This window comes from Ischnura elegans, chromosome 4 (genome assembly GCF_921293095.1).
Source record: "Ischnura elegans chromosome 4, ioIscEleg1.1, whole genome shotgun sequence".
Classification (NCBI taxonomy): Eukaryota; Metazoa; Arthropoda; class Insecta; order Odonata; family Coenagrionidae; genus Ischnura; species Ischnura elegans.
This window is the reverse complement of record NC_060249.1, coordinates 111,680,070-112,256,785: the sequence shown is the minus strand read 5'-3', so window position 1 is coordinate 112,256,785 and position 576,716 is coordinate 111,680,070. Positions and strand designations below refer to the sequence as shown.

The window sequence follows — 576,716 nt, the reverse complement described above, 5'->3', positions numbered from 1 at the left end:
ATGTGCTCAGGCAAGATCGTTAGAAACAGTACACCTTTACTGCCATGCGATTACGTCCTTGAGAAAGTGGTAAACGTAGAACTCTGCAGACATCATTGGAAATGAAACCATAGCTCACGCATGCTTCAAGCTGGGTGTATTTCGTCTCCGGTGCAAAAAGGAAGACAATGCGAAGTTTATGGATTAGCGATAAAATTTTGTCAGAAATAAAACAGATTTTATCGCAAATCAATTGTGGCTGCTCTGATCATTTTGTGATACGATTTTCCTCCTCCTCATCATCATCATCATCACTGATCAACAGTTCTAGGATTGGTTTGACGCAGTTCTTCTCTCGATTCTTCTATTAGCCAATTATTTCACTCCTGCGAATTTGTTGTCTTTCACATCCTTCTTTACATGTTCCACATATTTCATTCGTCATCTTTCTTTTCCGTTCTTGCCCACTACTTATTCCTCGACGATTATCTACATCAGGCCGTCATATCTCAAGATATTGCCAATAAGGTTGTTCCATTTTTTTATCAAGGATTTCATAAATCTCTCTTCTCTCTTACTCCCCTCAGGACTTCCTCATTACTAACTCGGTCGATCCATTTGATCCTCATCATTTGCACCTCATTTCTAAGGCCTCTATCCTTGCTTTCTCCGCTGATGTCATTATCCATGCCTTACTCCCATGTAGGAGCATACTCAAAATTTTAAATGTAAATTGTTTCCTTACTTCCATATTTAAGTTTCCCGCGGAAAGCAGGTCTCTCTTTTGGTAGAATGCCCTCTTCGCTTGGGCTATTCTGCTGATAATTTCTCTCCTGTTTTTCCCAGCGTTAGTTATCCTGCTTCATAAATAACAGAATTAATAATTCCTTCATATATGTAGCACTGACATTTTTACGTCTATGTTTCTTACCTTTTCGTTCGTTTGATGAAACAGAAAAATGTACCTTTTCGTTCTGCCTAAAAATAAAAATTTCAGTACCCTAATAAATAAGTACATTTTAGTTTATATATACTTACTGTGAATTTATCAATTCCTACTTCAACCATCTCGAAGAAATTTCACAAAGCCATCGTTTTTTTACTGCGCAACTGTGTCTCTCGTTCTTTCTCTATCGTTGGGATGGCGAGGAAAAGGAACGCTGTTTAGAGTCCATGAAAAAGGTGTCGGAACGAATGTTTGCACGTTAAAAAGAGATGCGCAGGTGGAAGGCCTGAATAGGTGTTAATGAGGATGAGGAGGAAAAGATCGTGCGAATGAAGCAGGATGTGGTGTGAGAGGGGTAATCAAGCAGGGGTCGCGGTTTCTGGTTCAGGGGGATGCAAATTGAGTGTAAGGACGGTCTTGGGAGGATGCTTTGAGCATATCACACACACGTTTAGTGGATGAGATGTGGTGACCATTAGAAGAGTCTAAATGATGATAGAAACGGAGAATTTGGCCGGTGAAGTGTGTCCATAAATAGCACGAGGAGGTGGAGAGGGAGGGATGGAACGTTAATAGATCAACGGATGGAAAGGGGTTTCTCTTTCGGAGATTCAGGTATTTCTGTTATGTGGTCGTACACTGTATGGGCACGAAATCGCAATTCATCAAAAGCATTCGTTAGATAGAAAGGGGTAGGTATTAATTTCGACAAAAAATTCCTCCATTCAGTCATTCTCTCGTACCTAAGTATAAAATAAGATAAGGCGGAAGTTGCTACCCACCTTCCTTGAGATTGCGAAGTCATTTCAGTTCTGGTTCATTTACTCGTTCAGGGGAAGTCTTGGGGATCAGGTTGGTGTGGCGGCTTGATTTTTGGCTTCCCACCCCATGGGCTCGCGTTCAAATCCCGGCAGTGGCAGAAAACTTTCAGTCACTGCACGATACCTGCTTGAGTGTTGTGTGGAGGACAGTTCTAGTGCAACACTCCGTCCGTCACATGGGACGTTAAGCCGTGGTCCCCTTGGCGCTTTTCGTTAAGAGGAGGTTAATGTTGACGCCGTCTTTCTCTCCACTCTTCTTTCCTCATCCTTCCGTCATGGCGCCAATTAGCTTAGCTGTCGGTCGCCTCCTCCAAATACCATACTAGGTGAAACTAGAGGAAAGGAGTAGCTAACCGTTCACAAGAGTGTTAACAACAACGCGAGGGCCATGCGCAAGGGCGTAGGAGTAGCTGGGAGTCGGTCTTTGAGGTCTTTACGTCATCAACTGATATGTGAAATGGTTAAGGCCGTCGATTTTTTTTGCCAATAATAGCTCTAGAAGTAAACAAATAATTGATGAAAGGAAAATGCTGTTTGCTTTATTGTTGGCTGCATTATTGTAAAAATTGACAATATAATATTAGAGAACGAGCCAATTCCGGTTTCCAATCGGGTACAACAGGAAACTTGAGCTATGAAAGATAGAAAGAGAATACCCTAGCAGTGATTTTGCTAATTATTATCCTCCATAACCTAATTAAATCAGTATGCTAATTTATCCGTGGTCATTTTATGGTAGTTTTTTGTTTTATTTTCGAATTATTTTATTGTTTCCTCATACTTATGCTTAACGCTTTTGTTGGTTTGTTATTGTTTTGTAGGTGTACTACCCTGGGCATTATAGTTTACATGTTGTAATGGCCATCTAAGCAAATTCGACCATTTAGTTGTATTAAATATCTTAGGTACTGATTTTGTTCTTCAATTTTCTATTCATGAACTTTTGTGTGGAATATGAAAAGTTTCATAGTATAAGTACGCATGACTATGACTACCTATAAAAAATAAATTAATAGTTTCATGTAACTTTGTTGGACTAAGGTTTTTTAGCATCATCATCGAAGAAAATTTTTACAACTAGCAGGGTGCACCTGATATACCTCTCTTGCTGAAAATAATTACAGCTTCAGTCTTATTTTATAGCTTTAATTACTACGACATTTCAAAACCTATAATTAGCTTTTCTTGCGCGACTCGTTGGAACGTTTTCGTGCAATGCTACTAATATGCCAGCGTTCTCTCTAGAACAAAAATTTTCATCTATCATCATCTTAAAAAATCGGGATGAAAAATTTAATGTAGATGATATTGGTAATAAAGGAATTCTACATTATGCATGATCGACTGTTTTCTCGGGCAATCATTCATAGGTGTTGTTCTAAGGTTAATCACCGAGACAAGGATTTATTTTTGCCAAATTTTATATTTGTGAAGTTGATAGTGGGTGAGGCGGGGTGCTTCTAGATTCATGACTCGGTGGTCGCCACGAGGACAGGCGAATCATCGAAGTGAATCAGAGCTCACATTGTTGATGGATATCTCGTGGATATACGGAATAAAAGTCTCTGCATAGGTGCTGACATCACTAAATCATTGGGTTATTTTTCTTTCATCTTACTGCATTTAAACATTCTGTGCTCTTCTCTTGGAAATAAAAATAACAAATTTAACGTAAAGAAATTATTGATCCCAAAAAAATCACGTCGATTACCAGTCATGACTGATTCGTCAACGTGTGTTCTCCAGCGTCATAGTTTTTGGGTACATATTTAAGAACTGTGCAGGAATGAACATATATTCATCCAATGTTTTGAAAAGTTTTACAAAATCACATAAATTCACATTTTATGAGATCCACTGTGGCTATTTTTAAGTCATTCAGTCTGTTTTTAAATTAATTGAGTTGTAAGAGTGCCTGGAAAGTAGTGGGAATAAATTCATGATTGAAGATTTTACACACTTATCTCGAATGCCTTGATTTTTCTCTTCCCTCTCCTACACTAATGTTTCTTCAAAACTCCCAGTGCTTCTCCGCCCAAACCACATGCATCCACTTGCCACAGCTAATGATACCGACGCGTCGGCCCATTTTGGGCCATCAAAAGAGATACAGAAGTAAGGTATAGAGGTATGGACGTGGAGGGGAGAGATGCTGTCTTCCATAAGATCATTCGCACTATTGCAGTTGAGATTCTAGATTTGGTTCTCAGTTTCGCCACGATATGAGCAACACCAGCAAGATTGATTTTCGTAGTAAGTTTAAACAGGATGCCTGCGTAGCAGCGTAAGGCTGCAGCTAACATTGAAACCATGTTGCTATGGATATTCGCCGTTACTGTTCTGAAAAATTGCATCCGAAGCAAGGGGTTTTAAATAATAGCTTGATTATTTTGTTTTAGATGTGAGTGAGTCAATAGAAATAAATTCACCCCTCGATAAATTAGTCAAACAATCTAATTTGCTGTCTTCTATTCCAATTACAGATAGAGGGGAGTGAATAGCGTACGTGCACGGAGAAATTATCTATCTAGAGTGGGAAAGGGGATCAGAGTTAACAAACGAAGTATTTTCTCGGAAAAAGGTGGGTGCCTAATATCACTGGTATTCTGAAGCCATTCAACCCGCTTTACTAAGGTAGGGCACAACAGTGTCCGTCAGATATTAGCAAAACCAGCGTGCAGGGCGTTGTTAGGGGATGAAATCTCTGTGCTCTGGTGTCACGTGGTTTCTTAGCTTTCAAACTTGATCGCCAGGGCAGAAGGCAATCCTTCCTCTTTCCTATCCTTACTTAATATATATTAGACTCTTGGGACCGTATTCCAGCAGTAAATTTTATAGTGAGTCGAATGATCGCAGGCTTTCCCGGCGTATAGAATTGTGAAAGGTTACTTGGGATTTCCACTGGGTCACGTTCTGGAACTCCATCTCGGCCGACGTTTCGATGAACGAGTTGTCCATCGTCATCAATCTAGCGATTTGATCGATGGATTTTTCTTCCTCATAGGAAAATCCTTTAAAATCGCTGGCAAATTAATGGGTTTGCCCGGTTTCGCTAATTAGTAGGGTCCTCTTCGCTTTTATAGCGTTGGGGTGTTTTTCCCTCTCCCGTTCCTTCCGCACCTTTCCTCTCGCAGAGGCGTCGTCCGGCTCCTATCGCGGCGGCGCCTCTTTCCTTTTCCCTTTCTTTCCTCCCCCTCCCCGGATGACTGGGCGTATAAGCCACTGCCTTGGTTCCCATCTACCGATTCGATCGATAGATTTTCCTTCCTCATAGGAAAATCTACTAGAATTGGTAGCATATTAATTGCATATTGCTTGGTTTCGCTTATAGTAGGACCTGCCCGCCTTTGTGACGGTGCAGGATTCCTCGTCCCGTCCTTCCTTCCCCGTCCTTTCCCTGGAGGCGTCGTCGGGCTCTAATCGCGGCGATGCCTCTAATCCTTTGTTCCTATCTGTCCTCCCCCTCTCGAGAGGCTCGGGCGTATAAGTCTCTGACTTGGTTCCCGGTCCTCGAGAGCGTATCCTTTGCGGGGTCCGCCCTGGGACCCCCGAACACACTGCCTTGGTTCCCGGCTCCGGTGCGTTGCATCCTCGAAGGGCTCCCCTTAGCCCTCGCCGGTTGTTCATCGTCAACAGGGCATATCGAACCTTGAAAATCGTCCTCCTTATATAGGGAGGCCATTGAAAATAGTCTCAACACCACCATGAACCGTGACACTGGCTATACACTGAGCGCCTCACGGAAACCGGTGCTGAGTAGCTTTCGTGAGGATCGAGCAAAAAGGCGGGAATTCCTCGACCAATCGCATACTCCTGCCCCGGTTGTTATACCGCCGTCATCCGTATATAACGAGGACGATTTTCAAGATTCAACATGCCCTAATAACGATGGACAACTCTTTCATCGAAACGTCGGCCGAGATGAAGTTGGAGAACCTGACCCGGTGGAAATCCCGAGTAACCTTCCACAATTTATCGTGAGTCCTCACTCCACTTCGGTTGTTCAGCTCTCAAACTCATTTTAATATGATTTGGAGTTCGTATTTACGAACTCAGCTCATAATCAACGGTAATTGTGGCAATATTCAGCGGTAGTTTTTACAAAAAAATTCAACTGCCTAAAATCTTGTTGCTCATAGTCTCTCGCTTATGGAATAAAAATAATTCTTTCGGGAGATGTTTCGTTTAAAAACGTTAGGTAACGGTGGCGGACATTTCAATACTTGGTACTTGACGACTCAATTTGAGTTGAGACCATGGGCGGAGTTTTGGGGACGCCAGGGAGAGCTAATCCCCCCCAGCTTAAATGGTAATTTGCCCGAAAAAGCACAAAAACTGTACGTTCAAGTGCAAGGAAAACAAAGATATCGAAAGTTAAAATAAATTTCAGTCTTAGATAGCACTTGAAATGCTGTTTTCAGGGGAAAATGTAAACAAATTTTCCAGGGTAGGGCCCCGGGGACATCCCCGTTTCACTGGAGGTGTAAAACTCCTAAACCCCCAGCATGATTGCTGCCTTCCCCTCCCCCAAAAAATAAAACTCTCAACTTCGCCCTTGGCTGAGAATTAACTAATTGGATGTGGATAGCCCGAATGAGCCTCGGGACTCGATTGAGGTCTCTCAACAATAATGTGGCAACCAAGTCGAGTTTGAGTCGGGATGAAGACTTGAGTAACATTCTGGAATTCGGCCCTAAGTGATCTCCAATCCGCACATGCTCCACCGCAATGTTAATTGTGAAACCATTGAATGTAGGTTTTGCGCACTAATTTGCATACCCTGTCCAGGAATTCGAGGTCTAGGACCGGAAGGGCTAAGGGCCTTAACGCCTCCGGCACGCGTTTCCTCAGTTTGCGCAGGAACCTTGACCACACTTTGGTGTACTTGTAGTTCAACCCGCAGAATCCTCGCCTCCTCCTGAGATAGCTCTCGTTGCTGTCCGAATGGTCGCTCTCGTTGCTGTCCGAATGGTCGCTGTCGTTGCTGTCCGAATGGCCGCTCTCGTTGCTGTGCGAATGGCTGCTCTCCTTGCTGTGCGAATGGCTGTTCTTGTTGCTGTTCGAATGGTCGCTCTCGTTGCTGTGCGAATGGTCGCTCTCGTTGCTGTGCAAATGGCTGTTCTTGTTGCTGTCCGAATGGCTGCTCTCGTTGCTGTCCGAATGGCTGTTTGTGTTGCTGTCCGAATGGCCGCTCTCGTTGCTGTCCGAATAGCTGCTCTCTTTGCTGTCCGAATGACTGCTTTCGTCGATACTCGAGTGGTGGCTAGATTTGCCATTCGAATAACTGCTGTTTTCGTCGGTGCTGCTGCCGGAGTGGTGGCTCTGGGAACTCTCAGACGGCGTCCGCTTTACGCGTTTCCCGTCCTTTCCGTGGTGATAATTTCGAACTCTGTCCAAGTTCAACAGAGATATCCTGATCTCGTTCGAGTCGGAGTCGCTGGAGCTGCTCCTGACGTAGGTTTTCACGTCGCTCGAATTCCTTGGTCCTCCTACCCCGTTCTCCGACGCGCTTAAATTATGGAGTCCTCCAAGGCCGTCATTTTTTCCATCGACCGTATCTTGGGGAGTGGCTGCCTCCTGTTGGATCGTAATTTTAATATTTTAATGATTAAATAGCATGTAAACATTTAAGAAAAAGGCCCATATAAAATCGCAATAGGTTCCCCAAAACAATTACCTGTTTGGGGGTAACCTAATGTCTTAATAATTCAGTTTGAACAAAATAAAAAACCAATATGATATTGAATTACAAATCATTCGTCGTGCTACCCAAAAATTTGGGGAATCGTTTTACATGTGCTAGCTGAGTGATAATATGTTATGGAAGTTATGAAATAGTTATTCGATGACGACAATTATGTAAACAACTAGAAGTGCATTTAAAAAAAAGTATTTTATTCGTTGAAAAAGGAATTAATTGACTCCAATGCCTCGTTATCACTGGTTCGGGAATAGATTACGCGACCAAATGAAAGTTTGAAGGAAAATTCTCCATGAGAAGAAATAGGAGGGTATAATATGGAAATATAGAAGAAATACGAAGAATTACTTTAAAATATTTGAGGAATGCTATGAAAGGCTATTGCCAGGAAAGAGTGCCACTTTTACGGCTGGATCCTTTCTTTTTCCTTTCCATAAAAGGTTTGTGATAATTTAATGCGAGATATTTCTATCATTAATCACAAATATGCATGTTCGCAAAAAATCAACCAAGTATGTCTCTTAATTTTGTACCTCCGTATGTATCGGCACGAGAAGATATCAGATGGATTAATATTTTTGTTTAATAATCATGGAAATATTTTCATAACTGGACAGCAAGCTATTGGCAGATAATATTGTCAAAAGGCGTTATTTTGGATTGAATTCTCTGAGGTAAACTAAAATTCTGGAGGTAAACTAGTCCCCCATTCGGATCTCCGGGCGGGGACTACCCGAGAAGGTACATCGGTCAATTGTGATAAGGTTATGAGGATAGGTATATACATGGAACGTGAGATCGTTCAGGACTTGCGGTAAGCTATAAAACCTTAAGGTGGAAAGGCGAAGATTGAATATCGACGTGCTAGGTATCAGCGAAATAAAGTCGCCTGAGGAGGGAGACTCTTGGAGTGGAAGCTACATATACACACAGGATCTCTAAACGGTAATGCTGGGGTTGGGAAAATGCTCAGAAAGAGCGCCGGAATGCTTGTGAAAGGCTTCCTACAGTACAATGAAAGGATATTTTGGTAAAGTTAGCAACTAAGCCGGTGGATACCGTAGTGGTACAGGTTTACATGCAGGACAGACTACGAGGATAAAGGAGTTGAAGACGCCTACGAAGATATCAGGGAAGAAATCAAACAGGTAAGGGGCTAAGAAAACCTTAATGTCTTAGATTATTGGAACACTGTCGTTGGCAAAGGTCAGGGTGGAAGATTAATCGGAAAATACGGATTAGTAAATCGAAATGAAAGAGGAGAAAGCCTCCTGGAAATCCGCACTGTACACAAATTAGTGATTGCCAATACGCTATTTAAGGATAACATGCGAATAAGGTATGCATGGAAAATGCCAGTAGACAAAAGAAGATTTCAACTAGACTTATTTTAGTGAAGCAGAAGTTTAGGAACCAGATAAAGGACTGTAAAAGCTCCCCGGGGGCAGATATCGACATTGATCATAATCTAGTGATGATGAAATGCCATCTAAACTTCAAGAAATTAAAGAAATCAGCGAAGAACGCATGGCAATTAAAGAAACTAAAGGAGCCAAAAAATCAATAGGCCTTTCAAAAAGTAGTGGAGAGCAAGATAGGATTAGATCAGATTGAAAAATCAATGGAGACTTGCTAGAAAATATCAAAAGTGGGCTTCAGGAGGCCGCTAGAGAAGTTCTAGGGAGGAGAAAATGTGTCAAGATATAGCCATGGATCACGGATGAAGTCCTAGACCTCACTGAAGAACAGAGAAGGTATAAGAATACGAGTACTGAGGAAGGACAGGCTTGCTACAAGAGAATAAATAACGAGATTTGCCGCAAAGCGAGAGAAGCTAAACGAGCGTGGATGAGGAACATATGTGAGGACGTGCAAAATAACCTCGTACGAGGGAAAGTGGAAGCGGCCTATAGTGTAGTGAGGAACCATTTCAAAGAAAAAAGCACAATATGTCATACCATAAGGGACAAGTATGGAATTATTCTAATTGAAAACGAAAACAAAGCCGAGATGACGAGCAAGCAATACCTGGAGGAATTATACAACGGAAGCAAACTTAGCTCAAAATAATCGAAGAGGAAAGTGAAGTTGAAACGAATGACATTGGAGCGAGCATCGTAAGATCGGAATTTGACGCTGCAATAAGAGACCTGCGAAAGAATAAGGCCCCAGGAATAGATGACATTCCAGCACACCTAATCAAAAATGCAAGAGAAAAGGTCTTAAAGCAGCTGTATAAAACTCTCTGCTATATGTACTCAGCAGGAGATTTACCTAGTGACTTTGGGAAGAACATCATCATTCCGATACCCAAAAAGAAGAGAGCTGAGAAGTGCGAAGACTTTAGGACCATAAGCCTGACGACACATGCGTCGAAGATTTTGACAAGAATCATTTACAGGAGAATAGAACGAAGAGCAGAAGAATTCGTGGATGAGGACGAATTCGGATTTAGGAAAAGCAAGGGCACAAGAGAAGCAATTTTGGCTCTTAGACTGTTCATAGAGAAGAGAATGGAGAAAAACTAACCTACTTTCATGCCATTTGTCGATTTATAGAAGGCATTTGATAACGTAGAATGGAATTCAATGCTCAAAATTCTTAAAGAAATCGGAGTGCTCTACAATGATCGTAGAATTGTTCATAGTTTGTATAAAAACCAAGTAGCTGTGATTAAATGTGGACCCAATGGTGCGGAAGCAAGAATATAAAAAGGGATGAGACAAGGGTGTGCACTTTACCCTTAATTTTTTTATGTTTACATGGAGAAAGCCATCAATGATATCAAGGAGAAAGCGTTGGGCGTCAATATCCACGAAGATAAAATTATTATGTTGCGATTTGCTGGCGACATAGCACTCATAGCCGAGACAGAGAATGATTTGAAGATGACCGACAAATATGGAAATAACAATGGTTAGTTACCACCTGAAAATCAACACAAAGAAGGCTAAGATATTAGTATGCAGCAAAAGAGAGGAGGCTAAGACAAGAATTAACCTAGGAAAGCAAACGCTAGAAGGGGTGAAAGAGTTTTCTTACCTGGGAAGCCGAATTACCAGCGATGGACGGAGCAAAAAAGAAATACACAGTAGAATAGCGCAGGCGAAGAGGGCTTTCTACAAAAAGAAGAATCTTCTTACACACGAGAATTCAAGCGTAAAGGAATGCACAAAGAAAAAAATTATCAGATGCTAATGATGTAGTATGTTTCTCTATGGAGGCGAGGCTTGGACGTTCACAGCAGCAGAGAAGTCAAGAGTGGAAGCATTCAAAATGTGGTGCTACCGAAGAATGATGAAGATAAAATAGATTGACCGTGTAAGTAACGAGGAAGTGCTAAGAAGACTGGGAGAAAATAGAAGCCTCCTAAAAACCTGAAGCAGAAGACGGTACAACTTAGTTGGCCACATTTGGAGGCATGACGGCCTGATGAAGACAATCGTTGGAAGACAAGTGGAAGGGAAGAAGGGCAAGGGACGGCCCCGAATGAGTTTCATAGGATAGGTCATAAAGGATGTAAGAGAAAAGAAATACGTCGCTATGAAAAGGTTAGCGAATAGGAGAGAGGAATGGAGAGCTGCGTCAAACCTATCTTTGGACTGTTGACTAATGATGATAATGATGATGATGAATTATTAGAAACAGTGACTTCAAATTTTTTAGAAATTGAATCATCTCATCATCATTATGTGAAATGAATTTGCTAGTGCTTTTATTGTCAGGAGGAGAAAGTGAAGCGCGTTTATGGATAGAATGATGTGACTCAAATCTACTTAATAACGAATTCAAGAAGGAACTTGAGTGTGGAAGAGGGTAAAAGTCGGAATGATTGCAAGTATTTTACATGTAAATCTACCTACACTCGGTATCTACAGCTTAAAAGTTTCATTACCGCAGTATTCAAGAAAAAATTGGTGCAACATTCCATATTTCGTATTTGTGATTCCATACCACCTCTAGGTTTCCATCTTCATCCAGGTCCGAAGATTCATATGAACCTTCTTCATTTTCCTCCGTCAGCAATAAGTTACCCGTGTCTTCTTCATCGTCATGTAGAATCCGCTCATCTTTCAGCTGCTCGATGCCTTTTAGGCCATGAAGGACGTTGTCTCCTGAAAAGGTAGTTTTTCCTTACATGAGCGTCTCCATTCATTCAAGTTGACCGCATTTGGGAAGGATTGATTGAATATTTAGTGAAATAAAAATATATTTAATTCCCAATGATAGGAGTTCTTCGTAAATACAAATACATCGACAGTGCGAGTTTTATTTTTTTAAGGGAGAGCTGGAAAGTAATAGACGCAGAGTTTCTCAAATATTCTTACAAAAGAGGGACAGTAAGAAAGTGTTAAACAGGTAAATTGAAAAAAAAACAAACAAAAAAGTTGGAAAATGCTCTGAGACACCTATATTACTTAGATTAAAAAAACTAACATTTTGCTCATGACACCATTGAATTTGTACATATTCACATTCAACTCCCATACTTCCTCAATACTGTTAGTTTCTTAGAGTATCATTAATTTAATATCATCGACGATATTAAAAAAAATTGAATTGTTGTTTCAATTAAAGCAGGTTCAGGGTAATGGGTTTACCTCCTTTGATGTTTTTGTACCCTAATACAATTTTTCAACTACGAGGGAAGCACACACTATGTGAACGTAGTTTCAGAGAGTTACCCATGATTTTGTTCGAGAAGTAATAATAATAATATATTTCTGCTTGAGGCTTTCGCAGCGCTGAATTACAGTACTCTCCATAGTTTCCGGGTTAGCTGCGTCCAAGTCGATTTTTGATGACGTTTCGTAGCTCGTGACTCAGACCTGATCTGAAGATGTGGCCAGCATAGGCTATAAAACGTCATCGGAAATCAACTTCAACGCAGACAACCCGGGAACTATGGAGATACCTATAATAATATATTTATTGGTCATGAAACAGTTTAAACATTTAAATATCATATATGAGGGGTCGAGAAGCAAAGGGTACAAGTGATTTTTTTCTCAACGGAGTTAGGTAAAGTTAATTTTCGAAGAAATACACAACAACTTGGTTGCCAGGGGTTACGAGTGTCTATTTGTTCTGTGCTGACATCGAGTGGAAAATCAAATGCACTACTTCACATATAATTGATTTCGTTTGCTTTCCTTACCTAATTTCTGTCCCTAACTATGTTTAAAATCAGAAATCACTTGTACCCCTTGGCTTCTTACCCACTGATATAAGAAACAATTTTGAAGCTCTCGGAGACACTTGTTGGAGGATCACCTTCAGGAATACAATCGTGATACTGTCCATATTGTTGCTTAACGGAGATTGTTTCCCAGGTGAACTTTTGATGAATAAATAATGTACAATAAAGATACAAAGAAGAAAAAACAATGAAATTGAAATCAATATAACATAATAAAAAAGGAATATGGTTTGAAAATACTTCTATGAGATATCTTATGTAATATGTTTGTTGCAAAATTGCCAAAAGTCACTACATGGAATGGAAAAACGTGTTCGTAGTATGAATAAATAACAATTAATAGCGCTCATGTGTGGTGTGGGGGAGCAAAGAAGAAAATTTTGACTTTGGTGGATTATGAAATCGTGACCAACGCTGTGATCGTTTTCGTCAGAGAGGAAATGGAGTGGTGAGTGGAGATAGAACCGTTCTCCGTATTAGCCTATTCACGTTTATCAATCAGTCACGTTCCCCTGCAACAGATCAGTGCGTTGCGATCGCCAATTTTGTTATTTTGGCAGTAACAAAACGTAACTGAAGGAATGAAAATGAATCTTAGCCAAAAAGGGGTCTGCTTCAATCATGCTGGACACGTACAATAAACAGGAGCTACTACACTTAGTTTGCAATTCGATCCAGTTACCAGCCACATTGTGTGCCATTACCGTACTTGTGTTACGTGCGCACTTTTCTTCTCGGCACTCTGTTGTAGAATGGAAATACAATTTTAATCGAATCTATAGGAGATCGAATCCATAAAGTTTACATGATCCTGCAGGCGCCAATTGAGAAATTTCATGTCGGAAAACCGCGTTGTTTTCATTTGAACATACGATTATAATGTGTGAAAATTCTCTGGGGGGAATATCATCTGCCTGGACCGGGATTCGAACGGGGACACCCTGAATTCGGTGCATGACTCCATTAAGGTGCTCCACTGGCTGTCCGTTGTTATTTCCTAATGCGAATTGAAATTAATGAAGTTGAAATTAGTGTATCAAATACGAACCTTACTTAGGGAATTAACAGCGGGTTGAAGGCAGGAAAATTACTATTTTTTTTGAAGAAACTATTTATGCTTCTAGGGCATCTTCAAATCTGGGGGGGGGGGGGGGGGGCGCTAGAAACACGGGGACATGGCTAACACGAGTCTTTTAGATCTTTTGGGATGAATTGAATTGGTGAAGATAGCGATAAAATATTTTACAGCTTTAATGGGGGCTCATATTTGAAAATCCTGTGGATTGAATGTTTTGGTATGCGTCCCGGTACCTACAATTTTATAAATTTAGCACTGACAGCAGTAACCTGATGAGTTCAACTGTACTGGGTGAGATATGATGGGACAACAATATCGATGCCTCCACTGCAAAAACGCTCAACAATCGCCCACCGAATCAAATCCGCTCATCTAGTAGCCCAAAAATACGAATCCGCTCAGCTGGCAGTGTCCGGAGCATAAACGCTCATCTCCTAATCTCCAAGCTTGGAGACGGGCGTTTATGCTCCGGGCACTACCAGCTGAGTGGATTCGTATTTTTGGGCTACTAGATGAGCGGATTTGATTCGGTGGGCGATTGCTGAGCGTTTTTGCAGAGGAGGTATCAATGTGAACTGTGGCAAATAAAACTTTTTTCCTGCTCAATTTTTAAACGCTTAAATCTACATCTACATGCTACCCCGCAAATCGCCTAAAAGGCGTGTGGCAGGGGGTGTTAGGACACCAGCCATTTGCACATAAAAAGGAAATGCTCTAACGCAATTACGACTGGAATTTATTCAAGTGTTTTATTGTTCGGGAGAAAAAAGGAATTCGCATATCCAACCGTTCGGCAAAATATCTCTCTTAATTTATCGCTTTTGTCGAAACTGGAAATATATTGGGGATATAATATTATGTTCTCCGAGTCGCTCTTAAAGATATTCATTCTCAATTATTCAATTAATCTAAGTCTAGCGCGCAGCCTCTGAGTCTCCAGCGGCTCCCAGCCTAATTCGCTTAACATATGGGTAAAGCTGTCTGTACGCCCTTAGCAGTTTTTGACGAACCGCGCAGCCTTCCTTTATATTTTATTCAGCTCGCGGATTAAGTCTTTCTGAACCGGATCCATACGCTCGCTGCATATTTAAGGTGCGGTCGGACGAGTGCAAAACAACACCTTTCTTTTACTTTCTCATCCGAAAATATTCCCACAATACGTATTTGCCTGGTCTTAGCGGAATGAGCAAATAGGACCATGTACTCCTTTCTCCATCATTAACGAGGGCTAGGGTGGAAAAAAACTAGGCACCGACGATAATCTAACGTTAACGAAAAGCTTCTAGGGGACCAAGGTTTAACTTCCAATCCGACGGACAGTGGAACATGGAACGTTAAGATGAAGGCAATCTTCGAGAGACAAGTAGATGGCAAGAACGAAAAAGGAAGACCTCGAACAAAATACAGGGTGTCCCATTTATCTTGACCACCCGAAATAACTTTTTTTCCAGATGCAAATTCAAAAATATGTCAAGCAATTGTTCATTATCCGTCAGGGGGACATTAATTAGCATGATTTCCTTCCTTGTAGCTTTGTTATTTACAAAGATATGAACAGCGGTATTTCTTTTATAAATGGCCCCCTTTAATTTTTATTCGGCAATTCATTTCCTCTCATAAAGACTTATTCAAAAATGTAGCACAGTGGACCATTAACATAAACAGAACCTTATGAAAGCATAAGAAACTCGTCCACTTACTGGAGTTAGCAGTAAACAAATGACAAGCAAGTCAATACATAGCACAAAAGTCACTTTGAGCCCGGGACCACAACCGCGTCCACTTCTAGGGTGCCATCTGATAAAAGACAGACCGCTGTTCATATCTTTGTAAATAACAAAGCTACAAGGAAGGCAATCATGCTGATTAATGTCCCCCTGACGGCTTATGAACATTTGCTTGACACATTTTTGAATTTGCATCTGGACAAAAAGTTATTTCGCGTGGTCAAGATAAATGGGACACCCTGTATATGGAGCAGGTTGAGAAGGATGTGAAAATTTGTCAGCCACAACAAATTTCGGCTCATAGCTCCATCATCAGGTAAATCAAGTAATTCACTAGTGTGATAAAAGATATTATTGATCTGATGATGACTCTTTACGATGAAAACGGGGACGAATAAAGAGTTTTCGTAATTAAATAATGGACAGCACAAAAAGTGCTTTATACTTCAAGTCAGCAGTAACCTGACTGTCCAAGCAATTGTTATACCCGAACGCGATGATAATGAAACCAAGCACTGACCATCATTGACTTCCGATGTGGCAGGCTTCGCTTCTGTGATTGACATGCAAATCCATATTCCAAAGCAGAGGATTAAAAAGTTCAATGCTCTTTTTTGTGAACCCATTACCTGCGAAAGAGAAAAAAATCAGTATATCCTCGAGGTGAAAGGACGTCCTAAGTATTTATATTCACAGATTGAATTGCTTAGTTCGGCTGCTCCAAGTAATGCGATTGTAACTCTGCTTACTCTAATGTTATCTGGGAGAGCGGCGATGGAAATGCTTGTAGAGGTGCTTTCACGGTCCTTTGGTCGCGTAAAATGACTGCGTGATCACCAGAAGGCTGGATTGGGTACTAGTGAGACTTGAGGGACTCTGAGAAACTTTATATACGCCTCAAAAACAATTTCCGGTTCGGGTGAAGAGGATTCGACAGGACAAGTTGGAACTATCGATGGAACCAGTTCGGTCAAAAGGAGAATGGTATCGGGCACGCGTTGCATATTTAAGTCGCTTCAGTACGGTAAATCACTCCATAGTCTCGCAAAGATTATGAATAATTACTGGAAAGCGTTGTTCTTTTAGAACAGTTGTGATTGGGTTTTGAAGATAATTTCGGGTAATGTCGTCACGCTGTTAAGGAATTTTTCCGCTTGAGATATATATCTATCGAGGAAATAACAATCTTTTCACGTCAGTTGCGAGGGAAAAAAAATTATGCGATTTAGTCAGTGACCCAGTCTTTCATTTGACCCTGAACTGCTACTCATTGCTCAGATATTTTGAGTAGCTTATGCAGGTTGGCACAAGAAACGAATGACATATACGATTTATCATTCAAAATCTGCTCCTCTGATTATACCTCAACGACTGACGGCCGTGAAAAATTTGCATTCCGCACTACATTATCTGAAAGTTGCATTTCAAAATCCATATTTTAAACAAATTTTGATGGCAATTCTTGTTTAAGCATAAGAAAAATATTAATTAATCCTATACATGCATGTCGCTTCGACAAGAAAATTGTCTAATTTTCGCGATACTATTACGAGGACCGTTTTTTTTTCAACCTACGATGGGACATGAGCAGAAGACGAATTGATCGATTAAATATTATATCATTGCTAAATGCTGAGCACACTTGTGGTATCCTTTTGACACAATTGCCTCGGGATAGGTCGTGCCTGTCGACAAGCTTTACAGTACCTTCTTCATAGGAGGTTGCTGCCAATTACTTCCTTCGAAGTTTTCCTCTTCCACGGAGCTCATCGCCCGTTTGAAAACGCATCCTTCGTAGACACTTCTTCATATCATCGTAAAGATGGTGGTCACACGGAACTATGTGAACATCGCACGGCGGGTGATCGAAAATGCCCCTTTGAAATTGCTTAAGGAGCAGTTGGGCTCCATCAGCGCTGAGAAGACGGGCGTTGTCATGGATCAGAGCACTTCCAAAAGTCAGCATGTCCTCTTTTGTTTTGAATGGGAATGGACGTCATTTTTCACACTGTTTCACATTCTAGCCACAGTGCATTAAAATATAATTATCATAGCATCAACTATAATCCTCTTTTATCGGCATTATGGTCAAGACATGTCAATGCTGAAGCCATTCGGCGAGTTGTCTGACTGTCTCTCCGCGGTGGCAACTTGGCGGGAGAATAAATTGAGGAAGTGTAGTTAATGAGATTGCTACTAACCTTAAACTAACAACTTACGGTCATAAATGACTTTAGGGTGTGGTTCGGAAGACGCGCAATTTACCTACCTGCACGGTACCCGCCTGTCGCTTGTATGGTTTTTTTCATGAGCGATCGGAGATTGAAGAAAAAAACTTCCCTTGTACAATGATGATAAGAATAAAGCTTGTTTCGGTATCGTAAGGCTTACTATCAGCGCAAAAAAGGCAGAAGGCTGAATTTTAAGCATTTGAATAAAATTCTGCGGAATGGGGACGTGTAATATAAGTTTTTAGTCATTGTTTATTCGAACACAATAATGAATCGTTTAACAGTGTTTAAACGTAAACGTTTAGCCTACACAGTCGAAAGAGTATGATTCCATTTTGGTAGTGTGCATTGCCGCTGGGCGATTTTCGTCTTTTCGGTATATTTTAAGAAAGAGGAACAATATCAACATTTCCTTACATGAAAAGTTTGAAAATATGTTTTCCATATAGCATACGTAACTTCGATATTCATGTACTTTTCTACACCTCGGAAATTGAAATCTACCTTTCAGCCATTAAAAAAATCAATTAATTGGTAAAATTTAATTTAAAAAACCATTTATAATGCAAAGTTATCGTTCTCTTTATAAAAAATACGATGAAATGCGTCAATTAAATATTTTGCCCGTGACGAGATGAAGACGACCGTTTAGCCCAGTGGTTCCCAACGTGGGCGCTACCGCCCCCGGGGGGGCGTTGCTGTAGTCTATGGGGGCGAAAAGTGCCAAGGGGGCGGCAGGGGGCCGCCGGAGGGTCCTGACAATGTGAGAAACACGAAGGTTCCGTAACCTTCCTTTTGTCTTCGTTTTCAAGCTTCGCTTCTAAAGTTTACTTTGTTTCCCGCACATGGAAGTAATTTAAACCATGTGTTTTCTTACATTTTAAAGTAAGAACTGTTGAAAAATATTTCCAAGCCTTTCTTGCACAAGGGAAACGTTTGAAGGGGTTTAGTTTCATTTGGTCTATCGTTGGTACAACTTCACGACACAGATAACTTAATTATTTAATAGTCATTTAATTAGTCATTGTTTTTAATTTATTTTTTACAATGTTCCTCATTTGGTTAATTAGTATATGATTCTGATTATTATTTGAAAGATACCGATTAGGGGGGCGTTGACTAAAGGTTTATCGATCCAAGGGGGCGGTGGCTCGAAAAAGTTTGGGAAACACTGGTTTAGCCATTCTCATCGTTTTTCGCATGTTCTTCTTCACTCTTTCGACCGTATAAGCTAAGCGTTTACCTTTAAACACTGTTTAATGATTCATTATTGTAGTCGAATAAACAATGAGTAAAACGACATATTACACGATCCTATGGAGCTTCGGTAGAACTTCATACAAATGCTTTAAGTTCAGCTTTCACCATTTTCGCGCCGATGGTAATCAGATGAAAATAGCGCTGCGGTCGGTACAATAAAAAGGATTAAACTACCAAATATTATTTCTGATTTATAATGCAATGGGTGTAAAAGAGGCTCCTTCCAAATTTTTACCGCTGAGCGATGAATAATATCGCCACTAGAGCAGTTTGAAATTTCAACTTGAATTCCGCGCCAAAAACGCATTTCTCGGGCGACGCCATGTTGATGACGTGTGAACATCATGATATCTGCGTTGCTTGCATGAGGAGCGCATTTTAATCTACGTTCTTTTTAATATAAATGAATAGTAGATAAAACGGAGATGAGTGGGAGAAAACCTTACGAATACTGTTGTGTGCCGAGATGTGAACATACCTCTCGTAAAACAACAGAAAAGTACTTTTTAGCTGTGTCAAACGACCCAGACCTAAGAAGGCGGTGGTACAACGTGGCACGAAAACTGCATATTCCTTTAGAAATAGGTTTTAATAGAATTTGTCAATTACTTCAGAGAGTAAGTCGGCGCTGCCTCTTGTAAGCGTGACAGTCGTAGAAATGGCCTTTTTGAGAATATTTATCCTCTCTAATATGCAATACCCAGAACTGTCATTTAGTTTAAGATTAAAAACTTTGAACTAGCATTTTTATTATTTTAGTTAAAAACTTGATGCGAAATACGAAAATTTTCTGTCGGGTATAACAACCTTTGAAAAGTTTACGATAATCATTTCGATAAAAGACTAATTGGGGTAATCAAACTCATTTTGACCGCCAGCTAATATTATCAGTTCGCAAAGTGCTAGCTGAACCTCTTTCCGGCAAAAAATTTACTTGAATCGTCATAAGAGAAAATTACTCGGATTTCCATTTATCTATGATTCGATTTATGTTCCAGGTGATTTTTTTCGTGACCATACGATGATAGAGTTTTAAGTGTCGGGAATGAAGAAAAATATAAGAGGTACAATGACGCATTTTTTTTATTGTTTTTCAAAGTACCCTCCGCGATAGTCAATGCACTTTTGCATTCAAAGGAACCAGTCGTCGTAACATTTATTCCATTCCGAATTAGGGGTAATCAAAATGGCTGTTTTGTAGGCGTCAACCGCGTCTTCAGACGCCTGGAAGCGCTTTCCTCGTAGCTTATTCTTGATTCTGGGGAATGTGAAAAAATCATTGGGACTTAAGTCCGGGCTTTATGGAGGATGATCAAGAATAACGACGTTTTGCTGTTTCAAAGTCGACTTTGTGACTCGAGCGGTGTGTGAGCTTGCATTGTCATGATTTAGCGTAATGCGTCGATTTGGGTTATCTTTCCGAAGCTCGGCGATCACTTCCGGCAAGAAAATGGTCGTATATCATTAAGTATTAACTGTTATTTGATTTTCAAGGTCAATCGTCGCAACATGCCCTGATATGGTGACGAACGATACGACAATTTTCTTGGAAACGCTGCGAGAGTGAACAATTTTTGTCGGTTTGAGCTCACTTTGGAAGACCCATACTGAAGATTAGCGTTTTAATTAAGGCTCGTAGCTACAGATCCATGATTCATCACCACTTACGATGTTGTGAACGTGCTTTGATGCTCCTGAGTTGAATCGTTGTAGAGTATTTCGACACCATTTGACTCGAGCTGTTTTCTGTTCCTCTGTGAGGAGTTGCGGTATCCAGCGGGAAACCAATTTTTTAACACCTAACTCTTCGTGTAAGATCTTTTGAACTGAAGTCCCTGAGATGTTCAATGATGCCTAAATCTCACGGTATGTAACATGACGATCTTCCACAATCATGTTACGTACAGCATCCACGTTTTCTTGAGTGACGGCGATTTTTGGTCACCCTTCACGCGGTTCGTCACTGAATTACTATAAATTATTTAAAACACTTTGAAGGGAGGGCCATACAATATCTGTGTTAAGCAATACGTACAAATATTCGCTAATTTTACGAAACATGGTGGAACTGGCTGTAGGACATTAAAATGCTTTATCTAGCAAGTTCGTCCATACCACCTTTATACGAGCAAAGCCATGCCTCCTCAGCGTGAAAAGGAGCTATTTTTCACCTGCAAAATTGCGATTGTGTAGCATGGTTATATCGTTATTGAAAGTTTTCATGTATTGTTTTGAACTTTTAGCTCATTCAAATGTATTTCAAATCTCAATTAATATAGAGGAAAGGGGTCCAAAATTTCAAAGGAGTCAAGGCCTGTTATATTATATTCAGACTAGGGTCAATCCCTATCCATCTAGGATGTAAGATGGTTGCTCGACCATTTTAGAAAAATATGAATTTTTGAGTGTTGAAAGCCTCGTGCTTAGAATAGTGAGCACGAGAATTATTTATTTTATTATTTCCATTGGTACGATAAGGCAGCCATATTTCAACATTGGATAAACGTTTTCTGTGTTTGCAGACATTGAAAGTTAGTTTTTTTCGGCAAATACATTAGCTTTGGATAAATGATATAAAAGTTACTATGTAATGCAGATTTGGGGCTATACTATAGGCACGATTACTTGGAATGTCTTTGGCTTCATTGTTGTATTTGTTTCCAAATTTTAGGTTTGAACACGCCATAGTTGCTACTTATCGGAGTTTTTTGTTAGAAAAATGTTTCAAACCATTTCTTATTTATTTACTAACCATTTAGTTACTATGGGTCAATATAGGCCGAAATCAGAGTCTTATTCATTCATTTTGCAGACGTGAAAAAATGCTTTCTTTTGTATTTTTTGTAATTTTCACAGTCAAATGTGGCCAGTGGGCAGTTGTTAAATAATTTGAAACGATGTAAATTAAAGATTTATGTATAATGCCTACCTAGGGCATAAAATTTTTCTTAATTTGTTACGAAAATATAGCTTAGTGAAAACCAAAACTATACCATTGAAATGAATAAGTAAATTTCCAAGTTTTCATCTTGTTATACATCATACGGGGAACCCATTTATTTGCCATTTTAAATTTTGTCTTATGGTTATGAAGTACTATAAATGAGTACCAATAACATACTTGAACAGCAAAAATAAATACAGAAATGCTTATACTTGGAAGATGGAAATTTTTTAATAGGTTTTCAATTGGCTGTCTCTTTTAGCACCTGTTTTCTTACGTCATATCGAATTATCTGTTACGACTGTTGCCCATCCAAATCACTAAGAATGTGATTTTATTTCCAAAATCGATTAATATATTTTCTGTCCAAACATCATCCTAATAGTTTGTCAGTTTCACCAAAAAAAATAGCAAAGTTTTCATTGATATTTAAAGTCAGAGGTCCCTCGTAATAGTCACTATACCAGTTGGAAAAAACGGTCCTGGAAGCTTTATCTTTCTAAATTGACTCTCAACATTTCCAGCGCAGGGAATTTGCAATATTCTATTCCGGATAGTTCTTAATCCATTTCAATTATTAGGAAAGCTTCTAGGAAAGTCGAACCTCACTTAAACTAATGGTTTATTTCATTTTTTTGTTATTTTTCTATGTAGGTTTTTTAGCACATTAGCACTAATTATAATTTCGGCAAATGGGGGTTTTCTCAGAGCTTTCATTGTGAAGAAAAATTTTCTTTACAATGAAAGCTCTGATAACCTTCTGCATCGCAATAAATAATTTATAACTTTTTTTTACCCCAAAACTACGTGTTTTTTAGATTGGCAATCGAATAATGCATTTATAAAATAGCTTTGATGCTACCGAGACTACCGATGGAGTCATTTTGACTCCTCGCGATTTAAAAAAAAAAAACGTGCACTATTTTATTTTCTGGAACTATTTTAATCGAAAAGCCTAATTTTGTGTCAAAAATGAATAAAAGTCACGGAATTTCAGGTGAGAATTCGGAAATTTTTAGTCAGGGAAGAGAAATAAAAACAGCGAGAAGTCAAAATGACTCCATGCCGGTAGTTCTAGTGTTAAGACTAAAAAAGCTTTTCATGGTTAATGTAGGTATCAACGTATGGCATCAAGCGTTTTCAATTTTGGCTACAGTTGACATTTTTCAATTTATCATGTTCCCACAGTGGGTAGCGTTGGTCGATGGGGTCAATAAAATAATGGGGTCAGTAAAAGAAAACACGATTTTGAAAAAAAATCGAAGAAGGCTGATAATATTATGACTTTTTAATTTACCATGACGGGAATGGCTATCCACTCTTCCATGACGTTGTTAAATGTTCCCTCTGGCGTTAATTTAAATATGATTTAAAAAAATGGTGCTTAGTTACAATTCATTATTTAAATAAATAATTTAATTGTGAATGAGGTTGTTTTTCTTATTCACAGGTTTGATATCAAATTACATAAATTCAAAGATTGATAGCCAGTATATCGCGCTTACTATGTGCCCAGCACAATCACAAGGTTTTCATTTTTTTTAACCAAACGTTTTAAATGCCTGCCTCAGATTGTGAGCTCGCATTATTAGTAACCAGTAGTAGGTTTGGGGTTACGGGTGCGTCGACAGCTAAGGTCATTAGCACCACGCGCAATCAAATTGCGACATTAGTATATACTATAATTTCAGTTTAGTGCGGCACTGTTGACAATATTGATGTAAACTTCGAGCCAATCAAATCGAATTCACAAGACCAGTTTTCTTAACGAATTCTATGACGCGGCATAGGCGGCCAGGGTCATCGCCCAGAACACAGTCTAGATTGCCCCTGACGCCTGTCCGGTCTAGCGTAAGCTGATGTTCATCACACTCCGTCAAGAGGTGTCTCACAGTCAGGGGACAGCCACAATAGCCACATCGAGGTGGGATATTCTCTTCGGTGAAGAGATAGGAATGTGTCAGGGCACAATGACCGATTCTCAGTCTAGTAATGATGACTTCCTCCCTACGATTCCTCCCAACAGAAGAGGGCCACATTGACGTAACCGGTTTGATCATTCTTAGTTGGTTATTCGTTACGTTCGTCCATACCTCACCCTACTGCCGTAGAACTATTCTGCGCATGGCAGTCTGTAAGTCTTGATTAGTTACAGAAGACGTAGCCTGCGCCGGCAGCGTGAGTGCCGCCTTTGCAGCTGCATCTGCCCTTTCATTTCCTGCTATTCCCATGTGCCCGGGAACCCATAGGAACGAGACTTCGCGTCCTCGTTTACAGATATTATATAGGGCGATTTGAATATCTTGCACAATAGGGTGCGTCGGGAAAATAGTGGCGATAGATTGCAGCGAGCTCTTTGAGTCGGTGCATATGATGGTGGTAGGGTTGCAATCGTTGGCGACCATCCCCAACGCCTTCTTAATGGCGATGAGCTCCGCTGTGTATATGCTACACAACGGGCTGAGTCTGGTCTGCATGATGCCGTGGTATGCCGAGGACACTGCGTATTAGTAACCATATTGCTTAAATGAGCAAGAAGTAAAATTTAGTTGTTTCACCTCCGATGACTCGAAAAGCGTACCTATCAAAAGCAAAACCCAAATTTCCATTTTTGTCAAAGTTTCTGATAAAAATTAGCCGACTTGAAAGTAAATTGCAAATAGCTTTTTATGTGGCAAGGAACACACTAATTTTCGAAAATGGTATTCCTTTATCATGGTCTGATAACTGATACAACCCATATCTCGATATTCCTTAAGTGTCCCAGGTTATTTACGCCTTAAATTTTATTTTTGTCGGACAATTAAAAGGAATCAACAAAGTGAGGAAAAACGCCCTAAGTAACCTCTTGTTTTGTTTTTTCAAGTATTCACGTGGTTGGCGTGATCATAAAGGCATTTCAAGCCGGGCCTTTTCTAAGAAACCTGAAAATTTCCATTGCTAATGAACATGTTGAAAAAAATTGACCAGCGTTCAAATGACTCCGTATGATAAGCTCTACATTCCGTAAGTTCCTTTTCTTTTTTTTTCAGCGGGCCATCGAGGTTTCCACGAAGTCAAAAAGTCGCACACCACACTTAAAGTCTTAGGAATCGCAAAGAAAACGCTGACTGTTTTTGTTACCTTTTTTAACTTCTTAAATGACAGTCAAAACAATTTGAATTTTCTCCCTGTTGCCGTCTTCGCCCTAATGTCTATTATTTTTGGACCATAAATTTCCTTATTTTCTTCCTGGCACCCGCGGTGCGCGATTCCACTCTCTTCGAAAAGTAATCAGTCCAATAGGGTAGTTTCCTTCATAAAAGAAAACAAAAGGCATTGATTGTGATTCATTACCCACCATTAGTGTATACATAATATAAAAATTATTTGGCTTTAGAAATACCGGTTTAGACGAATGGCAATGGTCAATTTTATCCTCATTTGAAAAAGGCCAGATTGGCGCCCATGCGATGCCACTCCACGTGACGTCACAGGGACCTAGTTACTATACGAGTAGATAGGAGTTTTACATCGTCTGAGATTACCAATGCATGGATGAGGTACAGAGCTCAGGGAAACGTCTCTTAATAATCACCTATTAAAACTGGCTAAGGTCGGAAAGTTACCTTCGTTTGATAAGGTAGTAATAATCCTTATTTAAGCCAAGCGCTACCTGCTAGCAGGGTACTCTGCTACCTGATAGCATCCTGCGTCGTATCAGCGCTCAAAGCCTCGCCCCAAGGTCACCTCACTTGCGGCAGCGGGAACCAGAACGACGTCACACGGGCTTTTCCCAGCATTCATACTAAGCCGTCGCGTTTACGTGCGCTTGAACAATAGGAAACCACCCTATTACGCTCCTAATATTAATTGAATTCTACCCTACCCAGGCTCTTATCTCTAGTTTTGGTTTTAGTGTCTATTTTTGGTCCTCTTGATCCAGTTTGCACCATGCCACGTTAATATTACTTAATTCCCCTTGGTCTTCATATTTACTCATCACCACATCGTTTTCTTCAACTATGTACGTACTTATTCTCTCACTTTCGGATATCGGAAGTCTTTCACGAACTTGATTAGTTTCCTTTGTAAAGCAAATTGTGTGCCATTTTAACCATACAGGGGCAGAGAGTTGAAAAATGTCCAACCTTAAATAATGTTTTCGATAATTAGTCTTGTGGTATGGGCAAAATAATGCAAGAAGGGATAAAGCAAACAACCTGAGCATAAAATTGTTCCCGTTTAGCTATCTTTAAGAAGACTAACGATCCACGGAATATGATAGTGGATATTTTTTGCTCTCTTTATCTCCTAAGTTATCGTGCTTTAATTATGGTGTGACTGCAAACAAGCGGTTAACAGCAAAATATTGCTCAGAATTCATTCACTTCGTGGAAATAGAGTTACTTTTGGTTTATCTGCCTGGAAAATGTTCCAAGTGAATTACAAAAAAAAATCTTCGGGCTAATTTGCAGGGCTATTGTGTAAAATATTGCGGCTGCGCTATTATGATGAAGATGCTATTTGTGGCGCAATATTACGCTCCTATGATTCACTATCTGATAATAGCTGCCAAGCGGAATTTGGGGTTATAGCATCGAGAATAAGGCCAGCATTTGGGGCACCAGGGGCAGAGTTCTGTACACATTCAATCATATTTCTCATTTTTTTGCAATAAACCAATGAAACACCGAAAACGCAATAGGATACTTGGCAGCCCGGGAAGAAGTTGAAAAGAGTTAATCCCTGTTTTGTGAAAAATTTACAATATTTAATTACACTGCAGGCTCAATATCTTACTCCAGATGTGGCTAGTATTTGGAGATTTTGCTGTTTTTCTATCAGATATTTTCTAGCTTAAGTAAATAAGCGTTTAAATTCAAGGGTTCAACAGTGGTCCATACCGCCAAATTTTTGTGCTCAATACGTATATCGGAATTTTCAAGTATGATTGTCTTGAAGAGGACTTTGTCTGCTACGTAATTGTTTACCTACGCCTACAGTGATTATACTCTTGTGATTAGTAGTGACGAAATTATTTTTATTAGTACTGTAACAATGTAAGTACTTACGTTCATCTTCACCCACGCCTTGTTTACATCGTTTGCCTCATTGTTTGCCGTAAGTCCATGACTTCCACAAGGGTACTTATTTAAATATAGAACCTTTTTGTCTCTTGAAATCACATTTTGGGCCTTTTAAATACATTCGTTGAGGAAAACATATTACGCGGATGTCATGGAAGGAATCATTGCGAGTGTTGTGATTGTGAACTCGTGTGACATACTTTACGGTTTCTAATACCAATTTATGAGAAAAGATTATGGAAGTGTTGATGTTTGCATTTTGATACCATTTCCATGTAACTTCAAACAACTTAGCGTTGATTTGACTCGGACTAAATAAACTGGCACAGTGTAAATTTGTGATATGCCGCTATAGGAATGAAGATGAAATGAAATGTATGCAGTTTTATGATGAATAATTGATTAAATGTTTCCTTGTTTCAATCAATCATTCTGTTTATTCGCCCCTTTATTCCGTTCGAATACACAGTACGTACTTAATGGTCTTATAATTTAGAAACCTATTTTTAAGTCCCGTAAGGTGTTGGTTAGTAAGGTGAAGTAAATTCAGCATTGCTTGAAACGAAATTCATGATCTCCGCTACCGGTGTCAATGAGTGTGAGGATCTATGTGATGCCATTTGCATTATTTTGAAATGTGGTAGCAAGATGCATTTTCAATAGCAGCGGTGCTGTCTGTGCCCACGATAGAATGCTCGCAAGATTATTTACGAAGGTAGGAGAGTTATTTTCACCATAAATCCCATTCTATGCTGATGAGTTGTATCATAAATACTGTACGAATTTGATTTTCACTGCCTGCAATGCGCAGAACTGTTTTCGATCGTCATCTTGTATCTAAAATTGGCTTTCGCTGACCGCTAGGTAACAATGGAATACTTTAAAAAATATATTTCAATTATTATTATGTCTAATGATTACATATTTTTTTATAACTTTCTGAATTACTCGACTTGTATTATTTTCCTTACACTAATTTTCATACCGACTACAGATTTCACCGGGGTGATATATTACGCCCTCGAAATCAGCGTAATATAACGCTGTGCAATTTGCAGAATCAACATCGATGCTATTTGAAAAAGGGAAATAGCGGCGGCGCAATATTGTGCCCTCAAGACACAGAATAGCCCTGTTGGATTTACAGAGAAGCAAGGGTATATGATTGGCCTCTGTATATCTTCTTCTTCCTTCCAGGATTAGGCTACTAAGCCTGTTCCGGCTCCACATTACCATCTTTACTAGCCTCTCCAAGGGCTACCACCTTATCGTGGTGGAGAGGTTTGAGTGCCCCAATGACCCGGAGAGCTATGCTGGCGGGAGCGTATGCTCCTGGTAGGGCTACCCAAGCCAGGCAGGTCGAAGGGTAGGGGACTGACTAAGTGTAGCCCACTGGTCCTTCAGGTTGGGGGTTGTGCGACAAGCCGGTTACCTGCCCATGTAAAACCTTCTTTAACTCATAGGCTTCACAGAGAGCCTCGGAACAGGTTAGGATTCAATAGACAACGACTAGACAAAAGAAAGGACATTTAATATTAATAAGGATGTATTAAACATAGCCTCTGTATATAACTTTCCTAAATTGCTTAAAGAATCAAAAATTCCATTTGTAATCCAGGGCAATATTCGGATCCGAACACTATCGTATTTGTTACATCTTGATTTGGATCATCTGTACTCTGCCCATTTTTCCTGGCTCGGTAGATAAGAGCGTCTGTTTTCCGCACAGTGCCCAAAGCTGCCTCGACCGCAACTGTCTATACTCCGCACATTACCACTAACCCAACTTTCCTGACGGCGAGCGTTCAAAGCAACCATATTTCCTCCTGGGTTTCCCGCCTGGGTAGGTGATCCCTATCTAGGGCATGGATTTTTGTGTTGTCCTTTGTTAATTTGAGAACTTAAAAACTTACAAAATTTAATAATGTATCATGGTTTTGTGCACTGAGTATGTTGTAAATAATGCAACTAATAAATACGTAGAATTTTATTACCGAAAAAAACTTTGGTTCAGTGAATCTGAGTTTTTTTATTACCTCTTCCATTTACGATTAACGATAGACTCGAGCGTTATGGGGGCCCCCTAAGCTCGGGGCCCTCGGCGATCGCCGACCAGCCAACCTGGCCAGAACGCCCCAGCTCCTGCTTCAACATTATGTGATACAAATTAATTCCTTCTAAAATTGGGACCGGCAGGCAGTAATCCGAATAAGAATTGAAAACTATCGTAAGCCAATATTAAGTGAAGTTAGCTCCTTCACCGTGCATGCTTCTAAAAATATCTACTAGCAAGTATCCTGACATGTATCAGGTTATTTTTTTCTTCCACAAGAAAAAGTGTAAAACTGCGATCTTAGTAGTCTTAAATACTAGTCTTAACTTATCTTAAATAAAAACAATTAAACATATTGCATTTTTTAATTAATCCAACGCACCCAAGAGTATATAAACGTATTTAAACTGAAATATACATTTTGAACAATCTCCCATGAGATATGAGGGAGTGCTGAATCTCACGGTATCTCACTAAAGGGGTCCAAAAATCTGATGGTATATTGTAAATTCCAAGATGGACCCGATGGTACGACGCCAGAGTCTCTTTTTATGAGGAAAAGTCGCTTAAAAAAATCGGCAACAACCTGTAAAAAATCATTTTCAGAATTGGCAAATCGGACTGGCAATTATTAAAGCATGAACTATGTGAATTTTCTGAAGCCACGCCGCTAAAGCTATTGGTCTTGGTTTTAGGATTTAGTTTGTGATGGAAAGAAGATTACCTTAAAACAGGTACCTACTTTTTAATCGTATCTCATTCCGCGGTAAGCAATAGAAATTTTTCTCTGAGTGAGTGTAATGATTTCAGAACAAAATAAACTAAATTTTCGTGGAAACTGCGTCGTAGTTACACGTTCTGTTAATTGACTACGCTGCTGCAAGATCGGGTGAATTTACTCTTTAGCGCAAGGCACGTATTGCATGTCTCCAAGCGTTTGAAACAGTTACTGCGGGTACATAGCTTAAATTGATGGACAAACGTTTATTTATTCTATTTACGTAACTTTACAATAGCGCTAGTTTCGATTATATTATTCGCCTATTTGTTTCTATTCAAAGCGATGTTCTTTATTTGGTTGAGCTGTATCGGATTTTCGTTGGCGTTTCAGTCTAATTAAACAGAAAAGCTTGTAAGGACAACGCATCATTTCAGTGGAAAATCGGCATATCTAATGGAGTTAAGATTGTACAAATCATGGTAAGTGAACTGGATTTTGCCCTTATCATACCACTATCTAGAAGTCAGGACGCAAAACAATCGTTTTTTTTAATTTATCTATGTCTTTTCCTCAATCACAACGATAAAATTGCACGAGAAGAGTTCCCTGACTGACCTTGAAAAAATATGATAATGAACCAGTTAATTGCTTACGATAATTCTTTTTGCAGGGCCATGAATTTTTGGATGATTCATTCGGAAGTTGAGCGGAGTTTAGGGGAGTCATTTGGGGAGAGGATTTCTGCACCCTCCGAAAAGTTCTGCGGGTGGGTGGTTAAACCCCTCCTTTCTTGCTACGGCTTTTCTTGTGGAACGTAAAATACATTTATTTAGATTTTCCTGTAAAATATCAATCATCAATATATTATTAGAAAAAACCTTTTTTTGATGCTCATAGCCATATTGGCGTATTTTCTTCAACTACGAATAAAATGTGAGTAAGGGAGTCTTTTTGGATCCTGGGACTCTATTTACTCAATACAATAGGATTTCATTAAATGGCCAATAGGTAGATAGAAAAATTGATTCTGGGAGAATAGAATTATTCAACACCCAACCGCTCTTTCTCGAATTGAAATAAAAAAGTCATGTAAGTTTGACGGCCACCCAGAACGTTCTTGAAGTTACATGAATCCTTACGGAAATCTGAGAATGAGAAAGGCTGCCGGCATGGGTGTAGTTTATAGTTTTATGTTGGGGGGGAGGGGGGCAGCAATTCTGCCGGGGATTTGGGGGCTATGGAATACACCTCAGTGAAACAGGGCGTTTCCCGGGGCCCTCGCCTGGAAAATTTGTTTTAATCAGCCTCCGAAAACAGCATTTTAAGCGCTATCTAATTAGAAGCAGCACAAAGATGTTTTCAACTTATATAAACTTTTGATGTTCCTGTTTTAATTGTAGTTGAATGTACATGTTTTTCACTTTTTTTGGGAAAAATTACCATTTAATTTGGGGGGGGGGGCTAGGCAGGCTTCCCCTGTCCCCTCAGGTCTTGACGCCAGTTCTACAGATTTTCATCCAAAGAATCAATAACATACTTGGAAATATAAATATTCCGCTACCAATAATTCGAAAATTCGGTCATGGATCGGAATACAGAAAATTAGGGTTTTCATGAATGTTGTAACCTTATGAAGGCTTGAGATAATAAAAATTCGAACGATAATTTGTAATAAGCGTTGTAGAGGGAATAAATTGTTCGCCCTTATCAGACCACTCCATGCATGTCGGGTCACTAAACATTCATCGCTTAAAATTTAAATGCCTTTTCCTCAATCACAATGATACGTTTACATGAGATGAGTTCTCTGAATGGCCTTGAAAATAAAACTATGGTAATGAACCAATCAATTTTCTACGGTAATTCTTATTGCACGGCCATAATTTTTTTTTTTTGAGGATTCAGGTGTTCCCTGGCGTTACGATCGGGCTACTTAGTTTGGTTATCAACTAGAAAAGCTGCCAAGAGTCGTTTCGCGACTCGACAGGTGAGGCCGAAGGGCAATAATATTGGTTCTCTGGTACACCAATCGCCCTCAAATCAAGAGGTCGTTCACTCAGACCGCTAGAGCGCAGTTCGTTGCCAGATTCGGGTAGAAGGAAGGAAAATACAAGCGAAAAAAGATCTTGTCCTTCCAACCATGAGATTCACTCATGAGATTAAAATTTGACAACGTCGCCCAAAAGTCACAACCCACTTTTCATTTTCATTAGTTGTTGACGTCATTAGAAATTAACACTTTCAGGGAGAGCTTTTCTTAGAGAGAATGAATCACTCACAGTTTTAACAACAAAGAACCACACGTGACCCAAGCTTAAGGCCGCGGAGCAGCGGATAAACGCTGGGCATGAGTTTGTAACGTCATCAACTTATCTGCGAAAGGGTTAAGGCCGTTTCTTTCGTTTTTTTTCGTGGCGAATATCTCAAGAAATTAATGACGGATCGGAAAAAAGGGAGCATTCTGGGCACCTCATTTCTAATACGCTATCATAATCGAATATAATAACTGAACGAGCGCATTACTGGGGCATGGGCCCCTCGGGTTCTCAGTATATAAAGGCATACTGCTTTACTTATTGCGAAAGAGGAAGTTCTTTCACGGAAGGTGCGGAGAGAGTAATGACGTCACCTGCTGCTCTTATCCAATCACCATGGGTGAAACGCGGCATTCACCGATACCCCTTCCCCTCACTCCACCAGCGACCTAATTCGGTACTGATTGTGATCCCGAGAACCGATTGTCTGACGAACTACTTGTCGAGGTAACGACTAAATTCGCTATTGTTTAATTGATAAATATGGGGTACATTTATTTCCACACACATCTAGGCTTCAAGGGTCATCATTTCTTGTTCTCTCTTTCCCAGGTCCCAAAGAGAAAAATTCCACCAGAGCGTAATCAGGAGTATGTTTTTGGGGGGCGGGAAATTTTTTGAAAAATTACATGCCTGGAAATACATTTCAAATCATTTTGGCCCTTAAAATTTAACTTTAAGCAGATGCAGTTATTATCCCTCTCGGTTTTATGAACGTACCGTTTATTCCTCCCTGCCGTGCGCTCAGCATTTTCGCCGCATGTGACGGGTAGGTTTGCGAAGGTTGGGCCGCAGCGAAAGGGTTAAATCGTGTAAAAAGGAGCTGCAAGTTGGGGGAGGTCGCTGACCTCGTCCAAAAATGAATCCTTGGGCGTATCTCTTCCTTCTTGTGATTTTGCCGCTCACACCTGAGAAGTTTTCTCTTTCTTTTCATCATGACTTTCCAGGCACGTATTTTGCGTGCCAAAATTGTATTTCAGTGCAATTAACGTCCTTTATCCTTCAAAAAAATTTGCCGCTCAAAGACCCCGCGGGGAAAACGGTAAGTGGGGAAATATTTCCGGGTTTAATCTTCAATGTAAGTTAAGGGAAAGAGGAAAACATGCTGAGAGAGGGACAAACAAACAAATTGCTGGTGTCGGCGTGAGGAAACTGAGAATGAAGAAAAATTGGCGCCTCATTCGAAAAAATACGGAAAAGTAAAAAAGTGTGACTGGTGTACCGCTTGGTGAAAAAAAATGATCTGTATAGCTTAAGATGGCACATCACTGTCGCTCGACTGGGTTATTTTTATGACTTATTGCTCTTTAAAACATACTCTTGTGATCATTAGCAGTCAGGATTCCCGAGATAGGTTTGAGGCAGCCTTTCGTTTAAGTCTCCCATCGTCTTCTACATCATAATTCAACAATCCTAAGATTGGTTAACGAGTAACGAAGCATACCATTACTCTCCCCTAACCGCCAGCCTTTTCACAGTGGCGTATTTATCCTATTTTACATCCTTTATAAGCTGTCCTATGTAACTCATTCGAGGACGTCCCTTGCCCTTATTCCCATCCATCTGTCCCACCATTTGTTTCATCAGGCCATCATGCCTCATAATGTGGCCAACTATGCTGTCCCATGTTCTCCTTAAGGTTTTTAGGAGACTTCTGTAATCTCCCACTTTTCTTAGCAATTTTTCATTAACTAGTCGGTCAAACCATTTAATCTTCATCACTCTTCTGTATCTCCACATTTAGAATGCTTTCACCCTTCACTTCTCTGCTGCTGTGAGTGTCCCAGCCTAGCTTCCATATAGAAGCATGTTCCATATGTAGTGTCTGATGAATTGTTTCCGCACTTCTATACTTATATTTTCATCCTTAAGGAGATAATTCTTTTTATAGGAAACCCTCCTCGCCTGTGCTATTCTACTGACATATTCTTACTTGTTTTGTCTGTCGTTTTTCTATAAGTTAGCGTTTTAAAATTTTACGCAATTCTTCCGTTTTCATTGTACAGTGGCGGAAAAAATTAACGCAAAGCTCGTTGGCGTCTGAGAGCGGCCAGTTCAGGAACTACCTTTCTTCCAAAATTTTGCCCTCGTAATACTCTCATACGACCGGGAGTTTTAAAAGCAATATATCCCATATACCGGGGAAATAATCATGCCCGTCGCATTATGACAAGGCGTAAAGGTCCAGCTACGAATTCTTCGCCATATTCTCCAAAGTATGCTTCGCCCTCGGCTCACCTAGAATGGAATCTACTCTTGTCGGGACATCAGCGTTTTTTGTTTTTTTTTAAATTATTTAAAAACCAATTTTAGGAAACAATAGCAATATTAAGGGAGTAAGATATGCCGTCGCATGTTCTCTGATAAATTCTGTGCATTTTGGTACCTCATTTGTAGAGTTGGTTGCGTATAAGTTGAGAAAAAGGTATCTATACAGTAGAAATAATATAGAAGATCAACTTGAGCTCGGAATTTTTCATTCCTCCCTCAAGTTACGGATATTTCTATGATTTACCTTGTCATGAAAGCTTATAAAAAGAACGTCCTCGAGCGTCAACTGATGAGAGAAGGACCTCACCTCGCAGATTCTAGAAGTATTTTTGAGTGGTTAGGATAGTGATGGAAAAGTGCATTTAGATTTGAATCGAAGACCGAGTTTTAATAGTGGAAGATCGAAGAAATCTAGATCAAGCCGTGATCTTCGAGTTTCGATCCAAACTCGGCTTTACAACATCGATCTTGACCATTTCGTTTTATCTCAGTAGCGTCGCTACCGGCCTATGATATCGTCATCCGTCCCAAAGGCTACTCTCAATGGCCTGTTAAATTGGAAAGGTAAGCCCTCGATCTTCAAAATAGCATTTCAATTAGTTGATCTTTCTTAACAATTTTATTGAAGCGGCATGGTTCCAAGTGGTGGTCCAAAAACTTTCATGTGCGTTCATTTGTCAATTTGTCCACTTCAAGCATCTTCACTTTTCTTCAAATTCAGGCATGTATTCTGAGTAGATTTTTCTGCAACTCAAGTGTGTATTTTGAGTGTTATTAGGTAAACTGATAAAATACTTGTTTTCAAACTTTTTTTGCAGAACCTTCTCGACTTTTTCGATTTTTTTTCGATCAATCGATATATTGGTTCAGATTTTGATTTTTGTTGAAAAGTCGAGCTTTTAATTTCGATCAAAAATTGATTGCTCGAAAAATCGACTCTTTCGAACATTTTTCCATCGTCAGTTATGGAGGGCACTTGGAAAGCCATGTTGTGTGAATGAAGACGATGTGTGTGTTTTTGAACAATTTTTTCCCGAGTAATTATTTGACTTGACGCAGGAAAAAAGTAACTGCTTCTGTTATGGCTGTCGAATTTAGGCGAGAAAATGTGTCTGTAACATGACCAAAGCAATATCAAGTTATTAAGGGATCATTTTATAATAATTTTCCTTTGTTTAAAAAAAATAATGAGATTTTCGCAGCCATGTTTGGGAAAATTTTAATTTCTCTTTCACAGGATGGGGAATCTTTTATTTAATGCTCAAATTTTATTTAAAGAAAATTAATTCCCCAAGGCCGTACTCTTTGATGGGCAGATTGCTAATGGGAGGTAATTGCAAACGGGAGGTAATGGCAAGATAAGACACTAACTGAAAATACAAACGTGAAACTCACACACGCACCTCGCACACATTCTCCTTTGAGGAGGCCAGCTTGGCAGGAGAAACACCTGGTGTCAGGAGATACTTCTTGGGCACTTTTACCCTTCTACCTTCCCAACTCCCGTGTGTGTGACGGTCACTGTCGTAAGCGAGAGCTTCACAAACCTGAGTGAGTGAGTGCGTGTGTCCTACGCGGCCATTTGTTTCTTGGAGCAAACCCGCGAGGTGCGTGAGAGAGAGCGTGTTTTATTTTTTATTTTATCATTTGTCCTTTTCGTTTGTGTGAGTGGGTCACTGTCGTGAGCGAGGGCTCCACAAACCTGAGTGCGTGAGTGCGTGTGTCCCACGCGGTCATTTGTTCCCTTGAGCAAATTCGCGAGGTGCGTGTGTGAGTTTCACGTTTGTATTTTCAGTTAGTGTCTTATCTTGCCATTACCTCCCGTTTGCAATTACCTCCCATTAGCAATCTGCCCATCAAAGAGTACGGCCTTGGGGAATTAATTTTCTTTAAACTGTTTAACGGCCGTAGTTCGTTCAATCCCTTATCTCAAATTTTATGTGTGGATATTTATCCGCTTTGTAATATAATTTTCCGTATTTGTTGTTAATGCTACTCATTAGACGAAACGTTGAACTGAAGTTCTTCTTTCGAAGTTCGTTGTTAAAAAAGTGAAATTTGGAATTAACCGTAAGTAAGTATGAGTAAGTAATTACCAATGAAAGATTCATTCGCACTTAATTATGTTTTATCTTTGATTATTCTATGGATTAACATTTGGAATTCAGAGATAGTATCAGGAAATTAATGTAAAATTGAAAGCTTTTTGGCAGAATACTGGTAACCTCTGAATATTTAATCGATATTTCCATGAAAATGATTTTAATTAATCTTTCCTTTCTAGGAATCAATTTTTGCTGTAGGAGAAGGATTTTATTTTTTGTTTGACTGATTCATATCATATTTATCCTGGTAATTAAAATCTAACTTCTCTAATATGATTTTTAGATTATTAATAATTCTCTGAGTGTGTTCAAACTAGTATTAGTAATTTTTGCTGGAGGTTACAATATTTACTGTTAATAGGCCCACACATATATTCACGGAGGTATGAATTTAATTCGTGGTTTGCATTTACTATTTTTTTACAAAAATTATGAATCATTTCAGAGCATCCGATTTCGAAATTTTTAATTATTAATTTGGGTTATTACTTAGTTATTTCATTTTGTTCGGAGAATTTATTTCCAGATGTTTCTTTCTAAGTTACTCATGATACTCTTTCAATGCAAAAGGTATTAGTGATAAGCCTCTGTTATGTTATTGAAGAAAGATATATGAGAGAATAAGAAGAATTATATAAGAAAATATAAATACAGAAAAACAAAATACAGAATACATCCTGTGACATCATTCACGCTGGGCACATTGTGCCCAGCGTGAATGATGTCACAGGATGGAACTTGTAATTTTAAAATGCATTTTCGGGAGGGATAAATTTTTTCCCTCGACAGAAAGGTAAACACTTAATTGCTTACAAATAAATTGGGACGCTTGGATTCAACAATAAAAGGATTACCTGTGTGTACGTATACTGCACCGTATAGTGCACATACACCTCCGAATACAAAATATATACTTCTTATTTTATACTCTTTATTTAAGAGTGAAAAAAATATGCTATGGGCAGTTGCAGAAACCTCTGGAAGTATCGTAGAAAAAATCTCTACGAGCTTGTTACGGAAAATTTTCATTTCTCCCATTTGGTTTTAAGTCATTTCAAAATATCGTAATTTATTCGGATGCTTTCCGGCTCAAAGTTGCGAGGCAAGACATCCGTAGTGGTGTCTTCATCTTCCCTTCTCCGAAACGATTTCAGCGCTCACTGAGATTAAATTTTTTAATGAAGCGACGGAGTTTTTTAATAATTTATTTTTATTTTTATGCTCTTCTCCACCTTTTTAATATTTAAAAATTGCTCAGCCGAACGGTGAAAGATGTTTTACTCGTCAGTTATCACCTCTGTCAAGACTTCCGATTTTATATGCCTCACTCCTGCTTTTTCCGACCAAGTTTCAGCCCTTCCTGCTATCTTTGCCCCTTTTTAAACATTGTACATCAACTTTAAGCTTCTATCATACAGCCTTTCCTCTCACCTACATCACCTTTGTTCTTATACCCGCTTAATCCGTCATCTTAGTCAGTTTCCTTTCTGAGAGCGAAGGTGTCCCAGTTGCCAGGGGAACGAAAAACAAAAGGACTAAGTTGATGGGGGAGGACGCAAACTTAACACCTCGCTGTGGGAAGTTTACTGCCTTCGTCTTTATGTCTCTTTTATATACTTTTTTAATTTCGCATCAAACCACTCTTTTACGGTCCTCCTACCTTCCGAACCGCCCGCGTCTTACTCCTAAGACATCCAACTTCCCCTCCAACAGCCATTTCAGCACCTTTCACTACCTTGTCTCAGCTTTGAGCAGCCTATTACGACCTTTCTTTTTTTTTTTAACCAATTCCCTTGCCCAGGTAATATTTCTCTTCTGCGGTCAAAATTGCTGACCGAGATTGATTCAAGCTTCGTTTATTACATCTTGTCTTAACGATTATTTACCCTTATCAATGGCTAAAACATTTCACCAATCACATTCAGCATAGACCGCTTTTTATTATTAATCGTCAAAAAAAATATTTTCGTGCCTTCGATGGTTTAGATGACTTTAGATAGACATAAATGGCTGTTGGCTAATTTCAAGGGAAATTCTATCCTTCCTCGAATAATACCTATTCCAAGTTTAGTTGTTCCGTTTGTTTATGAAGTTTTTGTAAAGCAGCAAAGGATCTTCTCAAGTTTTCAACTAAATAGTTAACTTTAAACACCACATTAAGTTGTTGCAATCAAGGCATAATGGGACGCATACCATTGTTGTTCAACCAGGAAAAATTTTTTCATGTGAGTTTGATTCACTTTGATAAAAAAAATGAAAAATATGAGAAAGAAAGGTCAAAAGGATGTTGTGATGAAAGTAATCTACGTGGTCTTCTTTTAAAGCCGGAACAAACTCTGTCATGAGTGTGCGAGGAATAAAAATTGCCTTAATTTTATTTGGTTCCTCGTGATGAGCTTCCTCAATCTCATCATCGCCATAATAAATACTCTTATATAAGATCAAAGCAAGTCAAACAACTTACTCTCCATGTTACTTTTACATGAATCTTGTAATATTTGATAGTGCGGCTACATTACAAACATGGAATAGGTGGCCATCAAAACATAACCTATTGCAAACATGCAATAGGTCTGTGACTAATGGATATTTGTCAATCAAAATATATTGCAAACATGCAATAAGTTATTTTCTGATTGACAAATATCTGTAAGTCTCTGTAAAAATTTTTTTCCACAAAAAACAACCGAGTTTTATTGCGTAAATACCCTCTACCCTTAATTTTATCAATTTCTCACAATGGAAAAATATTTATTTTTAGCTTGCGAGCTATTTCCCATGTAATCTCCATCCTTCATAGTAAAAACTGTTCTATTATCACTAGTGGTGGTTGGTGGCAGTGGTAGAGGGAGAGAGAGGGCTAGTGGAATTCGGTGCAACGATTCTCATTACCGCCTTCTCATTGATTTTGGATTTTTCCCTTCATCTACTCCAAACTGCGCTTATCCAAAGTACATCAAACAACATATTTACATGCCTTCACATTTCTACCTACCTATATCTCCAAACCATCACATGAACATTTTCCAGGGGCCTTAACAGCCTCCTTTGTATCCCCGGGAAACTCATACTGAATCTTATGCAATAATGGTTTGCGAGTTCACTCCGTGGAATGGCGCATGACATGGTGATATGTCACCTTTCTTTTTCACTTCTTGATAATGACCTGAGAATGTAACAACTGGTAGAGTTAAAAAAAACCTGTGTGGAATATAACGTTGTTTATTTTTGGTTTCAAGTAGTTGAATCGCAGAGTGATTCCTTTAAGTACGCGAGAGACAAATATTATCGAGAAGAAATTTATCCTGCTGGCGATATTAAAATAAAAAAACATCGCAGCAACACAATAAATTTTCCTCTCTCTCCCGCTACTCCCCATCGTGATTTATACCGCTGCATGGAGTGAAAGTATCCTTTAAAAAATTCCCCAACCCCCTGGGGAGGAGCTGCAAATCGAGAGAAATAAAAACATTCGCGCGGAGGCGAAAAGAGGCTGGAATTGGGACCTGTATCCCATTACCATCATTCTTTCGAGCCCTCATCTCCTCAGCATCTCCTTCAAACTTCCTCCACAAACTCCTCACCTCCTCCCCTGGAGTATCTTTTTCTTTATCTTCGCCCACGTGTCGCTTGATTAATGGATTTACGGGCGGCGCTTGTCTCACGATCTGATCAGAAGTGCTCCTCGAACTACTACTCGTCTGCAGAGCCGCGTCGCGTCGTCTCTCCGACCTTTTTATAAATTTATTTTCCTCTATTCGCTTTCTCTTTTTTCCTGTCTTTGTCACCGAAGGGACGTCGACCTTCTCGTGGAGATCTTCTCATTATCTTGTCTTGCATTCCCTCCATTTCAGCTCGGGGTGGTTGACATCTCCCTATCCTATTCCGCAGGTCTTACGAAAATTCTTACCCAGGAGGCTGTTTCTCACGATCTTAGTTCATTCATAAATCCAACGATGCCGGCGAGCAGGCATCATGAATGCGGTATTTCTAGTAGCGTGCCGTTAAGAGCTTAAAAACTGGGAAATATGAATAAGTAATATCATGTTCGCAAGTGTACTTGGTTTTATCATTCTCATCAAAATTCCATTCTCGCAGGGCCTGGAATCACAGCTGCAGTATTGTCTGAGCTGATCAAACCAGCACGAGAGAAAAGAAAACTAGTCCCTGCGGCTGCTAAGCTAAGCATTTCCAAACAAAAGCGTTTCCCTGATAGTGGAATATCTGCATGAAAGGAACGGATAACCCACGGCAGCAGAAAAGTAGGCCCCTAGATGAACATGTTTCTGAATACGATGAATTTGAACCTTTTTGTACCCGTTTGTTATCCAACTGCAGATCATAATTTGCAGGCATTTGGACTTAATCCATCCCAAATGGGAAACTGTTGTATCTCGCATTCTTGGCTCTGCTCATGTGAAAGGAATGTATTTCGTATGACTTTTTCCTATCCTAATAGGAAATAGTTTTTTTGCGGTTGATAAACTATTGTTTTTGAAGAAGCTCGAGATTATTTACGATAAATAAAATGAAGTAAATATAATCGGGTGTTTTCCCGGCATAGGTGTTGGATAAAAGGTTCTCGGGCTTTCCACCGGGTAATAAAATCCTTCTCCGCCGACGTTTCGATGTCCATCAGGGGCATCATCCTCAGGGCAACTGAGTGTCGAGACATAAATTCGATCTTCAATTATAGGGACGGTAGGGACGGTGGTCAGGTGCCGTGTGATTAGTCGGCGTCGCCGCGTCGGGTCATCGTGCGCTCCGATTGGTTCTTGCCACCTCTGGTTAAGCGGATGGTCTTCAACACAGGTTTCCACGAGCTGCTTAAGTTGAAACCACTATCGACTACTAGAACCAATCGGAGCGCACGATGACCCGACGCGGCGACGCCGACCAATCACACGGCACCTGACCACCTGGCCGTCCCTATAAATGAAGTTTGAATTTATGTCTCGACACTCAGTTGCCCTGAGGATGATGCCCCTGATGGACATCGAAACGTCGGCGGAGAAGGATTTTATTACCCGGTGGAAAGCCCGAGAACTTTTAATCCAAAATGAAGTAATTCTTAATGTATCAGGTACTCGCCGTTATTTCGGGCTACTCTGTTTTGAAAAAAGTGTAAAGTAACGTTAGTACCATATCGATGATTGATCTTAAACTATGATTTATTGGATCACTTATTCTGAGCTAGTTGGTTAATGATACGAGCTTCATTTGCTTCATTACACAAGCATGACCATGTTCCATGAAAAATTACTTACGTGTTAATCCAATAATGTCTTAGAGATAATTTTGTAAAAACCTTTATGAATAAAATAACTGGCGAAATGAGAAGATAATCTGCATTTACGTCTTAATTTCCCTCTAAAACTTTCTCGTTTTGCCCCCTATAATTTTTTGTGTGTTTTAATTTTCATGGACTCCCTAGCGCTAGCCAGGAATAATCGAAAACTTAAATACTTATAAATATATTGTGCAAATGTTTGCCAGGTTTCAATGCTATGGAAAAGGCAGTAATAACTTATTATAAATAATACCTTGCATAAAAGAAATAAAGTTGAGTATTGGAGGCATAGAAGTGAAAATCACTTTCTGAAGCTTGTTTGATCAATTGCATTTGGAGAATAGTATGAATCGAACACGTGCCTAAGATATGTTCTCGTGGCTATTTGCCGCCATCTTTCAGCTGCTAAGTTAAGAATTTTACTGCTTGTTACCTTAAGAAAAATTAACCCTACCGCTACCGGGAAGAAACGTACAAGTTTCCGTAATTATGGATTATATGATCACGTTATTTTTAGCTATCCTATATGAAGGCATGACTTATGCTAATACTAATGCTGGAAAATTATTTAAGTGACGCGTTAATATAGTTTTTCTTGCGCAATAATTGTTGGTTATGTTTTCATAATTGCTGAAATGGACCACCCTGAGGCTAAGGCCTAGGGTTTTATCACCTACAATTTTTTGGGAGTGATAATTTTATTTCTGATTATGAGACAGTGGTGCTACAAAATCTTGATATCGCTAAATTAGGGACTGAAATTATCCTTCCGCAATCTGATCATATCATTTATAAGGGTGTCTCTGTTGATATTATTGCGAGTAGAAATTGAGTTATACAATTTAGCCTTGAGCGAGTCAATTTTGCATCTCATTTTGTCGTACCAATCTGGCGATCATTTCTTCGCCTTAGTATATTATTTTGATTTACCTACTTGATTTTATGCGGCGTTCCCTTTAGATTTGCTGCATAAATTATTCGCGGTCAATGAATTGGCGGTGATTACTCAAGCGGAAACCCTCAAATTTGGAGCGTTCGCCATTGCTAAATCGAAAATTGTCGCTTTTGGTTGACCGCTTCGTTTCTTTTGCTTATTTCACACCAGGTGAACATTATTCATCCTTGGCCTTGATTTTGAGTGATGTAGACCTATTAAAAAAATGCTCAATTTAGCTAGATTGTGAAATCAGTGGAGAAAAATAATGCGGCTCATTATAATCAATGCGAAAGCTCGATTGCCATCAAATGCCAATGATTTATCTAGAAAAGTCCTTGGGCTTCTGTCCGGATGATATTATTCATCACACGGACGGAATCCCGGGAACTATTCTGGATAGCAATACGCTGGGATAAGATATCATTGTGTTGATAAAACTTCCTTTTTGCGCTTGCTACAAAACATTCATTTACTTGACCAAATTTTACCTGCCAGAATGAAAGCCTTTTCTCTCAGGTTTTAAATTGGGATGATATTTAGTATTAGGTACTGTTAGACAGTATGATAGTGGATAGTTAACATTAGTTTGGATGATAGTTAGCACTGATGAAGTCTTCTCGGGAAATGAGCCCGGTCAGGATGGACATTGCTGCCAACGTTTCGACGGCCTTCTCTGCCACAGTCATCAGGGCGAAGAAGTTCATCAGCAAGATTCGCCGGGAAATCACCATATCATGCATAGCTATTACTTTTACTCAATTTTGATATTGCATTTTATTGTGCCTAATTACATATATTTTTAAACATTTGTCTTCATTCAACATGATAAAGACTTAAACTTGGTTCTCAAAATTTTACCTAAATTTACTTCGTTTTATACTTCGTATAACCCTGCATGAAAAAAAACATCTTTTGAAAAAAAGGTCAGCTTCGCCATATGTTAAGCATCACAGTAGCGGCTAATAAAAGAATATGACTCCTATACGTCGTATTAATTTGTAGTTATGTTGGATATTGTAGGTCTCTTGCCGGCCTCGGTGGCGGCGGGGTAAAGTCCTCGCCTGCCAAACATGAGGTCGCGGGTTCGAGTCCCGCCTGGGTAAGTTCCCCTTATCCAGGGCATGGTTGTTCGTGTACGTTTCATTGTTGAATTTACCCCATTTAAAATGGCCTATGAGAGCTGTATTCGGAGGTTTGGGAATAAAATAAAAAAATAAAATAAAAAAATAAATAGATACAGGTGAGACGTATGTAGGGCAATTAATTGCGTTACAAAATAAAGAGGTGCCACCTGACAGGGCTCATATTCTAAAAAAAGACCACTCCGCTATTGAATACAGTTTGATGCGTACTTCTGTGATACGGTGACAGTGCACAAATTCTTCTTCTTCTTCTTCATGGATGTGTTCTCCGACAGGTTACAGCTGGTTGCCCTCCATCGTCGGTTAGTCCTGCACGTTGTATTTCAACTCCCTATAACTTCGTCCAATTTTTATATGATCAAGCATTGCCAGCATTCTTATTGATTTGCCTCGTTTTGCATCTATTTTCTCTTCAATGATTCTTGTAAGGAAGCGATTTTGTTGTAATACATACCTCAATACCTGTATACCGTAATATCGCAAGTTAGCTTTCTCTTTATCATTTCCCTTATCAGTTTTCTTTCCTCGCCTATTCGCACGAGTACTAATAAATTCGTCATCCGCTCAGTCTACTTTACCTATAGCATTTTTATCCACAACCATATTTCTAGATACCTAACAACTCTCTTTTTTACTGTCCATGTTTCTCTACCGTAGCACGCTATATTCCATACAAATCATTTGGAGAATATTTTGCTGAGATCAATTGGGAATCCACTAGCGGTCCTTAAACTTTCTCAAACGCTTTTTTACCCATAATCATTCAGTCCTGCTTCCAGCGTATAGCTTCCATTTTACATCACTATACTTCGTAAATACTGAAGTGATTTTACTTGCTTAGCCATTTTTCTTGCTATATATGGATGTATACGTTCCCTTCATTCCTACTTACTCTCATCACTTTAGTCTATCCGACATTTCTGTCCATTCCGTATTATTTCCCACCCTTAGAATTACGACACGAGAAATGCTTTAGACTACAGTTTGAAGAGGACATTTCTATTGCTCGACCGATTTTTTTTTACATTTGCTATTGCCCGTTAAACAATTTCCCTCATATCCTGGAATTTTTATTGTAAATGGAGTTTGATATTATCAGTATTTGTAAATTTGAGACTCAGTACTCTTCATGAGGTGAAAGTTTTGTGTTTGTGGCACAGATAAATTTTGACCATCTACATCTAAGTACTACCCCGAAAGCCGCCTCAAAAGGCGTGTGGTGGGGGGGTTGTTACGATAGCAACAGTTAACAAATAAATAGGATATGCGCATACAAACTTCCGCCTAGCATTTATTAAAGTCCGTTATTGCTAGGGGGGAAAAATAAATCCCATGGATAACCGTTTGGATAAGTATCTTTCGTAATTTATCGTTCCTGTCGGACCTGCAACTGTAGAAGGGTTAATATGATGTTATCCGTATCGCTCTTAAATATTTGTATTCTAAATACCTCAAGCAATATAAGTCTAACGCGCATCCTCTGAGTCTTGAGCGTTTCCTAGCCTAATTCGTTTAACATCTCTGCAACGCTTTCTGTGCTGTAGTGACCAACCATTTGTACCCTGTATATGTTTTGAAAATCCCTTAATCTTAGCAAAAGCTTTGAGCCAGTTGGTGCATTTTTATGACAGGATTCTAATTGATATTACGGCCGGCGATGTCATTGCGTGGTTTCACTTTTCTCCAAGTCTTTGAAACCAGCAATTTCCCAAACGGAACACCCTCATTCATTTTTTCCACTTTATCGACTTCCCCTACCACCACAGAGCCATGTCATCCCTTTCTCTGCTCTATCGTCCCTCGAGCTTTCACGCTCATCAAAGGAATCGAGTTACAATGGGAAAATGAGCTCCCATCCGCCGTATTCCTTATACAACTTCTCAGAATGAATTCACCTTCACTCCTTTGATTCCTATCACCTGGCCTGAGTTCCTCTTTTCCCCCTTTCTCTTCCCGTTAACTCTATTCTTTTCCAGGAAATATCATCCGCTCTTTGCCTAACTAAGACCTCTTCAAGTCACCCTTACATGGTCCTTGCGCCAAAACAAATAATGTAAAATTTCGGATGCTGCGTATGCCTGATTTCGCCAGCTACCAGCTTCTTTTTTAATTTACTTTCTGTCCCACCTTTTTAAATTTCTTTAATTTTCATCTATGTTTTAAAGACCGTTGAGGCCTATTTTAGCGAAAATATTTTGTTAATGTCCCTTGGTTGGTATAAAATTTCGTTGATATCCATGTGTTGGAATGTGTCGCTGTCTGTGGGGTTGATTTAGAGTCGCTCATACCAGTTTCAACCCCATCTCTTCGTTTTTCATGGAATTAAATAAATTTTTCGAATTTTGATTTAGTGTGGCGGAAAAAATATTTTTTCAATTTTCATTCCTGAAAGATGAATGTAAATTCTATGTAGCTATGATTCAGATTAAGAAAGATATTTATTGCTTATAACAAAACGATTTTTTTATAACAAAAACAATTTATTTACGCAAAATAATAGAGCAGACTTAAGCGTACAATCAATCAAACATAAAATCATGAAATCACCTCACTTACTCGTTGTGAGCGATAAAGTAACACGACAATGTAACAAAAGAGTTCCAATATATAAAGTTAAAAAATATGAAAAAAAGAAAAAAAAATATCATACACAATGTTCCAGCGACTAACCACAGAGAACAGGACCAAAGAGGAAGAAGTTATAGGGATAGCAATAAATTACGAGATGAACAGAACTAGCAACCGAAGAAGTATAAGAGATATACATTTTTATTCATGTAACCATTAAGTTATATTGAGGCAGTTAGTAATAGGCTATAAACTTTGCGTTAAACGATTTCAAAAACCGAATATTTTGAACTTCATCTGTGGTCATATTGATATGAGATAGTCAGTTTAATAAAAATAATGGTACCCCAACCCTAGCTGTATGGAAAATTCAAAGTTGTGTATGGTGTAAACTGAGGGACAACGTACTTGAGCACTACACTCCCCTCTGTCACTATATACCTACAATCCCTGCTTCGAGTTCCTTCGCTTGTCTCAAACTCTTCCTTTTTCGGATCCGTTTTTTTGCCTTGAGAAGTGTGAAATTGTAAGAAACCCTCTCCAAAGCCTTCATAGGACTCATCACTTGACCGATCTGTTTTCTTGACGTATTACTCGTCCAAAGTTTGAGGTATTACCCTAAAATTTTTAGCGTCTATCTAGTAGACCTGTCAACATTTGTCTGTGCCGTACCTAAGTATGAAAATTTTACCGCAGTACTTTCTCGAATGTGAAAGTTTTGTACTTAGGATAATAAAACATTTGCAAATGACTATTCTCTAAAACCTGAAAATTTCAATGAGGTGGTGTAAATTTTAAACAAGTGACAGATTACAAAATATGAAAAGAAGACGAATAATTGAGCGGGAAAAATGCGTTCTCTTACTTAGTTTCGTCAGAGTGTAAATTATGACAATTCTCTTATCTCTATAGTGGCTCTTGAATCATTTAGATATGTAATTTACTGCGTGTTTACGTGGCAGAAGGTGATCTTGCCTTGCACTGATACCGTTAACATTATTACATAGAGCCAGGACGTACTTTTCGTGCTGGTAATATAGTTCACGGTAAACTCTTATCTCACAGCGCTCCGTTTTCGTTTACATGCCTACTCCTTCAGGCGATAACGATTGTCCTTCCTGTGGCTAAACAATGTTCATCGAATCATTAGTCTCTCCGCAACAATGTGGTGTCCATGCACCGATTTCTTGGGATAAAGATCGCTCCAGCTGAAGATTTATAATGCGTTGAACTTCAGAATCAATGACTTCCTGCATTACCAAATTATTTACAGTCGGTCGTGGGTATCGCCCGCACTATTCCCTACCAGGGATATGGCCACTCGCAATTAATCACTGAGAGATTTCGATTTGCTCTCGTCGTATCGTCGCATGTGATAGGAGGTCGCCAAAACTAAAACAATAGTGGGAGTTATCGCAATGCGTCGTATACATAACTCATCAACCCTTCATAACCCTGAGCTACTCAAGGGAGAAATCAAATTTCAAGATTTTTCATTCTGAAAAGATGAAAATTTTGCACTCAATCATAATTATCGAGGCCGATAAATATTTCGTCATCAAAATTTACACCACAAAATAATATGTAGTTTAGATATTTCCTAATTAGAGCTGAAAATTGATACGTTTTTAATGTTGCTTTGAAGCAACATTGGGTCATAATGGGTTAAAACCTGCCAAAATTGTTGAGAGAAAAATTGAAATTATATCCTCGCGGTAAATATTTTTTACTTTTTAGTACACCAGTTCCAAGGAGTTCTTTCGGGTGATCGAAAATGTTCCATTATTATTGCTCAAGGAACAGTTGGGCTGCATCAGCCCTGAGATGACGGGCGTTGTCATGGATCAGAACACTTCCAGAAATCAGCAAGTATCTTCTCTTGTTTTGAATGGAAATGGGCGTATTTTTTCGCACTGAGCAGCTGAATTAACTCAAAAATTCTCTTTTATTGACTTAAAGGTGACGGCATGTCAATGCCGAAGCCATTCTGCGAGTTTTCCGGCTGTCCCTCCGCAGTGCTCACTTGGCGGGAGAATCAATCGAGGCAGTGCAGTCTATGAGGTTGCCGCTAGCCTAAAACTTACAACTTACGGTCAGAAATAACTTGAACGTGAGATGGAGATGAAGCGCAGTTGCCCTATCTGCGCAGTGTACTTGCTTTGTCGCTTGTATGTTGTTTTTGCCGAGCGATCGGAGGTGGACAAAAACCCTCCCTTGTACTTTTCTGGGTCTTACAAATACACGTTGAGAGTTTCCGCCAATATTCTCTCCATATCTCCCGCCGGTGATTCCCGGGGTGTCTTTTTATATCCCCCTCCCACGAACCCTCTGTACTTGTACCCCAAGCGCACTCTCCATATGGCATCCTATACAAGAGAGAGTTTCTCAGAGGTTTGGTTGGATTTGGTAAATAAAGAACTGATGCAAGGGTTTCACAGTCCCTTCTAGACCTGGAGCTTTAATGGAAGCCAAAAGAAGGAGAATGGAGAAAGAAAGTAAACGAAATGACGCGACGGAGCGAATGAAAATGGCTGCTGAGAAAGGTAGAGGTAGGTTTAGGACTAAGACGTCACCCAATCTTAGAAAACTAATCAAATTAGCACCAAGGGAGTGGAAATGGTATCGAAAGTGATAATATTGACAAGTGACAGTAAATAGAGGGAGGAAAGCGAAAAATATGTCGGCGAATATTAGTAAAGCCGAAAGTAATGGGAGAGAATAATAAGATTATCAAATCCCATGATCGTAAAAATGCGTGTTTACGAGCATATCATAGCGTATATAAATTTCTCATTTCTTTTATAGAAATGGACATCACCAAATATTGTCATGGGTTTTACGATCGGGCTGTGGCGTAGCCAGGGGGGAGGTCCGGTGGGTTCAGACCCCCCGAAGTATGAAAACACAATTATATTGGAAAATATTGACTTTAAAAAAGATTTCTTTGATAAATGAAGTATTTTTGATCATAAAAAGAGTTAAAATTAGCTTTAAACCCTTTACTTAGTACCCTGTTTTTCAAACATTTTCAGCCTGATTTTGGACCCCCTCCCGAACGAAATTCCTCTGCAAATGGGTGATGACCAGCTTTAAGTTTTTATCTGTCCAGTTAATGCAGCAATGCCAATTGTAAGGAAAGTGAATTTTACATATCATTCCAGCCATTCTTCATCAATTGAAAAATATGGAATTCTCATCATTATGATTAAAATAATGAAAAATCTTCAATTACTTCTTCAATTAGTTCAATCTTCAAGATTACTTGGAAGTTCTTCTACTTTACAGTGAATTGAATACGTTTAACAGCAGAACTTCCTAACAGGTACGTGCTTAGAATTTCCGTTACTTAGGGCCACATCTGGGTCACCACGCACCGCGAGTTCTCTTATGAGGAGAATTGCAAATTTACTCGTGATTTGCTGCGGGAATCTTTCGGTCTACGGGTATACAAACTCAGTCACTACGCTTTTCTAATTGTAAATAACCAATTTGCTGTCAGCTTAATTAATGGCTGTAATAAGACTAAAAAAGAGTCTTGATAAATAATTTTATTTAGCTTCATTGCCCAATTACGGCCGTTGCAGCGGAGAAATCTGAGGAACAACGCAGGACGATCACAAACGCCCCATGCCCTGGATTGAGTCAACCTAGCCAGGCTAAACTCGAACCCGCGACCTTCGGTTTGAAAGGCGAGACCTTATCCCACCACCACGAATGCCGTAAATAAATTTCGTAAAAAAATAGTTCAAACAATGACTGAATTCATTTTTAACGCACTGCTCCATGGACAATCTTCCCCACCTTCTATGAAAAAATGCTGCGGAGCGTTATAAGGAGACCGCATCTTCTATTTGCCGTACTAATATGAAATTGTGATATATTTTAATTCTACTGGTGATATGCATGTTAATCGCCATAGGAAAGGCTGTCCTGAGCTGGGAGTCGAACCATGGGCTTCAGAATAACCGGGTAACTGAACAAACTACAACGCTATCTCTATTTCAAAGGGAATTTTAACGATTTTATAGTTTATTATTAAGATTAAGATAACAAAAGAAGTATTCTGTAGTAGCGTTTTTAAGCGGACTATTGAAAAGCGTAAATATTGAAGAAGAGCTTAATAAGGCCCAATGCGTAATATTCCACGAAAATCTTGGACTGTTTGGAAGATTGATAAAATTACTCAATGACTTACCGCGCATTGGACCGCAAGACAGAGATGGGGTTGAGACGGATCAATCAGCAATGAAATTTTAGGAAGTTAAATTCAAGATATATGCACCCTATTACTGGCGCATGCATTTGCCTTATTTAATTTTTGGCCGAGAAAAAATATTTCTTACCATGCATTTCAGCAAATTTATATAAACACGAGCGTGCTGCGCCCGCTCCCAGCGGGCTTCCCCCGCTCTTTTCAATGCAGGTCCACAGAGGGATAGGCGAGTTTCTAATTTTAAAATGTAGAAAAAAAGGCAGGGTCTTGTGTACAAATTTAATTGGAATGTTCATGTACAAATTGAGGTCAGAGGACCTCTTTAAACACAACATTTGAAGTAGTTACACTATTCTCTGTTAAACGCAAATGATGACTCATACTTACGTATCAACAGGAGACTTGAATGTGGAATCAGCCGCATTTTGATAAAAGTTATTTAAAGAATGCGAGATATTGTTGCAAATGAACAAATGAATCAGTTTGTGCGCCGTTAGCGTCAGGAATGTTTACAGTTTTTTTTGTTTTTGTTTTTTTTTGTTTTTTTTTTAATTATTTAAAAACCAATTTTAGGAAACAATAGCAATATTTAGGAAGTAAGATATGCCGTCGCATGGTCTCTGATAAATTCTGTGCATATTGGTACCTCATTTGTAGAGTTTGGCTGCGTAAAAGTTGAGAAAAAGGTATATATACAGTAGAAAAAATATAGAAGATGTTCTTAGCTGTTATAAACCACATAAAAGTGTGCTCTTCACCCACGATAGAAATGGTGCATTTTCTGCTCTCGACGAATTTCAAATGACCCACGACTACGGTGCCCTGGTGAAAACCGAAGTTACTTGTGAAAAACGAACTGCAAAGTGCATGGAAATGAGAGGGAATTCTGGAAAACGAAAATTTGTATGAGAACGGTGATTCAGTTTTGATTATGCTTTAGTTTATGCCACTCATAGGTTTTTATGTTCGATGGAGAAACTGCGTGAAACCAATAATAATCTCAGTGAACGAAATTAGGATGTATTACTCGGAATAATAATTACGGTTATCGAAAATTAACTTTTCTTGCTATCAACATTTCAAACTTTAAAATTGACTGAAAAGTCGACGGTCCATTCCCTAGGCGTTCAAAAATAACTTGTAACATTCTCAGGTACTAATGGGCCCATAAATCACCAATCATATCAACCACTAACTATGTTCGCAATTTCCAGGGATATTCCTGTGGTGGCTTGCTTGAATCCATCTCCTCAACTTCATTAACAACAAGTGTAGGGCTCAACAATTTTCTTTGAGGTATCATTTGGTCAGATAAAAATAGGAGAAAATGATTGTTAATCTGCGTGAATATTTAATAGCATTTTTCGTCCATTGCAGTCATAAAATCTATTTCGTAACTGAGTACATATGAAAAAGACATTTCTCGCATTGTTATTTTACTAAATTCCCATTGCTGAACTTGCAGAAGACGATATTTCCCAATTTTTTGTTACAACCACGCTAATTATTGGAAAAATTTCAAATTATTGGGGAATAAATTGACTGATTTTCAGGCAAAGTTGAAGAAATCAAATGCTTAAATCATTAACCGAATGAAACACAAACTGATTTCACTAATTGGAAAAAAGATGTGAGAAAGTGGGAGTTAAATTTGCGATTTCTCTTTGATGTGCACCAGTTACTTAAATCTAGTTGAGGAAGTAATATAGGCAAAAGGAATAAGTAAAAAAGAACGTGTATTTATACGATTATATGAGGTGAAAGTTCTCTTATTTCACGTGTCTTTCAAATCTCTTAATTAATTCGATGGAACCTTCACAACAGTTTCCTTTTGAGACAAGGAGGGGAATGAATAAAGGAATATTTTAAAGATATATGCTCCCTCCTGCCTACTTATCAGCGATAACATGCTTCCAAGATTGACAATTAAGACCCAAAGCTAAATTTTCCACCACATGGACTCAATAATCACAAAAATTATTTAATTTAGAAGGAGGAAGAGTGATGGGATAGTAATCGGAATGGCAGACTCTAATCCATCCTTTGAAAGCGTCTCGCCCCGAGGCAACTGGCGAGACGAGTCAGGCAAGAAAGATAAATCGAATAATTTCGCTTGAACAGGCAACGATATTAAAATTATAGAATCCATTAAAAAGAGAGTGAGTAAGCTTGAGTCACCAGGAGATGCGTCAAAAATTGGATCAGAAGAGGCTGTCTGGCAATTGAGTGACATTTATTATCAGATAATTGAGTCGATCATTAAAATATTCAAATGATCTATATGAAATGCTTCGTAATCCACCTGCAGAAGGAGGGAGAAGTTATTTCTGGCCAACTATAGTAATATATTGATAATTTCTTTCAAGGTTTAAAAGCCCTGATAGAAGAAGAAGATAAAAAATTAGGTCCATTTTTATTTTTGCTTAGCTGCACAATACATCTTGTCAGCAGATACCAGTGTTAGATAAAATAATATATCAATTTTTTTCAAAGTCTCTAATCTTACACATGTGCAAAATCGTCATACAATGAGTTAAGAACTGAAGGAAATAATGGAATAGTGAATCAGAAGACTAGGATTAGTGGAAGGTTGGGGAGGAATAGCAGAAAGCCATGGGAAAACGCTTTGAAAGAATGGAGTGCAGTACAGTATAGAGCCTGAACAGTCTTTGTTAAGGGTTCGATCTCACGAATTCTGTCTCACCTCTTAAGAATTTTGCCATTTCCTTGCGCCTGCGGAGAAGGAAAGGACAGAAGAAATATTGTCACTACCATCTGTAGTACCGTAATTCTTAGCAGCCGATGCAGCAGCTTTAGTTTTATGCCAACACTTTGTACAAATACGAGATACTACAAATATTTTACAAAGCCGAAATTACTGAAGCAAAATGTCATACTTGCGATAGAGAACGTTAAAAAGAATCTCTTTGGGTAAAATACAATTTTCAAGATGATAGCTCACTCTACCCTTAACCCTCTTCCTCAAAATATGTGGTTGCCTGATAATTACATTTTCTGTGGCAGAAGTTTGGAATATAAATCAACAGTTATTTATCTAAAAATTGGATCCTTATGATTTATAATCCTTATTATTTTGAATTCTATGTGTTATTATTGAAGAGAATTTCTTTTCTGAAAATGTCATACATTTAAGATTTCATCGTCAAAAAATATCATTCAATGCAAGAGATACCCCTTTAAAATAATTTACGTTCATTACACGAACCAATATGTATTCATCCTTTTCATATTAGTGCAGAAAAAAAGCTTTTTGATGGAGTCTGTTTAGTCATGAATTGGTGTCTAATCATACCGAGATTCATTCATTCAACTGAATCATGATTTTTCATGCTTTATTTTTCTGCAACAATTTATAGACTCGATTAATTACTGAAAACTAAATAATATGGATGGAATCATCACAATGAGCATTATTTCCCATGTACATGATGTTGGACTCTGGCCTTAGGCTGGGAATGGGGACAATTGAGAAGTTCAGCTATTTATTCTATGGACGGCTATTCGAATTGCTGTTGAAACAAGCGGGGTTCCAATCGCAGTGAACAAGTAAACAGGATGAGGCAGTTGAGTGCTATTTTGAGAATTTATTTTGCTCATTTCAACATCTTTTCCCCCTTTTTTGGGCGCCCACCGCTACTGTTAAGTCCGAAGTGGGTCCATTATTTTATCCACCTTGAATTTTTTAATTTTTTATGATATGGTGATTTTTACCCTTTCTCGATTGACGTCAAAGAGGGTCAGTAACCCCTCTAGCTCCAGATCCTACGCTAAGATTAGCTTATGTTATATCTATTTACTACAAAAGGTTCGTGGATAACTTATTAGAATGGGTGTCTGTTCAATTATGGAACATGAATATTCCGATGAATGATCAATTAAATCATAAATTGGCAGATAGGATCAACCTCGGGAATCGGAGATAATATTAGTGCTAGTATGAGTATTACTATCTATATGAAAGATAAAAAATAAGCCAAACTGTTGGGTAATAATGGATAAAATTTTATCCAGCTGTTATGTTTATGGTATGATATGGTATTTAGTAGTATTTTTTTGTTATTTATATCAGAGTTCTTTAACCTTACTGCGTTCGGTACTGCGTTGCATCGTTGGTGGTAATGACTTTTTTGTTTTCTTACTAATATCAGTGTACGTATACCTCGTGAACCGAAATTAACTTGAATATTTATGGTGAAAGGCTTGTTATTCAGATAAAATTTTCGTTTGAATCATTTGTTTCAAATTTGGAAATGAACACGTTTCCCCGTTTGATCATTGAATGCGCAAGTTTTTCTAGGACTTAGGAAAATATCTAGCTCCACTTCTGCGATCGTTGTTTCTTTCTAAACGGTCGAGGAAACACTATTTTGTGCTTTATGGAACAGCGATCAATAATTTAGCGCAAACAGCGGCGCCGGTGAATAATGCATGAGCATGAGTAAACAAGAAAATGAAATCTTTGTAGGTGAACGCTGAACCAGGGTAAACATAAACACCAACGCACATTCATTAGAATAATGAATCAAGGCAATCATGGTATGCTCCGTTGGGAAAATCGTGCAATTATGAGTATGTAGGCTAGAGGACAATGGAGCAAAAAGGAACTGCGTAACCTTTAGTGACCCCATGGAACTACGCTTCGTCTGAAAAAATATCGAGTAAATTTCATTCTCTCATTTCTTCTCATCGACGATGTCGCACATCGTCGAAGCTGATTGTTAATAAAATCATACGTGAAATTTAAATAGTTTTTTATTTAAGATGACTCAATTTCACGCCTCAAACCAACAATTTTATACTGAGGCATAGGCATTTACGGCTTAGCGATGGAGACGGAAGTACTAGTTCTTGTTATATGGTCTTACTTCTTCTGGCTAAGCGCATGCTTTGACGTTATGGCTTGATACAGTTAAAGCTGGCGTTTGGGCGCTCAGATTATCCTTTATTAAACATGGGAATTAAATATTAGCATAATTACACTTATCTATGAAATTGAGGATAGAACTATACGTACTTCAGAAGATTAAAATTCATTAAGTAGCCAATGATGATAGAAGCATGAATTTTTGTAGGTAGTAAAGACATATGAAGCTTTTCAGCCACGTACGCCTACAGTTGACTTTTTCGGAAATTCATATGACTAATATAACCAGATAAGGTTATTTTATTACAAAACTCACTCCGCTAACTTCCCATCCTCCAACTCCGCAATTAAATACGGCAGTATTCCGCCCTCTATCCCAAAAATGCGTCTCCATCTCTATTCCGCAGTAGACTTTAGGATTGCTTTGCTTCAAATTCAATCAATAAATTCTAGAGCGTTTCCCAATTAAGGTTTTTTCTTCCTTCCCCTAATTCCGCATTCCCCCTTATTTTGTAAGATAAATTGGCCGCTCGTTTTTATTACTATAATATGATGAAGGGCTAAGCCTTCAAGAGCCGGAAACTATCGAGTATTGAGTGGGAGGTTCGTGAAAATAAATTCATACAATTATGTTCATTAAGCAAGGGAGCTCAGACATGGAAGTCGTTGCTTACCAAAAATTAAGGAAATATTACGATTAAAATAATAAAATTTGTTAATATGCATCACACACAGAGATATAGACTCAGAGATATTACATAACCTAATATAATATATTGTTCAATAAACCAGAGAGTGAAATAATTTAAGATATGACTTCATTGGTAGCACTCACAATTACAACAATGTTACTATGGAAACAACGAATTTGGGAAATATAACGTCTGCAAATTAAAAACTTTTATTTACTTTTGTCAGGCAGTTGTTGATAAAAAAGAATAAAGTTATTTTTGAGACGAGAGGTAAAGAAGAAAGTTCCTTTAAAAAGTGAAACGATAAAAACTGTAATTAGAAGTAAATAAAGTTTTTTTAAAACAATCGTCTGACGTCACAGAATAAAAAGACAACTAACAACATGTATCAAAGCTGAGCCTAGGGTTGGGACCGGGAGTAATTTAATGAATTATGAAATATACAATAACTATAAAAAACTATACAATCTTTTATTAGCTACTCTATTCAATGGGTACATGGATACCACATGTTTCTCAGCGTAAAATATATTTTCTGCGGTTAAACTGTTCAAATATTGTCTTGTCAAGAAAATTTCCCAGCATCCATTGCACAATGTACATGCTGAGCAATGTGATATTCCAGAGCAATAACATCTCATGACGCTCATATTTTCTCTTAACCATTACCTCCTCCGCTGATCCCTGAAACGAAATCTTAGTCACCTTCTTCACATTCAAGCGCAGCTCTACGGATTAAGTTACCCTCTCCACCCTAGCAAACACAACCTGACGCTTAGGCGGTTTATGCATAATTTTATCCGCGGTGGAAATGGCATTTTTGAAGCTGCAATATAATCCTTCCCATTCCAGGAGGTGCGTCTGGATGTGCACGATTCAGCTTACCAAACAAACTTACAAGCAGAACATAGACATAGGTGTAAAGTTTTCATAAAAATGTCCGTGGTGCATCCCATTATTCATTACACAGCAGTAGATGCATCTAATGCCTCTAGAAATGCCAAATTGCTGGCGGAACGAAGGCGTATGAGGAAGCAGTTCATAATAATGTCCATAAGAACTCTCATTATTCATATTTTAGTCACAAAAAAATATAGAATTTTACTACAAGTTTCCTCAATTGAGAAGATTCTCATCACTTCATGGTTTTAAAATAAATACGATAGCTTTGAAGATTTGTGCTGGGAACTGATTCTATGATGCCTTCATTAAATGTGCTAAAATATTTCTCAAAATAATATAGTAAATAAATGGGAACAATATACGCAACAATTATTTTTACATTTCGAATAAATATACCAAAACGAATAGCGCAAATTCTGAAGCACATAAATAGTTTCTTTTTCTTTACGTAAATCTTACCATAACATTTCATTACGATAAATTTGTTTTTGCATTGTTTAATTATGATTTATATCTTTACCTTTTAAGGTGTTACAAAATCGCTTAAAGACTGTGATTTATTCTACAAATGAAATTTATCCCTCAACTAAAACTGTAAATGAAAAGATTTGACATTGTCTGAGGGTAATTAATTGAAGAAAAACAAGAAAAATGGGCATAATCAACAGTAAGAATATATAAATGACGCTATATCAACGCTAATACAGAAATATTGTTCTAATGAAACAAGACGGAGACTATGTTCTCGTAAGATACCATCAAGTACTTGAGTGATCAATTCATGTGGAATCAATTCGGATAGTTATCGGATGGGTGGTATAATTCAATGTAGTATTATCTTAGCCGGGATCCGTGATATCGACGCGTAAGGCATTGCAGTGTTCGAATTTTTGTTGCAATCAGTGTGATCTTGGAAAAGCGTAAAGGAACATTTTTACAGCAATTGTCGTATATAAAAAAATCAGTATGAATAATACTATGTGCAGGAATTATTGGTAGAATATACCATTTTGTACATCCATGGTGGCATAATTCATGTCACAATCTTGTCAAATATTAGTCGTATGAATTTCCGAAAAAGTCAACTGTAGGCGTACGTGGCTGAAAAGCTTCATATGTCTTTACTACCTACAAAAAGATCAACGGTCTTCCACACCCCTCCCCTCTCCAACTCTCATCGCCCGCCCACAACGCTTAATCACCTACTTCAGATTTCCCAGCCACCTACCTTCTTCCTCCCCCACAGATATCCCATGATACTTAAGGATATTTGATTGTTTGTAACCTTTGTACCTGAGGATGACGACGCTGCGTCGAAACTAGTCGTACCGCGTAAATAAATTGGTGGATTAATACAGAGTTTGTTCGTTTTTATTTAGTAAAATGAACTTCCACAAAAATGAGCCTGTGACTATAGGGATTAGGGCGATAAGTTCTCAATGAGTTTGGGGTGGACAGATCAAAATATGTAGCTCTCAGAACAAATCGGAATTAAATGTAATTATTTTGTCATTTTAGTGTCAGTATAATGGTGGCACCGAAGAAATATTTGGAGACACCAGTAACCCGAAGCGCGCATGCCTTCGCGTTCATCTTTATTTTGTAAGACTGTGATGTTATAAGATAAAGTTATGATTTTGCGCAAAAACGTCTCTAATAACGTTTTCAACGTCTGTGTTAATCAGAAAGATGAAACGACTGCTGGTTATACCCATGGGCACTCTAATATGTAAATGAAATTGAAAAAGCGTGTGAATGTCTTCATAATTGAAGCATTAGTTCAGTTTATGCTTTTGGAATTATATCCTTAGAACTCCTTTCCTTGGTCAACTGTAATTCAATTGGTTTAACTCTACCTCTAATTTTCCTTAAGTTGCAGTTGCGAACTTGATTCAATGCACGACTAAGAATTGCCATCAAAATAATTTGTTTATCTGCAGCTATCATGGAAGTAAGAGAGACACCATCTCACCTCAGGGAAGTAACATTTCACTTGGCAAAGGGCCTGTTCCATCTTTTGACAGCGCCAATTCAGCGTCCGTATTTTTGAACATATTCTTCTCTATATTATTTGCAACGGAATTTGCGATGTTGAAATATACGTTATTTATTCGCGAGGAGAAAACTACTTACTCTGTTATGTGGGCCATTCGTTTGAATTCCTACCATTTATTTTTATCCATCGTCGACTTTTTTAAAATGCAGTTCGAATGTTTGTTCTATTCAGTTTTGTAGACTTGAATATTCCGCAGATTTCGGAAAAATCTCCATTTTCGGGGAGGAGGAGTACTATATGTGTATTAGCTCACTCGTCTGCTTTTGACAGCTATTCAGCCAGTGGAATATTTCGCTATGGAAATAGATGACAATTCTCTTTTTTATGTCGGCAGGTTTAAATGCAAATGCTTTTCAAATTCGTAAAATTTTGGCGAGGTCATCACTTGTTTGTGCTTTCCAGCAATCGTATATATTCTAGTCCCTGTATCCTCAAACAATGGTCTTCATGACCTATGGAATTGACGTTATCAGTCAACTCGAATTTTTGTATATGGATCTATTACCATTTCATATACAATTCCTCTTAAATTGAACAAAGCATCCATTCAATAAATCATATGCTCAGGGGTGCCGGCTTTCAAAAAATATTGGGGGGGGGCCGGGGACCTTGCCCCAGTAAATTTTATAAGTAGTGAATTTTAAGGTTTGTAAGCATTTTGGAAGAGTCATATGATCAACATTAGAACCCTGATCACTCGAATCTCGATAACTGGACACTCCGGGGAAGATCGACAAGCCTGACACATTTTTTCCTCACATCTGTAACGAATTTTTGGGGGGGCTCGGGCCCCCTCAAGCCCCATGGAGTCGGCGCAACTGCATATGCTTATTGAAAACTATTTGGAATATCTGTCAAAAATAATCAGTTCATTTTAGTGTGATGAATGGAATATAAACTCTACCATATGCAGTATTAATACTTTGGCTAATTGTAAGATGTAAAATATTGAGATATGATTTTCAATTAGGCTACTGGAAGTAATTTGGGAAAAGAGATCTGTAGCGTGGTTTACGCAGGAGTCAAAATCTATTATACGATCGGGCTAAATAACTTTTACTTGCACGTGCAAGCCTCATACTATAATAATAACAAGGAAATAATGGGACGTAGTTCGCTTCAAAATTATGTAAAAGCCCATATTATCAAATCATATCCTCCTCTGTTGTGGGCAATAACTTTGTGTTTAAAAAATACGCCTTTGTTATATCCTGTGAAAGAAGGATTGTTATGACGTTAGGTGTAAAACTACGATGATTTAACATTCTTACTAAATTTATGTTCTCAAATCGGTGTTGTTCAGAAAATTTATTCTTAAATTTTATGTTGGTAGCTAATCGATTTTAAATAGGATAAGGAAAAATTTAATATTTTTGCCGCTGCATATCGGGGAAACATGGCCATGATAGTAGAATCAATTGCCTGTTGATTGATAAAATGTGTGTTTGATGGATTTAGGACGACCTTAGTGGCGTTAATATTAAATATTCCCTTTATTGTTCATTGAATAAGGAATCTGCTTTGTTTATTTAGTTGGCAATAGAAATATCTTCCATATTTTCCCCTGTTGTCGTAGCTAGAGAAATGCTGTGGTATTAAACTCATCCTATGAGCCTCCCCTGTTCTGAATAATTGGAGTATTTCTAGTCATTTTTTTATCCTCCCAGTGTCTGGTAAAGCCGAAGTTTGTACGCATAGAAGCTTAAAATGTTTAATAGTTATAGAGTAGTTTGTTTGAAACGAAATCAAGAGGACGCTATCCTATCACAAGTCGTTTTTCAATCAGTTTTAAGTTCATCGTAACTTTTAAAAGTATTAATTATAAATTTTATATTTACGATAATTAAGTAATGAATAACTATGAGATAGTTTAATAAAGTATGTTTTAAACAGAAGGGACATAAATGAAAGGAACTAATGTGAGTGATAGAAAAAATAATCAGGTATAGGCCTTTTTCTTTCAAAAGTCTTTTTCCGTAAAAAGCTTGCGGTTTTCGTTTAAATAGCCACTTGGCAGTTTACCATAAGGCAAAATATTTGGAGGGGAAACATTCTCTTTGCCTAGAACTTCGTCTTGTGAATTTTAACTAAGTATGACACATCATATTTGATTTTGTCTTGTTCAGGAGGGAAGAAGTCTCTTACTTAGGTTTGGAATGCCCATGTTGAATATGCTCTTCTCGAGTTCTTACTTTGACAGCGCCCAAATGGTGGATTCTGCTCGTTTTGCAGAATAAGCATCTCAGGACGAGCATATAGGATTTTTCTCTCGAGTTCGTATTTGTCATGATGATTTACGTGAAATCAGAGACGAGGGAATCCATGCATCATCGACCACTGTCTTAAAAGCTAATATTACCGAACTTTGGATTGACCATTCTCGAGTTTAAAATTTTGAGTCGAACCTACCAATTAGATTATCGTTTCGTTGCGTTACCTTGGTGAGACCTTCAAGCTCAGCTAGCTTACGGACAGTGCTTCCCATGATTTTATGCATTCGACTGGCTTTTTTTTCTCGTGTGACGAAGTGCAAGCCCAACTTCCGAAAGGCTTGTTGAAGTGCTTGTAGGGATTCCTTTCTTGTGTGCAACTCCCCAATGAATTTTAATATTCTCAAAAGCACTGACTCCTCACGTATCCCATCCGCAAGACCCATCTCGTATAACTCGATGGTAACCTATCCCTAAATATTTATGAAGACTCTTTCATGAAGTGAACTTGTTGAAGTCAGTGCATAAGGATAGTGAAAATGTATGAAATAAGAGAAACGCGGGAGTTCGCAATCGCTCCTTCGTGCATTCCGAATGAAGAACTCTTGACGATAAGAACAGTAGCCTTTCTTGTTTTTTCTTTATTTTTCCGAAGGCTATGTTGATCTATTTCGCGGACGTAATTTGCCCTTTATTCTCTATTCAGCGTGTTTACCGCGACCAATGCTATTTATTTCAGATTCCGAAATATTTTCTTTGTGAGCAGTTGAGGAAAGGAGCCCTAGCAATCCAAGCCAATCCTATGAGAACTCACTACACAGCTACCTTTTGATCTCACGCAAAGCGGCTAGATATTGGAAGCGAATCCAGATCGTGCTCCAAATAATGTTGATATGACACAAAAAATACCGAATAGAATGTCCGAATGTCAACAGCGCATTACAGTATGCTACAGGGTCGGGGTTCCGTAAACACGGACGGATTGAATTCCTCCACGATTAATGTGTATTTATCCTACCTGTGATATATTTATATTTTTATGACGCATGAAAATTTGTATTCCCTTTATTTGGTGTACTACAACTCAATCACAAGAGGGAAAAATTGTGAGTGATATTTGAATTCCGTAACCAAGCAGGTTATTATTGCTGGCCTTATAAAATAGCTGAAACCGAAGTATTTCCATAGATATCACACTCCAAAGATGATAAATGCCGAACTTGATATATTTCAAACTTCTATCAGACGCAATCAGATTTATGGTTACTGGAATAAAAATTGGAAACCGCTTGGAAGGAAGGGATTTGGGGAGGGCGAAAAGTCAAACGGGAAAATGATTGGTCATTGGTAGTGTTTGGCTGGAGATTGGGTGAGGAGATACGGAATCCATGCGAGGAAAAAAGTATTAGGGGAGTGGATAAAGAAGGAGGAAGTGGTTATAGGATAATATTTTAATGAATCGTGGGGGGCTGAAGCATCATAAGCAGAGGACGTCGTATAGTCCAAGCTTAGACGGAATCCAGCAAGAATGGCCGCTACTCTCCTCCAAGATTGGAAAATCTCACGTGTATTCGTCATATCTCCGCGGTCGAAATTACACCACTGAAATACCTAAACTCCATCATGAAGGTAAATTTTTTTTCTCATGCATAAGCTTGCTGCCATTAAAATTAATGAAATACTTGTCACCGTATGATCAAAATGATGACTACAAAACATGCTGCCATGGCGAAGCCCCGAATCCGGGCCCCCTAGGTGGGAGTCGACGACGCTAACCATTAGATACAAGTCATTTTACAACTGTTTTTTTTTATTAATTCTCAAGTACATATTTTTTTCCTACAATTTTTCAGTAATTCCACCCTTTTTTTAGTGAATGAAATGAGTTCATTTTCATAAATAGTATTGTAAACAATAACAAAATAAAATAAAAATGATGTGTTAAACAATGGCAATGAGGGGGAAGTTAAAGTATAACATTTCTTTCTATGTATATTATATTTTACTTTGTTTTCCCCTTTCATCTAAGCGGCTGTCTCTTCCAGCTTGCTGATAATCCAGGGCCGCAGGGTCGGTCACAAACTGACTCATCTGTAACGGGATGCGCTATTTTGGAATTTTTTAAGGCTTGTTAAAAGTACCGCATGAATATTAATTAATAACAGCCACACTAATGCCCATTCAATGGAACCACTACCAGTTCAGATATGCGTTCGCCATTCCGAATGCCATAAAAAACGGCATTGAAAAAGGCGGAGCAATGTACGTGGTCTCCCCTTGTCAGTGAATGTCTTTCCTAAATACATTAGGGAGATTTGAGGGAAATATTGAATCGACTGGACTTTTATAGCGTTTTAATATATGAAACAGCGGCGATGCGAATCTTTCAGAAAATGTCATCCTCAAATACAGGTGGCGAGCATGAGGGAAAACGGGATAAACTTGGACCTGTAAGGAATTTCGGAATTCTGGAAAAAAATAGGGAACATTCAGAGAATACTCAAAAAAAGTCAGAGAGAAAATAATCTAAGAAATTATCCTTAGCCAACTTAAGTTTTTCTTATACAATTTTTTAGCCAATTTGTTTAATCGCCAGTGTCTCCTTCCCTTTAATTCACCAAGTAAAAATAATTTTCGTCGCTTACATGCGTGGAATATGTTTAATAAATTAGTAGAACATTCAGGCGTTATTCTCATCACTTTGACCATCATAATTACACAACTTGGCAATTAAACATGCAAATAATAAGAAGATGCTCTCCTTCACCAAGCAAGATAGATCGAACCCCTCAATTTTTATTTCAGCATTTTATGAGTTTTACGAAAATTTTATTAAGGAGGAATAAAATATTACATTAATTGTTTTGGTACAAGCTGTCAGCGAGAAAAATTGTAAAATGACAGGGTAAATACAATCAGAGAATTTTAGAATTAGATATCACTAGCCACCCTTCATATTGACTTTATGTTCCCTCCATTTGGGTTTTTTTTCAGACGGCTTATAGGGTAAGGCACGACATTTGGGAGGGGGATGAGTTACTGCAGTTGGGTAGGAGAAACACGCTCTCGGGGGATGCTCATGGATGGGGATCCAGTAAACTGTGAGAACGTGGGAGTAGAAGATTAGGAGGTCGTCTGGTTGTGACACATTTTTTGGACCTCGTCTGAGGGTGGTAAAAATACCGGCTGTAATTGCTTTCACATAAAATGGTCCACGCTGAAGCTGCTCCAGATGGAACCTCGCGGTCTCTCCACCGCTTTTCCGATCTCAGACTGGTCGCCATTAAATGGGGCTCCTCGGTTTCTTGCAGCGCCTGACGAATCATTAATGTGTTCATTTAATTGGGCCTTTAAACTGCCTCGCTTCGACTCGTCATAGCCATAAAATCGTCTCGACCTTGCCTGCATCGTTGAGTCATCGTTTTTCGCGTGCCCGCGCGTCGTTTTCCATCCTTTTCTTACTGTGTTCCATTCCCATTCGTTCCGTTTACTCAGTTACGCCATTTCTCTTGCTCTGTCGCCGTGCCACTTCTGCCTCTTCAAATACAAAAGACTAGCAGGCCCCCAGGGGCTGCTCGATAAGGATAATACCCAGAGAAATAGGAAACTTATAAATTGGCAGGATTTTTATGTTTTCTCTTTGAGATTGTTAAGAATTTTTCCTATCCGGCAGGATGTTCAACCGAAAAGTTGCATGTAAGAAATGTTAATGAGAAAACGACGCAAAAGACGCGTGAGAAGCATCCGGAAATAGCTCTAAAGGGTTTGATAGGATGATATGCACCTATTTTCTAAGTTTCGTTTCAATCCGTGCAGCCGTATAAAAAGGCATAGCGGACAATCAAACAGTCGTATTCTTTTATACATTTACCAGCGTTATTCGGTGGAAATCTTTAATATTAAACATGATGAAAACACTTGTCTATTTCCACTCTTTTTTATTTCTATTATTTTATTTTCTATTTCTATTCTACCAACTGTCTATTTTGCCTTGGGAATGGCATTTACGCACTGAGACCTGGATCGAAGGAAATAAAGAAGCGTGGAAATGGACTAGTGCTTGAATTACGTTCAACTTCCTACTCCTTTGATATAAGCCTTTCATGGAAAATAAAATCGGTGTTCAAGAGTTTCAGTGTTTAACTATAATTTTTTTTACGTAGAAAATGAATATGCGGTTTGACTGGCAGTGACTAGGGGGTGTTGATTAAAGGGTGTATGTTACTGAAAGGATAAAAGAGAAGGTCGGCCGGATATCGGCGAGGAGTGCGTGCATTTGTGAATAGGGAAGGATTCCGAGGCCAGAGCGAAAGGAACATAAATACATGTATGGACTTCCGACCTCCTCCGCTTCCCTTCGGGGTACTGTGGACACATCTAGGATAAATACGGACAGAATGATGGGTTAACGGGGAAACATTTTGAATGCACAATAGAGAACCTTTGCCAAGGTATACAAGCGCGGGGAACATTGCGCGAAACCAATTTAATTCCTTTGTGTATTCATTTTTATCGCGTGTGTGTTAAGTGGGATATCTCTGTTTTCGTTTTTATTTTTACTTTGGGAACGAAATGTGATTCCCCATGCGAGTTTTCACCATTTATCGATACCTATTGAAGGTGTTATTTTATCCAAATTGATTTCCAAATCGTGTGAATGTGATGAAGCCTCACCTTTCCAGTTTTATCCCATTATAAATCGATTAGGTAACCTTCAACCCTACCTCTAGGGGTATATTTCGCATAATGCGCAATCGTAGAAACCCGTGACATAAGTCCGCTATAGGGTAGTTTCCTTCATCAAAGAAAACGAAATACATTGATTGCTATTCGCTACCCACCATTAGGGTTTTCATAATATAAAAAGGGTTTCCTTCGTTTGATAAGGTAGTTATAATCCATATTTAAGCCAAGCGCTACATGCTAGCAGGGTACTCTGCTACCTGCTAGCAGCATGCGTCGTATCAGCGCTCAAGCCTCGCCTCAAGGTCACCTCACAGGGCGGCAGCGGGAACCAGAAATACGTCACAAGGACTTTTCCCATCATTTCTACTTAGCCGTCGCGTTTTCGCGCGCTTGAAAATTTTCACTTTTCGTTTAATCGCGAAAAATAGATATCGTCATTTGAAAATCTAAGAGCGTGAAATGCGTACTCCAGGAGTAATAATCTTTCGATTTAGGCAATAAAAAAATAATATGAAACCAACCTATTGGGATAGCATGCTATTTGGAGGAGGCGACTGACCGATGAGGTCATTTGCGCCATAGGGAAGGTCAGGGAAGGGAGGATGGAGAGAAACCCTGTTCTCTTCACTAAAGGCACGATGGAGACCTCGGTTTAGCGTCCCATCCAAAGGACGTAGTGCTGTGTTTGAAGTAAAATTAATCACATTAAGCAGAGTTTGGGAAGTTTCTGAAATCTCTTGTCACTTCAGTGTATAAATTAACGATCAATCCAATACAAAATTTTTTAACAAAAAATTTTAAAATACTCGAAGGCCGCTCAGTATCTTAAGAGCGCTCTATAAATTTACTAGGGAATAATCGTCCATGTTCTGCAAATATTCCAGTATTTAGTGAACCGTATTTTATGTAATACAAGTAAAAAACCGGCAAAAGATGAAGTAATATAGGCAACTCAACGAAACAATTTATAAACTAATACTGAAAAAAAGTTTTTGTAAAAATATGTCATTTGAAGATTGCATTAAATTACACTAATAATCATAGCGTGGCCTATGTTTTAGAAATAGTAGTTACAATAAATTACCTAAATATTAAACTATTTTTGGAACTACGTATTTCACTAGATAAACCATTCCATAATTTGCTACTATTTACTGCGAAGGACCTACTGAAGGCCTAAGTCCGATGGATGAGGATTTGTTGGTTATCGTTTCGCCCTCCCTCTAGTAACCCGTTCTTGAAAGCTCTCCTTGAAAAAAAATCGAGAGTATACAAAAACTGGATCCTTACTATTGAAAATATCGTATAAGAGACGAACCAGGAAAATCTTCTGAGATTTTAAACTGTAAACCACGTGAGTATATTTTTGCCAGGTTTGATGTGATCACACCTTCGTGAATTCATAAATATTTATAACACAGGAATTTGATGCTCTTTGAAGTTTCGTATCTAGTTTTTTCTTCTCAAATCACCATATATTTTAAATCCATGTGCAATGATTATTCTTCAAGAGAGAGGCTTGATGCTTTGCTTCACATGAGATTAATTTCATTAAATTGTTTATTCGTGGGTGTTGTTTGGATGAATGGATTGCATTTTTATTCTGAAAAATAAATGAACCCGCGGGAGTGAAATCTGTCGACGCATTTTCAATTACAGTGTATGGTGATTGTGATTCGCAACAAAAGGCCCTAGAGTCCGGAATATCAGGTCACGTGCCATTTCATTTATGTGTTTTTGGTTAAGCTCGTATTGGTTGTCCGTGTGCATTTTTCCTCTAATCTCATTTCAAGCATTATTTTCCACATTTTATTTCGTGCGATTGGCGTGAGTGTTATATTTATCTCCATGTCATGAAAGCCATTTTCAATTTTTTTAGTTATTCTTCCATTTGATTTCTGAAAGTTTAATTTTTGCGTGAAAACTTAATTGATTCATTATGCTTAGCAAAGCGTAATGGTTTAACTTTAATTAAAAATTAAAAGTTGATATGGTATTGATATCGTTGCCAACCCTTACCCTTCTATTTATCTTTGACATCGCTTTTTGATACCATTTACTGTTTGATACGCATGAGCCACGCCGCACCGAAATGTGCAAACCGAATGGACATATGACAATTTTCTCTTTCAATGGCAAAAAAACTGATTGTGCTTATAAGATCAGTCTACGTGACAAAACTGCGATGCTCTTGGCTTATTTCAAGTCAACAATCCTAACTTTCGTTTGAGTTATATTTTGTTTCTATTCTATTTTAATTGAATTGGCTCAATTTTTTTAAATTCTCGAAAAAAATTATCATTTTGTTTGATATGCTAAATTTTAAGTTTCGTTCATGACGAAAGATTTTTTTGAAATACGATTTTAACTAAGAATAACTGTAGACTAATTTTTTATGTATGTTCATTGCACAATCTTAAGAAGTAGAAATGAGGTTGGAGTTTCACTCTATATTTTAACTCAATTATTGGTACCTTGCAAATATAATAACTCGGTGTTTCCTGTATGATTTTATTCTGAAATGGATGAACGTACCTATTGCCTTAACTGTGGAGGCCATTGGATTTTGATATATTTGAGTGCCTGTTAAGGCAATTGCTAATTATTTTTGTGGTTAATGGGGAAGATTTTCGTTATTTGATGAAATTAATGGGAGAATATTTAAATAGGATTTCAATTATTATGTAAATCATGTTGAATTTCGACGTTTCTATTGTATCTACTTTGTTGAAATGAATTAAGAGTGGCAGAGGGTCATATCAAATTCTAAATTATTATTTTTCCAAATGTTGTATTAAGGAATTTCGGTTCAAAATTTTTGATGATAGAATTTCCTTAAGATCCATGATTTTCAACCCTTGAAATAACAACGGTGCGATGCGTTGATGGTAGCGAAAGCCTGGTGGATCGTACTAGGTAATTTTCTCGAATTTGTTCCCGTGTCTAACGATTTTTCACCTGCTCGATCTTAATTCATAATCCCGCTTTTCCCTTCCCATTGGAAACGCCGTACGGTCTTCGTTTATCCCCTAAGATCATGCTTTAATCTTTATCCACTTATCTCCCTATCTCCGATAAATCCCATAAACCCCTTAATATCCGTAGGCTTACTTCTTGTGTGCCAAAACATATTCTGGTAAGAGAAGAACTTAGAATTCCATGTGTAGAACTGTAGGTCACTCAGAAGGAGCTTGTTCATAGATTATATCTTTCTGTAGGTAGGTGACTTGATTGAACATAATGGCGGAATCGCACAGCTAGGCATTAACCCTTTATAACCCAATGTTGCTTCTAAGCAGCATAAAAAATGTTTAAACTTTCAGCTCTATTTAGGAGAAATCTAAACTAAATATTATTTTGTAGTGTAAATTTTAATGACGAAATATGTAGCTGCCAGGATAATTATAATTGAGTGTAAAATTTTCAAGTTTTCAAAATGAAAAATCTTGAAATTTGATTTCTCTCAGAAACAGCTCTGGGTTTGAAAGGGGTAATTCAAAGCTGACTTTCATTCTAGTTGCCCCCATAAAGTTATCAAATACTAACTTAAAAACAAATAACTTCTCAGTGCATTACTACTTCTTTTTTCGGGCTAAAGAATACAAATATGCTTTGAATACTTATACAGCAAATGTCATATTCTGATGCGAGAGTAATTTCGAGAATTCTGCGTTTTTCCACTCTTCCCAGAGAAATAATAATCGGGATTAGTTTCTGTCTTTAACTTCTAATGGATGATCAGAAGTTAATGGTTCAAAATAAAAATAAGAAGAAGGCACTCATGCGTATAAAGTAATACTGAAAGAAATACCGTTTTCATAGGTGAAATTAATTTATTTGCGTCGTGTTTTAATTTAGATGAAAAAAATGGAGAATGTGCCCGGCTTTTTTCGGGGTAGGCATGCAGGAGCGGTCTGACGAGGACGGCAATTTCCGTGGGCCCCGTGCTTATGGGGCCCACACAACTCTGGTGGCCATCGTGAAGCGTTTATTAAAGGCGTAATAAAAAAAGACTCAGACAAAAAAGACATACTCGAACCATTTTTTTGCAATAATAAAATTATTCGTGTTCATTAGCTGCTTCACTTAAAAACGAACTCAGTGTAACTGGAGGAAGAGTTCTCGGGTTTCCAGCCGGGTCCAAGGGTTTTCTGCACCAACATTTCGAAGGCTAAGTCTGCCATCGTCTTCAGGGTGATGGCAGACTTAGCCTTCGACACGTTGGTGCAGAAAAACCCTTGGACCCGGCTGGAAATCCGAGAACTCTTCCTCCAGTCTCTTCGCCGGGAAAACCTTAGATCCTTCAGAACTCAGTGTAAACCTATTGCATAAAAATAAATAAAATAAAGGTGTCAGAAGATAGAAGAAAACCTGATGCTGTTTCGAAAGGGTTATGCGAAAAGGTTATTTCGGAGTTTTTTTTTAGATTCAGCGCAGTTTCAGGATCAAATTCACTAAATAGATAATAGAACCATGATATAATCCTTCTCGGGTTTGGCCCCTGGTAAGGCTGTTTGAATCGTTACTTATCCCGTGCCAAACAGGCGAAGATTTTATCAAAAATATTCGCCGGGAATCTTTTAGTTAATTTTTGCAAAAGGATTCCCTTTTCTCCACTCACATAGTTTATATGATGTTGTATTTGAGGAAAGACTTGCGTTATTAGTCACCTTCAGAAGTGCCATTGGGTGTTTATATTTATTTATTGTGAAGGCCAATAAGTATTTTCATGGATATTGGCTTACAATATGCTTCTACTCCATCGTAAAATAAAATAAATTTAATTTTATAGTTTAATATACAATACTAAAATAAACATTTATTGTTAACATATAGAGGTAGCCGTCATTAGATTAGGTACGAGGACTGACCCTCATGCATGGCGTCCGATACATTGAACGGTCAATTTTTAGTGTTCATAGCAGATACAAAATAGAATAGAAAAACTCGAAAAAGTAGAAAATAAAAATACCAATCTTTAGAACAAAAATTAGTTATAAATTATGAAAATGTTGAGAAAATACATCAGTAAAATATAATTTCCTTACCCCAGTGTGGTTGACTGAAAATCTCACAAAAATGCTTCTTAACACGATAAATTATTGGATGCAACTAAAAAAATAAGCGTAGCGGTGAAGAATGATTTCCATTTGAACGTAATATAGTGTCACAATGCAGTGCATGTCATCTGCAGCCGATAAAACAAATAAAATACGCGCGTCCGATATATCGGACGCTTTGAATGGCTTAGAAAATTTTATAAAAATGTCAAATTCTCAATGGTATTTTTTCTTACGAAAATTTTGCTTAATTTTCGTTAACCGTCACATAGTTTTCAATCATCAGAATAGCGTAAGAAAATCCATTTTCGGACACGCAATTTCCTAAAATTTTCAGGAGGAGGACCCTATCCTCTGATACCCGAGTGTAAGATCCAATTGTGATATTGTTAATGACCTTCTGTATACTTCCCGTCCCCCGCTCCTCGCCTCTCCCTCTTCCATCAACCCCATACCCTCACACATTAGTGGTTTCCCTTTCCCCTTCTCCCTTTCCCTCAACCGTCACCCACTCCCACCCCCGCCTATGCTCACAAACATGGAAAATTTTGTACTCGGTTAATGTCCTATTGTATTCTTCCCTCTCCCCTACCTCTCACTCCTTGCGCACCTTTCACTGCATTTAGTAAGCTTGGGTGCATCGACCCTACCTACCTCCCCATCCTCCCACATCCCCTTGGCTTTTACAACCAGGGAAAGACCTAACCCCTCCCCCTCCTCCGCCCCAACCTCCCCACCTCTTGATTCCCCCCCACTACTTCTGGTTTATATGGTAGGGTATATAAGGCGATCTATCATTGTACTCCTCGCCTGAGGATGACGCAGTGCGTCGAAACCGTGGTCGTGATTAAATAAATATACGAGGCGTGTTTTTAAAGTAAGTACCGTTTTGACATAAAAAAACAACAAGTAAATTTTTTCCAAAAATAATTTATTCATTTGAAAGGCCATACTTTAATCTACTTTTCTACATAATTCCCATTACTATTGAGGCATTTATCGTATCCTGGGACCAGCTTTTGTATGCCATCGTCAAAGATGCTTACCGCCTGATTAGACAACCACTGCTTCACATTCATCACCAAATCAGAGAAGTGTATGGTGAAAACATTATGAGTGATGGAATGGTGCCGAACTGGGTTAGGGCCTTTAAAGATGGCCGCACAAACATTCATGACGAGGAAAGAAGTGGGAGACCTTCAGTCATTACCGATGAACTGATTCAAAAAGTGGACTGTAAAGTGAAAGAGAACAGACGATTCACCATTTCGTCCTTAGCTGAAAAGTTTCCTGCTGTCTCAAGAAGTGTTCTTCACGAAATTGTGTCCGAACGTTTAAATTATCGGAGGTTGTGTTCACGCTAAGTGCCAAAAATGACGAAGTGAAAACGACCGTGAAGCAGTGGTTGTTTAATCAGGCGGCAAGCTTCTTTGACGATGACATACAAAAGCTGGTCCCAAATTACGATAAATGCCTCAATAGTAATTGAAATTATGTAGAAAAGTAAAGTATGGCCTTTCAAGTGAATAAATTATTTTTGGAAAAAATTTACTTGTTGTTTTTTTATGTCAAAACGGTGCTTACTTTGAAAACACGCCTCGTACATGTGGAATAACAATGTTCAATTTTCACTCACTCTGATACCTCGGTAAGAAGGGCCCCATCACGAGCCCCTTGCCGAGGACCCCTATCACCTCAGATCACCCCTGTTTGCTTGAATTCTGGGGAACACTCGTGGAACCCGGAAAGATTCGGGTTCCAAGTGGGGGATGATATATTTCTCATCTTGACCGCGAGGAAAGTCGAAATGTCCTCCTTAGTTTTTTTTCTCTTGGATGGCAGTCGGGCTTTATAAGTCGATCTCTCTCCGCGGCCGCCCCTAAGGGTATCGCCAAGATTACGATTGAATGACTATATATGAAGGGGCGCGTGGAGAAGGAAGGTTTCTTCCCGAGGACTTCTTCCCAACTTCTCCGATTTATGAGATTTCTTCGGAAGTATGAAATTTTTAGGGTGCTGAGTTTTTTGATGCACGGCCGATTTTACCATCTTCAGGGGTCCCTTAAGTCGGTGGAGTCTATGGATATTCATTTAAAAAATAGTATTATTTGATTATTGAAATGCCTACATCTCATTCAGTGGGATAAAATTTGCTCTCTCTATAATCATAATTTATTTTTACTACTTTTGGAAGTGAAACTTTAGTTATTATTTAAGATTCTGATAGAAAATGTTTAAAGTTTTTAGTGGGAAATAACACCTGTAAGGTGTTATTAAATCCCACTAAAAACTTTAAATTTAGGTGTTACCCTTATCATCCTCAACTTGCCTGTGTTTTTACTCTTTTTTTCTCCCAGAATCATTTGCAGACGTTACCATTCTAGAATCTACCCCAAACATCGTGTCCTAGTCATGATTTGCCAAATTAATCCCTAGAATTTGTCCAAGTTTACGTATGTGACCCCTATTTCACCATTAACAGATTTTTTACATCACGAACACTCTCATTATCACTATTGGATATTATGCCTAAATAAAAACGCTGCAATATGGGCCTTTCCCACTTTTTTCAGAAATCTAAAGAAATAGTTGTGTGCCACCTTTTTGTTTCTGTCATATACATTATCATAGTTATTAAAAAATTCATGTAAGTCATAGAAGTATGTACAAACTCCTACAAGCATTTCATCATGCATTGGGAATATTATCATTCTCTTGTTTTTTCTACTTTGAATTTGTGGAGTTTTATCTGAAACTAAAGGAGCTAGGGTAGAGATCATATGAATACAACACTATAGAGCATGAGTTTTACAATGGCTGTTCCTATTGTTGCTAAGCGTTTATTAAGTTGTATGTAATTCTTTATCAATTTCACAAAGTGGTTTATAATGGTTTAGCTAGTTACTGTATAAAAAATATATTTTTTAATACCACTGTGAATTCGGAAAAAATCCAGCAGTAAACAGTTGTTAACGTCAAAGTTGTTTGAAAATCTAATTGTTTTAAGTCCAAACATTGCTCGAAATATTGCTTCAAAAGCAGGAAAACATGATTTAAGCTCTCGTTTAAATACTTTTCTGAGTCTTTGCAAGTGTTGATGTTAGAATTTATATTTTCATAGGCAATAATACTGGTGTAAGATAACGCTCTTGTAGAACACAATTATGCGTTGGAAGGAAGTGTTGAAACGGAATCTGTATTTCTTTTTAATGGTCATCATTAGAAACGTATTTTGTATAATATCCATAAAGTTTTTAGGAGGTCGAGAATTTCTGAAAACCATGTTGTTTTAGAAATGGGCCGTTGTAGTCATGTAATGAGCGCCATAAATAATAATGATAAAAATAATTTTATTTTCTGCTTTACTTGTGTATTAAATGTTTTCATAGCATATGAATATGCATTATTGGTTCATTTAAATCCTTATCATTCCAGTACATGTTAGCGTAGGAAAAGAATAAATGCTGTAAAAGGTGTCCTTAATTCATCCATAAATGTTTCGTTGGCCAGAAATTTAATCACTGTTATTGCTGATTTTTTATATCTATTACAAGGTTATGAGAAAAATTGGGTGTATGGCAGAGAAAAGACAAAGAATTAGCAATTGAAATCTTACCTTAAATGATGAGCGTTACTGATTATTTTGTTGATTTCACTCACGGACAGTCAAGGATACAGATCAATTGTTTTCATAAAATGATATTTTAAATAAGAAAAGTGTTTGGAGGACGTATTGTTGTTAAATTTATGTGATGTACTTGAATTGATAGTTTTAATATGAGCCAATTTGCGCCCAAATAGCTGGAAAATGACCATATTTACCCGGAACGTCTCCGCTTTAGATAAAAATTGATATATATCTTGCGTGGTCATCACAGAATGTCTGCCATAATTTTTTGCTTCATCCTTAAATATGTATTATGTTTAGGGTCTAAAATTTCGTCATTTAATCTCTTGTCAATCTGCTCTCTCTTTGACCTTCTTCAATCGTGACTTTTTCCTCTCATTCTTCTCTTTTCCTACGGGAGGGGATTTGTTCTCTTTCCCTTTAATCCTGCCGTAGTGCATTAGTTGCCTCCTTTCCCTTCTCGTGCGAGAGAGTCGATGGATGGATCGGTTGATTCGGTCTCTCAGCACATGGATGGCGCTGCCTACGCTAAACGGGACAAAAACTGACAGTCGGACGACACGACGCCCTCTGGTGATTGAGTGGATTCGAATGGATCGGGCTGGAAACTGATTCTCTGTGGTGTACCACCCATCCCAAGCCTTTCGCATCCGTCCATCGATTTAGACGATGTGATTTTGATGACGGGAAATTCAATAATCCCTTTAATGCCCTGCTTTAGCGGCTGTGGTTCTCGTGATGTGATTTTGGAGGTAGAAATACCTACAGCAAGCGCGGAAACAGTTATTCCTGCTGATAGTTAAGCAACTGTTCGGGATAGTAATAAAAAAAACGGTAGAAGTTGGCCCTGTAATGCCGCTAGTCAGCTCCATACCTTTCGATTCATAGAACAAATTATATTTTTTTTCTCTTTGCATTCCGAAAAAGTATCACGACGTTTATCGATTATTTTTAAACGCAAAATTCTCCGGAATATAATTTATGTGGATGAATGAAAATCAACAAGGTTTCTTAAATGTATATGCTTATTTTTGAGACCGTTAGAAACTAAATTATGTATGGTCTTTCCAATCACATTTTTCCCATCGTATAATATTTGAAATATGGCGTGGCAATGTTTGCCTTATCAACTAGTTTAAATTCATTGATAAACACTGAAACTGTGAATCGACTAATTTCTGATCAGACTGAATGGGTGCCTATAACGCAATATAGTAGGTAGTAAGACCTTGAATTTGAATAGGATTCAAAAATAAATTCGAACAGTTATATAATGTATTCATCCATCATCAAAACTCTTTACCTGCGCATACTTCTTCCATTTAATAATATTCTATTTTCAAGCTTGATATTTCCAAGGCTACTGAATATTATTACCAGGCGAGTAGGAAGTGATTTTTAGACGTGGATGATACTAAAAATATGATAACGATGACCTCTGTACTTTATATTAAACGTGAGACTGAATTAAATTTTTAGTTTGTGAACGGAACAAGGTCATATTTGAAGATGCAACAATAAGTTGAGAGTTTCACTTCGCAAATATTTTGAATTTTAAAATAACGGTTTTCCGGGTATTTAATAACAACGTGGGAAAGAATTACATATTTAACTGTGGTCCAAAGGTTTTCACCAAAATCTTATTTGTGTGAATACTACTCGCAAACACTATAAACAAGTTTAGTTGTCGTACCTACATTGCGCGTGCGGCTTCGAATACTTTTAAAATTTAAAATGACTGTTTTCCGGATATATTTATTGTTGTGAGGGAAATTAATATGTATTCAACGCTAGTCCAAAGATTTTCGCCGAAACGTTATTTGTGTGAATACCACTCGCAAACACTACAAACGACTTTAGTTGTGGTATCTTAACTCCGCGCTTGAAAGCGGCGTGTTTGTGGCGGTCCGAAATCTCCTGTGTCCATTCGCGAGCACAGACGGGGTGCAACTGATGAAATGCCCGAATTGATGTGCATACAGTGAACGCTGTAGTGTACCTCTTCCGCATGGAGGTGACCATGATCGTCATTTTACCACGTTGAATTTTACTCGCCTTCCTGTATGTCCTTCCGGGAAAAATCCTGCAACTCGAATTTTGATCACTTCCTAATTAGCTAGAGCTCTGAAATTTTCAGGATAGCTCATTTAGCTGGATGATAATGCAATATTCTTGCACTTAAACCGCGATTGGAAGAGTACCTCTAGCAATATTCAGAAGTAAAAATTAAATTTCGTAGTTCTAATAATATTGAAGTATAAAAATATCATTTTTATAAAAAAACACGTTTTATTGAAAACAAGAAAATAACGGCCTCCTAATAATAATTTAACAATAATGTAAGGTTATATCCACTTTCTCTAGGAGACAAGTCTGATATATATTGATCGGCAAGTTTTACTTTTATAATCTTAAGTGCGCACCACGTTTTTCGTTTTTGGCATCTGAAATGCTCTTCTAAAACTTATTTTAACTTTCTCTTCAATCACATTTGAAATTTTCAATAGTTTAAGATGACATAGGCCGTTATTTTCTTCGTTATAATAAAACGCGTGTTTTTATAAAAAATATATTTTTATATTTTGATATTATTGTATTATTTTATGAATGGAAGGATTATTCACAACAGGATGAAAGTGGGCCTTCCGAATCATTTAAGTACTAATTTGGCAATGTAACTAGTTATTTCTTAATGTCCTACGCGTGCTATTATTGCCGGTTAATCGCATCGTTACAGTGGATAGATAATTGGCTGTAACGAGGAGAAAAAAATTTATATCTTACCGAGGATATCATATATTCACAAATGACGTTTATGCTCAAAATATATACGAAGAGCATTTAGCTCTAATTAAAAGTCTAAGCTGCTCATAAGTGGAGCATTTAAAAACTTTTCTGGTGCTAAATAAGCGAATAACATCGGACGCTGAGTTAAAAAATATTAATTCTGGTTTATTCTACAAGTAAAGGCTCGGGAAAGAATTTGCTTGAAATTACTATAACCCGCTGCACAAACTATATGATAAAACACTAAGATTTCAAATACTGTTAACTCCCGATAAACAGTAATTTCTACTTGAATGACCCTAAATGTTCACCAGGAACAGATATTTTGAACCGTTCTTCTTACTGAACAGGGTCAAAGTGAACGGTTCATCAAAATGAACTGTTTAACCCACCTCTACGCGATAGGGATATATCTTCTCGTGCGAATAGCGTAAGAATATATTTATTATCCTGTGACATATGCCGTATGTTTAACTGTTCTGAAAACATAGTAGCATGAAAAGAAGGATACTTCCTATTGTGAAACTGCCGTCCTTTAGTTCTTGTTTCGAGGATAGAAGGATTTTGTTTGATCGTGTCCCGAGGCTTTGAAGCCAGACCCCCTCGATAGGCAGCCAAGCTTTCAGTCAATTTAACTATATCGCTCCTTGGAGGCCAAAAACGATTTAGAAATTGCTCTCATTGAGTAAAAGAGGTGTAAAGCTTGTCTTTCTTGTATTTTTACATGATTCAATTTACCGTCTTCATATTTTTCAGTCCCTGACTGCTTTTTTTGTGAGCCAGTCTCTTAAACCTCACAATCTTGCTGGATGGGCTGTATCTATGCATATAGAACAGTTTATTTTCTTTAAACCTTTGTTTAAGACAGATTCCTTTTCTTATGCTTGGGAAATGTTGTAAATTACCATGCAAATCTAATACAAACGTGGAGAATTATTATATGATATGTAAATAATAATTTAAATTAAATTTTTAAAGTATTTTACAAAAAATGTTCACTACCAATTTTATGTACCGAGAAAAGCTCTTTTTGCATTTTGCTAAGAACAAGAATCAATAATGAATCAAATCATGTTTCGATTAAGAGAAATGACAGACAAAATTCTTTCGCGGTTTCTTCTGCAACGAGATTGTAGCTTCCCAATTTCTCCTTATCTGTCGTTCCCCGCGACATGGACCCCGTATTTTGTAAATGCAGTTATTGATGGTTTCTAAAAGACCAATGGTAACAGTTTCAACCGCCTCATTGGTCTATCAAAAATGGCACACCACCCCCAAGAAGAGAAGGTTATCAGTTTATTCGATGAGTAGGGAAGCAGAAAATTCATAGTGATGAAAACTATGGTCTTCTCTTAATGCTCAGGCCTACGCCATGCTCGAGATGTTAAACAGGAGAAGAAAATTCAGGCCAATTGAAAAAGTCTAACTCTTTGGAGCTATGGTAACTATGCCTCTTTTCTCCCGCCGACGAAGAGAAGACTAATTTGCAAAGGATGCTTCAGTTTCCTTCGGGCTTGTTCTTAGTTTTAACATAAAAAATTTTTCCAAGCAGTCTAGCGGGATAAGGATTTCATTTTATTTTTTCTAAATTTTCTAATTTTGCGATTTTGAAATATCTAATTTTCATAGAAATTGATATTTTGACTTTATGTGATAGTAGAAAGTGACATGAGTATGTACTACATTTTCGGGGAGAAGTATTTTCGTAAGTGCATAGAAGCGAATTTTTAAGAGCTGATGCGTTGAATATTAAGATAAATCGAAAGTATTGTAATTAAATCCCTGGTCTCAACGAACCTGAGCGCTACAATTTGCTTAAAACGATTCAGTTGCAAGTTCACCAAAACTTTCAATTTTAGGATTTATTTCCGAAATATCACTATTTCTTTACTTCTTTATTGGCAACTCAGATTTTAATGACGCCATCGATATTTTAATTCCATAGGGTTATTTATCCATTTGGATTTCGCATTGATGCCTCGTTATTTACAATCGTAAGATAAAAGTAATTTACTAAAAGTGGAAATTACTATTCGACTCTTAGTATCCATACTATTCCATTTTATGCAGTATTGTCGTTTACAGTTAATACCGTGGATATCCTGAAACACGACCATTTGGGAGGCCTTGTCGAGCAATAAAATATTTTATTGCCGGGGCAAACGAACTGTAGGTAATTTTTTTCCTTCTGCTGTTAAATCGGATCTGGTTTGAACGCGGACTAACTCCGAAACTCCACCGCACCCAGAGAGGAAGAGGCAAAAAAAAGAGCTTCGAGTGGAACTAACTGCAATTTCGCTTCAATGGGTCCCCTTTTCCGTGTTGCTGGTACATTTGAACCGGTTGCCGCTTACTACCGCGTTCCTGCCGAAACCTAGCCCATTTGAAATTTCTACCCCTCGCTTCCTCTTTTAGATCCTCCTTCCTATCTGTGCTGGTGAAAGGTGAAGGTTCCCCGTCAGACTCAAAAAATATAACTCTTCTTCGTCTGATTGACGGTGCGTGTACACAAGAATCCACCTGGAGGAATGACGTCTCGGTAGCTTAACTGGCTCGAATCCCGGACAAGGAGAATGATTTTTTTCTGTGGATTTTTCGCACCGTTGAAGTGTCTACTGATGACCAGTGAGTGAGTAGTGATGACTGCCTTATAGCGTTAACACTGTGCCATTATATAGGAAAGGGGACCCAAGACTTTTTTCGACAGAGAGGAAGGGGAAAAGGAAGCTTAGCCATTCTCGAAAGTGGCGTACGAAATATATACTATAATAATATACAGGGTGTCCCATTTATCTTGACCACCGGAAACGACTTTTAGTCCAGATGTAAAGTCAAAAATGTGTCAAAAAAATGTCCTTTAGCCGTCAGGGGGACATTAATCAGCATGATTGCCTTCCTTGTAGCTTTGTTATTTACAAAGATATGAACAGCGGTATGTCTTTCTTAAATGGCATCCTATATTTCTATTTGGCGATTCATTTCCTCTCCTAAAGACTTATTAAAAAGTGTAGCACAATGGACCATTAACATAAACACAGTGTTATGAAAAATGAATGACTCACTAGCGCTTAGTGCAGGTACGCGGGTATTGAGACTACTCCACTTGCTGACGTTGAAAGTGAACAAATAAAAGCATAGTAAAATGCACACCTGTCATTCAGTCAATCATCATCCGTTGAATTGCCGAATCAAAGATATAGGGTGCCATTTAAAAAAGAGATACCGCTGTTCATATCTTTGTAAATGACAAAACTACAAGGTAGGCAGTGATGCTGATTAATGTCCCCCTGACGGCTAATGGACAATTGCTTGACAAATTTTTGAATTTGCATCTGGACAAAAAGTTATTTCGGGAGGTCAAGATAAATGGGACACCCTGTATGTAATGATATACGGAAGTGGCATATAAATCCCGAGGTATAGCTTGACATAGACGTTCCACGACTACACATTTCACCATATTTTTGGAAATTGAAATCTCCCATTTCCGTATCATTGCCTTACTCCCTTCTTTCTTATCATTGATCGATCTCTCACGAGATTGATCACATTTATGCAAAATGAAATAAAGAAATATAATAATGAACTATAAATAAATTTCATTATGTACTGACTTTTCTTACTGTTAATCACATATACGTGTGTTGAGTGGTGCGTTGCATGTGTGCGTTACTTGGAGTTTGGGAAGAAAAGATAGGGATAGGATCAATGCTTTTGAGATTTGGGTTTAGAGAAAGCTGGAGGAAGTGAAGTGAGTGGATAGTGTTAGCAATGAGGAGGTGCTGGAAAGAGTTGAGGAGGAAACGAAACATAATAAAAGATAAACTATTGTATGTTCTGCAGAAATTTACTTATCCGACCCAGGTCTGTGGAACCTACAACAGTGTGTCTTTGATTATGTTTCCTGTCACCAAGTTCCACCAAGTATCGCCATCCAGCCTTAAATTAACGAAGAGGAAAGAACATTGTTGAGAACTGTAGTAAAGAGAAAAGGGAATCGGATCGGGCATATTTTAAGAGGGAAGGGGATTTTAAATAGAGCAGTCGAGGGAACAATGAAAGGAGAAATGAGAAGAGCGGGGATCGGGTTGGTGTGGTGGCTAGAGTGTTGGCTTCCCACCCGGCGGGCTCGGGTTCAAATCCCGGCAGTGGCAGAGAATTTTCAGAGACTGCCCGATCCCTGCTTGAATGTTGTGTGGAGGACATTTCAAGCGCAACACTCCGTCCGTCGGATGGGACGTTAAGCCGTGGTTCCCTTGGCGCCTTTCGTTAAGAGCAGGCTGACGCCGACGCCGGGTTTCTCTCCACCCTTCCTTCCACACCCTTCCCTCATGGCGCAAATGACCTCAGCTGTCGGTCGCCTCCTCCAAATACCATACCAGAAATGAGAAGAGGAAAAAGAAGGCTAAAGATTCCGGAAGCAGTGAGGTTAAAGAGAAGAGATAAGGAAACTTTTGAGGAGGCCTTGGAAAAAAGTGGAGACGGCTTCGGTGTTTAGGACCTGCGACTGGGAAGATAATCAGTTGATGCTGAATCACAAATAGTGAACAGTTTTTACTGCATATCTGCATCCAATATAAAATATAATCGATTCACTTATTCCATGCATAAAATTAAAAGAAAAGTTTGCTCGTGACAAAAATGTACTCCAACTCTTCCATTACGCATGTCATATCATTACACTGGCAGTACTCTTGAAGCAGACAGAGTGCTAGCTGCGTTTTCTCATGATGTATGTTAGCGTAAGAGTCTCTGATAAAATTCAGCAGCAGCAGCAGGATGAACGCTGGCTATGGAGGATATGGAAATAAGATAAACTAGAGCTGTAAACTTAGTAATGGCCCAAGTTAAGCTGTTGCTTGGCCAACGGTTTTGATTCATTCCCAAGTTTCTCGTTAAATTTTAACGGGCTATTACGCTTATAAGCCCTATGAGTAGCAATAAATCACGTGCCTTGTTTGATTTAGTACGCGTATTTACCGAAGGAGATCCTTCTCCAGCCCCTCCTGGATTTAAGCCAACCGCAGAGTGCATTTAATTTTTTCTACTCCCAAGAATCTCTGAGGAGTTAAAGAGTCCTGCGGAGTATCAGTTCTTCAACTATGTGTGAATATACTTTATATTTTATTCTGTAAGTGGACATCGTTAATATTTTACATTGAATTATTAATAGATATCTCCTTCATTAGTGAATCATTTTTTTTCAAAAGAGCGGCAACCATCAATAATTATTTCCGTTGCATCGAATGTCATTGTCTTTGTATTGTGTGTATCCGTTAAGATTAATTTTTTTTGTTTTCGTTATTTTTTATCTTCATTTATGCGTAGTTATTAGGTTTTTCATTTTTTTAATATTTTCTTTGCCAGATTTAACGTTCTAGGTATTATTCGTTTCACTTTTTCGCGTCTCAGTCATCATCCTTACATAATTAAGCCGCAAAATTTCCCATTTCTTAGCAGTTATTGTTAAAAAGAATCGTTTAGGTGCCTTTTATATCGTTATCAAGTGTTGTTCTTGAGTTGCCAACAGTTACTTTAATTTCAAAGCTTGGCCAGAAGTGACCAGCAGTCGGTCACAAAACGTCGGTACAAAATCCAATATACCACATGAAATATACCCGTAAGTCTCTCTTTAATCACATGCTATCATCTGGAAGTATTCAGAAAATATGGATTAGAACTTTGTTAACAGATAACCCATTCTCAAGGCTACGTTTGTCACTACTTGCCTGAGTTTCAGTCGTTAGAGAATTTACATTTTTACATACATACATACGTCTTCGTCTTCTACGTAGCCTTGAAAATGGGTGACGAGAATGAATCCGAAACGTCGGCGCTTTTAGAATTTCTTACCTTCAGAGAAAAGTTAATTTATTCTGTTCGCTGGGAAAGTGTTAAATCATACGGATGACGTGTGATTCAAATTATACAATTCAACCGCAGCGTCTTCTCAGATGTAAATTCTCTATCATCTGAAACTCAGGCAAATGGTGATAAAGGTCTGCTTGTGAACACTACATTTTTATTTATTCCATTTATTTATTTGACTAGTTATCACTTACAGCATTTCTGCCAGTTTCGGGTGAGACGTTAACATGATAATAACATTATAACAATGGATATAAGTAATGAGTAAAAAATATAAGCTGTAACAAAACATAAAAGACAAGATTAAAAATGAGTCACATGAGAGCAGGAAAGGATCGACATTATCTGGTAGAGAATGAAGAAATAAGGAGAGGCAGCTATAGAAGGAACGTTTGATAAGAGAATGTCTCGGAATAGGGAAGTGGAGAAAACTAAGGGAAAGAATGGATCGGCTTGGGACTCGGGCATTGGCGAAGGAAAGTAATTCAGGAGAATCAACATTCAAATCCGGAATATCGTAAATTAATTGTAAATAATTTTTTGTTCTTTTATTTGAGAGTTTTCGGGATGCCCAGAGAAGATTAAATGGATTTAGTCGGCATGTCGCGGGAATGGGGGAATCTGTATTTTACAATCCTGGCATTGAAATTAGCAAGACTGATAATTGTAGCAAGGTTAGTTGGGGTTTTAATGAACCAAATGGGAGAGCAATATGAAGTGATAGAATTTATGTCGAAAAGAACAATCCTACGGCTAGGTGTTTTGAAATATTCTTGATATTTGAAAATGATCTAAACTGTAAAAAAACGAAGGGGATCGGGTTGGCGTGGTGGCTAGTGTTGGCTTCCCACCCGGCGGGCTCGGGTTCAAATCCCGGCAGTGGCAGAGAATTTTCAGAGACTGCCCGATCCCTGCTTGAGTGTTGCGTGGAGCACATTTCAAGCGCAACACTCCGTCCGTCGGATGGGACGTTAAGCCGTGGTCTCCTTGGCGCCTTTCGTTAAGAGCAGGCTAATGCCGACGCCAGGTTTCTCTCCACCCTTCCTTCCATACCCTATCCTCATGGCGCAAATGACCTCAGCTGTCGGTCGCCTCCTCCAAATACCATACCATAAAAATACGATCAGCGATCGAGAGGTAGTGATACAAATTCTTAAAAACGAAACGAAATATGGATACGTATGATCTTAGGTTTTCCCGGCGTATCAGTTGCAGAAAAGTTTCTCGGGTTTTCCACCGCTCATTATTTCTGCCCACTGCTATTTCAAAGCTGGAGCCTTTTAAATCCATCTCCCCAATGTCTTTTCTGCTCTTGAAGTCCCTGATAACTCGAATCTCGATATCTGGACACTACGGGAAAAATCGGCAAGCCTGACACATTTTTTCTTCACACCCATAACAAATTTTTGAGGGGGGTTGAGCCCCCTCAGGCCCCATGGAGTCGGCACCACTGTAATGATAAATAAAATATGTTGATGTCGTCCATGTCTCCCGACGTTTCGATCCGCGACTTGCTGATCATCCTCAGGGGATCTTCCGAATGCCGTTCTTCGAAAGAAGAAGAGCCGACCGCAAAAGCCATCCTTCTCTATGTCTCCACAATATCCGGAAAGATACAACGCATTCTAGGCAGATATAATATTAAGACAATCCATTTACCACCTCCAAATCTCAGGGATCAACTGGTGAGAGTAAAGGATTCCCTCGGACTGAATACACCAGGAGTTTACAAAATTCCATGCGAGTGCGGGAAGAAATACATTGGAGAGACCAGTCGGACCATTGAAACTAGAACGAAGGAACATCAGAGGTACTTACGGCTGGCCCAACCGGAAAAGTCTGCAGTGGCGGAGCCTAGCATCAATGAAGACCATGCCATACAATGGAAGGAGATGAAACTGCTATGCCGAGCACATGGCTACTGGGACCGCCTTTTCAAGGAAGCCATTCAGATCCGCATCAACCGCACCAACTTCAACAGGGACCCTGGCTTCCAAATCAGCAATGCTTGGAGACCAATAATGAATTCCATTATACACAACAAAAATGGCAGGAAAACCTCAACAAGCGTGAACCAATCAGGTTACACCTGACCTCGGATGGAGTGTACATATGCTGGAAAAATTTCGAAGAACGGCATTCGGAAGATCCCCTGACGATGATCAGCAAGTCGCGGATCGAAACGTCGGGAGACATGGACGAAATCAACCGGTGGAAAACCCGAGAAACTTTTCCGCAAAATATGGATACGTTTGCATTCGTGGAGCCTCTCTAATGGAGCCGAGTTTTCCCCACTCTCCTATTGCACGGCACGTCTGACCGCTATCTCAACACTCCTTTCCTTTCTCGAGTCCTTTTCTGCCTTAAGTGCTGTTGATGACTCGTAAACGGCTGAAACGAAGGGAGAGAGAGAGAGAGAGGGTTGGGCTTCTCTACTTCCTTCTCGAACTTTCCTCCTCTTCACGGAAATATCGTCGCTTATTTTTGCTCCGTACTCTTCCTCGTCTCTTCGATTCAACCTTTGCTCCCTCCTTTTTAAGTATCCCACTTCCTTTTCCCGAAGTTTCTCTCTGTGTAAACGTTGTGAAACTTCAGAGAACTTTTGGTCGGCGAGCGTAACCAAAAACTTAGGCCAACGATGAAACAAAAATTTCAGTATTTTTTGTTTTACTAGCTAAAAAGTTTTGAAAAATAATTGCAAAAGTTTATTCAGAATGGAGCCTTAAGGAAACTTCCCCAGAAGTATGAATAAGTAATCAATTCATATCATGATTGTTGCTATCTCAGAGTATACGTTAAAGAGACAGATTGAAATGAGAATGTATAAGGTTTGCTAGTGAAATACTTTAAAATTTATTTTTATCAATATTCTAATGCCATTGTTAGTGAGCACTTCGTATGATACATGTAAAATTTATACTTGGCACAGACAGAATGTAAAAAAAACGTAATCGTAGTCAACCAGTCAGATACCCATTATGCCCGACGCGTGATCTCGGATTTTGTCATTTCAACCTTGGTTAAAGCAGAAAATCGGTCTGGTTCATTAATACTTTGAGTGTGCAGCCATCTCTCTACAATGTGATTACTTAAGTCTACTTCTGGTTTAGTTTTTTTGAGGCTCTATATTGAAAATTACTGCCAGAGATTACATATATTTTGCTTTATTTCATCGTTTCTTATTTTATAACATTAATAGTTTTTTCTAGTTTTTTTATATATAATATATTATGAAGGTGCAAATGAAGATCCACAGCCAACACAAGACGCATGAAAAATCATACTGTTTCTAATAAAATTATCTTGAATGCCGTGTATGTAATGGAATTTGTATGGAATTTTTTTAACGTCTCCCACTTGCGTCATTGAAGCAACGGCCACTGTATTGCAGTGTATTTTTACATCATTGAAAGTAATTTCACTATGTGATGGTTATAATTACGCGCTACTTTGACTGTCTTCCATTTAAGCAGTTTGTGTTTACTCTTGGAAGCTCACGGAACCCTGCATAAAATATTTGCCCCCTTTTTTTGCCGTAAAACCCTTTCCTAAAATTACTTTTGATATCTCTGCTTCGGTAATACTCTTTTAATTTGAAATTGATTTTTATAATTAAAAATTAGAATTAATAATGTAGAATTTAAACTATAAAATTGATTTTTCTTCCCCCTCATTTTGGCAACTCTTCTATTCCGCCAATTCCTTAAATATCGATAAGGGAAATCCTAAGCCGTAAACTGTATAGCCTCATTGTATATGAACAATTCGTTTTTTATCTCCCTCATTTAAGCTACTTTGACGGTAAAACTTCGTGAATTTACCATCATAAATAAATCATTACGATTTATAAAAGTTTATTTTTACTCTATGCGCTGGGTTCTTTCCATTCAGGTGGCTTGTGTTAACCCTGGAAAGCTCACGGAGTCATGTAATTCTTCCTCGATAGTTTTTCCCCCTTTTTCTTTCAAAATCTACCCAATTACCTTAGATTATATTACTTCCCTTTCCCTTCGCGAAGTCTTTTCTCCTTCAACCGTATTTCTACTCTGGACGACCCTTAAAATCCTCCATATCTGCCCTAGTGAACCATTAAACGACCTTCTAACTGAATACTTGATGCCTCATTACCGGCTTCGCTCTCCGCCGAAGTTACGACCCCTAGACTTCCTCTCTCTCTTTCACTCCCTTACTCTGCGTCTGCCTTTTCTTCTCGTGTCGTGTTACCCCCATTTTCCTATTCTCACCTTTATTCAATTTCTCCATACACTCCTTCCTCTCTATCCTCATACACATACACACTGAAATGCCACCTAGCCCATTCCGTACGCATCCTAATCGAAGAATACTCTCATAGTCGAGGAAATATTTTGGTACTCTATTAAAATCTTTTTATTTCATTTTGCAATTATCAACAACTACTTTAGGTACTATGGGAATAAAAACGTATTCCGACAGAATTTGTGCCAATACTAATGAAAATTTCATTCATTACCGTATTAACTTTGTCCTAAAACACTTTCCTAAAACTACTTTTGAAATCTCCGTTTCGGTTATACTCTTTCCTTCTCTTTTTGGCCACCCTCCTTCTCCCCCTTTTCCCTTAAATTTTAATGAGATAAATCTTAAGCTGTAAATTGTATAGCCTCTTTGTATAGTAACAATAAATTGTTACAATTTATTAATGCTTCAATTAACGCTAAAGGACACAGAGAAACTAATTAAATAAATGCCTTTCTGTTCAATTCAGCGTTATTTTCAATATAAGTTTCACTCCATAACCGTATTAGAAGAGTATATTATTCCTTTTTTCCCATTGTACCTACCTATAAGATTCCGCTATCCGGCAAAATATGTCATGTAAATAAAAAAGTGATTAAGAGTACCGCATTTATTTTGCCATGATTGCAACAAACATGTATGATATGAAAGAATCAAGCTGTGAATTGTACAAAAAATAATTAAAAATATATCCATTTAAAATAAAATCTTTTGCATGCGTTATTGAAATAACTTGGGCTGCAACTTTGTGCCCTGGGACATTGTTTGATATATTTACATTTTTCAATAGTTATAACTTGCTTAATTGCATGCTCTCCGTTCAAGCAGCTTCTGTTGACGCGATGAAGTTCATGTGGCCGTACGTTTATGCCCGTCGCGATGAAAACTGAAAGGAAAGCAAAAACTCATGCACTAGATTGTGTGTTTCAATTAGTGTCGATGAGTGTAAAGCATCGATTGTTTTGTTGATTCTGCTTCAAGTTACTGAAACATATGTTCTTCTGTTATGTCCGAAGGGAATACCACCACCGGTGGCTTATCAATTTGTCCTGAAAATTTCTTCCAACTACGCTCTAGACCTTTGTTCCTTTTGTTCTACTCTTTCTCCCAGTTATCGCAATTTCCCTGGAGGCATTTTAACGCCACCTTTGTTTAATCAGGGCAGTTGAAGTGTGAGTTTCGTTCATTTGCTTGATATCGTCCAGCGCGAGTAGCGATTCAGTGAAGTTAATTATCACACTCTTAAACTCACCATGACGCAACAAAATGCTGTATTGCCACCCGCCATGGAAGAAAGCTAATGAAGAAGAAGTTGTGTTAATTCTTTAGGCATAAAATAGATGAATGGATACCCGGTGCAAGAGAAATAAAATCATGTGATTTGAAGGAATATAAAGGAGAAATTACTCGGAGTGAAGAGAATAAGAAAGCTGTCGAGCATTTCAATGAACTATGTCAACGAAGAGCACAATGGTTTTTCCATATTTTTTTAGCTTGACTTGCATATAATGAATTGGAATTTAGTACCAGTTTTTAGTTCAAACTATTTTATAGAATGATATAGTATGATGATGTGGTATATTGACGCCATACCGCAATAACTGTGGTGAATTTATGTTTGCGTCAAGGAAGGAGCATTTAAGCGCTCGGACGATATGATAAGAGCGGCAAAGTTAAACCTCCGCCATCGAGTGAAACATGGGGACATAATTGCGACCTAAAAATACAAATTCACCATACCCATATTATTTTCGCTACACGTTAAAATTACATGTTCTCTTCGTAAGTCATTTTTTTATTTTTGGCACATTTCTAATAGTAGTTCAATTTAGGGTTTATGATTTATGATCATGCCTGATTACTGAATTTATTTCTAAAATGGTGTGCCAACTATAGAAATGTTTTTATGTTAGAGGAATACGTTGTGTATATTATTATTATTAATCGACTGTAAGGTATTAAATCTCAGTATTGATCAGGTGTAATGCGGGGACAGTTTTTATTGCTTGCAGGGGGCTCGACGTTGAATTACAAAAAGTGACAATGAGAAAGTTCACGATAAATATTTCTACATATCCCTAGTTCTAAAATTTTTTCACAGTTTTCACTCCAGCTCATAATTTCATTAGGCTGAAGTTGACTTTAAGTTCTTTATTTTTCAGTAGTTATGTGCCAAAGGCTTCTTCTCTCATATTTGAGTCGTGAATGGCAGCTTTCTTATTGCTCAATACCCTAGATCGGGGGTCGGTAACCTACGACTCGCGAGCCGCAGGCGGCTCTCTCGATGTCAATTTGACACCTTCCAGTTCCATGCGCACAAAAGTAATAATTATATTATTTTATTTTCAAAACTAGAAAAATATAGCGAACAGAATAAAAACCATGAATGTAGTAAGTTGAGAGGATAAAAAATTCATGTAATAAATCGGGACAATTGAAACGAAACGAAAGTCATAGCCAGTAAAATTTCAACAGTTTTGTTCCGGGAGCAAAATGTAGAAACGGAACGGAAATGAATTAATCCCGGGGAGCTAAACTGAGGGTCGAAACGAAATTGGAGTCAAAACTACTTCGGGTCGAAACTAAACTAAAACTCTGGGACGAAACGAAACGTAGATAATGTTTCACACCGGAGGGACTATGCGATTCACCTTCAAACAGTTTAGTTCCGACCCACACACCGAGTACGAAGTATGGTTGAATTAAATAGAGGTTCGGCATAACGCCATTAGATGCGCGCGGCACTCATATTTTTACCACTAACAGGAAAAAGGGGAACGCAAACTAGCCATTCGCTTTTTAAGCTCAATGTTTTATTAACCTCTCTACACGCATGTCAAACGTAATGGGTCGAAACTATTCCCTCTTCTCCCCCTCCACTCAACTTATGGGATCGAAACATAACTATGAGCAGCGGAGTTTCGATTAATTTCGTTTCGTTCCCGGGAGTAAAGTTTCGTCCCGGGCCGTAACTAAACTCCTTGGTGATTTTAATTTCGTGTGGGAACGAAATTAAACCCTCACCTACTATTTGCGTTTCGCTCCGGGTTAAAACGAAATATCCCTGCTATCAATAAATTGCCGGCAGTTAAATCAAAGCACTGCCAAAATGCATGTTCGCATCTGGTTGCATAACTTTTGGCTTTTCCGTATCAAAAGGTTCCTGAACCCTCCCCTAGATCCATTAGCTCAATGTCTACCATTAGCTCTCCAACTCTTTTTAACGGGATCCGAACACCTTCTCCCTGTCACCCTGACCCTCTTTCAAAAGGTCCCTTGTAGCAAAAATGGTTATCACTCTCGTGTCCCTCTGACTCTTCTGCTATCTATCTCTGTATCTTTTCCGCTTGCCCCTGACTATTACCCTAAAAGCGCTTCACCTTGGACCAACTTGACGCCTCCGCGACTTAAACACTGCCCCATCCTTGTGTTGTGCTTCCTTTCAACGCCTCTTTTCCCAGTTTTGAATACTTAGAGTGTGAATACGGCTCTTATCTTCCCTTTCTGTCATACCCCACTTTGGACCGATAGGCTGGCCCTTTTTCCCTCAATGCCACATCCATGCTGTTTCATTCTCATACTCTCCTTCCTTTTTTCCTTTGGTCGTTTTTTTTTAGACCGCGTTTTCCCTTGAAAGGTCTTCTCACTCTCATTTTGGTCTCCTCCTCCTCCTTCGAACTGCCTTTCACCCGCTGTACCCATTTTGTATCCTGTTTTTACAACACCCTCGGTGCCAAAAGCGGAAATGTATGTTTTCCTGTCACTTTGCGGAAGATATTTCTTTGCTTGATGATCAATGGATGTTCGACAGCCGTTTTAATGAAAAAGGTGGAATCATAGTATGCTCGCAAGCCTTACAAATGTTGGCTCTCGGGTATTTCTCCTTTCATTATTTCCATAAAATGTAAAACATGTGTATAAATCCTGTATTTAATTTTCCATACAGAGAACTTAATACCAAAATAATGTGACTGTTACAATTTTTATGAGAATAGAAAAACTTGTTCCTTTCTCGGAGAAAAGTATGAGCTCATATATACGCCGCGCCGTACAAAACCTTGGCTTCGTTACAACATTTGCGTTGTCATTCAACTTTAACCAGTAAGGCGTTATAATCTTGATGAAAATGTTCACTGTACTTAATTGTTTTCTCATAAGCGCTCGCTATGAGACTCAAACACCTCGTATTTGTTGCCATGTGAGTATCGATCCTATTGAAATGATTTTACTTGGATGTGGAAATATCAAGCCTCCATAAAATTCATCCGCGCTATCTTCCTCGTAATCAAATTTTTTTCCAAGATTTTCTAACCACCCCAGTTTTTTTCCTGGCTAGTTTTCTGCCTGTCTGGCCATACTTTTGTGTCCGTTATTTATCAATTAAAAAATTACCATAGTTTCTCTCTGTTTTAGATGTAGAGGAATAAATTAGAAAGTGAATGTGAGGGTATGAAGATTTATCTTCCGCTGTTGTATCATGTAGTCACTATTATTTCCAATAATATTTTGATTATATTTCATTATTTTAACTAAGCTAATTTCATACGATTTTTTCCAAATGGGCTATCGCGTTGATATTTTGTCTTCGGAATGCAGCGGGTATCGGCATCCCAAAATTTCTGTTTTATAAATCAAATTTATTCTTCTCCGTAGTTCATCGTTTTATTGGAAAATGAAAACGGCGTCTAAATTTTAAAGAGGAAATTTGTTATATGAAAATGTTTGGAAATGATTTTTTAATTTCCCTTGGACTGGTTTAAAATGGAAATTAGGGAATTATTACATCGCATCACTTATCGGGCCATGAGGAAGTATTTATTTTTGCTTTCAATAATGGCAATTCCAGTTACAGCAGCACAAAATAATGTAGTGAAATGTAGACGCCAGTTTTTGCCTCTTTAGAAAGTTTAAAGAATGGATATTACAATTTTAAATTTAATTATATACATAAAACGTCTACCCTACGTGCCTCAGAAGATGACCTCAGGGTTTTTCTAATATCCTCGAATAACGTAGGTGCATTACTCCCTCTGCTGAAATAGAATGTATTTTTATGCATGGCGGACATTTGGTGCAGAAGGCATAGGATACTTCCGACGTTTCAAAGTAATTACCCGCTCCGCTGTTCCCTTACCTATGAAGGTCCTTTTCTGATACGAATCGTAAGGCTCATTTTCCAGCCGAGATTGTCATTGCAATTTCCAATCGAATTATCTGCTCCAGGCCCAGCTAAATAAGCGCGGATGTTTTCGTATGAACATATGAAAACTTCATATTATTCAACTTCTCTTTAATTCAGTATTTTTTCTGTGGTGCTTTTCAATTTATTTTCACGAGCTCAGACAAAAACATCCCCTTGCTTTTCGAAGCATATGCAGTGCGGAGACGTCACACAAACGATCGTGTAATATAATTTGATGGCAGTGGATGGATTTCTTTCAAATGCCTCATTTTTCGTCAGAATTTCCTTCTCTGCGGCCGAGTAACGAGGAAGAGTACACAAATGAATAGGAAATGATGCAGTTTTTGAAGGAGGCACAAATAAATTTCCCTCAAGCCATCATCTCAAGTCTAGAAATAGCATAAGAGGCTTCAAGTCCTCAACCCACAATGGCATTCAACCACGGACTTCTCTACCCCCCCCCCCCCCCAATTATTCCCTTCTGTTTTCTCCCCTTATAATTCCCAAATGCATTTTATGTCTTCCTTTGAGCTTTCGCCTCCTCAGTATTCTACGGCATACCATTTATTTCTCTTCATATTTTGGTGGAAACGAATTGTGAATTTAAAATCCTGATATTTGAGGCATTATTAAAGAATTTAATGGATCAATATTTAATTTTTGAAGACTTTTTCACGCTTTTCCTGTTATTTTTTTTACCATTTAAACGTATATTTGTCTTTTACTCTGTTTTCCTCAAATGAAAGTTGGTATTTTTTTTACATAGATTATGATATAGTTATATGTATATCGCATAGTTATAAAAAATATTTATTTGGTGAGGGGCAGTTTTTACTACAAGTTGAAAGTACCCTCCAAAGAACTCGTAAAATGTTGCTATTTCTCGCATTACGAGTCTTCATGAATTTACGTACTGTCGCAAGCTTTCTCAATTCTTGTCTTATCCTCTATAATTAAGATTTCTGTTCCACTTATCGCCCTCTGCAGCCGAAAGTTTTGTATATTTCAATGCACAGTGAGCCGTTGATAACTTTTAATTTAGATCGATAATATGCGATGATACACTGATATCACCTACGTACCGCAGTGTTTGTAATTTCAGATATTGGAGCTTAAAAAATTTATAACAATCATGTCTTATTTTTCCCTCCAGTAAATGTTTAATCAATGTGACATTCGTACTTCATTATGCTTTTATTCCAAGAGAGTTTTCTAGACATATATATGATAGTACTGTGAAATTATACCCTGGTGTACCTATTTGAAATAAGTGATATAGTACCCTTCTAGCAAATTATACTATTTAGAACAACTTGCGACGTGATATTATTATAATAATAAAGAAATTCCATCGAATAGCCTGAATATGCAAATAAATACTATGAATATCTTGTCAATGAATCTCCAGTCACAATTTTGGGAGCATAGAATAATTATAATGAGGCCACATCACTCAATCGCTTGGAGGTAGATACAATCGCTATCCTTAACCATCACTTCCTCCACGGCTTCTCACTATCTCTCTATTTTGCCTAGCTATATAACATTCTTATTTTATTCAACCTAGATATTCAATACCTTTTTCCCCTTTGATCTTCCAGATTTTTTTTTCTTTTAAAATACCGCCAAATCTTCTTCCAAAGTGAGGCGAGGATGGAGTTTTCCGAGGATCCCCGACTCTTATTTGCCGTTAAAGCAGAAAAACGTTATATACGCTACTTTTTTGTCCCCCTAAAAGAAGAAATGGACTCCATATCTTCTTTCTCATCAAATAATATTTATTTCCTATCTTCCCCACCAATACCGTGCTTTATCCCCAACCAAAACCTTGGAATCAAGCCTCTCATTTATGGAGCCAAACCCCAACTTATAACCTCCGCCCAAACCGGCTCTCATCCGACCCCCTTTGCTCGATAAATTTGTATGCCTATCCCTCCCGATTTTATATTCATGGGGCGTTGAATTAAGTATCAACGGTGGAACGACTTTGGAAATGATTTGAAAGCAGGAAAAATAAGAGATGAAGGAAGAAAGTCGTCCTCCTCGTCACGAGCTCTCTATTTTCGCGTTCCATTATCTTCCCAATATCCACCCTTCTCTCACTCTTTTCCTTCTTCCTAGCCGTTCTTTCGTATTTTTATGATTCTTTTTTTATCCTTTGTTCATTATTGGAGCCAGCTTAGATTACGTATGAATTTTAAGAGAAAATATAAGTCCCAGAATCAAGTCATGCAGAGAACTGTGTCCGTCACTTTGTGGGAGTCTATTGCTCTTCAAAAAGAGACTTTGTACTTTTGCTAGTTGATTTTATATTCCAAAAGGTCTCAACCCTTCAATACTATATTCGAGGGAGTGGATTGTTTTGCAAAGTTAAACATATTTTAACTGCACATGCTCTATCCGAAGCAGTAAGCCCAACACCATGTCATGAGTTGGCTCGTTAGTTAAAAAAATATTGACGGTTTGACTTCAGCGGTCGAGATTAATGCTGGAACCACTTCAAAATATTTTGACTTCACATGCTCCACCTGAAAGAGCTTGTTTAAAAAACATGTCATTTGTTGGCGTATAAGTTAAAAAAATATAAACGATTTGACCTCAGCGGTACGGATTTATGTCGGAATCACTTGCCTCAATAATGAATTGAGTGGAGGTGCGTATCTGTTTAGACACTGGAAGCCTTTGTCTCTGTTGATGTTCTTTTTTCTAGGTTGATATGTATTTCTTCTTTGACAATCCGGTCCCAATAATTGTCCGTGCGGCATAGAACTTTCGTGCTTTTGAAATCCATTCTGTTACCGAGGTCTAGGGGTCTGAATTCTTCTCGCCAAACTGCGGCTTGCTATTGGGAGAAAATTCTCATTTATAGATACATCATCTTCTCTAACTTTGAAATTCTATGGAATCCGATTGTGTAAGTTTATGGCTTCCAAACAAAAAGTAAATGATAAAGGTCTGATGCGTCTTACTTTAAAATTTGTCAAGATTCTATTGATATAAAAATTTTCCGAGTTATTTAATCACCACCACCGACACTGATAGCTACGCTATCGCCGCATACAGTGAAATAGCGGTCGTTCTTGTGACGAAAATTGGGCCATTTAAAGTGACTACAGCCTATTGTAAAATTTTTAAATGCTTCGATTATTACATGAGTGGTTATTTTGGCCTGAGTGCACATTTGATTATATTTTAGCGTTCTCATGTCAAGTTTTTCACAAAAGAAACATTAATAAACAAACGATCATTCTATTTTTTTCCAACGATCTATGATATAAGAGACTGCATGAAATTGTAAATTTTTATGCGCGATATATAATCAAAATGCATAATTGTAATCCTAATTATTGAACACCGTTCAATTTCATTCAAGGAAATTACAGCGGACTAGCCAGAGGCCTAACTTTTGTGAGTTACGTGCAATAGCACACGGAGTGCGAACATCCCACACAAGAAAAATATTTTGCCCTTCCTGAAAAAAAATACTTTGGCAGTTAATGGTTGCGCCTTATTGGAAGTTTTCGCGAAAATAGAATTTACCTCTTGTTCGGAGCCCCTATAGTCCAGCTCTGATTATGAGAGGCGTCGACGCGGAAGTACGGCCTTGGCCAGTTGTGAGTTGGAAAGGTGGAAGCGGGCGCCAAGATTTACGGCACTTCTACTTCCCCTTCTCCTCCTCCATCTCCATAACTAAACGTACCGCCATCACCACTACCACTTCTCCATCCCTTCAATAAAAGGCGGTGGGAGTCGGAGTAGGAAATGGATGAGACGGAAATTGGGCCAAAAAGTCCCGCCATAAGTTTTTCTTCCTGCTCCTCTTAGCCGCTGACCTCCTTCCCGCTCCCAGCCCTCTCGTTCGACCGGGTGACAACGCGGCTTTCGAAGAGGAGTCAGATGGGGTCTTTAGAGTGCACGGTTGAATTGGGCATAAAATACGGAATGGCCAGCAGATGGCAGTTCGGTCTTAAACTGGGCTCCGCGATTCATTATTTCCATGATTCTTTTTTTTTCCTCCCTCATCTCTTTCCTTCTTTTCCTTTGCTCCTCATATCCCTCAGCCCCCTAACTTCAGCCGCCGCTATTTCCCTTTTTACATTGAATTCCCGGAGATAAATTTATGCATTGTGATGGGTTGAGGTAAGAGATTGAGTCGGGCCAGGAGAGGTTGAGTTGAGAGCGAGGTTGAGGTCGATAGGGTGGCAAGGGGTTAGGGAGAATTATTACGGAAAAGGTCGCTGTGGTTGTGGATTGTATGGGTGGGTGAAGGGGTCTGTCAAGTCAAGGGATTATACCTCCGGTCAAATGGCACTTTCGCACCGTGGTGAAAAAAACCCAAAGGCGCAAGATATCCTAATCCCGGGAATCAATCGACAAGTATATAAATATTTCCGATGCATATAACTGTTCTTTAAATGGGCTGTTTAGTTTTGATTTACCGATTAAATCCAATTATAGCTGCTGTTTCCCATTATTTTAATTTTTCCATTTTATTTTCACTGAATGCAATCGTTGCCTGACGTTTTTGAGTGATAAAGGCTCGCAAGCAAAACCTTAGTTCACTCTTAAGTCCTTAATTTTGATTAATATTTTTAAAGTGACGCATTTTTAAAATTTCAAGTTAAAGGTTCACTAATTTTTTAATGTCCCGTAAGTATTATTGTTTTTAAGAGAACAAAATCTGTATTTCCAGAAAGGTCAAATAGCTATATTTTGTGATATTAATACATTGAAAGCTTCTGAAGCCCAAAAAAGACACGTTGGTGTAGCGGTTAGTAAAATATTTAAGAATGAAATATTGTGATTATTGATAGGCAATTAAATAATTAGTTTGATTCAGTTTAATGTGTATTTACCCTATCCTTAGAATAATAGGATAGGTATCCTACGCCAGCGTTTGGCTTTGGTATTTTGAGGCCAATAACTAGACTTGAAAGTTTCAAAAGTCCGACTATGCCTATTTGTTTGTATGTTCTAAAATATCATCAAATTTTGTATTTTTAGTTATTATTAGTATTAGCTATTTGCTCTTTGTTTTTCCAGGGATATATCGAAATTTAAGTTTTCAGTCAGACGAAAATCGATAATGAGTAATGTGTGGATAGATGGCCTAGGGAGAACTGCATGAATTGATGAAAAACTAATTTTAACCAACTCACCCGTAATGGGTCTTTGCTGAACTAAAAGAAAATCAACATTCGAGTTTTTTTTGTCCGCTGAATGCTGTGGTTGAGAATTTCAAACGTAAAACTATTTTTCTCCGCTGACTTGGGAGTTCTCTTATTTCCCTCGTTCATGTCTCATCAAATTGGATTGCTATCGATAGTGTCTCGTTCGCAAACACAGCCTAGAGGTAGGGAGTCTTATTTATAGGCGGGCAGTATTACGTGGAGATGTAGGATGGAAATTTGGAATGGAAGTTCTTCAGGTGGAGCTAAATATTTATTTAAACATTGTATCAATGTCTTGAATGTAGATTGAATTTCTAAAACTTCCAATCAAACCCTTTTGTAAAAACAGGGATTGCAGACTTCATTCATATACGATACTTAGAAAAGTACATTTTCATGTCCTTTCCAGATTCTTTTAATGTGTTGACTCGTTTCCCCTAGATATCCCTCCAATCACAAGTATTGAAGTAAAGGAAATATTTTAACCTTCGAGGGATATAGATATGCTTGAATTATTCGATATTTTATTTCAATGATTTTCCATTAATATCCGTAATGATGATGGAAAGATTATGAAATGGACTCACGTGGAATACAATCAGTGACATAAAAATTTATGAGATTTCCTAGTATATCATGAATGCTCCGTGGACAGTTGATGTGAAAAACGTTATGATTTTTTAGCTTCCAAGAATTAATTAAATGAATGAGAATTTATTCAGCCTTCCGGGCAGTTTAATTAAATTAAGGGTTTAATGTTTGATGCTGGGCCGTTGAATTGGGAACAGAATGAATATTTGGTATATTTAAACGAGAAGACGGTCTTTTTCGTTATTGAATATTTAATTTTCCATTAAATTTATTTTGTTCAGTAGTGTGATGTTGATTTTAATCTCTTAATAAATTTTCACTCTTCGTTTACTTGAATTCAAGCGCAACAATATATTGTGTCAATGTAGTCATCAAATTACCGATTTGTCTCCCTGCGTGGGTGATAAATGTCATAAGTGTCTGACATGCTGGTGATTTATTATGGAGCTTAAACTTATCATGCAATTGCATTATTGCAAAATATTAATCCTAGAACTACAATTTCTGTGACGTGGAAACTCTCCCTTAACCTGTTTACTTAAGAGGAATTTTAATTATGTCCCTCTGAAAGTCGTAAATACATAAATAAATCTCCAGTATTATCAAATTTAATGGAATATGACAACCATTTTATTGGCTCCTTTTTACAAGCCTATATTTTTACTGTTAACATAAAAAATGTAACAAGTTTTAAATGAGAACAGGGTTACTTGTAGTTTACGTTTTTTTATTTTTCGAATTTATTGAGTCAAACGACTTTTCTCCATTGTTAATAAATTTCAAAATGTGCGCTCTTTGTCAATCGGCAAATGTCCAAATTATACTCAAATTCGGTCCAAACATAATTAAACATTTCTGTTTGGCATTGATTCATAAATACTGTTCATTCAGTGGTTTAGGTCTTCAATTTTTGTCCATAAACAACGTCTATGTTGTAACTACTACTAGTCCCGGGACTTTGGAACACGGGTCAATGACCTCATGTTCTATAATTCTGGCACCTCCTGACCCACCCCCACCTCCTTCCCCTCGTCGAACCCACCCCCACCTCCTTCCTTTCGCAGGACCCACCCCCACCTCCTTCCCCTCGTCGAACCCACCCCCACCTCCTTCCTTTCGCAGGACCCACCCCCTCCTCCTTCCCCCTGACCCACCCTCACCTCCTCCCCCTCGTCGGACCCACCCCCGTCCCTTGGCATAACTCTAACCCCTCTGGAGGAACAGGGGTTCGATGACCTGCCTTTCTAACCCTTCTTGGTACCCCAGCGACTCCTGCCTATAGGACAAAGAATAGCCTTTGCGCCATACCCTCCCACGTAGCAAAACCCAACCCTGATTTCATAATTAAAGTGTCTTCGGACATTATGGAAAGCAGTAACCTTTTCCGCTGGCCTCGTAAGTTGAAGTCTCCGAGAACCATAACCCTATTTATTACCAGAGGTTGCATGCGGGGTTTTTCTAAATAGTATAGTGGAAAGAAAGACATGGTAAATTCGATCATTTTATTTAAAAGGTTCATGAATACAAAAATATGATGAAAGAAAAATAAAATAAATGTATGTATCACATTTTCCATTCATTAATCAGAGCCTGAGGAGCACACAGCGACATAATCAGTGATGAAATCATTTCCTTCGCGAGTTGATAAGACTGCGCGAATTTCCCTTGAAAGGGCTTCCGCGTTTAAGGAGTTTGGTGGATTTCCAATCTCTGACATGTTGATTTTCACAGTGTCAACGTATTCACAAAAAGCTCTCTCGTGATTGCTATTGCTCTCACTGTGATATGAATTGAAAACAGCATCAACGTATGCACTTACAAGTCTTAGAGTGAACGAAGACCATGCGTTCCGTTCCTCCCATCGCATTCTAACACAATCAGCATAGGCCAACAGTCCATCCCAAGAGGATTTCGCCAAGTAAACACTGGTTAGTTCATTATTGTCTTTTTTGTCCTCCAAGATGATGGATTTTGTGCCGTATATGCATTTGAATTTTAAAACACAGTTCCCTATTGGGATACTATGCGGCACCGTATCACTATGAAAATATGAATTTATCAGTTTCTCATTTTTCATTAACTCACACCAGCCCAAATAGTCCAACACGACAGAGAAGCGTCCAACTTTGCTCAGCGCTATGAAGGGGTTGCACTTGTTTTTCAAGTCAATGCCGATTGTCACTCGCTTTGTATCACTGTAATTCACTTTATAACCACATTCAAGTATCCCGAGGTGTTGAGGTTTTCGAGTCAGCGGCAGCGAGGGCTCACACATGGCTTGTTCCTCCTCTTCAATCTCCGGCATGATGGACGGTTCGTAGGACGGACGTGTGTACCGGCGGCTATGGGGTGGCCGAGGCGAGTACGGGCGTGAACCCCGACGATGGGACGATCCTCTCACCCCACCTCTCCCCGGCATCCGGAAGGAACCTCTAGGTGTGTCCATGGCTGTGGGATGACTGGTGACTGTCCTTTCAGTGCTGGGCTCTTTCTGTTCTCCCCTGGTAGGGGTAAAGACGGAGGGAAAGAGGAGAAGCGGGGAGGGGAGGAAAAGATGGTCGCTTCGCACCGACGCTCGTATAGGGTGTAGATACTGTCGCGGCCCTCCCGACTTGCACGCAGAATAGAGATTTATACGTAGAGCATGAATTACACCGTCTATCGAATATTTTATCAAAGAGAATTAAAATGAGCCTATCGTTGCAGTCGTGGTCTGCGCTGAATATATTTAAAAATTTCTTCATGGAAAACCCCGTGCAACGGTAAGCTAGGAATACGGATGTGTAAAGACCACACGTTGCTGAAGTCCAGCTCTGGAGATGTACGTTGTTGTACCGCCATGACTTGCATTCCCTATTAAGAAAGGTTTTATGATCTTTGATAAGTGGAGGCAGTCCATAGCTATCAAAGTATTCCCCTTTTCCCTTTTCATCTATAAATATTCCAATCCAATGCGATCCTGACTTTCTCTGGGGGTCTGTATTCACTACCAGGGCTGAGGGATGAGTGCAGTTTTTAGGCAAGTTATCTGCTGCAAACACACCTTTGAAAAATGAACGAGTCTCACAATGTTTGTTTAGAGCGCGCGTCAGTTGAATACCGTCCATCTAGCTCACTCCTTTCGAAATGAGAAGTCCATCTCATTTCATACGTCTTTATGCACGATACATTGCACGTAGGTGATGATATAAATATGGGGCAGTAAGGATTCCATCGATGATGCTCCTTTTCTGGCAAATCCCATGCCTCCCAAGCCCCTATAGCGATACCACACACACTGCATATAGCAACGTCGCGTATTCCCGAATAGAAAAAGCCAGCATCTGCTAAACGTTTTGTACTTAAAGCAAACCTACTCGACGCCCCATTAAACGATTTAACATGAAATTCGGGAGATGAAATCCTCTTCAATCCATCTTTGCGTAGCCATTTAAGGAGGTAAACGCAATTTATCGTTGCACAGTCAAACTTTCTGCTTCGATGATTAACAGGACAGATGTTAGTGGGTAGAGTAGTTTTGAATTTTAATTTCTTAAGAGAGGGGCATCCTAAAACTTCCAAATCGAGTACTTCCCGGAGAATCAAGACTTTTTTTAGGAACTCGCACTTTTCTCGACCTTTTGAAAACACAAAAGTACACGCAGATGTATGATATTCTAGAATAAAGCGTAAATCTGTGTATTCGGTATATCCATCGTCCCAAGAGAGGCCGTGATAATGTCTTTTTAACCATAAATCCTCCTTCTCCTCTTTCTCCCTTCTCCTACTCCTCGAATAGGGGGGTTTGAATAGCCATGTTTTTGCGCTGTTACTATCAGAGGTAACGATGGATAGTTCTTTTACGACTAGCTCGCCCTCGTGTTTGAAGCACTGAATATCCACAATAGCTGCCATCTCAGAGCGGCGTCACTTCGTACTGAAAGCTAGTTAGGAGTTCGAACGCTTATAAGTCTTACCTCTCCTAGTTTCGGAACTCTCACCCCTATCCTCCTCCCCCTTCCCCTTTTCTCCCTCTTTCACACTTCCCTCCACCTTGAGGTGTTCTTCCGCTCTCTCTCTCTCTCTCTCCTCTCTCTCTCTCCTTCTCTCTCTCTCTCTCTCCTTCTCTCTCTCTCCCTACGGGCGCTAACTACTGTAATCTACTCCGACATTGCGATGCCGATCGATTTCGAGAATATTATTAAATTCTGCGTACAACAGACAGTTTATAGTCTCGGCCAAAGCGTTTTTAAATCTTACTTCCAGACGAAGGCTTCCATGCCTCTGTAGACTCCAATGAGAGGCGTTAGCCTCTAAATCAGGTGTCAGATCAAATGCGGTGAGGAAGTTACCGTCCTTATAATCTTCCCTGGGTATACCATTGCCATCGTCTTGAAAGTGAATGCCTGTGCCTGAGAAGAGCGTGTGATAAGCCGGTAGGAAAAGGCCAGATCCCGAAAAATCAGGTTGCAACGGCCTCTTTGGAATCTGTTTCCCATCAAGATACAGAGACAAGAATGTGAGGTTGAAATTCTGGAAATTAAATGGATTGGATACCATATCTCCATTGAACGCTGCGTTTGAGACAAATCCTACAATCACACGCTTTGGAAGTTGTCCCAAGAAAATGTTATCCATAGTTTTACTCTGCACATCCTTCGAAATCGTGATGGTCTTAATATCCACACGTGTGATTGGATATTTCGCTGTGGATTTTTCTAGAGCGCGACTGTGCCCTATTAACACCGACGGGCTTATTTTCACTTTACGAATGAGAAGTGCCGCGTCAAGTATTTTCACTTTAACGTTGTCGTATATTCTCGAAGCCATCATGTTAAATTCCGACTTTGACCGAACGAGTTTCAGACGCATCTCTACTCCGTTCAGAAGAAATTTTTCCTGGTTGAATAGATCGCAATGTAGATGGCCCATTAATTCTACAGAACGTCCTTCGTCAGTGTATCGACGTCTTTTAATGGCTCCTGTATTTTTACGACAATCGTCCATTAACCCTGGTGTGTCAGCGTACCAGAGCGCTTCCGTGAGATGTGAAGTCTTCGCAGCGGGCCCGTAATTGAGAATTGTTTCAATGTATGCTCGATACGGATACGTATGACTAGGGGGCGTCACCAATTTTTGATTTAGGAAAACATCCACTTGGGAGAATAGAGAATGGAGCCATAGATTTACCGGGCCGATTACAGAATCGTCCACAGCCAACTGTGTCGGTCGCTCTACTCGCGCTGTTATGGATATAAGCGTATGCGAAAGATCTAAGTACTCCTCACCATGTCCTGGTATTACGAACTCCAAAGGAGCGTCATCGGACAGGGTAGAAACGGGTTTATAGTGTATCCACTGACCATCCTCGATACTCGTTTGTGTTGGCGGCACGGAAAAAAGATCGAGTTCAGACTTTACACATTCACAGGATTGGTGGTGCAGAAAAGACATTTTAGGTAAATATGTCCTTCAAGTCTTGCTTAGAAATCTTTCTTGACAGAACCGTCGTCGTCTTCTTCCCCTTAATCTTCCTCTTCTTCTTTGAAGTAGATGTCTTACTCCCTCGGGTGGTAGTCTTCGACTGAGACTTCCTCTTACGCGTTTTCTGAATATACCCACCCCCTGTCATCCTCTGTATTTTACTCTCCGCCCTTCTCATGAGATTCTCTCCAGCCTCTAGAACGCGTTTGCGTATCACCCTTTTTACAGGCTGTGCATCGTTCGAGGCCAAGTCGCCAATGACATTCATTCCGGTTCTAAGAGCCTCGTGACCCACGGTGCGAGCACCGCTTTTCAGTAATGGCAGCACGGATCGAAAGAGCCCTCCCAGAAACTTCCCTATACCGTGACCTTTTTGATAGCTAACTCCCTGATAAACAGATCCCACCCCATTTCCAACCTGATTTAGGTAGTAACGAGTGTAAGGATCGTAGTTGTTATTCGTCTTTACCATAGCTCCCACGCTTGCGAAAGTGAAGTACTACAGCTGATGTCCCATAAAGAAATGGTATGGGATGACCCGCGTGAGTCCTTAAATCTATTTCTATCGTGTCAAACTCTCTCTTCATAATAGGAACGTAGAATGGTCTGCTGAAAACGTGGTTAACGTTGAGACCAAATTTTTTTTTCTCGGCCGCCGTACTAACTATTCGCAGGAGAGGGGCTACAGTATCGCCTATTACCTGCGGCTCGACGATGTCGCAATAAACGTATATCTGAGAGGGGTAGCCTATATCGAGGTCGGGTTTGCGCCTAGCTTTTTTCTGCTCCACAATGTCACCCCCAGGCTCGAACCCTAGTTGCAACGCCAAAATTTCAGATATGGTAACAACTGTGTCTATCGCCTCAATTGTAATAACTCCCCGTTCGTTGTAAGAAAATTTCACATCGTTAGAGCTAGAAATCTTCTTTAGATCTTCGTTAAATGTCTCAACGAGATCTACGATAGATGAGTAGTGACTCGCCGGTAGTTTTCTGTAATAAGAGTCGTTGCTACTGGCATGGTAAACGGAATATTCGCGCTGTTTACCATAAACGTTGCAAATTGTCATGGGGAAGTGAATCTCTGCGAGAGAGACCTCCCACTGCCCGTCCAAAGAGATATTTCTAGGCAGAAGACATGTAAATTTAGAGGTTGTGTTGCTCCCATGACTAGACATAGAGCTGTTACTAGGGAGCGTGAGGTAGAACTCTTCAGACATCATAACTTCTTTATCGATGACGCTGGAATCCACGAGTTGAATTTGGTGGGATATCCTCTCCACTTGACAAGCGCCTCTTTTCTGATCCCTCTCCCCCTCGTTTGAAGTACTTTATCTATTTTGAATGTCCTCGATTTAGAGAGAATAATTTTTTGTAATTCGGGTTCATAAAAAGTACCTTCGATTATTTCGCCTTCTAAATCTCTTAACTCGTAAACTGGCGGCCGCCTCTTAATAACTCTCTCAACTATAAATATTTCTTCACTCCAATTCGATTCGTATCCTTTCCGAAATGACACCTTCTCTCTACTTATTCTCACTCTGTCTCCAACTTTCAGGCGCGCTCTTACGCTCTTCTTCTTCACAGCGCCGTGGACATTATTCCACACTTGAAGAATATTATTCTCGGTAACGTCCGCTGGAGCCATCTTGATTGTAGAGTGAGTGGATTTATTGTACGCGTCTACGATCTTCTGAAGGACTTCAACGTATCTCTTGGTGTTGTACATCGTAAAATATCGCCACATCCGAGATTTAAGAGTTCTATTTAGGCGTTCAACTATCGATGATTTGGTGTCCGGATTATTAGAATGGTAATAACCAATCGAATTCTTTTTTTAAAAAGTCCTGAAATGTTTTGTTTAAAAATTCGCTGCCCTTATCGGTCATGAGTTTGAGAGGTTTTCGTTTCGTTGATTTCAATATTCGATAAAAACCCTCTGTCACATTTGCGCCTGTCTTTGAGCGCAGAGGGACCGCCCATGAAAAGCGACTAAATACATCGATCACAGTGAGAATATAATTGAATCCATCGTTCTGCTTTCTTATATGCTTCATATCATTTAAATCCGCCTGCCACAGATCGTCCATATTGTCGACAATATATCTATTTCTTTGAAACTTTCGTTTTAAGGGCTTATGAAGCGTGTATGCATCTTGTTTCTGAAGCCATATTCTGACGTCTTTCCTTGACAAAGTAGGTGGTGCAGCTTTCCACAGCTTCTCTGCTCCGGAATATGACGCAGGATGCGCAGGGTCGTAATAAATATTTCGAAGTATCGAATCCACAGACTTCTTCATTTTTTAAAGCGATATGGAGTCCAGCGCTGAATGATCGTCTCCTTAGCGGAGGATGAACTCTTTGGTGAACTCTGAGTCCTCCGACGCATAAATGGCAGCCTTTCTACGTTACGTTCTCTCACCTTCGGTGTGTGGCTCTGAATGATTTGAAGCCGCGGGCGATTCCCTATATATTCCATTGGCGTGTTTATTTCCGATAATAATGACGCGAAGGAAGCGATACCGATAGGGTTTGAATTTTTCCTCTCTCTCATTATATCTCCAACTAGATCTATGATATTGGACCCTGGAATAACGCCACCATTGATGGTAACCGTTCCATCAGAGCTCCAGCTGATTTTATCTGACAACGAGATTCTGTTCACGAGAAGCTCAGCCCTTTTCCTGTATTTCAGTGGTACTGAATTAATAATTTCAGACCGTAGGGGAATGCGTCTCTCCTCTCCTGCAGCGACAGAACTTTCATCGTCCACGTTGCGTTCCTTTTCCATTATAGGTAGACCTAATGGTTTCCTTTCCTCTCCCGCAAAGTGTAGAAAACGATGGAGACATTGTTTATATAACTTCCATTTTTCACTGTCTGATTGCATGGGTGCGCGTAAAATTCTCTCCATCTCGTCATCTAGGGCCGAGAGGACTTGGCCGCTGTTGGTCATCGGAACGGTTGGGTTATTCATGCGATGCAAAGTTTCATGAGGAACAAGCACCATTTTCTTAGCGTGATCCATTACTTATAAGGCTGGAAATGACACCAGTTATAACTGGTAAGAGTAGTGGTAAAATAAAACCTCCCGATTGCACAATTAATTTCTTCTTTTTCTGCCAACAGCCTTTTCCCGTTGCGAGTTTACGCAGTAAAGCTTTGTGTCTCGCTAATCGCTTTTTCTGTGCAGCAGTCAAATCCACTCTCCCTTTCAGCGTGTTATCAACAATTTCACATATGGTTCTGGTGAGCCCAGGGTCCGCCGTTTTGAGAATTGCTGCGCGTATCGAAGGTTTACAGCGTGCAATGAAGCTCAGAATATCGATGTGTTTAGCTATCCTCTGCTTCATGGTGACTAAAACATTGACCAAGTGTCTGTTTCTATTTATTACCATTCCAGCGACGAGTCGTTCGATTTCATTTCCTCGGTTGGTAGAAATAATGATGTGCATCGTCCGGAAATATTTTGGCACGAAATCGAAATGCATCGGGTGTGGATTGCTTTAAATCGATGAATAAATATCCATGAGCTTCTTGCGCTGCATCGTCATACGCGTCTTGCAAAAATCTGATGTCTCTCGGATAAATCTGCCGTGCGAGGCTCAAAATCTGACTCCTATCCCTAGGATTTTTAAAGTATACAACGTAGTGGGTATTGAGTGATATATCTCTAGCTCCCTTTCCCTGATGAAACAGATTCTGAGTCAGGTGGATAATACTTATATTTCTGTGGTGGCTTCCCCTTGAGAATAAATCTACCACGACTCTATCGCTACTTTCCATCATTAAATCGTCTAGGATCATTAATTTAGCGCCGCTTGACGGCTGAATACTCTTCATATCTGGTAGTCCTTCATGAAAAGTGACACCCAAAGGTTTTAAAGACTCGTAAGAAGGCTGCCATTCTGCATAACACCAGATTATGTCGGAAAACGACACGTCAAACATATCCTTTTGAAGTGTTATCAGCTTACTTGTAAAACAAGTCTTACCACATGAGGAAGGGCCTGCAACTAACGCGCAGAAAGGATGCTTCAGCCTTAGATCCATCTTAGAGATTAAGCAATTCTAGGTTGGGTTTACGCTTATATTGGATAACAAACCACATCACTACGCTACTTGGTCTCGACACATGCATTTGATAAAAGAAGGACTACTCTTTGTTGAATTCCCATGGTAGGAGTTCTTAAGCCCATCCACCACGTCAAGGTGATAGTCCATCGGAGGGAAAAATGATAAAATAATAGAAGAAGTATACAAATAAAAATTGAAAGTAATATTCTTAAGTAAATCGAAATTAAAATACAGAGGTATTTTTAAATAATAAAAAATAATAGAAGTATACAAATAAAAAAAAAGGGAAATAATATTCTTGATTAAACTGAATTAAAATAAAGAAATATTTTGAGAGAGAAAGATGAAGTGAAATAAAAATGTGTTATTCAAAAGAGATGCACAATTTCAGTTTAAGTAAAGAGAAGCTATTTACGAGAAATAAAGATAAATGAAAAATAAGAATGCATATTGGAGAGTGAAACTTAAAGGAAAATGAAAAGAAATAGTGAGGTTACTGATAATATAGAAAAGAATGAGAAGTTGTAGGCAGACAGCTTCAATCTCCTCTTCTTCGTTTAAACCCATAAGGAAGCGTACAAAAATCTTCGGTCCTTTTCCTCTTTGTGTAGACAACTCGGAACAGCTTTGTCTCAGTCCTCGTCGCAATGTCATGGTTCTTCAGGCGATAGATACGGTGGTTGTATGTTAATCTCCGCCCCGGAGCATCTTCAAGAACCATCTTTTTCAGCGCATCAAAGCACACATTTTGGTCGTTTGATACGTTTATAGTGATACCTCTCACTTTGCAGACTTTTTTCTCGAAAGTTGGAGAACATTTCGAGCGCACCACATATGCATAGTTCTTTGGTCCACCAGACACAAATTCAGAGATGAAACACCCTTCTCCCAGGGGTGCGATCTCGTCAGTCATATCACCCAAATAGTCGCCAATCGGCGGTGCCCATTCCCCGGGTTTTTGTGTGTAGATGCAGCTGTCTGTGTCGTGATAAATCGTGCGTCTATTCAGATGCTCAAGATACTTGTACAGCTCGAGCCTAGCATGAGCAGTTGTGTAGCACGCCAATACAATATTACCGCTAGGTGTGGCGCTAACTGCATCGGCGGCCTCTTCCCAGTGCACATATAACATTTCATCATTTATTTCCACTGTCCGATGCACTTCGACCGTGGGACTCGATAGCATTGTGTATAACTCGTCCAATTTTTTTACTACACTTGTCTGAGCCAGGTTCTCACGCTGCCCAAACTTGCCCCAGAAACTGTTGAGCATGAGTTTTGCTAAAGATCGTTTTCCAGCGTTGAACTCCACATTCTTCTTCTCCAGACACACACCCTCTCTCTCGAGAAATAATTTTAAGTATCTCTCTTTCTCATCCTCGGAATTGCACCAACTAGGCCACCCACTAGCCTCTTGCTTAACTTTCAAAAAGTTATTTATGTAGCCCGAAAAAAGACCTCCCTCCCTCGTTTCCCTGGAATACTCTGTAATATCATCATAGTGCCAAGCTTCATGTATCTTCAGCACCTTATATCCCAGAGACACCGCCTTTTTTACCTCGTTGGTAACCCATGTCCCCATTAGCTTTCTTTCTTCTTGCGTGTGACAGCATGCCCCCTGATTTTCAACTAGCGCACATTTACGGCAAAGCGGAAAGAATAATTTTCCATTGGCCTTCATTGGCAATACTGGCAAGTAGAGGTCGGTAGGGGGAAGAACATCACAGCGCACCAATCCTTCAATCTCTTCGAGGGGAGGACAATCTTCGCCCACGTATATCACTGGATGCCCTAGAGGATATGCCTTGTACTTATTCACATAAGGATATAGTGAGCAGATGTCTATGTATTTTATTTCTTCCCCCTCCGACTCATTGGCCCGATGATAGAGTTTTATCGCGTTTGTCCGCCCTCCGTAGAAAGCGTCCCGGGGGTTTAGAGGACTTTTTTCGCACAACGGATGCTCCCTCAAGTACTCATGCAACTCGCTGTCTCTCTCTACCTCCCTATCGAACTCGCATTCCCACTTTTGGATTACCCTGTAGCCCCTTTGGGTAAAAAAATCCAATTTTCTCTCAGTCGTCTCGAACCTCGACTGCATGGTTTCTTGAGAGTTTTTATGAATGAGCTCATGTCTATTTGGAAAGCAGTTGGGGCAGCCGTGGTAAAAGCACCCGTTAAATTCGAAAATTATCTTCGAATCAGGGGTTTGCAAGTACCCGTCAACCTTCTTCCCCTCCCTTCTCACTTCTCTTCCATTTGCAGCGTGCTGTATCACTTGACCGCGACTTCGCTCCTCAGACAAAAGCCACTTAATGGCCTTTTGGGATTGAATGTCTGCCCATCTGTATCCTCTTGGAGGTATAATGGCTATCTCATTAGCTTTCAAGTATTTTTTCTTAAAAACGCACATACAAGCGCTGGCAATGGTCAGCGCCTCTCTGAAGGGATCCGTCTCGTTTAGGCTCAGAAAATCCTGCCTGAATTTTGTACAGGCTATACGAAGAATATTCACGTCTTGCACACAATACTTCACGATCTCCTCGTCCATTTTGAACGCGTAATTGCTTTCCGTCATCTCTCTGTGCCAACTTAGAAAAATTTCTGCATCCTTCCTCGTCATCTGTTCCACACCGTAGTCAGCAGGTGGCGGCATAGAACCCTCGTATCTACTATTAGCATTCTTGTTAAACAGATGCGGGAAGTATCCTTTCGCTAGGGAGCTATCCAGTCCCAGCGTCTGCGGAAGTTTTGACAAAGGCATCGGAAGAAAATTGAGCGAGTCGATGAATTTAACCCCCTCATATTCCACAGATATCAATTTGGCCCCTGTAGAAATTATCTTCGGCTGCCAGTTCATTTTCTCCACCATTGCCTTTATGATGAAGTGGCTGTCGTAACCTTTGGCGTAATGTGCCACGCAAATTATCTCCTTAAAACCCCTACTCCTCATGACCACTACGGATTTTAAAAAGTCTAGGACTGGTTCCGAGTCGCGAAATACCTCCTGTCTTTCTCCACATTGAGTGCAAGCTTGCATAGATACATCATTTATGCACTCACCACAACATTTTTGTGCGACAAGGAGGTTAGGGGTATGGAGAAATTGTCCAGTTCTTTCAGGGAGAGGTGTGTCCTGTCTACACTCTATGTCATAAAAAATAAATAGAAACTTTGTCGCTGGCTTGTTTTGTTTCACCTTTGGCAACATGTAGCATTTTCTATCAGACACATGCCTACTCTTACACGTCTGGCAATAGACTTCGTCACAAACGTGCATCGATTTCGCGTGTTCCAAACTGTACACTCTTTGACAGTTCACACAATATTTTAAGACGTCGCACGGCGCCTTTCCTCTACCCCTCCTCTCTAAATGTTGCGTGAAACATCTTACTCCATAAAAGTTTCTGTTGCACACTTCACAAGTCACATTTGGCTCGCAAATATCGCATGGCGGCGATCTCATGCACCTGGAGCACTCTGATGCACATTTATGCTCGTAGAGGTGAGAAAAGCCTACCCGACAAGGCCTGCAGTAATAATCGTAACTAAAGGCCCCTTTTAGGGACACAATATAGTTGAAATGTTTATCCCCATAAATTAAGTCGATGTGTCTCCTTGCACTCCCATCTTCTGCCGGAGTTGATGGTCCTTCGAAGAGAACTTCTTTTCCCCTACGGTCCCCAAAAACTGTTAAACTGTATGACGGAAGGTGGTCTTGGAAGGATTTGAGATGCTCTAAACCACCGCCATTATTTAAATTTACCCCTGAAACTTCACACAGCTCTTCAGCCCTCTGCGTTTGTAAGCCACCACCTCTCTTCATTGCTTTATAAATTTTGTCGGTGTCTTCATGACGTGAAATCCCCACACATATAGCCCTAGCCAAGCAGAGGTTATCCCTATTGGAAATGACAACAATTGATTTCTTCGATTCGCAAAAGTCTTGGAAAGAACAGAGGCGATTTTTTAGGCGGCTCCCTCCGACAGGCATCTCGACATAGGTAAATGTTACATGCAGTATCCCGTTTAACAGAAAAGTCTCGTTGGACTGAATAACTTTTTCGATTCTTCCACAAATCACCTCGGCACTAAACTGATCAACTCGTCGATAGGAAATGTTAATCGGTTTTCCGGGATTTTCAGAGGTGTATATGGACATTCCCGCCTTACTGTTTGGAGGGATTCCTTCGGTCAACTCACTGATTAGCGCATCTAGTGATGCTTGAAACCATGCAAAGGGATCCATACCTTCGGGAGTTGGGCGCAAAACGCAAGAAATCTCCCGCCCGTTCAAGCGGAATTTTTTCAAACAACTTCGGTTCTCGGAAAGTATAGTGAAAAATATATTTTCCGGATCACCACCACCCTCTTGTGCTCCCCGCTGAGGTTCAACAGATGATTCCGCCGGCCCGTTTTCTTCGGGAGAACAATCCGCGCTCAATTCATCCATCACGTTAGCTGTCAGAGCGTCTGATGAGCTGGGCTGTATACGCGGTCTATTTAACTCATTTGAGAGTGTGGAACTACTCCCCTGATCTTCGCGGGGGGTATTATCAGAGCTGGTGGCGCCACAGAACAATTCTCCTGTTAAAAAAGGAGGCGTTTCATGGTGAAGGGGAAGGAATGAATTTTCTAAAGACTCTAGCGCTTGGGAGTCGATATTAAAAGGAGTTTCTTCGAATCCAGGTGGAACGTGAGGAGAGAAAACATCCAATCCATGAAATTTATCCAAGTCGCTAGAGTGAGCAATATTTTCCTTTTGGTCAGAATTCTCTCTTTCAAACTCTGAAGGTGGACGAGTTGTATTTGAAGAGCTTGATGAGCTAGAGGTGGAGTTGATGTTCGGCATTGACGATGTAGAGAATCCATCGTCCGCAACCGGTAAGACAGAATCTGATGGCGGAGACACTGATTGATTAATCTCTTCTGCTGCTTGCGATTTCATCAAAAAGTCCACAAATCCACGATCAAGCGTGGGAAAAGGAGAGGCATTGCCTGGTGAAGCAGGTAACACCTGATGAGTCTCATTTTCCGTGTTTGAAAAATTAGGTGGGACGTTTAATGCCTTAGGGGCAACTGCAGTCGAAGCGGTCTGAGCTTTCTTCACATCTTGAATTATATTAATCAGATCGTCTACTCCCACTTCCTCCCCAAGCACAACCCTACGGTGCACCAAACCGTTCAAGGCACTGTTCAGAAGAGTTAAGTCTGTAAACGCTCCCGAACGATGGGCGCGAATTATTTCAGCGGCCGGCACGAATTCAAAAATTTTATCCATGATAATGATAATGATTTATTAACTCACTTCTTTTCCTGGCGATTCTGATGCGTTCCCCTCTGTAGATTCTGTTTTCAATTGGCTGCAACGTGTAGTCCCCACGAAAAGGTTGACAGCGCGGCGACTTCTCACTCTGGACCGACGTGTGATAAACTGGATAGCGAAATGTAAAGACAGTCGACACACTGACTACACCGCGACTTCTCACTCAGGATCGACGTGTGATAAGCAGGATAGCAAAGTGTATAGACAACCGACACACGTAGCACACAGCAACTCTGGCCTCTAGACGCAACCACGAGACAAACAAGCGATAGAGCTCTACTCTCAGCCCTTTTAAGGGTATGAACTGGCATACCCCCACTCAAAAAAAAAAAAAATAAATAAAAGGGGGTGAGTTTCCTTCGAAACGCATGGGAAAATACATTCACCCTGGTCTTTTCAGCATACATATTTCTCTTACTGACCATACCCTTCCAAGGGGTGAAGAACCCTTTTTACAAATCATAAGTAATTTTAGGAACACCTTAAGACACTTAAACACCTTTCACCATCCTTCCCGCGATTTATAGTTTGTCACACGAAATCTCTTTTTTCAAAATCGTTCAAGCCGTCACGGGAAAATTCTTTGGACCCTCGAAAAAGCGGCAATGCAAAAGTGGAGGGTCATCGACATAAGGCGCTAAACACAGCAGACCCTTTTCTCAACTCCCCCTTCACTCACATAACGTCGGCGCAGAACCTTACCGATCCGTGCCTGAAAGGCCACTGCAGAGCTGTTAAGAGGTGGCCGTCAAAAAATACGGAAAGGCATCCGCATTTAGACAATGCTTCCCAACTCCCTCCCTCCCTTTCTTTCACTTACGTACCTTCCCCCCGCCTTTACTTCCCCCACCACTGGAAAAAGGGTTGCGAGTGGGTCTCAGTTGTCCCTTACCCGTCGGACGGAAAGCACCCATCCACGACCCACAACAGAGGCAATTATTGACATGGACGACAAGTATGAGAAAATCACTCCTGAGGAAATTGAACGAGAGGTAAGCACGTTGGCATTTTTTTTTTCTTACGGTCATTGTTACCAATCAATGTATTCGATTTTCAACTCCCCGAGTCCAGCACTGAAAACTTATAAATCCTTTATTTCAGATTCAAGCTGCCAACCTTTATAGCTGGGAAGATGACGATCACTCAGATTATGACGATCCACCATCCTCTATCAAGAACGGCTTTCGATGCTCTACACCCGTTACAGCAAAAAGAGAGTTTCCGGATGGCTTCTGGTCGCCGAATGGCGAGGTATTTGCGGCTGTAGGGAATACAGAGGAGATCAGCAGCACGGCGGAAACCGTAATCATCGACGCTGCAACGCATGATGATGATGATGATACAGAGGCCGAAATCCAAGACAGTCTGTTGCTTTCATTTGAACTATCAGAACCACTTTCCAGTGATTACTGTACGTGTGCCATTTGTGATAGCTGTGCCAAGAATATTGCGCGTGCTGTTGGTTCAAGTGACCATACCGTAAGAAAAATCTCAAATTGCCGCGAGTGTGAGTGTGTGACATGCAAAACATGCCTTAACGTGGCTTTTCACGAAGTAGTTTCAAACTACAGAGACATTTTACAGTGCAGAGAAGAAGTGACTCTAGAACCAGGATTTTATTTAAATATTTAACTGTAAAAAATAAATAAATAAATAAATTATAAAATGAAATCTCTACCTTTCCTTCCAATTACCTGGCTGGCGCTCACATTTCTTATCATCTGCGTGATTGCAATACCTGTATTGGTTGATATGGATCATATTAAGGTTTGTTTGGGGGTAACAGGAGGAAGTGAGGGCACGGATTTATAGAAAGAGTCTTTCGCCATTTCCAAACTAGCCGTTTGTTACATAAGAATTTCCAAGTTGTCCGAAGACACTTTAATTACGAAACTAGGGCAGGGTTTGTGACGAGGGAGGGTATGGCACAAAGAATGATGCTTTGTCCTATAGGCAGGAGTCGCTAGGGTCCCAAGAAGGGCTGGAAAGGCAGGTCATCGAACCCCTGTTCCACAGAGAGAAGGGGTAAGTGGTTACATAAGAATTTCCAAAATCTCCGAAGACACTTTAATTACGGAACTAGGGCTGGGCTTGTGACGAGGGAGGGTATGCCACAAAGAATGATGCTTTGTCCTATAGGCAGGAGTCGCTAGGGTCCCAAGAAGGGTTGGAAAGTCAGGTCATCGAACCCCTGTTCCACAGAGAGAAGGGGTAAGTGGTTACACAAGAATTTCCAAAATCTCCGAAGACACTTTAATTATGGAACTAGGGCTGGGCTTGTGACGAGGGAGGGTATGCCACAAAGAATGATGCTTTGTCCTTTAGGCAGGAGTCGCTAGGGTCCCAAGAAGGTTGGAAAGGCAGGTCATCGAACCCCTGTTCCACAGAGAGAAGGGGTAAGTGGTTACATAAGAATTTCCAAAATCTCCGAAGACACTTTAATTACGGAACTAGGGCTGGGCTTGTGACGAGGGAGGGTATGCCACAAAGAATGATGCTTTGTCCTATAGGCAGGAGTCGCTAGGGTCCCAAGAAGGGTTGGAAAGGCAGGTCATCGAACCCCTGTTCCTCCAGAGGGGTTAGGGTTATGCCAAGGGACGGGGGTGGGTCCGACGAGGGGGAGGAGGTGAGGGTGGGTCAGGGGGAAGGAGGAGGGGGTGGGTCCTGCGAAAGGAAGGAGGTGGGGGTGGGTTCGACGAGGGGAAGGAGGTGGGAGTGGGCCAGGAGGTGCCAGAATTATAGAACATGAGGTCATTGACCCATGTTCCAAAGTCCCGGGACTAGTAGTGTTGTACCCCCAAGAGAAAAAATCGCAACGCGTGAGATCTGAAATTTCCCCTACTATCTCCCCATGAATTACTGATACCGCACAATTCTTCTACGATTATCCTGTATAATATTTTTAAAGTTCAATAAATTTTGCGGTGAATCTGTGCTTAATAAATACTTGTTTCACTTCTTGGAGGAAGCCCTAGAATCTCGTAGGAGCTAGGGATTCTGCAGGGCCCATCGGATCGAGACGTGCTGTCTGCATAAGAGGAGTTCGGACAAGGAAACTGATTTCCGTTTCTGCCTCCTTCCACTCAGATATTCATGCAGGTGCGAATACGACTCATATCCCTTGCATGCATTATGGAGGACTGCGCTTCATCTGAACCTGGTGGGTTACGGATGCCTTAAAGGTGCTTAAGTCACATAGCATATGAAATACTCGGGGATGTTCTGCAGCTTCAACGCGCGCAAAAAACCGAGCTCCAATGTTTTTGCTCCAAGGAAGGTGGTGGATGGATGTGGATGGGTTCAGGTGCATACCGTTGGCGGCGCCACGGGTTGTTTGCTTATGTCGGAAGTTTGAGAAACGGTCTGTTCGTGAGGAAAGGAGAGAGGGCGTGAATTATGGAGCACAAGGGCTGGGGGCTCGGGGGTGAAATGATAGGGATAAGGCGAAGGTGGGAGGGAGGTGGGGATGTATTATTGGTGGGTATCCTCAACTCATATGTCTCACAAGGAAAGAAATGGCTTTTTGAGTAGAAACAACTATTTGGCATCTGTCACCCTTTCTTTCAATACTTGGATCCAATATTTTTCAAGACGAAATGAAATGAATTGTCATAAATTTTAATCGTAGGAATGATCATAGCTTTCATCATAAGTGGTGAACAATCCAATAATTAGTATGACGGAGCTTCTATCTTAATTCTCTCATCAGATACTTTTTTTAACCTTTGAAAATGGCATAGTGTACATGTCGAAACCTGGGTCGATCATTGAACTTTTGTGGAATATACAACTCAGTTTATATTCTTTTATGTTTACTAATGTAAGTAATTGAAATTAGTAACACTTTATCATTATCATATCAACAACACCCATCCCCTCTTTGAGCTTTGCAACGAAGCTCTAAGTCCTAGACTAAAAACTTAACTCTGTTTTGGAAATTAATTTAACCACATGTTCAGCTTCACGCTAACCCTTACCGCACTCGGGCAAACGTGCTCAGAAATCGTAAACTCGTCGCAATTTTATTCGGGTCATAGGTGTATAGCTTCGAAGTGTGCACCAATATTGAGTTTTAAGGGCTCTCCGGGTTTAATCCCGGCCTTTTTTTGTAGCATGTCATATTTCAGAGAAAAATAGTGGGTAACGTGTCCATAAAAATGTGTTGGTAGAATAGAATTGGAATTTCCGAAATTCAATACAGAAATGAGGTACGTGGTCATCTATTACTTTACCTGCACCACCCCCAAAACAGCAATCATGGGCTTTTATAACGAGGAGTATGACGGATAATAAAGTGGTAGGATAAGAAACACCCGTCACTTGGTTAGGGGCAAATAAAAAAATATCTTAAACAAAGCGTATTAACATTTAAAAAATAAAATACAAGCAAAAAAAACTTTTTATTTGCAAAGGAATGCTTCTTTTTCAATTTTATGAACTTTTGGTTTTTAATTTCAGTGTGCTAGTAACAAATATTAATGGTTTTTTAGCACTCCTGAAAATCTGCTATTTCTGAGATACGTGTTGTTAGAACTTAGCCATCGATATGTATTTTAGGGCTGGAGGATGTGAAGTGTGGCATGATCCCATTCTTTTTTCCCTTCTCCCTCGCTACCTAGTACGATTTTTAATACCACTTGTTCCCAGTGGGGACACGTACGTAATAGAGAAAACAAGGGGTTGTTTGCGAGGTTCCCTAGACAGACGCTTGCATTTATTTTCCTTATATTCCGTATTCTACAGTTACGTGATTCTCGTGAAGGTCAGTCGTTGCATAGCAACCCTTTTTTAAGCCGTAGGAATTGCGTCCCTTGTCTCACCGATCCTGAAGAATGGAAATTGTAGCGCTGATCTTATAGTCTCAGGTTTTTAGTGTCCTTCCCCTTCTGCTCCCCTAAGCCTTTTCAAGTGACATTTACTTCAAGCTCCAATGATCCTAAGTTTTGGAGAATACGTGAAAGCGAGAATAAAATAGTAATTTTATCTGGATTATTCTGTTATAGGCTCACGACACGGTGTGCGTTATTTTCATCCTATTGGAGGTGTGTTCAGAAAATAACGGGATATAATTTTTTTAAATTTCTCGCGAGTTTGGAGAGTCCGATTGTCAATTTTTTATTACGTCAGTATACATGCCCCTGCAGGATGACAAAATGTTATGGTGTAAATTGTTTACTTTGCCTGTGGAAGCCGCTAAGCTTAGGCGTGTGTTTATGAGCTCGGCGATTTTCGACTCACACTTCATTGCTTGTTTGTGATGTTTGAGCCAAAAGCAATAGTGTGACGATTCCCCAGCCTCCATATTCGTCAGACTTGGTTCGGTATGCGTAATTCCAAAAATAAAGAGTATATGAAAGGGCCTTCATTTTACTAGCATAGATGGCGTTAAAAGATATTGCTGACCAGAGTCCTCTATATTGCCATATAATAACTACGAGAGAGTAGTGTTGAGAGAGCAATCTAGAGGACTCTGTTGTTGACAGAGCTGAAGGTTTTCCCGTATATCGAGAAGTGTTGCCAGGATTGGAAGAAGCGCTATTGCAAGTGCATAATGTGAAATGGGCACTATTTTACCGGCGACAACATTAATGTAGACTAATAAATAAATATTTTATTCAAGAAGCCACAATTCCTATTTCTTTTTAACACGCCTCAAGGTAGTACCTACATTTCAGTGAAGTGATCATAAATACTCTACACTCTATGGAAGTGATGATACATCGCAATAAATCATACCTAGTGGTGTGCATGATAAATAATTGGAAAATTTTTAAACAAGCATAATTTTTCTAACGTTTCGAATTTACGACATCAGTTTAGGATAAAGAAATCTAGAAAAAAAGCGTTGGGGTCACGAGAGAGATTAGTTCCCGAAAAAATTCCAGGGATAAATGTAAATAAATAATAATAAATATAATGTGGATAAATTTTGGTTGTATAGGAGAAGTGGAAGAGGTATGAGGAGATGACAGAGAAGGTTGGAATGGTTGTGTGGAAAATAATCGAGAGTTTCCACTCAACATGTATAGATTCATTGAAGTTATGACGTTTTCCATCATGTTTGAAAATATAGGAAATATATTCTCCATGTTGAATCATTAAGAAAAACATTTTGCGATCCACAGTATTTGTTTACCGTCGAACTATGCTGGGAGCTTTAGGCTATTTCGGCGAAGAGTTTTCAGCTTTTTACCTTTTGCGTTTCAGCGTTTTTATTTGCTGACGTATCATAAAATGCTTGAATAGCGCGTGAAAATTCACGAAGAAAATCATGACCTTGAAGGAGAGTTGGAATTGACTGAGTAATGAATATTATTCATTTCACTGAGAGCAATAAAGATAAGTTAAAAATATTGTTTCTTCTTTATTATCATGCCCACACTATATATTTAGGTTAGAATCATTGCTGTGCAATTTTAAAAATCGACGGGTATTTTTGGTGAATAATTCTATAATTAAAAAATAGTTGATTAGTGTAATCAACGCCTTTTGCCTGTTTCTTGTACTCAAATCAAATCATCATCATTTTTGCGCATTGACTGTTGATGAAAAGATATTTAGAGCAAGGCGGGAGGTCTCTGGTGCAGTCTTTCGCTCGTGGTGTTCTGAGATCGGATTAGTCGCTCTTCTTCACACCCCGCCACTCACTAATTGAGTGGATTGGAATTGTTGTTTCACGCTAGATAATTCGATTCCCATATTAATGCGTTTCTGAGAGGAAGAATAATCAAATGATGAGGAGTGCGACCCTTGGCTTACACCGACTATAGACTATTTGAATTCAGTCCCTTCCTCCTTCTAAGCCACGCTTCTTCCATTCAAACCTTGTCATCTCACTTTGCTGCTCAGCGGTGAAAGCAATTTTCGTTCTTGATGATATTTGCGGCTTGAATTTCGGTTCAATTAGCTTCCAAACATGCTCGGAATTAGAGAAACTGAAATATACTCAGCATTGCTGGACTAACTTTGATTAAAGCCCATATATTTGACGAATTCACAGATGCTGCATTATCGCGTAACTCAAGTAAATTACTCGCTGAATAGGGAGGGAGGGGTTGGTGTACAGGAAGCAGCAAAAAATATTCGGAGGTATTAATATTTAAAAAATATATCACCGGAGTTCAGAACATACGATATAAGGTTCTGTGCATTTGAAATTTTTCATTTTTACAATTAAGCTCCGGGTTACTTGAATTATTTCGGTAATCTTTAGTCCTTCGATGTTTTTTTACTCACCCACAATTACGGAGAAGTTGCTCTCTATTCATTTCAAAGCTCTCCCTTAGCTATAATTATCCAATTAACACCTCGGCAAACGAGGATATGGTCGAAATATCTCCGTATATAAAAACATTATTGGATCAAAAATATACCTACAGCTAAAATCGTCACATAGAAAAATTATTTATCTAAAAAGGTTTCACAAACCATCAAAGAGCAATATGTAATTAAAATGACTTTTTAAAATTTTTAATTGTCGGCCAGTTTCGACAGTAATCTGTATCATCATCAATTCTGGATATATTTTCTAAAGAAAAACTTTTTTTGAAACGGGTTTTGATATTCATGTAGTTGAGGGTTAACTCCACTCCACCCCCGCCCAATTCACGATCGTGTGTACCTTACTTACTAACTTTCCACTTCCATTCGTGTCCGCATTCTTGGGCTTAACAAAGCTATAAAATCTGATTGTTTCAATTTTTTTTAAAGTTTCCTCATCAGCACAGGACCCTATATCGTGGCACTCTTTGAGTCGTTTCCTTTCTTTTTAAAAAAATAAAAGGGGCCAGGGTCATTAACTTTGCATAACGACGCTCGGCACTTAAGATAACGTGGCCCTTTTCCCCCTACAACGGAAGCGGTTCCTTCCGGGAGAGTAGGTATATTTCTTTTATTCTTTGTGCTTGCCTCTTCTCTTTCTGCTTCCTTATCATTATATTTCATTGTAATGCTTTTTCCTTTCTACCTTTTTTCGTGCGTACAAAGCCGTTGGGCAGAAATAAAAATTAATTTAAAGTAATATTTTTCTTCTGCAAAAGTTATCGAGATGGTGGCTACTTTTTTGGTGTTTTGCTTTCTTGTTATATCCATTGATCTAATTACATATCATTGAATTTTCCTCCAAATTAAAAAATCTCGTGCGCTCCTGTAAATAGTACCTATTCCTTTCTGGTTACTCGAGGAGATAAGAGAAGGGTATGTGAAGGTGCATTTTCCTAACGGGCTCTTCATCGCTGCAAGGAAGTAAGTGACGTTATGAACAGTAACTACGTTATTGTTAGCCTTTTTACATAAAACCATAGCAGTGGGACCAAAAACGCCTATTTTTTAGTTCAAAGTATCGTTAAGATTTGGTGTTTTACTTCCATTTTATTTGATTTGAGATAAAATATGCCATTAAAATTTGCCGAGGCCGGCAAATTTGAGATATCGTCTATCGTCGTTATGTTCTATACCACGGATGTAAAGGCCAATCAGTGCTGTTTTCGGGGTTAAGAAAATAAATAAAAAAAGAGAAAAAAAAGAAAACAGGGAAGCAAGATTAAAATTAAAGGGCACATTTACTTATACTTAAAAACCTATGGTTTGACACTTTGGCTATCATGGTGGCCCGATTTAACTCTATGACCTTTGACCTTCATTATGACTTTCGGAGGTCAAAAAAATCTATTATACAGATCTATGAACTGAAAAACCGACATTGGCACCCTTAAAAACCTATGGTTTGGCACCTTGGTTGTCATGATGGCTCAAAATTTAACTCTATGACCTTTGACCCCCATGGTGACCCTCGGAGGTCAATTAGTGAATAATACGGGCATTTGGACAATAACAATGACTTGGGCACCCTATAAAACCCATGAATCGACACCTTTGTTGGTATGCTATTCCTTTTGCCACCCTTATGACCTTAACGGTGGCCTTACTGGGTCAACGATTAAATTTTCGTAAATAAAAGTGTTATTTTCGGTTTTCTCGTGTCCAAAAACCTAAGAATTGACATCTTGGTCAATGAAATTAAGACTTTTTTCTTTCTCGGTTTTTTTTAACATTCAAACCCCATAAGGCAAATTCAAATTTTTGGTTTAGACCAACATTGTGAGGTCAAAAGGTCAAAATTGTAAAATTTTGCTTACACTCAACAAAACTTAGGACCTTTCCCCACAAGTGTGCCAATTTTCATGAATATTGCTCGATGCAAAGTTACTAAAATTACAGGTCAAAAATGACACACGGCCCTTGGGACAGTCTGTATAATTAATTCTATTTTATGGATAATAGAAGTTCTTGAAAATATTTAATGTACCGCTATCATGATTCAACCCCATTGTTTGGTTTGGACAGCTCACCGGAGCGAGGCACAAGCGTGTAAATTTTATCGCTTGGGCCACCACGCTCTTCTAGGATTTTTATGAGAACGTGTCCAAAAGCTTCACCCGAGGTTTCAAATTGGGACCCATCGATCAGGAGATATCACTTATTAGCGTTCCACGCATCCCCATATTTTTTCCGTAAAAAAAGTATTTTAAAAAGTAGGAGAAATTAATGTGGCATAAGTTTTAGCTGGGTTAGTCAGAAGGTATCCTATTTTTCTATCGAGTGATTGATGTTTTTAATACTTTTGGCCGTAATAGGGTGGTTTTCTATTTTTTAAAATTGCCTTAATCGAAAGATATTTGCTCCTAGAGTACTTATTTCACGGTTTTAGTTTTTTAAATGGTGGAATCTATTTTTCGCGAATAAATGAAAAGTGAACATTTTCAACCGCGCGAAACCGCGACAGCTAAGTATGAATGCTGGGAAAAGCCCGTATGACGTCATTATGGATCCGGCTGCCGCTGTGAGAGGCCACTTGGTGCGAGGCTATCAGCGCCGCTACGATGCAGGCTGCTTGCTGCCGAGCATGGAGGTAGCGTAGGGTACCCTGCTAGCAGGTAGCACTTGACTTAAATAAGGATTAGTAATACCCTATCAAACGAAGGAAACTTTCCGACCATTTGCAATTTTAATAAGTGATTATTAAGAGATGTTTCCCTGAGCTCTGTGCCACATGCATGCATTATTAATCTCAGTCGATGTAAAACTCCCATCTACTCGTATAGCATCTAGGTCCCTTTGACGTCACGTGGAGTGGCATCGCATGGGCGCCAATCTGGCTTTTTTCGATTGAGGTTAAAATTGACCATTAAAATTCGTCTAAACTGGGATTTCTAAAACCAATTAATTTGTATATTATGAATACACTAACGGTGGGTAACGAATCGCAATCAATACCTTTCGTTTACTTCGATGAAGGAAACTACCCTATTGTTGGTAGTGGTGTCTCAATTAATACAGAGCTCGTTTCTGTGCTCGTGTAGTGCCCTTTAGACGTTCTGCATACAGATAGCATGGATGTATGCATTATTACCCAAAATATGAAGGATTTCTATGTGGGGGAATCTGAAAATTTCACCCTGGATTTGAACTCGGGACCCGTCGATCAGGTGCTTACTCAAACAGGAACGCCACCGAGGCTTTTAAATCACAAATCTTTGGATGTTTTTTTTTACGTTTAATACTTAAGAATTTCATGGATTTGAGTGCCTAAATTATTTACGCAGAAAATTCGATTGCGACGATTTAACTCGAATGAATGATGAAACGATCCCCTTTGTCGTTTCTCCTCGGTACCTTTGCTTGCTTCCTCCTCACCGGTGATCCCATTTGGTTTGATGAGCGAGATTTGCGAGACCTGTCTCCTCATGTGATGCAAGCGTGCGCGTGATTACTCGATACAACGAAGTGGACCAGTGGAATGCGGGATTCGTCATTCAGAACGGTGCGGTATCGTCGAACAGACTCAGAGGAAAGAAACAGATGAAAAAAATAGTATCTCCGCGTCGTTGAACCTGAAAATTTCCCTCTGACGATCGGAAAATCGCCTCTCTGGTTCGGAATGAAACTTTGGCGCTACAGAAAGTTCAAAGAAATCAAAATACGACGAGCACGGTGGACTGTTCAGAAAAATTCGGTGAAATTGTGAAAATGAATTTAGGAATTTAGCAATTTCTAACATTCTCACAATTTATCATCAGTCATCCTTAATAAAGCCGGGAAAACGTGTAAAGAACTAAATTCTGGAGAAAGAAATGAAAATTTTGCTGCAATAAATGAAATAGTAGTAAGTATCAGATATAATATTTGGATCACCCTGTCGTCCTTGTCCTCTTTAGTTTATTTATCAATATCCTATTTTACGACTGACGTCACCAAATTGTGTCTGCCTAGGACTTCGGAGAGAAGTAATTGTTGATATTGTTAGATCTTTTAAAAATGACACGAGACTCTCGGCTTTACACATTTAGTTGCACGAGTACAACACGACCATGCGTGTGCTCAGGCCAGGGCTCGCATCCAATATGCCGCCTCCGGACAGGCTTAGCTCGTCATCAGTTCTCCTTCCCATCGCGCACGCTAGCGGCGCTCCTTCCGCCACATCCGTCGTCAGCCCGACGTATCCCTCCGCCGTGATACTAGCGCGAATTCAAACGCTGCTAACAATATAATGAAATCCAGACGGATTAATCTAATGTTACGAATGATAACCAACCGAAACTCTTTCTTCTCGAATGAAAACAACTTTCCTAACGTGAGAATTTAATTTTGGCAGTATCTTGTACTAATTGTAAGTCAACTACTTGTTTTTAACTGCGACTAAGTTGAACAACTTTTTTCACGTTCCATCCATATACTAATGGATTTTTGGTTTGGAATTTAAGGCAAACATTAATTTTAGGAATCCAAATTCACTTGTAAAAACACTTCAGTGTTCAGTTATTCGAGCATTATACCTAGGTAATCTTCCCTAACCCCGGCCGAAAATGAAACCTTCAACTGTTGTGGCGAAGAGAAAATGTAAAAGCAGTAATCGGATGAAATTAATATAATAAGGTATTGTTAAATTTGTAATGCTGTTCCTTCTTTGTTACTGCTAAATTAAATGTAAAAATTAATAATCCAACGATTTGATCTTCGGATTTTTCTCTTCATAGGAAAATCTTACAAAATCTTTGGTAAAACAAAGTATGGTTTCGCGAGTAATGGGCCCTGTCGTCTTTCATGGCGGCGTGGGTGTTTTCCTATCCTTTCGTTCCATTCCTATCCCTACCCTGGAGGCGTCGACGGGCTCCTTATCGCGGCGGCGCCTTCATCCTTTTTCCTTCCCATTCCACTCCCCTCCCCGGGTGCGCGGGCGTATCAGTTGAAGTACTGGGTCCCGGCCCCGGTGCGTTGTAACCTTCTAAGGACTCTATCTCTTGGGCTCTCATTCTCTCCGCTAAATTAAATGAAAACAAAATTTTCGATCGATATAAACTGCATAGAAGCAAAAACTATCATCAAAGTCAGCATACCCCGTCGACCAGATTTCGGCTATTACTATTTCAAGCTTTGTCTCGGGCTCAAATTGTCGAATTGCTCACGTATGTGTTTGATCTTATGGTATCTCACTAACAATCGGTTGCTGGAGCATGATCATAGTTGGTAGATGAATTTTATGAATAAGGTGATATTGATGAAAAGGGTGACGATATTGTGTGAATAAGGTTTTATCGGGTTTTCATCCATGTGAGTTTTCATTTTCTCCTACGTTTCGAGGTCCGACAATCCCATCGTCAATAGGGATCATTAATTTCCTGATGGCAAAAACGTAGATTACCTGATGAAGAGGAACGTATCGGGCATCGAAGAGTTGGTACTTTGATACTTATTTTAATATTCACTCACTGCAGTCTCCTCTTTTCCCAGTAAAGTGCTCGCACTGACCTTGGTCGTAGGGAGGGAAATAAAGGTGCATTTCTGTACTTAAAAAATAAGCATACCACATCACGGAGTCCTTGAACTTAAAAATCGATGTAGAGAAATGATGATATCATTTTGATTCCTAATTATGCATATTGAATCGGTTGAACTTAAAATTTTCAAAAGTAACTGGGCAGACCAACAAACGGTAAGTTTCAAAAAAGAGGAAAACAAAAGAGATCAGCTAGATATTTAGTAGTGCATTTGATTTCCCACTCGATGTCAGCACAGAACAGAGACTCACTCGTATCCCTTGGCAACCAAGTTTTTGTGATTTTCTTCTAATAATTAACTTTACATAACTCTGTCGAGAAATAAATCACTTGTACCCCCTTGGCTTCTCACCCCCTCGTATATTCATGAACCAATTATGATAGTTTCATATATGTGTCCGCACAGACCATCTCTGTCATCATCACTTCTCATTTGTAGGGAACGATCATATTCTTGGGCCAGGTGTCGAATGATCTTCACCCTTAAGCAGCCACGTCTCAGATTTTCAGGCAGGGCCTTGAATGAGCGGGCTAAAGTGCACAGAAGGAATCACTAGATTCTATTGATAGGGAATAAGAACTGATTGCCCCCGTCAGAGAATAACTATTTACACCGCCGGCCTCGGTGACGGTGGGGTAAAGTCCTCGACAACCAAATAAGAGGTCGTGGGATCGAGTCGCGCCTTGCTAGGTTTCTCCTATCCAGGGCATAGTTGTTCGTCACGTTCAACTGTTAAATTTGTTGAATATTCCGATACAAAATGGCCAATATGAGTTGAATTCGGTGGTTTGGGATAAAATGATAAAATAAAAATAAATTGGCCCCTCTCACCCGGCTGAAAACGAGATAAAAACCAATTCAGTCTGTATTATTTGGTTTTAGAAATCCCAGTTTAGACTAATGGCAATGGTCAATTTTAACTGCATTTGAAAAATACCAGATTGGCGCCCATGCTATGCCACTCCACGTGACGTCTCAGGGACCTAGTTTCTATACGAGTGGATAGGAGATTTACCTCGTCTGAGATTACCAATATATGCATGAGGCACATACTTCAGGGAAACATCTATCAATAATCACCGATTAAAACTGCCTATAGTGGGAAAGTTTCCTTCGTTTGATAAGGTATTAATAATCCTAATTTAAGCCAAGTGTGCTACCTGCTAGCAGCCTGCATCGCAGCGAAGCACAAACCCTCGCCCCAAGGTCACCTCACACGGCAGAGCCGGGAACCAGAATGACGTCACACGGGTTTTTCCCAGCATTCATACTTAGCCGTCGCGTTTTCGTGCGCTCGAAAATTTTCACTTTTCATTTAATCGCGAAAAATATATATCGTCATTTAAAAATCTAAGAGCTTGAAATGCGTACTCCAGGGGTAATAATCTTTCGATTTAGGCAATAATTTCGCTTGTCGGCCTCGGTGGCGTCGGGGTAAAGTCCTCGCTTGCTAAACCGAAGGTCGCGGGTTCGAGTCCCGCCTGGGTAAGTTACCCCTATCCAGGGCATGGGCGTGTGTCAATGTCCTTCATTGTTAATCGTTAACTCCCCATTGTAAAGGCCGAAAATGTGCTGTTTATGGGGTAATGGAAATAAAAAAATAAAAAAATAATGGGAAACCACCCTATTGGGAGATGCGGGGGCCCTCCCTCAGAAAATGTTTGAGATAAATGGTTCATAATGGTGAGTTTTATAGTTTTCGGAGGGATATTTTATTGCTCTTTACACTATTCTGTCCGTATATAATGTGGTTCAATATCACCGATTGAATCATGACTAAGACACACATGATATCCGTTGGTGATCCGCGGTGAATTCCATTTTGGACCCCTTTATCGGAAAATGCGATTGATTTTGGTAAGTGATGAGAACAGAATACTAATGCACCGTGCATTCCGAGAGTGTAATCAGTCTTTCAATTGCTAAGACGTGGAAATCCTTTCCTTCGAAGGAATTGGAAAACTAAGTGATTCCGCAATAGAATGCCTTGATGGAGAAGATGGTAGCATTCGGACGAGGACCTGCCATATTTGAGTTCTCCTCCGCTTTAAGTACCGATTTAGATGCACTGTCATGGGAGAAGTATTGAAAAATGATGAAAAATATTTTCAAACATTAAAATAGGATTTCATCGAGCTCTCGTTGATTTATCTGTATGAATTAATATATTTTCAATGTGAGACTAAGCAATGCCTTATGGGCCTACACCAGTGAAAGTTCTCACTTGAAATAATATTGTAAATGAAAAAGTTATTGGGAATTAATATCAATATTTTTAATGAAAAATGTCATAGTTTTTGAAGAGTAGTTCATAGTTTTTTTCATGTTTTGTTTCAATTTGAAGTATAAAAAGTTCTAAAGGCTTCAAGCTCCATTTATGAAATTGGTTAGTGATCACGATGATTTTGCCTGTATATAGTAAAATGTTGAGAGTTCTTCGAGCTTAATAATTTTACCACACTTTTTTTCCACATTTTATAGAATTTGTTGCTGACTTCGTACTGCTAGATGAGAGGAAATCAGTATTTCTGGATTATTTAATAGAACCTCCTTTCTTGATTTATACTTAACCCTCAGGCTACAGGTAGAATTTCGGTACTTTTTATTCACGAAGAAACTTTCTTATACCTTACTATTATCATCACATGTACATCACATAAAGCGATGATTTGCTTCAAACGCATTTTTAATTCTGTGAATAACAGAAAATTAGTATTTTCATTGATAATGCAAAATGTTTAGCTTTTTGATGTAGACTTTAGTGAATAGATAGACCAAATTATTCTCAGGTTTCATTTTTATTTTAACAATGCGGTGTTTCCTTGACTGCCGTGCTTTGTAACTGTCTCTTGAGGTGATGAGATGAAATTAGGTATTGTGATTAAGATTTTTTTTGGTGTTTTTTTTGACAAAAGACATTTTGCGTTTGTTAATACTAATTTATGTAGGCCTCAAGAGGGACACTCTTACTTAAGGTTAACTTAACGCTACTTTTTGATGAGCAATGCATATTACACGGGAATTCACTGAAGAGACAATGGTATTTTCTTCACTTTTTCCTTTAATATAGTATATTATATATATTTATTTCGCTGTTATGCTGTCTAAACTTATTCGTCTTACTTTCCAGGATGATTTTTATGATAACACAAGGTATATTTCTCAGCCTACTCCTTAAATGCTTTTACGTCGCATTCGCCAGCAACCCGGCGCATATCAATTGCTCTAAAACGGGTGGATATATTTCAGGAACAAATGTCTGCGCAGCAGAAGCCATTTTGGGCCAACTTCGGGCCTTCCTCCATGCTCATAATTCCCTGTGAGGGCCATGGCAAGGATCCCAGGGTGTATTCACAGGGTAAGCGGGCGGAATGCTTAGAGCGCGCAACGTTTCTTTAACTGTTACGCTTCTGTCACACACAAACTTTTCTTGAGCGTCGAAACCCAAATGTTGGGAGGGAGGAAAAATGGGCGGGAAGCTGTTGTTATGGAAACCTCACTAATCCCTTCGCTTACTCTTCCCACTGGTGCCTTAAAAACGGAATCGTAGATGTTCCTAGCTCAGGAAACTAAGCCCTTGACCTCCATGCCTCCCACGTTTTCGTAGAGTTGGACTATTTTTTTCCAGCGAAAATAGTTCACGGATCGATATCAAAGGCATCCTAAAATGCGAGGCAAACAGTTTTGAGGAAGCATAGCAAAAAAAAAAAAAGTTTACAGAATAATCCGACTTGAGGTTCAGGTATGAGCCATCCGCAACACAAGACCATGCTCACGTAATCGTTGGGGCTGCTAAATGCTGATGCTTTTGTTTCAGCGAAACAAAGGCTCTTAGGAGTCCCAAAAAGCACGTGTACTGGCTCTGTTCTATTTATTAGATGACGTAAAGTAGTTTCTCATGCCTTTGACGTACCGAGCGTAAAGGTGGTTCTCCTTTTTCGTTTCGTAAATATTCCGGTCGAGGAAAACAATTGTGCAAAGGTTTCCTGGTTATTCAAAAATGAAAATGGGAGTCGGGTAAGTGTTTTCGCCTGCGTTTAGGCTTCGGAAACATGCAAATCCCCGCTCACATTTAAGTGCTCTGAGATGTGAATGTTAGGAATATGAAGAGCGATAACCGTCCATTCAGAGGAAGTATTTGGTCCCATGAAGGAATGCCATGTCGGCGATTATCCTTTAATGGAAAGATCCTGAAACCCTGAAGCTAAATGTGAGGAGGGGGTCAGGATGAAAAGACGTGAAGATTGAATGGGGGAGTGGTGGTAAAGAGATCACGTGATTAATCATTCAGAATATTAAAAGTAAGTTTACGAGATATATATAAATATATGTATGTAAGTATATGCGATATGCGAAATAAGTTTGTATGAGGTATAAGTGTAAGTGTAAGTATATGCGATATGCTGAAAGTAAGGGCATACGATACGAAGTAGAAGAGAAGTCAAGTCTAACGTTAAAATAGAGAAACATGAACAGGAAGAGGTGGATGTATTCAGTTATTCGGGTAGCTGGTAACCAGCGATGGGAGTAGCATGAAAGAAATTTTCAGCAGAATAGCCCAATTGAAGGTATAACTCCACTAAAAGATGGATATACTCACAGCGAGAAATTTAAACAAAGAAGTAAGGAAGCATCTTCATCACAGCTTATATGTGGATATGTTTCTCTACGGAATTGAGACATGTGCAATGACAGCTATGGAGAAATCGAGTCCTTTGAAATGCGGCGCTACAGAAAAATGATGAGAATGATGGACTTCTCGATCTATCCGCGATGAAATATCGACGGGCTTACCACATATCGCTGATATGTTCATGACGTCACAGACTCTTGCCGAGCGGCTCACAGCTTCTTCGCTACTTCCATCCATATCACGCGGCTAAATATCATTGGAAATCCAACAAAAGATTCTTTCCGCCAAGGATTGGGTCTCATTTAACTGAACAGATCTTAATGGACCAGAAGTTAAATGACGTCACTTGCTCATGAAAATTGTGCAGTAGCTTTTGCATCTTTTCATTTCCAAGTTGCAAGAAAATGGCTTGATTGAGGAAGACCTTTTCTTGTTTACAACTTAACTTCCCTATCTGCATATCGAATTATATTATTGAATTGTGAATTCGTACCTTAGTTAACGAGTTATGTATGTTAACAAGTTAGTCCCTTAATGTATCAAGGGACCATTTTCAATCGGGATTCCATTGAGAACGCTATCATCCGCTGCCAACCACTAGGCATTAGATTCCGTAAGATAAACTCCCTAAAATTATCCCTCTTGTTTTGGCTATCCGGCTAGAAGTCTGCCTTTCTTTTGGAGCTTAAAGCAAAGGGGTGGTTGCGACTTCTCCACCAAGCAACCTCCCCTGCGGTCACTCCTATCCTCTTCTGTCTATCATTCTAGACGTTTAAGTGCCAGTAACAAAACTCTCGTGCATAGAAGTAAGATTAAGAGTAAGACGTAAGAGTGAAGACGTAAAACGACCCTGGTTGCTTCGTGTTGTCACTCAAGGGGGCTGTATAATGGAGTCCCAATTCCATCCCATAGATGGTTGATTTCTGTAGCCACTTCGATCGTATTTTAATCGGTTTTCGAAAATATCCGCGGCGCGTTGATGAGTGCAATGCGATCCACCTTTTTATTACATTGTTTTGCATTATTATGTTAATAATTGCGAGGAACAGCTTAGAAAAGTTATGTATTTAATAGATAGCATCATCATGTTCACAGATTTCGGTTAACACCGCTTATTGTATCTTATTTCCCCGCGAAACTCGGATCACTTTGTCCGTCAGCGACGCCAGTGGCGACTATTGTAAACCCATTGAAATGCGTGGTGGGTGAAAACACATTTTGAGGCCGAGTGGACTATAACCGTTTATAATATTTGTGTTGTCACCGCTCGACATCCGATGCTAGACGCGCGAACCACGGGTTCCGTCCACTTCACTCGTTGCGGTAATGACCCCGTGACAGGAGAGGCCCAGTATCGTTCATTCCTCTTTCTTACTTAATTTTAAATGCTGTGGAAAATATGATAATTATGAAGCAATGCGGGTACCTAAAAACCAACGTTCAATTACGCCTAACTTTTTTGCCGTTTTACCATTTTAATTAATTATTACATATTTTTAAACGTACATTTTTCATCGAAATTCGCATCTATGTATAGTTTTTTATGTGATATAGTATTAAAGTTCCGTACCAGCAAAGTTATGGCGCAATATAATTTATAAAAAAATATTTCGAATGCTTGGTAACTCTTTTCAATAAATATTTTATTTTTCATCTTTCTATTTTCCTGAATAAACTCTGGTATTTTATCATGATTAATTATGAGAACTTATATTTAATTTATATAATGCTTAAATTTGATTTTGTGTTCAAAGGACGATGCATATTTGCTACGGTACCTATTAAGTAATATCCTATTCAGCCAATAATGCTGGAAATTTCTCCCATGTCAAGGTAAAAGCTGATCCATCCCGTGCAAGTTTCATCCTCTGGCCTTCCTTTGAGAAAATAGGATTTTGAAAAAAAAATTCTCTTCGGGAGAGAATTTTTGGAGTGGCTTCCAAGCTTTCCTAAGCGTTTTCCTTTGTGGGAGTTTCAAATTCCATCTGTCGTCATCCCATAGTATTTGATTTCAGTAAGGTTGATTTTGAATTTTATCTCATATTAAATAGCTGGATAATGCAAACGAGGCTGGTATCTGAGATAATATACTGATTATAGCATGCATTTTTGGTGGAAATTCTAAATTTAACCCTAAAAATTTATTACCGTTGAACCTTCGGAAATAATTTTCTTTTAGGATGCGAAAATGCTGAATAATTTGTTAAAATACTATGAAATTGATTGTAATTCTAATACTTTGGGTTGGCTGTATTTTTACTTAGCGTGATGCCAATATTCCGGCAAATTTTGTGAAATTAATTTTCTTGATCGTAACTGCTGAAATTTCATAAATAGCTTTTCTATCTTACCTCGAAATATTTAGGACATTTATAGAAATAACAAAATTTTTGAAAACATTATTCTCTTCTTTCTTCATTTTTGTGAATTTCTACTATGAAAGAAGCTGATGTAAATGCATTGTTGTTTATAAGATGCTGTTTATGGCCTTTCGTAGCTATGTGTTACATTTATTTCACTTATTTTTCCACGAGGTTAGTAAACAATTATCGAGCTATACGTTATTTTCTTAACTGTGTTTTTGTGTAAAAAATGTAGTGTTTCATAGTATTTTCTTGTACAGAGAGGGTAAAAATCTCAGTTGAACCTACCGCTGAAAATTTTTATTACGTTAACACAAGTGTTCACCAAGTATTTCGTTAGAAAGTGATAAAAAATGCGAGTTATAGAGAAGGAGAAATTCAGCACCTTAAGATGACACTTCGATCCTCCCATACTGGCCATATTTTCATTGAGCCGAACAAATCCCTCCCCTAGCTATGCCGGTGGAATGTGCACTTTGAACCTGTCCGCGCGGGGGCAAGCAAGCCAATGGAGAGAGAGAACTCTCCCGGACGACGGGTGAGAGAAGGGGACCGACGCTACCGAAGGTGCCAGTGCATAACTAGCTGAGTGACGGATAACATGTATTGTGTTGGATAAGTATTGTGTCTGATATGGAAAGTATTTGGTTTGCGTCTTAACGTTCCCTTCCCCTCTCTGAGGAACCCACCACCTACCAAGAGGCTCTAAAACTTCAATAATTGAAATCAAAATACGTGCGGGAGTGATGGGTCATCTTAAAGAGTGTGGTGTAGAGTGACTTTGAAGGAGGAGGGATGATTTCATGAGGTTTCGCCGTGTCACATCCCCGATCCCGCCGGGGACGCAACATCATTTAAATGCTGCTGGCGTTTCGTCATCCAGAGACGTGACTAGCATCGCTCCGAAAGGGTTGAGACCGCTGCTTGTGGAGGGAAGGATTGGTCTCTTCGGAGTCCTCCTCAGTATCTTAAGTACGTGTGAGGTTTAGGGTATATTTTGTAAAGACGCGGAAGATTCCAAACCGGGAGATCTCTCTCCGCCTAAATAGGATGTGTTTGAGGTCCCTGTGGGCTTGTTTATCTTCCTTAAAGTGTCAAGGCCCTATAGGGATTTAGCCAGTGTCGGTTCCGCAGGGACTATTGGGTAAAGAACGTAATTTTCCTCCACTAAAAACAAGGTAATATATTTTGATGACAGCGCAAGGTATTTGATATTTTGAACCACGGATAAAGCGCTGGATTAAATTCCTACGTTAATCTTCTCTATGGATGATGGATGGATGACTTTCACGACCATGCATTATGTGACAGATATTTATTTTGAAAGAATTACTTAAAATTTGTTTTTCTACAGAATTAAAAAAAATTAATTATAACAGTGGTTGCGACGGTTAACGTCATATTCTTGTGAGTAATTCATTTTTGCACCATCTTTAATGTTATAGGGGTGACATCTGACTTTAAACTTGTATATTATGAATAAGCTTGTATCAATATCTCCAATGAAGTCATCATGCTTCATAATGTTTTTCATGTATCGAGCGAGTTCCTTTTCAAAATATTCCACAGAAGATGTAGATGAAAATTGCAAGTATATCAAAGTACGATTTAGCCTTGGATTTGGAATTTAGCGTTGCCTTTTTCAAGTCATGACATCGGTTTTTACGATGGTTTAAAAAATTTTCAGCTTAAAAAAATTTCATTTGTTCTTTTGTACAATTCTGTGACATGTTATCGAAGGCCAAAGATTAACGATCAGGTGGAACATGTGTGATCCATGCCCTCTAATCACGCCAAGGGGTGCTAATATTGATTTTTGATGCGAGATGAGATAAATACCTGGTTCGAATTGTGTGCATGACTTTAATCTGTGCCTCCAGACCAGAGGACCAGAAATAGTTTTGATGATAATTGAAACGCGAAGGGTTGAAGGAGCTTAAAATTTGTCTAAAAAATTCGGGATTAATGAATTCACTCAAATGAGTGGGAATGTTTTACTATTTTTTTGTAAAAATTTCCTATTATTGTATTCTTATTGCATTTTGCAATGGGTTTTTGTTCACATGCACTTTATCCACTATATGTGCACATATTATTTTACTACGTTGAATCATATATCGATGGCTAAGTTCTACCAGACGTATCTCATAAATAGCAACTTTTCAGGAGAGCGAAATAACGATTTATTTTTTAATCATGTATAATTTTAATTGAAATTATAAAACGAAAATACATAAAACTGAAAAAGAAGCATACCTTTTCAAACAAAGAGATGTTTTTGCTTGCATTTTATTTTTTACCAACATTGCTAGCAGAATAATTCAGACCAGCCAAATTTTGAGATACGTGTTGTTAGAACTTAGCCATCGATATGAACTACTTTTGTTTAAAAATATTTTGTAAAATGTACCTCCTAGAATTTCCTTACATTCATTGAATAGCAACCCGTACGAAAGGTTGTATCTTCTGGGGTGCCTAATTTCACTGTTTATAATTATCTATGTATCTAGGTGTAATTTTTGGGCAGTGAAGTTAATATCATAATTATTATATTATTATTATGTTATCTGTCGATCTACTGTATTGCAGCGGCAGTCATTAAGTTAATCGGTTAGAAAACTGTGTACCAGAAAAGAGAGAAAGAGGAGAAAGCTATGTACCAAAGCTGATGAAGAGAACTCAGACAGCAACAAACCTAATAAACTCGCTAGGAGGACGCGATTGGAAATAAAGTATCGACTATTTTAGATCAAAGGCAGGTGCAGTAAATGAGTACCTGAAAGAAAGTCCAGAAAGTGAAAAAAAGAAAGTGTTAAGTATATGCTGTAAAGAAAATATACCAATTGATGACCAACGCATCACTCAGAAACTCGTTGAAATTAGGCAAGGCTAAACAAAAATGGACGAGACTTAGAAGACATAATGAACTATGAGACAAAACGCAATGTTCTGGAATCAATGGAAAAAAATTATTACGTTTTCTTTTCCCGCCTCCACGTCGCCACTACTGCACGCTTTGTATCGTGAATTGGGGCGGTGTATTTCCCGGCGGTGGGTGTCGCATTCGTGGACCTAATCCCACTTCTCGTCCGACGCAATTCGATCTGTCAGCCGCAGGCCGAGTCCCCTTGTCGAGATCATGCGGGCGAGCTCTTGTTTGTGAGTTGTCTCTCACGTCGGATCTCACGCTAAACGTATTCCATTCGTGCCCCAGTGATTCTGAACATCGGGAATGAATCGAAAACGTCGCTTTGTGGTGGAAAATTCCCGAGGTAGAAGACTATTCTGCGAGAGATAAGGTAGAGGTGTAGGCGGCATATTCTGTTGCACAGTAAATATTGCCTTAGGATTCGAATTTAAAATTCGATTGATTGTTTTGTATGATCAAAGGGAACTGAAGGAGGAGTTTAGTATTTTCTTAGATTGCTTTACTTCATTTAAAGTACGAAGTGTGGGTGAATGATCTGGTGTTTTAACGGAAATGGCAAATAATCGGATAAAATCACCTTGTTTTTTATTCGTATTTCCTACTCTACACTTCAACGAAAATGTGGATTAAGTCCATCGCTTCAATGCTATTGTTTTTTTGTTGCAGGAAGTCATTACGGCTAAAACGCGTGTTGCGGAATACAAGGCGATTCTCTACGCGTGGGTGAGATGTATAACTTCCTTTTTTTCAGGGCCACTGTTGCTAAGCATTTCTGTGACTTCCAAGAATGGAGGTAGGGTGGGGAAAGAAGCTACCAGAGTCTCAATGGAGTGTTTTATGGCAGATGACGAAGTGGCGCACTGCGCGATAGATGAAACTGAATTCGTTTTCAATAAGAATGTTTCGAAAAATTATAGATATCTTTGATAATTCTATGGTAATAATTGCTGCTAAATGATTCTCTACCTATGTAAAGCTTGAGCCGCCGTAAATCATGTTATGTAAGGAATGGCATTTCAAAGTATTTGGTACAACATATTTAATGGTTGCGGCAAATCTGAAATTTCAATTGCTTCCTGACATTTCTTACCCAGAAATACAAAACAGGCCCCCCACTCAGATGCGAAAATCTTAAAACCGTGGATGAGCCGTGAATTTCGCCATAAAGCCTTAAAAATCTCTCAATCTTTATAGTAGAACTACGATCGATAGATCAAAAGAATAATCGATATGTCGATAATATTTCAATATCAGTCAAACGCAGACCCTGTCCACGCATATATCTCCACACGTATATTCGAAGCGCAATCCGTGCGCCATGACGACACATTGACCTTAAGCCTGTACCAAAGCCAGAAGACCGGTAACCAACGTTTTCATTAACTCTGGCGAAAACTCCGGCACTTCTTAATTTCCCTGCCACCCTGCTCCCTCCATTTTCTCAATCACAACCTTAAGCCGGCCCTGAATTTTGCTAACGATAGATAACGTCATTAGAGATATTTTGACGTCATATTAGATACTCTTATTGCTGCGTTTACATCCATGGCGTCTGTCGCGTTTGTTAAATTTTTAGCTAACGTGCGACCGGTGATTGTTACGTCACCAATATTTCTGCCTAAAATGGCTTGTCAACAGACCGCAAATTTGACGACATTAAGACCGTGAAAACTTGGAAAAAACCGTGAATTTTATAATTTTGTGAGGGTAGGAGCACTGTAAAATGCTTTTGCGCAGGAAATTACGACTGCAGAATACTTCGTAACTCAACCCTGTGAGAAATTAACGCTCGGAGGACAAAGATATTGCGCACCCTGTAATAAAAATCACTTCGCCGGTCAAATTTCCTTTCGCGATGAGCAACACATTATATGTACCTACTCGTTTACGACCACACCGAAGAAAATGCCCTCCCCCCAACTCAAGGGGGTTTGTTGTTCTCCGATGCGAAGGCGTGGTTCAGTGACATTGCCAATTTGGTGTGAATTCTAGACATTATAAAATTTCGACTGCTGGGAGTAAAGGTTTTTGTGTTCGGGGCAGTAGAAGCGTTGAGGATGAAAACCAATTTTTATATATTGGGAGACAATTTGAGAAATTCATTCTGGAAAGGATTGTATCCGATAATAACCTTTGTTTTCAGGACTCATAAAGAGTTAAATAAAGGACGAATTAAGCTTAAAATTCGCCACATCAATCGGAATTTGCCGAATTTGTAGCAGTAGTTGCTAGCAAACGGGTCTTGTGCATTGTTCATAATTGAATAGCCGGTCGGTAAATAATACAGATAGCAATTATCTGTGATTTATTTTCTCTTGGAGTTGCTCTAGTGAATCAAAAAATGTGCCAAAAAAGAAATAAAGGTATTTTTTTAATCAATTATGAAATATAAGCATTATTAAAGTGTGAGAAGGACTTCTGATATAATTTAACTTAAAATTACTCTAGTGTTTTTCATATTTTTTGTCGTGCCTACACAAAACGCGAGTCCTTCGCTTATGCAACGTGATCATTTAGATGTTTATGACTCAATTTCTCTAATTATACCGGATTTACTTGTTATTTTTCAACTATAGCATTCCATTTGTTTTTGAAAGTATTTGTAACTTTTCCAAATTCAGTCATTTCCACAGAAAAAAATTATAATAAGCCACGATTTCATAAATAGTGGCTCTAATGCTCTTAAACACGTACTTTTGCGGTGATGCCTTTATACTTTAATTGTGGTTTTTCTTATTTTTATAGCTATTTAATACATTTTACTCCACGTGGAATAGATTAATAAACGGCTAATTAATTATTAACGGTTGATACAAATGTACACAAAGTCGAATTAATTAATAAACGGTTAATGCATACACATCGCAGGAAATTTAAGTTAATGTAGGCGCGTATGCAGGTTTCACATTTTCTTTTTTAATCTATAGCTAACATATAAAGGACAAAATATGTGGTATTATTTTGTCCGTTTCGAGCGCTACCTTCCAGAAATTTCTTAGCGATACATTTGTACACTAATTTTCATTATGCAGCGTAGTTTTTTTTCATACGGAAAATTCTTTTCTATTAAACACTCACTAATGTAAGAAAGTTCTCCGGAGAACTTGCTTTTGAACGACAATTTTGATTTATAATATGTCAAAAAATTTACAATAGAAAATCGAAAAACGAAAAAATCGCAAAGGGGAGCATTTAGTCAATTTAGTGACAAATATTATGGATAGATAGATCTCTTCATTCCGTTTAACTTAGGAAAAATTTGTCTAAAGTATCTCTTATGAGATTTCGTAAAAGCATTTCTCCGAGATATTCCTCCTTAACCTCATCTACCAATGACTCGCTAATTCTGAACGCCTTGTCCTTGAGTGGAGCCCAAACGCACAGGAGTTGTGAGTTCCTTACGCCTCAAAGATGGTGTTAGTGTTTTAAGGAAAGAAAGTGGAAAGGAAAATGTTATGCAAAGGGAGGGAATTAACTCAAGGATAACTTGAAATCCATCAAGGGAAAGAAAATCTCGCTGAGATGTCCGGAAACTCGGCCAAGTATGCGGGAGATAAGAAAATTCAGTGGGGTATTTACCGGTGAAATGAAAGAAAACCAACTCCTACGCGGTTGTGAAACTCTGTTATGGGATCTTGATTTGATAGGATCTCATAAAATAAGTTGTCGATTGAAATGTTCGCATCATAAACATGAACGAGCCAGTGCTGAGGGTTTTATACTGAACACACGTGGAGTCATAGAGGTTTACGTCCTATCAGGATTTTCAGAAGGAATAACATCAATAAAAATATTAGTTGGTGGTTCCATTGAGGATATGGACGATTTTAATGGTTTAAAATTCAAAATTTTAAATAACTTTGTCAGGGTATTAGTCTAGAATGAATGTAACATTTTATAGTTATGTTTTTCATGACCGGTGTGTACACAATGGAGCAATTGAAGTGATTATTTTCATTTAATGTTGTCAGTGCCTTGTTGTGCTTCTTCCGCAACTGGTTTCCAAATGTTACTGCCTGGGTCTCGCCATCTTCTCTCGTACTCATTCATGTCTACAGCTTCGTTCCACTTTCTACGAGTTTCCAACATACATGTGCCCTGACTGCTGACTCTTGCCTTACCCTTTGTGATTGGCTCAAATGTTTTAAAATTTTCTGAATTTATTGCTATAATTGCAATTATTTAAAAAAACTAACATCGCATCGTGACAAGGCCGTACTTTTTAACGATGGGTTTTAGCATATGGACAACTTTTTCCTGCAATTTAACCTAAAATTTATTCTAAGTATTGACTAATCTTGGGCTGAATATTTTTTATTTTATTAATTAAATTTCATATTTATTTTCCCTATGTTTTCCTGACGCTGTCGATTTTGTGATTGTGTAAATTAAAGAGCCAAAAAAATAGAGTCCGAGCTGGCGGCGGTGCATTGACTTAATCCTCATTCATACAATCGCATCGTCTGGATTCTTTCCGCTGTTCATCAACTGCATTTAGGAATGGATGCGAAATCATTTTGGATTATCCATTCAAATCAGCGCGCTCGATGTGATAATTGTGCGATATTTAGTATTTGGAAGAACGGACTTAATTCCAGGGATTGTACCTGAATCAGTATTACCTTGATATCTAAAGTCATTTAATTTTGGATTCAATTAGCTTAACTGAGAATCAACACGCCGCCTCGAATTATATAAAACCTGCATTATTCGTCTGTTCAGTTAAATTCGCAGAAAATTGAAATTAAAAGCGATATTAATTAATGGTATCATTTTCAGAACCGGATAGAATGATAGCGGAAATGAGGAAAAGATCTTTTAATTGCGGTGTCCACCGGCGCGGCGCTGAATGTCGTTTACCATGCTTAAAATGGCGCACATGATGATAATTGGATATGAAAGGTATCACTGCATTAGAGGCGGAAAAACCTAAAAACCAGCCTTCATTATATACCATTGCTTACGGACTCGTTGGCAGCAAACGTTTTTATTTTCACTAATCCCTTTTTCACTCGCCGTGGAAACTCATTTTCATGGAGTTCATTATGGTTTCGAGTCGCTGTTTTTGATATTGATTCCCCCGCGGTGCTTCGTAATTCCAAACTCAGTGATTCGTTATTAAATAATGGCATTTCATGGAACGGAATGAACAGCGCAAAGCGGCAATATGGGATTTGCTCCACGTACGATATTCTTTTATTTTCCTATGTTGGGCATGAGGGTCTGTAGTTGGCGCCTGGCCAAATACTGTAATTCTATGATTTCATGTGTCATTTTATTTAATGTAGGGAGTTTAATTAAAGAACTAAAATGCTGCAGAATAACTATGAGGGCACAAAACTGTCTCTAGTGGGCAGAGGATGTGACTGCTGATTGGAAGGCCCTGGGTTCAAATCCCGTGTGAACCTTCGGGACACATTATGAACAGATTTTTAAAAATCCTGGAAGTGAGAGATGGCCCAGGAATAGGATTTGGTCCCCATATCCATAATGTTGGAATTTTTGCACACGTGTGGCTTAGTTTCGGGTGAGTTCTACCCTCACGTATTTATACCAACCTTCGAGTTGAATTATAAAGCGAGCGAATGAAATGCAAGGAAAAAAAATGATTTAGAGTTATCTTTAGAACTCGATTTCTAGCCCGGTCAAATTGGCCCAAAAAATAGGGGTACCCTTGCATAAATTGCCAACAAGCTGAAAATTTGCATGAACCTCAAGGATACCACTGTAATGAAATCCTGAAAATTCCCCATCGATCCCGTGTGTGCAAAAAAATTTATTCAAGGTCAAAGGTCACAAAAATGAGTTTTTTGCATTTTTTGGCCAAACGGTTAGTTTTATGATAAAAATTGCTCTGACCAAAATTGTAGGTCAAAAAATTATCTACAAAATTGTGTTTCACTTTTTTCTCTAAGATTTACCATTTATGAGAAAAGACCATTCGAATGAAGGCTAGAGCTGTATTCTTCGTAATATGCATGACTATATTGTTGCGCTCTCCGAACATTATTGGACGCGTAACTCGCATACATTCGGACGGCTTTTTCTCAGAAACGGTAAATCTTAGAGAAAAAATAGAATTAACAATTTTGTAGATAATTTTCTGATCTACAGTTTTTATCTGAGCAATTTTTATCATAAAACTAACCGTTTGGCCAAAAAAATGCAAAAAACTAATTTTTGTGACATTTGATCTTGAATAAAAATTTTTGCACACACGGGATCGATGGGGACTTTTCAGGATTTCATTAGAGTGGTATCCTTGAGGTTCATGCAAATTTTCAGCTTGTTGGCAATTTATGCAAGGGTCAATATCTATTTTGACCGGGCTATTCGAGCATACTTCAGTTATTCATCTGTCCGAAGTGGTAGTATTCTTATCGACCTGATTAAGTTAGATTTTTCCTTCTTCAGATAGTGATACCACGAGTCATTTCGATCAAAGGGCAAATGATTTTTCATTCGTTGACCATTTATCATCATCCCGGTTCGGGGACCAAGGGGAAATGTTTTTAACTGTGATTGGAGTCCTATTCAGAGCTGGAGGAAAGGATAAATTTATGAGCAAGGAGCAAAAAATATTAGCTGAGGGAACTATTCATAGAATAATCTTAAGTGGGCTCTCACATGCCTAGTCCGACATTTTTTATTTAAATAATACACTCTTCGCTGTGTTGGCATCGCTTTTCTGTCTAGGATAGTGCAAAGTATATCACGGAAGATCTTGACATTTCTCCAAATTTGATATTTCAAGCGGATACACCGATTTTTGCACCAGGATGCACTTAGTATAGAATTGCAGGGTGATGGCACTACTTCGATTCCAACGTATCTCGAGCGACTCAAAAGTTACGAGGTATTGTGTCATGTAACTTGCATACGGTTAGAAAATGGTACACTATTGGTGTGGATTTGGGTTCCAGGAAAAAATCAGTCACGGGAAGCTCGGTGGCCTCTCGTAGATGATAATAATGAAAAATATTTTAATAAATTGTATTTAATTTTAATTTGTCCAAAAATATTTCCTCTATCTACGAGGAGGGATCCTTTGCCCGATTTTCCTAATGATTGACGGGATGCACATAATAAGGGGATTTTAGAGATAAACGTTATTAAATGCACTAATTAGAGTCAACTGATATTACGCAAACTCGATTTTATCAGGCTATTCGACGCCAACTGTGTGATGCGTGATCTTTTTCTCGTTGAATGAGACTCCGTATCAATTTAATATTACATTCTCGGGCTTCTAGCGATTGGTCGCACGCGATTGATTCGTTCAAAGTGTTTGAATCATTTAGTGTTTTAAATGACTCATGTGTCATTGAGCAAAAATAAGTTGATAATCAATCATTTACATTTCCAGTTTCATCAAACTATGTGAGTGTGATTCAGCTGTACCGAATATTCTTAGATTTTTAAAGTAACGAAAAGATCATGACGTGAGTTCCATGCGTAAACACAAGTACCTTTATTTACTTTGGCACCGAGGTCCAAAATTGAAGCAATGGAAAAATTTCGGGCATAATACTATCGTATTTGCGACGACATGCCGTATCAACGACTGTCTCATTGTTAAAGAATTATTGTTTCACATGTTTTTCTAGCAATCAGAAATGAATAAAATATTAATAGTAATATTAACTTGGAGCGATTTGGAGTGGCCGGCCCTCTCTCCCGATTTGGCCCCTTTTGATTTTTTCTATGGAATTTTTTTTGATAGATCATGTTTATGTGCACACTCCAAGGACCCTGCCAGCTTTGAATAACAACATTTGGGATGAAACAGCCAGCATAACCCCTGATATGCTGGTAAAAGTCATGACAAACATTATGATAAACACTTTTGGGCTATGTCGCCGCGTCAATTCTTGGGTGGCCCCCACGTTTCCCGACCGATGCTGGTCGCTTTTTCAAGGGATTATTAATTATTAATCCCTTGAAAAAGCGACCAGCATCCGTCGGGAAACGTTGGGGCCACCCAAGACTTGACGCGGCGACAAAGACCAAAAGTTTTTAATCATAATGACGAGCACCCGCGAAAGTTTTAACGAAGAGTCATGAAAAACGCCAGAAAACGGTTTACTCAGTGTTTGGAGAATGAGGGACGTCACCTACATGGTTTAGTCTTCAAAATTGTGTGAAAAAAGACTTTAGATATGTGCCTAATCATAAAACACAAGTAAATGATTTCTGATCGATACAATGGGATTTAATAAGTTTTAAGGCCTGGTTACACGGTACATTAACACGTACAAGTTAATGTACGTTTGCGTGAATGATTTTGGTGGACCGGAACGGAACATGTACGAATGCATGAACCAAATTAGAACAGGTTCTATTTTCCGTTCATGCATTCGCACATGTTGGGTGGTTACACGGTGCATTTTGGCGTTCATTCTCGCGTTCATACATTTAGACATTAACCCGTACAAGTTAATATACCGTGTAAACAGGCCTTTAGAAAAAGTAAATTATGTTGCCTCACCCTGTCTTTATGCGGAATCACAAAGTTTACCTTACTTTTCATCATAAATTATTCAAATTCTTAAATTATTCATACGTGCAGCTATTTATTTTGCGAAGGTATCAAATATCTATGTGAGAAATTTAAGTTAGTCTTCCTTGCTCCAAACGTGTTTTCCTTCCTTGCGGATTTGTTCGCCATCTTCCACATCACCTAAAACGGCTCCATCTTGACAGGTGTGGTATGGTATTTGGAGGAGGCGACCGACAGCTTAGGTAATTTGCGTCATGAGGGAAGGGTAGGTAATAAAGGGTGGAGAGAAACCCGGCGTCGGCATTAGCCTGCTCTTAATTAAAGGCGCCAGCGGGACCACGGCTTAACGTCCCATCCGACGGACGGAGTGTTGCGCTTGAAATGTCCTCCTCATAGCATTCAAGCAGGAATCGGGCAGTTTCTAAAAATTCTCTCCCATTGCCGGGATTTGAACCCGAGCCCACGGGGTGGGAAACTAACACTCTAGCCACCACTTCAACCCAATCCTTCATCTAAACTTTTCGTGTCCTTCAAAGGAATTTTTGCCCTCGATACGGCGTTTAAAAACTTTCTCCTAAACATTCATTTCGTTGTCATTCACAAGCGTTCAGCCTCACGGTTCGTGAAAGATTGCAAATCGCAGGAGAACGGACTTCCATTAACATAGGCCTGGGAACCATTTGCGGTCTGAAATAAGGTACTTGGATAATCTAATGGACAGCGCCCGGGCGCTGAAAGCCTAAGATTTCCGGTTCAATCCCGACGTAAGGGAGCTTTTTTTCTCACGGCAATTCCTACGAATTTAAATGCGTTTATTGAAGGGCAAAATGCTTTAGAACATATCTTTGTTTGTAAGGTTTAAATAGATTAACATTTATTCTTACTCGGCGTTCTATTAAGACGAATAATCACGACTTTGGTGGGTTTTGGCATTTTTTTCCAAATAAAAAATAAATTGGTCCAGGGAGCATTCTCGACCAATTGGTTGTACCTAATGTCAAGATCAAAACGTTGCTCACTTTTTCATCAAATGAAATGCCGCTCATAATCACGCATTTTCATTGCCATAGTTATATGGAAAAGAACCAACCAATAGAGAATGCTTTAGAAATCCACACTTATTGCCTTTTTCTTTTTTGGAATCCTATGCATTATACGTACTGAAAGAAGGCGGGGAACAAAATTTCGACGAGTATACGGATACTTTTCAGCTTGCCTGAGTGCAATGCACCGAGTAAAATGCGAGGTGGGTCTATCACATGATGAATGCACCGCTATAAACTCACTTTTAACTTTGGTTGAAGTCACGCCCAGAATTCTTCCTCGGGTGAGTGGAAGGAATAGGCTTCATTGTTACTGGGATGAATAGAAATACTCGTGGCACGGAGGGACACGTGATACTCTTCTCAGTCACTTGTGAATGAGGATTTATGACGTTTTCAGAGGAATGTCTTTATGAGATATGGGAATGCTTACGAGGGATATTTGATCTCCGTGTTTGGCTCGGAGGGGAATAATATTCCTCACAAAAGCTGAGATGCGAGAAAGATGCTGTGCGTACGAGAATTTTTTTCAGGCTGCGAGCTAATGTTTGGGAGTTAGTAAGGGGGAAAAGAAACACGTTGACTGAAGCATCGCGCGCGAAGTACTCCGTCAAATTTTCTTGAATCTCTCTCGCCTCTGCCGAGTGAAGCTTAAAAATAAACAGGATTCGAAGAAGAATCCGTTGACTCGGCGTATAAATGGATGAGATCCGCGAAATGAAGCTGGTGGCAGGTGACTCGTAAGCAGACGAATGGATCTCCTTTAGATTGGGATGGGATGTCTCTGTCTGTCTCTATGGGAGGGGGAGGAGGAGGAGTAAAGGGCATGGTTAAGAAAGACGGTGCTCTTCCACAAAGAGCAAACAGATCGCATTTCTCTCTCTCTCTCTGCCTTCTCTCTGTGCCCTCAAATATTTGCACTAATCCTTGTGGAGCGAAACACGGCAGTTTCACATAGTAAAAAAAGAGTTGTTACCGACTACGAAAACGCAGCGAAAATCATTCCACAATCCATATTTTGAAAATACAGATCCTTTGATCCCTCATATTTGATGTAAAATCCCTTTTCAGGTATTCACATAGCTACGATTGCTAGCGTAGTTCCAAATTAGAGATTCAGGTACTTCGATGGAAGATGCACTCGCGTTACGAAACTCCCGAACTTGAAGTTTTGAAAATATAGGAATAGTTTTCCTCTCTGCTTTCGGGGTAAACGTTGACATCGTCAATATTTTCCCCCCACAAATTACTCGAACAGTGCGCATCGGTTTTCTTAAGATCCGTTTTTGTTTTCAAATTCTTTCCGCGTCATTATTATTGGAGGCTCTCCACGTCAGTCAAACTGCCTACAAATATTGCCCCCTGTACTTGTTTCCGTGCATTTCAGGAGAGGTATTTCTACCTTACAGGCAAAAACTTTACGTATTAAGTTTTCGTGGCTTATAATTTATATTTATTAGAGATTTTTCTTTGAGTATACTTTCTTCACAGAAAAAAATCTTTTCCTCCCCTGCCGTATTGTTATCGTAGGTATGGACAAGTAAATTCAATTCAGACATGAATTCAATCTTGAATAAATGAATTATTTGGAGCTAAATGCCATTTAATGTCAGAAAGAAACATTTCGGAACCAATTTAAAAATTTGGGCTCAACTCGTACTTTCATCGTAAAATTAAGTAATTTTCCACACATATTTACTTTACCGTGAGGGACTTAGATGTTTTCTAGGTGATATCAGAGCAAGCTTGGACAAACAGTTAATTCTAATCGTGATCACTAGGCGTAGTATACTAGCGATTTCTTATCTCACACTATATGGGCATTGCACTAATTCACTAAACATAAAGTCAAGGTTTCATTTTTTTATATCTCGTTATTCGCTTCACTCCTGTCCATTTCTAAAGTACTCAAGGTTGAAGAACTGTAGGGAAGTAACGCCAAGTTTGATTAAAACATTATAGACTCCAAAATAATGGTTGTATCATTGTGCGTTGGATAATGGCAAATTAACTTTATATTATTATTTTAAAATCATGTTTATCGACTAAGAATAGAAAAATGAACTGCTTTTCGACAATATTCACTCAAACCTGGAGTTAGCGCCCTCTTAAACCGGAACGAATGGTTACATCAACTTGAAATCATTAACGATTGTCGGGTGTACTTTATGATGGCAAAATTAAATTAATAAATTCAAACAAATAAATTTACTCGAGTAATTGTTGACTTTGAGTAATAAATTCTTCATGGACATACAAATTCAGAGAGAAACTTGTGCGTTGTATCGTTCCCTTCTTTTCGACATTTTAAGTGTGATGACATTGTGCATTTGATATCGGAAACAGTATCTCTATAGGTATCAGGTGCATTTTCTATTTTAGCGCTCTGTCACTGCCGGCTACCGAGCAGGCGACGGCCTCGCCAGCGTAGCTTTACCCTCGAACTTAGTAAAATACAAAGGAAGGCTGCGCGGTTCGTCAGAAACTGCTACGGGCGTACAGACAGCGTTACCCAAATGTTAAGCGAATTGGGATGGTAGCCACTGGAGACTTGGAGGCTGCGCGCTAGGCTTAGATTGCTTGAACAATTGAGAGTGGATACCTTTAAGAGCGACACGGAGAACATTATTAGAGACCCGCTATATTTCCAGGTCCGATAGAAGCGATAATTTAAGAGAGATGATATTCCGAACGGTTAGACATGAGGATTCATTTTTCCCCCGAACTATACAGGACTTTGATAAATGTTAGTCGTAATTTCGTTAGAGCATATCCTTTTTATGTGTAAATGGCTGGTGTCCTAACCTTCCCTGCCACAGGCCTTTTAGTTGTAGATGAAAACACATAGTAAGCTCGAAAGCAGGTGTCCTATCTAATACTATTTTTATTCCTCGATAAATAATGGCAAACGATGATAGATATAGATGTCTTTATTCGGGCGGGATTCAAACTCAAGTCCACTCTTCCATCTAAGCCCTCGTTAGGGTCATTGCATTCATCTATGTGAAGATAATCAAAAATTTAAAATAGAAAATATACAATCGCAGCATTCATTATTAGTGAAATGTCAAACCAGATTAGCAAGATAATAAGGACGAAAGGTTAAAATTGCACTTGTATAAGTGGAAATCTTGTGTGGAAAAGATTTCTGTTCATTAGGATAAGGGAGTAATATTCTTTGGCGAAAATACACATTGCAGAAAAACGCCCGCACAAGAAGAGGGGCGTGAAAAATCTGCGGAAACCTACAGAGAGAAAAGTAATGTTGTCATGAATTCAAAATACAACGTATTCAATAAGGTACACAGCATGCAAAAATAGAAACATGTGAGTAAGACATAAAATATAAAATTCAGTAATGCTTGGCCGTAGACACTACTAATAGTCGTGTATATTACCCTGTTAGTTGTGCGGTGAAAAGTGCTTTATGTAGACTCTTCTCAAAAGATGAATATGATGATGAGTTCCTGGTTGATAAGTTATTGTAATCTCCCCTCCGCTCCCCTTTCCACCCTTCTACTTCTCCACCATACCCACCCCCACCTCCTCTGGTGGTCCTCCTCTCTGCGCAATTCCCCCCTCCCCCACTGAAACCCCCTCCGCGCTACGCCACCGTCAAATACGGCACTCCACCCCCACCAACACTCCCACACCTGTCTCCCCCCTCCCATTCACCTCTCGCGTCCACCCCCTCCCACCTCCACCTCCCCTCCAAATGTGCCATAACCTCCCCTACCTTCCTTCTCCACGCCGAACTCATCGCCAGTGTTCCGCCGGCAGTCACCTGAGGCTGTCGGTATTCCTGCGAGAGTCGAAGCGTCGAGTTCGCGGGGATGCATTTTCCCGCTTACGATATCGCGGAACGGAAGACTTGTAACTTAGCTCCTGGCCACTGACAGAGCTATCCCGGGTGAATTTTCCGAAAAACACCCCCAAACCTCGAAGTTCGTAGGTGAAACAGGGAAAAGCGCTGCCCCTACTCACTCCGAACGTGCGAAATTCGCACACCCACGGCTTAGTCCGGGGTGAGCTCGACCATCACCTTTCCGAACAAAATTAACGGGTTGAATCGCTTGAGTTAGGGATGCTGCGAAGACAACCCCACTACTTGCATTGCCCGTGGATGTGAGTCTGTGTAACCCCTCCAAGGTGTATCTTCACTTTTTCTCCGCCTGTGTTGGAGGCACGGGTGCGGAGTTGGTGTCTGGCGATTGCCGGCCGCATTGGGGGGCGTGACGGGCTAAAAGTCTTTCGAGCCTGGACGTGCTGAACAGTCAAAAGTGCGTTTTAAAGGCCCTCTTGACAAGCGCACGAGCGTTCGTGTAAGGCCGAAGACAGTGCTCAGAGCTCCTTGTCTTCGTTCTTCTGTCCATTCTAATTGGCCATTTTGTGGGACTCTAGAAATTATTTAGTGGATTCCTCAGTGATAATGTGTTGCCATAAAGAAACACCCCTGTGAGGAGAAAGATTGTTGTTACTGACAGACACCCGGAATATTCATTTAATTTTTTCTCTCTCGAAGAAATCGCTGATGATGTATTGATTTTGGTGGTGACTCTGTGGCATTGCTTACTTTGGAAAAACAAAATACCTTTTGAATTGAAAACAGACATTGTGCTAGAGGAGAACTTGTAATCTGTCGGGGTAATTCCTCATGTCAAAGGAACAACAGACTGAATGAGCCATGAAGTGCAGTACCTATACGATTCTAAGTGAGACATTTCATAAAACTTTTGCATTGAACGGGTGCTTACTACGAGGTAAAGTTTAGAGGAGTTTTCGTCAAGCGTCACCGGCGAGTGAGTGTGTGAATAACTGACGAGAACTTGAAACGTGTGTTGGTCGTGATACGTTCCTCTTGCGAGACGCCCATGACGGCCTGTGTGTGGCGGGCTTTTCGTCTGTTTTAGTTCATGCCGTCATCGTCCGCAAGCAGCCGCCGTCGAAGGGTTACCGTCGGCTGTGGTGTGCATTTTCCGGCGGCAGTCGGCAAATCGGTCGGCTCGTAATCAGTCGGCTCGCCCCTGCCTCGGCGCGAAGCCTTCCGTGGGAAAGAGTAGAACGACACGCCGAATTCGTGTTAACGTCTGCCTTCGTGGACGAGGCGTTTATTTATGTTTTTATTATCCTCCTATCTTCACTCTGTTCAACTTGTGTAGTTGAAATTGTTCGGAGAGGGGATTTTCATATGTGCTTCGAAGAGTAAACAGCAATGAGAGTTGTACGTGAGGATCGTGTCATTAGAAATATGACGGGATTCTATTCCGAAAATTGTGTAAAAGCAGCAAGAAAGGAACGGTTTTACATGACATAAATTTCAAAAACTTTTTGATTTGTTTGAACCAGTATAGGTTTTCTTAATATCTCAGCATCTCGGATTCCTGATATTTCATTGCTTTTCTTCCTAAATTCCGCCATCTATCTTCACGCCAAATTACCCACATAAAAGTCACGCCAGAAGAGTGTATGGTAGAGTTTAATGAGGAAGGATAAATGTTTGCAGATTTGAGATGGTTGAAGTATGAGATATCTTTCTATTCTAACTCCAATGGTCTCTATTAAGCGCGGTAGGAGGTAGAGAGAGAAAATTACTGGGGGTAGCCGTAATATTAGTTTTAGAGAAATCGGCTCAGAAATTAACGCTCTACTCAAAGGAAAGAGCTTTGGCGGTGTATTCTTCATTATTCCATTTTAAACCTATCTCTTTCTCTAATACCTAGTGATACAGTCCTGTTTTTGTCACTCGTGTGTCCTAGTAAGTGTTTTTTATTATTGTCAATTGCCTAGTTTTTTAGCTTTAGTGTAACTTTTATGTTTGAAAATGGCTAAATATATCAGAAAATTTTAAATTAATATATAAGATCTACCGTTCCATTCAGCTCCTTTACAAATATTCTCAGAGAGAGTACAAGGGGTTTTGTACGCTGATTTGCTGATATTTCCTCGCGACCGATTCCCCTTGTGCAATTTACTACGCGGTGACTTGTGAATTTCTGCGGGAGCAGTATTCACTAGCCTAGCTGGGATGTTTTTGTAGTCTTCATTACCGCTTGACCTTCCCCTCCTTGCCGTTCCAAAAATTCGAAGCGCCATCGGTCATCGAGATACGTACACATTTTCTAGAGCCCCAGTTGTGAATACTTCGGGAGAAATCTCAGTATTTATTTAATAAAGAATAAACTCAAGTCTTAGGTATACGTTTTGGGGAAGTGGTGGATGTCTTTCATACGTTGGACGATTGGCAAGAGAAGCTTTTGTGTTGTCATCGTTGTAAATCGTTTATGTTTTTCGTAAATTTATTGGGTAGCCATTGTCTGCCAAAAATGTATATTTATGTCATTTAGACACCACCACTACCGCGGAAGAAAAAAAGAGCGTTGTGTGAATTTTGGAGAACATCTCAGCGTAAATGTTATCAGTGGCGCAGCCTGTGAATTTACTTCGGTTTAATCCCGTCAGTGGCTGGGCGGAAGAAGCTGCCGCTGTGTAGTGTTCACCCTCGGATCATTTTCTCGGTGAAATTCTGTAAAAAATACACATTTTTCTATTTGAATCATTGACTCAACTTACAGTGAAGGAAAAAAATCGCGTTCGAAGCGAAATTACTTCTACTGTCACGTAGTATTTTATATTTACCATTGGTATTTTGATTTCGGAAGAGGGAGAAGGCAGTGATTGCGTGATTTTTGTGTTTTGTGTGCGACAACACAGTGAGACTATAGAGAACCTTGGATTTCAGTTTGGGGGTATGTTCTTGTGTCCGGAGTCTATTTCCTGCAGCATGGATTGCTTTAGTGACTTGTGATTCTGCAGGAGGATACGACGCGTGGATTTGGACAACGGGCGTCCGTGAAGAAGGGAAACATGAAGCTGTCACCTGGGTATCAAAGGAGGCACATGGCTGCGAATATGGGTCAGTTCGGAGGATATCTTGGGTGGATGCTGCTCTGTGCTCTCACCTGCTCTCAAGGTACCCACTTGCCGAAATATTTAATTGTTTATTTTAATATTCATGCTTTAATTGGAAATAAAGAAATAAAACTTTTTAAAGTTCACTATTATTTAATTATGGACACGACCCGGCTTTCGTAACTTGGTTACATCGTTGATAACAAACGATGTAACAATGTACAGACGATGAAACCAAGTTACGAAACCCGGGTCGTTCCCATAATTAAATGATAGTGAACCTTCGAAAGTTTTAAATTCATTATTTCCAGTATGGAGAAGTATCAGTAAAGCCTGAATTTATCAGTTACATTCCTGCTTTATTTTTTCTATATTCAGTAATTTTTAACAATCAGTTCCAAAATCTCTTTGTGTAGCAATCCAAGAAAATATTTCAGAGTTAATTTTTGTTTTATCTATTATTTGTTTTAGAGCAATTCCACGTAAATGTCATACTGACTGGTTAAATAAAAAAAGTGGTTGGAGGCTCTGATATGGATCAAAATTTGTGCTATAAAGTCTAGACTTTCGTTATTAAGTGCTGACACTTGCATGAGTCGCGTGTGCCTGTGATAAGAGAAATTTATTATGTGCTCACCACAGTTTTTAGCCTCATACTAAATTTAATGAGTCATCTACGCGCAAAAAACATCTGTTGCGCTAATTGATTTTTATGGCCACTGTAATAAAGAATTTTTTTCTATTTTGAGGTTCGTTCATTATTTTGAATGATTTTAAGGGTTTTTGCACAAATATGTTTTCTTTATTTTGAATTAAAGAAGTTATTTTGTAAAATTCTTTGGCAGTGAATAAATTTATACCAGAAGGGAATCACAAAAGTCAGTCCGTGACATTTCTGGTCAGTCCGTGACGATGCTTTTCAAGAGGAATTACTCCTCTGTAAAATTAGTTATTGTAATGGGCTTTGCAGCATTATGAAATTTGCATTTGGTGTTCTGACATGTATTTTACTGAAGCTCTGATCACTCTTTGTTTCAGAGCAAACCTTAGAGGTTTTACTCTGAGCTGAAAGTTCGTTTCATTTTTGTCAGTCCGTGACAGTGAATTTTAAGTCACGTAAGTCCTGTATTTTTCAAGACAAAGTATTGCATCAACCAAAGTTAAACTTCACACCATTGTGCAGCAATTTGGATGTTGAAAAAGGTTTGTATGTCAGTCCGTTCGCGTTACGTGTGTTCTTAAAAGTTCAAAAACCCATTGTGACGGTAAGTCCGTGACGCGTGGAATCGCCCTTTATTCGTCAAGTGATTAAAAATTTTGTGGTCCATGTTTGTCAATATTAATGGCTTTTGGGCGTCAAGACTTTAAAATGGCCAACGTTTCCTACGCCGGAGAACTCATCACGGCTAATGACCCTTACGTCATCGATTCCTCAACACCAACTCCAAACATGACGTTGTCTCGTAATTAATTCGCAGATTTATGCTTTCCTTAGAGTATGCGGAAAAACATTTTAGAGACCAGTACCAACGTTTATCTATGAAAAAATATATTACGACTGTCTGTAGCGAAGTTTTCCTCCAAAGTATTGCACCTTATATATATACGATTTGATTTGATTTTGATTTTCACAAAGTTAAGCCTGAAACAATCGAGTTTATATAGGAAAGTTTACAATTGGTCATATCAGTATAAACTAAGTTCAGAGACGAGTGATTAAAACAAATACCGACATTAACTAACATGGCGTGATTGCGAAATTATGGGTGCTGTTACGTAATATGTAGCAAGACTCGTAATTTCACTTCGACTCATTTGTTTTATTTTTTGTGCTTTGATTCGCAATTCCATGGGAATATAAAGAATTTGGGTAAAAATTGAAGTTCATCAGTGTATTAATCAAATGCTATGTAAAGTTTTCCCAAGAAAGAAGTTTTCAGCTGGGGTATTCATAAGGGAAAAAATAATCATTCGAGCGTTACATCCCCTTTAAGAATGTCTTTCGCAATCCGTTTCCCTGAGCTCTTGCGTGAAGACCGGTATAAATAATCATTTCGTAAAATCACAGGTAAGTTTAGTTCTTGGGAATGAATAATTTATTGTATAAGTATTGAATGACGCTCGTAAAATCTCAGTTAAATTTTGCTGAGGCTATGGAGAAAAATGATTATTGAGTCGGAATAAAATTGAAGTTACTTTTTCCCTAATCGCATCACCAATACATAAAACCTCCGGATTTGTGTAATTTTTTCAGCACCAAACAGTGAACATTATAATTGAGCTAGTAAAGTGTTAATTTTTTATATGATGATGGAAGTCAGAATTTTAGAACAACTCTGAGTAAAATTAAGGCCCATTAAATTTAAGCATGATAAATTGCCTAACTTTGAGGATGTTTTCTTTCCAATAATTAAGAAATGATTACATATTTTTAAGATATATTCAACTCTAAAAATATATTCAACAGATTCAAGTTTCTTATGGTTACACTATGCTATGAAACTCTGTAATTTATGATAATTTTCTACCACTTTCCCTCTCAGTTTTTTTGCAAATATCATGTGGCAACAGGCGACCTATGGATTAATTTCATTGCACTATAAGGAACAGTATACATAGGAAGCACACTATTTTCAATATCCAGATAACGCCAAGTCAGGCGTAAGTATATTAAACAGTTTCGTGGTGGAAAGGAAATAATTGCAAAGGCGACTCATAAAAAATAATTTGGGATGCATCATTACTTCTTATTAGTTATAATTTTCTTTAGTATTTTTCCTAGTTCACATCTTTTTCCAATTCTTTTTACACGTCCCGACAAGTCTCCATGTAATATTGAAACATATTTGATTGTGAATTGGGAATAAATATTGCGGGAAACTACCCTTTATGGATTTCATATCAATGGTAATAGAACATATTTTTTTGTGGCATGTTAGTTGATATCTGTATATGCTTTAATTGGCTCACCTCTAAAATTAGGTTATTCTGCCATGGACTTATTGTGAACGCTACTTAAGAGATTGCAATACGCCTAAAGCAAGCATCGCTACAGACCGTGATGCTATCTTTGTTTACAGCTCAACGTAGGTACTCTTTCCTTGAAATATTTCAGTCATGTTCTTATGAAATGATTAACCAGCTGATTTATTACGGGATTACGTTCATTTTATTTTTGGTGCTGAGAAATAATTGACATAGAAATATATATCAGTAGATAGCAGCATAAACTGATCCTTTATCTTCGTATGAAACCAACGGGGTATGAACCCGGGGTGGCTGGTGTACGAAATGAAAGTCTAAACCAGTAAAATTTCAATAGTTTCGTTCCCGGGAGCGAAATGTATAAACGAAACGAAAAAGAATTAAACCTGGGGAGCTAAACTTAGGGTCGAAACGAAATCGGAGTCAAAACTACTTCGGGTCGAAACTAAAGTAAACGTCTGGGGCGAAACGAAATGCAGATAATGTTTTGCACCGGAGGGACCACGTACTTTATCTTCTAACAGATTAGTTTCGACCCACACACCGAGTACGAAGTATGGTTGAATGAAGCCGCGGTTCGGCCTACCACCATTAGATTCATGGAGAACTCATTTTTTCACCACTAACAGGAAAACGGTGAATGCAAACTGATCATTTGAATTTTAAGCTCAATGTTTTAGCCTCTCTACACGCATATCAAACGTAATGGGTCGAAACTATTTCCTCTTACCCCCCTCTACTCAACTTCTGGGATCGAAACTTAACCATGAGCAGAGGAGTTTCGATTAATTTCGTTTCGTTTCCGGGAGTAAAGTTTCGTTCTGGGTTGAAAATGAACTCCTTGGCGATTTTAATTTCGTGTGGGAACGAAACTAAACCCAGGCCTCGTGTTTTCGTTTCCCTCTGGGTGGAAACGAAAAATTTTTGTTTCGTTTCACTTACCATCCCTGGTATGAACCAAACCCAAGCTAACATGCCTGAGAAATGCCAAATACATCAGTTTAATCAAAAACGTGCGCTGCAAAATACTTGAAGACAAAAAATATACTAATTAATACATTTATATTCCTACGACGAATGAATTTAATTTTATGGACGAAAAAGTTATTTTTTTACTGAAAACTTTCCTAAGTCAATTGAAATCGGAAACCGATTAGAATGTTACAGCAGTGGCAACATGAATCATGCTTCTCCGTAATGGCCAAACTCTAAGGGCTGAGTTGTGTACCCTGCAGGAGTTTCAAGGAAACCGTTGCGACCCCTCGGGGCTGCCCAATGCTATCCCCTCGGGGTGGACTTGGTATTTGAATCCTAAGGGTTAGAGGGCTCCATCCGCCGTCCACCGCACCCACGTCGTTTGTTTAATCGCGGGGGGTTGGTCGCGAACAATGGGTCTGTGGAGAAGCTTGGGAACGATCGGACCTATTGTAGTAGCCATGTATTCACCTGATAGACGGGAGCTTTCCCGGGTTCGACCTCAACTGAACCGAGCGGAAGTATCTGAAGACCTCGAAGGCAGCACGGCGGTTAGGCCACTAGCCTCTGGTGGTTTCCAACGCCATGTGCCTCAGCGAGGGAAGACGTTTTAAAGACCAACTGTGGTTAAATCGACAAAATTTTAGAGAAAACAGGATTGATGCCGCTCTACCTTTTATTTTTACGATCTCAGTCGAGTTCGGTGTGACTTGGCGCTTTAATAAGTCAAAGAATTTTTTAATGTTCCTGAATCTCATCGGATCTGAAAAGTGTATTTCTGTATCATTCCGTAGTTTTGTCATAACTCATTGTCTATTTTCAACCCTCATTTTTTCATTTTTCGAGGAAATATCGATGAAACTTTGAAGGAACCTCTTTTTTCCATTGACATTGGCGACTTTACTGGCCAACTTATAAAGGTCACTAGTGCTTTTTGTAAAACTTTCTCCAATGGCATGTTATTTTTGAGATCCCTGTCAAAGATGTAATTATGATATTAAATTCCGTTTTAGCTGGAACACTGAGACTTTCAGTGCCTTCGTGGGAGTTCATTAAATCTTTAAAAAAAGTTCGGAACTTTCTCATACGGCTTCTGTTCATCTATATCACTGGATTTTTTTTCAACAGGAAGATAACCCGTCTGATTGAGTTATAAAAACATTTTACTTTGCACAAAAAACTTTCTCTGGAGTTCCTGGGACGTTTTTCAAATTATAAGTTAGTTTTTCCAAAATTCGTACGAGAGGATTACGTGCCGGTTTCAAATTTGACCATGTTAAATCCAGTTTTTCCTCAATTTTAGGCGTTTATAATCATTTAAGAAGTTTAATAGTCACAGTAAGTTAAACCTACCCCTGGACATCCGCCTGATGAGAAACACCTGTGAATTAATAGTACGTTTATACCGCTAAAAATAGGAATTTGTTCGAACAATTTTCTATTTGCGGGTATCGAAGGCTATGTATTTTAGTTTGATTGATTAACAACGAATTTTGTACTCATAAATTTGCATTAGCTTTAAAATTATATTCTAAATGGACTTTAATTTATTTAAATTTTCATGGTAAAGAGTTATTGTAATATGGCTGAGCATTAAAGGCTGATCACGGTTATCCATCTTGATTTTAGTTATCTCCTTTACTATTTCTTGAGCACAATGAGCGGCAGCTTAAAATCTCAATTTTCTCTTCCACAGTTATTTCTTGGCTTTTTTTTAAGTACCTATATTCTTAGGGGGAGTTTAGGATGAGAAATGTTATGCCTTTAATCATTTTTCAATTAATTTGACTGAGTGGCCATTTATACTTAATTCCTTAATTTCAATGTCTTAGAGCGATTAAATAAATTTAAAACCTGCACAGACCTTGGATAAGGAATTTTGATTATATAAATACTCGTAGATCCTTTCGCAGCTTATATTACGCTTAACTGATCTTTAAACTCGCTTTATAGCCATATCTATATATTATATAGATATTTATAACATTTCCCGGAACATCTCTTCGCAAAGGTCTGTTTGATCATTAAATTATCATTCTGGGATATATTTCTGAGGGCAGTGAATCTATATAAAGAAGTTTTCATCCCCTAACTACTGTAACGATGATTTATAAGAATATTTTTGGATTCCCATAACGACTTTCAAGTCATTATTTACACGGTATACTAACAATCTCTTCATTTTCCCATGATCTTATTAATAACTGAAAATTTCTGCCTTACATGTGCTGTCGAGGAATTTAATGAATTCCTGCCCAAAATTGGATTTCTGGAATTATTAATTACATTGAATTCCTGGAATTTGTTTAACCTAGAGAGGAACTGGAACGAGATATTTTTCGAATAGCTCATTTGAGGCCGGCAAAAAGTTTGGAAATCACTGGCAAAAATTTTGAAATCATTAGCTTGTTACGGAACTAATGAATGCGTAAAAACCTCTAAGGGGAAAAGAAATGAATGGTCTCTTGCTTATAGAGATGTTTTGATAACCGGAAATATATTTGTATACATATTTCCCGTGTAAGTAACGAGAAAGTGCTAAGAAGAGTGGGAGAAAAGAGAAGTCTTCTGAAAACCTTAAGCAGAAAACGGGAGAACTTAGTCGGCCACATTATGAGACTTGATGGCCGGATGAAAACAATCGTAGAAGGACTGGTGGAAGTAAAGAAGGGCAAGGGACGGCCCCGAATGAGTTACGTAGGCCTGGTTATAAAGGATGTTAAAGAGAAAAAATACGAAGCTTTGAAAAGGCTAGCGGATAGGGGAGAGGAATGGAGAGCTGCATAAAACCAATCTTAGGATTGTGAAATAATGATGATGGCACATTTCCTCAGTGAAACAAAGGTGCAGCTGTACAGAGGGAATTAAACTTTTAGATTAGGATCACTCGAAAGAAGTACGAGGGACGTTTTATTTTCGACCTCCGATAGCTCAGCAAAAACACCATACAGGCGACAGGCGGGTACTGCACGCATAGGGCAACAGCGCATCCTCCGCACCACACGCTCAAGTCATTTCTGATCTTAAGTTTTTATTTTAAGGTCAGTAGCGATCTCATTAACTACACTGCCTCAATCGATTCTCTCGCCAAGTGTGCACTGCGGGGCGACTGCCTGAAAACTATGCGAATGGCTTCACCATTGACATGCCTCGAACTTTATGCCGATGAAAGAAAAATTTTAATGCACTATGGCAAGAATGTGAAACAGTCTGAAACATTACGTCCATTCCCATTAAAAACAAAAGAGGAGACACGATGGCTTCAAGAAGTGATCTGATCCATGACAACGACCGTCATCTCAGCGTTGATGCAGCCCAACTGCTCCTTGAGTAATTTCAACCGGACATTTTAGATCATCCGCCGTGCAATGTCGGCGTAGTGCCGTGTGACTTCCATCTTAACACTGAAGTGAAGAATTGGCTAGGAAGGAAGGGTTTTCAATCAGTCTTTGAGCTTCAGAACTAATGCAAAATTCATAGGAGGTCACTGGTGACAACATCCTCTGAAGAGGGAATAGTAAAACTTGTCCGCAGGCACGATAAATACCTCAATTGACGAGGTGATTATTTCGAAAGGATACCACAAGCGTGCTCAACATTTAGCAGTGAAATAATTTTTAATCATTCACTTCGTTTTCTGCTCATGATCCATCGCAGGTTGAAAAAAAGTCCCTCGTACATTAGAACTTTTTCCTCTGATCTCTTCAATTTTGTTTCAATCTCTGTCCAATATTAAATATATTTCACGTTTGCAGTGACTCGTTCAGTGACCACTTTCTTCTCAGAGTTCTACAAAGATGTTGAAGTGTAGTTAATAAAAGCTATGTTCTTACCTGTTTCTTTTATCCTTTGTATCACCCTGAAAGTAGTGGCAGTTCAGCACCTAAACGTTGAAAAGCTTTTACGTTTTTATAATTGGATCGGATCGAGAGGTTTTTTAAAGTGGCTCATTGGAGGATCAAATTAGACAAACGTTTTGAACAATTAGCGTTTGAATGAGCTCCAAAATTTTCTTTCTGCCCGATATTCGCTACTTTTCCCCCTTTTCACTGCATTCCCATGAATACCTAACTTTTTTGGCTGTTGAGGAAAACGTGTTCTTGAATATTCAATGCAAATAAATATTCGGTTCTTCCTATGCGTAATCGTTGTGACATTCCGTCCCTACCTCCCAAACCTACCTAGACCTCCCACGCAGTACTTCAAAAAGTTTCATGCTTTGCGATTTCTTGTCATGCATAAATTTTCCGTATTATTTTTAACCAATTATCCTTGTTTTAATGAGGAGAGTATATCATGAATTATATTTTTCCCTTCCTTACGAGTCCATAGGGACTTCCTGAGCTGTACTTGTCCTCACATATATTTGGTTCGACGCTTTTCTGTTTACCTACCATGAAATGTTGAAAAAGCACCGTACACAATTTATATAGATTATTTTTTTTAGCATAGAAACGTTACGGAAAATACAAATACTGAAAGTTTGGAGATAATGTATGCGTTTGCTTTGCGTTCAAAGGAATGATGAACGAAATATCCGAGCGTGTGTTATTTTGGAATCTCAATTTCCCTCCCTCTAATGAGTTCAGACTTTTCCTCGGATCCCGTTTTCACATCCTAGTTACCGTAACTTCCCCCTCCCCCTTTGCATCCCTTTATCGCGTTGCATTGTCGGGTTGTCGACTTCGCTCGCGCATTAGGGTACCTTTGTGGTCGCTACGTTGGAATTGCTTTGAATGTGCATGAAGCCTTTTGTGCACTCGCCCTCCTCACGAGCGCAGTGTTTGTTGCGTCGGACGTCGAAGCAGAGCCGCGTCTTAGTCTGGACCGGGTGGGGGAATAAGAGGGGGTGTTACAGTTAAAGGGTGGAGACCATTTGTTAGGGTACCCAAGGTGACCCGGACGGTACGGTCAGCGAGGGCCGGACACGTGGAGAGAAAGCTTCGGTGGTCCACGAGGCACCAAAAACTGCTATAAAGGCGCATAACGATAGCCACTTCTCTTGTCCAGCCATAATCACGTGACGTTATTTCATATGCGAGCATTCGGAAAGTATACTCAACATAGAGAGAACTGCGCAGAGAATGAAATACGCGAAATATCCCGGTAGTACTTTGTCAAAGGGTCAAAGTAGCCTTTTAATCTTTGGAATATTTTTTTTCAACATGGCATGTTTTTGACTTACTATTTCCTTACCTACACTTTTCATTTGAATTCATATTTCTTATTGCATGATACTAAATTTTTATTTCAAACTGAAATTTTAAGTCAAGGAATGAATCAAAATTCTTGACCCTTTTTTCTGTTTTGTTCAGCTGCATTAAACTGCAATCTTGTTTATTCTTTTGAGATTTCATATCATATATTACTAGTTTGCCTTCATGGCATGTTCATCCTTATGGATTCAGTGCGATATATCATTGTGTTAGAGGCTTTAGCCTAAAGTTGCAAACTGTTTTGGTCTAACTTTTTTTCTATTTCCTCATTGCCAAAAAAGGAATAAATTATTAATCATTTACATTCTTTATTCAACATACATTTGATGTCATTTGATTTCAGAAGGAAGATAGTATATTTTAGTTTTAACTAAAATAGATGTAACCGAAGTGTTTCACAAAATTGACATGAGGTTTTTCAGTTGGAATTCCCACCTCATTTCGAGGTTAACGAGCATATTAGGTCCTATGAGTGAGTTTTCAAGCAACTCACCTCATATTTACTTTTCGATTGGCAATTCTGGCTGTATATTGAGGGCCAAATCATGTATGTACATTTGCGGTGAAATAATTGAAAGCGTTCAGGCCGTCGAAGTAACTCATTACGTTCAGTAAAAAAACGTGTCACTAGTGCTCTGTGTGAGTGAAAGGTCTCAAAACAAAATACAAGATGTAATGTACAGTAATATTATAGTTACATTTATTTCGCGATGTTTTCGATGTTTTGATAGTTGAATACTTGCTTTTAGTTTTTGTGTCATCCGTGACTGAATGGAATTATTGATGAGAACTTGAACTTTTTATCATTCCTGGTGAAGAGACTTTCATATTTTGAATGTTTTATAATTTGAATATTTTGGATTTTTGTTGTTCATCCTTGGAGTATGTTATCTGTAAAATAATATTTTTAACCCATGAGCGCCCGATACAACTTTGTAATCCAATGTTCATAATCTCAGTTGCATTCATATCGTGTTTTCATATTAGAAGTGAAATGTTCTTCTATCTATGGACTTTCTAACGAGGTCGGTAAAACAGCGAAATAAATTATAACACTATTAGTTACAATTATCTATTTCAGTACGGAGCATCTAATGGTGGTTAAGTTTTTTTAAAAGTTACATTCGAAAATACCCTCTTATTTTCGAGAAAATATAAGGATTCATCTGATTGTGAGTGGTGACATCAACTCGTGGGACTGAGTGAATCTTTTTTAAGAGAAAATGATTATGCTTAAGTGCTGATATCACTCCACCTTCCTCAACATTCTTTGGGTTCTTTTTTGGCCTCACCCTACGTTTTCTGTCTCTTAATTTCCCTCTCAAATAACCACATTTTCACCATTCAAGTCGTGGGTCGGTTCTGATTGACACATGACGGTATTAATTACCTTCAGGAGACAATCATCAGCGAGGAGACGGCGTGAGGTGGGTCGTTTTATAGCTTGTATCAGTTTGTGAGGGTGGGAGAGCGCGTTTGAGAGAATGGAGGAACGGTCGAAAACAGCGCGGCTCACGTGAAGGGGGAATTGGTTGGGTGTTGGCTGCTGGGCAGTAAATTAGGGTGCAGAGCAGTCTCGCTGTCAGCGTGCGTCAGGAGAATCGGGGGAGGTGTGGTGGCTTCCCACCCTGTGGGCTCGGATTCAAATCCGGGCGGAGGCAGAGAATTTTCGGGGACTGCCCGATCCCTGCTTGTATGCTATGTGGAGGACATTTCAAGCGCAATACTCCTTCTGTTAGATGGGACGATAAGCTGTGGTCCCCTTAGCGCCTTTCGTTAAGAGCGGGCTAATGCCGACGCCGGGGTTCTCTCCGCCCTTTCTTACCTACCCTTCCCTCATGGCGCAAATTACCTAAGCTGTCGGTCGCATCCTCCAAATCCCATACCATACCATGCTCTCTGGTGCAATCAATGATTCAAACCGAGGTATGGACATGTGAGGGTAGAGATCATCCCAGACTTAGCCACATGCGTGGCTAGCAGTATTGCGAATTTTGCACGTGAAGGGTATTTGGGGGTGGGACAGGTTTCTTCTCCAGGGCTACCTCATCCTTTAGGATTTTTGTGTGATCTTAGGCTTCCCCGGCGTATCAGGAGCAGAAAAGTTTCTTGGGGTTTCCACCGGTTAATGTGCACCATATATCTCCCGACGTTTCTATGAGGCTAAATTTGAGAAACGGCACTCAGAAGATCCCCTGAGGATGAACAGCAAGTTGCTGCTCGAAGCGTCGGGAGAGGTAGAGAACATTAACCGGTGAAATAAAACCCGATAGACTTTTCTGTTTTTGTATTTTGTTTGGGTGTTTCCGAACGTTTCACTTGGGAAATCTCGGATTTTACTCTCTTATGTGAGGGGTTGAGAAGCCAAGGGGTACAAGTGATTTTTTCCTCAACAGAGTTAGGTAAAGTTAATTGTTAGAAGAAAAACACAAAAACTTGGTTGTGGAGGGATACGAATGAGGCTCTGACGAGTGCTGACATCGAGTGGAAAATCAAATGCACTACTTAACATCTAATTTGTCTCGTTTGTTTTATATGCCTAATTTCTGTACCTAACTCAGTGTAGAAAAAAGAAATTACTTGTACTCCTTGGCTTCTTCCCCACTCATATGAATTATGCAAGCTATTACAAAGTTTCTGTAGACTTTATATTCATACAAGAGCACGGCCATTAACAATAGCCACCAATTCCTTGGAGATTTGTTTACATACACGACAGTGACATGTTTGTTGACGACTCATCTTGACCCTAGATTTGCTCAAATTAAATTATTTTAATATTATTTTAACATTTTAAATATGTTTTAACTATTTATATGTTTTAAATTTATTAATAAGCTCAGTCATAAAATTGGTTAAAACAAAACAAATCGTCTAGTGTTGGCCAGCTTGATAACCGTTGCATGGTTACCTACTCCTAAAAACATAACCCTTTGTTCAAGTTGAATTGTTTCGTAAACTTTGCCCATTTTTAAAATGTTTAATCTGTCATTATGGCTGAGACGAGTCTAAAGAACCAAATATCATTACAATCGGTGCCGCCGTTCTCGAGTTATAAATGGTCTAATGGTACCTATCTCCTTAATTTAAACCATTCCTGATTTCATAATCGTGGGGATAAAAATAAATGAATGTTCGTCTATTATCCATAAAAAAACCCTATTGACCGGCAAAGTGCACCATATCAATTAATAATTATTAGCTTCATCGATTAACCTTTCCCTTATTTTTTACATTTTTTTTAAATCTCAGCCACATCCTCCATTTATCCGCTTTAACTCCTCCATCCCGTCTTAAAGGGGACACCCCACGTAATGAATGAAATGCCATTTCTATCGCGCTAATGCCATTCGTCAATAAACGTGGTATCCAGTGGATGATGGCTATAGATCCCTGTCCCGGACCTCTCCAAGATATTTAAAAAATACGAATAAAACAGTTAAAATAATTGCTATGAGGGCATTAGTTTTCAAATTGAGGAAATGAATTGATATGAATACTCTAATAATAGAAAATTGGTATTAAGAATTATCGAATCCAATTAATATGATGGCCAAAAATGTTAGGTTCCTAATATGAGGAAGTGGACTCTTGATGACTACCACCGAAAATGTGCTAAATTTGTGGATCTTTAGGGCAAATTACGGTTCAGCCGTTTATTAAACGTATGCAAACGTATCCTTGCGGCGATAAAACTTAATTTTGCTTTGGTATTTATTCGGTCTCATTGTGCATATGTTATCGAAAGCTGTATTTACAAATAAGAAACAAAGGAAACGAAATGTCACAAAACCGGTAGTAGTGTAAAAATGAGGATACTGGGACAGTCGCCATCTTGGATTCTCCGCCATCTTGAATTTTTCCTCGAAGGTGCTGCCATCTGGTAAAACAAATGAATATCGAAAATCTAAACGTCTCGTGGATGAACTGAGGATACTGGGACAGCCACAATCTTAGTGATGATGGTCTGAGGGTGTAGAGGTCAAGTGATAAATTAAAAGAATGGATAACAATAATTATTTATTTTCATAATATTAATACAATTCATCAGTCTGCGTTGCAAAATCTCTCACATCCTTAAAAATTTTATTTCCCCCTAAAAAAACTTCTTGCTGCGTTGGCCATGCTCGCACATTTGGAACACTTAATTTTGTATGCACCACTCGCGACTTCTTAGAGGATGAGAAACTGTAGAGGCATTCGTTATGAGGGTATCTGTATTCTCCGGTCTGGGAATAATTGTTCATGGAAAAAGTATATATTAAATACTTTTCCCACAGGTACACGTAAAAGGAGACTTGAAGTGGCAGACAACAGAATTGAACAGATATCTGCGGTGAACCTTCTTGAGTAAACAGTTTAATGAAATTATGGGGAATCTGCTCATCAATAAAACGGGATGGGATAGGGAGGGATCGACAAAGGTTTTTCAGTAATGAATCTTCTACTGGGTGAATTTCATAAATGGAATGCACAAGAGACTTAATCGAAATCATTTTCAAACTCAGTGGGGTAAACTTCACTTTAGCCGGCCTGCATTCTGTGAGTATCTTGCTCACAAATGCGTTGAATTTCTGAAATAAGTGAGGAAAGAGAAATGAATTAAATTGTTTTTCAAACTTATTTCTCCATATTCCCACTTATTTTCCTCTCTTTCCAATGGGAATACTGAGACAGTCACAATCTTGGTGATGATGGTCTGAGGGTGTAGAGGTCAAGTGATAAATTAAAAGAATGGATAACAATAATTATTTATTTTCATAATATCAATACAATAATTCTTCAGTCTGCGTTGTGGCATCTCTCACATCCTTATGTATTTTTTTTCCCCACAAAATTTCATGCGGTGTTGTCCATGGTGGTACTTTTTGGAAAATTGTATATTTATGTGCGTTTCTTCGATTCCTCGACAATTTATAACACATGAGGCATTCATAATGGGGATATAAGTCTAGACCGGTCTGTGAATAATTATTAATGGAAAATGTATAAATGAAATAACTTTCCCACAAGTGTTGATAATATGAGAAACTCATTGGAAGGCAACAGTATTGTACCAATATTTGCGGAGGACCATCTTGAGAATACAGAGACATGAGTATTTGGGAAAATATTTTGTCAAAAAATCTGAAGGGGATGGGAAGGATTTGGCAAAGGTTCTCTATCCTTGGTAACGAATCTTCTTCGCGAACTTTATGAATGCATCGCACAACAGCGTTGACCGAAAGCAACTGCAAATTTAGTGGGCAAAACTTCACCATAGCTGGCCTGCACAATGCGGTCGTCGTATTCACAAATGTGTTCAATTTCTGAAATAATCAGCGGAAAGAGAGGAATATGAGTAGGAATTTGAAGGAATAAAATTTCAACAAAAAAGATTGAATATGTTATATATTTTTCAAGACAAATTATGAAAAAAAGAGGAACAGAAAAAACAATGAACATCGAAACTAAATTGAAACAAAATCAAATAAAATGAAAAATATTCACAAATCTCTCAAAAAAATCAGTTTTAGGAACAAATCACATATTTAGGAATTCAAGAAATAATATAAAAATTAAAGACAATAAAAATAATTGTATCATGATATTAAAAAAATATGAAAAAACAAAAAAATATTAACTGAAAAAACTACTCCCAAAACAACATGAATCCTCACAAAAGTGCATGTAAATTTTTTTTCCCTCTTATCCCCCGAGGATCTCTACACACCTTTTTCTTCGGAACCTCATCATCAATGGAGAGTCTTTTCATAGGTGACTTTATAACAGACGTAGAAGCTGAGTGAGCTCCATCACTTTGTAAAACAGGCATATCAAGAACTTGAGCCTCCGAGGACGCACGCGAATGTGACGATGGGATCCACTGCACATCGTCCTCCGATGATCTCGGTGACTGAATAACAATGGAAGGAGATCTTGGCGGTGGATTTGTAGGCTCTGGGGATGATGGAGGTGATGGTGAGCAAAGACCTTCGGTATCGGGTGGTGGCGATGCGGGCGACTCAACTTCAAGCTGTGGTGTTACAGCAAGAGGTTGAGTATCCGGCATCGGAGATGTGGGGGAATGTGCTCCAGGCAGGGATGGAGACGTCAACGGTTGCGAGGTCGGCTGCGGTGCTGGTGATGTGGGGGGTTGCACCGCAAGCAGGGATGGTGATGTCGCCGGCTGAGTTGTAGGGCGTGGTGGTGATGGTTGAGTTGTGGATGGCCTGCTCAGGCGAGATATGGGCGGTGGTGGTGTTGAACGCCCCGATGCTGCTGATGCTGTGGACGGTAGAGATGATGTCTCCTCGTCGTAAGACCGCCCCATCCGCGAAATGGGGATAAGTGGAGGCGGTGGAGAATGTGATGACGATCTCCGCGTTAAATCAAGTGCCTCCACCCGTCCAATCTGTGGAATGGGGATAAGCGGAGGCGGTGGAGAATGTGATGGCAATCTCCGCGCTAAATCAAGCGCCTCCGCCTCATTAAACAGCGCCGAAACGAGGTCGTCAAATGACATATCACTCGGTGAATCATCCTCTGCATACCCCCAGTAGTATGGAGCTAAACAGAAGTTAACTTCGTTCCGCGATCCATTCCACACCTCAGCCATAGGCCTACACGTGGAGCACCTATGCGCTGGCTGATCAACAGTAATTAGAGGTCCATCACACAGATCGCAAACAAAGCGTGGAATACGTAGGCGGGACGAATAAATTGAGTGCCTAGTTTCCACATGCGAAAGTTCAATATATTGAAGACGAATCCGACACCATCTGCAAATGGACACTGTGGCCCTCGATGTCGACCGCGTATCCAATGCGTGGTAAATGGTTGCCTGAACGCAATGGAATGATGCCATGGTGGATGTATGATGTGTTTTCTTACACAGCGTATATATAAGACTGTCCCACGTGACATTATTCGATATCTAAGGATGAAGCTATTGGAGGAACTCTCAACCCAATGAGCTCACAGGGCCGATGGTCTGAGGAGGCGTAAACCTTGAGGTCGGTCCCCCCACAGCTTCAAGATTTCATGCTGGCGACCCCAATCGGCTGGGGCATTGACGCACGAAGGAGAAGTCAGAGACCTTCGATTAAGATTAGCAATCGACCCTCATAAAAATTGATGACCGGCTGTGCGATTGACGCAAGCAAGCGGAGACAGACGGGTGATAAAGATTAATGAGCGACCCTCGTACGATCGGTTGGGGCATTGACGCACGAAGGAGAAGTCAGAGACCTTCAATTAAGATTAGCAATCAACCCTCATAAAAATTGATGACCGGCTGTGCGATTGACGCAAGCAAGCGGAGACAGACGGGTGATAAAGATTAATGAGCGACCCTCGTACGATCGGTTGGGGCATTGACGCACGAAGGAGAAGTCAGAGACCTTCAATTAAGATTAGCAATCGACCCTCATAAAAATTGATGACCGGCTGTGCGATTGACGCAAGCAAGCGGAGACAGACGGGTGATAAAGATTAATGAGTGACCCTCGTACGATCGGTTGGGGCATTGATGCACGAAGGAGAAGTCAGAGACCTTCAATTAAGATTAGCAATCGACCCTCATAAAAATTGATGACCGGCTGTGCGATTGACGCAAGCAAGCGGAGACAGACGGGTGATAAAGATTAATGAGTGACCCTCGAACGATCGGTTGGGGCATTGACGCACGAAGGAGAAGTCAGAGACCTTCAATTAAGATTAGCAATCGGCCCTCATAAAAATTGATGACCGGCTGTGCGATTGACGTAAATTACCTAGAGGTCGAAAAACAATTCACTCCACCCACCCCGATGGGATGGGGGAAATTCAGTATATAAAGGTATAGCAGAGCTCTCACAACCATACTCACAGCAAGAACGCCTTACGGTACCACAGAAAGTAGCAGCAGAACCAGCATCAGCAGAAAGAAGCCAGGAGAAGGAAGAAGTTCCCGATAATTTCCAACACCAGCAGTTGCCCTCACAATCCTCAACGATAGCGTGAGTAAAATCATATCATTAGTTTTTAAATGTATAAAAATTCAAGTCCTATGAGGATTTAGCTAGAAAAACTGCTAAAATGCTCATTTATTCTATCTACTTCAGATGGACGCTTTGAAGATCAAGTTGCTTACGCAGCAGGAGGAGGCAAAATTCTTGAAAAAGGAGGAGCTTAAGGAGGGTCTGGCATATGAGGTGGAGAAACTTTCTCCCACTATTACAAAATATGGGAGCAGCATAATAGCGGAGATAAATTTTGAAAATGCAAAGAGGAAAATATTCCTCCCCAAGCATTTCATCCTCACTCTTGACGAAATCGAGGCCTTTAATGCCGACGCATGGGGCGTTGGGCTAAAAATATCCAGAAAGGATAATTCAGTTGTTTTATTGTAAAAAATTAAAATAATACATGTCTTCGCTTATAAATGACCATACTGAATAATCTTGTTTCATTTAAAATAACCCTCAAATACACGTTAGGTTACTTATGTATAAAGCCTAATTCTCATATATAGAATTTCATTTCCACTGGAAAAACCAACCAGACGATAATGGAAGAGATGGTGCTATGCCCGGTATGCTACGTCTATTACCACCCAAGGTACAGAGCCGGCCATGAGATGTCGGAAGTTCATCACCGCCATGCAATCAGACAAGTTGGAAGAGGAGCTGACGCTTCTTCTTCAATTGTAGAGATTGAATCAGCGGTTAAAGGACGGCTTAAAACCTTTTGGGTGAGTGCAGGTGGGGAGCATACAGACCTGGTAATTTTTTTAAACAGCAAAAAGGATTTACTTTTAGAGAAAATTAGAATTTATCTCAAAGATACAGCATTAAAAATAAACATACTGGTGAAAGCTAAATTTCATAATGATAAGAATGAAGAAAGAGTTGAAACACAGGATAGATGGTTTAAAACAAAAAATGTTAAAGTTTTTGAAGCAGATGATGTGAATGAAATTTTAGAAATACTATTTGCGAAATTGTTGAAAGAAAAATCAGAAAGCTCATCTAAGGGATCAGGTTGGTCACTAAGTGAAATAATCGGCCTCGAATTACGGATAAATAGATACATCCCGCTAAGAGGGTCATCTTTCATTGACCTTCCTGCTAAAATTAAACTCACCCACTCAGTTATCAACGTAAAGAATGAGGATGCCTTCTGCTTCAAGTACGCCATATGGGGGAAGAAAATAAAGTGTCATCCCGAACGCCTTTCAAAATATAATAATATAGAGTTTTATCAAGGATACAATTGGGATTGCATTAATCATCCAGTAGAATTATCAAAAATTTCAAAGTTTGAGCATGAAAATTCAATTTCAATAAATGTTTTCGGTCTTGATGAAAAAAATAATGTATATCCAATTAAAGTTGTTGATCAGGAGTTAGATGACCACCGCGATCTTCTCTACCTTGTTAAGAAGGACAAGACGCATTTCTGCTGGATCAAAAATTTTGGTAGATTGATTCGATCACAAATGTCAAAACATAAAAATGCGTTACACGTATGCAAACGCTGTTTTAAACCTTGCTATTCGAGTGATACTCTCAGAGAACATAATATTGATTGCTGTAGAAATTCTCCAACAAAAATAATAGTTCCAACTGCTGATGACAACATCTTGAAATTCAAAAACTTCTCACATTCCGTCAGAATTCCCTATGTTGTATACGCTGATTTTGAATGCATCCTTAGTAAACATTTGAGTTGCTCTCCCAATGATGAGCATTCATATACAAATAAGCAGCACCAGCATGAAGTCATGTCCTTCTGCATGCTTATGGTATCAGATACTGGAGAAGTATTCGAACCATTTCTTTACCGAGGTAAAGGTGCGGTAGATATTTTTCTTGAAAAGCTGAAGCAAATGGCTCTCTTTGCACGAAATAAGTATAAAAATATAATACCTATTGATACTTTGACCGAGAGTGAGAATGTTGCTTTCATTTCAGCACAAATATGTCATATATGTCAAAATGAGCTCGGTTCGGATAGAGTGAAAGATCATGATCATTTAACGGGTAAATTTCGTGGGGCGGCTCATAAGAGTTGTAACGTGAATTTCCAAGTGCCTGACTACCTACCTGTTTTCATTCATAATCTTTCAAATTATGATGCTCATTTGATTGTCCCACATCTCGGCTGTGATGAGATGAAAATATCATGCATCCCTAATAATGAAGAGAAGTACATTTCGTTTGGAAAAAATGTAGATAAGACTTTTTCATATCGTTTCATTGATAGCTTTAGGTTTTTAGGGACATCCCTATCTAAATTGGTTAGCTCGATCCCAAAAGATAAATTTACGAGATTATCCAAGAATTTTGGTGATAAAAGTGATCTCGTGATGCGTAAAGGTATCTTCCCATATGAGTATGTGGATTCGTGGGAAAAGCTTGGTGAGGATAGATTACCTAATATTGATGAGTTTTACAGCACCCTTACCCAGGAAACTATTAGTTCAGATGACTATGAATTTGCTCAGGCGGTTTGGAACGAATTCCAGTGTAAATCTCTGGGGGGATATTCTGACCTATATTTGCTAACAGACGTCTTGTTATTAGCAGATGTATTTGAAAATTTTAGAGACGTATGTTTATCTACATATGAGTTAGATCCTGGTTGGTATTATACCGCACCAGGACTGTCTTTTGATGCGATGTTGAAGCACACAGGGGTGGTACTTCATCTTTTAACAGATTATGATATGATACTTATGATGGAGAAGGGAATTCGTGGTGGTATAAGCCAGTGTGTTAAAAGGTACTCCGAAGCTAATAATAAACATATGAAGGAATTCAACCCTAGTTTAGATTCCAGATATATTGCATACGTAGATGCTAACAATTTATATGGTTGGGCGTTGTCAGAACCTCTCCCAAAGTCCAACTTTCAATGGATAGACCATGTAGATGTCATGAATGTTCCAGACAATTCCAACAAGGGATATATTCTAGAGGTGGATTTGGAATATCCTAGCGAACTGCATGACTTGCACTCTGATTTGCCCTTCTGTCCTGAGAAGAAAATTCCACCAACTGGGAAACATCAAAAGTTAATGACTACGCTTGATCATAAAGAGCGATATGTGATTCACTATAGAGGACTGAAGCAAGCGCTTTCTTTTGGTCTGAAGCTTAAAAAGATACATCGGGTCATTGAATTTGAACAATCGCCTTGGATGAAGACCTATATTGATATTAATTCACAAAAACGCAAATTGGCCAACAATGACTTTGATAGAGATTTTTACAAATTAATGAACAATGCCGTTTTTGGAAAAACAATGGAAAATGTTAGAAAAAGGATTGACCTTGAACTTGTTTGCAATCCCAAAAGACTTGATAAAGTGATATCTAGTTCACTCTTCATTGATCGCACAATTTATTCAGAGAATTTAGTCGCGATTCATAAAAGGAAAAATTTTGTTAAAATGTATAAACCGTGGTATATAGGACAGGCTGTTCTGGATCTTTCAAAAACACTTATGTACCAATTTTTTTACGAAAATCTTAAACCGAAGTATGGGAATAACGTAGATCTCATGTACATGGATACAGATAGTTATATTGTTGAAGTAATGTCTGATGATTTTTATACCGATTTGGTCAAAGACTTATCTTCCTATGATACTTCCAATTATCCTAGAGATCATCCATGCTATTCAGCGAACAACGCTAAAGTCATTGGTAAGATGAAGGATGAATGTGGAGGAAAGATAATGACTCATTTTGTAGGACTGAGAAGTAAATTATATTCCTACCGTGTTCAAGGTGATGTGGAAGGAAAGCGTGCCAAAGGTATTAAGAAGAATGTAATCGATAAATCCTTAACATTTGATGACTATGTCACATGTTTGAAAGAAAAAATTCAATTATATAGGAAAATGACACTAATAAGGTCGCAGAAACATCAAATACACACCGTTGAAATAAATAAAACTGCTTTGTGTGCAAACGATGATAAGAGATTCGTCTGTGAGGATGGAATAAACACCCTCCCTTGGGGTCATTATAAAGTAGACCGCAAAAGATCATATGGAGAGGCCTTTCCAGATTCTTGATAGGCAGCAAGAATTTTTTGTCTTTATCGCTGCTGAAATACTCGATGCTTGTTTTCTTCGCAACACGCAAAAAAATATGACCTTGTGAAGTTGCTATAAATACTGAACTCTCCTCAGCGGGATACTCATTTACAATCATGAACAGCAACCGCTTGGATGGTGTTGGAAACCTACCAATGGATGGTGAGTTGGCTGATGAGAGAGCTAAAGCGAAGGTCTTCGAAAAATTCTTGATGGAATTTTTTTGTGGGAAAAATCATGCGGATATCCCACCATTATTGGATGAAAAGAAAATTTCAGAGGAAATGGCGAGATTTAGATTCAAAAGAAATATCGAATGTGGGAAATGCGAGTGTAAGCTGAATAATCCCCCTATTTTTAAAAAACCGGATAAAGAAGAAGATATTTATAAATTCGTACAGTATAAAACAAAGCGTGCAAGCTCAGAAGTCGCTGAAAATGAGACAAAATGTCCTTTGAAACATTCACTTTCATCTACCCCTATGAGAAGCAAAAATACGAGTAAGGCAGCAAACCCTTCATTCGAAGAGATTTTTAGCAAAGTGGATTCCACAATTAAGAAATTCTTGAAGTATCCTTGCATTTCAAAACTAACTGACGTTGAGATTGCCCATCTTCCTCCATCGCTGGTGTTAAAAATAGCTCCAAGTCAAATGACGCGATTAATGGAAAGACGGGGTATAAGGGATTGGAGATATGAAAAATGTACCGAACATTATAACAAGGGAAGAACGCAAATAGATGGTCCACCGCCTTTGCGAATGGATTGCTTAACTTGTCGGTTGAAATATCTATAGAAGATTTGCAGGCGTCTTTTTTTATTTTTTCGCTCACCTTTTTTCATAATTTAAAAAACGCATTACAAATTGAAATGGTCACTCGTTATAAAGCTCATTTCTTAAAAAGACTCTGAAATGTGCAGAATGATGAAATTGCTCATTTTCTTAAATTTATTTTTCTTCTCACTAGGGAAAAATCACACACTTAATAATACAGCATGCGTAGTGAGTTACCTTAGCGAATATGGTTATCTTAACTTGAATACAACAGAAATAAGTCAAGTAAGGCTCGAATCAGTTAAGGATGCTATAAAAAATTTTCAAGAGTATAACAACCTCAGCATAGATGGGGAGCTTAATGAGGAAACAATGAACTTGATAAACAAACCGCGCTGTGGTGTACCAGATGATATAAGTTACTCACTCTTTTACTATAAGTGGAATAAATCTGTATTAAAATGGCGTTACGCTTTCGCAAATGCCAAACTTCAAGAACTGACAAGGGCAGCTTTCGATGCTTGGAGTAGAAATACAAATCTAATCTTCATGCATGATTTAGACAATCCAGACATAGTAATTATGAATACTCGTCTTACACATAAAAATTTTAAAAAGGGAGGATTATGTCCTGCCTCTTTTAACGGGAGAGGAGGCGCTATTGCTCATGCAGATTATCCTAAAAGTGATGGTCGAACCGTTGAAATTCACATCGATATGGATGAAAATTTCTATTATGAATTAAATAATAGAACTGGTTACGATGAAATTAATTTGTACAAAGTTTTGGTGCATGAAATCGGTCATGCTTTAGGCATATCTCATTCTCTTAATCAGAATGCTATCATGTATGCACAATACATGAATGGATATAAATTAGATCTCGATGAGGATGATGTGTTAGCTATTCAAAGTTTATACGGAGTTCGAAAAAAAAATGAAGAAATTGAGGAGGATGAGAGCGTAGAAAATGCGGATGAAATCACACCGACAGAAGCTGTACAGCCAGCTATAAAAAAACCGTCACTATGCGACGTTGAAATGGATCTTAATACTTTTCTAATAGCAAACCGAATGATGTACATTTTTTACGAGAAATGGGTTTGGTTACTAGATTTGGAAGACCCAAATCGAGGTCTTCAAGGTCCCATTTCCATCAAAGACTGGTTGACGTTTCTTCCGAACAGTTTTAGTAAAATAGATGCTATATATCAGAGACCTTCTGGTGAGATAGTTATATTCATAGACGGTGTTGTCTATATGATAAGATTTCCCAGCATCGAATTAGTGGATGGATATCCTAAACGAATAATAGATATAGGATACCCTCAACATACAGTGATTCAAGCCGTTGTAAACACTTACTCGGGACGAACTTATGTCTTTTTTAGTGATAATTTTGTGATTGAGTTAAATGAATGTGAATTCAGACCAATGAGCATTTCTGGATTGTCCAGGGTGTTCCCACAATTACCTCCAGGTCTTACTTCAGCTTTTCGGTACACAAATGGGCTCTTATATTTCTTCCGAGGTCGGAACTATTTCGAATTCAACGAGTTCAACAATACCTTAACTAAAGCTGGTATGAATTCTATATCATTATTTGGAGTCCACTGTCGCAAGAAGTCAGTCTTCCCAGAATTAATAGCAAATTTGAAAAGTATTATACACAAATTAGAGGGGAATAACTCAATGGAGAGCTTCTGAAATGATATTATTAAAAGTAAAGAGAAATTTGTAGATGGGGTGTGAAAAAATACTTAAAAACAGATTGTTTCTACTGCTTTCCATTCTAAGCCAATGAGATGTTGAAGTGGAAACATCCTTTCACTTGCATTTTAGCTGGACCCTCCGGTTCTGGGAAAACGAGTTTCGTGTTAAAATTAGTCAATTCGAAATTAATCGATGTTGAGATAAAAAAAATTATTTGGTGTTGTAATCGTTACAGCAGACCTAAAGATAAAGAGTTAAACACGCTCAAGAATACCACTGTAATGTTTCGAAATGATATCCCAAATTTTGAAATAGGAAGCAAGAATAAGATGCCCACTCTGTATGTAATAGATGATTTAATGTATGACTGTTACAATAAAAGAATTTCCGAAGTATTCACGCGAGGTTCACATCATTTAGGTATTTCAGTCATTCTTATAACGCAGAATGTTTTCTACCAGAGCCCACAAGCACGTACTATTTCACTTAACGTGAAGTACTTAGTGGTATTTAAGAACCCTCGCGATCAATCACAATTCTCACACCTTGCTAGACAAGTTTATCCCAAAAAACCGGATGAGCTCTTAAGAATATTTAATGAAGTGACATGCAGACCATTCACTTACTTACTCCTCGACCTTCATCAGAAAACGAACGATCTCCTTCGATTTAGAACGGAAATTTTCGACGAATGCAAAGCGATAGTATTTGTACCCACAAATACTGCGGAATATGAAGAGGTTGAAACGTAACAAACATCTTTTCGTACTCTTAAAGACTGCTGAACCTAAGTTACGAAAGGCAATAATTAGTAAGCTGAGTGACGATCAAATAAAAGCCTTGGGTGATTGTTGTAGCCTAATTTTAAGTGGAAAATATAGGATTAAAAAGTCGCTAGAACAGAAATTGGGAAAGCACAAGAACTTACTCAGAAAGTTGAGTTGTAAAAAAATCACTGTTAGCAAGAAACGAAACTTAATACAACAGAAAGGTGGTTTCTTATCCTTATTAGTAAGTTCCGTGCTAGGTGGTCTAATAAGTAAGTTAGCCGGTTTAGCATAATGAGTCTGAAAAAGATGATTCTCATTGAACCGTCCTCGTTAAAGAAAGAGCGATTAACAACTAACATCACAAATCTAGATGATCGTATGCGTAAGATTCTATCAAGTGATATGGATGACACTAAAAAGTGGCATCATTATCGTCGGGAATTGGATTCTTATTTAAACGCAGTGAGTGAACGAGGTGGGCCCATTTCATATTCTTTCTTAGAAGATTCAGCTGCTAATGTCAATGAAGAAAAACAATTGAAAACAAGAAGTAGGAGTTTAAAAAGGAAAAAAATAACCTCCAACAGTGGTAGAAAAATTTTGCGAGCTAATCGCAAAATCGGAGAACAATGGGAAAAAACGTTGGAAAGAGCGGGAAATATGGAGGACTTGTTGGAAAATCTAGAGAGAGAGATAAGCTCCGCGGAGGTGAAGTCAGAAGACTCATCTCCCGAAAGAGAAATAAAAGTTCTGTTCCAATCACCTCGAAGAAAACGAGCAAAAAAACCGAAAAAAATATTCTCTCCGTCTTAAGTTTAACTCCACAAAGCAAAAGTCGTTCGAAGAAAAAAAAAGTTAACAAAAATGATGATGGGAATTTGAGTAAAACTGATATTAATAATCTCTTGAGTTCAACCTATTTTGATCCTGGAAATCCCGCCAGTTATTCAACGGTCGGTAGACTTTGGGAGGGTATAGGGAAAAAAATCCCGCGAAGCTATGTGAAAAAGTGGTTGGAGGCTCAGGATTCGTACACTTTACACAGACCTGTGCGAAAGAAATTTCAGAGGAATAGATACAGTGTCTTATATTGACGATACCTGGCAATGCGATCTGAATGATGTTCAGAATTTGAAAAAACATAACTCCGGATATAAATATCTTCTCACTGTGGTGGATATATTCTCGAAGTATGCCTGGGTAAAGCCCATCAAAAGTAAGTCGGCCGATGATGTTATTCGAGCTTTTAGAAATATCTTAAAAGATGGTCGAAAGCCTTTGAAAGTTCAGAGCGATAAGGGAAAAGAATTCAATAACGAAAAATTTAGGAAATTCCTTACTTCTCGGGGAATTACATTCTACACTACCAACAATCCTGACGTAAAAGCCGCCGTAGTGGAAAGATTCAACCGAACGTTAAAAAGTATTATGTATCGATACTTCACTAAATCAAATTCACGTTCCTATCTGACCGCATTACCAAAACTCGTAAATGCTTACAATCAGCGCTATCACTCCAGTATTGGTATAGCTCCTACTAAAGTGAGTGATAAAAACGCATTCCAAGTAGCGCTTCGTTTAACGTCACGTGATAAAAAAAGGAAACCTCGTTTCTCTGTTGGAGACTTTGTTCGTATATCTAAAGAAAGATCGCCTTTCACAAAGGGTTATACTCAGAATTTCTCCAAGGAAATTTTCACAGTGGTTAAAATAAATGAAAATTTAATTGTTCCTACATATCAATTAAATGATTTAAATGGTAAACGTATAAAAGGTGAATTCTACGGTTCAGAGCTGACAAAGACGGAAGTTAGCGAGAATAAAGAATATGAAATAGAAAAGATTTTAAAGAGTAGGGGCACTGGGAAGAAGCTTGAATACTTGGTTAAATGGGTGGGGTATGGTGATGATTTCAACAGTTGGATCGCAGCATCTCAAGTAAACAAGTTAAAATAATGGAGCAAGGAGAATTCTACGTGACCCTCATGAGTGATAGCTCGGGTTCTAATTTGAACACGATAGCAAAATTTCGATCAAAACTACAAAAGCGAGTGGAAGTTGCCGGTAAATGGGTAGTGGGACTTGTGGAAGTTATTCTACCAGACTTTGAATCACCACCGAGAAATTGTCAGTATGATGGAGAATATATTGAGATAGAGATTGTGAAGGGGGTAACTTATAAGTTGCTCGATCATCATACATACATTCTTGATAAAATGCTCATTGATATGAGAAAATCTTTAAGCAATGACTTACATCGCACTGAATTTGATATAATTGTGGAGAAATTCTTTAATTCGTTGAATGCGGATAAAAAAGCATCCCTCAGCAAGGCAGATATCACATCCAGTAAAGGTTGTGAACATATAGCAATAATTGTTACGGCTACTAACCACATTGTACGGTTGGCTTGTGCTCGTTACACCCTGATTGAACTATTGAATACGCTCTATGAAAACACCCCAAAGAAGTTTCAGAGAGGTTTTCATAATCTCTTAACAAATGCAATGCATATTAATAAACAGATAAGACGGAAAAGATCTGCGGTAAATGAAAATGATGAACTTCAGCAAGTATTTGTTTACACGGACTTGGTAGACCCTCAAATTGTCGGAGACAAGTTAATTTCATGCATAAGGATAGTAAATATTGGTTCGGGAAACCATCAACTATTCAATCCGCCATACTACATTCCACTCTCCAAGAGAGAATTCGATACCGTGAGTATTGAACTAAGAGATAAGATGGGTGAGCTTTTCCCATTCACATCCAGCGTGAATCCTGCAACCTTAGTACTACACTTTGTTAGGCATTCATAAATATATACAAAAGATAATACACGCCTCATTCATAGACGTGATGTCGAGGGATGTGGATCGATATATGAGATATTTTTCTCAGACTGGTGGTGATTTAGGCCCAGTGTATCGCGCGAGTATATATAGACAGAGAGGCAGGGGATTGGGAAGTTTTTTCAGCGGTCTTTGGAAATTTGTCAGACCTTTAGTTTTTAGCGGTGCCAGAGCTGTTGGAAAAGAGGCTAAGGAGGCTGGGTTAAAAGCTCTATCGGACATTAACAGCGGTAAATCACTCAAAGAAATCTTACAAACACGTTCTGGAGAAGCTGTTCGTAACTTGAAAACAAAATTAGAGAGTAAAATTGGGGAAATGAGCGGATCAGGTTTGAAACGGGCGAAAATTCGTAAAGTTGCGATTAAAAAGAAAAAAAACCACACTGGCTCTAGAAAACAAAGTAAGAAGTCTAAGCAGATTGGAGGGGGTCTACGAAAACACAAAAAAAATCCAGGCAAAAAGAGGCAATCACGTATGGGACGTGATATATTTGGATAAATACTTGAATAATTTCATATAATTGCTTAATAGACGATCAGTCGTCGAAGAGTTATCATCATGTCAGAGTACATTCCATCGTGTTTGCAAATGTTCCAACGCCCGCCTATACAAACGAGCATTATTGGTAATAGAATTATAGAATACAAGCCCGTTTCCTCTCTAGATGGTGCTAAGGAGTTGAGATTTTCGATTAAGGACAACGGTGATCTATACAAGGATCTTAGTGGAATTGTCTTAAATGTCAGAGTAAAGTTATGTAAATCGGACGGTTCAGATTATAAGTCAAGCGATGCGGACCAACCCGGTGTTGTCAATAATCTCCTCCACTCCATGTTTTCTCAATGCAACGTATTCTTTAACGGGGACAGAATGACATCTTCTGAAAATTACAATTATGCCGCATACTTTGAAAATTTGCTGAATTATGGTAACGATGCCGCACGTACACACCTTGAGTGTGATGGGTGGTGTTTAGATACCGGTGATAATTTGAATGAGCAAGGAGAGCATAATAAGGGATTCTTAGCTAGAAAGAAATGGTTTGCAAACAGTAATGAGAGAGAATTAGAAGGAAAGCTACACGTTGATCTATTCAATCTCCCACACTACCTCGTAAATGGTGTCTCAATTGACATAGTGCTCAAGTTGGCCGAACCTGAGTTTTACATTAAAGAAGGTGAAAGCGGATCATCAATTCTAAAGATAACCCAAGCCACTCTCAAAGTACCCCATTTTGACATTAGTCCTTCAATTCTTCTATCACATAATCGACTTATGCAGAAGGGTGAGGTCGCTTTCTATCCATACAAGAACGTTGAGGTTAAAACGTTTTCTGTCTCTGCAGGGAATTCGGAAATAACCTGTGATAATCTCATACTAGGTAAACTCCCAATCACATTAATGGTAGCATTAGTAGATGATGATGCGTTTCATGGTAGAAGGTCTAAAAACCCGTTCAGCTTGAATCATTACAGCATGACCAAATGCGGTCTGCACGTCAATGGTACTCCTCACGAAGTTGAAATGTCTTACGATGGCTCGAGCAATCATGCCGTACAGCCCTTTAGGCAACTGTATTCCGCTTTAGGTGTGCATCATAACGACTGGGGAAATCAAGTAACTTTACACATGTTCACCCATGGGAGCTCTGTATTTGTTTGGAATTTAACTCCAGACAAAAGTGGAAACGATGATCATATATCCAAACCGGAGACGGGCAATATACGATTAGTGATGACATTCAAGGATGCTTTACCCAATGCTGTCACAGCAATTGTGTATGCCGAATATGAAGCAGCTCTCGCCATTGATTTTAATAGAGTTGCTATGGTACAGAAAGTCTAAGTAATGAATAAGCATGCAAACAGAAGACATCGAGCGATCCCTTTCAAAAGACTCTCGCACGAGAGCGTCTTTTCGCGGAGTTTTTCCTTCAGATAAACTTCCCAGTAATCCTAATTATGGAACTTATGTGATAAATTTTGATCCCTCTGGTAGCCCAGGAACTCACTGGGTTGCAGTTAATGTCCCTAAGTCAAGAAAGAAGGCCGAGTATTTTGACTCTTATGGATTCCCTCCTTTCGTTCAAGATATAATTACCTTTCTTCAACCTTTCACTGTGAAATTTAACCGTACTCGTTTACAAAATTATGAATCAGATCTTTGTGGTGAATACTGCTGTCTGTATGCTCTCTTCAAGTCCACCAAAGGGTCCCTATCTCAGTTCACCTCCCTTTTCCCGAATCCTGAATTAAACGACTGTGAAGTTGTTCGCCTCTTCTCTGAAGAGTTTGGATCAGTTAGGAGACGACGTAAATGTCATCCACGCTCGCAAAAGTGTTGTGCTCTGATAGAAAAAAAATCCATGAGCAAAAGAGCCATTCGCGCTCGCAAAAGTGCAAAAAAACAAAATCCGCATTTAAGTGACATACTTCCTTAGACGTGGTCAGTTACGATGCAGGAGTCGTACGGGAAACGTCGGAGATCATCATCATCAGAATCTGAGGAAGAAGACGTGGAAGTTGATACATCAATTCTCGACACACCCATCACCATCGGCAAAAGCAAATCAGTTGAAATTGGTTGGCTCATAGACTCTTCACTCTATCTCTCCGGACCTTGTGTGGTGATTTCATCGTTGGGGAAGACTGTGAAATTAAAGGCGCATGAGTGGACAAAACTAGATTGCGAAGAACCTGCAATAACAGACTACTTCAAAGGTGCAGCGAAACCTGCGTATGTGAAATCATTAATCCGATTTCCCAAATTCTTTGGTAAACCTCACATTACTTTGGGGGAAGAACGTGTACCATTAAACGCCTCTGATTGGGAGACGTTTACACACTCATTTGAACAGATTAATGCGATCTTAGATTACCTTGAAAATCGAAGAGGTGAAGTGCTTCACAATCTGAGTAGGATCTTGCAAGCCTTGGAAGATTTCAACCTCGATGAGGTGTGTATCACCTTTGGTGAGAATCCATTCAGCAAGTTAAGAATACCATTCCCAAAGGATGTATCACACTGAACAGTGCCCCAGTAGAGGCAAGGAAATAAAGGCGGCGGTCTTGGATTTCCAAGCGCTCGTTGATGGGGGAAACAATTTTATCGTTCGCGAACTTGCTATCGAGGATCTCGAATATGACCGACGAAAGTCGTGGGTATTCCAGATGCCTTCCGATAAGCAGTTGGACGACGACAATGTGAGAAATGAATGGCTGGTGAGATCTTACCATGGAATTCCCATTGATGCGGGAACAGTATCATACGAGGAATTTCCCAGAATTCTGAAGGAACAAATCAGGTCGTACGACTTCTTATTCGCAAAGGGTGTGGAAAAGTGTCAATTCCTTTCATACGCGTGCGATCGTACGGTGTTTGAATTGGAAAAATATTTTAACGTTCCCTCTCTAAAGAAACTTGAATCATCGGGAGTTGAGTGCTCTTTATTGACTCATAGGAAGGATGATTTCGCATGTGCTGTGAAAAACTGCTCCAAGTTGAAAAAGTGGCTTCTTTCGAATGTGTCAAAGAACAAAATATTGGCGGTGATGGAGACTGTGACAATGAAGTGAAACATATACATTTATCAGTGATGTGATTTCCTTTACCTCAAAGAAATGGTGATGGACCTACTATGTGGAAAAAAAGATTTTTTCATTTATATGATTTCTGTCTTATTCTTCATTATAATAATGTTTTATGGGGATTAATTACTTATGTGAATCTGGTGTTTTTATTGATGTACAATGTAATGATAAAAAAAAATATTATTATTTTATTTCGTCATATGTGTTTCTTTTTTTAAAAAATAACTTCCCCACCTCACCCTCACGAATGCGCAATCCACCACACTTTCAAACAGCTAATCACTAAGCTTGTAGCAAAAGCGGGGAAATCCCAGCATCCCCAATCAACTTCCCCTCCCTATTGTCTCACTAATAAGTGTATATATACGTGGTCCCCGAGATTATTAGCTCATTCAACGTTGACATTAGCTCGAGAACTGTTGCTAAGATGCTAAGAGCTTCTGCAGCCGCTCACTCACTCGAAGCTAACATGACCTCCAGAAATGTTGCTGAGCTGCGAGGTTATCCTGTAGCCACCCTGGGGAATACTGACCTCCGGGTGGAGAGGCAGTCAGATCCTGATACTTACATTATACACATCCCTCATCGAGGTAAAGATTTTGTGCTCACGTTGTATTTTGAGGAAGAGCACATCTGCGTATTCCGATACGAGAAGAGGAAATTTACTTATATCGGAGAGAATGCGATATTCTCAGGTTTCAAGAATGAGAGTGGTGTAGTGGAGAGATTTAATATAACTCATCAGGATGATATCACCGATCCGGAAAAGCGGCGCCTTGCGGAAAAGCAGCACCCAATCATCTGGTGTGATGTGTACGAAAGCATCCGGCCTCGATGCTACGCTAAAGGACTTAAATGTGTTTCCACTGACGGTCCTAAACCTGTGTGTTATACTGACCATCAACGATCAAAAGTGAATTATATTACCGTTGAGGCTAAGAAAGGTAGCCGTCTGCGTTGTATTAAGTTTATACTTCAACTTGAGGACGATATGGATGTATATTGAATAAAGAAAACTCAGTCATCAAAAAAAAATTGTTGTTCTGATTTCTCCTTGAAAAAAAAGAACAGGGTATTGTTTTTTCATTCGTTTAATCACCTCAACCACCACGAGGTTCCACTATAGGTCACGTGAGCACTAACAACCAATCAAAACGCTGGGATATCCATACATTTCAAAAAAAGTGCGCGAAAAAATACCTCCTAAACCAAGCGCACCCTCTTATTCATTTGTTTCATCACCTCAACCACCACGAGGCGCCACTATAGGTCACGTGACCACAAACAACCAATCAAAACGCTCGGATTTCGTTAAATCGATATATCGAATCGAAAAATTCAAGATGGCGGAGAATCCAAGATGGCGACTGTCCCAGTATCCTCATTTTTACACTACTACCGGTGTTTGAGTTGAATTACATGCGTGTTTTCTGTGAAACCTCTTCATCAGATGATTAATCTTCCATTATTCATACTCTAGTGTTTTAATTTTAGCACGTTTACTTTTTCGCCTACTTTTTTATTTTCATGATCAAATTTCCTGAGATTGAATTAGATCCCAATCAATCGATAGTACTTCTTCCACCTTTTATTATCTCCGAATTTTTGACCATGTGACACTCATCCCCTGAGAAATTCTTATTTTTCATGTATTTTAGGAAATGATAATACCTCTTTTTTTTAAACTGAATTACTTCAGCGAATTTAATATTAGCGATGCAAGTAGTAATATTTTGACAAATATCAACACTGACGAGATGAATAGGTTCAATGGGATTCTATTTAATAGAAAAACTATGGACTTTTTTCAAATTTTTGGTAATTCAACTAAAAAAAATTCTAAAATTCTATTTATTAGAAAAACTATGAACCTTTTTTTAAATTTTTGGTGATTCAACTCCAATAAATTCGAAAACTGAAACTTTGCTGAAAGGACCACAGAAACAAAAAACTTGATTTTTTGATTTTTTTGTTGTCATGTTGAATAAATTTTGTTTTCCTCATAATAACAAGAACGTTTGTTTTTATTATAGAGATTCTTGAGTGAGAAGTAAATACGTGATAAAGGACTGAAAATGCGGAGTCCTGATGCCCTCCAAATTATAGCTGAATAGTATGCCTGCGATCGGCTTTCAAAAGCATATAGGTCCTTCTGTACACGTGCCTTAGTTACTTTAATTTGTGTGATCAAATTCCCTTGTAAACCAGACGCGTAGTGGAGTAGATTCTTGCCTCGCTGTCCGGCAGATACCGATGGCTGTCGGTGCTAATATGCAGTTTTTTTCCCGGCACCCTCACGAGCGGTGATCTCCAGTAAGCCGCGGGCTTTCAATATTTCTATCACCGCGGAGCGCTAATTGATATTTGGTTGTTTCCTGAGGTTCCCCGTCGCTGAGCGTTGGGACGATTAAATTCCACGCTGCGAGGAACGAGAAAATGCTTTTTTTTCCCTCCTCGAGGGAAAAGAGCTGAGGTGACCCCGGTGAGCCAGAACTATACGTTCGTGGATTGGACTCGGGGTTGTCGGTGTAAAAAATTTGACGAGGCAGTTTTCCGACGGCTGAAACTTTTCAGTTCGTGAAAATGATTAAAAGCGCGCGCAGGGAATGAAGGGACGATTGTAACTCGGAAGAGGACTTCGGAAGGATAAGGTAGGACGGATGGATGCTTGGAAAGGGTTGGTTGCAAGAGCAAAGCCGAATCCAATAAGCGTTCTGCTCGTAACGGCGTTGGATGAAACGAAGGCCTCTCGAACAAAAGAAAATCGTAATCCCGTGAAGCATTGTTTAAAGGCCCAACGTATGACGAAAAAATAATAGAATGGAAATGAATGCCCTTTTACAACGGAAAATTTTCAATTTCCAAACCCTTATTTCCTTCCGTTTCTCCTTTTCAACCCTTTTTACCTCAGTCGAATCCTTCACAGGTTTTTTTTCCTGTTCCCTCCCAGCCTTCTCTCTTATCCCGGCCGTGTTCCGGCTTGTGACGCTTTTCAAACCTGTTTTCCGTGTCTTCCAATGTTCTCCGACGCTGCGGCACGATTCTTATTTTCGGAAGGGTGTGAATATTGACGATTTTTATGGCGATTTTTCCACGGCTGAAATGGATAGTTATATGGGATGGAGTTGATTTTAGAATGAAACTCAATATAATTGGCCGAATTTAGTACGTACTAATTTAAATACTTTTCCTCGCGGCTTGTGAAAAACATGCGTTTTTGGCGGTTTACTAGCGAATGAGCGAAACAAATTTGGTAATCCGCATCTGGGAGGTAAAACACTTCATCTCAACGCTTGTGTAATATCTACAGGGACGCCGCCTTAAAAAAAAATATTGGGGGGGGGGGGCCAAAACCGGGGATCTTGCCCCGGGAAGTTTTATAAGTAGTGAGTTTCAAGTTTTTTAAGCATTTTAGAAGAGTCACATGATCAACATTAGAGCCCTGATAACTCGAATCTCGATATCTGGGCACTCCGAAGAAAATTAACAAGCCTGACACATTTTTTCCTCTCACCCATAACGAATTTTTGAGGGGGCTCGAGCCCCCTTAGGCCCGATGGAGTCGGCGCCACTGAATATCGAGGCACTAAAAGGTAACACAAAGCTGTAAGTTTTAATAGCATATCATTTTTGCAGATATTTATCAGAATTTTAGATAAATATTTTGCGAGCCAAATGTACTCGCTGTGGGCAAGCGTTTTACAAATGAAGCTCTATAACGCCCCAGGTCTGTTTTTCTTACGTTTTACAAAATTGATAACAGATCTTTTTTCGTGCTAGACTTATAACTGATTCGCACATCATTTATAGTGTATCCAACAGAGTGCTATCCTTTTGTCAATAAGATTTTTGTCAATAAGATTGAATGAATACGCGTCATGTTTTGACAAAGTCGAACTTTGCTCGAATATCTTCAAAAACCGGTCCTTTTTCGTTAAAGTCACGATGAAAACAATTGGAATTTGTTTTTAAACTTGGAGTTCAGTCTAAAAACACGCAGCATTGAAAAAGAAAAGCGCAGTTTGTGTTTCTGTGTTCCGATTTTGGTATTTACTTATCGATATACAATCTCCAGATCACATGCTTTTGAGTGTTGGCTTAGGTGGCGACGAAATGGATTGACTTTTGAGCAATTCATCGAGGGGTCCCGCTTTCCAATCCCTTGAATACTGTATATTCTGAATATTTTACCGAATCCAAGAGTCACCAGTATTCCTCATGGTCTATTCTGGTGTAAGGTATTGACTGGAAGGCAGGTGTGCCGGTAAAAAGTCAGCAAGTCCCAGAAAACAAAGTAAGGCTAAAAAGGACATTTATGCAAGGCGCGTGAATAAAAATTATTGAATGAATGCACCTATTAATAGAATATGTAGGTATCTTATTGACTCCCACTTTTAAGTGAATTAAATATAAATTTACCTGAAGAAATGCTTGACGGTTAGATATCGTCGATTTTGGCGACTTCATAAACTTGAACAGAGTTTTGCATGTGGCATTTAGCTGGCCTTGACTATTTTGGTTATTAGTTGTGCTATTTTTGTATTAGTTCCGTTTATATTATGATTGTAACTGTGGTTAATAGTGAAAATAGTTTACCCTATTATTATGTTTTCATGCTGGGTGAACTAAAATTATCATATCATTGAGCTCAATATTTAAAGGCAAAAAGTAGGAAAAATGCTAAAAAAAGAAGCCGTGAGTTAATAAGGATAAGGATAAGAAATAAGTTCTTATTTTAAAAAATTGCGTTGTAAGTGGACTTAAGTCGAGTTTGCTCAAGGGCGCGCGATGAAATTATTTGGCTTAAAGCTCGACCAGTCCACCCTCTGACGGCTGTGTGTGTGTGTTGGTCACAACTGTGATTTTTTCCCCGGAAAAAGGCAGATAAATGGAAACGAGAGATTAAAGTGCTGTCAAGTTGTTATGCGTGCGTCCCAGAATTTTAGGGGTCTAAGAACGGGAGAGGGAAAGGATGTGGTGGCCAGTTTCCATTCACTTGGTCCCCGGCATCGTTTTTGCTAACTATGGCGACCGTGAAGTTGAAAGCATGGCTGCTGGGTTCTGTTTTTATGAGACGTCGGAGTTTTTGTCGTAGTTTTGGACCCATTCATTGTTGCTTATTAAATTTATTTGCCTTTAACTGGGAGTGCAAAAAAAATTGGGAATTTTATTTTCAACTGCTCGGGGCATTCTTTTGGCGAAATTTTCATTGCCAAGTGGTGGCATTCGTGAATGTGCAATTTATATCTTTTTCCCCTTGGTGAAGAATTTATTCCACGCGAGTTTTTTTTACTTTGTATGCTTTGAGGTAGGCGCAATATTTCATCACACATTCAAGATGGTAGAAAGACTATGAAAAATGGTTGGAGTAAAATGTTTATTGAAATAAAAGAAGATATTCTGTGAGGTCAAGGGGTTGGGTTGTTAAATATTCCGTCCCTCTGCCTAATAGAAAGATGATAGAAATCATGCTAAAAATTTTCATTTATATCTTACGGAGCTACGATTACCATTATGAGCCCGACTCCTCATCCATCTCATTTCAACATTAATTGTCGTAGGGAAGGGCAATTTCAACGATATTAATGTTATGTGATACATGAGTGCGTTTTTTCCGGTTCTACTTGGAGAAATGTTAGGAGCGCACTCGTAGTGATAAATAAATTGTTCTTTTCGTCACACATTTAGCGATGATGTATTATTATTTCGACGCCGTGGTGATGTTGTCTACAGAAAGTTCAACGAAAGCCACGTTTGGAGTTTATAATGGTGAGTAAAAGAATGAATTTGAGGAGACTGGGGTACTGGCGGTAACCGAATGTGTATAAAACTTCACTTTATTTAAATTGTAGAATGAAAGCATGTGGAATCGCTTTCATAGAGTATATTTTACCTACTAAATACCTTAATTGAGCCCTAATTAAGCTTACCTATTGATATTATAAAGAAATATTGTAAAATCAGCTTTGACATCAGTACTAGCCCTACCTACGGTTATGGCGGTCAGTTATGTCATTTTCTACTAAATGATTGTAAAATTGGAAATATAAGGAGTTTCGATGACATAAACACGCTAAACTGAATTATTTATGCTCATTTTATTTAATAATTCAGCATTACAAAAATAAATTGAAAGTATGGACCTAATATGAAGTCAATGATTAAAAAAAATTCTTTCCATGGTAAAAGGGGCTGAAAAATTTAGGGGCACTGCGAACTCGTTTCTTTTTAGCTATTTTTGTTTCTTTATCAAACCCATGGCTTAATTTTTTTTCTGCGTATTCAAATTCTATTTTTTTTTCAGCGCAGTGATACCGTAGCAAATCTTCGATGAAGTTTTTACGTCGTAACTAGGTAAAGTTAATGGATATACTGAGTAGAATAGGTGTAGATTGGAGGGATAGACGACTTATTCGTAATCTGTAAATGGCCAAGACTGCGCAAGTGAGGGTAGCTGACGGAGAATCTGGGTGGGCAAGCATTGACCTAGGAGTGAGAAAAGGTTATCCTTTTTCGCCGCTGGTTTTTAACGTATACGCGGAGGAGATGGTAAGAGAAGCGTGGGACGAGTTGGAAACTGGAGTGAAAGTGGGAGGAATGATGTTTAAGAGTGAAACATTTAGAAATTAAATAAGTTATAGAAATAATCTAATTTAATAGACTTTCTAAACTTGCATATTTTCCTTCGATTTCTCAGCTCTCATCAAAAGAGGATGAATGGATTTTATTTCCGTTTCCTGTTCTGGCCCAGAGCAGTTCATGAGAATGTTTGCACGAATCGGCAGTGTCGTCACGTCGATTGAGGTTACTATTATAGTTGCAATAAGTTGGTGAAAAACAGTGATTGCTACATATAGCATGAATTATCGCTTTCCATTTTTCATCCTCTCGGTCTCAAATATTTTCGAGGTGCATCCACTACTCTGCTTTTTCGATCCTATGTTGCTAAATGGGGTAAATGTGAGATACATTAGTTCTGTTAATTACTCCTTGATCGTGTACGTAACAAATATACCGTTATATATGCGTAACTATTAAGATAGCCGGTCTCAGAATCAACCGTTGACGAGACCGCATTTATCTTTTAACTAGAGGAACCTATTCACGGTATCCTTATCAGCTAGTCGTTCGAAGTTTGTGAATGCGCATTGGGAACTGTGAGGCGTATGACGTCAGTGGCCCAGGAAGAGTTCGTCATGACGAATCATGACGAACTCGCCCTGGTGACGTAAAACGAGTGACGTAAGAAACAAAGGCTCACCAATGAGTTATGATGGGACACAGAGTTTGTTTTCTGATACTTGTAACTGCCTTAGGCAGCCGATCAGTGGAGAGAGGCATTGAATATTGGGCGGAGCGATGATAGTGCAGTTCAATTCAACGAAAGTGACTTTTCAATTCGTTCGCACGAGTATGCCGATTGGATTGAGTCCGCATAGGGAGGGACTGGATGTAATGATTGGCATGAAATTGTTTTGCTGATTATGTGGAGAAGGGAAACTACATAGAGGGTGCACCAGTCAGTCTCATTGATATACATTCGAATACCCAAAAACTACACAAAGTCCAACTAAAAAAATGGTTGAAATAATAAAATGTTAGATTGAAATGTAAACTTTGTTGTTTTCCACATAGTATTTTTTTTAAATACTCAACCAGTTTCGACCTTTGCAGGTAATAATCAAAAGGTGAACAAACAGATAAGAAAGGGCGGTATATGTTCTCGTGTAGGGTCTCACAACACTTGAGCGAAGGGAGGATTGCCCTCCTTTTCTGTCCATCCATTTGTTCAACCGTTTTTTTATAATAAATTCTGTGTGAAATGCAACAAAGTTTACTTTTTAATCTATCATGTCACTATTTCACAAAGGTTTCAAACCAGTGGTACCTCATAATAAATTTTTTTCCACACGGTCAATGAACCTTGAAAACAAAACTTCATTCTCACCTTTCCCGCAAAACATAATTCAGTTATCTATAATTCATAGTCATGTAATCTAAACTTTAATACCCAATAGAATTTGCAACGATTTTCCTCTTTTTTAACAACTTTTTGGTCTATTATTCATTAAAATGTTATAAAATGTTATTGAGGGACAAATTTTTTATTTGTTATTATGTTAAAAATACCTTATTAAATGGCATATTTACGTTTTCATGTTTTGATTAAATTCAAGTTGATAAACCGAAACTGAATTATCTACTGTAATATGCTATTTTTTATGTTTATATGTAATTTACATATAATTAATAAGTTATCAACTGTATTATGTATGTACTTTGCTCACCACTAATGTACAATTAGTGCTCTTAGGGGTATTGTACCCAGAGCAAATAAATATTATTATTAACATTATTAATGAAGAACGCTCGTGAGAGGATGCAACGGAAAAGGACCTCATCTTATATTCGCTGAAGGTTACTGAGACCTTGCCAGATGTAAACGTCTTGCCATTCGTGGATGGCGAGATAACTTTTATTTCTTTTTGTTCGGGTAGGAGCAAGGAGGTTGTAAATATCTGGAGGGGGCACCACTGTTTTCGAGCGTGGAGCGAAGTGTGGCCGGAATGGGGGTGCTTGGGTAGGACAAGCCACGCCCACTTTAATTCGTTTGGCTCGTTATTACATTAAAATAACCTACGGAACGCGCAATTTCAACCTTATTTTCTTAATTCATCGGTAGGCTTCGTGAAGTTATGACTCAAACATTTTTTCCAAGGGAAAAATTATTATCAATCACCACGGTTACACCCTTCAACCAGCTCAGCTGAGAATACAATTTACGAGAGTAAATTAGTCTTTCACCTGCTATTATATTGGTATTTAGTTTCATTACAGCCAACGGAAATCTAACAACTACATAAATAAAGTATATTTTCAAGGATATTCCCCTAGTTAAGTGGCTGCCAGAAAACAGGGATTATACAGTAATAGAAGCATCACGAATGATGAGGAAAATCCAAAAAAAATCACGGACGAAATAATAGTGATTGTAATTGCATTTTTCACTCATTGTAGTGCATTTTCAGAACACAACTCAGCCACAGCAAAATATCAGTCGGAGACTAAGTCCAAAAATTGTCAAACCGAGATGGCGGAACTTTGACCACGCTAAAAATTCGGAAACAGCTCCTCCAGACATTTACAACCTCCTTGGTTAGGAGTCGAGACAAATATGGACCGAGTGGGAGAGAAGATGGGGTTGGGGATGGATGGTGTTCACTATGGAATGGTGGAAGGGGTAAGTGGGGGGTGGGAAGGGGAGCTGAGCTGCATTATTCTGCGCGTGCGCCGCGAGGCCTCTCTACTACCTCTTGCCTCTGTATCCGTATTCAATTTGACCTTGCGAACTCCTCTCTCATATCTCGTATGCACGTAACGCATCATCACTCATTCTGATCGTGCGACCTTTCGCTCGCAGAAAGACATGTGCACTTTTTGCGACTCTTTTCTCCTGAACGAATTTCTAGGATATCTATCCTCCTTTTCTCCATATTCCCTTTTGATATTTTATAGCTCACCCGCCCTCATCATTGTTCTCACGTCCCTACATTCATTGCTGCCTTCTTCTTCTCCTCCATCTTCTTGTGTGTTTTTTCTTCTTTCTAGGATGGTGCTGTTGATGATGATATTGTTGCAAGGGTTTCTCATTTTGACAATATCGAGGACCTTATCGACCTCGCTGCCGTGAAAGACACTCGCCCTTTGCGGACGGGTCCCGTTTGATGAGTTTCCGAGGCTCATTTGATTGTACTCCATATTTTTAGAGAAGAGAAAGGTGGTAGGGTTTCCCACTTCCATTCCAACATGAAGGGCGTACCCTGGATCTTAACTAGGGGGGTTGGGGCAAGCTATGGTCTAGGGGTGGGGGCCAAACCAAGTGGTGACATTAATTTATGAGATTATTTCCTTCAAAAAATAGTTTTATTTTAGTTACATATCTTAAACTAATACGTTTCATTTGTCGTGGGTTTAAAAAAAATATGTTGAGCGCTTTCGTTTCAATCCGGTACTGATTTTGCTTAATAGACTTTTGCGATTTTTGCTGCTGGGGGGGGGGGGGGGGGGTGGGGGCAGATGCCATCACTATCACTTGGAATACATTTCTTCTGGCTCCTACCCTTTAACTTATCTGGCATGGGTGACCCTACCGTGAGTAATTAATAACTACTCCCACCAGAGCAGCTCCAGGGGTCATAGGAACGCGCAAGCCTTTCCACCGCGACATGGTTGAAGACCAAGCGAAAGAGTCGATTGCGATAGCCTTTTAAAAATAAAAAGACCCGTAGTTTTACGTTTTTAGATCCGTCGCCGACTTCTCTAGCTATTAACGGGCTTATCCCTTTTCGCTGAAAAGTTCATTACGTCACAGACTCTTGCCGAGCAGCTCACCGCTTCTTCGCTACTTCTCGGCCGCGCGCATGCGTCTATCATGGTTCGTTGCTATAAACACTCTAATGAGTGATTCTCTCCCTCAAAAATTGGGTCTTTTCGAACGACGCAATGGACCAGATGTTAAATGACGTCACTAACTCATGAAAAGTGGGAGGCAACCTTTGCATTTTTTTACTATGAAGTTATGAGAAAATGGCTGAATGAGGAAGACTTTTTTTTAGCTATAACTTCTCTCTTCTAATCATCTACCGCATAATTTTCTTAAAATGCAATTTTGAGTGTAACAATTTAATAGCAAAGGGAATTCCTGGAAAAAATATCCAGTTCATTTTTATGTTACAGGTGCGATATTTTTCCCTAATTGTATAGTATCTTCAGCCAAAAGTTTTTTTCCGAAACTATGTTTCGATATTGGAATTTACACAACTTCATATTACTATAAATGGCAAATTTTAATTTTTATGCTAATGATATGCTATTTTTCCGCAACTTTACCAAAAATGTGGTCGCAACCGTACATTATCCTTATAGATATCGTACTTTACTACGATTTCGCATTTTATCCACTCGCTTTTTCTCGCTTTGCTTTGCCCATATAGGTTTGCGTCTCAAATTTGCCATGACGACACGCCGGGGAATTAGTGAAAAAGGGGTAAGTGAAGAGAGACGCTCAGTTATTAAGAAGAGAGCTGAGAGATATAAAGGAATATTAAATCGCATTTAGCGTGCGTCGGATTCAGACTGCAAATACTGCCCATCCTGGAAATCGAAGGGCAGTACCGCGCGTAATTTCACTTCTAACTTGTCTCCTTTAAACCTCTCATCGGCAAACATTTGCCCTCTTCAGGAGCCCTATCCACTGAGGCAATTCTCAGATAGTTCAATGTTGCTTCTCGGAAAGACGTCATAATTTCGGAACGAGCTATCCACTAAGGTCTACCCGAACTTTTCGTCACGGAGGCTTGTCCGAAAGCGGCCGAAATGAAGGAGGCTCTCGGAAAATGACTTCCCGTTTCTCAGAATAGGAAAGTGATGTGCTGGTAAGATATGGAATATTTTTACCGCGAAAGTGATGCTGCAGAAACGGGTAAGAAGTCACAACCAATTTTTAATACTGACGACGATGAGTGCGCTAAAAATATGGGAAATGGATGATATGACGTACGGAGTAAGGAGTTTAATAAAGGTACAGTTGAAACAAGTTGAAAGCGTTAATGCCTTGAAATATATTAACGCTTTTCAACTATTCAGAAAAATTAGCAAAGTGGGTAACATAAAAGTGCTTCCGGGTACGGAAACGGAATCGGAGACGGAAATAAATCTCGGAAACGTAGTTACCGGATAGAACTCCAGGTCCACGGTCAGGAGGATTCATCTTCATCACCCCTTCACTTCATTGCTCTCCTCCGCTTTGTCATATCCTCATCATGGCGCCTGTTGATCGTTGCCATTAGGAACTGCCACAGGGCGAAGAATTGAAAAGTATCTCTCGAGTAATGATATTAAAGAGGACCAACCCTTGGTGATATGAAGGGTAACGATGAAAAGTGAGATGGTATTAAAAGTGCCATAGCAAGTCCAGAAAATTCATGGACTTAAGAGACCCGTCCCTTATTTCTTCATCAAATTCTTATAAAGTAAATAAAAAAGTTAAAGCTCACAAATTGTGGTGTATCCATTGCGATTCTTGTTTTCAATTGGTATCCCAAGCAAAACTTCATTTATTTAGCCAATTGTTACTGAATATTGGTAGGTTTTATTGAAATAGTTCTCAGAATCAATGGTAAAACTTCTGGGGAAGAAAGGAAACTTGTCTTCTTCGGAATCAAGTCATGGCAAAATACTATTTTCTTGGAATTATTGCTCTTCATGTGCATTTGTGTTGTAAAGATGCACCATTGACCTGTCCTAACTCAGTTTTTATTTTAAATTTATTATTGATCGTCTGAGATGGATATATTGCATGCGCTTATCGTTTGATACATGATAGGTTTGTGTGCATATAAGTTTTTTCCCCCTATTTACTAATTTTTGACAGCGTATAGATATTTAATTTAAAAATGTTACCAAAAATCTTGTGGCAGTGGCGAAACTATGAGTTTATGGAGGTACAAAGGTAGAGTAATATCGTTGTAAAAGATGCTTACTAGTTTCTTTTCCCGGGAATTGTTCGACTGCTGAGAACCCCAGTCGAAACGGAAGCGTTCGCGGAAGTGTCCGGGAAGTGTTGCGGGAGTGTTCAGGAAGCGTTTAACGGTATGTGGACGCTTCCCGGCAGCTTCCCGAACACTTCCTCAACACTACCTGACTGTCGGCCCTTCGCTTGCCGAACGCTTCCTCGCCACTTCGTGGTTGAAACACTTCCCGGACGCTTTCTGAACACTTCCCGTCTCCCGAAACTTCGGCTTCGTGGACGCTTCCTCGCAACTCCCGGGATGAAACGCTTCCCGAACACTTCCTCAACACTTCCCGGCTCTCGACACTTCGGTTTCACGGACGCTTCCTCGCCTCTCTCGGGCTGAAACGGACTTCCTCAAAGGATTGCTAATTTGTAATTAATAAAGTATGATTGAAAGGGTAAATAACAGTTGAAGTTGCATTTGAGAGAATTCGCAAACAACCCACGTGAAACGGGAGCATCGATGAAGTATTGCGGGAGTGGAAGTAGCGGTTGAGTGCTGTGTGGGATATTAAGGAGCATTTTAAATGTTATCTCGGTAGTACACTAAAAACAGCTACGGCTTTACACAGTGCAATCCATGGTACAGCTTGGTAGCGAGCGCAAAAGTGGTGAAATTAACAGTTCTGGTGTCGGGTACATGTCGGCTCGAATAACTCTATGATAATGCGTGAGTTAAATTTTTTACCTTGTATGAATAGTAATCTGTGGTTTTTGAGACGAACTGGAGCGTTGCGGAAAATTCATCGCTATTTCTTCATCATCATCATCATCATAGGTCATGAATCCTAAAATTGATTAGACGCAGCTCTCCACTCAATTCTCCTATCAGCTAATCTGTTCACACCTACGTATTTCTTCTCTTCCACGTCCTTCTTTACCTGTTCCACTTATTTTGCTCGAGCTCTTCCTTTTCCGTTCTTGCATTCTACTTGTCTCTCAATGATTGTCTTCATTAGGCCATCATGTCTAAAGATGAGGCCTATAACGTTGTTCCGTCGTCTTATTAAGGTTTTCATGAGGCTTCCCTTCTCTCCTACTCTTGTGAGGACCTCCTCATTACTAACTCGATCGATCCATTTGATGCAATTTCTTACGTTGAAAGTATGCATGCCTTTATCTTGTAACGATAGGATCCCTTGGTCCCAAAACATATGATCAGATTTTTTGTTACAATTTACATTACTACCTTCAATGGTGCACTAATAGTACAAACTATAGCATGAGAGATGCTGTATAATATATGTAGCAATGAAAATATGTAGAGTGATAGTAGTGAATCACAGATTTAGGCAGAAATGTCAAAATATTTATGACATGGATTTCTTATTAATGCTTCTTATCTATTCAATTTAGAGGTGCCAACACCGGAGGAATTTTAATGAAAATACACTTTTGTATGCTCCACAAGAGTTTTTTAATACCGACCCAGGTTTCGGCAGTACACACTGTCATTATCATCACCTTCCAACCTTAAGCTGACCGGAGGAATTATCGAACTAATGTTCCATTATTTCTCCGCTGAGCTCTAAGCTCATTTTAAACTTTAAAAATGGCATTTTAGCTTCTTACCATGAAAGTTCATAGTTACTTCACCTTGCCATAAGTGCCTCTTTGGAGTATCATACATATAGTGTAAGCATGGTAATGGTTAATTCAAATACCTAAATATTTTAGTATAACTAAGTGTTCCTGGGGTTTAAAAAATTATTCTTACCCCCAATGACATGAAATTGTGCCCGTGGTCTCTTCACTGTTTCTTTATTAAATTATTAATACCGGTTCTCACTCCGATGTGTTGCACGAAAAATATTCAATTTCATGAAGGGACGTTTTAATTATTCTTTTTGACACTGTCGTTTTCAAGCTTAATTAAAGATTCTCTGTTATTTATAATAATTATATATTTTCATTTATACAGCCCATTTCCGCCCACCGCAACCATTTGGCTTAATTCTACCATTCTGTGCAAATGAATGCATCTCTTTAAGAAAACTCGCGCTCCTTCTTTCAGTGGAATTACCACAAATATGTTGCTGAAACTTGCAAGAACTCAATCCATTTATTAATTTATTTTTGAAGACCGTCTAATTAAGCGTATCGACGGAATCAGACGGGTGCCAAACAGGAATTTCATATACCAGCGCCCACTGCCTGTAAATTACATGCAAGTATCATAAAAGCTAACAGTAAGCGGCATAACATGGGTTATTTGAACTTTGCTCATTCCAAAAATGTGGTTTCCATGAAGATTCGTCCTTTCTATCAAGGTAACTCGTAGAAATTGAACAACATTAGATTCTGACCTCGTTATCACCCAATTAATTGTATTGATACGTGTAATTCTGAAGAAACAAGTTTATGTGAGCACTAAAACATTTCCCTGGATTACTAAACCAGACCATAGGAGTAACGTACATAAATAGCTTTGCAGTCACAAGCGGAAAGTCTTCTGGGCGGAAAAGGGTTCATCTGAGCATGAACTTCTTTCTGTTTTAAGAAGTTCCCCAAGAACTGACTACTTACCTAAATTTGTACACCGTTATATCTCCAGAGTAAGTTCTATGACTCTAAATAAACTACCAAAAACTTCGCAGAAATCTCATTCCCATTTGAAATAGAACTATTTAATATCCGTATAATGAGTTATGCAAGATGAATATTGCGGTTCCAAATGACTTTGTCTTTTATTTTATTTCTCATGAAAATATTTCCTTTTCATTTTTATGTAACTGAGATAAAGGAAAAATAACATTGCTCAAATCGTAGTGACACCATTCGGGTAAGGTTTTTCTCGGAACTTATCCATTTATCTTCCTCCAGAAGGAAAGAGTTTGTATGATTGTAGCTCATCTTTGCCTTCTCAGAATATATAATTGAATATCCAGATCTAAGAATTGTGAGCCTTCTGGGAAACGTTCACTCGTGATATACCTGGCACAGCATCGCTCCGGAGCTGTCGCAACTTCCGGTGACGTCATCACTTCACTCCATTCTGGGCATGTAATATGGGCTCATTGCGCCAAACTGCTGCTATAGAATTTTCGGGTATCTTATGATGATTTTGATTTTCTGCAGTGCTCCTTCTCAGCTGATACTCTAACGAAATATATAATGCCTTTGTTTTTCATTTTAAAACGATTTCATCGGAAAGAATTACTTTTCAAGTTCAGTATATCAAAATCTATCAATTTTTCTTCCATCTCAACAATATAAACCAACTGTAGCAACAAGGTGAAAACATGTTATGCATTGTACTAAAAAAGTAGGTGATATCGGTGTCGATTTAATTCATTTCAAACGACATTCCTGTCTAGAGAATTTTTATTTCAGGATTTAAAGAAAAATCGATTAAAAATACAATTTTTACTTTTTTTAAGCCATCGGAAAAAACCTCCATCCCTACATCTCGAGTAAAATTACTCAAAAATAGCATATTGTGAAACCACTGCTGAACTGAACCCAATGCTAATCATATGGACCACCAGAAATGGGGACATTTAAAAGACCTATATAAACAACCTGTGGTGGCCGTAAGTGGTGCCACCATATTTTGCACTGTTGCCAAGGAGCCAGGGATATTTGTTTATGTATTTAAGTCCGTGACTGTAAAGATCCTTGCTTAATGAGCACAAATAAATTAAATATGCTGAAAACAAATTATTAATTCATTAATGGTAGCCTACATATCCATAAAATGTACATTTCCAGAAAAGAGTCGATATTAAAATTAGTATTGCTATCAAATCCGAATGCCGTCTCAATATTTTTGATCAAATCTGAGACTTGAGAGATAAATAAGCTTGTCATAGTTAATTTAGGCGACGAAGTAATATCTGAGACTCTTCTCCATACTAGGTTTAACTTGTAGATACTGTTAATAAGACGGTATGGCTTCGTTACAATGCAGGTATTGTATTTGCGGAGACTTTGTGCATACAATGTTTTTGTTTATTTATCTCAATTACCCCCGAAAATAGCACAATGAGGCCTTTACATAGGGAGTTTAAACAATCAATAGGAGGCGATCACACACTCGCATGTCCTGGAAGGGGAAATCTATCCAGGCGGGACTCGAACCCGCGACCCGAACCCGACTCGGTATGATAGGCGAGGACCTATCCCCACCGCCACCGGGGCCGACTATAATTTTTATTATTATATTACCGCAGCAGATTATTACAAAAGACGCGGAAAATTTCTGTTATCAACCTTGGCGCACTCCGTGTATTTTGTCTATATCAAGATTTCATTCTTTAAGACTTTCTGTCCCTTACAGTATGGAAATCCTCATTTATGATTATCTTGCAGATTATGAATCAAATTTTCTTCTACTAGAATTATTACGTTGACTATATTATTTTGGCACTCAAACTACATTTTTGTGGTTTCTTCTTTCTAACTCCTAATTTCTTTGCAGTTGCATATTTAACCTATTGAATGAAATGATATATATTTTGTTTTAATGTTTAGGACAAGCAGTTAAGTCCCTGGATGCAGGTAAACTGAGGAAGTACAGAAATTACCAGCTGGCCCCTCATCTTAGAAGTGGAATACGTTTTTATTCGGTCCGTCCTTACGTTCTGGGAGAAATGCCAAAAGGTGCTCGGAAATCGAGGCAGTGTAGTTTTTTACCTTCTTTTTCCTTTCCGACTCATCTTTTGCAGGCAGGCTGTTCCTATTTCTTCTCATCGCTTTGACCTCAAAATCCCCAGTGCACGCCGTGGGTAGTTTTAAAAAATATTTGTCCACTAAGAATATCGAGCAAGTAGTAATCGATTTCTCGGTTATATTAAGGGAGAGAATTTCGACGGAGGGCGAAATGGAAATTCTTGAAAGAAATAAAAACGCAAAGGAGCTAACGCACGGGGTGTTGCATTGCAAGCTACCAGAGAAGTGGTTCTGCCATCTTTGAACGTACCAAAGGGATTGTTGTGCTTCTAGCTGTTCTACCCCATGGTATAGTGATCTCAAGAGTGTAAATTAGGAGGATAGAGGATAAATATTCCAGTAATAGAACTGCGTAGACGGAAAATCTTATGCAAATCGCGTTATAAGAAGAGGTGATGTACATTATGTGCGGGTGTTGCATAATTGTATCTCCGGCAACGCCTTACTTATGTTGCAAGTTTCGTTGCGGGGGGGGGGAAGTAGGGGTTAAAATTCAGCAGTAGTGGGGGTCGGAAAAAAATCACCATTGCATCTAGTGTGGGAAACAGCAGTGAAATTCACATGTATTGCGACGAGAAAAAATTCCTATTGACTGGCAATAGAACCACGGACCTTGGGATACCCGGGCCACTGCGCAGACCACTACCCTATCTAGGTTCCTGATGTCACAATTGCCACGGCAATTTACGAGCCTGGATATGCGCAGTGGCCCGGGTATCACAAGGTCCGTGGTACCTATCCCAGTCAATAGGATTTTTTTCTCACGCCAATTACCTTAAAGTTATGAAAATTTCTCGAAAATACAATAATCAAAGTCAGAATAAGCTGACAAAATTTTTGGTCCTTAAGTTCTTATTATTCTATTCACTTCTAAGAGGTCCAGTTGCTTTCCCTGGTTGACATTTTCAATGCACCGTTTAACTTCTGCTATGCTAGTTTTCTTTGCTTCTGCTTTCTGTTTACTTTAGCAGGTTGATCCCAGAAAGTGATTGGATGCTGCCCTTTAACAGTAAATATCCACGATCTATATACATCTAATTTATCACTACGATGCCACTCTTTTCACTCAATAACACGATGTAGGGCGATGGTGGGTGGCGTAACATTGTGGAACTCCTTCATGATGCACAAAGGGTAAGAAAAAAGACTGTTCCACAAAATGAAATATATATTGCCAGATATATATATATTTTATTTTACTGCTGTTCCACAAAATAAAAAAAAATATTTTCCAGACATATATTTTATTTTGTGGAACAGTAAAGTCTTTGTGGAACAGCAAAGTCAAAGTCAAAGAGCAGTCAATTTCGTGCACGATCTAGGGCATTCAAAAACATGGATGGATTGGTGTATTTTCTTCTCTGTATTTTATGCCATGTAATCCGTTGACGTATGCATACACAATTGATTTTTTCCGGTATTCTTAAAGCATTTGTAAGTTTTGGAAAGTCTCTTGGAATTGTCAGTAAAATTTATATCCTGTGCCATTTTAAACACGGTAAGCGGTTTGGAAGTAGGATAGTTTCAGTCAAGAAAATGAAAAATTGTCTCAAATTATGACATCGAAATCTCCGCTCTTGGTCACTGGTTTTCCCATCAGTTTTGTTTCCCAAAAAGTCTAAATTTACGGAAAATCTTTGATACGCCGCTATCAAATGGCCAACTTCCGAGAAAAATGTTCTGGCCCACTCCGAGGAAATCGGCTTGACAGAATCTCCATCATAATTTTCCTCTTCGATATATTTTGTGGAAAAAAAGACGGATTTCTCTTTCACGATATGGCTTCATTTCGAACTCGTTTATATATGTCATATATATACCGTCTCCCTTTACCGATAAGTTAAATTTTTCTCTCTTTTTCGAATGGGTTTTTCCTTCCTAAGAGACACGTTTTTGACTCTTTCTCTCCCCCTCCTCTTTGATTTGGTCCATTTACGCTAATCTGGTGAAGATAGAGATTATTTTATCCGCGATAACTTTATACGTAAAAGAACTCCGGGTTGATGATAATTGAGTTGTGACACGAGATGTTGAAGGTTGTGGAAATCGGGGAAAAAAAGCGGCCCAACTTGGTTCCATTATCGGTCTAACTAGGTCTCAGGGGCCCGTGAAGATCACCAATCGATTAACTGCAAGAACGTGTCAAAAAGTCCAGCCGAATCTAAGATAGCGATGGAACTATTAATGGGAAGTTGATTGACATTCCATGTTAAAATGATCCCTCTAATTAGACCAACCAATGAGAATAATAGTATTTTTGACAGTTTTGTTATTTTTTGGAACTATGAGGCCTATTTACTTTCCATTTCCGAATTACCGACTTCAATATGCTCCAAATATAACATCCGATGAATTGTTTCCTCAATTATATAATTTATTATAAATTAATCCGATTCAGGCGTGATGTAGTGGAAATTTGACTTTTTGAAATAAAGATGATGGTCGTACGCATCAAATAATCGTGGAACACAGCAACCACCTATTATTTCCACTAATTTGTGTTAATTCCACGTGTCTGATCCGTATATCGGGGAGTTTTGGCGTAGAGGACTATCGAGAAGGATGTAGCGGCTTCAAACTAGGCTCTCACCAATACCCTTTCCCCTTTAAAATTGCCTACAACCTTACTGACGCCTATTTCCACTAATTTTTCTCAATTTCCCTACGGTACGGTTCATTGAAATCGGATGTCCGTGTGTTTCATTACTTTCCCTGATATCTCCGTAGGTAAAAATAACCACCTTCTAGCCATTTTCAGGAATGATGGAGATTCACGTGCGGTTTGGCTCTTGTTGACACTGAATTTTTTTATTGTTTCGGATATCAGGCAGTTTATCTACCTTAATCGCTTTGCCTCCTAATTAATTTTGGTTCCGGTAAAACGCATAAAATCAATACTTGAGAATATTTACATTACAGCGTTATTGGGTATTAGATGAGGTGAGTAGGTTAGTATTTTCCCATTACCTGCGTATTTGGGTTTATACCATTGCAGTATATGCTTGCTTTTTATTTTTCCTCGCATTATTATCGTACTCTGCGAAATATTTGCTCTATTTTCAAGGCAAAGAGATTGGCAGCCGCATAAAGTAGGAGAAAAAGGCTTGAAAAATAATTACACGGAAGATATATGTGCCAATAGTTTTAACTGACGGTACAGAAGATCTTTTACATTTGGATAAAGAAGGCTGGAATATATTGCTATTTTTATTTTTTATGTAATTATCTGATAAATTGATGCATACGGGAAATATCATTTATCTGTAGTTGAGTATCCCCTAGGCTCTGCATAAGTATTTGGACTTTATTTATTTTACGATTGGTTGCGTTTTGATCGCCTCCACTTTCAATGCTCTTCCTGACTGTGATCTCGTGACTAGATTTTCGAGCAATTTTTTGGGCCCCTGCTGTATCCTTGTAGCCTTTCCACCGAAATGGCGCTATTTGCTCTGTTGCAGAAGTCATTCATCAAATTGTTATCTTGGAATCGACAGCGGACACTTTTTGACCTATTTGTGCTCTAATTTAGTGCTTTGCATGTCATTTTGTGTTGCCTTCAGTGATGGGTCAATCCGCTACCATTTCTCTCTCCGCATTATGGTTTGTAGGCCTTTCACAAGACAAAGGAAGGTTTTTGAAGGGATGCGTTCTACGATAATGACGCAAAAAAAATACTCGAAATGTTTTAATTTCACTGTCTATCAACGTATGGTTTATATAGTACCGTATGTATAGATCTATCTATGCTATTAAGTTATATGAAATGTAATCATTTTAGGTCAATTAGATTGGTTGCAATTAGAATTTGTGACTTTATGAATTAAAATATAAAAAAACAAGTAAACTGTGGTGCTTCGGCTTTAAAAAAATATCATTTAGATCTAATAAGATTCTGGTGAGCCTAATTTTATAACTATGCAGTTACCTTGGATTTTCACAGTATTCAGCTAAGACTATTACTACTAATGTTCATAATCATCAGTATCTTAAATATGAAACTTTATCTTCGGCACAGTTTTTGACGTTTAATTTCCACGTTTGAGATGCAGGCTGTATTTACCTGAATATTCCAAGGCATGGCAAGGCTGATGGCATGAATTTAACTATGTGTTACGTCTGGTAAGAGAAAAAATACTACCGGAGATAGGGGATGACATAGGTAACGAAATCAGTGAACCTTGACCTCCCGAAGTTGACTTCCTATGTGCGGCAAACGAGGGTTTAAGCCTGAGGCACTTTCAACATTCCCGGCGCAGGTGGGATATAAAAAAAAATTTCGAGAGCCGGAAAAATATTGACGAGCGGTTTTCGCGCGCCCTGGTGAATGGTGTCATTGTTTTTTTATGCGTGACTTCGAAAATACACGTTTTAAATAATGAAAGCCACGCACCGCACCAGGTGCGTTGGTTGCTCCGGCACCAGATTGCCTCGATGTTTGGAGATTGGTTTATTCATTGAAGAGAATTGTTTTTAGCAAGAGGCTTGAGAAAAAAGCTGCGGTACACCGTCGATTGCCATGCATTTTTGCCTGGGTAATGGCCATATTTATTTTGCGGTTCAAACAACACCGCATATTTAATTTCCCCATGATTTATTTGATTTTCGCCGTGTTTTTCGTTGCATGAGATCATCCAAAGTTACATGCATGAGAGAGTTTCATTGAATATTATATCTCCCTGATATACCTAAAATGTTTATGTAAAATTAATTGCGGAGTGTTATAAATTATAAACTCGTATTGGTTGACGTAGACGGTGATGAAAAATTTAGTAATGGCAAAGGATGAAATATTTCGAAATTTTTCATCTAATGCATCAGAAATATGGTTGGTATGAATGATGTTGTTGAGTAGGCTTTGGTTTTACATAAATTTTCTGCCAGTGTTAACGAAAAGAATTCTATCGTCACCGGATTGATTCTCTGGTGGATTGAAAGTGGATTTCGCTAGTAGTATCACCACAGCATAAATGCATGACTCCTTCGCGCACACTTCACATTATTTTAGTGTTATGAAAAATTTCTGATCTTTATTTTCATCAGGATGGAGACAAATTGCTCTATTTACTTGTTGGCGGACATTTGTCTGTATCAACATAAATGCCTTGGATATGCCATGTCATACTGTACAGAGTTTATGTCCGCATTAAATCCATTTTAAGGGGAACTAATCATTTTCCCTCAGAGAAAGGGTTACAATTTCAGTAAAATTATGCCCTTTTTTAACGGTTGTGGATCAATATTAGAGCTGTTATGGAGTACTGAATCTGTTGCATCACCAAAGGGTATTTCAGATTTGATACTGAATTTCTTAGCGGAATTTTCAGGCAACATTAGGGGCAATGAGGAACGCTAAAAATGTTAGCGACCCGTGTCAATCTGCATTGCCCTTAGAATTGACAGAAACAGACTTCTCAGGAGTATAGAAGTGGGTAAAATCATGGATTAAAGGTATGGGCTTTGAGTTTGAATACGTGGACAAGGAAAATATGAACTGCTGGTGATAAGATACCGAGAGGCAACTAGGTGCCTTCCTAGCAATTGCTTTGATAGCTATACCTCCCTATCATGCGCGCATTACACAATCCAGGAAACGCTTATAACGCTTTTGAAAATTCTTTGCTAAGCAATGAAAGGAATTATTTTTCACCCCTCTTGCGATGACTTTATTAGTTTGGGGCTATATGCATATATAATTAAAACTCCTGTGAGAATGTGAGTTCATTTTGAATCCGCGATTCACTAGGGAAATCTGAAATGCGCGACTGAATTAAAAATTTGTATTCTATACCTGAAGCTATGAGGAAACCACCCTACGTAATATAAATAGACGGCACCAGCAATTGGTAATTATAGATAAAGGATACAAGCATATATTGGTCTCATTATTATTGTAATTGTATTAACTAAATTCCTTATACAGAAGAGTAAAAGAAAAGAAAAACTATGGAAAAAAATAAAATTGAGTTAAAAGATATCATTAATCATAAAAATTATTTTTCGATCTCTATTCGAATGGAATTGAATCAAGAAAAAAATTGGCAATTGGGATGCCGAATGTTTATTTTAAAACAATATTTTCATCTAGTTATATTTTTATGACATTTCAGGTATTAGGATTCATTCTAACGCATAAAACTGTTGACTTAAAACTTTCGGAGAAAGTTGCGGAGATTTGGCCCTCTTCAACGAGGAAGCGATCTTCATGCATTGCAATAATGAGGTGCTTACAACTTAATGCAGCAAGATAGGGGAATAAGTTGACGGTTGATGAGGGAAAAACTGTCATGAAATGCAATTATTAAGGAAACAAAGCTTCCGTTAGATGACTTGCAATGATGGTCCTAAATATTTTCGGTTCCTTTTTCACCAGGGAAATAAATCCTTGCGTGAGGGTGAACGGTACGAGGGAATGCGTGGGAAATGGGATAGCAGAATAAAATGAGGAAAATCTAAGGGGTTGGAGAAGGGTAGGGAATCTGTCCAATATTATTTATAACTAATTTATGAGGAAATATGACAGGTGTGGAAATAATAAGTTAATGATTAGTTTCTACGATAAGTTCCATAATAATTTCTCTTTTTTCCTTTTCAGGTAATTCCTGCTTATTTTACTGCCACCAATTCATCTTCACTTATGTTGAGTGAAGAGCACTCTTCTGGTGGAGGTTGTGGGTTATTTAGATCCCTTTGCTGAAAATGCAGAAAAAGGTAAAAATATGTAGCATAGTGATTTGATATGGATGAGGCGTAGGAGTGCTTAGTGCAAGTAACTTTTTCTACCATTAGTTATAGTTTGCTTCGGCTAATGTCAATCTACAACGTTGGTATATATTTGTTTATTTTAAATGCAGCAATAGATACTTCGAAATGTGTTCCTCAACGAGGTAAATAACATAAAAATATCCCAGGTTGGGCAGAATCACAGGACCCAAAAAAAGATTTTAAAAACACTCACACAACTAAATTTTCGGTGGCACATTACCACCTTCCTCAGAGTTAGGTAGGAGACTTGTTGTACGTTCAATTTCATCCATATAATACACCTAATACCGCGCGTTTTTTTATTCCTAAGAGTAGTGTTATTGAGTATTGATCCGTTACCGGATCTCTAAAATATATATGAGCACCATCGCATTTATCCTTGCGTTCGTCAATGCGATACTAATATTAGTAGTAATAATTTTTTTTTAATTTTACAAATAAATTTGCGCCGGCCTCGGTGGCGGCGGGATAAAGTCCTCGCTGCGGTCGCGGGTTCGAGTCCCGCCTGGTTAGTTTCCCCTATCAGGGCATGGTTGTTCGTGTACGTGTAATTGTTAAAATTTTTGAATTTTTTGCAATATATAAGAAAGGGGAAGGCTCGCAAAAGAGCCTGTAAATACGGAGATCTATACTCTTTATGCTCAAAATAAATTCTTTTTCTGCCTCATGAATAATATCCCAAGGGATTGAAAACACCATTGCATTTATAAACTTTGCTTTGCATATAATATCATGCATTGAAAAAGGAAATTGCGTAATGGGAAACAGACTATTGCGTATTCATTTTCGAATTTTTATGCATTTTTAAAAATAATTAGTGAAAGGAAACTGAAAAATGAGGATTCCCAGATATTAAGTTTTTTGGTACTTCATTTTTACTGTGCATGCAGTTTACCTGCCTTCTTGCTAATTGATTTAAATGAATATAATGAAAGGGGAAAAATTGCGAGCTTCGTAAAATGAAAATTACCTTCACTGTTCAGTTGATTATATCTCATTTTTGGAACGCAGTCATACCTCAAAAAAGAATTTTAATCAGGCGATAATATTGCGACAGCTTTTTTATGCGTACATCTTCCGTATTTTTTTTATTAGCCGTTTAAGTTGAAGTTCCTCTAAATGAGAGTCATATTCGTTAATACAATACGATATTAAATTTTTTTCCTTCACAATTATTTATTTGATCATTTCTCTTTTCCAATGATACTTTTCTCAAACTCCGCTCCATTATTATGCCTGTTGCAAAGGTCACTAGTAAAAGTTATTTTGTTTTAATACTCTTTGTATTAAAACAAAATAACTTTTATTACAAACTTTTACTACAAAATATTATTCGTACTCTTTTGTATTTCTCCCCACAGAACCACCTCTTAATCATCTGACTCCTGTTCCTCATCCCGTCATAAGATCTCATTTGATACTCATTTTTAACCCATTTTATTTATTGCCCTGCTGATATGATCCAAATCGCCAAAATGCCTAAATCGTTGTATTACTAGTCCCCATTTATTCATCTATTAATTGTGAAGCCCAAGTGATTCGTTTCCAGAAAGACCTGCTCTTGCTATCGGGTGCTCGCTTTCATGGTTTATAACTCAAGTGTGACTGAAAACTAGAGCAATTCTCGGCGTTTGCGACGAAGATTAGATAATATCATAATCAAAATTCTCGTGTTGGGCTCGATTTGCTTACTACAAATATATAGTTACAAGCTGTTTATTAATATTGAAAATATAATTTTTATCAAAACCGAAATATGATTTTAAAAGAATCTCTTCGTGTGTTTTTAATTTTAATTTTTTTTCACATCCCCTAATTATACTAAACATTTGGTTTCATAGTTGATTTTAACCTAGGGTTATTGTGATTCCGTCTTCAACAACATACTACCCCCCAAGCCGCCTCCGTAGGCGTGTGGCAGGGGATGTTAGGGCACCAGCTGTTTACCTACAAAAAGGAAATGCTCTAAATGTATTACGTCTAGAATTTATTGAAGTTATTGATCGTGCGGGGAAAAGCAAATTCACATACGTATCCATTCGGCAAAATATCTCTATTAATGTTTCGTTTCTTTCGGACCTGGAAACAGTGGGGTTGTAGTATGATGTTCTCCTTGCCGCTCTTAAAGATATCTATTTTCAATTGCTCAAGCAATCTTAGCCTACCTGTGAGTCTCTAGGGGCTAGTCGTCTTGAGGGTTCGTGTTGAAATTTACTCTTAATTTTAAGATATGAATATAGGGATAGAGAGAATGAGAAGGGACCACCTGACTGCGAGCTCAAAACTTCCGCGGTGGGTCAAACGAGATGACAACTAGTACGCAGCGGTGACTGAAATGCGGAGATCGTTATTTTGTGAAAGAAAGGGAGGTAAGGTGGATGAATGTTGAAGCATAATTCCTGTCCTTACCCTCCAGCTTTCTCGACGCGTATGTTTTTTAATTCTAACGAGGGTGAAGGATCTCTCTCACGATAGCCGGTTAGCTAGAGATAGGAAGGATTTTTTCTCACAAATAGATTTCAATTTGAGATTTTAAGGTTTTATTCTCTAACAATCGTTATGCAACTTAATTGAAAAAAAAACATTTTATTTGACTAAGTATAGTCAAATGCCCACCTACGTTATTTCAATGGGCTCGTTTATCAAATTTCATGTTATTGTCGATCGTGATGGACTTTAAAAAATAAAGTGACGTGTACTTTCCGCCTTTTTATCTGTAGCTTGCTTCCCGAGCCATTAACCATTAAAGTAAATGACGTCATCGGCGATTTGATGACGTCACTGAATTTTTCCGAGTGGTTTCAACCACCAATCGGTAAACAGTTTTCAGGATTGGGAACATTTGTACCTAACCTTGCACACTCTGTCTTCAGTTATAGCCAAACGCATTAATAAAAGTTTAACCGGGACTTTTCCGAAAATAGATGTGTGTCACGACCAGTCTAAAAATTTTTTCCATTTTCATCATGCGGAGGTAATACAAAATGCATATAAAACGGTCGCAGGATAATTCTTTGTTTTTCAGAATAACTCTTTGTGAGGAATTGCTCGTAAAAAATTTTAAAGTGTTAGAATTCCTGGAGATCAACCCTTTCAGTAATAATTTTTTCTTCAGGTTCGTAGAAATCGTTTTTTTTATATAATTTAACCCTATTACACTTTTTAAACACTTTGCCAACGACTATGGTACTCACGAAGTCAATTTAATAGTCCATGTCCATAGTTATGTATTGCTCAGGAAGTAAGAATCCTCTACAGGTCATATCCGTTTTAATGGACGAATAGACTGAGAGGGTTGAGAATGAAAACACTCGGATACCCATTACGTCGAATCTGCTCTCGATTTGGGGCCACAGTTCCGTTCTACGGATCCGCGTGAGTTTGAATGACTTTTGCTAAGAGCTGTCACGAAAGGGTGAATGGGAAAGAGGTGGAAAGAGGAGACAGGTGGGCATTAGAAAGGGGAAATGGGTCCTGCCATTCTGCGTAGGAGTATAAGATGGATGAAGAGTCGGGCGCGACGAATGAAGCCTTAGTGGGTAAAGGGGGAAGTGCTGGCGGAATGGGGATTTTACGGTCTGCCTCCCGCAGTGACAAGAAAAGGAACTTTCAACTGTATTTATAATTTAAACATGGTTAAAAAATAAATACCATAAAGACGTGGTCTTCTGAAGACACATCACACCCGCTCCACCCACCGAGTACAGAAATATTTATTGACGTATAGTTTGTGTGAAACATAATTTTTAATCTCAATGCATCTGGAGTAGAGAGAGTTCACACTTGCTAACAATTTTCTGTGTCTCAACTATAAAATATGACATTTGATGATCAATACGTATAAAATTTTCAAGTTTGAGACAAAAATAAATGCTGCGAAAGGGTCTACTCTATAATTCCCGAAAAATTCAAAATGAAAGCATGAGCATTCATACGAGCTAAACGTTAGAAGTACCAAAGCATTGGGAGCGATGTATCCCCTTATGTCTCGGTGTACATTGGAGTAAATTATCTTGAAATTGATTGTTTGAGGCGTAACTTGGTGAAAGCGATTCATTATTAAAATTAAAAAGAAGGACTTTGTGCTTTCACATTAATATTTATTCACAAATTTACGTCCATGGTTTCAACATTAGACGTAATCATCAGGTGAACTCTCCAGAGGTCCATCACATCCTTTAATAACAGGCTAGGAGGGGGAGGGAGGAGGGTAACTAGGTCAACAGAGAAGAGGGAGGGGGACCAAAGAACTTGGTCATACGGTAGAAAAAAGTTAGGGGGAGGAGGCTCCCTCTGTGGAGTTCATCTGATAATGACGTCTAATGTTGAAACCATATGGTCGTAAATTTGTGAGTAAATATTAATTGTGAAAGCAAAAAGTTGTTCTTTTTAATTTTAATTATCTTAAAATTATCACGTTTTTATTTAATGAATTATATCAATATGTACCCAATGTTGATGTTTACCTCAAAATTACTACATTAAAGAAAATATTTTTTATTTGAAGAAAACTAGGCGATTATACTTGCAACTAACGACTTAACTTGCCTTTTATACTATTTATATTTGAGATCATTGCTGTGACTCCAAATGATTTGTTGCTATTCTGCCTCCGCTAAAGATAAGGTAATATTTCTGCATGGCTATCACCTATAACCGCACTCCATGACGCATCAAGTTCAACATTTTGGTTTTGGTTTTTTTGGTCATTATTTGATCCACCCCCACTATGACGATAATTCGCCAATCGAGGATTTATTTTGGCACCGTAGGGTATCATTTATCGACTTTCCACTGTCCTACTTCATCAAAACTAAACTCAAACTGAGCCTAAGGAAATATTCGCTAAATACAGCCAGCAATAGTGCGGTTTCGTAAAAAGTCTCCATGAAAAAGGAAAAATATTTTTGGAAATTAAATTGCGTATGATCCTGTGTCTTGCAAGCGACTAATTGGTCTCGATACCAATGAAAAAAGGCTGATTATTTCTTGATTACTAGTAATTGGGGCGTATTTTATCTAAGTTTCAAGAAAATAGTCCAAAAAGCTATTTTGGATTTTTTTAGGTGATTTTCGATGTGGGACCACTCTATGGCTACGTGTGAGGGAGAATCCCTTTGCACCACATTTAAGGATTTAATAATTTTCAATGTATTTAGATTTTAGGACGAGAAAGTAGGCCATGCTCTTTTTGCCATTCTCCATAAGAATATTTTATTACCCCTAGGTATTTTTTAAATTGTATCCAATTCGTTCACCAAATTTCTTCTTAATTGATTGTGACAGAGATTGAAAAATATAGATATCCATATTTCTCCGATGTTCGATCCGACCCCTGCTTAAAGAGTTTCCCCGACGCGAAAAATCGACACTCCCTTTGCTGATAAGTTGATGACGTCGATACTCTTACCCTGCAGGTCACCGATTCTCTGATAATCCTCAGTTTTTTGCTTCAGCCTCGTGTGGTTGGTTTTTGTTAACACACTTTCTAGCGATCCTTTTCCACAATGCGTCGTATTCCCTGTATTAAATAATAATCCGAAACTATTATCACGCCACTAACTCGTCAAATTGGGTGGCTACTTGCTCATGTTCTTGTTTCCAAACTATAAGTGAATAGTCGAATAAGGAAGAATACTCTGTGGATATTCATTAATCATTCTTCCCTTTCTTCTTTTCCATTAATTATGATTTTTGAATCTGATTGAACGGCCTCATTCAGCAACCAAAATTATGGAATAATCAATTTGCTTTGTTCCCTTACTTTGCGAAGTTAGACGAATACAAATTGAAACATACAGCATTTTTGAACCGAAAATGATCATCATTGCACAATCGTGTGATTATTAGGAGCTAAAGTGAAAGGTGGAAGGAGCGATCACATTCAGCTTGGGGAAAGAGGCCTGGGTGTTTTGTGTGTTCCTAATGGCAACCCCCCATCGGGGGCTATCGATTCCCTGAAGTCTTCCGAGGGCGAAAGCAAGATCGGGTTGGTCACGCCATGTAACGTCACGCGCAACGAATAACAAGAAGAGGCGTGCAGGACGTGCGGCTAATTGCTGTCATTATGGGCTGTTAAGTGCTGAATGCTCTCTCGCGACGGCTAATGCGGTTAAGCCAATTACGTATTCATTTGATTCCGAAAAATTCCTTGACACTATGAGCTCCTTGGCAATTTTTTGTCTCAATCGCCAATGGGTAACTTTCGCCTGTGGACGCACCGCTGCTTTTTTTCGAAGCACCCCTTCGTGAATGAATCTTGTTGGGTGAAGATGTTATTCGGATTCCGTGGATTTTAAATCTCCGTCCAAACGCTCATAAAAGGCTTTTGGAAAGGTCATTCCGAATAAGGAGTTGAATTCCATTGCATGATAAATATATTTTTCTTTGTGTTGATGTTTTTGTACCTCATTTTTATCTTGGGAAATAACAAGTTGACTTTCAAGAAACTCTATTAATTTTTTTCCCTATTTTCTAGCCTATTTTTTACATAATAATAGGCTCAAGGCCAGTTCAAGTTGATCAATTTTAAGAATTTTACCTTTTTGTCAATTTTTTTGCCGCTTAGTAGGTCCTCACTTCTGAAACCAGCTTTTTGACTCGAGTATTTGGCTTCCTCATAGCCTTGTCTTTTTGATTAACTTAATCTGCAATAGCATTCTCCAGACCTGACTCGCTTTCTATTCTCAATTCTCCTGGCTCTCTTCTCCCTATTTCTTTCTCTCTCTCTCTGCGATGGATTCCCGCTTTAAAATTCTTCTCCTTGGCTTTCAGATGCAATGAAGCTTGAACTACTTGATGACTAATGCCCTAGTTTCATATTTTTCTGGCCTGCTTATCCTTTTCTTCCCTCTAATGCATTCTTATCCTATGTTGCCACTTCGTTTATTTTCGCAAAACTGTCTGTTGGTACTTTCTCAGAATTCTCGTATATATTCTAAGTTAATGTCATTGTAGTTTATGGAAGAGCGATGGAGATAGGGCTCTTTGGTTCGATTTCCATTTGTCATTAGTATGTAATTCGTATAAGGGCATTGTTTGTATCCTTTAGATGTATAGGTGTCTAGTGTGTGTTGCTGTTCCTATATTTTGTTCTCAGGCAGGTAGGATTATAATTTATTTATTTAAATTCTCGTGTTACCGTAAGGTGATAGCCTACATGTACCAATATGTATTAAATAAATCCATACTTTTCCGAATAGGGTCATTGGAATCAAAGGGAGGATCTTACCTGCCTCATCCCCACGTGACCAGTATATGAACCCATGAAATCTCTCGAAATACCTTGACCGAAATTAAATGAAGGAGGGGTTTATATTGCGAATTATTCCTTTTCCTCAGGAAATGATAAACAAAGTCAAGCATACAGCATTTTTGAACTGAAAATGGAGAAATGATAAACAATGGCCTCGGGGAAAATCCGGGCAAAGGCTGGATGGCAGGAGAGGGAACGGGTTTCCACACATTTTTTGCTGTATTCGGTGAATTGAAATTCAGGCTTGATTGATAAGCGGCGAAAGGGCATCAAGAATTTACATTGAGCGAGTAAACCTGCACGTTCTGCCCTAAATATAATCTTCTAAATTTATAGATTATTATAAAGTTTCTGGAATGAGAAAAATACCATATAAAAGTCTATGGTGAACGAATCAGCTATAAAGGTGCTAAAAATATGGTAAGGGAAGGTTGAAGACATTGTATCTGTATTTGTATCTCCTCCCCTGCCAGTGTAAAAAGTATTTTAGTAAGCAGTAGTATGCGGTCCGCTCCGCATTATAACAGGGGCTCTAGAAATCGTCGGACGACCAAAAAATTTCAACAAGAGAAATGGTTATACACTCCACAGCGAGTGGAATAGAATAATTCATCCATTCAGCGTGGCAGAAACCTGATAGCGAACAATAATATATCAATTTCAGTGGTTATAGTACTTTCATACGTATACTCTAATTAAAATGGAGCCACCCACTTATGCCAGAGAATTTCAGAACTTACATGATATTGTTTTTACAAGGCAGTAAGACTAATATGGCAGGAAGTATGTAAAAGTGCATAAATGGGAGTCACATTAGATTTGTATCCGGAATATACATAGCAAATATTTATCCTCCTTTTGGCAACGGTCGTTATCATTGTTTAAATTCATTCAAAGTTCTTATGTTTGTAATGATTAACTTTCTGTGTACTTAAAAACTGAGGATACAGCGATCTATTTCAAGTTATGGGTGCAGTTAAAATTAATGAAAATGTACTTTTTATACATCAGTTACCTGGGAAGTAGGACTTCTTCAGTCAAAATTTTCCGATTTCTGCTATAAACCAGAAGTTTGGATCGTGAATTTATTCTGATGAAAGACAGTAGTGAATTCCAATCCGGGAGTACTTAACAGCCGTTCAATAGATCGGAAAAGAACTTGTATCTATCAAGAAATACAGATGCATAAATTTTGAGGTGTTATTATTTCATAAGTGTTCCGGGTATTTATTTTTATCTCCATATTTCTGGTAAATTACAGTTTTTTTTGCCCGAGAAAAGTCATATTTTTCGCAGAGTTAATGTTCCTTATTGATATACCGAAGTGGTCACGCAATCACTCCTTCCATTACCTTGAGGAGGTGGATTTGGAGAAAACTGTAATTATTTTTCTGGAAAGTTTGGAAATATAACTTATCATTTGAGAAGATCTCGTCGATGTCCGCAGAACTGACCAAGGCCCGTGCGACCAAAGTTGAAACAATCCTTTGAGGTTTAAAAGGTCAAAATAATTTCGATTTTGGCCAAAACTCACGGCATAAAACCTAAAGTGTCGAGAAGAGAATTGAAAACATCATTCAAACTTACATCCATTAAAACCTTCCCAGTCAAAATAAAAACCGTTGAGCGGCCTTTTCTCATTTCCCTTCCTTTCATGCGTTGCTTGATGCTTTCTTGTTTTACTGTTGACAATTCATTCCGCCGATTATTAAATGGCCGAGGTGAAAATGAGTGATAGGAAGTAGATGGAGCAGCTGTTCCTATTAAATTATTTTCGCCATCAAATTCTTTTAATATTTATTTCCTAATGTTTTGTGAAGCTTTCATATTCGATTAGGCATTAGAGACAAGTAAATTATTCTTTTAGCTGTGAGCTGTGAATACGGTCAAGTTGCGGAAGAACTTGCGTTTTCGTTAGAATTGCTGAGTTTCAGTTTCCATTTATAATTTAATTTTTTTACCCATTCTGCCGGTAACAAGGCTAATGTTCGTGTCCAAATCTTGATTCGTTTGCATGCAAATGTTTGTGTGATCACGCAACGCTTTCTTGAAAATCCTTATTATTTTCAACGCTAAAGAAATTGGATTCCTAACGAGCCTGCAAATCTAGCTTTTTTATACGGCTACTCCTTTTGAAAACACCTCTCAGACTGTAATTACGTTTTCTGATACGCATGCAATCTATTGATCACTCTGGAATATTTAAGACTTCATTGCAACCTCCATTTTTCGAAACTCAATAATTTTTCCGTCACCTGGTTTTTTATGACTTTTATACTATCTCCGGTAAAAAGACCATCGATTCTCTCACGAATCGAAAATAATTGGTTATTTGAGTGCGTTATTTTTGGTAGTTTATTCGGTAAGTGGCTATCTTAAGAAAAATAATGTCTGAAGTGAGTGTAATTTAAGGTGACAAAGTTGAGAATAACCCTAGAGTCAGCAGTTTTTTAAATCAGGAAATTCATATTTAACTGGAATAAGTATCATTTTTATCGTCGTGAATGTATGACCACGGGCTAAAGTTCCTATATTGGGTGATAATAGTGTTTGGTTGTGATTATCACCTGATAAGTAAGGATCCGTAATCTCGTCATTCAGACCAAAAATCAGTTAAAAAATGCAGTGCAAAATTAGCTAGAGTGTAAAAACACTCAGAACTCACAGTGCAAGGGAGTGTTGGGTAAGATATCCATTTAATGCTCTGGGCAGTAGGTAAATGGTGGATAAGACTATTTTATCTTTTGAACCGGACGATGCAAAATTATGGCAAAAGAGAAATTATTCCAAACTCGTGTCTTTATCAGGAAAAAGTGGAAGAAAATTATTATTGATAATTATTATATATATGCTAACTGGAAGCGCACTGCTCACTCTCATTCTATCATATGGAACAGAATTAAACGCGTTTTACCTTCGTGTTATTCTCATAGAGCGAGGAATATTTAGGCAAAAAAATGGTCTTCTTGTGCTTTCTCCATTGAAGCTCCTCTTGCCTGACTCGTATGCCCAAACCTACTCCAACTTTGGAACTCCTCAGATTTCAGCCGGAGAAACACGTCATCCGATGGTTCTATGATCCAGCGCCTAATCCACAGTTGTGTCGTGCATACCTATTCTGCTTAAAATTTGTGCCTGATATGAGTTTGCCTGTTGAAACGAGTTCCATGAAGCTGAATAAATGCGGTTACCATTGAAGTATGAGATACGAAACAAGGTGTCTCGCTTTTTCTCTCATAAGTCATTACTGCGTTCTACTCTCCTTCTCAATACGTTTTCTTTGTTTCCTTTCCTCTTCACTACTTTTTCTTCGTCGTTTCATTGTAGTTATTTCTATAGTGTTGGGCCATTATTGAATAAGTTTGCATTAAAATCTACTCAAATTTACTATTTTTTAAACAAAATTTTAAATTTAGCTCTTGCATTGATGTGAAAATAGCATATTATAAATAACAAGAATTAGCAACATTGATAGTATTTTGTACTTGCTTTTTAATTTTAGGTCATATTGCAAGCACCTAGGGTAATCATTTCATTACGAGAAAAGTACTGTCCTCCGCCTCACAGTTCGGCAACGTTTTTAATCCCATAACAGCAAATTAGCTCATCCATAAAAGTCACAAATTAATCATACACAAATATTTCGGCTAAATCTGACAATGAGACTCTAAAAACTGTCGCTTTTTAAATATGTTGAAAGAATTCTAAGTAAATTCTTTCTTCGTTGGATCAACCAGCCGCCTGAGAAAAAAGAACTCATCGATGAGAAATATTATTATCTCGGACGGTCCTGAAATTGAATACTGTTTCCTAAGGGAGATTGAATACTAAGGGCATGTAAGTTATCGCGATAAAGTTTCTTTAATAGATAAATAGAACATTATTGGCGCCACGGCGATCAATAAAGCGTGAATTTGCCTTAGAAATGCCTTTTATGAGTTGGAAATTTTGGGAATAGCCCTTAAGATGAAGCACGTTGACAGATTCCTTTGAGCACTGTAGATACATACATTGCTTTGGTTCCTACTAAAATGACAATTATTACCAACATAAACTCAGTGAACTTAGTTTGCTCTGTAAATATTTACCCACGTTTTTTATTCATGCGCAGTTGTTGTTATCGTGTTATATAAGCACTTCGTGTGTCAAAGAGAGATATATACTTCAAATAACATTTTTCTCTGCATTCCTAATCCAAGTTTAAAAAAAATATATATTTAATACATACGCGTGTAATCTCTTGTAGAATTTAAATATAAGCATTTAAAAAGATATGTTTATTCTCGTTGAATGCGTAGAAACGACGTCATTCAATAGCTGGCGTTAATTTTTGGCGCTACTGGTTGGGAACAAACTCCTCCACTCCTATGGAACTCCTTAGGATTCGATGTTGTGATCAAAATTTGTCGTTGGCAACGCGTCTATTGCTTATGTGATATATGGATTCACCTGCGGGGCATAGCGTCGAGAACCCACTGTCTATTTTGGTGGCCTAGATATCTCCTCTTCCACGTGTGCACTCGAGAAAAAACTGAGGAAAAGATGCGGTAGCGGATCATCGCGACGAGTCGCTGTGGATCGCAGGGTATCAGGGATAGCGGGGGAAGGAGGGGAGGGAATAACGTATGGAGGAAAGGGAACGACCATACAGGGAGACAGACGGGGCCAGGGGGTGCTCAGCAAGGTGTAGGTATAAAAAATGGAGTCGTCGTCGTATTTTAGGAGGATATTCTTTACTAATTTTTTTCGAAAGGGTTACCTCGAAAAAAATAATTAATGGCAATACCATGAAAATTTAAAAATATACTTTTATAATTTGATTTCGTAATGTTTGAGAGGTTTTCTATTCTTTATCTCCTGGAAATTGTATTTTTTAAAGCACACTTTTATTAGGGTCTTATGGTGACAATTATCCACAGAATTCGTGAAATTTAGACAAATGGTGAAATGTATGTTACATTTTGACAGGATACAAGACTCGCTCACTCAGTGATACAGCCCTAAGGTATGTTTCTATTGGTTAGGGTAGAGCCTACCCTGAATTAAGTCGCAGGGGTGTTAATTTCACACATTTAGGGTAGTAGGTCTAGTCTATTTACGTGGGCCACCATGCACTTCGAGGATTTTTTTAGGGTGTCCTGGGGCTTCACCCGGGCAATGAACCTGGGACCTCTCGATCATTAACAAAGCGCTCTACCCTCTAGGCAACCACATTCTTCAATGTCTTCTATTTTCCATAATGTGCGTATAACCCTTAAAGATGAAATATGTAAATATGAAAACAAAAAAGTGATAAGAAAGTTCATGTTTTTAATCGTTTTCCATTTATTTGTTTAATTTAAAAAATTATCAATTTTGAATACATTTTAGATTAGAAATTTTTTTTTAAACTACTAACGAGGATTCAGTCGTCTTTTACCTTCCATCCTTACACCATCACAGCTTTGTGATCCATGTCGTGTGAAAATGAATTTATCACATTAGTAAAATTATCTTTCAAAGGGCTGAATTTTTATTTTTAAGAAACGCATCGACTAGAAATTTCATATTTGTAGAGTTTTCGTTTTTCTAAATGATCTCAAAATGTGATAGGCCTAGGGTCAGCTCCTGTCTTATGTGGCTTAGATCGATCCACTTACAGTGTTCCATCCTTTTTATTTACGATCTCAACCCGCTCCCTTAAAGATATTTTCATCCAAACCTGATGCGCAGAGGGTGGAAGCGGAAAATATTCTCCAGGACGCTTATAAAAAAACTAGGTCGATATCCACAGACTGCACCCGATGGGGGCAATATATTTCAGAGTCCTTCTGGGCGTGCTATGCCATAACCAGAAAAGTGAGGTAAGCATCTGCTTATCGTGGGCCTCATATGGACCGTGCTCCTGGTCTTATCGGACGTCCAGCGGGGCAACATAGGTCCGATCCGTCTACATCGTGCGGGGGCCTCAGGGTGATATACTGACCTACCATTTGAGTGCTCTTCGCTTTCTCAGTATTTCTTATGGGAAAACTTGCTGCATAATACTTGCAGAAATCAAATGCAGGTACGACAGGCAACTGAATTAAAAATGTGTACTCTCTGGTTCATTCCATGTGAATATAGAATGCCAGGGAGAATTAATCTATAATATTTATATTTTAATTAAAGGGAGTTGAATTTTTGTTTGAGATGATTACTTGATTTCACTCAGGACTACGGTTTCACGTAATATGTTCATTGTTTTATACTCTTTCATTTTTCCACATATTTTATTTGCTTATAATGTTTGTTTAATAATAATTCCCTGTCATAGTATCCTTATTTTATTTTGCAAGGTTTTTTGTTCGCATTCTTTATTCATTATGTGTGGACACATGTTACCATGATGAGTCATAGATGATCTACTTTTGTTTAATAATTATTTGTAAAATGTACGATCGAACATCGCTTTATTTTCTTTGAATGACAGTACCTACAAGAGATTGTATCTTCTAGGGCACCTAATTTCACGGATCATCTATATATCTAGTTTTAAATATTTGAGAAGTGAAATTAATATCTCTATTTTTATTTTTATTATTATAATCGTTGGCTGCAGATTTCACATCAAAGTATTCTACCACTCAATAGGTGAAGGTCTCTCGGGTTATGCACGGGATTAGGTTCGCCATGCCTTCTTCAAACGTTTCGAGGATATTTCAAAGGAATTCAGTCATCCAGGAATCAAGATTTGATTCGCTCGACGATGACGATTCGCTCGTACAAACTTTGAAGGAAGACATGGAGAAACTAACTCGGTGTGAAATCCAAGACATTTTCAGCTGTAATTCTCATCCGTAAATCACCGGATATTATATTTTGTAATTTTTTCCTGGTTTTCCATAATTTCTGTTATTTTTGGTTCCTCACTCTAGTTCACTAGATGTTTTAAAAATTTATTCCCGGTTCCATTCACGAACCCATATTCTAAGTTGACAATCTTTTGAAAGCTTCAAGCTTACTAAATCGTTGATTTTAAATTTCACTAGCTCGGATGTGGTTCTCAACTACCTATTGCAGAATTATTTGCTTTTTTCAAGAAACAGTTTGGAATTACATTTTTCGAAACAAAATTGATCAAACCGAAAAAAAAGGTTGAATGCAAATAATAGAAACATGTGCTTCTACGTTAAACTAATTTCAAATATATCGTTACGATCCCCTGAAATCCATGTACATTATTACTGATCTGGGAAATCTTGGTGACAATATAATTTGTGGGTTATTCAAGCAGCATCTGCGGGTCAGGTTTTAGAATTCGTGCTATTCAGTGTGACAAAGTATTTCAGGGAGAATTCTATAAAATTGCTATTATCTGTCGATAAATACGTAAGTTTCTGAGCATATATTTGCTATTGAGATTAAATTAAGCAAATAAAGTTTATACTTTAGGATTTTCCTTCGTCAGAGTGGCATTAGCCCCCTAATATGGAAAGCTCTTTTATTATTCAGATTGCAAAGCTGGAATCATGTTGAGGTCCAAACTTGGGTGCTGTTCATTGCATAAACTAATAAATTATCAACATTTTCATAACCTGGGTGATTATCTACCATTCCATCCGCACTAAATTAATATGTGATGGCCTTCATTGCATTTTAAGTGGCCTCTGTGGGATCCTATTTAGCATTGATACATATTTGCGTTGCGTTGACGTAACCATATTTTCAGCCGTGATATCCGTGGTTCGTTAAGGAATCATTCCAACGCATCACAAATCGATCTGAAAAATATATCTGATTGATCTGATAAGAAAAAAATACGGGTGTAATTTTACGACTCCCCATCTGTGGATGATTGCGTGGATGAGGATTGTATATATCGTTTTCAATTTTGGGAGGCCTGTATTAGAACCGTGATTTTCGATGGGAAGATTAAAAACAAAAGGTACGCAGTGATGCTGGAATTTTATATTCTGATGGATGGCGGGAAAAGGCTGCCATGGTGACCTCGTTATACACAGGTTGGGAAAGTATGTAGTCAGGGCTGAAACGGCACCCGAGGGAAAAATTCATCCCATTTCTCCCTCCCGCTATAACCTCCCCCTGAGGGAATCTACTAGGGACTCGCGGCAACGCATGGCGCTACACTGCCGTTACATAGTTCATCTAGAAAATTTTTTTCTCCCGTATTCGCTCGGTTCTGCTCCATGAGTTCATAATGTGGTACCCTTTTTTTAAATATAAAACGTGAGTGAGGCTACGTGCGCTTGGTAATAATATTTGGGATTAACGGTTTATCTCCCATGATGTTCTGATTCCAGCTGGTTAACCAAAACTCATTTTTAATCGTGTATCTTATTGAAAAGTAAGCAGTTTATTGGACGGTTGGGGACGATAATTAATGAAATCCGTCATTCAACATAGGTTTTCTATCGTAGCTTGCATCAAAGGCGATGCTTGATGGATGTAATGCAGTTTAAATTTATTTTATTCATAATTTTTACCATATTTCAGTCTTTTTACCTTCTCTTAAGAGATAATAATGAGAGTTCACCCTTTTTAAAATTGCCGATTGTTGACTTCGATAGCGTGCTTTCAATTTTTTCGATCAGTCGCTTTTTGCGAAAAAATATCGACTGCCTTTACCGTTAAAGAGATAAAATGATGACGTCACCGGCTCATGCCAAGTGGGTAACCGCATTTGAGCTACTCCTCGACCAAGTGCATCGGCTACGTGTAGGTCATTGTTGCTTACACCGTTGGCAGGGATCCATCGCTACAATGAGCGGTTTTCTCTGAAATCATGTGCGAGAGGAATGGGCTTTGAGTTTGAGTACGCGAAAGATGAAAAGAAGAAGCTGGTGAGAAGACATTGAGAGTCAACTAGGTGCCTTAATAGCAGTTGAAGTGGTAGATATTCGTTCCTTTCATGCGCAATCAACGATGAAGGGAACTTTCATTTTTGGGAGTTTTTAACTAAGAATCTGAAGGAATTACCTATCGTTTTTCTCGTCCTGCTTATATCCTCCATGCGCTCGACGATTTTTCTCCATCATCCAATATTCTGAGTCCAATATGGACGAGGCGGGATCTACCCCTATTTTCGTTTGGAATATTATGCTTTGTTTATTTGTATTTTTCTGGTGCCTCATGGGCGCGTAAAATAAGTTTTCTTTCAGAGAGGTCTACTGAGTTGGCTGGAGTTTTTTGTAATCGAAAAGTCCTGCATATACCCGTGGACCATGGATTGATTATTTTCTATAATGATGATTACTGATAAAAATCATTCGTATTTCGGAAAAACATAATATTTTGCCTCCATAATTTTCATGGGCTTTTCGCCCATGAAGATTATGGAGGCAAATCAAATTTAATCAGAGATTGTGGGAAAAAAGATATCTACCTCGATCTTCGATGATATTTTTTATCAGGTTATACCCCAATGATCACGAACAATTGCATCAGCATAGCGACGGTTATAATTCTGGGATCGGTATAAGGTAGGTCTGATGGTCGTTTTCCTTAATCTCTCAATACCTATTTATTTTCTGATTCAGCATGTGGAACCTCCCTGCCTCAGTAGAATTGAGTGCTTTCACTTCGAAGCAAATTAATTACGAGGGGTTTGAGGATTTTTGGGTGGGGATACGGAAAGATTCCAAGGGTTTGGGAATTAATTGAAGGCGAATCGAGGGAACTTAATAAGAAAGAAATTAAGTATTCTAAAGCCAATTCAACTAAGAGTATTAAGTCCCCGAAACTAGTATTCCAGTTGGCTAGCATTTGCCTTAACTTATCCGATGATCAGGTAGGAGTGTCGAGGTAAGACGCACTCTTACCATGTACTCATATTGGTTAAGATCCATTCTCCTCCCCGGTGGTGGTTGCCTAGTCAACCGAAAAACGTTTTTGAATGGCATTTTAAAAAGGCTATTCGAAAAAATTCGAAATTTCAGGTGAGCCTATTGGCAGTTCCACCCAATTTTGTTTACAATAATAAGTATTCAGTTACCAATTGAAAAAATATCAGTAATGAAGTGAACCATATTCTTCAGTCTAGATTAAACTGGCTTTAGGAAACATGGCCTCAAAAGTATCGAGAGTGGTGATACCAATATTGAATTTTTATACCTATGACCTCAAGGCTGGTTATTTAACAGTTAAGTATTGATAGTAAGAAATATTTTTACACCGTTATGGTACAAAGGTAGTGATTTAAATGTTACAAAACGGTGTACTCTTCGGTATAATATATTCAACTAGAGATTGAGCGATAATTATTGCAAATATTGTTTGGAATTGTTTTACTTTAAAAATGGAACTTTTCTTGTATAATATAATTATATTCAACGATGAATTCCATTTCATTCCTTTTTAAATTCCACGTCCTTAATACCCCATGTTTCGGATACTTTCGTATTCTTCAACGCCCACGCACTAAATTTGTTTGAAAGGAGAGGCTTTCAACTCTCCTTCTGGAGGAAGGGTTTCACCGGTTGTATCGGAAAAGAAGCATTGTGGAATTAAGTGAAACATCGGCCAGAAAAGTAATTAAGGGGAAAATCGCATTGGTTACAGGCAAAAAATTTCTTTTCCACCAGCGATGGAGCTAAAAGAGAGCTCTTCTTTACTTCATATCATTCAGTTTCCTCCCACTCCCTTCCCTCTGCGATCTTCCTTGCTTCTCAACTCTTATCCCTCCTCAGTTCATTCCTCTACTCACTCCGACCCTCCGTGCTCATTGCCTACTCTTTTTTCCTTTTTTCCTTATTTTTCCCAACTCTCTGGACCACTCTCTTTGATGAAAAACTTATAATGATTAAGGGATAAATATTGGCTTATTTCAAGTGGTCCACTTATTGCCGACTTGCTGATGGCGATCGATAAAAATGGAAGTCATTCTCATTTCCTTGAATATTAAGAATTGAAGTATGGCAGACTCCTAACTGGTACCTTTGCTGAAACTACCCGCGGCGGGGCGCTACCAGTCCATGTGAGCGAACAGGCGAATTCTATGCAAACATACGGAGTTCCGTAATATTTAAACTTCCAGCAGAAGATGATTACGGCTAGCTAAGACGTAAATTATCACTAAGTCTGATGGGAAATAATGTTTAGTTTTTGTATTAAGATTCATATAGCATGAATAAAAGGATAAAAAACTTTGCTATTACCACATGGTAATATATTAAAACCGACCGTGGTTTCGTTACAGCGTAACATTATCAAGGCGTAAGACGGATATAGAATAAAAAACATGGAAAATGATCTTATCTCACGTGTGTTTAAAATGCTTTATACTTACTTTAATTAGTGAAATCCATGACCTTCACATCAGATTATTAGATTGATTACAGTACAAATTATGCCTCGGTAAATGGAATTTAAACAACGGATACATTATAATATCGCAAACGAAGATGATGTATTACCATGCGGTACGCGTCGATTAATGCGAGGTAATTATATTAACCTTGAGCAAACTTTCAGTTTTCACTCCGGGAACTTTGTCCGTTTTCTCTACAGCTCCCTAGCCGATGGAGAATACTGGAATTAAGCCAGACCCATTTATCGCCAAGATATCACTTTTCTCTGCTAACTATAAATATCCACCATTAGCCGACATGCATTGAAACAATCGAAGTAGCTTCGGAATACTCTATACCTCCATCTGAGGCCCAACTTCAAAAAATTGAAACTAAAAACAATCAAAGTTCAAGGAACTTGGTGGAATCGCTCCTTTCATATTAGTCTATCCATTATATTCCGTTTAATATGCCATCCAGTGGCGTAGCGAGGGGGCTGTCCTGGGGGTCCGAACCGCACCCCCAACGAATTGTAAAAACACAATTTATTTCCTTCGTAAAAGAAAACAAAATATAAAAAAATGAATTTAAAAAAGATTTCTCTGAAAAGTGAAGTTCTTTCGATTATGAAAATGGTTAGAATTAGTTTGAAACCCTCTACTTATTGTTAGTACCCTGTTTTTCAAAAAATTTCCAAACTGGTTTTGGTTTCCTCCGCCCTCCCCCTTTCCGAGCATAATTCCTGGCTACCCCACCGATGCCATAATCACTTCATCTTAGCTTTTTAATGTACAATTAAATCCATGACTTATATGACTACGAGCAGAGCAGTTTTAGCCTAGTAGGTAATGGGCCAGATTAAAAAGAAGGGCTTCCATATTTTTAACTTCTACATTTTTAATTTCTAAATATGATGGAAAATGGTGTAAGTAGCTCAAATACTTTTTAAATTCTGAATCTTTGTTTTAAATGGGCCATGAGGGCTAAGGGTTAGGTACGTCATGAAAAATGAAGGAGGTACTTCTATGAAGATGTGCTATGCGGTAGGTCTCAGCGTTGCTGTGGGCAACGGAAAATTCGAGTCACCTTATTGCTTCATGTTATGTTGTTGAAGTAGCATTGCGTAACACGATTTTATGACCCAAAGAGTGTACAGGACGAGGTTAATTTATTTATTTGATGCGGCTACATTGTTTCCATGTGGAAAAAATGTAGCCGCATCAAATGGACTACATGGTTTCATGCTTAATCCGATTATGATCCATCAAATGTGCTTGAGCGTTTGATAACGCCATTTTATATTATTTATTTTTTTTTACCCGTTCTCTGACATGGAATGCGGGATTTGATTGTCAAAATAGAGGACCTTTTTTTGACATCTTAGCTTTGTAGGTAGTGGCTGTGGTCTCAGGAACTCTCACACATGTGAGCTCGGTGATCAAAGCGTCGTGACCGCTATCCCTTCTCTCTTATCAGCTTTTATTTCCGACGGGCGGCGACCCCTAAGTCCCGCGATATCTCTCCCGCCATCTCAGAAGTTCATTTTCGCGACGTATCTCTTCGGTTCTCAATGTCGGAAAAGAGGACTGTGTGTATTGCCCATAAACAGACGGTATTTCTCCGACCGAGTCTCCGGGTAAAAGCGCGCAACGAGGCACTATTTCACGTACATGCATGCTGAATGGACAAGAGAAAATCGAAATTATCAAGTCAAAATATTGGTTAGATGCAGTTATGAGACGCAATTTTGCATGTCTTGAACATTTTTATTTGTAAGTCCTAAGCGAAACTATCAGGTTTCCAGATTATTTCTGATATTTTCAATGGTTTTAATTTCTATCAGGCACGACGGCAGAGTTGAAATGCTATCTTCTTCGTTAAGCTGAAGCTTAGAACATGGCAGATTGGCAAAAAATTGTATCCTTCTAGTTTTTGTTCAGTATTAATTTTATTACCGTTAAAATATAGATTTAGATAGATAGAGAAATAAATTTTTCTATGATTTTTATTGCTTTACAAATTAAAGATAAGATGTTCTTAGTCTCCCCCTGTTCCCTTCACCATTTTGATTCATATTATTGGGAATTTCATATTCATATTCGAGGACATCTTGAACTTACATTACCGTAGCGCACACAAAATACGTACAATAATGCACCACAGCTCGCGAATCTGAAGCAAAGCGCGAGGAATATCACTCGTCCTTCAACCACGTACCATTATGTGAGTACTGATTCTTTAGAATTAGATGATCTAAAGTGAAAACCACAGTAATACCATTACTGAGAAGTTATATGTGTACCTTATCGTATTTATCCATCACATTTTGGGCAGTGACGTTTCGTAGTTGGAAGGGAATTTCCGTTTAAACAAAATGTTATTGTGCAAGCATTACAAATTACAGTGAATGCAGTAGAAAATAAAGTCAATTAATGCATAACAACCTGAAATAACTTCCACAGAAAACACCGTGAGGCTCTATTTCGCGCACATAAGTAATTATAAATACGAATTTAAAAAGGCACGAATCAAAATGACGGTAAATTCAAACAATAATCCTAATTATTAAATGTGAAGAGTAACTTTATACTACTGCGGCCTATAATGCGCTAAAAAAATCCTACAGTAACCCCGGGGGCTAGTGCGTAATCGATACACACGAATTTTTAGCAGAGACGAATTGACGTGTGTTGATGAGGAAATAATAAGCTTTGGAAAAAAATAACCGAACACATCAGATCTCTTTTGATTAATGTATGTACATCTAGCGAAGATAAATAGCAACAGTAATAACGCATCTGGTTTCTGGGGAAACAAATATAATTTGTAATTGGTTTATAGTTATCATGTGTTATATATGAATAAATCATTGAAACCTAAATATATCAACGATAGATAGATAAATTTGCAGTTATATAGAAAATTCTCAGCTCTAACATTTGCGGGCGTAAAAAATCAAAATACAGCAAGTAACCAAGGTAACAATAGCAGAAAGAGTGTGTCTCTGTGAAGTGGCACCACTCATATTGTTTCAAAACTATTGAAAACCACTGTGTACAAATTTGAGTGAATTTTCATCCATTGAGAGCCATCTTAAGAATTTTTCTCCGTAAGGTGAATATCACTAAACCTCGTATTGCTGAGGCTAGGTTTTAGAATACAGTAGAAAGAATTTAGTTTTTTTTATTCTTGTCGTCAGAAAATTAAGACGATGCATACCTCCTGTATGCCGGCCGTATTTTGTCCTTTTTTGGTGACCTTACTCCATTAAAATTTACTCTATGGTCTTGAATTTTTCAGAGTATGTATAGAAAACCATTTAAAACATTTTCTTGCTTTTCATATGTAAAACAAATTGGATTTGAGATAATAATAAGGTAAAAACATCGAATTTGAGGTACAAAAAATGTTAAATGGGGCATATTTCATGTACCTTTAAAAATATTCCTACTCGTAAAGTTTAAATCGAGTAACCCGTCTTCAATAAAGACCAATCGGACGTGAGGTATGTGTTGTCATAAGCAAAATCACCACAGAAGTTAATCAGTGTTTTGGAACATAAATTACGCGGGTGTACTCATTCCACGCAAAATGTGATGAATAGCATATGCATCTTGTGCCTGAATTGAGGGTAACGATCCGATTCTTCCTTATTTGTCATCGAGCGCTAACAAAAGACTTTTGTCCACGTCTTCGCGAGTACTAAAATGAATCCTTAAACGTTTTCCCTCCTCTTTTGAAAACTTTCGGCATTTTGCTAATTGAAATTCAGCATCCCCTTGCGACTTGAACCAAGAAAGAAAGAGAGAGAGAGAGAGAAAGGAAAGCCGAGCCTTGAGAGGAATAAGGGCCGAGATTTAGGTGGGAGGGGAGGATTGTATCCTTCGCGAACCGCAAGTGGTTCCACGAGAAAGCCCCCGAAAATAGAAATCTCCCAAAACTTTCCTCCTCTCTCTCACAACTTAAAGTGGGAGGTAGATAAGGGGTTCCAATCTATCCCGGCGCCTCTCAACAATACACACGACCGGCGCGCTACCTTTCCTATTTACGGACCGCGCTCTTCGCTTAAACTTAAGAAAACTTTGCCCGCAGGCTCTAGTTTGCAAGCACTCCCTGCCACCCACCCATTATTTCCCGCGCCTCGCTCCTCTCCAACTCTCGTGCGGACCCACACACATTTTCTCTCACACATTGCTTCCATCTCCTGTGCCTACGTGGCGCCCATTATGCACGGGGCATGTATTTTCACAATCTAATCTGAACGTACAAGAGCGCATTTAGAATTGCGTACTGTAAATCGGTGAATTACTGGAGCGCATTCGAGAATGCGTCTTTGTGAGATGGCAAAAAATAGCACCTGTCTTTATGTCCTCAATTAACGCAACTAATATTCGCAAATAACGCAACAAATTAACGCAATTAATATTAACGCAATTCCACGCTTGGTTAAGAAAAGAATGCAGTTATGAATTGTGCATTAACCTGCTCCGTATAAAATTGCCTAAGGCTGCTAATGTTAGTGTTGAGATGAGAGTGAAAAATGGCATAGTGCATTGATTACTTAATTTTTCCGATCGTGTTAGAGTTAGAAAAACAAATAGTTTCGAGTTTTTTTTACACAAGGCATCATACTCAAGTATTCGCTGCGGAAAATGGAAGGTATTAACCCTTTTGCAGATAAGTTGATGACGTCACATGCTCATACGAACGTAATACCGCTTCCCAGTTACTCCTCAGGCTCGCATAGCCCGTCTCGTGTTGTTCGTTATCGTTTACAATATTGCGTGCGATTACTTCTCTGCATAAACCATTCATGTGATGACGTTCCCAACTCATGAAAAATGGGCCACAAGTTTCGCGATTTATTTTCGAATGAAGGCTTCATGTGAAAGATTTACTGTGGGAATGTTTAGTTTATCTTTCCAGTCAACCCACCGGATTATATTTATCAGTTGCGATACCATATCTGACGACGGCTTACGCGAAGCGGGGAAAGTGTGCATCCAATGGTATTCTTATGGCTGAGTTCAATGCATTTAAACTTTTATATCTTGACGCAGGCGTCATTTAATTTGTAAATTAAATTTCATTCAAACTTTTTATGCACTACGGAAATCATTAGCATTTTTTAGACGGGATTTAAGGCAATTATAACCAGTAAACATTAAGATGTTTCGGCACTTCCTACAGTATTCTTATGGCAGAGTTCGATAAACGTAAACAATCTTTTTTATGGGTCTCTGTTCTTTCGTGTAACATATCAATGCATTTATGTATACTAAATTATATAAGTATTAAAAACTTTTTATGTAAAACAGAATGCAATCGACGTGCTTCTTTGAACGACGTGATTATAAATAAATAGGTGAATAAAAACCCATAAAGCTATTCATTGGCTATCAGTAGCGATTGCTACTGATTCTTCCAAAGTGTTTTGCTGCCAACGAGAGAGTTGAGAGAAATGGTGGTTTTAACGTCAAGAAAGAATTTTTCTTGGATGCAAATGATTCCCGCAAATAATATATAAACTCCATACATATGTTTTGTAAGTAATTAGGGAGGGTATTGGCCTAGTCGATGTAGCGCATGCCCAGGGACGCCGACTTACAAAAAATATTGGGGGGGCCCAAACCGGGGATCTTGCCCCGGGAAATTTTATAAGTAGTGAATTTTAAGTTTTTTAAGCATTTAAAAAGAATCATATGATCAGCATCAGAGCCCTGATAACTCAAATCTTGATATCTGGACAATCCGGGGAAAATCGACAAGCCTGACAATTTTTTTCTCGCACCCATAACGAATTTTTGAGGGGGCTCAGGCCCCATGGAGTCGGCGCCACTGCGCATGCCTTCTCACTGGAAGGTCTCGGGGTCGAATTCAAGGTGAAGACTATAGACACGCGAAATAAAAATCCTCGCTGCACGAAAAGACCTTAGGCCCTCTAGTCATCCGTCCCAGAACTAGCCTTCCTACCTTAATAAAAGAAATTCACAAATTTAGGGAAGAAGAAATCATTCAACCAACTGAAAAATCATCCAGGAGGTACTTTTCCTGAAGTAAAACTTTGTTGGGTAGCTTAATTTTTACGAGAAGAATTAAAACTTTATCAAACAGCCAGTTTATTGGAAAAATGTGACTTCGATTACCACCCCATATAAAACTAAAGGGCTTTTTAGGAAATCAGGAATGTTAACGAAGAAATAATTTTAATCGATTATGAAAGTTTATTGACATTTATACGTCTATTAGTTTATAAGGAAATATTCTAAAAATAAAACTAAGTTAAGTTTAAGAAAGCAATAAAAATTGAATACCCAAAGAAGATAAGATTGACAAAAAAAATACACGAATAAAAATAGCTTCCTTAAACTGCGGAAGTAAACCATCCATGCTCACTTCAACAATGGGAAGAATGCGAGAATTATCCTTCCTTTATACTCTCTTCATGCCTCCATTACCGTCCGTATAAGACGCTCCATCCTTGGGTTAGTCTCACGCAAATCTAATGTTGTAACCCTTGTCAGCTTGACAATTACTCAATTTCAAAGTTTTACTAGTGTGCCTTAAGAACGTAAGGTTGAAATTAAAGAGTTTAAAGAGTTACATACACTCTAATGGGATTACGCAATGGATGCTTCTCCGATGATATTTATCTCCTGCACGTAAAACAAACTTCATTATTCTTTCAAAATACTTCTATGCGGTTTGTAGAGATTTTTTTTTCTCTTCATAGTTTACCGGGGGAACTAGATTGAAGTTGGCCTCTCATCCTTACAAAGAAAGCCTCAAACCTCATTTCAATTTCTTTCTTCCTGGGATGCCCTTTAAGAAACCGAATTAAAACCCCAAGTTGGTATAGGAAAAAATAAAAGTTAGTTTCAAACTTACTCTAGCCGGAAACTGGAGATAAACTAAATCCTCTCTTTCCTAGAGCTTTGCGAATCGTTTTTTTGCCATTTCAGTCAACTGGGGGAGAAGATATTTTTTCGTTTCTTCATTTCTTAAAAGTGATCCTCATCCGGTTCAGAACTGTAATATTGTGGGGGGTGTTCAATATTTTCCGGAGAGCAAACTTTAATCTGTATAGTTCTTTTGTTAACTTCGCCTTTTTGGGATATTGAATTTGTATTGCTTTTTGTATTTTAACTTAGTTTTCTCTTCGGTATATTTTTTCATAAACAATGAGACTTATAAAAGGTCAATAAACTTTCTTCATTATTAATAACAATTCGCCATTGACATTCCTGCTTTCTTTCTTATACTTTCACTTTACGTGATACTGAAATAGAAGTAATTTTTCCAATAATTTGGCTTTTTAATGGTGTGTTAATTTACTCGGTATGAGTAAGCTATTCGGCAAAATTTTCCTTGCAGAATTTAGCATAACCTAGGAGAACGTGTGCTGAGGTTCAAAGTTGAGTGTCCATCATACAGAACACTGAATTGGCTCCTAATTATATGCAAATTCAAACCGTTATACGTTATTTTCTGATTTCAGAAATTTATTTTATGATTTTCGCTAACTGCGTGATCTTTATCATATACGAGCCCAAGACAATACAGCTTAGTAGGATAAAATATTAGGATCAATTAGGTTCCGAACTAGATAAATCTATGATCGGGCAAATAGAGAAACTGGTATACACCATCTACTGCGTTTCGTAAGTGAAGTAGTAGGGTTGCACACTAAAAGCAATTGACATTTTGCTCTTTCCATTATGATATTCGTTCCTGATGTTTATTTATCTTATAATACAACACCTGCGGTGACATACTTGTGATGTTGAATATGGTCGAAATAAGAAAGAAAAGTTAGCAAAAATGTCCTTACTCAAACTGAAGTTTCATTTTTTGCTCAAGGATAACTACGATTTTTTATGAGGAAATTAGGACTCATTAGCTTTATTCTGGAATACATTTGTGGAATCAACTTGTTTCTGAGAATGTAATGACGTTTGAGTGTATTGGTGAATGGATTTTTAATTTCCGAATACATGTGTTGGGATCTGACAAGTACGGGTTCTATTAAAGATACTGTGATGAAAAAGACCATCGCGGTTTCAACATTCTTGCGTCCTACCAAACAATAGGGTTTCTGTGAATTGATATCTGCACGCAGCTGTGCACGGAAAGATGCTTATCCAGTGATCCAGTGAGCAAAGCTTATATAATGTGAACAAAAATTTCTGAACTTGCTCTTCTGGTTGTTTTGCATTTGATCACGGACGAACTTAATAAGCTTTCCTTGGTACATTTTATGGAAAATGCATCAGAAAATTCTCATTTTTATTCGTGCCCTAATGGTAATGCTTATTTAAGAGTAGGAAAATATGAATAATTCCATAATTAGTATGTAACTTTAACAAAACTGATATTATGCTCATTGCCAGTGTTCCATAAGAATAATGACAAAAACTAAACGTAGACGTGTCTCTATTCCATTTATTCAGCTATTATCAAATTAATACTGTTATTGAAGTGAATATTATAAGTAACTTGAAAATAATACTACCCTATGGTCTAACAGACGGAAAAGGACTTAAATTTTATTTTTGAAGATTCAATAGGGTGGTTTCCTATTATTTTTTTATTGCCTAAATCGAAAGATTATTACTCCTGGAGTACGTATTTCACACTTTTAGATTTTTAAATGACGATATCTATTTTTAGCGATTAAATGAAAAGTGAAAAATTTCAAGCGCGCGAAAACGCGACGCGTGAGTAGGAATGATGGGAAAAAGTCCGTGCGACGCATTTCTGGTTCCCCCTTCCGCCTTGTGAGGTGACCTTGATCGAGGCTCTGAGCGCTGCAGCGCGCTGATAGGACGCAGGAGGCTAGCGGGTAGCTGAGTACCTTGCTGGCTGGTAGCGCTGGGCTTAAAAAAGGTTTATTAATACCTTATCAAACGAAGAAAACTTTCCAACCTTAGCCAGTTTTAATAAGTGATTATTAAGACTTGTTTCCCTTAGCTCTGTGCCTCATGCATGCATTGGTAACCTCAGACGATGTATATCTCCTATCCTCTCGTGTAGAAACTAGGTCCCTGTGACGTCACTTGGAGTGGAATCGCATGGGCGCCAATCTGGCCTTTTTCAAATGAGGATAAAATTTGACCCTTACCATTTGTCTAAACCGGTATTTCAAAAACCAAATAATTTGTGTATTATGAATACACTAATGGTGGGTAACGAATCGCAATCAATGCCCCTCGTTTTCTTTGATGAAGGAAACTACCCTATTATGCTCATTCTACAAAAATTAATTCTGCTATTCAACCTCAATGTGTACTGTCCACAATGGGAAAACGTATTTTTGGTGAAATTTGTGAAAAGTATATGTTTGAATCACGTACTTACCGATCAAGCTTTTTAAAAGCTGCATTCAGATCGCACTTAAATTTTCTTATCATTCCTTATTTTGATGAAATAAATAGGAAAAAACATATGGATGGCAAAGTTATAACAACACGTATCTCCAAAATAGCACAATTCAGGAGAAAAAAACGAATAATATTTTTGATTGTAGACTGAAATCAAAAAGCAAAAGTTCATAAAACTGAAAAAGAAGCATTCATTTGCAAACAAATAGTTGTTCTTTGCTTGTATTTTATTTTTTAAATGTTATTACACTTTGTTTAAGATACCTGTCTCAAACCGGCCGAATTTGAGATGCGTGTTGTTTGGACTTAGCCGTTGATATTGCACTTAGAATAGGTCTTTATAACTTAGAGAATTAACAGGTATGAATCCAAAGGTTTAGATTGAAACTGTATGTTTCTTTATTCAAATGGTTGATTTTAGCAGCCATTTATCCATTTGCTATGGCTTTTCTCCTTCTCAATCAATCGATTTTTTCTTGTGCATGAGTTTATCTTTACTAAGGACTGCGGGACTTGAGTCATTTGGGTCGCGAGGTGTGCAGAATATTTAAGTTTTGGGTCCTCGCCAGAAATGTTTGTTAATCTTTGCATTGTGTGAGACATCGGAGGACATTGGAGATGGCAACGCTCCAAGTGTCTCAACTTTCTGTCCGCACCTTGTGTATTTCATTTTTACGCCTCGCATTCCTAATTGAACTCAAAATTCGATGCATAGCATTGGAAGGAAGGAGGGAGGTAAATTTTGGCTGCTTTATTTTCATGCCTTTCACCTTTTATGCATTTCTGTATAGATTAACCCAGGAATCAGTGAATTATTATCTAGTAATGTACATAAAATTCCATCTAAATATTTTTGTGTCACTTTGATTATTTTGCTCACAGTTTTGCATTTTAACCGGGTGGAATTGCAATTGGTTTTGGGTACAATCAAAAGATAACGAGTCAAAAATAAAAAAATGATATTTATCTTTCTTTGATTCTCTGGCAGCTCGTGTTTGACTGTACATCTGTAGTGTTTCCATGGAAGGATGGTAGTAAGTATCACTAGAGAGTGACAGAAATGAGTGATGCGTATGTTAAAATAATAGAGTTAACACAAGTGGAATAAGTTTACTCTAAGGGCCGTATTCTTAGTCGACCCTACATATCCGTCCCTACATAACAAAAGGCCCCTACATGCGTTTCTCAGTCGACCCTACATAAGTGGTGGGGGGTGATTCCGTCGTCAAGTTCTCAGAAATGACGTAGATGATGGCGCAGCGCCAATTTTCCATTCTGGTGGCGTAATGGGAACCAACTATGAAGCTAAGAAAAGACGTCCGATAATTTTCGGGCGTATTGTTAGGGTAACGGCTCAAAGGAAATAAACAATACGTGTCGTCCGCCAGATCGTGTCGGTACCTTAATTATCGCTACAAATACTCTCATATCGAGCCAAAAGTAGAACCTGATTGTCTTTAAATTACTTCAAAAGCGGTCTGTACAAGATAGTAATAAGTACGGAGCAAATATGAGCAATGACGTGGGAACTTAAGTTGCATAATCAAGGTTCGTCATTCGCTTTCACCTTCCGTAGTTAAGTTTATTATGTGGCAAATAGTGGCATCTTAATACGTTTTCCATGGTTATACGTAAACGAAGTATTAGTTTCCCAAAAGTATACCAAGTGCCAAACGTGAAAAATATTATTATATATTCGTAGAAACAAGGTGATGTATACCGCTATATTGTTCTTATTAGTTCAGTCAATTTTATAAATTATTTAACTTGGTGGTTATAAAGTGGTAGTATTATTACATTTCCGCTGTGTTACTGTACATTTTAAAATGGCTTGTGTGAGGTCGTCTCCCTTAATATCCATTGTAACGTAGATTCTTTAATCGAAGTGATCAGCAGACGATATTTGGCCGCCATGTTTTTGTAGGGTGCAGGGTTGGTTCGGGTACCCTACATCAAGTAGGGCCCGTTTAGTTCCAAAAACGGCCATATGTAGGGCTTGATGTGGCGTATGTAGGGCGAGATCTGTTTATGTAGGGGCTGATGACGTATCCAGGGTCGGTTGACCCTACAGGGTCGACTAAGAATACGGCCCTAAGAGCTTAGTCCTGCTACAACAATACGTGAAAAAAGTAAATACATTTCATACTACAAGTTGTCATGTAAACATAACAACAACAAAAAACTGGAGAAAAGATAGAATATTGAAAGTTGTTAGATTACAAATTCAACAGCGTAGACCATGCCCGTGTCAGTTAAATCCACCATTTGACCGATTGAAACTTAAGTGTCACGTTTGGGTCATATCAATTAAAGAGACATGAAACACAACTTTGGCCATCTCGTAAGGGTGATTTTTTCGGTGATGTGTTCTTCTGGTTTTCCCATTTAATGCATTTAAATGAACATGGAGTGAGTGTACAGTCACTTTCAAAATTTTAGGGCAAAGTTTGTGGCGCCACTTCTGCTTCACGAGGAAATTCAGTTTACTTCACTACTTTTGTTGCCATTGGCTACGCATCGAAAATATTTCGTTTGCGATTGAAGATATATGCACTCAGAGGTAGAAATTTCTTGCAAATGAGTCATTCTGTTTGGATTTATGATCGATTCAATGATATATTCGTGTACATTTATTGCGTACTTACCCTAAGTGCCACGTTTGGTTTGTATTTTACATACTATAAGACCGTACATATTTTACTTTTATAATAATTTGAAATATTATAAGACAAACCAACAGTGAAAAATGGGGAAAGTACGCAGTAAATTGCCATATAAATCCACAAAATAATCATTCCCATAGAAATAACCGTAAATAGAATCAGAATGATCGGTACATTTGCAAGTAATTTCTCCCTCTGAGTGCATATATTTTCACGCGCAAACGAAATATTTTCGGTGCGTAGCCAAGAGCAGCAAAAGTAATATGGGAAACTTAATTTCCTCGAGAATCAGAAGTGGCGCCACAAACTTTGTCCTAAAACTTTTGAAAGTGACAGTATGTAAAAGTGCAATTTCTCGGCAGTTGTATCCTGCCGACATCTCGAAAGGATACACTGCTGAGGCTGGGTCTGCAGGTCTGGGGCTGCTTTGACCATGCACCTCAGGAAGGTGGAAGAAGGATTAATAATACCGCGACAGTTTTGAAAGCCCAGATGGTGCCTCACGATGAGTACCACCAGTGGCGCAGTAAGGGGGGGGGGTTGAGGCATAACTCCCCTCCCCCAGAGCTCAGAGAAATTTTTAAGTTTAATCCATTTTACTTAATTGGATTGATATTACTAATAGAATAGTGTAAGGATTAATAAAATATCCCTCAGAAACCAGTAAAACTCACCATTTTGAGCCATTTATCTTAAAATTCCGCAATTTTTAATCTCGCACCTACCATTTCTCCTAGTGGGTATTCCATACCCCCACACACCCCGGTATTAGCTGCACGTAAACCACCCCTAGCCTTGATTCCTAGCTGCATCCCTAAGTACCACCAGCGATACCAGCTTTCATTTTCCTAGGGAAAGGGGAAAAATCGAAATTTCCCTAATCGAAAGAATAATTCAGAGTAAAATTATCTAAAAATATTTTCTCGGCGGAGGGCACTCCAATCATGTTCAAGACTCAGTCCTTCGGATGGGACGTTTAACCACTGCGCACGTTTGGTCTTAGCCGGTTTAAGTTGGTCTAATTTTTTCATGAATATTCTCTTGAACTCTGTCTTTGTGTAACCTATTTCATCTACGTGTATACCCTTTGTCACATGAGAAGGGAAAATAATATTAATTTGGAGCCAATTGGCCACAAAGGGTTTTTGGCTATTTTAACTGGTAAAGAAGGGTTTTTCCTCGGATCGTTTTCTTCTATGAGCTATGTCGTTGAAACTTGCTTATTTTAAATTCAGTAATTTCTTTGACGAAAAAAATTTGCTCATGAGCATAGATAGTATTGTTCTACTCAATCAGTGTTTCAACCCGAAACTTTGTTTGGATAGATGAGGTTAGAGCTCACCTCAAACAGAGCCAAAGATCTGTGCATTTCACATATTCAGGATATAGGATTCAGTTCTGTTTTCTGAATTACCTCGCACTTCGAAAATTTAGTTTAGGGCTATCTGAAAGGCTTCACCCGGGATTAGAACCCGAGGCACATCAAACAGCAGCCAAGCGCTCTCCCACTAGGCTACGATGCTTCTTTATAGTATTTTTAACCTTCTCTAATTGAAACTTGTTTTTCTTCTCTTCCCTCAATCGGATAATTTGGCGGTGGGTTACCTCACGCTTTCCTTTCTTCCTTCTTGTCGGTCTCTAGAAGGCAAGTGTTTGAAAGGCAGACGCGCGAAAAAGTCAGTCTATCGCGCAAATGACCTTCTCTGACGGCCCGTGTGAATAATAATCTATATTAGTCATGCATATATTTGTCCCCAATGGTACCCTAACGGATTTAATTTTCTCCGAGTGCTCGAGCACAATACTACTCCCTTTCATTTTTTAAGGCCGTTTTACACGGGGCACGGAATTGCGCAGGTTAGAGCTGCATTAATTTCTAAAACGGCGTGGAATTGCGCGAATGCATGAACGAAATTAGAACAGGATTTATTTTGCCGTCTCGCATCCACGCATTCTCGCATGTGTTCTAGCAATTCACTGCTTTACATGACGCAATTTTGATTGCGCCTTCGCACGTGCGTCAGCTTGCGCAATTCCGTGTACCGTGTAAAACGGCCTTTAAGGTATGTGTCCTTCCTTCGTAGGTACGTACGAGAAGGATTTTTACTCAGGATTTTTTGGAATCAAGCGTGATCCAGAATAGGAGTCCTTGTGCAGTACGCAGTGGCGCCGACTCCATGGGGCCTTAGGGGTCCGAGCCTCCTCAAAAATTTGTTATAGGTGTGAGGAAAAAAATGTGTCAGGCTTGTCGATTTTCCCCGGAATATCCAGATATCGAGATTCGAGTTATCAGGGTTCTAATTTTGATCATATGACTCTTCTAAAATGCTTAAAAAACTTCAAACTCACTACTTATAAAATTTCTCGGGCTTTATCCCCGGTTTGGGCCCCCCCTAATATTTTTTGTATGTCGGCATCCCTGGCAATACGGTGGATAATTGGGCGCCAAAACTTCTCAAATGCCTTTTGTGTCCTCAGTCCCTGTCATAAGCTCTGTCAACCACTCCCCCCTCCCCCTCTCTTTCCCACAATGAACCAGAGGGGCCACAGAAACTGGGTTTTCTGTTGAATATCTGGGCTATAAACGGGCCGAACAGGAAAGGAAATAGAAATGAATCATTGCCAAGGAAAATGGGGAGATCAATAACTGGTATCTAGCTACAAAATATGTACGTAAATTAAATTTATTTAAAAACAACGTTTCGTTTTGGCTAATAAAAAAAGCCACCCCGGTGTAGCGAGGTGGCACTTTTAAACTAACAGCTCCATTGGTAGTGTAACATGACTGGTAAATGAAAAAGTCACTGTGAGGCGCAGGTTTAGTGGTTAATTTTATCGGTAGTAGGACAATCGAATGAAAAAAAGCGGATCAGTTGTTGTAATTGAGAAATATTGAGAATTTTAATTTTAACAGATTTCTTTAATATGGGGCTGATTCTCACTAATATTTTTCTGCCGACTCGTGACCTTTATTGAAAACACTCATTCAGGTGGTCATTTAGGCTAAGTACAAAAAAAATTGTTTAAACGGTACATTTTGAATAAGGTATGATATGAAAACAATAGGGTGGTTTCCTAAAATTTTTTTATTGCCTAAATCGAAAGATTATTACTCCTGGAGTACGTATTTCACGCTTTTAGATTTTTAAATGACGATATCTATTTTTCGCAATTAAATGAAAAGTGAAAAATTTCAAGCGCGCGAAAACGCGACGCGTAAGTAGGAATGATGGGAAAAAGTCCGTGCGACGCATTTCTGGTTCCCCCTCCCGCCTTGTGAGGCTACCTTGATCGAGGCTCTGAGCGCTGATAGGACGCAGGATGCTAGCGGGTAGCTGAGTACCTTGCTGGCTGGTAGCGCTTGGCTTAAAAAAGGTTTATTAATACCTTATCAAACGAAGAAAACTTTCCGACCTTAGCCAGTTTTAATAGGTGATTATTAAGACATGTTTCCCTGAGCTCTGTGCCTCATGCATGCATTGGTAACCTCAGACGATGTAAAACTCTTATCCTCTCGTGTAGAAACTAGGTCCCTGTGACGTCACGTGGAGTGGAATCGCATGGGAGCCAATCTGGCCTTTTTCAAATGAGGATAAAATTTGACCCTTGCCATTCGTCTAAACCGGTATTTCAAAAACCCAATAATTTGTGTATTATGAATACACTAATGGTGGGTAAGGAATCGCAATGAATGCCTTTCGCTTTCTTTGATGAAGGAAACTACCCTATTACAGGAGGAAAGCTGATGATTCAGAACGCAATATTAAAATAAAAGATTCAAAGTGAGCGTTTAGCATCGAGAAGTAGACAATGCTCCCGGATGAACGTATCTCCTCAGAAATTTTAAACTTTCCGGAGGAAACTATTTCAAAAACCCTTACCCATGCGCTTAGAATCGTTCAAACCTTAACGAGGTAATTCTGCACCATGAAATATTCACGTATGTCGTCACGGACAGCGAATATTGACTCGCTTAATGAGTGTGTAGATGGATAGAGCATTTACTGGTCAGCTGACGCAGAAGGGAAAACTTTTAGATTACTTACCCGTAAGAATCCAAGCGCTGATTCTTATTCTTGTTTGGCGTAGCGTTGCGTTTTTTTTGCATCAATTGCGATTACGTGGAATCTGCTGGGGATAGTCATTGCTCCGTAGATGGGGCATATATATTTCCGTGAAAATCACTCCATGCCGTTCACGAAAGATGCGCAAAATATATCTGTCATATCATTTCCTGCTGATTTTCATTGAAAACGTCATATTTTCCTCCTTCTTTTTTTAACTGAAAATTATGACTCCAAAATTGGTTGTAGCGTCTTTTGTCGATCCTTTTGTCAAATTCATTTCGATTCATTTCTACATTTCGCTCCCGGGAACGAAACTATTGAAATTTTACCGGTTTTGGCTTCCGTTTAATTTCCATTGCCATCACTGCTCGTAAGTTTACAAACTAGATTTCCGGAAAGACAGAGTAAAAGTATTTATTCGAAATGGAATGGTCGCAGTGGAGTTTCCTTCTCGAAAACCTAACTTCCTTTAAACCTCCCTGTTATATATATCCTTCCCACTCTCTTGCGGACGGGCGCGCGTAGTTATGGACTTAAGACCTGAGACACCTCCAGCTCCACTCAACCGTTTGTTGCCCGAAGAGGGTTGCGAGGTACTTGGGGAGAACTTCCTTTCACTTTGGGCCTCGAATTCCTCCTTTCAACCCCTCGGCATCGATCCCTCCATTCATCGTGCGCTTCACGCCCCTCTAACCGATTTCCTGACGATTCCCTGAGGAACACCCCTTACCCATCCCCTGACAACAATCGAACGCCTCCAAACCTCCTCTAATCTGAATAAATCCTACCCCTTAATCCCTACTCTACCGATGCATATCAATGCGATTCTCATTCCATAACCTCAATGAAATCAACAGAGTTAGGCGAGATATATTGTAACATAATGATGTAAAATGAAATGTGCCAAAGGATGTAATAGCATTCGCCAATTAGGGTCTTGAAGACTCAAGTAGAAATGAATCAAAAAATCTTTTCCATCGAATTCAAATTCCTATGACATATCTCTCCAAGGATATAGCTGACTGAAAAAATCCCAATGTTGATTAGTCATATAAATGATTACACTAAATCAAGATAACGTTCTTTTCATCGTAGGAATGTTAATGATAAGTTTTATACTCGTCACAGATTGTACATTTTTTATTTTTAGAAAAATAATGGTGAATTTTAAGTGAATGACGTTAGTTTCATAATAGTGGTGCCACGTTCTGCACATGGAGGTGTAAAAAATGTTAGATTAACGGTAGAACGGTAGATTGTGCAATGTGCATTCCATGACCATTGTTTTTTACCTTGATGGATGTCGTCTCTGATGCTGAAGCTTCTTTTTTCATCACGCAAGCAAAAATAATTTATTTTGAACCGTGCAGTTGCAAGATACCTCCTTACTTCATCCTAGTTGCACATTGTTACAACCTCTAGTGTGTCCGAAACTCTATTTATATGCTTTTTTCAGTCCTATCGTGTATTTGAGGCTCGCTAGAGAACCCCGTAGACGTTTTTCGAAACCCAAAATCTCCCGAGGTATGGAGAATTCACGCCCATAAGTCTACTCTATCTCTCCTCCGCCGTTCTTACCCTTGAAACCTCACTTATTCCAACGTTACTCCTTCCGCTATCCGAGTAATTTCTTCTTAGCTTTTTTACTTCCACTCTTTGCGTCACTTCATTCCTCTTCCGTGGGATAGTAAAGGCAAGGTCAATTCTTCGGGAGGTATATTTTTACATGCATTGATCTGGGGGTCAAGGTTTGGTGAAGTCATACATTACTCTCCCTCCGCGCGAGATTATTCTTCCTGGTCCCTTTAAGTTCACAAGATGCTGTAAATCGAGTGGAAGTATTAAAATTACCCAATTCATTTGTTTTAGAAGAGAAAGTACGAGCGCTAGTCTGATCCATTAGTTTATATTTCAGTTCTCAGCAGCATAAGGACTGGCGTTCAAACCTATTTCATTGGAGTTTTTGGAAAATCGGATTTTTCAATCAGTCACTGAGCGCTTTTATCGTATTAATTCGTATGATTATTGATCACAGGTAGTTGGTCTCACTTCAAACTTAGTCACGGGCGTTTTCACTGCATACGTTCAGGGATGGGTACCCGGCTCTTTTCGCTGGCCACAAAATTGGTTGAAGACCTTTTCTTTCTATTCTTAGTATGCATTTTACGTTTGATTACCTATACATATGTATCTGTATACATATAAGAAAGTCGAAAATCGTGTTAGTTAGAACACTTATAACTCGAGAACGGCTGCACCAATTTTAATGACATTAGGTTCTTTGGATTCGTCTCAACCCCGGATAACATATAGGACATTAAAAAAAAAGCATAATTTCCCAAAAAAATTCATCATTTTCTAAGTGATATGTTTTTAGGAGTTAGTAACGCAACAACAATTGATAAGTCGGTCAAAACTACAAATTAAATTATTTTTTTTTGTTTTCACTAATTTAATAACTGAACTTCGTAACAATATAATATTTTAATTACTAAATATATTCAAAATATTGAAATTGTACTTAAAAAATTAATTTTAGCTAATTGTAAGCCCAGATCGAGTTTACTCTTCACTACCGTGTTTGTAAACAAATCTCCAAGCAATTATTGACAAACGGTAATGTCCGTGTTCCTGTCAAGGAATAGAGTAGTTTTATTTCACTTCCTCGGAATATCTGCAAATTAGTTTCATCGGAAGGTAAGCTCATCAACAAAGCGTTCCAGAATATGATTGATCACCACAAAAATAAAAAATGGTTGATAGAGCGAACAATTTTGACAGCCTAGAACGAAGATTTGGATGACTAAATCAGGATCAAATAGTTGGTACTCTTCATGAATTCAAATCTTTTAACTGTGTAACAAACGAAGACGAAATCACCAACTATCTATCTGAATATTTTAATTCCTTGGACGTACCTGGCTTACCAAGGCACGATTTACAGCTAAATGTAGACTCTGTGTTCATATAGTGCGAAAAATCCACAGAGGAAAAATCATTCGCCTTGACCGGGATCCGGATCCCTCGATTTCCGGCCGAGTGCTTTAGCCAGTTAAGCTACCGAGGCGTCATTCTCCCCTGTGGAAATTTGTGGACTATACCGGACAAGGTGGTATGGACTGCTGAGCATATGATGCGGCTAGCAGTCCAGGTCGTGCGCATGGCGCCACAGCCGGAGAGCAAAGCCCGAACTTTGAACACTAGAGGTGTTCGCTCTGGACTTATTTAAGTATACCGGGACCAGCCACGGTGATAACTTTTTACGGATTCACCCGCAATGCACAAATAGTGCGAAAAATCCACAGAGGAAAAATCATTCGCCTGAATGATTTTTCCTCTGTGGATTTTTCGCACTATTTGTGCATTGCGGGTAACTCCGTAAAAAGTTATCACCGTGGCTAGTCCCGGTATACTTAAATAAATCTGTGTTCATGATTTTTCGAAACCTAAACCAGCCACAACTATCCAACGGAACGCGTTTGGTGATTAAAAAAATTAATAATGAATGTGATTTACGCGACTTTACTCAAAGGAAAACTCAAAGATGAGAAAGTTTTCATTCCGAAGATTCCATGATCCCAACTTATATGCCCTTTTGAGCTTAAACGTTGTAACGGCAGCGCTAACTATTATTTATGGGGAGCACTTGTCCCAGTTTCTACCCTTTCCTTTTTTTTTTTGCTGTTAAGTTTATTTAGTGTAAGTTTAGTTTATTATGTGTACGTGTGAACAACATTTTTTGAATACCGCGCAACGATGTGAGTGAATCACGACCCGATAGAGCGCGCAAGTGAAAACCACTGCCCTCCCCTCCCTTCCCCTCTCACGAGGTGTGCTTAACGAGATTGAGCCACCAGGCATCGGGCAGAGACGCTCGGGAGACACCCGAGACAGCTACGACTCGCCTTGACTCAAGTGAGTCGAGCATTGAGCCACCAGGCATGCGGAGAGACAGAAATGATCGGTAGACTCCCGAGGCAACTACGGCTTGCATTCGCTCAAGTCAGTTGAGCATTGAGCCACTAGGCATCGGAGAGAGAAAAAAAGCACCTTGACAACTCTCCAGTCAACGGCCTGGAAAATGCAACGAGGAACCATCACGAGCTCATGAGAAGTCTGCTTGGCTTCGCCATCACCTCGTGTGACTTCGTGTTCCCGAACAAGGTGCAGTAATAAACCGTGCCCTCACCACTTTCCCCGGTCGAAGCAGTGTCGAGAACGTTTTTCTCTCCTACCCCCCTTTTCCCCCCTGTTTCAAGTTGCGCTGGAACAATAAGTGAACCTTGAATTTATAATGTGTAGCAGTGGACTTTTAAACCCTGCAAGAAGATTTAAATGCAGTTCATTTTAAACTTACTTTTATGTTATCAAGTTGATTTTTGGTTTATTTGTATTTTGTATCCGATCCTTGACAATCCGGCTCTACTAACATCATTTCAAGTGCTACTCCTCATATTTTTGTATGTTAACTTTAATTATCACGTTTTTTTGTGAATAAACGCATTTCCTGTGTTCGCAACCCATTAATACGCGTGGTCTCTTTACCTTCAACCTCCCCTTCCAATTATCCCGTTCGTTTCGTTTTTTCACGTCGCCCCCGCTCTGAGGTGTTTCCTGCTGTACATTATAACGGGCGCAAACCCGTTCGTCACAACGTATTTAATTTCCAATTCGAGCTGCATTCGTGATAACGATTAACAAATCGCATGGTCAATCTTTCAGTTTTTGTAATGTTTGTGCTCATGTGCTAATGAAACCCATGATTTTCTCATGGTCAATTAAACGTGGTATGTTAACGAGTCGGTAAACCATCCGCTGCATTTCTTCCTTCGCTTCAAGGGAGCAGCTAGGAATTAAGGATAGGGGGCTGTTAGGTGCAGCTAATACTACGGGTCTGTAGGGTATAGAAAACTCGCTAAGGTAAGCGAGAGGTGTGGGGCTCTCCCCCAGTAATTTTTTTTAAGATAATTGGTTCAAATTAGTGGGTTTTGCGGCTGTGTGAATAGTTAAATATTTTTTGTTTGTTACTCATCCGTTCCCCTAATATTAGTAACAAAAGTTTTTATAAAAAAATTCTCTGAGCTCTTGGGGGGTTTTAACCCCCAAAAACTCCCCTCCCCGCGTCATTGCTTCGCTTCGCTATATTTATTTAGCTTCATCTGCTTTATCTTGCGCCTAATAACAAAAAAAACTGTTGTTTATCAGAAGGTGCTTGACGCAAGACATTAAACCCGAATGTGTAGAGCACACTGTAGTGCGTTTACGCATGCAGCACGTTTACGCAGTGCATTTTTTCCAAACAGAGATACTATAACTGGCGCGCCTGAAGTCAGTCGGAAACCAATAGCTTAACAACTGGTTTAGCAGGGATGGTGTTGCGTACCCCAAACGAGCGTGAGGTAGCATCATCGACCGCACGTATTAGTGACCATATGGGTCAGTTGGTACCGGAAGATTCGAGGGATGACACTCTTAAGACCCTCGTGTCCTTGATTCAAGAAATGCGTGTGGATTTAACAAGTAAAACTAAGTCCTTGCATGAGGAGTTAAAAAGTAAAATGAACGGCATCGAACTGAAAACTGAGTCGATGCATGAGGATTTAACCAGTAAAACTAATTCGATGCATGATGATTTAACAAATAAAATTAACGGCATCGAGCTGAAAACTGAGTCAATGCGTGATGAGCTGAAGGCTGACAATGCTACTTTACGCGAAGAATTCAAACTCAATAATGAGAGAATACAAGTCGAGATTCAAACTTGGAAGGAGACTCTCTCTCAGGAGGTGTCTCGAACGAATAGAAATATAGGTGAGGTAGAAACTCGTTGTGAAATGAAAATAGATGAAGCCGCATGGAAGGTTCGCGAACAATGTCGAGAGGTAGTAATTTCCGAAGTAGGGTATGTTAAGGCTCGTACCGAGATGATGGAAAAGATGTTGAGGAAGTGGTCGCGACACAGAAAATCGATCAGGATAGTTTCAAAGCACGCGAATAAAAAATTAAATCGCTTGAAAATGAAATAGTCACTCTTAAAGAAAAGGGCATCACCTCGCAAGTAGCATCTATGCCTGCCCAATCTTTCACAAAGCCAAGCTTCTCTGCCCTCAGTCACGAACATCCCATTGCCTTCATAAAGGAGGTTCATGCTTACTTCTCGGTGGTAAATATTCCGAACGCATTACAACAGCAAATTTTCTTTCAAATGTGAGTAGGAGATGCCAAAACGTGGGGGAAGTCCTTATTTCCGCTTCCGGCCACACTTGCGGAATGTAAAGAAAAGTTTATGTCGAATTTCTGGGATGCCGATACTCAATACAATTTTCGTATGCATTTAATCAAAGGCAAGTATGTAAGAACGAAGATGAAAACGATGAAACAATTCGCGGCGGAGAAAGTAGCGTTAGCGAGATTGTGTTCTCCACCTATGTCTAAAGGGGAAATTATTTATTCATTAATCCGACAATTTCCCATAAATGTGCAGAATATGCCAAAACCTGTAGAACAGCTGACGGTCGATCGGTTTATAATGCTGCTTGGGTTATATGCTCAAACGTATCAGTCAAGCGCGCCACCAGTGGGTAATGCTAATCCCCATGGTTCGCAGCACGGGTCGAGTAACACGAGGCCGTCGACAGCTGATAACGAGTATCGGGTGAACTCAGTCACATTCAAAGGGGTACACTGGCGAGGCAACTTGCCATCAAAAAAACAATCCTCCCTTCAACTGCACCGTAGTGGGTCCCCATTAAACCAGGAGGAAGGTTTAAACTCACGCCGGCCGGTCTAGACTCCTTCCGGTGTCCAGCCGACGCGGAAAAAGCGGAGGTTTTATGTCAGATCATCGCGACTTACGAAATTGAGGAAGAAAGCCTAGGGAACGAAAGGAAAGGAAGTGTTTATTCCGAGAGGCGTTGCTGTCCGATCGTGGATTGTTCGGCGAACGGCGTTCAAAGTAAAGCGCTGTTAGACACGGGCAGCGAGATTTCCGCGATTTCGGAGGAATATTTTAAAGAATTAGATATCAAAACGATGATCCCTTGCTTTCCTCTGAACCGATCATGTATCATATGTGCTGATAGTCGGAAGCCTCCTCCTATCACTCGTCAGGTTTTACTTACGATCACTATAGAATGCATTGAGTTCGAGTAATTTGCCTGGTTGTTAAGGAATCCTATTGTATATTTTTTCATTTCATTTCTTATCCTATATTTTTGAGACCATATTGGTCAAGCTGAGTGATTTTTTTTGTTCATTCATGAAACACAAACTCATTTTTCTTGGCGGGGCCCTTTTCATCCCTCGCAATGAAAAATTCCTTCGTGTTGGGGGGCAATGTAACGTACCGTTCGTATATTCCATTTCTAGTTACCTACTGGTTGTTATCCCCATGTATTGTTTTCGCCAATAAATTGTCGGAGAGACGACTCACTACTTTGTTTTTGAACTACCGCCATTGTATTAGTGTATGTCATTTGTTTATGGACATGATCGCGTAAAGGTGGCGTTGGGGGTTTACTTCAGAAACCCATAAATACCGGTGTCACGGTAGCAAACGCTCTCTCGTCTCTCGGCTATCCGACCGTGAGAAGTAAAGTTGTTGGAGAACGCTGTGACGACTGGAGAGGAAGGTCGGTGGGCATACCGACGGAACAACACGTAATTCAAAAGCAAGCGGCCGAACGACTCGACGCACGTAGGCGTACACAGACATCAGCCATTGTAGAAACGAGTATCCTGTGCTGAGTGTCGGCATCTGTAACGACCCATCCGTGAAGCGACGTCTACTAGTTGCCGAGCCGACGTGCATCAAAAAGAATAAAGTATTACGGCCACGTTCCCATTTCCTCCATCATCTCAATAGTAATTGTTGAGTGTTTGTCTTCTGTCGCCTCAGCCCCGTCACAAATTAGTCCAATTGTCTCCATCAAAAGGTGAAGTGATTTTGATTTCAAGGTAATCGTGAAAATTGTCACCTGGTGTCGAGCAGGGCAGTGTGATTTCTCCTTCTCAATGCTCAAACCTATGGGCAAATAACTTCTCACGAGTCAAAAGAAACTGAATTCTGTGATAGAAAATTCCGTCACGTCATATTTCTTACGCGGAGTTCATACTCCCATTGTATCACTGACCTCCCGTCATTTGTCCAGTTTAAAGGCAGTTACTTTGAACGACGAGGAGCTTGTAAATAGTGTTTATAAGGGTTAATATTGCTATAATTGTTGTATTTTGTTTATTAGGGTTATTACTTAGTGCTACATTTTTATTCATTTTTGTCTCATAAATCATAAATCATTTCATCCCTCAGTAGTTATTAGAAGGTTATTTTTGAATTGAGAAATATTCTTATTACGTGTGTAAAAGGTTATCCAATTTCTTTTTTATTTTTGTGAATAAACTGTTCATGACATGTAAAGTAATTCAGAGTCGTCTCTCGATATGCCCTCCCCACTATTCAAAATTCAAATCCCGTTTATATAACCATCACCGCGAACCCAAAAAGTTCCTAAAGGTCCCTCCTTTTGAAGATATTATCTCAGTAGTCTACTCACTGGTAGCTAGGTCACGGTTTTGTGTTGGAGCCCTTAGTCGCTCTGATTGTTCGGGGTGTGTCACTTTCCTTTCTCGTCTCTCTTTGTTCGGCATTATTTTTCTCGAGGTGGTCGTAAGGGAGCGGGGAGGAACGTGGGGGTTGAGTCCCGGCCGTAGGATCAGTTTGGCGAAGCAACTGAGGCGGCGATATTTCCTGAGACTGAGAATTCTCAAGAGGCATGGAATTGAAGCCTATTTTCGCCCGCCGCCTAAACTTCGAGGCCAACTTGTGACAGCCAAGGACCCTTGTGGACTCCAGACTCCGGGCATCTACCAGATACCATGCACATGCGGCCTGGTGTACGTGGGAGAGACAGGGAGGACCGTAGAAACGAGGTTGAAAGAACACCAAAGACATTTCAGACTCGGGCAGCCTGAAAATTCGGTCGTTGCCGAACACAGCATTTCCTCCGACCACGCCATCCGTTGGGAGAAGACCAAGGTCCTTTGTCGCATAGAGAAATTTTGGGAAAGACTGACAAGGGAGGCCATTGAAATTTGTCTTAACACCACCATTAATCGTGACAGTCTGAGCGCCTCATGGAAACCAGTGCTGAGGAGCATCCGTGAAGAACGAGGAAAGAGGCGGGAAGCTCTCGACCAATCACAGAACACCTGCCCCGGTTGATACCGCCGTCTTCCATATATAAGGAGGACGATTTTCAAGACTTGACATGCCCTGAAGACGATGGACAACTCGCCCATCGAAACGTCGGCCGAGATGGAGTTGGAGAACCTGACCCGGTGGAAATCCCGTGTAGCCTTCCATAAAGCAACAAACATTACCTATGACTGTCTTAAATGAAGTGCAGTGGTGTTTGTCGCAACTTGAGCAAGATAACGAGTGCCCGTGTCATGTCAATTCTTGAAATATTCAGTGTCATACGGTGGGGGCACAAAAAATCTTAGAGATTGATAGAAAAACGAAAAATAAAATTAATGTGGGGAACTTACGGGGAAAGGATGTTTCTACAAATTTTCGATGGGACGCAGCCCATCTTTCTCTAGTGATAAGAGAAGGGAAAGTGAGGAAAGGGCATAAGGAAGGGTGCAAAGCAGAGGGCAAAGATGGAGGGAGGAAAAACGGTGGACGGGGATTGGTTGTGTTCTTTCTAATGGGCGCGGTTGATTCCTGGTCCAGAAAACGCACGGAAAGCCCAAATACATGCCTGCTCCAGATCCTTCAGCTCTAGGGGGGTGGTGGACGGGGGGAGGGATGCCAATATTCCTACTTTGTAGCACTCGTCAAATAATGATTTATGGGAGGAGGCATGAACGGCAACTGAAAGGGAAGCAGAAACAGAAGAAACGCTATTGCACGAGGAGCGATGCCCGTTCATTCGGATGCAAAGGGGAGTGGTGGATAAGCCGATGTAAAAGGCGGGGCATTTCTGGCATAACAGTATATATACAATATTTTTTGTTGTGCAGGAAATGTCAGACATTGAGGGGAGAGGGAAGGCAAGGAATTGATCGGGAAGAGGTTCGGTGATGAGGATGCGACAAGTTTTGCATCTTGCTCGGTTGCATGGCGAGGGTTGTGGTTTAGTATATGTAATTTGCTTGGGCAGCGGTTTTGTTATTTTGAAAATGCTGGCCAGATTTGGTGGTCTTTTAAATACGAGTGAAGGGCATTGCGGGAAAAATCTGGACGTGGTTGCATTGTCAGAGAGGATGGGGAAAAGGTCTTTTAGGGTCCTACGCAGTACGTTCACGCCCGGAAAAAACGTCGTGCAGAAGGAAAGAAACTGCGACGAATTGTCCACGCCTAGTTGTTTCGGGACATACGATTTTTTTCGGATTTTATAACGGAGGAGGTATTCCGGGTAACCCCTTCTCCGAAGGGCATGGTATAAATTGGAAAGATGTCTGTTAAGGGAGTCTGGATTGTTGCAAATTCTGTGACCACGGATGGAAAGAGAAAAAGGGAGGGATCGTTTCGTATGTGTCGGATGACAGCTATTGTGATGTAGGTATTACTGTTTGTAGGTGTTTTTAATGTGTACAGAGGTGTGAAATGTATTCTTAGTGAGAGAAATGTCCACATCAAGGAATGTGACACGAGTGGAGGAGGAATAGGATGTAAAATTAACAGATGAAAATGAGTTGAGGCAGGAGATGAAAGTGATTAGGGATTCCATGCTATGTGGCCACAGGATAAAGATTTTATCTATGTATCGGACCCAAAGGGTGGGTGTGAGTGGGTATTGGGACAGAAAAGACTGTTCTTGGCGGCCAAGAAAAAGGTTGGCATAGGACGGACTGAACCGGCTCCCCATAGCACACCCCCTAGACCGTGTGTAGTGATCGTTATTGAACGAGAATGAATTGTGTTTCAAGATTATCTCGGAGAGGTCGACGAGAAACTTTTTGCTCGGAATCTGTGGAGTGGAGCGCTGCTCAAGGAAGTGCTAGAGAGCGGAGAGGCCTTCTGAGTGCGGTATGGAGGTGTAAAGAGATGTGACGTCGATGGTCGCCATAATGACGTCTTTGTCTCCAGGAAGGGTGGTCGAGTGAAGGCGTTGGAGGAAGTGATACGTGTCTTTAATGTATGAGGGAAGAGAGTGCACTATGGGTTGGAGGTAATGGTCAACAATAGCGGAAATTCGTTCTGTGGGAGATTGAATGGAAGAAACTATCGGACGGCCGGGATTATTAGCTTTGTGTATTTTAGGTAGTATGTAAAAATGAGGGCTTCTGGGGTTGCAAGGTGATAGTAATGCGATGTCTTGGGCTGTTAGTCCTTCATGTGGTCCGTTTTCCTCGAGGAAAGAAAGAATCTTCTCTCGGTATTGGGGATTGGGATCAGAAGGGATGGGTTGGTACGCCGAAGCGTCGGACAATTGCCTAAGCGCCTCGTTGTTGTAGTCAGCCGCATTCATCACGACCACCGTAGATGCCAGGACGCTTAGATTTACCATGATTTCGGCGGGGGTTTATACACAGGAAACTCCCTTTGCTATGGCCCACAAGAGTAACCAATAGATGGCACTGGGGCAGCTCACCACTCACCAACAGAAGGAATGGACGAGGACACAAGGATGAAAGGAAAAATACACACTCACACGATAGCAGGAAAGAGACAGGAACATGCGTTTCGGGGCACGCTGAGCCCAAGTGAAATAAGCCAATATGGCCGATAGACTACTTCATTCATTCACACGGCGCCTTAAGCGCAAACATACATATAAATTCAGAGGTAAGGAAAGAAAGGGATAGGAACATGGAATAGAGAAAGGACGAGGAAAATGGTGCTGTGGTAGATGGGAAAAGCCAGAAATCAGAGGGTAAAAATGCGGCCTGACTGGGGCCTGCAACGGGGGCGGTTGCATGGAGTCAGGGAGGAAAGTGGGGGGAGTGTGTGCCGTACGAGGGGGGCGGGTGGATTTTAAAATATTACCTAAGTTAGGTGCTCTTCTGTAGGTAATGGAGGGGCAGGATGGAAGAAGAGCAGCTGGGGTTTTGTTTTTGCTGATGATAGGGAACAGATCTTTTAATTTTTTTTTGAGTGCCCGGGAAGAATGTGGTGGTGAAATTAAGTTTGCTAGTTTGTTCGTTTTTGGTGCGTGGGGTGTACTGTTCGGAGGGAGAGAGTATTTTCTTTTTAAGCAGGGGTTCTGGATACTCTCGTTTGAGGAGAGCATGGTGGAGGTTCTGTGTGGCTCTTTGAAGAGATGGTGACTTATTGCAGATGCGATGGGCACGGACTGAGAGGGAGTAGGGAATTGCGTGTTTGGTGTGAGGTGGTTGGCAACTGGCAATGTGTAGTGCAGGTATTGTTCATGGTTGGTGGGTTTTTTGTGGATGGATGTGCTGAAGGTATTGTTTTAAAGGCGGATGTTTATGTCAAGGAAGGTAAGGGAGGAAGCAGAAATTGATGAAGTGAAAGAAACGGATGAGGTGGAGTTGAGGGATGCAATGAATGTGTCAAGCGAATCACGCCCATGGGCCCATGGTAAAAAAATGTCGTCGACGAATCGGACCCACAGGAGAGGATTGAGGGTTTGGGAATTTAAAAAAGAGCTTTCCAGGTGACCCATGTAGAGGTTTGCGTAGGCTGGGGCTATTCTGGTTCCCATCGGGACTCCTCGCTTTTGTAGGTAGATGGTGTCGTGGAAGTTGAAGGCGTTTTTGTTGAGAAGTAGTTCAGCTAATTGGGTGATGAAGTTAGTGGAGGGAGAGTGAGGCTGAGGGCGTTGGGCAAGAAAGTAGTTTAGGGCATTGAGGCCTTCGTGGTGGGGAATAGAAGTATATAGTGAAACGACGTAATTGTCGCCATTAGGACATTGGTACCGGTAGGGATAGGGGTTGAGTTAAGTATGCTTAGGAAATGATAGGAGTCTTTTAAGAAAGATAGAAGGGTGGTGACAAGAGGTTGCAAGTAGTGATCTAGAAGGGCTGATATTCTTTCGGTTGGGGAATTGCGGCTAGACACAATGGGGCGGCCTGGGTTATTGGATTTATGTATTTTGGGGAGAAGATAGAATTGTGGAGTGCTGAAATCGACAGGTGGTAGATGATTAATGTCGGAGGGGCTGAGTATATATATATATATATATATATATATATATATATATATATATATATATATATATATATATATATAATAACCCTGGCCGTCCCATTGTGTCTAGCCGCAATTCCCCAACCGAGAGAATATCAGCCCTTCTAGATCACTACTTGCAACCTCTTGTCGCCACCCTCCCATCTTTCATAAAAGACTCCTATCATTTCCTAAGCATACTTAACTCAACCCCTATCCCTACCGGTACCAATCTCCTTATGGCGACAATTGACGTCGTTTCACTTTATACTTCCATTCCCCACCACGAAGGCCTCAATGCCCTCAACTACTTTCTTGCCCAACGCCCTCAGCCTCACTCTCCCTCCACCAACTTCATCACCCAATTAGCTGAACTGATTCTAAACAAAAACGCCTTCAACTTCAACGACACCATCTACCTACAGAAGCGAGGAGTCCCGATGGGAACCAGAATGGCCCCAGCCTACGCAAACCTCTACATGGGTCACCTGGAAAACTCTTATTTAAATTCCCAAACCCTTAAGCCTCTCCTGTGGGTCCGCTTCATCGATGATATTTTTTTACTATGGGCCCATGGGCGTGACTCGCTAGACACTTTCATTGCATCCCTCAACTCCACCTCATCCGTTTCTTTCACTTCATCAATTTCTGCTTCCTCCCTTACCTTCCTTGACATAAACATCCGCCTTGAAAACAATACCTTCAGCACCTCCATCCACAAAAAACCCACCAACCATGAACAATACTTGCACTACACCAGTTGCCATCCACCTCACACCAAACACGCAATCCCCTACTCCCTATCAGTCCGTGCCCATCGCATCTGCAACAATTCACCATCTCTTCAAAGAGCCACACAGAACCTCCATCATGCTCTCCTCAAACGAAAGTATCCAGAACCCCTGCTTAAAAAGAAAATACTCTCTCCCTCCGAACAGTACACCCCACGCACCAAAAAAGAACAAACCAGGAAACTGAATCTCACCACCACATTCTTCCCGGGCTCTCAAAAAATTAAAAAAATATTAAAAGATCTGTACCCTATCATCAGAAAAAACAAAATCACGGCTGCTCTTCTTCCATCCTGCCCCTCCATTGCCTACAGAAGAGCACCTAACTTAGGTAATATTTTAAAATCCACCCGCCCCCTCCTACGGCACGCTCTGCCCCCACCTTCCTCCCTGACTCCATGCAACCGCCCCCGTTGCAAATGCTGCCCCCTGCTACGCCCCACCACTTCACCTGTCATCAATAGATCCTCCTTCACACCGTCTTGCACTTCCTTCAACGTTGTATACAGGCTATTTTGTAATTTTTGCCCCGCGTACTACATAGGAGAATGTACCACCCCCATATCCATCCGTATGAATAACCACAGGCACTCCTGCAAAACTCCCCCCTTTCATGAACCCATCCCCATTCACACTTCCTCACACAACAGTACCTTCGACCAATGTTTTTCCCTAACCTTCATTGAAGTTTTGCCAGAGAGGGCAACTATCATCGAGGTGAGGACGAGGGAGATGGCCCACATCTGGGTTGAAAAGGCGTTTGAAACGCCCGGGCTAAACATCGCCCACTAAAAAGCCAAAACAAACCCTACCCTCCCTTTTCCCCCCCTCTCCCCTTCCCCTTCTTCCACCCCCACTACCTCACCAAGGAGGGCGACTGGAGGAACTTACCCTGCCTGCAGCAGTTCACCTTCAGCATTGAGGATAGCGGATCAATCCGCTGAAACGTCTGAACGTTTATTTGTGAGTGTCCCTTTTTTTTACGTGTGTCTATGTTTTAGTAGTACAATTTTTGTTCGTTCGCCTCGATCGGCCACATATTTATATATATATATATATATATATATATATATATATATATATATATATATATATATATATATATATATATATATATAAAGTCTTGAGGAAAGCGCACTACGCGATAGTATAAATAACGAACAAAATAAACACTAATAAAAAACATAGGAACACATAGAAAAGGACACTCACAAAGAAGCTTGCAAACGTTTCAGCGGGTTGACCCGCTATCGTCAGTGCTGAAGGTGAACTGCTGCAGGCGGATCCTCCAGAAGCTCTCCTTGGTGGAGTAGTGGGGGTGGAAGAAGGGGAAGGGTAGAAGGGGGGAAGGAGGGGTAGGATTTGCTTTGACTATTAGTGGGCAATGTTTAGCCCGGGCGTTTCAAACGCCTTTTCAACCCAAATATGTGCCATTTCCCTCGTTCTCACCTCGATGATGGTTGCGTTTTCTGGCAGAATTTCAATGATGGTTAGGGAAAAACATTTATCGAAGGAACTATTGTGTGAGGCGGTGTGAATGGGGACGGGTTCATGAAAGGGGGGGGTTTTGCAGGAGTGTCTGTGGTTGTTCATTCGGATGGATATGGGTGTGGTGCATTCTCCTATGTAGTACGAGGGGCAAAAATTACAAAGTAGCTTGTAGACAGCGTTGAAGGAAGTACAAGACGGTATAGAGGAGGATCTATTGATGACAGGTGAAGTGGTGGGGCGTAGCAGAGGGCAGCACTTGCACCGAGGGCGTTTGCATGGAGTAAGGGAGGAGAGTGGGGGGAGTGTGTGTCGGAGGAGGGGGCGGGTGGATTTTAAAATATTACCTAAGTTAGGTGCTCTTCTGTAGGCAATGGAGGGGCAGGATGGAAGAAGAGCAGCTGTGGTTTTGTTTTTGCTGATGATGGGGTACAGATCTTTTAATATTTTTTAAATTTTTTGAGAGCCAGGGAAGAATGTGGTGGTGAGATTGAGTTTTCTGGTTTGTTCTTTTTTGGTGCGTGGGGTGTACTGTTCAGAGGGAGAGAGTATTTTCTTTTTAAGCAGGGATTCTGGATACTCTCGTTTGAGGAGAGCATGGTGGAGGTTCTGTGTGGCTCTTTGAAGAGATGGTGAATTGTTGCAGATGCGATGGGCGCGGACTGAGAGGGAGTAGGGGATTGCGTGTTTGGTGTGAGGTGGATGGCAACTGGTGTAGTGTAGGTATTGTTCATGGTTGGTGGGTTTTTTGTGGATGGAGGTGCTGAAGGTATTGTTTTCAAGGTGGATGTTTATGTCAAGGAAGGTAAGGGAGGAGGCAGAAATTGATGAAGTGAAAGAAACGGATGAGGTGGAGTTGAGGGATGCAATGAAAGTGTCAAGCGAATCACGCCCATGGGCCCATAATAAGAAAATGTCGTCGATGAATCGGACCCACAGGAGAGGATTGAGGGTTTGGGAATTTAGAAAGGAGCTTTCCAGGTGGCCCATGTAGAGGTTTGCATAGGCTGGGGCCATTCTGGTTCCCATCGGGACTCCTCGTTTTTGTAGGTAAATGGTGTCGTTGAAATTGAAGGCGTTTTTGTTAAGAATTAGTTCGGTTAATTGGATGATGAAGTTGGTGGAGGGAGAGTGAGGCTGAGGGCGTTGGGCAAGAAAATGGTTGAGGGCATTGAGGCCTTCGTGGTGGGGAATAGAAGTATAGAGTGAAACGACGTCAATTGTCGCCATTAGGAGATTGGTACCGGTAGGGATAGGGGTTGAGTTAAGTATGCTTAGGAAATGATAGGAGTCTTTTATGAAGGATGGAAGGGTGGTGACAAGAGGTTGCAAGTAGTGATCTAGAAGGGCTGATATTCTTTCGGTTGGGGAATTGCGGCTAGACACAATGGGGCGGCCTGGGTTATTGGGTTTGTGTATTTTGGGGAGAAGATAGAATTGTGGAGTGTTGAAATCAGCAGGTGAGAGAAGATTAATGTCGGAGGGGCTGAGTCCTTCTGCGGGGCCAAAATTTTTTAGAAAGGAGAGGATTTCTTTCTGAAATTGCGGGTTGGGATCATTAGGGAGGGGAGAATAGGAAGTCGGGTCGTTCAGTTGTCTTAAACCTTCCTCCACATATTTATCTTTGTCAAGAACGACTACCGTTGAGCCCTTATCCGCTGAGGTTATGATGATGTCTTTGTTGGTGGAGAGATTTCTTAAGGCCTGGAATTCCAGGCGTGTGAGATTTTTAGGTGGGGTGAGAGAATGGAGGAAATTGGGATCACTGATTCTGTTGAGAAAAAGTTTAATGAATATCTCTACGGGATGGTTTGCATGAAGTGGTTTAGGTTCTCGTACAGACGGTGGGGCGAATTGGGCCAGTGGGTGAAGAGTGTCGTGGTTGGAAGATGTGTTTTGTTGGGACTGCCAGAATGCTTTCCAACGCAGGTTCCGGCAAAAATTCAGGGCGTCCGTCACAAGGCTCACGTGGTTAACTTTCGGCGTGGGTGAAAAAGATAATCCTTTCCTGAGGACTGCCCGCTCGTTGGCGTCGAGGACATGCGAAGAAAGATTCACTACATTGTCTTGGGGGGAAGGGTTCGTTGCATTGTCTGCCTCGTTTTCGCACTGCGTGTATGGAGGCGGTCGCGATGGGGGGCGGGGGTTGGGTGGTGCCGGAAAGTCCATTGGTGGGAGGGGGAGTTTGAGTATTGTGGCCAGGTCAGGTTTGTAAAGGAAGAGAGGCGGAGGAGTGGGTGGGGGTGGGGGTGCAAGACCCGTTAGGGGGAGTTGAAGGCCGGCACGAAGAAATGAAGTGCACAGATTCGACAATTTGTGTAGATGTTTGGCGCGTCTCCGGGAAAGATGTCGCCGGGCGGAAGAAAGGATTTGATTAAGTTCGGTTAGTAAATGCGGCTGGGACATAGCAATGATTTTTGTGAGGGATATGAGATTGCTAGTGTGTGTGTGGAGGAGGGATTGATAGTGGGATAATATTAAATTGGTGAACATAAGAGATTGGTGAAAAATTGATATGCGTAGATGAGGGTGCATGCTAGGGGGAATACCTGTGAGGGGGAACTTGATGGTGAAGCCATTGGGGGGAATATTTAAGGATAAGCATGAGGTGAGAAACTCGGTGTGGCTGGTGTACTGGGCGATCTTGTGCGCGTTGGTACGAGCATGTTTTAGCCAAAGATGGGTGGGTGGGGGATTGCACATTTGGAATAGTTTGGAAAGGAAAAAAAGTAAGAAGGTGAAAGTGATTGAAAGGAGAGGAGGAACACTCACAAGAATGATGTCACAGCAGCTTGAGGCACTGATGAGACGACGAACACGAAGATGATAGAACTTGGGCTGAATGGCCGTAATATAAAGTCTTGAGGAAAGCGCACTACGCGATAGTATAAATAACGAACAAAATAAACACTAATAAAAAACATAGGAACACATAGAAAAGGACACTCACAAAGAAGCTTGCAAACGTTTCAGCGGGTTGACCCGCTATCGTCAGTGCTGAAGGTGAACTGCTGCAGGCGGATCCTCCAGAAGCTCTCCTTGGTGGAGTAGTGGGGGTGGAAGAAGGGGCGTCCTTTTTCTATTACATGTTCCTATCCCTTTCTTTCCTTACCAATGAATTTATACGTATATTTGCGCTTAAGGCGTCGTGTGAATGAATGAAGGTTTAATTAGGAATTAGGTTTTTTTCCTTATGAGTAGTAAGAATGATATTGGTAAATGGCAAAGATATGTGAGACGGTGAAAGAAGGTAATGCTCGAATGGCTTAGACCCTAAAAGCGACCTTATGGTTTCCGCAGGGCGTTCAATTCGCTCTTGAAATCAGAGTTCAGGTCTGAAAGTTAAGGGGATGTAGACGTTAGTTAAATTTATAAATAAAAAAATGAAATTACTTTTTAAGATTTTTAATCGGGTATCATTAGACATTGATGCAATGTGCGCCATTATCGACCATAATGAACTGAGTTACGAAAATTGATTAGAGTTTCTCTTCCTTTACGCTTCTGTTCATTATGGGCACCAGCGTCCCGTGCACCAACACCTATTTCATCATCATCTTCTGCGGCTGCTGCACCTTGATCTGAACCTTCAACGTCTGCGCCCCGGGCAACACGTTCATTAGTTTCGTCATCAGTGTCGCGTACATCTAAATCCTCTTCACTACCTTCTGCCATCCCTTAAGAAAAGAACGAGAATGTTTTACTGCATCAATCATTGATAAGGTGTGGGAATTATTTATATATATACATATATTATATATATATACCATTTAATATTAATACCACAAGACCCCTTTTAGTATGGGTGGACGATAAAATTTTAATTATTCCGTATCGGGGATACAGAAAATCTTACCATCAAGAGCTTTATGGTGAGCAGGTGTAATGGCTGGATCTTTGACGGGAACGGCCTCGGTCAGTCCTCGTTCTGTTTAGAAAGGATAATATTAATGCAGGTTTCATGCGAAATTTGATAATAAATTAAGAAAAGAAATTAAGTTTCCAATTTGACACTATAAACAGTTTTGAATGAATGGCTTAAATAGTAAAGAATACGCATTTCTTACATAATTGCAGACACTTACAGTTATTTTTCAATTTAAAAATTGATACATCTAAAACCAATTTAATTTGTTTCAATATATTCCATGGTTTAAAATTTATGCTTCACGACCCCTTATTATATATATATATTTTTTTTTTAGATCACGAGATGTGGGTCAATTGTAAATATTATTTATTTTTTCCAAACTTTGCCAACGTTTCGGACATTATATTTGTCCATCCTCAGGGCTATAAAAATGATAATTTATGATACAAAATTAGTTAAATACAGGCAATTTTACAGTTGTTATACATTAAAATACATGGAAATACATATTCAAAATTTACCTTTAAGTCTGATGTTGTTTTTATTTATTTATTTACAATTTGGTTGCTTGGATTTCTTTCTTTGTTGGTTATGTCATTTATTAAATTATGATAAATTTTGCTAAGGTAAGTAATGTCTGTTCTTTTATTGCAGCTTTTTTTATTTCTGGATATGTGGTACATTTCTTTGAATAATCTTTTTGATAAAACTGGTTCTGTATCTAAAATTTTGGCCTCTTCGAAACGAAATGAGTGACTGTTTGTAATTGCATGATCTGCTAATGCACAAATTTGAATTTTGGTCTTAATTGATGTTTTATGTTGTGAGATCCTATTTTTTAAATATTGACATGTTTGGCCAATATAATTTTTATCACAGTCTTTACATGGAATTGAATAAATGATATTGCTTCTAAGCTGCATAGGGGTATTTGACTTAAGTTTAGAATATATGAGTTTATGTTGGGTTTTATAGTTTTTATGTGCTATTTTAAAATTTGTTTTTTTGAATACTTTGGTAATTTGTTCTGATAATCCATTTATATAAATCATTCCTCGATATTGGTCTGTATTTGTGTTTGATATATTTGTTGTAGTTATTGTATTGTGAGTCTGTGAAGATGATTTTTTATTTGAATACAGTATGTTATTGATTAATTTTTTTGGAAAGTGGTTTTTTTCTAAAATATTACCAATTATTTTCAAATTTTTTTTATGGAAAATCTTATCACTTAAACTGAGTGCTCTAAATTTGAGTGCCATGGCCGTATTTATTTTGTGCTTTAGAGGGTGGTGGGAAAGAAAATTTAGATATCTATCTGCTTTATGCGGTTTAAGCAACCAAATTGTAAATAAATAAATAAAAACAACATCAGACTTAAAGGTAAATTTTGAATATGTATTTCCATGTATTTTAATGTATAACAACTGTAAAATTGCCTGTATTTAACTAATTTTGTATCATAAATTGTCATTTTTATAGCCCTGAGGATGGACAAATATAATGTCCGAAACGTTGGCAAAGTTTGGAAAAAATAAATAATATTTACAATTGACCCACATCTCGTGATCTAAAAAAAAAATATATATATAATAAGGGGTCGTGAAGCATAAATTTTGAATTATACAAGGAAGAGAAGCTGTCCAGTTGTTCATCAATTCACTTCACCCAGGATAAAAAAGGAGATTTCATGCCAGAGGAGAGTTAAATCAGAAGAGATTGAAAACCATTTTCAACAGGAAGGACTACGCCAAGCAAGAGGAATATGGGAGATAAAAAAATAGATATCACAACTAAAGCAAAAGGTTTTTACGCACATTTCCGTCAAAGATTTGGTATTGATGCTACGCATGCCGCTAATGAAATTTCCAAACTTATGAGACGCTTAGCAAGTAAAAAAAACAGTCTCATTTTTTTGCTTAAATGTAAGAAATCAAACCTTTTTCCAACTCATATTGTTAATAACGTTAAATGTACCTACTCACTGCTTAATTCAGTTCATCCATTTTCTAATGATGTCGAAAAAATAGTTTACAAATTCAAAAGATCAATATTAATAACTGAAATAAGAATTTGCATTTGGGAAATAGACCAAACTAAAAAAAACCTTGAAGAAAAGAAAAAATCATTTTCAAATTTAACTCCGAATAGTTTTTACAATTCCTTTTTTAGACATCAGGAACAGTTATATGAAAAATATTTCAATCAAGTGAAACAAAGACACATTAAAAAATTTGAGAAACTTACCAAAAAAATAATTGAAATAGACAATTCCATATGGCTAAAAAACCTTACTTCCATTTCAATACCTAAAGATATATATAATTTTCTCAGTTTTGGACCAAAATTTGGTCTGCCATACACAATCAAAGATTTTCCAATGTCTCAATTATTAGCTGACATAGACAGTATTATATCTGAACTAAAATGTCCATCTGAAAGAGATACAATTAGAGCAAAATGCACAAATATAATAACAAACTTCATACAAAAAGAAAAACAATGCCCACATAAATCTATTATCATTAATCTTCTTCATAAAACTAAAATTTTTTTAAAAGATAACCCTGACATTATTATACTCAAAACAGATAAATCAAACAAAACAGCTATTATGTATAAACAGGAATATGACAAGAAAATACATGACTTACTTGATGATAACGAAATCTATGCTAAAGTTCCCATAAACAAAAACCTAACCACATCACTTCAAAATAAAGTAAATACTCTTGTTAAAAAACTTTTTAAGGAAAATAAAATTGATTTTAAAACAAAATTCAAACTAATTAAGCACAATAGTACTCCACCAAAACTCTATGGATTAGTTAAAGACCATAAACCGGAAAATCCTCTAAGACCAGTAGTAAGTTTCGTAAACAGCCCAACTTACGAATGTGCGAAATTCATTTCCAACATTCTTAATAATTTATCCTCAGATAAATACAATATTAAAGATTCTTTTCAATTCTTTGATAAAATTAAAAAACAAAATATTCCTTTAAATTATAACCTTTGCTCATTAGACGTCAAATCCCTTTTTACAAATATCCCCCTCGACTTGGTAAACCAAATTGTAATGGATAATTGGGAAATACTAAACCAAAATACAACTCTAAACAAAGAAGATTTTTTTGAACTTTTTGATTTATGTATAAACCAAGGGTATTTACAATATAAAAATTGTCAATACCATATAAAAAATGGTGTTCCTATGGGATCCCCAGTGGCAACCATTTTGGCAGATCTCACCATGAACAAACTATTAGATACAGTGCTACCAAAGATACCTTTTAACATACCTTTCATCTACAAATTTGTTGATGACCTATATTTAGCAATACCAAATAATATACAAGATAACACTATTTTACAACATTTCAATGATTTCCACCCTAAATTGCAAATTGTAATAGAAAAAGAAAAAAATAATGAACTTCCTTTTCTGGATATGATCACTAAAAGAAACTCTGATGGTTCCATGATAATAGATTGGTACAGGAAACCGCATAAAGCAGATAGATATCTAAATTTTCTTTCCCACCACCCTCTAAAGCACAAAATAAATACGGCCATGGCACTCAAATTTAGAGCACTCAGTTTAAGTGATAAGATTTTCCATAAAAAAAATTTGAAAATAATTGGTAATATTTTAGAAAAAAACCACTTTCCAAAAAAATTAATCAATAACATACTGTATTCAAATAAAAAATCATCTTCACAGACTCACAATACAATAACTACAACAAATATATCAAACACAAATACAGACCAATATCGAGGAATGATTTATATAAATGGATTATCAGAACAAATTACCAAAGTATTCAAAAAAACAAATTTTAAAATAGCACATAAAAACTATAAAACCCAACATAAACTCATATATTCTAAACTTAAGTCAAATACCCCTATGCAGCTTAGAAGCAATATCATTTATTCAATTCCATGTAAAGACTGTGATAAAAATTATATTGGCCAAACATGTCAATATTTAAAAAATAGGATCTCACAACATAAAACATCAATTAAGACCAAAATTCAAATTTGTGCATTAGCAGATCATGCAATTACAAACAGTCACTCATTTCGTTTCGAAGAGGCCAAAATTTTAGATACAGAACCAGTTTTATCAAAAAGATTATTCAAAGAAATGTACCACATATCCAGAAATAAAAAAAGCTGCAATAAAAGAACAGACATTACTTACCTTAGCAAAATTTATCATAATTTAATAAATGACATAACCAACAAAGAAAGAAATCCAAGCAACCAAATTGTAAATAAATAAATAAAAACAACATCAGACTTAAAGGTAAATTTTGAATATGTATTTCCATGTATTTTAATGTATAACAACTGTAAAATTGCCTGTATTTAACTAATTTTGTATCATAAATTATCATTTTTATAGCCCTGAGGATGGACAAATATAATGTCCGAAACGTTGGCAAAGTTTGGAAAAAATAAATAATATTTACAATTGACCCACATCTCGTGATCTAAAAAAAATATATATATTCCATGGTTTACCATTTTTTCAATATTCCTCCATATCTATCCCACCATACAAAACAATGGCCTTAATCACAAACTTTCAATTCACTTTTTTAATGATTTTCGTATTAATAAACTCAAACGCAACAAATGATGTAGAACTCAGACTAGTCAATCTGCATTTATAGAACCCAATTTGCTAATAACTATTTTGAGTTTGGATGTAATGGAAACAAGTTCATTGAAAGGAAATCATATCAAGAAAAACTTATGGCAAAGGAAAATAAGTTTGGGGTAATTTGCGTTATATCTATTCTTCATGTATTAAGGAGGACAAGACAACAAGAAGAAATGAATATAGGGCTATTTGCGGCAATTTCCCAATGGGAGCAAATATACATTTTTGAGTAGTCCAAAACTGGTTGTTACTTGTGAAGTTGAATGATTTATAAAAATATACAATTTTTAAAGATGATTCTTTATCAAAAGGTCTAGGAATCAGATGGAGAAACATTTTGCAGTTAAATGTTGATGTATAGCAACTCACCCAATGGGAAAAAGTTGATGCCGATTACCAAGATTCCAACGAGGAGGAAGACTTTTGCGTTGACCACCATCTTGTCTGCAACACGGAATACACTTTCGCTTGACCTCGAATATGGAAAGCGAGGAGCTCTGTGAAATCTCTCGGCTTATATGCGATCGGGATCACCGTAGACCTATATCGCCCACGCTGATGTCTTTCTGTCCTCAATTTGATCACGTGATTTCGGTGATTCATTGCCGTGCTGATCATGACGCTCATTTCCGCTAGTTAGTTTGCTGCCGTTGAGTGAACAAATGAATCGCACGCCGATGAATCACCGAAATCACGGGATCACATTAAGGACAATAAGTCGTCAACGTGGGCGATATGGGTCTACGGTGATCCTCAGCGAATATAAGCCGAGAGCTTTCGCAGTGATCCTCGCATTCGATCTCCAAGATCAAGCGAAAGTGTATTCCGTGTTGCAGACAAGATGGTGGTCAACGCAAAAGTCTTCCTCCTCGTAGGAATCATGGTCATCGGCATCAACTTTTTCCCATCGGGTGAGTTGCTATATATACGAGGTGTGTTCAAAAAGTATCGCGAAGGGGATCGGGTTGGTGTGGTGGCTAGAGTGTTGGCTTCCCACCCGGCGGGCTCGGGTTCAAATCCCGGCAGTGGCAGAGAATTTTCAGAGACTGCCCGATCCCTGCTTGAATGTTGTGTGGAGGACATTTCAAGCGCAACACTCCGTCCGTCGGATGGGACGTTAAGCCGTGGTCCCCTTGGCGCCTTTCGTTAAGAGCAGGCTGACGCCGACGCCGGGTTTCTCTCCACCCTTCCTTCCACACCCTTCCCTCATGGCGCAAATGACCTCAGCTGTCGGTCGCCTCCTCCAAATACCATACCAGTATCGCGAATTTTGAATTTTTCGCGGGTTACGGATAATCGAATTTCGATTTTTTGTGGCGTTATGTTGGTACTCATGTCTGTCACTTATGCCGACAAGCTCGGCCATTTTGAATGTTTACTTAATTGTTGACAGCTGCTTTGCTTGCACGTGTTTTGGATCGTCTTCGATTTTTACCTTGGATCAAAGAACCTGTATCAAATTTTGTGTGAAAAACGAAATTAAGTGCGCGGATGCATTCCGAATGTTGACTGTGGCATACGGAGAAGCTACCTTGGACCGAAGCAACGTTTATCGGTGGTACAAAATGTTCTCAGAAGGCCGAGAAGATGTGAACGACGAAGAGCGTGCCGGACGCCCGAGCACTTCAACAACAGACGAAAAAATTAATGAAGTGGAGAAAATGGTATTGGCCAATCGTCGAATCACCGTTAGAGAAGTTGCTGAGGACCTAAACATATCGATTGGCTCGTGCCATTCGATTTTTATCAATGATTTGGGCATGAGACGGGTCGCCGCGAAATTCGTATCGAAATTGCTCAATTGCGACCAAAAACAGCAGCGCATGAACATTGCTGAAGAGCTGTTGGACTCTGTCCGCGACGACCCAAATTTGCTGCAGAGGGTCATAACTGGTGACGAATCGTGGGTTTATGGTTATGACGTGGAAACCAAAGCTCAATCATCTCAATGGAAGATGCCGCACGAAACAAGACCGAAAAAAGCGCGCCAAGTTCGGTCGAATGTGAAAGTTTTGCTGACAGTTTTCTTCGATTGCAGGGGCGTGGTGCATCATGAGTTCTTGCCACAGGGTAGAACGGTCAATAAGGAATATTACCTGCAAGTTATGCGCAATTTGCGCGAAGCAATCCGCCAGGAACGCCCGGATTTGTGGAAGAACAAAAATTGGCTTTTGCACCACGATAACGCCCCTGCTCACACATCGTTGCTTGTGCGCGACTTTTTGGCCAAAAACAACACACTAATGATGCCGCAGCCACCGTATTCCCCAGATCTGGCCCCCTGTGACTTTTTCTTGTTCCCTAAACTGAAGAGACCCATGAAAGATCGACGTTACGCTACGATTGACGAGATAAAGACGGCATCGAAGGAGGAGCTGAACAAGATAAAAAAAAATGATTTTTTGAAGTGCTTCGAAGATTGGAAAAACCGTTGGCACAAGTGTATAATATCTCATGGGGATTACTTTGAAGGGGACAAAATAGATATTCATGAATAAATAAATAATTTTTGAAAAAACACAAAAGTCGCGATATTTTTTGAACACACCTCGCATACATTTAACTGCGGAGTGTTCATCCATATCAACTTTTTTCTTAATGTATTGTCGAATTTCGCATCAAATCTAAATCAATACTATCCTTTCTAAACAGAACGAGGAGTGACCGACGCCGCTCCCGCCAAAGATCCAGCCATTACACCTGCTCACCATAAAGCTTTTGATGGTAAAATTTTCTGTATCGTTGATACGGAATAATAAAATTTTTATTGTCTACCCGTACTAAAAGGAATCTTGTGGTATTAATATTAAATGGTATGTATATAAATAATTCCCACGCCTTATCAATGCTTGATGCAGTAAAACATTCTCGATCTTTTCTTAAGGGATGGCAGAAGGTAGTGAAGAGGATTTAGATGTACGCGACACCGATGACGAAACTAATGAACGTGGTGCCCGGGGCGCAGACGTTGAAGGTTCAGATCAAGGTGCAGCAGCCGCAGAAGATGATGATGAAATAGGTGTTGGTGCACGGGACGCTGGTGCCCATAATGAACAGAAGCGTAAAGGAAGAGAAACTCTAATCAATTTTCGTAACTCAGTTCATTATGGTCGATAATGGCGCACATTGCATCAATGTCTAATGATACCCGATTAAAAATCTTAAAAAGTAATTTCATTTTTTTATTTATAAATTTAACTAACGTCTACATCCCCTTAACTTTCAGACCTGAACTCTGATTTCAAGAGCGAATTGAACGCCCTGCGGAAACCATAAGGTCGCTTTTAGGGTCTAAGCCATTCGAGCATTACGTTCTTTCACCGTCTCACATATCTTTGCCATTTACCAATATCAGTCCTACTACTCATAAGGAAAATAACCCAATCCCTCTAAATGTATCCTGACGAAACTCTCCAATGGAACGTATCAATATATTCGTAGATGCCTATCTCCATTTTTCGTTAAGTCTCTTCCATCATGCGTCATAGCCTCCCATTACTTCCTTTCTAAGCTCAAATCTATTTCCCTCCATCCCAATTATCTTACTATCATTGACACCAAGGATGTAAGTCTATTTTATACCCCTATTTTATATTCGAGTGAATCGCTTCTTTCAATGTCTGCCTTTGACTAGTATCATCATTATAAATGCCCAGCACCGAATCTCTTTTTGATCTTTCCTATTTGTTCTAATTTTTAATGCCTTCCCTTTTAACATAAAAGCTACCGGAATGTGTCGGCATGTTTTTTCGGGCTAGGTTTAGGCTTTCTTACACAAATCTTTTACTTTGCGTGATCGAATAAAATTTCTTCAAGGATTACCCTCAAAAGACCCTACTTTACCTTAGATATATTGACGATAAATTCCTTCTTATAGTCTCACAACGTCTCGCTAAATAGCCCTCTCTCTTCATCTAACTCTTTTGGTTCTTAACTTTTAATTCTTCTCTTCCATTTCATCACCAACTTCACCATTATATGCGTAGACATTTATATATGAAGCCATAAAATGTAAAATATCTATGATCATATCGCGGCCGCAAAAATTACACTAAGTCCTCTACACCAGCAGCCATCCACACACCAAGCGTTCCGTCTCTTATTATCCCTCAATAGGTGGAGACAGAATATGATATTTCACTGGCGATATTTAAATGCTCTTTTCTACCTTCAAACTTAACTTCTACGCCGCGAGTACCCTAAAAATTACAAAACTAAGAATTGAAAGAAATCGTAGTAAATTTTCGACCCCTTCGGGTTTTCCTTTCTACAACACATAAATTGGAAAATAAAAATACTTCCACTCAATTGGCAGTTCCCTGTGGGCTTGAAGCGCTTCGGAAAAGGAATTAGATACATGAATCTCGCGCGAAGGGAAAATATGTAATCATAAACCCTTAGCCCTCAGATCAATCCACGTAAAAATGTATTCCTCGAAGAATTTATCTTTCCTTTAGCTGTCCAAGAGAGGGATGAAACGACTAAAAGGGCCTAAATAGATTAATATACTGCTTAGTGAGGTTTTTTTAGTGGCAAGAGTGTTGGCCTCCAGCCTAGTGGGATCGGGTTCAAATCTCTGCGTAGGCAGAAATTTTTCATGGGCTGCCCGATCCCTGCGTGGTTGCTTTATGAGAGACTCTTCAAGTATAGAACTCTGTCATTTGGATGGGAAGTTTAGCCTCCTTGGCGCCTTTCGTTATGAGCAGGCTTATGCCAACGTCGCACCGGGTTTCTCTACACTTTTCCATTCCCTTTTGAGCGAATGACCTCAGCTTTCGGTTGTCTGCTCCAAATACCATAACACTCTGCTTGATGTGGTGTCGATTGGAAACGACGAGAGGTTGTATTTGGAGGTAAGAGGAAAATTAGTAACAAGGTTTAAGTTATTTCGATGAATGGTGAAATCTTTTTACCATTCAAATCATAGGCATAATCAATTGACAAAACTTACGGGACAAAAAACAAGATGACTCTATGTATGAAATCAATATTAAAATTTCAAGATTCATTAAATCTTTAAAACCTTTGAGGTGCATATTTTTTAATCTTGTGTTTTCGGGCCTTTGCCCTGCATCTATGCGAGGTTATTCCAATACTCCAATACACATAATTGGTGAACCTCCCTTGCAGACATTTTAATTATAGGTATGATTTTGATGATATTATCGCGAATTGCTTCTCCAGGAAATGGGTTGAATATGCCGAAGTCTTTGGTTCTCGCCCACTTTTAAATGGTATCTGGGAAAATACAGGCAATATGGAACAGATATTTCTTCGATATTTGCCCTGAAGCCCTCGTGGTCGGGCCCTCATCTGACGGGCCTTTCGTGTGTCGAAAGGCAGTTTGGATAGCCAGTTATTCCCCCAGCGTAGTAGCTGCGAATCAAATTTCAATCAACGAAAAGCTGAATTTGCGCCCCTAAGGTACTCCATTTCTGTCATCCGTCGAAATAGTGAATCAATTTTTACTCCCTCTATCGGTGAATGAGTTTCCAATGAACACTACGCAAAGGTCTCAAGAATCTCAAATTCCCCTCCATTCAATAGATGTCAATCGCTTTTTCGTTTCCAGTCAAAACTGTACGTGGGAACATATTGGGAACTTTTAACAGTCATTATGAATCAGAGAGCTGATAGACTAAGAACCCCTGTATTTTCAATGCATTGCCTCTCTTTAGCTTAATTTTCTCCGGAATTTTCACTGCCTAAGGATACTCGAAACCTTAGTTCGTGTTGCTACCATTTATATTTTCCATGAAAGAGCAGGAGTCTAAATATCGTGAAATTTATTCTTCATGCATTCCAAAAAAATCATATACTTGCATTATTTAAACCGAAAATGGTCTGTTAAATGGTGTGGATAAAGCAATAAAAAATTGTCATACCATTTAGGCAATAAAAAAGCTACCGTTCTATCACTATATATTTTTAAGCAATTTTAAGTGTGATAATGTATCGAATTATTGCTTCTGTGTATTGAAGTTTATTTTACTCTGAGTAATACGCATACAATTAATATTCTTACTTCAATTTCGAATGGTCTTAGAAAGCCTACAAGTGGTTGTAATTGTGGTAGGTTTTGAGGAAAGAAATTTTTCAAACTAAATACTTCCTGCGATATTGATAGTGTTTAAAGAAATTATTGAATAAAATGATCGTTTGGTGGGTTATTTTCGCTTTTACGTGCCTTTCAGTCTTAATTACCCGTGGAAAAAAATGGTGAATAATCCTTAGAATTACTACGGTACTATTTTCTCTTTCTATGTAAAGATTTCTTCCGCTAGGTATTCAGTATTTTTAAATTATCATCTATCAGTTTGATAGCGTTAGAAAATATTTGGAAGGTTTTTTTTGAAATAAAATCATAAACTTGTTCTGCTACATTTGTATTATGCATGCATGTTTATGGATAATATAAACGACCTGTTTAATTTAAAAAAATTCCTTAATATCTTTAAATTTTTGACAGTTTTTTATTTTACACGCACAGAAAAACTTCACTAAAGAACCCTTAAATGCTGCCGAACAGGCAATATACCTGCTATCGTTGGTGCTTGTTCCTATTTGATGGCTGAAACATCATTTTCGGGTACAAGCAGATCGCAATGACGATTTAATTAAGTTTTATATTCTCTGTAATCGCTATTGATATTCGAATTATGAACATTCACTCATTAATGTTTACTGGCAATTTTAGGCACGGTCTCTGTTACAAGTGGACTAGAGCTTAATTCGCCCCATTATCGTAATGTATCGGCGCGGGTCAGCTGATAATTGAAGCCACAGCTGCTGCGAGGGTCCATTCCCTACGCAATGAAAGGAGGGGAACGTTGATAGCGAGAGATTAAAAGATAGAGGGACAGTGTGTGTGGGGTAGGGTTATTAAAGGTTCGGCTGACATCATTTCAATCTGTATGGATGGCATGTAGATACCGTGAACAGTGTTATAAACCTAAATGGAGTACTTTCGTGATATTAGGAAATTATTCCATCGCGTATAGGCCACTGAAAAAAACAATTTTCCGAAATTACTTTTGGGCCAATGCATAAAATTTAAGGCACTACTCAAAACTACCCTCTCCGATTCCTTACAAATTTCTATTTTTTTTAATCCTTATAAGTAATTAAAAAGATCAATTTTTAGAGTTTATTACAGTAGGGTGGTTTCCTATAATTTTTTTTACTGTCTAAATCGGAAGATTATTATCAGACGCATTTCACGCTTTTAGAATTTTCAAATGACGATATCTATTTTAAGCAATTAAATGAAAAGTGAAAAATTTTAAGCGCGCGAAAACGCGACGGCTAAGTATGAATGCTGGGAAAAGCCCGTGTGACGTCATTCTGGTTCCCGCTGTCGCCGTGTGAGGTAACCTTGGGGCGAGGATATGTGCGCCGCTGCGATGTGGGCTGCTAGCAGGTAGCAGAGTGCCCTGCTAACAGATAGCGCTTGGCTTAAAAAAGGATTATTAATACCTTAGCAAACGAAGGAAAATTTCCGATCATAGCCAGTTTTAATAGGTGATTATTAATAGATGTTTCCGTGAGCTATGTGCCTCATGCATGCATTGGTAATATCAGACGATGTAAAACTCCTGACTACTCGTATAGAATCTAGATTCCTGTGACGTCACGTGGAGTGGCATCGCATGGCCGCCAATCTGGCCTTTTTCAATTGAGTTTTCAATTGACCATTAAAATTCGTCTAAACTGGGGTTTCTAAAACCAAATAATTTGTATATTATGAATACACTAATGGTGGGTAAGGAATCGCAATCAATGCTTTTCGTTTTCTTCGATGAAGGAAACTACCCTATCAGCGAGAAAGTTACAGGATATCAAGGTTGAAGAGTGTTGTGCTACTTTAAGCGTGTATGTCTGCAAATAATCGTCTATAAGTGTATTTAAAAAGTGCTCCATTCCTAAAACATGCATTTTATTAAATGCAACAAATAAAGCTTAAAATTGTTATGAAATACTCTCTGGAATTGTTAAGGGTCGGGTGGTTGGATCAAATGCTCTTTTACCTGAAATTTAGACCTTTAATTGATCATAACTTGAGGCGTCGTTCTGAAACTTTTCTGATTAAGAGCAAAAGTTGTATGAATGCTTGAGCTTGACGTTCGGAAACTCAGAATCTCTTTCATATTTCAGAATGTAAATCATCTGAAATATGCAGGAATAATGTCATAAATGGCTTTCTTACTTTTTAAATAAAAAAGCGTAGTGAATTTTGATCTATAAGACATTTTTGAAAAACTTTTACACCGCGATAATTTTCGCTTATCATTTAAAAATGATTCAAGATTTGAAATTTCGACCTAATAGTAATACCATAGGTAAACGGAACGTTTATTTTTGACGGAAAATATCAAAGGTAAAATGTGAAAAAGTGCAATTCCAAGCCGATGTTTTTTGAAAACTTTTATGCGCTGGCAATAATCAAATTAAAAAAATGTTGAATGAAAGGTTTGCTTCCGTCTTTAGGTGAATTATGTAAAGGCCTGTTTTATTACAAAGTAATGTCTCCGAATTAAATTTAAATCAAATGAAGTTGATTTAATTACTTCACCATATGAATTAATATTGATTATATAGTGGTGAAATCTATCCTAATCTATTCCTGTGCTTAGCTAGCTTTTTGGCGTGAACTTAGCTCATACTTGTACCGAATTTCAGAATTTATTCTCAGTCATGAATACATGGCTAGATTTTCCTTGGGCTTCTAAAACTTTGGAGAAGGAGTATTCCACGCTTGGGAAACATCGCAGTATCTTTAGACTTACCTTTGATAAGACCCAGGCTAGACGCTTTCGAACGAAGTGGAGAGCTTTGAAAGTGCCCCTTGAGTCCTCCGAATAGCCAAAAGAGGGTCTTCTCTGCCGCAGCCAAAGGACTCTCCTTCCTCCAAACGCTGCTCTAATGCGCGCGCTGCTCCGTCTCGCCTAAACGTGAGTGCGTTCATTCCTCTGCGTGCGCCTCCCTTGGGGTAGTGTTGATCGCTGATCTAGTCTCGGGCGAACGCAAGGAGGCTGAAATATCATGCAAGGGGCGGCAGGTCGGGTCGTGTGAATGGTATTCGTGTGTGGAAGGAAAAGGGAAGCTCCTAGACCAAAGCTCCGAGCTAGAAAAAAGTATTTGGAGAGTTGTGCATGCACGTAACTTATGCACGCGCTGTACTCGCTGATAAGAATATGACTGGGTGAGTCTTTAAGATTGTGTGAAATAAGAAATTTTAGTTTTAACACTTATAGGATATGAAATAGTGGAATATCAATTGGTAAAAAAAGAGGGCATTTTTCCTTTTTTTGTGTTAATATTATGCATCCATTTTTCATTAGTTTTTTTTAGCCAAGTAAAATATTTTTAAACAATATTAGTTTCCATACTGGCTTTATTTACTCTTTTATATTTTTTCCTTCGCATAAAAAAATTAAGATAATATTAATTCATTAAAAAATGTGAATAATGTAGGGTTAAAATACTGGATATGCTCAAGAAAAACTAATAGACCCGTTTATGATTAAGCATTATATTTGTTGTTAGAGATTCTCATGTTTGTGGTAATAAAATTATTATTTTCCCTCAGCCTGGACATAAATAGAATAAGCAAATGATATTTAGAAAATAAGAAGATAAGAAAATTTTAATATTGAACCTTCGTTCAATATTAAAATTTCACCTGGGGTACATAATACAGCGGCTGATATTCAGTGTTCTTGGAGTATCGTTCCGCGTCCTGGATTTGTAGGCGACAATGAATAAGTATTTCATCTACATAATACCCCGCAAGCAATTCGTTTAACATCTGTGTGCAGCTTTCCGCACGCCCGAAGAATTTTTTGGCGAGTCGCGCGGCCTCCCATTGTATTCTTTTTAAGTTCATGGATTAAGTCTTTGTGCGCCGCTTCCAATATGCTCGCTGCATCTTCATGGTGTGGCCGGACGAGTGCAAAATCGCACCTCTCTGTTACTTTCATCAAAATCTTCCCACGACTCGCTTGACGATTCCTAGCTTCTTCAGGTCTCTGCCAGAAATTTATCGTGTGTGCCCCACGAAAGGTTCGAAGTTATTTTGTCTAATTCGAAGTTTACGGTCCATGGCTGTTATCACGGGAAGGTGGGTGTCACCAGCAACTCACTATTGTTTAAACCATAAATTGTAATTCCATCGATTTTCACTAGGAAAGTTAACGTTCATACGAATTCCCGCCGACGCCAATCTGCATTATTATGTCATGCTCTCCGTTTGTTGCACTGTTGCGTTTCAATTTATTTTCATTTTGCCGCGTTTCGGGTCTCTAACCTTATCGCATGTGTTATCATTCTTTTTTGACAAGGCCACGGGTGCCTAAATTAGTTACCAATTTTTGGATCGGTGCAATCATAATTGCATACTGTTTTCTGCGAAATCTTTAATTGTGTTACATAGTGTAGGCGGGGATTGAGAGACCTCTTATCGCCACCCTGGATCGCGCACCGATATTTTACCGTTATTTTAACTCTCAGACACTACACTAGATAGGTGCTTTCGTGAAGTATTTTCTCTCAATCTCTTCTCACTGTTTGGGCTGTGGCGAAAGTTGCGAGACAATCCAGACTTTAGCATTCTGGAATCTCATAGAACTCTCTCTCCACAAACGCCCCTTAGCCTTCCTTCCCGTCTCCCTCCCGTTGGACATTAATTAGCTCAGAAATTCGATATTTCTTCTCACCTCTACCGCTTCTCCCTACGACCAGACATTACAATCAGTGGCGAAGCAACTGGCTGGGGGGGGTTTCCGGATTACAATCCCCCACCATTGAGCCTTTAACAAAAGCTCTTTAATCCAATTTTTAGGCTTTATTTTAATAAATACTCGTACAAAAGTACTGTTTTTGAGTCTTAAAAATCACGTTTTCAGCATTGAAAATCCTAAAATTTTTCGGACACCCCTTTTCCCTGAGGAGTTTTCATACATCCCGGAAGGACCCTGTGGAATCTCCGGTAAACCATCCTGGGTACGGCACTGATTACAATCCCCCTCGTTTCTTTACCTACTTTTAAAATATTTCATATCTGATCTTCCCCTAATGAACACACTTTCAAAAACATCGGAAAAATTAAAAAGTCTTCAATTCTAATGGGGTTAAAATTGAATTCTCAAGCTATATTTTTATTATTATGCTTGTTTCTCAAGTTTTAGTTTTTATTTTCATCACCCCGATAACAGCGCATGTGAGGTCTTTACGACGGGCGAATGCAGTAAGTTACTACGTAGGGCGATCGCAAACACCCATACATTGGATAGGAACAACCTCAACGACCCAAACACGAACCCGCGACCTTCCGGGCGAGGATTATACCCCTCCACCACCGATAACAAATTTATTATCTACATCTATATCTACATAATACCCCGCAAGCCGCCTAAAAGGCGTGTGGCAGGGGAAGTTAGGACACCAGCCGTTTACAGCTAAAAAAAATGAAGTGCTCTAACGAGGTTGGGACTAGCGTTTGTTAAAGTCCTTTATGGTTCGGGGGAAAAACGAATTCCCTTATCTATCCGTTCTGCAAAATATCTCTCTTAATTTATCGCTTCTATCGGACCTGGAAATATATTGTGGCTCCAATATTATGTTGTCTGTGTCGCTCTTATAGATATCCATTCTCAATTGTTCAAGCAATCTAAGCGTAGCGCGCAGCCTCCGAGTCTCCAACGGTTCCCAGCCTAATTCGCTTAACATCTGGGTAAGATAGCATTATCTGGATATACTTAGCGTTATGTTGTTTTTAATGTGACTTAACTTCAAATTATCATAAATTCCAGTAATACGGAATCAAATAATTGCGCCACTAATGTAAGCCGGAACATTCATCGTGCAATTAGTTTGCCTGACCGAAAAAGAGGGAGATTATGCTTCGAGCCCCGCTCAAGTTTGATAGCTTTCATCTCAGTGAATTCCTCCCTTTCCTAGTTTTCTCAGGGTAGTGGTATTTATAGCCACAGGCGGATATAGGGGGGGGGGGGTTACGGGGGCACGTGCGCCCCCAGACGCTTAATTTATAGGCAAACTATTTTATCATCGTCATTAGTCAATAATCCTGTAATTTGTTTGACGCATCTCTCCATTCCTCTCTCTTATCTGGTAGCCTTTTCGTAGCGACAAATAGCTTCTCTTTTAAATCCTTAATAACCTGTCCCATGTAACTCATTCGAGGCCGTCCTTTGCCTTTCTTCCCTTCCACCATGTCCTTCTACGATTGTTTTCAACAGGCCATCATGCTTCATAATGTGGTGAACAAAGTTGTCTCGTCTTCTCCTTATGGTTTTTAGAAGACCTATTTTCTCCCACTCTTCTAAGCACTTCCCCGTTACTTACACGGTCGATCTATTTTATCTTCATCATTCAAATTTTTTTATACGGTTATCATTACATTAGTTTTGTTTCGTATATATATTGTGGAATCTCAACCATTTAATCTCGTATTAATAACTTTAAATTAAAATAAAGAGAATATTTCGTACAGTAATTTTTGTTGCTAATTTTTAATCTCATGTGTGAGAAGATCGTTTGCCTTTCAGACATTGTTCCCCCCCTCAGAAAAAATTCTGAATCCAGCCATGATTATAGCTACGGCCTGACGAAATATTCTGCTGCAAAACTTTATTACGTAAGTGAATAATCCCCTGAGTTCGTTGAATGGTTGACCTTTCCCGGGAAATTGCTGGTCCTATCAGATGTTATTTTTCATTATCTAAATTTTTTGATATTACTTTGGAACGTCGTTAGTCTCACCTCGGCATGAACTTAAAAACCGTCTTCAATATATTTTTTAGCCTGAGATAACCTCCGATGAATATGTTATTATACTCTTATCGAGATTAATCGTGACCGTGAGAAAGAAAGTTTTAAAAGTTGAGTCATCAAGTAATGATGCAGATATATGATGCATTTCCGTCTGACACTGTAAAATGGCCGATGAAGTTGCGTTAAAATGAACCACGCATGATATCTCGTAAATCATTGAATATTACACCACCATAACCTCGTCATCTGCCTTCTCATTCATAGCAACTTCATATTTTAGGATTTATTGCTCATTATGTAGTTATGAAGATGGCTCGAGAATCGTGTTGTTGACATTGAATGTGATCACCGTTGAAAAATAAAGGGTGTGACGCAGAGAAGAGATAAGCCATATTTTGGATATTCATCATGCATCATTAATAACGGATTTCATTTTTTTCTTTCACAAAGACCTGCGAACGAGAGTAATAAAGATCGTCGAAAATGCCATCCATATGTAAACGAGAGGGAGGTGAAAGGTCAGATCGAGAGAAAATCTTGGTGACGTCATTCTCAAGGCATGAAGTTCAAGCGAAACCTTTTCGAGCCGCTAGCGATCTCTGAATGTCCTCTCAGCGCTTCCTCATCGATGGCGAATCGAGCTTAAGAGGCTAAGAAAGAAAAGAAGAACGTTAATGGAGTGCATAGATTAATGGGAGAGACGGAGCGCTCGCTCACCTTCTTTTTTTTATTTTCGCTTTAAATTAAAATCCCCTCGCTCACTCTTGAGAATTCATTCGACCATTTCGACTTTCCGTTTTTTTTTTTTAATTTTACTTCCTAATTACTCCTGCTCTGAGTCTCTTGAAAGAAGGCGTTGGAAATGGGCTTTTTTATTCCTCAGTACAAGGTGCAAATGAGAATATAGCAACGAGGGATGGATGTACGACGGACTAAAAAATTCAGTGGGAGACTTAAAAATTTTAAATACTCCTGGAAACCTGACTTGAAAAGATCATCGGAGCAGTGAGTGAATCGCACATTCAAATACGAAACGAAGTTTTTATGACTGCAGTCTAGGCCCATTTAAGGAAATATTTTTCTTGGCCAGACTTGTCTTTTCCTATAGGCACAGCTTGTGTAGTGTGTGAGGGGTCTTTAAGTGAATGGTGCTTAAAATAAAAACGAACACTTCTCGTTCGCAGTCGTTTAACGCTTTTTTTTATTTTCCCTATGGAAGAGTCTACGTAGTTAGTGAGTACCTTCTGGTAAAGTAACTTTTATGATGGCCCGTGAGCTTCTCCCTTTCTTTATGAACCTCAACATCAAGGCATCTCAATATGTATTCCTGCTATGACTTATGTTGTGTTTCCAGTGTTTATTTAAACGTTTACTCCAAATTAACAGCAATATTTTATGCTGTTTACTTTACTAATTTATTATACTTATTATTAGGTTGATGGTTACTCTCATTGAAAGTTTCTATTTTTCAGCTACGCCGCCATTATTCCATGTAGCAATGCTCGGAAGGATTTTGGGCTTACTTTAATATATAAAAACTATCTACCTAAGTAAAATTACAGTTTTGGCTCGAAATGAATACCAAATAAATAATTCTATTATTTACTTTTGCTCTATTCCCCCGAAACTACAAAGAATTATTTAATATAAAATAGAAGTCATCAATCGCCACGTGGAGAACACATATAAAGAATATTTGTGGCATAGCCCTGAAGAAATTAGGATTCGTCAAGCGTATTGTGGGAAGATTTTCGGATGAGAAAGTAAAAGAAAGGTGCTATTTCGCTCTCGTCCGACCGCACCTTGAATATGCAGCGAGCATATGGGATCCGGTGCAGAAAGACTTAATCCGCGAACTGAATAAAATACAAAGGAAGGCTGCGCGTTTCGTCAAAAACTGCTACGGGCGTACAGGCAGCGTTACCCAGATGTTAAGCGAATTAGGTTGGGAGCCTCTGGAGACTCGGAGACTTAGCGCGATAGGCTTAGATTGCTTGAACAATTGAGAATGGATATCTTTAAGAGAGACACAAAGAACATATTATTAGAGCCACACTATATCTCCAGGTCCGATAGAAGCGACAAATTAAGAGAGATGTTTTGCCGAACGGATAGATATGGGAATTCGTTTTTCCCCCGAACCATAAAGGACTTTAATAAACGCTAGTCCCAACCTCGTTAGAGCACTTCTTTTTTTATAGTTGTAAATGGCTGGTGTCCTAACACCCCCTGCCACACGCCTTTTAGGCGGCTCGCGGGGTATTATGTAGATGTAGAAGTCTTAAAGGTCGCACTTTATTTATCAGGTTTATTGAACTCACGACGCGTTTCGAAGTTGCCCTATACTTCTCAAATTTCTCTAGGAACTATTGGAAATTATGTTTGATAAACAGTCTAAAAGTTTTCATGGGAAAGATGGATGATTTATGGGTTTATTCTCGTGGCAGCGAATAATACAATGCGAGCGTGCTGCGCCCGCTCCCAGCGGGCTTCCCCCGCTCTTTTCAATGCAGGTCCACAGAGGGATAGGCGAGTTTCTAATTTTAAAATGTAGAAAAAAAAGGCAGGGTCTTATGTACAAATTTAATTGGAATGTTCATATACAAATTGAGGTCAGAGGACCTCTTTAAACACAACATTGGAAGTAATTACACTATCCTCTGTTAAACGCACATGATGACTCATACTTACGTATCAGCAGGAGACTTGAATTTGAAATCAGCCGCATTTTGAAAAAAGGTTATTTAAAGAATGCGAGATATTGTTGCAAATGAACAAGTGTATCAGTTTGTGCGCCGTTAACGTCACGAATATTTACCGGTTTTTGTTTTTTTTAAATTATTTAAAAACCAATATTCAGGAAACAATAGCAATATTTAGGAAGTAAGATATGCCGTCGCATGTTCTCTGATAAATTCTGTGCATTTTGGTACCTCATTTGTAGAGTTTGGTTGCATATAAGTTGAGAAAAAGTTATCTATACAGTAGAAATAATATAGAAGATGGAACTCTTCTGTTAGCCGCTAAATATGTTATCACCCACCACGAATTTAAACTTTGGTTTACTAAAGTCGCCACTGGCTTCGCAGAAGGAAGAGCGATTTGAAATTTTCACGGGGAAAGAAGCTATAAATTAGGCTATAAAGAAAATAAGCTAGCTCTTTCAACAAAGTAAGGACGATCAACTCGACCTGATGACGTTTCTACGACAGGGGACGAAACTGTTGGTGCGAAAAGTCAACTGACGCGACGTATACCCGGAAAACGGACGCTGATGCTTGACGTCGCGGAATACTACAGTATATATAAGGACTCTTGACCGAAATTTATATTCGCGATAGTGCGCTCTAACAAATTCAGAAATTTTCAATGCTATTCCTTGCAAGTATGTACTAAATTGCATGTACCGGGAATGAACGGATCGCTGCAATAGTTTTGGAAATCGATTGCAAAGCGACTGGAGTGGGAACTTGAATTAAAATGTTTTGGGACGAACTGAGGCAGTCTCTATGCACTTTTCCTGTTATTAAAATAAATCTGGTCTTTCACAAAACTGTGTAGGTTGATAGTCATTTACAAAAGTCACTAGCTCATGTTTAAATATGAGGCTATCTATTTTAAGGTTTCTTGAATGAATATGTATTGCGTCAAAAAAGTAATGTAAGTAATAGATATTAATCAGAGAAACATCATACAGTCTTTTCCTACTCATTCATATTACGGGATGCATGAAGATTATACTCTTCTTGGGATCTACGATTTTGCCGTGGACAATTGGATTGCGGTGGTAATACTTAGGTTTATCTTCAAGTAATTATGGAGGATTGGTATAAATGAAATATGTTGGAGCATTCATGGAATGTTACGAAGAACTTTTTCCTGTCAAACGCTCTCCCTTTTAAACTCGTATATTTTCGAAATCGATCCATTCCATTGAGTTAATTCCATCCTTTTTCCCTACTCCTTACTTAGGTATAATACTTAGCTATTGCTTCAAGTATAGAGGACTGGTATAATGAAATAGGAGTGATCATGGGACTTTTTTCTTTTCAAACGCTTCCTCTCTTAAAGTCGTATCTTTTCGTAACCAATCCATGTCATTGTGTCGATTCCATCCTTTTCCCCATTCCTTACTTAGATGTAATAATTAGGTTTATTTTCAATTGAAAAGAACGGGTACAAATGAATAGAGACATTCATGGGATATTATGATATGGGACTTTCAGAGTCGTATCTTTCCGCAATGGATCCATGCCATTGTGTTAATTCCGTCCTTTTTCCTCCTGATCTTCTTTCCCCCCTCCTTGGCCCACCATTCCTTTTGCTCGCTCATAAATTTCCCGCTTATTTCCTCCTCTTTTCCGCCTTATCGCTATATCTCTTCTTCGAAATCTTCCATCCTCCTCCTCTTCCTTTCTTTACCTCCACCTTTCGAGCCATTCCATCCCTCTATCGCAGACACCCTGTTGATTTATCCTTCCCATTTCACCGCCCGCATGAGCGCAGCAGGGACATTAGGAGCAGTTGCACAGCTCAATTTCATTCCTCCGTTTCTTTTCATCCGTTCCACTCTCTCAACCACCATCGCACACCCACTCTCTGAGGTGGGTTCACTACTTTTGCAGGAGGCGTTAAGCTCGAAAAGGAAAGGGCCCGGAGAGGTGTTTTTAATGTTTTGTATTAATTTGTATGGATACAGCATTTAACACTACGTTTACAGTGTGTTTTTTTTCAATAAGGACGACAGTCAATATCCTTAGGTTTTCCCACGTTCACTAACATCTTTTTACACTAGGTCAATAGTAACTTTGTTAACTTTTAATTTTATTTGTTGATTGAAAATGGAACTTCTATTTATTTTTATGTAATTTCTCTACGTGTAATTTCATGAGCAACTTGACAATGTATTTAACTGCATATATTTAATGTCTGACGAGGGGTTAGATGGAAGATGGGACTTTCTAGTCCCAATCTCGCCCAATAAAGACGTTTATTATTATTATTAATATTATTTACCGATGTTAATCTTTGACATGGAACCTATGCGATTCATTGCTTCCACAGATTTCAGTTTTCTACCACTGACATAGCGGAAAATGTTAGAGAAATTTTTTGAACAATCTTCCGCGCATTCCAAAATGTACTTTTATGTTCATTGATGTTGTGATGCATACTGATTTCATTCGCGTATTAGCGACCAATCTTTTTTGCTGCTAGGCTATTAATTTCTCTTTGGGGTTAGGCACTATAAATGCATGGCAACTAAAAGCCGTTTTCATCTCAATCAATTTTGAAGTCTGTTTATCTTCTTGATCAATATTTACGAGAAAAAAACTTTTTAATGAAATCGTAAATTCATCATTTTCGAAGAACGCGTGCACAGAAAACTGAGTATCACATCTTATATTCAGCGGTAACATGCTAAAGGTTTAAAGAGACATTTTCCGCCGAGGTCATGTACCGCCTTAAACGCTTCCTTGTTATTACCCCGTATTTGTAATCCGATAATCTCCTCCTCGTTCTGCATGTTCCGCATCATTGACTCAATTGTAGGCCGCTGTACTCCGGGGCCACTCTACATGCACGGATTACCCGGAAGATCACATCTATAGTGTTCCTTAGGAAGTTCCTTCGCTCAACGTGAACGAAGCTTCAAATTACACATTTACCCAGGTGCTACCAAAGTAAAATGTGCACTTGGGTGAACAGTGTTAGTTTTCTCCCTGCTTCTAGCGTTTCATGCTTCTACGAAAGTCGTTAACCCAAATCTTCATGCATCCCGTGCTATTTATGAGTAGGAAATGACTGCCTAGATACACTTTTGGATGAAAAACCAGGTTTTTATAACTTCTATTTTTTTGTGTTTTTAATCTTCCAATCCATGAAATTATGAAACTCTGAAAGGGATATTTATATCCGCAAAATGAATAGACGTTCCTTTATTTTTTGTTTTTTTCCTCCAAACTTTTTTTAGGCATGTCTAACTCCCCTTGAACTTACTTTAAAATTTAGCTTTATTTAAAAAATGTCTTCCACCTTATATCAGGCCCACCCTATCTCAGGCTATACTCACCGCCGTGTTATCGCGCCTGACAAAGGAAAACCATTATGCCCAGCTCCTTTCCCCTCAGCTCCAACTTCCTAGTTCTCTCCACTCCTTCCTCCCTCCCTGATGATTCTCCGTCAAGTTCGTCGCCATTCACCGTCCTCCTATCAGTGCTATCTCGTATCTAAACTACATGATTCTCGCGTCGCATTTGCATAGGGTTCGAGGGCATTCAACTGTATGCCATTGAATTTTGTGAGGGCAGAGTTTGTTCAGCATCAAGATGAGAAGAGTTGAACCCAGCTTTTAGTTTTGTGGTAGTTATATCAACGATAAGTTCATCGATGCACAAACTGGGTAGAATAACGTAATCACCTGATGGAAATGAGCTCTAAAATTTATTAACTCTTAGTGATTTCTCAACTTAAGTCTCGCAATTACTTGTTCAGGTTCACTTACTTTTAAGTTGCTCTCCCCACTCCTCGACAAATGGCATGCGTCTTATGTCAGATAAAATGTCTCTCTCATCGGCATTAAGAAAGCTGAGGCTTTGATAAGGATCGACCATTTACTTTCTGCGAAATAAACATTTCGGAGAGAAATTTATTTTGTAAGTAGAGGAATAACTATTTCCGGTCGATATTAATATTTATGAACGTATTCAAATTGGAAAGAACATGAACAGGTATGACTTTAACTTATACATTATATCATTTTTCAGTGAATTCTTATTAATGGTGTCACTATTTGTTTTTTATTTGATGTATTAAATTTAGTTTTGCACTGTTAAAACTTCACTGCACTGCATTCCCTTAATTTCATCATGTTATAAGGTTTACAATTTTTCTGTGTAGCCATCTTTCTTTCTCGCCAATTTTTCTGTATCCAATGCTTAGTACACATATGGTTCGTGACCTAAATAGTTTCTCTACCAAGTCTTGATAATACTGAAGTGCAGCGAAACATGTCGACTGTAGTTTGATAAATTTTTATGGGGAAAGTGCAAAGTGTTTCACTTCATATCTTACTCCACCAAGTTTCAGCGCTGCACTTACATTTATTATCAATAGCGCTTCTTTCTCCGAATCCTACCTTCACCCTTTAAGGTCCCCACCACTTTTCTCTCCAGCTCCCCTGAACTTCTTCCTTTCATAATATCTCAGTGTGATATTTATGCCTTTCATTTCCCCGTTCAATCCCACGCACCTCTCAAATATTGCTTTTTAATATCCGGATGAAGAGATTTTTCCTCTCGTCTCCAATGAAAAGCCTACATATTCTCTAATTTCCTCTTCCCTCAATCCATTAAAATTTTAGTTAATGCGACGTGTGCCGTCATGAATTAAGGTATGAGATTCAAGTTTTAAGGTCGTAATCAACTTAATTGTTTCGAATTTTTTTTATTTGGATCGATCGTATAAGTAATGAGGAAGTGCTAAGAAGATTGGAAGAAAAGAGAAGTCTTCTAAAAACCTTAAAGAGAGGACGCGACAACTTAGTTGGCCACATTATGAGACATGGTGGCCTGGTGAAAACAACCGTAGAAGGACAGATAAAAAGGAAGAATGCCAAGGGATGGCCTCGCATGAGTTACATAGGACGGGTTATAAAGTTTGTAGAAGGCAAGAGCTTCTGTCGGAGTCAAAATGATTTGCCGCTGTACTTTGCAAATTTATATCTGGGCTTCAATGCATGCGATAATAATGAATAAAATGTCATTTTAAATATTTATTCACTATTAATTCTGATTAATTTTTATGCTAAATTTTGAAATGCACACACGCCAGTGCAATGAATGACTCCGCCCACGGTAAAATTAACCGTTTTGTCAACTTTATGAACTTTGTAACTCAATCTTGGGAAAACTACCACGTCTGCAGCATTCATATTCCACAATGAATTACATACATCCAGTAAGATTGTTATAATGCCTTTTGCATATTTTTAATACGCATATTTTGTTGTTAATAAACAAAAATGTTTAAACATTATCTTGGCCTATAGTTTACCGCGAAAGAAAAATTAAAAAGGATGAAACATACTTCATTTTATTTGTAATTTTTCTATGATACGAAAATACATGATTTATTTGCAGCATAAATTATACATGGGCATTATGAAAATGCGCCGGAGTGAACGAATGCTGCGTTGCCACGTGTTGCACGCGAAACTCAAGAAGAGCATTCGAGTGAACTGCGACTGAAACATTTTCATCCTAGCTTCAGGAAGCTTTGTGACGTTCAATTAATCAAATTATTAAGTATATAATTCATAAATGGCTAAGGTGATTATTATCTAGTATGTTTTCGTAATGAAGAAGCCCTCTTTGCATCAGTATAAGATTTTTGCATTGATAATTCCGCTCAAACCAGGAGATTGAATGAATGTTAAAAACGATTGAAAATCTGCCTTCTTCATCCTTTGAGCAGCTTCAAAATGCTATTCCTCTCCTCTTTTGGAAATGATTTGCCCGGTTTACCTTGAAACCCATTCATTCCCACACCCCGCCCCGCCCCGCGTTCAAACCCTCCCAAGGTGAGTGCGCTAGGAAAACAAGTTTAGCACGGCCTCATGGAGACAATACACATAGGAGACAATACGGGGGCGCAATTTCCCTAAAATTAATTAAAAAAATTTAGTTCAGGATTACAACCCTTGCCTGCATCCTAACGCACGGCTTTGATGATTCGGACGCATTGACCCCTTTTCGAGCAACTCACCTCGCTTCCCTTAGCGCCCAGGGTGTGGCTATCCTTTCTTTTACTCCCAACTACGGTGCTCATATGTTTTCAACTTTCTTTGCAGTTTTCTAAGGAGACCTTTGACTTTGGAATTTCCGTCCATCTGCATTGTTATCCGTTACCCTACTCCCCCTCCATAATCATTGTTGCTGTCGAAAATAAGTCTCTGCAAGGCTCTTCCAATTCAGCGGAAAATTCGATGCGAGCTAGATAGATACATCCTATGAAGTGTCCTCAGACTGCAAAATCTGAGAACGAAAAGTTGCTACTTTAGGACAACCGATGTGAAAATCAATGAAAGCCACGCCAATGGCGAAGAATTTTACTCTATATTTGAACAACATCGTGTTATGGGAAAAATCTTATCAAGTGTAAAAGATTTTTCTTTAAGTATGGACAGAAACAGTGGATATGCATTAAAATCCATCTCTTGTAACATACATTGGCCAAACGGAATAGAAGTTATCCCTTATATTTAAATTACATGCTGAATCCGTAGCAAGTGGTGAGCAATCTTCCGTGATCGCTCACCAATTTATTGAATGCAAAGGATGACGGATGAGGGCCCAACGGGCCCTCTGAAGGATACAACGCGCCGGGGCCGGGACTCAGTACCAAAAACTAATACGCCCAGTCACTCGCAAGAGGAATTGATGGGAAGGAAAAAATAGAAAGAGGCGCCACCTCAATAAGGAGCCCGTCGACGTCTCCAGGGTGATGATAGGGATGGAAGAGAAGGGATAAGGAAAAACCTGCGCCGTCATGGGGTCAGCGGGGCCCACTACTAGCGTAAACATAATTTAATTTGCCAACGGAATTGGAAGACTATTCTACAGTAAGAACAGTCCAAAGATCATTTCGTTGGTTCTTATTGAATGCAGTCATGAAAGTAATTTTGATTTTGAAATTTTGTGTGACGGAAAATAGGTAACATAATAAAAATTTCTAAAACAGTACGATTTTAACCCAGGAAGAATTGTATAACGTAGTGGGTGATATTTTCTTTTATGGGCATTCAGCTCTTGCAAATTTGCAATGGTTTGAAGTTTGACAATTTGCACTTACAAGTGAGGTCTCTATAATTTTTAATCAATTCCTGAAAATACTTATTTTCATAAGTATTTTCAGGAATTGATTACCATGAATTTACATTTTGATTATGATATAAGTGCAGTAAAAATGATAGGTAATGAAGTGTTGGTGAGAAAAATATCAAGTGAATCTTATTTTCCTACATAGTGGTTCCATTGAGTTAAGTCGCAAACATCAAGCAAGACTCGAATTGTCCAATACGGCTCGGATTCCATGTCTTCTCTTCAGCAAGCAGTTTGCCTGCCATGTGCTCGCTTTTCCCCTCCCACTCACATTGTCTCCCCTATTCTGCCAATGGTCCGCAGGAGACAGATGGTATGAATGGAGCGAGTAATGAGAGGGGAGAGGATGTACAAAAAGAACAGTGTTAGAATGTCGGGTAAACGAAGCAGATGAAGGAAGGGTGAATGGCATTTATAGATAGAATGATATGGAGTTGGCCTTATTGTGAGTTAAAGAGGGAAGTCCATGAAGATCCATGAAGAGGGATTGCAAGAATACTTCTTAATGGCTGCACGTAAACCTGCATTAATCGGTATGGTACTATGATAGCAATTCTACCCATCTAGTGGGCACATGATTCCGCGAGTACTGTTAACTGCCAAGTATAACACCGATGACTCACGGGCGTACTCTGTCCCAACAATTCTCTTTCACAGTTCACCCTGAGGCCATCATATGCGCTCTTCGTTTGTCTTCAAACGGTCCACTTCCATGGACACGGAGCCCTTCCCCACAATAAGGGCGAGATGCAGACCAACTGGTGCTTTGGGTGCCCGTGAGCTTCGTACTGATATATTCAACTGCGTGATACCCTGCGAGCCACCACTTGGGTGTGTGGCAGGTGATGTTCATTTCCCCCCTGCATGCACAAAGCTATGCGCATGTGCTATCACAGTTTCATCTGCAATTAAGAGGTTAGTTCACACTAGGCATGTAGCATTAATTCCGTTGAAATTGCAATTTTTCCTCCGTCATATTGATATTTCGCTACTTATCGCCTGATAATTCTCATCGTATCAGCTACTATTTATCCTTAACTTCCGATTTTCATTTTCAGCGCTGGTAAATTTCTTGAAAGAGAGCGTGCAAGTATTACTTAGGCAAATATTTGGCCACTTTCAGCCCTCCCCTCCCCCCAATGTGAACAAAAATGTTTTGAAACCCAATACTGTGAAACCCAAAAATGGCCAAACTCGTTACCCCTACCTCCTCTAGGAGTGCTTAGGTAATACTAGAGCGTCCCGACCCTTGTTCTCTAACGTATTAGGGCGTACGAAACATCAATGGATACCATGGATACCTTAAGACTTAATGAAGAAAACTTAATTTTGAATTCCCTTTACTGTGATTATTTATTCCAAGACTAAGACCGTGTGGTGTGCATGTGGCGGTCCTCTTGCATGCTGCATGTTGGAGGTTTTTCACCCCCTGCCAAACACCCTAAAGGTGGCTAGCAGGGTATTATGTAGATGTAGACTATGAAGTAGTAATATACAGCGTAACAAAACCAATGGATGCTACCAGAAAGACTTCTTTCAATTTCGTTTACTGTTATTAATTCCCTCAAGTATCACAAAGCGCACCCACGTATACATGCATTAATTTGGAGCGCATCAAATTCCATGCGATCACAAAAAGCGATCTTAATTAAAGCTGAGGTCTTCAGCGCAGATTGTGCGCTTTACGGGAAGGAATGGGGTAAACACCGAGAGACATGAGGCAATATGTTCGCCTTTCTCCATGCAGTAGCTATAGCTATATCTTCTCCCTGCCTTCGCTTGTAATCCTCTTAAAGCCTTTCCCTCTTCCAATGCAACCTTAAACGTGAAGCACCCTTACACATATATCCTTTCCCTTGCCATCCCATCTCAAGTATCTCCTGGCAGAAAGGCGACTCCCGAAAATATTTCTCGCACCCATCCTTCCCCCGTGCCAGAAAACGCGCACAAAACCCGCATTGCCTCTCCTTTGCTCTTAACGATCGTTGCGCGGCGGTCGGATCCCAGGCTGTTCTCTCACGGATTACGACCGCTTCTCCTTCGCTTCCCTCTCGATGCGATCCTCGGCAAACGGCCGCGTCGAGACGAACACACACCGCCTGCGGAATTGTTCCGCCTCTTCGGCGCCTCTACTTTGAAGTCTTGAAACTTACACACCCTGCCGGCTCTCGGCGATATTTCCCAAACAATACCCTCCCTGGAATATTGCCCCTGTGCTCTCGTGCTTTCATTCACTAGGGGAGAGTGGGCCACAATGAAACAAAAATCACCTTTTTCATATTTTTTCCAATACATTCAAGGTATTGCTATCTTTTTAGCCGATAACTTCACTATTTTCCACGCATTCTTCTCTGCTTGCGATGATGCAATGTAAATTTGAATGGCTTTAAAGTTACTTTGCAAAAGTCCTTGCAAGCAATGGGACATGGTAATAAAAAAACAATAATATTAATATACATAAACACAGTAATATTAATTTTAATAGCTCTTTATTGTAAATTTTACGGATAAAGAAAGTTTATTTTAAATACAAACCTCTTTTTGATTCATATTGCTAGTGATGAGGTTATAATAGTACACTCAAGTAATACTCCGAGTAATGATCTAAGTTATCGTATTTGCTACAATTTTATTTTAACGGATTAGTACTCGTGTTTCGATTGCTGCTCACCGCTAGCCATGAACTTACCATGTTCTTTAAATCTAATGGGAAACTCCTGCTGCGTTTGGCCAATAAACGGCTAGCGTTACAAGAGTTGCAATGTAATGCATATCCGCTGCTTTTGTCAAAATTTATTTTCTTCCATGCTAAATTTAATTTATCTCAAGTGTCTTGGAGGGGTCAAAACATTAAAAAATTGAAAATCTTCTCCGGTATGGCTTTCTGTGACCTTCCCGCCAATTATCATAAAAATAGCGACTTGCGCCACCGTAATGGATGGAAAAGTGATTAGGTAATTGATTTGATATCTTTGTATTTTAGCTTTTAGTAAGCAATTAAAACAATGCTCTTATAAGAACCATTTCTATTCGAGATGTATAAAATGGTATTTAGTTAATTTAAGTAAGGGTCTTTATTCATAGGTAAATTGAGGAAATGGAAGACTTGCTTACTCTCCCAAATTCCACTCTTTTTTTCTTCCGAATTCCACTCAAACATAGAGCAGGAATCAGACCATTCCACGCCACACCTCTGCTACTATAAGACTATGCCCGCTCTGTAACATAATTGCGGTGATGCCTGAGATGATTCAATACTTCAAAGAAAGAATATGAAAAACTTCAGAAGTTGACAGTGAAAATCGTAAAAAAGAGACTTGCATTGCTTATCTTCCTCTTAACCGATTCCTTCAAAAGACTATTTCTGTCTCAACAGCTTTGCTTAATCTCCTTTTATAATTAGGGCAATAAACCATGGTAATGCTATTACCACACCTAGAAACTATTTGTGCATTTTAAACTCTATTGGCTTGTAGTTTTCTTTGGCGTTCTGGACCCACGAATTTTCATCTTTTAAGCTTTTCAGGGATCTTGGAACAATAATAAGATATTTTATGCTTCGAATTGAAGTCTTAATTGTTGTAATATCGACAAAATACCTGCTATACTACGAGATATGCTTTTAAGAATGGTATGGCGGCTGGGTAATTTATAATTATATTAATAATGTATTTCCTTTTTAATCGCCTATTTCTTTGTGTTTTTGACAGAAAATCAAAATGGGGTCAATATGAGACTCGGCTGAACAGGTCGATTCAAAGATGGCGACATATATTTATTTAAAGATAAAGACACCTAATGGAAATATAAATGTGGTTTTCATGCTACCTTATAAGGTACACAATGCCTATGACGAATAGGACATTGATGATAGATCATTTCTCATTTCAGGTTGGTATCTGCGTGATAGATCACCAGGCCTGAAGATTAACCACTGCTGTCTGCACGTTGTGGCAACAATAAATTCGACTGTGCTGTCCTGAGTTTCCACACTCCATCGCATGTGACCGCTCGTCCATTCCTTCGGGCGTAACTTGAAAGTCAACGCTTTTATTAATTTCACAAAGCTAATAGTATGGGAAGAATTTATTTTTCATTCACCTGAGGCATTACAGGGGTGAGTTTTCCTTGAAACGTTCCATGAAGAAAACTTGAATCCAAGTCACTGAGCGTATTTAGTTAGCATTGCCGGTAATCTATCAACTCTTTTTCCGTGACCTTTCTTGTCTGTTTTAATCGGTATTCGAGCATAGAATGGCAAGATACTGATTTGATGTTGTGGTACCACTTAGGCAAATGGGGACTTGTAAAAATCCTATTTGATAATAAATTAATTAAGTACTGTTTTTAACTGCAGCGTGCACGTGATTTGAAATGCCTTTTAGAAAAGGTTGTAAAAAGGTTCTGAATTCCATTTTTTCATGATATGCAACATACAGAAACGCCAATTGGTAAAAAAAATCGAATCGTAAAGTCACATCTGTGCTGGGAATTGAATTCATATTTGGAACACTATTTTCATTACTACAACATACACTAAGATTTGGCGAAATCCATGTCACAGAATCAATTTGCGGAAATATTGTTCACTCACTGCTAAGGACCGGTATTTGCCGGTGCATCAATAGTAAAAGAAGCTTTTCTCAGTCGCGATTGAAATATATAAAGTAACTATAATGATAAATAGCATTGCATTCAGTGCAATGCATTGCATGCAGCTCAAGCTTGAAAACGTATCAGTCTTATTGCATGAAATAAATACTTACCTCCTTCGTGTTTGGCTAAGGACTTGCTGTGGACCTACTGTTTGAGGTCGCAATTGGTTGTTGTGCGCTATAAATGTTGCTGTTAGTTACCATGTGGCTGGTGCTGGTAAGATGGTTACATGCTACGCTTGCTCTTAAGAAAGGAATACAAGAGTAAATCGGCTCCTGCGTATCACACGAATATTGACTTGTCCAAATCGAAGATCACAATTCTATCGACTCTAGTTCCTAGCGTCTAACTTATGCCTCTAATTTTGCCTCTATATTTTGTCTGGTGTTATTCCTCAAAGGCTGGATTTAAAGTTTACACCCCATATGAATCTAGTTTTATTAATACACACTTACTTGCATTGTAGGGACATGTACAGTTTCATGCTTTAGCCAGCTTCTGCAATAATCTTTTCATATTAGTTTTCGCTGTTTCAGTGAACCAACATACTTATTTTATTCCCCAGCTTCCGTGTGATACTTTTCTCGTTCGTCCATCTACTTCCTCTTATACTTTTTTTGGACGGCAAAGGCTAAATTTAAACCTGGGGCAGTTTAGTGAAGGAAGGGAGAGACGCTAAAAGCCGAGGTCGTGATTAGAGAGGTAACTCTTTCCGTCTTACCCTGCATGAATAAGTAGACGCTTTACTTCCGCTCCACCGGTCGTATTTTGTCCTTTTTTCTACCACGTATTACATATCTAAATCATAAGAAATCATGTTGAATTTTTCGTGGAAAGAAGATAAGAAAATTTTCAACATTGCAAGTATAAAAAAATAAAACTTGACTTTATGACAGAATGTTGTTAGCCCAAAGAGGCCGAATAAAAATGTTTAATTTCAAATTAAGGTTTCTTGAAATGTAGCTCCAAAGTATATTTCTATTAGCTTCGGTAAATTAAGTACAACTGGAGGAGAATTTTTTATCTTTTCATGAACCTGACGTATGCTTCGTTTTCCGGCCCGTCAAAAAGGATTTTCATGAATATCGATTTCGTCGGTCAAACATAAAATTAAACCGCCGCAGGAATTGATGGGGAATGTTAGATTTAATGACCAAGCTTCCCTCTTTTTATCGTCCTCACCTCTGCTACAGTACTATTTCATCAGCTTGAAAATCAATGTTTACCATGGGCAGTATCTGTTAATACTTGATGAGGTGTATAATGAAATCAGAACGCTTCACGGGTGTAGTTGATTTACTATGAGAGCGATGGATGAATATTTGAGCTTATATTTTATAGAATGAACCACCTCTTGTTTAATTACTACGGTGGTATTTTCTCCTGGAATTTCGAAGTCCCTAATCAAAAACGTTGAATTTGATATCGCCTGCACAAAATTTTCTCGTTCGTTTAGTCGGCATAATTAATTTTCTGATTATCTATCCAATGAATAAATTACATTGAAACGCGTAATTTGAATTTTTTCTTTCGCGTTTCATTTGTTACCGAGATCGATTTTTCTGTGAAGGCGATAATTATAAAATTCTTATAGGCAAATTAATTATAACTGTAGAAAACCGAGACTACATAATGACTGGAATTGAAAATTTTCCGAAAGTACGATTTCGCACTGCTGTGTAGCGTGATTTCTGATCCTTTTCTTCCATATCTAACATCTCCTCTTAGATGGTTGACTGTTGTCATGCCTACCACTGTGTCCGTTGAGCTGACTCGAACAGTTTAAATCAGAGCAATCAATTCATAGTTCTAAATTGTTGCACCAGGACGTGCGTCTTCTTCCCCTCGTCCTCTACTCCAAATATTCCCATGTAAATATCTGAAAAAGTTTTATAACTCTTACCTGTCATTATGTGTCGCAAGTAGGTACTGTAAATTGCTTGTTTTATGCAATTACTTAACTCTTTCTCATTTTTCATAGGACTTCTCTATTTGTGGACATTGAAAACCGACTGATTCCAATGATTCTTCTGTGAGCCCAAATGTCAAAAGCACTATTCTACTCCTATTATAATCCCTATCCTGATTCTATCCGGTTCCTATCTCTCTTTTCCAACGTCTAGTTTCGACGCACACCGTCGTGAGAAAACTATTGACGAAGGTGGTTATGATTGATTTCCAAGTTATAACACTTTTAACATCTCCCAGAAATTACCAATATAGTACTTGAGAGTCGTTGGGCTAAACTTGCTGTCTACCTGGAGGAACTTACTACTATACTCTGTTCATTTTATCTCTGCGGGTGAGCTGGTGTGGCCAAAGCAAGTGAAGATGAGGGGAGGGAAAGTTTCTCGACACGTGACTTTGCCTTTGCCAATCAGCAAACAGTATGCGTGGCCTCAGTGAGTCACTCTCAGACCTCCGCCGTGTGAACATTGTCAATCTGCTCGTGGAGCAGTGGTGTCAAACCTCACGCTTCTCCATGTATGTGACTAAGTATGTCTTCCGCCAACGGTGCCTCATTCAGCATGGTAGCTGACAATGTCATGGGCTTCCGTGAAAGGATTATCCACAATGCCTTCCAAATGAGTAGGTATATTTTCTCGGCGCCGGGGCCAAAATACCTGTGGCCACCTATGACTCACATGTTTTCAGTGACAAAGTAAGGTGGCTATGTACATTTGCCAACGTTATCTTCGCTCCTCCTCCTCCTCTCTCTCTCTCGATACTACCCCTCCCTTATCAGCGAAGCCATCCGAGAGTGTCCGGGCTCTCACGAAAGCTCACCCGCAGACATAAAGTGAGACTATAGTTGCTCGCGGCACGCTGGCTGCCAAGGAAGAGAGAGGGGAACTCTCGACAGGCGAAGGAAGGAAGGACTCCACACAGTTCAGCGGAGGGGAAGTTATCGTCTCTTGAATCGAATGGGAAGGTTTCTTTGACGGGTCCATCGAGAAAAGTTAAGTCAGCGGTGAAAAAAAGGGGCCGTCACCTCCTAAACCGTAATAAACAGCCCTATCGCGACGAAATCGCGTTTCGCCGGACCTTTTGAATCTCTCTTTGAATCTCGATTTACGGACTTTGGATCTGGCGATCCGTTCGAATCACGACGAAGTTTGAGGAGAGCCAAAGATCTAGTGAACACTTTAGCTGTTATCGACACAGGCATCTAATCCATAAAATCAAGTTGAAAATACATAAAATATCAATAGCCTTACTTAAGCAATTAAACTGATGTCTCTCAAGCACAATGGATTTACAATCGTTCCTAAATAATTGTGTCGCTGAACTCTCCGCCTTTTGATCACAGGATGTTCTTGCTGACGGGTTTTACTCTGACCTTAACCTTCAGTATTGGTAACTCCTACCATCTTATTTAATGGAATTGGATTTCGGATTTCTGTATTTTCCGTAGATTTTAGGTGCTGCGCTGCCGCATTGATTTACTCTGAACAATTAATATTACACACTTATGGGACTACGACCCAAGTGTCCTAACAACATATACACTGCCTCGTCAAATCACTCGTCTATGAGTCTTTTCTATGTCTTTTCCTTCTTCAAATCACTGGGTCAACTCAATGTATTGTAAATTCACTTGTTAATTTTTTAATTGTTAACTTGCCATATAGTAATCAATATATTATATAAAAAAATCAATGCATTGGCAAGTGCCTATAGTGCTAAAAATAACCAATAAAAAATGATTATCAATTGTTATGACAAAACAATCGTTGAAAAAATATTTAAAAATTAATAAGATATAAATAAAAATATATTTAAAAAATAATATAAACAAATAAAAAGAAAACTAATTCAATTTATTGCATAATTATCTCTTTGTCAATGTACTATTTTAGTTTTTATGTTTTCTCCTCACACTAACTACACTTCATACAACAACAGAACAAATTCGTACGACACCAGCAAAATTGTAAATCCGTCTGACTGGTTGGGGTGAGGTTGACTCACCGGTACAGTGTTTACCGATGCGCCTTCGGCGCGGACAATAAATGTGACCGTTTAGCCCGAATGCGGAGCATTGCCTCTGTGACGAGAGACGATCACGCCTGTCAGGACACTTATTGAGTAATCGTTAAATTCATTTAAAGGGAATTCAGCCATTCGGGTTATCATCTATTCTCACGCGTACATTTCTTTGCAATAAATTCTACATCTACATGATACCCCGCAAGCCGCCTAAAATGCGTGTGGCAGGGGTGTTAGGGCACCAGCCGTTTACACTTATAAATGAAGTGCTCTAACGAAGTTGGGACTAGCATTTATTAAAGTCCTTTATGGTACGGGGGAAAAACGAATTACCATATCTATCCGTTCGGTAAAAAATCTCTCTTAATTTATCGCTTATATCGGACCTGGAAATATAGTGTGGCTCTAATATTATGTTCTCTGTGTCGCTCTTAAATAAATCCATTCTCAATTGTTCAAGCAACCTAAGCCTATCGCGCTAAGTCTCCGAGTCTCCAGAGGCTCCCAACCTAATTCGCTTAACATCTGGGTAATGCTGCCTGTACGCCCGTAGCAGTTTTTGACGAAACGCGCAGTCTTCCTTTGTATTTTATTCAGTTCGCGGATTAAGTCTTTCTGCCCCGGATCCCATACGCTCGCTGCATATTCAAGGTGCGGTCGAACGAGTGCGAAATAGCACCTTTCTTTTGCTTTCTCATCCGAAAATCTTCCCACAATTCGCTTGACGAATCCTAATTTCTTCAGGGCTATGCCGCAAATATTCCATATATGTGTTCCCCACGTCAGGTTTGAGGTTATCGTAACTCTCAGATACTTCACTTCTTCTGTTGCTTTTATGTTAATACCATCCACAGCATAAACATGATTATAGTTGGACGAATTCCGCAAGAAATGTACCGATATGCATTTGCTCATATTAAGTTCGAGTCCTCACTCTCGGCTCCGATTGTTGAAATGAACGTTGTTTAAATTAAGACAAAAGTTTAGTTTAACTCATTTTATGCAACGGCATTCTATGATATTGTGTATTTAATGGAAGCGAATTATAATGCATGCGTACGTTGCGGTGCTATGTATATGCTGAGGCTGTACCATTGCGCATTTATTCATTCTAATGATATCAGGAGGGGTGTATCAGCACGTTGTAAACGCTCTGTGACTCTGTGGTAGTTAATTCTGATATTGTATTTCTTAAAACTGAGCCAAAAAGCGTGCCCTGGAGAGGTTATTCTCTTTTGGATTCCAGTTTTCCAAGGCCGTTTCAGACGGCTGCGCGTGTGTTTTAAAGTCCATCCGTCTCAGTATGTGAAGCCGTCGACGGGCGCTACCCCTCGATACGGCGCGGCGCTTCATTCATTTTTTTCCTCGAAATTTAGCCTACCCACTCCCCGTGACAAGGATCAACTCCTACCATTTCACGGCCACGCGTTACGAAGTGGGTTCGGGTTTCCAGGAAACCTTCAAGAGGGGAGGGGGGAATTGAGATGTTAATGCGTGCTGACCCCATTGTCACCTCTCAGGGCCGCCACAACCAAAACCCTGGGGCTTCGAGCTGAGGGCTCGTTTACTGGGTTCATGACTGAGGAAAAATAAGATTTTACGTTCTCTTTACAGTAAGCAGTTGTTTTTTTAATTTTTATGCAGTATTTTTTTTGGTGACGTCTAATCTACTTCAGTTGAATCCTAGAAACATCAAACCGTTCGTGACTATTATCAATAACAGACACTTTTTTGCTTTCACATTATATTTTTAAAAATTCCAACCGGTTTCGGCTGTTGCACCATTATCAAGTACAGAAAATATCTTCTGATATATTAATGAAATAAAAATATCTCAGATGATATTTTCTGTACTTGATAGTAGTGTAGCTGCCGAAATCGGTCGGAATTTTTTATAAATATGTCGTGTTAGTAACGAAGTGTCTGCTATTGATATTATGAAGCCCTTCTACCACGTAAAATATTCGATTCCGAACTTGACTTCCAGGCTTTCTTTCTATTACAAGTAGTAGACTTACGGTTGCCACAATGACCTTGGTGCCATTACTCCGCTATTTACAATTCCTCAATACCATCGATTTTTTGACACCCAAAATCCTCCAAAAATTAGAGGCAAAGACACAGATGGCAACACTGTAATAGATAGAAAAGTGTTTTGAAAATTTTTAATAGGGTTCCTGACGATTTCAGAGGGGGTCGATTCTGTGAAAGTCTCATAGTTTTTCGTTACGGATAGGCATAAGTCCAAATGCCTTTAATAGTATATTGATAATTATATATCCGTACTAAAAACATTGACGATACGGGCAAACTTATGACCATTATTATTTGTTTTTAAAATATTATTTTATTTACTAAAGCTACAATTTAAATCTTAAATCCCTGAAGTAGAAAACTCGTATGCTTACTTAATGAGGGCGTGAGCTTCTAAACGTTTCGACTGGAGATTTAATGTTTAGGGTGGTTTTTATGCATTTGTTGTGTTCACGCCAGGCTGATAATTTAAAGTGTCGTTTCAGTATTGAAGTGGGAACGACCTCTTAGAGTTTCTGTTTTATCTTCATATCCAATGCATGCGATCTATGGTAGTACATCAAAATTGAAGCTCTTCGTTTACAAATTTTATACTTCATCCGGCCACTAAATTGATTCCCTCGACCTTCCTATAGTCGCAATGATTATCTGAGAAACTCTTAACCTACTAAGACGGTCAGTTATTTACAAATCACTATTTAAATCGTAAAATTGTGTATGAGTATCATCCAGCAGGACGCAGTGATGGAAGATTTCTTTTGGTTTATGGTTAGTAGACGGCCGCATCGGTGTACGAGCACTTTGCTCGCATTCAGGTACGTCCCAATAGAGTGGTTTCCCATTATTTTTTTATTGCGTAAATCGAAAGATTATTACTTCTGAAGTGCATATTTCACGCTTTTAAATTTTTAAATGACGATATCTATGTTTCGCGATAAGGTGAAAAGTGAAAATTTGAAGCGCGCGAAAACGCGACGGCTAAGTATGAATGCTGGGAAAAGCCCGTGTGACGTCTGGCTGCTACTGTGTGAGGCCACCTGGGTGCGAGGCTATGAACGCCGCTACGCACAGGCTGCTTGCTGCCGAGCATGGCGGTAGCGTAGAGTACCCTGTTAGCAGGTAGCGCTTGTCTTAAATAAGGATTAGGTATTAATAACCTATCAAACGAAGGTAACTTTCCGACCAATTTTAATGGGTGATTATTAAAAGATATTTCCCTGATCTCTGTGCCTCATGCATGCATTGGTAATCTCAGACGAGGTAAAACTCCTATCTACTCGCAATCGTAATCGTAATCAATGCCTCTCTTTTTCTTTGATGAAGGAAACTACTCTATTTGCTGGTACGTCCCTAAGGTGTACATAAGTTAGTATCCTGATATATACTTAAGTAGTGCACTTAGAATGGAATGCGGCCGTAGGATTAGTGCGCAGCTACACCTTCCCGAATTGGCTACAGACTGGGACATAATCAACGCAAACGTATAACGGGAATAGCATGCCGTAAAGGAGGTGCGACGGAATATTCACTCCACAGACACAATCGCTATAGCGGCGCGCCTCCTGGAATATGACTGTCGTTGAGCGTGACGATGAATCCAAGAAACAGATTATGTAAACAAAGGTGGACTTGTTATCAGGGTATGGCATTTGGAGGAGGCGACCGACAGCTGTTGCGCCATGAGGGAAGGGTACTTAAGTAGGGTGAAGAGAAACCCGGCGTCGACATTAGTCTGCTCTTAACGAAAGGCGCCAATTATTCATACGTGCAGCCATTTATTGTGCCAAGGTATCAAATATCTTTGTGAGAAACTTAAGTTAAGTCTTCCTTGCTCCAAACCTGTTTTCCTTCCTCACCGATTTGTTCGCCACCTTCCGCTTCAACTAAAACGCCTCCATCTTGACAGGTATTTGGTATTTGAAGGAGGCGACCGACAGCTTAGGTAATTTGCGTCATGAGGGAAGGGTAGGTAAGAAAGGGTGGGTAAGAAAGGGTGGAGAGAAACCCGACGTCGGTATTAGCCTGCTCTTAACGAGAGGCGCCTAGGGGACCTTGGCTTAACGTCCCATCCGACGGACGGAGTGTTGCGCTTGAAATGCCCTCCGCACAACATTCAATCAGGGATCGGGCAACCTCTGAAAATTCTCGGCCACCGCCGGGAATTGAACCCGAGACCACCCGATCCCCCTGTACTTGTTATCTTTTGCATCGATTGATAAATATCATATTCGGAAAAATAAACGAAGACGAAAAGATGTATTTTGGACTCCTCATAGTCACATAATAATCAATTTCCTTATATTTAATAATTAGTCTCCAGGCAACGGAAATTTAATTCATTTCATGCCGGAAAACAAAATCTCACCTTTAAAATCTCATAAACCTTCTCTAGTAGACGAACGTTTCACGACTTGGATATCTTCCGATCCTATAACTTCTATGGTTTCCAATAGGTGTCACGCATTGCTTGGAGGAATCCTGTTTGGTTCTCCGTGAACGGGAATCGTAAAGCGTAAAGAGCTGGAAGTTGGCCGTATCTCACGCACACGTACCGCGTTCGTGTTGATTGTACCCGCACCCTATACTTTTCGCCTGCCATTTCTCCGTGTATTCCCGTAAATGGAACTCGTTCACGTTCATTTTTTCCAGCCGTGAGCGTGCATATATTTTACATGCTTTTTCTTGCCTTGCTTGTTCGTCTGTTTCATCGATGGAATCTTGTAATTGATTTTTAACCCACTTTCCATCGTTGACTCGGCTTGAAATTACCACAGCCAAATTTTACGTTGTCTAAAAGATTTTTTTTTATATATAGGACCAAAGGTATTTAATTTGTTACCCCAGTTATGCTTTCTTTCTAAGTTTTTGAAATTGTTTTTGCAAAATGCACATTCTTGGCTTTTCACTAAAGAAAATGTAGAACAAATTTTGTAATAAAATATTGATGTGAATGAATTATAAATACTATTTTCGTTGTTATTTTTCAGGCACGCACTTAAGCTTTGTTGGCATAGATTACCAAGGCAACACAAAATTAGTTACACTATCTCTAAAGCGTAATATATTATTATTTTGGATGGTCACCTTAAACAGGTTATCCTTCAAGGCTACCTATAATTACTCAATTTTGCTATTGTGATTTAATTTATGAGTGGAGCAATAACAAAAATTATTATTATAAAAAATATCAGATCATAACTAGATGGCAATACATTTTTACACTATTCTTAGGCCTTTAGAGGCAGTACGAGCCATAATTTAGACAATTTACAGTTGAATTGATTTTCTCAGATACTGAGTAAGTGTTACTGATTTTGTATTTCGTTAGATCAGCAGGTGTCATCTGGCGATACGGTTAACGTGTCTGCCCAGTGAACAGAAGATTACAGGAATGAATCCTAGAGTTGGCGATCATTTTACTAAATTTAAAATGCTGTTTACAAGTTGACTTTCCGCATCTTGCATCGCGTTAGGCTTTGCTATTTTGCACTTTATATAAGGAAGTTTTTGGTAGCCTTAATAGACTTCACTTTCATAAAATTATGAAAATAATATTAAAATAGATTAAAGAATTAATTATAATCTAAACTTATATTATTACTAAAAAGGAGAAAATGAAAAATATAAAAACACGCTCTTCCCAAAAAAAACATTATAAAATGAACTTAATAGTAAAAAAATAATATTTTCATCACTCGGAGTCCTTACTGAACTATCATGTTCTACTACTCTCATTTGAAATAAACCTAATCGGCAGTTTTTGGAAATAGGTGCGCTTTTTTTTTAAAGTCTCTTGTTCAGGATAAGTCGAGCACACGTCCCAATCTCGTATTTTACTCTATCTCTCCTTATTTTACTGCTTCTTCGCTTCGCTCTTCCTTATTTTACTTTCGCGTTTCTTCTTTTTCTAATCCATTCGACGCCAGCGCCACGATCACCACTCCCGCCACCAACAAACCTCCCTCCACCCTCGACCACTTATCCGGCTTCCCACCCACACCCGCTGTATTACTGCTCGACGACGGTCTCTCTGTACTCCCCCACAGCAACGGTCGCCTCCTCCGCTGCGGAGGCAGTAATTTCACGACCGTGCCGCCGCGACCGTAAAAATGTCGGCTAACGAGATGGGAGGAGGACTTGTGTCACGGGGGATGGGGGTGGTAGTCGATGGGAAAAAGAGAAGTTGTATTGTTGTGGGTTAAAGCGTTAAAACGGGCGGCTCGCCTTGGTAGTAAAGAATGGAGTAGGATTAAAGAAAACAGTTTAGGGAAGAATGGAGTCTAGAAAAAAGCGCGCTTTATTGTTTTATCGCCCACTACGTTGCTTTGCTTTGAAGCATCTCGCTCATATGGACACGGTGCCAATTCAGAAATGGTGTGATTTACTCTGAAGTGTTTGCTACTAGTGTGGTTAGTTACGTTTTTGTAATTCGTTAAAAAAATTTTATTCGTCCTCCTGTCTCTCTCATTTTATAAGTCCTTCTGTCTTTCTCAATTGACCGTTCTTTTCGGTAATTTCAGTGAAATTAAACTCTAAATAGTTCTATTCAGTGAAAAAGAGTTCATTAACATTTTTCCCATTGTATTTTTATCAGTGCCTCATCTGTAGATTTGTTTTGAGACTTTTTACTTATGCAAATCCTTTAGTGACCGTATTTACTGACCAAATTGAGAAAATTTCTAGCTCTGCTGGTAATTCTTTAAGTTCACACACTTTTCCGTTCCTTAGAGTGGTGGCTCCAGTGACATTTTCAGGGGCCAAAAAAGTGATCACTCGTCTGATCATTCTCTTAATCACAATAGTCTTTCTCGCCGTCCCATTTTCCATTTTGCCGTTCCATATACTCCTTCACTTTCTATACTTATAAATATCGTTCGACTTAAAGCCAAGCGTGGCGTTACAATCGCTGTTAGCGGCTATGCGTTCTGATTGGCTGATAGACGGAACCAGCTATGGTTTCAGCGACGGAAAAAGGTACGTAGCCGGTGATGGAAAAAGGATGGGATTTCCATCCGTGGATCTATCCGTGAAAACGATATTTCATAAAACGAACGATATTTGACGGTCGTTTTTCGGCCATCATTGGAACGATTGTTGAAGCTATCGCTCGGAAGGGACGATAAAAACGATCGTTGTGATGCAGGCTAAAACCACCGATGCCGGCAAGATGGAGGTAACTTCCTGCTTTGTCGGGAGGAGGGTTTCTCTGGCGGATGGGACGCCGCACAGTGGTCTGAAATCGAAAAAAGCTGGACAAAAGTCCAAAATGACGTTTTTTGAGATAGAGACTTCAAACTTGGCGTAAATACTTATAAATGATTACCAACTATAGATATATGTGCCATTTTACATCAATACGATCCGTTACTGAGATACAGTGGCCCAAACATGACCAACTTTTTATAAACACGCGCGGTCTCGTTTTTCTTCAGAAACCTTTGAATTTAAGCAGGTGGTGCTGCGTTGGCATGATTTTTATGGAATAAAAAACGCAATATTCCTTTTACTTGATGCATTGTCTATACTTTCCATGAATTTTGAAGATTTTGGTTCTCATTTGACTGGTTTTACAACGCAAAATGGCGGACCCGTTTTTCACGTGAAATTTGACATAAAGTAGACATTATCTTTCGTTTACGAAATATATAACTCGGGAAATTCACATCACGGTGTAAAGTAGAGATTTCTTAAGAATATTAAGCAGAAATCTTGGAAAAAAGTCTGCGACGAAGGAAATGAGAGCGATTTTTCGATCGCGAGTCAAGGCTGAGCTACACGCCGCGGGACCCTGAGGCTCGGTAACCGAGGTCGATGTTTCAAGCTTTTTGAAACTTTATACTTGAAAATCGTCATTTTAAGCACAGAACCTAGTCATTAATCACCTAAAACACTACACTGATGCCATTAGCAAAAATTATAGATCGAACGAATTGACATTCAACGCGTTACTCGAGTGGAAATGCTTGGGATTGGATATTTGTCGGAACCATTCCACGCATAAGAAATATGCTTCGTGTATTGAAGTAGGGTTAAAAGATTGAGTTGACATGCTAAAGAGAGAGAAAAAACTAACTGTTTTTGCGAAATGTAACTACCGTTACCCTTTTCCATTTCCACCCTCGCCGAAGTGGGTCGCGTGGGGCGTTTTATGACGACGCACAGCCTTTGAAGGTATTTAGCAGATTCTTCCTCAAGGATTTTTCCCTTTTCTCTACAAAAATACGTTTCAACTTGCAGTATTATTTTGAAATCGGTGAAGAAGTGCCGTGCTATTTCTCTTAGTGTCGTGTCCTTCAGCATTGTGATTGTCAAGTTCGTTTTGCCTATTGATTTGTTTCGGGTTTTGCTGAATTCCTACCTTTTCACGAAGTTTAACGGCGCAGTGATTTTCCAGCTTGAATTTTGTAAGGTGAGTTTTTTTATTCTTTCTATTTCAAACATGAGTTTTTTTAGTACAATTTCAATGAAATCTTTTAATTACTTATGAATTCTTACTATTTTTGCCTTTCAATAACCATGGTAATTAAGATGCGTGTTCTATAACATATATTTATAATTTTCAATTCACCTCGCAGGGTTTCGAGTGCTTTTTGAGGTACAAATGAAATCTAACCAAGTCACTCGTTTTGATTCTCATAATGAATTATTAGAAACGAAGGGATAAAAAATACTCTTGTTGGATTTTTTTGCTGAGATTAAATGTTGAGATGTATGAGTCTGCTCTAGATGGTCTCCGTGAATTACTTAAGTTGAGATTCTGGTCTTATTACGAAAAAATGTGGAGACAATATTGCCGGAACAATTAAAAATTTAGTGCTTATTCAGATCATACAGAACATATTTGGATCAACAGCTATGGAGATGAATGATTTGAAGGCAATATAGAATCGACTTGTAGATGTGACCAAATATTCTTTTGGATTATCAACCTCACATTGCTACATCTGATTTTTTTGATGTGTGCTACACATATCGTGCAGGATAATTCTAAAAATTGTAGGTAAGAAAGAATACAACAAAGCTGAAATCCAGTTCAATGGTGAAAATGCCTTCTTATTACGGCCAACATTCTTTACAGGCCCGAGGATATCTGAGAACACTCCTTATACAGAGAACATTCAGAATTCAAAATGCTTTTAGAGGAAGGATGGGGTTTATTGTTGATGTTCCAAGGCCTGTATCAGGGAACACGATTGACGGTAACACCGCTAGGCGTTTCTGCGATTCCCCAGACTTGGCCACCGATTTGACGAGCAAATGAGTAAATGTTGACTGTAATAGGATATGTAAAACATGCACTGTAAATCAAATGTAACATTCATGCATCTTTGCATATGAAATGGTAAAATACTTCATCTGAATTATATGTTTTCATAGAAAAGTGTAATGTACCATCAGAAGAAAATTAGTTTTTCATAATTACAGGTATTAATGTTGACCTAATCAAACATTTTTCCATCATTCTGAGGGCAATATCAAGTGGCATAACTCATAAATTATACAGCATTAACATTATAATAACATAATAAATTATACAGCTTTCTCGGACTACGGACAGAGAACTGCGGAGTTATTCACTAAGATGTATCCCTGGTATTACATAACAACCACGGTACATAAGGTGCTTCTGCATAGAAGCGATTTTGCAAAAGAGTTGACTTCCTATGGGAGAACCTACCTGAAGAGGCATTAGGAGCCCAGAATAAGATCACGCGTAAATTCCGCCTGAGATTCTACAGAAAGCACTCCAGAGAGGTCACGAATGAAGACCTTTTCAAACGACTGTTATTAACGTCTGATACATTTCTTTCCACCAATCTGCTATCAAGTCCGAGGAGACGGAAGGAAATGCCAAAAGATTTAAGAGATCTGCTGATTTTTTATGACAGCGTTGAAGAGGGATCATACGCTAGTGACGAAATAAGTTCATCGGAGTATTGAAGGTAGAAACTATATAAATGAAAAAAATTACAATTCAGTGACTTTAAGGAAGAACATTTATGTGTGACATACAATACATCTACTATATTTATATCGCAATTTATGATTCCGGATTGATTTTGTTTGTAAGTTTAAGATAATACGTGGATTTCCATTGATGCTATATTGTGTTTTCATTTAAATATCCCTTTAGGGATAGAGCATAACAGTATCAAATATTTTTCCAAAGCATATGTATGATTTGATTTTGAATTTTCATTTATTGGACATGCTGCCACGTATATTGTCTTTACGATGGACGACCGAAAGCGAATTTTACCTGGTCAGGTTAACTCTTCATTTTACATTTTATAATGATATAAAAATTATAAATATATTTAAATTTAACGTTTTTTTTCATTTCCAGTAAAAAATTCCCGTATTCTATGTATCTTGATCAGATTAAAAATGGAAAACACTGGGGGAAGAATTTGTTAAATACCTTCAAAGGCTGTGCGTCGTCATAAAACGCCCCACGCGACCCACCTCGGCGAGGGTGGAAATGGAAAAGGGTAACGGTAGTTACATTTCGCAAAAACAGTTAGTTTTTTCTCTCTCTTTAGCATGTCAACTCAATCTTTTAACCCTACTTCAATACACGAAGCATATTTCTTATGCGTGGAATGGTTCCGACAAATATCCAATCCCAAGCATTTCCACTCGAGTAACGCGTTGAATGTCAATTCGGTCGATCTATAATTTTTGCTAATGGCATCAGTGTAGTGTTTTAGGTGATTAATGACTAGGTTCTGTGCTTAAAATGACGATTTTCAAGTATAAAGTTTCAAAAAGCTTGAAACATCGACCTCGGTTACCGAGCCTCAGGGTCCCGCGGCGTGTAGCTCAGCCTTGACTCGCGATCGAAAAATCGCTCTCATTTCCTTCGTCGCAGACTTTTTTCCAAGATTTCTGCTTAATATTCTTAAGAAATCTCTACTTTACACCGTGATGTGAATTTCCCGAGTTATATATTTCGTAAACGAAAGATAATGTCTACTTTATGTCAAATTTCACGTGAAAAACGGGTCCGCCATTTTGCGTTGTAAAACCAGTCAAATGAGAACCAAAATCTTCAAAATTCATGGAAAGTATAGACAATGCATCAAGTAAAAGGAATATTGCGTTTTTTATTCCATAAAAATCATGCCAACGCAGCACCACCTGCTTAAATTCAAAGGTTTCTGAAGAAAAACGAGACCGCGCGTGTTTATAAAAAGTTGGTCATGTTTGGGCCACTGTATCTCAGTAACGGATCGTATTGATGTAAAATGGCACATATATCTATAGTTGGTAATCATTTATAAGTATTTACGCCAAGTTTGAAGTCTCTATCTCACAAAACGTCATTTCGGACTTTTGTCCAGCTTTTTTCGATTTCAGACCACTGTGCGCCGATTTAAAGCGACGACAGCGTCTCCTATCTGCACTGGGCATAAGTCCGTCGTGCACCCTTAAACTTCTCCCCAATCTGTGACCCCGTTTCAATTCAGGCAGTCCTCCCTAACCACAAACTCTATCCTGCTCTATATCATTCGGGAGACCCCAAATTGCCTTATCTCAACCGCTGCTCTTGCACGACCCCTGGCCTACCCAGCATGCTCCACCTTTAGTACGTAGTTCTCCGCAAGACGAATGATCAATCGGAAATTGGCTACAGAGCTTTTTTTAAAATATTCATATTTAAGGCAACAGCGAATGTTAAAATGGTTATACTCTATAGACACTAAAAGATTTCGACGTAATCGTTTCGAATGTAAGCGCGAAGCAAAGTACTTAAATTATTTGATTAGTGATTTGACTTAAATTTGGTCCCTTCAAAAACATATGTGAACTTCATTATTTTAAAGCCACTTGATTCTCTGAAAGTTTAATGTTTTTGGGGCGTATTACTACTGCAAATTGAATGAAAAGTATGAATAATTTTCCAAAGTGTGTTTAAATCGTGTGAATGGTGACATGAGACTTTTTTAACTAAGCCATCCGTCCATAAAATAAATAATTCGCGTTGGTTTAAGGTCCATATTTTGTTTAACCCAGAATATTAAAATAATAAAATTCAGAAGAAAAATGAAGAGGTGTATGTAGATACAATTGTTTTAATTCATCGATATTTATCGTTCTGTTTTCCCTCAAATGAATGATTGATTAGATTTTTAGAGTGTATTTTACTACTTATTGAAGCTGAAAATTTTACCATATTCCCATCAGCAAACTCTATGAAAAACACACATGCTTGAAAATAAGCTTAGGTACCAATTATTGATAACGCATCGGGAATCCGTACTTAATTTATTTTATTTTATGTTAATAGTGGTAAAAGGTTTTTTAGTTTGAGACAGCAATGAAATTGTTTTGTACCTCTGCTCAAAAAAATAGATTCTACTTCGTCTGATGACACGAATACGCTAGATAAGGAAGTGGAAACTGATGTATGCTAATCCAGCTAGACTTTTTGATAAGGTTTGTGGCTATTCCTGAAAGGAACACTGAAATACGAATTTTTACTGTCAGCAAAGTTCCCTGAAAATAACGTGTTTTTTGAGGTAAAAAAGAGTACTATACTTTTGTTACCCTTGGATATTCATTCCTTGCTGCATTATAGTGTAGTTGGTTTTGGTGTGGCAAGCTTTCTAAGAGATAGGAAGGTGGAATATCTGCAGGCTTTGCCGAAAAAAGAAACCGATTGAACTATCACATATTTATAAAAATAAACAGCAGGTTCCCTGGGGCGAATACGGGAATGTTACTCACCCTACCTAAAATGGATTCATTTATCGTGCTTTGTGGTCCTGCGATATTTTTGGGCTCCGACGGTAAACCCGGATTATAGTTATTGACCCCCAAAATGTACCTGATTTCTTGGAGTCTCCTCTGACTTCGATTTCTCCTCCCCTCTTTGCCTGGTATATTATCAATTTTCTGTATTTTGCACCTTCAAGGTAGTTAGAGCTGTTATCACTGGTCTCTAATAGTCCGTATCAATAAAGATCACCATATATAATAAGCTTATTGTATTCTCTAGAAGAGACATTCTCTGTGAGTGTTGACGATTTTTTGTAAACTTGGCGATCAAATACGTAATTAATTCAATTTGATAAGATTTGGTCGATTTCGATTATACTCGTGAACTGTTTCTTTTTATGGCCCATAAGGATACATGTTGAAGTTACAACGAATATCTGTAATGCTATTTCATAATGTTATGTTTTTTTAGAATTTTTTACATTTTCCCGGTACGTAGGGCATCATTATATTACATTATCGTCATTCCATTAAAAACATACAAGCTTATATGAAGAATGTGTGTTACCATCGTGGATGTTTTTCAAAAATATTTCTGTTGCAAATCTAGTTGAATGTTATAAAAAAACTGGCCACCTTTAAATTCCTGCGTTAATTTTTCATGAAGTATCGACTCTTTAAGGAAAAAAAAAACAAATATGGCCATTGTGGCGAGCTGGGCGAAAAAAGTCAATTTTACTGCATGTGATTTAGACGGCAATGAGACTTAAATGTTGAAACGATTTCTTCATTTTGGGGTGATTACCTATTATTATCTCTGATTGGTTCGGAAATAAATTTAAGTTCGGTAGAAAGTGAAATGTAAATTTCGCAATCGTTTACAATTCACAAAATTGCGTCAACTTTGACAATATTTTTCAGCCATGAAAAGTGCTTTCTAAGTAATTTTTGTGAAATTTTCCCTTTAAGTTAAGAAACTCTGGAGTAATTTTTATTGACTTTTTCCACGCTGGAATGTGAGGAATAGAATAGGCAAAATGATGAAAGGAACGTCTCACTGCGTGCCCACAAGCGTTCCAAGGTGCACACGAACACTCGCAGATTCTCCGGCATAAACGTTCCCCTTCATTCTGGAGACCTCATCCCTTCCTAAATCTTCGCCGAAGCAACCTAGTCTCTCGCCGACCACCTCCTCTAAATCCACGGCCATATTTCTTCAGAATTCTCTCCTTTTGCCGTCACTAGGCTGACTTATTATCTTACCATCGCCCCTTGACTCGAGAAATCCAGCATGGCAGACTTAACTGAGGACCATCGCGGTCATTGCTCTCCTGTTTCTTCTGCTGAAACCATCCCCTGATCCCATTCCCCTCCAGTCATCTCATTGCCACCTATCTGTGCCTCCTAGTCCCTCCCGTAGTTCAGCGAACAACTTCCGTGAACCTACTTCGGCCCTTCCCTTGGCCTATGCATATTTCTTGATGGAGAAGGATTTGGTGCTTTTCCGGCGAATGCTGTTGATAAAATCTTCACGGGAAATCAGCCGGGTAATGATGGTCATTGCTGCCAACGTTTCGATGGCCTTCTCTGAAGACGATGGCAGAGAAGGCCATTGAAACATTGGCAGCAATGTCCATCCTTACCCGGCTGATTTCCCGTGAAGATTTTATCAACACATTTCTTGATGTTTTCCGCTAAAATGAAAAAAAAACCTCCTACCTTGCCTTTGGCTCAGGAACTGACGCTTCTCAAAACCTACATCCATTCCTTTTAGCTCTCCTCCTTCGTTTCCTTGCTCCTTTAGACCTCCAACCTTTTGTTTCTTCGGTGTACCTGATAGAACTTCCACCTAATAGTTTGATGTGTACTTCTTGCAAGCAAACTATCTCCTTCTCTCCTCATCCGCTGTGACTTTTATTTCTCTCATTTCGTCACGTCCACTTTATTAAGCACTGATAAGATATTTAAAATGAGGCCCAAACGGAAGACATTGTCGAATTATAATTTTGCTTATTTAACAATTCTTAATAAACTAGAGTGGGCTAATTTTCTCAACTAACCCTATGAGAGTTAAGGTAGAATAAGGGTTCGATATTAAAATTTCGCAAAGCAAGCTGTATTTATCATGTTTTCAAGACAAACATGTGGTGTGAGTTCGAAGAATATCTCAGAGTTGATCAGGTGATTTCTGCATATTCTTCGGGTTATCACCGCATCCGTTGGCTTTTGTTGACAACAGTATCGCTGACATTGCTATCAGCGTCTTCAGATCTAAGGTTACCTTCACCTTCGACCTGAAGACGCTGACTACAATGTCAGCAAAACTGTTGTCAATAAAAGCCAACGGACGCGGTGATTACCCGAAGAAAATGCAGAGTTCACATATATGTGGTTCCAACAAAGTTCATGAAACTGAAATTTCTCAGGTTGAAATGAATTTCAAGCTATCCAAGACAATAGGTACGAAGCGATGTTAACAGATGAGCCTCGTAAATGGCTATAAAAAGAGTACTTTATAATTTAGTCTAGTGACCGATTACAAATTTCAAAAATATGGTTAAATTGGTAAACATTTGGGAAAGCATTCCGTCGTATTGCTAGTAGTACGATTTTTTCGAATTATTACGATTTTCTCCGAAAGGAGAAGTCCAAATACGAGGCACCCAATTGATTTTTCTCCTTCCTCCTAGTTATTTCCATCTAAATCTGCATTTCCCGTACTTTTTTCCTCTATATATACATTACTGATATTGTACCTACCCCTAAAAATGTAACGTGCACATTTTATTACATAATTTTACCACGGGTAGGTGACACTTTTAGTTATAAATACAAGCATAAATAGAAATTTTGTTTTAAATACCCATGTAATATGCTCACATATTTCCTGATTTAGAGATACATAGTTCCTGGCGTCGGCCATTACCGAATTTTTTCGGCATACCGACTGGTTCGTCGCGTACCCTCAGGGGGTGCGCTGTCTATCGTTTGGGAACCACTGATTTAAATCATTCCTAGTTTGCACCCGTCTCGCCCAGCATATCCTCATATTCTCAAATGACCACTCACCCACCCCTTAGGGAAACCTTTCTTTGTTATTATGCTCACTTACTAATGATAGCGATTGTAGATATCCGCATTGTTTCTATCCGACTATTGGTCATCGGATGAGTTTACAAGGAAGCGGGCTTTGTTGGCTCGGTTTGGAGGCGGTTTTTATTTGCTTGACCAGAAAGAGGAGGAAAAAGAGTTTAATGACGGATAAGACTTAAAAATATGCACCGCGACTCAAACTCTCCGATGTCACTGCGGAAGCTCCGATGTAAGTCGCCTCTTCGTCTTTATCGCTAGGCTTTACGTTTGAGAGAACTTTACGTTTTTTGGCGTGACCTGGAGAGTGGAAATTAATTGGTAGGGTCCCTTCTCCGACGGCATCTTAATCTTGTTTCCCATGTCACTGACCGACACGGCGAAGCTCTGGCTCGAAACTTCTTGCGTCTTTCCGCCTTGCTCAGTCCTACAGCCGGGCTAATCAAGCCCTCGCCAAACTTTCCGCTTCCAATCCGTGGATTTTCTCCCTCCGTCAGTCAAGGCTGAAAATCCTGACCCTTTGCTTCCTCCCACATGATCCCTTTCTTAACCCTTGTTCTACCTTACGTTCCACTCGCTTGAAAACGTCTCCAGTCTATGCGTCCTCTGAACTTCAAATGTCCGGGAACATTTCGGATTAGTTCCAGAATCCAACTTCAGGTCATGATTTTGAGCTTCATTTGTGGATGTAAATCCTAGGGTATACCCAAGCTGTCGTCAGTACACAATTGCTCAATGATTTGGGGATTCATGGAAAGTATATCCTCATGTGGACAATTACCCCGACAGCCCTGGATATCTGTATTTTTTTTACTCCTTAGCTAAGTGCTGAATATGAAAAATATATTTTTGACATTGTATAATAAAATAAAATACAATGTAATGTAATATAATATAATATGATATGATATGATATGATATGATATGATATGATATGATATGATATGATATGATATGATATGATATAATATAATATAATATAATATAATATAATATGTCTTGCTTATATTTATATATTAACAAGCGCCGGCTACAACATCAGTTTCTTTAACTGAAGATAGAGAAACATGTGGCAAAGGGTTTGGAATTACCATTACTGCATTTATGTCATACCCAAATTCATACGAGTAAAGATTAAACATCTTTTAATGTTATGAAAACATGGGAAAAAAATATTCTACTGTTTTTTTCAATTTTTTTTATTATTAGTTCTGCACGCCTCCATTATAAGTGCTTTGTCTAATGCTCCTAAATTTTTACGTTTTAATACCTGACAATTAGATTCTCCAGAATCGTACACAAATGATATTGGTGTACTTGTGTGAATGTTGTGTTACAGCAAATGCAGTTAGCTGGTGACACAAAGCGGCACAAAAATAAACTCATGTATGTGACATGGAGACGAGAAAGAAATTCCTAGAAACGCTTCTGTTTCCTTGTATCAATTAGGAAAAATGCATAATTTTTTTGTGAATCTCTATTATGAAAGGACATTGCCATGGTTTTAATCCTTCATGATCACTGTAACGCGCGATTTTTGCCATCCTGCGGTGACCTATTTGGTCGAAGTGGCGGTGGAAGCGATTGGCAGAACGGGGAACTTGCAGTGGTGTCTACTTGAAATAAGGACGGGCGTAGTTGGATTCTCGCGTTCCTCGGAATGAGAATCGTGGGCGTTTGGGATTTCAGGAGATCGGGAGGACGTGACTTGCTGCTGCTGCTGCCTTGTAGATGACAGTCGAGGGAGGAGGAGGTATCTAGGTGCAATGGGAGAAAGATAAGGAGATTAGACTGACGAGAAATTTTCTAAGGGAAATAAGGAAAAGTACTCGCAAGGGAACGTATGAAATAGTTTTAGGCTTGGACACATCAATGAAATATCACATTTATACCATGAAATATAAACTACAAATACCCATTTCTATACTTTAATATAAAACTTAATTACCGACCATGGCTTCAACATTCTATATCATTTTCAAGGTTTCCTTTTTCCTGGTAAGTAACTTGTCAGCAGTGGAGTTTTATATTACAGTGTGAAAATTGCCATTTGTAGTTTAAATTTCATCATGGATACTCGCAAGGGAGTTGCTCTGGAGGTGAATACTATACTACATAAAAATTACATTAAGTACATTGATAACATGCAGTATTAATCAGGAGAAAGAGAAAAATCGGAAACAAATTTAAATAAATATTTGAATTTATTAACATATGTTCTCACTGAGTTAATTAGTAAATAGTTTTTCTTTGAAAATAGACAGGGAAGATAAATATTATATTAATTGCGGCAGGAATTCTATATATTACAACCAGAAATAAGAAAAGATTTAAGAAAAGTATTTGACCGAGGTATAGAATGTAAGAGGTATGAAGGATCACTGATAGTGGTTCTAAAATCAGAGGCTGATTTTGGTTGAAACAATCGCCATAAGCAGGCATGGATTGTCATCTGTTTATCCTGTCATTGTTTCCATAGTCACATAATGGAAGGGGAGGTAATGTGTAAAACGGATAGTGGAAAAGGAAGAGTAACGGTTTGAGGGTTAATGATGGTTATGTCTCGGTAATTCAATATTTCTTTTAAATTTTCAACTAATCTCTTGAATCTAAATCAGGTGGTCGTTGCATTTTGTTAATATATTTATCAGGATAAGAAATTTGATGAGTGGCAGACGCGAGAGTGGTAGAAGAATATTTGATCACGAAATAGCATTTCATTGAAATGTTGCTTTGCTTTCGAGCTTGAAAAAAAACAGTGCATTTTTTAGTTTTATAGCGATATTTTTTGGTTAATCTGAAAATGACGCTATGAAATCTTCAATAAATTCTGAATTTTTATCGGTTACATAAAGTTTTAACCCGAGGAAAAAAACTGTCAAATCTTCCCGTTCCAGTTGTATCTTCTCCTCAGCAAATCTCTCCGCTCGTTATTTATTTGCATTGAGGGTCAGGTGCAAGCCGTACGTCACCCGTCTCCGTGGCTTTATATAAAGCGAAATTTTGAGTGTGATGAATGTCGTCGGCGAAACTGTGATTGCATAGTGGTGAAAAACCATAGTCACATTTCGAAGATGAAAGGGCAACAAATCCGCGAGGGCTCTCAGATGATGAAGAACAAAAGGACAATCGATATTCTTAAAGAGATAGTGCAAGGGAACGATTTTAGCGGTAGAAGAAGAGGATCATGGTCAGGTTTTCGTATGAATATTGTAACAAAATATCCATTCATGAAAAATATTAACAAAAAAGTTGGCAATGAATACCATGTTTTAGAAAGTTTTACCACTTTAATGTCATGGGGATTTTGAGGCAAGGGTGTGAGCTCGTTTATCATATTAATTATTTCATTGATAATAATTGAGTTTAAATAATAAAGGGACCCGTATTTTTCCGTCTCTTGATCCATCGCTTACACCTTGAGCTATTTGCGATACAATAATAACGGCCTTAAACATTTCGCTGATAAGTTGATGGCGTCACCAACTCATGACAAATTGTTCACCGCTTCTCCGCTACTCGACCTTGTGCTTAGACCCCACAGGATTCTTTGTCGATGACATTCTTGTCAGAGATTCCGTAGGCCAATGAAAGGTTTGCTCTTCACGAGTTAAGATATCAAAACTCTATTCCGATTCCTGGGTCTCTGCACTGCACTTACGTTGTTCTGTTTATCCGGGAAATTCTTTACAAATCCAGCTAAATCAAGATATTCGTCAAAACCATTACATATCAAGGCTTTGTAGTTTAACTTTAACAAACAGCAGAGATGTTAGTTAGATGTCTGCCTTCTCCAATTTTAGCCTGGATATTTTCTACTTTTTTCTGTCTTTCATGGCCATAATCATTTAATCAGTCATTAGCTTTTACCGTAGCTACAGCTGGGTCTCCGATTACTCCCCGAAATCACTCCCCTTCGCCCGTTTCTCCGTTGGTAAAGTGGAATGGAAAATAACTCACAAGGAACCGACCGATTGTGATCATGCACGGAAGCTTATTTTGCAGGGATCTAGTGACAACTATCTGGTGATAAATTTGCCGCAATTCTCCCATCTGCTCTCCTATCTGGCAACATTTTCATATTTTCTATTCTTTGAAATACTTACAACCTGTCTTGTGTAGCTCATCCTGGGACTTCCTTCTCCTTTCTTCCCACCCTCATATCCTTCGAAGATTGTATTCACGAGGCCATCATGCCTCAAGATGAGGCCGATAAAGTTGATCCTTTTTCTTCTTATGATTTTCGTAAGGCATCCTTTTTCTCCTAATGAATTCTTCTAGCTAACGATTTCAAATTGCGTTTTAAGAATTGAACTGCAAAACTAAGTGTCAAGCATGGATAATACTACCAAAATACCCAAGTATACCAAATCTCACTTTGAGCCCGTATATGTATAAATATATGGAAAAAATTGAAATTTCGTATTTATTTTAATACATAATAGCATTTTAGGGATTAGGGAATTTTAGGGATTTTTAAAATAAATTAAATCAGTAAAAACCATGGTGAGTATTTTATAAATAAATGTAGAAGTTTACTTGATTGGTATTTGCTGACAAAAGGCGAGGCGAACATCGAGAAATTGAGCAATTGGTGACGCGGTGTGGATTAGTTTTTTTGCGACATAGCGCGGAGGCGCGGCGCCCAAGTCTACGATGATTAGCTGAGTCTATCGACATCAATGATGACGCTACAGCAATGACTTTCTAGTTTCTTTTGACATTTCATTACCAATGTATTTGGGATTCACGGAGAAGGGGTATGAAAGGGGCTGCAAGAACAGTTTGTTTCCGAAGCATCGGTTAAATAACTGTGCGATACGTTTTCTGTGATAACAGTGTAGTAAAAATTTATATGTTCTCTCTGCTGGCCTCATTTTTCGCCAGAAAACACCAATGAAGTAAATTTCCAATTTATTCCATAAATACCGACCACGGTTTCTCCGGATTTAAGTCATTTTAAATGTCAATATCAATGACTTTGATAATGACTGAAATTAATTATAATCATGTTGCGCATTAAAAAGAAACATATTAGAAATTAGTAAATTCTATCTATATCTATATATCTATATTTTTGTCATCACAGATTTGCAAAAAGTAAAGCCTGAAGTTTATGCTTTATTTTCGACTACAGAAATGCTTCTTTTAGGTTTTTATTTGTATACGCCCTGTGATTGAGTCCACATTTTAACTTTTCGTTTTCCAAAAGTTTTCGGTCGCCGTTAACGAGAGCGAAGCGTTACTAACAAGACGACAGGACAGGACGTGGAGTGAGTGGCTTCAGAAGCCGAGTTTTCACTTTTCGTTTTCGAGACAACTTTTCTTACACTAATGTACGCAGCCGTCGATGATTGGCGGGTTTTGCCAGCAAGGAAACACGGCGTGGAGGGAGCGAGAAAGGCTCAGCGGATGTTGATTGATTGATTAGTTGCTTGCCTGAGAAATCAAGAGGGCGATGTGGGCCTTGAGGCATCTTGAAGGGGAGAAATGAGGAGTAAGTGACGACAGGGGATCTAATTTGGCGTGTTTTGGGCCCGAAGGGTTGAGGATATATTGATGGGTGAAAAAGAGGTGCGGTGAAAGTTTTTTCCGAAGCAGTTTTAGTGAGAATATTGCGTGTGAGTGATTGAAGGCATGAGAGGTCGTTGTCAAGGCGATGGTTGGCCTGTGACGTCCTGTGTGAAACTGGATGAACTAACTCGCGCAAAATTTATTTACCTGCTAAACTTTTGGTGCTTATTTTATAAAGAGTTGATATTTATATTCCATTATAGGGATAAAAAATTATATTAGTAAATAATAAAGAGCAAGAAAGAAGTGAAACCGTTAGTAGACGTTCCTTAAACGTGAACTGCGGGAAAAATAATTACTACCGTTGAATGCCAAAACATTGGGTTTCATATGGTGAATGATTTACATTTTTGGTTTATATACGTTTTATCGCTTATTCCTTTCCAAGATATCTACATCTACATTACACCCTTCGAGCCACCTCAATGGCATTTGGCAGGGGGTGAGTAAACCCCAACATGTAACAAGCAACACCCTTCGTCCTCGTAGACGTCTAAAGAAATAGGCCTAGCACATACCAGCAGTCGGCATGAGCTCTCAACGATCATACATTTTTCCATGCAGGTTCATTACAATCAGTGGCGGATCTATGGGGGATTAGGAGGCTATAGCTTCCCCATTGGGTCGAAACACACACTGGATAAAATCGAAGTCTTTGGAGGTATAACTAAAAGCTTTGTACAAAAGTATTAGTTATATTTTCCTATTTATTAACCTAATTTAACGAATTTAAATACAAATTAGCTCTGAAGCTAGGGCCCATTTTACACGCTTATGGTATGTTACAATCCAGTGGTAGATCTATAGAGGGAGTTGGTGGGGGGGCTAGATCCCCCCCCCCTTGGGTATCCAATTTACACTAGATAGAATCGTAATCTCAACCCCCCCTTGTCCCTATCGTGCATCCGCCACTGACTACAACCATGCATAAAATATGTAATATTAAGAGGAAAAATATCCATGTAGCTGCATGATACTAGTTTAATTCCGAAAAGGAAAACTAGGTCATACAAACCCAAACCAGAAGAGAGGAAAATATGAAATAAAAATAAAATGCCTTTAGCCGACCAAGCCAGTGCAGTGATTAACAACATTGATTTCATATCTGTTACTATCCCTGCTAGTCTTAGAAAAAACGACAGCTCAAATCTTTCTTTTATCTCCCTCTATTGATCTTTGCTACCATAATACAACGGTAGGTGAAGTATACCTTTCATGTCATCTGAGAACAAGTCCTATCTTAATCTGTTTACATGTTTCAGTCTATATTTTGTTCTTTGCTCAAGTAACAACTCCAAGCCTAGCTCATGTAGCTTACGCTGTTCTGTTTATCTTGGCAACTCTTTAGAAATCAAGCTAAATAAAGATATCCGTCAAAACCATTACTTATTATGGCTTTATAGTTCAACTTACGTGAAGGGCAGAGGTGTTCTTCATATGTCTGCCCGCTCCAATTTTAGCCTAAATATTTTAAACTTTTTCTATCTTTCCCGGCCTTAACCATTTAATCAGTCATTAGGTCTTACCTTGGCCGTCGCTCTAGCTCCTCTTGAATTAGGAACTGCGCCTTTAGGTCTCGTCATGCGTGGAGATCTACGCCTCCTGGGGGTAAAGCTGCTTTTCTTTTGCCAAAGCATTTCTGGGTAGGAGGATGAATAATGAAAGAGTACCTTCCTGAGATGGAAGACTGACGTAAAAGCCCTCCATGAATTCCATATCTGACTTGAGGCTATCCTAGCCCTGGGCCAATTCATTAATCCCTGAAGTGGGAGTATAACGTCACCATACGTGTCATTCATTTTCAGAAGAATAATCAAACGTTATATTAAATTTTCCTTTGTATTTTTAACGATTTTTTATATTTGTAATTATTATTGTGGGACTTTAAACCTAAGTAACATTTTTGTGCGGGTTTTAATCATGTAAATTTGGATATTCTATTTTTTGTACCAATCAATTGCATAGTTGATGAATATTGAAAATCTTCATGGAATTTCACTTAATCTACTGCTAGGGAAGTAAGAGTATGCATAAGAGAAATTTGTTACCTGAATGTACAGAGTAATATCCTAAAATAACTCTTCACTGGTGTGTGTTTCGGGAAGTTGGGAGGAATATTTAAGTCGTGAATTCCAGAACTGGACCGCGTCATCCAGCAAAGAATGAAACAACTTCTATCTTTAATCTTCAAGGCTACCAAAAGGCATTACTTAACTCCATCCCAATGAACGGACATGTTAAAATTTTGCGCTCCATTCTTAGGCAAAATTGATACAAGAACTATGCTAAAAACACCTTCTTTTCCTAATGCCTTTAAAGTGAATTTGTGCTGCTATGGAATTATCGCTTCATCGGCTCTTTCCAAATTTTAAAAATTATAAGTTATCGACTATGAAGGTTATAGAAATATTTAAAACGGGCTTCTTATATTTTTGGGCTATTCCGAACTCAAAATGTCGTTAATTACATCTCCACTTGCAGTAATTTACAGATCTAACTTTTTTTAATGCTGTTATGCCGAGATGATGCATAAAATCATGATGATTATTCATTTTTCGTGAACAGCCATTGAAAAGTTGTAACATTTGAAGCCGTGATAGATGCTTTAGATATGTTGGAAAATCTTATTCCTACTGTACAATAGCTTTTTCGCCTTAGTGTTATTTTCCATCGTTGAAAAGAATACGAGAATATAGAAATAACTATGTACTCGCAACCGTCCAGTTTTCCACGAGGTGGCTTGAACAGATTTTATGCCTTAAGAATTGAAATTTAGGAACATGAGGAAAAACCTTGCTTTGAAATACTCAGTAAGTAACAAAAAAAACAATTTCGACGTAATAAGTACCTTATTTTCGACGTGTTATGTGAATTTTGAAATTGATACTTCAATTTGAAACTTTAAAGATTTTGTATTGTCTTTACCCATGTCATCATAATATTTTGTGCATTTATCCGTAATGCTATTGAATTAATTTTTTCTTTTTCTTACACCTTTGGAAACACATGTTTTTTTCTAATTATATTGAAAATCAACTGAAAAGTTGTAACATTTCTGGCTTCATTTCTTTTGATGCGTCATATAGCGCCATCTACTGATAATGAGGGTGCCCTTAATTGTTTTCTAAATGGATATCAGGTTTGGCGAGCTGAACGGTTTCATAGCACTTACATGTCGCCATATTTAATCATAAAAATGAGGAAATGTGCTTAGCTTATGGTGATGGAAAACTCTAACCCGTGGGCCAAGTTAGTTTCTTTCAATGCACTCATAGAAAAATAAAAAAAGGTTAGAAGCCTTGAAAATTGGTTCTCAGTCTACTCAGTGATTCTCTTTTGCCCCAGTTTTTATCTATCTCCGACTTCGCATTCGGGGTGGTAAGACGAAATTGCGGCCAAACGCGAAAAGTAGTCTACTGTAAAAGTATAATATTCGATACGAAGAAGGGCGATGGGTTTTTAATGGAAAACTCTTGTGTAACGCAAGTAGCGATCGCCTTTTGCTTGTTTTGTCGAAAAAATATCCGCGAAGTAGCGACGGCTTGGGGGCCAAGTGATTGATTATTCTTCTTCACGACCTTCAGCAACACCCATTTCTAGCGCCAGATTCGGATTTGGATCCATCATGCGCATTTTAGCCTGCACAACAATTGCATCTACTTCTTACAATTTTCTGCAGAGCCTGAAACTTTAATCTCATGTTTTTGGACCAAAACAGATTCCCTATCCTTCCGTTGCTAACAGTTTTTTGCTGTTGCTAACAGAAACATTTTGGATCTTCTATGTATTCATTATTTTTAAGAAGTAAAGAGTCATCATCATCAGTCAAAAATGCTAAGATTGGTTTGACGCAGCTCTCCATTTCTCTCTCCTATTTGCTAACCATTTTATAGCCACGTATCTCTCCTCTTTTACATCCTTTATGACCTGTCCTATATAACTCATTCGTGGCCATCCCAAGCCCTTTTTATTTTCCACTTGTCCTATTCAACGATAGTCTTCATCAGGCCATCGTGCCTCAAAATGTGGCCAACTAAGCTGTCCTGTCTTCTACTTAAGGTTTTTAGGATGCTTCTCTTTTCTCCCACTCTTCTTAGCACTTCCTCGTTACTTACACGGTCAATCCATTTTATCTTCATCATTCTTCGGTAGCACCACATTTCGAATGCTTCCACTCTTGACTTCTCTGCTGCTGTCAACGTCCAAGCCTCGCTCCATAGAGAAACATACTCCATATGTAGCATCTGATAAATTGTTTCCTTATTTCTATGCTTGTATTCTCAGCTGTAATAAGATTCATCTTTTCGTAGGAAGCCCTCTTCGCCTTCGCTATTATACTGACTATTTCGTTCTTGCTTCGTCCATCGTTGGTAATGCGGCTTCCCAGGTAAGAAAACTCTTTCACCTCTTCAACCTTATACTTTCCTAGGTTAAAATTTGTCTAATCCTCCTCTCTTTTGCTGCAAACTAATATCTTAGTCTCCTTTCTGTCGATTTTCAGCTGATATCTGGCCATTGTCATTTCCATATTTGCCAAAGTCTCCTTCAAATCCTTCTCTGTCTCGGTTATGACTGCTATGTTGTCAGCAAATCGCAGCGTACTAATTTTTTCTTCGTGGATAATGACGCCCGACGCTTTCTCCTTGATTTCATTGATGGCTTTCTCCATGTAAGCATAAAAAAATGAAGGGGGAAAGTGCACACCCTTGTCTCATCCCTTACTATATTCTTGCTTCCGCACCATTGGGTCCACATTTAATCACAGCTAATTGGTTTTTATACAAAACTATGAATAATTCTACGATCATTTTAGAGCACTCCGATTTCTTTAAGAATTTTGATCATTGAATTCCATTCTACGTTATCAAATGCCTTCTATAAATCGACAAATGGCATGAAAGTTGGTTTTTTTCTCCATTCTCTTCTCTATGAGCAGCCTAAGAGTCAAAATGGCTTCTCTTGTGCCCCTACTTTTTAAAATCCAAATTGGTCCGCATCCAGGAATTCTTCTGCACTTCACTCTATTGTCCTGTAAATGATTCTTGTTAGAATCTTCGACGCATGTGTCGTCAGGTTTATGGTCCTAAAGTCTTCACACTTATCTGCTCTCTTCTTTTTGGGCATTGGAATGATGATGTTCTTCTCGAAGTCACTAGGTAAATATCATGTTGAGTACATATCGCAGATAGTTTTATACAGTTGAGTTAAGACCTTTTCCCCTACATTTTTGATTAGTTCCGCTGGAATGTCATCTATTCCTGGGGCCTTATTCTTTCGCAGGTTCTTAATGCAGCGTCAAAATCCGATCTTAAGATGCTCGCTCCAATGTCATCCTTTTTAACTTAGCTTCCGAAATGTGGTGCTGCTGATGGACGATGAAGATAAGACATGGATCGACCGAGAAATTGACGAGGAAGTGCCCGAAAGAATGGGAGAAAAGAGTTTTGTAAAAATCCTTTCACAAATATGGGATGATTTAGTCAGTCACATAATGAGGCATTCCGATGAAAACAGCTGTTATTTTTTTTAAATAATTATTTTTCGTAAACTATAGATAATAGAATGATGAAAATATGATGATAATACGATTAAAATAAATATCGTTATCATAAGCCAGCAATCCGAATATTAGTTTAGCCCAGATCTCAACTAATCTTTCCCACCCCCATTTCGATGGTAACATTACGTTCAGACGTATTTCATCTAGATATTACATCCCTAGTAACTTGTCGAGTGTAATTGATTCGGCACCACCCTTTGCCTTGTTTCTTGCCTGCTTGTCTACACCTACTATTATAAAAGATGAAGTTTTGTTTTCTGCAAAAACGTTTCCTTCGCGAGGAGAAGGCTTTGGTAAATGACTCTGTTACGTAATGTTTTCCTAATGTATTCAAAGCACTATTCATACTTCTCCGGCCACATCTCTCGCCCCATTGACTGACGTGTAGGTATCTACCTAACATTAGCCCGACCCCCTCAATTGATTTGGAATACTTGAGCAGAGTCTGTATTAACCTGATAAAAACCGTTGCCACCCTTAGTCTGACGTATGAAAAATTTAAATTAGCCATATAGTAGAAGGATTTGGTGCTTTCCCGGCGAATGCTGTTGATAAAGTCTTCACGGGAAATCAGCCGGGTAAGGATGGACATTGCTGTCAACGTTTCAATGGCCTTCTCTGCCATCGTCTTCAGGGCGAATCCAGGGCCCTGAAGACGATGGCAGAGAAGGCCATTGAAACGTTGGCAGCAATGTCCATCCTTACCCGGCTGATTTCCCGTGAAGGCTTTATCAATAGCCATATAGAAGTTATTATACATATTCCGCTCCCTGTTGGAGTTACTTGAGTCTACAAAAAATATGGTTTCGAGGATTTTATTTCCCGCTGTACTTAATTATAATTACTTAGGTTATTTATTTATAATTTCCTTTAAAGGCAATCACCTGGTCACCACATTTAATGTAAAGTCTTTGCAGTGTAAGAACTAACTAAAGGCCGGTAATTTATCTCTTAACTGCGCAAACATTCAAGGTGAAGCATTCACACACATTTAATGAAAACTATCAAACAACGAATTGCCCCTTAGCCCTGAATGTGCGGATTTTAACGAGCCTTTGGCTAAATATTGGGTAATTTCTACCCTAAACAAACCAAACCAACCTTTTTTGTTTGGCCACTGTGGGTGAGTACGCTGACCTTCCTCCATCTCGTACTCCACCTCTTTAAAAGGATAAAAAACGCTGCACTGTCCATATCCTTGCGAGAGCCGTCCGTCACTTTTTTTTTCTTGACGCCGGACTTCAGCTTGCCCTATCCCCCCTATACCCTTACCCTTTCACCCCCTGCTGCATCTGTCTCTCCTCTGGTCGGCCGTGCATTTTTCATGAGATGGGCAAGACGTGGAAGTGGCACAGGGTAGAAAAGGAACAGGTAACTAGCTAAGGAAGAGGGCGAGGACCTAGAGGAAGGCAGGCGATATTTTCTGGGAAAGGGTAAGTTAGGACACTTGGTTGATGTCTCTCGAGTGGAAATGGAGGGAGTTTTCGTTTTCTTACGCGAACGCTTTGGGTTTAATCTAATGTCCTTGCATGGAAGGTAGATGAAGGTAAACTTAGTTAGCTTTGCTACTGTTGTTTTTATAGTAATATGTAAGAATATATTAAGGCCGTTTTACGCGGGGTACGGAATTGCGCAGGTTAGAGCTGCATTAATTTCTAAAATGGCGTGGAATTGCGCGAATGCATGAACGAAATTAGAACAGGGGCTATTTTGCCATCTTACGTCCACGCATTCTCGCATGTGTTCTAGCAATGCACCACTTTACACGACGCAATTTTGACTGCGCCTTCGTAAACACGTCATATTGTGCAAGTACGTGCCCCGTGTAAATCGGCCTTTAGGATTTCGAAATTTATGCTACAGCGAAACTCATTTAAATATTTAGCAGAAGCTGTGGTTATGAGGTTGTGGCTCTTCTAAAATTTTCAGATATATCATGGCGCTATAACCACGTATACCAACCCAGTACACAAATTCTCCACCCTTGTGGACGTTAAACCCGAATCCGTTCGTCATCTTTTTGGAGCTCAATTTCTTACCATCCCATTTGCTGCTTACTGATGAATTTAGTCTCTTTAACGTGTTAATGAACATAAGAATTGAAAAGCAAGTGTTTAAAAAGATTCCACCTTCGCATGGAATCATAGTAATCAAGTAAAATGATGTCCCTTGAAATTTCATTCCCTTGAAAAAATTCAAGAAATTCGGAGCGTATACATTAGGGTGGTGCGAAAAAACTCAAGTTCCAAATTTCGTGTCATAATAGTGCGGAAAAGTTGCGATACGTTAGTACAAGATAAACAAAGAAAGAATTATTAAAATCGGACGTCATCTTCCGATCCCGCAAAGCACCTGAAAAAATGACAAAAATGAAAAATATTGTTTTTTTTGTTGTAAAAAAATTTAATTAAATTAATATCCTTTAACGCTGTAGCAAAAAATGATTACAAATAGCATAGGTTATTATTTATATATGCATATTTATGGTTTTTAACTGTTATTACCGATCGCACAAGATCATTAAAAATGTATAAATTTTGCAATTTAGCCGGTTTTTCAGAGTTGTGTCATAATAACTTAAGGTAATATTTTAGTCTAAAATACATGTTTAATTATGCAGCTCTTCCTTTGTTTATATATGATTTAATAATATATTTAAACAACCCAGAACTCACCGCGGAGAGGTGGCTGCACTTTGAGTTCTACCCACACCCTCCATCCATCCAGCCAATGAAGGTTACTGCTTCTACAATATTTAAATTTTTTGTCCTTCTTTTAAATTTTAACTTTTGAAAACTACTTTGTACTGCGATTTAGTGGTAAGGTCTGGCATAATGGACCTTGATTTGAATTAGACCTAATAAATCCATCTCTGGATCGATAGCCACAAAGCTTAAGGGATGCCTCCGTTACCAATTTCACACACGGCTCCATTACTTGCGTTTGATATGGGAAGTTATAATGTCCCAATCTTGTTTATCGCCAGATTCAATGAAAGAAGCTATTTCTTCATTAGTAATTATTCTCATAGGAAGAGGTGGAGTAGATAGTTTGACTACATTCCAGTCAATCAATTCTATATGGTCAGTTATTTCGAAGTTCATGGTAGGAGTAATGAAGTTTACGATAGGTTTGCCCTTTGGTTAAGTCTGTCTGGCTTCAAATACTCTTTTTAGCCCTAGCTCTCTAATGTGCCTTCTGTAATCAAAAACCATCGCCATCAATACATTCTCTTCGTGATCAAAGTTAGAGTTCCGTTCAATAGCGGGGAAAATTACTTTCTTTTAATATCCAGGTATGTATCGAGAGGTTTCCTTTGCTCTGTTCACGCGAGCCATCTAGCATGTGAAAATGGTCCAGTATCCCGGTTTGCTAAGTCATTTGGAAAGTCGCCACTTGTGATTGCTTGACTAATGTTTATAAGGTATCTTTGGTCCTTGCTCAAAATTTATCTATCAATTTGTAGAATTTCACATTCAATTGTTTGGAAATGCAGTTTGGAAGCTTTCCATAACCATTCATATTAGTCCAATTGGCCCACTAAATGTTTTTTGGCCACTTGTTTCACCATATAAATACTGAAAAATATGACAAAAGTAATTCAATGAAATGAAGTAACCCAACTGCCCACTGCAGCGGGTATAATTGGTGTATTACGAGCTTTCTAATAGTGCAACCTTTCCATCTAATGTTGATGTTCGTGCCATCACAGCAAACTAACTCTAAGAACTCTAGTGATACTCCTTGATCAGAGAGATAAGATAGTATGGAGACCACTATATCTTTAGCAGACCCGGAGCTTGGAGAAACATAACTCAAATACACAAAAGCCGGTTCTTTTAGTAAAGAATGGTGTTCCGCTATAACTGTCCGACAGTACTCCTTCGATTCAATAATTTCTATTGCTATGGTATTGTCTACCCTTCCGTCAAAATATAACCGTGTAGCTCACCTAAATCAAGATGGATTTGCTGTAAATTGCTTATAATATTTTTATTTCCCTTTTAATTCTACATCGGTCAATGAACTTAGAAGTATATTCTTCAGTTATAACACCAATGTCTACTAGTATACTTGATGCTATAGCAGCAGCTGTACGGTGAGACACCCCGTCTTGATCACAATGAAAAGCTGTACTTTGGAATTTTACCCTCATTTGCCATGGCGATTTATATTTTTTTGGATGTACTAGGCATGTAATCTTCCTAGTCAACAAATTTCTCCTTGATTGTTGAACTTTGCGTTGCGTCATTTAAAACCTCAACACTTTCACTTTCGGTTTCAATAGGGTTAACATGCTGCCTTTTTAAAGTGCAATTTTGCCTTTCAATTCTAGTGGTCAGTTTTATTGTCATTTTTGATCTAAAGAGCTAATTAAAACTCCTCAAAAATTATCCTCAAGTAATTATTACAAAACTCTGAAAAATAGGCGAAATTGCAAAATTTATACATTTTTAATGATCTTGTGTGATCGGTAATAACAGTTAAAAGCCATAAATATGCATATATAAATAATAACCTATGCTATTTGTAATCATTTTTTGCTACAGCGTTAAAAGGTATTAATTTAATTTAATTTTTTTACAACGAAAAAAAAAACAATTTTTTTCATTTTTGCCATTTTTTCAGGTGCTTTGCGGGATCGGAAGATGACGTCCGATTTTAATAATTCTTTCTTTGTTTATCTTGTACTAACGTATCGCAACTTTTCCGCACTATTACGACACGAAATTTGGAACTTGAGTTTTTTCGCACCACCCTAGTATACATCCTCCCAAAAAACGAAATTGAGCCGAGACAAATTCACTCCTTTTCCTTGCATAAAGGATAAATGTGTTGTTTCGACAAACCTAATATTTGGTGTTGACTACTTGGTTACGGTTACTACGGATGAGATTTTTATGAGTTGGGTTTACTTCTGCTGAAATAAAGAAAGTTGCTTCATGGTCAACAAAAAAAATATTTAAAGAAAGGGAACCTTCCCACAAACGTTTTTCGTCAGAGGTACACAAAAAGACTAAAACAATTCATAGATAAACATAAACAAGGCAATTAAAAAAATTATATTAGATTGCAAATTCGTGTAGACTTCGCGAGGTTACCTACGCCTCAAAAATTGGGTCAATTAGCCCGAAAAAAATGTTCACCCAGCACATTCTGAAGGGACTGGAGTTTTGGATGGAAATGGTAATATCGACACAATAAGCACAATGAATTCTTACGAAGTACCTACTTAGCGTGATAGTATTTTATCCTTTAGAATAACAGAAATAGCTATCTCTGATAAGAATTAATACCTCAATGCTCATATTATAATAACTTGGTAACATAGTTAGGTCATTAATAATTCAATGTCTATATTTGAAAAATATATAATTTTTAAGTTTTTGGTTATTAAAGGGTTGTATGATATGTCATGTAGGTAATTGCCTTTTTTTGAGAGTTTAAGTGGAGATAAAACGGTGAAGAGAGGGGTAAATAGTAAAAGTAGGATGAAATCATGATTGGCTACGGAACAAGTGTTATTTTAAAGATAATCACAGCCCCTAATGATTGGTTCACGAATATTGACTGGATGGGAGCTGGTACATGCGTAACTTGGGATTTACTATTCGTAGTCTATCAATGAGGGGTACGATCCAGAGATTTTCATCTAGATGCATCATCCTTTAAAAGACATTTAATGTAAATCGTCCCTCGTAACTATGCCATAGCTGAATAACTCTAAACGTTATGTCGATGAAATAAAGAGCATATTTGGTGACAGAACTTATGCAATTTCCTCTAAGATTGGTAATGTGCAAAATTACTCAAAATGACTCTTGAATCTTCATAAAACACCTCTCCACAAGGGGGTTCAGTATGATTTTAACTAATATACCTCAGAAATTTACTCTTAAATATTTTCACGAAGCAATAAATACTTGCCACACTTGCGAGAATGTGTAATCCCGATTTTAATAATACCTATATGTAACTTCAATTTTCTAAATTGATATGAAATTTTTTTAGATAAAATATAATTCCGCAAATTTTAAATATAACTTCCCCTTTAAAAACTTAAATTTCTTACAGCCGAGATGAGAAATTGCTGATGTGAAGTTTCTTTCTGGTATCGTGAAAAGTTCTCAAATCTTTCTCAGCTGGGTATCTCTGCTAAGAATTAAGAATCAAGGATATCGTACATCATAGTGGGCAGAGGTAGTAGCTTTGACTGAGGAAAATAAAACTTGGGTCAAGATGGAGGATGGAGGTCGCATCAACATACAAATACATTCACCCTGCCTGGTTTGTGGTTTGAGGGAAAATTCTACGAGATAGGATGAAGCATTAGAGGAAGCAACGTTGAGGAAGACTGAAAAAATGGTGTGTGGTAACAGCAGAAAAACAGTGGTAAAGGGAGGAATTTTTATTTATTTATTTATATCACACTTCCCCGTAAACAGCACATTGCGGCCTTTATAACGGGTTTTCAACATTAACAAAGCACAGCACAAACATCCACACCCAGGTTAGGAATTACCTACCCAGGCGGGATGCGAACCCACGACCTAAGGATTGGTAGGCGAGGACTTTACCCCACCGCCACTGAGGCCAGAAAATAGGAGATATATAATAGGATATTTCGAAAAAGAATCGGATAGGATAAGAGACATTTGGGAAGTAACCGCCATAGAGTGAGAAGGATGCTGTGAGAGTGTGATATGACTCTGATTGTGAGAATGAGTGATGGGTATAAGGGAGGGTCTGGTCCCGTTCAAGCGGTAAGCTAAGTACGTGGTCGCCTAGCGCGCTTAAGTGCTCTTTTTTAAGCCCTAAAAATATCCCTTTCAGTATATTAGAGCAAGTACGTTATAATTTCACGCTGATATTTAAGCTTTTAACCTTATTAATAAAGTATTTGCATTTATTTTAAAATGTTTAATGTCTAAAACCGGCCCACGATAAATATAATTGGATACATTTACAATCACCATATTGTTTTTTCCCATATTACCTACTGCTTGTTAAACATTGTTGATCAAACTTAGAATATATTCTACAGAAAATTTCATGGTTGTATATTACTTATAGTTTACCTTTTGTCGTAAATTAAAAAAAATATACTGGTGCAAAAAAAAATAAATTTCGATCCTCACTAATATCCATGCTAACTATGCCTGTTCATAGTTACTAACAATAAGTTCTAAAATTTTCATACCGCATTTTGAATTTAACGTTTATTACAACTAAAAATTAAAGGGTAAGAACAATATAAAAAAGCGTTCCTCTCAAAATTATGTTATTTTTGCGCCTACGGATGATACGAGAAATATAATTTGAAAACTTCATGTCTTGATCTCCAGCTATACGATATCTGCATGGTTGAATAAATATATCACGCATGATATCTTGCTTTTCATAAGAGATGAATTGAAGGAAGCGAAATGACTGTTGCGCAGATGACGTATGTTTCAAGTTTAAAGACACAATGAAGGTGATGTGAGATGTTCTAGCGCGTTCTACGCTATGAAAACTTAGAGAAATTAGCATACTTGAGATGTCGGCAAGGGTTACAATGCTTGGAGTTTTTCTCAACTTCTGCAATCGTCTAAGTTTGCTTACGGGTACATTTGGATATTTGACTTCCCGGCATTGCGGAGCATGTCAGAAAGTTTTTCGTTAGGCTGTTTAAAGTTTTTCCCTCGATCTTTGTAGCGGTTTAGTAATCAAACGTCTATATGGAAATTGTACTTCAAAAGACTTTTTTTAGTTTAAAATTTCAGAATAAAGTCGATTCTATTGGATGACTCCTGTGTGATGTATTGTGTGCATAATTTGGTAGACAGTATGGATTTTAGTTAGGCATTAATAAGTATACATATGGATGATGCTTCAACAATTTATCTACATAATCCATTTCGATATCCCTACCGTGACATTTTAAGACGGATGTCATTATTTCAGCTGCATTGCACCACTGCGCCTATCTGATAGAGGTGATCAGCATGTGTTCGGATTTTGAGGTAATAGTTAGTGTGGTGTGGTAAGATTAATTCTTTCTGAGGATAGAATGTGCCCTCAAACTAATACAGCGAGGTGTCTGCTAATGCTTTGCTTTTTTATACATAATAATGGTATTATATAGGCACAGCTACATTTTTTCTTTCATATATGAGAGTCTTCATCAATAGGTCTCTGGACAAAATTTTAATACTCCTTCATATATTAACTAAAAATCGTAAACTATAGTAAAATTGTCATTAATACCTCTTTAACGCCCTTATTTCACGTATTTTCTTAAGAATTTACAAAAGAAATTACCGTAACAGTTCCACAAACACACCCACTTCAAATCGTAATTCCATTGGCCAGCCGGAAAGTGACGTCAGCTCATGCAATCGTTTGGAAAATATCAATGGCGTTGCGCATTGTCAACAAATTTCTCGGTTTATTTAACGACTTTAGGTAACGTTTTGGAGGTTTTATCGTAAAAAACAAACGCCACGGAACCTGGTTTTACCTAGGCTGACTCCAGAAACTGGCCGAAAATTACAACGGCAGCAATGTTTACTTACATAAGCAACAGCAATTGCTACATATATGCTGAAAGCCGGCGAATGAAGATACATAGGTATGGAAATATAATATTATTGGCTCTTGTAAAAAACATATTAAATGTGTTTATGAAATTAAACAATGGAATTCCATTTATTAGGGTCGGACGAGAAGACTACGCTGACGACGCCATTGGTTGTGTGCAAATTATGCACAATCAAAACGAATGTATCGTTCGAGCTCGTGTGAGCCCCGAGCACAAATAAGATCTATTCTCTGGAGGCACAAGTTTTTGAGGAGGACGGTGAGGTGGAAGTTAAGAGCCTTTCTTGCAATGATTGCATAGCTAGTTCTGATAAGCAAAAGTTTGAACGTGAGAGCAGTTCAAGTATTATGTAAGCAGGGCTGGGCAAAATACAGGCCCAGGAGTCTTTGAAATGCACAATATCTGTGACTTTGGTGTTTGAAATCTAAAACAGTATTTGAAATACTTTTTTAAATAAAAAATGCATTTGTATGGAAACTAATAAGAGATCTTAATAAAATATTTAACCTGTTTTTGCTCGTATGGATAGTTTCAAATAGTACATGAGAAAAGTATGTTTTTATGTATATTTGATTTTTTAAAGTAAAACTTCTCAAATGTTGCTCTATATGGTTGCATTATTCTTGAGGAATACAAGTTTATCAAAAAGTTTCGGACAGAGATCCCCTCGAAATGGATAAAGCCAGCAAGTGAAAAATCTTTCCACTAGTGAAGATGAGTATAGGGTTGTGTAAAATCTGATAAACATTGCGTTAATATTAGGATTCATTTTCTTCATTCATTCACATTCGTCGGCACTTCCTCATCCAAACCAATCTTCGTTCTAAGTCTTGGGGGACCGTATGAAAATATTTATTTTGAGTATTTATAGCTGTATTTCTGCATTTAGGCACAATACAGTACTTGAAGCTTCTTCTTCTAAGTAATCAACCCTTGGGTTGGTTTGCAGCAGTCTCTCCATCTCTGTCTGTCCTCCGCCAGCCTCTTAAGCTCTAGGTAGCTGTTGCAGCCCATGTCCTTCATTACTTGGGTGATATAGCTCAACCTCGGCCTTCCTCTGCCGCTCTTCCCCTCCACAGTGCCCTCTAAAACTGTTTTTACCAATCCATTATTTTGTCTCAGTAAATGTCCTACCCATTTACTTCTCCTTGCAGTTAGAATTCTCCACAGGTCTGCTTTCACTCCCAGTCTTTCCAGTATCTCCTCATTCGTTACCCGGTCTACCCATGAAACTTTTAACATTCTACGGTAGCACCATAGTTCAAAGGCATCAATTCTTTTTTTCTCTGCTGCTCCTATCGTCCAAGTTTCACTACCATAAAGCATTATGCTCCATACAAAAGTTTTGAGTAGATTCATCCTAATCTTGATATTCATGTTTTTTGAAACGTATATCTTTCTCTTCTTGTTGAAAGCTATTTTTGCCTGTTGTATTCTACTGCTTATTTCCCTTTTGCTTCTGGCATCCGTGGTGATCTTGCTTCCTAAATACGTGAATTCTTCTACATTGTTCAGCTGTGTATTACCCAAAGTTATATGTGCTGGTATTCCTGTTTTGCTTACAACGAGTGTCTTGGTTTTGGTCCTGCTTAACTTTAGATTGTATCTAGCCAGCGTGACTTCCATCTCCCTAAGCACTTCTTGTAGTTGGTCTTCACTTTCTGCCAAGACTGCTAAGTCGTCCGCAAAACATAGCTTATATATCCTCTGCCCATGGACCTTAATTCCTGCTTCCGGTAAGTTGCTCTCTGCCTCGTCCAGTGCTCTTTGTAGGTATAAGTTAAATAGTGCAGGTGACAATGAACATCCCTGTCTCACTCCTTTTCTAATTTTGGCCTGCTGTTCATATTGTCCAAATCTCAGCACTGCAATTTCTTCTCTATAGAGACCCCAGATAATTCTTCTATCTTTGTAATTTATCTTTGCTTCTTTCATTATGATAAAGAGCTGATTCCAATCAACACTATCAAAAGCTTTTTCAAGATCAACAAAAGCTATGTAGGTGTTCTTTTCTTTACTCAATCTTTTTTCTAGTATGATTCTAATGGCAAGTACTGCATCTCTGGTTCCTCGTCCTTTTCTAAATCCAAATTGGTCTTCGCTGAGGAGAGTTTCAACCTTATCTTCAATCCGGCTTAGTACAATGGTAGACAGTATTTTAGAGGCATGTGTGACAAGGCTCAATGTGCGGTATTGTTCACATCTGTTGGCTGATGTTTTCTTTGGGATTGGTATCATTATACACTTTTGGTAATCTGAGGGAATGTCACCTGTTTCGTAATTCTCACACACTAGTTGATATAGTGCATTATGTGTTTCTTCTCCAGTCATCTTCAATAATTCTGCTGGTATGTCATCTATGCCAGGTGCTTTATTATTCTTGAGTTTTGATAGTGCTTTGTCAAATTCTCCCCTCAGTATGCTGTCTCCTTCTTCTTCTTGATTGATTTCACCTTCGTCCTCAATCACTGTGCTTGTACTAATTGTCATATATCCATCATATAACTCCTCGATGTATTGTTTCCACATTTTTCCCAATTCATCTTGTTCATAAATTATTTTGCCATTTTCGTTCCGTAGTCCATTGCTTCTAGTTTTATGATTTCCAAAGAATTTCTTCACTATTCCATAAGCCGAATCCATTTCATTACGTTTCATATGTTCTTCGACTTCTTGGCATTTTCCTTCCCAGAAGGCCTCTTTTGCTTTTATGGTTTCTCTGTTTATTTCGTTTCTGAGAGCCCTATACTGTATTTGTGCTTCGACTGTATTATTATTTTTTAATTTTCTTTTTTCTTCAATTTTTTGTACAAGGTCAGCAGTTATCCATTGTTTCCTGTTAATCTGCCTCCGCTTGCCTAATACTTCTTCTGCAGTTGTTAGCACCCTGTTTTTTATCATTTCCCATTTTTCGTTAATAGTCTTTGGCTTCTCAGTTCTTTGTTTATTTGTTTGTTCTTTGAATAAGGAGAGCACTTCTTTTTCTTGTAACTTTCCTACATCCCATTTAACTGCATACTTTGTTTGAAGCTTTTTAAACTTTAAATTGCACTCTGATAAGACTAAATTGTGGTCGCTTTCAATATCCGGTACGGCATAACTTCTGCTGACTTTAATTTGGTTTCTAAATCTCTGCTTCACCAGTATATAATCAATCTGGTGTCTTCGTTGTCCATCTGGTGCTTTCCACGTGTACCTTCTGCGTGGGTGATGTTGATACCATGTATTTGTTATTAATAAATGATATCGGGAGCAGAACTCTACCAGTCGGTCACCTCTCTCATTTCTTTTGCCCAAACCAAAAGGTCCAACAATCATCCCTTCTCTTCCCTCTCCAACCGTGGCATTCCAGTCGCCCATGATTATAACATTTTCATCCCCTTTTATTCCTTCTATCAACTCAATCAGCATATCATAGACTTTCTCCACTTCTTCATCTCTTTCATTAGTAGTTGGCATATACACTTGTATGACGATAGTATCTTTAGGTTTTGTGTTTAGTTTAACAAGGATTATCCTCCCGTCACACTGTAGGTATCCTTTAACTTTCTTTCCAGCTTCTTTGTTCATCACTATTGCAACTCCTCCTACTCCAGGTCTACCTTCAATGGTTCCTGTGTGTATTACTTTGTAATCTCCGCTCCAGAACTCACCGTTATCTGGCCATCTTGTCTCTGCAACGCCAATGATATCTATTTTCATTCTATCCATTTCCATCTTTAGATTCTCTAGTTTCCTGCCTTAAGGAGAGTTCTCACATTCCAGGTACCAACTCGCATATTCCTATTCTTTTTATTATTTGAAACGAAAGCTTGAGCAGTCCCCTCCCGGAGATCCGAATGGGGGACTAATCCGGAATATTTTACTAAAGCTTGTTCCATCATGACTACTGATACTTGAGACATCCAAGGATCTTTAATGCAGTAGTGTCTCAGTTCCTTTCTGCATCCTATTCCGTTGACCAATGGTAGGTTCTTCCGCCTTTAGGGGTAATTTCTTACCCCAAGGGCAAGAGGGTGCCCTAACTCCACGTACTGTGGACGATGGTGCTTATCCCGGCATCCACTCGGTCCCCTGCCACTTAGCCCATTATTGAATGGTTGCCCGCTCTCCACCACTTGGAGGTGTGGCTCGGGGTTTCTCTGTCATTGGGCACTGTGACCAAGAGGCATTTCTCAGGCCCTCAAGATCTTGGAGAGCTACTTGAAGCTACGCTTCGATATATCGAGGAATAACTACGACACGAAAAATACGGCGTAATAACCACAATGTATCCACTGTAAACTTCAATAATGTGCACGATCAAGTTGGTTGAGAACAACACGAACGACACTATTGCATGAGCTGACGTCATTCAAGATGGCGGCGGTGCGAATTACGTTTTTCTTTAATGGCTTGTAAGAGGTATTTTAAATGCTCAGAATAAAATATATATGACTTTACAGCCATATTGTCACAACTTTTAGCTTAAAAATAGGGTAGTTTCCTTCATGAAAGAAAACGAAAGACATTGATTGCGATTCACTACCCACCATTAGTGTATTCGTAATATACAAATTATTTGGTTTTAGAAATATCGGTTTAGACGAATGGCAATGGTCAATTTTTATCTCATTTGAAAAAGGCCAGATTGACGCTCATGCGCTGCCACTCCACGTGACGTCACAGGGACCGAGTTTCTATACGAGTAGATAGGAGTTTTACATGGTCTGAGATTACCAATGCATGAGTGAGGCACAGAGCTCAGGGAAACATGTCTTAATAATCACTTATTAAAACTGGCTAAGGTTGGAAAGTTTTCTTCGTTTGATAAGGTATTAATAATCCTTCTTTAAGCCAAACGATACTAGCTAGCAGGGTACTCTGTTACCTGCTACCATCCTGCGACGTATCAGCGCTCAGAGCCTCGCCCCAAAGTCACCACAATTGCGGCAGCGGGAACCAGAACGACGTCACACGAAGTTTTACCAGCATTCATACTTAGCCGTCGTGTTTTCGCGTTATTGAAAATTTTCACTTTTCATTTAATCACGAAAATATATATCGTAATTTAAAAATGTAAAAGAGTGAAATACGTACTCCAGGAGTAATAATCTTCCTATTTAGGCAATAAAAAATAATAGGAAACCACCCTATTACACCTACTTTTCAGAAACGTCTTTACCTAAATAGGTGTTAAGAGACCTATTGTGAATGCCTAGATAGAATATAATGGCATTCAGTCATAGTATGAAAGAAAAAATCGAACTTTGTCATAATACCACAACTAAAAAAAGTGCATAGCATTAACAGAAACCTCACCGTATTTGTTTGAGGGCACCTATCGAATGATCCTGGGAAAATATCGGGATACTCTGGCGGTAAGACATCACCGGGCCGGGCAGTGCCTCTACCCGGCCAAAACACGGCCTCAAGTGCATCGAACTGCTGGATTGTGAAACCGTGTTCTCTACCACATCGACGGCGCAGTGAAACCCGAAAAATGCAGCATTCATTCTCATCGCTCTTCGGAAGCCTTTGAATCAGTATTACGTATTTAATGGAACACACTCATAATTATTTCAGTTGCTGTTTATATCTTTCGCTGTAATGCGTCAGTTGAGGCTTCGATGTTGGCCTCGGCTTTTGGCTATTAGGTGGCTATTCGTGCGTGATCTCGTATATACATTTCATCTGGGATGTGCTCCTAAGGTCGAGCTCTTTTCTTCTACATCGTAGAAACTCGCCGCCGAAGGCACACTCCTCCCCAACAACTAACTCCATGTTCCCCGTTTACCCTTCTTTCCCTCACGATTTATGGGGAAGTTTCTTCGAGGAAAGTTTCTGGCGCGCGGGGCAAAAAAACTGGCTGCGGGTTCCCTCGCTCTTTTTTTTGTGAAAACAGCGGAGAAAATCTGCCTTATGTTTGATAGAAGTTGTGCATAGTTTTTGTGCTGCTTGTTACTCAAATTTTCCTTCATATTTATTTCATAACTGCACCATTTCATAGTCCGTATACTTACATGTAATTTATACTCCCTTTTATGGCGTATTCAGCCCGTCAATTTACGCCGTTTAAATCATATAATAGGGTGGTTTCCTATTATTTTTTATTGCCTAAATCGAAAGATTATTACTCCTGGAGTACGTATTTCACGCTTTTAGATTTTTAAATGACGATATCTATTTTTCGCGATGAAATGAAAAGTGAATATTTTCAAGCGCGCGAAAACGAGACGCGTAAGTATGAATGCCGGGAAATCTCTCCGTGTGGCGTATGTCTGGTTCCCGCTGTCGCCCTGTGAGGTGACCTTGAGGCGAGTTGAGCGCCTATACGACGCAGGCTGCTAGCGGGTAGCTGAGTACCCTGCTGCCTGGTAGCGCTTGGCTTAAATAAGGATTATTAATGCCTTATCAAATGAAGAAAACTTTCCGACCTTAGCCAGTTTTAATAAGTGATTATTAAGACATGTTTCCCTGAGCTCTGTGCCTCACTCATGCATTGGTAATCTCAGACCATGTAAAACTCCTATCTACTCGTATAGAAACTCGGTCCCTGTGACGTCACGTGGAGTGGCATCGCATGGGCGCCAATCTGGCCCTTTTCAAATGAGGATAAAAATGGACCATTGCCATTCGTCTAAACCGGTACTTCTAAAACGAAATAATATATATATTATGAAAACACTAATGGTGAGTAACGAATCGCAACCAATGCCTTTCGTTTTATTTGATGAAGTAAACTACCCTATTATCCTCGTTATATTTATCACTGTATTCTATATGCATACTGTACCTAAGTTAAGCTGCAAAGAATTCGAAGGAATATTATATTCATTTTAGTTCACCTCACCCGTAAAGGGGGAGAAAATCTGCCTTATGATTGATAGAATTTGTGTATAGTTTTTGTGCTGCTTATTACTTAAATTTTCCTTCATATTTATATCATAACTGCACCATTTCATAGTCCGTATACTCAATGTAATTTATGCTACCGTTTAAACCGTATTGAACTCGTTAATTTTCACCTTTTAAATCATGTAATTACCCTCGTATTTTTATCATTGTATTCTGTATGCAGGGTGTACCTAAGTTAAGCTACAAAGAAATTGGAGGAATACTATATTTATCTTGGTTCACCATACCCAAAAAAGAATTATGGTCTCATGAATTTGATTATGATACATGTAAACTGTTTTTTACGTTTATGACAGTAATCGTTATTTTTTTCTTTGACCTTTACGATTGCAGAAGGAGGGAGTTGAGGTGCACATCAATTGGCTCGCTCATATTCCTAATTTTGATAAATTATCTCCTAATCCGTTGCCTTGGTCAAGTTAAAAAGTTGATTTCTTTAGATCCAACTAACTAATGATTTTAGTATGAAATCATTTCCACATATTTTAGGCTTTTGCCAATTATTATTTGAATTAATCAACCTTCAGTGTCTTTCAGAAGAATTGAAATTGGTCGGTGATTATTTTTCATGATCCCCTCATTAACCCTTTCTAACCCAGAGCTGCTTCTGGGAGAAATCAAATTTCAAGATTTTTCATTTTGAAAATTTGAATATTTTGCTCTCAATCATAAATATCGTGGAAGCTAAATTTTTCGCCATTGCAATTTACACCACAAAATAATGCGTAGTTTAAATACGTTATAAATAGAACAGAAAATTTATAAATTTTTGATGTTGCTTATGACCAAAATTGGGTTATAATGGGTTAAGTGTATCGGTAATTTGCTTGCCGATGCCGAGGACAAGCAAATGGAAAAATGGCTGGAGGTGATAATGCTTTATAATGTATTATTGAACGAGGAGATAGATCTGCATGTTAGAGAACCTTCGACCAGAGCCGGGGGGTGGGTGTTCAGAGCAAGGTGATATGTTACCCGATTGAATCTCTCGCAGATGATACGCTTGACCTTGTTAAAGTATCTGGTCAAGGATTTAAATCTGAATATGCACACAATAGATGACTGCGGAATGGAATCAAATGGGAAGATAAAATACGAGTCGAATCAGAGTTAGCGAATTTCTGGATAAAATTAGCTATTTTTCCAAATAGGTTGGTTTCCTTTTCCTTTTTTATTGCCTAAATCGAAAGATTTTTAAATGACGATACCTATTTTTTGCGATTAAATGAAACGTGAAAAATTTCAAGCGCGCGAAAACGCGACGGCTAGAAAGTATGAATGTTGGGAAAAGCCCGTGTAACGTCATTCTGGTCCCGGCAGGTTCTGAGACTACCTTGGTGCGAGGCTATGAGCGCAGCTACGATACAGCCTGCTAGCAGGTAGCGCTTGGCCTATATTAGGATTATTAATACCCTATCAAAAGAAGGAAACTTTCCGACAATAGGCAATTTCAGTAGGTGATTATTAAGTGATGTTTCCCTGAGCTCTCTGCCACATGCATGCATTGGTAATCACAGACGATGTAAAACTCCTGACTACTCATATGGAAACTAGATTCCTGTGATGCCACGTGGAGAGGCATCGCATGGCCGCCAATCTGGTCTTTTTCAAACGAGGTTAAAATTGACTATTAACATTCGTCTAAACTGGGGTATATAAAACCAAATAATTTGTATATTATGAATACACTAATAGCTGGGTAACGAATAGCATTTTTTTGGAAAAGTGCTACGATCTTTTATTTATTTAAATATGTATAACTTCCACCAATTGAAGCCTGAATCTGTTGAACTTATTCGCAACCAATGAATGCCTTTTGTTTTCATTGATGAAAGAAACTACCCTACTGAGCGCCGGTAGGAATGGAGTAAAGTTTAAATAAATATTAACCTGTCGCGCGAAAGATGATTAATAGAAATTAGTATTAATGTTTTAGAAATTCCAGTTTAGACGAATGGCAATGGTCAATTTTAACCTCATTTGAAAAAGGCCAGATTGACGCTCATGCGCTGCCACTCCACGTGACGTCACAGGGACCGAGTTTCTATACGAGTAGATAGGAGTTTTACATGGTCTGAGATTACCAATGCATGAGTGAGGCACAGAGCTCAGGGAAACATGTCTTAATAATCACCTATTAAAACTGGCTAAGGTCGGAAAGTTTTCTTCGTTTGATAAGGTATTAATAATCCTTATTCAAGCCAAGCGCTACCAGCTAGCAGGGTACTCGGCTACCTGCTAGCAGCCTGCGTCGTATCAGCTCTCAAGCCTCGCCCAAAGGTCACCTCACACGCCGACAGCTGGAACCAGAAATACGTCACACGGACTTTTCCCATCATTCATACTTAGCCGTCGCGTTTTCGCGCGCATGAAATTTTTCACTTTTCGTTTCATCGCGAAAAATAGATATCGTCATTCGAAAATCTAAGAGCGTGAAATGCGTACTCCAGGAGTAATAATCTTTCGATATAGGCAATAAAAAAGAAATAGGAAACCACCCTATTGAGCTTATAAAAACCTTTATGCAGTGGATACGGTCCATTGTAGGCAAAAGATTAAATTTGGAATATTATCATTCCTGCCTTTGCATATTGATTACAGCATCGTGTGGAGCCCAGTGATGCATTCCCTCATACCGAATTTGAGCTCAGCATCTCGTGCCACAGTTGAGGAAGATAAATCGGGAAGTAGTTGAGGGTGAAGAATGTGTTGTAAACGGCCGGGTATTCATCATTAATGAAGCTCTGTCACAGACCAAAGGTAATGAAATATCCTCCAGTTCCTATTAAGGTCTGCTCCCGCAAGTACTTCTGAACCTCATGCCGTTTTTCCTACTCATTAGTTTTCAGCTTTTCCCCCTAAATTGAAAAGTAAATTGGATGCTCTTGCGTGTTCTCGCCTTTTCATCCCGTTGAAGTCTCATTGCAGATTGAGCACGAATGAGAAAAAATTCCCTCTCCACCATTGGCTCCGAAAAGATCTCACGTTAATTAACATTTAGCGTTTCTGAACCGAACGGAACGGAATGATGGTTTGAGAATGGTGAGCCCTTTTCGCTCTCATATTCGAAACCATTCCCGCACTTTACCTTCCTCATTCTTTTCATTTCCTTTTTCTAGGATACCTATTTCTCCCAACGACCCGACAGAAACAGCTGTGTCCGCGCCATCCTCGTTACTGCTTTTATCTTCAACCGAACCTCCAACCTCCCAACCTCAAACTACGACGTGCACCCACAGAAACTCCGCACTTAATGACTGCTGACCTTTTCCAATTAAATCCGTGACATACTTAAGCTAACTGGACTGCGGTCGGTTATCCGTAAAGGTCACGTGATTGGGGATGAGATAGAGAGATGGGTGAGGGACGATTCTTCCTCCTACCGAGCGAGAAAAGAGGAGCGGAAATCGTTGCTCTTATTTTTTTTCTCGCATCCGTTCAGCTTCGTTCGCAAGAGAACCTTTTTGCCCCATTCCTTTTTTCACCCGCTGACTTACGCGCCGAGATGTATTTTCGTTCCCCCACCAGATTTTTTTCTCCCTCACGTGGTGATACTACGTGCTTCGACGCCAAAGTGAAAAAAGCGTCCAATTTTTGCTGTTTTTTTTACGTTCATGATAGTAATCGTTATTTTTTTCTTCGACCTTTACCATTGCAGTTTCTAAGGAGGGAGTTGAGGTGCACCGCAATCAAAAAGTGAGAAAAAAGTAATGCATGCCTTTCCATTCCACATCTCATCGCCGATACAATTCTAGCATTAAATCCCTGGGAAATTGTTTTTTCAAGTCTTTAATTCTCACCGTCTTTCTGGGAATCATAGGTTTTCGTACATACTCTAACTTTTCTACTTGTTGGGGTTTTTAGACCGGTTATCAGCCTATCATTCCTTCTCTTTTATATACCTGAATTCAAAACCCATTGTGTTCATTATAGATGTATTACATCCAAGTATGTGTACATAATAGAGAACGTCATTGATATTAGATTTTAACTGCAGGAATTTATTTTTAGAAGTTAATATTTGAGAAGGTAAACCTTCCTTTAGTGCCAAATTAAAATCAATTTTTTCATATTTAATGGAATACCTGCGGTGAATTTCAAAGTGGAAAATTATTTCTTGTAACTCATAAGTCCATTACAAATTGCGTTCGCATGAATGTGCATCTTCATGTTAGTAATATTTATACTTAGGCGTGGAGAATATCTCGTCAATGGTAGTTACTAAACTTGTTTATTTCGTAAATAAAATATCAGCTATATAAATAATGGAAACTCTTGAAGGTGACACGTATCGAAGTACTGCACAAGTTATTATGTTACAATGGGAGAATTATGAAACAGTTTAGCCACTCATCCTTAATCCTTAGTATAAGCAGCAGCTCCAAACACATAAACGAAATACTGATCAGAGAAAAAAGGGGATTTGCAAAATTGGAGCTGGCGTCGGAAACTGAAGATGACATGGTTAGATGGGGTTAGAAGCGAAGAGGTATGTACGCCAAAGAGTTGGTAAAGAAAGGGAACTGTAGCGCAATATGGAAAAACCCTTGTGGCATGCCATTTTATAATAATAATAATAATAAAATGTCTTTATTCGGGCGAGGTTGAGACTTAAAAGTCCCCTCTTCCACCTAACCCTCGATAACGTCAATGCAAGCATATTAAAAAATGGTAGACAAACGTTTAAAATACAAAGAATATACTATACACACTGTTTGTAAAATGTCAAAAATATAAACAACCATATGTGATAATTTTGTGTAAAAAAGATTACTGTTTGTGGGAAAAAACATGAGGATAATGGTGTAATATCCTTTAGCAAAAAAAAACCCACTGCAGGAAAACGCCCACAGAAGAAACCTTTTGATAAATATTTTGGAGGTGAATATTAAAACAATATTATACAAGGAAGATGAAGAGAAATGTACTTGGTGCAGCTAATTGAAGGGCTCAAAGAAGAACCTCACGCGTCTAACTTAGACATGGAGTATATTAGATCATGTTAATTGTAGGAACGCAAAACTATGAATGAACGAAAATTTCGGTATGCGCAAAAAGGAAAATAAAATTCACTCCGATTGTTGAAAAATATTGATCTTATAGAATTAACACGCTAAAATACGCTCGTACATTAAATATAATAATACTCAATGGCGTTAAGAGTACATTAAATCGTACCTTGCTGGATCGGTCTGGGGGCGTATGACGCCACGTATAGGGGTCTATGCACAGCAGGAAAGACATAATGCATGTGTTCGACTACACTAATAATGGTGCTATAAATGTTAAGGGTGTACCAATGAGCCATACTAAGCGTTAATAATATTTTTCACATCTGCGCCTGTCAGGCACAATGCGCCTAAACTCCGCAGTTACAATAGGGTGGTTTCCTATTATTTTTTTATTGCCTAAATCGAAAGATTATTAATCCTGGAGTACGTATTTCACTCCTTTAGATTTTTAAATGACGATATCTATTTTTCGCGATTAAATGAAAAGTGAAAATTTTCAAGCACGCGAAAACGCGACGGGTAAGTATGAATGCCGGGTAATCTCCGTGTGACGTCCTTCTGGTTCCCGCTGCCGCAAGTGAGGTGACCTTGGGGCGAGGCTCTGAGCGCTGATACGACGCAGGATGCAAGCAGGTAGCTCATTACCATGCTAGCTGGTAGCGCTTGGCTTGAATAAGGATTATTAATACCTTATCAAACGAAGAAAACTTTCCGACCTTCGCCAGTTTTAATAGGTGATTATTAAGACATGTTTGCCTGGGCTCTGTGCCTCATGCATGCTTTGGTAACCTCAGACGTGGAGTGCAATCGCATGGGTGCCAATCTGGCATTTTTCAAATGAGGATAATAATTGACCATTGCCATTCGTCTAAACCGGTATTTCTAAAACCAAATAATTTTGTATATTATGAATACACTAATGGTGGGTAACGAATCGCAATCAATGCCTTTCGTTTTCTTTGATGAAGGAAACTACCTTATTATGCGCCTGACGAAAGGTTAATGTAAATTTCGGTTGACACTCCTAAATATACCTTATTTCCCCGTGAAACTCGGATCGATTTTTCCGTCAGCGACGCGAGCGGTGACTTATGTAAACCCATTTAAATGCGCGGAGGGCGACAACATATTATGAGGCCGCCTTAAAGATCCTCTTTTGTCATACTATTATTATTGTTTGCGTCGAGTACTCGTGCGGCCGCCCGAGAAATCGTCCTCTCTCTCTTCGCAGCTCGTGTCTTTTGCACGTTTGTACAATGCCCTCCCAATGGAAATGAGGACCAAGCCAATTAAAATGAAAATCTATAATCACCTCTTGAGATTTTATTCTACCTAATTGAAAAAAATATCCTTTAAATTTTATACTCCTTTTTTATATATTCCTTGATCAATTAATGTTTTTTAATTATTTTGTAATTTTCAAAGTATTTTAAAAACCATTTTTAGCTTACATTTAATCATTTTACCATGTTTAAAGTCTATATCCTAAAGTCGTTTTAGTACAGTTCTTATATTCTGTTGAACATTATGAATTTTCTTTTTACCCACAAAATGTTTAAAGTTTTTTACATCTATTTATTGGCATTTTGTTTTTCCCATTTATTGATTTTATACTATACTTATTTTGTCATTATGTTTGTAGCTATCTAAAGTTTTACAAAGTTTCATGCAACGTTTCATGCCTCTCTTCTAACTCTTTTAATGTTTTCAAACGAATTATTTATTTATTTGTGTATTTATATGTTCAAATATTTATTCATTTATTCACTAATGCCTTCTATTTATATATGGCTAAAACTGTGGTGTTTCGGCGACGGCAACACCACGTTGTCCGAAAGGCTTCACTCCTAATCGCTGGATGATCCAGAAATGAAACCTAAATTGTTGTTGAGAGTAAGACATTTCACCGGCCTGCGAGCCACCCCTATGTCATGACATGTTTTTTGAAACTCTGTACAAAGAGCCCTGGGTTGGGGGAAGATGGGACCACCTGGCCGCACACAACCCAGATTAAATAAACTTAAGTCAAGTCAAGTCTCCTCAGAACGCTCCTACATGTTTCAGATTTGAGCAAGTCAAATTTTAAAGCGAACATTCAAGCAGGGGTGGATTCGGCATCAAATCTAGAGGGGGTCATGACCTGAAAGTGTGGGGAGTATGGAATGTATTTTAGCATGTTAATTCTATAAGATCAATATTTTTCCACAATCGGAGTGAATTTTATTTTCCTTTTTGCACATACCGAAATTTTCGTTCATTCATAGTTTTGCGATCCTAGAATTAACATGATCTAATATACTCCATGTCTCAATTAGATGCGAGAGGTTCTTCTTTGAGCCCTTCAATTAGCTGCACCAAGTACATTTCTCTTCCTCTTCCTTGTATAATATTGTTTTAATATTCGCCTCCAAAATATTTGTCACAAGGTGATAAAATGGCATGTCACAAGGGTTTCCCCCTCAGGGAGGAGGGTGGGTTTTTACAGTAGGGAATGCTACTCTCTACAGTAAACACAGCTCAAACTTCTCTCAATTTTGGGACTTGTAGCCATGCAATTGCATGTAAACTCCCCAAACTCTTTTGCTAGAATAGAAATACCCCCCCCCCATGATTTTTGATAAAATTTCGGGGGGGAGGTCATGACCCCTGTCATCCCCCGCCCCTAGATCCGTCTCTTCGTCCAAGTAGCTGCCCAGTTAGTGTTGTTCTATAAAAACTGTAGGGTCATATTAGTGCGATCATGCCCATACGAGTACACCATATTAAAATATATGCCATTAATTAAGAAATTTTCCAAGTTTTTTACGTTTCTTTGCATTTTAATACCGGTGATTGTATAAACAACGTGAGTATTCGATCCATGCTACATACCTCGATAATTTCAGACATGACTGGTGCAGAATCGGCTGAAAAACCAATTTAAATCACGACATTTATCGCGGAAATAGCGAAAAAGAGGGTATGACTTGCGGGTTGCCTACGTTCAACATAAATGTCCCTGGTGCCACCGTAGGATGTCAACCTACGGGAACAAAATTTTTTCTCTGTTCATTTGGTACCTCGGGCTACATTTTGACATATGACAAACTTTGAATTTCGAAAAAAGTTGTTTGATAACCCCTACAGCCCAGTATCCCGAATCCCTTCAGGTAACCCACTACGCATTCAAATGGGTTTATAAAAATCACCACTCGGTTCGCTGACGGACAAAGCAATCCGAGTTTCACGGGGAAATAAAGTACAATAAGGGGTGATAACCGAAATTTATACACGTGATGATGTGATCTACGAAATCCATAACTTTTCACTGCTTTTCCTTGCAATTTTAAACATTATACTGCAAAATATTGCAAAAAAGTGGGTCACATTGCACTCATCATCACGCCGCGGACATTTTAAAAAACTGACTCAAATGCTACCAAAGTGACAACAGAAATCAGCCTTCTATGAGATGGAATTGGGTCTCCTCTATGAAGTCGACTTGCTCAAATCCATATATTCCATTCCACCGTCGTTTCGCGAAATTGGGGAATTTGGGAGGCGATTTTCAAGGCTCTTGATTCATCATATACCGCGACTGGTCTCGGTGTCGGCGGAGTTTATTTCTCGTCTCCCGATCTCATGGTGCCGGCTTCAAGTCCCTTTTGGTCATGAGTGTTTTTTATGTGTTGTCCAATTATATGAAAGTGATCATAGACGGGGAAACCTGTGATTATTACAGATATTAATATTATATCTTTTTTTTGTTAATGGCTTGTGAGCTAACACCCCCTCCATTGACCTTTTGAGGCGGCTTGCGGGCTAGAATGTTGATTCAGATGACTATGCTGGAGTATTGTTTGGTAAGAAATGGTCAAATTGGCGTCGAGAGTACATATTTTATTTTATTATCAATTATTGTCGTTCCTCTAGCTGAAGCCGGAAAGACTAACAGTGCATGTTCGACAAATCTCATGGAAAAGTAGAGTTTGTATTACTTAATCTTCTTAATCTTCTTAATCCGATATTTGCAGCGTGATTTTCATTATCTTACGTTACTTTCGTCTTATCTTTTCCTCAGGTGTTCTTGGGATTCGTCTGATGGAGGTGAGGATTCCGATGCACACGGTGAGAGACCAGAGTGCACGACTGGAGTGCTACTTCGACATGGAAGGCGAGTCCCTCTACTCCGTCAAGTGGTACAAGGACGGAAACGAGTTCTACCGATACCTCCCGAGGGATATGCCCCCGGCCCAGGTCTTTCCACTGCCCGGAGTCTCCGTCGACGTGAGTACCTTTTCAACTATCCTACGGAGGTATGGTTTTGAGGGGAGAACATTGGAAAACGAGGTAGTGGAAATTGGGTAAACGAGGAATAGGATAGAAGAGGATAGGATTTTTTGGCGGAATAAAAAGGAGTAAGCATCATAGGAAACTGAAGAGGGAAGCCCTTGAAAGGAGGGGATACTACCGGAATGCTTCATAAATACTTCATGCAAACCTGCCCTAGTCAGTAGAATACTTATATAAAAGAATGAGGGCATGCCAAAACTCTCCACTTGCCTGCTGTATATGATGACGTATATATATGGATTCAAAAATGATGACAAAGACTTCAAACACCCTCTTTAACCCTTGAAAGTCTGAAATACCTTTCAAACTGATTTTTTATTATTTTTGTGCACATCATATTTATTTTACCACTAATTACGAGATGTGTTCAATGGTTTTCGACTCAACTTTGTGGAAGTTGAAGTTCACAAATGAAAAAACGAAGTTGTTTTGTCATTTTTAATTAAGAGGTATTATGAAAAAAAAACGGACAAAAATTTTAAAATGCGTTATAATAGCATGTTCCCAAATGGGAACGCGCCACAAAAGTTTGCTATTGCTTGAAATATATAAATATGCACTTGACCAAAAAACTAATTTTAATAACGTAATCAATTGATGTTTTGAATAAAATAGCATTTTTCACTGGAGACGGAAGGTAAGGAAAATATCGAATGAACCACACACTTACTCACTACAGGGGTGAAGAAAATAACCAATTTTTAAAAGGTAAAAGTAACAACCAATGTATGCACAAGTCAAGCGATTCACTTAAAAGAAAATAATAATAATATATTTATTCCGCATTATGATACATAAAATTATAACAGCTTACTCAAGCATGAGTTTTTACAAGGTGGAATATAGGCACCCCTGTGGTAAGAACCAGTGTTGGGGTTGCCATCGCTTAAATTAAACTCACAGCTGGCTGCTGCGGCCAAGAACAAAAGAATATACCGTAAGTAATGAGTCTAGGCACGCTTTTCTTTTACGTGTGTTCCTTTGAGAATATTATGAAAGATTGAAACATAAAAATAAATGAAAACAAATACATTAAATACCATGATACATAGTAATATTCCATACACTGAGCAGAAATCAGACTAATAACAATGTTAAAATAATGTGCAAAGAGAGTATTTACAAGTACTCTTCAATATTGTCTATATTTTCAATTCACGTGATAAAAACGTGAAGGACTTTATAGAGGCGATATGAAATTATTTAAAAAAAACCTATGAAGTAATCACAGATACGAAATATAATTTTTATGAATTTTTATAAATATTTTCCCAAATTGGAAGAGATTTATAAAAAATCGTGACAAATTCTTGGAAGAAATTACGTGCACGTTAAATCCCTGGAAATGTGTCCTATTTTTTCCCAAGTAAATTTCATATATATTGCTCTTTTATCTTTCCTGCTTTTTTTTCATTCAGATCCACAACTCGACGGAGAGCACGGTGGTGCTGTCTTCTTTGAACCTGTCGAGCAGCGGCCGATACCGCTGCGAAGTGTCCGCCGAGGCCCCCTCCTTCCAGACTGTCTCTCAACACGGAGACATGGTCGTCGTCGGTGAGTCGCCTCCCTCTTAAATAAATCTCTATCTACTATCATAATCTGAACAAGCGATACCATAAGTATATGACTGATATGTTACTAAATATTCTATAAAAGGATAGGTGATTTTCTTTGTTTGCAGCAGCCGAGGGCAACGATCACAATCAAATGTTTACCCATTTTTCTTCAAATTCTCGAGAATTTTTAAAGATCTTTCTTTTTTATCCTGAAAAAAACGAAGTCCAAATTAAGAAAAATAAAAAACTATTTCTTCTTCAGCTGACGGTACTTTTAGTTCCCGAGAAATCTTCCTCTCTCTAAACGCTGTATTTGATAAGTTCAAGAAGTGGTCTCATAGGAAATCATTTCCCTGCCTCTAGGTGCGGAAAAATATAAAAGTAATAAGACCATGGCAAAAACGTAATTTTTAAATGTGCAACCACAACTGCAATGCAAATTCAGACCATCTTTCTGTGCCCCTTTCTATACTTGATACTTGCGTTATTTAAATATAGTAAAATTAGACTGATCACCATTCAAACCTGTTCAATTTCTGTTTATTATATGATTTCATACTTTACATTGAACGGTTAATGATGCAAAAAATAAACCTATTCCCGCATATTTCTTATTTTAGCGCGACGTGATTCTATCCCTATAAATCATCATCAGGATAAATACCTACGTTTCAAGCGCCTACCTAAAAATAGGATTATCCCTACCAAAATTGCATTAAACAGTATAAAAAAATGAATAATCAAGGAAGCTGCAGATAATTAAAAACATTTTTTCTCAATAGTGAGAATACCCGTATTTAATCATTATTCCGTCCTTTGTAGTTTATTATTCGGTGTAAGAATACACATTTTTTTTTTGGTGCAGAGCAGAAGTTCCACCGAATCTTGTCTTAGAATGAAAGTTTTTTCAATGCCTCATTCCTTCCTCTACTTGAAAGTTATCGGTAGCAATGCCTAGTGAAGTATCTGTATTGTCTATATTCGTAATTCCTTAATTTTTACTGACTCAGTCGAGATTATCATAGTCGATGCGTAATGGGAAAAGGAACTGTTTACTATCATCTTAAATGATCAGGTTCCCATGAGACATGCGCTTTAACGACCCTCTACCAACCCCTGATATTTTATTCACTTTCTGTGAGGCATTATAGAGGGATGAGAGCGACCATTTTGATTGAAAAGGCCGTAGTTGGAACATATCGGTCCTTGAAGATAAAAACATTACGGTTTGAAATGTTTTCCATTGTGTCTCTTCGTTATTTGAAATATCTGTTTCCCCAATTTTCTCGATGGAATCAGCACAGCTTTAACGAGGTTGTGTGCTCATCATCGGAAGTAATGTGCAGACGTTTTAGGAAAATGGTGATTACCGAGAACACATTGACTTTGCGCGAGGAAAAGACCGTTGATTGGTTGGGTGGAACAACGTTTTCATGGGAGACAAGCAAAAACTTTGAAAAGGATCAAAGTGTTTGGGAACCCTATTTTCTCTGTCGGTAAAGTCTTCCTTTTCGTGGCGCCTTATTCCTGATATTTCTATTAACGGCATTTACGATCCATAGTCTTCCCTAGACACCTTTTCCTTCTTTCCTTTGTAGCACATAGTTCTACAGAATAGATATTTCTCCTCGGATTCCTTGGCCCACGGTCCATTCATTTTTTCCTCATATGACCCTCTCTCAGTGCAGAGCTTTTTAATGGCTGTTACCAACTGATTATTACTTGTTTTCTTTTCTTTACTCATGAAAAAACTGGCTACGTATTTCATTAAGGAACATTTCTAATGCTTGAAAACTGAAAAAAAGATGTTACCACTTATATTTTTTAGGGGAAAAGTTTGTCGTGAATATCCAGCTCTAAAATTTAATTATTAAATTCTAACTGACCGTTGAATTGATAAATATGTTAAGGAATATTTTATTTTTATATCCATAATTAAATTTTAGTTTGTCATGCCAAATAATTTTACAAATACGTCTATATTGTTTGTCGACACTTTATTTCACGATAACCTTTACATCCAAAAAATAGAAAAAAATCTTCGTTGTTTACGCAACGCTCCATTCTTCCGGCTAAGTATGATTGCAAATGTGGTAGAAAAATGATTACCGGAATAATTTATTGTCCCAGAGATGATTTGCTTCACCTATTTCTCGTTACTTCTCTCAGAGTGAGTGCAGCTTTGTGGGACCACCAACGCATACAGGTAGCCAGAACCCCACATTAGCCCATCTCAAAATCGTTCCACTTTCGCAGAATTTTACCCCGGGGCACCCGCACAGTATGCTAATGAAGAAATCTGCATCTAAATTGGGAAACTCATTTTGCGCAGAGGAGAACGGCAGGAAGTTGAAGGGAAGCAGAAGTAGGGTTAAGCAGAGGCTGAGGTGAGGTTAAAAGAGAGAAAATGAGAGGTAATTAAGTTGGATTCCTGGAAGGGAAGAACAATAGCAGTAAACAGGGGATAAGGGAACAAAAGTTAATGCGGGGGTGAAGGCCGGAGAATGTGCGGCAGTGTCGTATTACGACGCGATTGGGGTTGATGGGAGGAAGCCATTGTGTGTGAGAAGATCCCATATTATGGACTCTTCGATTATGCGTCAATCCGTACCAAGGGATCCAAATTTTGCTCTTTCATTAGATAATAAAGAAAGAAAAAATACGAAGGTGAGATAATCCATGCTGGATTTAGAAGAATATTTTATTCTAGAGGGAGAATGTCTAATATGGATTGACGCTGGAAATGCTTGTGTCAGTGTTGTAGTAACAAGTAATAAAAAGGTAGCCGTGTTCAGATTTTTGACAGTATTTGAAAATCTCGTATGTTAGCCTTAAAAACAAAATTAATTCTGGGTGGTATTTTGCTATCAACAATTTTATTTCGTGCAAAATTCACGTTAGTGTTGATCAAATCATCGAGCAGAACTAATTAGGCGTTGCTATTTAAACACTTGTCATTTCTGTTCAGAATAAAAATTAGTAAAGGCAGTCTAGCGGTTAAGGCAGCTTTGCGTAGGGAATGTTGTGAATCACCTTAGCCTGTTACCTTCATGGACTCTTAGATTATATCGTCAATCTGTACCTAGGGATCCAAGTTTTATTTGATAATTTTAGAAGCTGGAATGACCCTGGCATATTTATGGTGGTAGCATGTGTTGTAGAAACAAGGAAAAAAATAGGAATCTGTATTTAGATTTTAAACAGCATTATAAAACCTCGTGGGTTAGCTTTAAAAAAATAGCGTAACACGTATTTTACTCTCAATAATTTTTTTTCATGCTAAATATACTAGTACTTTAGGGTTGAGCAGACTTGATAACGCATTACTGTTTAAAAACATGTGGTTACAGGTCAGTGTAAATATTATGTAATGGTAGTCTATAGGTAAAGGCAATTTTGCGTAGAGAATGTCATGAATCACCTTGACTTGTCTCCTTGCCTTCCCTGAAATCTTCTAATCACAATAAGGTCTATTCTCTTCCATTATATCTGTTTATCATATACTCATCCCCCATTTCCCTTATTGCCATACCGTGAAGCACTAATGGTAACGCCTCTTAAATTCGTGTTTCTGTTTTAAGAAGGCAAAATGCGTCCGGTAGAGTTGACTTGGTCTGGATCTGGATTCCAGCCAAGGGAAATGATGAAGAATAAAATGAAATCGGTTTAAAGTCAACCTTTTTGAAATGAAAATGATTGCGACTGGTTCTGGACCTCCGAAAAATGTGATTATGAATTTGAATTATTCCTGGAGAGCTTACTAGCTTATAAAAATTTATAAGCTACACAATCAGTCAACTAACCCATTTCCTGTAATCTAATTATAAGTCACAACGCTGCTGTTATAGCCTTTTATCGATCGCAGAAAGAGCAAGATTCTTACTCTATTTGTTCTACAATCTACCTCTCTTAATTTATTTTATGATCTGACCTGCCGTAGTACTTCGGCGTTCGAAAGGCATGGCTAACTTCGTCGGAAAATAAACTGCTTTTGAATTACAATATGGGATTAGTTTCATCCCTTGCTCATAAGGTAATACTAACGACCCTTGATGCATCGAAAAGGACTTTCAGTAGTCGAAACCATGACGGGATAATCAATAAATTACAAATCTATATCTACATAACACCCAGAAAGCTACTTATTGGGTGTTTGGCATGGGGTCATCAATAACCGGCATGCAGCATGCAAGAGGATTCCCACATGTACACTAGGGCGGATCAGAAAAATCGATTTTTTTTCAAATCCGCCTGGCCCAATGAAAAAAAAGTTGTGGGACTGATCAAAAATAAGGCCTGAAAATTTCGAGACCTCTAGCTGAACGTCTGACCCTCGCTCAAATGCCATTGATGGGGGGGAGGGTCAAAATCGAAATGTTTAATATTTCATGGTCATCCCCTTTAGATTTTGCCGAGTTACTGCCCTTTTAGAGCAAAATATTACCTTCTCATACCTTTTTATGTGCAAATGGCTGGTGTCCTGACTCCCCCTGCCACACGCCTTTTAGGCGGCTTACGGGGAAGTATGTAGATGTAGATATTGCGGCCAACTAATTTTTTTCCATCTTCTCCTTAAGCTTTTCAGAAAAATCCTCTTTTGTCCCTCTCCATTAATTGCTTGGGCAATCCATTTAGTCTTCATAATTCTTCGAATGATACAATAGAAGGCCAAATCCTTGGAAAAAACACCTTTTTGAGGCGGTCAATAGCATCGCTAAGAGTGGGGAAAGAGGTCACTAAAGGTGACACACAGCAGCTGAGGAATGAAAAGAGTAAAGGGGAGTGAGAGGACACAGAGGCAAAGTGTGGAACGACACGCTCGTTTGACACAGCACTTAATTCTCCCATAAAATCAGCACCCATTTTCCCGACACTCTATACTCGTGACTCCAGACGGGAGAGTAACATTTTTTTTTGAACAGACGCGTTTAGAGAGCAATATTCCTCGCTGTGGAGCGAGGAGCTTAATTGACCGACACTTATTTCGTGCCTGGCGCTGCAAAACTCAACTCACAATCCGTGGAAGGGAAGAGAATTCGAGGGAGTTTTCCGATTCCGTTGCTCGCGAGGCATTCGGACTAGTGATGGACTTAGTCGGTCATTCTCGTGATCCCAATAAACGGTGACCATTCATTTCAGTGACTCTGTCATGAACGGCAGGTCATGATTGAATGGCTCATGATTGTGGAAAGTGGACGGCAATCACGACCGAGTAGGCAATCACGACCGAGGGACAACAACAGGATAGTGAATGCTCCGGCATTCATTACCCCGTTGTCAATCGTGACCCGCTGATCGCTCTCTTATTAAGGGCTACATCAATGGAGCTTGTTAAAAGAGAGATGAGTTGTTATTATTATCAATCTATAAAGTTTTTTTCATTTATTAAAACCAGAAACTAGATAATATTTATATTAATTACTTCCAAAACATTTACAAATACAGAAAGTACCTTAAATGTTGTGTATTACACTCCTTTTATTGTTTTTCAAGATGCAGAATCAACAATAATATCCAGTCATTCGTGGGACATTGGGTTAATGATCATTATTTTATTATGGATAGTCAATATAAATAATGGAACTGATTGAACGGCATGAGAGAAAACTGGGCTCTCTCACGATTTTCGGCATATCACCAGAGATATGAAGGCCACAGGTATAAAAAATTATAGCAAAATTTAAAATTATTACGAACTTTGCCCCTGAAAGTGATTGCAATACCATGTCATCCATCACCACGAGTGAAAGAGCAGTCAAAAACGGTCAATTCAGGTCGCGAGTGACGTTCATCAGCCGCGACATCTTCGAAGAATAATAGCGATTGGACTGTGTATAGAATGGCCTATGCAATGAACAATCACGAATGACCAAATGGCTGGCGATTAACGGAGAACGACCACGATCACGAATGACCTGCGTCTGGATCCTCGCGATGAAACAATCATGAATGACCGACGATCGCGACTGATGGAGAACGTCCACGGCCATGAACGACCGACGTGAGGAAATGACCCTATCGGTCATCTGAATGGTCCCGTTCACCGATCAATCTCAGAGATGACCCTAGTCACATGATTCGATCGTTCATGACCGACCCATCACTAATTCGGACTCATTCCATTTTCAACTGAGCTGAAATGAGCGCCTTGAACGTGGGACGGAGAATAGTCCCCACGGTTTCCTTGTTTATTATTAATTCTCATACTTCGCAAAGAATAGTCTATTGCGTATTACATTTACGCAACAGGAGGCAGGTCAGAATGACTGATATCACCAAATACAAATATATTAGTTCCCATAAAAAACTACGCAAAAACCTATAAATCTCTAGTATTTCCTGGAAACATTCACTTCATAATGACATGAGGTGTTCATATATAATTCTCAAAACTTTTCAATTTCACCAGTTACTATTACTATTTCAATGTTTGTAGCTTATTATTGTGAACTATAATCACGATTCGTAACGTGAACGCGTAATGGTAGAAGGAGTTAAAAATACCGTCGTGAGCTAAGTTTCTGGCAATAAATAACGAATTTTCACAAAGTGGAATGAAATGCTACCATATTTTTACTTTTGGCATTAATATACAACGATAATAAATAGTATGTGTTACTAAAATCACTACCCCCTTTACTCACTCCAATTTCAAAGTTTCACGAAAGGCAACTTTGGTTCATGTTTGCAGTGAAACCGAAAGCTATACACGTAAATGTAACTATCAGATTAATCGATTGTTCATAGTTCCGATGTGAATGATTTGAATAATAAAATAGTCATGGCAGTTTTAGATCTCTAGTACTTCGAATTTTCCGCCCTATTTGCCCGTCCAAAAAATAAAAACCACATCGCGGGAAATTACTGACGCTAATGATGAAATAAAACACGTGGATCTTCACTCAGATACCAGTGATAAAACTTAGCAAGCAATTTATTTTGCGGTTATTAGAAAAGTGGCAAGGTGTGGCCACACAAACGAAATGAATTGCTCTAAAATTTCCTGATCGAAAACTACTGAATTTGGGCGGCTCAATATTCTGCCTTCTCTCAGCTTTGCGTAACGTACGAAGAATTTTCCATTGCAAAGAGGGAGGAGGATTAGGCTGTGACACATCGCACATGCAGCTAATATTATGGGCCTCGAAGCGGGGCTGGACGACGCGGAAATGCAGTCAAAATTCACTCCAGAATCAACTTCCCAAGTGGTTATGCAATATCAGAGTTGAATTTCGACGAATAAATAAGTGCGTCAGAATTAAATAGTCATGCAATCTCTGGACCTCGTGATAGATTTTACGAACTTTAAAGATCATCAAAATGTCCGTAGTGTGTGCACGCAGCATCTAATCATCCGTCATTGAGACTTGATCCGTGGAATCTATGATTCGTTGTATGATACTTTACCCACTACATCACCGAAACGATTGTGCTACGAGGCAGCCTCAGTGCCCAATATGTCGGCTGTGTCCACAGTTGCCCTGGCGAGATTAAACTCCATTCTAGATGAGTCGTGGGCGAAGCACACTTCGGAGAATATGGGGAAGAATTCGTTGCTGAATCTTTTGCGCGTTGCCTTAATACGAGGAATACCATTATTTCCCCGGTATATGGGGCATATAGCTTAAAATATTCCTGGCTGTATAAGAGCATTACGAGGGCAAAATTTTGGAAGACAAGTAGCTCCTGAACTGGCTGTTTTCAGACGCCAACGAGCTATGTGTTACTTTTTTCCTTGCTTTCTACATACATGAGTGTCCTTGCATCAATGAAATCTTCAGTAGATTATAGTTTTACGTTCAAGCTTACTTAAAAACCCATCATTTCATTCAATTCTAAACTTATTAATTAGAACATCATCATTTTGAGTTTGGACAGTTTTCGATCATGAGTGTTTTGGCCTTGAACATGCAGATCATGCAGAATGTGCCTTCAGCACATGCCCGCGGAAAAGGCTATTTTTTTCTCTAAAATCTGTTGTGTGTGGACGTCGTTAATTGTTATGTTTTATTCAATTGGCAGCCCTGCCTGGAGATGGCCCACGCATCACAGGAGGCCGTCCTCGCTATCAAGTTGGTGACACTGTCCGGGTTAACTGCACTTCGGGGCGCTCAAAACCGGCCGCACAGCTCATATGGTTTATCAACGGGGAGCAGGTGAGGTTTGAAAATTGTTATAATGAAAGTAAAAGCAGTTAAGGTATGTGATATAATCCAGAAAATTGGTTTATTTATTGAATGTGACTATCAACTAAAGGAGGAAGCATTTATTAACATGACTTGAGTCAGGCTAACAAAAGACTGAAAGTTAGGGTTGTTCTTTTCGGTTCGTCTGCTACGTCGCCTTTAAGAAAGAATTATAATTGGTGTGAATGATAGTATACTTGACCGGCAACTGGGAGATTCAGGTTTGAATCTGCTAAGCTGAATATTATAGTAACAAATTACACCCTCCGTGGAACATGAGATGATCTCTTACTCTACCTCTGCGAAAGTTATTTAGTCAGAGTTATTTTCTGCTATCATTTGTGTTACTTTTATAATTATATATTCGACTTACTTCCCAAATGTTTTCCATGTCAATGGATTACAACTTTTACGGTCCGCGATACTCAGCGATGTTCTTTTGGCTAAACCCACGTTTAAGTTCAATAAAAATGTGCACGACCAATTTCTTATCCGCTGCTGGAGACTTTATCAGGGAAATGAAATTGTTCATTGAATCGCATTATCTCGAGGAAGTCTTCAGCATTTTTTGACCAATGCATTTTTTTCTGCGGCGCAGGTTTACCCAAAAGAAAATCGCTGGTTTTCCTTCTGTGCTGATAGCCATTGAAGATGTCTAATTCAGAGCGAATAAATGTGTTTTCCATCTTCCCTAGGCGGATTCCTCGTTCATCCGCGGTCCATTCAGCAAGAGTAGCCGCGATGGATTGGAGACTTCGACGCTGGGGCTTGAGTTCAAGGTGCGGCCCAAGCACTTTCGTCGCAACGGCGACATGAAGCTCAAGTGCCTGGCGACCATCGCCACGGTCTACTGGCGCACGAACGAGGAGAGCGTGGAGGGCGACCGGCCGCAGAAGGCACCAGCGCTCGAGACGCGAAAGTGGCAGGGAGACGCCGCGGCGGCGCCGGGTGCAGAGGCTGCGGCCTCCGCATCCGGGGAATTCGGAGCCGATCGGAGCGGAGGTGAGGAATCGTCACACATTTGGTACTTTATCTATGGCAAATATTACAAAATTTACTTCTATCTTCTACATTATTTCTACTGTATAGATACCTTTTTCTCAACTTATACGCAACCAAGCTCTACAAATGAGGTACCAAAATGCACAGAATTTATCAGAGAACATGCGACGGCATATCTTACTTCCTAAATATTGCTATTGGTTTCTAAAATTGGTTTTTAAATAATTAAAAAAAACAACAAAAAAACGGTAAATATTCCTGACGTTAACGTCGCACAAACTGATAAATTTGTTCATTTGCAACAATATCTCGCATTCTTTAAATAACTTTTATCAAAATGCGGCTGATTTCACATTCAAGTCTCCTGTTGATACGTAAGTATGAGTCATCATGTGCGTTTAACAGAGGATAGTGTAATTACTTCCAATGTTGTGTTTAAAGAGGTCCTCTGACCTCAATTTGTACATGAACATTCCAATTAAATTTGTACATAAGACCCTGCCTTTTTCTCTACATTTTAAAATTAGAAACGCGGCTATCCCTCTGTGGACCTGCATTGAAAAGAGCGGTGGAAGCCCGCTGGGAGCGGGCGCATCACGCTCGTTATACTATAATTAGACTCAGTCATAACATACAATGATAGGAGTTAGACTCTATCATGGAATCATCTATCGTGGAATAAACTTATCCGGAAAATGACACGTCGAGCTATGCGTAAATTGGGTTTTGTAAAAAGATTACTTGAAAAGTGTGACGACAGAGTCAGAGAAATTAAGTTCTCTCCATCTTTAGATCTCATTTGGAATACGCTGTCAGTGCGAATAAAATCAACTAATTTGGGTGTTACTTGGTGGAACGATGAAATGTTTATGGTGAAACAAAACCCAGTACTATTCCACAAACTTTTTATTACTTGCTGTCAACTAGTTTCCACGTTTATACCGTCATCATCAAGACTAACAGACTGTAAGTCTTGATAATGACGGTATAAACGTCGGAACTAGTTGACAGCATATAATAAAAAGTTTGTGGAATAGTACTGGGTTTTGTTTCGCCATGAATACGCTGACAGTGTTTGGGATTCCCATGAAATGGGTTTAAAATCAGAGTTAGAACGCGAGAAAAGCTGCTAAGTACGTGAACATTCTTTACGATAGTCTTGTTAGTGTTACTGACATTTTAGATAAACTCAGATGGAATCTCTGTCAGACAGTAGAATGAAAACTACACTAAACCTATTATGTAAATGGTGTGATCCAACAACGGGCATGCAGCGCTCATCCTAGCCTCAATCAGAAACGAGCTGGTTAGCCGGATACCAGCCAAGCACATAGGGCAACAACAATAGGTCAGACCACAAACTAGGAGAGTAAAAAGGACAAAAACATGCTATCATGCAAATAAAACTAATAGCTAGTAATAGAAAAACGAAAAGTTAGTGTATTATGTGATTCATGCATTAGTTGTAACGTGCCAATAAGAGTATGCAAATAGCATTTACCTAATATGTTATTAACCATATATGCAGAGCCTATTTTACGTCGTCCGAGACAAGCTATCCTAGAGCTAATCTATTGCGAGTACTATGGTCCCTCTATTGCTTGCGAAAAAAATTATATTTAAAACGGGTTCTGCAAACTATATCCCAAATCTCACAAATGTGATCATTTCTACGATAACAAATAAGATCTCTCAATATATTTTGAGCTCCCGCATAATATTATATAAAATAGTATATTGGAGTCGGCTATGAGATATGCTATCACTAGAGCCCTGCAAATCGGCTTTCGTACTCGCCCTCAATCGATCGGCTTCCAGTGAATCATTGCCCATTCCACGATTTCGACGGAGTATTGGGCGAAGAGCCCGTACTCTGATGGAGTAAGCGGACACCTGGGGCCGAATGCAGCAATGCTAGACGACGAATCGTCAAGTAGAGTCATACTCTCCCGGTCGCCCGAGATGAATTACCTAATTTTTCGTATCTGCCCAAAGCGCTCCCACCAGTCAAAGATTTGAACAAAGCAAGTTCGTAGGCGAACGCTTAAGCAGCTGCCGAGTCTTCCGAATCCGTTCGTACTCGACGGTTGACCCTTGACTATTGAGGCGAGTGAGCGGTCGAACACAGTCACCTGGGTAGCTCAAGGCTCGTGTTTATGCATTCGATTCCTCTGCCAGCTGAGAGAAAGGCAGTTTAGGATGAATGGCAACAGAAACTAAATGAAATTCAAAACCAGTAAATTTTTAAGTGTCTCATTCCTGGGAGCGAAATGTAGAAAAAAAGCTGTACTCCGGGAGTCCCGACAGAAGTAAAAACTTGAAATAACGTTAGCATTTTTGAATGTAAGGAATAATTTCTAATGAAGTGTTTTATCAATCAGAGGAAAGTGGAACTATGTATATAATAAAGTAAAATATTAATTTATTGCGATATTTTGCACAGTTATTTTAGGCACATAATAATTTTATGCTTCAGAATAATCAATTTTCATCCATTACTTCAACAATTCTTTCATCATCACCGCCATTATCACAGGCAAAAGGTATCTAAAACTGATAGAACAGGCTTATGACAACTATATTTCTACGATATGTATTTGTAAACACTTCACATTTATAAATTAATTTTATGGTACAGCATTCAAATAAGCTACTCAAATTGAACGTTTTAAAAGAAATTGAGTTATATTGCACTAACCTTCACTATTCTTGTATCGAGTACACTCTCCTGCACGAGTATGGACTGGTGACGGTGATGCAAGTCTAATGTTTTGTACCCCCCAACAAGTACTGTGTAAATAGCGAGTATACTGTGTATATACAGTATATACACAATTATACATATGTGTAGTAGCAGTGACGGTGACGCGAGTCCAATCTCTTATACCCATATACAAAAGTGCTTAACGCGACATGAGAAGTTTTAACTATTTTAACCTCCAAGAAGTCATTTTCAACGCATTGTTCGAAAAATTTTCAAGACGGAAGAATGTTGAAGTGATGAAAAAACGAGGAAATCGTAGGAATTAATGTTCCTTTCCACAAACCAAGACAGTATACTTTGTCTTTGTGAAACGACAAGTTTAAAATTTTACGGCTGTCGGAAAGTCATCATATTCTACAGTCAAACCGTCCAGGGTGGTCATATGACAGAAGATATGAGACGGAGAACCCTAGTGACTGCACGTGTTGCTCGGCCAATCGCTGTCTCCCGTTTACAACCAGCATCCTGGCTTTCACATAAAATGCTGTCACTTGCAAATGAATATTCAGGAATAGCGGGAAAATTTGCTTTTTTCGTAATCTTTTTAAAGTCTCGTGGAGTCCTTTCATTTCTTTGTCATTTTCTCATCACCGATCGCAAATGTTTACATGTATGGCCTGGACCTTGCCACTCTTTGAACCTTTCGACCTGTTACTATATATTACCGGCTCGACTGTAACTATTGATATAGGGTTCCGCTGAGCATCTCAAGTGGCATAACTTAGTTTCCGGGATTTTCTCCGCGTTGGTCATCTTTGAAACGACAGTTAGCTGGGCAGCTATCGTAAACTGAGTTATACCATGATGACGTACCAGTCTAAAAGCAGCGGTGGAATATATTTTTCAAGATAGCAAATAAAATCTGGTGTACACGCTAGAGAATTGTTTATATCATCCTTTTACTTCGCAGGATCAGCGACTGGATCTTCTGTCACGTGGGTCCATCACCACCTGTTGCTTTTACTCCTGCCGGCCATCTACAGCACCCTCGTCTTTTCGCCTGCTAGCGCGCATCTCGTCGCTAGGTAACGACTCTCCATTTGAGTTGAATGAAAGGGAAAGAAACTCCATTGCCCTTGCGATGCAACCTCAACCGTTTCTGTGGTGAGAATACCCCAGCATCCAAGACAGTTGGTGGTGACAGGGAATGCTTATTGCTAAGGTGTTCAACTTGTTTTTGTCATCAATCGGCTACGTGGAAAGTTGGATGACCAGAGAGCTAGGAGACTTAATATATGACTTTTTTTAAAGTGATAACTTGGAGTTTAAAAGATTGGGAATTCAGTAAGTATAAGGCCCAAATTAAATGGGTGAACAAACGATTCATGATAATTTTAAATAATATTCTCAAGAATTGTCTTTCTCAATTTTTTCATTGAAGTGCGATTGAATGTGTAATTGAATGTGAGTGAGCTTCTGTGTAATGTGAGTGTGCTTCTATTGACATACTTGGATTTGATTTGCGATGGATGTTGCACCATAAACGTGGAACAGTGGACACAAGGGTGCTACCATGGGAAGTTTTGTCCCGATGTGCTCAGAGCTATGGCCAGGAGAATGGGCGATTCAATTCATGTACCATCTGCAGTTCGTTCAATCGATCAACCTCTGGGTCATCGCACAGCACAATTGTGTAATTCAATAAACACGTCAATAATGTACAATATTTTATTTTACCCGAATTTCTCCTGGATAAGGGGGCATCCTTTAATTACGTGAGGCGTTTTGGGGGGGAGGGGATCAAGCCGATTCTCACTCAATCTCACGTGGGAAAGAAATGGGCGGGGAAGTATCACGTAAGTATCTCATCCTGGCAAGTATCACGTAATTTTTTCTCGCAAAACATAGTGTCCAATTGCAATATTAGTAATCTTAAATGCTAAGTGGTATAAGTTAATCTTAAATAAAAATGATCAAACAAACTGTTATTTTTTTAACAAAACCAATCCAATGAAGCATATATTAACGTATTTACACTGAAAGTACGCATTTTAAAAAATCTCGCGTGAAATTTGAGGGAAGGGGTCGAGTCAAATCTTACGATATCTCAGTAAAGGGAAAGGGGGTTCAAAAATCGCCAAAATCGCCTTACGTAATTGATAGACGCCCCCAAACAATCAATAAAATCTAATCATGTGCCCCGTTCCACATTTTAGATTCAACCTAACTCCTTATTGTGCTTACATCTCTTTATCTGTAACATCGTTCAAACCTTTCCTTTGCCTCTTAAAGAGGCCCTTTCCCAAAAATTATGGAATAAATATATACACTCTCGTTATTGCTAATGAGTAAGTACACATAAGGGTCCAAAAATCGCCTAAATCACTTCAATTAATAGCCCATATACAAATGTGCGTGACAATGGTGGACTGGTTACCTAATGGTGCCAGCAAGAACGTGGTTAAATGGCCTCAATGGGCAAATCCCCCCTCTTCTCAAAAAAATTAGAGGACTTGTTTGGGATGAATATGACTTGTTCGTCATATGATTCGGAGAGAGTATCGCGGTATCTGTTTCTTGTTCTAAGTGCTCAAACCATGAAGTTAAAATGTGAAAATTCAACGGGGAAGGGAGAGGTAAGGGGGCCCATGGGCGGAGATTTAACCTGTACATTCTAGCACATGAAAACAATAACATCTAAAGTTTAAACAAATTTTAGCCTTGGATAGTACTTGAAATGCTGTTTTCAGAGGCAAATATAAACAAACTTTCCAGGAGCACTTAGGGGCGATGGAATAACACACGTTTCATTGGGGGTGTCCCGTTGCTCCTTTCTAAAATTTGGGCATGGGAGACGCCTTCCGCGAAGTATGTTATGTAATTACAATGATAGAACACTGAAGAGTGGGCGAAGAAAGACGAGCTGTAAATAATGCAGGGGTCTCTCGTGTATCTTATCATTCTCATTTTACAGTTCATGCATTTGCAGGTTCCAGGAATTATGTAAAGTGCTGAAAGACCCCTGGACTCTTCGGCGAGGTTTTCCCCTGCCCGCTCTGACCAGTCCGCCCCTGATCCAAGAATTGTGTTTAAGTATTTTTTTTGCAACTTTGACGTTGAAAATCAATCACATGTAAAAACTTCAAGAATGTAATACGGCTTTAGAATATCGGCTCTTTTTTATGGTAAGAGAAATTTATTACTATATTTTTGGTTCCGGGAGATAAACTTGTTTTCTTTTTATTAGCGTTTTTCTTTGAATAGTTCTTTTTATGGTTTAAAGAAGAAGTTTTATTATACCTATGGCTGGAAAAACCTTCAAAAACCTGTCAGTCCAAAAGCATTATTTCCCAATTTTATGATGCAAAAGGATATTCATTCTGCCATTATGATTGAGTGTTTAACTGAAGCAATAGATTAATCTGCAAATTTAATCTTAGCATCTTATTTGCCGTGATTGAATACAATGTAAAGAAGCAGATAATTCGAGGAAACGGTGAATAGTTTTCTTATTTCAAATATTTTGTTAGCATTGCCATAAAAGTCCCTCATTGCGGTATGAGTAGGACAATAAAATTTCAATTTTCATAGTAAGTATAAGAATGTGAATATGATTTAACATGGGGACATTTTCACCATTTCTGTGTGCTCCAATTGTTTCTGTCTTCTCGATTTAGAAATTTGACATGCTCAAATTGAATTTTGGAGTAAATTTAAAAATTATGCCATTAAATTGCATTGAGGAATACTCAGAATTATGCACAGATAATCTGGCCATCACTTCGGAAAATTGCTTGATTATAGTTCTATGTGTGTTTTTGTACATTTATTAGGAAGATAAAAATGTTATTTGTAGAAATAAAAATCTTTGGCAATATGTGGTTTTTTAGTTAACCCTTCGGAGGCAGTTGGAATAGAAAGTCCATGTATCATGGCTCATGGCTGTAAGAGGAGAGTGGACTACATGAAAGGTAGGAAAATTGGAAAATGAAGGGTAATCCTAAAGATATGCTATATAATTGTCTATATTAATGGTGTTTCTTATTAATTGCAAAATAAAACTGACTACCATTCATAAATAATGCGTATATAACATTTTAACACTCAAAAAAGGTATTTCAATGAGTGCTGTAAATTAAAATGGCAGTGAAAAATTTTCCACTCTTAAAAAATCGATGAAAGTGATGCATTCGGACCTTCCTTGTTGTAGCCGAGCGCTGTCGGCTGCTCAGGATATGGACTCTTGGGGGAAACCCAGGAGGTGGGGGCGGGAAGCCCTCAACGGGAGAAGGGCTTTGGGGCCCGTTGTAAAAGAGAGAGAATAAAGGAGTTGTGGTTTGAACCTCGAAGTGAGCGAACGTTATTTTGAATATCCTTCTCCAGCGAACCGGCGCTACATTGGCGCAGTCGGCAGGATTGTGTTCTCGATCCTGAGATTTTGCGTGCGGTTCGGCGGCGGCAGCCATGGCGGGTATGGTGATGCCGGAGAAGTTTAGTGGTGCGGAGGAGTGGGAAGACTGGGTCTTCCAATTTGAGACAGTGGCGGAAATAAATAAGTGGCCTGAGGAGCAGAAGACGCTCTATCTAAGACTCTGCCTCACAGGAAACGCTCTCTCGGCGTTTCGTGATCTGCCGGAGGAACACCGAGGGAGCTATGCAAAGGCGCGGGAGGCGTTGGGGCGGCGCTTCAACCCAAGGGAAGCGAGCGAGAAAGAAAAGGCGCGATTCGTCCGAAGGGCGCGCAACCCCGGAGAAGACATCGCCGCCTTTGCCACGGACCTCGGGCGCCTTGCTCGGCGCGCATACCCTTCCTGGCCCGAGGATGCGAGAAAGGCCGTGGTGCGCGACCGCTTCCTCGATGGGCTCGACGGGAACATTCGGGTGTGGGTGAAGCAGGCGAGACCTGCTAGCCTCGAAGAAGCAATCGGCGTTGCAATCGAGATGGAGGCAATCCATTTCGCCGAGTCATCCACCAGGGGAGTGAATGCGTTGGCGCCGGCGACGCTCGTCAGCTCACAGGAAATCGGTGTGGAGAATCGAGGGTGCGGTCGCGAGGACAGAGTGGAGGCCGCGTTGACACAGAACTCAGAGACAATGAGAGAGGTGTTGCAACTTTTACGAGGGATGGTTATGTCGAGTGGTGAAGACCGCGGCCCCGCTCCCGCTCCGGAGAGGCGGCACCCTAATTTCAGTGTGAGGCGCAGGGATCGGCCGCGGTGTTGGATGTGTGGTGAAGAGGGCCATCTGAGAGCCGAATGCTCACGGCTATCCTTCTCGGGAAACGACGGAAGGCCGAGGAGGCGGTAACCTTCTCGGCCGGTGACACAAAAGGAACCCGAGACACTTTTTCACCGCTCGAGGGCGTCGGAGGACGCGGACAAAAGGAAATTTGGACAATTTTGTCGGAGTCAGTGCCCCTGGTGCACGGATCCGTTTCGGGGATCCACGCCGAGATACTAATAGACACGGGAGCCGCGGTGTCATTGATATCGGAAGAATTATGGAACCGCACCGACAATTCGAGGAAAATGAAAACTGACAATTTGACACTAATAACGGCGAATGGGGAGCCATTACGGGTGCTCGGGAAGAGTGAAGTGATACTTCAGATCGGAGGGGAAGAGTTCTCTCATGATATGCTCATCGCCCCGCGCCTATCGAAGGGATGCCTCCTGGGTGCCGATTTTCTGCGAGCACATCAGTGTGACGTGGCTTTTTCCCGGAATTGCATTCTTCTCCGCGGAAAAGCGGTGCCTTTTCTCTCAAGTGAGGGAAAGTGCGAGTGGGGCTGCGCAGTGACGTTGAAGGAGAACGTTGTTCTTCCTCCTCACCACGAAGTGGTAGTGGAGTGTTGGGTGAGCTCGGACCCGGGGTTCAAAGAAAAAGTGGGGATAATCGAGCCAAACCCAAAACTTTTAGAGCGTTATGGCGTTTTCGGTGCGCGGATTTTGCATAACGTGAAGGATACGGTGAATATGCTTTTCCTGAATCCCTTGGGAGAGACAGTGACTCTATACAAAGACACGAAAGTGGGCGTATTGCACGAGTGTTGTGGAGAACAAGTGGAAACATGTCAAAAGCCCGTTTTTAGTCTGGAGAACGCGCATCTTCCCCCAGCATCTTCCCTCTTTGACTTAAACTGTGCCGATGTTAGTGAAGCGGAAATAGAGGAACTCAAAACAGTGTTGAATGAGTTTTCGGATGTGTGCTCTCGAGGACCCTACGACTTAGGGCGTACAAACATTCTTAAGCACACAATAGAGACTAGTGATGTGTCCCCGATTCGGCAACCTCCCAGGCGATTGCCAATCCACAGACGCGGAGAAGTGCGACAAATCGTAGAGGAAATGATGAGGGACGATATAATCGAAGAATCATCATCTCCTTGGAGTTCACCGATCGTTCTTGTAAAAAAGAAAGACGGATCGACGCGATTTTGTGTTGATTATAGGCGTCTGAATTCCGTGACTCACAAAGATGCTTATCCCCTCCCCCGCATGGACGACATTCTCGATTCGCTCGCCGGCGCAACAGCTTTCTCCACAATAGATATGGCGTCAGGATACTGGCAGTGCGAGGTTGCGGAAGTTGATCGAGAAAAGACAGCCTTTACCACTGGTGACGGACTATATCAGTTTAAAGTGCTGCCTTTCGGATTGTGCAACGGACCCAGTACATTCCAAAGACTAATGGACCTAGTGCTCGCGGGTGCACAGTGGAGGTCTTGTTTGGTGTACTTGGATGACGTCATAATTTTTGGTAGAGATTTTAGGGAGCACGTAGAAAGGCTAACGGATGTGTTGATACGCCTAAGGAAGGCGGGACTGAAAATTAAGCCTGAGAAGTGCCAAATCATGAAACCGTCTGTGAAATTTTTAGGCCATATAGTCTCCAAAAATGGTGTCGCGACGGATCCTAATAAAATTGCCGCGATCACACAATGGCGGTCTCCAGCATCCCTTGAGGAGCTTAGGGCGTTCCTCGGAACTGTGTCATACTATAGGCGATTCATTAGAGGCTTTTCAGAGATAGCATGCCCCCTTCACAGATTGACCGAAAAGCATGCCCTATTTAAATGGAGTGCAGAATGTGAAGACGCCTTTCAGACTCTTAAACGAAAGCTAACGTCTTCACCAATTTTGGCCTTCCCGCGTATGGACTCCGAATTTACGCTCGACTGTGACGCTAGCGGGATGGGTATCGGGGCCGTACTCAGCCAGAGACAAGAAGGCGAGGAAAGGGTTGTGGCCTATTACAGTCGGACGCTCTCACGTGCCGAAAAACAATATTGTGTGACGAGGCGTGAACTTTTGGCGGTAGTCAATTCTACCCGCCATTTTCGCCAATATTTATTAGGCAAACGGTTTGTGGTGCGCACCGATCATAATTCCCTACAGTGGTTGAGATCGTTTCGAGAACCGGAAGGACAAGTTGCTCGCTGGCTTGAACAATTGTCGGAGTATGACTTTTTAGTGGTGCATCGGCCGGGAAACAAACATGGAAATGCCGACGGTTTATCTCGATCTGTTTGTAAACAGTGCGCTCGGGGAGAGGGGGAGCTGATTTCAGCGGAAATCGACGCCGTCTTAGAGGCCCCCAGTGAAAGCGTGAGGGAGAGGCAAAGCAAAGACCCCGTGCTGAGAAGGGTAATGGAAGCACTCGAAGCAGGAATTCGGCCGTCCGAGGGAGAGAGGAGGGGTGACTGCCCGAAGGCGAAGGCTTTGTGGACACAATGGGACAGGCTTGTGTTTAAGGATGGGGCTCTCTTTCGAAGGTGGGAAGAAGAAGGAAGAGACGCTGACCGTCTACAGATAATTGTTCCTGCTGAGGCGAGGGACGAAATTCTTCGGTCTTTGCACGATTCGCCCGTCGGAGGCCATTTAGGGTATGAGAAAACTCTAGGTAAAGTGAGAGAGCGCTACTATTGGCCCGGATACACAAAAGACGTGGAAATTTGGTGCCGCACGTGTGAAGATTGTTCGCGTCGGAAATCCCCGCCTCACCCGCTAAGAGCACCACTGGGTCATTGCCCGACGGGAGGACCGATGGAAAGAATTTCTATGGATATTTTAGGACCACTTCCTCAAACAAAGACAGGAAATAAATATATATTGGTGGTCGCTGACGAGTTCACCAAGTGGACCGAAGCGTACGCCATGCATAATCAAGAGGCGGAAACTGTGGCGCATCATGTTAAGGGCTTCGTGTGCAGGTGGGGAGTGCCTCGGGAAATCCACACTGATCAAGGACGCCAATTTGAATCCCGCCTCTTCCAAGAGATGTGTAAAGTGATTGGGGCGGTTAAAACAAGAACATCACCTTACCACCCGCAGTCGGACGGCCTAGTCGAGCGCTTTAATAGAACATTATTAGCTATGTTGAGCCAGTGGACGGAGAAGGAAGCCGAATGGGATGAGCATTTGGATTCCGTCATGCTAGCCTATCGGTCGGCCAAACACAGCAGCACAGGATTTACACCGTATTTTCTTATGTTTGGGAGGGAAGTTCGCCTTCCCATTGAGTTAGAGTGGGGGATCCCTGACGTGCAGAGGGGGGTGGCGAAAGAAGGCGACTTTGTGAGACGCTTGCGAGAGAGCCTCGAGAAAGCCCATGATCTCGCACGACAGAGGCTTGGGTCGGCCCACCTCCGGCAAAAAGAACAATACGACCGCCGGTGTCACGGTGCACCCTTTGAGGAAGGGGAAAGGGTATGGCTCCACGATCCCGCTACGGCAAGAGGGAAGTGTCGCAAATTCCATCGCCCCTGGACGGGTCCTTTCCAAATCATACGGAAATTGTCCGAGGTCACGTACCGAGTGAAGAAGGTGGATAATCCTCGCCGCCGCCTAGTGGTACACTTCAACCGACTCAAAAGGTGGGAGGAAAGACCGGGAGGAGACACGGAAAAGGAATGTGATAATACGGACGGAGTTGAAGAGACAAAAGATGGGCCAAGAGAGGCCGAGACAGCGAGGGAAAAACCTGTCGTCCGCGGAGGGGGTGGATGGAAGTTTTTCTCCATTCCACCAACACATGAGGGCCAAGCGACTCCGGCAGCGAGAGAGGAGCCACCAGCTGAAGCGGTTATTGAGCCGACCATGCGATATCCCAGACGGGTGACGAGAGAACCGCAAAGGTTTCAAGCTGGCCTCTGAGGAAGGAGTAATTCCGGGGGTGGGGGGTGGTCTCTTTTCTTTTCCTTTCGTTTCAGAGGTAAGGAGATAAAGGCGCCAACTTTCCCAGGTCCGAAGACAGCGAAGGTTCCCGCTATGCTGACCGTCGCGAGGGCGCGACGCCTTTGAAAGGAGGGGGCAGTGTAGCCGAGCGCTGTCGGCTGCTCAGGACATGGACTCTTGGGGGAAACCCAGGAGGTGGGGGCGGGAAGCCCTCAACGGGAGAAGGGCTTTGGGGCCCGTTGTAAAAGAGAGAGAATAAAGGAGTTGTGGTTTGAACCTCGAAGTGAGCGAACGTTATTTTGAATATCCTTCTCCAGCGAACCGGCGCTACACTTGTCTTATAGATATCACCATCGGCACATATGCAGTGCTGCATGTTTTTTTTGGATTCCAATATCCCGCGTTTTTCACGCGATTTTGATGTTGATCACGTTTTTAGGCCATTGCGCAGGCGCGAATAGCCCTCTTTCCCATCCTAACTCCGGGGTTATCACTACTCTCTCAGAAAATTCTTTTCACTCGCGCACGAGCTCGTGTTGTTCGTAGACGGATGATAGGAAGGTAGGAGGGAATAAATATCACATTTGATCCGGTATTTTTCGGAGGAACGTTGTGTTGAGCTGAAGTAGAAATGCGGCTGTGACAACCTTCAAAATATTCAGCTCATTGAGTGGGGAGAATGGTTTGGTTTTTTCTGTTTAGTGCGTGTGAATCACTCTCCTTGGCGCAGTGAACTTGCTTCTTTGTAAGTCGATCGCTGGTGCATACTGGTTGCTTCATTGAAGTGCAATACTGTGTGAATCACGACCGAAGGTTATATCGGAAGAGCGGAAGACGTTGAGGAAAGGTGCCATTGGAAGACAGTAAGAGACACATCGCTACCAGGATGGGCCTAGTTGGAGGACTAATCGTATTGCTGGGGCTCTGTGCCATCACTTGCTTTCAAGGTAAGTTCCTGCCAGTGGTGTAGTCAGGAATTTCATTCGGTGGGGGGGGGGGGGTTCAAAACCAGGGGAGAAAATTAAAAAAAAACAGGCTACTAAGCAATGGGTTTTAAACTAATTTCAACACTTTTCATAATCGAAAAAACTTCATTTGTTAAAGAAATATTTTGTAAATACATGATTTTTCAATATTTTGAATCCTTTTATGAAGGAAAAAATTCTGTTTTTATATTTCGGGGGCTGTGGGGGGGTTCGGACCCCCAGGACCCCTCCCCTGGCTACGCCACTGGTTCCTGAACAAACATAGTATCACTTGACTGTTGTATAACGCGAGAATCGGGTCCCAGTTTTCATGAGCTTTTTGCCTATGGGATCGAAGGTCATATCAAGGCCTTACAATATTGTTTCTCAAGAAAGAAAAGTTAAATTTCCAGCGAGGGCGATTGTGACGTTACCATATTCTTCAGAAAACCCTAATGGCACTTTTATGCAAGGTCTCAGAATTGTATTCAGTTACAAGAGCTAAGTATTTTCAAATAAAATTCCCTAGGCCATGCATCATTTAACGCTCTTGAAAAATACACTTGGAGGTTTTATGGTGCTGAATAAGATTTGTCATTTTTCGTTTCCCTAGTTTCTTTTGCTGCTCGTATTTATTTTGAAAAAAAATCATTCTCTCCTTTCAGCATTCCATCTCTTGCTTGAAACGGAAGCATTAATTTACTCAACTAGTATTTAAAACTCGGCGATGAAAGAGGTTACATTTGGTCGGTCGGGCAAAAAAAGCCACGACTCAGCTTTCAAAGACTCATCAATGCCTAATTAATATCCGCACTTTGACATCTAGACTTTGACTCCGGAAGGATAAAGAGGAAAGAAGAGTCGGTCGCTATTCCCGTAATATTTTCTGATATCGACTCCGAGTGATGTTCACTATCAACTGCCACTGTGGTGATGGAAATAGCTGAGAAAATATTAGTTCACGAAAATTACAACATAGAATTCTCCTCTCGCGCTCTAGACATGTTGTCGCCATTTAAATAGGGTGGTTACCTATTATTTTTTTAGTGCCTGAATCGAAAGATTAATTCCGGAGTGCGTATTTCACGCTTTTAAATTTTTAAATGACGATATCTATTTTTCGCGATTAAATGAAAAGTGAAAATTTTCCAGCGCGCGAAAACGCGACGGCTAAATATGAATGCTGGGAAAACCCCGTGTGGCGTCATTCTGGTTCCCGCTGTCGCCGTGAGTGGGGACCTTGGGGCGAGGGTATGTGCGCCGCTTCGATGCAGGCTGCTAGCAGGTAGCGCCTGCCAAGCGCTATCATAAGGATTAAAGGATTATTAATACCCTATCAAACGAAGGAAACTTTCCGACCTTAGGCAGTTTTAATAGGTGATTATTAAGGAATGTTTCCCTGAGCTCTGTGCCTCATGCATGCATTGGTAATCTCAGACGATGTAAAACTCCTATCTACTCGCATAGAAACTAGGTCCCTGTGACGTCACGTGGAGTGGCATCGAATGGGCGCCAATCTGGCCTTTTTCAAATGCGGTTAAAATTGACCATTGCCATTCGTCTGAACTGGGATATCTAAAACCAAATAGTTTGTATATTATGAATACACTAATAGTGGGTAACGAATCGCAATCAATGCCTTTCGTTTTCTTTGGTAAAGAAAACTACCCTAAATAGTCGCCCCTCGCTTCGCTGACGAGCACAAAGATCCGAATTTTGCGAGAGAGACTGCTAAATTATGGCTGTTTATCGAAGGTTACACTATTAATCATATAATGAATGTAATGCTCAGCTTTCTGATGTCCTTATTTGCGATTGCAAGTACTCTCATTGCAAATATTGAGGATAAATGAATCTGCACTTATCACCGCGCTTCGGGCGTTCATGAAAATTTATTAATTGCGTCCAAAGTGGCCTCGTAAATCAGGATTCAGTTCTACGGGCTAATGCTTCCTTTTTGCAGTCCCATTGGGGTTATCAATATATAAAAGAGGATGTCTGTTTGTCTGCTATGCGTTTATTTACGGTTGCACGGATTGCACCCAAAGTACATAGGTACATATCATGATCCCAAAGCCTGTAGTGCTACCTTCAACTGCGTCCATTGCGTCCTTTGCGTCGTTTTCTCATTGCAATTTTGTTAAGGCCGTTTTACACGGGGCACGTACTTGCACAATATAACGTGTGTACGACGGCGCAGTCAAAATTGCGCCGAATAAAGCGGTGAATTGCTGGAACAGGTGCGAGAATGGGTGGACGTGAGATATAGCAAAATAGCTCCTGGTCTAATATCCCTCATGCAGTCGCGCAATTCCTCGCCATTTTAGAAATTAATGATGTTCTAAAGTGCGCAATTCCAAGTCCTGAGTAAATACGGCCTTTGCGCCACATCATTCAACTTCGGCGGTACCAGGAAGGCACACATCTTGACATAAGCCTAAAGGAAAATATACCACAAAGGTTACTACACTTGCCTTTTCATCATCTCGGGGTAAAGCTTTTTGATTGGGTATGCGTTCACTTGGAGTTTTTGGTCTACGCACGTCCGCACACATTACAATCAGTGTTGTGGATGGGGAGGCAAGTGAATCGAAACGAAAATGTTTCCTTTCGGCCCGTAGCGAAACGGAAATACAAAGACTAAGTTTAGTTTCGTTCTTGCACGAAATTAAAATCACCAGGATGTTTAGTTTCGACCCGGGACGAAAACTTTAATCCAGGGAACGAAACTAAATTAATCGAGACTCCGCTGCTCATGGTTAATTTTTGATCCCAGAAGTTGTGTGGAGGGGGATAAGAGGGAATAGTTTCGACCCATTACGTTTGACATACGGGTAGAGAGGTTAAAACATCAAGCTTACAAATCGAATGGCTAGTTTGTATTCACCGTTATCCTGTTTGTGGTATCAATATGAGTGCCCCATGCATTTAATGGCGGTAGGCCGAACCTCTACTTCATTCAACCACACTTCGCACTCGGTGTGTGGATCGAAGCTAAACCGCTGGTACGTGGTCCCTCCGGTGCGAAACATTACCCGCGTTTCGTTTCGTTCCAGTGTTTTAGTTTAGTTTTGACCCGATGTAGTTTTACATCGATTTAGTTTCGACCCAGAGTTTAGCTCCCGGGTTTAAATCCATAGCGTTTCGTTTCTGTATATCGCTCCCGGGAACGAAAGTGTTGAAATTTTACTGGTTTTGATTTCCGTTTAGTTTCTTTTGCCATCCCTGGTTGTGGAGCGTGGTATACGGAAGTCTTTTATTTCATTGTTTTCTGTCTGGAGTCTTCTGATTACCGTCTTACATCAATTTTCAGTCGACCGCGGGGAAAAATGGGGTTGGGGTTTCCAAGTTTCCCACATCCCTGGGACTATATTTCCCGTGCAACATCGAGAGGCCTGATAGCTGATAGTAAATGCCACGAATGGCAAATGACGTTTAACCGTACTCTTGACGCACTTTGGAAGGTTATGGCAAAATCTTTGCATTATATTTAAGAAAATTGTATTTAGGAACTAATTACGTGCCACTTTTCATTGAAATGTCGAAAACTCATACAATAATTTTACTTACATATCAGGTAGCGAGGTAGCCCAGTGGATCGAGAGCTATAGGCTCCCGAGCGTAGGGTCACGAGTTCAATATTCGGCCGAAGCTTTCGGATGCCGTTAAAAAAATATCCTCGAAGTGCGAGATGACCCCGAGAATGGAACCTTTGTAGCATGATTATGTGCAATCTATACATTTGTTCAGTAGTGATTCAAGTATTAATATTATCTTTCATAGAAAATAGGCGAAAGTGTAAGTTGATTATACAAGCAGGCCTCCCCGCGTTGCTCGTGAAGGATAGTATCCAGAAGGTCTTGGAATTCATGGTTTAATGGCATGATTTTTAGGTAAAGGAACATCGTAGGTATGATGATGGTATGCAAATGTAACAGCAAACAATGGGAAAAACGATTTCCGTATACCGTGCATGGGATTAGCTTAAACCACCCTCCAAAACATTAGTCATCATGTTTGTCTGTACGTGCGTAGACGCAAAACGTCGTGAGGACACATACCCCAGGAAAAAGGATAGAGAGTTAGATGAGGAATGCTTTGAGTTATGTTTTCCATTAGAGCGTGTCAAGATGTGTGTATACTCGCCAGGATGTCCAGCCGCAGCTATGTTGTGTGATGTGGCGTAACCGGCGGTAATGAGAAAACGACGAAATGTACGCGTTGGACACCTGCAGAAGTAGCACTATGGGCTTTGGGAGCAATGGATGAAACTACGCAATAACTGTGGTTGCAATCCGTGCAGCCTTATGGAAATGCAAAGCGGACAGACAAACAGGCATCCTCTTCAGTATATATGCATATAGATAAATTTTATAGAAACAGCTGCGAAATGCATTACGGCTCCTCTAAAAATTTTTCAATTTATCTTTTCTTCTCTGGTAAGTTGCGTCTTCCCAGGGGCAGATCCTGGTTATTTTCTGGATTGGGGGGGGGGGATGCGCAAGGGTCTGACAGGCAAACGATCTTCTAATACTTGACAACAAAAATAACGTACAAAAATTACAATACGAAATCACAATATACCATTAGATATTATATTATTTAGTTTAATGTGAAAGTTATTAATATGAAATTAAATCATATAGGTTCCTTAACGCACAAAACAAAACAAACGTTATGATTACCTAATAAAAAATTTTGTCTATTTTTAAGTGTCTGGGGGGGCACGTGCCCCTGTGGCCCCCCGAAATCCGCTTATGTATCTTCCCATATGCTGCGGCCAGGGCTGGGTAGTATTTCAAATACAATTATTTTATTTTAAATACGTATTTGAAATACAGTTGTAATTTGTATGTGGTATTCCAAATACACGACCCGCATGTATCTAGTACTTTCTATTTCAAATACATATTTTTGCTATTTTCCCAATTCTAATTTAAAAGATATGTTTGTAAAAACTTTTGAAATAGCTCTGATAACACCTCTGTAGCATTATGCTTAAGAGATTACCATATGAGTAACTGAACGAAAGAACTAAGGAGTCCAAGGATTTTGTCCTCAGGGCTTAGGTGCTACCTCATAGTCATAAAGTAGCAGATATAGGTTGACAAATTGGGCTGAAAATTTAGGGACGTACTAGTCCTTCCAAAATTTACTGCCATTCTGTATTTCCCGTAACCAACCCTGAATTACACGATATTTTTTTTCCGTCTAAAGGTCACGGTGCTAATTCCCCTTTCCAGCTGAGCATCCAAGAGGGTGGCCTCGGCAGCCTTCAAGAGGTGCAAATCCTTGCTCTTGGACTCATTCATTAACACTTCTACGGAACTGGGGTCCCTCTTGTTGTTAGAGCAAGCTATTGCATGACAGAACCCGCATAATCTGCTGGAATCATCCCATCACCATTCCCCCCTCACCTCTGCCCATCCCTCCAACTCTCTCAGGCCTTGCTGAAGATCGCGTAGAGAGAAAACAACAGTAGTCCATTAGGCCATTGGGCAATAGTAATACGTTTGGCAAAAAAATTGTGAGTGTCCCTTATTCAGCGTCCCTGTTTTAAAATCTAGTTATTTTTTAAATTTATTTTAAGGGTCATTATTAAGGTCATCATTATTGTAATACGTTCAGCCATTAGAGCGTGTCAAGATGTGTGTATACTCGCCAGGATGTCCAGCCGCAGCTATGTTGTGTGATGTGGCGTAACCGGCGGTAATGAGAAAACGACGAAATGTACGCGTTGGACACCTGCAGAAGTAGCACTATGGGCTTTGGGAGCAATGGATGAAACTACGCAATAACTGTGGTTGCAATCCGTGCAGCCTTATGGAAGTGCAAAGCGGACAGACAAGCAGACATCCTCTTCAGTATATGTGCATATAGATAAATTTTATAGAAACAGCTGCGAAATGCATAACGACTCATCTAAAAATTTCAATTTATCTTTTCTTCTCTGGTATGTTGCGTCTTCCCAGGGGCAGATCCTGGTTATTTTCTGGGCAGGGGGGATCAGTAACTTAGATCAGTAACATGTTATATAAACATTTTATATTTAACAAGTTACTTGTAATATTTGTTTTATAACAAGAGTCCAGCGGAGCCAAAAGTGCACAAATAACATGTTAAAAATTCAGTCGCAGCCCACCCGTCAACTGGCTATCCCCACCATGCGCCTCACCTCTTTTCTGTCACATGTTACACATTTTCCCACTCCGTACGGGAAACCAAAAGCTTGCTATGTAACACGAATTTTTGTTTTGCATCACAATGTTACATGTAACTTGTTACACGGATTTTTAACTTTTTCGTAAAAAATATTCTATGTATACTGTTTATATTACATGTTACACAGTGTATACGCACATTTAGAATCGCGTTCTTCATGTTTGCAACTATCTTCAACGTGACGAGGCAGGTTATATATTTTTAAGACCTCTTAGTTTCATACAATTGTATATAATAAAAAATACAAAATATATATTTTGTTTTATTTGTATAAAATAAAAAAATATATTTGTATGGATTCCACAGGGCATCATGCACTTCCCCCCCACTTTATGTTTCTCCCTGTGGCGAAACATGCGGCCTCTCATCAGCGTCAATTCAATGATTGTTACAGTGTTCTAGTTTTGTCCTCCCTTCTCCCCAAAGACCACCCACATAAACTCAATTCCACCGAATTAACTTATACATGGCTGTTTAAAGCATTTCTTCCTCCCGGCTTAAATATCAACAGATGATCCCTTTAATTGCCTCAGCCCACTCTTCCTCCCCCGCCTGGACCGTACTTTCCCACTACCCCCCCCCCTCAGCTCTCTTTCATCCTTTACTTTCACTCTTCTCCCTAATTCTGAGGAAGGTGGATATGTTCCATGAAAATACTTAGTTTCGTGGGTGTTTTTTCTTTATTGTGTCTCTTGAATGTGCCTAACCTGGGATATTTTTAGTGCTATGCACCAAATTGAGAAACATTCTGAAGTATCTTTTGTATTTTAAAATATATTTAAAAGACTTAGTTTTTTTTCAAGTACCAAAGTCAAAGTCGTGACAAGCATATGGGATTTAGTGCAGAAGGATTTAGTTCGCGTGATAAAACACAAAGTAAAGCGGCACAATTCGCCAGGAACTGCTGAGAATGTTCGAAAAGCGTTGTGCAGGCTCGTTGCGAATTACGCTGGGACTTGGAGGACTCATGATTTACATTCTTGGCTTGGATATATTTGGAATATATACCTTTTCGAGTCACACGGAGTATATTATCTTACAATTAGAGCCTGAATTCATTTCCAGTTCCAAATAAACGATAATGGGAATTCTCCGAACTGATGCGATGCGAATTCGTTTTTCTCCCCTAACAATAGGGCAAACTAAGTACATGCTATGATGGAATCAGTCCCATAAAATCTCTTTCTACGGGCACCTTAATTTTTAGAACTGTTTCACAGGTTTTTGACCGATTTCCTAGCACTTACCGCCACACGCCTTGTGAGGCAGCGTGGGGTGTAGTGTTTACATGTAAATACTGTGGATTATTTAGTGATTAGTGCGTGTATTACTACTGATTTGGTAGATTGGCACCAATCCATTTCTTATAAATATCCAAGCATAAACATTATGATCCGATCATAGAAGGTATTAATTTCGTTTATCTAGACGTAAATTCTATCTAATGACGTTGATATACCAATGTGTAGCAACTCCTCTAAGAAATCCTCAATTGGCTTTATCCTGCGTTTTTCAGTATGTGAAACTTTATAACTGTACAATTGATTGTAAGATTAGTTTATACATTTTGCCCTATCATTCCCTCAGATACCATGGGAATTCGGCTGACGGAGTTCCGTGTCCCAAATCAAATTTTAAACGGCCAGAGTGCCATATTAAAATGCAATTACGATTTGGAAGGAGATACTCTATATGCCGTCAAGTGGTACAAAGGATATTATGAATTCTTCAGATACCTCCCGGAGGATATTCCTCATATTACTACCTTCCCGAGGCCGGGAGTCAACGTCAATGTAAGTACTCCACCGCTTTATAATGTTTAATACAAAATTATTTTTTAACTGGTAATATAAAACCTATGACGTAGTTATTAAAGTCAGAATAAAATCAGTGGATCGATGGATTTACGTCTCTATTTGTGTGTCACAATGGCAATTTAACAGAAAAATTATTAGGCATTATGTTCCGCTGATTAAATCAGTCTACCTGGTACCTTCTACTACAAAGTTTACTACTATAATGTGCTATATTTCAGAATATAATATTCAAGCAAAAATTGTAATGAGGGCGTCAGAAAAATATCTTCCGGGGAACTTGTCTATATTTTTCTGTCACCAAGCAATTTTCGTCATTCTTATTTCCAAAAAATTCGAAAAATTAAATATGTATTTGTCCTGCTGTTCGTATTTTGACGATGAAACGAGAATATGTGAAGCAAAAATCGATGGAACGCGGGAATAAATATTTTAATTCCTTCAAAATAATATACTTAATTAAGTGATTAAGTAATTGGCTTAAGTTATTACGATTAAAATGCAAAATAACAACAGTTTATATATTGTTTTTTATACATACCTAACACCTTACCTAGTGCCCTTACAATTGTAAAAGTTAGTTGCCTAAGAATCAATATCGCCCTTAGGTAAAACCATAAAAATTTTATGTATTCCAGAGCTCTTCCAAAATCACTAAACTGAAACATTTATTTAAGGCGCTAATCAACACCATAACCTCAGTTATGCATTCAAAAATCTTGGCGTTGTTACTTGACCAATACTTGTATTAATCTCCTGCAAAACGGCGTCTGACGACAATTTTAGATTTTCAAACCGGGTCACGATGACAGCGAAGAGAGAAAAAATCGGGTTGTTGAACATACGAAATGCCTAGCAATGTGTGCACTGTTTCCTTGAGGATATGATTTTTATCCCAGAACTCAGATAATTAACTTTATGAAAACCTACCTTAGTCGGAAGCATAGTATAATATATGCATATATATAAAACACTATGTCTGTTGTCTGTCCGATATTACTTACATGTGGCAGAACGGAATGCAACCAAAATTAGTATATAGGTGCACTTCATATTCCCCAATTCCGTAGTGATACTTTTTGTTGCGTCCAACTCGTCATTTTCGTCGTTATACGATTACCATATGTTGCGTCACGTCTTAAAACTTCTATGATTGGTCATCCTGCCAGGTAGGCACGCCTCTTGACAAGCTCAAAGGATTCTATACTTAACTATTGACCATCTTGGTTCACACTTTTATGGTGGTCGTTCAAACAATGTTTTTGGTCAACGCACATACGGACAAACATAATAATTAATATGCAGGGGTGCCGACCTACAAAAAATATTGGGGGGCCCAAACCGGGGATCTTGCCCCGGTAAGTTTTATAAGAAGTGAATTTTAAGTTTTTTAAGCATTTTAGAAGAGTCATATGATCAGCATTAAAACCTTGATCACTCGAACCTCGATATCTGGGCACCGCGGGGAAAATCGACAAGCCTGACACATTTATTCCTCACGGCTGTAACGAATTTTTGGGGGGGCTGGGGCCCCCTCAGGCCCCATGGAGTCGGCGCCACTGTTAATATGCTGTGCGACGGGGTATAAGCTTATCCCGCGCGCAGTATACGGATATCTGTTTTTCCATTGCTGTTGCATGTATACCATCATCCTACTTTGTTCCTTTACCTAAATCCTGCAATGCGGCCATAAATTCCAAGTTACAAATTTCCTACTTCCCTGGGCTGTATCATTCCCGAGCAACACCAGGTGGCATGCTAGTGGCAAATAATCCTTCTCTTCAGGTTGAAAACTCAACGGAGAATTCGTTGGTTCTATCGTCGGTGGACCTATCGAGCACCGGCCGCTACCGCTGCGAGGTGGCCAGCGGGTACCCCTATTTCCACGTTGTTCACGACGAAGGGGACATGATGGTCATTGGTGAGTATCACCCTCTTCCCCCCGCTCATTTGACGGCTCGTCCATATTGCAAAAATTCACTTTATCGGGCAGATTCGTACGTCCAAAGGCTGCCCTTTCTGCGGAAATCCGCAAGGGAACTTTCCGGTCCGCGACCGTCGGAATTGACAAGGTAAGGTACCCACCCAAGGGTCACCAACAGATTACATTCAATTGATGAATTCTTTTCGGGTTCTCAGCCAGGTTAATTCTTTCGTATAAGCCGACGTTTCGAGAGACGACTTGTCTCCCATATTCAAGGCCGTTACCCTGTTGAAGTCCAATTTTACACTTGAGACACGGCATTGAAGATGGGAGACCGCCGTGTCACATGTGTGAAATTGGACTTCCATAGGGTAACACGGCCTTGAAGATGGGAGACAAGTCGTCTCTTGAAACGTCGAATTATAGGAAAGAATTAACCTGGCTGAGAACCCGAGAGGAATTCATCAATAGTATTCACGAGGAAATATTGAAATAGATTGCATTCAAACTTCGCAGTGAGATAGAAAATGATGATTAAAGATAAACATTTTATTAATCAAGGTCCCAATAAGCCTTGATCTTCTATAATAAATAAATTATTACTATTATTTTAGGAAAATTAGTTCTTCCAATCCCAATGTAGTTTTCTGCGTAGAGCCGTATGCTACATAACGGTTACGAACAATGTTGCCTTCACCAGATTCCCTATATCAAGTGATCGAGTAGTTTCACAACACGTCTGTGCTCACCTACCAGGTGCATAGGGGTTCATAATATTTTCTGCCACCCACTAGGTCACTTATTAATGCATTTATGTCATCATTTTGACAGACCCGCCTAAAGAGGATCCTCGTATGGTTGGAGTCCATCCTCGTTATTACTTTGGCGACACTGTCCGCATCAACTGCACTTCGGGGCCCTCCAAACCGGCCGCAGAGCTCAACTGGTTTATCAACGGGCAGCAGGTGAGACAACGTCGCAATAAGGTGGTAATAATTCTCCGTCATTGAACCCTTATTTAACCTCATGTGCCATTAGTAGGGAGATTGTAGGATGTACTTAATAATAGTTGATTTGCTGACTCTCCAAAAGTAATCCTTCTTTTTAGGCATACCCTCTTAGCTTTGGGCTAGACACTGGTGTGACTGGGAATATGCTTTTGAGGGATGGGAAGGAATTGGGCAGGATTGGGGGGATTTATCTCCCCTCCCCCAGGCAACGAGCGTTCTGGGAAAATTTAAAAAATAAATACCTGGAAATTCATTTTACATCATTTTGGCACTTAAAATTTGACCTTAAGCAGATGCAGTTATTTTGTGTCAAAACTAGACAATAACTTTAATTAATTTTTTTATATCTCTGAACCTTTTGGGGGGGGGAGCTATCCGTCTTATCCCCCCATAGTTACGTCACTGGAGTTGGGCTACTTTTTCCTCCTTCGTCCATCGCCGGTAACTTGGCTACTCAAGCAGTGGCAGTTCGTGATTCAAATGCTGAGAGGGGCACACTCCACAGGGAGTCGAAATGTTTTTGATATATTGTGTATTTTAGTGAGTTTTAAGGCAATCTAGAGAACATCATGACTCACTAGTAAACAAAACAATCACTAACACTAAAACACTAACAATCACTAACTCGATTAACTCAAGTACAACTAGGCCTATTTACATTAAAACAATTTACACATAATTAGTCAACTGGTCACCAAAACAAGGTATCCTACAGTACTGCAACACCAAGATTATACGGCCGCCGGGCAGCGTGGCGATGTCAACTATTTCTCACTAAATAAGTCGTTCTGCGCATGCTCGGGCGGCGTCCCAAGACTTCCATAAGGCACAAGCTTAGACGCGTCATAGCACCAGCAGCCCCCACCACTACCACTCTTCATATAACTGCATGCTAATGGATTGGGACGTTTTTGCCAGCGCCCCGCGGCTACAAATGCGAACTTCTCGCTCTATTTTTGCGTGTTTTTCCTACATTTTCGATGCATGGGATTGGGATTTTTTCCTTTTTTAAATATTTGGGAGGGGCGGCGTCCGAGATTCCTTATGGGCTAGCCGCCAATGTACTCAAGTAATAGAACTCTTTCAGCACCTCAAGTCAATGGTGGTTCTATGCATAATAATACTTTACCTCGTCCAGGCGAATTCCAGGTTCCTCCGCGGTCCATTCAGAGAGAGTAACCCCGAGGGATTGGAGAATTCGACGCTGGGATTGGAGGTAGTGGTGGGGCCCGTGCACTTTCGACGTAGCGGTAGAATGGAACTCAAGTGCTTGGCAACCATCGCCACGGTGTACAGCCGCAGCGTCGTGCAGATCGTCGAGGGGGACCAGCCACAGTAGTAGAGGTGAGTCATATTGCTTATACTGTCGCACAAACAGTTTATTTCGATCAAACTCAGTGAAAGTAAGTTCTCAAAGGTTATTGGCTGACAGCAAAATCTATGGCCGTTTTCCAATCCACGTAGTATGCACTCATTCCCTCGTTCCCTTTCTCCCTTGCACCCTGCTCCCTTACTAATGCTCTGCTGGCGCCATAAAGTGTGAACGGAAATAATGCGAACTATTGACAGTAACGAACTGTGAAGCGTAAGATAGTGTTAGGACATCTGGTGGTTGATGTATGAATCAATTTCACCCTGCTTATCGTTTTTTTTTACTTTTTTTAGACTGCTTAGAATTTTACAAAAGTCACCCCTCGCGTCGCTGACGGACAAAGTGATCCGAGTTTCAAGGAGAAATAAGGTATGATCAGAGGTGTTACCCGAAATTTGAATACATGATGATGTGATCCATCAAGTTCACAACTTTCCAATGCTATTCCTCGCGATTAAAAGCACTAGAGTGCAAACTATTGTAAAAACGTGGATCGCATTGCACTCGTAACCGCGCCGCGGAAATTTTTGAAAGCCGATTAAATTGCGATCGAAGTGGCAACAGAAATCAGCCTTCTATGTTATAGAGTTGGGCCTTCTCTAAGAATCCCCATTGCAAGGTACTCTGTAACTCGTAAGCTTCCCTATGAAAATTGATCTCTCATACGCTCTGCTGGAATATTCTATTCTGCAATTATTTTTCAGGCATAGCATCCGAGTCTGCAGGGGTGAGGAACAATGAGCACCTGTTGCTTCTCCTTCTCGCAGTCGCCTGTCGCAGCTATAACTCCTCGACGGCTAGCGTTAACTTATTGGCGGAGTAGGAAACGATTCTTCAGCGCTATCCCGATGGGTACATTGAAATAGGATTCCGCGTCAACTGTCACCTTTTTCTCTTTTTTCTTTAACCCTTCAGTGTTCAATTTTTGTTCCGTTTTTCATATGATGGCATCATATACACGTGATTTTCAGTATCTGCGCATTATAAAGTCCTCAAAAGTCTCACGTAATAGTTTTTTAGTAATCGGCAAATGGCCAGCATTAATTAGCGCGCATATGGAAGCGGGCGTGAGTGTACCACACACGTAGCCCGGTGTTTTCGATGCTGGTAATATTTCACAATTTTTCAGTAATTTTTTACTTTGTTCCACTGTTAATTATAAATGCGTTCTTTAGAGTGAAAACATTCACCAAACAATAAAAACAAGTCGAAATTTGTTATTTGTATTTTTTTACAAAAAGTTGAAAACTTAAGGGTGTTCTATATCTCCGCGAAAAACGGCTCTGCAGACTTAATTTTGCTCGCTATTTGCTCGCTAATTATACACTCTGGAGAAAACTTGTTCTGGATATGATTTAATTAAGCTAAGATTATTGTTATCGGCAAGTGAAAAAAAATATTTGAAAAGCATTTGTTAATTAGTTATTGGCGCTCAAAAACACAATAAAACGCCTGTTTTCTCGATGTAATTCTACGACGTAGAAAACGCGATTTGAATTTTTTTTCGGTAGATGAGAACATTCATCCTTCTTCTTGGAAATAAGATACGTTTCATGAGTGTCATCTTTGTAATAATCACGCTATAGCTCAAATTCCCGAGCGTGTTTTCTCAGCGTCAAGCGCTTACGATCTTTTCTTCCATGGCGCTGTTGTGTGACCCCCACTCTCGAAGAAAGAGCTTCCCACCCCATAGTAGTCTCTCTCACTACTTCCCCTCCATCGTCTCTTGTTCCCCTCCTTTCCCCTCTATCACCCGTGGTCTGACCCCAGCGGGCAAACAGTTTTTTTCTTTATCATCCGAAGCCCATAAGTTGTGTTGCGAGCGGTGTGTTTGGAACGGTGCGAGCGCGAGTTTTCAAGTTTTCTGTTCTTATGCATGGAAAGTGAAAGGAAATCAAAGAGGAAGAAGAACATGAAGACCAATTGAGGAGAAAGGAGGAAGCATATCATTTGTGGGAAGGTGGGAATGAAGTACTAGGAATAATGGTTAATATATAAATCCTTTTTAAGTGTGCTACATTATTAAGAGTTTGTATATCTTTAGACACGTATTTTCATCCACGTAAAATCTGTAAAAACGTGATGCAGCAAATAAAGAAAAATTGAATTTCGACTACTAGTGTGCCCCACGTGTCCAACCGCGTAACAAAGTTTAACGCCCCCCAGGAAGCGTAAAAATAACCCGATATAGGTGTATTTTTCCAATTAACTTTGTTACGTTATAAAAATTGAGGAGATAGGAAGATGCATTGGGGAAATAGGAATCCATTGGCTGGTCCTAAAAATATGTAGATACATGTAAAACGGTGAAAATTGTCGCACCAACAGTGGTATGCCCAGCAAACTTCTCAATTTTTCCACAGAACTTGAGAATTTTTTCCCATGCATTCAAAATCGGGTGCAAAATATCCTTCATCGGGATATTTTTTTGATCGGGCAGAGAAAAAAGATGAAAATGCTTTTTATCCTACTGACTACAATTGTATCTTGAGAAAACCGTATTTGATCATACCGGGGAAAATTCCTAAGTTTCTCCGACTATTGAGGTTTTTATCTCAATATTCACCTTATTTTTATGTCTCTTTACGTAAGGATATGATTTAAAAAAATACAAATTTGATTTTGTTGGCATTTATTGGAATTTCGAATTCTAAACACCTAAATTTTGGTAGACTTATTAATCAATTTTGAATAAAAATCACATTTGTCACATCAATTGAGATTTTCAAGTTTTTTTAAATTAAATATCACTCCCTTTCAGGAAAAAAAGCGAAACGAGGCACCATAAACTCCATCCCCTCATGCAGAACAATCTTCACCCCTCCTTCACATCTTCAGTCATCGTAGGGGATAAGAAGAGCCCATGGCAATGGTGGTATTTACATCTATTTGGGGTTTTGGATAATATTGTGACAAATAGACATTGGTGCATACTTACATTAGACAAAATTACGGTCAATCCAATACATTTCAATGAATGGGTGAATTCTAAATGGTGAAGTTACCTAAAATATTTAGAAATAAAATATTAAAAAATCCTTTTCTTTCGTTTAATCGACTATAAATATGAATGGCACAAAGTTTCTGTATCATTCTATAAAATCATAATTCTTCCATTGCTTTGCAATTAGCATTTCACATATTTAATGAAGAAGAGAATATTTTGGCATAAAAATCGAATTTAGAATGCTTCTGCAATGATCAGTTATGATTTCATGAGCTCAAAGTGATGAAATTTTCTGAATAGTTCTTCCATATTTTATCTGCTGCTTCTTTATCAATACGTGCACCTGTGCAATTAATGCTAGCCAATCCAAGAGTGCAAAATGGCATCAATTGCACCCCTCTCTAAGTAAAGAAAAAAAAATAATTTGATGTGGCAACCATTTATCACTTTAAAGTCAAGCATCATGATGACTAACTCACAGCCCTCTATCCGTAATAATTACAAGATTAGTTTTTGAAATAACACTGCCACCCTAAAATTTCATTATATGCTATATATGTTTGTTATTGGCTGTCTGGAAGTACCCACTATACTTCACTCTTTTGTTTTTAGAATTGTGCCCCTGGAGGTAAAATTTTAAAACAACTTCTGTCTAAACCAAGATTATTTTTAAAGACTTCAGATTGAATTTATTGGGATTAAAATATCCATTCATATCTTCATTGAAAATATGTACCACACTTGTCATATCCATGAGTTATTGGTATGTTTTGTTTACCAGCAGTTAAGGAATACAAAAGTGCTTGCAGAAGAAGTCTATGCATCATGTGAGTACTTCTGCACGCCTTTTGAGGAATAACCTTAGCTTCCTAGATTCTATACTTCTTTATTTTGAGCAATTACGGATTCAACAATATTTGACGATTTCAAAATCTGACAATAATTAGTTGATCAAATTAGTATATTATAAACCATGGTCAGACCTAATAAAGATAAGTGGAATGTACAATGCGAGGCTTATTTTCCTGTTTTATGGTTGATTAAAGTAAACCATGTCACTTAAGGTCATGTCTCTTACAGCCTTGATGGAGAACTGAGTAATATAAATAAATTTTGAGAGCCCTTGTAAAGCCCATAACAGTGGGCCTGTTATGCTTGTCTACCCATCGTTTGGTCTTGGGGTCCACTGTTATGAGTTTCCAAAATATTTCTTTATTTCTCTCCTCACCTTGAAGGCTGGGAGAGATGCAGGTTCTACTCTGTCTCTCTTTCAAACCATCATTTCCCTTTTCACCCTCATATACTGCTGGTTATTCAAAATTTCCCATTCCATGACCCAATTTCAAAACGTTCAGGCTGAAGAAATTTGCCCCCACCCGACAAGAAAATCCATCTTGATCCCCCAGCAGGAAAGGGGGAGTATTTCTTCTAATTCTGGCATCATATGTCTCGTCTGAGTAGTCTGGGCCTCAGTATCACTTCATGGGAATAAATGTATTGCATGTATTTTTTGATGATTGAAGAAAATATTCAGTGTGCAAATCATCTCTTATCCTATTCAGTAAGTATTATATTTTATAATTTGAAATTCATTTTTAATATTTTTGCACATGCTCCCATGACTACTAATCTTGTTTGTCCTATGTGCCAATCGTATTAAGACTATTTGGCACGTTAAAAATTAAATATGTTTTCTCTTAGCTGTTCCCCATTTTGGCATACTCCTCATTATCAAACCCTGTTAAATATTTTCATTTTAAGCATTCACATATTTTTCTTATAAAATATCTGTGATTATATTTTATAAGGCTCCCGCATATTCTAAAAGGGAGAAGTACTTTCTCTCAGTAATTTTTACTAACCAAGACTTATGTAAAGAGATTTGGTAAATACTTTCAGAAATTACTATTACCATTCACCCTCTTAATTTTGGTTCTCAGAGCCAAATAAATTTCTGAACTGGAGGTGAGTTCACATGCAATAATTTAGGTACTTACAAATAAAAATTTCATGCTAGTAAAATTATTATTGAGTAAGATTAGTTTTGGATTGTCAGTTTAGTCAGCAATTGCTGCAATAATTTCTCAATTTTCAATAATCTAGAAGAATTCAATGAAATAAAATTCTCATTTTTTTAACGCACAAGCAACCTAATTGCATAAAATAAATTGCAGTAGTAAATCATTTCTAAACATGTAATTGTTTTTATTTCAAGCAATATTTCATATAATCTTTTGAAGCATCAATCCGTAAACATTGTCCTCCACTAAATGCCGTGCACCACCTATTTTCACCTGGCTTCATTATCCTTGGGGCCACAATATTTATGCCATAATAAAAATAGATGAGGCAATGTGCTAGTGTAATAAATTTATATAGTGCCGTATAGGCTTGAGTATCAGACGGTTGATAAATTGTTTGCTCCTGTGTCCACTGAATACTTCCCTATGCAGAAAATTTGTACATTCCATGACACTCCCTTATCAATCCTCCTCTGTGCCTCCATCCCTCACTTTCTCCACTCATTCACACTAAGAAAACTTTGCATTTTTGGGCTTTGCACACCTTAAAAAAATTTCAGTGGCAGCATTAAAGTACCCAAGCTTCTGCTCCATAAATGTTTTAGATACTTGGGAGACTGCTTCCTGAAAAAGAAATACTCTGATTTTAGGAAAAAATATTCACATCTCTACAAGTGGGAAGGAACATTTTTCATTCTCTGGCTAATGCCTCAGTCAATTATATTTGTCATGGGGTTTGGCTAATTCATTATGGGAGAGATTTGTTTTCATGTTTTATTGAAAGAAATACAATAAAACAATCTACATTCAAGTCAACAAAAGTATGCTTGCATTTTAATAGATCTCAAAGAAGGATTTCTTGATTTGGGGGTGCCTTTCCTGGAATAAATTGGTTGCAATTCAGCAGCTGGCATTAACAATAAGAAATATGAATATTTTCTGGCTAAAAAAAAATCATAAATATAGGTGCATATTTCTTAACTAAGGATTTTTTCAAGTGATACATGAAATATATTTTCTCAATTTACTATGTTTTTGTCAAAAATATGTAGATGTTGGATCAACTCATGAAATGCAAGAGTGCAATGGTTAAGGATGAAAATCACCCAAAATAAAAATAAATATTAATGAGCCATGACCATTTTTCACTTCTTGTCCCCAAATATAGGTTCTTTTCTGTTGCTGCTGCTGCCCACTTGCTAAATTTTTTTAAAACTTAGAAATGTATTACACTTTTGCTATTTTTTACCCCTATTCTCTCAGGAGGTGGGTGCAACTTTTTAAATTAATTTAATGCCATGGTAGGAGAAGGCAATGAGCTCTCTAGAAGTGGCTGGAGTTCTAGATATTAGTAATGATTGCAACCTTAAATTCGGAGGTGAGAAGCTAAAGGGGTACAAGTGATTTTATTTTTTTTCTAAACGTATTTGGGTACAGAAATTGGCAGACGAAATATGCAAAAACTTGGTTTCAAAGGGATACGAGCGATTATCTGTTTTGTGCTAATATCGAACGGAGAATCAAATGCACTACTCAATACCTTGTCTATCTAGTTTGTTTTATTTTCGTAAAAATCACTTGTATCCCTTGGCTTCTCACCCCCCTCAAATGTCTTAAAATAAATTAAGTACTAATGCACCAAATAAAAATTTAATACAAGGCCTAGTTAATATTCAAAATTTTTGTTAATTTTCATCTCATCAGAGAAGGCCAAGGTAAAAAAAATTCAAGGGAGAAAATGTTTTAATTGTTTGTTTACATAAAAAACTCTTTCATGTCTTGTCTGAGTAGTCACAGCCTCAGTATCACTTCATGAGAATAATATATTGCATGTAATTTTCAATGATTGAGAGATATATCCTGTCTGCAAATCATCTCTTACCCTATGCCGTAAAAATAAATTCATTTGTTACTGGAAAGTCATTCATAATTTTTCATCAAATTCTCCCTGTCCAGCCTACCCAGATCTTACTTGTTCTGGGACCATTAACTATGCTGTCTGAGCATCTGGCTAAATCAAAGCTATTGAAGAGGAGTTTACACATTTCCTTAGACCATTTATTGACTTACAGACTTAAATGTTTAGGTGCCTTCAAATTTTAAGTGAATGCTGCACTCTTTTAGGTGTTCCTGACTCTAATTCATCTATCTGAACGGTGATCGGATTAAGAAAATCTGTTTATTATGTCACCTTAGGGTTACTTATATTCATTGATTATTCATTAATGCAATTAGTTATCATTTCATAAAATCGGTGACATAATGAGAAGTGTGAAGTTTTGTTGCCAGCTAACTGCAATATTTTTTAGGAATTCATCCCATCTCCTTATTAATGCCTAAATTGTTGCCAGTGGGAAAGTATTGGACACTCACAAATGGGGTACGGTTTGTTTTCTGGTAAACAGATGGATAGTGTGGATTCATGAAAGGCTGTTTCACTTATGAGGTATAAGGACATTGTCGTCAGTGTCTCATTAAGATACTCATATTTAATTCTCTTTTTTTGAACTTTAATACATTGCAGGGCTTGGGAATACTGAAGAACCTTGGATAATTGGTTATGAAGTCAAATTCAATAAATGGATATGAATTATAGAGATCCCTTGTCTCATTCATTTAAACTGCAGGAGCATGCGTTGTGTATAAAAAATTATAAAATACTAATTTTTGCATCGGAGGAACAATTGCATCATTTTAAAACGACAAAAACGGGCCCTGATGCAGAAGAGCAAAAGGTGCACGTTTTTAAACAATGCGCCGTCGCGCCGGTTGCCAGAGGGGAAAGCGTAGTTGCCAAGTTTCATCCTTTTAAACATTGAATCAATTAATTTTAATTGCCAAGTACGCACTTCTTTACGTCTTTCTGAAATTAAGGTGAAATAGAATTTTTCCGCTCATTGCTTCAATCGGGAACAAAAGTTAGTGATCCAGCCAATCAAATGAGAAGTAAGGCAGTGGCTGAGCTGGGAGTAAATTGTTGGTCCTGAGCAAAATTAGTTTAAAGTAATCTCTGGGGGACTTTTAACTTTGTGTGAAGAGTAACGTGACGTAAATAGTTCGCAACGTCAACGGTGGAATTTATTTCAAGCGAAGCAAGTCGTTAATATTTGTCGCAGATCTATCATCTATGCATTTGGAATCCAACGAACTCGCATGCAGAGCTGTCCATTCATCAAAGGATTTGCAAGGGAGGTTATGCTGGGACGATAACATCACCAGTCCACGGTGAGAAACTTTAATATTAATTGATAATGCATGCATTTGGAGATAAAGAGAGGCGTGATGCCCTTGACCGTCCGTTTCATGACTCTTAATTTACAAACTGCGTGTGATTCCGCATAAATGAAGTTGGCCCACGCCCGTTGGCCCAGTTTCTACACTGAAGAGTCAAAGGGTCCTTAATATGGTTGCTATGTTGATTGTCTCGGTGGCGGCGGGGTTCTCGCCAGACCTCTGGTTTGGTCGACGGTTCAAGTCAACTCTGGGTGCATGTTTTTTTATCGTCCAGAGTGGACGTTTTTTCTCGACGATGTTTAGGCCGTAATGTACTGTTTTGAAGGGGCGATTGAGATTAAAAAAAAAAATAAAATGCGAATGAGGCGTTTCAAATTAATAGGCGGTGGAAATTTGATGTTGTCAGTGAATTTGTCGAGTTGTGTGGAAAGTTACTGCAATCTCTTCTTGGGGATAGGTTTGTTCGTTTATCGTTTTTCTCGGAGGGCAAATATACAGTACTAGTTTAACTGCAATTAAAAAAAATCGTTGATGAGGAAATATACCATCTCATATCGATATTGAGCTTCGTCATCGAATTTAAAACTCTAGAGGGAGTAAAATATGAATATTTAGCGTTTTTCTCCTCACATCCTGTTATTTCCACCTTCTTGGCGGAGATGTGAGTAAAGGCTGTCATGTGGCGAAGCATTATATTTTGACACAGTCTAAAGATCATTTAATTTCTTCCACTCCCTTAGTTCTAACGCACGCGAATAACATATTTAGCGTATTGCTATATCCCGACTTATTTTTACAGCCGATTTAATTCTCACACCCAGGGACGCCGACTTACAAAAAATATTGGGGGGGGGCCAAAACGGGGATCTTTCCCCGGGAAATTTTATAATTAGTGAGTTTTTAGTTTTTTAAGCATTTTATAATAGTCATATGATCAACATTAGAACACTGACAACTCGAATCTCGATATCTGGACATTACGGGGAAAATTAACAGGCTTGACACATTTTTTCCTCACACCTTTAACGAATTTTTGAGGGGGCTCAGGTCCCATGGAGTCGGCGCCACTGCTCACACCCCCTGTTTGATGTGTGGCTATTTTTCTAGCCCATGAAATTGTCATCGCATGCACACTCTTTGTTTGATGCGTGGCTATTGTTCTCACCGAATCGATTCCTGATCTATGCATCATCTGTGTTTGATGTATGGCTATTAGGCCGGCCCTTATTTTTCAGAATTGCGAAAAGTTATATTTTCCTGGTCTCAAAATGATCCAAATGGTGTTTATATTCACGTGTTAAAATTTAGTTACTTTAAAATAACGGCAACCCGTGCCCCAAGGGCCCTAAGTACTAAGGACCCTCAATTGAGTTTTTTGGGGCCGCAAAAGCGCTATTTCTATGTAAAACGTAAAAGTAAAGTTCCTTAGGGCCGATTTTATGTTTGTTTTAACCTATCTCTAAGCGTTTAAGAGATATCGTCCGTCGTAAGGCAATCCCCCCCCCCCCTAGAGCGCCACCCCGCACCGCGGCAATTCTGAAAAATAATGGCCGGCCTAATGGCTATTGTTCTAGCCGACCCAGTCCGTATTAGTTGCCTTTTTTTGGGTTAATGCGTGAGTCTCTGGAACATTCCAGTATGCCTGTGCTGTGCTAATAGTGGAGGATACACTATTGACAGCCGGAGAGAGTACGCTTTTCAGAAAATAATAGCGCACGAGTGGAAAGTTCTGGAATACACGGGGGGATGCCGCGGTTTCTTAAAATTTCCACGCATCATTCACTCGGGGTCATTTCATCAAGAGTCGGAGTACGCGTAGTGGGTGCCTGGAAGCAGGGGCGCAGCTAGAAATCAAGGCTGGGGGGGGAGGGGGGGGTTAGGCGCAACTAATACTTACGGGTATGGGGGTATTGCCAGAGATGGGCAAAATACATGTCAAATGTATTTTAGATACAAAATACAAATTACTTTTAAAATCTGTACTTCAAATACAAAATACGAATTACTTCTAAAAATTGTATTTTCGATTCTAAATACAAATATAATTTCAAAATACTCTATTAAAATACGAAATACATGCCTTCACCGAAGTTCTTAGCTAATAAAAAATTAAAATCAATTCAAATATGAACTATTTTTAGAATGAGAGGCTCAAACATTCTTACAACGTATTTATAGGAAACTGGCAATTAGACCATTATCCATGGCGAAATGTCTTAAATAAAATGGAGAAAAATGTCTCCTGCACCTTTGGGAACAGCGTCAGATTCTACAAGTCCCCTCCACTAATTACTCAATACACAACTTCGTTTACTCCACACGCGACTACGTTTTGCAAGTATACAAGCGCCTACGGGTGTTACCATGGGTGTTACAGAAGTAAATTAAGGGGCAATTTACTGCCCCATAGATGGCAGGCTTATATAGACTCATTCGGGATCCCTGCCATCTCGTCACACGATCTTTCTACTCATTCACAAAAACATTACATGTATTTTGATTTTGAATATATTTAAAAAATAAAAACTACTCTTTAGATGTATTTTCGTTACAAAATACTCTCAGAAAATGTATTTCCGATACAAATTACAAACTACAAAACTACTGCCCTTCTCTGGGTATTGCATACCCACCAGGGTAAGTAGGAGTTGCGGGGACCCTCCTCCAGAAAATTTTAAGATTAATGCTTCAAAATGACTAGTTTTACAGCTTTATGAGAGATATTTTATTAATCCTAACACTATTCTATAAGTAATGCTAATCCATTAAGTAAAATGGATTAAATTTGAAAATTTCTCTGAGCTCTGGGGGGTGGGGCGGTTTATCCCCCGAAACCCGCGCTCGCTGCGCCACTGCCTGGAAGTGCGTGGAAGGGAAGCTCTTCGATTGACCAGGAGAATCCGAGGGAGGAGATCACTCTTGTCCAATATTTAACCAACATTCTCAAATACACTCTTATAGGCATGCTCCGTATATTTCATTTCTTACCGATACTGTCCCTCCGAGAGGACCACCTTCGCTGCCCGGAATCCCTCGGCGTCAGTCAAGATTCTAAGTCTGAGACGTCCCTTGTCCAGCTGTCCACGAGAGGACACTACAGTATGCTGTCTCTTTTCTAAATTTTTTAAATAATTATATTATGATCATTAATTTACATCAGCTTTTTTATTTGAAAATTGTTATATCATTCAAATGACCCGAGGAGTAAGAAGTAACTCGTAATTTTTCCATTCATTAAGTCTCCCAGAAATGCTTTAATGCTTCGGTGTTGCTAACAACCATTCAAGTAAAGAAATACGGGAATAATAATAACTGCCGGGTCAAAGTGGACGAAATATTTTATCTCTTGATAGGGAGAGGAGACAGTGGAGTTAACCGTCCGACAAATTCATATCATGGCGTTGCAATAAAATGGTCAGGCTGAAGGAAGAAAGCGTTTACTGTATTCCTTGAAAGGCTAGATTACAAATACATTAAAACGTACAGGTTAATGGCTAATTGTATGAACGCGTGAATTAACACGAAAAGCACCGCATAGCCTCCCAACTTGTTAGAATGAATGTACAGTCGGATTCAAAAGTATTGCAACATATAGCGGCGCCACTTTCGCCGCAGTTTTGAAGTCAATTTTCGGTATTTTCTATTGCACCAGTGGTAGGGAAATTTGAAAAACATTCCCACTTCCCGCAATATTTTTATAACAACATCATTAAAGGGAAGTTAATACGGGATATGTGCAGTGTTTAATACCACATAAATTGTGCAGCTCATGCTAGATAATAAATCTACGTCCAGAACGTCACTTTACTTCCTCTCGTAAGTTGGCAGATCCGTCGAAGTATGTTGTCTTACAATTAACGCTGACGCTTTTCGATAAGCGATAGCGAACAAAACGTTCACATGAAATATCCGCCGCAATATCACAGCAAATAATGCCACTGAGTGTTAAAATTCAGTTTGATTTAGTGACACCAGAAGACTGGTTCATTCCCTTTCCTGACAAAGCTCGTAATGAATCCTCACCGGAATCAAAGAGTGGTTAAGGAGAAGACTTACTACGGTAGTAATCCTAAGAAGGTGTTTCTAACCTCTCTGCAACAAATTTTTTGTTGCATGGTATGGCAGTAACAATTTTTAAATATTTAACGCATATTATCTTAATTAAATTATGCTGTCGTTATAAAATTTTTAATGAAAAAAATTCTCTTTTTGCTTTCCGCAGATATCATTTTCTATCTTTGGATTCATATTTGGACTCTCTTTTTACCTCTTACCAATACGTGGTTTCGTCGTTATTTAATCGTAGCCGAGTGAGTCCATACGGTGCGCTGTAACTATATGAGAATCCTGCGAGGGATCAAGTCCGAAATAATTAATCTTTTTTTTCTTCATTTTTTAAACAAAATATATAAAGAGAATGCAATTTATTTTATCAACATAATAATGATGGTGACTACGAAAAATTCAACACTGGATTTTTTTAAGGAGTAAAGATTTCTAAATGTAGACTCAGAGGTGATCCACACATGCGTAAATCCTCACATCACATGAAGTAAATTTAGGAGCAATAATGCAGGGAAAGCTATTATATCTAAATTGATTAGCACTTTCATAGCGATACACTCATCTTATAAACAGCGAAGAAAAGAACCGACCGAAAGGTAATCTGTAAAATATTGACATTAACTTTGTCGCAATTAATTTTCATAGCGTTATAAACAAGAGTGGTAAAATCGGGTGTAAATTTCAGGACGTAGGCGTGGTCATAGGAACAGAGAGTTGACTTATGAAGGATATAAGCGACAGCGAAGTTTTCTCTCCGGGATTCTACAAGTCCGATCCAGTGTCGATGAGATGCTGCAGTTCAGAGGTGGCGTCAGTGATTGAAAGGCGGCTGACTGCAGGGCGCTTGCCGCGTTTACCAACTACCCTTCATGTTTTCCGCGAAGTTACCTGGGGACTCACAGCGATGCGCCTTCTCCGCAAACCTCGCGTGGTACAAGCTTAGCCCGTCGCTGTATGGGGGACGGGAGTTCGCACGGGAGCGGCTGCGGGAATTGCCTCGCCGCTCTCGCCGGCGATGTATTACACTTAGTGACCATGTGAGATTGCTCTTGCACACTCAAATATATACATATAATACTGGATCTTACTGCATCTGGTTTTTTGGGGTACCTACCTTACCCTACCAAGAAGTGACAGTATATAAATATAACTAATAACTTACCATCATAGGTAGATGTAGAGAGGGGGCACGGGGGCCCGTGTCCCCTCAGGCCCTTAAAAAAACATGCAATATTTTTAATACGGTCCCATTATCATTGCGTTCGCTTTGTATTACGAAGTATCCTTTTGCCCCCTAGAACAAAATCCTGGAACGGTCGCGCTTGTGCCCCCTTACCCCAGAAAGAAATTCCTAGATCCGCCCCTGCTTACCATTATATGTATAAATACTTCAGGAAATCCCTCTATGAGGTGTATAACACAATAATGCCCCAGGTTTGGCGCACACAGTAAAATACACACTTAAAGATGAAAATAAATAAATTTTCAGGGGCACCTACCACCTTCCTCAGAGTTAGGAAAGATTTTTATTAAATTGTCTTGTACTGTGTGTGCCCAACCTGGAATATTTTCATCTTATATGTATAAATATTCGAGGCCGATATCCCAAAGCCCGTTCCCCTCCATCTTACTGTCTAACAGTGTTTTATATTTAAAAAAAACAATGCAAATTAGGCTCTAATTTTCATGGTTGAACTGATCTGGCAGATCGCTGCTGAGTTCTTAGTCAGCCACATAGCCAGAAAGGTATGAAGAGTTTGGGTGTTATGTGGCTAGCCTGCACTGATACTCTTTTGTCGTCGCTTTGGAGGTATCAGACAACGATACACTCGTTACAAACTTTTCAGCTACTTAGCGATGAAATAATCTTTCAGCATTATAACAATCAATTGATTACTGGAATACTTAATGAAATGTAACAACATAATTTGAAAATTGGAGTGCTGGAGGGCTTGTGGTCTTCTCAGTAGATGCGTTGCAGGTAGTCACCTCCAGGGGAGAAATATTGGGGATGTTTTTGCCCCCAAAACACCCCTATGGTTATAAAAAATTAAAACATACATTATTAAAATCAATTCATACTGATCAAGCATTACCAGTACTATTACACTTATTCACAAAATCACATTCATCCATTGTTACCCAATCCATTGTTAAAGCCCTACCTTACTAAATACCTCAACATGCACGCCTGAATTAATCTAACGCCACAATATGGATTCATTGTCACGATGTCCGAAGGCCTGCCTAGTCTTGAGTTATTTATAATCGACAGCATTATATAATTAATATATAACCCGTATTCTCCTGTTCCAAATCTAAACTGTAGCCGAAAAAATACATGTTCTTAATCTTTTTGCGTAACAATGTCATATTATCATTACAAAAATGGATTAACAATGTTAACAAATTGCCTATTTGCATAAAATTGAATGAGTTAAGATATAGTTATGCACGCAATATATGCCCAATGAAATTGCACCTTGATAGATGCTTTCTGAAAATGTTCACTTTATTTAGGTTAATTGTCAACTGACGAATGTAAAATTTTGTCAATACCTTAACGACATTCCATTTTACTGGATTAGTACCAGCACTTTAATTTTCACAAAAATTACATGTAAAATGTTTTATTTTATGTCACCAATCACAAAGATACTAAAATATTTTATTTTTACAACATCTCCTTTGTAACATAGTCAAAGGTGTATAGAAAGTAGTTTTATTGCCTTTACTTGTACAAAGTAGTAGGGAGAAATTACATGCACACTATTTAATAGCATTTAAAATTATTAAATTAATAATTTCAACTGCTATCAAAATAATATCATTAAAAATCGAGAAAAATATCAACAACAATAATACAAATCAACCTTAGCAATGGGTACAATTTATTCTGGTCAAGGTGTTACTTAATTATATTTTCATGGTCGCAATAGACAAAGACCTGCCTATTCTGAGTCATTTCTTAACAACTGTCAGATGCAATATTAAATCCCTACTCTCCTGCCCCAAGCTGGCAAAAATACATGCAATAGTTACAAAAATAAAAGAAGGCTCTGCACAATACTATCGAAAAACATCACAAAGACAGGATTGCAAATAGTACTTAGCACTGGAATAAAGAGCACAGCAACATATAATATATTATATTCAATGATTTCATATATTTAAATACAAATCACAAATGCACCAACTGTTTTAGCCAGGGATAAGTCATATTTGCATGTTATCAAATAAACTTTAGAATTTGCACGTGATGCGGAAAAACCACAAACTTCGGAAGAAAAAATATTCCATCACATTCCCAATAAGGGTGCAATTTTGTAAGCATTTGGCGTAAATTAATGACTCATCCCTGTTACACCCCCTCCCCACGATGAGGGAACAGTTTGGATTTGAGGGGGGCATGCACTACACTACGACCAAAATTAATAAGAATAAAAAATAACTACACAAAAAAGAATTAGCAATTCATAACAATCAAGCACTACTACTACTAATATCGTTCATTCATTCATAAACCACATTCCATTCACTCATTCATCATATCACATTCCATTCACTCATTCATAAAATCACAGTCATCCATTCACTCATTCATAAAATCACAGTCATCCATTCATACAGCCCTGCCTACCTAAATACTTCTTTATACGCCTGAATTAATTAAACGCCTAAATACGGAATCGTGGCCACGATATACGAAGACCTGCCTAATCGGAGTTATTTCTACTCGACGGTAGGATGCAATATAAAATCCCTACTCTCCTGCCGCAAATCCTAACTATAGCTGGAAAAAATACATGCATAAATAAAAAGTATACAAACACCCTGTACAATAATTACAACAAAATATGCAAAAAAAAACAACTATCTTCAGGCTTGGTGTCTTCTATCTTCCTATCTTCATTCTTCCTTTCTTCACGATAAATCCTCAAGTCATGATAGTTGTCGGCGCAGTAACCTTCAGGTGTCCATTTCATGGACCTCCACAGTTTTCTCCAAAAGCAATCGCTGCCGTTGTCCACAAAGGTATGACCTGTGGTAACATAACAAAAAATTCTCAAAATCCAACGAAGGGGAGACCTAAAAAGTTAACTCTAAGATAAGAAATATCATTTCGAGGAAGATGTTCAGAAAATATTAACTTTTTAAGTGTCAAGAAATTTTTAAAATTAAAAAAAATGCAAGAGCGGGTAATTCCAAATTATTTGACGCTTATCTCATCGGCGATATTTCAATGTATTTTCATTATTCTTTAAACATTTTAAAGGTATGATCGGGCAACATTAAAAGTTTTCCCGGAAATCATTATAGTGAGCTGAGTCTGTTATATATATAACTTTTTTTACGACTTAATTGGACTTCATGGGTATTGCTAAAAATTGATAGCAAATATATACCATTCTGCATTTAATATATGTACTATTATATGAGTTGGAAAACAATAATGAAACTATATAAATCTCAATACGATGAAACCAGAAGTTACAAATATTGCCTCCATATTAAGGACACCACACCTATCCAGGAGGATGTATTTTAATAATTTCTTGTAGGATGTAATTTAATAATTAAGTCTTCTGATACGAAAGAAATAATATAAGTTAATTCTCAAGATCATGCAGAGAACCAGAGGTCAAAGTATCATTTCAGAAACAAAACAGCGGAAAAAAATGAAAAATATAATGATTTTTCCGACACCATTGGCTTAATAAATATTTAATAGCAAGGAAAAACGCGTCACCAGAAATTAAGTACCCAAAATTAAACACAAAAGAGTATCAATCATTGTAACATTATTGTTGCGACTTTTTTCTAAATATGTCACTTATACTCATTAAATTCACGGAAAAATTCAGAAAGGTAGAAAATATTACCGGAATCTTATGTTTCCCTCAGGTAGGGTCTCCGAGGAAGTAAGTACTTGAGCGCGCATGACGGTTGCTGGGTTATCAAAAGCAAGGCCAATATGGAAACCTCGACCTCCACATTACAATGAGAAAATTAAAGAGAAAAATAAATACTTATGATAGATTCATAAAACCCCCATAACTGTCCTTCATTCGAATTATTAAATTTAATGGAAATTAAGTATCAAACCGAAATATATGAAAGCAAACGCTATAGTCGTCGTCAATCAATCAATGCCTTGAGATTCAGCGCGGGATTTAAGTATTGTGAGTGTTGCAAAAAAAGCGCGAGATCTTAATTTTTGGTGCGGTTTAATTAAATATTTTCGCGTTGGAAAAGTGAAAATATTCATTTATTTTATCACACATTCATTACTTTTATCATCGAGGTTCCTGAATATAAAAATTATAGCGTACCCATGTGATCACTAAATAATGGTTCTGAACTGAACTCAAAACTTGGAAGAGGAATGAATGAAATCTTACCGTCTGCCTGCGGCAACGAGCTGCATTCTTTCGATCTTTTTGCACGTGCTTTCATCGATGCCTCGAGTAGTCAACTCACACAAGACGATCCAACGAACTCTGCAATGGAAAAAAACGAACACTCATGAAGAGACAAATCAATGTCCGAGAAAATCGGCTTCATGGCCGAATCAATCAATAAATTTTCTTATGGCGCATAGACGTTGTAGAGTGAATAGGCTCACATTTTAATTAGATTAAAAAAACTTCGAGTGAAAAATAACATTTCCCGTATTGCAGCGGAAATTAAAATAATATTCAATTAATTAATAATACTTATTAAAATAAAAAATTAATTCCAATTAAACGGAACTATATATTTGTTTAAATAGGAAAAATTAAGGATTTATTTTGAAGTGGGTAACCTTTCACAGGATAAAAATAGTTAAATAATTCTGATTCAGAATGAAAAATTAAAATAAAATTTGTAATGAATAAACAGATAATTAGAAGCTAATTACAAATAAAAGTTATTCGCGCTGCTTTATAATGTGAAAATGTTTTGCGGAAATTCATAAGGAGGTGATATTTTGACTTGAAAAAACTTGTAAAGAAAATACGTTAATTGGTGATTATGAGTCATCCAGAAAAATGTTGGTAAAAAAAATATTTTGCCCATTGCAATATATTTCATAAGTTTTCAATTCAATTCGAAGTTAATAGGTCAATGAAATATCACTTCCAGTTACTAAGTATCAAGTACAATTTTCAAACTAAGTAGTCAATGACTAAATTGAGGGGGATATTAAGTTTATTCGTTAATTTGGATGGCATTATGGGCAAATAAGAAGTTCAGTATAAGCATGAGCACAATTGAGTTCCGTTAATGAATGCAAAATTGAACATTCCAAGCAACTAGTTAAGTTAAATATTTGCATGGGAAAAATGAACCAAATTTGAATGAATATTATGAGATCATACCGCTCCTTATCTGCTGCAACTCATGTAGAGCCGCAAGAAGCCGGCTCGGTAATGTTCACCATCCAATCTTCTTCCAAGTGTCTTCTTTCTCCTTATCATCACGTCCAGCGATGAATCGCGCCTAAGGAGAGAGCGGGTTAGTGCATACACAAATAAATAACCCTTCCGAGGATTTGCACCACTCCAAAGCAGCACACAAGAACGTGACAATGGCATCGATAAGAAATCATAAATTTCCTACCTAGCCATAGCCACATTCCTGCATGACGCGATGGAATTCGTAATGCAAACCCACGGCACAAAAAACTACAACTAACGCGCGAAAAAAAAACGCCTAGCCTTACGCAAATTTATGTTCACTGGCCAGAAGGGCCCAAAGCTAAGATGTCGTCTTCTTCTGGTCCCGCGATGCCATCCTCTTCTGTCTTCTCTTCTTCCGATGAATATTCATTCTTCTCTTCACATCCAGCGATGGCTTGCGGACCTAGGGAGAGAGCGGGTTAGTGCATACACAAATAAATAACCCTTCCGAGGATTTGCACCACTCCAAAGCAGCACACAAGAACGTGACAATGGCATCGATAAGAAATCATAAATTTCCTACCTATCCACAGCCACATTCCTGCATGACGCAATGGAATCCGTAATGCAAAACCACGGCACAAAAAACTACAACTAACGCGCGAAAAAAAACGCCTAGCCTTACGCAAATTTATGTTCACTGGCCAGAAGGGCCCAAAGCTAAGATGTCGTCTTCTTCTGTTCCCGCGATGCCATCCTCTTCTGTCTTCTCTTCTTCCGATGAATATTCACTCTTCTCTTCACATCCAGCGATGGCTTGCGGACCTAGGGAGAGAGCGGGTTAGTGCATACACAAATAAATAACCCTTCCGAGGATTTGCACCACTCCAAAGCAGCACACAAGAACGTGAAAATGGCATCAATAGGAAACCACACATTTCCTACCTACCCACAGCCACATTCCTGCATGACGCAATGGAATCCGTAATGCAAAACCACGGCACAAAAAAACTAAAACTAACGCACGGAAAAACCGCCTAGCCTTACGCAAATTTTTATTCATTGGCCAGAAGGGCCCAAAACTAAGCCGCAAATATCGCACACGTCTTCTTACGATGCTCCTCTTCTTTCTTCTGTGAATACTTGCGTCCTCAATCTTCTCTTCTTCGTGCAGTCTTCACTCTTCCTTGAAGTCCAGCGATGGCTTGAATCTGTGAAGAGGTAAGATTAGTGCATGCACAAAGAAATAAATAAATAACACTAACACGCAAGCCCTAACGCAACGCAACGGAAAAATACTCGCAGCACACGCAAATATTAATAATCACACGCAGAAAAATATCACACGAAATCACACGATAGATTAATAAACACACGCAATCGGATTCTTGCCGTTCTTCGAGCTCAATTTGATGTCTTCAGACTTCATGGCTGGAAGGGAAAGAGTTACAGACATGTTACAATTAAGTAAAAAAAAACACTCAGTTCAGGCGCGGGATTATCAATGTCCACTCATTCCCCAAACACACATAAATTATCTTCACTCTTCATTCTTCGAGGCCCCCAGCGATGTCTTCAATCTTCGGGGCCTCAACTACGTCTTCTGTCTTCATTCTTCACTCCTGCAATAAATGGTGTTTGTACAAAACCCACCCAAATACCTTTAACAAAAACTACACACACAAAAATACCCACATTTATTTCCTGCTTAAGAATGCATTCTTTGTCTACCAGGACTGGTCTCATTCGTAGTAAATAACTTTAAAGTGCACTTTCTGGTACCTTAGTTTCAGCGGTTTTTCGAAACCTTTTTGAACTTGCTCCTACGAGCCGTTACCTTTCGTGTACTGTTGTTACCTAGAGGTCGTGCTTTGATAATAGAGTGTGAATTCACTTTCCACCAAGAGTCTCTCATAACTCCAGGTGTGTGGTTCAGGTCGGCCCTAATTTACCGTTTCATGTTCAAGATAACCTGATGAAAACCTGATACGGCAATGACCAGCGTCCGAGGAAAACTGCACTCTTCCCAGCCTTCAACTCAAGTCGAGGAATGGTGTTGTAATTGTTCAATATTCACTCTGAAATTGAAAAAGCAAAAATGAGGATTAAAATTCGAATCAAATCTCCCCGAATAACATAAAAGGAAGTAGCATTGGATGTCCCGCGAGGCCATCGTCTTCTGCTCTTCTTCATTCTTCCTGCTCTACCCTTCATTCTTCCCCTCTCGTCCGGGGATGGCTTGCACCTAAGGAGAGAGCAAAAAATTTAATTAAAATCGGGGGTTAGATTATTAAATATGGGTCACTCCACCCTAATTCAACAAGCGTTTGTCCCTAAGAGTCTCAGATTTTGATATCTGTATGGGTCTACATCAACCTCAAACTAAATACCCTGAGATCTTTTTTTAATGTGGTTTTAATACGTTATAGATTTTTTCCAAAAAAGTTGCCTTAAATCATATAAATGCCACAATTTAACTATCAAATTGTCGTATAGCAATTATTTATCGCTTTTGTTACAGCTAAGTCCTTGCGGAAGTCACTCTGAGTAAAATATTTATAAAGTGCACTTCCCTATTATTGTTGTATTTAAATTTAAAAAACATTGTTAATCAACTTTTCTCAAATAATCCATCTCAGAATTGGCCCAAGCATTTATCATTTAGAATGTAGGCTCATTCATTACCTTAGAATTACAAAAATTAAATTTAAATCACCTCCTGAATGATATTTTTTGAAAATAATAAAACGTTTACTTTTTCTCCCGTGCGGCTTTCCGATTACTTCTAATACCAGTCTATGGACATGCACTCATAGACTGGTAATCTAATTCATAGTAGTATGACCTACAGCGTCAACTATAAAATATCAACCATGAATCCATCAAAATCTGAGACCCTACGGGACAAGCTTTTTTGGAATTGAGGTGGAATGACTCAAACTATTATACCCGTCTGTCTTTAAAAATCGTGGAAATGGATGCTAAAACAAAGGCTGTTTATTTAAAAAGAAGGACACCCAATCTCTAGAAATTCACATATTTGTTCAATGACTTTTAATCAACAGGCTATTTTTTAGGGAGCTTGCTAAAGTGATGTTGAATAGGGTAAATATACTAAAATCTCTCGTAAACAGATTAAATTATTGTAACTTAATGTGGAATTCTTTATATCCCATTGATTTTAGCAGTGAAAGATTTGTATAAATATGTAAAATGACTTAGAAATATATAACTTTAATTATTCTAATAGCAACACTAGAGATTTCGTAGAATAAGCAGCACCAAAGAAATACATAGCAAACAAACATTTTGGGAAATATTACATCGTATTAACTATTTTGTTTTAAAAAATAGGCAGACAACAAAATTTAAATATATAACTCAAAAAATTGAAGTTATTGACCGCACGATTTTAGTATATTACGAGTTGAGAAAGATTCTTTATCTATATTGGATTTGTACAAATCGGAATTCAAAGTTGCTTTGTTCCACCGAGATCACGATTTAACTTTATCTAGTTTATTTTGGATAAATGAGTACGGAAGATCATTTTTAATCAATAATCAGAGTCAATATTTATATAAAAATTTCCTTCTCTCTTCACATAAATCGTTGTAATTGATACTGGAAACAAAGGAGGCAGTCAAGTGAACCTTAATTCTATATATCACGGATTATCTTAGTGGTAAAATAAAATATCAATACCTTAAAACCATGACCCATAACCATGCCTTATTATCGCGACAGAATTGAATGCGTATTTTCAGTGTAAATACGTTAATCTAACCTTCATTCGTTAGATTTATTAAAAAAACAATGTTTTATCATATTTTTATGAAAGAAATTACTTGACACTTGCAAGGACCACCTGGTCCCCCACGTAAGATTGGGTGAGAATCGGCTTGACCCCCTCGCCCCTCCTAAACACCACATCTAACTAACCCTTTCGCTACTAACAAAGTAAATATTCGCCCGGACGGTTTTTGACGCGGAAGACGAAAGCAACAAATTTTCGTCTAACATTTTCCTACGCAGGTGAATGAATGCCGCAAATATCCCTTTCGTTGCCCTTTTATGCTGGTCACAACTACGCGAAGTCTTATCGGGACCCAAAAAAGAGGGGACATAGACCGTATCCTCGAAATCCGGAAGCAGGTACCCGGACACCTCATCTTCTATTACCCCTTTCTGTGGTAAGGGATAGCGATCATTTAGTCAGTTTTTGAAATAAGCATTTGTTCCTTTCTCAAAAAATATTAACTAATAATTGAGTTCTTTTTTGTCTTTTAAGGAGCGTTTACAATTTTTAAATGAAATTTTACCATAATTATTAACTTATATCTCGATTTCGATATAAACATCAACATAGAAATTGTTGGTGCATTAAATTCGTTAATTAGGACGGTATAGCTCCGTTCAAAAGTTGACAATGCACAAAAAAACGAGGGATTGAATTCGAAAATTGCAAAATACGGGCAAATAACAATTATCCATGTAGCTAATTCACAAAAACTAACCATGAGTTGACCCGGAACCAATTTCGGTGCTATGGCTATGAACCCGGAAAGGAGGAAGACCAACGATACTTTGAGTCCGAGATAATGCGGAGTCCCCGCAAGAAAAAGTCGAAAAAGGTTGGCGCTGTGAGTGTGATTATCCGTGAGACCCTTCTTAACCAATGTCCGGCAAAAATGGTCCGTACAGAGGGGACGGAAGAGACCCTTGGGGTTCAGTCATGGTAAGGAAACAACACCACTGTGTCGAAAGGGTTAATGGATACCCCCAAAGATGTAATATTCGTAAGAATTGTCTTGTATGATACAAAGTAAATATATAGTTGACAGACGAAAGTGGTATATTTTTTTTGAATGCTGAAAAAAATAAGGAAATAAAATCCTTTCAGAAAATAGGGAAGGTAGAGTAGTAAACCAACGAAGCATTGTTTTACAATAACGTCCAAAAAATATGGCTCTGTTGCGTCTACAAGTCAAGGGGAAAGTGAAGGGTCTATCAATTTATAATGAGAGGAACTTTGAGAATTATATGATAATAATATTCGGTTCTCTTATTTTTCACCTGTATAAAAGCTTTAGTATCAAGTACGGACACGTAAAAGATAAGCGTGAAAACTTCATCTGCGAAAAAGTTATGAAATTGAAAGTATGAAATGCTAAATATTGAATAAATATATTATAATTTTTCATACGTTTCAACTTCAGTGGTGAAGTATATGATTAAAAAATAATAAAAGCACGGTCTTATCCTATAACTCATGTCACAAATGATTAGCCTCATTCACTGAATCGAATCACGTACTAGCTTTCTGTACGCTAGAGACTATTTCTACACTTAATCAGCTTCTTTGCTTATTTATGCTTCATGTGACATTTTTTCCGATGCCCTTTGAAGGTTTAGTTAAATTAGCGCCAACGAGAGTGAGACATGTATCCCGATGTCAACTGCTAACTCAGCATAGTATCCAGCCAGCATTGTGCGAAAAATCAACGGAGAAAAAAATTATTCGACAGGATTCGAACCCGGATCCCCCCTAAAAAAAAATTTTTCTCAGTGGATTTTAGCACAATTTGTGCATTGTGGGTGACTCTAGTAAAGTTACCACCGTGACTGGTGCCGGTATACTTATAAAAAAAGAAACACTTATCCAGCCAGCAAACTGAAAAGGTGTTTGGCAGGGTTGGCTTATCTCAAGCATGTAAGCTACCTTCCATAAATGTTTACGAATCATGATGGTAATATAAGAGGAGTTTGGTCCGTGATTTCATTTGAAACTATCGTTGAAAATGTAATTTACTGCGTTCCTTGGGTCCTAACTTCCTTTCTTCGCATGCTTTATCGCTCACGGACACTATAAAATTAATCTGAATTAATTCATTGGTGGCATATAAAGAACTCGAATCAATTTTGTCATATGGCAATTTTCCAACAAATATTCCAGTAATTTTCCTGGGCAATGGTTAGTACTTCCCGAATCCCAATGAAAATATTCGAATGATAGAGATTTATATTATTGTATCAGCTTTAAACTAAGGAGCCCCTTTTAATTTTTTCCATAAAAACCAGCACAAACTGCTATTTCAGTTTTCTACGGACAAATAATGATTGAAAAGCTAATTTTAATCACACAGGATCACTAATACTATGTAGTTTTCCTATTACTGTTCTCAGTGCATAACATATGACGTTCTTTTACTCAAATTTCTTCTCTTCGGCAACCATTATTATCCTCTGTATCGTGAAATTCTTTAGAACTTATATAATCTACTTCGGACTCCGCAAAGCAAAAGTTTCAATATTTCTGACTCTCGACAAGAGGGCAGGTGAAAAAAAAAAGATTACATGCGTTCTTGTCAGCGTACAGAAAAGTATTTACTCGAAAGCACTCAATATATTTATTAGCGCATTTGTAAAAATTTATACACTAACGCAATTTATCATTAATTAATCGTTACTCGTCACCTGGGCGTTATTTAGACGGTGCGTTATCCTTTTACAGAAGTAATCCACAACATAATTTAAATTATTTAAAAATTGTTTTGATCGCCTAAATCTACATCTACAGACTAACCATTAAGCCGTCTCAATAGGCGTGTGGCAGGGAGTGTTAGGTCACCTGCCGTTGACAAATAAAAAGGATAAGCTCTAACGAAATTACGCCCAGCATTTAGTAAAGTCCTTTATTGTCAATGGGGGAAAACTAATTTCCACACTTATACGTTTGGCAAAATATCTCTCTCAATTTATCGTTTCTGTAAGACCTGGAAATGTGGTGGGGCTCTGATATGATGTTCTACGTTTTCGCTTCGAAAGATTTTCATTGTCAATTGCTCAAGCATTCCAAGTCTAACGCGCAGCCTCCGAATCTACAGCGGTACCCAACCAATTCGCTTAACATCTGTGTAACACTTTCTGTACGCCCGATGCGGGTTTATTACGAATTGTACAGCTTTCCTTTGCATTTTATGAATTTCACGAATTAAATCTTTCTGCACCGGATCCCATACGCTCGCTGCATATTCAAGGTGTGGCCTGGCGAGTGCGAAATAGCACCTCTCTTTTACTTTCTCATCCGAAAATCCACCCACTAAACGCTTGACGAATCCCAGCTTCTTCAGGGCTCTAACAAAAATATTTCTTAAGGCCTGTTTACACGGTACATTAACTCGTACGGGTCTAAATGTATGAACGCGAAAATAAACGCCAAAACGCATCGTGTAACCAACCAACTTGTGCGAATGCATGCATAGAAAATAGAACCTGTTCTAATTTGGTTCATGCATTCATACGTGTTCCGTTCCGATCCACAGAAATCATTCGTGGAGCCAGACATTAACTCGCACGTGTTAATGTATTGTGTAAACAGGCCATTATATGCGTTCCCCAAGATAGGGTCGAGGTTATGGTAACTCCCAGATACATTACTTCATCTGTCACCATAATGTTAAAAACATCCACAGAAAATACATGGAGATAGTTGGGCGACCCGAGCAAAAAATTCACCGTCGTGCATTTGATCAGATTAAGTTTGAGTCCCCACTCTTGGCTCCACACATGGACGTTGTTTAAATTCGTTGATGGAATTTGAAAGCCTGAGTGATCACTAATACGGCGGGATGGATGGCAACGTCGCGACGTCGCCATCTTCACCTCCTCTGTAGCCTTTATGTTAATACCATCCACAGAATTAGCATGGTTATAGTTGGACGAACTCTGCAAAAATTGCACCCACATGAATTTGCTCAAATTAAGTTCAAGTCCCCACTCTTGGCTTCACAAATGAACGTTTTTTAAATTCGATTATATAATTTCATTGTCAGAGTGATCACTAATTTCGCGATAGATGACGGCGTCGTTAGCAAATAAGCGTATTTTACTGTTAATGCTAGGGTAAAGGTCATTTATGTATATGCCTAATGAACAAATGGGGGCCCAATACGCTTCCTTGTGGGGCACCTCATGTCACTTCAACTACATCAGAGCTAATTCCGTATTGAACTACTTGTTACTTACGATTACTCAGAAAGTCGCGTATCCAGTTTACCACTGTTTCATCTAATCCGCATGTCTGTAAATAGTATATGAGTTAATAGGGAAATTGCATACTTTTTTTAGACAGTATGCTGACATACTACAGTAAATACTTAGTACCGCAATATACTTTTTTCCACTTAAAATTCAGTTTATACACTAGAAATGAATCCCAAGAGTCTCCCGAGGTTCGCGGGCTAAAAAATACCGCCCCCACTAATCTTACGCCGTGACGTCATAATTCAGTAGGAGTCCAAGATCCAAGCCCAGTAACGTCGTAGCTGCAGGTTTGGAAGAGCCACGTTGCGTTTAAAGGAGAATATGGCTGAAATAAGGAAATATTACATGTGGTGCATTGTTCCCCTGTGCAATAAAACCCAAGAAAATATTATCGTTTGCATTCCCACGGAGGAAATTAGAAGAAAAGCCTCGATGCATGCCGTTCGTCGGAATGAGCGTTGCGGAAAAATAAGAGTATAATAAACGGAATGATAAACCCGTGTGCTATGTGTGTGAAGATAACTTTAATATAAATAATATTTCGATATTTCATCGACTGAATAACTTGAACCTGAGATTTTTCTATAATTCGGCCGCCTTATAATAAAAAAATTCGAGATACTTATTTCTCGATGGGTACGATGGGCTCGAATTATTTATGGCACTTGTTCAATTTCAGTTACGGGAGGACATAGAGAAGTCCATGATGTTCAAAATGAAGGGAGGAAATATGAAAATAAAGAGCAACGTTGTTCCTCGTATACATTCGACTGCCAGCCAAGAAGACATCGTTTTCTTCCAGTGTGGGCGGCAAAATGATGAGCCGCTGTACTTCGCAACTTTATATCTTGGCTTCAGTGCATGCTATAATAATGAATTATGCGTCATTTTAAAGACAAATTTATCCTAAATTCCGATTTATTTAAATTAAAAAATGTAGACACACCAGTGCAATTAATAACTCCGCGCACCGTAAAATTAGCCGTTTCGTCAACTTAATGAACTTTGTATCTCAACCTATGGTGAACTACTGCGTCAACAGCATTCATCTTCCATAATAATTTACAAACATCAGTTTAAATTAAAAATGGCTTTTGGGTATTTTTAAAGCGCATATTTTGTAATAAATTAATGAAAATATTTAAACAGTATCTTGTCCTATAGTTTACCCTGAAAGAAAAAATAAAACTGATAGAAACACTTTTTATTTTATTTGTAATTTTTCTATGATCCATAATCTATAAAAATATTGATATTTGTGAATGTTAATCAACTCTATTAATGCCATGTTGCCAAACGGGGCCGCGGCGGAACCTAGGGAGCTGTTGCGAGAATGGATCGGAGACGTATGATAAAGTAGGTTGTAGATGGAAAAAGAATGGAATACAGAGGTGGTCACAAAAAAATGAATCGTAGCATTCTTTGATGTTATTCTACGCCGTTGCTCGCTTTTCCAGAAAAAGTTGAATCACAAGAGGAATGCTCCGCGGCCCTTGATTTGGAAACTGTGGAGGAAGAAGCATAAAATATGTGTGGATCAGCAATTTCAATTCAGCATTTTATTTTGGTTGTCCAAGGATCCATTTAAAGGTTGTCAGGCCATCGTATGAAGTAGGACTGATGTGCACCACAGGGGAAATGGTGAGAGTGCAGGTGAAGGTTATCCCTCTAGGATTTCCGATACGGAATTTTTAAGTGGCAACGCTCGCAATGACGATGAGCTCATATTGAGAGTAGGTTCCAGGTATATTGCGAGAAAAGCTCCCAAAATGGACGCTCTTTGGAAAATGTTCATATTTTAATGTTACATTAGGAAGGCCTTCATTACAAAATTAACTTATTAACACCTGAAGACGTTGTGTTTAATATATTGATCGAAGATCGATTGACTGATTCTTTCTGCAAAATAGGAAGTGGCTTCTGAGTTTTTGAGTCACAAGCTGGTAGAATGTGTTGGAAATTCGTGCATATTATCGCTACTAAATTGAAACAATTAAGTCTGGCTTGCTCAGATTCTAGTCTTAAAGAGCTTCCTGTCGCCTTCCAGGCAAACTATTTTTAAGTTGAAAGCATCATTGACTGCCTCGAGGTGGAAAATAAGTTCACCATAAGACTCTCTACCGGGCTGCCAAGAGAATACACATTTCACATACGCTTTCGCCAATAATTCATGCAAGTCTCACGTTGTTGTTAACTATAAAACATTTCAGATGCACATCAGCTACCTTTCCTTTTCTCGGCATCGACATTCGGCGCCGACGAAGTCTACAGTTTCACTAAAATACCTTGATATCATGATTGAATCAGTAACAGGAAGCTTGCTAGGATCAGCCAAAGCATAACCATATTCCTTCATCTTCATGCAATCTATCGCTTTCAATGAAAGAAAAATAGATCAAATAATAGCCCTGTAGTCGCAATAAAAAACTTCGATACGTCTGCACTTCAATAAATGAATCATAACCACGCCGTCGCTTGTATTCAAGTATGCAACCTCTACCATGGCCGTGCCTCCTCGTACTGAATAATGACGTCACTTTTCTACCAGCGAATCATCGGGCGTTTTCGATTCTCACTTGTATTTGAAAATTCTCGTGAACTTTGATGAATTAAATATCGCAAACCACGTCATAAAATAAAATAAAACTTTCACCGTGTTATGCAAACATATATTTTTATATAATTTTGGGGCTCTTGATTATATCTGAAATATATGCAAGTTCCCTATTGTGAGGTACTGTGTCAAATGCTTTCTTAAAATCTAAGAATAAAGTGTAATCATGTCTTTTCGATTCGACAGATTGAAGGACATCGTGAAGAAAGAGCGCGAGCTGTGTTTCCGGAAGCCGTGTATACATAAAACATGTTCTCAGTAATAATGTAAAAGGATAGATTAAATCGAAATCCCTCCGTCAAGGGATTCAGGGCAAATTTTTGGCAGGGGGCTCCTCAAGTTTATTGAAGCCTCCTTAATCATCTAGTTACGACAATTATAACATTTCACACAAACATTTTATTTTCGCTTCATATGTTTTCTTAAGACGTATACCCCTGTCTGTCCTTCCCGTATTTCATTTATAGTTAAAGGGTTCCTAGAGCCCGTCCACATTACGATAGTATTACTTACATTAAGTCATCAACAATGTATTCACAACAGCGTGTCAGCATTCCACGCCCACTTGAACACCTTATAAAAACTAACAACTTTCATATATAGCCTAAATAAGGTTTTAAAAAGGAGTACTGTTATCCGTATAAATAATCGGTTTTAAACTAGGACTCAACAACAGCTGTCAGCTCCGAGTTCTCAACGCGACTCTAGTTAACAGAAGAATAACCAGTCCGAAAACATTTTACAGTGCAAGACTTCGAAGCCTCTGATGAGCTCAGTTATAACCCCGGAACTTTTCCGCCACAACCGCGCACAGTATAGACGTACTCGGCGACGGAGCCACGTAGTAGTGAGAGACAAACAGTGAGTCCAAATGTGAATCTAAAGATAGGCAGAACCTCCCCAAGGAGCCCGAAAGAAAACACTGCGACAGCCCAACGCGATTGTTGACGTGGGTTACCTCGGTATATTCCATCCACTAATCTTAATTCTGATTGGGCTAATGCTAATGGAGTTTGACTCCAGATTCGGTGGCTAGGTCGCGTCCAAGGTTCTTTGGTCGCGTCCACCTCCGTCCTCGTCGGCTCTTGGTTTCTTACGAGTGAGGGATGCAGGTCGCTCTATGTGCCAACCTCTTAAGTTTTCACCGACCCGGCCCCATAAGTTAAGTAGGACTACTGGGTGTCTACATACTTTGGAAAACGATAGTACTTACATTCTACGTATGGGGGAAGAATGGAAAACTTTCGAGAAGTAATCGCGCGATAATCAAATGAATCCTAATGTAAACCACCTCTAATATTTTCTGAGCAATGTATAGGGCCATCTTACGGTTATTCGCGAGTGTATTGGAAATTTTGCGGCTTGGCTACGTATATGACGGCGTTGATAGAAATTCCTATTATCAATAAAAACCGTAAATTACTCTCACTGTAGCGTTCATTTTATTAAAAATATATTAATATGTGTTTTTATTCGTGATATCTATTTTTCGAAATTGTATTCAAAATGGTGTAGCCTACATACATGACGACGTTGATGTAAATACCTAATAATTTATCAATCGCTGATTGATAATAATCGTGAAATGTTTCAAATTCGTGACGTTATGGCGTGTTGTGAGACTTGGACGTTGACAGCAGCAGGGAAGTCATGAGTGGAAGCATTCGAAATGTGGTGCTACCGGAGAATGATAAAGATAAAGTTGATGAAGCCAATAGGTGCTATAGACGAATGATGAATATGAAATGAATCGACTGAGTAAGTATAATGAGGAAGTGCCAATAAAAGTGGGAGAAAAGAGAAATATTCTAAAATCCTTAGGATAAGACGGGAAAATTGAGTTGGGATAATATGAGCCATGATAATCTGATGAAAACGATCTTTGAAGGACAGTTGGAAGGAAAGAAGGGCAAGGAAAGTCCCCGAATGTGACATTTCGGATAACGGAATAATGTTTTTACATGAAGAATTATTTCCAGAAAAGAATTATTAAAGAATATATTCCTATTATTTGAAATAAGAGAAAATTAAAATATCTTTATCGTTGAAAAACATCATTTTTTTATAGCCTGTCATGGAACTTTGTTAAAAAAGGTGGATTTCTGAAAAATATCTGCATTTCTAGAGATTGCATTTAATATTCTGTAAATACTTGTGGGCCCTTACGGATGAAGACACAAGCATTCTTCTACTTGACAATTTGCAGTGTGAATGTCTCGTCCTCCGAAAAATCATTATCAGCCCGTTGCGTGCGAGAGGTGAGTATGTCGTGTGCGAATATTCAGGGCCGCCTTCAAAAAGCGTGCTAACTCTGGCTTTAAGCTAATCTATTTAATGTTGACAGAGTACTTTGTTGTGTTTCACCGCTAGAGTTTTGTGTATTGGAGTGATTGGAACGGCAGAGCAAAACGTGTCTCATCTCATTTGATGCCTCATCAATGTAGTGAATAACCCAACATGGAATAATTACCATAAGTGTACCTCATCGGAGTTTTTGGTTGGTTATCGAGTAAAACTCATCGGATTTCTTAAAACGATTACTTTTCCAGCAATTTGTATTTGTAACAATTACTTTTACGAAATGCAAGTTTTATTTGTAATTTACTACTTACGTTGGAAGACGAATCGGTACTATCGATGTAATCGTTGATTGCTCCTAATCGACGCTAACATTATAGATTTTACTGATTTGCCTAGGCCTACGTATAACTTCTAATCCTTGAGTGCCATAATTTCCTTGCTTAGGTTCAGCCACTCTTCTGTTGTAACCAACAACACAAATGGGTACAAAATACGACACCACTAGTGTCATATTTTGTACCCATTTGTGTTGTTACAATAGTTATCATTGTATGTATCGCGAGTTAAAGTGCAACTTTAGCTATTTCTGACTCTAGTTTTCCATATTTTTACTCCAGTATTCGACATTTATTGCCAAGTGGTCTTTAGAGTGGACAATTTGGAAGAAGTTAATATAATTTTACTGATTACTTTTAAAATCAGTAATTTATACCCGTAAATGATTACCTTTTAAAAAATAACTGCAATTGAGCCCAGTATCTTTTTCTCAGCACTTTTACTAACATGCTCATTGGATAAATATACGATAACGGGCAAGTGTTGGAGGGTTAATTTCACTGGCATCCGAGGAGGTGATTCATTACCAAGGAGCAGTATGAAATATTTGACATCTGGTGAGACCTGCCTTCATTTTCCATTTCGCTGATTGTCATTTTGGTACCACTAGATTTGTGCAGCCGAGCTTCTTAACCAGGGGCCGTATTCTGTATTTCGTCGGTGCCGCACCGGTCGGTTTCCCTTTCAAGCCCACTGACTGGACATCAAACCGTACCGACAACGGATTCCGCACCGACGACGACACTTTCAGCGATTCTGTAAGGTCGTCGGTTTCAAACCAGTCGGTACGGTTCCCTCTCCTTCCCAAACAGGGAAAATCCGAATATATCCGAAGTTTCACGTGTCTCCACCAATGAAAGAAGGGTAAAAACAAGAGAAGACTCATTGGCACAGTTTGTTGTCGTCATTCTCAATCTTTTTATTTGCGGAAATTACGACTTATTGCTAGATTAAGATAAACGATATTGGACAAGTTGTTAACAATGCTTATATAATGTGTGGTAGTAATGCTGTACCTACAGAATCGAAGGAAACAATATTACAACATCACAATAAAGTTTGTATGTGATGGAGATTGTTGTTGCTGGAATGAATTACTGAAACTATCCTTGAGACCGTAGTTTCTTGTTGTAAATATTGGTTCCGTATAATGCTATTTATTCATGATTTGGTAATATAGTTGTCATTAAGTAAGTTCCATATAAATGTTATCAACGGAAGGTTATGCCATTGGCACCGTAGCAGACGAAAATAGCATACCATGGAACGTAGGATTCAAATGTAAATGTCATATTAGAGGAACAAGTTAGGAAATTGTTATAAAAATATGGAGCTGGGTGTAATTAAAAGAAGTGTAATGACGAGGAAGTAAATAAATTGTGATTGGGTGAAATACATATGTATAAGTTGCGCATTCCAGGTGAGAGAAAATGATAATATTTTCAGATAACCTCATACTTATTAACAAATATCTTCTTTTATCGTCAAGGGAATCAATGGCTGACGATGAAATGAAATATAGTTGCCCGTTACAAATGAAAGAAACTGATACCGTTGTGGCAAACTTCATACTTAAATAAAAAGATCTTATTTCTATGCCGAGAGAAACGCCAAATTGATGATGGAGTGAAATAACAGTCGCCTAGTCAGAGTGATATAAAGTGATAACATTGCGGCAAAACTCATATTTAATCAAAAATATCTTTTATATGTCAAAGGAGCAAATAAATCATGATAGAGAGAAATAAAGCCTATTACAAGCGAGTGAAAGTGGTAACACAAATGAGAGAAAGTCATTATATGTTAGCAAACCTCATTTTTATTAACCATTATCTTATATTTCTGTCAAGGTAATCAATATAGATGATGACACAGTGAATTATAGAGGCGTATTCGAAGGGGCAGAAAAAGATAACATTGCAGAAAACCTCATTATTTATTTGGTGATGAGGTAAAAACAAAATAAAACGTACAATGCGCACCGGGGAGTTCATGAAACCCACTAGTCGGTGGCCGTACCGACACCTTTTTGCTGTCGGTACGGCTACCGACGATCTCCCGTCCTCTCGTCGGTGCCGCACCGACCGGGTTCGTACAGAATCGCACGACTTCTTACCGGGAGTCGGTGTGACGTCGCACCCGACGAATCGGTGCCGTACCGATCGGTTTGGAGTTACAGAATACGGCTCCAGGTGAGATTCTACAGCCTCGAATTAATATTGATATGACTCCCTTCATTCTGTGTAACGGAATTAATTACGTTCGACTTTTTTAGTTACTCCGGTAATCAAAGGTTCATTTCTGAGTCTGAAAACTTCGCGGTGCCCCTTCGCTTGATTAAACTGTGGTATTAACATTAAGGCAACGGACGAAGTGAAGTACCTGGGAGTTATGATAACTTACTATCAGTCGTGGGGAACACATGTAAGGAATATTTCTGGCAGAGCCCTAAATAAGTTAAGATTCGGGAAGCGTATTGTGGGAAGATTTTCGGATAAAAACTGAAAGAGAGGTGCTACTTTACGCTCTTCCTGTCCACGCCTTGAATATGCAGCAAGCATATGGGATGCGGTGCAGAAAGACATAATCCGTGAGCTGAAAAAGTACAAATAGAAGCTGCGCGATTCGTAATAGAACTGCTACGGGCGTACAGACAGCGTTACCCAGCTAATTAGTCATCGGAGACTCGGTGGCTGCGCTCTAGGATAAGATAGTTTGAACAATTGACAATAGATATCTTTAAGAGTGACGTTGAGAACATAATATTAGAGCCCCTCTATATTTCCAGGTCCGATAGAAGCAATAAATTAAGAGAGATATTTTGCCGAACGGATAGATGTGTGAATTCGTTTTTCCCCCGAACCATAAAGGACTTAAAAAATGCTAGTCGTTATTTCGTTAGAGCATTTTCTTTCATATGTAAACGGCTGGTGTTCTAACACCCCCTGCTGCACGCCTTTTTAGGCGGCTTGCGGGGTAGAATGTAGATGTAAACTGAAGGGCAGTGAGTGCAACGAGGTCCGGTGTTAAGATTGGCTATATTCAGTTCGTGTTCCGCTCCCGTCGGGTATGGATGTGTTCTCACTCCGTGTGGTTGACTCAACGCTATGCGTCGCCTGTTGCGAGCCATTTAGTTTCCGGCTAAATGTGTGAAAATAGTTGCCCTCATAGAGTGAAAGCCTAATTTGTGTAAAGAAAAGTGTGCTAAATCGAGCATACAGGAGTTATATCCGCCAAGCCTACAACATCTTTCTGGCATTAGTTCGTGTGCAAAGTGTAACACATCTACACGGAATACAACTTCCATCAATAGCGATACCTGCCGCCGTAAAACCTTCCATGGATTTTATCTACAGGAGTCGCTGACATCGAAGTGATTGAATCAAACTGCCAAAATTTACGAAAGACATCCCGTATGGACAGAAGTAAATCGGAAGGTAAATCCCTTCATAAAATATTTTATTTGTTCGTAGAGGTTATAAAATAACTAAATATAACGGATCAAAAAAACTAGGGAACACTATTCATAAGCCATACGATAAATTGGGAGACAGTTAAAGTTAATTGAATCGCAGGGTAAAATATTAGAGTAATTTTTAGATCAAATATCCAAATTGCAAAGTGAAAATGTGGTGCTTAAGACGCAGCTTTCTGACGCACTAAACCGTTCTGATGACCTTGAGAAACGCATGTTAGGTATTAAGACGAAATTTCATGGCATCCCCAGCCAATGTGATGAAAATATGGAAGTAGTGGTGAATAAAGCTTGTGCTGCATTAGATGTAGAAATAAATAATAGCCAAATTGTCTACTACTGCCCGGTTAATACGAAATCTAGTTGGGAAACAGGAGGGATTCAACTCCGAATTCTGAATCAGCACGTAAATGATAAGCTGTTAGCTAAGTGCTAAGTAAAAATATTTTTTTCTGTTCGACGCTTGACCTTGTAATCCTACCTCTTAGTGATGTGCAATCGTTTTCAATAATATCATAGACATCCACATGTCCCATTTTAGTGAGTTAAAATAATTTTCATACCCTAGGGCTATAAAATGATTTCAACTACGAATGTAGCTGGTTAGTTATCGAGTATTGACGATACTATAAGTTGGGATTTTACTCAACGGATATTTGACAGTAATTAGCCGCAAATAAATTAAGATACAACCACTGCCACTTCCCCAACTTATTTTACCTCAGTGATTCAATCTGTTTAGAAAGAAATGTGTTAAGGTAGATAGAGGCATTATTTTTATAAATGTAGTATTGACTCTTATGTACTCTATTATTTTATAAAATGAAAAAGAGAATAATTAATTCGATTTTAAACCCTCCCACATTTCACCGCAACAACCGCACATGTAATGAACCGACTAAGCTATGGAGCCACAACTTCGTAAGTCAGAAATGGTGAGTCACGTATGAATATGAAAAGAGGATATACCATGCCGCAAAGTCAACCTTTTTCCGGGGAGATATCGCGGAACGAAATATCGAATTGATGCAAAGATATCCTACTGCCCACCAATTTCATTCCACTCCTCACAGCACGTGTTTCGATCCCTATACAGTCATAATCGGGTACAAACAAATGACTATATATATATACGGACTATATATACGGACAGAAATATATATCTTCAAAAGTAGCAGTGGCGAATGCATATGCCCCCCCCCCTTACGGGACCGCCCGCATCGCCTAATATTTCAGAACCTAAATTGTAAATTTTTTATATCATAAGATAGCTTTGTCTTGTATATGTGCGTATAATCATTTTGAATAAAACTATCTTATTCTTTGCATGTGACTTGATTATTCTTCATTACGATTATAGTATAGGTAGCTCAAAATATCTTTTGCCCTCCCCCTTGAGTTTTTTCTGTGTAAGTTACTGAAAAGTAGTGAGGGGGAAGGATCAGAAGGAAGTAGGTGGAGGGGTTGTAGGAGGAGGCACAGGCGGTAAGTCAAGAGTTCATCATACAGGCAACCTAAATTCCGGACTTGCGGCATGTCACGAGGTAAAATAGGTTTTGGGGATGGAAGTGGGGTTAGGCAGCAGTCAGGGGAGTAGGTACATATAAGATGGGGGAGTGACTACAAAACTCATATCCGCTCAGTCAGTCAAATTTCTTCCTTTTCTTTTTCACCATTTCCCACTTTTCGGCCGCACCTAAAATAAGCCCTTTTTCTTGGAACCGAATAATTTTAATATCGAAAATTTGATGTATGTTTTTGTGCCATTGGGCGTTTCGAAAAGTTGGGTTACGGTTCTCCAAGCACCTTTTGCGTTCGGACACACAAGTAAAGAAGTTCGTCCGAGTGTGGCCGATATACACCCCCTCAAGTGAGTCGCATCATAGTTTGTACTTGCCGCTGAGCCCGAAAGAAAAAACTCAGATGGCCCAACGTGTGGGTGAGTTTCCTCAGTGCATAGGGTTTTCGACTCCCATTTCGCTAGCCAGGCTGCATCCGCGTCCGACCTCGTTGGCGACGTAAAGGCAAAGGAAGCAGCTTCCATTGAGTGCCAACCCTGTATGTGGTCACCGACACGGCCCCATCAATAAAATGGGACTGGTGGGTGTCTGCATATTATTGAAAACGATAATACTTGTTTACATTAATGAGACCCTTTGTGCTGGTAGAAAGGTGGGGTGGCGCAGAATGATAAGCACTATAAGTATCTTTGGATTCGTGGAGGTAAAATTCAATGGTATAGAAGTTATACCTAGACTATAAGCCAATTTTATGGATATAAATATTACTGTAAATGCGTTTAATGGAATGAATTCCCTATTGATCGTCGATGAAAATATCCGAAGTGCTAGACGCAACTTTAATTTACTTTTTTCACATTGAAATAGCATCTCACAATTACCCGATATTGTAGCTTTGAATGAAATATGAATACAATTTGATTAAACTAATGTATATACAGTGAGTGGGTAGGTACTATTCTTATGGAAGTTGTAATACTTCTGAAAGAGCAAGAGGTGTGTTAGCTTTTATAAGACATGACATAACAACCGTACTGAGGCCTTGTCATATAAGCCCTACTGATTGCTTGTTGATCAATGTTTCATGCAAATTTTGTATATTTGATCTCTTTGTCGAATATAGGGACAAAAAATTTCTATTGATCAATTTTGTTTTAGATTTTGAACCCTAATGAAGGGGCATATCTAAAAAATTAGTTATGGTCGGTGATATGAATGTTCAGTTACTAATGCCCAGCTGCGATTCCAAGCAGTTTACAAATATCACGAGTTCATGTGGCTTGACTACCTTAATCACTGAAGCAACCAGAATTACTATACAATGATCTACCTGTTCGGATCAGGTAATCACTCGGTTCTTCAACACATTTAATGTAGACCTCCAAGCCAAGGTTATGCATTTAGGTACAATGCATCACTCTCGAGTCCAACCCAATCTCCAATTCTGCTCGCGAAGAAAACGAAAGTACACCATCTAATGTCACTTTGCTATAGTATTGCTGCCGTAAATCATTAAATGAAAATGTTCGACTTCTCGGGAAGTATTGTATGAAGAACATGAAATTTCCTAAACTTTTACTACATTTTCAAACATACTGTTAACATGTTTAAATGAGTCTTAAGTATGGTCAGGAATGAACGTGCCGTAAAATTAAAGCCCTCGATGACTGACTCCTCGATGAGCAAAGTTGCGCGTAAAAAAAATCTTTTTCAAAAACTACGTCATCACCCGCACAATAGCGGCTTGAGAAAAGAGTATCTAAAGATAAGAAATAAACTGAGTATATGTGTCCGTAATGCGGCTAACTCCTATTACATGAAACAATTGGACAAAGTAAATCGAAATAAAAAGACACAGTGGAGCATCTTCAAGGAATTAACGAGAGCGAAACAAACTTCGGATACAACTAATACAAGGAAATCGGACCTTAAATGACCCAGTTATTATTGATATTGACTTCAAGAAGGAGTTCATAAGCACATTTGAGTCTCCTAAATTGTATCCATTTGTAAAAAATAATTCAATGATTGATAATTCATCAAATAGTAAAAATCATCTAAGCCTAAACTTCTTTTTGGAACCAGTCACTACGCCTGATGTATTAAAAATTGCCAATAGCCAATCTTTAAAAAAGCTTCCCGTCCGGATCAACTAAATGCTGGTATGATAAAATTATCATATAAAACATTGCAGACGTACTCTGCCATTTATTCAATCAAAGCTTGCCAAATGTAAGGCTCCCTGCATCCTTAAAGCAAGAAATTATTGTTCCCGTTCACAAAATAGTCGAACTACGTGGTATTCACAATTACCGTCCGATTTCCTTGCTCTAAACTTATTCTAACGTGCTTGAAAAACTTGTAATAAGAATACTGGTAAATTTTCCGGAAAAGGAAGTAGTTTTGTCACAGTCAATATAGTACGACGGTCGTTCATATGTCTTTAGAAAAAGGTATAAAAACAAATTTTATTGGACCAATTATTATACATGTTTGATTTTAGTCTCCTTTCAGCTCTATACTATTTTGCAAGCAAAAGTTGTTCTCTACAATCGGTAACAACAAAGAAACTATGGGATGGATACAGCTCAAACTTCGACTGCTGACGAGTCACAAGTGCTAATTTCTGATAAACATTGATTTTGGAAACTAAGAGAGCAATTTTTCGGAAATTCTAAGGACTTATAGGACGAACCTCGTATTAGGATAGGTAAAAGTACACAGGACGCTTGAACAACTTTATCAACCCGATTTTCCAGTCCATTAAATGTAATAAATAAACCGCTGCTGTACGCATAGTCATAAAAAAGCCTTTGATACAATAAAATACAAGATGTATTTGGATAAACCCCATCTGGCAGAAATTCGTAGCATTTCTATAAAGTCATTTCGAAAGATTCCTGACTGCGCGCTTAAAGTTTTTAAGGTACTACAATAGCCATAGAAGTTCCGAAAATATTTGTTCTGGAGTGGCTCAAGGATCAGCGTTAGGTCCAATATGATTTTATTATAAATCAATCATCTGTGTAATCTAAATTTCTGTGTTAAACTAACCGCCTTTGCGGATAACCTAGTCTTGTCTTACAAAAGTGTGAACTGGATTGATGTACAGCAATACGTAAAATGTGATATAAAATATATCAATCAATGGTTTGCATCGAACAAACTTAAATTAAGCGAGATAACACAAATAATGTTTAAATTTATACATCAGCTTTTCCATTGACTAATATTGTGTAACGTTCTTCCAAGCGTACTAAAATGACATGCTGACAGTTTCACACTGGTTCGAGTTGAGGAATACAAATACCATGGTTTAGCAATTGATGAGCATCTAAAATGGAAGCATTATACAACTTATATTGCAAATAGTTTGAAAAGTTGTAAAATGAAACACTACATGATTCGTAATAAGTGTTTTTTAACTGTAATTTACAATATTTATTATGCATTCGTATGTTCTAGTGTAAATTATGGCATGTTGAGCTGGGCTAGTGCATTTAAAAATTCGCTCAAACGTACACATACAGCTCTAAGAGCAATCACACTTGCCCCTTCAGCCGGAGCAGATGGCCTTTCACTCTCTTTTCCTATAATATTTAACTGCAGGTACTTACTACCCCTGAGACATTGATAAATTTATTAGATGCTAAGGTTTTCTACCTTCGTGGTGGTGGAGGTAGTCCAAAAGTCTTGGATAAGCCCCAATAATCTACGAACAAATACTTCAGGTGTATTGCCCAAACCAAATGTTATTTTTTTAAAGGTAGCTTTCTTCTCTTGGGACCAAAAATTCGCACTAGTTTGCGAAAAACAATCAAAGAGAGTAACAACATGTATACGGCTACGAGAATAACAACATAAACATCATCCTTAAGCAAGAGAACCTGGCTGTATACTAAAAAAATATTATAGGGGATATCTAATAGAAGTATTTTCAAACCATATAACCATATTCCCTTTTTATTGTTAATTCCATTTTTTAGTTCATAGTTATTGTGTGTTTCTTATGTATCAAAAGTTCATCTGGAAGGCATTCCTTGTTTCGCAGCAATATGCACAAAATTACGATTGTATTTCTGATGGTGATCCCTCCAACAGACAATAGACTCTGAGGTCAACAATAGCTCCAAAATTATTTATGCATGTATGATATTTAACTTTTTACATTGTTTAAGGAGAAATACATGTAACTCTTATGGAGGACTGATGATAAAAATAAAAGGTAGGCATTTCACCATTGCAAGTCAAAGCCAATGGTTAAAATCAACGGGAAACTTAAAACGATAAACACGTTTTATAACATTTGGGTTTTATACGCTTGCATTAATATGGCGACAGGTATGGATAAAACCGTAGGAGAAATAGATGACTGAATAATCGACTCACTATTGTACAATGGACTTAAAAAGTAAATGTCTAGTTGCGACAGGCCACGCAGACAGTAGGCATAATTCGCTTGACATGTTTCCGCTTTGGAAAAAAGGCACTACAAGAAGAGGAAGAAAATCGTATTAGAACAACACTGTATTTCCTGGTTCCCTCAGAAACGATAATAGGAGATATTTTTTCGAATGGATGAATGAGTGAATTTTTTTTCCTCCCGCACGATAAAAGAATTCTGGGTAGAACTTCGTTATAGCCTTTCCTTTTTATTCGTTAACGGCTGGTGTTCAAACACCCCCTGCCACACGCTTATTGACGCGGCTTGCTGCGAAGTATACAGATGTAGAAGAGTAGGTACTGAGAATAAGTAAAAGGTGGAAGCTGCGCCTAATATATTGTGCATAAAAGTCTGCTCGTAGCCTAGACCCTATGTGGGAGGTCAATGGAAAAAATTCGCAAAGTAAACGATCTACCACCACAAATGTTTTCTAAGGAAAACTCCTGATTGGTTTCACAGGATCAAATCCAGACCTCTCAAGTCTCCCCTGTCATCACACCACCAACCCTTAGCTCACATTCCATATAACATCCCATAAGTCATGCAACTTCCCCTTTAAGATTTTGAATCGACATTCATTTGATATGTCTTTCAAAACTAAAGTTATGCGAGCATTTATTGAAAGAACAAAATTTGAGTTGCGGTTGGTTCGGCATAGCTATAATTTCAGACATTCGAGAGAAAAGAAAACAAAAATTAGTCAAAATCATATTTTGTAACAAATGAAAATGACGAGTCATTATCATTAGTCAATGTTGACCTGTAATTGATTGAAACATGCTAATAATGAGTGGAAACTATTGTGCATACTTGCATAAATGTGGAAGAAGTGTACTTGGTATTTTGTGACGAGTGCTAGATCAATGAATTTATATCAGTATCAAGAATTTCTTTTTCTTACAGATATCCTTATAGATTACCTCCTATTCCCTTGGGCAGCAGAATTAAGAGTTCTTAGGCATTTACACGCCTAATTTGGGGGAAAGGAACCCTACTCATGTGTATGATAACAAGGAAGTAAGTTTTAGCCATGATGAGAAATACGAGAACAGGCCGGGTCGTAGTGCGCAAGTCAGTCGAAGTAAGCTAAAATCATGAATTGGGCAAGTATAAATAAACGGCTCTTAAGACTAAATTATTTGAGTATAATGCCTGCCGATTGAGAAACTGAAAAATTTATCACGAAGTGAAAGGAGAGCCTGGACTGCCCAACAGTGAACCAAGCACTAGAGACCCACGCCGCTAAGTATTTCGCTGCAGCCATTAGGAGGAAAAATTTCACAATAGGGTCGATTACTCAGACAAGAAACTGCAATTCATTATGAAATTTCGGTTGATGAAGTGGGAAGATTGGTTACGAGGAAAAATGATCTTCTTCATTCAGCCATTCTCTGTTTAAAATGAAAAGATACGAGAAGGTGCCGCCCACATATCATGAGTTGGTGATGCCATTACATCTCTGATAAATCAGAAACGATCAGAGAGGGAAATAATTTCTAACTAGAGAACCGTCTAGTAGCTCTCTTACAATAATAGCCTAACCTTCATTGGCTAATAATTGTTGTATTTATTTTGTAAGCAGTTATATTTTTAATTGTACGCACAGTGGCGAATCTATGGGGGGGCTATGGGGGCCATTAGGCTTGTGTGTCCAATTCACACTAGATAGAATAGTAATTTTTTTCGGACCCCCACTACTGCTAGTCGGCTAACCCCCACTTAGCCTTCCCCCTTTTCCCTATTCTGGATCCGCCACTGCTGATCCGCGTCTTACTATATTTCTACTGTTTTCATTCTCGTAATAAAAGTATTATCGCCAGAAAAAAATAAATAAAACAAGCGGCAATTAACTTCGCTTGTTACGCGAGAGATGCTTGGGAGTATCTAGGGGCGGTGACTCGCTCCGCATTAATTTGTGACGGTATCAAATTTTCCGCCAAAGTCTCGACACCTTCGATTTTTCATCGAGCATTGCTCGATAAAAGGACGACGGGTTGTAAACGGAAAAATGTGTCAGTACTATCATCATAATCGACAATAAAATAAAGTCCTGAACGGGTCTATTGTGTCAAAAACTAGTATGAGCTCAAATAAAGACGTATCACTCGAGCTGAGAAATAGATCGAAGTAAGAATGGTGCATAGGAGGCAAAGGGGACAAGTGAGCTGGGTAAATCGCAGTACGCAAGTCATTCAAATTAAGCTATAATAATGATTAATCATGGTTATAGGTAAACCTATTTATCTGAATGAAGCTGAACAAAACTGTAAATCCTCGCAATGGATTAACATGACGACTATTAACTTATCACTGTGAAGCTGAAACATACGTTTAATTCGTTGATGATTGAAACATAATTCTAAAAAGGTTTCTTGAATGTTCTCGTGATACATGACCCTACCTAATGCCACCTCATTGCATAAAATTTTTACGTATATTTTGGATATTTTTTCCTGGGAGTCTCCCTCACGGAGGAACAAAGCAGACAGAGAAATCTACGTCGAGAAAAAGTTTACAATGCCCGTGAATCACCAAATGAATGGTCACTACGTCATTAAATAGTTCTACTTTGCGAGTGCATTGAGACAATGTGAAGTAACAGCAGAATATACATTAATCAAACGCTAAAGGAATCGAATGAACCACCAAGGATATATAAAATTAAAATGAACGAAACTTTGACTGACTTACCATATCTTAATCAGCACACCTCTCCCATGTGACCTTGTAAGGATTTCCCGCAAAATCTGATTTCACTTCACGCAATCGACAGCGACAACGGATTTGCATTGCTGTAAAGAAAGAAAAATAACAAATTAAATTTCGCCTCGACTTAGTGCTCGATTCAAACGATTACTATCCTTTGTAAACCTCTAGTCATAATATAAATATTATCACTAGAAAGAATTAAAATATGCGAGAATATCTGAGTGAGCCATATTGATAAATTTTTCAAGTGGAAATAAACGAAATAAAATAAAGTTATTGGAATTCGATCCCTACCGATTGAGAATTTGAAAAAAATTTCGTGCCTAATAGTGAACCAAGCGCTACTAGTAGTCACCAGTAGTCACCCACGCTACCATGTATTTCGCTGCAGTGTTAAGGAGGCAAAATGCCACAGCCGGGAAGATTTTTCAGACCCGAAACCGCAATTTATTATACGTATTCGGTAAATGGAAGTGGGCACATTGTATTAGTTAAGAGGAAAGTCCGAAGATTATTAAGTTACGAGGAAAAATAATCTTCACAACTCAGCCATTCTCAGTTTAAAAAGAAAAACATGCGAAGGTAACGCCCACATTTCACGAGTTGATGACGTCATTACATCTCCGGTAAATTTAACCGTTCAGGTGGAACCAATCATACAGGGAAAGAATTTCTAATTTCTTGTGATCTAATTTCTAATTCTTATTTCCAACTCCCTCAGAATTATGGCCCAACCTTAGTTTCAAGGAAGCGTTTCATATCATGTATCAATTTACTCATTTCCTACACCAATCCGTAGAATAAGTGGCTGCAAGGTGGAATATACCAGTGAAGATTGACAAAAGATATGATGTTACAGATTCTGATTCACATCATACATCATACATAGTTATGGAATATACGAATACTTTGATTAACAATTTTTGATGCAGCCAATATAACACACCGGTGAAAACTTGAAAAGACAACGTCAGTACCAACTGATTATGACGGTATAGAGCTATGTACAGTCTCGAGAATCGCCGATTCAAAAGCTTACATTGAAACCCCGGTCAAAAAATTTCTGAAGCACGTCTTACGACCTTGGTCCACGCTTGCCGAGAAATAGTGAATTTAATATTTGAGAGGCGAGAGAAATTCACCACACACAAAAATGGATATTTCATGCGTTGCAAGTATTTTGCAAGTCCCAAAACATGACCAAACGAGAACGGTTCATGTAAATGAACGATGGTAACTTCCCTCCGAAAAATATATTCACGATCATCACATCGATAACGATTACATTACGTAGCCTCAAACATGGAATAAAATATGAAAATTACTTGATAAGCTTGAAGACTATACGGGGTCACGGGTTCTCAGCACTTCGTTGAACACCATTTTCCGTAAAATTAATTTACTTTACGGGTTCCATAGTCACTCGCTACAACAATTATTTCACATGCCTAAAGTCGAAATCACACACCATCAACACCGGAGAGGAATGTAGAATATGCAAGCTGTTAACTTTTTGGGAACACTCCCGTACTCACCTCTTAACTCAATGCAAGTTGCCGCCAGACTGTGGGCCTCTTCGAGTGTCACGTGACAACTAGCCCCCGCAATAAATAGTTCCGATAAATTTAAAAAAACAGTAAAAAGCCAGCGACAGCATAACATAAATAACTTATAAAATATTTAAATCTATTAATTTTAATATTTGATGTTGCTTATTAATTTAATAATACGTTTAGGTGCGATTAGAAAGTTGATTCGTTACGCGGAAGAACGAATTTAATTTTAAGTCTTCGCGGAATAACTTTAGCGGAAAACAGTATCCCTACGCGATGGTCACGAAGCAATGATTCCAACCATTTTCGCGCATAGACCTTCTAGAAAATTGTGGGAGGGGGAAAATCTGCTTCAAAGGTCATTCAAAGACGTCATCCGCAAGATTATCATCATTTCACGAAAGTATTGCATTATTTCATTGCCTCTCGTAACAGTCTTCTCCGCGACGTAAAATTGGGCAGTAGTCATGGCTATTTGATGCCGCGCCTGCCTTAATTCGACGGCCTCAGTAACTGCCCTACCCCGCCTCCTATCAAGTCTAACCCCCCTCTAGTCTAATCGTCACGAACCTTGGTGTCATTTCAAGCAACTTATTTCTTGATTAGACAGCTGATAAACCAGCCGACCCTCTTCGTCGAGATCACCTTATTCCTCAGCAGTTACGGAGTTGGTGAAAGAAGACAGTGCGAAGGAGACTACGAAAGAAACATAAAAACTCTTCGGATGACCATTTACGTGAGTACGAACATGTTTTACTGGCGGTAGAACAATTCATAGGATAAACTTACTTCGAAAAAGTAATGCGGGCTTTTTACGATAATGTTCGTAATTATTTTACTGGTTGTATCTGTAGGGTGGGAAGAATCGAAAAAAAGTAATAGGCATTTGTAAAATCTCGCGATTTTAGATGTGATTTTTTCGTCAAAATAGCAGTGTAATTAAAGGACGCAAAAATCGGTCGCTAACTGATCTCCATGACACTGTTGAAAGCATTAAAATTATTATTATTTAAATGAAATAATTTGCTGCACCTTTAAGTGGGAGGTTGAGTTGTACGTTATGATTCAATCGGGTTGCTGTTCTTGTGATGGTTATCACTTTCCATATATTTACGGTTTCGGAAGTTCCACATAGACCTTAATGGTAAAGATCAACTCATCCGTATTTGCGAGCATGTGTTTTCGTAAATACGGATGAGTTGATCTTTACCATTAAGGTCTTAATGTACTATGATTTTTCAATGTAATAATGGTAATAGCTTGAGGTCAATGGCGTGGTAGCGGTGGAAAAGTCAGGCGATCTCAATTCCTCTTCCTATCGAAATTCTAGAGAGAATGATCATGTGCGAAATCCCTCATAATGAACTCCTCCTATCCGGACATTTTATGTGTATGGAGGGAGCAGTCGTTTTACATCGTTGTTTGAGGGGTTCATAAACTCCCATACCGCCTTGTTGTACAATACTTGTCAGTGGTATTACGTATGAAGCCTGACATACGTTGGCTAGTGACTCTGTGGTTTTCGTAAATTATTTTTAAACATTGTTCATTAATCTGTTCAAGCTAAAATTTTCATTGGTAAGCCATCTAAAAGCAATTGCAATATTTTCAATTTTCCCAGAAATTACATGGGTGTTTCTATCCCCACTACGTTACGACTGCGGCCTTGATTTGAATAACGGTAAAGGTAATATAGTAACTCTCTCACACATGGCTAACACCAATGCGATGCCTCTTCAAGTGTTTATTCAAGTGTCGAATTACTATATTTTCTATGCCAATTCACATAACATTCCAAAAATCATTCAAAATTCTCTGTCCATCTTGATGATTATTTTCTGCCATTTGCGTGAATATTTTCGAGACCGCAACGATTTCAACAAGTTGGGCTAAACGATGAAATTTATAGTGCCTGAGAAGTATTTTTTTCTGCTGCTGCTTTCCCGTTGAGCTGCAGCGATGGCTTTTTCTCTCTGGGTTTCCGTCCGGGTTAGGCTCCCCAATTTCTGCCAACGCTTCGATGGACGCGTCTCGCTAACAGTATGTCGGAAGTCCGAGAAAAATTCATGGTGTATTAATTGCCATTTCCGTAAATGCTGAGGGGCGGAAATGTTTCTCTAGGGCATGAAATTAACTGCAGGGGAATGGTGTGGCCAATTTTTTTCAATAAAAACCTTCGGTTTGCATAATTGTAACTTATTTCCTATTAACTTTCATCTGTTGAGGCGTTAGACCTATTTACCACTCACAATCAGTCTCCAGCTATTTTCCACGCGTTGATATGACCGGTTAGGCCCAACTTCGCATTACCTCTTTTTGGGGCGAGTCAGGTAGACTCAACTGGATCTGAACCTCTCTACTCGGGTAAAGTGCCCATAAACCAATACATACCATTTTACCTCCTAACCTTTGAGCTCCCGCCTCTTGTCCTTTCCTCGGCCTGCACAAACAAACCAAGACAAGGAATGAGCTTCTCGGCCTAAGCTAGGATCTTATCTTCGAATAACTCCTATATTTTAAGCTTTGGTTTTTCTTTTGTCTCTAGACAGGTTTGTTTTCCTTGCCTAACTTTTGAAAAGCAGCTACGGTCTTCTACAACTCCTTACACACCTCTTAGAACTCATTTTCAGTGACGTCGCCTTGCCACAGCTCCGTTGCTTATCAGTTGCCAGCCCTAGTTAACCGCTTCCATTTATTATGCGAAAAAAATGTGCTCACACAAAAACTATCACGTAGTGCCCAACATCAGCGCTGATATTTAGTGTTAGTTTTTAAGAGGACGCATACCTCGAGCTCAATCGGTCTTTTTTTGTGACGAATTACTGGCTTAAAACTCATGCACCAACTTGGAATTTTCAGGGTGCATAAAAGAGATCTGCAAGGCAGCTGAGATGGGGAAACATCAGGCTGAGACCCTGCAAGGAACCAAACCCGTGGATGCAGTCAGCAGGAAAAGAACGAGAGCTGAAGCATTGAAGGATTCAGTGAGGCATACTGATAAGTACCTACCTGAGACAGTAGTGAATTTGTGTAAAACGTGCAATTATAAGCATAAAAAAGGAGGATGTCGAGCATTTGGTACAATTTTCAATAATTGTGGAAAGCAAAATCATTTTGCAATTGCATGTAAAGTTAGAAAATTGTATAATAATACTAAAGTAAAATCAGTTGACTTATCTGCCCAAGACGTAAGTGTTGAACACGATCTTAATGATTTTGTAATTGAAAGTGTTGTGAGCAGTTTGAGTATACAGATGATTCGAACGTCTGGTCTGAGATTATTAATGTTGATGGTGTAAACTTCAAATTTAAACTAGATACCGGAGCTCAATTGAATGTTCTGCCTTACAGAATACTGACACATTGTAAAAGTGATAATTTGATGAAGGTGGAATTGAAACCCACGTCATAAATACTAGAATCATTTGATGGTCATCAAGTGAAGCCACTTGGAGTGGAAAGTCAAAACACTACGCAGAGGAATTTTCAAATGTTCTGAATTTCTGGATTCCGGATTTGAGGTCCTCAACTGTAACATGCTGGGAAGGTTCATCAAGAATTGCTCTTTTTACTGAAAATGATGAAAATGAACAGTTAAATCTACCTCTTTATCTAAATGAATTAATGTACCAGAACTGAACAACATCACTATCTCATGAAAAATAGGTGGTAAATTTTGCATTTTTTCACTTAAAAGTTATGAGAAAATGACTGAATGAGAAATACCTTTTTTGTCAAAACGTATCTTTTCCATCCACTTACAGAATTACCTGGTAGAATTGTAATATTGGATCTGATTGAAAGACCCCATAGGAAATGAACATGAGCTGATTTTTTTGGAGAAGTTTGCGATGAAGATGGAGTAGCCTTAACTCTTGCAACTGAATGTCAGGCGAGGGAAGAGCATTGGAGGTTTCACTGTCCACCAAATTTTTTTTCCTTTACGGCAACTGCCGTTGATACATCTGTTGAGGAGACCACTAGCCCAAGGCAATCCATCCTCGAATACTCCATTTTTCCAAATGCATTGGAGTCCAGGTAATACAGACACATGCAATCCAAACATCTGCATAATGCAAACAGCTCTAAGACAAAATATTTTCAAAGAAATTGACTTTTTTATTTACAGTATAATTATTTTCTATAATATTTAGGTGCTAAACACAGTATAATAATTCTTTCATGTGCACATTTCAAACTATAGTACACAATATAAACGACAAAATCCATACAATATTCAATATTTTATTTAAAATCAATAACTGTACAGTGTTGAAAGTCATTAATTTAGAACAAGCGAAATAAAGAAAATTAAATGAGTGAAATTAAACTCTATATAGAATTCTGATACTTTGGCCTAATTGCTATTAGGCAGAAACTCAGTCATTGCCGTTTGTCACAATCGGTAGCCTTTAGGCCTATGTGTAGTTTTGCCATCGCCTCATTAGTTATATTCCATATCTAATATCTGCAAAAAAAACTTCGAATTTAACTTTCAGCAAGATTCCAATGAAAAATATGTGTAGCTGGTTCAATGATGTGTACGATTTTCTAGTGTAGGAGTTGTTAAGCTCCCCAGGAGAAAATTGCTAGCCTCATACCGGTTGGGAGTGTAAGATGCAGTAAATAGACAAAACAAAAAAGTAAGCTTTTCTTACTTTTGACAAGTATTTTATGTAACTGTTATTTTCTCTTTCTTGTTCCATCTCTCCCTCCCATTGCTGGCCTGAGGAGCTTATGGATTCCCATATAACTTACTCACTCGTGTGGCCATGTGAACCCATGATGGTTTTTGGCCTCGCAAACGAACCGCATTCACTCTTCTGTCATTTCTATTTCCACTCCACATCTCTTTATATCCTTTGGCACTTGGTCTCACAAACGCAGTCTTGGTCAGTCACTTGTCTTACCAATTGGTCTACAGTTAACAGGCTGTTTTATCATTACGGCTGTTAGTTGACAATTTAAAGATGGGAAAATATAGCGACTAAGAAGAAATGGCCGGAAACGGGAAATAATGGAGACAGCGTTGGCGCAATGGACCTGCCAACAGGCAAAACTCCAGATGATGTTGATATCCATCTTAAAAAATTGCTTTTTATTGCTGCAATTATATCTGGCTCACTACATATAAATCTCTCTCAGTTATCTTTTTATTTCTGATTCTTAAAATTACCCTACCTTGGACTACCCTTCCTATACCCTTAAGCAAGGATAGACTAAGACACTTAAGCAAGGTATTTTAGAACATTGGCGGGTAGGCCCTATCCTTCCTGGAGTGTAGGGTAAAGGTACAGGAAGGGTTGGGCCAGTCTCAATGAAGGGTAAAGGAAGGGTAGGACTAATATGAAAACTAAAAATCCATAAGATAATATGAAAATAAAAAAAATCGTAATATAATTATCGCAACTAAGCTATTACAATCGCAACTAAATTAAACGAATGGGGATGAGTTGTAACAGTGATTTGTAAAATTAGACGACAGAAAAAAATTACCCTTCATGTGGACTTGAATCCGGGACCCACACACCGTGAGACCCACGGCTACCAAGGTAACCTTGCCTATTATATATTTATTTATTTGTTACAGAAAATAACATCGGCATTCAAATCCCGAACATCACTCTCGCCATGTCTCCTTGACAGCCACATAGAAACATTAGGTCCTTTTCACACAATTATAGCGACTACTTTTCCTTAGAGGACTTTTAAATATTTGTTGTGCATCCTGTCTAGCTTTGCTATCAAAGGCTGCTTATGTTATTTTACAGAGAAGAGGTTCCAAGGAAGGATGGACGAAGGATAGTCCTAAACTTGCCCTACCGTTAATTGAGTGTAGAGGAAGGGCAGTCGGATGGCAGGGGAAGGAGTCCCAAGGAAGGGTATACCCTTACCTTACAATCAATAGGTGTTGGATGAAGAACATGATATTAGAATGCCACAACATTTCCGGGTCCGACAGAAACGACAAATTGAGAGAGACATGAGAGAGAGATAGAGAAAAAATTGATTACTTCGGACTTGATCCCTCGCAAGATTTTCATGAAGTTACAGCGCACAGTATAGACCCACTCGGCTACGGAGTTGTTGAGGCTGTATTGTTCAAATTTCCCTCCCACTGGTGCAAAAGAAAATACCGAAACTCGATTTCAAAACTGGGGCGAAAGTGGCGCGCCGCTCCATTTGTTGCAATACTTTTGAATCCGACTGTACATAAAATAGAACCTGTTCTAATTTGGTTCATTTATCCGGACATATTTCGCTCTAGTCCACAATAATCGTTCATGCAAAAAGACATTAACCCGTGTTAATATATTGTGTAAAACGGCCTTTTTGGAGGGTACTACAAGCACAGCACTCCGTCTGTCGGATGAAACGTTAAGCCGTGGACCCCTTGGCGCCTTTTGTGAGGAGCAGGCCAATGCCAGCGCCGGGTTTCTCTCCGCTCTTCCCTCCCTGCCTTTCCCTCATGGCGCAAATGATCTGAGATATCGTTTGCCTCCTCCTCCAAATACCTTACCATACAAATGGAAACGTGATGCTTGTTTAAATAAAGACATCTGATACTCAATGAGGATTTGGGGACTAGTAAAACGAGGCATCGGTGAAAGGCATCTGACTTTTCTTCGCAATCAAAGAAAATGGGGTGGTGACTTCGTTGTGTGGAGTGCAGAAGATGGATATGTGAGCAAGAGAGAGAGAAGGAGAGAGAGAGAGAGGGAGAGAGAGAGAGGGAGAGAGAGAGAGGGTGGGAAGGGAAGACAATGGGTTCGGAATGAGAGTTGTTAGTGGGAAAGGAAATATGAGAAGTTGTTGGGATCATTTTGGATCGGAGCATTCGTCGTTCATAATGGTAACTCGATTCCTTTGATAAGCGAGACAAGAGTGAAAGGCCGAGGTTTGGGGATGGAGGAAATGGTATAAGAGGAGACCGACACGGAAGGGAAGAAAGATGTTCATTGTGGCAAGAGCAAATAGTGAATTCAAAAGGATTGGTGAAATGGGAAAGTGATGGGTGAATTAACGAAGTGGAAGAGAGGGAACGATAGGCAAAGGTATTGGTTGTAATAGGGATTATTAGTTGATTTTGCTACGACATCTTGTGCTTTCGGAATCCATTCGATTGGAAGGAAATATTTTCAATAACGTTATTCAATTGAATGAGTTTCCTAATTCACCTCTTGTTATTTATGCTGACTATTTAGTGGAGTATCTGTAGGTCATTATTTTTATTACTTATAACAAAAGCGTGAGGCCAACGTTTTAAGAAATCCACTTCCCATGGATTGGGTTAGAAATTTTTAATTTTTTCAAGTTGAGAATGTATAGTAAAATAATGTACAAATAAATTCATATGTAAGGAAAGAAAGGGGTGAGAACATATAGTAGAAAATGGACGAGGACAATGGTGATGTGGTGGATGGAAAAATCCACAAATCAGAGGATAAAAATGCGGCCTGAGTGGGACAATAATTATGTAATATAAGCAGTGGCAGCTGGTGGTAATTTAATCAGGGTGTTCATTAGAGCCGAAATACGATGATTTACTTATATTGTGCTAATACTAATCCGTTAGTCTCATCTATCGCAGCAATAGAATATATAGCATGCAATACATGTCACTGGTGTATTTGGTACGTGTGAACGCACGTTGGTTCTGCGTCATCTTTACGCTGGTTGAGAATGATGGTAGTGCGAACGGGTAATGACTTAAGGCCTGTTTACGCGATATATTAACACGTACGGGTTAATGTCTAAATGAATGAACGCGAGAATGACGCCAAAATGCACCGTGTAACCACCCAACTTTTGCGAATGCATGCACAGAAAATAGAACCTGTTCTAATTTGGTTCACGCATTCGGACATTTTCCGTTCCGGTCCACAAAAATCATTCACGCAAACGTACATTAACTCGTGCGTGTTAATGTATCGTGTCAACAGGCCTTGAGACACTGTGGGGGATTATATTTCTGATCTTTTACAATAATTAAGCTTGGAAAATCTATCCTTTTTGCCTCTTCAAAGTGCCGTAGTAACTAGTCAGCAATGCGCTCAACCATACCAGACATGCTGTGGCTACTAAACGCAGGAAAATTTGAGGTCATCGACTCCTATTGATCGGATCCGAGATGAGGTAATTATTTTAAAGTACCATGTAGCTTTAATAAACGTGTTCCGGAAGGTTTAATATATTTTAGCAGTAAAACTAACGCATTTTGTTTTGCATTGATCGGGTATTTCGTCTTGCCCAATATTCGTGGCATTACGCAAATCTCAGTATTTTTCTTCCTCATCCAAAATTTGTTTCCGAATGCCGAATGATAAGGTATCCGATGTCACTCCACTAAGGTGACATTTCTCTCACCATCGCTAAGAGGCAATAATGGCTGTGGGAAACCATTTTAGTCCTATGCGTTGATGTTTTTTTTTAATTTGAGGACAGAGAATGGTAAATTGTTTGAAAGAGGTTTAAATTCCTTGGCCAAAATGGAATTCGTATCGAGAACTACCCGGAAATTGCTGGTAATTTTGAAATGCGTAGATATTTAAGTCAAAGTTTATGTCAGCGGGATAACGTGGCATAAACTTTATGTGAACGCTTTACGTACGTAAACCTGAACATTAAAAAAAATACGCTATTGTAAGCGTTTTAACATTTGCACAGGTGAATCAGAAAGGTGGAAAATACGGGAATCAGGAAAGAATGAAGAGAAGCAGACCGAGATAGGAGGAAGAAAGGATGAAAGCGCAAATTTGGGAAGAAGAATGATAGCGTGAAATCGGAATAATTTGATAAAAGGTTTGATTGCGCAAGATGAATCCCACTTTTTGAGGCTTTTACCCGGCAATCCGGGGTGAAAAGAGAGGAAATATTACTTCCTCAAATTTCATGTGAATTTAAGCGGACCCATCTCGTAATAACAGTCGTATCGGGAGAAGAAATAATTATTCGTCGAGAAAGCTTATTTAATTTTTGATGTCTTTTTTTTGTGTATGTCAATTCCTTATCACAACAATGGCGTCGTGAACCAGAATTTCGATACAGTAATCCCCTTTTATTTTTTTCAAAAGCCTACGACCACACGGCGGAAAGATTAGCTCCGAGAATTTTTTTGTGCACCGCTATGCCTGTTAATCACTATCCTTGTTGAGATAAAATTATGTTCTGACTGATTATTAAGTCATTTTTGTATCTCCTTTACTGCTTAAGTTTCAAGTAAATGTTATCGAAGTTTGTTTATTAATTGAAACTTGAAAAAAATTAAGGATTGTCGTGAAGTTTACTGCGCCAACGGTAGCCTTTCTTTTACTTATTTATTCGCTGCTAAGTTTTTCTTCAATCCATAATGGTAAAACACCAAGTGTCAGAAATTTTAGGTGCTTAAAATATTTTTAGCATTAACGCTCTACTTTCTCATGCTTCTATTACACACAGAGTTAATTAAACGTAATTTCTCGGTTATAATCATCTCAGAAGAATAACTTTGCACTCCATGGCCTTCAGTTTAACATAGGAGCTCGACCTTTATTTTAAAAAAACGTGCATCCATCATTTTCTGATACTGATTGTGTATGTTTGACGCAATACTTGAACATTCGTGGATTTGGAAGAAGTTATAAATTATCAACAACCCATTAATATATCCTCAAATTCCGCACCTAAGTGTGGATACAAATTTCTTTTTGTTGCCTGGAAGATGCTTTATACATACGAATGTCAAGGAAATTTGTTCGCATTTACCTGAATTCCAGTTGAACCAGTAGGAACCAAAATTACTAATGATGTTTGGGTCGAAAACGCACCATTTCTAAACCATAAAAAATAGAGCAAAGCACTCCGATCGGCTGCGAGTTCTCCCTGCTGCCGAATGCTATGGGTTACTCATTAATTCGAATACTTGGCCTGCATTTGTCTTAGTCCAGAACAACCGGCAAAAGGGTAAACTCGTGGCCAATCGGAGCGCCTGGCCTAAATTTTTGTATAGTTTTAAAATGTAGCGTTTTCAATCTAAACATCATCTGCAATTTTTGTTCCTACTGGTATCAGTCATCCTAAATTAACATTTCGTGACACGGTTTTTCTTCACCCTGCATAAGGAATCCGGGAATCATGCGTCATTAATCAGCCAGTAATGATATTTCCAATAGCTGACTCCTTCGCATTCCAATTTCCATCATTTATTTATCAATATCTCTTGCGGTTTTACCCATGATTGTCATTGTGGTAATGACTAAAAAATGTGCAACCAATACTATAGATTATCACCGAAACGGTGGGAGATTTTGCAACGTTTTCGTTAGAGCCAAGGGATTCGTACGTATCTAGCATATTAACTGTCGTCCGTTGGCCTGGAATCAATGACTTTCTGAATTACTAAGCTGTTAACGTTTGCCTGGGAATCGTATCTTTCCTAATGGACAGCCTTGAATGTAACCACTGGCTTGAATCGCGGCCAAAACCCGATATCATCTCTTTGAATCGTCTCCAATTATGTGAAAACAATGGTGGACGAGATATAAGGCATCGCATCCTACGCTCCGGGATCATGATCTCCTTTGACCTGCCCACAGTAGAATTTGGGGAACAATTTTGATACGATAACATCCGGGAAAATATCGTCTTTATGTGGTGGATGAGCGTCATGCTTTTTTATTTTCAGTGGAGGTAAAAAAAAGAAACGATTCTATTGAATTAGAGGCTTATTATTGCAACTTGATTAAAGGGGAGTATTTTTCTCTTTCAATTCACTCTTACTTGTCTTTGGGGCAGAGAAATCTCACTTACCAAGAGGTTTTTTAAAATCTGCTTCATTTTTAGTTAAATTTAATGGTATTAATGTTTTATTTTAGGATTACGCACTAGTATCTAATGCGGATTTTGAATTAGAGAAATGATTGTTATATTGAAGGAGAAATGAATACCTCCTCGATTTGAAATAGAATGCCTATTGTAGACAACAAATTCGTTTAAGTATTGGTAAAAAGCGTCTGAATTGAATGATCTTAAAAAAAGAATTGCTCGTAAGAACCCTCGGAGATGTAAAGCAATGCTGATTATTTGCCGTGGAATGTGAACTTATTGATCAAGGGAAATACAATACCCTTACCATAATGAGATAATTAACAAATCAACTGACACGCAGCTAAAATATTCACAAATGGTATTTAATTAATAGTTACCTTTAGCTTTTTGGACAATTAGATGTTAAATGAATGCACTCAGAGAAAAACAATGCTTTTTGAATCTGCATTAACACCTGGAGGATAAAAATCGGGATTAGCCAACACAATGGGAAAAGAAATAGCAATGGAATACAGGTAATACTGGTTAGCCGTGTGACCCGTACCATAATGCCTCCCTATTATCTATTAGGGTGGTGCGAAAAAACTCAAGTTCCAAATTTCGTGTCGTAATAGTGCGGAAAAGTTGCGATACGTGAGTACAAGAAAAACAAAAAAAGAATTATTAAAATCGGACGTCATCTTCCGATCCCGCAAAGCACCTGAAAAAATGACAAAAATGAAAAAAATTGTTTTTTTTTTCGTTGTAAAAAAATTAAATTAAATTAATATCTTTTAACGCTGCAGCAAAATATGATTACAAATAGCATAGGTTATTATTTATATATGCATATTTATGGCTTTTAACTGTTATTACCGATCGCACAAGATCATTAAAAATGCAAAAATGCAAAAATTTTGCAATTTAACCGGTTTTTCAGAGTTGTGCCATAATAACTTAAGGTAATATTTTAGTATAAAATACATGTTTGATTATGCAGCTCTTCCTTTGTTTATATATGATTTAATAATATTTAAACAACCCAGAACTCACCGTGGAGAGGTGGCTGCACTTTGAGTTCTACCCACACCCTCCATCCATCCAACCAATGAGGGTCACTGCTTTTACAATATTTAAATTTTTTGTCCTTCTTTTAAATTTTAACTTTTGAAAACTACTTTGTACTGCGATTTAGTAGTAAGGTCTGGCATAATGAACCTTGATTTGCATTAGCCCTAACAAATCCATCTCTGGATCGATAGCCACAAAGCTTAAGGGATGCCTCCGTTACCAATTTCACACACGGCTCCATTGCTTGCGTGTGATATGGGAAGTTATAATATCCCAATCTTGTTTATCGCCAGATTCAATGAAGGAAGCTATTTATTCATTAGAAATTATTCTCATAAGAAGAGGTGGAGTAGATAGTTTGACTACATTCCAGTCAATCAATTCTATATAGTCAGTTATTTCGAAGTTCATGGTAGGAGTAATGGATTTTACGATAGGTTTGCCTTTTGGTTATGTCTGTCTGGCCTTAAATACTCTTTTTAGCCCTAGCTCTCTAATGTGCCTTCTGTAATCAAAAACCATCGCCATCAATACATTCTCTTCATGATCAAAGTTAGATTTCCGTTGAATAACAGAGAAAACTACTTTCTTTTAATATCCAGGTATGTATCGAGAGGTTTCCTTTGCTCTGTTCACACGAGTCATCTAGCAAGTGAAAATGGTCCAGTATCCCGGTTTGCTAAGTCATTTGGAAAGTTGCCACTTGTGATTGCTTGACTAATGTCAATAAGGTATCTTTGGTCCTTGCTCAAAATTTATCTATCAACTTGTAGAATTTCACATTCAATTGTTTGGAAATGCAGTTTGGAAGCTTTCCATAATCATTCGTATTAGTCCAATTGGCCCAGTAAATGATTTTTGGCCACTTTTTCACCATCTAAATACTGAAAAATATGACAAAAATAATTCAATGAAATGAAGTAACCCAACTGCCCACTGCAGCGGGTGTCATTGGTGTTTTACGAGCTTTCTAATAGTGCAACCTTTCCATCTAATGTTGATGTTCGTGCCATCACAGCAAACTAACTCTAAGAACTTTAATGATACTCCTTGATCAGAGAAATAAGATAGTATGGAGATCACTATATCTTTAGCAGACCCGGAGCTTGGAGAAACATAACTCAAATACACAAAAGCCGGTTCTTTTATTAGAGAATGGTGTTCCGCTATAACTGTCCGACAGTACTCCTTCGATTCAATCATTTCTATTACTATGGTATTGTCTACCCTTCCGTCAAAGTATAACCGTCTCTTCTCTACTCTTAACTCTTCTAAATCAAGATGGATTTGCTGTAAATCGCTTATAATATTTTTCTTTTCCCTTTTAATTCTACATCGGTCAATGAACTTAGAAGTATATTCTTCAGTTATTACACCAATGTCTACAAGTACACTTGATGCTATAGCAGCAGCAGTACGGTGAGACCCCGTATTGATCACAATGAGAAGCTGTACTTAGTAATTTTACCCTCATTTGCCATGGTGATTTATATTTTTTTGGATGTACTAGGTATGTAATCTTCCTAGTCAACAAATTTCTCCTTGATTGTTGAACTTTGCGTTGCGTCATTTAAAATCTCAACATCTTCACTTTCGGTTTCGATAGGGTTAACATGCTGCCTTTTTAAAGTGCAATTTTGCCTTTCAATTCTAGTGGTCAGTTTTATTGTCATTTTTGATCTAAAGTGCTAATTAAAACTTCTCAAAAATTATCCTCAAGTAATTATTATAAAACTCTGAAAAATAGGCGAAATTGCAAAATTTATACATTTTTAATGATCTTGTGTGATCGGTAATAACAGTTAAAAGCCATAAATATGCATATATAAATAATACCCTATGCTATTTGTAATCATTTTTTGCTGCAGCGTTAAAAGGTTTTAATTTAATTTTTTTACAACGAAAAAAAAAACAATTTTTTTCATTTTTGTCATTTTTTCAGGTGCTTTGCGGGATCGGAAGATGACGTCCGATTTTAATAATTCTTTTTTTGTTTTTCTTGTACTCACGTATCGCAACTTTTCCGCACTATTACGACACGAAATTTGGAACTTGAGTTTTTTCGCACCACCCTATTATCTATCCACCTGTCACAGATTCCAAAAGGATCGATGTCTGAATGAATGGAATGGTATTTTTTTATCACCGTGTATCGGCAGCAGAGCTGGGGGTGTCAAAAAATAGGAAATTGTTGGAAGAAAGGGGCTGGGTGTATTAAACAGAGAACTAGCTCTTACGCCATTTTCGCGTGGAATCCGTGCGGAATTTTTAATCAGAACTTCGGATGGCCGTTCGACCAATCAAATAGCTGACCGTGTCTTGTTCAACCCCTTACAATCCGGCAAGGGAAATCAGGGATCTTCCCAACTCGCCAGACGTACTTAGTAGCTGAGGCCAAGAGTCGCAGATTCTCTGCATCTTCTTACTACCCCTCAAGCCGCCTAAATAGGCGTGTGGCAGGGGGTGTTGCGGCACGAGCCGTCTACAGGTAAAAAGCAAAGATTGCGATGGGTAGGGCACATAATATGGAGAGAGCAAGATGCCTTAGTAAAACAAGTCTGAGCAGAAAATTCTGATGGAAAACGACCTCCAGGGGAACCTTAAAAAATGGAAGGATGAGGTATTGATTGATATGGGAAAAAAGGTAGTTAGCGGTGAGGATGCAGAAGATAAAGGAAATTGCATACCGACAGTTGGCGAGTATAAATACCATTTAGGGTATTGATGGCCATGGGAGTAAGAGTAGGAGTCATATTCCGGCAAAAGGTAGGGTCACGAGATCCAAGCGATGACATATCGAGGGATACCAGAGGATGATGGTGGGCAGGGGCGCAGCCTGGAATGAAGGCTAGGGGGGGTTTCAGGAGCAACTAATACTGGGGGCATACCTGCCAGAGTACGCGGGAGGTGCGGGGGCCCTCCGCCATAAGAAATAAAGATATATGGTTCAAAATGTTGAGTTTTACGGCATTCTAAGAGATTTGATTAATCCTTGCACTACTCTATAATTACTAATTATAGTGTAATTATTAATTAGTATTAATTCAATTAAGTAAAATAGATTTAAGTTAAAAGTTTCTCTGAGCTCTGGGGGGGGGGGGAGGGATCTATCTCCCAAAACCCCCCCTCGCTGCGCCACTGGTGGTGGGAGGGGTAGATTGGGGACGGTCCCCGTGGTTCGGGAACCCAATTTTGGTCCCCCGCCACAACATTCCCTCCCAAGCAAACACAGTTCGGGGCTCGTCCCACGATCGGTCAAGCGGGACAATTGGGTCAAGGGCTCCTTCGAACGAAAGCCCAAACAACGAGTTACGGCAATCAGCATAAATCGGGACCCTCGGGGATGTAGTGAAGTTAACTGGGGAGAGGGTTAGAGTGGGATGGCTGTTAGGAAGTGAACGTTTGAGAAGCCAGGGCGGAATAAAACCTCGCAATGTCGACAAAACTGGGCGTCTTTGTGAGTCACCAACTTCAATAAATTAACCTTTCTATATCTTTCAGGTAAAAACTAACCTTTTCTCATTTTAAACCAGGATTTAACATGCCTATTCATAAATTAAGTCATGATTTACTATACAAATCGTAAAATTCCCCATCCACTTGATAGAATAAATAGGTTAAAATTATCTCATATTTAAAAAAGCAGCAATGAAATCGTATTTTCAGGAAATAGCATTTTTAGGAAGGTATATTACCTACGGTGCGCTCGCTGCCTTAAGCACTCAAAATATTTCCTCTCCTAATTTTAGAAAACTCCCACTATTTTTTTATAATTCTCTGGCTTAATACTTAATTTTTTTTTTAATTTTTCCCTATGCCTTCTTTTGGACCACTTCTAATTACTTAGCTACTGCCTTATCAATAGCTCATTCAAATACATACCTCTTTCGTGAGTAGTGTTACTAATGTAAGTGTGAAAGCGTTCATCCAGTTTGGAGCTAAGAAATCAGTTTTTCTTTAGAAAATAAACGCTGATATCATGGCCATTATAAATGAGTGAAATGCTCATCACAATTTAAGTACATCGGTCTCTTCAAACAGATGCATTAATGAATTTGTCCTGTTTATAATTAAAAGTTATGAAAATTCGTACAAAGAGGTGATTATTATTTTCATCAATTAACTCTTAACAACTACAACCGAAAATCTAAAAATAGAAGTACGGAGAGGGACAAAATTAGAATAGAAACCATTGAATCCGAATTTTTATTTATACGAGCTCATTAAAAGAGACAAGTAGAATCTACCATATATCGACATTCATTTTTAATAAAATCAATGTAATGCGCATAAGGCATATTGATGCATGATTGCAAACCGGTCGTTTTAACACCTAATACCGTGCCTGTTACTCATTGTCATTCATTCAATCAGCGATTTACTGTCACACCGTTGCATAGTGCACTAAGGTTTTTATCCCGATTTCCGCGTCATCCACAGCAATGCATACACAAGAGAACAATAATTGCAGAGTGAATCATAACGAGTTGGCCCGGGCAACAAACGTGGAAGGTAAAATTTGTTTTTCCGGTGATCTTTTTCACCTGGGGGCGAAATCGAGGCCACAGGGTTGACCGGAAACGTGAGAAATTGGGGTTACAGTGGGACTCACTACGCATCGAAATTCCGCATGCGAACTTCACTGCAAATCGCCAGTCATGTGAAAATCCTATTGGAAAACATAAGCAATATTTACGATTCATTTCACGTAACTTCGATGGACTTTGGACAATGCAATGAATGTGGATACCAATGGCCGCAGAAATCATCGTTTTCCAGTGAATGCATTTTGAATATCTTGTTTTCACGTTGACAAGTCACGGAGTTAATCCCCATTTATAGGAATATCGGCTGCTCAATGTTGAGGAATATTGTTGAAGATACCAGAAAATAATTAATCGTGGTATTAAAATTATGTAGTACGGGAAAGTAAGTGGTATGGACCGTCATTTTAGCTTATAACAAAAGCATAACGTAAAAAACTAAACAAATCTCGAAAAAAATTAATGATAAAAATAAGTAATTGCGTCATAATTGTAAATGATCGCTTCCTGAAATTTTATTTTCCCCGTTTTGCGCATTTGAAGGCGTCACATTTCACTCTAACTGACCGCTATCTTTCGTACTTCATCGTACCGTTTCACTCTAACTTGAAAATCTCCTTCCATCTGAGTGTCCCTTTACCCACGCTCTCTAATAATCTTCTCATTTGTCAAGTCTTTTTCATTTTAAGTGAGGAATCTGCACTGAAACGCAAGAAACGACGAATTCTAGTCGATCGAAATATAATATTGTTTCGTGCGAGGGTTCCAAAAACAACTATTCCTATTTCCGGAACACTTAACACATTTATTACCGTGAGAAGTCTTACACATTAACTCTTACTTCGTTCTCAAAACACAACATCCTCAATCCTCTGTTTTTATCTCTCCGTCGTTTTAAATAAATAATCCCCGTTGTCATGGATGATTCCTCCGCTACAATATGTTTTAAGCATACCGGGACTAGCAACGATGATAACTTTACGAGATTCACCTGCAACACACAAACTGAGCGAAAAATTCACAGAGGAAATTTACACATAATATGTTGCTTAAAAGACATACTTCTGGTTAAAATATTGAACTAGAGTCGTTATTAAACTAATATTAGTATTGATATACACTGTTTGTGTCGAAATTGACTTTTTTCTGATTTTTCTTTAAAAGTATTGCCTGTCTATTCATAATGCAAGTAACACTATTTTTTGAAGAACCGCAAAATTGTTGGCCCAAAATACGTATTTCCTTTATCCAATAGACGGCTCATTGGTCATTTTCAAATTGCAAATTGATTTTTTATCTCTGATGTGTTATTATACCCTTCTTTTCCCTCCAGCGGATTCATATTAATGCTTGTTTGTGCTTTCGATGATGTATTAGGGCTCCCACTCAACTATGATAACCTTGAAACCGTTAATTAGTCGTCAATTTCGTCATAAAATCTTAAAAATCTCTCAAACTTGATTGAGAAACTACGATTGACAGATCAGAAGAAAAATCGATATGTCGATAACTTTTCAAGGTCAGTCACTCGCAGATAATGTCTAAGAATTCATCTGCACACTTATATTCGAAGAGCAATTATTGGTGCGTTAGCAATGACGACACATTGACCTTAAACCTGTGATTGGAAGACCGGTGACCAAAGTGTTCATTAACCCTGGGGAAAAATCAGACACATCACCACTCCCCTACCACCCTACTCCCTCCATTTACCCACTCACAACCTTTAGCCGGCCCTGAAATATGCTATCGATAGGTGACGTCGTAAGAGAATGCTGCGTTTCATTGCTGCGTTTGCATTGTCGGCGTCTGCCGCGTTTGTTAAAGGTTTAGTTGACGTGAGGCCGCTGATTGTTACGTGATCAATAATTTGGACTAAATTGGCACATCAACTTAAATTTGAAGACTTTTAGACCGCAAAAACCTGGAAAAAACCGTGAATATTATAATTTAGTTAGAGCGGAAACCCTGTGTAAGAATGCATTCGAGATGGTATGACCGAATGCGATTATTTCACTTGGATCAAGCGTGCCTCGAACTTCTCTCCCTCTACATCCCCGCAAATTTCAACAGCCCCGTTTCCCAAAGATTCTCGGCAGATTCAGACGCAAATAGACTGCGGCCCTGGAAGGACGAATCTAGAGTTCGGTTTGCCTCGGGGACAAGGAAGTGCAATAAAGAGACGTTTGAGACGAAGAGGGCTGGGCAGTTGGGTCGAGCAGGAATTGTTATCTCTACGGAAATCGTACTTTCTGTTGATGTGTAGAGCACTGTGATAAAATTGAGTCGAAATTCGTGAAAGAAATAGTTTATTTGGTATACTGTCCACTAAGAATGATCTTATTACGGCGTATTGGTGCAGATCAAGCAAAAATTAGCATTCTCAATGTTTTGAATAAATATTTTATGAGAACCGAATATTTATGGCCCAGCGCTGTGAAAAAGGTTTTGAGAAATTAAAATAAGAATCATTGGCAGTATAATTGCCTATGAACTTTTTTGGTGTTGATCCACTGATAATCTTAATATAATTCTATTATTCTATAACAACGCTTTAATGCAATTAATACGATTATAATCACTGGCAATTACAATAACTATTTTTCCTAATATATTTTCCCGAATATTTTTGACAGTGTTTTTTTGCTATCATTTGTCCAATCAATTTGATTTGGGATCGCCGGAACTACTAGACACAATAAAGCAGTTTCACGGATTATATTTAACTTACAATTTAGCACTCAAAAGTATCTTCAAAAAGTCCTTTTTTATGAGTATGGGCAAGAACTTAAGGAGATATGTGTGATGCTAGCACATTCCGCGGTACTATCATTGTTGAGAACGGAGGACGTAACCCCTACAAACGCGCTTACATGGGCGAGAGGGGCTTGTTAGTAATTCCGTTGAGAATAAAAATGAATTTCAGGGATTACCTTAGAGAAGAAATATCATCCGCAGCATGGTAATTTACCCACGGTAATTCATCTCAGTGTCATATTTTTGGAGGAACCAGTAAAAAAGTAGGATATACTATGTGGTCTGGATTAATTGGAACAGAAAATATACCATTTTGAAGACTCCCTCTCACTAACAAGTAAGTGGCGTGGTAGTCTTCATGAAATTTCATGGCTTAAAAATTAAATAAAAATATGGTCAAATCTCCTTATGCTCCATTTTTAGATCGAGATTTGCGTGTTTACTTTGCTCGTCATCTTTGCTACCCTGGTTCAGAAAATTATTTAAAAAAATACTTTTCCAATGGCTTATTCAACTACGCTGCGCAAAATAGTTTGTATTTCTGTAAATATATACGACGGGTTGTTTATGTGAAACTAAGTTTAATTTATAATTTACTCAGTTCAACTTCCGTTCCGTCATATATGTAAATTAAGCGACCTTATAGGTCATATATTTTCGCCTTTTTTGTCCCTCCTCGGTGTTAGCAACATTTACGGCTTGCTATTTTTTTTAAAGCGGCCGGGTCTTTTGGAGAAATGTCATTTGTAATTAGCGTAATTAAATGAAACCCGCTTTACGACTCATTTGGGCCGATGTGACATCGCATGAGACCAAAAGTGTCCTTCTTTTGCACACCTGGCCCGTCATCTTACCATTAACTTTTATTAAGGCGCATTTTGTCATAAAATACTGAAAAATATGGAGAGTGGGATTGCGCATTCAAAAAATATTTAATTGGGAGATTTCCGAGGTAGGTTTAAGCTACGCGGCCGCTCGCAGCAGGGAAGAGACATGTCGCAACGCGTTGAAAAACGAGGGCTGAAAACTGACCCACTTATGATGAACGATGGGGAGCGAGGAGAAAAAGGAGAAGGAATAAATGAAAATGAGCGAGTTAATATCCGTGCTATCCGAGAAGAAGGATGTGCATAAAATGTGGAAAGAAAAATATTTTGGTAAGACATTAAATATTTCACTAATTAGGGAAAAATTAGGAGCAGGATTCTGAAATGCAAACGTTAAACAAAGAAATGTTGGGATCATTAGTCGCACAAAGTAGCAGATTTCGAATTTATTTGCTAATGGACAGTGGGAGAAAGGTGGAGGGAATAAGGGTTACCGCAATAAATTTAAGAAATACATAGTAAAATGTGCAAAAATTTCGCACCTTCAGGGTCAAACAAAAATATGCTGAGACCATTAGTAGCACAAAGTGGCAGAATTAGAATTCATTTATTAATGGACCGTGAGAGAGGGAATACGGATTAGCGTAATAAATTTAAGAAATACGCGGTAACACGTACGAAGATTTCGCACCTTCGCGTTATCATGGAATGAGTATGTTAAGGAAACTGCATAATTGGGTTTTAAACAGAGAAGAAAATGTATCATAAAGTACTTTCCTTATACTTGTTTTCCTCGCAAAAATATATAAGACGGATGAATACAGGGAAGAGAGTTTGGAACGAGTAGGGACAACCATGACGTCTGTTACTGAAAAATGACACGCAATTTACAAAACTTCTTTAAAGACCATGTAAGAAATAACAATGTTGCCGTGTGTAACTTTTTGGTTATAAGTTTCTGTAACACAAACATAAATGTCATGGAAAATGCAAAGCCATGCATGTAATTGCGCAGGTTGAAATTGAAAACATTTTTGAAAACGCGCGAATGCGAGCTTTGAATTAGAGAAGGGGCTATTTTGACATCTCGTATCCATGCGTTCTACCAATTCACTGCTTTACATGACGAAATTTTGACTGCACCTTCGCACATACGACAGATTGGGCAATGACGTGCTCCGTGTAAAAAAAACTAAGAATAAATTAAGACGACAGAATAAAAATGGCAGGCAATATAATAGAAGTAAGCAGTGATTACCCGTAAAAGAAACGGATCTGGTCCTTCTGGTGTTAATTTTAACGACGGCTGAATTTCCATGGTGATTCTCATCTACATCTACATCTACATAATACCCTGCGAGCCACCTCTAGGGTGTTTGGCAGGGGGTGATCAATCACCAGCATGCAGCATGCGTTTGGACTCCCACATGCACACCACACCGTCCAAAAAACGTCCCGCATAATAACAAACTAAACTACTATATGCTGTTAGAAATAATAATTGAATTAAGAAACATGCATTAAGTTTTACATAGATTAGTAGGCTACACTACAAGTCATGCAATCTATTTACGAGTTCTATTGCTGCCGTTATAATCTCTTATTGATCGTGGAAAAAATGGCATTCTGTACCTGTCTGTTCTACAATCTATCTCTCTTATTTTATTTATATGATCTGATCTTCCGTAGTATGTTGGCGTCCTTAAGATATGGTTAACTTCGCCAGAAAAGACACTGCTCTTGAATTTATCTAAAAGGTTTAGTCTATTTTTCAATCTACGGTCCGACAGAGATTCCCATCCGAGTTTATCTAAGAGGTCAGTTACACTAACAAGACTATCGTAACGACCTTTCACATACCTGTCAGCTCTTCTTTGCACGCGTTCTAACTCTGTTATTAAGCCTTTTTCATGAGGGTCCCAAACACTGGCAGCGTATTCCAAATGTGGTTTAACGAGGGAAAAGTAGCTAATTTCTCTCACTTTGTCGTCGCACTTTCCTAATATTATTTTAACAAAACCCATTTAACGATTAGCTTGACCGGTTATTTCTCGAATATGTTTAATCTCGATGGTAGAGAGTTGAAACTGAGGGCCATAGAAAAATATTTAGGATTGAGAAAGTGAGAGAGAGAGAGTGAGAGGGATAACCTTCGTCGAGGCTGTTTGGTCCTTTCCCTAATCAAGGGGGTGGTGGATTTATCGTTCGACCATATTCGTATGCAAATGCTTGAACTCCTCCCCTATCCGTTTGTTTCTTCCTCGGTCCCTCCTCCCTTTATCACAATGCTCGTCTGCTCTGGAAAAAATCAGGAAACGTGTCCTGCAATATAAAAGATAGGCATTGCATTGAATCATGTCCTACTTGAACGGTAAACCGTATGCCGCAGTGCCGTTCCTTTCCTTGAAAAAAATGGCTGATTCTGTACTCGCTTTATTTAACCTCCATACCTTCCAGAGTTTTGTAATTCGACGCACGGAAGCATATGATATTTTTCCGGAGGTGTATAGGCATATGTGATACATACGGTAAGATGTAAGTATTTCTCTCAGTGGGATTTGGAATTGATAATATGTAATTTACTAGGTAATCCGTGCGAAGAGTCATACTTTAACAATATCAGAGAATAAGTATGTTAAAGAAACGGTGTAATTTGGTTTCAAATAGGGAAGGTGTATCACAAAGTACTATATTTAACTTCGTAAAATGTTCTCGGGATCGCCACCGGTTCGGGAACTGCATAACTGCAGACGTTTAGATGTCCAGCTAGGCCATCATCCTCAGGGCTGTGAGAGTCGAGTGAGGTTTTTCCTTGCTTACATACAATTAGGAAACAGGAAAAATCTCACTCAACACACACAGCCCTGAGGACGATGACCGAATCGGACATCGAAACGTCGGCAGTAATGCAGTTCCCGACCCGTTGGCGATCCCGAGAACATTTTACGAAGTCTATTCGCCGGGGAAGCACTAAATTTTCTATACTATCTTCAACGTTTAACATTCTTCCTTCTTCTTAGATTTTATTTTAATATTTTTCCTGTTTATGTTACGCTTCATTGACTTAGTTATGGATGAAATGGGCTCTTAAACCTTATTTCAAGGAGTAGAATAAGTGAGTGATTTACGCTCGAGCGAGTGATTTAAATGGAAAAATCTAAGCTTTTACGTCAAATTAATGGGTAGATAGTGTAATCGAAATTGAGGTTGCATTTTTCCTCAGAAGCCGGAGATTTGTCGTTTAAAATGATACTTCATTTATGATTGTAGGTGCAGTACCTATTAACGGAGAAATATGGAACGACAGAAAAAGACCTTTCTGTGATAATATATATGACAAACAAAAATATATATGAGAATACAAAAAATGACGCTTACAGAAAGAAGTAATGGCTTGAGTTCATGTAACGAATGTAATTTTGTACAGAGATTAATCATTTGGTAAATTATCTCCGTTGACATTTATTTGGCTCACGGATAAAATTTACGCTCTTGATTAAAGAATTAGTGTTATTTTTAGGGGCTTGGTGGAAGATTAAATATTGAAAAAATGAAGGTACATGAGATCGCGTTTCAGTAATGGAAAATTAATTTCTCAATTCCAACCACTTCAATGTCTGTCACTTCATGAATATTTTTTGAGTTTCATTTCTATTAGCCATATTTTGTGTAAAATTTCTTTCACTATAACTGTGATATTGGTGCTGCGTATGAATTCCTGGTGTGAAATATATTACATGCGCTCTTTGTCGCGTCAGTCATGTGACTCTCACACTGCATTGGTTTTGGCTACAGGCGTTCTCTGCTGTCGTTCTGTTTATACACACTTCGTGGTGGATAACCGGCAAAAATAGTCACCTTTTTTTCATCTTTTTTTGGTGAATATAAAAATCCTGCAGATTCAAAGAGATCTCTATTTTCGGAGACAGCGAGCTTTACCATATCATTCATAAAAATATTTATGGACACATTCGTCTGCGTTTGACATGAATGAAAATGCCAATCTCCTATCACTCATTCTCGTCATAAAAAAGATTATCATCGGCACCTTTTATGAAAAATTGTTGATTCTGGTCTTGTTTTGTTTACCCTCCAGGAAGTTTGGTTATTTTTGCACCGATATTATTTTTGTTTATCAATTTAATTTTGCTTATTTAAATCAATGAAACTGCGGACGTACACTTCGTCTGTATGTGACTCACTTATCCTTGGAATATATTTCTTATTTTCTATTTGAAGAAAAGCAGTCTCACCACAGTTAATTCATTTTTATTGACAGAACTCACCAAGGGTATTATTCACTATCTTGTATTTCTCGAATAGGGGTACATATCCAAGTCATGTTATATTCTACATCTATATTATACCCTGCGAGCCACCTCTGGGGTGTTTGGGAGGGGGTGATAAATCACCAGCATGCAGCATGCAATTGGACTCCCACATGCACACCTTACAGTCCAAAAAACGTCACGCAAACCAATATATTATATTACCACATGCTGTTAGAAATAATAATAAAACTAAGAAGCATGCATTAAGTTTTATATATGTTAGTAGGTTACACTACAAGTCATCTAATCTCTTTATGAGTTCTAACGCTAACGTTCTATTGGTATCTACGAGAATACGAGGTGCATTCAACTTCTAAGGCCTCCGATACTTTTCTATCTGGCTACTCACCCGAAAACTATAACACTAGTGTTTCTTAGGGACGAAATATCCCTGCAGACTTAAATATTTTTCAGAATGGCGACACCATGATTCCATGGCCACGGTGAAGGCTTCTTTCAGAGTCTGATTTGACCACTGGAAAATCGCCTGGATAGTTTTGTATGTAGTCACTTGATGTTCTGCCCTCAGTAAAGTGCCGCATCCATGGACGCACTTTCGACACATCCATAGCTCTATCACCCAGTGGCGTCGACTCCATGGGGCCTGAGGGTGCCCGAGCCCCCTCAAAAACTCGTTATGGATGTGAGGAAAAAATGTCAGGCTTGTCGATTTTCCCCGGAATATCTAGATATCGAGATTAGATTTATCAGGGTTCTAATGTTGATCATATGACTCTTCTAAAATGCTTAAAAAACTTAAAATTCCCTGCTTATAAAATTTCTCGGGGCAAGATCCCCGGTTTGCCCCCCCCCAATATTTTTTGTATGTCGGCATCCCTGCTGTCACCACATGTGTCCTTCAACTGTTGATGAATTTCAAATGATGTCACACCATGAAATTTCAATGAACGAATGTTTTCACGCTGTTATTGAAAGGAAAACGTCGTCATTTTAAGTATCCAAAATAGTTCTCATTTTAAATGCTGCCGAAAGAGCCTGTCCTACAGTTCAGCCATATCTATCGTTTATTGACAAAGAATTTGCGCTCATTAAAAAAAAATACACATGTTTCTATTTGTTTCCAGCCTGGTGAAAAAAATCGGAGGCCTTAGAACCTGAATAAACCTCGTATCTCAGAATAAATTCATTAGTACATTTTCCTTTCCTGTCGTTTTTCCTCATTAATTTACGTATCCACTGAATTGAAGATGAATGATAATCCTGCATTTTATTTGAACGTTTAATCCGAGAGTATCCGTAAGAGGTTCCTTATCTCTCTCTTTAATATGTTATCATCTCTTCTCCGTGGTATTTGTTCCTCCCGCCTTGTCTCAACCTTATCCTACTTACTTCGTCTCCTCATCTGGCTTCCCCATTTTCATTTCTCTTTCTGAAAATTTCCTGCCTATTCAGAGGAATTAAACTTTTAATATGCAACACACCAAGGCTCCTTGAGACGCCTTTAAAATAAGGTGCCTTATTGATAACTTGAAAACAGACCGTAATAATATGAGTTTTCTGACTGAATTTTTGCCTCGGGAATACCTTATACGTCTGCGAAGAAGATTACAGGAAGTGCCCAAATAACATTTTCACGATTACTACGTCGCGTCGTTCCAATGTACCCATGACAAAATCCTCCCCCTTTTATAGGGAACCTTCTTCCAGATTGAAGAACTTGTGTTATTTGGAGAGACTTAGTGGAAGATTTAATGGCGGAAAGTAGAAGTGCATGAGCTTGCGATTTTGTCATTAGTACAGTATTGAGAGCGATATCACTATGGATAGAAAGTAATTATACTAACAATTAGAGCTGTAGTAATTTTCCACACTTTTTAATTCTCTCATTCGGTTTCAATGTGAACACAGTATTATCAAGACCTATCTCTATTAATGTGTAAGCATTGAAACCGGTTGAGCGAAATAAAAAGGATGGACAATTACTGCAGCTTTTTGCATCATAACTATCGATGAATTTCCAAAAAGTGAACACTTCTGCAATCAATCTGATATGAATAGGAAATGAATTTCCGAAGCCAATAAATTCAATGTCTATCGCCGACTTTTGTCGTATTTGAGTGCTTAATACGATCCGATGTTAAGGAATAAAATTTATGAAAGCCAGGGTATTTAACTTCGCACTCCAGGAAGGTGGCCTTATGGGTAAAATATTAGAATGACTATAAGTGCATACATTTCGCAACCCCGTGCTTACACAAGTGACTTGAATTAATACAAGAATAAATATATGGCACTACAAAATACTTTCATGCTCGCCCTAAGCATTGTCCTTCATCTGGTCTTTTCAACTTTACTAGGATGTATATTATTTTCTTATTTATTTCGGGGAATGTTCACGGTAGTTATGAGATCCCGGGATAGGGGTAAGGAGAAAGAAAAGTGGACGGGGAGCGGAAGGGTCGATGGGAAGGTGAGTTGCCTCGGAAGTGGGCAGAATTGTTTTGTCCCATCCCTAATCAAGGAGTTGGTGGATTTATCGCTCGACGCGATTCGTATGCAAATTATTCCCTCCGTTCGTTCCTCTTTGTTCGTATCCATTCCCTCTGCTCTTGATCCCACTAACCTCCTTGATTAGTCCAGGAAACTCCTCCCTTTCCAGTAAAAATAATCAGGTGGTATTGTAAGATATTAATGCGGTATGGTACAGATATCTCTCTCCGACGTATTGACTCTCAAATAGAATTATGTGGATATTTGCGCACATTTCCATTACTTATGCTTCTTTATTTTCAGAGGGTTGTATTATCCTGTTGCGCCTGTTAGATACCAGGTCGTGGTAATTAATCCTTTCAGTGCTCACCTTTTTTATGGACTACTAACGAAAATGCTAAGGGGCCTTCAATATAATATACCTGTTTAGGATATATAATATCATCAAACTTTTTTTCATACTTCCATACGCGGTTTTTATGACGTTTTTATAAACTCGCTTTGTTGATTGTCACCTTGTCCGGGTCAAATATATGCAAATCAATTTCTGTCAACACTTTCCGATTAGCTATCAAGGTTAAATTTTCAGGATAACTCAGAACCAGATGACTATGTAATATTCTGACACATTTGCTATGATTTTAACTGAGGAAGGGGGATCGAGTTGGTGTGGTGGCTAGAGTGTTGGCTTCCCACCCGGTGGGCTAGTGTTCAAATCCCGGCGGTAGCGGAGAATTTTCAGAGACTGCCCGATCCCTGCTTGAATGTTAAGTGGAGAACATTTCAAGCGCAACACTCCGTCCGTCGGATGGGTCGTTAAGCCGTGGTCCCCTTGTTGCCTTTCGTTAAGAGCAGGCTAATGCCGTCACCGGGTTTCTCTCCACCCTTCCTTACTTACCTTCATGGCGCTAACGACCTCAGCTGTCGGTCGCCTCCTCCAAATACCATACCATTCAGCTGAGGATCAAGGATTTTTTCATAGGATGCACAAGGGTCTTACAGGCAAACAGTCTCCTCATATTTGAGATTATAAACAGCATTCAACAATTGCTGTACGAAATATTCTCTCTATTTTAATATGAAATTAAATGATTGAGGAGCCGTAATTCGCAAACAAAACGAACGTGTTAAGATTCTTGCCATTTTTTAAGCGTCTGGGTGGGGAAGGCAGGTGCCCCCGCACCCGAAATCCGCCTATGACTTTAACTGTATCTCGACTGTTATTTAGAATTTAAAATTAAAGGTGGAGATCAGTTTAGCCAATGACCACCAAAATCCAATGGCAGCGCTGAGATCACTTGAAGGAACGTGAATCGTCAATCGCGTTATTTCAAAATTGAGAAATTGATTGAGGAAAAAATTACTTGTATTCTTTCTAGCTCGCAATAAAATCGTTGCTTTAAGAGCACTGGATGGGAAACATGCAACACTGCATTATAACACACATTTGGTGTTATATAACTAAGTTTTGGTATCATCCTCTTTCAATGCAATGCTGTATTAATGGTGGTAAATAGAGATGTGCTTGCACATTGCAAGCTACGCCTAAAGGTGTGTTTAAAGTGAGTAACATGTTATGTAAATAAGTTAATGTAACAAGTTTTACGAAAAAGTTATGAATACGAGTAGCATATTTCATATAAAATTGTGTTTTAAAACAAAAATTCGTGTTATGCAACTAGTTTTTGGTTTCCCATTTCGTGTGGGAACAACAAGTTATTGGTTTCCCCCCTTCGTGTGGGAAACCAATGATTTGTTGTGTAGCACGTTATTTTATTTTACTATCTATTGTTACATGTAACATGTTACACGTATTTTTAAAATTTTCGCAAAACATAATACATGTAACTTGTTTTGCATAACATTTTACACAGTGTAAACGCACCTTTAGCCACTCCAGCAGCTTGGAGTTGGCTTTTTTAGATCAGAAAAGTTCAGCGATGTGGTATAGGAGGCTTTTGACTTATAAAATGGACCAATGAGATGACGCCTTTCTCTGACGGGTATATATAAGAGACAGGTGGTACCACCTCTACACTTAATCGACCTGGAGAAGCCTGAAGCAATACCGGCGAAACTCTTGTTTACAAAGCTGGAAACACGCGTGTGCACATCCCGTATATCGCGAAACCCTACGCAAGCAATTTCATCCCCATGTTTTAAATTTATTATTTCCACCCTATTAACCCTTAAAAAAAATCCTGTTCCTCTATTAGTCTTATCACGCAAGCGTATCACAGTTTGAAAAAACTAAATAAAAACACAGATTGCGTTCCCGCCTTTTTTGAACGAAACTTGTAGCCCTCACACGTCTTATTCAGGAGAGGAACGTGGAATATTTTACATAGATACCAAATCCGATAAATTTGAAACGCCAGCCCAAATGTATATCTCCGACGCCTATCAAGTAAGAGGTGATTTATATTCCTGGGAAAAAAAATATGGTTGCGTTCATGGGGTGGGGACGATCGCCGGGAAATGGGCAGACAGGGGAAGGTTGCGTGGTGTAAGAAGGGGTTTGGAGAGACCACAGTGAAAGAAGTAGTTGAGTTGGAGAGACTGAAGGTTTGAAGAGTTCAGGAAGAGAAATTTAACCCTGGAAGGACCATGTCCGTCATTTTGACAGGCAACCTCTTCTAGAATTTTTTCCTACCGTCTTAAATTATTTCTACCGACTTAAATTGTTTAGTGGATGATTCAATTCTTAGAATAACATATTGGCGATCGTTTCTTTATCAAAGATTCAATAGTACGTAGGTAGCTGTCATGATTACTTCAACTGATTTTTCCTTTAACATTTCTTATTTTAAGTTTTTTTTTTCGAAATAACGTGTTGTACAATTTGGATGGAAAGGACTATTTTGCGGGTTAATAGTTATTGTTTTGCTATTTATGAGCTGAAATGCGCCACTGCTAGTCTTCCACATATTTTGAAAATTACATCAATTTATCTTGAAAGTCGCTCCGAGATTCGCACGAAATTAAGTACCAGGCTAACTATATATCTAATGCCTCATCAAACATTTAGATTGATTGTTATGAATGGAATTTATCAGGTTTAGGTAATTTTGGTCAAGTCCCCGAAGAAGAATATGATGAGGACGGGATAATATAGACATAGCCAAACGAAGCGTCAATTACCTAGTTTCGAGGAGAAAAAGTTAACTAAAGACACTCATATTTAAGGGTAGGCAAATATTTGTGTTTAGAGGAGCCAATTTACGTATAAGTGTGCCAAATAGAGTTTCTGATATACTTCAAAGAATGCGACTTTGAAAATTCGTATTCGCGAAAAAGAGCAATTTCTGAAATACTCGTTTATAATATTTTTTCAATTTCCGGAATGGATTTCGATTTTTACCAATTTTCATTAGAAACTGAGAGGCCGTAGGACTATGCCCGTAAGTGGAGTAATTTTTGGAGTGTGTGAGTTGTGATTGTTTGTATGATAAAAACCGTTTTATTCACGATAGACAATAATAATTCAGGTGAAAAAATTTATTCGTAGAGCTCAACTTCCTGACTGTATCGAGTGGATTGAATAAGAGGGGCATTCATTAACACTGAGAATGATTTGATGATAATTCACTGCTTTTATCTTCTCAACCAAATATTATTATCTATTATTTATTGATCTATTTAGTAATTGGAACAGACTTATTTTTAGAGTTTTTAAACAACTGAAATGAAAGTTTCAGGTTACCAAAGTTGGGAAAGCTACAGGGAATCCGATCGGGTCCGGTTGATATTGCAGCAATTCTTTGTACGTTAACTGAAATAAATACTGGCAATCTTCCAGGCTGAAATCGTGAAAAACTGAATTTCTTTAAATATGGAAAAATTCCACTCCATCACTCTTGAATCTTTGGGCTTTTTTTGCGTTAATTTTACCTGGAATGACTTCGCAGTTTGTTACTTCTCTAATGATACGGAAGACTTGCGTGGGAAACAGAAATTTTAGTTTTCGGCTAATCGCTCTCCATCTGATGATGAAAAGCAGTAGCAGGTTTTTCCAATTTTCAACGATTACCCCACGTCTAATCGCTTCTTTTCTGCTATCAACAGTTCAGCTTCAGTAGTAAGTCAAAAAATACCTGAATATTTCTGCCCTTGGATATTCCAACCGAGGGGCGGTCTGGCCAGGTAGGCTGGTCGGCGATGCTCGAGGGCTCCGAGTTTAAGGGGCCGCCACAACGCTCGCGTTTATCGTGAAGCGCGTATGAAAGGTATATTAAAAAAGACAGATGAATAGAATGAACCAAAGATTTTATAAAATTACGTGATTTCAGAAGTTGGTTTATTTACAACATACCTAGTGTAAAAATATCATATGAAAGCAATCAGTAAAATTAAGTTTTCTGAAGAATTAAGAGAATTTATTTTGAAAGGAAATTTTCAAAAAGATTATTTTAGCCGTTCTTTAGATTTCAGTGCAATTTCAAGGAAGAAATTCACTGAATAGATAATAGAACCATAATACATTATTAAATTTTATAACCAGTAAAATTTTCACATTTCGTATTATTTTTTTTCTTGCAAAATTGAAACTTTTATCTAGTTTTTAGGAGCCAGAATACCGTCAAAGCCCATTCCCAATCATGAAATTTCCTGTGACTTTCCCGGGGAAGACACCCGAATCCCTCAGTGAGGAGGACCCCGGCCGGGGGCCCCCGAACCCGTTAGACCTCCCGAGCTCCAACCCCTCACGTTTCCTTGTGTAGTTTCCCCACGCAGTGTAGTTTCCCCAACCCTTCCCTACCTCCTGGAAACCTTCTGTTATCGCCCGAGGCCCTAACGACCGTCTCCACCCCCAGAGCGCTACAGTTTTTTTTATTGCAAGAATAATAAATCACCTTATGCTTGACTGGCTTTGGAGATATATTGGGGCTGGCATTTCAAATTTATCTTGCTGTATCTATTATAATATCCTTAGGTTCCTCTCCTGAATAAGACGTGTGAACGTAACCTGTTTCGTTCTACAAGCTGGTGCGCAGTATCTTGATTACTTTATTTTGAAATTTTAAGCGCGTTATGGGTTACTTTCATGCACACAAGATTTGAATTTTCTACGTGCGTGTTCATTATTATTAAAAGAATTCTACTGATTATGGAAGGTTTCCATGGATTACTCAAGAAGCATTCTGGGAGCCTCCCCTTCTTTCAAGCACCTCCCCCTTCAATTCACAATAAGGCCTACACCTTTGTAATTTATCTAAAAATCCTAATCATTTCCTTCTTCTCCCAAGTTTATCTAACATTCTACCCTCAGCGCTGTTTTCAATATCCCCTCTCCACTAAGTACTCGCACCATCCATACTTTCTGTCTCCTCAGAATCTCCTCTTAAGGCTGCCTCTCCTCACCCGTCGCTTCGTTGTCTATCACTTCGTCGTTCCTCCTTCTCTCCGCCCTCTTCACCTTCTCCATTCTTCGCCACACCCGCATCTCGAATGCCTCATGTCTTTTCTCGTGTTCCTTCCAAAGTGTCCACGTTTACGTACCGTAAGTGAGTAGAAAAATTGGGTTGGCTTCATAGGATGTAAATTATTGGATAGTAAATACGGGGATGTTGAAAATACTTACCACAATAGAAATACCGCCGATTAATCCTCTTGATGGTGTCGTAATTTCTAAATCTTGTACATCTTTAAAGGAAAGAGGATTCTGACAAATTGCCGTTCGATTACTTTTTTAATAAAAGAATAAATTACCATTATTTTTAATAATTATAATCGTTTGATTATGTATGCATAAAATTGATAGTTATTGTCACTTAACTAAAACCATTTCTCGATCTTTTCAGAAAACAACCTATAGCAATATGTCATTTAAAAACCGCCTACTCTCTCAATTTTTCATTAAATTAAGTTTTTAATAAAAATAATGCACAGCTGTGAAGCAATATGAGTATAGCTTGTGGCCTGCTCATGGAATTATAGAAAAGAATTCTTTGATCATGTACACATAAAATTGTTTCATCAAAGGCTTTGGAAACTTCGATGTAAATAGCTTTTAGTAATCCATTATTAATGGAAACAGTAAATTATCGCGCCGCACAAAATTCCTTATGGATCCCTAATAGGCCATCGGGCTTTTAGGGATCGAGATTGCCAAAGCCTAAATAGTTTTCTACACTATAACAATATTAGTCTCCCTTTATCTTATCATAATAGCGAACGTGGAATTAAGGGGGATCAGATAAGATAAAAAGAGTTCGAAAAATAGCACCTCGAACAATTGGTCGAATAATTCAGTCCTCCAAGTGTTTCATGATCGCAAATGTGGAATTACAATTGTCCACGCTGGCCGCTGTCATCTTATGGGCGTTTACCGCTAGTAAACAAATGGTCGACGCTTCAGGAACTTTCATCAAGCTGGAATACTCAGCCGTGCGCGGTGTTCATCAGACTTATTCACCACCGGCTGCGAACCTGCGGCCTTAGTTCAAGCTGCTGAAGGAGAATGGATCAGAGACTTAGTTTGTGAGGAGAGTTCCTTCCCCCGGAATGCCCGCTATTACACGGGCGAGTAGGTGCGTGACATGGAAACAATGTACCTTGCTTTCCCTGACAGAGGGCGGGACGGTGTGGAATACGTGCAACAGCTTAACAATCGAAGCAATTCAGAAGTTCAAGTGGCGGAATGGAATACGTTTTATCAAGTCTCTACGATGCGTTATACATCCGCGGAGATAAAGTTAAAGTCCGCAGAGATCAGCGATGTTGCAGATTATATTTCTGAAGGGAAAGCACTGTTAGAGGTGAGTAGAAGGAGACCAAAATTCAAGATGGGCGATCTACATTCCGTGGTCGGTAAGGCTTTTAATAAGTTACATGATCCTTTCGAGTACCGGTAAAACGGAGTGAATAGAAACAATTTTCAACTTTGGTTTGAAATTTTGCATATTTGTAGTTGTTCCATATAAACAATTTTTTGCCCAATCACAGGTATCTGTTAGACCTATTTGTTTATAGTATTTAATTTTTAAAATTTTATTCGATTTCAAAGAAAAAAAAATAAAACATGGTGTTTCTATTCACCCCGCAAATGGGGGTGAATAGAACAGGTACTTCAATTTCATGTTTTTTTCTATTGAAACGAATCGGGGGTGAATGGAAACAGTTAAATATGGTATTTTTAATTTGTAATGGATAAATAGAAATTTATTTCTCAACATGATGATTTAATTCAGTACATAAACAAAAGAAGTTACATAACTGTAAGTAAACAAATTAAATAGGTAGACAATTACCGTATTTAACTAGATTAAATTATGATAAATAAATTGTGAGATCAGACGGGTCATCTTTGAAAAATTTTTCTTGCGGGGTGAATAAAACACTAAAAATGATTTGTTTCTATTCACCCCATAATTTCTGAAAACCTAACCTAAAAAATATGAATAATTTTTGAAATAATATTGTTAAAGTTAAAGCTTTAAATAAGCCTGAATCATTTATATGAATAATTAAACTATGTTTTTTACAGCTATTTACTTTTAAGAACACTACGTATTCTGACTTACCTGGAAAGTTCAAAGTGGATAAAGAAAACAAGAATCACGTGGTAAAATTCAACATGACAAACAAACAGGAACCAGTGCTACCAACCAAACAAACCATTATTTCACTTTCAACCAAAAGTATACCAATCTAAAAAAAATAATAGTTGCCGCTATTTACCCATAGTTATGTAGGAAATAGATTATACATAAAAAAAAAGAAGTTTCGTTTCTATTCACCCCAATGTTTCTTTTCACCCCGTTCTACGGTACTTCATTCCTTGGAGCGGACAGTTGGTTTAAATGGCGACAAAACAGCCTCAAAAGACTTACATGAGATATCCCTATTCATTTGCGACAATAATGTGCCTTCTTGCAGGAAAAAGTGAAGTCACAGAAAGTGCGCAATTTCATGCCGATGTTTTTGTCTTATCAGAACCGATTTCATTACTCACGGGTGGCAGACCAGAGGTTTATGAGGAAACAGCACAATCTGCATCATGAGTTTTGGACAGGCGTGGTCGGTGTAGGGACTGAAAATGTTATCGTGTATAGTTATATACAAGTATTATATACAAATCCTTTTAAGATGAAAATTTGCAATGCAACTTAAGGTGGCGTCGCAAAATTCTCTACAAATATCTTACTCATAAGACATTATCATTGCGAAGAATCAGTTGCTTGAGCCGCACGAATTCTATAGTGAAACCACATGCGGTCCGCGGGCTATGGGTTGACAACGCCTTTAAGTGATTTCTACACTCTCAAAATTTACAGTCAGTTTATCTTATCGCTACAGCCAATATGGAATTGAGGGGTAGACGGAGAAGATAAAAGAGTTTGAAAAATAGCTAATCGAAGAACGTGCCAAAAACCTCAGTCCCGTAAGTGCTTCACGAACGCAGAGATGGAATTGCAATGGTCCTCGCTGGCTGCTGTCATCCTATGGGCGTTTTTCGCTTCTCAACAAACGGTCGCCGCTTCAGGAATATCGATGATGCTGGACTATTCAGACGTGCGCGGTTTTCATCGGTCTTATACACCACAGGAAACAGTAAACCGCTGGTCTTCACTCCAAGCTGCTGAAGGGGAAAGAATCAGGGACTTCATTTGCGAGGAGAGCTTCTTCCCAGGGACTGCCCACTGTTACCTGGGCATGGAGGAGTACGACATTCATTATATCTACCTCGGTTTCTTTGACAGAAGGCGGGACGGTGTAGAATGCATGCAAGAGCTTAACAAAGAAGGCAATTCAGAAGTGCAAGTGGTGGAACTAAATACGTTTTATCACGTCTCTACGTTGTGCTATTCATCCGTAGTGAGAGCGGAACCATTCAAGGATATTAAAGAAGTAAGATATTATATTTCTGAAGGAAAAACACAGCTGGAGTTGGATAGGAGGAGACCGAAATTCAGGATGAGTGACGTTCATACCGTAAGCGTTTGGGCTTTGATTAAGTCACATGTTCCATACGATATAGTCACGACTTGGCATAGAGAGTTGGATGAAATGAGAAAAAATAAGCCCCGAAAGACTCTTATAAGATATCCCTTATTTTTCGGAAGCGCGTTTAATGGCTCTGGTTCCATAGCTGGTAGGGAGGATTATTATGAGGACATCGAACCATGTGTTTTGGACAGTCGTGGTCGCTGCAGAGACTGAATAAGCCATTGTTTGTCGTTTGATATTTTTATGCCTAACATGAGTATATATACCCATATTGCATCTGAAATAATTATCTCTCTACTTTATTTGCTAGGCGTGAGACTGAATCTTTGCGGTAGAATCATAATAAAATAAGGAATTGTATATCAGTGGATAGGAAATCCACATAAAAATAGGATAAAAAGATTATATTTCAGTTTAGAAATATTGTAGCTCCCATTATACTTTTTTACTAATGCTAGCAATGCAAATACGTGTGAAGTGATCTGTAAAAGTCGAAGTTGTGATTAAAACATTTACTTGTATATCTTGAAGCATACTATGGCTTTCCATGCCGATACGCGTCGTACGGATTAAGACAATTTGGGATAAGGTTATCATATTTAATTTCAATAAATCGAAATTCCACGACTGAATCGGTTGAATTTCAAAGACTTGCTTACAAGACATGTAACGGCTCTCCTGTGTGTGGGGTTCTTTTTAATATCTAACTTGCTACTCTTGCTGCTGAGTTTTTCTTGCCTCAGACCAATTTTACAATCCAAAACCATTTGTCCAGTATGCCATGCATACTCTCATTGATAATTTAAGACATTAAAATCTAATCATATTTTTTTGTAAAAACTATCGTTATTAAAATATGAACAATTCGAGAGTGTGTTTTCTTTTTTAAACTAATGTTAAAAAAAGTGTAGTGTGCATGCGGAATTCCTATTGCATTTTGCATGCTGGTGGTTGATCAACCCCTGCGAAACACCCTAAAGGTGGCTCGCAGGTTATTATATTTGTGTAGATGAGTATGGTAGTATAATTTGTTATTATGCATTTTTGGACCGTGCGGTGTGATTGTGAGAATCCTATTGCATGCTGGTGATTGATCACCCCCTATCGAAACACCGAGGGGGCTCTCAGGTTCAGTAGATGCTGTCCATTTGGACTTGGTAATGGATACCCAGTAGTCTTGCTTTTGTATGCTTCATACTTTAGTCTTCTGCGTTTCGGTGTGTCTAGAATTTCAGCTTATTCTTAATTACTGCATTTCTTCAGGTTTACTTCCGCGTCATCGTGTTTACCGACAACAGTTTCGTTGGCTCTCCTGCCAGCCAAACTGTTGCCTATAAACAAGCTGACGCGGAAAAAAACCTTGAAGAAATGCAGAGATCAGGCCATAGCAGCGGAAACCTACGTTCTAATATTATCAATTATTTTGGGTCCCAATTCTCTTTCTGCCCTTTTTTCACTTATTCACCCTCAGTCCTTTCTATATTTATCTCCTTCCACTTCTACCCTCCATCCATCTCAGGAGGGACCTCGCCAAGTTTTTCTGCGAGAGCTCTTCCTAAGACGTGCAATGCACCGAGGACATCGGGAGCCAATGGGAGCTACGCACGAAATAGAAATTCTTACGGATATCACAAGCGGTCTGCTGACTTTGAATTGCCAACATCATAAGCAGAAGGTATCCACACCCAACAATATTTATTGATTTAGAGTACTTTCATCTTATCTTAGGAGCAAACTGAGAGATAACAAGAGGATTGAAGAGTGAAAGACTCAAAAAAAAGCGGGTGAAACACATCAGTCCACCGAGTGCTTCACGGACGAAAAAATGTTTATGCAATGGTTGTCGCTGACCGCTGTCATCCTATGGAGGTTTACCGGTTATCAACGAATGGTCGCCGCTTCAGGGATATCAATCAAGCCGCACTATACAGCCATGCGCGGTGTTCGTCGGCGTTTCACACCACTAGCGGCTGGAAACCGGTGGTCTTCGCTCCAAGCTGCTGAAGGAGAATGGATCGATGACTTCATTTGTGAGGATAGTCCCTTCCAATGGAATGCCCACTATTACCTGGGAGTGAAGGGGTTCCACATGAAAAAATCTACCTCGCTTTCCTGACAGAAGGCGAGACGGTGTTGAATGCGTGCAACAGCTTAATTGCCGAAACGATTCAGAAGTGCAAGCGGAGGAACGGTGTACGTTTTATCACGTCTCTACGGTGTGTTATTCATCCGCGGTGATAAATTTTAGGCCCGATGAGATCGGCAGAGTGAAAGAATACATTTCTGAAGGTAAAGCACAGCTAGAGTGGGGTAGAATGAGACCAAAATTCAAGATGGGTGACGTCCATACAGTGACCGTTTTGAATTTTGCGAATTCCCATGTGAAAGTGTTTGCGATGTCGTGGCGGAAGTAGGGAAGAGGACAACTAACCATCTAAAACGTGTGTATTGGACAGGCGTGCCCTATGCAGGGACTGAAGAGGTTATTGTTTTTCGTTTTTTTATAATTTATGAATGCTTCAATTTAGGAAGCTTTTGTGGACTCTGTGCAGCGTAATCGTAGTCGCATTAGGTTTATTTTCCGCAGGATTAGAAACGCCCGTAAGAACAGAATAGGAATGTATGATTTCAGTTTGGGAAATTTGGAGTTTAAACTTTACTATTTTAAAGAATCTCTTCTAATTTAATCTATAAGAGTCGTTGTTGCAATAAAAACAGCTGATTTGTAGCCATATAAGGGCTTTTTTATATTTTATTTTGTTTACTTTTGAGATTTTGAAACTCCCTTTCAAATTGATCTCCAATTTACCATTAAAATGTTCATGCCGCAGTGCAATGTCATATCCAAAGCTGTTTCTCTATTTTCCAGTGATTGCTATGCGAGAAAATTTTGGGCTAAATATTTTAATGCTGAATTTATATAAACTTTCGTTAGTAAAAGGTGAATGTTCGGAAAATGAGTCCTCTATTTTCATTCATTTAACAAATAATATAAAATCCAAGTCCTCCTATTCAACTACCGAGTATTTTATTTGCCAATTTCATCTTGGAACCGCAGGTGCGGCGTAACTTCTGGTTCCCATATTTGCCTTTCCCGACGCCTACCGTTTATGCGTGAGGGAAAAAAGATTTAATTTGATTTGACGGAGATTGTTATGGCGAAAATTTCACGAATTTATGCCAACTTTTCCAACAAACGACCGAGGTGGTAGAAAGGTGGGTATATATTCCCGTGCAGTTTTGGATTGCTGAAGTATCTGTATTACTCAAGAATATTTCCGTATGGGTGAAACAAAATTCTGTACGGAGGAACATTTTCTTAGTATATAATTTCCCGAACCTCTGATGAATGGTTTAAGTGGGCTGAACTTCTATTTCACCTATTTCACTCACAGCCCAGAGAACGATGTCCGAGTCGGGCATTCAAACGTCGGGAGTTATGCAGATCCTGACCCGGAGGCGATCCCGAGAACTCTTCTCTAACCTATACTATTTTCTAAACTGTTTAGTATTGTGCCTTTCTTTTATTGCTTATAAAGTTACGCGAGAATAGGGAAAGCCGTAGTGGATATTTAGTTAGATATGAGTATCCAGAAACATAGTGTGGTTTAATTATCATATTTTAGTTACAAATTTATGTTGAAAGTGGTTCTAATGTAAGCAACCTAATTATTCTAATGTACGAGGGTCGTTCAATAAGTCATTTGAATCTCCAAGAAATTTCTCTCTTGGTATCAAAAATTAATGTTGACTAGAAAGAAGCACTTGTCACCACTCAGCTGGTAATGTTTTAGCTGTTTCCATCCCATAGTTTCATTTTTGTTGCCGATTGTTTTGAACAACCTTCATTTGTTTAAAAAAATGGATAAATTTTAGATTTGTGCGGTGATGTAACACTTGTTTTTGAAAGGGCAAACGCCGAAAGATAGCAAAGATAACTTCAATGAAACTTATGAAAGATCTGCTCCTGCGTTTCAAACTATTTACAATTGTCTAAATGAGTTAAAACATGGCCGTACATAAAAAAATGAGCATCGTTCCGGATGGTGTGTGGTAGTGTCTACCCACCCATTATGCTTGAAAAAATCCAAGATATGGTTTTTAAGTGCTAGACGAATCAAAGTGCACGACATTGGTAAGGCCATGAGCATGTCGCAATGCACAATTTCTTTAGTGAACGACCCATGTATAGTTGATTAAGCAACTTAGGAAGACCGAATGTAAGCCATCTGTCCTCCCTTTTCCCTACTATACACGTATATATGCGTGTGGGCGTTTCCTGACCCGGGAGACGACGGCCGTATATTTACGTGTGAGATATTCCTAGCCAGGAAAACGAAAGCCGTATACATACGTTTTCTAGCTCTCCCACTATTAGGACGGTCACGGGTTTACGTCGTCTTTGTCGTGGGACCCAACCCTGCGGGGTTTAGGATTTACCCTCGGAATCCGGGAGCAGGTACCTGGACCCCTCCTCTTTTATAACTCCTCTTAGCGGTAAGGGACAGCAGTCATACGATTTTTTATCCAGTCCGGTTTCGAAATTAATATTTGTTCATTTCTCAAGTAAAAAACTAAGAATTGAGTTATTTGTCTTTTGATAAGCGTGTACAATTTTTAAACGAATTTCTACGATAAATTTTAACTTAAATCTCGAGTTATGTATAAAAATCAACATGGAAATTGTTGCTGCATTAAATGCATTAATATTGGCCTTAGAACTTCGTTTGAAATTTGACAATGCTCATAAAAAATGAGGAATTCGATTCAAAGTCTGTAATTTACGTGCAAGCAACAGTTATCTATTTGCTAAATACATATAAGCAATACATAAGTTGACCGCGAACCAATGCCGCAGGTATGGTCGTAAACCCGGAAAGGAGGGAGCACAACTACTCTCGGAGTCCGATATAATGCGAAGTCCCAGCGTGGAGGGGTTGAAAGAGGTTCTTCGAGACCCTTCTTAACGAATGCCCTCCAAAAATGCTCCGTACCACGAGAAAGAAGAGTCTCTTGGGGCTCAGTACAGCAGTCATGCTAAGACGAAAACTCCGCTGTCTCGAAAGGGTTAAATCATCATAACGTTTTGTGATTAAGGAGAAGATTTAAAAACTAACAAGAATTTAAAATATATGATTTTCTGAAGTATTTAAAACTGTTGATTTTTCGCGCTGCATGCAAGAGTTTGTAGGACACGGGGAAAAATAAACGAGATAGATAGTTAAATATGACTATCCAGAAAAATAGTGAGGACCCATTTTCTTATTTTAGAATAGAATAATGTGGACTCTGGTCCTAATATAGGCAACCTCACAATTCAAGGTTATATCCTCACGATATAACCTCAATCAAGGTTATATCGTGAGTTGGAAAATATGATTGAGTCAGCAAATCAGGGAGATCGAATATCGGTGATACGTCTCCTGATATCATTGTAAATTTTATAAATCGGTGAGGAGGCTTAAATTAGTGCATGCGGGTGTTGGTGGCAAGGTACTACTTAAGTTGGAAAAATAAAATATTGCTTATAAAATAATAGCGAAAATTTCGAATTATAACGTCGAGGAGACAATTGCATGACGATCTCTTTGCTCAACCACTGCGTAGACTTCGGGTAAACATTGCGCTGCGTTTAAAAAGGATTCCGCCTAAAGAACTCATATTCTCCTATCCCAATCGCGAATCTCATTTGGGCAGTGCAAACTCCAGTGGCTTCTAATTTGTGCATGCATTTAAAATGTGTGATCTGACCTAAACTATCGGCTGTTGCCTCCAATTGACTCTTTGTAATCGTATTGAGGAGTGCGTAACGGCTATAATTTATGAACCGTTCTCGTCAGTTTTTTTAAGTATTACGTGAGATAGGAGGGAAATATTACGTGAGATTAGATGAAGTGGGGGGAGTATAGCCTAATGACACGATATCTCACCAAGTGGAGAGGGGGCGGGGACAAATATCGCGAAAATCACCTCAGGGAATTAAAGGACGCCTCCTAAAGGGCCGGTGGAGATTATCGGTGTCAAATATTATATTTGTTAAGAGATAGCAAAGCTTCGAGATATGGACAGGAGGAGACCAAAATTTTACATGGACAATTTCCATACTGTGGCCGTTTACACACTCAATAAGTCACATGTACCGTGCCAAAACTTGATGCATTGTCACGGGCCCTTGGACGAAATGACGATGAGCCAATCATGAAAGACTCGTATAAGATACCTCTATTTACCAAAAGGAAGACTTTTCGTTCATACATGAAAACGAGAGCAAAATTCGGTCATCTAAACCATGCGTTTTGGACAAAAGTGGTGTTTGCTGAGACTGATAATATTATTACGCATCTTCAGTTGTTTTCTCATCCAACATATCTCCATCATGCGTCTGACGGAAATGTATGCCTACTTTAACTTCGAAACTCGCAGCATAGAATATATGAAACAGAATCATAATATCAATAGGATTTCTTTGCCGTACGATAAGGAAGCACTGAAAAGATGGTTAAAATATTTTACTCCAGTTTTGCTAAAATTGAAGAACCCATCTTGCTGTTTTACTGAAAATGGTAGTAAAAATCGCTTTTCATACGATATCCAGGAGCCGTCGTAATGACAGCAGTTGATTACTACCCACCTGAGGGATCTTTTGCATGTTGTTTACTTTGAGGTATTGTAGACTCCTTTCAAAATATATCTACAATTAGGCATCGAAATTTCCTTGTTCGTGAGTGGTTTTGGTGAGGAAATTGCATTACGGCAAAAAATATTTAAGGTTAAGTTGGATATATATTTTCAAATTGATTTAATAAAAACCTTGTTGGCTTGGAGGAAACTTTTAATTACAAAGTTGACTCTTAGAGATTAGACGCTACTTTTTTGTAAGAAAATCCCAATTTTTTTCGGGTTAGGACCCCCCTTTCCCGGGGTTGTTTTCCAGATACCCCGCAAGGTCCCCGAAATCTCCGGGAAACCTCGTTCATTTCGAAATCCTGCCTACGTCACTGCCTTCCACATATTTTGAAAAACACCTCAATTTATGTCGAAAGCCGCTCCCAGAATATAATTCGCGCGAAATTAAATAAGAGGCTAAGTTTATCTCTGATGCTTCATCAAACATTTGGATTGATTGCCATGAAAGGAATTTATCAGGTATAGGTAATTTTGATGAAGTCCCTGAAGAAGAATATGATGAGGGCGGCATCATATAGACATAGCCAAACGCAGCGTCAATTACCTAGTTTCGAGGACACACAGTCACGAAAGATACTCATATTTGAGGGTAGGCAAACATTTGATTTAAGGGGCGTCAATTTACGTATATGTGTGATACAGAAAGTTTCTATTATACTTCAAATAATGTAATATCGAAAATTCATATTTGCGGAAAACAGCAATTCCTGAAATATCCGTTTGTAATACTTTTTTTAATTTCCGGAATGGATTTTGATTTTTTACCAATTTTCATTAGAAACTCGTAGGACTATGTCCGTAAGTGTATTCGTGATTTTTGGAGTGTGTGAGTTGTGATTTTTTGTATGATAAAAACCGTTTTATTCACGGTAGACAATTATAATTCAGGTGAAAAAATTTATTCATAGAGCTCAACTTCCTGACTGTATCGAATGGTTTGAATGAGAGGGATATTCATTTACAATGAGAATTATTTAATGATAATTCTCTGATTTCATCTTCTCCATCAATTATCGTTATCTATTATTTATTGATATATTTAGTAATTGAAACAGACTTCTTTTCAGAGTTTTCCAAGCAACTGAAATGAAAGTTTCAGGTCACCAAAGTTGGGAAAGCTACACGGAATCCGATCAGGTCCGGTTGATATTGCAGCAAGACTTTGTGCGTTAATTGAAATAAATAGTGGCAATTTTCCAGGCTGAAATCGTGAAAAACTGAAATTCTTTAATATGGGAAAATTCCACTCCACCCTAGAATCTCGGGGCTTTTTTGCGTTAATTTGACCGGGAATGCCTGGAATTTGTTATTGTGTATAGTAAGGTAATATATCCATATCCTTTTAAGATGAAAATTTGCAATGCAACTTAAGTTGGGGTCGCAAAATTCTCTACAAATATCTTATTAATGAGACATTATCATTGCGAAGAATCAGTTGCTTGAAACCACATGCGGTCCGAGGGATATGGGCTGCCAACGCCTTTAAGTGATTTTAACACTCTCAAGATGTACAGTCCATTTATCTTATCGCTGCAGCCAATATGGAATTAAGGGGTAGACGGAAAGACGAAAAGAGTTTGAAAAAAGCTTATCGAAGAACGGGCCAAAAACCTCAGTCCCGCAAGTGTTTCACGAACGCAAAGATGGAATTGCAATGGTCCTTGCTGGCTGCTGTCATCCTATGGGCGTTTTTCGCTTCTCAACAAACGGTCGCCGCTTCAGGAATATCGATGATGCTGGACTATTCAGACGTGCGCGGTTTTCATCGGTATTATACAGCACAGGAAACATATAACCGCTGGTCTTCACTCCAAGCTGCTGAAGGGGAAAGAATCAGGGACTTCATTTGTGAGGAGAGCTTCTTCCCACGGACTGCCCACTGTTACCTGAGCATGGAGGAGTACGACATTCATTATATCTACCTTGGTTTCTCTGACAGAAGGCGGGACGGTGTAGATTGCATGCAAGAGCTTAACAAAGAAGGCAATTCAGAAGTGCAAGAGGCGGAACTAAATACGCTTTATCACGTTTCTACGTTGTGTTATTCATCCGTAGTGAGAGCGGAACCATTCAAGGATATTAGAGAAGTAAAAGATTACATTTCTGAAGGAAAAACACAGCTAGAATTGGATACGAGGAGACCGAAATTCAGGATGAGTGACGTTCATACCGTGAGCGTTTGGGCTTTTAATACGTCACATATGCCATGCCATCTAGTCACGACTTGGCATAGAGAGTTGGATGAAATGAGGAAAAATCATGCTCGAAAGACTCTTATAAGATATCCCTTAATTTTCGGAAGCGCGTTTTGTGGTGCCATAGCTGGTAGGGAGGAGGATTATGAGGACATTGAACCATGTGTTTTGGACAGGCGTGGTCGCTGCAGAGACTGAATAAGCCATTGTTTGTCGTTTGATATTTTTATGTCTAACATTAGTATACATCCCCATATTGCATCTGAAAGAATTGTGTCTCTACTTTATTTTCTAGGCGTGAGACCGAATCTTTGCGGTAGAATCATAATAAAATAAGGAATTGTATATCAGTGGATAGGAAATCCATATAAAAATAGGATAAAAAGATTTTATTTCAGTTTAGAAATATTGTAGCTCCCATTATACTTTATTACTAATGCTAGCAATGCAAATACGTGTGATGTGATCTGTAAAAGTAGAAGTTGTGATTAAAACATTTACTTTTATATCTTGAAGCAAACTATGGCTTTCCATGCCGATACGCGTCGTACGCTTTAAGACAATTTGGGATAAGGTTATCATATTTGATTTCAATAAATCGAGATTCCACGCCTGAATCGGTTGAATTTCTAAGACTTCCTTACTAGCCATGTTACGGCTCTCCTGTTTGTGGGGTACATTTGTGTGTTTCTAACTTGCTACTATTACTGCTGAATTTTTATTGTCGCAGACCAATTTTACCATCCAAAACCATTTGTCCAGAATCCCATGCAAACTCTGATAAATAATTTGAGACTTTAAAATCTAATCCTTTTTTTTTGTAAAAACTTTCCTTATTAAAATATGAACACTTCATATATGTGTTTTATTTTTTCAAACTCAAATTAAAAAATGTGTAGAGTGCATGTGGGAAATCTATTGCATTTTGCATGCTGGTGGTAAATCACCCCCTGCCAAACACCCCAGAGGTGCCTCGTAGGTTATTACGTAGATGGAGATGAGTGTAGTAGTATAATTTGTTATTATGTATTTTTGGACCGTGTGGTGTGATTGTGAGAATCCTATTGCATGCTGCATGCTGGTGGTTGATTGATCACCCCCTGACAAAACACCGAGGTGGCTCGCAGGGTATTCAGTAGATGTAGATGCTGCCCCCTTGATAGGTATTGGTAATGGACGCTCAATAGACTTGCGTGTGTGTGCTTCATACTTTAGTCTTAAGTGTCGGTGTGTCTTTGAGTGTGTTTGTATTTCGCTCACAAAAGCCATGAAGGAATTTCAGCTTATTCTTAATTACTGCATTTCTTCGGGGTTTTCTTCCACGTTCAGTTTGTTTATAGACAGTATCGCTGGCTATCCTGCCAGCAAAACTGTTGCCTATAAACAAGCTGACGCGGAAAAAAACCCTGATGAAATGCAGAGATCAGACCATAGCCGCGGAAACCTAAGTTCTAATATGCTTAATTATTTTGATTCCTCTTACTCCTTCTGCCTCTCTTACTCACCCTCAGTCCTTTCCATTCATCCCCTTCCACTTCTACCCACCATCCCTCTCACGAGGGACTGCGCCAGGTTCTTCTGCGAGAGCTCTTCCTAAGACGTGCGATGCACTGAGGACATCGGGAGCCAATGGGAGCTACGCACGAAATAGAAATGGTTACGGAAATCACAAGCGGTCTGCTAACTTTGAGTTGCCAACACCATAAGCAGAAGGTATCCACACCCAATAATATTTATTGATTTAGAGTATCTTAATCTTATCTTAGGAGCAAACTTAGAGATAACAAGAAGATTAAAGAGTTAAAGAGTCATAAAAATAACGGGCGAAAAACCTCAGTCCACCGAGTGCTTCACGGACGAAAAAATGTTTTTGCAATGGTTATCGCTGACCGCTGTCATCCTATGGGCGCTTACCGGTTATCAACGAGTGGTCGCCGCTTCAGGGATATCAATAAAGTTGGACTATACAGCCATGCGCGGTGTTCGTCGGTCTTTCACACCACCAGCGGCTGGAAACCGGTGGTCTTCGCTTCAAGCTGCTGAAGGAGAATGGATCGACGACTTCATTTGTGAGGATAGTGACTTCCCAAAGAATGCCCACTGTTACTTGGGAATGAAGGGGTTCCACATTGAAACAATCTACCTCGCTTTCCCTGACAGAAGGCGAGACGGTGTTGAATGCGTGCAACAGCTTAACAGCCGGAACGATTCAGAAGTGCAAGCGGCGGAACGGAATACGTTTTATCACGTCTCTACGGTGTGTTATTCATCCGCGGTGATAAATTTAAGGCCCGACGAGATCGGCAGAGTGAAAGATTACATTTCTGAAGGTAAAGCACAGCTAGAGTTGGGTAGAAGGAGACCAAAATTTAAGATGGCCGACGTCAATACAGTGACCGTTTTGAATTTTGCGATTTCCCATGTGCCTTGCCATCTCCGTACGACTTGGCACAGGGATTTTGATGAGATGAGGAAAATACATTCTCGAAAGTCTCTAATAAGATATCCACATTTATCAGAAAGTGTTTGCGGTGTCGTGGCGGGTAGGGAAGAGGACAACTCACCATCTAAACCATGTGTTCTAGACAGGCATGGCCTGTGCAGGGACTGAAAAGGTTATTGTTTTAAAGGTTAAATTTTATAATTTATGTATGCTTCAATTTCTGAAGCTTATGTAGACTCAGTATATGTGCAGAGTATTCGTAGTCGCATTAAGTTTATTTTCCGCAGGATTATAGGATAGAAATATATGATTTCAGTTTGGGAAATTAGGAGCTTAAACTTGACTATTTTAAAGAATCTCTTCTAATTTAATGTATGAAAGTCGTTCTTGTAATAAAAACAGCTGATTTGTAGCCACATAAGGGCTTTTTTATCTTTTATATTGTTTACTTTTGAGATTTTGTATCTCCCTTTCAAATTGATCACCAACTTACTATGCAGTGCAATGTCATATCCAAAGCTGTTTCTCTATTTTCCAGTGATTGCTATGCGAGAAAATGTTTGGCTGAATATTTTAATCCTACTTTTTCATGTAAACTTTCGTTATTAAAAGGCGAATGTTTCGATAAATGAGTTCTGTATTTTCATTCACTTTAACAAATAAAATAAAATCCAGGTCCTCCTATTCAGCTACCGAGTATTTTATTTGTCAATTTTATCTTGAAACCGAAGGTGCGACGTAACTTACGGTTCCCATATTTGCCCATCCCAACGCCTACCGTTTATGCGTGAGGGAAAAAAGATTTAATTTGAGTTGACGGAGATTGTTATGGCGAAAATTTCACGAATTTAACCCAACTCATAACGATCGAGGCGGTTGAAAGGTGAGTATATATTCCCGTGCAGTTTTGGATTGCTGAAGTACCTGTGTTACTCAAGAATTATTCCGTATGGATGAAGAAAAGTTCCATACGGAAGAAAATTTTCTTAGTGTATAATTTCCCGAACCTCCGTTGAATGTTTTATGCCGGCTGAACTTCTATTTAACCTATTTCACTTACAGCCCAGAGGACGATGGCCGATTCGGGCGTCGAAACGTCGGCAGCTATGCAGTTCCTGACACGGTGGCGATCCCGAGAACTCTTCTCTAACCTATACTATTTTCTAAACTGTTTAGTATTGTGCCTTTCTTTTATTGCTTATAAAGTTACGCGAGAATAGGGAAAGCCGTAGTGGATATTTAGTTAGATATGAGTATCCAGAAACATAGTGTGGTTTAATTATCATATTTTAGTTACAAATTTATGTTGAAAGTGGTTCTAATGTAAGTAACCTAAGTATTCTATTATACGAGGGTCGTTCAATAAGTCATTTGAATCTCCAAGTCATTTCTCACTTGGTATCAAAAATTAATGTTGACTAAAAAGTAGCACTCATGACCACTCAGCTTGTAAAGTTTTAGCTGTTTCCATCCCATAGTTTCATTTTTATTGCCGAATGTTTTGAACAACCTTCATTTGTTTAAAAAAATGGATAAATTTTAATTCTGTGCGGTGATGAAACACTTGTTTTTGAAAGGGCTAACGCCGAAAGATAGCAAAGATAACTTCAATGAAACTTATGGAAGATCTGCTCCTGCGTTTCAAACTATTTACAGTTGTCTGAATGAGTTAAAACATGGCCGTACATAAAAAAATGAACATCGTTCCGGATGGTGTGTGGAAGTGTCTACCCACCCATTATGATTGACAAAATCCACGATATGGTTTTTAAGTGCTAGACGAATCATAGTGCGCGACATAGGTAAGGCCATGGGCATGTCGCAGTGCACAATTTCTTTAGTGAAAGACCCATGTATAATTGATTCAGCAGCTTAGGAAGACCAAATGTAATCCATCTTTCCTCTTAAGTCATCATAGCGTTTTGAGATAAAATTTGAGAATATTTTAAAAAAACATGCATTTAAAATATATGATTTTCTGAAGTATTTAAAACTGTTGATTTTTCTCGCTGCTTACTAGAGTTTTTGGGACACGGGGAAAAAATATACGAGATAGATAGTTAAGTATGACTATCCAGAAAAATAGTGAGGACCCATTTCTTATTTTAGAATAGATTAATGTGCAATTTGGCCTTACTATAGGCAACCTCACAATTTCAAGGTTATATCGTGAGTTGGATGATATGATTGAGTCAGCAAATCAGGGAGATCGAATGTCGGTGATACGTCTCCTGATATTATTGTAAATTTTGTAAATCGGTGAGGAGGGTTAAATTAATGCATGCCAATGTTGCTGGCAAGGTTTTACATATATTAAAAAAAATATACTGCTTATAAAGTAATAGCGAAAAATTCGAATTATAACCTCGGGTACACAATTGAATGACAATCTCTTCCCTGAAACCACTGAATAGACTTCGGGCGAACATTCCCCCGCGTTTAAAAGGGATTCCGCCAAAGGAACTCATATTCTCCTGTCCCAATCGCGACTCTCAATTATGTACGCAGAGCGAACTTCAATCGCTTCTATTTTGTGAATGCATTTAAAATGTGTGACCAGACCTGAGCTATCGGTTGTCGACTCCAATTGACTCTTTGTAATCGTTTTGAGGAGTGAATACCTGCTATCTTCTTCTATATATATATATAATAAAGTCGAAAATCGTGTTAGTTAGAACACTTATAACTCAAGAACGGCTGCACCGATCTTAGTGACATTGGGCTCCTTGGATTCGTCTCAGGCCCGGATAACATATAGGCTATTAAAAAATAGGAAAAGTTCGCAAAAAAAATTCATCTTTATCTTAGAGATATGTTTTTAGGAGTTGATTGTTAAGACGGTCAAAAAAATAAGATTTTTTTTCGTTTTTACTAATGTGTTGACTGATCTTTTTAACAATATAAAAAAAATTTAAATGTTCAAACATGTTAAATATATTAAAGTAATATTAAAATAGTATTAAAATAATTGAATTAGAGGTAAGCCACGACCGTCTTTAAACAGGCCGGAGTGACCGATGTGGCAACGTCGCGCGCCCGTCATCTAGGAGGCCTGCGGGATTGCTCTCACCTGCGACCAAGTCTATTGTTTCGGCGTAGAATATCGGCAAAAGAAATCGCTTTGCGGCAAAGAAATCCACTAAAAAACTGCTATGTTACTTACCACGAGATAATCGTGCATCATTGCTGATTGTGAAGCAGGAGCAGACAGGAATGATACAAATTAGTTATGTATAAAACAGATGATTTTACTGAAATATATAGTCACCGAATTGAAAGCTGTTACATAATTGTAGAGTATTTTCTCTTATTGGAAGTGTGTCTAGCGACATCCAATCTGTTATTCCTCACTTTAGTATAATTATTTAGAAATACATTTGTCAGAGTTTTAATGAATCTTGCAAAAAATCTTGTTCGGTACATTGCAGTGAAAACAGCTGTCTTCATAAATTCCTCTTAAATTATCGTCAAGGAGTTCACTTACATTGGGTTCTGCTAGAGTCATCATAATGGCCAATGCATGAAGACCCACACTTATTACAGACATACAAGGAGAAATAAGTCCGTTTGTACACGGAATTGCGCAATCTGACGTACGTGCGAAGGCGCAATCAAAATTGCGTCGTGTATTTCGGTGAATTGCTAGAACAGATGCGAGACGGCAAAATTGTAGCCCAATACCAGGAAATCCTGGGTAAGAAACTAGAAGAAGGGGCAAAGAACATGAGTGTAAATGACTCGATAGAGAGAAAATGGCTTAATATAAAGAAGGCTATGGAAGAGGCTGCAAAGGAGACCATAGGAGAAAGAAAGAGAACAAGGAATGAAGAATCGTTTGATAATGAGTGCAGAAAAGCTATAGAAAGGAAGAATATAGATCGAAGAAACACCATCCAGAAAGAGACAAGACAAAATGTCGAAATATATAAAGAAAGCAGAATACAAGCAAATAAAATGCTACGAAAAAAGAAAAAACAGTACTTAAAAGGGTATGTGGAAAAGATTGAGGAACTGAACACACAAAATGAAAGTAGAAAGTTATACCAGGCAATCAAACGGATGACAAATAAATTTCAACCAAGAACAAACGCATGTAAGGATAAGAATGGGAGGTTGGTTGGAACAGAGGAAGAAGTAATGGGAAGATGGGCCGAGTACTTTAAGGAATTGCTGAATGTCAATGAGATAGATGAGGAGGATGGAGAAATGTTGGACATGAGGGTGGACACCAGTATTAGTAGGCCATCAATTGAGGAGGTGGAGGAGTCGTTAAAACGGCAGCGGAATGGTAGAGCTCCAGGGGAAGATCAAATTGTACCGGAGTTAATCAAGTATGGAGGAAAAAATTTAAAAAAGAACCTACATAGACTGATATGTGAAATATGGGAGAAAGAAGAGATGCCTGAGAAATGGAAGATTGGTTTAATTTGTCTTATATTCAAGAAGAGAGATAAATTGCAATGCAGCAACTATAGGGGAATAACATTACTAAATGTCACTTATAAGATACTTTCTTGTATACTGCAGAGAAGACTTAACACGTATGCTGAAGTAATCCTTGGTGAATACCAATGTGGCTTCAGGCCGGGAAGAGGAACAACCGACAAAATCTTTCTAATGAGATATGCATGCATGGAGAAATTTTATGAGTACAACATTGACCTACATATGCTTTTCATGGATTTCCAGCAAGCTTTTGATAGTGTCAATAGAAGAAAAATGTTGAAGGCATTGGAGGGATTTGGAATACCAAAAAAACTAATTAAGTTGGTAAATATGACTATGGAAGGATCTCAAGCTAAGGCCTATATAAGGGGCAAGACTAGTGAAGCCTTTAAGATAACAACTGGAGTAAGACAAGGAGATTCTCTATCAGCAGTACTATTAAATCTGTGTCCACATGAAGCCATGAAAGAACTGGGGTTAGAGGGGACAATTGTGCATAAATCTACTCAGGCATTTGCCTATGCCGACGATATAGTTCTAATGGCAAGGAATATGGATTCTCTGAAAGAAATATTCAAAATCTTAGAACAGAAGAGTAAGAATATAGGGCTCAGAATCAATGAGAGAAAAACGAAATACATGAAAATGTCGACCACGGAAGACAGAAGATGGACTCAAAACGTTACATTTGGGCAGTACAACTTTGAAAATGTGAAATATTTCAGCTACCTCGGTACTAATTTAAACTGTAAGAACTCAATGACAGAAGAGATCAACAAGAGGATAATGGCTGGAAATAGGGCTTACTTTGCTTATATTAAGCTCCTGAAGTCAAGTCGTCTATCTAAGGGGATGAAATTCAAGATCTATAAGACACTTATCAGACCGGTCGTGACATATGGAGTAGAAACGTGGAGCATCTCCGCTGGAAACGAGCAAGCTCTGCGGATATTTGAACGGAAGATTTTGCGAAAGATATATGGTCCCGTGACAGATGGGGTAACTTGGAGGATAAGAACAAACAAGGAAATAGAAAATATTATCCGAGGCGAAGACATAGTGAGATTTGTGAAGACCCAACGGCTAGCTTGGCTAGGCCATGTAAAAAGAATGAGTGAAGAATGGATGCCTAAGAAGATTCTACATGGAAATATGGATGGATAGAGAAAAAGAGGAAGACCGAGGAAAAGATGGATGCAGGATGTGGAAGAAGGCATAAATGCTATGAGGATTGTCAGATGGTGGGAGAAAGTGCAGAACAGGAGAGAATGGACAGGCGTCTTGACGGAGGCCAAAGCCCATACCGGGCTGTGGTGCCGAGGAAGTAGTAAGTAGACACGGCAGAATAGCCCCTGTTCTAACGAAAATAGAACATGGGCTATTTTGCCGTCTCGCGTCCACGCATGTGTTCTAGCAATTCACCGCTTTACACGACGCAATTTTGATTGCGCCTTCGCACGTACGTCAGATTGCGCAATTCCGTGTGCCGTGTAAAGTCTTTGAATTAGGCATCTTCACTACCCTCATTTGAAATACATGAACATGCACATATATCAATGGTTAAGTGCTGCAATGCCTTCCTGACAGCATACACACAAACGTAATTGAGACCCGAATATTCCTCGGCAGTGATTAATATTGGTTTGCTCATAATTTCCAGGAGGTCGAACTGATTGAGTATGAGCTCATCATATTCCAACGCTTCAACTTACAAATAAATAACTTACCTTCGACTACAGCTAATATGATAGGTTAAAAAATGAATCTTCTAACGTCATCTCCTGCAAAAATAGGGTTTAGAGGAAGAAAATTAACTTCAAACGAGTCATGTCGAGTATCTTATTCACCACGAGTCCACTGTTGTAGAATGATAAACAAATATTAAACAGGCCTCCTCCGCGTTGTTGCCAAATATCATCCCTCCGGCCTGTTTAAAGACGGCCGTGGGTAAGCTCAGCTCGAATTGAATTGTCAACAAACACATAACTACCGTGTGTGTAAACAAATCTCCAAGCAATTGTTGATTATCAGTAATGTCCGTGTACTCTGCATGAATTCAAATCTTTTAACTTTGTAATAAACGAAGACGAAATCACCAACTACCTTCTGAATATTTTAAGTCCTTGGACACACCTGGCTTACCATGGCACGATTTACAGCTTAAGGTAGGCTCTGTGTTCATGATCTTTCGAAACCTAAACCAACCAAAACTATCCAACGGAACGTGCTTGGTTAATAAAAAAACTGATAATGAAAGTGATTCACGCCACTATACTCATAGGAAAATGCAAAGATGAGGAAGTTCTCAATCCGAAGATTCCATGATCCCAACTTATATGCCCTTTTGAGCTTAAACGTATTCAATTTCCAATTCGTGTTGCATTCGTGATAACGATTAACAAATCGCATGGCCAGTCTTTCTGTTTTTGTAATGTTTGTTCTCATGTGTCAGTTAAAACCCATGATTTTCTTATGGTAAATAATATGTGGTATGTTTACGAGTCGGTAAACCATCCGCTGTATTTCTTCCTTCGCTTCATGGGCGCAGCTAGGAATTAAGGATAGGCGCAGCTAATACTGGCGGGTATGTAGGGTATAGATTACTCGGCAAGGTAAGCGAGAGGTGTGGGGGCCCTCCCCAGACATTTTTTAGGATAAAATTTTCAAAATGGTAGGTTTTGCGGCTGTGTGAACAGTTGAATATTTTGTGACTCATCTGTCCCCCTAATATTAATAACCAAATGTTTTATAAAAAGATTCTCTGAGCTTTTGGGGGGGGTTATAACCCCCAAAAACCCCCCTCGCTGCGTCCCTGCTTTGCTTCGCTATTTTTATTTAGCTTCATTCGCTTTATCTTGCGCCTGATAACAATACAAAAACTGTTGTTTATCAGAAGGCGCTTGACGCAAGACATTAAACCCTAATGTGTAGGGCACACCGTGGTGCGTTGACGCATGCAGCACGTTTACGCAGTGCATTTTTTCCAAACAGAGATACTATAACTGGCGCGCCTAAAGTCATTTGATACGAATGCTGCTTCATAGGGGCTTTTCTTACACTATTTTGAGCATCAGTCAAGCGTCAGTATAGCGTTGCGTTAACCTGCCCCGTGAACGAGCCAAGTTTACGCTACGGACTTAGACCTAAAAACATTTTTTTACGGTTAATAACACAAGTAGCCAACAACTGAATGCGTATAATTTTTATTTCATCAATATTTTATCATTTAATTTATAATAAATCAAATATGATTAAAACGATACAGCCGCTCTTTATTTATAAATGGTGCGACTTAACTATAAGTTCATTGAATGTTAAGCGGTATGAAGTTCGCCGGGTCAGCTAGTATTTTTATAAACCGTTCTCTTCAGTTTTTATAAGTATTACGTGAGATTAGAGGGAGAGGGGGTGAGTCTATCCAAATCACACGATATCTCACCAAGTGGAGAGGGGGGGGGGAAATAATATCGCGAAAATCACCTCACGTAATTCATGGACGCCTCCTAAAGGGCTGGAGAAGATTATCGGTATCAAAGATTATATTTGTTAAGAGATACCAAAGCTACGAGATATGGACAGAAGGAGTCCAAAATTTAACATGGACAACTTCCATACCGTGGCCGTTTACACATTCAATAAGTCACATGTACCATGCCAATACTTCATGCACTGTCACGGGCACTTGGGCGAAATGACGATGAGCCAATCATGAAAGACTCTTATAGGATACCTCTTTTTACCAAGAGGAAGATTTGTCGTTCGTACATGAAAATGAGTGCAAAATTCGGTCATCTATACCATTCGTTTTGGACAAAAGTGGTGTTTGCAGAGACTGATAATATTATTTCGTATCTTCAGTTGGTTTCTTATCAAACATATGACCATCGTGCGTCTGACGGAAATGTATGCCTACTTTAACTTCGAAACTCGCCAGAATCATTATATCAATAGGATTTCTTTGCGGTATGATGAGAGAGCACCGTAGAAATAGTTAGGTAGATTATATTTCAGTTTTGAAAAGTTGAAGAACCCACCTTGCTCTTTTACTAAGGATGGCAATAAAAATCGCTTTCATACGATATCTAGGAGCAATCGTAAATACAACAGTTGATTACTACCCACCAGAGAGATCTTTTGCATGTTGTTTACTTTGAGGTTTTGTAGTCTCCTTTCAAAATATATCTCCAACTAGGCATTGAAATTTTCTTGTTTATGAGTGGTTTTAGTGAGGAAATGGCATAACGGCAAAAAATACTTAGGGTTAAGTTGGAATTATGTTTTCAAATTGAGATAATAAAAACCTTGGTGGCTTGGAGGAAACTTTTAATTACAAAGTTGACTCTTAGATATTAGACGCTTGTTTTTTCGTGAGAAAATCCCAATTTTTTTCGGGTTAGGACCCCCCTTTCCCGAGGGTGTTTTCCATATACCCCGCAAGGTCCCCGAAATCTCCGGGAAACCTCCTTCATTTCGAAATCCTGCCTACGTCACTGCCTTCCACATATTTTCCAGTCATTAGTTGGCGCGCCGAAGGCGCGTGTAAAGCCGTTCCGGTAAAGCCATGTTTACCCCTACCAGCCAGTGTACAATACAATAATTTTTTGGCGCTGTTGTATATGTTGTCAGGGTAGTGTGTTGTTTGTGTTAGCAGAAACTTACATATTAGACATCAAAATACACAGAGCTACATACATCATACAATTTCGTTTACAGGATAGAATAATGAGTACAAAGTAATTAAAACGGAGTTGAAAAGCACGTCCACATTTGTAATGGGCTCTTTTGATTTCTTTCTCTTTTGTATTTTATTTTTTCCATTATTTTTAATTTTTTTTAAATTATATACATCTATATTTATTTATTATTATTATTATTTTTTTTTATTGGCCCCTTTTTCTTTGTTTTTTTTTTAAATTGGTTTTGTTGCTTTATTATTGTTATTTATTTTATTTTTTTTAATTCATTTTTTTATGTATATATATTTTTTTCCCTTTCTTTCTTTTTTTTCTGTGGACACACAAAACAATATAAACCTAGCAATACTAATATCTAGAAGAAGGAAAGATATAGGATAGACTCATAGAAGAGTAGCTTGTTGAGGCAGTCTGTATGTTGTTGGAATTGTAGGATCGTAATTCCAGATCAAAGCACTGAAGAAACAAGTGACTTTGTACGCAGTCACGCGCACGGGTGCAAAGTTAAATACACCAAAGGATGAAGTTCGCCATGAAAAAATATTTGACTTAGCCGGGATTCGAACCCGGATCTCCCGATTGCCGGTCAGGTCACCCATCCCGAAGTTCGCTCTGAGAAGATGGCTTGGTGGTGTAACTGGTAGCACGCCTGACCGGCAATCGGGAGATCCGGGTTCGAATCCCGGCTAAGTCAAATATTTTTTCATGGCGAACTTCATCCTTTGGTGTATGTAATTCCATATGTCTGTAAGTAAAGTGTTGTTTGTTCCCCTGAGCCTGGACTTAAAGTTTTTCACTAGTTTGTTGATAAATTCTCCGATGGACGGAACACCGTGAGCGCAGCGAATATCTTTGACTCTGGTGAGTCGGGAGAGGTTAAGGAGAAGGCGAAAGGATTTGTTTGGGAAGGATTCAAGTTTATCTCTAATGGATTTGTTGTTAGCGAAAATTTCGCAGCCGTAGAGTAATGAAGGACGGACTATTGCAGTATAAAGCCGGATTCTAGAAGAATGCGGCAGCGGGGAGGATGGGGAACAAAGGGAATAAACCGCTTGCCGTGCCTTGATGGCTTTATCAGTACTGTATTTTAAGTGGGGTAGGAAGGTGAGTTTGCTGTCCAGATAGACGCCGAGGAATTTGTGTGATCGGGCTCTTGGTATACGGATTTTGTTGATGTTTGGGTGTGTTTGTGGACTGAATTTTTTTCTGCGTGAAAAGTGAATGTGTGTGCTTTTGGAGGCGTTGATGCGAATCTTCCAGAGATTCGTCCATTTATGGATTAGTCTGAGGTGAGCGTTGAGTTTGCCGATGTTTGTATCTCCCTTCCATGATGTAGCGGCTATTGCTGTATCATCGGCGTACATGTGGAGCGATGTATTGCGTGTGGAGGGCATGTCATTAACATATAATGTAAAAAGTAACGGGCTGAGGATGGAGCCTTGAGGTACTCCAGCTTCCATGGGTCGAAGAGATGATAACGTTTTGGCTTCGGTGACTCGGAATTGACGGTGATGCAGATAGGAATTGATGAAAAGAATATCTGAGGGAGGGAATTTCAGGAGGTGAAGTTTGTACAGGAGGCCTTTATGCCAAACTCTGTCAAACGCTCTTGCAACGTCGAGAAAGACCGCGTCAGTTGTGTAGCGGCGGTTGAAGCCGTGGCTGATTTTTTCCACTAGTCTGAGGATTTGGTGGGGAGCAGACATTTTACGCCGAAAACCAAGCTGATCGGGTCGGATGAGGTTGTTTGCGGAAGAGAAAGATTCTAGGCGGGACAGAACAAGTATTTCGAGAATTTTGGAAAGATTAGAGAGTAAGGAAATGGGACGAGAGTTGCCGGGGATTTTTGGATCTTTGCCTGGCTTTGGGATGAGGATGACTTTAGCTTGTTTCCAAGCAGCGGGAATATATGGGACAGAGTAGCAGTGATTAAAAAGATCAGTGATGGAAGAGAGAAAATTTGAGGAACGGCTGGCATATTTCAACTGTGTGTTAGAAATATTGTCCAGCCCGGGAGCTTTTTTGACAGAAAGAGAGTTAAGAATGTTGCGAACTTCGGAGGGATTAGCAATGGTAGTGAAGGTGGAGGCAGAGGGAAGGTTATTGTAGAATGAATTGATTTGGGGTTCTATTGGAGAAAGTGAGGAATCGAGAGATGTTGTTTGTTGAAGATGATCAGCTTGGATTTCGACCTTCTGGGCGGGATCAAATATCAAGGTTGAGTCGGAGGTGATTGGATGGAATAACTGTTTGTCCATGCGTTTAAGAGCGCGGATGGTATTCCAGATTGGTTTCTTTTGGGGATCAGTCGGATTTTCTAGAGTAAGTGTTGAGATGTGGTTCTCCCAGAGGCTTGTGCTATATTTTTTAATTTCCTTTTTCACAGAGTTTGCAAGGTTATTATAGATGGTTTTGTCGGAAGGAATCCTGGACTGCTGCCATACACGGCGAGCGGTGTTACGGCGTCTGATGAGGTTGACTAAGTACTGTGGAAATCTGTCTGGCCTTTTGGCGCGGGGAGTAAATGTGCGGGAGGCGTAGGTTTTGGCCGATTGGAGGGCAGTGGTGATGGCTTCTGTTTGATTTTATATCGATTCCGGCGTGGGGTTGGATATTGGGGGAAGAGTGGAGAGAGAGTCGTTTAGAAAAGTAACAAATTTGTCCCAGTCTGTGACAGTAAATTCGGAGGGCAGTAGCGGTGTATTCGTTAAGGGAATTGAAAATGAAAGAGGCAGATGATCGGAAGTGAAAGAATAGATTAGAGAGGGAGTAAATTTCCACATATTTTGAAAAATACCTCAATTTATATTGAAAGTCGCTCCCAGAAGATAATTCGCGCGAAATTAAATAAGAGGCTAAGTCCATCTCTGATACCTCATCAAACATTTGGATTGATTGCTATGAATTGAATTTATCAGGTTTAGGTAATTTTGATCAAGTCTCTGAAGAAGAAGGAGATGATGAGGGCGGGATAATATAGACATAGCCAATCGTAGCGTCAATCACCTAGTTTCGAGGAGACATAGTTAAGGAAATATACTCATATTTGAGGGTAGGCAAATATTTGATTTTAGGGGCATCAATTTACGCATAAGTATGATACATAAAGTTTCTTTTATACTTCAAAGAATGCAACGTCGAAAATTCATATTCGCGGAGAACAGTAATTTCTGAAATACCCGTTTGTAATATTTTTTTTAATTTCCGGAATGGATTTCGATTTTTACCAATTTTCATTAGAAACTGAGAGGCCGTAGGACTATGTCCGTAAGTGTATTCGTGATTTTTGGAGTGTGTGAGTTGTGATTGTTTGTATGATAAAAACCGTTTTATTCACGATAGACAATAATAATTCAGCTGAAAAAAATTATTCGTTGACTTCGTAATCCTGACTGTATCGAGTGGATTGAATGAGAGGGATATTCTTTTACGCTGAGAATCATTTCATGATAATCCACTGATTTATCTTCTCAATCAATTATTATGTTCTATTAGTTATTGATCTATTTAGTAATTGAAAGAGACTTATTTTCAGAGTTTTCAAAGCAACTGAAATGAAAGTTTCAGGTCACCAAAGTTGGGACAGCTACAGGGAATCCGATCGGGTCCGGTTGATATTACAGCAAGACTTTGTGCGTTAATTGAAATAAATAGTGGCAATTTTCCAGGCTGAAATCGTGAAAAACTTAAATTCTTTCAATATGGGAAAATTTCACTCCATCACCCTAGAATCTATGGGCTTTTTTGCGTTAATTTGACCTGGAATGACCGGAAAATGTTATTGTGTACCTGTAGTAAGGTATTATAGACATATCCTTTTAAGATGAAAATTTGCAATGCAACTTAAGGTGGGGTCGCAAAATGCTCTACAAATATCTTATTAATAAGACATTATCATTGCGAAGAATCAGTTGCTTGAAACAACATGCGGTGTGCGGGCTATGGTTTGCCAACGACCATAAATGGTTTCTACACTCTCAACATTTACATTCCATTTATCTTATCGCTACAGCCAATGTGGAATTAAGGTGTAGACGGAAAAGATAAAAGAGTTTCAAAAATAGCTTATCGAAGAACGGTCCAAAAACCTCAGTCCCACATGTGTTTCACGAACGCAAAGATGGAATTGCAATGGTCCTCGCTGGCTGCTGTCATCCTATGGGCGTTTTTCGCTTCTCAACAAACGGTCGCCGCTTCAGGAATATCGATGATGCTGGACTATTCAGACGTGCGCGGTTTTCATCGGTATTATACAGCACAGGAAACATATAACCGCTGGTCTTCACTCCAAGCTGCTGAAGGGGAAAGAATCAGGGACTTCATTTGCGAGGAGAGTATCTTCCCAGGGACTGCCCACTGTTACCTGGGCATGGAGGAGTACGACATTCATTATATCTACCTCGGTTTCTTTGACAGAAGGCGGGACGGTGTAGAATGCATGCAAGAGCTTAACAAAGAAGGCAATTCAGAAGTGCTAGTGGCGTAACTAAATACGTTTTATCACGTCTCTACGTTGTGTTATTCATCCGTAGTGAGAGCGGAACCATTCAAGGATATTAAAGAAGTAAGAGATTATATTTCTGAAGGAAAAACACAGCTAGAGTTGGATAGGAGGAGACCGAAATTCAGGATGAGTGACATTCATACCGTAAGCGTTTGGGCTTTGATTAAGTCACATGTTCCATACGATATAGTCACGACTTGGCATAGAGAGTTGGATGAAATGAGAAAAAATAAGCCCCGAAAGACTCTTATAAGATATCCCTTATTTTTCGGAAGCGCGTTTAATGGCTCTGGTTCCATAGCTGGTAGGGAGGATTATTATGAGGACATCGAACCATGTGTTTTGGACAGGCGTGGTCGCTGCAGAGACTGAATAAGCCATTGTTTGTCGTTTGATATTTTTATGTCCAACATTAGTATACATCCCCATATTGCATCTGAAAGAATTGTGTCTCTACTTTATTTTCTAGGCGTGAGACCGAATCTTTGCGGTAGAATCATAATAAAATAAGGAATTGTATATCAGTGGATAGGAAATCCACATAAAAATAGGATAAAAAGATTATATTTAAGTTTAAAAGTATTGTAGCTCCCATTATACTTTATTACTAATGCTAGCAATGCAAATACGTGTGATGTGATCTGTAAAAGTCGAAGCTGTAATTAGAACTTTTCCTTGTATGCCTTGAAAAATACGGTGGCTCTCCGAGCCGATAAGCGTTGTTCAGATTAAGACAATTTGGGATAAGGACATCAAATTTAAATTCAATAAATCGAACTTCCACGCCTGAATCGGTTGAAGACTTGCATACGTCAACTTCAAAGACTTGCATGCTAGCGATGTTAAGACTCTCCTGTGTGGGGGGTACTTTTTAATATCTAACTTGCTACTCTTGCTGCTGAATTTTTCTTGCCGCAGACCAATTATTTATCCAAAACCATTGGTCCAGTATCCCATGCATACTCTGATAGACAATTTGAGACTTTAAAATCTTATCATATTTTTTTGTAAAAACGTTCGATATTAAAATAACATCATTTCATGAATGTGTTTTCTTTTTTTAACTTTAGTTAAACATGTTGAGTGTGCGAGTGGGAAATCTATTGCATTTTGCATGCTGGTGACTGATCACCTCCTACCAAACACCCCAGAGGTGCCTCGTAGGTTATTACGTAGATGTAGATGAGTGTAGTAGTATAATATGTTATTGTGCATTTTTGGACCGTGTGGTGTGATTGTGAGAATCCTATTGGATGCTGGTGATTGATCACCCCCTACCGAAACACCGAGGGGGCTATCAGGGTATTCAGTAGATGCAGTATCTTTGGTCTTGGTAATGGATACCCAGTAGCCTTGCTTTTGTGTCCTTCATACTTTAGTCCTATGCGTTTCGGTGTGTCCAGAATTTCAGCTTATTCTTAATTACTGCATTTCTTCAGGTTTTCTTCCGCGTCATCTTGTTTACCGACAACAGTTTCGCTGGCTATCCTGCCAGCAAAAGTGTGGCCTATAAAGAAGCTGACGCGGAAAAAAACCCTGAAGAAATGCTGTGATCAGACCATAGCAGCGGAAACCTACGTTCTAATATTATTAATTATTTTGGTTCCCGTTTCTCTTTCTGCCCTTTTTTCTCTTACTCACCTTCAGTCCTTTCCATTCATCCCCTTTCACTTCTACCCACCATCCCTCACGAGGGACTCCGCCAGGTTCTTCTGCGACAGCACTTCCTAAGACGTGCGATACACTGAGGGTATCGGGAGCCAATGGGAGCTATGCAACGAAATAGAAATGGTTACGGAAATCAAAAGCGGTCTGCTGACTTTGAGTTGCCAACACCATAAGCAGAAGGTATCCACACCCAATAATATTTATTGATTTAGAGTATCTTAATCTTATCTTAGGAGCAAACTTAGGGATATCAAGAGGATTGTAGAGTTAAAGAGTTATAAAAATAACGGGCGAAAAACCAGTCCACCGAGTGCTTCACGGACGAAATAATATTTATGCAATGGTTGTCGCTGACCGCTGTCATCCTATGGGCGTTTATCGGTTATCAGCGAATGGTCGCCGCTCCAGGATATCAATAAAGTTGGACTATACAGCCATGCGCGGTGATAGTCGGCCTTTCACACCACTAGCGTCTGGAAACCGGTGGTGTTCGTGATTTTTGGAGTGTGTGAGTTGTGATTGTTTGTATGATAAAAACTGTTTTATTCACGGTAGACAATAATAATTCAGGTGAAACAATTTATCCGTAGAGCTCAACTCCCTGGCTATATCGAGTGGATTGAATAAGAGGGATATTCATTTACGCTGAGAATCATTTGATGATAATTCACTGCGTTTATCTTCTCATTCAATTATTATTATCTATTATTTATTTATCTATTTAGTAATTGAAACAGACTTCTTTTCAGAGTTTTCCAAGAAACTGAAATGAAAGTTTCAGGTCACCAAAGATGGGAAAGTTACAGGGAATCCGATCGGGTCCGGTTGATATTACAGCAAGACTTTGCGCGTTAACTGTAATAAATACTGGCAATTTTCCAGGCTGAAATCGTGAAAAACTGAATTTCTTTCAAAATGGGAAAATTCCACTACATCACCCTAGATTCTATGGGCTTTTTTGCGTTAATTTGACCTGGAATGACTTCACAGTTTGTTCCTTCTCTAATGATACGGAAGACTTGCGTAGGAAACTGAAATTTTAGTTTTCGGCTAATCGCTCTCTATCTGATGATGAAAAGCTGTCGCAAGTTTGTCCCATTTTCAACGATTACCCCACGTCTAATCGCCTCTTTTCTACTATCAACAGTTCAGCTTCAGTAGTAAGTCAAAAAATACCTGAACATTTCCGTCCTTGGATATTCCAACCATAGAGCTTCTGGAGAGGGCGTTAGCTGAAAAAAGTGAAGCCAGCAGAAACCTGTTTACCCGATGCGCTTTTGTTCGTCCGCCATATTCCTTTACCTCGCTCGCTCGTTTTCCCATAAAGGTACGTGTTAAGAAAATCACCTAATTTTCAGTAATCCGAGGCTGCTGAAGCATTCTGAAGGTATGCTGATATTCTAGAATTCATCTTAATGCTGGTTTGTTTTTATCTCCGTTAAAAAGTGAGTATTTAACCGTGAAAACGACATGTTTATTCAACCTTCGCAGATGGCTTGTTGCGCGGCTTACGGGTGCAGTAATAGAGTGTTTGCATGGGTGAGGAATAAGCATGAAACCCTTTCCATTTAGTGCATAAATGTTTGAAGTTCACATATGTTTAATGAAAATTCCATGTGTTTTGTTATTAATTTATTATTGAAGTTTTAATAACCTTGGTTTAGGCATTGAAATTCAGGAGGGTAAAACGACCTGTAATTGGCTATTCGTTACTTGACGTCATCTCCCATAGTATAGTTGCAAGCGGACGGGAGCATTGATGAGTAACTTTTATTTCACGTATTTTACGTGATATTTCTTCATTTTTCTGCAAGTAAATTTGCAAAATGGAACCTGGTTTCGTTAAGACTTGTTCAAATAAACTCCCAGACGTAGACCCCTTCGTGATCGGTGTATACCTAGGGCCTATCTTCGTTTTTGTAAGGTCTGTAACTTCGTTTTCTCCCGAGTTGGGAGAAAATAGACTCGTGAAGCGTTTCATCCAACACCTTAGTCTCTAACTCGATTGCATATAGACGATGAAGTAAAGAGTGAAGTGAGTTGTGAATGTAACATCTTCGAGGAAATTATTTCTTCCATGCTGGTTTAACCAACCGTATACATTTCAATCAAAGGTACCTGACTTTTGCGAAGGGGATATGTTTCATATTTGAACTAGTTGTGCTTTATGGATACATCGAACGCGTATTACTTTTCATTCGTTTGTTCGCTTCTAAGTTCTGTTTGATTTTATTACGTATTGAACCTATTGCCAATTCATTGTGAGATTTCGCCAGTGTTTACATTTCACGCATTTTGTTGCGCTGTTGTTCGTTTTTGTTTTGGTCATATTTTGGGTACGGTAGGAGTGATAGTGAAATTAGAAGTTTTTTGATGTTACAATAACTGGTTTAGCAATTTGTTTCATCCTATTCATTTAATTGTCTTCGCAATGTTAACGTGAAATAACGTTAACTGATTCTAAGTCCTTAGTGATGTGTGGGAAGTGAGATGTGAAGAATCCTTACGAATTTCAAGGAGTGCAAATTCTTTTAGTGTGTTCAGAGTGATTGGAAAACCGATAATCATGCTTTATTAGTGTTATATAACAGTGTTTTATATTTATTGTGAGCCAAGTTCTTCATTGAAATAGTTGATTCGGCATATACTGATTATAAGTATCAAAAAGACAGCTCGTGAAATGTGTGCGTGGTAGTGCTATTTGTGATATGATGAGCAATAAATATGTGCAAGTAAGGGTAATTTTGCATTGTTTTTTATGCATTAACACCTCTATTAAACTATTTTTCCCTATGTTTCCGCACTTTTATGGTGTCAATATTTGAAAATTTAAATGTAGCGAGGCAGATTGTTGTGTTTCCTCAACTTTAACATTTTAGGGGTCGCAAACATGTTACTAATTGCTCGCATGTAGGTATTTGCAATGCATCAAATTTGTACCATTCATACATTTACCGTAACGTTATTTTCTTTACGATTCTTTATTGCATTGTAAAATTTTTAAATTTTCCTTTTCCACTCCAGCATTGTGTATATCTGCTTTTGGAGTATAAACGCTTACAATACTGACGTTGCTAATTATGTTTTTCCATAGTCATCAAGCATACATAATGAAAGTAAGCATCCGAAGTGAAAAAATATGCAATGTATATCATCAATGAATACACGGCTGTTTGTATACAAGAATAACTGCATCTCAACCATACATATGCTTCAGTATTACGCATTAGTCTCTCCTTTCTGAATGGAATAATGTAATAATGGCATCGACTTAAGATCCCTCCGGGCTGCCAATAACCATTTCCGTCGTAGTTAAGGCTTATCGGGAACATCCACAAAAATCTTGTTCGGTGTAGAAACACGGGTGCTCCCACATATCGGAACAAAACAACAATCATTCCGGAATTTTGTCCTACAAGCCATTAATCTATCTTCGCTCATGGCTACAAACTTAAAGAATTATTGCACGAAATATACTACTAATTTATAGTACTAATTTATAGCAGGACAGGTGGTTTATTCCGTCAGATTCACCTCAGTGTTCGTAAACAACAATAAACAAGGTTTCCATCAATCGCAGGTGAACGGAGGAACTGCAGTCAGTTGAGTATGGGGATTGACGTCACAAGCCGTCTGACATGGCGGCGGAGTGTTTTAAGCGCAACATTGATTTTGGAATGTTTATTTGTTAATAACTAATTCACCCATGGTCTTACGACTGTAAGAATTGGAATTTTGCTTAATTAAACCAAACTGATATTTTTAACAGGCCTCACCAAAAAGGTGCAAATACTCTATTGCCCCGGTAAAAGGATACCTGGACTCACATTCCACCGGTAAGTTGCAAAATAGTCAATTATTAGTAATATCTATATCATTTGCTTGAAGTGCATGGTCAAGCTCTATAATTCCAACCTAGGGGAGGTCTGGCCAGGTAGGCTGGTGGGCGATCCTCGAGGGCCCCGAGTTTAAGGGGCTGCCACAACGCTCGCGTTTATCGTGAAGCGCATATGAAAGGTATATTAAAAAAGACAGTGTACATGAACCAAAGATTTTATAAAATTTTGTGTTTTTATCAGTTGATTTATTTACAACATACTCAGTGTAAAAAATATCATATGAAAGCAATCAGTAAAATTAAGTTGTCTGAAGAATTAAGAGAATTTATTTTGAAAGGAAATTTTCGAAAAGATTATTTTAGCGGTTCTTTAGATTTCAGTGCAATTTCAAGAAAGAAATTCACTGAATAGATAATAGAATCATAATACATTATTAAATTATATATAAGATTTATCTACGTGGTGTTATAGAGCTGTTCTGGAAAAATATTTTAAGTGGAGTGGTCAAGGACGCATACAGATAGGAATGCGTAGTTTTCACACGCGACAGTAACCACGCTCGTAACAATACAGATTCTTTTAAATTTACGTTCTTCTACATTTTCAGCCACCTCGATATGCGTTTGGCGGAGCATAATGGGACAACATTGTTGTGTATCCTCTAAGTGAACTGGGAAAAAATAATCTTCCTGTCATATTTCGCATCAATGACTTCTGTTGTTTTTGAATTGTGAAGTAAAAGAGAGCCTGACACCACTCAAATTTTCAAATAATAAATTCAGGTATCCTTTTACAATTAAGATGTGTTTTTGCAGTGTAATTTAATAATCTAGGATAATTCGTGAATTTGCGCACAAAGCTTTGATATAAAAACAGTACTTTCGAAGATGAAAAAAATCATAACTTTTCTACGTAACACCTGAAAGAATTATTTTTATGACAGACTATTGCGGTCTCATAAGATGTAGTAATGAGTTCTGTTATTGTAGCTACCTATGCGCAATTCCACTTGATTGACTGTGCTCCCAATGGAAACTGGAGCGGAAGATAGCGTCGCCTGACGTGCACTCCCTACCACTCACTCTGCCGATGTATCAAAACTCGACAGAGGCTTTGAAGAAAGAAATGCCGACTGGCGCGAGGCAAAGCGATGTTGCCAAACTGAGTACGCCACATACTGAGCCGACATAACCGCGACCAAGTTATAAAGGCAGTCAGTGCCACTCGTCACAATTTCGTCGAAAGATGATGTGTGTTGCAAAAAACAATAACTATCATATAGCAAGATACTAGCACTAAATTAAAACCCTTAAAAAGAAACACACGGGAAAAATGTTTCCAGAGTTTTCGAAGCCATTGGAAAGATAGGGATAGGAAAACATAGTAGAAAAAAATACGATTCCTCGTCCTCTGTCCCTGTCCATAGTGCTGTGGTACACGAAAGCCAGAAAATCAGACGGTAAAAATGCGGATTGACTGGGACTCGAACCCAGAAACTCTCGGTTGCCGGCCGGGCGCTCTACCAGGACACTTAAAATGATCCTAATATAGTGTAAATACATACAAATATGTACCTAGATACATCTATATATGCATATTTTGTATCTATATCCATTCCTATTCCTCGCACTTTGCAATGCAAAAGGTAGCGTCGCAAAATCCTCTAAAAATACCTTATTAATAAAATATTATCATTGCGAAAAATCAGTTGCTCGATCCGCACGAATTTTTTTAGTGAAGGCGCATGCTGTCCGCGGGCTATGGGTTGCCAACTCCTTTAACACAAGGACCGCGGGACTTTGGTGGCCCCTTAGAACCGCGAAGGTCCCAAAAGAGGGACCCAAAGAGTCATTGCCATAATTATCTTTTTCATTGAATAGACGTGCCTTATTTTGAAAAATTTAGAGCTAAATAAGAGCTTCAGGTATTTTTATGATATTTTTAAAATTTTTAATTCAGTATTTTTATATTTTACACAACAGTTGAGAACATTGCGAAAAGTTGCTAAAAGTAATTAGTCCAATATCAAAGTAATGGCCAGTCTTCATTTTCTAGAGTAAAGGAAAACAAAACAGTAGGTCTAACATTAGCATAAGGTATACGAGAACAATCTTCAAAAACAATTGCAGCTATCAAAAAAAAAACAAGACGTTAAGTCATTGGCGATTGACATATGTCATGGTTATAAGCACAAAACTAAAATAAAGAACTCTTATTACATTCTTTTTCCTCTTATTCAGGTTTGCATGAAACACACATATAACTCACGCCGCACAGTGGTCCCAAATCGAAAAAAGCTGGCCAAAATTAATAACGTCGTAATTTTAGCTAAAACAGCAACAAAAGTGGATATCTCCCACTGATTTTGATCGTCTGAATCTGATTTTGGCATTATTTTTACGATGTCTCTTAATTTTATCATTATTTGAGCTGTTATTATTTAAACAATTTTTAGAAAATCTCAATATGGATGTCATTGCGATTGGTGATAACTTGGTGTTCATGGAGAGTTTAAATTAGTATAATTTTAAGGTAAAAGATGTATAAATTGTTGTTAAAACCCATTATAGAATTTACGACATGAAATTGGTGAGATTCGAACCCGCGACCATCAGCGTAGTTGGTGAGATACCAAAATCGGAAAAAAGTGCTCACACTCACTCATTTTTGGCTTCCATATATTTGATAAGTCACATAAGATGAAATAAAATGACTGGTATTAAGAACATTGAGGAAAATAATGTTCGAATTGCAATAAAATGGCTTTCATGTATCACAAAGAACAAATTTAAAAATAATCGTCTCCCGATGTCACACCATCGGACTCATTGTCGTTCTGCGAATCACTTAAAATTAGCAAATTTTCACCTCACCTGATAGGCTGACCTCGTTTTTTTGTAACTCCTGATGTAATTAAAATGTATGATTCAAATATTTGCAGGAGTCTTCGAAAGATATCTTCATAATTGAACATTCTTGGGTATTTTCTTGTACAATGCTCTCGGAATTTCCTCATGTCTATGTTCCTGGCCTCCAATGCTTCCTCCGTTAAAACTTCAATTGTAAGAAAGGATTCTTTGGAAATTGCTGTTCCATTTATCAGCACTTTATTTACCATGAGCAGAATATAATACCAAGCATAATCGATGCACAGCTCAGCTATTTCAATGCAATACTGGCTGAAGGCTTCATTATTTATCTCATAGCCGCAGGACAGAGATTTTAATATCACTGAAAGTCTATGAATAAGTCTTTCATCGATACCCGTCGTGAAAATTACAAATCACATTAAAAATTACATTTCATACACATAAAGCATTTATTCGTAGATTTTTCAAAATTATAGAAACGGGTCCAATATTTCTTACTTATTGATTATAATTTTATATTTACACGTAATTTCATCTTGTCTGAAATGAAATCCTGAATCAAAACTTCACTTTTACAAATATGATGATTGAGATTAATAAGTGATTATTTTTATACACTGCATATATTCACCGACTGTGCATACACGGTAATCATTTGCACTCACTAGATGCGAGAAGGAGATATTGATATGCTTCTGGAGGGAATTTCATTTCCTTCTGCAACCAGCTTTTGAACATCTCTTTGAAATGCTCATCTGTCCTCGAGCTTTGATTCCACTTTCTTAGGTATTTCGAGAAAACATTCTTCGCACAAAACGCGTCAGAATATTTTTTGCATGCTTGATTTCATTCAGTCGAAATCTTGTTTTCAAATATTCCACGACATATTCCTTCTTCTTCGCTTATGACTATTCTTTCCTCTCTGTATTTTTATTGTACACCGCAAGGTACGAAAAAATTTGCGACACCTATAATTCAAATTTAACAGGAGTATTTACGGCTGAAACGTGCTAATGTGATTTCTATAAGTTGTCTATTTTTAACCAATAATAAACCGGAAATTATGATTTGACATTGAATAAAAGATATAAAGCTTATATAGACTTGCCTCTGAGTTTCCGGCGTATCCTGAAATTTGAATGCCAAATATTGGCAAACCAAGTGCTTTAATTATCTGGACAGGAGAACTTTCTCGAGTTAGCCGTGTTAACACAGTTCGGAGCACAGCACTTGTTCACATAGAAAATCATGAAGTAAAACTGAGCGGGAAATGTGCACCACATCCATGCAATGGCTATGGTGAGGGAGGCCGTCATCCTCATTCCATTATTATTAGAAAATGCACGAGCAAGATTCACGCTCCATTGGTGGGTTTAGACGAATTTTTCCCTCCGAATTCAATCCTATGTACGTCTATGGGCTGTTGAAATGATTCTGTGAATAATTCTTGGCATTAGGGAGCATTTATTTCTCTTAGCGCCACTACTTATTTCGGAATAACGTGCTGACAACGCTGTACAGCATGCAAGGGATCTCTTCTCTATAAAAATATGAGGAAAGTTTTGCAGAGAAAAGCATCTTGTGGTTACTGTAAGGTTCTCGCATGAGGACTTGAGTAGTCACTTTTGATCACTCATAATGTTTCTCATTAAGAGCATGAAAACCGGCCCTCATTGGTTTAATGAATATTTGAAGGTGAGAGCACAAACGAGAAGTGTGCATACGATAGGCGTGAAGCACTTGATTTATGTAATCGTACAGGAGGTAGAATTATGCTAAGTATACACCATGCAAGTTTGACTACCGATACAGGAATATTTGAGCGATAATGCCACTGTCTCCCGCCGGCCGCCGGTCAGCCGCCCTCAGCGGAGCGGTGCACCGCTCAACTTAAAACCCTCTAGATGTCGGATAGGCAAGTATAGGCAAGATTTTTTTTCTCCATCTTGTTGTACATACTCTTCCTAAGGATTAAGCATAGGAATCTTTGAGGGGCACGGAGGGGCACGAAACTATATTGACACATTTAACTAAAAATAGGCCCAAAAATAGCCAACATTATAAATAATTAAATATAGTTATAATAAATTCTGAAACGAACAAAAAATACTATAATATTGTGAAAAAATATGCAAACTTACCGCATTAAAATTGACAGATGAATCCCATGAAATTAAAATAGTCATTTATTAAGTTGAATTACCCTAAAATCTACTATTTCTACGCCTCGGGCGTTTTAGGCTGAACATGCCCATGTTTGACGGGTTACACAGGTCAACATAATAATCACACATACCTATCAGGTACAAAATATTATAGGCCATATGCTGCAGAATCCGAATAAATAATTCAAAACTTCCTCGTAAAAAGTCGAAAAAATGACTTTTGGCCAGCTTTTTTCGATTTGGGACCACTGTGCGCCGTCTGTATACTTTTTACACACAAGTTTTCTGCATGATACGCAATCATAAGATGTTTTTCCTCCTTTTTTGTTTCCATAACCACAACAAGACATTTTGACTTAGCATCGTCGACGCGAATCACCTATGTCCGATAGCTCAACGGGAGCAGTCTTTATCTTCTTTCTTTGATCAATGAGAGGGTTTGTAAGTTCTTCTCCCAAGGCTAGAAGAAAGTCGCGGCGGGATATTTTAGCATTAGTAACCTTTCTGTACAGAATACAACTGTTGATTCCTGCCAAGTCTAAAATATTACAGAAAGTGTGGAAAGTTCACCTGCGGGAAGCACTTTTGACAGAATATTTTCGGGCCATTTTGTCGACAATATCCACACCTGACTTTGTTTTATTGTAAAATGTCACAGTCTCAGGCTTTGCTTTGATATCGTTACCTAATTGCACGTCCAAGTGCATAGAACTCATTATAGCAACATTCTTATGTGGCTTTCCTTGATAAACAGTGGGCGTTATATCACTGTTAGTAAAGATCTTACTATCGAAACGTTTTTCGCGGACCTTTTTCACACATACTGGCACTTCTCTTCGATTTTTGTTAACTGTCCCGACCAAACTAGTACCCTTCGACTTGAGGTATTCCGCTAAACGTAGCGACGTAAAAAAAACTGGTAACATTTCTACCCTTGTTTAGGTAAGGTGCCACAAGCTTTTTCACCACATAGTCGCCGAGTCGGTCACCCACAAGTCGCTTATCATCTTTTCCAAGATAAGGAAATGAGTTTATCAAATACTTGTTGTCGTTATCGACAGCCATCCAAAATTTCTGGCCATATTTGTCCGGTTTTGAAGCCATGAACTGTGTAAAGCGACATCTAGCTTTTGTTGGAAACAACTGTTCATCGACCACTATGTTAGGACCTGGCTCTGATAGTTTGATATGAATCTATCCCAAATCTCAGACATTAGGGCAAAATTATTATCCTTCAATCTTTGAGAGCGAGTTGATTTTTCATCACACCTCAAAAACCTCATGATTTCCCTAAAGCGATCGCGGGGCATGGAATCCTTGCATAACTGAATACCGTATTTTTCAGACCAAAGTAAGTCAACCTCCATGCCTTTTGACTCGATTGCGCCTCGCACATACAAAATTCCGAGAAAAGCTTCTAACTCCTGCAGTGACAATGTCCAGTCATTGTTGCCATAAACTCGATGCGCTTCTGCAACCGTGCACTTTAGAATACTTTTTAGCATACAATCGTCAATAATCAAGCGCCAAGCACTTGAAAACAGCCCGTCTACAATGTTACATTTTGCATTTGCGGTAGGCCCTGGTTTTTCTTTGAGTATGTTATGGTGACCATGCCTACCAGTAGACCCAGAATTAGGGGAGGCAACTTTCCATTCAGTACCATCTGGTGCCTCAATAGATAAATCAACGGCTAATGCTTTCAGATAACCTTTTACATTTATGTCTTTTGCTGTACGTTGGTGACGTGCATCACCATCTCCTCCTAACCCAGGAGCCACACCGACATTGTCTTCATCAGGTAACGTATCGCCGGCACTCACAGAACCCGATAGACGCGGCCTTTTGCAGAATACCTGATTTTCCTGAGGAATAGCGACGTGTTGAGAAAGTTTTGTGTAAGGTGGACGACGTCGAAGCTTGACTATATGTCTCAGCATCCTTTCTCTGGCGCACACTCTTTCTGCGGCCCTCGTAAGTTTTCCCTGAAATAAAAACGACTGTTCAGTGCACACAAAATATCAGTACGCAAACATATGTATAATTTTAAAATTTGTGAGCAATTTCATTTATGATTCTACGGATTTTTCTCCCCATTGAAACTAATAAAAAGCTATCAATTTATTTATTATGAACTCGTGTTACCTTGCTAAATAGCTGGTGCAGGGCTGGGATCCTCGTCGCTGGACGACTTGCCAGATGAACTTGAGTCGATTTCCTCTTCATAATCGCTATCTGGTGAAAACGCCTCAGAAATATCTTCACCCTCAGAATCTCCTTCTTCAATGTCGTTTAGGAGCGCCAAAATTTCATCGGGACGTACACTTTTCCGACGTGCCATCATTCACTTTCTAGCAACTAATGAGGGCAGGCGTTCCGATGATGACAACATTCACACCTCACGCACGGACAACCTCAAATGCGTTTGACCTGTCGCTCACAATGTGTCAGATTGTTTGCGCAGAGACAAAGAAGGATAAAGCAACACATGCACGCGCGCGGAGGAGAGGGGGACACTTGCAAGTGCGCGGAGGGGAAGGAGACGGAGAATCACTGCCCGAAGAGCGCTCAGAAATGCTGGGACCCAAAAAAGGGACCTCCGTGGTTTAAGTGTAATCACGTTTTTTTTCAATAAAGAATGGAGCAGGGGTTATATATTTTACTCAGTATAATGTTTATGATAAATAAATAAAAGTTAGAAAGTTTTAGGACCCCACGCAAAAATCGTAAACAGTGAGACAACTGTTTATGGTGCCGGGTCCCAAAAAAGGGACCCTCGCGGTTGAAGTGTTAAATGATTTTTACGCTCACAAAATTTACAGTCCATTTATCTTATCACTACAGCCAATATGGAATTAAGGGGTAGACGGAAAAGATAAAAGAGTTCGAAAAATAGCACATCGAAGAACGGGCCAAAAACTTCAGTCCCGCAAGTGTTTCACGGACGCAAAGATGGAATTTCAATCGACCTTGCTGGCTGCTGTCATCCTATGGGCGTTTTTCGCTTCTCAACAAACGGTTGCCGCTTCAGGAATTTCGATCAAGCTGGACTATTCAGACGTTCGCGGTTTTCATCGGTCTTATACACCACAGGAAACAGTGAACCGCTGGTCTTCACTCCAAGCTGCTGAAGGGGAAAGAATCTGGGACTTCATTTGTGAGGAGAGTATCTTCCCAGGGACTGCCCACTGTTACCTGGGCATGGAGGAGTACGACATTCATTATATCAACCTCGGTTTCTCTGACAGAAGGCGGGACGGTGTAGAATGCATGCAAGAGCTTAAAAAAGAAGGCAATTCAGAAGTGCAAGTGGCGGAACTAAATACGTTTTATCACGTCTCTACGTTGTGTTATTCATCCATTTTAGTGAGAGTGGAACCATACAAGGATATTAGAGAAGTAAAAGATTATATTTCTAAAGGAATAATACAGCTGGAGTTGGATAGGAGGAGACCGAAATTCAGGATGAGTGACGTTCATACCGTGAACGTTTGGGCTTTGGATAAGTCACATGTGGGATGCCATCTAGTCACGACTTGGCATAGAGAGTTGGATAAAATGAGGAAAAATCAGCCACGAAAGACTCTTATAAGATATCTTAATTTTCAAGAAAGACTCTTAATTTTCGGAGGCGATTCAAGTGGTATCATAGCTGGTAGGGAGGAGGATTATGAGGACATCGAACCATGTGTTTTGGACAGCCGTGGTCGATGCAGAGACTGAATAAGCCATTGTTTGTCGTTTGATATTTTTATGTCTAACGTGACGTAATATCTAACTTGCTACTCTTGCTGCTGAATTTTTCTTGCCGCAGACCAATTTACTATCCAAAACAATTTATCCAGTATCCCATGCATACTCTGATAGACAATTTGAGACTTTAAAATCTTATCATATTTTTTTGTAAAAACGTTCGATATTAAAATAACATCATTTCATGAATGTGTTTTCTTTTTTTAACTTTAGTTAAACATGTTGAGTGTGCGAGTGGGAATCCTATTTGCATGCTGGTGGTAAATCACCCCCTGCCAAACACCCCAGAGGTGCCTCGTAGGTTATTACGTTGGTGTAGATGAGTTTAGTAGTATAATTTGTTATTATGCATTTTTGGACCTTGTGGTGTGATTGTGAGAATTGTGAGACACCGAGGGGGTTCGCAGGGTATTCAGTAGATGCAGTCCCTTTGGTCTTGGTAATGGATACCAAATAGCCTTACTTTTGTGTGCTTCATACTTTAGTCTTATGCGTTTCGGTGTGTCCTTGAGTGCATTTGTATTTTTTTCTCACAACAGCCAGAATTTCAGCTTATTCTTAATTACTGCATTTCTTCAGGGTTTTCTTCCGCGTCATCTTGTTTACAGAAAACAGTTTCGCTGGCTATCCTGCCAGCAAAAGTGTGGCCTATAAACCAGCTAACGCGGAAAAAAAACCTGAAGAAATGCAGTGATCAGACCATAGCAGCGGAACCCTACGTTCTAATATTCTTAATAATTTGGTTCCCCTTTCTGTTTTTTCCCTTTTTTCTCTTACTCACCCTCAGTCCTTTCCATTCATCCCCTTCCACTTCTACCCACCATCCCTCTCACGAGGGACTGCGCCAGGTTTTTCTGCGAGAGCTCTTCCTAAGACGTGCGATGCACTGAGGACATCGGGAGCCAATGGGAGCTACGCACGAAATAGAAATGGTTACGGAAATCACAAGCGGTCTGCTAACTTTGAGTTGCCAACACCATAAGCAGAAGGTATCCACACCCAATAATATTTATTGATTTAGATTACCTTCATCTTATCGTAGGAGCAAACTTAGAGATAACAAGAAAATTGTAGAGTTAAAGAGTCATAAAAATAACGGGCGAAAAACCTCAGTCCACCGAGTACTTCACGGACAAAAATATGTTTTTGCAATGGTTGTCGCTGATCGCTGTCACCCTATAGGCGTTTACCGGTTATCAACGAATGGTCGCCTCTTCAGGGATATCAATCAAGTTGGACTATACAGCCATGCGCGGTGTTTGTCGGCCTTTCACACCACTAGCGTCTGGAAACCGGTGGTCTTCACTTCAAGCTGCTGAAGGCAAATGGATCGACGACTTCATTTGTGAGGATAGTGCCTTCCCAAGGAATGCCCACTGTTACTTGGGCAATAAGTGGTTCCATATTGAAACAATCTACCTCGCTTTCCCTGACAGAAGGCGAGATGGTGTTGAATGCGTGCAACAGCTAAACAGCCGAAACGATTCAGAAGTGCAAGCGGCGGAACGGAATACATTTTATCACGTCTCTACGGTGTGTTATTCATCCGCGGTGATAAATTTAAGGCCCGACGAGATCGGCAGAGTGAAAGAATACATTTCTGAAGGTAAAGCACAGCTAGAGATCTACATCTACATCTACATAATACCCTGCGAGCCACCTCTAGGGTGTTTGGCAGGGGGTGATCAATCACCAGCATGCAGCATGCATTTGGACTCCCACATGCACACCACACCGTCCAAAAAACGTCCCGTATAATAACAAACTATACTACTATATGCTGTTAGAAATAGAATATAGAATAGAAATTCAGAAACATGCATTAAGTTTTACATAGGTTAGTAGGCTACACTACAAGTCATGCAATCTATTTACGAGTTCTATTGCTGCCGTTATAATCTCTTATTGATCGTGGAAAAAATGACATTCGGAATCTGTCTGTTCTACAATCTATCTCTCTTATTTTATTTATATGATCTGATCTTCCGTTGTACGTTGGCGTCCGCAAGATATTGTTAACTTCGTCAGAAAAGACACTGCTCTTGAATTTATCTAAAAGGTTTAGTCTATTTTTCAATCTACGGTCCGACAGAGATTCCCATCCGAGTTTATCTAAAAATCGAGTCGGGAAAAAATCGAGATGGGTAGAAGGAGACCAAATTTAAGATGGGCGAAGTCCATACTGTGACCGTTATGAATTTTGCGAATTCCCGTGTGCCTTGCCATCTCCATACGACTTGGCACAGGCAGTTGGATGAGATGAGGAAAATACGTTCTCGAAAGACTCTAATAAGATATCCCTATTTATCAGAAAATGCTTGTGGTGTCTTGGCGGGTAGGGAAGAGGACAACTCTCCATCTAAACCATGTGTATTGGACAGGCGTGGCCTATGCAGGGACTGAAAAGGTTATTGTTTTTCGTTAGTTTATAATTTATGTATGCTTCAATTTCGAAAGCTTATATAGAATCTGTGCTGCGTAATTGTAGTCGCTTTAGGATTTATTGTCCGTGGGATTAGAAAGACCCGTAAAAATAGGATAAAAATATATGATTTCAGTTTGGGAAATTTGGAGTTTAAACTTTACCATTTTAAAGAATCTATTCTAATTTAATCTATAAGAGTCGTTCTTGTAATAAAAAAAGCTGTTTTGTAGCCACATAAGGGCTTTTTTTATCTTTTAAATTGTTTACTTTTGAGATTTTGTAGCTCCCTTTCAAATTGATCTCCTACTTACCATTGAAATGTTCTTGCTGCAGTGCAATGTCATATCCAAAGCTGTTTCTCTATTTTCCAGTGATTACTATGCGAGAAAATTTTATGCTAAATATTTTCATCCTATTTTTTTAGATAAACTTTCGTTATTAAAAGGTAAATGTTTCGAAAAATGAGTTCGGTTTTTCATTTATTTTAACAAATAAAATGAAATCCAAATCACCCTATTCAACTTCCGAGTATTTTATCTGCCAATTTATTCTTGAAACCGCTGGTGCGTCGTAACTCATGATTCCTACATTTTCCTATCCCGAAGCCTACCGTTTTTGCGAGAGGGACAAAAGATTTAATTTGAGTTGACGGAGATATTTTATGGTGAAAATTTCACGAATTTGTCCTAACTCATAACGATCGAGGCTCTAGAAAGGTGAGTATATATTCCCGTGCAGTTTTGGAATGCTGAAGTACCTGTATCACTTAATAATTATTCCGTTTGAGTTTTTGAGATAAAGGAGAATATTTTTAAAAAATAACATGCATTTAAAATATATGATTTTCTGAAGTATTTAAAACTGTTGATTTTTCTCGCTGCTTACAAGAGTTTGTGGTACACAGGGAAAAACTATACGAGATAGATAGTTGAATATGACTATCCAGAAAAATAGTGGGGATCCATTTTCGTATTTTAGAAAAGATTAATGTTGACACTGGATATAATGTAAGCATCCTCATAATTTTAAGGTTATATCTTGAGTTTGATAGTATAATAGAGTATGTGCACCCGGGAGGAATACGATTGAAATGTAGTTTATTCGATAAAGTGTATCGTAAATATCATTACTTTCGATTAACAGCATTAATTGCAGCTTAGTTTGTTTCATAATTAATATTTATATGCATTGTTTTTGCAACGATATTGAGCAGACGAAAACGCTCATCTATTGGCTCCTCGGTATATGACGTCATCTCATCAGCGTGCAATGTGTTTATCGTGTTATGATCGTGTTTATGATGCAATGAACTACGTGAGCATTGGAAAAAGTTGGTGGATCTGATCTGTGTTAAGGGAAATACGTTAAAGTGCATATCATGGAATCAGGTTTCGTGAAGGTTTCTTCAAATAATATCCCGAAGGCGGATGCTTCAATGTTTGACCGTGCTGATTATGTTGGACTATACCTACATGCCTCGTCACGAAGTTTTAATGCTGAACTGGAGCTTTTTTGTTGTGCTGCCTCATTCATAATAAAGAGCAATCGACGGGAAACCTCATCGGAAATTAGGTCTTAGTGAAGAATCTGAGCTTTTCCCGGTGAATAGCGTGGATGAAAGCTTCTCGGGTTTCCAACCGGGTCAGGGTCTGCATGGTGTAGGTTCTTCATGGCCTACACCATGCAGACCCTGACCCGGTTGGAAACCCGAGAAGCTTTCATCCCCCTAGGTCTAAGTGAATTAAGTAAGATTGTTTGCAGTAAGTAATTGGCCAAAAGACTGTAAGCACGATTCGAAGGTTTACGGAAGTAAAAGTGCCGGTGCGTAGATAACTATCGATATTTGTATTATTATTTCAAATACCGATCATAATTTAATTCATCTATTTAACTATTTTCTCTTTTATTATTATTTAACCTACTGACTCGCGGAAAATAATTTTTCATATTCAGTAATGGCCCGTGGTGACTGGATGAATATCCATAGTTCATTATTTAATTGCTCCTGCTGAGCTGGGTTCTTCTTCTTCTGGTCCATTTAAAGTTTGAAACGTAGGAACAAATAACTGGAGTTACATATTGGTCCAGTCTAAACAGTAATCTGATCTTCATTTCTTCAACAAAACGCACTTTGTATCGACGTATCTGTTCTTTCGTAGAATTAATGTATTCAAAAGCAGAGTCCTGATTAACTCAATGTTTCTACAAGTTATTGTCATTTTGCTAACAGAGATATGTCAGTCAGATATATATTTTCTTGGTTGAGGTTTATGAATAGCATTTGTGAGGTATATCTTAAAATAATGTTATTGAAAGCTTGGTCTGGATGTATGATGGAAATCTCCGGGGCTGGAAATCAAATGTTTGATAGTTAGATCAGACGATTACTTTTCATTCATTCGGTTTCAATATGCTTCTCGAAGCATTTGTTTGCACAATTCAAAAATTGGTTCATTTTACATTTCTTCACAGCATAAGTTTATAGGTTTTCAAGGTACGACTGTCTTGTTATGACTATCCATTAAGCGAGGAACCCCTGCGCGCGGTGCATTTCCAAAAAGTAGTCCCGACTTGTGATAATAATGAGCTTATTTCACATCCGATTTGGAAAATATTAGCATCACTGTTTTTGGAATTAAATTACAAACATTTTGAATACCCAAACTATCACTTTTTATCGAAAATTAATTTTCCGGTTTTTAGTTAGTAGTACGGGTACTGTAACTAAGTTAGTTAGTTACTAATTAGTGACTTAGTTTTCACGAATTAAGTCGTACTATTTTCATGGACGATCACTGTTTAAGTGCCTCTATTAATTTTAATGTCACTTTAAATCTGCAAATGAACGCAAAAGCGAGAACCGAGGAGTGCGAAATACGATTAGGTAGTTCAAGGTAGAAAAGTTGATTGAGCCTTGTCGTCATCGTAACCGAGAAATAAATGAGTTAAAAGATGTAGATGATGGCATGTACACACTTTTAATCTAGTTCATAAGCCATTCCATGGCTTCTTTCCAAACTCAGTATACGCTGTAGAGGGGCTCACCCATGGCCCCCTATAATACAGGCCGGAACATGCAATTTGGCGACAGCGCTTTAAGTGACGTCAGGGGTGCTACTCTGCACATCGCCTGGGGTGCGGTGGATCGGCCTCTCAGCTGTTGACGTTAATACGGTTGGACCTCCGTTCACCTTCCCTAAAGTTAAGCTAAAAATTACGGTAGGGTTGAGTTATTCGAGTAGTTATATTTCGTATTTTAACAGCTATTTATTAAAAGTAATCGTGAGAACTAATAACAAGCCAAGGGATACGAGAGATTATTCACGGAAATATATTTAAGTACTGCGATCGACGTCCCAGAAGTTCAGACCAAGAAGGAAATACCGTTTAGTTAACTACTTAACCCATTGGTTGTTAATATGGAAGAACACCCTATAAAATTTATTGACTTAGAAATAAAGAGCGGCTTTTAAATAAACATCATTTCACCTCCCAGCATAACCTAAAAAATTAACATGTTAAAAAGTAATTCGTTATTTTCTAGCACCTTTCGTCGCGGTATTTCAGGAGAGAAAAATAATTTATGAAGTTCAACAACATTTATTTAAACTAAAAATCAGATTTATACATTTTCCGGTAAACATTTCATATTGAAGAGGTCAAACAACCTCACAATGTCACAAGACATGGCCATAAAAGCATAAATATTACTCCAGAAAGTGGAATAAATAAAAGCTGCCACAGGTTCTTAATTTCAATTTCAGCTGGAAACAACCTCCATAGATCTTGCCATTTGAAGTTCACCGATGAACCGTCACCAGCAACAGCTATCAGTTTCACAAGCACCACATTACCTGATGGAAAAAAATGATCAGTACAAATGTTAGGGCTAATTAGAAAACTATGTGATATAAAAAAAACTAGTCTTAGCATTATATAAATTGGACAACGTTTAAAAAATATGAAGCCACAAGGAAGATAAATATATATTCAATCTAATATTTCTTAACAACAAGATCAGTATAATGAAATATTAACGACTTCCGAATTGGAAAAATATCTCAACAAATAACATTATACTAACATTTAACTCAATACTTATTAAAAGAAAATCAAATTTTACAAACGAGAGGAAATTATTGAATTAATCTCGATAATGGTAGCCACAACAGGTTCTTCATAATTGATTATATGGCCAAATTTTCAAGGTTCACTAACAAACGTTCACTCAAAAGGGAGTTTTAGCTGCAGAGAAAATTATTATATTGTTCTAAATACTACATACATATATGTAATTTCACTCAGCACTCATGGATTTTCCAATATACCTACTGTATTGGAAGGCGGCTAGACGTCAATTTACTAAGTATTTTCAATATGAAAACTTATATAGTCATTTCCTCAGAAGTTCTTTCATGTTCCACTAATTCATACAATATTCGTTCATTTCATCTTTAATTATTTCCACAGATTTTCATGCTTCACTGATCACAATAAGGAGTTTTACCTTCAAGAGAAAGATGGATTAGTTCAAAAATACCACGTATAGATATATCACTCAGTACCCTTGGATTTTCAATATACCTAGAATATTGTAAGGCGGATAATTATCAATTAAGGTGCCCTTATCGATAAGAGAACAAATATTGACATTTCATCAATGTTCTTTCATGTTCCACCGATTCATAAAATATTTGTTGATCTCATTTCCAAGATTTACATCTACTTATGTTCACAGGTTTTCATAGTTCACTGATCACAACAAGAAGTTCTACCTGCAAGGAAAAGATGAATTAGTTCAAAATACCACTTATATATTCCGTATCACTTAGTAGCAATTGATTTTCCAATGTACCTTCAGTAGTAGAAGGCGGCCAGATGTCAAATTAGCATGTATTTCGGAAATAATGATAAATATTATCATTTCATCAGCAGTCTTTTCCTGTTCCACTGATTCATACAATATTTCCTGATTTCATTTCTTAGAAGTACAACTCATCTACTTATTTTCACAGATTTTCATGGTTCACTGATCACAATAAGAAGTTTTAAGAAGAGGAGAGGGCCTGAAACACTGTGGGAGTAGCACCAGGGGACAACTTTAGGCGATCTAACTCGTAACTTTTCACTTCAACGTTCTTATTCATGTAAGTTACACGGTGTAGGATATCCTGCTCAGCAAAATGCTTGACGCAAACTATTGCGCTTGAAGAAAGATTCCAATCCTTCCGAGGGATATTCTTCAGCCACTTCTGTCAACTGCGTTCATCTTTGGTGAACTGGAACACAGTCACATACCCCTTGTTCTTGGTGGATAGGTAGTTGCTTCTGCAATATGGCACACGATAACGTTTGGGCACCTTAAATGAAAACAATGGAAAGTTGCATGAATAAAAATAGTTTCGCTGATTACAGAAAAAAAGGAGTGCATTCATGATTAGTTTGGAAAATATGAATGACATTAGTACCTAGAAACATTAATAGAGTTAATGAGTAGCCATTCTTCCTTCAATAATATACGACGTTATTATAGATACAGCTACACATAGTTATTCATAAGGCAACCAAATATAGCAATCACTGTTAACTCAAGAATAATAATATTATAAAAAACAACGCAGCATTTAAATACCCGACAAATACACTTCGTTTCATTTGTGTTCTCTTAATGTTCCTTCGTGGCCGGCCGCCAAGAGACGCAATGCTTTGGATGAAATACTGCTGAATATCCACTCACAATACACTGAGAATATCTTTTAACTATTTTACTTGCCGTAAGGCAAAACACAGTACAGAAAAATAATTCTTTTTCCCCATTTAAAACCAGTATTGTTGCACTCTCAATTCCCCTCCATTAATGGCCGGCCGGCATGTGATCACAATACTTTTGAAGTAATAAACGTGATTTTCCTCCTTCAGCTCCCAAAAAATATCTTTAAACTATTGTACGTACCTTTAGCCAATGGGATATCCACAAAATAAGTCCAGTTCTGCCTTTTTAACAAGAGATTTAATGCTTCTTAGGCCACACGGACACTCTTCACGCATAAGTCGCCATGCTCTTAAGCAAACACAATCGCACCCCGGCACAGCGTTGCCAAAATTCCATGTTCCGGCCTGTATTATAGGTGGCCATGGCTCACCCCAAAGAACAAGGTATGCCTGAGAACACATAAAACCAAATGACGTCACGCCCCGAGAATATGGCCGACTGGTGTTTCAGCGCATCATTAATTTTGCAAATTTTAATAATTAATATCTCACTTAAAAAGTACCTCCCTATTCTCAGACTCGGAATTTCACCTAGGTTAGAATTGAGGTTTAAATTTTTTTAAAGATCACTTCCCAAAAACGTGCACATACTCTATTGAGTCAGCAAATCAGGGAGTTCGAATTTCGGTGATGTATCTCCTGGTATCATTGTAACTTTTGTAAATCGGTGATGAGGTTTAAAATAATGCATGCGAATGGTGACAAGGTTCTACTAATTTAAAAAAATAAATAAAATACTGCTTATAAAATAATAGCGAAACATTCGAATTATAACGTCGGGGAGTCAATTGAATGACAATCTCTTTGCTCAACCACTGTATAGACTGCGGGAGAATATTCCGCCGCGTTTAGAAAGGATTCCGCCTAAGGAACTCATTTTTCCTATCCCAATCGCGACTTTCATATGCGCAGTGTGAACTCCTGTTGCTTCTACTTTGTGCATGCATTTAAAATGTGTGATCTGACCTGAAATATCGGATTTCGCCTCCAATTGACTCTTTGTAATCGTTTTGAGGAGTGCGTAACTGCTATATTTTTATAAACCGTTCTCGTCAGTTTTTTTTAAGTATTACGTGAGATCAGAGGGCAATATTACGTGAGATTGGAGGGAGCGGGGGAAGTCTATGCAAATCACACGATATGTCACCAAGTGAAGAGGGCGGGGGGGGGGGGGTACAAAAATCGCCAAATTGACTTCACGTAGTTAATGGACGCCTCCTAAAGGGCCCGAGGAGATTATCGGTGTCAAAGATTATATTTGCAAGAGATAGCTTGGTTAAGAGATAGCAAAGCTACGAGATATGGATAGGAGGAGATCAAAATTCAAGATGGACGACTTCCATACCGTGGCCGTTTGAACACATTCAATAAGTCACATGTACCATGCCAACACTTCATGAATTGTCACGGACACTTGGATTTTACGATGATGAACCAATCATGAAAGACTCGTATAAGATACCTCTATTTACCAAAAGGAAGATTTTTCGTTCTTACATGAAAATGAGTGGAAAATTCTGTCATCTATACCATTCGTTTTGGACAAAAGTGGTGTTTGCAGAGACTGATAATATTATTTCGTATCTTCAGTTGGTTTCTTATCAAACATATGACCATCGTGCATCTGACGGAAATGTATGCCTACTTTAACTTCGAAACTCGCCAGAATAATAATATCAATAGGATTTCTTTGCCGTATGATGAGAGAGCACCGTAGAAATAGTTAGGTACATTATATTTCGGTTTTGAAAAGTTGAAGAACCCACCTTGCTCTTTTACTAAGGATGGCAATAAAAATCGCTTTACATACGATATCAAGGAGCCGTCGTAAAGAAAACAATTGATTACTACCCACCTGAGGGATCCCTTGCATGTTGTTTACTTTGAGGTTTTGTAGTCTCCTTTCAAAATATATCTCCAACTAGGCATTGAAATTTTCTTGTTAATGAGTGGTTTTGGTGAGGAAATGGCATTCCGGCAAAAAACATTTAAGGTTAAGTTGGATATACTATATTTTCAAAATGAGTTAATAAATACCTTGGTGGCTAGGAGGAAACTTTTAATTACAAAGTTGACTCTTGGAGATTAGACGCTACTTTTTCGTGAGAAAATCCCAATTTTTTTCGGGTTAGGACCCCCCTTTCCCGGGGGTGTTTTCCATATACCCCGCAAGGTCCCCGAAATCTCCGGGAAACCTCCTTCATTTCGAAATCCTGCCTACGTCACTGCCTTCCAAATATTTTGAAAAATACCTCAATTTATATTGAAAGTCGCTCCCAGAAGATAATTCGCGCGAAATTAAATAAGAGGCTAAGTCCATCTCTGATACCTCATCAAACTATTGGATGAATTGAATTTATCAGATTTAGGTAATTTTGATCAAGTCACTGAAGAAGAAGGAGATGATGAGGGCGGGATAATATAGACATAGCCAATCGCAGGGTCAATCACCTAGTTTCGAGGAAACATAGGTAAGGAAATATACTCATATTTGAGGGTAGGCAAATATTTGATTTTATGGGCATCAATTTACGCATAAGTATGATACATAAAGTTTCTTTTATACTTCAAAGAATGCAACGTCGAAAATTCATATTCGCGGAGAACAGCAATTTCTGAAATACCCGTTTGTAATATTTTTTTTAATTTCCGGAATGGATTTCGATTTTTACCAATTTTCATTAGAAACTGAGAGGCCTTAGGATTATGCCGTAAGTGTATTCGTGATTTTTGGAGTGTGTGAGTTGTGATTGTTTGTATGATAAAAACAGTTTTATTCACGGTTAGACAACAATAATTCAGGTGAAAAAATTTATTCGTAGAGCTCAACTTCCTGACTGTATCGAATGGTTTGAATGAGAGGGATATTCATTTACACTGAGAATCATTTGATGATAATTCAGTGATTTTATCTTCTCAATCAATTATTATTATCTATTATTTATCCATCTATTTAGTAATTTAAACAGACTTCTTATTAGAGTTTTCCAAGCAACTGAAATGAAAGTTTCAGGTCACCAAAGTTGGGAAAGTTACAGGGAATCCGATCGGTTCCGGTTGATATAAATGCAAGACTTTGTGCGTTAATTGAAATAAATATTGGCAATTTTCCTGGCTGAAATCGTGAAAAACGGAATATCTTTCAATATGGGAAAATTCCATTCCATCACCCTAGAATCTATGGGTTTTTTTTGCGTTAATTAGACCTGGAATGACCGGAAAATGTTATTGTGTATAGTAAGGTATTATATACATATCCTTTTAAGATGAAAATTTGCAATGCAACTTAAGGTGGGGTTGTAAAATTCTCTACAAATATCTTATTAATTAGACATTATCACTGCGAAGAATCAACTGCTTGAAACCGCATGCGGTCCACAGGCTAGGGGTTGTCAACGCCTTCAAATGATTTTAACACCATCAAGATGTACCGTCCATTTATCTTATCGCTACAACCAATATAGAATTAAGGGTAAGACGGAAAAGATAAAAGAGTTTGAAAATAGCTTATCGAAGAACGGGCCAAAAACCTCAGTCCCGTAAGTGCTTCACGAACGCAAAGATGGAATTGCAATGGTCCTCGCTGGCTGTTGTCATCCTATGGGCGTTTTTAGCTTCTCAACAAACGGTTGCCGCTTCAGGAATATCGATCAATCTGGACTATTCAGACGTGCGCGGTTTTCATCGGTCTTATACAGCACAGGAAACAGTGAACCGCTGGTCTTCACTCCAAGCTGCTGAAGGGGAAAGAATCTGGGACTTCATTTGCGAAGAGAGTTTCTTCCCACGGACTGCCCACTGTTACCTGGGCTTGGAGGAGTACGACATTCATTCTATCTACCTCGGTTTCTCTAACAGGAGGCGGGACGGTGTAGAATGCATGCAAGAGCTTAACAAAGAAGGCAATTCAGAAGTGCAAGTGGCGGACCTAAATACGTTTTATCACGTCTCTACGTTGTGTTATTCATCCGTAGTGAGAGCGGAACCATTCAAGAATATTGCAGAGGTAGAGGATTACATTTCGGAAGGAAAAACACAGCTAGAGTTGGATCGGAGGAGACCGAAATTCTGGATGAGTGACGTTCATACCGTGAGCGTTTGGGCTTTTAATACGTCACATGTGGGATGCCATCTATTCACGACTTGGCATAGAGACTTGGATGAAATGAGGAAAAACCAGCCACAAAAGACCCTTATAAGATATCCCTTAATTTTCGCAAGCGCGTTTTTAGGTACCATAGCTGGTAGGAAGGAGGATTATGAAGACATCGAACCATGTGTTTTGGACAGTCGTGGTCGCTGCAGAGACTGAATAAGCCATTGTTTGTCATTTGATATTTTTATGCCTAAAATGAGTATACATCCCCATATTGCATATGAGAGATTTGTATCTCTACTTTATTTTCTAAGCGTGAGACCGAATGTTTGCGGTAGAATCATATGAAAATAGCAATTCTATACCATTGGATAAGAAATCCATGTAAAAAAAGGATAAAAAGATTTCATTTCAGTTTAGAAATATTGTAGCTCCCATTATACTTTTTTACTAATGCTAGCAGTGCAAATACGCGTGATGTGATCTGTAAAAGTCAAAGTTGCGATTAAAACATTTCCTTGTGCGTCTTGAAGCATACGATGGCTCTCCCAGCCGATGCGCGTCGTACGGATCAAGACAATTTGGAATAAGGACATCATATATGATTTCAATGAATCGAAATTCCACGCCTGAATCGGTTGAATTTCAAAGACTTGCTTACTAGCCATGTTACGACTCTCATGTGTGTGGGGTACCTTTTAGCTGTACAAACTCCCTTACCATATATATATCTCTAACTTGCTACTCTTGCTGCTGAATTTTTCTTCCCGCGGACCAATTTGCTATCGAAAACCATTTGTCCAGTATCCCATACATACTCTCATAGATAATTAAGACTTTAAAATCTAATCATATTTTTTTGTAAAAACTTTCGTTATTAAAACATGAACATTTCGTGAATTTGTTTTCTTTTTTAAACTTATGTTTAAAAAAGTGTTGTGTGCATGTGGAAATCCTATTGCATTTTGCATGCTGGTCGTTAATCAACCCCTGCCAAACATCCTAAAGGTGGCTCGCAGGTCATTATGTTCGTGTATGAGTGTAGTAGTATAATTTGTTATTATGCGTTTTTGGATCGTGTGGTGTGATTGTGGGAATCGTATTGCATGCTGCATGCTGGTGATTGATGGATCACCCCCTGCCAAAACAACGAGGTGGCTCGCAGGGTATTCTGTAGATGCAGATGCAGTCCCCTTGGTCTTGGTAATGGATGCTGAATAGCCTGCATGTGTGCTCCATACTTCAGTCTTATGTCTTTCGGTGTGTCTTTCAGTGTATTTGTATTTCGCTAACAACAGTCATGAAGGATTTTAGCTTATTCTTAATGTTGCATTTCTTCGGGGTTTTCTTCCGCGTCATCTTGTTTATAGTTTTTTTTCTTATATATATGTATTGTTATGTATGGTTCTTTATTTTGCTGGCTATCTTGCTGGAAAACTTTTGCCTACAAACAAGCTGACGCGGAAAAAACCCTGAAGAAATGCAGTGATCAGACCATAGCAGCGGAAACCTACGTTCTAATATTATTAATTATTTTGGTTCCCCTTCCATCCCCTTTCTCTTTCTGTCTCTCTTACTCACCCTCAGTCCTTTGAATTCATCCCCTTTCACTTCTACCCTCCATCCATCTCAGGAGGGACTGCGCCAGGTTCTTCTGCGAGAGCACTTCCTAAGACGTGCGATGCACTGAGGATATCGGGAGCCAATGGGAGCTACGCACGAAATAGAAATGGTTACGGAAATCACAAGCGGTCTGCTGACTTTGAGTTGCCAACACCATAAGCAGAAGGTATCCACACCCATTAATATTTATTGATTTGCAGAACCTTAATCTTATCTTAGGAGCAAACTTAGAGATAATAAGAAGATTGAAGAGTTAAAGACTCATAAAAATAACGGGCGAAAAACCTCAGTCCACCAAGTGCTTCATGGACGAAAAAATGTTTTTGCAATGGTTGTCGCTGACCGCTGTCATCCTATGGACGTTTACCGGTTATCAACGAATGGTCGCCGCTTCAGGGATATCAATCAAGCTGGACTATACAGCCATGCGCGGTGTTCGTCGGCCTTTCACACCACTAGCGTCTCGAAACCGGTGGTCTTCACTTCAAGCTGCTGAAGGAGAATGGATCGACGACTTCATTTGTGAGGATACTGTCTTCCCAAGGAATGCCCACTGTTACTTGGGCATGAAGTGGTTCCATATTGAAACAATCTACCTCGCTTTCCCTGACAGAAGGCGAGATGGTGTTGAATGCGTGCAACAGCTAAACAGCCGAAACGATTCAGAAGTGCAAGCGGCGGAACGGAATACATTTTATCACATCTCCACGGTGTGTTATTCACCCGCGGTGATAAATTTAAGGCCCGACGAGATCGGCAGAGTGAAAGAATACATTTCTGAAGGTAAAGCACAGCTAGAATTGGGTAGAAGGAGACCAAAATTTAAGATGGGCGACGTCCATACTGTGACCGTTATGAATTTTGCGAATTCCCGTGTGCCTTGCCATCTCCATACGACTTGGCACAGGCAGTTGAATGAGATGAGGAAAATACATTCTCGAAAGACTCTGATAAGATATCCCTATTTATCAGAAAATGCTTGCGGTGTCTTGGCGGGTAGGGAAGAGGACAACTCTCCAACTAAACCATGTGTATTGGACAGGCGTGGCCTATGCAGGGACTGAAAAGGTTATTGTTTTTCGTTAGTTTATAATTTATGTATGCTTCAATTTCGAAAGCTTATATAGAATCTGTGCTGCGTAATTGTAGTCGCATTAGGATTTATTTTCCGTGGTATTAGAAAGACCCGTAAGAATAGGATAGAAATATATGATTTCAGTTTGGGAAATTTGGAGTTTAAACTTTACTATTTTAAAGAATCTCTTGTAATTTAATCTATAAGAGTCGTTCTTGTAATAAAAAAAGCTGATTTGTAGCCACATAAGGGTTTTTTTAATCTTTTGTATTGTTTACTTTTGAGATTTTGTAGCTCCCTTTCAAATTGATCTCCTACTTACCATTTAAATGTTCTTGCTGCAGTGCAATGTCATATCCGAAGCTGTTTCTCTATTTTCCAGTGATTACTATGCGAGAAAATTTTATGCTAAATATTTTCATCCTATTTTTTATGTAAACTTTCGTTATTAAAAGGTTAATGTTTCGAAAAATGAGTTCGGTTTTTCATTTATTTTAACAAATAAAATGAAATCCAAATCACCCTATTCAACTACCGAGTATTTTTTCTGCCAATTTATTCTTGAAACCGCTGGTGCGTCGTAACTCATGATTCCTACATTTTCCTATCCCGAAGCCTACCGTTTTTGCGAGAGGGACAAAAGATTTAATTTGAGTTGACGGAGATATTTTATGGTGAACATTTCACGAATTTGTCCTAACTCATAACGATCGAGGCTCTTGACAGGTGAGTATATATTCCCGTGCAGTTTTGGAATGCTGAAGTATCTGTATCACTCAATAATTATTCCGTTTGGGTTTTTGATGTTAAAGGAGAATATTTAAAAAAAAATAACATGCATTTAAAATATATGATTTTCTGAAGTATTTAATAATGTTGATTTTTCTCGCTGCTTACAAGAGTTTGTGGTACACAGGGAAAAACTGTACGAGATAGATAGTTGAATATGACTATCCAGAAAAATAGTGGGGATCCATTTTTGTATTTTAGAAAAGGTTAATGTTGACACTGGATATAATGTAAGCAACCTCATAATTTTAAGGTTATATCTTGAGTTTGATAGTATAAAAGAGTATGTGCACCCGGGAGGAATACGATTGAAATGTAGTTTATTCGATAAAGTGTATTGTAAATATCGTTACTTTCGATTAACAGCATTAATTGCAGCTTAGTTTGTTTCATAATTAATATTTATATGCATTGTTTTTGCAACGATATTGAGCAGACGAAAACGCTCATCTATTGGCTCCTCGGTATATGACGTCATCTCATCAGCGTGCAATGTGTTTATCGTGTTATGATCGTGTTTATGATGCAATGAACTACGTGAGCATTGGAAAAAGTTGGTGGATCTGATCTGTGTTAAGGGAAATACGTTAAAGTGCATATCATGGAATCAGGTTTCGTGAAGGTTTCTTCAAATAATATCCCGAAGGCGGATGCTTCAATGTTTGACCGTGCTGATTATGTTGGACTATACCTACATGCCTCGTCACGAAGTTTTAATGCTGAACTGGAGCTTTTTTGTTGTGCTGCCTCATTCATAATAAAGAGCAATCGACGGGAAACCTCATCGGAAATTAGGTCTTAGTGAAGAATCTGAGCTTTTCCCGGTGAATAGCGTGGATGAAAGCTTCTCGGGTTTCCAACCGGGTCAGGGTCTGCATGGTGTAGGTTCTTCATGGCCTACACCATGCAGACCCTGACCCCGTTGGAAACCCGAGAAGCTTTCATCCCCCTAGGTCTAAGTGAATTAAGTAAGATTGTTTGCAGTAAGTAATTGGCCAAAAGACTGTAAGCACGATTCGAAGGTTTACGGAAGTAAAAGTGCCGGTGCGTAGATAACTATCGATATTTGTATTATTATTTCAAATACCGATCATAATTTAATTCATCTATTTAACTATTTTCTCTTTTATTATTATTTAACCTACTGACTCGCGGAAAATAATTTTTCATATTCAGTTATGGCCCGTGGTGACTGGATGAATATCCATAGTTCATTATTTAATTGCTCCTGCTGAGCTGGGTTCTTCTTCTTCTGGTCCATTTAAAGTTTGAAACGTAGGAACAAATAACTGGAGTTACATATTGGTCCAGTCTAAACAGTAATCTGATCTTCATTTCTTCAACAAAACGCACTTTGTATCGACGTATCTGTTCTTTCGTAGAATTAATGTATTCAAAAGCAGAGTCCTGATTAACTCAATGTTTCTACAAGTTATTGTCATTTTGCTAACAGAGATATGTCAGTCAGATATATTTTTTCTTGGTTGAGGTTTATGAATAGCATTTGTGAGGTATATCTTAAAATAATGTTATTGAAAGCTTGGTCTGGATGTATGATGGAAATCTCCGGGGCTGGAAATCAAATGTTTGATAGTTAGATCAGACGATTACTTTTCATTCATTCGGTTTCAATATGCTTCTCGAAGCATTTGTTTGCACAATTCAAAAATTGGTTCATTTTACATTTCTTCACAGCATAAGTTTATAGGTTTTCAAGGTACGACTGTCTTGTTATGACTATCCATTAAGCGAGGAACCCCTGCGCGCGGTGCATTTCCAAAAAGTAGTCCCGACTTGTGATAATAATGAGCTTATTTCACATCCGATTTGGAAAATATTAGCATCACTGTTTTTGGAATTAAATTACAAACATTTTGAATACCCAAACTATCACTTTTTATCGAAAATTAATTTTCCGGTTTTTAGTTAGTAGTACGGGTACTGTAACTAAGTTAGTTAGTTACTAATTAGTGACTTAGTTTTCACGAATTAAGTCGTACTATTTTCATGGACGATCACTGTTTAAGTGCCTCTATTAATTTTAATGTCACTTTAAATCTGCAAATGAACGCAAAAGCGAGAACCGAGGAGTGCGAAATACGATTAGGTAGTTCAAGGTAGAAAAGTTGATTGAGCCTTGTCGTCATCGTAACCGAGAAATAAATGAGTTAAAAGATGTAGATGATGGCATGTACACACTTTTAATCTAGTTCATAAGCCATTCCATGGCTTCTTTCCAAACTCAGTATACGCTGTAGAGGGGCTCACCCCAAAGAACAAGGTATGCCTGAGAACACATAAAACCAAATGACGTCACGCCCCGAGAATATGGCCGACTGGTGTTTCAGCGCATCATTAATTTTGCAAATTTTAATAATTAATATCTCACTTAAAAAGTACCTCCCTATTCTCAGACTCGGAATTTCACCTAGGTTAGAATTGAGGTTTAAATTTTTTTAAAGATCACTTCCCAAAAACGTGCACATACTCTATTGAGTCAGCAAATCAGGGAGTTCGAATTTCGGTGATGCATCTCCTGGTATCATTGTAACTTTTGTAAATCGGTGATGAGGTTTAAAATAATGCATGCGAATGGTGACAAGGTTCTACTAATTTAAAAAAATAAATAAAATACTGCTTATAAAATAATAGCGAAACATTCGAATTATAACGTCGGGGAGTCAATTGAATGACAATCTCTTTGCTCAACCACTGTATAGACTGCGGGAGAATATTCCGCCGCGTTTAGAAAGGATTCCGCCTAAGGAACTCATTTTTCCTATCCCAATCGCGACTTTCATATGCGCAGTGTGAACTCCTGTTGCTTCTACTTTGTGCATGCATTTAAAATGTGTGATCTGACCTGAAATATCGGATTTCGCCTCCAATTGACTCTTTGTAATCGTTTTGAGGAGTGCGTAACTGCTATATTTTTATAAACCGTTCTCGTCAGTTTTTTTTAAGTATTACGTGAGATCAGAGGGCAATATTACGTGAGATTGGAGGGAGCGGGGGAAGTCTATGCAAATCACACGATATGTCACCAAGTGAAGAGGGCGGGGGGGGGGGGGGGGTACAAAAATCGCCAAATTGACTTCACGTAGTTAATGGACGCCTCCTAAAGGGCCCGAGGAGATTATCGGTGTCAAAGATTATATTTGCAAGAGATAGCTTGGTTAAGAGATAGCAAAGCTACGAGATATGGATAGGAGGAGATCAAAATTCAAGATGGACGACTTCCATACCGTGGCCGTTTGAACACATTCAATAAGTCACATGTACCATGCCAACACTTCATGAATTGTCACGGACACTTGGATTTTACGATGATGAACCAATCATGAAAGACTCGTATAAGATACCTCTATTTACCAAAAGGAAGATTTTTCGTTCTTACATGAAAATGAGTGGAAAATTCTGTCATCTATACCATTCGTTTTGGACAAAAGTGGTGTTTGCAGAGACTGATAATATTATTTCGTATCTTCAGTTGGTTTCTTATCAAACATATGACCATCGTGCATCTGACGGAAATGTATGCCTACTTTAACTTCGAAACTCGCCAGAATAATAATATCAATAGGATTTCTTTGCCGTATGATGAGAGAGCACCGTAGAAATAGTTAGGTACATTATATTTCGGTTTTGAAAAGTTGAAGAACCCACCTTGCTCTTTTACTAAGGATGGCAATAAAAATCGCTTTACATACGATATCAAGGAGCCGTCGTAAAGAAAACAATTGATTACTACCCACCCATGTTGTTTACTTTGAGGTTTTGTAGTCTCCTTTCAAAATATATCTCCAACTAGGCATTGAAATTTTCTTGTTAATGAGTGGTTTTGGTGAGGAAATGGCATTCCGGCAAAAAACATTTAAGGTTAAGTTGGATATACTATATTTTCAAAATGAGTTAATAAATACCTTGGTGGCTAGGAGGAAACTTTTAATTACAAAGTTGACTCTTGGAGATTAGACGCTACTTTTTCGTGAGAAAATCCCAATTTTTTTCGGGTTAGGACCCCCCTTTCCCGGGGGTGTTTTCCATATACCCCGCAAGGTCCCCGAAATCTCCGGGAAACCTCCTTCATTTCGAAATCCTGCCTACGTCACTGCCTTCCACATATTTTGAAAAATACCTCAATTTATATTGAAAGTCGCTCCCAGAAGATAATTCGCGCGAAATTAAATAAGAGGCTAAGTCCATCTCTGATACCTCATCAAACTATTGGATGAATTGAATTTATCAGATTTAGGTAATTTTGATCAAGTCACTGAAGAAGAAGGAGATGATGAGGGCGGGATAATATAGACATAGCCAATCGCAGGGTCAATCACCTAGTTTCGAGGAAACATAGGTAAGGAAATATACTCATATTTGAGGGTAGGCAAATATTTGATTTTATGGGCATCAATTTACGCATAAGTATGATACATAAAGTTTCTTTTATACTTCAAAGAATGCAACGTCGAAAATTCATATTCGCGGAGAACAGCAATTTCTGAAATACCCGTTTGTAATATTTTTTTTAATTTCCGGAATGGATTTCGATTTTTACCAATTTTCATTAGAAACTGAGAGGCCTTAGGATTATGCCGTAAGTGTATTCGTGATTTTTGGAGTGTGTGAGTTGTGATTGTTTGTATGATAAAAACAGTTTTATTCACGGTTAGACAACAATAATTCAGGTGAAAAAATTTATTCGTAGAGCTCAACTTCCTGACTGTATCGAATGGTTTGAATGAGAGGGATATTCATTTACACTGAGAATCATTTGATGATAATTCAGTGATTTTATCTTCTCAATCAATTATTATTATCTATTATTTATCCATCTATTTAGTAATTTAAACAGACTTCTTATTAGAGTTTTCCAAGCAACTGAAATGAAAGTTTCAGGTCACCAAAGTTGGGAAAGTTACAGGGAATCCGATCGGTTCCGGTTGATATAAATGCAAGACTTTGTGCGTTAATTGAAATAAATATTGGCAATTTTCCTGGCTGAAATCGTGAAAAACGGAATATCTTTCAATATGGGAAAATTCCATTCCATCACCCTAGAATCTATGGGTTTTTTTTGCGTTAATTAGACCTGGAATGACCGGAAAATGTTATTGTGTATAGTAAGGTATTATATACATATCCTTTTAAGATGAAAATTTGCAATGCAACTTAAGGTGGGGTTGTAAAATTCTCTACAAATATCTTATTAATTAGACATTATCACTGCGAAGAATCAACTGCTTGAAACCGCATGCGGTCCACAGGCTAGGGGTTGTCAACGCCTTCAAATGATTTTAACACCATCAAGATGTACCGTCCATTTATCTTATCGCTACAACCAATATAGAATTAAGGGTAAGACGGAAAAGATAAAAGAGTTTGAAAATAGCTTATCGAAGAACGGGCCAAAAACCTCAGTCCCGTAAGTGCTTCACGAACGCAAAGATGGAATTGCAATGGTCCTCGCTGGCTGTTGTCATCCTATGGGCGTTTTTAGCTTCTCAACAAACGGTTGCCGCTTCAGGAATATCGATCAATCTGGACTATTCAGACGTGCGCGGTTTTCATCGGTCTTATACAGCACAGGAAACAGTGAACCGCTGGTCTTCACTCCAAGCTGCTGAAGGGGAAAGAATCTGGGACTTCATTTGCGAAGAGAGTTTCTTCCCACGGACTGCCCACTGTTACCTGGGCTTGGAGGAGTACGACATTCATTCTATCTACCTCGGTTTCTCTAACAGGAGGCGGGACGGTGTAGAATGCATGCAAGAGCTTAACAAAGAAGGCAATTCAGAAGTGCAAGTGGCGGACCTAAATACGTTTTATCACGTCTCTACGTTGTGTTATTCATCCGTAGTGAGAGCGGAACCATTCAAGAATATTGCAGAGGTAGAGGATTACATTTCGGAAGGAAAAACACAGCTAGAGTTGGATCGGAGGAGACCGAAATTCTGGATGAGTGACGTTCATACCGTGAGCGTTTGGGCTTTTAGTACGTCACATGTGGGATGCCATCTATTCACGACTTGGCATAGAGACTTGGATGAAATGAGGAAAAACCAGCCACAAAAGACCCTTATAAGATATCCCTTAATTTTCGCAAGCGCGTTTTTAGGTACCATAGCTGGTAGGAAGGAGGATTATGAAGACATCGAACCATGTGTTTTGGACAGTCGTGGTCGCTGCAGAGACTGAATAAGCCATTGTTTGTCATTTGATATTTTTATGCCTAAAATGAGTATACATCCCCATATTGCATATGAGAGATTTGTATCTCTACTTTATTTTCTAAGCGTGAGACCGAATGTTTGCGGTAGAATCATATGAAAATAGCAATTCTATACCATTGGATAAGAAATCCATGTAAAAAAAGGATAAAAAGATTTCATTTCAGTTTAGAAATATTGTAGCTCCCATTATACTTTTTTACTAATGCTAGCAGTGCAAATACGCGTGATGTGATCTGTAAAAGTCAAAGTTGCGATTAAAACATTTCCTTGTGCGTCTTGAAGCATACGATGGCTCTCCCAGCCGATGCGCGTCGTACGGATCAAGACAATTTGGAATAAGGACATCATATATGATTTCAATGAATCGAAATTCCACGCCTGAATCGGTTGAATTTCAAAGACTTGCTTACTAGCCATGTTACGACTCTCATGTGTGTGGGGTACCTTTTAGCTGTACAAACTCCCTTACCATATATATATCTCTAACTTGCTACTCTTGCTGCTGAATTTTTCTTCCCGCGGACCAATTTGCTATCGAAAACCATTTGTCCAGTATCCCATACATACTCTCATAGATAATTAAGACTTTAAAATCTAATCATATTTTTTTGTAAAAACTTTCGTTATTAAAACATGAACATTTCGTGAATTTGTTTTCTTTTTTAAACTTATGTTTAAAAAAGTGTTGTGTGCATGTGGAAATCCTATTGCATTTTGCATGCTGGTCGTTAATCAACCCCTGCCAAACATCCTAAAGGTGGCTCGCAGGTCATTATGTTCGTGTATGAGTGTAGTAGTATAATTTGTTATTATGCGTTTTTGGATCGTGTGGTGTGATTGTGGGAATCGTATTGCATGCTGCATGCTGGTGATTGATGGATCACCCCCTGCCAAAACAACGAGGTGGCTCGCAGGGTATTCTGTAGATGCAGATGCAGTCCCCTTGGTCTTGGTAATGGATGCTGAATAGCCTGCATGTGTGCTCCATACTTCAGTCTTATGTCTTTCGGTGTGTCTTTCAGTGTATTTGTATTTCGCTAACAACAGTCATGAAGGATTTTAGCTTATTCTTAATGTTGCATTTCTTCGGGGTTTTCTTCCGCGTCATCTTGTTTATAGTTTTTTTTCTTATATATATGTATTGTTATGTATGGTTCTTTATTTTGCTGGCTATCTTGCTGGAAAACTTTTGCCTACAAACAAGCTGACGCGGAAAAAACCCTGAAGAAATGCAGTGATCAGACCATAGCAGCGGAAACCTACGTTCTAATATTATTAATTATTTTGGTTCCCCTTCCATCCCCTTTCTCTTTCTGTCTCTCTTACTCACCCTCAGTCCTTTGAATTCATCCCCTTTCACTTCTACCCTCCATCCATCTCAGGAGGGACTGCGCCAGGTTCTTCTGCGAGAGCACTTCCTAAGACGTGCGATGCACTGAGGATATCGGGAGCCAATGGGAGCTACGCACGAAATAGAAATGGTTACGGAAATCACAAGCGGTCTGCTGACTTTGAGTTGCCAACACCATAAGCAGAAGGTATCCACACCCATTAATATTTATTGATTTGCAGAACCTTAATCTTATCTTAGGAGCAAACTTAGAGATAATAAGAAGATTGAAGAGTTAAAGACTCATAAAAATAACGGGCGAAAAACCTCAGTCCACCAAGTGCTTCATGGACGAAAAAATGTTTTTGCAATGGTTGTCGCTGACCGCTGTCATCCTATGGACGTTTACCGGTTATCAACGAATGGTCGCCGCTTCAGGGATATCAATCAAGCTGGACTATACAGCCATGCGCGGTGTTCGTCGGCCTTTCACACCACTAGCGTCTCGAAACCGGTGGTCTTCACTTCAAGCTGCTGAAGGAGAATGGATCGACGACTTCATTTGTGAGGATACTGTCTTCCCAAGGAATGCCCACTGTTACTTGGGCATGAAGTGGTTCCATATTGAAACAATCTACCTCGCTTTCCCTGACAGAAGGCGAGATGGTGTTGAATGCGTGCAACAGCTAAACAGCCGAAACGATTCAGAAGTGCAAGCGGCGGAACGGAATACATTTTATCACATCTCCACGGTGTGTTATTCACCCGCGGTGATAAATTTAAGGCCCGACGAGATCGGCAGAGTGAAAGAATACATTTCTGAAGGTAAAGCACAGCTAGAATTGGGTAGAAGGAGACCAAAATTTAAGATGGGCGACGTCCATACTGTGACCGTTATGAATTTTGCGAATTCCCGTGTGCCTTGCCATCTCCATACGACTTGGCACAGGCAGTTGAATGAGATGAGGAAAATACATTCTCGAAAGACTCTGATAAGATATCCCTATTTATCAGAAAATGCTTGCGGTGTCTTGGCGGGTAGGGAAGAGGACAACTCTCCATCTAAACCATGTGTATTGGACAGGCGTGGCCTATGCAGGGACTGAAAAGGTTATTGTTTTTCGTTAGTTTATAATTTATGTATGCTTCAATTTCGAAAGCTTATATAGAATCTGTGCTTCGTAATTGTAGTCGCATTAGGATTTATTTTCCGTGGTATTAGAAAGACCCGTAAGAATAGGATAGAAATATATGATTTCAGTTTGGGAAATTTGGAGTTTAAACTTTACTATTTTAAAGAATCTCTTGTAATTTAATCTATAAGAGTCGTTCTTGTAATAAAAAAAGCTGATTTGTAGCCACATAAGGGTTTTTTTAATCTTTTGTATTGTTTACTTTTGAGATTTTGTAGCTCCCTTTCAAATTGATCTCCTACTTACCATTTAAATGTTCTTGCTGCAGTGCAATGTCATATCCGAAGCTGTTTCTCTATTTTCCAGTGATTACTATGCGAGAAAATTTTATGCTAAATATTTTCATCCTATTTTTTATGTAAACTTTCGTTATTAAAAGGTTAATGTTTCGAAAAATGAGTTCGGTTTTTCATTTATTTTAACAAATAAAATGAAATCCAAATCACCCTATTCAACTACCGAGTATTTTTTCTGCCAATTTATTCTTGAAACCGCTGGTGCGTCGTAACTCATGATTCCTACATTTTCCTATCCCGAAGCCTACCGTTTTTGCGAGAGGGACAAAAGATTTAATTTGAGTTGACGGAGATATTTTATGGTGAACATTTCACGAATTTGTCCTAACTCATAACGATCGAGGCTCTTGACAGGTGAGTATATATTCCCGTGCAGTTTTGGAATGCTGAAGTATCTGTATCACTCAATAATTATTCCGTTTGGGTTTTTGATGTTAAAGGAGAATATTTAAAAAAAAATAACATGCATTTAAAATATATGATTTTCTGAAGTATTTAATAATGTTGATTTTTCTCGCTGCTTACAAGAGTTTGTGGTACACAGGGAAAAACTGTACGAGATAGATAGTTGAATATGACTATCCAGAAAAATAGTGGGGATCCATTTTTGTATTTTAGAAAAGGTTAATGTTGACACTGGATATAATGTAAGCAACCTCATAATTTTAAGGTTATATCTTGAGTTTGATAGTATAAAAGAGTATGTGCACCCGGGAGGAATACGATTGAAATGTAGTTTATTCGATAATGTGTATTGTAAATATCGTTACTTTCGATTAACAGCATTAATTGCAGCTTAGTTTGTTTCATAATTAATATTTATATGCATTGTTTTTGCAACGATATTGAGCAGACGAAAACGCTCATCTATTGGCTCCTCGGTATATGACGTCATCTCATCAGCGTGCAATGTGTTTATCGTGTTATGATCGTGTTTATGATGCAATGAACTACGTGAGCATTGGAAAAAGTTGGTGGATCTGATCTGTGTAAAGGGAAATACGTTTAAGTGCATATCATGGAATCAGGTTTCGTGAAGGTTTCTTCAAATAATATCCCGAAGGCGGATGCTTCAATGTTTGACCGTGCTGATTATGTTGGACTATACCTACATGCCTCGTCACGAAGTTTTAATGCTGAACTGGAGCTTTTTTGTTGTGCTGCCTCATTCATAATAAAGAGCAATCGACGGGAAACCTCATCGGAAATTAGGTCTAAGTGAAGAATCTGAGCTTTTCCCGGTGAATAGCGTGGATGAAAGCTTCTCGGGTTTCCAACCGGGTCAGGGTCTGCATGGTGTAGGTTCTTCATGGCCTACACCATGCAGACCCTGACCCCGTTGGAAACCCGAGAAGCTTTCATCCCCCTAGGTCTAAGTGAATTAAGTAAGATTGTTTGCAGTAAGTAATTGGCCAAAAGACTGTAAGCACGATTCGAAGGTTTACGGAAGTAAAAGTGCCGGTGCGTAGATAACTATCGATATTTGTATTATTATTTCAAATACCGATCATAATTTAATTCATCTATTTAACTATTTTCTCTTTTATTATTATTTAACCTACTGACTCGCGGAAAATAATTTTTCATATTCAGTTATGGCCCGTGGTGACTGGATGAATATCCATAGTTCATTATTTAATTGCTCCTGCTGAGCTGGGTTCTTCTTCTTCTGGTCCATTTAAAGTTTGAAACGTAGGAACAAATAACTGGAGTTACATATTGGTCCAGTCTAAACAGTAATCTGATCTTCATTTCTTCAACAAAACGCACTTTGTATCGACGTATCTGTTCTTTCGTAGAATTAATGTATTCAAAAGCAGAGTCCTGATTAACTCAATGTTTCTACAAGTTATTGTCATTTTGCTAACAGAGATATGTCAGTCAGATATATATTTGCTTGGTTGAGGTTTATGAATAGCATTTGTGAGGTATATCGTAAAATAATGTTATTGAAAGCTTGGTCTGGATGTATGATGGAAATCTCCGGGGCTGGAAATCAAATGTTTGATAGTTAGATCAGACGATTACTTTTCATTCATTTGGTTTCAATATGCTTCTCGAAGCATTTGTTTGCACAATTCAAAAATTGGTTCATTTTACATTTCTTCACAGCATAAGTTTATAGGTTTTCAAGGTACAACTGTCTTGTTATGACTATCCATTAAGCGAGGAACCCCTGCGCGCGGTGCATTTCCAAAAAGTAGTCCCGACTTGTGATAATAATGAGCTTATTTCACATCCGATTTGGAAAATATTAGCATCACTGTTTTTGGAATTAAATTACAAACATTTTGAATACCCAAACTATCACTTTTTATCGAAAATTAATTTTCCGGTTTTTAGTTAGTAGTACGGGTACTGTAACTAAGTTAGTTAGTTACTAATTAGTGACTTAGTTTTCACGAATTAAGTCGTACTATTTTCATGGACGATCACTGTTTAAGTGCCTCTATTAATTTTAATGTCACTTTAAATCTGCAAATGAACGCAAAAGCGAGAACCGAGGAGTGCGAAATACGATTAGGTAGTTCAAGGTAGAAAAGTTGATTGAGCCTTGTCGTCATCGTAACCGAGAAATAAATGAGTTAAAAGATGTAGATGATGGCATGTACACACTTTTAATCTAGTTCATAAGCCATTCCATGGCTTCTTTCCAAACTCAGTATACGCTGTAGAGGGGCTCACCCCAAAGAACAAGGTATGCCTGAGAACACATAAAACCAAATGACGTCACGCCCCGAGAATATGGCCGACTGGTGTTTCAGCGCATCATTAATTTTGCAAATTTTAATAATTAATATCTCACTTAAAAAGTACCTCCCTATTCTCAGACTCGGAATTTCACCTAGGTTAGAATTGAGGTTTAAATTTTTTTAAAGATCACTTCCCAAAAACGTGCACATACTCTATTGAGTCAGCAAATCAGGGAGTTCGAATTTCGGTGATGCATCTCCTGGTATCATTGTAACTTTTGTAAATCGGTGATGAGGTTTAAAATAATGCATGCGAATGGTGACAAGGTTCTACTAATTTAAAAAAATAAATAAAATACTGCTTATAAAATAATAGCGAAACATTCGAATTATAACGTCGGGGAGTCAATTGAATGACAATCTCTTTGCTCAACCACTGTATAGACTGCGGGAGAATATTCCGCCGCGTTTAGAAAGGATTCCGCCTAAGGAACTCATATTTTCCTATCCCAATCGCGACTTCCATATGCGCAGTGTGAACTCCAGTTGCTTCTATTTTGTGCATGCATTTAAAATGTGTGATCTGACCTGAAATATCGGCTGTCGCCTCCAATTGACTCTTTGTAATCGTTTTGAGGAGTGCGTAATTGCTATATTTTCATAAACCGTTCTCGTCAGTTTTTTTTAAGTATTACATGAGATCAGAGGGAGCGGGGGAAGTCTAGGCAAATCACACGATATCTCACCAAGTGAAGAGGGGGGGGGGGTAAAAAAATCGCCAAATTGACTTCACGTAGTTAATGGACGCCTCCTAAAGGGCCCGAGGAGATTATCGGTGTCAAAGATTATATTTGCAAGAGATAGCTTGGTTAAGAGATAGCAAAGCTACGAGATATGGATAGGAGGAGATCAAAATTCAAGATGGACGACTTCCATACCGTGGCCGTTTGAACACATTCAATAAGTCACATGTACCATGCCAACACTTCATGAATTGTCACGGACACTTGGATTTTACGATGATGAACCAGTCATGAAAGACTCGTATAAGATACATCTACTTACCAAAAGGAAGATTTTTCGTTCTTACATGAAAATGAGTGGAATATTCTGTCATCTAAACCATGCGTTTTGGACAAAAGTGGTGTTTGCAGAGACTGATAGTATTATTACGTATCTTCAGTCGTTTTCTTATCCAACATGAATATCTCCATCATGCGCCTGACGGAAATGTATATATACTTTATCTTCGAAACGCGCGAGATAGAATATATGAAACAGAATCATAATATCAATAGGATTTCTTCACCGTACGATAAGAGAGCATCGTAAAGATGGTTAAATACATTATATTCCAGTTTTGAAAAATTGAAGAACCCATCTTGCTGTTTTACTGAAAGATATAAGAGAAAGAGATTAGTTACAAAGAAAAAAAAACATCTTATTCATTCCGCGATTTTCTCATAATTTTAAAATAGTTTTAATAACTCAAAAAAATGCAGTCCTCTTTTCATGAGTTAATGACGTCATTAGAGGTTAGCCTTATTTAATCATTAAAATAAATACGCTCAGTGACGGAAGAAGTCCCTTATGAGGCTGCAAACAATTACAGACCATGTGAGGTCGATGCGCAAGGGGATGGAGTTACGGAGTTCACAACAATGCCACTCTGCCGGAGTTCATAGCGTCATCAAAACCCTCTTCAGTAAACACTCATCTATCTATATATATAAAAGAAAGTCGAAAATCGTGTTAGTTAGAACACTTATAACTCGAGAACGGCTGCACCGATTTCAATGAGATTTGGTTCTTTGGATTCGTCTCAGGCGGGGTTAACATATAGGCCATTAAAAAAGGATAATTTTACAAAAAAATTCATCTCTTTCCTATGGACATGCTTTTAGGAGTTATAGTAACACAACAATTGATAAGTCGGTCAAAACTACAAATTAAATAATTTGTTTTGTTTTTACCACTTTAATAATTGAATTTAGTAACAATATAACATTTTAATTACTAAATATATTCAAAATATTAATTAAATTGAAATTACATTTTAAAAATTTAATTCGAGCTGATTGTAAGCCCAGCCGTGGCCCAGCTCGAGTTGACACTTCACTACCGTGTTTGTAAACAAATCTCCAAGCAATTGTTGACAAACGATAATGTCCGTGTTCCTGTCGAGGAATCGAGTAGTTTTAACTCATTTCCTTGGAATGATTGCAAATTAGTTTCAGCGCAAGGTGAGCTCATCAACAAAGAGTTCCAGAATATGATTGATCACCAAAATAATCAAAGATGGTTGATTTAGCGAGCAAGAACGAAGATGTGGATGACTAAAACGAGGTAAATTCAAATAGTTCGTACTCTGCTTGGATTCGAATCTTTTACATGTGTAACAAACGAAGACGAAATCACCAACTATCTATCTGAATATTTTATGTCCTTGGTCGTACCTGGCTTACCAAGGCACGATTTACAGAAAAATGTAGTTTCTGTGCTCATGATCTTTCGAAGCCTAAACCAACCATAACTATCCAACGGAACGTGTTTGATCATTAAAAAAATTGGTGATGAATGTGATTCACGCAACTTTACTCAAAGGAAAATTCAAAGGTTAGGAAGTCCTCATTCCGTAGATTCCATGATCTCAACTCATATGCCCTTTTGAGCTTAAACGTATTCAATTTAAAATTTGTGTTGCATTCGTGATAACGATTAAAAAATCGCATGATCATTCTTTCAGTTTTTGTGTTGTTTGTGCTCATGTGCTAATGAAAACCCATGATTTTCTCATGGTCAATTTAGCGTGCTATGTTCACGAGTCGATAAACCATCCTCTGTATTTCTTCCTTCGCTTCAAGTGCGTAGCTAGGATAGGGGGTTTTGGGCGCAGCTAATACCACGGGTCTGTAGGGTATAGAAAACTCGCTAAGGTAAGCGGGAAGTGTGGGGGCACTTCTCCCAGACATTTTTTAAGATAAATGGCTCAAAATAGTGGGTTTTGTGGCTGTGTGAATAGTTAAATATGTTTTGTTTGTTAGTCATCCGTCCCCAAAATATTAATAACAAAATCTTTCATAAAAAAATTCTCTAAGCTCTTGGGTGGGGGGGGGGGGTTTATCCCCCAAAACCTCCCCTCGCTGCGTCACTGCTTTGCTTCGCTATATTTATTTAGCTTCATCCGCTTCATCTTGCGCCTGATAACAAAACAAAACCTGTTGTTTCTCAGAAGGTGCTTGACGCAAGACATTAAACCCGAATGTGTAGGGCTCACCGTGGTGCGTTTACGCATGCAGTACGTTTACGCAGTGCATTTTTTCCAAACAGAGATACTAAAACTGGCGCGCCTTAAGTCATTTAATGCGAATTCTGCTTCATAGGAGCTTTTCTTGCACGATTTTGAGCATCAGTCAAGCGTCGGTCTGGGGTTGTGTCAACCTCCCCCCTGAATGGGCCAAGTGTATGCAACGGACTTGGACCTAAAAACATTTTTTTTACAGCTAATAACGCAAATAGCCAACCACTGAATTCGTATAATTTTTATTTCATGAACTGCTTTATTAAACCACAATGCCCAAAATTTCTTAAGCTAAAACGTAAGAAAATTTGTTGAAAAAAATCCGCGTATACGTGCTCCGATCCACCCTATGTAGATTCAATAAAGAAAATGTCTTTCTGACAAGCAATTTTGGTACTCATTTACGTAGTTTTATTGAATTTGTATCCTTATTTCATTATAATAAATTAAAAATGATTAAAAACGATACAGCTGCTTTTGATTTATAAATGGTGTAAGTAAACTGTAAGTTCATTGATTGTTAGGCGATACGAAGTTCGCCGGGTCAGCTAGTTTACCATAAAGACCACTTACGACCACTCATTCATTCATTCATTCACTCACTCATACAAATGTTTGGGGTGAACGAGACGAGATACGGCAAAAAGTCTAATGAAGACTCCCTCTAAAATTGTCTGAAACCCCAGGAAAAATTATGAAAACACCAAATTTACAATTATTTATCTGTCTATTCATATAAAATTGAGTATGGGGATTAGTTAAAAAAATGGCCACAAAATTCCAATGGCGACGCGGCAGTCACACAAACAAACAATCATAGCAACATATTTGTTTATGCAAACAAGAGGACTAAATTGGGAAAGAAGATAAAGGAATTAAAACGAAAAACTGATAAATATATGGAAGGAAATAAGGGAAATAATACTTGAAGTGTCTATTTCTTTGCGTCTTCTTTCAGCAAGAACAAACATCTGTTTCAATCAAAGCGCATTCAAATGAAAAGCGGAGAAATATAAGGTAGGAAATTAGTTGTTGTTTTTGGTATATTACATCGAAAGTGTAGTGGCTATTAATTTCAAAGTTAACAAGTGCACTAAATGCCATTTTAGAAATATGATTCGTGCTGTTGACTATAGTTCGTATCTTGTTGGCGATACACGATTGCAGTGGAAAACCTTTTAAACAAGTCTTACATAATATAGGTAGGTAAAAATTATTATATTTTCATTTTTTGTGATGGTGATAACTTTTTATTTTTGTTTACGTTCTTTTTTCCGTCCTTTTTAATGTACAATGTTATCCGTGAGCTGCAGGAGTGAATAGGCAGTGACTAATACACTATGGAGGAAAAGTGCAAATAAAGGTATTTCTTATTCAATTATTTGTTTCCTTGAGTGACTAAGTTATTCAACTGTGAACATTATCGAAATCTTGACATTCACAATGTCTTGTACACCAAAGGCTGTGATCCGTTACTCACCAGATTTATTGCGCATTGCGTTGGATATTAAAGTTGAGATATTTGTGTATCTCGATTCATTAAAACTTTAAATAGAGATATTTCCGAAGTGAAATCATTCGCGATCAGGAAAATTATATTTCGATAAAATTCGTCATACTAGCCCTAATTCATGCTAAGGCGCATTTGTTCTAGATATTTATATTAAGTCCCTACGTAATTCGCTTACGCAGGGGAACAGCTGTTACATTTTATTCGTATATCAAGAGTTTGGTTGAGTTTTGTGGAAAATAATTAATAAATGTTTTTTCATTGTAATACGTAAATTCGTTATGTTATGATATTACGTATGCATTGGGTGTTACAGTGGAACGTGGTCTCAAAGTTTTTTGTATTTGAATTGAATAAGTTAGAGAAACACGTAGAAATTTATTTTACTTTTTTAGCCCCTCAGAAAAACGTTTCTCTTTATAAATATTTGCATTCATATTGTAGCCTGCGTACCATGCACTCGTTTTACGTGAAAGTGGAAATATTGCTTAAACCTAAGCATGCCAGCTTAAAAGTAAACTATCCTTAAGTAACAAGTAGCAAACAAAAAGTGTAAGACCTCCCACAGTGAGCATAACAGGCCGTAGGCCTTTTTCGGGGGGGCCTACGGGGGGGTAGAGCCCCCCCAGCGAGCATAGCGAGTATCCATCATATGCTTCACACTACGTGGGAAATTTGTTCATCAAATATCGTGGGAGAACAATTTAATCCATTTCCGCCCAAGATACTTTATGCTTATGATTGTGAAGATATTTACGCACGTTACCGTCTTATCGTCTTTAGTAATCCAATGAAATATTTTGGTGATGCACGAAGTTGTTTCATCTGAATTTCCCGTAGTGGGCTGTCGTGTGGGCACAATGTAACGTTGTTCAATTACTACGAGTGGCCTTGATAGAAAGGAAGAATCTTTAGGGCAAGCATATTTTTATAAGGTTATTATACGGTCAATTTAATAGGGTTGTAGTGAGGTCAGAATGAAAGTATTTTTCGGGATCCGCATGCAGCCCGCGGGGTATGGGTTGCCAACGCTTTAAAATGATTTTCAAAATTCATAGTCCTTTTGATCTTATCGCTAGAGCCAGTATGGAATTAAGGGAAAGACAGAAGAGATAAAAACAGTTCGAAAAAGCACCTCGCAAAGCGGTTCAAACACCTCTGTCCCCCAAGTGTTTCGTGAACGCAAAAATAGAATTTCAATGGTCGTCACTGGCTTCTGTCGTTCTGGGGGCGAGAAGAGAAGGGCGCGTGGGGTGTAAATGAAACCCCTGGTTCTTCTTCGACACTGTGTATGCCAATCGTAGTATCTACAGTGTTGTTAGTTCTTATTCCTTCAAGTCTCATACCTTCAGACAAAATATTGCCAGGATCGCATAACATTTTCATCCGCTTCGGGATCGGAACCGTAATCCCCGGACCAATGCAAAATTGGCTATGAGATCACATAAAACTTTGAAATACCTTAAATTTACATAATGCTTCGCCGAACGTCAAGCCCCGGAAAGTGGTAAAATCGCACCCCCGCTTTCGTAAAAGCTTAGCTGTATCATTAAAAATTGTTTACTGCCTTTTTTTAATAGTTGGGGTTTAAAATTTGGGCGGGAGGAATTTTTTTCACGAATCTTCATGCTGATACGTTGGTGCAATTAATACACAAACAAGGGGATGAAATGCTGTTGAATTTGGACGAGAGAAGCGTTGAAAAAGGAATTTGGGAAAGGCTGAACGCCAAAAGGTTTGCTCTATGGGGTCCTGGGTATGGAGATGGAAGGAAAGGCTTTGTTCAAGGGATTGTTTGCAGTAGTGGAAATGTCGGGTCGTTTAAGTTGTTACCCGCGCGCCACAAACATTTCATAAATTCGGATGGCCATTTCGAGCCTTAGCAGGCACTGGCGTATTCGTATAAGCACTGTCGAGGTTTTGTCTTTCTTACTACACCGCGCCGAGTCACTTTCAGTACTTTGATTTTGTTTTATCGTTCTATAAACCTGAGGTAATGGAGGTAATACCTTCGCTGCTCTCATGCCCAGTTTCTTGAGTACGTAAGAAACGTGCGAGTAAATATCAACTATAATTGTTTTATGATTCTGTGCATAAGATCAAAATTGAAGCATTAAAATCTGAGATCGTGTGGTGAGTCTGATGACCTAGGTTGGCTCATCACGACGGTAACGTTTGTTTTGGTTTTTTAATTTACATTTTATATCAATAAATTCTGCGCTCAAGATGGAGGTAAAATATTATAATTATAATATTCTCTTATGTACCTACTTCGTATGCTAAATTTTTACACTTTCCATAGTAGTGGTGAAAATGGGGTCTGAATGCTTGCCTCAGATTTTGGTTTCTTTGAAGCCGACTAATGAACTTTTGTACTGCAGTATTCACAATGAGGCGAAAAACTTTGTATCTGGTACGTTATTTTATAATGTTTCTACTCCACTGTTGCCATTCCGCTGTTGCAGAAGATATGTGGGTATTTATGTATTTCTCAGCTCTGTCACCCGATATTTTACTGCAGAATTCCGTTAAAAATATTTATTTTTTCCGGGAAGTCATTTCAGATAGCGTTCTGCGCTCGCATATTTTATTGCTCCAAAACCTTCCGCGACGTTTACTGCTTTTGTGTCCCCTTTCCGGGAAGGAGTTTTGTGGTAGCCTAAATCTTCTTAATACCTTGCAGTCCTGCCCCAGGTGTTACTGGCAAGTGGATGCCGTAACGACCGTGACAGTTTACAGAAGGCGTAATATCCAATGCTCGGTGCATTTAAAGAAAATTGCATTTATGTTCTTGCCGCATCCAAACCAGCCGTGTAATATTCAATGGTGGTGTTCCTTTTCTTCACAGCTGACATCTTATATAATGAGAAGGTTGTTGCTTTTTATTAAAGCAGGGAATTTTTTTATCGGTTATCAATACATAGACGTATTGAACACAATTTCCTGCTAAAACTGATTCTTTCTCGTTTTCCGCTTTATTTGATAGACGGCCATCGGTGTCATCGTGTTAAAAGTGGCTTTGATTTTTATAATTTTCAAGCAAATCATAGAATCATAAAAATACTTTAAAAAATGGGTAACTTTCGATGGCTATTTTCATGTATGACCCCATGTGATATTTCTGTTTTGAATTCGAAGCATGTAAGAGAATTTAAATGTATTCGGTAATCCTATGATGTTTGTCCACGAAGTAATTCTCAGGTGTGCATTATTGTAATAACAACATTATGGAATCAAATATGGCGATCATAAAACATAGGTACTTACGCATTTTATGATACATTAAAGCAGCTAAGTTCAATGACTAGTTCCATGACAATATCTGAATACTCGATATGAGGGACGATGCTTTTGATCATTCAAATTTCAAAATAAATTCATTCTCAGTTAATAAATCTTTATCTTTATCATCTTAATCTTTATTATCTTCATCATCTTTATCTGATATTTGCACCGTTTTCACTGGTTTTGCTTGCTATAAATACGTAAGCTCTAAGCAGGTATTGTTCGAATCTTAAGAAAGAAATAATGCTTAATCCTCTGAACGGCGATGATTGCAGGACGATCAACTCATTCCAAATATCTGCCAAAGAACATATGCATTCTCGAGTGATAGCATGTAAAAGTTATCAGTATGACATAATCTAGCATTGTAAATTTAAATTCCTGTTAAGGTAACTGATTATAACTTATTTTTTCGTGAAATTTGGATCGGTCCGCCGTCAGCGATCTTTGTGGAAAATTTAGAAACTTCATTTACATTCACGGTGGGCGACAACACATTTATTGACCAATTGGAGAAGACTCCATAGCTATATTCGCGGTCTTGAGAATTCCTGACTAGGATTGTGGTGTTACATTCTTATCCTTCACAGGCACCGCTTAAATCCTTTTAAGTTTTACCAGTTTTTATTTTGGTCTGCTCGATCACTATCATTGAACATTCTTTCCCATGGTCATTTGAAGTTCCTACTTAATCACGAAGCTCTTCTGAAACCAAAATCTTTCCATGCTTCCTCAGAATATATTATCTTTATTTATTAAAAATGTTGATTATTATAATCATTGATATTACACATATTTAATTTAATTATTTATATTAATTAATAATTAATAATATTTGTTAATATGAAGAATAAAGTAAACTTCTCTCGGGTTTCCCACCGGGTTAAAGGCTTCATAATGGCCGACGTTTCGAGCTCCGACTCGGCGCTCATCATCAGGGCTACTGGATGATTTCCAGTAGCCCTGATGATGAGCGCCGAGTCGGAGCTCGAAACGTCGGCCATTATGAAGCCTTTAACCCGGTGGGAAACCCGAGAGAAGTTTACTCACATCATTCGCCGGGAAAGCATCAAATCTTTCTTCATGAAGAATAAATATATTTCATCCTACCTCCGATATGCACTTGCTACGGTTGTTGGGTGGAGCCAAAAATAACTGTTTAGTTTTCTTCAAATAGGTATTACGTTGTTTGAAACACTGACTTACAGCGGGTTAATAGTCCCAAGGTTTCTTATAGCGCCAGTTACTCAGAGGGATGCCAATAATCAGCTCGAGTGATTTGATAGTACATAATGTGGAAATGATATGTTTATAAAAACTCTCAAATAAGTAAATAGCATAGCAAGTTGTTAGTATTTGCAACCATAAATTTAGAAAAAACCTTTTCTTTCTAGTAAATATTAGACTAGCAGGTCTTATTATACCTACATATCACATCCTCGGTTCTTGCCTTTTTCCCGCTGGATTTCATCCTTTTTATCTCGTAAGTATGGATGGAGAACTTGAATTTCAGCCTAATTTCTGCTACATATCTTATTTATTTACTCTTTGGATCATCGTCAACGTGAAAGAATCTTTGTGGAACCTAGTACCTAAAAATCCGATATTCCTCTCTCATTATTCATTTGATTATTGATTTATTCACCGAGTTCTTCTCCGCTATCTATTGGTCTTCTCTATTAAAACCAGTCACATCCTCTCCCGCAATTTTTCTATTCCCTACAATAGAGGTTCATTGTGGAGGAATTATTATTTTAGGCCAGGAAAATGACTCATCATAACTTTTATATGCATACAAAGCACATTTTTTCTCTTAGATTGTGGCAAAAACGAAGAATATTTCTTTTTCCCTGATGACGTGAGCACTAGGAAATACGAATAGTGTATACGAGAAATGTCAAGGAAATGTCAATTCTAAAGGTTCTAGAATCATAGGATGATTTTGGTTTGAAAATGGGAAAAAGATATATTATAATAAGATGGTCAAGGATATTCAGTCTTAAAGAGCGTGAAAATAAATTTACAAAGTAAATGCATCCTCGGAGGTGATGGGCTCTATTATCTTTACTAAGATGAAGGGCATTTCTAGGATAATAAGGTTAATTTGGTATAATTGGTGATCACCACCTGAAGTAAAGGTAGCCGCTGGGTGCAAGTGGAGATACAGCCAGTGATTAACAATGATTGGTATGACCGAATGTGTTGGCATTGCATATTTGGGTTACATTATGGGATCGCTTTAGTATCCACTTGCTATCCCAGATCGAATTGGCTTACCCTGTAGCCCCGTTAGCCCAGATGCATTTGACCTCCGCTCCCAAGGGTGATGGATATTTTAGAAGATTGCCAATCCCTGATAGGGAACCGCTGCGCTGCTTCGGTTTGGTCTCGCAGGAAGCCAAATACATGATGCATTACGTTGCTCGGACGCGAAGCCACTCGCCGTGAATTACTGCACCAGGGAGCTCCCCCGGTGGCCCACATGTATCTTGTATTCAAATTTTCCTCTTTCAATCGAAAAGTTTATCCGCTTTGCAATTCACTCTAAGAATTGAGAAGGTGGAACGGAAAGCTAAGGTGAAACGGAAAAGAGATATCTTCTTCATTCATTATCTCGTGAGGTTTAAATAGGAAAACGGGAAAGTCAGCGCCCGATTTCCGTGAGTTGGTGACATCATTAGAGTTCTCGTTCATTTACTCGTTCAGGGATAACTTCCATAGCGGAAAGAAATCGCTCACAAAATTGTATACATCAGCGAACATCGTAGAACCCATGATTGAGGCTGAGGAGTAGCGGAGAAGTAGAGACCTCCTCAGAAAGAGCTTGTGACATCATCAACACCCTGAAAAAGGATATAGACCGGTGAGTTTGCGTGGTTAACAACTCGAGAAGTTGGCAATGGCTCGAGAAACGGAAAAATACTGCTCCCTTTATTTTTTAAGCACTGTCACAATCGAAAATAAAAGCAAATCACTGAAAGAGCCTATTAAATTTATTTACCATGGACGTAGAGTCTTGTGAAAATGAATGACATTGACCTAATTAATTATTATTTTATCTAATTACATGTGATGAGGTACACGACCGGAAAACGGTTTGACATAATATATTTGGAGCATTGTTTATTAAAATTTAAAAATAGAAATTCACCTGATCCTGAATATGTTCGCTTCCCCAATGGCATTATTCAAGTTTGTTCGAATTCAAGGAAATGGAGGTGAAGTCACGTCATTTGAATTGGGTGAGGGAAATCAGGGAAAAGCCAGGGAAATCATTTGCATTATCAATTGCTTCAGGGAAAATTCTCGTGATGACTCAAAGGGCATCAAAACCACATCTTCCCCTTGAAAAATTATCAGTTCCCTTGTTTGTATGAGGGTATTTTATCGATGCTGTTGGACCACAGATATATGAATAGAGCGGTCTGTGTTCAATTTGTATGGTGATTTCATCCCCATCGAAGGGAATACCTTGGAGTGTGAATGAAAATTAATGGAAGTTTTCCGAGTTCCAGGCTGTAATTTTTGCTGTAAATGTCAGTGCTGTCAGTCACCCGAAATAACCATTTGTTGCTACGTTTTCGTTCTGTCATTCGTCGCTGCTTTACTGATATCCCTATTCTCCTTCGCGTCTATGCCTCCTTGTGCTTCCTACGCCTTCCTCAGCTATTGCGATTTTCTTCTTCTTCCCACCACCGGAAAGCCACCGGAAAATTAATTTCCGAAACGTGGGAAATATGTTTCAAAGGAATAACCTAAACCTCAAGAAAATCAAAGTTAAAAATTATTAATAATAATAAATATTTATTGTCATTTTAAAAATGTATTCACATCTTATCGGCCTTCCATAGATCTTGTTTGTGCCGTAACTAAATCATACAATATTAAGACCTAGAATGAAAACATAATTGATACTATATTTGGACATGAAAAGACGAAGAAAAACTCAAAATATGCACGTTATACACAACTCTTTCTATATCTTTTTCTAAATTAAATACAATCACTTATATGTGTCACTTTCACTGCGGCAATTAAAACTATTGCATTGAAAAATTTCGCGATAGTTGAGATACGAGGAAACATACGTGGGATAGTGACTAGATCGCTTGGTTGTTGATCATAGGGTACCGGGTTCAAACCCAGTAGAGCTGCTGGATACGCCCATGCGAATATCTTCGAAGCACGGCCTTATCTAGAGAAAGGTAAAAGCTCACCTTCCGCCAATGGCTTATTCCGGTGATACCTCTACCCTCACCTATCTTATCAAACCATCGGAATTGATTTCAGAACGTGATGATGTCTCGCGCGTACGATGAAATCTTGATAAATACAATAATAGTGATTAGGGGCAACGATGTAGCTATCACGATTTATTGAAATTTTCGCTACATATCGTCACTATCGTGGTATTTTTATTTATCTTCGATTTTCAAAGCTTAATACCGCCTTCACGACGTTTTGTGTATTCGAGATATTTGAAAATATATCGAAAAGGCATAGTGACGTATTCTATTTCACGTCCCATTTCCACGGAGTTGAACGTAATTCGTTACTATAAGACACACTGATACATGAATAGCTCAGGGTGATCAAGATCTTGATAGCAATGGGAGTGTTTATTTTGTTTTTAAAATTGACACGTTAGTTTGGTTCTCGTATCAATGGGCTCCATTCTTCTAGGGCCACGGGACAGTTTGTTAATTGACAAAAGAATCCCTGTGATAATTCTCCCCTAGTTTCTGCTATTAATAGTTAATGATTTTTTATCCAAGCAAAATTATAATTTTTGTAAATAATACTAACGTTGCACAGTGGTCCCAAATCGAAAAAAGCTGGCCAAAATTAATTACGCCGTTGTTATTATGTATATATTTGACCTAAAGGTCTATTCTTATTGTTTTTGACCCGCTTATTCTGAATTTATAACTATTTTTTATGTATTTGCAATAATTTTATTGCTATTTCACATTTTGTTTAAACAATTAATTTTTTTTAACATTGGAATTTCAGATTATACTGGTGATAGTAAATTAAAATTATACATATCATAAAACTGAATTAGTTATTTAAAACATACATAAATGCATATAAAATGACTGCATTGTTTATTTTTGGACAAATTTTGAACAACTTATTTTGAATGAACCAAGAGAACATTTTCTACTTTCTCATTTGTTTGATCGTATTTGATACGAAAAATAAGTTAATATTAATTGGAAATTTATATTATAAGTATATTATTAATATTATTGTACTGCATTAATTGTTTAAAAATTATAATATCTAATTCTAATTAAGTAGACAATTTTATAGTTCCTTGTAACGTGCCAATGGATTTGGAAGCAATTTTAAACGGGGTTCCGTATTTCACAAGTTTCAACGGAGGCATTAAATTACTATCATTAAAATATTACAATCATTAAAATGTTATAAACAATATTTCATAACTCCTATAACTCAAGTTAAACGCCAAATTTATTGATACGCTTGCAATAAGCTCTTTACGAAGTGAGGCATCAATTTAACGAGCACATGATTTGGTACGAAAAATTAAATGAGATTTTCCATTAATTTGGGCTTTTTTAATTATCAAAAAAATAAGTTAACATTTCTCCTTATCTTTCTCAGTCATTGTTACGAAAAAAATTTAAATACATTCATGATCACTATCCGACAAATCCTCATCACAGTCGTCATCCACTCAATTCTTCCAGGATTAATAAACTCTTTACCTCGACTGGTAATTGAAGTAATTTCCTTCTTTGAGCCTTAGAAATACTTGATATCATTGCATCTGAAGTTAGGAGTAATCTTTTAAACAGGTCTTCATTCGTTGCTATCCAGGAAAATTTCCTTGCATGGTGCTCCCTGAATCTTCTTATGTCCTTATTCCTCGCCTCCATTGCCTCCTCGGACAAGTGGACAATAGGAAGGGCAGCTTCTTTAGATGTCCGTCGGAGGAGCAAGTACTGATGTTTCGTGAAATTACCAGAAACGATCATGGAAAGGGCTTCTTCGTGGGAGATTTTACTTTGCCTCACATCCTTGGCTCTCCATTTTGATAACACTCGCCGCGCTCTTGAGAGAGTGGTTGTTGTCACCTCATTTATTATTTTCGCCACGAGCTCATCACCTTTGCTTCGATAACTCATGGATGCTCTACTGGCGATGTGCTAGCTCTAAGATCCTCCGTTTTCCATCTCTAGGCCCTTTCACTGGACTTCTCAAATTGTTTAAATAAAGGCGGAGGAAATTTCAACTTCTCATTTAGGCAGTCAGCGAACTTTCTTCTAAAAAACCTGTCATTTCTTTTTCTTTCCTTCCACCGGCGAATATAATTTGAGAGAAAAAACACTTCTCCGCAATTTTTTTAGGATAACTTTTGAATTAACGTCCTCATCTAACTCTATCTTGTTGCTCCAGCAATCCAATAAGTATTGGTTTTTAAACGATACGGACCCTTTTCCACTTTCAAGAAATTTTTCATGCATCTCAAGGCGCGTGAAAATTTTCAGAGTTATCGAACTAAAACACTATGGGCACTCTTCTTTAACCCCACAAGTCTTCTTTAAAAAGTTCGAGGATACTCGACTTTTTCAAGACTCGATCTTCACGCTTGAGGAAACTAACTTTCACGTCTTTCGTTTGGCAAAATCTGAGTAAAACTGAGTTTTGGCGAGAAAATTTCGGGCAAGCGATGTCTAGAAGTAATTTGGGGGTTCCACAGTGTGAGGTTCGCGATGCTATTATCTATATTTTCTAGTAAATATCACATTTGAAAGGTGAAAAGGCTTACTCCGTTCATCCCCGGTGGCAAAAGTGCAATTCATAACAAGTGTACGGAGAGCGGTGGTGTCGTTTTCCCGATGGGCGCAATCAATAGCCTAGGCCTTTTCGGCCGTCGTTTGCCCTGCATGTGGTTGAGGAGGCCGCTAAGGAGGCGACAGAGGGACAATGTGCCGCGTGAGGGCGAAAACTAACCCGTCTAACGGAAGGAAAGGGTGGAGTAGCATTTGAGGGATTCTTTTTTGTTTTGAATGCATTCATGTTTTTGAGGATTACTATAAGCACAGCTGCGAACTTTCGTTCCATAAATATTCCTTCCGCTCGAGTCCTTAAGCAATTTTTATGAGAGCATGGGCACGCGTAAATAAAAGGTAAGGTCAAGTGGAAACTATTAATGATAAAACGTTCTACGTATGACAAGAGATGTTTATTCATATGGTAAATATTTTTTGTAGAAATAAAATATCCAACAATGTTGAATAACACCCATAAATACTGGATTTCCTCGAGCCCTACCACGCGCCAGCCAGGCCGCCGCCCGCGTCAGCGCATTGCATCATTATAGTTAAATCAATGCTGAGGTCGGAGTAGCAACTAGTAGCAAAATTTTTCTTCACTACTGCGTTGCATATACTTTTCCCTTTGTATTGGTGCAAAAGACACCGTGCATTCACGTGCCTTTCTAAACGATATTGTACATTTTATTTGAAAATTCGGGTAAAAAACACTAAAAGTTACAAAATATATATAAAATAATAAACATAGTAAAATCCGAATAAAATTTATGTCCCACTATGTAATAATGTTTATATTTGTAGTTAAAAATGTTTTTGGCCAAATATATCGCGTAAAGGTTGTCCTGCATGACGCTGAACTTCCTCAAAATCGACCGATTTCACGCAACTGTGATTTTTACGGTGAATGCTCCATGTTTGACGGATCACTGCAGCCGCTCTGATGAACAAAAATACTAACTTAGTAGTGTATTTTGTAGACCATATCCTGTAGAATCCGAAAATAAGGTTCAAAATTTCCTTGAAAATTTTCGAAAAAACGACTTTTGGCCAGCTTTTTTCGATTTGGGACCACTGTGCGTTGGTCCTTGCCAATAATTATTTTACTTCCTCCTTTTAACAACAATGCCAGCAATGTTTAAATAAGCATCATAAATAACTATTATGTGTCTGGTTTTCATGCAAAAACGTATTAATTGTTAAACGTGCTTTAAACTTCCTTAAATACCTCACTAGGCCCCACTTTATTGGCCGCGCCGTGCCTGGCACAGTCAGTACTGGTAAACTAATTCTCACCACAGCAAGTCAGCTAGTAGAGGCTTAAAATTCAGCATTGAAGAAATTATTATTTGTAGCATTTTCTGTTTGAACAATTGGACAGAAACATCATTCAAAAAGTATTATTTTTTTAAGATTTCATTATGTTTTCATTATTTACTATTTATTTGTTTTCTTTTTTGGGCCGTTGCAAGTAACTTACCAGTGCTTTTATCCCTTTTTTATCTAATTGACCCAATTTTTTTCTTCCTGAATCGCCAACACCCCTTCCAGTGGGGAGTTGGGGAGGGATTAGGCGGAGAAAACAAGCCCTGACCTTACCTCTTCCACTCTCTCCAAACCATCTCATTTACTTTTTTTCCTGCGCGTCGTGGGAATTCTCCAGTCCCAAAACCACAGGCTGCTTTTTACGAATCCGTCTCCATAAATCTTCCTCGGCAGTTTTTCGGACATTGAATTGAGAGCAAGGGGCCACTAGTGTTTTCAGTATATGGGATTAATTGTGTAAGGTATTTGGTGCGGTGCAGATACAACGAGAGGGAGAATTTGTGATGCTGCAGCTGTAACTGAGGAAACACGGTCATGGTGACACTTAATCAGGATTTATTTTTCCACGATCTTGATAATGATGATGATAATAATGACTATTACTATAACTATAATTTTTTATATCAGCATAATAGGTACATACTTTATATCTATCTATGTAATTAGTAGAGATACGTGAAAATAGCACTTTCATTTTAGTTTTATAGCACTTTCAATTACAGTTTATTTATATTTTATAGCATAGTTATATTTTGTAGCATATATTTTTCATTATTTCGTAATGCATCATTAACAGTTGATGATAAAGTGTGATGAAACACAGTTATTTGAAAAAATACGGAATAGTTAAAATAATTATGGGGTAGAACAATAGTAAATCGAGGAATAAGAGGTAAAGTAAATAATCAAAAATTATATCAGTAGCCTGAATATCATTTACACTAGTTGAACATCATCATTGAACTAGTTTCAACACTTTTTTTCTTCAACCGGTTGCGTCTGTCAGTCACAATTAGATGGTACTGGCTGAAATACCTCTCTATATCCTCGATGGTAGCTGGTGTCCATATTAAGTGGAGTGCAGCATTACCGAACTCCGTTTTTTCTTGGAAGATGGCAAGAATTATTTGCTTAACATCGCAGAGGCTCGAGGCCTCTCTCTCAAACTTTCTAGTGGCTGCCGATGAAAATAAATCTTACCATTTATGAAGCAGTAAGGCCCAACGTCTAGTGGTGTTGCGAGGGGTTCGTCACTTATCCATTTAATGTAAAAATTGTCTATAGGATATATTGTCTGTTTGATATGTATCGTATGTGGTACATATTACATTTTTTTTGGAAAAAATATTAAATTTTCTGTAAAAATTTGAAGCGTTTATGGATATATTTTACAAAGAATTTTTTTGCACGGATTTAGAAAGTCATGCAGTTAAGGGATTAAAAAACGCACCTCACGCGTATTGTTACTGCTATTGGCAATAACAACGATTGATAAAGAGCATAACCCTTGCCCATTTTTCTCCTTCTTCCGTAATCTCTTTTCATTATAATTTTCCTCACTCTTCCTTCTCCTCGCCTCTCCTGATTCTCGATCTCTCAAATCAGCGATGCTCTTTTACTTCCTGCTCGTGGGAGAGAATCTTTTTGCAGCGGGAATTCTGGGTAATGCATAATCCATTGAGTTTGCGACGCGGGAAGACGAAGAACCTCTCTTAAGGGAGAAAGCGTCTTGAAACTGGAAACGGGAAATTATTCATGGCTAATTTTCCTTCCAATGAAAATGGATCTCTCTCCCTTGATTCTCGAAGATAGCGTTTCCTTGCCAACACCTCGTGTTTATTTTGACCTTGTTATTCCATCGCGCTCTCATTTGGGTACATATTTTTCACATTTATTTGCAAATTAGGTGTAATACTAGCCTCATTTTTTTATCACAAATTAGCCTCTACCTATTAGATTATCCGAAACAACGGGTATTTTTGTTATCCTCGAAGTAGGACAAGAAAATTATGTTTTCTGAGAATTGCCTTTGTTATGATATAAGGGGGACCCCTACTTTGGTGTATAGCTTATTTCTAAAATAAAGTGATAGAAATTAGTCCGGTAGTCTTGTCTGGAAACACCATGCAAGGCTTAAGTCATGATGGAAAGATGCGTAACTACCTATATTATACAAGAAATTATAAAATATGCAAAATATAGTGTTGGAGGTCACGTTTTCAGTTTTCCAGTATGACGCCATAAGAACGTTTGTGGAAAAACTGTTGACATGCGTTTGAGTACTCTGCCACATACTGCTATACAAATTGACTCTGGCAAATAAAGAATAAAAAATAGGAAAAAAAATCCTTGCGAAGCACAGTTTATATGTTTATGCAATAAATAAAACATTATTTAGCCAACTTGAGTGCATGATTCAGGTACAAAGGAAAAGTTAATCGTCACAGAACATATACAAGACCTTGCGTATGCTTAGACTTAAATGGATTCGTTGACCTTTTTGAACGTGTTGCCTTACTTGAGAACTGCTAACTTGAATTATGTCTTAAATGGTGGCTTAATATGGTTAGTTAAGTGAGTACAATCTCCAATTACACCTTAATGAGCCATTTCCTGTTAAAAATTACCCAAGCCTACCTCTAGGGAACTATTTTATTTCAAGCAAGGCTATAACATATGGCATGTTTTTCAATTAATGGAGATGAAGGTTGAGTTATTTCAAGTTTGGCGCAATTTCAATTTATTTTCAGTTCGAAATTCCTTATAGAAGATTATATGTAATGCTGTGTTCTCATAAAGTGACTGGGAGACGCTTGGAAATAGTGTCGACGCTACGAAAGTCAATAGCACTTTTGAACGGGACCTTTGGTATAGTCCTAGAAACAGGTTTCGACTTTGTACAGTTGACGATTTTGAGTCTGGAGGAGTATAATCTCTGAGACACGGTTGTTGCAACTGAATGGGCTGTACCGCGGGAGTTAGTCGACGATTTTATTTTCCTGTCGCAAAATTTGAATAATTCAATTCAAGTTATTCAGTCACCATAAGCATATGAATTATGCATGGCTTTGTCAATATATTACATGTTTTACATTCCATATAAATAAAAAAATATTATGAACAATATCAAAACAATATGAAAAATACAATACATACAATTTACATTTTTTTGATTAACACATTTCAATTATATATTTAAATTAGTTTCAGTTAGAAAATCATCTACACTATAGAATAATTTACATGAAAGTAGTTTTTTTCACAGCACACTTGAATTTAAATGAACATTAGACATTTTTAATATAGGTAGGCAATTTATTGTACATAAGTATTCTTCTACCCCTGGTGATCTATCCCTTTAATCGTTTTAATTACTCTGTGCTGATTTACATGGAATGCATTTTGGCCTCTCGTATTATGACTATGAAAGTCACAATTTTTAATAAACATGTCTTGATTTATGTTTATAAGAGACACTGTTTCAAGAATGTATATGCAGGGAAGAGGTAAGATTTCTAGTTTTTCAAAAATAGGTTTTCTGGGAGCTCTATTATTAGAATTAATTATTATGCGAATAATCTTTTTTTGCATTTTAAGTAATTTTGGAAGGAAGATAGAGGAGCCCCAAAAGGGAATACCATAATTGAGAAGTGACTGCACATAGCCAAAATATATAGTTCTCAATACCTGAATGCAAGTGATCTCCTTTAGTACACGGAATGCATAACATATTTGTGCCAGTTTTTGAGTTAATTTATTAATATGTTCCTCCCATGCAAGATTAGAGTCAATCCAAATACCTAAGAACTTTGTAAACTTTAGTTTTTTTATGGGGCAACTGTTTATTATTGGATTAAAATTTATTAACTTCTTCCAGGGATTGAAGTTTAAATAATGGGTTTTACTAACGTTCAAAGATAGCTTATTATCGATGAGCCAGTTCATCAAATTGTGTGTAGTTTCTGTTTCCTCGTTCATTAGCTGAATGGGATTATGGTTATTAAAAATTAAGCTAGTATCATCAGCATATAGTATTGTATTGGAGAATGTTATATTTGCAGGGAGATCATTTATGAAGACTAAAAATAGTAGTGGTCCATGAATGGAGCCCCGCGGAACTCCACAAATAACAGAAGCTGTACTTGATGCTGATGAATTCATCTCAATATATTGTGACCTATCTGATAAATATGATTTAAACCAGTCCTTTGCATTGCCTCTTATACCATACTAGCTAACCCGGCGAACTTCGTATCGCCTAACAATCAATGAACTTACAGTTTACTTACACCATTTATAAATCAAGAGCGGCTGTATCGTTTTTAAGCATTTTTAATTTTTAATAATGAAATAAGGATACAAATTCAATAAAACTACGTAAATGAGTACCAAAATTGCTTGTCAGAAAGACATTTTCTTTATTGAATCTACAAGGGTGGATCTGAGCACGTTTACGCGGATTTTTTTCAACAAATTTTCTTACGTTTTAGCTTAAGAAGTTTTGGGTATTGTGGTTTAATAAAGCAGTTCATGAAATAAAAATTATACGCATTCAGTTGTTGGCTATTTGCGTTATTAGCTGTAAAAAAAATGTTTTTAGGTCCAAGTCCGTTGCATACACTTGGCCCATTCAGGGGGGAGGTTGACACAACCCCAGACCGACGCTTGACTGATGCTCAAAATCGTGCAAGAAAAGCTCCTATGAAGCAGCATTCGCATTAAATGACTTAAGGCGCGCCAGTTTTAGTATCTCTGTTTGGAAAAAATGCACTGCGTAAACGTACTGCATGCGTAAACGCACCACGGTGAGCCCTACACATTCGGGTTTAATGTCTTGCGTCAAGCACCTTCTGAGAAACAACAGTTTTTGTTTTGTTATCAGGCGCAAGATGAAGCGGATGAAGCTAAATAAATATAGCGAAGCAAAGCAGTGACGCAGCGAGGGGAGGTTTTGGGGGATTAAACCCCCCCCCCCACCCAAGAGCTTAGAGAATTTTTTTAAGAAAGATTTTGTTATTAATATTTTGGGGACGGATGACTAACAAACAAAACATATTTAACTATTCACACAGCCACAAAACCCACTATTTTGAACCATTTATCTTAAAAAATGTCTGGGGGAAGTGCCCCCACACTTCCCGCTTACCTTAGCGAGTTTTCTATACCCTACAGACCCGAGGTATTAGCTGCGCCCAAAACCCCCTATCCTAGCTACGCACTTGAAGCGAAGGAAGAAATACAGAGGATGGTTTATCGACTCGTGAACATAGCACGCTAAATTGACCATGAGAAAATCATGGGTTTTCATTAGCACATGAGCACAAACAACACCAAAACTGAAAGAATGACCATGCGATTTTTTAATCGTTATCACGAATGCAACACAAATTTTAAATTGAATACGTTTAAGCTCAAAAGGGCATATGAGTTGAGATCATGGAATCTACGGAATGAGGACTTCCTAACCTTTGAATTTTCCTTTGAGTAAAGTTGCGTGAATCACATTCATCACCAATTTTTTTAATGATCAAACACGTTCCGTTGGATAGTTATGGTTGGTTTAGGCTTCGAAAGATCATGAGCACGGAAACTACATTTTTCTGTAAATCGTGCCTTGGTAAGCCAGGTACGACCAAGGACTTAAAATATTCAGATAGATAGTTGGTGATTTCGTCTTCGTTTGTTACACATTTAAAAGATTCGAATCCATGCAGAGTACGAACTATTTGAATTTACCTCGTTTTAGTCATCCACATCTTCGTTCTTGCTCGCTAAATCAACCATCTTTGATTATTATGGTGATCAATCATATTCTGGAACTCTTTGTTGATGAGCTCACCTTGCGCTGAAACTAATTTGCAATCATTCCAAGGAAATGAGTTAAAACTACTCGATTCCTCGACAGGAACACGGACATTATCGTTTGTCAACAATTGCTTGGAGATTTGTTTACAAACACGGCAGTGAAGTGTCAACTCGAGCTGGGCCACGGCTGGGCTTACAATCAGATCGAATTAAATTTTTTAAATGTAATTTCAATTTAATTAATATTTTATAATATATTTAGTAATTAAAATGTTATATTGTTACTAAATTCAGTTATTAAAGTGGTAAAAACAAAACAAATTATTTAATTTGTAGTTTTGACCGACTCATCAATTGTTGTGTTACTATAACTCCTAAAAGCATGTCCATAGGAAAGAGATGCATTTTTTTTGTGAAGTTATCCTTTTTTTAATGGCCTATATGTTAACCCCGCCTGAGACGAATCCAAAGAACCAAATCTCATTGAAATCGGTGCAGCCGTTCTCGAGTTATAAGTGTTCTAACTAACACGATTTTCGACTTTCTTTTATATATATATTATATATATAGATAGATGTTTCTAATTTTTTTTTTAAATCCCATGGTTTACTGTATCAAAAGCTTTTTTTAAATCAATGAAGAGCCCTGCAGCATGAATATCACTATCAATGGCATTCCATATATTCCTTGTAAATGAGAAAAGGGCATCTTTAATAAACTTTGTCCTTCTGAAACCAAATTGATGATTATCAATGACAGAGGATTTATCAAAAAATGAAATCAATCTCAGATACATGACCTTCTCCAATATTTTGGAGAAACCTGAAAGTAAGGAAATTGGAAATAATAAAAGTAAGGAAATAATAAAATAAATATAAAGGTATTCCATCAATGAATTAAAATGACCCTTTCCGCAACCAAAATGAAGGAAGTAAGACGACCTAGGGCCGGCCAACAGCTCGATGCTTCATGTTTATGCTGTGGATGGTATTAAAATGAAGGCAACGGACGAAGTGAAGTACAGTCACTTTCAAAAGTCGGTCCCCACGGCCAGCGCGAGCAACTACGTTTTCCGCTGAGCTCGAACTTCGGGTATTGCATATACCGTCTGTGCCTTGAAAGGGCCAGTTTGACTTACTCTCACCATCCGCGAAAGTCTTAACGAGGCATTCTTCTCTATTCCTATATTCTTCGCGACTTCCCAGACTCCTGGTGCCTGAAAATATGGCGAAACAAAAGTTCTCAGTCACGCGATTCTCACCCTGATCGTATTCTGACATAGATGATCTCAGTAGTCTGGCTTAAACTAAAAATACTGAGAAGTCTGGCTTGTACTAAAAAATGCCGAGACGTATCTGCGTCGCTATAGCAGAACTTTTCCGGCGACGAACTATGGTCTAAAAGCCTGCCATTAATTCAGTTCCCATAAATACGTCGGTACTTCTTTCAGTGAAAAATTTTACTTATCTTAAAAACAATAAAAGGCAATCCGATTGCTCATCTGAAAAATATAATGCAAAAATTATCTTATTTCATGAAACGCTTGTCGTAGCGGTAGTTTTTTCCGGGTAAAAATTGATAATATTTCTTTTTTTCTGTTTATATGATGGGAGTAAGTAGCGGTATTCAAAATTTAGACACCACTTGTATTTCGCATAGACTTAAACTTGGGGAGTAACTGCTATTTTACTTATAAAAATTGAAAAAACCTTCGCCGCCGACACGGGTGAACGCGAGCATGGATGATAGCCCTAATGCAAACGACAATATTAACAATGGCGTGTATACGAGAATTAATTTTTTTCCACAAGATGATGTGGAGAAAAAAATATTCGAGTATTATGCTCGAAATGCTCCGGAAATTTTATTTGTACAAAATGCGCTGTCTAAGTTTACCAAACGACTCATGCGTTCCTCTCTCCTCGTGCGATGGGTTTCTCGCTGGAAAAAATCCTTAAATTCTTCTCCGCTTCCTTAGATGGTGGGATTGTTTGTCTGTGGGAGGTGGGGGGCGTTCCTATCTCTGAAATGGTGCTTGGGGCTCTTGGCGAGGGTCAAAATAGTCAAGTTGCACCATTTGCACATCAAGCCCAATCAAGTCAAATAGATCCCCAGTGGACAAGGAATGCGTAAGTAATACGCGAAGGTCGAATTCGGAGAATAACGGCGACGGCTGCGTCGGTACTATGAACCGACTTTTGAAGGTTACTGTACCTGGCAGTTACGATAACCTCTAGCCTCTCGTGGGGAACGCATATAAGGAATATTTGCGGTATAGCCCTAAATAAATTAGGATTCGTCAAGCGTATTGAGGGAAGATTTTCGGATGAGAAAGTAAAATAAAGGTGCTATTTCGCACTCGTCCGCCCGCACCTTATATGCAGCGAGCGTATGGGATCCGGTGCAGTAAGACATAATCCGTGAACTGAATAAAATACTAAGGAAGGCTGCGGTTCGTCAAAAAATGCTAGGGGCGTACTGAGAGCGTTATCCAGGCGTTAAGGGAATTAGGCTGGGAGCCGCTGGAGACTCAGAGGCTGCGCGCTAGGCTCAGATTGCTAGAACAATTGAAAATGGGTATCTTTAAGAGCGACACAGAGAACACAATATTGGAGCCCCACTGTATTTCCAGGTCCGGCAAGCGATAAATTAAGAGAGATACATAGCCGAACGGGTAGACATGGTAATTTGTTTTTCCCCCGAACCATACATGACTTAAATAATTGTTAATCGTAATTTCCCATTTCATTTTTATGTGTAAACGCCTGGTGTCCTAATACACACGCCTTTTAGGTAGTATGTAGATGTTAGCTCGAATTGTTTTATTCCGCTAAAAACCGGATCGCTCTCTGAGACCTGAAATTGAAAATCACAAAAAGAATTCTGTAGATGGAAGGGAAAGATAGGTTAGAACGGTAAAGTACCTAAGCGTTTCCTTCTCAGCCATTCTCTCTTAAGTTTAAAATATAAATACATGAAAGTTGCCGCCTTGTTTTCATGACTTGTTGACGTCATTAAGAACTATCATTGATTTAATTTATCAGGGAGAATCTTTTGTTGAGGAGGAGAATCTCTCGATGCGTTGTAAACATCAATGGACCACTAGAGGCCCATGAAAAAGACCACGCAGATATATGCTAGGAATGAGTCCGTGATGTAATCAACTGATCTGCAGCAGGGTTAATGATGAAAGTATTCTACCAATTAAGCTGGCTTTCCATGGAGTATTTACCAAGTATTCTCAGTCATGGCAGTCTCATGGCCATTCTTTATGGACTTCCCTCTTTAATTCACGTAAGGCTTATTACCTTTCATTAACTGAACATTCTATTTCGTTCACCCAACATTGTACCCAGTAACACTATTTTAAAATCCCCTCCTCACTCAATACTCGTTCCACCCAAACTTTCTATCTCCCCCGAACATCATCTAGAAGCTGTCTCTCCTCACGCAACATGCCCAGCACTTCGTAGTTCGTATTATTCTCCGTCCACTTCATTTTCTCCATTAACATAGCGATCCTCGCATAAGCTCCTTCCTGTTCATGAACGCCTCCTTTGCTAACACAACTCCCTACTGATGTCCTCACTGCGATATTCGTTTCCTTCTACCAGCTAATGTTTGTGCTCACATAATCTTTAATCTCAATTTCACAGTTCACAATGCTTAACAAAACAGCAAAATTTTGGTTTTATTTTGATTTTTTCTCATGCCTTGTTCCTTGCAGCAGGGTGAAGACTACCTATTTTTCCTCGCAAACAGGTTAAGAAGTCAGCGGCGGATTGGAAGATAGAATAATACCGATCTCCTAATTATTTTAAACTCTGTCACGATCGACAATTTAAAATAAATGGTAGATAAGACCTCTACATTTTCACACTTAAATCTTATATTAGTCGTTCTACCCTCAATATGCTAAGTTCCCTTTAGGTACCCTTTCAGTACTCAGAGCACCTGAAGGACGCATTGTTTGCCATGAACTGTAAATACTTTATTTTTGAGAAAGCCAGTGATTACGTACCGCAGTCAACCTCGGCTGATTCAAGCACATCCCATAACACTAGAAAGGAACCGCATTCCTGACATCGAGTCCAGGGCCTTCACCGTTCACCCAGACTCATCAAGAAAGCATATTTAATTTTTCTTCTTCAAAACTATCGGCAAGCAATGATTTCATTCGCACCCTTTTATTAGTAATAGGAAGGTCACAAAAACCAAAAATTTCCTGATAGATTATAGGTTTTAAATCATATTATATTATTAATTATCGGTTCGTAATGAGTCGAAAAATAATTCTGAGGACGAATTGCAACAGCCGGAAAATATGAGTTTATTTTTTAAATTTTTTTTCATATAGATTTTAATTCGACGTAAGGTAGGGCTTGAAGGAATACATACCTCTTATACTCCCTTGTCTGTGTTGTTTTCGTTGAAAAGCTTTGCAGTTTTATTAAAAATGGGATATTTTTAGAAATGGATCTTTTTACTTCCTCTATCCAATGAACTCCCAAAGTTTTCTTTTTATGGGATGCATCATTTTTCAATGTTTAAGTCATCAGGCAGAATGTTCATTCCCGCCCTCCATGTCCTCCCCCCCTCCTTCCACACAGGCTTTCCTCTCCATGGAAACCCTTCCCGCTTTGGATAGGCTTCCGATGTTTTACGGGTTCTCTTGCTGTACAGTTTTATGCGTTTTCGCTAATTACTTCTGAGAGTTGCCGCTTTCTAAATGGTTAATCGCCTCGAGGGAGACAGCCGCCGTAAATTTCCATTACACCGTTTGCTGCTACGGGCATTCCGCCTCTCTTCATTTCCCTTCCTAAAACTCTCTTTTAAAAAACACTTTATCTCCATTCTTTCCTCATGCACTACAGTCATTTCCTCTCTAATACTTTGTCCTTCCACCATGCACCATGGCTATCGTTCTCACAACCTTAATCATCATCACCATACTCATCATCATCTCATGAAATCTTTTCGGGGTTTCGACCGGGTGGGTTGCTTCTAGGCGGACGTTTAGATTGTCGTCTCTGATATCTTCCTCAGGGCAAGGACGATGTCATAAGGACGATCGCAGAGGGAGCCATCGAAAATTCGGCCTATAAGAAACCCCGAGAAGATTTAACCAGTACCATATACTGTGAAAGAACAAAATCAAACATCGTCAATTGGTCTTTCTCTGGAAGGTACCGTGGCTCCTCTTTGGCTTTTATTTTATTTTTTATTTATTTTAATAAAGAGGTACACATACAGCAAGATTGCCAATTTAAAGTGCACTTATAACAACAAAACTATAACTTATTTTCCTATAACTTCTATTTTTTCACTATAACTTCTATTTAACCTCATTTCGTCTGTCATCTCTAGCCTGCACTCTTTCATACAATTTCTGTGATAATCGCCGATCCCTCTTATGCTGTCCCGTTTCGCCTCTAGTTTTCCCCTCCCCTCTCCTCCTCCTTTTTCTCTTCCTTATCCACTCTTTCTTAGTCACTTAGCTCACACTCACCATAATTCTCTCACTAAGATTTGATATTCCCTTTCTTCCACGAAAATTTAATATCCCCAAATTTAATTCGCATAGCCTGCGCATCATTCCCACTTAGCTCGGATTACTAGAATATTTACAATTTTTTTCTGACGAAAAGCCTTACACCAGTGTACAATGTACATCAGCGGCATTCTGAAGGAATAAATATTACGTGTTGTAATGGATTTCTTCATCATCAACTGGTTTTTTGTTCACTGACAGGTCCCAAACATCCAAGTTTTCTCCACCCCCTCCTATCCCGTGCCTCGTCCTTTCCCTGTCTCTTCTTTTTAACCTCACTGTGTCTTTCATATTCAGCTTTCTATTTCCTTTTCTCTTTTCTCCTTCCACTGATCCCTCGACTCCTTATTTTATAAAAATATGAAGTCACTCTAAAAAAAATATTGGTCACTATCAGGCCACTGGGCGTTGCTCGGGAGACATAGAACGCAGACAAGTGGGAAACTTGGATACCATGGTCACATAGCAGGATTTTAAGGCACGCTGAACAGCAAAAAATGGAAAAAAGCGATTTCCGTGTAACGCGCATGGGATCAGCTTATACCCCGCTCCACAAAATTGATCGCTATTTGTCTCTCTTCATGTGTAGACCAAAATCTTGTCGTGAACTCATACCCCAGCAGAAAGGTTTGCACCGAAAGGATTAATAGGTACTATTAAGTGCAGTACTATTTGAGTTATGTTTTCCCTTTGAGCCAGTGAAGAGGTGTGCACACCCGGCACGATGTCCAATCACAGGAGGCGTACGTCGCGTCGTGACGTAAGAAATGGAAAAGACAAAACGACGCGAAGGACGTATCAAAAGCATCTGAAAGTAGCACCAAGAGGTTTAGGAGAATGAGATGCACCTATGTAGTAACTTTGGTGGCAATCCGTGCAGCCGTATGGAAACGCATGGCGGACAGGCAAACAGACATTCTTTGATATTAATGTTTATGGATGTAAAACAAATACAACCTTGGTTGGGTACACGCAGTATAGAGCACAATGAAAGACGCAAAATACTCACACGACTAAATTTTCAATAGGCAGCGGACAAACATACAAAATCCTCTTTTAAATATATATATAGATATAGGTTCTATAAATATATAATGTTGTCTAATGGCTCACTCTGGTGCATTACTTTTTCCTCCCCCGCATTCCCTCAAAGCTGTGAGTGCTCATAAAACTCGCGACTCCCCCAAAATCCCTATCCGAGTATGTATGCTTCCATTTCCACTTTATTGTGAGCTTAAAACACTGCCCACTGCTCGAGAATATGTTACAGCGCACTCCCAGCCACATTTTTCCTACTCCACTTCTGTCACTCACGAAGCCACACCCCAGATCTGAAATACCCATACGGCCACCTCAGCCGAGCTCCTTTTCCGCGGAGAAAATCTCCACTCTTGCTCCCATCCGCCTTCCGTTTTATTGCATTACTTATTCAGACTTGTCCGCATTCTCGCGGATGCACGCAACACGCAAACCGACGCTCCTCTGCCTCTGTCCCTGTTTCACCGAATTCCAACCCTCGCAACTTTTATTTTTAGCCTCTACCTCGTCTCTAGGATTAATATGAGTTTTTACGCACTTCCGCACATTTTTTCACCACCCTGAGCTCTAGCCTGAGCTAACCGACGTTTTTCACGAGCGTAAATATGTATTCATATGTTTTTCCTCAAGCTTCTTCTTTTTTAATGAACACGCTACAATTTTTTTCCGGAGGATTCTTTTTCGCATCTCCTTATTTTTTTCCTTTCTCTTCTCTCCCTCTTCATCTCCCTTTACTGTATTTTGCTTTTTACCTATTAAATCCTTTATGTTCAGAAGTCCAGCGAGTGCTGACTTCCTTTGCTTCTACTTCATTTCTTTTCTACCTCATCACAAATAGTTTTTTAAGATTAAATTTTACCCGCTGCAATACACAGTACAAAAATCTCGATTTTCGTCTTTGTGGTTTATTTTATCTAAGGGTAAAAATATCAACATTGACTAAAACGAAAAGTTTGGAAATATTTTTTCTATAAAGCGAACGTAACTTCGAAATTCATCTACTTTTATACACCTCAAATATTGAAATCTACCTTTTGGCCATTTAAAAATTTAAAAAATCGGAAAAATTTAATTTTAAAAAGGTCTCTTTAGTTCAAAAATTTCGTTATCTCTACAAAAAACAACAAGGTACACCAATCAAATATTTTGCTCGTTGCGAAATGAACACAACGACCGTTTCGCCGTTCTCATCGTTTTTTGCGTGTTCTTCTCCACTCTTTCGACCGCATAAGCTAAACGTTCACTTTTAACAACTTTTTAATAATTCATTATTTTATTCGACTAAATAATGAGTATAACGATATATTACACGACCCAATGGAGTTTCGGCAGAATTTCTTTCAAATGCTTAAAGTTCAGCCTAAGTTCTACCTCTTTTTGCGCCTATGGTAGTACAAAGTTCAGCAACTGAGCTTAATTTTTTAACAAAAACCTATCGTATGAATCAGAAATTTTTATTTGTTTTTTTTTAATGAAAAATCCTGTAGCATTTACTTTATTATTTACTTACTGCCATGTCCTAAGACGGGAGTGTTAATTCGATCATTTTTACTCTTAAGTTTTTATTTGTGTGTGCGTGTTACAACACTCTTAATTTGGCAACTTGGCAAAATGAATGAGCGTCAAACATCCCAAAGTGTGGGAGGTAAACTGAACGTAATCTTCTTATGTACCGGTCATTCCATCATAAAGTTAGTATACATCATAATACTCTATCTATATTCTGCCAGAAATTTTAGAGAAATGGTCTCGGTCTTTTGCCATACAAGACGGAATAAAATGACAATCAAATCACGCGACAAAGGTTTAGTAACAGAAAATAATGGAAATGATTTTTTTGCGGTTTTCATTTCCGAATTTTTTCTACAGACACCCAGAAAAAAAGGGAAATGAACCTAATCATCACTTCGGATGAAAATACTTTGTACTTAAGAAAAATGAAAATTATTAAGGCAAAAGCAGTATATGGAACGTCAAATAATTAATGGGCTGTTGAAGCAAGTGTTTGGAAAATTGGCAAGTCAGATCAATAAATCAAGTTGGAAAAATATGTTATCGCATGGCGAGTGATAGCTTGTAGCCTATACATGAGCAAGCAATCGTTATTTTTTAAGAGGATAACAGCTTTTTATTTTTTTAGTTGGGATAAATTCCTTCGCTCAAACTCACCTTGGTATTACCTGTGATTGCCCACGACTCCCCCGCTTCAAACGGACTGTATGCGTGCCGAGCCGTTTAGCGGTGGACTAATCGATTAGCTGATCCCGGGGCGACCCCATTGTTACCGCAGCGTTCCAATGGTTGACCCATGAACTAAATGGGATGTCCATCAATCTCAAACCCCTTTCGTGTGGTCGGACATTCTCCAGAGAGCCGACCCTTTGAGAAGTGGTGAACGATTATGATCCTGCGCTCCATCTCTTCCTGAGCAAACCGTTTCATATGAAACACCTCATGCCTGTCATTCATTCCCATTCACCTTCTTAAAGGAAAGAGTAGATTTTAGATTCCAGCCTACCCACAACATGAAAGAATCTGACATTATTGGGGGTATATTTAAGTAAAATTTGGCCAGATTATGGGCATGATGGCCTGATGAAAACAATCGTAGAAGGATAGGCGGACGGGAAAAAGGGTAAGGGCTCTTCATCAAACTAAGTTTTGAAAGAGATCTCTTCTGCAACGGAAAGTTTGATTGTTTAAAAGAATGAACTATTTGCATATGACGTAGTTGCAATTTAGTCGTTCGATTGTTGTAAACAATGAACTCCTCACGAATGACATTGTTGTTGTATAAAATTCTTTTCCATGACAATACTGATAGCGGACAACAATCGTCGCGCATGGCAACACCTTAACGAGTTGCATAAGATAGATTGTAAGGGATATAAAAGAGAAGAAATACGTTACTAAGAAAATGCTAGCGAATGGGAGAGCGGAATTGAGAGGTGCGTGAAACCAATCGTAAATTTGTTGACTTACGATGATGATGTATACGCAAAAAAAATCCGACGCTAATTCCATCAAATTGTATTCAATATTAGCGGTGAGATTTGAAGCGCTAGTAAACCTACTCAGTCCTCTCCCTGCAGATTTGTGGCATGGGTATCATTAATCGGTATACTGCCGAAAAGCAAGCTGACGGGATACGTATAGTTTTATACTTGAGCTGAGTTTATTCCCAGATTTTCCTGGTGACCTTGACTATGAAATACGGAAATGTGGTGATGTCAGAGGACCTCCGAGGAAGAGTGTTGTTGCTAATAAAATTGCAACCAGTTGCGATGACTTTCTCAATAGCTTTAGCTTAAATTCCTCCCATGGTAAATTCAGTTCCAGGCTCCCAAATAGCAGTTTTTGGGGTCGAATCCAGGATTCCCGGTTATAATATCAAGGAAGAAGACGCTGCAAGTATATCAGCAAAATGTTTTAGCGAAATTTAATGTTTGTTGCTTTAATTGCCATATAAATATGCATATCTCTTATCTGCTCCACAGTAATTAAGGTAATGTATAATTGTATTGAAATTGATCACTTTAAGTATTTTCATTAGAATTTTCAATGTCATTAAAACGTGGCGAGATACCACCAGCAAGTGAAAATTAATTGCAAACTTGTATTGTTGATGCATTAGTTTTGGGGTACTTTCTTTCTTCGTTCAAGCCTTTCTTACTTTCATTTTATATAAACTTCTTCGTCCTTAATTTTTGACCGTTAGAAGGTGTGTTTTGTAAATTACGTCTATAATTTACAAATTCATTACCATTAAGTGGGCCGGATTTCTTTTAAACTGCAAAAACGTACCATTTCATTGAAAACAATGTTTATTTCAATAATTTATTTTATGTAGACCGAATGGGAATGTTTTACATATCCTGTTGACAAAATTTGTTGTGCATATTGGATTGATGGAAAAAAGCGTCGTTGAAATGAAATTAACGTTCTATTTTAGTTCACGGCCAATCTTTACTTCAAAAGAAATTCTGTTTGAAAGAAGGAGACCATAAATTATGTAAAGAGAAAAATACCCACTACACCTGCTCTCTTCGTCTTAGCCCTTCTCTTCTCCCTTCCCTGCTCCGCCACCACCCGTGAAAGAGGAGCAATTGATCCTACTAGAGGCTTTCTATACCCTTAAGAGTTTCCAATATTTCACCTTTGAAGTTTTCCGCCTACCTCAATTTTCCTTTGAATGCATGTTTATGAGATCTTCGATGCGCATTCCTCGACACAAAGGCTCTTTCGCGTCCGGTCTCACTCTTGGATTATATTTGAGGCGTGGGCGGAGCTTGGTTCGCTCTTTTGTGTTTAGCTGAAGGATAGCAAAGTATCCTTAGACATAATATATGGCGAAGTATGATTTAATGCTCTGCCGGCGAATAATGTAGGTAAAATCTTCTCGGGATTCCCACCGGGCTAATTTATCCATATTAGCAGGGCTGCCGACTAACAAAAAATATAGGGAGGGCCCAAACCGGGGATCTTGCCCCCGGAAATTTTATAAGTAATGAGCTCTAAGTTTTTAAGCATTTTAGAAGTGTCATATGACAAACATTAGAACCCTGATAACTCGAATCTCGATATCTGGACACTCCGGGGAAAATCGGCAAGCCTAACACATTTTTTCCTCACAGCCTTAACGAATTTTTGGGGGGGCTCGGGCCCCCTCAGGCCCCATGGAGTCGGCGCTACTGCATATTAGCCAATTTTTCGAGCTCCGACTCGGGACTCATCCTCATGGCTGTTGAATGTCGTTTTATTTGATATCGTTGCTAAGTATCACTGTTACAATGAATTAAGTTTATAAAATTGATGAATTCTTCTCGGATTCTCAGCCAGGTTAATTCTTTCGTATAAGCCGACGTTTCGAGAGACGACTTGTCTCCCATCTTTAAGACCGTGTTACTCTTTGGAAGTCCAATGTCTTACTGAACTGATACGACCGTTTACCGAGGACAACAATACGGCTCAGGTGTCGTCCGATTGGCAGTAGGTCTTTTGAAATTCTTTATGTTCTTCCCTTATGTTAAAAAAAAACAAAAAAAAACAAAAACATAAAAGGTCAAACATAAGGGAAGAACATGAAGAATTTCAAAAGACCTACTGCCAATCGGACGACACCTGACCCGTATTGTTGTCCTCGGTAAACGGTCGTATAAGTTCAATGTGAAATTGGACTTTCAAAGAGTAACACGGTCTTGAAGATGGGAGACAAGTCGTCTCTCGAAACGTAGGCTTATACGAAATAATTAACCTGGCTGAGAACCCGAGAAGAATTCATCAATAGTATTCACCTTGAGGAATCAAAATCGTTTAAGTTTATAAAACTATTTTTTTAAATAACTGAAAAGTATAATACTAGTTCTTTTATCGCATCTATATGTATTTATATAATAATCCATTTCCTCTCATAAAATTTTGTGAAATTATGGTCTTAAACTCGAATGACGAGACAATTTGGTCAAGTGCATCATGATTGGCTAGCTCTGTGACGAACAGTGAAACTTAGCAACCGTAAATAAGTAAAACGACACTCAGCCACCCTGAGGATGAGCTCCGGGTCGGAGCTTGGAACGTTGGCTAATATGGGTAATTTACCCCGGTGGGTATTCCCAGAAGAGTTTACTTATAATATATGGTGGTTTATTTAATCCCGTTTTTATATTACTCCAGCCTTTTTCTTGTGGCTTCCTCATTCAGGGCACCTTTTTCTCTCCTTCCTCGGTTTCCCGCATGGAAATGTATTCGTCCCCACCTTTTTTTACCCTTTCTTTAAACCTCTTTCGTCGGTAAAATATAACTTCCGTCCTGTGGAGTCCACTCTCTTTCCTCCCTAGAGCTCTTTATTTTGCATCGCATTCGCGCACAAGCAAGCGGGAGTGAGGAAAAAATGATTTTTTCCTCTTTCCTCACTACCTCTACGTCTCCTCACTCGACAACTCTTCCCTGGCTGAGATTAAGCCGACAAATTTTTCCCACTTAAAATCTGTTATTCCCTACTTACTTTCTTGTAGCGGGAAACTTACATATGAAAGTAAAGGAACAATTCATAAGAGAATATTTAAATAAATAAAAGATCGTAGCACTTTTCCGCTAGAATTTTTAATGCGTACCTACAACGTGTTTCGGCTCACTGAGCCATGATCTGGTACAAGACACTTCAAAACATTTGTAAATCAATTTGGCTCAGTGAGCCGAAACGCGTTGTACGCATTAAAAAATCTTGTGGAAAAGTGCTACGATCTTTTATTTATTTAAATATGTCTAACTTCCACCAATTGAAGCCTGAATCTGTTGAACTTTATTTGTAAGAACTTACGTTTGGAGTATGCTCCTATACGGAAGTGAGGTATGGACAATGATAGCAGAGGAGAAACCAAGGGTAGAGACCTTCGAAATGTGGTGCTACAGAAGAACGATGAGGATCAAGTGGATCGACCGAGTTATTATCAAGGAAGTCCTTAGAAGAAGAAGCCTCATGAAAACCTTAATAAGAAGACTGAACCAACTTATAGGCCACATCTTGAGACAAATTGGCCTGATGAAGACAATCGTTGAGGGAAAAGTAGGTGGCAAGAATGGAAAAGGATAACCTCGAATGAAATATATTGAACAGGTAAAGAAGGGTTGAAAAGAGAAGAAATAGGTAGGTGTGAACAGATTAGCTGATAGGAAGATTGAGTTGAGAGCTTCGTCAAACCAATCTTAGGATTGTTGACCAGTGTTGATGATCCCCTAATAAATAAGGTCGATTGCCTGCTCATGTTATGATTGCAAGGTCTGGCTCTTCTGGTGATAACATATTTTTACAACTCGATTGATTCATTTGATTAGCCAATGTTGCGACGCTTGCTTCTTGGATATTTGAGGCGTGGACGAAGCTTGGTGTGCTCTTTTGAGTTTGGCTAAAGGATAGCAAAGTATCCTCAGACATAATATATGGCGAAATATGATTTAATGCTTTGCCGGCGAATAATGTAGGTAACATCTTCTCGGAATTCCTACCAAATTATTTGGCGTAACATCTAATGATTCTTACCTTATTATAACAAAGTATTTTCATCCAAATTGATAAAAAGGTTCATTTGCATTTTTTGCTTCTGGTGTCTGAAGTAAACATTCGAAACAAGAAAACTACAAAAACATTTTTATACTATTTTTCTGTGATAAAACCCCTCTTAGGTGGTTTAACTGCCAATTTATTCTGTCTTTGATGGTAAAAGACCAAGAATACCACCAAGCTCGTCCCACGGCTCTTTATTTTCCATCATATTCATGCACAAGCAACCGGGAATGAGGAAAAACATGAATGTATTTCTCTTTCCTTATTACCGTCGCTTCTCCTCATCTCAACCACTCTTTCCCGTCTCCGACTCCCAAAGTGATACGACCACTGCTTGTCGCCCTTCTACCGTATTTTTTTGTTACCCGAAAATTTTTATAAACTGCTTGTCCCTTTCAATAAAAGATAGTTTTCACTTCTGAAAATCGCCTTAATCATGGCCCAAATGAGAACTTCCTCTTACCATTTTCTCTTGCGTTATATAATGCGTAGAAATATCGAGATTCATTCAATCCCGACTATTTTTAACATTTAAAATTTAAGATAAACGGTCTTCAGTCCTAAATGAAAATTACTGCTAAGTTACAAGCGTAATAAAGAAGATAGTATAGACAAAGTGATAAATGGACCGAATATTGGAATCTGATCTTTAAAATCGTTACCTAGAGTTTCACTAGCTGTCTTAAAATAGTAGATTGACGTAATCTCACCAGTTATTACGAATGGAAATCTAAGTTGCTATTTATATTTGTATTCTTTAATGTATGCCAATTTTTATGACCGATAGTTTTATTTCTTATCTGTAGTAAAAGTGATGGAAGATTAACTATTGTTATTTACTTGGCACTTGAAATGTAGGACGAAGATACGGTCAATAAAATTTTAAATGTTCTAAATTTAGTTCTCGGACCGAGGCTTTAAAAATTTACCGCGTCCTGCGCATGATTGATGCTGTCCTTCTTTTCGTCCTTCTTCTTTGAGTAATTTGTGCACTAGAGAAGTGTCATGTTCTTTAAATTTCTCGTTCATTAACATAATTTCGTAGGTTACCTCCCTCGCTCGGGATTAGATGGTACTGTCTCTCTCGAAATTGTTTTTTTCCATCCATATTTTTTAGTCGTTTTAAAAGGTGGGGTAACTCTACGAAGAAAATACTTATATAGTGCGTAAAGTATTGAAGGCGGCTGGCCTTTTGGTGCGACAATAAGCTACTAGGAAGGAGATATAGTCAACTTATTCGGTAGCAATGCGTGGTTGAACGGAGATGGCTACATGACAACATTTATACGCGTAATTAATTTCTTTGAGAGGTAAAAAGATTTTGAACGAAAAGATTATCTTATTTTCCACATACTTTGTTTTACTAAAATACGAAATGAATATTCTCTGGAAAAACAAAGTTAATTTATTCATTTAGAATAATTCAGCATATTATAAAAAGCCGGAAACCACCAACTTTAGGTAAAAAGATGGTATTTCACGATCAGGCAATTTCTTTAAAATATTAAATTTTTCTTCTTATCAATGCTTGTCAAGAAAATGAATCACTTATCAGTTGTGGTTAGCCCACTCTATTCAACGCATGAGGGAGGTGCTTCGCGGGAGAGTGGGCTGGCGCGTGTTGTTTGCATAATTGCTCTGGGAATTTGAGGCACGCCAGGCGACAGACGAACGCCGCCGTCTCCCGAGGCACGTACCCCTTTCACAGTGCAGCGACGTCATTCAATTAACCCCTACGTAGCCGACCTTAGCGGTCGCCGCAGAGACCACGCTCTTGCCATAGGTCACTCGACCCTTTGGTTTGCCGATTGGCGGCGTCCATTGTCGCCGATAACGCGAAAGACAAGAGGTAGGGGGGAGGCAGTCATCAGCATGGAGACTTGGACGACGTCGCTGGGGTCAAGGGACGCCTATCCCTAGTATAAGGGAGGCTTTGAGGTCCGCTAACTAGTCGTCTATACTTCTATCCCTCATCCGCTCGTAACCAGCAAGTGCTGGTGCTCTTTGAGGCCTGGATTGCGTTTGAGTTTCCCCCGTGAACTCTTTCGTCTGGGCTTTAAATAAAAATAAGGGTTTAATTTCCATCAATAATGACTTTTAATTGAATCTAAAGTTTAAGGGGGTGATTAGCGGCAAATATTGCTCGTATTTAAATTGTATGGAAACAATATGGTGTTTAAATACTTTAGAAAGAATAATTCATGATTTCATGACAAAGCAGCAGTTAAAATAGCTTTTTGGAATGAATGCCATGATAATGCTAAAATAAATAAAGGTTTACTAATAAGAAGTACTCTTTAAATTTAAGTGCTTTAATTACCAGTCACCTTTACCGAAAAATTGACAGGTTTTCATTTGTCCATTAAGAATTCATTCGCACGTTCGATTATTAAAAGGAAATAGACCTAAATTTTTGTCATATGTATTGCTCCTAAGATAGTTAGGCTTTTTAAATTAATACACCTATTTTAAGCACCCTACTGATATTTCAGGTAGTGCATCATTACAGGCTCTAATGACATGCTACAAATGAGGCGCATGGGAAAGAAAAATTAATTCAATTTTTCGGATTTGATTCCTATGCATAATTCATCTTTTAGTTTAATTTTGGTGGCATTATTTTTTTAGAAAATATAAAATTGGAATCGCACCTTATGCTGACTTCCTCACCTCTTCAGTGAAAAGCGTAATGTAGAGCAGATTAGTTGTGAATACAGGAGCCGATTTTTTAAGAATCAGGTTTGCGTGTAAGGTTGTCCTTGATGACGTAGGCAGGAGGCGTGAAGTGCAAGGAGACGAAGGGTTGAGGGCTGTGTGACAAGCAAAGAGATAAAAAAAAAAAACAAAAAATAATTGCTTTTGCGCGACGACTACGGAGAGGACAAGTGGAGAGTGAGATTGGCAAAATAGGGAGGATAAAACGGAAAAATCCTTGGAAACGGTCGTTCGCGTTCATACTGAGTTCGGATTTTAACGAAAGCCTTCTTTTCTAGAGGAGGGAGTTCAGGGAAGAGGAAAGTTCTCCGTTGGTTTCCATCGCCCTCAAGTCTTTTAATAGCGTAAATTCTAGTCTTACTTCTGGTTCTCTATGCATGTTTCATTCTAAAAACAGATTCTAGCATTATGTCGTCCGGTGATGCGGAAAGGCACGGATATCACTAAAGAGGATCTTCAAGTTGGCCTCCAAATGTGTTGTCATTCACCGTGAATTTAAATAGGTTTACAAAATTCACCACTCGCGTCGCTGACGGAGAAAATGATAGGAGTTTCACGAGGAAATATGGTATAATTAGGAATGTTAACCGAAATTTATACACGTAATGAAGTGATCTATCAAATTCTTTACTCTTAAATGCTATTACTTGCAATTACAAACATTGCACTGCAAAATATTGGGAAAAAAGTGAATCACATGTCACTCATCATTGCATCGGGGACATTTTTGAAATCCGATTAATCCTTTCTAACCCAGAGCTGCTTCAGGGAGAAATCAAATATTAAAATTTTTTATTTTGAAAATTTGAAAATTGTGCTCTCAATCATAATTATCGTGGCAGCTAAATTTTTCTTCATTGCAATTTACACCACAAAATAATGCGTAGTTTAAATATATTGTAAATAGAACAGAAAGTTCATACATATTTGATGTTACTCAGAAGCAGCATTTGATTGTAATGGGTTAAAATGCCACCGAAAAGGGCAACAGAAATCAGCCTTCTATGGGATGGAATTGGGCCTCCTCCATGCAGTCCCTCTGGGTCTGATGAAAAGCGATATGGAGAAAATCATTTTTTCGCTTCACTTTTTAACTTTAATTAATTAATCAAATAGTATATCCGAGTGTAAAACGATATAATCATCATATTCCTTTTAGTCAGGAAATTTATTTTCCCTCGGGTGGTCGAGGTTTTTTTTAGAAACCCGAGTGAGGCGATGTCCTTCTCTAATTTCCTCCAAAAGCATCCAAAAGACTCTCTTGGACGACCATTCACGCAATCTCTCTCGCCAATGTCCCACCTCATCCCATTAACCAGGTGGACCGCTGCGCGTATGATTTAATCCCATCAAAAATCCAATTTGTCCAAAACTTTGAATGCTTTGGAGAAGGCTGTGACGATTCGCTTTTCAGGAAGGAGAAAATATGCTAAGAGGGAATTTAAAATGTACTTTGAAGGAGTTGGAGGGCAGTTGGAAAAGATTGGCAGATAAATTACTGCAAAATGAATGGAGTCCTCAAGGAATGGAACTGAGATAATTAACATGAAGAGGAGGATTTGGATAATTTAATAGTATTAGAAGTATTAAGGTTGACGAATCCATCACAATTTTTCCAACATATATTGATATAGTCAGACAAAAAATGCACATTTTTGTAAAATGTTCTCGGGATCGCCACCGGGTCAGCAACTGCATAAAAAAATAATTATCGTTAAAGCCAAAGATCCGGTGGGATTGAAGACACCTGGAGTTTACCAAGTCCCATGTGGATGCGGGAAGATACACATTGGTGAGATGGGCCGCACTATAGATACGCGGCTCAAAGAACATAAGCGCCACCTCCGCTTAGGGCAGCCCGAAAAGTTAGCCATCGCAGAGCATTGGATGGAATGCAGAAATACAGTTCAGTTCAACGACACCAAGATGCTCAGTCGATCCAATGGTTTTTGGGATCGACTTATCAAAGAGTCCATTGAAATTAGCCAAAAACACACTCAATAGAGAAATACTGTGTTTTGTTTATACCTGTGACGGGGTCCCCCTCCCCCACCCTCCGTCCAAAGTTAAACCTTCCCTTTCCCCCTTCCCCCCCTTCTTTACCTCCGTCCGTTAACGCTTCCCCTCCTTTTCCGCCCCCCCCCCATGCCTTACGTCCAACCACAATTTCCCCCTCTCCTCTTCCACCCTCTACACCACAACCATTTCCCCCCCCCCCCTCACTCTCTATCTATACATATATTTCAGCGGTGTCTATTGTTTTTTCATCACTCAACCTTGTTGAAGTGAAGCTTTAACCTCAGTTGCGTTGAGAAGGGAATCTTGGATTCCGAAACCGGTACGCTTCTCCCGTCCAGGTGGCAGTTCCATCGCTCAGTTTTGAGCATATTCTCCCGGAGTATAACCCATGGAGTAAGTGTTGTGTGTGTGTTTCCTTAACTTAAGCAACCTTAGCGAGGCCCACCAAAACCCTTGCGAAGGTTCCTTCGTAGTTAAGCGAGTGATTGGATTCAACGTAAGCACCCTTAGCGAGGTCCCCCAAAACCCTCGCGAAGGTTTCTACACTGTTGAACGTGTGTTAGTGAAGGGTTTCCGGTTGAGTGGCTGGGGTTGGCCACTGCTGCGAATCTTCCCGTTCCAGCATACCACACAGTGTTTTGCTTATACCTGTGACGAGGTACCTAGTTACGGCCATTGGAGTGTTTCTTTCCCAAGTTGACCTTGGGGCCGTAGAGCTCACCTTTTTATCTATTTTTATCTACACTCAATAGAGATTCCGGATATGCATTGAGCAACACTTGGAAACCTGTGCTCAAAGCAATCAAAATGGCTAGGCAAAATCATTACCAACACGCCAGCCAATCAGAGCGCGCCACTGATGACAGCTAATCAGCAGTCACCTGACCAGCAGAGTGACTATGTATGTATAAGCAAGGAAAAATCTCACTCGACACTCACAGCCCTGAGGACGATGGCCGAGTCGAGCATCGAAACGTCGGCAGTTATGCAGTTCCTGACCCGGTGGCGATCCCGAGAAAATGTTATGAAGTCTCTTCGCCGGGAAAGCACTAAATCATAAAAAATATTGTTTGATGATATCCTAAGCAGCTATATCCTAAGCAGCTATATTATATTGAAGGTCCTCAGCCTTTTCGTTAGAAGCCCATAAAAAAGGTGAGCACTGAAAGGATTAATTACCACTACCGGGTATCTAACCGGTGCAACAGGATAACAGCGACATGCTGAAAGTGATGCTGCACGTATTAAGGGGAATGCTTTTTCCCTCCATCGGCTTCCACTTGGATGGGTTTGATTGCAGTTCCGCCGCCAGAATACGTTTTCGCACAAAATTCAAACATATCGTGTTTCTTATTACGCAGTCCAGCCGTACCCCTTCAAGTTATACTGGGGTAGATTCATAATGCCCTGGGTAACGATTACTCCTCTTTTTTAATCCTACCAAGTTTCACTAGAAAATTTTTGATACTCTTCAGTTACTCCTTTTACTGTAGACACCAACCACTCCAATCCTCTATTGGCTATAGTTTTCGTGATTTGTAGTGATCTCGGAAGGAAGTTATAGTGTTTTTTTGACTATAAATATTGTGACCCAGTAATTTATTCATCCCTAATGACCACATAAATAAGGATTATTGAACTGGTACACTGGGCTTCATTTATTTTTGTTTTTTAAAATTGGTCTTAGATGAGGTGCCACACTAAATTGTTCAAGTTTTCCCTTCCATTTAAAGTGTAAATATTTAGCGAATAGATTTTTGTGTAGCCTTTTGGGAACCATTATTCTTAATTGTTGACTATCTACAATATCGTTGACATTCACATGGAGAGAACTGCAGGAAAAATGAAGGAGATAAATGGGATAACGTGGACGCACGAAAAAGTATTTTGAACGAATTTCAAGAAAGTTGTTTTTCATCTAACGGAGATGAGGAGGCAAAACCTGAACTCATTAAATTTGTGAAAATTAAATTTGTGTATTCCAATGAAAGGAGATGGCGAGCTTGTTCACGATAAAGCTATGTTTTTAGAGAAGAATGAAATTTGTTTGGATCAAATTGTTGATTTCCCTTTCGTACGCAACCTTCAAAAGCCTCATGTTTGTATTTTCATAGTATTCTAATGGTGATGTAGTGTTCCCTGGGATTTTGTTAGTGTAATAACTTTTTTAAGGGCTTATTCCGATAAAGGTAAGGGTAGGCTAAGTAGAGAATACACCGATATCACTACCCGTTCAAAAAGAAGAAAAATAAATAAATTGCTGAATGAAAGAAACTGACTTAAAATATATTCCCCTAGAATTAAATATACCGGGACTAGCCACGGTGACAAATTATACGGGAGTCACCCGCAATGCACAATCTTGCGAAAGATACACAGAGAAAAAATCATCCGCCTTGACCTTGATCTTTGATCCCGGTCAAGGCGGATGATTTTTTCTCTGTGGATCTTTCGCAAAAATTCCCCTGCAGCGTTGTCTTTTGCCGTGACAATGAAGCTAAGAGAGGCAGGTCATTTCGCAGAAGTCTCTCTTTTTAAAGAAGCTACAATCAGTACCACAGTGCATTAAGTAGTAGTGAATGGTGCAGATATGATTGATTTGGCTCCTCCTTCCAATTGGAGAACCTATCGGAGGCCTAGAAATCGCGGATTAAAGACGTAATAAAATAACGCGAACATCACGCCAGAAAAATATTTTGACTTTACCTGAATGAGGATGTTTTACGGATATTGATCCAAGGGTCGTATCCTCATATTAGGGACTGAATTGAATAATCCCCGAAAGAGTCCCCAGACTCAGAGAGCGAATGCGAAGAGGAGAGGGAAGGTAGGAAATCTGATGTTGAATAATATAAATTTCAGAGAATAAAAGACATTAAACATGCTTAAATGAAAATATAG

The 576,716-nt window shown here is 38.7% G+C and overlaps 5 protein-coding genes across 5 annotated transcripts; 4 read left to right on the top strand and 1 right to left on the bottom strand.

Moving 5' to 3' along the window:
- Window positions 1–114,268: 114,268 nt before the first annotated feature.
- On the top strand, window positions 114,269–115,071 carry LOC124156916. Its single transcript, XM_046531395.1, has 2 exons — window positions 114,269–114,426; window positions 114,536–115,071. The coding sequence occupies exons 1-2, from the start codon at window positions 114,379–114,381 to the stop codon at window positions 115,064–115,066; spliced, it is 579 nt and encodes a 192-aa protein (XP_046387351.1). The 5' UTR covers window positions 114,269–114,378; the 3' UTR covers window positions 115,067–115,071.
- Window positions 115,072–151,996: 36,925 nt separating this feature from the next.
- LOC124157893 lies at window positions 151,997–364,483 on the top strand. The gene is made up of 6 exons (XM_046532959.1): window positions 151,997–152,709; window positions 349,045–349,250; window positions 350,735–350,870; window positions 358,895–359,028; window positions 359,754–360,060; window positions 363,735–364,483. Exons 1-6 carry the CDS (start codon window positions 152,604–152,606, stop codon window positions 363,851–363,853), a joined length of 1,008 nt encoding a protein of 335 aa, XP_046388915.1. The 5' UTR covers window positions 151,997–152,603; the 3' UTR covers window positions 363,854–364,483.
- LOC124157895 lies at window positions 261,036–266,691 on the bottom strand. The gene is made up of 3 exons (XM_046532961.1): window positions 266,562–266,691; window positions 261,503–261,574; window positions 261,036–261,323 (listed from the first exon to the last, which is right to left on the bottom strand). Exons 1-3 carry the CDS (start codon window positions 266,629–266,631, stop codon window positions 261,091–261,093), a joined length of 375 nt encoding a protein of 124 aa, XP_046388917.1. The 5' UTR covers window positions 266,632–266,691; the 3' UTR covers window positions 261,036–261,090.
- On the top strand, window positions 266,967–269,364 carry LOC124157894. The gene is made up of 3 exons (XM_046532960.1): window positions 266,967–267,103; window positions 268,845–268,916; window positions 269,077–269,364. Exons 1-3 carry the CDS (start codon window positions 267,034–267,036, stop codon window positions 269,307–269,309), a joined length of 375 nt encoding a protein of 124 aa, XP_046388916.1. The 5' UTR covers window positions 266,967–267,033; the 3' UTR covers window positions 269,310–269,364.
- Window positions 364,484–372,476: 7,993 nt separating the features above from the next.
- On the top strand, window positions 372,477–389,244 carry LOC124156915. Its single transcript, XM_046531393.1, has 6 exons — window positions 372,477–372,887; window positions 380,715–380,920; window positions 382,727–382,862; window positions 383,697–383,830; window positions 385,014–385,219; window positions 388,009–389,244. The coding sequence occupies exons 1-5, from the start codon at window positions 372,827–372,829 to the stop codon at window positions 385,212–385,214; spliced, it is 738 nt and encodes a 245-aa protein (XP_046387349.1). The 5' UTR covers window positions 372,477–372,826; the 3' UTR covers window positions 385,215–385,219; window positions 388,009–389,244.
- Window positions 389,245–576,716: the final 187,472 nt, after the last annotated feature.

Excerpts from the sequence above, each read along its gene's own strand:
- LOC124156916 (XM_046531395.1), top strand. The coding sequence starts at position 114,379 with ATGGACGACAAGTATGAGAAAATCACTCCTGAGGAAATTGAACGAGAG. Across the intron at positions 114,427-114,535 it reads CTGAGGAAATTGAACGAGAG|ATTCAAGCTGCCAACCTTTA; the intron begins GTAAGCACGTTG and ends CCTTTATTTCAG.
- LOC124157895 (XM_046532961.1), bottom strand. The coding sequence starts at position 266,631 with ATGGTGGTCAACGCAAAAGTCTTCCTCCTCGTTGGAATCTTGGTAATC. Across the intron at positions 261,575-266,561 it reads CATCAACTTTTTCCCATTGG|AACGAGGACTGACCGAGGCC; the intron begins GTGAGTTGCTAT and ends CTTTCTAAACAG. Across the intron at positions 261,324-261,502 it reads TCACCATAAAGCTCTTGATG|GGATGGCAGAAGGTAGTGAA; the intron begins GTAAGATTTTCT and ends TCTTTTCTTAAG.
- LOC124157894 (XM_046532960.1), top strand. The coding sequence starts at position 267,034 with ATGGTGGTCAACGCAAAAGTCTTCCTCCTCGTAGGAATCATGGTCATC. Across the intron at positions 267,104-268,844 it reads CATCAACTTTTTCCCATCGG|AACGAGGAGTGACCGACGCC; the intron begins GTGAGTTGCTAT and ends CTTTCTAAACAG. Across the intron at positions 268,917-269,076 it reads TCACCATAAAGCTTTTGATG|GGATGGCAGAAGGTAGTGAA; the intron begins GTAAAATTTTCT and ends TCTTTTCTTAAG.
- LOC124156915 (XM_046531393.1), top strand. The coding sequence starts at position 372,827 with ATGGGCCTAGTTGGAGGACTAATCGTATTGCTGGGGCTCTGTGCCATC. Across the intron at positions 372,888-380,714 it reads TGCCATCACTTGCTTTCAAG|ATACCATGGGAATTCGGCTG; the intron begins GTAAGTTCCTGC and ends TCATTCCCTCAG. Across the intron at positions 380,921-382,726 it reads GGCCGGGAGTCAACGTCAAT|GTTGAAAACTCAACGGAGAA; the intron begins GTAAGTACTCCA and ends CCTTCTCTTCAG.
- LOC124157893 (XM_046532959.1), top strand. The coding sequence starts at position 152,604 with ATGAAGCTGTCACCTGGGTATCAAAGGAGGCACATGGCTGCGAATATG. Across the intron at positions 152,710-349,044 it reads TGCTCTCACCTGCTCTCAAG|GTGTTCTTGGGATTCGTCTG; the intron begins GTACCCACTTGC and ends TCTTTTCCTCAG. Across the intron at positions 359,029-359,753 it reads GGTTTATCAACGGGGAGCAG|GCGGATTCCTCGTTCATCCG; the intron begins GTGAGGTTTGAA and ends CATCTTCCCTAG.